The 576,716-nt window shown below is 40.2% G+C and overlaps 17 protein-coding genes, 3 long non-coding RNA genes and 2 pseudogenes across 30 annotated transcripts; 7 read left to right on the top strand and 15 right to left on the bottom strand.

Annotated features, from left to right (window-relative positions):
* Positions 1–11,367: 11,367 nt before the first annotated feature.
* Positions 11,368–13,771, bottom strand: LOC308406234 (uncharacterized protein). The gene is made up of 3 exons (XM_080897124.1): positions 13,621–13,771; positions 12,576–12,721; positions 11,368–12,089 (listed from the first exon to the last, which is right to left on the bottom strand). Exons 1-3 carry the CDS (start codon positions 13,748–13,750, stop codon positions 12,039–12,041), a joined length of 327 nt encoding a protein of 108 aa, XP_080753250.1. The 5' UTR covers positions 13,751–13,771; the 3' UTR covers positions 11,368–12,038.
* A 23,382-nt stretch (positions 13,772–37,153) lies between these two features.
* On the top strand, positions 37,154–53,484 carry tlr2 (toll-like receptor 2; the record flags this gene model as incomplete). The annotated part of the gene is made up of 12 exons (XM_080877670.1): positions 37,154–37,211; positions 40,495–40,775; positions 41,619–41,775; positions 41,928–42,077; positions 42,632–42,838; positions 42,931–43,053; positions 43,179–43,329; positions 51,223–51,387; positions 51,496–51,675; positions 51,753–51,893; positions 51,970–52,478; positions 53,082–53,484. The coding sequence occupies exons 2-12, from the start codon at positions 40,496–40,498 to the stop codon at positions 53,482–53,484; spliced, it is 2,466 nt and encodes an 821-aa protein (XP_080733796.1). The 5' UTR covers positions 37,154–37,211; position 40,495.
* A 10,688-nt stretch (positions 53,485–64,172) lies between these two features.
* Positions 64,173–67,058, bottom strand: LOC308403165 (uncharacterized protein). The gene is made up of 2 exons (XM_080892428.1): positions 65,631–67,058; positions 64,173–65,016 (listed from the first exon to the last, which is right to left on the bottom strand). The coding sequence occupies exons 1-2, from the start codon at positions 65,634–65,636 to the stop codon at positions 64,264–64,266; spliced, it is 759 nt and encodes a 252-aa protein (XP_080748554.1). The 5' UTR covers positions 65,637–67,058; the 3' UTR covers positions 64,173–64,263.
* A 3,342-nt stretch (positions 67,059–70,400) lies between these two features.
* Positions 70,401–75,693, bottom strand: LOC308411717 (serine protease FAM111A-like; annotated as a pseudogene). The gene is made up of 5 exons (XR_013974749.1): positions 74,396–75,693; positions 74,228–74,296; positions 74,071–74,133; positions 73,786–73,839; positions 70,401–73,698 (listed from the first exon to the last, which is right to left on the bottom strand). The product of XR_013974749.1 is annotated as a serine protease FAM111A-like (transcript).
* An 8,185-nt stretch (positions 75,694–83,878) lies between these two features.
* Positions 83,879–88,506, bottom strand: LOC308393339 (serine protease FAM111A-like). Of its 2 annotated transcripts, none has more exons than XM_080877027.1 (5): positions 88,432–88,506; positions 88,249–88,314; positions 88,086–88,148; positions 86,458–86,505; positions 83,879–86,364 (listed from the first exon to the last, which is right to left on the bottom strand). In XM_080877027.1, exons 3-5 carry the CDS (start codon positions 88,113–88,115, stop codon positions 84,625–84,627), a joined length of 1,818 nt encoding a protein of 605 aa, XP_080733153.1. In that variant the 5' UTR covers positions 88,116–88,148; positions 88,249–88,314; positions 88,432–88,506; the 3' UTR covers positions 83,879–84,624. The 2 variants fall into 2 exon arrangements, with proteins under 2 accessions (XP_080733153.1, XP_080733154.1); XM_080877028.1 differs by having other exon boundaries at positions 88,415–88,489.
* A 1,635-nt stretch (positions 88,507–90,141) lies between these two features.
* LOC308395721 (uncharacterized protein) lies at positions 90,142–96,579 on the top strand. Its single transcript, XM_080880688.1, has 5 exons — positions 90,142–90,181; positions 92,946–93,983; positions 94,077–94,232; positions 95,594–95,683; positions 95,874–96,579. The coding sequence occupies exons 2-5, from the start codon at positions 92,961–92,963 to the stop codon at positions 96,192–96,194; spliced, it is 1,590 nt and encodes a 529-aa protein (XP_080736814.1). The 5' UTR covers positions 90,142–90,181; positions 92,946–92,960; the 3' UTR covers positions 96,195–96,579.
* Positions 96,580–103,129: 6,550 nt separating this feature from the next.
* On the bottom strand, positions 103,130–111,618 carry LOC308407224 (serine protease FAM111A-like). Its single transcript, XM_080898763.1, has 4 exons — positions 111,553–111,618; positions 111,390–111,452; positions 105,041–105,088; positions 103,130–104,947 (listed from the first exon to the last, which is right to left on the bottom strand). Exons 1-4 carry the CDS (start codon positions 111,610–111,612, stop codon positions 103,199–103,201), a joined length of 1,920 nt encoding a protein of 639 aa, XP_080754889.1. The 5' UTR covers positions 111,613–111,618; the 3' UTR covers positions 103,130–103,198.
* Positions 111,619–118,814: 7,196 nt separating this feature from the next.
* LOC308400276 (serine protease FAM111A-like) lies at positions 118,815–129,678 on the bottom strand (annotated as a pseudogene). Its single transcript has 5 exons — positions 129,451–129,678; positions 121,313–121,360; positions 120,964–121,045; positions 119,737–119,863; positions 118,815–119,585 (listed from the first exon to the last, which is right to left on the bottom strand). The product of its transcript is annotated as a serine protease FAM111A-like (transcript).
* A 3,150-nt stretch (positions 129,679–132,828) lies between these two features.
* On the top strand, positions 132,829–133,669 carry LOC308407240 (uncharacterized protein). The gene is made up of 2 exons (XM_080898791.1): positions 132,829–133,257; positions 133,569–133,669. The coding sequence occupies exons 1-2, from the start codon at positions 132,998–133,000 to the stop codon at positions 133,633–133,635; spliced, it is 327 nt and encodes a 108-aa protein (XP_080754917.1). The 5' UTR covers positions 132,829–132,997; the 3' UTR covers positions 133,636–133,669.
* A 24,453-nt stretch (positions 133,670–158,122) lies between these two features.
* On the top strand, positions 158,123–422,128 carry LOC308408916 (sterile alpha motif domain-containing protein 3-like; the record flags this gene model as incomplete). The annotated part of the gene is made up of 6 exons (XM_080901397.1): positions 158,123–158,517; positions 413,823–413,907; positions 413,998–414,162; positions 414,453–414,659; positions 414,892–415,158; positions 422,093–422,128. The coding sequence occupies exons 1-6, from the start codon at positions 158,492–158,494 to the stop codon at positions 422,126–422,128; spliced, it is 786 nt and encodes a 261-aa protein (XP_080757523.1). The 5' UTR covers positions 158,123–158,491.
* LOC308407248 lies at positions 162,673–163,657 on the top strand. The gene is made up of 2 exons (XR_013973645.1): positions 162,673–163,232; positions 163,484–163,657. It is a non-coding gene; the product is annotated as an uncharacterized lncRNA (long non-coding RNA).
* LOC308400273 (serine protease FAM111A-like) lies at positions 169,005–171,328 on the bottom strand (the record flags this gene model as incomplete). Its single annotated transcript, XM_080887875.1, has 4 exons — positions 169,005–170,753; positions 170,847–170,900; positions 171,093–171,155; positions 171,269–171,328. The coding sequence occupies 4 exons, from the start codon at positions 171,326–171,328 to the stop codon at positions 169,005–169,007; spliced, it is 1,926 nt and encodes a 641-aa protein (XP_080744001.1).
* Positions 203,649–218,311, bottom strand: LOC308393414 (RING finger protein 175-like). Its single transcript, XM_080877165.1, has 9 exons — positions 218,280–218,311; positions 217,907–217,944; positions 217,586–217,727; positions 207,613–207,767; positions 206,993–207,100; positions 205,377–205,497; positions 204,939–205,072; positions 204,175–204,276; positions 203,649–203,839 (listed from the first exon to the last, which is right to left on the bottom strand). Exons 1-9 carry the CDS (start codon positions 218,298–218,300, stop codon positions 203,719–203,721), a joined length of 942 nt encoding a protein of 313 aa, XP_080733291.1. The 5' UTR covers positions 218,301–218,311; the 3' UTR covers positions 203,649–203,718.
* On the bottom strand, positions 219,843–222,057 carry LOC308404535. The gene is made up of 6 exons (XR_013973144.1): positions 221,901–222,057; positions 221,582–221,692; positions 220,965–221,088; positions 220,650–220,711; positions 220,365–220,442; positions 219,843–219,863 (listed from the first exon to the last, which is right to left on the bottom strand). It is a non-coding gene; the product is annotated as an uncharacterized lncRNA (long non-coding RNA).
* On the top strand, positions 224,426–248,081 carry LOC308407161 (tripartite motif-containing protein 2-like). The gene is made up of 14 exons (XM_080898663.1): positions 224,426–224,559; positions 234,688–235,365; positions 237,431–237,579; positions 238,690–238,870; positions 239,014–239,273; positions 240,445–240,583; positions 240,679–240,864; positions 241,453–241,648; positions 242,505–242,608; positions 242,689–242,856; positions 242,980–243,148; positions 244,034–244,104; positions 244,242–244,382; positions 244,495–248,081. Exons 2-14 carry the CDS (start codon positions 235,267–235,269, stop codon positions 244,645–244,647), a joined length of 2,016 nt encoding a protein of 671 aa, XP_080754789.1. The 5' UTR covers positions 224,426–224,559; positions 234,688–235,266; the 3' UTR covers positions 244,648–248,081.
* LOC308407290 (serine protease FAM111A-like) lies at positions 286,831–293,939 on the top strand. Of its 3 annotated transcripts, none has more exons than XM_080898862.1 (6): positions 286,831–287,052; positions 289,195–289,250; positions 289,368–289,433; positions 289,534–289,596; positions 291,177–291,224; positions 291,318–293,939. In XM_080898862.1, the coding sequence occupies exons 4-6, from the start codon at positions 289,567–289,569 to the stop codon at positions 293,064–293,066; spliced, it is 1,827 nt and encodes a 608-aa protein (XP_080754988.1). In that variant the 5' UTR covers positions 286,831–287,052; positions 289,195–289,250; positions 289,368–289,433; positions 289,534–289,566; the 3' UTR covers positions 293,067–293,939. The 3 variants fall into 3 exon arrangements, with proteins under 3 accessions (XP_080754988.1, XP_080754989.1, XP_080754987.1); XM_080898863.1 differs by having other exon boundaries at positions 289,195–289,267; XM_080898861.1 differs by lacking the exon at positions 289,195–289,250.
* On the bottom strand, positions 334,009–355,160 carry LOC308391181 (uncharacterized protein). 6 transcript variants are annotated; one of them, XM_080873657.1, is made up of 3 exons: positions 354,223–355,160; positions 339,704–350,558; positions 334,009–335,822 (listed from the first exon to the last, which is right to left on the bottom strand). In XM_080873657.1, exons 2-3 carry the CDS (start codon positions 339,792–339,794, stop codon positions 334,948–334,950), a joined length of 966 nt encoding a protein of 321 aa, XP_080729783.1. In that variant the 5' UTR covers positions 339,795–350,558; positions 354,223–355,160; the 3' UTR covers positions 334,009–334,947. The 6 variants fall into 6 exon arrangements, with proteins under 6 accessions (XP_080729783.1, XP_080729778.1, XP_080729779.1 ...); XM_080873652.1 differs by having other exon boundaries at positions 334,009–350,177; positions 350,377–350,558; XM_080873653.1 differs by having other exon boundaries at positions 334,009–347,130; positions 350,377–350,558.
* Positions 422,129–425,055: 2,927 nt separating the features above from the next.
* Positions 425,056–440,072, bottom strand: LOC308408913 (uncharacterized protein; the record flags this gene model as incomplete). The annotated part of the gene is made up of 14 exons (XM_080901381.1): positions 425,056–425,857; positions 426,463–426,599; positions 426,715–426,783; positions 427,436–427,640; positions 427,744–427,856; positions 428,808–429,037; positions 429,616–429,675; positions 431,005–431,789; positions 432,535–432,671; positions 433,056–433,124; positions 433,640–433,841; positions 433,986–434,098; positions 439,257–439,480; positions 440,048–440,072. 14 exons carry the CDS (start codon positions 440,070–440,072, stop codon positions 425,056–425,058), a joined length of 3,171 nt encoding a protein of 1,056 aa, XP_080757507.1.
* A 4,057-nt stretch (positions 440,073–444,129) lies between these two features.
* LOC308408908 (putative nuclease HARBI1) lies at positions 444,130–446,156 on the bottom strand (the record flags this gene model as incomplete). Its single annotated transcript, XM_080901373.1, has 5 exons — positions 444,130–444,648; positions 444,729–444,840; positions 444,926–445,038; positions 445,115–445,491; positions 446,146–446,156. The coding sequence occupies 5 exons, from the start codon at positions 446,154–446,156 to the stop codon at positions 444,266–444,268; spliced, it is 996 nt and encodes a 331-aa protein (XP_080757499.1). The 3' UTR covers positions 444,130–444,265.
* A 129-nt stretch (positions 446,157–446,285) lies between these two features.
* LOC308406246 lies at positions 446,286–447,214 on the bottom strand. The gene is made up of 2 exons (XR_013973487.1): positions 447,168–447,214; positions 446,286–446,613 (listed from the first exon to the last, which is right to left on the bottom strand). It is a non-coding gene; the product is annotated as an uncharacterized lncRNA (long non-coding RNA).
* A 55,174-nt stretch (positions 447,215–502,388) lies between these two features.
* LOC308408901 (Fc receptor-like protein 5) lies at positions 502,389–503,868 on the bottom strand (the record flags this gene model as incomplete). The annotated part of the gene is made up of 4 exons (XM_080901357.1): positions 502,389–502,651; positions 502,899–503,165; positions 503,554–503,613; positions 503,838–503,868. The coding sequence occupies 4 exons, from the start codon at positions 503,866–503,868 to the stop codon at positions 502,389–502,391; spliced, it is 621 nt and encodes a 206-aa protein (XP_080757483.1).
* Positions 503,869–558,911: 55,043 nt separating this feature from the next.
* Positions 558,912–561,861, bottom strand: LOC308403301 (uncharacterized protein). The gene is made up of 7 exons (XM_080892597.1): positions 561,802–561,861; positions 561,475–561,720; positions 560,783–560,902; positions 560,517–560,573; positions 559,584–559,649; positions 559,355–559,440; positions 558,912–559,047 (listed from the first exon to the last, which is right to left on the bottom strand). The coding sequence occupies exons 2-7, from the start codon at positions 561,677–561,679 to the stop codon at positions 559,003–559,005; spliced, it is 579 nt and encodes a 192-aa protein (XP_080748723.1). The 5' UTR covers positions 561,680–561,720; positions 561,802–561,861; the 3' UTR covers positions 558,912–559,002.
* Positions 561,862–576,716: the final 14,855 nt, after the last annotated feature.

The following is a 576,716-nucleotide window of genomic DNA, read 5'->3' as shown; positions in this document are numbered from 1 at the left end:
GCGGGACCTGTCGGTCGTCTGGATAGCATGTGGAGCTTCGCTAGCAACCCGGCATTTCATCTCCGACAAAGTTATCCCCGAGAGAAGTAAAGCAAGTGTGTAAGTCCATCTCTGAATGTTTGTAAAGCATTCCTGCGTTAAGCTTAACAAGCGACTGCCTCTCGCTCTCCGGCTGCTACTTCAATCATGAAACTGCTTAACGATCAGCTGATCGGCTTTTCTGTCGCGAGTCCGTGTCTCTTGTTTGTTTTTGGCCCACTTTGCACCAGAAAGAGGAAACCAGCGGCTGAACAACAGCAGCACGTTTAAGCTTGATCAGCTGTTGTTAGAATGTATTTATTATTACTTTCTACTCGAGGATCTTTTTCTACGTAGCTGACGCTGGTAACTGTGCAGGGGCGGATCTAGCAAAGTTTAGCCAGGGGGGTCGATAGGGCATTAACAGGGAAAAGGGGGCACAAAGACATACTTTTCTTTCTTATTCTCATTTAAAATGTCTCGCTTTTAATTATTTAATATTTATCTGAATCTTACACCCAAAGTTTTAATCTGATGTAAAATGTATAAAAGTCCATTACTGCATATAGTAACTATTAAGTCTAATATATATACCCTAGTAAGCTATAGTACTTTTTCCTTTGGGAAGGTACCATCTGTGCAGTCTGCAATTTTGTTGAAGAAAGATGTTGAATCTATTTAATATTTCTTGAAAAATAATTGATTTCTGTGCATTTTTTTTCACACTGCATCAAATTAAGGTTGATTACGTCGATCGTGAGGGGTGGTTCCCTATTTTTTATTTATTTATTTTTGTTGTTGCTGGGAGTTGGAACCCTATTAGTTAGGTTGCTTAATATTTATGCTAAGTACTCTTTAAAATACCAGAATAGGGAGGATGGTGCAGGTTTAAGTTTATTAGATTGATCAGTATTGCTGAACTATGAAATATTTTTTTTTGCATACAGGTATAACAGAATAGCTTTAGTGTAGTTGTTGTTTTAAACTTGAGTATGAACTTATACAAAATGCAGCAAGATATTTAAAAAACAGTTTTGTTGATTAAAAAAAACTATATCGGATTCATATCGGTATCGGCAGATATCCAAATTTATGATATCGGTATCGGACATAAAAAAGTGGTATCGCGCCATCTCTAGTAAATACAATAATTGAAAAATACCACGTTACATATAATATACATATAATAATGTACAACACATTATGGAGTATATTTCTGCTGTGAGGTCACGCCTCCATGTACTTATGCAGTTAATCGCTAGACGGGTGTATTTATAAATAATATTACATTAGGGAAATTTTCCTATACATATTTTTGACCTGGGGGTAGAATTGATTGTGAAATGGAAAAGGAAAATGCTCATAAACTTGTACATTAAAAACATGATGCATTTAAGGTAACCCTTTTCCATTTGTATTTAAGAAGAAAATTTGTTCCACTGTGCGATGGCCGAACCTGTTCCTTTTCGTGGAGATAATTTCTCCTGCATTAAGGAAAATCCCTTCACATGGCACAGAGGAGGCTGGAGTGCACAGAAACTGGTAGAGATGCAGTTATAAAGTCTAACTGGGCCCAATCACCTAAAGAGAATAAATGAATTAAATTGCTGCACATTTGGCAGACTAACAGTTTAAAATTATTTAAAACATAAAATATATATTTTTATAACATTAAATGTAAAGAGTCAAATAGAAGTCTTTCTAAAGTTATTTAATGATAATTATATTATGAAAAGCAGATTTTTGACATTTGAAGTTTTTCCCATTGTCATATAAAATAAACACGCACAAGACAAAAGCAAACAACAAGAACACAAAGCTGGAAAACCCACCCGATTGACCAAAATCAACTAAAAATACTCCCACACAACAGAAACTCCTCTATTCCTCGCTGGCTCCAAATCTCTCAATAGAAATATCAGTGGTTCGCTATCTGTAACCATCAAAACACTCCACAAATCCCGCAAATGGTTCACCTGCTTATAAACCATTGAATCAGACACCGAAGCAGTTAGGTTCTAAATGAAGCTTCGGACGTCACTGATCACGTGACTCTGGCCAAACGAATCAAGCTTCGACACAGTGCCTCTGAAGCAGTGTGTTGATTTTTTTGACACAGGCACCGGAGCTTGAGCTTCAAGTGGGCCATCACTACAGTTTAGTTTAGTTTTCCATGCCATTCTGCAATAAAGCAGCTTTTTGAGTTATTTTGTTGTCGTGAGTTTTGCATTTGGGTCCTTCTCCTGCCTGTACACAGCCGAAACATGACACCAGAGTGTGTATCTGAAACGAGTTCCATCGATCCAAAACCAATAACCCTCCTACATAACACAAAAAAATAGACAAAAATGCATTAAAAACAAACTACACCCCAAAATTTGAAATGTGGTGAGCTTGGTAATATACTAGCAGAGTACAGTGCTTGATGAGTAGATTCAGATTTGTAACTGTCAGACTTTATGTATCGTATATTGGTGAGTATTATACCTGTTGAGTCTCAGAGCCTCCAACCAGCCTCCTCTAGTCTTGTATGTATGAGTTGCATGATAAATGACACGCTGAATCATCCGGTACTCCCAGAGGTTGTGTACCGATGCCAAGTTTGCATTCATGGACTCACAGTATCTCTGTAGTGGAGATCAACACAAAGCAGAAAATTCAAAGTGAATAAAAGAGAGAAAATGTCACCAAACCTGGCTTTAGAAAATATGAGAGTAAACAGAGAAAAAGTAAATGATAAATCCATATCACTGTTTTTACTTGAGCCTGAGCCCAAGTTATGGGAGTGTGAAAATAGCGGTAGTGTCGGTTGCCATATCTAGTCCAGCTGCTATACCTGCCACAAGTACATAAGGTTCTCTTTTCAACATGCTGCTCTCCTGAAGACAAGCAAAGAAGCTAAGAATATTTTAGTACAAGTAAATGACTTTCTTGTATCCGTAAACACATTTTGTATTTTTCCTGTAATTGCGTGTTTTTGTTTTTGATTCTATGTACACATGTTGGATTTTATACTGTCATAAAATAAATATATTGTTAGTGCTTATTGTTACTTGTTTTTAATATAGTCTAAAAGGGCCGTCTCTGAGTAGAGTCTGAGCCATGAGTACTGACAGGAAACTGCATGCTTTTGCAGAGCACAGGAGCTGCAGGCAAAAAGTGAAACTAAGTAGAGTGTTTGATCGAAACTTAAAGTGTGCGTGATGTGTAGAGGAAGTATATAAATAATCAGACTGGTGGCTCCTTTTTCAGACTGAAGCTGATGTTGTCTCTCTGCTCAGTCTCCATATTCCAGAATGTGTAAAATTAAAGATCATTTTTGAGTTAGACCACTTTGAGCCGTGTCTTTCTTGGCCGTTAAAGAATACAAAGAATTGGATTTAATAATACATATTTTTTAAAATGTAATTTGTTTTGGTGAAAATCTTGAAAATGTCAGCCAACCTGGTGGATCAGCAGCAGTGATCAGAGCAAGCATTGCACAAAGAAGTGCAGACACAACCACCAGTTTCATGGTGATGTAGTATCTGTGAAAAACAGAAGACATCAGAGGACATCAAGACATCATTCATTAGAGCAGACCTTCCCAAAGTGTGGGGACCGCCCCCAAGGGGGGGGGGGGGGGGGGGGCAGCATGAAAAGGGAAAAAAAAACAATGCTTGAACACTGCTAGCCCGGGCGCCTACACAAACGCAAAGCAGGAGATGAAGCATCGCTGAATATGTTTCCAAACCAACTTCATTCTAAGCCAAAGACTAGAAAATATGGTGAAGCATATCTGCCCTTTGGTTTCACCTGCACAAGTGCCGAGGTAGGTCTCCCCTGCATAGTTGGTCTTTCCTTCGTCGGGAGCAGCGCTGGGCTCTTCAAATCACGGACAAACAGTATCCCACAGTTGTTTACGTTTTTAAACCTATTTTGCACAGAGAGGCATTTTTTTAAAAATGTATTGATAGCAATGTTTTTTTTTTTTGTTTGTTTTTTGCCTGTCCCATTTGGTTCTTTAGCCATCAGAATTGTTGTCTGAAGACCAACAAGGATACCCAATGGATTTACTTTGCCAAATGGATCATCGTGGCATTGCCGTATTGGTCCATTTGGTCGATCTTTGTTTTTATTATTTATTATATTTTATTTTCAGATGTTACAGACGGGACAGACATGAGTGAGGGATAGGAAAGGGAGAAAGAAAGAGGAAGGAAAGGAAAAACAGAAGGGGAGAGGGACAGTGAGAAAGGGGGGGAGAAAAAAAAAATCTCCTGGATCACCTGTTGAGAGAAAAATAGAAAACAAGCAAAAAAAACAAAGCAACATACTAAACACAACACCATCGCATTAATCTAGCTAAGTGTAAACAGCAGTAAATACTAAATATTCAATGTTGTTGTGCAGCACGCAGGACAGATGTGCTTCGAAGTAGCGGCCAAGAAAGGTGTAATTTGGGTCTACGAGCAGTGAACACCCGTGTGCATACCTGTGTGGATCAGCGCGCTTGTATTCCAAAGGTTTCTCCATGTAACGATCTGCTAGGGAGTGTGGGGGGGCCACAGCCCCGTCCTCCAGGGTGTGAAGCGGGTATGGAGGCGATCAAAACTCCAGACATCCAGAGGCCCCCAGAACACAAGAGACCATGGAAGACCAACAGAGGGGCAGCCGCGCCACTGTTCCAGTAAGAGCTGAGGAGAGTCCCAGATGAGGGTTCACTCAGCAGCCGCGGAGCAGAAGCCAGGGGGAGTTGCAGTGATGCGCCCATGAGCTCCGCCGGCCCCCAGCTGTGCCTGAGTGACCGAGCCCCAGGCCGAGAGGCCGGGGGCACCCCACCTCCGAAGGGGCCCGAGCGAGCCCCAGGCTCCAGGCCCCGATAAGCGGCCGCCAAGGAGTGAGCCGGTGTGTACCTGGACGCCCACCCCCAGACACAAAGAACCACCAACGCACCGACACCTGAGGGAGTCCGCCACCGGCAGGGGAAGTGGTGGTGGGTGGAGATAGGCCTCCAAACCTTGGAGGGCCTGAGATGTCCCCAGAGAGGTGGCGTCTGATACCCAACCTGACATATAGACACAGACATACAGGCACACACAGACACAAACATTCATTCCCACCCTCATGCTCTCATGTGCACTTACTCCACACTCAACCAACGTGGAGACAGACATAAAGAGACGCTGTACACACGATCACACTCCCCAAGCGTACTCTACAAACCGGGTCTAGGTACCCTTGCCCCTGGAGGGGGGAACTGCACCCAGACCCAGGTGGTGTTACCCTTTTCCCTGCGGTGGGGAGAGGCAGACCACCCCGACTCCGTAGCAGCAGGGAGGCCCCACACCCCAGACCGCAGTCGGACGGCCAACTCCTCCTAGCCCTCCCGCTCCAGCAGGCCGCAGAGAACGGGGGTGGGAGAAGACTCCAAACCTCCCTCCACCCGCTCATTGTAGTGTTGATGCATGTGTGTTCTAAGGTGCAATTAAAACCCAGGAGGGCATGGAGCTACCTGCCAAGGAGCAGCAGGTAAGCGCATAGTCCCTCCTGATAGCCCTTAATGTCTAAGTGTATTTAAAATTGAGAGGTGGGCAACGACGCCAGGGGTGAGGTGTACACCCTGATGGTAATTTGGACTCCGTGATTGTGCCCACCCCCAAGATCCTATATGTATGTGTAATGAGAGTGTGAATAATGTGAATGTCTAAGTTGTGGGATAAAATTGAGGCAGAGGCAGCCAGAAGGGGACGGGGGGGTAGCCTCCTCTGCACTCTGGTGACATACCCCTACTCCAAGGCCCTGCATGTGTGGGTGGTTGTGGTGGAGCGGGAAGAGGGAGGCAGCTGGAGATGGGGAGGGAAGGAAGGGAGGGGCAGGTAACCCCTCCCTGGGGCCAGCTCCCCCGCTGACCCCAGTAGGCACTCCCATACTCCGCGACCCGCCAGGGAAAGGGGGCCCAGGCCCAACCAGACCGGGGCCCAGTGCAGCAGCGCCCCCCGGCCCCACAGAGCCCGGGACAGTCCACCCAACCCCACCACAGAGAAAACTGCACCCACCCCACCATCCACTCATCTTCCAGACTACATAAGACAGTAAACGCCCAGGCTGAGATCTTCCTCCACCTCTCCTGTATCTCCCCCTCCTGCAGAGAGAGTTCCTGAAGAGAGGAGAGCTCCTGCAAGATGTGACCATCTCCCCCACCAGTTGAAGAGCCCCCCAGGTGGCTTGACGCACCGGCGGCACCCTGCTCCAGGGCTGGGCCCCCATGCACCCACCCGCCCACAACCCCGGCAACACACGAACCAGGACCCAAGCCCCCAAGGCCCGGCCCGGGCCCCAGCCCAGAGACGGAGCACCCCCAGAACCTCACGCCCATCCCGGACCCACCCAGGGCCAGCCAGGCTACCAGGTCAGTAACCCACGTCCATCAGCACAGACCCTCCCCTAGCCCCGCTGCACGCAGCCGCGAGGAAACAGTCACCTGAGAGCCAACAGAGCCCCCAACCGGACATGACCGCTACCCCGGGTTGAGCCCCCCAAGGAAGATGCCTCCGGGGAACCCCCCGACGCCCTAAGCCTGTCCCTACCCCCACACCAATCACAACAGTGAAGGCGGGACCAAACTATGACCCCCCACCCCCACTAGGTGATGGAGCTGATAAAAGGAGCCCAGAGCAATTGATCTGATGTGGTGGCAGAGGCTGTGTCAAGACTAATGTAATCTAATAGATAATTTCTATATTGGTTAGAATTAAGATTATTTTTATTTTTCCAGTTCATGAGGACTGTTTTCTTGGCTATGCATAGGGCAGTGAAAATCATATGGGCTATATTCTTTTCTGAAGTGACATTATCTAAGCTGCCCAGTAAACACACTAAGGGGGAAGTTGGAATGTTACATTTCAGACACTTTGATAAGTCTTCACATATCTCGCGCCAAAACTTTTGCACTGGTGGACAGAACCAAAGAGCGTGGATGTAATTGTCTGGTGTATTGCCTTGACAGTGTGAGCAGTTGTTGGAAGATGTAAAGCCCATCTTGAACATCCGATGACCTGTATAGTGCACTCTATGTAGTATTTTGTATTGTATTAATTGCAGACTGGGATTTTTAATTAATTTAAAGGTTTTTGAGCAAATCTGAGACCAGAAGTTTTGGTCTAAGCTGACTGATAAATCTGCTTCCCACTTTGCAATAGGAAGGGATATTGATTCATCTAATTTAGAGAGTGTTCTGTATATTTTAGATAATAATTTGGGGTATTTAAGAGTAAGAAAATGTGCCGCACTTCGTGGTGTTTGTAATTCAACTTGACTGAGGTTAAATTTTTTTTTACTATGGATTTAATTTGTTGATATTCTAAAAATCTTGTCTTGTTGATCCCATATTGTGCAACTAGTCTGTCAAATGGAATAAATTCTGTTCCCTCTAATATATGTTCTAAGTATTTAATTCCTTTACAACTCCATTCTGGGAAATTAATCATATTATTGTTTTGTAATATGTCAGGGTTATTCCAGATAGGTGTACGTTTGCATGGGATTAATGAAGACTCCGTTATTTTTAGAAACTCCCACCATGCTGTCAGAGAAAAGCTGATGTTGATACTTTTAAAGCATTCATGTCTTTTGATGTTTGAGCTAATAAATGGTAGGTCTGAAATCTCTAGATCCTTGCATAGTGCCTGTTCAAGATCTAGCCAAGGCTCAACTAAGAAGGTATGTTTTAACCATTCTGAGATGAACTGAAGCCTGTTTGCTAAGAAGTATTGGTGAAAATTAGGCAGATCTAATCCTCCTCTATCCTTGGTTCTTTGTAGCGTTTTTAAGCTGATACGCGGGGGTTTATCTTTCCAAAGGAATTTGGAAATATATGAATCCAGAGATCTGAACCAATCTTGTGATGGTTTGTTAGGGATCATCAAAAATAAGTAATTTATTTTTGGCAAGATCATCATTTTTATAGTGGCGACCCTTCCCATGAGTGATATGGGTAAAGATTTCCATCTAGTCAGATCGCCTTCTACTTTCTTTAGAAGTGGGATGTGGTTTAATTTAGTTAAGTCTGAAAGCTTAGGAGAGACATTAATACCTAAATATTTAATATTTCCGACTGCAGTGGGGCAGAGGAAGAATTATGGAAGGAGCAGTTAATGGGGAGAACTGTAGATTTTGGCCAGTTAATTGAATAACCTGAAACTCTTGAAAACCAGTTTATTAAAGTAATTACCTCAGAGAGGTTGGCTTGTGTGTTTTGCAGAAAAAGCAACACATCATCCGCATAGAGACTGATTTTATGTTCTATGTTCTTACATTTTATGCCCTTAATTGTTGTAGCCTGTCTAAATGCTGCTGCTAGAGGTTCGATAAAAATTGCAAAAAGTGAAGGGGAGAGTGGGCATCCCTGTCTGGTGCCCCTCAGGAGACAGAAGCTGGAGGATGTCTGGTCATTTGTTCTGATACGAGCTGTTGGGGAATTGTATAATATTCTTATCCAGTTTATGAAAGAGTTTCCAAAACCAAATTTGTGTAAAGTTGCGAATAAAAATTTCCAGTTAACTCTGTCAAATGCTTTTTCTGCATCTAGAGATAATATTATGGTTTCGATGTTTTTATCGTATGAGTAGTCTATTAAATTAAGTAATCTACGAGTGTTTGTTGAGGAGTGCCGACCTTTTATGAAACCAGTTTGGTCAGGATGAATTAAGAGGGGGGTTATTTTCTTTAATCTCTTTGAAAGAGCTTTGCAGATTATTTTAAGGTCTACATTTAAAAGAGAAATTGGACGATAGCTTGAGGGAAATACAGGGTCTTTGCCTGGTTTTAGCAGGAGACTAATATTGGCAGAATTCATATTTGGTGGTAGTCTGCCATTTTCCTCGATTTCCTGCAACATGCCGTGGAATACTGGTGCCAAAATTGTCCAGAATTCTTTGTAGAATTCTGCAGGGAAGCCGTCTAGACCTGGAGCCTTATTATTGGGCATACTTATCAGGGCTTCCTGGAGTTCACTTGGCGTCAGTGGCAAATCCAGTTCCATTGCTTGACTGTCTAGTAATTTTGGAAGAGTTACGTTGTCAAGAAACAGATCAATTTCATTTTTAGATGGGTTTATTTGTGGTGAGTATAAAGTTTCATAGAAATCCCTAAAAATGTTGTTTATTCTTCCAGGATCATATGTTGTGTTCCCCGATAAATCTTTAGCAGCACATATAGTTGTTTTTTCTTTATTTATTTTTAGCTGGTTAGCTAGAAATCGACCTGATTTGTTACTGTGTTCAAAATTCTGCAAGCGTAGTCTTTGTATAAGGAATTGTGTTTTTTTATTAATAATTTCATTTAATTCTAGTTTTGTTTTGCATATTTTGTTCAATGTTTCCTGATCTTGGTTGCACGCGTAGGCTTCTTCTAGTGATTTGATGTTTTTTTCTAATTCCTGAATATTTTTATTTTCTTCTTTCTTTTTGTGTGATGAGAAAGAAATTATTTTACCTCTCATCACAGCTTTCCCTGCTTCCCATAGAACAGAAGCAGATATTCCGGGAGTGTCATTAAAGTCTAAATATGAAGTCCATTCCTTTTTAAAATATTTAATAAAGTCTTCATCTTTAAGTAGTGATATATTAAATCTCCAGTTTTTTCTTGGCGTAGTGTTATTCTTGTGCATTAGTGTTAAAGATACAGGAGCATGATCGCTGACAGCTATAGGATGAATCTCAGTGTCTGAAATGTCACACAGCAGTGAGCTGCTGACCAAAAAATAATCCAGACGAGAGTAGGAGTGATGAACATGCGAGAAAAAAGTATATTCCTTACTGGTGGGGTGAAGAGAGCGCCATGCATCGCAAAGACCAAAGTCGCTCATATACTGTTTGATTATATTTGTGGACTGCCAATTGCGCTGAGTTCCTGTTGTGTTGAGCCTATCCATGTCTTCATTTAGTCCAAGGTTGAGGTCACCGCCAAGAATGAGTGTGCAATCAAGGTGTTCAGAGAGTGCACTAAAAAAATCTGTGGAAGAATGAGGGTTCATCAACATTTGGACCGTATATACTTACAATACATAGTTTTTTGTTCAATATTGATAGTTTAATAATTAGAAATCTACCCTCTGGATCTATAACTGTATCGAGTACTGTAAAATTAACATTTTTATGTATTAAAATTGCTACTCCCCGTTGTCTAGAATTATAACAGGCTGCAAACACGTTAGGAAACTCAGGTGTTTTAAGTTCGTTTAAACCTGTGACAGGTTTATGAGTTTCTTGTAATAAAACAACATCTGCCTGTAGTTTTTTAAGCTGTAGTTTTTTAAGCTGGTTAAATATCTTTAACCTCTTTCCTCTGGTGCCAGCTCCATTTATATTCCATGTGACAAACCTCAATATTCAACATTGATAGCAATGTTGAATATTATTACACAGGACAAAAACAACTACATGTAAAATAATCACACCGTGAGCCTCTGCCTTTCCAAATAGAGGGACAGTAACTGCGTGTTTATATGTAACGGTGTGTTCACACCGAACGCGATGGACGCGAACAAAACGCCCCTAATTTGACGCGTGCACATTCGCACCTCTACGCGTGTCCAAGAAAAATCCATCGCGCCTCAAAATATCATATTTTGACGCGTGTGAACCGGAAATGTGGGAGGGATGTGGGAGGAAGTTGTGCCAGACCGGTATCTTTGCAAGATGGCAGCTGTCGAGCTAGCGCTTGAAGAGAGTCTCCCTTCTCTATTTACTGTGGAGAGCAGAGCAGCGGTGTAAAAGACGTCCTCGCCGTACCTGGGTCCATCATGTCCTCCAGAGGCGTGAGCAGTTTGGTGAGTTTCACCATTTGCTCCAGGAGCTGCGCCTGGATGACGGCGGATTCCAGAGATATCACCGTCGGCCAGTTTGAGGACCTGCTTTCCCGCGTCGATCCCAGAATCGCCCGCCTAGACACCAATTACAGGGGCTCAATCCCACCTGCAGAGCGCCTGTCCGTCTGCCTGAGGTTAGTAAAAGTATTTAATACGGTAGTCCTTTATTGATACCTGTGCTAATATATGCTAAACCATCCATTTATACACTGCTAACATGGATGTGCTATGCTAACAGTGAATGGTCGCTATTGACTGATAGCAAACTGTGGTACGGAGACGACTGTATATAATATTTCTAGTGATACTCAGAAGCTCTCATCAAGTCCCGATTTAATTCGATTTATGCTGTTATCAGTGTTTGCGATGATAGCATGGCTGTGGTGTCACATCAATGTATGCGCTCGGTGTTTGCTGATATCAAACTGTAGCATTAGGACCACTGAGTTAACCTTTGTAGTGATACTCACTCCTTTTTTATTTAGACCTGGTTTAATTCTGGGATAGTTGAATATTTGTATATAATCCCTGCAGCTGTCAGACTCTATAACAGGGGTCACCAGCCTTTATTAAAACAGAGTTAGATAAAACTGTGAACAGTTTGGTTCATCTCTAGTTACATGGTTCTATCTTGATAAGCTGTCTTATCACAGATTAATTTTTCAAAAATATTAATGATTTAAGCAAGGAAAGGGCTACATGTCAACATACAACTCTTTATTTCTATTAATGTCTTACTTCATTCCTGCCTGATTGACATGTTTAGGAATTATGAGTGATTGGCTCACTGTAGTGGCAAAAGTTGCTACCAATCAAATTATGATATGTTAAAGTTAAAATAAAACACAACAGTTTTAGATATGATCTAATATACATTTTGTAATTATCCTTATAATTACAAAATGTTTTATGTAAGATTTAAGTTTTCTGATTTAAATCTGACATCACAAAAGTATTTTGGAATTTGAATAATGTATTTTGTAACTGCAGTACACATAATACTGATTTTGAACAATTTTGTCCAGGTTCCTTGTCACCGGGGACTCCTTCAGGACCATCGCGTTCAGTTTCAGAGTCGGTGTGTCAGATCATCCCCCAGGTAGCGACGGCCATCTGGGACTGTCTAGTGGACAACTTCATGGCTGCGCCTTCACCTGGAGACTGGCGTCCATCACAGAGGGATTTCCAGGAGCGCTGGAACTTTCCTCTGTGCTGTGCAGCTCTGGATGGGAAGCACGTCCAGACAAAGGCACCCCATATATCATATAGGAGACACACACATTGATATACACTAAATATTTATTTCATTTCTTTTTTGTGGTGCCCAAATTTATGCACCTGCTTGATTTTGTTTAAACAATTATTGCACACTTTTTGTAAATCCAGTAAACTTCTTTTCACATCTCAAATATCACTGTGTGTGTCTCCTGTATGATATTTAACTGACATTTTTATTGTAACAACCAACGATTTATACAGGAAAATAATGTCTATTAACAAGGTTGCCCAAACTTTTGCATCCCACTGTATTAGTATATTTTGTCATTAGTATAATATGAAATAAATTCTACATGTGTCAAGTCGTGTGCCAACATTTGCTGTGTAGTAGAACTGAGACATTAGTCATTATAAAAATTTATTTGAAATAATATTAAAATTCTCAAACAGAAAAACATTAAACATAAATATATAAAATATAAGAATTTACAGAGAGACAGGAATAAAAAGGACCCAGCTGCTCCATTGGAGACTGGTGTGGCCTCTTCAGGGACATCAGGATGGCCAGCTCCAGCGCCAATGGACCGTCCTGGGACCCATCCCTCATCTGCCTCAGAGCCGTCCTCCCCTGTGGGCCTATAAAACAGCACAAAACACAAAGAAATGAGAAGGCTGCTACTAGATTTTAATTTCAACATTGAAAAAAAAAAAACAGGATATAATCAGATTGGTTGTAGATATTTAGTAAAGGTGATCACAAGGCAATCCCACCGAGTTAAAAGCTATCAGTGCTTGCTGTACATATCTGTGGGTGCAGCAGCAGGAGCTCAGGGACTTGGGATGCTCTGCTTCAGAATCAGTTGGTTCTATCAATACAGTATTAAATGTTAACAGGTTGGATATAATAATCATAGAGTAGACAGTGGTCCCTCATTTATTGCAGCAGGGGTTCTCAGAATAACTAGCCCCTGGTCACGCACTTTATACACCATTTTCCCCACACACATGAACATTGGTCACAGTTCTCACATTTGATTCTCAAAGTGCAAACCTTTGTAGATTGCAAAACGTAAAAGTATTATTATGCCGCGGTTTGTCTTCATCTGCCCGCCACTTTCGTGCACCTTTTTCCCCTCGCGGTGCAGGTATCTATTTCCGAATGAGGCTCATAGTTATGGGTATTTTTGTGCTGTTTTTTCTATTGGACGTGATGGTTATCAAAACCAAACGTGATAAATTTGGCAAGCGCAGGAGACACGACACGAAGGAGATTTGTCAATCAGGCTGCAGAATGCAATGCTGTACTGTGCAATAAAAAATCAGCGAAAAAGCAAAGCAGTGACAGACGAACAGCGGGACCACTGTGTGCTGTTTATTAATAAACAATAAAATATATTCCTAAATGACAACATGCATAAAAGCAGAACGGTATTTGTACGTCAGTGGGAAAATAGCGGTGGCTTGCTAGCTTTTGTGCGGCTTCCCCGGGTCAGCGAAAACTTTAGAGAAAACTTAAGAGAAATGAATGAACTTACCAGGTTGCCCGATCTCTTCACATATCTTCCTCCAAGCTCGGTCCTTTATATTCCTGTCTCGGTACAGAAAGCAGCTGGTGTTGAACGGCTCCGAGTTGTTTGCTACGGCGTTGATTAGCCTTCCTTCCATTGAAGTATGAAGGGCTTTGGCTGGATCTGCCCCTTTGACCTAGGTAACAGCCACGTCACCAGGCTCCTGATTGGTTGTCACGGCGCTGGAGTTCAGATTTTTCCAACTCGAGCGGTAGACGCGTAACGCGCATATGCACAAAATGCAACACAAAAACTCACACGCGTGGTTTTTTTCGCGAGTCAAACGCCTAAACGCGCTACACTGACGCGCGTTTCAGGCGTTTTGGCGACACAAATCTCCTTCTGAATTTTCGCGGGAGCTGCAATCGCGTGTCATCGCGCCTTTCCATTGACTTAACATGTAAACCTGATACTCTGGCCGCCTCTATCGCGTTCGGTGTGAACACACCGTAAGCCTGTAAAACCTGCAGATAGAGACAAAATACTGTTAATCTGACTATCGTCCATTCTGCAATTCCTCTCATGTAAACAATAACGTGGCGCACAGCTGAGTTAAAAAAAGGCGCATACCTTTAACGTTGCATGACGAACTCTGTATTCCTCGTCCACACGTAAACGCAAAAAATGAGTTTTAAAAAATCTCAGTTTTCGGTGATCCGAAACGCCGTTTACGTGTAGACGAAACAGCTGCGTTTTCAAAAATACCCGTGTAGGTGCGGATGTAGCGTAAAAGAGTTAGTAGTTTATTTTCGTACTACCTGCAATTTATTGCAGATTACTTGTATTTGCTTAATTGTTTACTAAATGTTTGAGGTGTGAAATAAACTGCAATTGATCAAAATATGGTTGTGTGTGGTTGGAGGATGTGTTAGTGCGTGCGTGTGTGTGCGCGCGAGGGTGTGCGGGGGGGCGGCGCGAACATTTTTCTAAAACAAAGGGGGGCCTAGCGAAAAAAGTTTGGGAACCACTGCATTAGAGAAAGGATAACATAGATTTTATAGTAGAGCTCTTGTAGAATTTCTTATCAGCACCGACTGGTAGCTTCAGCCTTCCAGTGAAAAGGTGCTGAACAGCTCTATGGTTGATGCTTATATACTGTTTCTTTGAAGCTTCAAAAGTAGGAACTAACACTGAAAAAGTGACATGTGTAACATGTGATTCATGCTGGACATACTTTCACTGCACCTAATTCTTTCTCAACTAAAATAATGACACATTGACTAGTCCACAAAGAAGGTCCACAGAGTACAACCACAAAATATTTGATGTATTTATCCTTGTGGCACCCATAAAATTTACATCCGCTCTCTACCCTCGGGACCCAAACGGGTCCCAAGTCAACAGGTGATAGAGCAATATCATATATGAATTAATTTTTCTTTTTTTCACATCAGATCTTTTTAACAACTTCAGACCTAACCATAGATATAAAGTTTTTCATTATTTTTTAAATAATTTTTATGTTTTTATGGCTTTATTGTTATAAAGACCCGTGTTTATTTTGGGGGCGGGAACCCATAATCTGCAATATTTTCCAAAAATTAATTGCAAAATATAATATTTGGCAAAAGGCTATTAGAGCTTTGAATAGGTCAATAATTGATAACAACATTGATTTGGATGCATTATTATTTTTGGAACAATGAAAATTTATTGCAAAAACAAACTGAACTGAGCTGAACAAACAAAACAAAACAACAAACTGAACAAAGATGTAATTTACATCTTATAACATGAACCACATAGCATTTTGCAATGGACTTTGCAGACCGGTGCACCATATTTGCAGCAGCTAGTTTGGAATTCTTCTGCGCTGTTTACACGATGTGCACTGGTTTCGCATTGTGGAACGCTCCTCCTCCTGCTCCTGCTGCTGCTCCTGCTGCTGCTCTTTGCCCTGGGCCTGTAAGACCAGGCTGGCTGCAAACGGTGTTCTAGGCAGGTGGGTTCTCTTCATCATGGTCGAGGTGATAAGGGCTCTGCCAACCTGCTCTATGAACAGACGCCGCTTGTAGTGTTTTCGTCTGTTCCACTCTGGGTCCACAGCAGTGAAGAGGACAAAAGAGCAGTGAAGAGGACAAAAGCATTGTAGCAGCTTACATCAGTCATGTGGTCGAGCAGACACATGGGCCACCTACGCGTCTGCCGACGGCAGGAGTAGGTGCCACGAACCTGCAAAACAAAAAGAAATGATCAGATGACATAAATTTATACAGCCATAGAAAATTGATTCTTTCTGCCTATGGGCATCAAACTAGACCCACCCACCCCTTTCTGTAACTATCAAAACTATCATAGTCACATGATCTGACTTTATCAGTTATAATAATGAGAAACCGTAAACAATTTGGCAAATAATTGATGTATAATTGTGCTTAACTGGTCCAGATAATCCACAGCCCCTTTGCACTTGTTATAATCCAGGATGATCTGGAGCTTTTTCTTGCCAGAGTCCTGGACTTGTGGCTCATGGTGCCTGGTGCTCAACATGACAACATTTTTTTCTTTTCTTTGGGATGTAGGATACCACAGCCCTGTTGCGGCAAGGCAAAGACAGAGGACAGAACTTCTCTGTGTTGAACGTTCAGCAGCTGTGGGGGCAACTCAGTCAACTGCAGAGTGCCCACCAGGGCCATCCTCCTCTTCCTCAATTCCTCTGCAAGAGGAAATGATGTACAAAAAATTGTCGGTTGTGACTGTGTGGCCCTGCAGCCCCTCTGTCAACTCAAGCACTACCTGCATGCCTTGGTTAACCTCCCTGTTTGCTGATGCGAACTTTCCTGTATACACTTAAAGCCTCCAGGCATAGGAGGTCTGCACATCACATAGGGCCCAGATCTTCAGCCCATATTTAGCAGGTTTGGAGGGCATATATTGTTTGAATGAACAGTGGCCCTTAAAAGGGATCAGCTGTTCATCCACACATATATCTCTCCCTGGATTGAAAGGTTTGGGCAGGCGGTCGCTCCATTTGCTCCATAAATCTTTTATAGGAGTCAGCTTGTCCCCCCTGTAGCGACCTGGATGGGAAAGACAATCATCAAATCTTACTGCCAGATTAATTTGCGCGAATCTTTTTTTTGACATTGTGGCATGAAAAAGAACACGTCCTGTCACCCCATCCCACAGGCTTCGTTGTTGCTTCATGTTGAGACCTGTACAGGCCATCCAGGATCAGAAGCCCCATGTAAGCCTGCAGCTCCTCCTCATCTATGTTCTTCCAGTCTTTTACTGACCGCTTGCCCTGCAGGTTGGTAAAATGCAGGATTAGCTGCATAATGTCCTCCGCAAAAAAAATATTGAAAGTGCTCCCGGGGCTGCTGATTCTAACAATTGCATAATGGGTTGGTCCTGGGGTTAAAATGGGAGGAGGAAAAAATGGCAGGACCTCTTCATGTGTGGGTTGCCACATGATTTCTCCATTTTTAGATCTCCACTGATGGTCATCCTCCAGTCTTGTCTCTTCCTCCTCCTCCTCAGATGAGCTGCAAAGCTTCTCGGTGCCTGGCAAAAATTCCTCCCCTTCTTCGCTGTCAGAAATATCTCCACTGCTCGTGATATCTTTTTCACTTTCTGAAGTAGTGATGGGATTTCCGGCTCTTTTTAGAGAACCGGCTCTTTTGGTTCGGCTCACTAAAAAGAGCCGGGTCTTTCGGCTCCGAACCAGCTCTTTTGGCTCCGAACCGGCTCTTTTGGCTCCAAACCGGCTCTTCGGGTTGTTTTGTTGCTTTCATTAATTTATTATTAACAATAATATAAAATTATGCACAAAAGGAATTACTAATGTAAAAAAAAAAGTGGTTTTATTTATATATGTTTATATATAAATATATGTGGTGGCCCCTAGAGACAAAACACGTACAAACTCCAAAAAACATTTCTAGCATGAACTGAACTTCCAAAACAGAGCTAACCAGATCACTTAAATTACACAATTGAAAGCATATGTGTATTGTTTGTGTATTTATACACAAGCATTCATATATATTCAAATAATTTTAAAAAAGTGTTAATTTACCTGTTACTACCACACACCAAATCCGGTCGTTGGTACTTGCTGGCTTGTAACAAAAGCTCAACACTGCACCTAGCATCCTGGAGCACTTCTGTTGTCTTTTGTACGTGTTTTGGAGTTTTTACGTGTTTTGGAGTTTTTTACGTGTTTTGGAGTTTTTTTACGTGTTTTGGAGTTTTTTTACGTGTTTTGGAGTTTGTATGTGCTTCAGGGTTTGTACGTGCTTCAGGGTTCGTACGTGATTTGAAGTTTGTATGTGCTTTGTCTGTAGGGGCCACCGTAAATATACTTTTATTTATTCACTCCACATAAAATGTAATAAATAAATCATATTATACAAAAATCAACTATTCACATTTCAACTTTTAACTATTTAAATTTTCAGCTTTTCCCTTTTACAAATTTAAAGTGAAACAACACAAAACACTGCAAACCACAACACAATTAAATATAAATTAAAATATGAAAACAAAAAGAAGATGCATATTCTCTGTCATATGGGCCTGCATGAATAAACTTTCTGAATCCTTTATCATCTGCAACTGAAAATAGTTGTGGATGATTACTATACCTTTCTAATGTGACGTTGTTGTTCCTGGCTCTTTCTCTGTCTCCCCCTTCCAGTGTTGCCAACTTAGCGACTTTGTCGCTATATTTAGCGAGTTTTCAGACCCCTTAGCCACTTTTTCTCTAAAAAAAGTTGCTAAAAAAAGACGTGAAAGCGCGTATTGCTTTTACTCTCAACAAGCAGCGGGCGCTGTAATGCAGTCAGTTCTTCGTTTACTCTTTTACTCTTATGCTGTTTTGTGGATCACAAGGTTTAAAACTACTTATAAACTTGGTCTATGTGCATTATGTTCAGTCCTCTTCCCATTAGTTCATTATGTTCAGCTGTGTACTCACCGGTCTCTCATTATCATTATCACCAGTCTGTGTATTTAAGCCCTCTGTTTCTACCCATTCACTGTCGTGTCATTGATGATGTCGTTCAGTTCAGTTAAGTCAGCCAGCCATTCAGTCGTCCAGCTAGCCAGCCATTTTCTACCTCTGTTCTGTTCATCCACTCCTTATAATAAACCTTCACCAGTCTTCACCTACCTGCGAGTCCTGCGTTTGGGTTCCTTCCTCCTCGCCTCCACACAACGCCTGACAGTGTCAGATTTTTAAAAAAGCGAGAGAGCTATTGCTAGTGACATTACTTGCTGGTTGGAGACACAAGACCCAATGATGTTGCCGGAAACGATTAAGAGAGAGGGTTCAGGAGACAGTCAGCCACGTTCACCTACCCATAGAATGAAGGAAATGGTCTCTGAATTCTCTCCAGCTTTAACGAGATGTTAGAACTTCCAGCGGGACGGAGTTGACGTCACGTGGTACCCCGTCACGTGGTACCCCGTTTAATAGGACACTGGCCAAGCAGCTAGCCATCCTTACCTCAGAACACCAGTGGGGCTTCCATCTTTCCCTCACCCTCATGGCCTACAGGTCAGCAGGCTAAGACTCCACCAAATGCACACCTGCCCTGTTTAGGGAGAGAGCTGAGTATCCCTGCCAGGCTGGCTTTCGTCAAGCCCCCTGACACACTGGAGGCACCACCAGGCCTGGACTACTCGAGGAAGCTGCAGCTGGCAAAGGCAGGACTGCGCCAAAATAGAAATTCCAACAACACTACTAAGGGGAGGCCCTTCCATGATGGAGAGCTGGTGTGCGTCCAAAGAGAGGAAAAGGATGGTTTTTTTTTAAACTGGATAGCCACTCAATGGGGCCCTGCAGTGTCCTGGAATGAGTTGGGGAAGTGGTTTACAGGGTGCAGTTGCCTCCTAGAGGTGGAAAGTGGTGTTGCACAGAGACCGAATGGCCCCTTATAGAGGACATTCTCTTCCTCCTTTCCTTGAAGCATTTGTGCAAAGCCCCCATACCCCTCTACAGATGGACTTCCAGCAGGTGCTGCCTTCCCCTCCTTCAGGTTTTCCCCTCTAATCCATATAGCTATTTCTACCTCTCAGAGATTTAGGAGACCTAAGAGCCAACGCAGACTACACCCCCAGCTCAGAGAGTGTGTTTTCACTCGAGGACAAGAACTTATTGTTGGCGAGGCAGTGTAATGATCCTTAAGGTGATTTTATTGTGATGTGTTCACTATTTCTGTTGCACTGTCTCCACTGCATGAAAAAACATTGAGTTCATATATAGTTGTATATATGAACTTTGGCTGCTTATGTTTATAGGACCACCTTGTGTCTTCCTCTTATATATTATATTTTCCCTTGCTGTAAGAGCTCTGTAACACCGAAATTTCTCATCCATGGGATAATAAAGGATTATTCTATTCTATTCTAATGATAAAAACTCTTATGATGATTTGGAGAAAAAAAACTGATATTGGCCTAAATTAATCTTAAACTGCTAAAACCCAAAGGTATCTTTTTAGAAAATAAACTTGGTGATCAGTCCTTCAGCAATCCAAAGGAAACATCCACTGACAAATGTGAACAGTTTAACTATTTCTTGAAAGCGGAAAAATGGAAGAAATACAAAAAAAGAATGACAAATTCCTTCACCTGTACTGAACCCTGAGCTGTCTGGTTTTTTTTTTTTTATATTTTAATTTTAAGAGATCACAGTTAAAGAATTACACAAGATAACATACCACCTGAATTCCTCCACCTGTCAAATCAACACCACTTCCACTGATTTGTGAAAGATGTACCTCTGATTGTTGGTCTGCAGTTCCCCTATACTGTAAAATTTTCATTGCCTACTGCCTCTGTCTCAGTGTTTTAAAAATGCAATACTTAAACCTTTTCTAAAGAAAACTGCACTGGTGTCAGATTTTATGATTGATATACTATTAGGGACCCTAAAGCTCCCCTAAAATAGGGTGAAATATATTTTTCCCCCAAAATTAAAAAGTCATGCAACATCAACGGCCCCATCATGTGCCCAAATACTGATACTGCAAGTTATCATGCAGGTAAAGTAACAAACTATATATCTTCTACTTAATGGAACAGAAATCTAAGTGAAAATAATGTAGTAGAAATAGTGTTGCCAATGAGGCAATCAAACAGGCAGGTTCAAGACAGTATGAACTATGTAGTTGCAGACATGTCTATTCATTGTGATAGGTAAATATGCAGTTAAGCATTAAGCCAAATGCTTAATGCTGACTAATTTAATTCATAATTTGAATTAACACTAATTGGCCTTACTTCAGTCCTCTTTTGGGAGGACCCAGAAATAGTGATTATGTTGCCAGTCTAGATAGGAGCCAGGAACTGGAGCCATGATATTACATGTGCCTGGATAGTTAAAATATATATTTCAGAAACAGGAGCTCACAAGGAGCTGTATTGTACTATACTGGTATTTGGGATGAAAAAATGCCCCTGCAACATTTCAGGGGTTAATGACCACTGTCCTTGGTAATGTTCCAAACAGTAACACCAAACTGTACCTTAGGAAAGAGTCTTGTTGTGGCCAGGTTCGTCCAATTGATGCTTAGGTCTTTGAAAACATTGAGGACAGATGTGTGTGGAAAACCTAAGAGAAAATTAAAGAAATTAAAGTTCATTATAGTTACATAAATTCCAAGATTGCAAATTTATCTAAATGTGTTCGAATCTGAGGTTCAACTGTTTTATCGCTGTGGTGTATAAAAACCAACTGTTTATCTTAAACAAAGTTACTGTGACTCTCTGCATGGCCTGTAGGTAAACTTTAAATAAAAAACTGCAAATATCTGGTCAGGAGCCTTTTTGTCAGTTCCTGCTGCCAACATTTTGGCACTCAGCACCCTCCATACTATGACTCCAACATGATTTCTTTTTAACTCTGTTACATAGCAGTACTTTTTTCCTGTGTTTGCAAAATATATTCAATATCATTTTTTTTCCAATTTCCCCTCACCCAGTTATTTTTAGCACAAACAGACAACTACATGCAGATCATTTTATTATTCAGAATATATTTTCGTATTCATCATATTGGTTAGACTGATATACTAATTAAAGTATTGAGTGTGATTAGTATTATTATTATTACACATCATATTTAATTATACTTTTGATTAAAATCAGAGATAATTTAATTATGAGCAAAAACACATGTAGATAAACTCTGTTTTAACACTCAGCATCACATTACCCATAAAAAGTATGGATGGCATACTTTAATTTCATTTTTAGATAAAGATGAGTTAGGGCAGTGGTTCCCAAACTTTTTTTGCTAGGCCCCCTTTTTTTACCCAATTCATACAGGGCCCCCCTGCAATAGCTCTGCTTCTCTAATTTAAAGTAAAGTAATTCAAAATAATACCACAGTTGTGGTACTAGGAGGATGAGGGGTAGCACTGGCAGCCGCCAGTATTTTTATTGACTAGGGAGTTTAGAGAAATGGGGATTTTATATTGGTTGTTCTCTGTGTGCAGAGTAATTACTCAATATCATCCCCCATGCTAACGCTAACCTCAAAACTGTGGGATGGTTCTTTATGTCCTCATGGGTAAAACCTTAGAATTGAAATAAGGAGTACATTCTGTTTCACATGATCGTATGGAAGGAATGGAGTCACCTTAGACAAGCTTACTTGCTTCTAGTCGCCACTATTTTATGCGCAGAATTAGAGTAAAATCCTTTATTCCCTCGACTATTGTTTCTTGATCTGTGCTTTGACAGGCAACAGTGTTTTTGATTGGTGTTTAAAAATTGCAGGTTGTATAAGTTACCCCCTCTAACTGCGTGTTTGTGAACTTTGGGAGGAAGCTGGAGTACTAAGACAGAACATGCAAACACCACACACATTATCTGTGTCAGGTGGTGGATTTGAAAGTGGTGAGGCAACAGTGCCAAGCACTGCACCACCATAGTTAGTGAGATCAGGTTGATTGGTTAGGCAAGACAAGGCAAGTTTATTTGTATAGCACAATTCAACAACAAGGTGATTCAAAGTGCTTTACAGAGACATTAGAAACAAGAACAAATAAAAAGCATGATTTAAAATTGATTAAAACAAGCAAATAAACTAACTAATTAACAAACAAACAAACAAAACAGTATATAAAATCAAAACAGATAAAATCAGAACAGTAGATAAAATCAGTAGTTAAATGTAAGTTTTGAAATTTAAGCTTAAAAGTGTGGATTTGGTGCTTTATTCAAATGCAGCTCAGAATAGGTGAGTCTTCAACCTGGATTTAAATAAACTGAGTGTTTCAGCTGATCTGAGGCTTTCTGGGAGTTTGTTCCAGATATAAGGAGCATAAAAGCTGAATGCAGCTTCTCCGTGTCTGGTTCTGACTCTGGGAACTGATAAAAGACCGGATCCAGGTGACCTGAGGGATCTGGAAGGTTCATACTGGGTCAGGAGGTCACTGATGTATTTTGGTCCTAAACCATTCAGAGCTTTATAGACCAGCATCAGAACTTTAAAGTCTATCCTCTGACGGACAAGCAGCCAGTGTAAAGACCTCAGAGCTGGACTGATGTGGTCCACTTTTTTGGTCTTAGTGAGGACTCGAGCAGCAGAGTTCTGAATGAGCTGTAGTTGTCTGACTGATTTTTTAGGTAGACCTGTAAAGATGCTGTTACAGTAATCAAGCATACTAAAGATGAATGCATGGACTAGTTTTTCCAGGTCCTGTTGAGACATCAGATCTTTGATCCTTGAAATATTCTTGAGGTGATAGTAAGCTGACTTTGTAATTGTCTTAATGTGTTTTTCTAAGTTTAGGTCTGCATCCATCACTACACCCAAATTTCTCGCCTGGTTTGTGGTTTTTAGATGTATAGATTGAAGTTCTCTGGTGACCTGTAGTCGTTTTTCTTTGGCGCCAAAGACTATTACCTCAGTTTTGTTTTTGTTTAGCTGGAGAAAATTGTGGCACAACCAGTCATTGATTTCCTCAATGCATTTACCAAGAGCCTGTACAGGGCCTCGGTCTCCTGGTGACATTGTGATATATATTTGTGTGTCATCTGCATAGCTGTGATAGTTTATTTTGTTGTTCTTTATAATCTGTGCCAGTGGGAGCATGTAGATGTTAAACAGAAGGGGTCCCAAGATGGAACCTTGGGGAACTCCACATGTGATACTTGTCTGCTCAGATGTGAAGTTACCTATTGATACAAAGTATTTCCTGTTTTCTAAGTATGTTTTGAACCAGTTTAGTACAGTTCCTGAAAGACCTGTCCAGTTCTCCAGTCGTTTGAGTAATATGTTGTGGTCAACTGTATCAAATGCTGCACTGAGATCCAGTAAAACTAGGACTGACATTTTTCCACTGTCTGTATTCAGACATATGTCATTAAACACTTTGGTCAGAGCGGTTTCAGTGCTGTGGTTCTGTCTAAAACCTGACTGGAAGGCATCATAGCAATTATTCTGTTTTAAGAAGTAACTGAGCTGTTGAGAAACTGCTTTTTCAATGATCTTACTTAAAAATGGGAAATTTGAGATCGGCCTGTAGTTGTTCATTTGTGTCTTGTCAAGATTGTCCTTTTTCAGTATAGGTTTGATTACAGCAGTTTTTAGTGATTCTGGAAACACACCTGATAATAAAGAAAAGTTGACGATCTGTAACAGGTCTGACTCTAGTGTCTTTGAGACGTTTTTGAAAAAACTTGTTGGCAGGACATCTAAACAGCAGGAGGAGGAGTTCAGTTTACCTAAGATGTCCTCCAGGTCTTTGCTGTTAATAGGTTGAAACTGTTTCATGGTGTTTAAACAGTTTTTTGGTGGACACAGTACATATCCTGGATCTGCTGTTGATGAACCAATTGCTTGTCTAATTTTTTGGATTTTTTCTGTGAAGAATTTGGCAAAGTCATTGCAGGCCATGGTTGAATGAAGTTCAGCTGCCACTGACACAGGAGGGTTTGTTAGCCTGTCAACTGTAGAAAATAAGACCCGAGCATTATGGCTGTTTTTAGTGATGATGTCAGAGAAGTAGGACCTCCTTGCATTCCTCAGTTGTAAATTATAATTGTGAAGTTTCTCTTTATAAATGTCATAATGAACCTGGAGGTTTGTTTTTCTCCATCTGCGCTCAGCTTTCCTACACTCTCTTTTTTTCATTTTGCACCAGTGTGGAGTTTCTCCATGGAGACTTTTTCCTTCCAGAGATAACCTTCACCTTAATGGGAGCAATAGTGTCCATTACATTTAACATGTTAGCATTGAAGCTATTGACGAGCTCATTGACTGACCCTCTGGACAGGTCAGGTGTTAATGGGAAGACCTGGTTAAAAATTGCAGTACTGTGTTCAGTTATACACCGTTTTGTGATCACTGTTGTTGATATATTTGTGTGGGCTGAGATTTTACTTTCAAAGAAAACACAGTAATGATCAGACAGGCCCACATCAGACACAGTAACCTTTGAAATGCTCAGGCCTTTGGAGATCAGTAGGTCAAGAGTGTGTCCTCCATTATGTGTGGCCTCTGTTACATGCTGAGTCAGCCCAAAGTTGCCCAGAGTGTTACTCAGGTCTTTAGTCCCTTTGTCCTGAGGGTTGTCCACATGGATGTTAAAATCCCCAACAATAATTACACAGTCAAAGTCAACACAGATCACAGACAGCAGTTCACTGAGGTCATTAAAAAAGTCTGTGCAGTATTTGGGAGGCCTGTAAACATTAAGAAACACAACTTTGGATGGGGCCTTCAGCTGTAAAGCCACATATTCAAAAGACTGAAAACTTCCAGGAGATAGCTGCTTACATTGAAATGATTCATTAAATAAGACAGCAACCCCCCCCCCTCCTCTCCTGCTCACCCTGGCCTCACTGATAGTATCACATTCAATTCAAAATCCTGCTGCTCACCTTCCGAATTATTAACAATATATCTTCAAGCTACCTCATTGAGCAACTTAGATTACAGGGAGTGCAGAATTATTAGGCAAGTTGTATTTTTGAGGAATAATGTTATTATTGAACAACAACCATGTTCTCAATGAACCCAAAAAACTCATTAATATCAAAGCTGAATGTTTTTGGAAGTAGTTTTTAGTTTGTTTTTAGTTTTAGCTATTTTAGGGGGATATCTGTGTGTGCAGGTGACTATTACTGTGCATAATTATTAGGCAACTTAACAAAAAACAAATATATACCCATTTCAATTATTTATTTTTACCAGTGACACCAATATAACATCTCCACATTCACAAATATACATTTCTGACATTCAAAAACAAAACAAAAACAAATCAGCGACTCAAAAGCCTGCCATCCATGGATTCTGTCAGTGTTTTGATCTGTTCACCATCAACATTGCGTGCAGCAGCAACCACAGCCTCCCAGACACTGTTCAGAGAGGTGTACTGTTTTCCCTCCTTGTAAATCTCACATTTGATGATGGACCACAGGTTCTCAATGGGGTTCAGATCAGGTGAACAAGGTGGCCATGTCATTAGTTTTTCTTCTTTTATACCCTGTCTTGCCAGCCACGCTGTGGAGTACTTGGACGCGTGTGATGGAGCATTGTCCTGCATGAAAATCATATTTTTCTTGAAGGATGCAGACTTCTTCCTGTACCACTGCTTGAAGAAGGTGTCTTCCAGAAACTGGCAGTAGGACTGGGAGCCTGATAGAGCGAAGGACACTGTCTCCGCTGAACTATGGACACGCACACACATACACTTACACTGATAGGCACTCACTCATCTCCCCTCCCTTTCCAACGCCTTCGATGCTTGTTTCCGGCGAGGGAACACGGCGGGTCTGTGTGCCGCACTGGAATGATAGCGCTGTGCAGGGTGGCTGCTGTGTTTCTTCGGATTACTCCTCACCCCCCACCCACCCCTGTGGCTTGTCATGTCTTCACAGTGTTGTGCTGTGGACATTTGTGCTTTTTTGTGCAAAGGAGTTTTTTTGTTTCCTGTTCTCATGCTGTCCTACCATGGAAGCACAGCATGAGTAGGGGTCTCTTTTTTCCTCTTGTACTCTCCCCACTGTAGTGTACATTTCAATGTCTTTTCTCTGATTCTACCAATCTCCGACCTGTATCCCCATGTAATGTTTGTGCTATATGTGTAAGGTCGGGGGGGGGGGTTCCCATTTCACTGCAGGGGGGTCCCATTTCACTGCAGGGCAACCTGCATGTGACGAATAAAGCTTTGATTGATTGATTGATTGATTGAGTTGAGCTTGACTCCATCCTCAACCCGAAAAGGCCCCACAAGCTCATCTTTGATGATACCAGCCCAAACCAGTACTCCACCTCCACCTTGCTGGCGTCTGAGTCGGACTGGAGCTCTCTGCCCTTTACCAATCCAGCCACGGGCCCATCCATCTGGCCCATCAAGACTCACTCTCATTTCATCAGTCCATAAAACCTTAGAAAAATCAGTCTTGAGATATTTCTCAAGACTGTCTTGACGTTTCAGCTTGTGTGTCTTGTTCAGTGGTGGTCGTCTTTCAGCCTTTCTTACCTTGGCCATGTCTCTGAGTATTGCACACCTTGTGCTTTTGGGCACTCCAGTTTTGTTGCAGCTCTGAAATATGGCCAAACTGGTGGCAAGTGGCATCTTGGCAGCTGCATGCTTGACTTTTCTCAGTTCATGGGCAGTTATTTTGCGCCTTGGTTTTTCCACACGCTTCTTGCGACCCTGTTGACTATTTTGAATGAAACGCTTGATTGTTCGATGATCACGCTTCAGAAGCTTTGCAATTTTGAGACTGCTGCATCCCTCTGCAAGATATCTCACTATTTTTGACTTTTCTGAGCCTGTCAAGTCCTTCCTTTGACCCATTTTGCCAAAGGAAAGAACGTTGCCTAATAATTATGCACACCTGATATAGGGTGTTGATGTCATTAGACCACACCCCTTCTCATTACAGAGATGCACATCACCTAATATGCTTAATTGGTAGTAGGCTTTCCAGCCTATACAGCTTGGAGTAAGGCAACATGCATGAAGAGGATGATGTGGACAAAATACTCATTTTCCTAATAATTCTGCACTCCCTGTAGATGGCACTGTTCATGTGATGGCATGCCACATCTGGCCCAATTGTGGTTTGGTTTTTTTATGGCCCAGGCTAATAGAAAACAGGTCTGGCATGGATCCGGCATCAAGCTGGCACTTCTGACTGACTGGTGTCATGGCGGGGTGTATGTCAACCAGATGTGGGCAAGGTCTGGCAATGATGGCACTATTTATGTTCCTATTTTCATACTTTAGTTAGAAGATCCAAATACCATGAGGCAATACTATACTGCTATGGTAGCGAACATTTCAAATGCATGTTTGACAGGTTTGTGAGTGTACACTTTATCCAAAACCTGGTGAGGTTACCCACATAGCAACATTGGTATGGCCCACACATGGGCCAGCACAAGGCCAGGTAGACACGCTTGTGGTCCTGTGAAAAAAGCTGAGGTTTTCTTGGTTGGATGGTCTAGAGCAGGGGTCTCAAACTCGCGGCCCACGGGCCACGTCACCTCTACCTGCGGCTCACATATTGACATGAAGAAATTTTTTTAAAAAATTATTATTCAAAAAAATTTTTCATATGAAGGCAATAGGCAGAGTGTTACAGGCATAGCCCTAAAGAATGTAGCCTCATAGGCAGTGTAGTCCGTGCTGCAGGCAGAATGGACTGCCATACCCATTATGTGTCTGTGAGCGCAAGGGAGGGAGAAAAAGAGTCGAAAAGTACGAGCTGTCACCAACCAGAAACGGGAGCTGGAAGCATGTAAATATAATAATAACAACCACTGCAGCCAAGAAGAGTGCCTGACGAGCCCAATTGTAAGTAAGCTATTAAGACTCGACTGTACACTGTGTTCGTGTTTTCCTCCAAAACAATAAGTTCAGTTGGAGCAGCCTTTCAACACCTCTCTCTGTCTCTCGCTAGCAAAGTTGACCCAGACAGTAAAGCTATTTTTCGGCTATGAGCCTGACACGTAACCCAACATATTAGCCAGAGGTCCTTTTACTATGGTTCGGAGCCGCGGACCTGGCCGAGGTAACAAGAGAGTATAAACAAAAAGAAAACAATTTTCACTAACAGTCAAAAACGAATGTGTACACTTATGTCTGCATTTTTATTTAATTAAATACAAACAAAATCATAGCAGAAGTGCTGCCAGGTGTCTGGCCAGAAAGAGAGGACCAATTTGTTTATTTGGCAGTTCAATGAAAGGCTTCAGTTGGTTAAGAGTGAGAAAGAAAATTGCGTTAACATTTGCAGTTTTGTCTTGTTATTGTCATATGAAGGCTGTGTGCAGGCAGGGATGGTGCACCCAAAGTGCAGACTCACGGAAACAAAAGGAGAACTTAAATACAACTTTAATGCTGGATGGCAAAACTGAAAACTGGTTGCATAACAATACAAAACTAACCTAATCAGGCTAGCAGACAGACAGAACACACAGTAAAAGATGATGGTAGATCGTGACACTGACACAGAGAAACACAAGGCTAAAATACACAGAGGGAGCAATCAGGGAATGGGTAACAGGAGGGAAACACAGCTGGCCTAACAAAAATCAGGCCTAACCAGATGGGGGAAGCAAAACCAAATACATTAACATAAAACATGGACTTTCAAAGTAAAACAGGAAACATAACACAGAGACACAGACTTGACACGGGGATACAGCAGACAGGGGAGACAGTAACTATGGATCACAGTCAGAAAACCAGAACACTAAAACTCAAACAAAACCCACACAGAGAACCTAAACTAAAAATAATCCTATAACCCATAAGACAAAGCTAGAATATAATGAAATAAACAAAATCAAAGAACCAAAAACCCAAAACAGGGTCAACGACCCAGGGACCCTAACAATATTTGAAATTTGAAAAAGCAAACAAAACTGATTTCAGGAAATATTAGTGGGTGTTTTCTGTTTTGTTTTGTTTTTTTTCTGTACTACTTGAACACTAAAGTGGCCCTCCAATGAGATGACGGTGCCAGCAGTGGCCAGTGGCTCATTTTGAGTTTGAGACCCCTGGTCTAGAGCATCCAGGAGTGAAAGACATGAGCAATGATTTTAGAGAAGCAGCTTTGCTGCTCATCAATCGGGGGACAGTTTTAAGGCTATTTCCAAATAACCTAAAGTACAGAATTCTAAACTGATAAATAAAAAATTGAAGATAGCGTGGACATTCCAAAAAATTCATCCAATATGAGACTGTGCAAAGATCAGAGACACTTCAAAAACAAACAAAACAAATAACTTGAAAGCTTCATCTTCGACACTGCAGGCCTCAGTTGGCAAATACACTGAATGGATTGTTTGGCAGAGTTGGCAGGAGAACAGTCCCTCTCTACAAAGGCTATAGCATCATGCCTTAGATTTGCAAAGTTGTATCTAAACGAACAATAAGATTTCTGGAACAATGTCCATTGGACAGAAAAGAAAAATAATTGCGGGTGTCTGGCCATACTGCACAGCATGGTTGGTGAAACCAGCTCCAGGTCTGGGCAACAGCTTTCAGTCTGTAGATCAGATGGAAGAAACTGTCAAAAAAAAAAAAAAAAAAAAAAAAAAAAAAAAAAAAAAAAAAAAAAATGGAATAATTATGTTTTCTGTTATTAATTTTACAGGAAAAGAGTACGTAACAGTAACAACTTCTGTTTAATCACCTGGCAAAATATTTATTACATTTACAGATCAAACGGGACCCACAACAATTGAGAAGAGCAATTACATAAAGTAGGCAGGCGATGTAAATGTTCTTTTATGTCTTTAAGCTTAACCTAGAATTTACTTACAGGTGCATCCTCATTGAGAATACTGTATTAAAAACATGGTTAGCGACAAGACTGACATATATTCAAATAATGTTTGTGGAAATGCACAAAACAGTAATAAAGTAAGTCCAAAATCTTGTCGCATACACTCTTAATCTGGCATATCAGATCCAGGGCTTTGTGAACTGTGTGCTGGTTGAAGCCAGAAGCCTTGGCAGAACACAGGGACACAGGGAAGTGGTGAGCCTTCACTTCCACTTCCTCCTTAAGAATGACTTGGTGACTTTCTATATCTGACATGTGGCTCTAGTCTCAGCTGCGATGCATTTAAGCATTGCAGCTAATTTTGGGATGCTTTTGCATTTATGTTGAAAAAGAATCAACAACAAGAAATCAATTTTTCTAGTTTTATATGACATAAAGCAGCCATATCATACTTTCAAATATTGCCCAACTAGTACTTTGGGTCAACCTAAAGTAAGGTTCTTTAATTTCCTCCGGAGAGGTTTTAGTTCTTTTCAAAGATTTGGTTCTTTTTGGTCTGCTCCCTTTGAAGAGCCAGCTGGCACAGCTCTCAAATGGCTCTTCATTCAGTATCTCTCAGCGCCTTCAAATACAAAGGATGCATGTGTGACATGTTTATTCAGTATTTTCATAAATGTCTTACTTTTTGCATTTGCTACTGCTGGTAAGAATAGATATGGTGTTTAAAGATTGGACAAATGTTGTTAGCCATTTTCCATTTTGGAGGAGTAATTGGCTCCTTACCCAGTTTCTCATTAACACTTATCCGTTTGCCTTGGGTCATTTGTTTTGGAATAAATGCACTCATTTTCCTAAATGTACAATTCTTATTGAATTGCTGAAGGCCAGTGTATACCTGCAGTTTTCGGCAAGACAATAGATACTATAGAAGTACTCAAAATGGGAAACTGCTCTAGGGTCAGTGGCTGGAGGAAAAGGGCAGATCTCCTCCAGCTGTATGGACGAGTGAGTGTATATGTTTATTGTTGACCCTGCTCTGATTGATATTTTCAGTTTGTACATTTTGCACTCAACTTTGCAGTCTTTGTCCTTTCTGCAACAACAGAAGGACAATGTTTTTGAATTGCAGCCAGTTGTTCCTACTTTCTATTCTCTTAACTTTCTCCTAACATGGCTGAATTTAAATCCAGGTCCCCAGCTCTCTGTGCCTCTATCACTACACTACCTGCATGGATTCTCCACAGAGCTGGCTCACCTCAACGGGAGTTGGCTCTTCTCACACGCTGCAACAACAGAATGGCACATCACTATTTTATGAACCCACATTGAACTTGAATTTGAAGTAAAGAAGTGGGGAGAAAAAATAAGAAGAAAAAGTGAGAGCAACTGACACAGGCTGCATTCTGGTTGATGCACAAGCACTTACCAGAAAAGAAGAAAAGAAGACAGAGAAACGACACAATATTGGAAAGCACCAGAGTTTAAGAATAACTAATCATGGTAAGCCCATCAGCAGACTATAGTAGCATAACTAAAGGTTGAACTATGATCCCACAATCAAACCTCCAACTGTAAGTTTTACCAAATATTTGTATTTCAGACTTTGATTTTAAAATACCTTTCCTCGCATACATTGTTGGGTTTTGGATGGCAGCTAATATGGGAAACATTTTTTTGTTCCTGTTAACACTCATTATGATGTTGTGGCTTTTTAGGGAGCTTTTAGTGACCTAATAATAATAATGCCTTATAACAATCAAGCCTAGAAGTAATGAGTGCATGAAGTAGCTCTTTAGCATCACTGTAAGACAGGGGTGGGCAACTCCAGGCCTCAAGGGCCGATGTCCTGCAGGCTTCAAATATCACTCTAGGTCAAGACACCTGAATCAAATGATTAGTTCATTACCAGGCCTCTGGAGAACATCAAGACATGGTGAGGAGGTAATTTAGTCATTTAAATCAGCTGTGTTGGATGAAAGACCTCTAAAGCCTGCAGGACACCGACTGGCCCTCGAGGCCTGGAGTTCCCCCACCCCTGCTCTAAGATATTTCAGGATGTGTCTACTATTACTGATATTTCTCAAACGAAGCAGTCCTACATATTTAATGTGTGTGTTGAAGGACATATCTTGGCCAGAAATGACTTCAGGCCCTTCAGGGGCCTAGCCAACTGCAGCCATAAGATAAGGCACGGGCATGCCCTCCTGAAGGTCAACCACCTGCAAAAGTACATACATCACATTTAGAATAAAATTCTTAAAATAAAAAATAAATAAATGAAGCTTAAAGCCAACTCTCATCCTGTAGCAAATGAAAAGAGGTGGGTTTTAAGAAGTGACTTAAAGTGGACAGTTAGGAAGCCTGTGTAATATGCAGCTGCAGCAAATTCCCCAACTTAGGTGCTGCCACAGCAAAGCCTCTGTCCCCTCTGAGCTTTTGTTGTGTCCTCGGCAAATTCAGGAGCAGCTGTTCAGTTGACCTGAAGGACTGGGAAAGTACATGCAAATGTAAGTGCTCAGAGAGACAGGGTCGGGCAAGACATTTTAAAGACTTAAAAACAAAATAATTATAAATGAACTATAAAATGAACGGGCCAGGCCAGTGAGGCCAAAACAGAAGAAAACAGGCCAAAACTCTCTTCTGTGTATCAGTTAAAAGTACAGCTGCATTTTTGCACCAGCTGGAGACAAGACAGGGAAAATTGGGAGACACCAAAATAGAGCACAGAGGCACTAATCATGGCAGCACAGGAACAAACTGAGCACAAGATCCATAGAGGCAATGATAATGACAAATTTCTGAACAATTTTGGTTAATCAGTCATGAGAAACACATGGTTGGAAAGACAAAGGATATTGTAGCTTCCTTAGCACCTCTGCAAACATTTGATAAACTTTACGTTGTGTGAGCCTTATAAAGAAAACCCAACAACAACAAATAAAAATTTCACCTTTCACACTCTGGAAGTGTTTTTACAAACATCTATTTCCTGTGGTTGAATCTTTTAAAAATGATATATTAGACATGAAGCCACAACTCTTGTGACATGATGTTCGTACTTCAATTTTGAAGGATATTTCTTAAGAATACAACCGCAGCTGTTGGCTAATTGACGATACTATGATAGTGAGGTTATTTGCAAGTAAAAGACTTACATGCTTTCATTGGGTATTTGTATGAATTTTACACGAACCCTGGCGTATAACACAGGCAGACCTCTAGATGCATTTTAGTGAACTATAGTTACAGTGGTTAGCATGATGCAAATCAACTGTACCAGCCAGCCTTCCCCAGCACTGATCCCTCAACCCACTGCTCCACCCCTCCCCTTCGGCTGAGCCACAAACCACAACCCGTCAAATTCAACTTTTACATACGTGTTGAATGATATTTGACCCGTTTAATATTTTGATAGCATAAAAAATTACCATAATTAGTATTACAGTATTTTACCATGAAATGTGATGCCTTTTCCTGAATTGACCCAAACTCCACCATGATAAGCATTTTTTGTAGCTGGTCACCAGGTCTGCACACATGTCGTGAGGCATTTTGGCTCAGTCCTCTTTACAGAAACTCTCTAAATCTTTTAGGTTTCTCGGCTGCTGCTTGGAAACTCCAAGCTTCAGCTCCCTCAACAGAAGTTCTACCAAGTCGAAAGATTAGCTATTCCACTCTATGAGCTTAATGTGGTTCATTTTTAGCTACTGCTTACCTTGCCAGTATGTTTTGAGTCATTTCTGTGCTGTTAAGCTGTTTCCATCTCTGTGTGACTGTGGGGATGGTCTTCTTTGGGTCACAGTCCACATTACGTTCCCTCCAAAGCTGTTTGGTATGAATTCAACCTGCATTTTTGTCTTCTTCTGACCACAGTATTTTTGATATTTTGTGTCTATCTTAAAATAAGAGAGAGAAATGAATCTACCATAAAATTAGAGACCATAATTATTTCCTCCATTTTAAGGAACTGGATTTTTGTTCATATTCTGGTTCTATCTTAAAAAGAGAGAGAGAGAGAACTGAAACTACCATAAAATTAGAGAGTTGAATTATTTTCCCCACTGTGAGGAACAGTGGTTACACACATTAGGAACAATTTACTGTCTGCTACCTGAGAGCTAACTGAGATTAAAACAATACTCAGAAGTGGGATTTGGTTGTGGTTGTTGTTTTGGTGGTGTTGCTGGTTTTCTACTATAGGTCTCGTCCCAAAAGCACACACATTCATGCAGCGCTTTTATCTATGTCTGAGTGCAATCTAGCATTCACACATGCTCTGATGTATGCATCAGAGGCAACTTTGGGTTCAGTATCTTGCCTGTGGATACGTAAAGCGTCATCCACCAACTTTCCAGTTGGCAGATGACCTGCTCTACCACCTTAGCCACAGCTGATCCAATTTTTTTTGGCCCAAATTTTTGCTGGTTGACCAAAAATTCTTTATTGTTAATACTATAACATTTTGTTTGTTTGTTTGTTTGTTTTCTATCATCTATATGTCTTAGAGTGGACAAAAACTTTTATTTTGGAGTGGCACAAATAATTTGTGTGCCTTCTGATATGATGCAGCACACCTGATTGTTCTGTAAATAGTTTTAAAAGGTTGTATAAAAAACGGCTGCATTTTATGCTCTGAGTCAATAAACTTAGCTAGCAAAGGGAGGCATCCACACTTAAGCCAAATCTGGTAGGAAGTGCCCTCACCTCTACTAAACCCTTAGCTGTCAGTGGGTTTCTTTTTTTGTTTGTTTTCCAAATAAGATCAAAACTCAAGAATGCAAATCTTTCATCTTGATTTTGCACCCTGGCAACTGGCAACGACTGCTAGCCGACATAAAGCTGTAGGTAGGCTTTAGGTTTTAAGTGAAACTGGAAATTGGTAATTGCTTTGCTTTGGTCACTAGATTTTTGCAGTTACTTGTTGCTTATAAAATATGTCCACTGACTTGAAAACACTGCAACTACAACCACGAGATCCAGCATTAGAGAAACTGTGAGACAAACCAGGCTACAGTCCCATCATGTGGTAAGATACCTGTATTGCAAACTACCATGCAGGTATAGTCACAATTTGGATTTTTTAGGAAAATTTAGGGGCGTGTGTCATGGTTCCTCAAATGTTGATTCTGTGTCGAATTTTATTTCTTTAGTTTCTGTCTCAATGTTGTTTCCTGTTTTATTCTTTATGTACTTTGTAGTGAATTTAACTTTCGTTGTCTTGTTATTTCTGATGTGTTCCCATTGCATTTCCCACCTTTTCCCTCTGCCCTCATTACCTGGTGTATATTTATTGCCTCCACTTGTCCTTTGTTGCAGTCTCCTTCAGTTCTGTGTGCTCCATTGCTCTGTTTCCCTGGATTCTTAGTTTTGTATTATGAAAGACTCCAGTATGAAAGCTGCTTTGAGTTCATTTCTTGACTCATGAGTCCTGGTCCTAATCCTCCCTGCCACACAGTTGTTTCATGGCATTGTGATTGACACGTCACCATTGTCACCTCCAGTAATTGGAGTTACTGTACTGGAATTATTTACCATGTTTGTGCCTTTTTTATTGTCTTGTGATTTTTCATTTAAATGTGTTAAGCGACCATTTACATCACTCTGGTTTAAAAAAAAACAACAGGTTGTTTCCTGTAATTTTGCAAAAAAACATGGAGGATTTCACCAAAAAATGTTGTGGAAATCATGCCAACAAAAAAGAAAGTTTTGAACCCAATCTTAAAAGTAGAGAGGGTGTCTGTCTCAAACTGGGAGCTGGTTGAAAGCAGGCATGAAAACTGAAGGCTCTGCCTCCCATTCTACTATTAAATACACTAGGAACAACAAGTAAACGCCTGCAGTCTGAGAGGGAAGTGCTCTAATAGGGTGATATGGTACTAAAAGGTCATTAAGGATGACCTTATAGTACCTGTTTATTCAAGAGGAGAAGGAGTATACATTCATCTCTGGATTTAGCAGGGAGCCAGAGAAGAAAAGCCAATATAGGAGACTAACAGGGACTAAATACATATTAGTCCCTGTTAGTATTCTTGCTGCAGCAAATTGGATTAACTGAAGTCTTTTACAGTAGTTCAGCCAAGAAGTAATAAATGCATCCCGAGCCATAAGAGAAAAACAGAGCCGCCTTTTCAGTTTTAGTCAGTTTAACTATCATCAGCACTGTGTGAAATCAAAAAATATTTATGCTGGCCATTTTAGCAGCGAGCGGTTCGGGTTGAGGGGAGGAAGACAGGACACTGTACACTATAAATATAAAATTTTATTTATTATTTATATGATTACAATTACCTTTATCCAGTAACATCATATTAAAACATAGACAAGTGCAATTTTAATGTATATATAAATATATATGCTCGCCTACAAACTTGGCATGGTAGTTGTTTATGTGTGCCAAAAGGAAACAGGAAATCATTGTGGTCATGGTACTGTGCACACAGCGGTTGAAGCATGTTCTGGAACTGAAACCATGTGCATGATAATAATTTTATAATACTGGTTCTTCTCCAGTCAGTTTTTTTTTTCCTGATAACAAATAGTATATGTGATTAAATTTAACAAAGTGTAACACAGTTTATTTTTCTCTGGATATAACTTAGCCTAATATAATTTTCCAATTTTAGTTTAGAAAGTCTGAAAATAGTTAAATAGTACATTTGGAATATATTTTTAAACTTTTGCACTCACAAGGTTTCCTCCCAAAGTTCACGTCACGCTCACTACCTCTTTTCACACTTGGTTCCAGCTGTCACCCCTGAGATTTATACTTCCTCTTTATGAAGTCATAAAACACTTCAACTCATCCTGTTGTCTTTAACGAGTTTCAGCAGTCAGCTCGGCAAAAATATAAGGTAAGACTTTAACAAACTTCTGACAGAATCCTAAAACAAACCATGAAAAAAACTTTATGCTGTAAAGTTTTGCTGATTTTTACAAGATTGTTTCAGTTTTTATTTTTAATTTTGCAGCAGCAGTGATGATACACTGATTGGCTCTGTCACAGATAGAGGAAAAAAGGGGAAGAACTTGGGCTGAGTGCTGTAAAAGGCTAAGTAAAAGCTGTTTGCTCACCAAACTAAGGATTGCTTAATGTCTCATCCACCACTTTCCACCAAAAGATAAATATTAAAAATAGTTTTATGGTGACATACTGCAGAGTAGCTGCATTTAATGTGAAAGTTGAGGTTCCGAAAGTGCATTTCTATCACCGGGATTGAAAAAGAATAAGAATAATAAAAAAATTGAAATTAATTAGGACTTTATTGTCAATATTCAATCCTATGCAATGGTTTCTGAGTCACCTCATTTTAAAAAAACAAGAAGAAAAAAAGAAGAAGAAACAGGTTCAGGGAAGAAATACTGTATATAATCACTTCTGTTTGTGTGTTTGTCTGTCTGTTTTTTAGCAGTCTAGCATCCACAGTTTTCAAGATATCGCTCACAAATTTAGTGTGGTAGATACCAACAACAGCTCAAGCTAACTGAACTTTGGTGAAAATTGGATAAAGGTCACACCAAATGTGAAAATAAGTTTAAACGTTATAATACCCACAACATTTTATGGATCGTCTTCAAAGTTCACAAGCACATGTTTAGTCCTAGGGGACACGAGTCCCTGGGTTGACTAAGCATTTGACCATAACCTTCATTTATAGCGCCCAAAGTCAGAGTTAAACTTGAAAAAAATAGAGAAATACATCATGTGTAGGGGCATGGGGAGATCTGTATAACACACCTTTTTATTTTCTCAATACGATCCCCTATGACATCACAATGATGCCATAAAGATTCTCAGTTAAAGTTATTTATAAATATATCCTAAAATCCCAAGTTTTTACAGCTTAGGGTCACTTGAATTAGAAAAAAAATTATTTTCCAACTTTAAGCTGTTTTAATCTGTTTTAAAGAGCTCTTTTTTAAGTTCTTTAAAACATTATCTTTAAAGACAAAATTATATGACTTTACAATGAAAAACAAAGATGAATAAACTAGAGTAGATTTCCATATTAGCAATGCTGACATTAGCATAAAGCTGTTCTATGTTTCCCCTTCAGGGGGAGTTATGGACTACCTGAGTGCTCTTGTTGAAATGTTCAAATACAACTGGAAATACAGTATATTAGGCAAAGAAGTTTTAAAAAAAACCTTAAAAATTAGTATTTGGCATGACCTTTTCACAGTGTCAAAAACAGGAAAAAGTTCCCTGTGATGATATCACAAGGTCATTTTTAAAGTCTGCAAGTGAAATCAATTGAGAGCGCTGCAAGTCCTTCTGTGATGAACTCCATGAAGACGGGGCAGATGAGGAGAATGCTTTTTGTCTGAGCTCTGTATGAACAGGTGAATCTAATAAAGTCCTGAGTCATGACTAAACTGTTTCTGTAACATGTAATCTGACAAATAAGAGGGGAGTAAACCAGAAACAGATTAATATATGAAGATATAAATGAACCATCCTGAATAAGGACAGTGGGGACAAGTCAACAGTGGTGTGTTAAAGGTTTACATCTGGTTATAGATTTTAATGCCCCATTATAAACACAATCCAACAGATGGAGAGAATAAGTAGATATATGTAAATTATATCACCATAATCCAGAAGGGGTAAAAAGTTGGCAGCAACAAGCCTTTGACTTGCAGTGAAAGATTTCATAAAAAGAACTTCAACTTAAGCCTCAATTTGTTTATCAGGGGTCAATATGTAGCTTTAAGGAAAAACTATTATCAATCACAATACTGTAAGTATTTGTATGAAGCCACAGTTTCAACACAAATTGTCTTGAGCAAATACAAGAGAGGTAAGTACTGCAGGTATGCTGTTTCTATTTGAGAACAACATGATCTTGGTTTTTTTCAGCAATTAAAATCAGTCTGAGCTGACACAGCTGTGACTGTATAAAATCAAAAGCCAGCTGTAATTCTTTAAAAACCATCTTGATGTTTTGAGCACAATAAATAATTGTATCATCTGCATAGAAATGTACAAATGCATTAAAATTATGTCACAAGCTATTAACATAAATAGTAAATAATTCCAGCCCCGGGACAAAATTCAAAGAAACCTCGAATTCCTGCAAAAATCCCCGGATATGGTATTTGTTTTGCTGCGATGAAACATGACCTTCACTGCAGGATGTGAAACAGATTTTTGCCATATTTATGTACATCTGTTCAGATCACATTCAGCCCCGGTTTCCTGTCCACAGCTTCATATCTGTGCTCATCCGTGAATGCAACATCTTGACACAAATCATATACCTTACAGGCCTTTCTTTAGGACCTCACCTTTATGTTTAAGCTAGCTTTTAAGCTTGGCGAAGGTGTTGATCCCTGTTTGTGTGTGTCCGCGTTAATTTGCAGAACAAAAAATTGATCCTAATGGGATATGCAGCCTGGTTTAAAATTTGCAGTGGTGTATTTGGCTTTTTGGACCCACCTTTACATCAGTTTCCATACTACATATTTCTATTTTAACATTTGGAAAATTCCGTATGGAAAAATAACTTTAAAAAACAATTACAAATATCTGTGTTATATTTTATACAATTTTCATTTTACATTACATTTTACATAATATGTAAAAATGTATGAATCGAGTTGTGATTAATGTATGAAAAATGCACAAATATTAGACAAGCATTTGCTATTTCTAGAGTGAAAGGTGCAAAGGTTCTTTCATTTATTTTTCCCATGGGATGAACTGCTCTATAAATGTATAAATATAAAATGCTGACAAGTCAATGCTTTGAGATGATATTTGTTGCTTCCTGCTCTGATTTCAATGCACTGGCTTTGTTCAAAGAAGATCAATACCCTGGAGCCATAAGAATGGAGGCTGTTATTTGCGACATGACTGAAAACTTCATGTGCTTATGCTTTAACAGATGGAACCATTAGGTGTAGGGTGTGTGAGAAGCTGAAGACATCTCTGTTTTCTGATAACACCTTTCACTTTTGCAGAATTATGTTGTGAATGAAACTTTTTAGGCTTCCTCTTTGAAATTGTGCTTCTTCCCTGTTGTTCTTTCACTTCTGTGTGTGGGTCCTCTGCAGTCTGAGAAGTATGACTCACTTTCTCCCTGATTTATAAATCATCTCAAACACTACTTCATGTTCTTCACTGATTTCATGCAGCATGAGACGTCCAACCAGCTGCTCCTCTGCTCTCTCCTTCATCCTCGTCCTCCTCTTCCTCTCTGAGAGCTGGGGCCAGAGGTTGAACACAGACAACAAGAAGCCATCCTGCGACCACTGCAACCAGCAGCTCTTCTGTAACTGCTCCCACAGTGGATTCACCAGTGTTCCCACTGTAACAGGCAGTGCCTTGAGTCTTGATCTTTCCTTTAATAAAATAACAGCTGTGACGAATGATGACCTGACGGGCCACATGCAACTGAAGGTTCTTGATCTCCACGGTAACACATAAAGTATTGATTGAGTGGGTGTTGGTGGAGGGGCAAGCTGTGGTGATGGAAAAAAATGAGAAGAATACCAACAGCTAACTATAAAAAATATTCTTTTGACAACATTTTATTTTGAAAAGTGAGACTATTTCAGCCTTTTTATCTGCTTTTTCTGTAACTAGTAGGATCATCAGCATATCCCAATGGACAAAATACTGGTTTTGTCTACTCACTCTGTATTGTGCAGGTGTTGTTGCAAGTTAAAATTTGACAAAAATCTTTTTTTTTCTTTTTAAATAATGGGAGTCATTTGGATTTGTGGTTGCATGTTTTAGTCATAAGGGATGTAATTTGAAGCCAGAAGTCATGTTGTAGTGATAGTCCGACTGGGTGAAAGTCTACCAAAGTATATACATTTGGATGTGTAAATTATGCACATCAAGGGACACGATGGCCATGAAACCTTGTCCTGAAATTTACTTTAAAACATTGAAAAGGTGATTTCAGGTTAAGTGCATGGCATCATCACACTCTCACTTGAAGACTCTGGGGGGGAGGCAGTCATGCATAAAATGTGAACTATGATTGTGAAAAACTTGATCCAAAGTCTTGTTATCTATTTAAATATTTACTTTACAACAAAGTGTGCCATGAACAAGGGCTCCCAATGACATTATGATGTTTTGTAACAAGTCATTACAAATCCTTTATCTGCTACAGTTACTTTTTACTTGTTTGTTTTCCAGTTGCTACAAAAAAGACTTGGCAGAGCTCTGGGATTTCAATTCAGTGTTTGATTTTCATCAATAAAATGTGTTTACAATTTGTTTTAAGATAGATGTTACTATCCTCCAGGCAATGGCTTAGCTGAGATCCATCCATCAGCTTTTGACTCTCTGTGGAGCCTGGAACAGCTGGATCTCTCTTACAACCAGCTGACTATGCTCAACCACAAATGGTTCAGCAAGCTGGAAGCTCTGCAGCAGCTCAACCTACTCAACAACCCATACAGGTAATAAGCTAAAGGTACCAAAATTGTGACAAGACAAAAAAAAAAAAAAAAACGTAAGTTATTATTATTATTATTATTATTATTATTATTATTATTATTATTATTATTATTATTACATTATGGTTATTTTCTTTTCCTGTGCTCTCATCTAGTTACCTCGGTTCTCCTCCAGTATTTGGGGCCCTAGTCAGACTAAGGAAGCTGGCCCTTGGAGGTCCTTCTCTGAAGGAGCTCCGGAGAGGAGATCTGTCTGGAGTCACCCAGCTGGAGGAGTTAACTGTTCATGCAAACAACCTGACCAGGTTTGCACGGGTTTTGGTAGTGGTGTTAAGTTACTGTCTTTATTAGTGGTGGTAGCTTCAAATTAGTGTCCTTTATTCTAACTGCCTTGAGTCTTTTGTTTATGGTTAACTGTAGTGAGGCTATGAATACATTTTTATAGGTGGCTATAGATGGCTAAAAGTAAGTTACTTAGTAGGTTAATGAATCAACACGCTTTATGAATTTTCTTTGCTATTGCAAAATGTAACCGTTTCCATCTCAACTTCAGAAATGTGTGTCAAAATAATGAAGAATAACTAAGAGACATCTTTAAAGACTCCTATTTGTTGCATAACTCTTTTATATATAATTTCAGTTATATATAAAAGTTACTTTTTTAAAAAAAGTTCTTTAAAATGTGTTGGTTATGGTCTATTTTTATAGATTCTTTATACTTATTTGGGCTAACAAACCAACACTTCTCTATGTGCTTTTACTAAATATACAAATCAATATCTGATGCTTTTATTATTGTGTATACTGTCTTCCTTTTCACATATCCTCAACTTTTAGCTTCTGTATCTTGCTTCTGCAGCTATGACGCTGGTACATTAGCACACATTTGGCCGCTAGGTCATGTCACCTTGAGTCTCCATGGTCCTTTTCTAACAAATGTGACCTTGGCTGGGTCTATGATTGATGATGTGTCATATCCTGAGACACCCATCATTCTGAAAGACATCAATTTGAATGGAGTTCAGTCTGTTCAGCCCTTTAGTAAGGCAGCCAAAAGGAGGATCAGGTATGGACATCACTTCTACTTGGGTAAAACTAATATTCTAACAAACTGGGAAACAAACAAACCTATTCTTCCTCTGTGTTGTAACTCTTCAGGTATTTGACCCTACATAATGTTTCTGTGTCTGACGAGGCTATTGTTGACTTCCTGGTGGTATTAGATGGAGTTCCACTGACCAAACTTACCATAGAAGATGTCACACTGATGGGCGAAGGCTGGTAGGAAAGAAGCACATTATCTTTTTGGCATATGTCCCAGTTAGCAACTTTGGTTCAAAAGAAACGTTTGTGTATTATACAGGAAATTGAAAACAACAAACTTGTCTTTTTTTGGTTGGGGTTAGGTGGGGGAAAGCTAGCCAAACTGATCACAGAAGCATAGATGAGTTCTACATCCGTAACCTTGTAATTCTGGATGTCTACAAATTTACCTCACTTCTACAATTGGGTTTTCTGCTGGAGTATCCAAGAAGGGTGTCTGTCATAAACGCCAAGGTAAAAATAATTTTCTCAGTATGTTCCTAACTGTGGAAACAGACAGCTTAAATCTCTGAGACAGCTTTCTGTATCCTTCCCCTTCTGTATCCTTCCCATGATGGTGAACAGTCTTTGTCTTCAGGTCATTTGAGAGTTTTTTGAGACCCACATGTTGCTACTCTTCAGAGAAAATTTAAAGAGGAGGGAAACTTACGATTGACAATGTTCCCTCTGCTGGCACGGTCTCTGCGCACTGAAAGTCTGCGTTGCACACAAAGAAAAAATCTAACCTGAATTGAAATTAAAATTAAAACTTCAACAATTCCGTTTTGCAGTGTTAGTCAGTGAGTGACTGGCTGCTCCCGTATGGGATTAGAACGATGACACCTTATCCCATAGTCCAGCCAATGATGTGATTCACATTCGTATATACGGAGCTAATCAACGTTGTTGACAGGCTGTGACAGCGTCCTAATGTGCCCACACCGGTGTTTTAGCTAGCAAAGCGGCGTGGCTGATGTGGAGTGAAGCCACGTTAATGACAACGTGTACAACCACTGGAGATGTTGACCAATCAAAAAATGATATGGCAAGTTGTTAAGAAACGGGGGAAGTTTTAGGAGTGATGGCGGTGTTTTGAGATGTGATCGTGTTTATTGGCCAAGTATATGTGCAGACACATACAGGGAATTTGGTTCCGGTAGATGGTGGCTCTCAAGCACAGCAATGTAAATCACACACACACACACACACACACACACACACACACACACACACACACACACACACACACACACACGTGTCGATATATACACATTACACATACATACACAAAGCTGTGTAAACCAACTATAAATAACGAATCTAACTTATATACATAGAATACAGAAATGAAATGAGGTGAAATGAATACTACAGAATGTACATAAGGTGCAGCTGCAGTCTGGCAGTGGCAGTGGGAGCAGTGTGACAGGTCAACTGTTAAGAAGGGAGATGGCGAGGGGAAAGAAACTGTTCCTATGTCGGGTGGTCCTGGTCTGCAGGCTTCTGTACTGTCTGCCAGAGGGCAGCAGATCAAAAAGTCTGTGTGCAGGGTGTGAGGGGTCTGTGATGATTTTCCCTGCCCGTTTCCTGGTTCTTGAGAGGTACAGATCCTGGATGGAGGGCAGGGGGGCGCCGATGATCCTTTCTGCTGTCCGTACAGTCCGCTGCAGTCTGCTCCTGTCCTGTTTAGTGGCTGCTCCATACCAGACTGTGATGGAGGAGCACAGGACAGACTCAATGACCGCAGTGTAGAACTGGATCAGCAGCTCCTGTGGAAGACTGTACTTCCCCAGTTGTCTCAGGAAGTACATCCTCTGCTGGGTCTTTTTGAGGATGGAGTTGATGTTGGTCTCCCACTTCAGGTCCTGGGAGATGGTTGTACCCAGGAACTTGAAGGTCTTCACAGTTGACACAGGGCTGTCTGATATGGTGAGGGGGAGTAGAGTTGAGGGATGTCTCCTGAAGTCCACTGTCATCTCTACAGTCTTAAGAGTGTTCAGCTCCAGATTGTGCTGACTGCACCAGAGTACCAGCCAGTATGCAGACTCATCACCATCTTGAATGAGGCCAATGACAGTGGTGTCATCTGCAAACTTTAGGAGTTTGACAGCCGAGTTCTTGGAGGTGCAGTCGTTAGTGTAGAGGGAGAACAGTAGTGGTGAGAGGACACATCCTTGAGGGGCACCAATACTGAGGGACCGGGTTTCAGAGGTGATCTCCCCCAGCCTCACTTGCTGCTTTCTGTCTGTCAGGAAGCTGGTGATCCACTGACAGGTAGCTGGTGACACGCTGAGCTGGGAGAGTTTGGAGGAAAGAAGTTCAGGCACAATGGTGTTAAAAGCCGAACTAAAGTCACAAACAGGATCCTGGCATAAGTTCCAGGATCCTGTCAAGGTGTTGCAGGATGTAATGCAGCCCCATGTTCACTGCATCATCCACCGACCTGTTTGCCCGGTAGGCAAACTGCAGAGGGTCCAGCTGGTGGCCAGTAATGTCTTTCAGATGGGCTAACACCAGTCGTTCGAAGGATTTCATGACCACAGACGTCAAGGCGACAGGTCTGTAGTCATTCAAGTCATGTGATGGTGGTTTTCTTGGGAACAGGGATGATGGTGGAGTGTTTGAAGCAGGAGGGAACTTCACACAGCTCCAGGGATCTGTTGAAGATGTGAGTAAAGATGGGAGCCAGCTGTTCAGCACAGGTTTTGAGGCAGGAGGGTGAGACGCCGTCTGGTCCGGGGGCTTTCCTAGGCTTCTGTTTCTGGAATAGTCGGCTCACATCCTGAGTGTGTATTTTGAGTTTCAGGGAGGAGGAAAGGGGGGTGGAGGTCGTTGAGTCTGGATTGGGGAGGGTGGTGGTGGTCGTTGAGTCTGGATTGGGGAGGGTGGGGGTGGTCGTTGAGTCTTGATTGGGGAGGGGCAGGGTGAAGGGGGGAGAGGTGGAAGGTGTGTTGGGGGTCAATGTCTGAAGCAATGTCCCTGGGGAGGGGAGGGTGGGGCGTGGGAGTCTGTCCGTCTCAAACCTGCAATAGAAAGTGTTTAACTCGTTGGCCAGGTCTTTGTTTGCTTCACCAGCGCGACTCCCCCGTCTACGTCTTCTCCAGGAGCCACAGAGATCTGCTGCGCCTCCAACTAAAATCTCCAAAAAACTTTCCGGGTTTGTGAAAAATGGATAAGAACTATAGTGAGATGACTGCCTGATGTTTAGCAGTTGTTCTCTGGAGAAAGTGATGTAGTCTGAGTGACCAAAAGCGCAGAAAATGAACAGAAACAAGAAAAGTGCGAGAGAGCGCAGTACCGAGGCTGCCATCCGCGGCGCCATCTTGGATGGATGATGGAGAACAAATCTATGGAGAACAAATCTATGGAAAATATTGATTAGTTTACTCTCTAGAGACATTTTTTCAGGATATCCATACAGTGATCAACTATGATTTTGAAAGCCTTGAGTTCACTGTTTTCAGTTGAAGATGGATTTTTTTAAGCTGACAAAAAAAAATTAGTAAGATGAAATTAAAACAAATCTTTTCTACCGGAACATAAACAGACACCTAGATGGTCTGTTTATTTTTTTACTTATCTTTAGGTCATCTGTGAGTTTGGCTTTTGTGGAGTTTGTGTGAAGATGTGGATAATTTTCAGATCAGCATGTATTCAAGAGAAAGGTTTTAGCTTATAAGTTTTACTTGTATATACTGTTTATACATACCATAGATGAAGATGGCCATTTCATCTAAAAACTCTTGTTTTTATTTTCTCTGACCCTAGTGCAGATGAAAGCAAAGCCAGAGATTTGTTGAACTATTTACTGATATTATAGATTGTATCAACACATCCCTTTCATTTTAAGTTTTCCTTACAGAGTTAACCTCTTCAGGAGACATAAAATCAAACTAAGGATACTTGCAAACATGTTTATAATGCCCTGCAGGGTAGTTGGATGTTCTTTCAAGTTTCTACATGAAACTTTTTTACCTGATAGTTGCTACAATATACTTTGTTCATACTGTTTTCTGCATTGTACATGGAAATGGAAATGATTGCCAAAAAGGCCCCTGTTTCCTGTGCATGCAATATTTACAGCTGTCCACCATTTTTCTTTAATTTGGCTAATCCAGGGTCATGCAGGGGCCCAGAGACTATCCCACCTTATAGGGTAGCAGGGTACACCTCGGACAGGTATCCAGTCTGTTGCAAGACTAACAAAGAGAGACAGATAACTATTCGTTTTCACAATCAGACCTGTGGCCAAATAAGAATCAACGGTTTACCTAACATGTCTGTCTTGTGGACGGATGTTGGAGTTATAATGCAAACTGAAGGAAAATACTAGGGGAGACACTAATGGAACTAGTGTCTCCCCTTACCTTACAGCTTCCCACTTTGCAGTCATATTGACGAGTTTTTGTCAAGGATCGCTGTGTGGCAGGCAGGAGGAGGACCCAAAATGCAAAACTCACACACACGGGGATGAACTCAAAAGGCAGCTTTATTGCCGAAGAGGCAGAACATAGGAAATACAAAACTAAACTGGGAAAAGTAAACTAACACTCGGAGAGAGAGACACAGGGAAATCCACGCAGCATGAGGGACGACGTCACACTGAACAGAGGGAGACGCAGACAGAAATACAGAGGGTTAACGAGGGAAGTGGGAACACACGGGGAACACAGGTGACACTGATAATCATAACGAGACAGGGCGGGGTGAACTGAACACTGACGGGAGAGGTGAAACAGGAAGTACAGGAGGAGAGAGAGCACGAGTAGAACACCAACGTAACAGGCAGGGGAGACATGGAATAAACACGAAAGGGGACGAGGGCTCATAAATACATAGAGGGCACACAGGGGGAAGAGAGAGCACGGGGAGAACTTAGACATAATGGGCAGGGGAAGCATGGAATAAAATACAAACATACAAGGAAACTAAGAACACTGGGCCAACATGGCCCAGGACCATGACAGTACCCCCCCCTCAAGGGCTGGCTCCAGACAGCCCAAACACCGAAAAACAAAACCAAACAGAAAACAACCCAGGGCGGGCGGCGGGGGCCCAGGACGGAGGGCCCGGAACAGAAAACAAAAGAGCACAGCAAACACCGGAGCCCAAGAAAATAACCCAAACACAGAGCAGTTCAGGGGGCCGACCATGCGGAAGGCAACGGCGGAGACGTGGAAACAGTTCAGGAGGCCGGCCGTGCGCGAGGCAACGGCGGCGACGTGGAAACAGTTCAGGAGGCCGGCCGTGCGCGAGGCAACGGCGGCGACGTGGAAACAGTTCAGGAGGCCGGCCGTGCGCGAGGCAACGGCGGCGACGTGGAAACAGTTCAGGAGGCCGGCCGTGCGCGAGGCAACGGCGGCGGTGAAGGAGACGACGGAGCAGTTCAGGAGGCCGACCGCGCGGGAGGCGGCGGCGACGATGACAGCGCTGGTCCGGGGGCCGACCGTGCGGAAGGCGACGGCGGCCACCCAGGAGAAGAGGGTCCGGGGGCCGGCCGTGCGGAAGGCGACGGCGGCCACTCAGGCGATGACGGTGCAGTTCCGGGGCCCGGCCGCGCGGAAGGCAGCGGCGGCGGCTCTCCAGTGTCAGGCGTACTGGCCGAGGCCCGGTGGGCACAGGACCAGTCGAGACGGGACCAGTCAAGGCGGGACCAGGCGAAGCACAGGCTGAGGCTGCAGCAGACGAAGGCTCTGAGGAGGCTGCAGCAGACGAAGGCTCTGAGGAGGCTGCAGCAGACGAAGGCTCTGAGGCAGGACCAGACGAAGGCTCTGAGGCAGGACCAGACGAAGGCTCTGAGGCAGGACCAGACGAGGACGAAGACTCGGAGGCAGGACCAGACGAGGACGAAGACTCGGAGGCAGGACCAGACGAGGACGAAGACTCGGAGGCGGCTGGACCAGGCGACGACGAGGCGGTCGCGGATGCAGCTGGACCAGGCGACGACGAGGCGGTCGCGGATGCAGCTGGACCAGGCGACGACGAGGCGGTTGCAGATGGCGGCTGGACAGGCTCCTCGGGCCCTCCAGCCGATGCGGCGTGAGGCTGAACGGGCCCCTCGGACCCTCCAGCGGAGACAGGAGGCTGAACGGGCCCCTCGGACCCTCCAGCGGAGACAGGAGGCTGAACGGGCCCCTCGGACCCTCCAGCGGAGACGAGGAGGTGCTGGCCGGGCTCACTGGAACCCCCAGCGGACGAGGTAGATGGCGGCGTGGGAGCCGCGGAGTCCTGGATGAGCTCATCCGAGCTTCCAGCAGGAGCTGATGTAGGGCCAGAGAGGTTTGGGACCCCTGGCTGAATGTTAAGCCGAACAGAAGACCGTATTGCTGTCGGGGACTGGGCCAATGGTTCAGGTGCGAGCTGAGCTGCTGGACACACGGGGACCTGAGCTGCTGGACACACGGGGACCTGAGCTGCTGGACACACGGGGACCTGAGCTGCTGGACACACGGGGACCTGAGCTGCTAACGGTGGAGAAGTAAACGACTGCACAGGGGACTGAACTGATGTCTGTAGTAACGGTGGTGGTGAGAGTGGAGTAGGTGGTGGAGTAGATGACTTCACAGGAGAATGAACCAGAGGTGAGTGCACAGGAGACTGAGCTAGAGGTGGTAGTGGTAGTTGAGGGGAAAGTGGAGCTGGTGATTGAGTGGATGACTGTGCTAAGGGATGCTGCACTGGGGACACTGGAGACTGCACTGGGGACACTGGAGACTGCACTGGGGACACTGGAGACTGCACTGGGGACACTGGAGACTGCAGTGATGGTTGTAGTGGAGGTGTAACGGGTGAAGGAGTGGCTAAAGTGGCTGTGGGTCGGGCGGCTAGTGGCTCAGCTAGAGGGTATAGTGACGGCAGGGCTATGGGTTGAATGACTGACTGAGTAGCAGCCTGAGTGGCTGGGTGTAGTGACGGTTGTGGTGGAAGAGAAACAGGTGGTAGTGTGGATGATGGAGCTAAGGGCGACTGAGTGGCAGACCGAACTGATGACTGAAGCGATGGTAGAGGTGAAAATGGAGCTTGTGGTGGAGTTAATGGCTGAGCTAGCGGGGACACAGGAGACTGAACTGAGGGTGGCTGCGAGGGAGCTAACTGAACTGAGGGTGGCTGCGAGGGAGCTAACTGAACTGAGGGTGGCTGCGAGGGAGCTAACTGAACTGAGGGTGGCTGCGAGGGAGCTAACGGAGCTGTGAAGGGCTGCGAGGGAGCTAACGTAGCTGTGAAGGGCTGCGAGGGAGCTAACGGAGCTGTGAAGGGCTGCGAGGGAGCTAACGGAGCTGTGAAGGGCTGCGAGGGAGCTAACGGAGCTGTGAAGGGCTGCGAGGGAGCTAACGGAGCTGTGAAGGGCTGCGAGGGAACTGACCGAGCTGGAAGTAGCAGCGAGGGAGCCGACGGAGCTTCTGGTAGCACAGCAGGTGAATTAGAAGGCCGAATGTCCGGCTGTGGGGTGGCGCGTCGGCGGCGTGAATGCCGTTTCTTTTTTGATGATGGCTCTGACGGGCCGAGCGGCTCCACATCCGGCCCTTCAGGCAGGTGGGTAGTAGCAGCTGGGGGATGAAGGTGGAGCTCGTTGCGGATTAAATCCTGTTCGAGTGGGTGGAGCGTACTGAGTAGCCAGGGAAGACCAGAGATTAAACGCTGTAGTTTGGTTTCCACAGCACGGCGAAATTCCTTTCCCTCATGTTCGAGCCACAGATGCAGGAGTCTTTCCACGGAGTAGATAATGTCCAGACGCAGTTCTTCAGGTGGGTTGAGTGCTGCTGGGTCCATATCTGGTGACGTCGTACTGTCAAGGATCGCTGTGTGGCAGGCAGGAGGAGGACCCAAAATGCAAAACTCACACACACGGGGATGAACTCAAAAGGCAGCTTTATTGCCGAAGAGGCAGAACATAGGAAATACAAAACTAAACTGGGAAAAGTAAACTAACACTCGGAGAGAGAGACACAGGGAAATCCACGCAGCATGAGGGACGACGTCACACTGAACAGAGGGAGACACAGACAGAAATACAGAGGGTTAACGAGGGAAGTGGGAACACACGGGGAACACAGGTGACACTGATAATCATAACGAGACAGGGCGGGGTGAACTGAACACTGACGGGAGAGGTGAAACAGGAAGTACAGGAGGAGAGAGAGCACGAGTAGAACACCAACGTAACAGGCAGGGGAGACATGGAATAAACACGAAAGGGGACGAGGGCTCATAAATACATAGAGGGCACACAGGGGGAAGAGAGAGCACGGGGAGAACTTAGACATAATGGGCAGGGGAAGCATGGAATAAAATACAAACATACAAGGAAACTAAGAACACTGGGCCAACATGGCCCAGGACCATGACAGTTTTGGTTCTTTCCTTTAGGTGTTTGTGATGCCTTGTCTTACGTCCCATCTGCTGAAGAACCTGCAGTATCTGGACCTGTCCGACAACCTTCTGACGGACCTGACTCTGGAGGAGACGCTTTGTGGTACAACACAAACTTTGAAGGACATTCGAGTTTTAAACTTCAGTGGAAATGCTCTGAAGGTGAAGTATGAAACTTTAATAAAATCTGCGTTACCTACAAGTATTCAAGAATTCTGAGGATTGATGACGACAAGTACTTTCCATCTTTCATTCCCCATTTCTGTCCAGTCTTTGTCCACCGTGAGCCGACTGGTCACAAAGTTCTCTAAACTGACACACCTGGATATTAGTAGGACCGGTTACAGCTTCATGCCCTCAAGCTGTCCTTGGCCTTCCACCCTGCGATTCCTAAACATCTCCGGGGCAAAGTTCACAGCCATTACCCCCTGTCTACCCCAAACCCTGGAGGTATGAAGACCATGTATTGACCTGGCAGATTGACCTGGCAACCTATTTTTTTTTCCCTTATGCTTTATTCTTTACAGGTGCTGGATTTGAGCAACAACAACCTTAAAGATTTCACTCTACTTCTGCCTGTACTCAGGGAACTGTATCTCTCTGGCAACAAGTTTCTGAGGTTGCCCTCTGGGCTATCCTTCCCCAATCTACAAACCCTGACCATCCAGGTAATAAGTCAGATCATATGTTTATGCTTCTGATCCTCGTAGTGTTTCCATTATGATACACATTTTATTTCCACAGTCAAATACCCTGAACATGTTTGGCAAAACAGACCTCCAGTCATACCAGCGACTCGATAACCTCCAGGCTGGTCAGAATAAGTTTGTCTGCTCCTGTGACTTTGTCAGCTTTGTCCAGTTGGAACTCCGAGAAGGTGGAGGTATACAACTGACAGATGGAGTGGACAGCTACATCTGTGACTACCCTTTCTATCTACATGGACAGCCAGTGGATCAAGTCCAACTCTCAGTTGTCATGTGCCATCAGGTTTTGTTTGTGTCAGTGAGCTGTGGCTTGGCGTTGTTTGTAGCCACTCTGCTGTCTGTGGTGCTGTGGCGCATCCATGCCTTTTGGTACCTCAAGATGATCTGGGCATGGCTCAAGACCAAGCGTAATTCTCGACAACGGCAGCAACGCAGAGATAAGGCAGACACAGAAGCCCTGATATCCTTTGATGCCTTTGTTTCCTACAGTGAAAGAGATGCTGGCTGGGTGGAAAATTTTTTGGTACCTGAGCTAGAGGAGCCAAGGTAAGTTCATCAGTTTTTGTGATATTATTTGACATAATTTCAGCCAAAGTGTCCATATTGTCATTACTGTGTTCATCAGTAATAAAGGTTTCAGTGTAGTTTTTCTGAACAAATACAGCTATCTGGCATTTTTTAAAAGGGTAGTTCTGACATCCGACAATGAAACTGCTCTCTGTGTAAATGCTGCATGATATAGGTAACTAGAGCTTTTGGCTACTGTTAATGACTGTTAAGAAGACAAAATTGGGTTTCAAACATAGTTTAACCTAAATAAACTGAAACACTTCCAAACTGGGTATATCAACCTCTTTAAAAAGCTTCCATTTTTTAATAACCTAAATTTTGGGGTGATGTAGAACACTTGACATGGAAGATCTTTGATCAAGATCTGAGTCCAAACAATGTGTTATCAAAGCAAGTTTAATAGAGTTTTTAAAATTCTTGCATTAACCATTTTTTAAATCATACAGATTTAAACTCATGAAATGATTGCAAAACTTAAAGTATATTAATTATTTTGATTGTGCAGTCTCTGGCTTATACGCTGTATACCAAATTAGAAAGTAGAAAGGCTGAAAGCTGCTTTTTTCTTCACTTCAACAGTGAAAGCAGCTCTGGGACTAGGTCAACATCCCACCGGCCCTTGACTCTCTGCCTTCACAAGCGGGATTTCCTTCCTGGACAATGGATTGTGGACAACATCATGAATGCTATCGAACGCAGTCGGAGAACTGTCTTCATCCTCTCCGAGAATTTTGTGCAGTCTGACTGGTGCCGCTATGAGCTTGACTTCTCTCACTTCTGGCTTTTTGATGGTCAAGCCACTGGTGAGGCAGCCATTTTGATCCTACTAGAGCCATTGTCGAAGGATGATGTCCCCAAACGCTTCTACAAACTGCGCAAACTGATGAGTTCCACCACCTACCTAGAGTGGCCACAGGAGGAAGAGAAGAGGGAGGAGTTCTGGAGGAGTCTGCGCAATGCTTTGAGAGGAAACGATAACTAAAAGAGCAGAATATAATAAAGAATGAGAAGAAAAAGAAAGAGTTGGACAATAAGGGATACAAGAGAGGGATAAATAAAGTCAAAGTAAAGCTGTAGCATCTTAATTCACTGATATCCAAGTCATCATTACTGAAAATCACAATCCTAGCCCCAAACCCCAAATTTATTCCTGTGTTTTGGAGAAAAGCAAAAAGGGTTGTGGTTGTTACCAGTTTCTGTCAGTCCAAGGAGGTGGCCTCCTCCACCAACTAGGACATCATTGTCACTAGGGATGGGAATTGATAACAATTTAGTAATCCCAGTTCTTGTTTCACTTATCAATCTCATTGTCTCCAATGTGAGAGTCACCACCATCTCTAAGCAGCAAATCAAAGACATTAAAATCATGCTAATTAATTACATGCTGTATGCTCAAATGTTTGTACATGTCAGAGCCTCTTTGTTGTGATCAGTTTTGGGATCATTACTCGAAAAAAGTAATTATTGCACATATTGCAAAGAACGCTTTTCTTTAAAGTAATGCAGTACATTACTTCATTACAAACAGGATAAAGATGTTTGTTATACTACTCATTACTTTAATTTTACTATTTAAAATTATCTGAAAAACACGTTCACATTATTACCGTTCACAATATAAACCTGAGGCTACAGCCCTAAACACCAACACAAATCCCTATCCTGATGACCAGAGATGGGCAGTAACGCGTTACTGTAATCTGATTACTTTTTTCAAGTAACGAGTAAAGTAAGGGATTACTATTGCAAAAACGGTAATTAGATTACTGTTACTTTCCCGTAGGAACGCTGCGTTACTGCGTTACTAAAACCGTGATTTTTTTGCAAGAATGTCTCATGACATTGACGTAAGCGAGTGCGACGTTGGTGACAACAGCTGTCTGCAGATCAACAATGGATCATATATCGAGTGCAGGAGAGAGTATGAGCGTGCAGCGTTTAAAGCGTGGAAGTACTGACCTTACTTCGAGTTTGATTCCATAAAAAGTGACAAAAACATTAGTGTCCGTTGTGCGTGGGAAGAAAACTTCTTTTTACAGCGGAAAAAAACCCTAAACTTCCAAGCAAGCACCGGGAGTACGCTACCACGTAATAGGGCTTTGGAGTCACGCCGCAATGCATTGTGGGAGCGCGGCACCATTTTCGGGGTCTACGAATCAAAACAAACACACTGTGTTGGAACGACGACTACAAGATGCTTAAAAGCAGCTCAAAAGAGAATGAACTGTATAGAGACCGATTTCGTTCAGAGGCGAAGCGGCGGTACTTGCAGAAAATAGCGTACATTGGAAATGTGGACCCGTATGAAATACGGCCGTGGAGTAGAAACCCTGTAGACTTAGCGCTATTGACATAGCCTGACATATTCTCGTACCTTGTCTGTGGAATCAGCGCGTACAAGTCATCATTCAAACAAAGGTAAGTCAGCTCGAGTACTGCGAGTGAAATGCGTTTGATTTCCCTGCAAACATTCACATTAGTGCAGCATAAATTCATTCATGAGGGGAAATTACAGTGAGAACATGTGGAGGCTGTTAGGTGGATAACATAGTGAGTTCAGTGCATTGATGTGACATTGTCCTGAAGGATTTAGTTATTCTTTATGGTTAAAGAAATTGCTCTAATTTATTCATATTTATTATAAATAATCCTAATTATACATCTTGCTTCCGTATTTGTATCCTGTGTCACTAAAAATACATTTTATTTTAGTTTTATACATTGATTAATGACCTGCAGAATCTCCTTATCATACTAAGTGATTCATAATTGTCGCTTTATGCTTTCTCTATCTTGCATTACATACTTTAGGTTCATTTTCTGCAGGCAGGTTTCTGACAGAGAACAGGCAGATTTACACTATAACATGCAGCGTTCTATAGATGGACACATAAAAAAATGAAAAATTACATGTATGTGCTAACTTTCTAAACACTTTGTTACATTTATGATAAAGTAGATTAAAGACATTTATGTCTGCCTTGGCTCATAGTTCTTGTCTTTAAATGAACTTTGTCTGTGTGTGTTTCAGGTCCTGCACTCTCAAAGACTGAATGAACCAGCATTGCAGCCATGGGTCACTGTGAGCATCACAGGGAAGGTTGAAGCCGCCCACTGCAGCTGTAAGGCCGGAGTCGCGGAGACCTGCACCCACGTCACTGCTCTTCTGTTTAATGTAGAAGCAACAGTGTTGATCTGTGGCACAAGGACTGTTACAGATGAATCTGCATACTGGGTTTTGCTGGGTAATATGACCAAGATACAGCCAGAGGTTGGACATAAGATAGACTTCTCCTCTTCAGCTGCCCAAAAAAAGGCTCTTGATCAAAACATAAACAGACCATCCGTATTGAAAGGTTAAAGGAGCCGCCCTCAAAACAGAAAAATCCCACCTGCTACTGTGGAGGAGTTGTCACTGCTATAATGCCATAATGTTTTATCTAGGGGACTAGATTTATGCCTGTAGTGCACTGCCGTGTAAATAATTTGCATTTACTGAATATATACTGACTGAGTCCCACTGTTCAAAAGTTGAATAAAGAAACAAACTAATTTTTGCCTCTTTTTTTTTTAAATTAAAACCACCTTATAGAACATCACATCAGTAACAGTGTAGAATCCATGTCATTTATAGTTTACAAATGACAGTGTTTACATAGAATCATGACAGTGTTTACATGATATCACCCACTACTAACACGACTTTATTTACTGTATCTTTTGAAAAAAAAAATACCGCTATTTATACAGCAAAATACTTAAGAATATGTAACAGGAGCAGGTTTCATTCTTCCCTGATTTTATTATCACACTGTTCACCAAACACAGCAAACCTTCACCATCTTATCCAGGAGGGTCACCTCTTCACCCTCACATGGAAGAAGTAATCTGATTGGCATGGTGGTTTGTTTGAAGCAGGTCCCTTGTGTAGCGCTGGAACCCAGTCATGATGTTTCATCCATTTCATAGGCTGGTTTGCTGCAATAATGCCAAATAATTAGCAACTCTATAAATAGAAGGTAGTTCTGCAAAATCCCTCAGTAGGATGTTTGTTCTAATTTGCTATGAGCTCAGAGCGCATCGAAAATAAAACTAATAGGCTATAAAGAGTGACATGAACATATTTAGAACTTACCGGAATGAAAATGTCTGGAGCACCAACAGATATTTGGAGATGGAAGAGAACTGCACGTCAGCTCGTCTCACAGCTGCTATCCAGGCTAGACGCCTTCGTTTGGTAACATCGATACACGAGCTGCCTCATGTTGCTTCCAGGTTGGGAAAGAATGAAAAGATAAACCCTTTTTAAGCTTATTCTCTTGCCGGTCGTGCGATCGAACATTGCAGCCGACCACACAGCAAGAACGAACCATGGCTGTTGTGTGTTACTTCCACGCCCACCCCCGTGACATCACGCTCCAAAGCCCTATGGGAAACTCACAGAGAAACTCGTGGATTCTTCAACTGACCGCTGCGGCTCACCTGCACCAGGGTAAACCTCCGCCTACCCCACTCCTGCTTTACAGGTGAAAAGAGCAACAGGACCGCTGAGTCTTTGATGTTATTTATTTTCTGCTGTGTTTTACTTGCATCTATTTGAAAGACTGAGTGTAAACACACAAAAAAAAAATTATGTGCAGGAATGTGCAGAAAATAATTTCTTCCAGTCAGAGAATGTTGCATATAATTAAATTTTTGCTTGATGCATACAGTTAAAAGGTTAAAACTAATAAAACAAGTTTTAAAAAGAGACTTTTCCATTTGATTACATTTTGTATGATGGATTATGCAGAAAAAGTAGAATTGGGCTGAAAGATCTATCGCTTTATCACCTATTCAGGTTGTAAATCGTGTTTTTAAAAAGTAACTAAGTAATTAATTACTTTTGAAAATAAGTAATCAGTAAAATAACAGATAATATAGTAATCTATATGTGTACCATGCGTTCCTATTTAAGTCAAGAATCAGCATGGCCCTTTTGCTTATGATGTGATGAAATAGACACTTGTGAGAGCCGGTGGTTTATTATAGCCCGATGAGTTGCAGATTGCAGCAATAACGTCTGAAACAAACAAAGAAAAGTGACACACACTGTCTTTATAGTTTTGATTTCATTATTATTTTTATATTTTTATACAGTACATTTTTTAAGGTCCTATTTTTTTATTTATTTTTTTACCAAACCAATGCTTTCTTCCTCTACCTTTTTCATAAGTATTGTTTTCAATCATTTTTATTCTGAAAAGAAGTTCAAAACATAAATATTTTCTCGTGAAGAATGGAATTTACTTAGGCAATTGCTTCCCGCAAAACACATTTTCTTCCTCATTTTAAAACTTAAAGCATGCTTGAGTAAATTTTCTATTAAAGTATGATGCTGTCAACTTAACATTAAACACTGAATGAACGTGTGCCTCTGTAATACTTTAATCAACAACAAATTCTAATGAGTCAAAAGCAGGGTGTTTTTTGTTCATTCAGTGCTTAAATTTCAAACTATATCAAATGCTTGGATTGTAGATGTGTAATATTGAAATATTTCATCCAGAAAAACATAAAGTTAAACCTTTTGGAGCTGTAAAGCTTTTAACTGTAGGTGTGTTAACCACGATGCTTTGCCAAACATCACAATAAATTATTTGTAATAAAGACAAATTACAATAAAATGAAACCTATAAAAACATACATCTATTTTCATGATCTTGCTGTCGTTTTTAAAATACACACAAGTACAAGTGACTTTTTATTCGTCATGTTTATTCATCATCTGTACAATAAATTATAAACAGAATATCAATCAAAATATACTTTAGGAAATTTGGCTCTAACACCAAATGAAAGCAACCTTCCTTTATGAAAAAGAGGAAAAGTCACATTAAAAACATATTTTAAAGGAAGCGGGACAGCTCAGTGTTCAAACCTGGGCCCTGTGCTTCGTACGTCGCTTACTACATCCAAGATCAAATGAAACATCCAAGACCAAATCATCGCGCTAACTCTGAGCTCGCTATTCCGGTTCCCCGAACACACCTGTTGTTGACGATTAGTACAGCTGGATGAAGTAATGTGAGATCACTGGGTGGCCCAACAGGGGCTACGCATCGATAGTAGAAACATTGATCGGCAACCCTTTGATTGGTCGGCGAAAATGTCGAAGGAGCGCGCTCGGTATTTTTCGGCAGCAGAGCAAGAACTCTTGAGTGAGGGATTTCAGGAGTTTCAGAGTTTAATCAGAACGCAAGGGAACACTGCAAAGGCTGCAAAAGCAAGGAGAGAGGGCTGGCAGGAAGTTGCTGACAAATTAAACTCGTAAGTAATTCAATAATAACAATAATAATGGAGTGGATTTATATAGCGCTTTTCAAGGCACCCAAAGCGCTTTACAATGCCACTATTCAGTCACTCTCACATTCACACACTGGTGGAGGCAGCTACGGTTGTAGCCACAGCTGCCCTGGGGCAGACTGACAGAAGCCAGGCTGCCATATTGCGCCATCGGCCCCTCTGGCCAACACCAGTAGGCGGTAGGGTAGATTTATCATATCACACCATATTATCCAATATTATATTACATTATATTATATTATAATATGTTATATTATATCCCCTTTCACATTAGAGCCACAACAGGACCCACTAGAACATGGGAACAAGTAAAAGTGAAATATAAGAATATTCTACAGAATGGTAATATTTATCACTTATATTGCTTGTCGTCTCTTGGAAAGAGACCCTGGAATAATCTGTTTGTTTGTTCATAACAGCAACCAAGAAAAGGGCAGAGCAAAAAAAAAGACAGGTGGTGGTCCTGCACCTCCTCGTCAACAAGTTGGTTAAGTGAATAATACCCTCACGGGAAAATCGATATCTCTCTATGAGCACACTGTCGCGCTGAGCTAAAGGATCCTGTCTGTCCCGCAATATACGCTGAATTCTGAGGACTCTCCTTATCAATCTTGCACCTTCTGCAATGGTTGGCTCGCGTATACGGACAGGACATGGCTGCGACAGGCTTCCCAAATCCACCTTCGCTTTTATAGCCGTGGTCTCTCATCTTGATTACACGAAGTAATTTACAATTACTACTCTGAAATATGAATTACATCTGTAATAATCACATACATGTAATAGAATGTTAATAGTACATTTCCCTTTTTTAGGAAATGACCTGTATCTATCTGTGTGAAATCAATAAAAGGATCAAGTGCTGCATTATCTTTAGTTACATTGATGTTATTTATTTATGGTGAAACAGTGGTGGAATATCGCTGTTGCTTTCGTATGAATGACGCGGACATACCTGCGTGGCCGCGATCTAATCCTGTTTACATAAAGTAAACCTGCTCCCCAGCAGGTTTACGCTTACGGCTCTGTTGCTATGACAGCAAGTCCCGGATGGGCTTCGGGGAACCGAACGATCCAGGATCACGCGAAATCGTCAACAATCTCATCCAGCTAACTCACTTAGCGCGGTACGAAGAACAGGCCCCTGAAGTCCAAAATGAAACAAGAACTGAGCCTAAAATGTCATATTAAAAACAACAAGAACTAAAAAGAGTCATGTTTTCATGGTCCTGGATCTTGGACCCAGGGTTTATGAGCTTCTAAGATTCTTTTTTATTTTAGTATTTATTTATTTATTCATCTATTTATTTTGCTTTTAGTCATCAGTCGTGTTTCTTTATTCTTCTCTCTTTGGTCCAGTTAGTCCAGTTGGTTGTTGTTTGTTAATTAGGTTTAGTTTCTTGTGTTTGCTTCCGTTACCTTTAACCTCTGAGATGTGCTTTGTTATGGAACGCCAGGACTGCCATAATGAATTAATTAAATACACCATTAAATAATTAATTAAATGTGGCAATAATTAATTAAAATTGGAATTAATTAATTAAATAAATAGTTATGACACATGTAATTAATTAATTATTGACACATTTAATTAATTATTTATGTATTTCACACTTTAATTAATTATTGACACATGTAATTAATTAATTATTGACACATTTAATTAATTATTTATGTATTTCACATTTTAATTAATTATTGACACATTTAATTAATTATTGACACATTTAATTAATTATTTAATGATATATTTATTTATTTCATTTTGGCAGTCCTGACGCCTGGCTCTCGTCATGAAATAATTTTATCTGTCAGCCTCACCCATCAAACTCAGGGGGCGGGGTTAACGCTGCCCATGCAGCTTCTCTAACATTTGATTGGTTGCCGTGCAAAGTAAGTCAAAACAGGTCGATCCTAGAAAATCGATTGCTTGTGTAGACTTGGGGCAGCCAGTTATCCCAGAATGCAGATCAAATCACAAGCAGCAATGGTGGTGGTGTAGTTTTAAAATACCCCGTTTTTCTGTCACCAGCTACACTTTTAACAGTGTTTTAGCCGCGAATGTCGCGACGTATGTCTGGTCAGGTTGTCAACATAGAACATGTTTGCAAAAGTGCTCAGATGTTTTCAGAGATTTCACTAGCTCTGCTAACAGTTAGCATGCAGAGTGCACCGAGGGGGTTACGTTAACCGGTTTGTTTACATATTCCACTCTCCGTGTTCCACATGTTGCATTCGCAGATTCTCATTTTCACCGAACGATCGTCTCTTTCCGCCTGGTCTTGTGTCTCTGTGCTTCTGTAACATAAAGAACGAGCTGACATTTTTCTCACGAAACCAGCGATCAGCTCAACAGACCCTCAGTTTACCTGCATGCATCCTCCTCCTCATCTGTCAGCTGTTTAACACCTGCTGCTAATTCAAGAAACACGCCTAGTTACCTGGTGATAGTCACAGTTTAACTGGGCAGCCGGTGCTCGATATAACGCAATGTCAGCGCATTTTTCTGCACAAGATAAGTAAATATAGTATTTTCCCCGAGCGCAGAGCTGCTGGAGCTCGTTTCCTTACAGAGCACTTTATAGGCGAACAGCTTTATCAGCGGCTGATGTCCAATCACCGGCACACAGCTTTGAAACCTCAGCTGAGTTTTAGCTCTCAGTGGTTAAACGCTGGACTTCATTCACTCAGGTTCTGTCTGTCGGGTCACGTTTACTTCGCTGTTTTATTTACAACTGAGCAAATCGGTTTGGCTGAGGTTAAAGTTACGTTTCATAACTGCATAGTTTCACAGACGTTTAATGGTTCACTGGCACATGTGTTGGACTGAACTATCATCTAAATATCATCTGTTTTTTAATAGTTATTCAACTGTATTCTAAGCACCAGCTGTCTGTTAGAATGTGATTTTTTTTTCTCTCTCTGTTGGCAGAGGTATAAAAATGCGCAGGAAAATCTGACATGCATGGCGAACTTCACCGACGATATTTAGGGAGGAATAAACACACATCAAACATAAATGAACCATTTGTCTGTCTCCATAATTGAGAGAATTTTCTCTTCTTATGTCAACACTCTCTCTCTCTTTTTTTTTTTCTTTTTTTTTTGCTTTTTCGGTCATGTTATGTTTACCTGTCAAAGGCTTGTTACAAACTATGAAACACATCGTGCAGACTTCTGGATGTTAGAAGAAAACTAATACTGCTCATGAATGAGACTAAAGGCAGGAAGGTGTCCTTTAAAACTAAACATGTTAATAGGACCTCCCTGTTTATATCATAGTTTATGATATAGCACGTGTATTTCAGTAATAGCCTGCTGAGGCCACTATACGTGCTGGCCTCATATCAAATGTGAAGGCAGACTGAGTCTATGTTTGACGTTTTTTATATCTAATCTTCCTTTTCAAACATTTAAACAGCAGCGAGTCTGCAGCTGAGGGAATACAAATTCAAATTGTCGGAACAGGTTTGCTCGTTTCTTGGATTCATTTGGTGATTTATTAAATGTATAACTGTTATTCTAATCTGCTGCTGAGTCTCTTACACTTTTCTTTATGCTGTATATTTTCACGTCTCTGGAATAGTTGGCAGTTAGATAGTCAGCTGGGAAACTTTGTGTTAACTCATGGAGCTGAGGATATCGTGGATATGCTGACCTCGCTGCGTGGTGTACAGAGCGAGGTCAGCATGATTAATATTCACAATAAAAATATTAGCCGAACATCATGAAGTCTGTATGTGTTTCATAGTGTCGAACAACCTTTGTACAGTTAAAGCCAGCAGTTACTACATGACGGAAACACCAACGTTATCTCTTTTATGCGTTTATACACAGGTCACGCTGATTACTGAACAAAAACCCAAAGATCAGATGTTAAACAGATTTATTTGCTCTCTCTCCTCCTTAAACATGTTTTTAATGTTAGTTATAATTCAGAATTGGCGACTGAAACATGTAGGACACATAAGAACATCAGGAAATAAAACATCGATAAATATAACCTCAGTAAAAGAAGTCAGCGGGGGTTACTACAGCTGTGTACCGGGGCCTGCGCTTTGTCGGTGGGATTGCTTGCGAGGCGAACAGGTCTATCCCACGCTTTGCCGTGAGACTGGGAAGACATCTCCGAAATCATCGAAACACTTTTGCAAAGAGGCTGTATCTTGACAAACCGACCAGACACATGAAGATTAAACCACTACATTCTCGGCTAAAAAAATATTAAAACGGTATTTGGTAACACACAAACAGGGTTTTTCAAAGCTCAGTTCTGTTAGCTTCCACATGCCGGTTGTTGTGTGCTAGAAACAATGGCCACCAGGCCAAAGCAATGGTTTTGACTCGATCAGCGTTAACCCCGCCCCCTGAGTTTGATGGGTGAGGCTGACAGATAAAATTATTTCATGATGAGAGCCAGGCGTCAGGACTGCCAAAATGAAATAAATAAATATATCATTAAATAATTAATTAAATGTGTCAATAATTAATGAAATGTGTCAATAATTAATTAAAATGTGAAATACATAAATAATTAATTAAATGTGTCAATAATTAATTAATTAAATGTGTCAATAATTAATTAAAATGTGAAATACATAAATAATTAATTAAATGTGTCAATAATTAATTAATTACATGTGTCATAACTATTTATTTAATTAATTAATTCCAATTTTAATTAATTATTGACACATTTAATTAATTATTTAATGGTGTATTTAATTAATTCATTATGGCAGTCCTGGCGTTCCATACTTTGTATAATGTTTAATCTTTAATTTGGTTTATTATCAAGTGTCAAGTATTCAGGTTAGTGTTCTTCTCAGGTTGTTTCCTGTTTTACTCTGTAGGTTAGTTGTCTGTGATATCTTGTGTTACTTTACTGCATGTCTGTCACTCACCTGATTGTTTCCAGCTGCTGATAATTAGTCTGAATCTCGTCTCTCACGTGTTGTTGTGTTTACAGCCTTAGTATGTCTCTGTTGTTGTCGTGGCATCTGTCATGCACCCCTTTTAAAACTTCCTGGAGGAATCTCCTTTTTTTCCTGGATTTTGTTATTAATGAATTTTTACAGAAGTCTGTCTCCTATGGCTGGCATGTGGATGCTGTCAGTTCACAATCTGTATGATATTTAGTCTCTAACTTGAATACATCACAATCAGACTAACAACATTTTTGAGCATATATTAAACAGCTTTGGTAAGACAAAAAAAACAACAAGATTTTAAGCAGATAAACTTAAATATGGAACAAAAATACAATTTATTTTTTCAAAGACACAGACTCACAAACTGAGAAGTTCACTATTACAATTTCTTGTGATGACAAAGTTGGTTTGAATAAATCTGTACCAAGGTTGTTATAGCAAACTAAAACTAGGTTTTGGGAACAATTACAATTAAAATTACATCTTTATTGTTGTTGAATATATGTTGAGCTGCTTCTTCCTAGTACAGTTGTTTGGTATGTGGATGGGTATCTGTCGAGAGCCACATCCTTTAGTGTCCGGGCAAAAATGCGGACTTTGTCTTTCAACAGATGGACTTTATCATAAAGACAATTTATGTTTATGGTAGGGTGTTTGGCGAAGTGGACATTGGCCAGCTTCTCACACTCTTTTTCTAGTCTGCTGTTGATCTTGTTGATGGTGTCACAGTGCATGTTTTTCATTGGAAGCAGGGCTGACATGACCACTCTGCTCTCGGGGAAAGTGTTGGAAGCTTTCTCTATGACTCCTTTCAGAGATTCTGACAGTCTGTCCTGCTCTTGCCTCAGCTGACTGGAGCCAGTGTGGATGATGATGTGGGTTGGAGTTCCCAGATGCTCCTCTGCCAGAAGCTCAATGGCTTTTTGAGTGTTTGGACAATCAAATTTAGCCACTTTGTCCCTGGGGAAAAGTTTCTTCTCACGTATAAATCTTCCATTGGAGTCAATGAGGATGACGATGTCATTCTGGGCCCTCTGTTCTGGTTGTGAGGGCTCAGGGTTTGGACCTACGAGTGACATTGCGAGGATCTTTCTCAACATCTGGATCTCTCTATCTTTTTCACAAAGCTGTTCTTGTAAAGCTTTTACAGTTTGTTCCTCTGTTTCGTCTTGGCTTGAGTCTTCCTCAGTCTGGTCAGCATTGCCATTAAATGGAGGGGCAGCTGTGTCTTCACCGCTCTTATAAACAATATACAACAGCATCATTAATATAACATGCAGACTGATAATTACTAATTACTAACACAGTATGTGTGTGCTACAAGGCTGTAGTAAGTAAGGGTCGCTGCAGCACCCCCTGTTGGATTGCAGAGGATTAGCATGGCCACAACTACTCACTATAAAGACTGAATACGAAATAGCATTTAGTTTTCTTATCTTATTCTGCTATATAAACTATTTTTAGGTCAGGCATGGTTTGCCTTTTGTCCTCTCTCTCCGCTTTCTCCCCTTCCCTCGTCCCCCACTGGTTGCAGTGATGCCTGCCCCTCTTTAAGCCTACTTATGTGGCACGTGACTGAACACCACCTAAAACTTGATTTATAGTAATGTAATAAACTACATGTTGCTGCTACACAAACCTCAACACCTGTCTAAAGTCCATCTGGCAGTATTATGCTGTTTAATCACAGCCTTTTGGTTAGAAGGAGCTGAATACTGCTGTAATAATCCTCAGTATCTATTTTGCTAAAATAATTGCTATTATTCCTCTTCTGAAGGAAGACTAATATTAAACACTCAACAAAAACCATAAGAAGCTACTAATACATGATTTAGCACATACAGCCACTTACCGCCATCTTGATGCTTTCCTCTTTTGAGATTTATTCTGAAAGAGAATAATCATGTTAGGAGGACAGATTCTCTGTATCTATGAAGCGCCTTGAGGTGACTTTTGTTGTGATTTGGCGCTATATAAATAAAATTGAATTGAATTGAATTGACAGCTGGAGATACTCTCTCGTACTAACACAACACAAGTATAAAATATGCAGGAGGAGTTATGTTATAGTACAAAAAAATCCTCCTCTTCAGACTCAATTAGCACGTTTCTGATCAAATTCCGGCCCTTTTAGAAACAGACTGTTCACTAGACTGTGGAACCCACCCCACTTATGTTATTAGTCATTTCGATTTAATGTTAGCTCACTTTACCTTCCTGACAGACAGATGTGGAATAATAGAGAATAAGGTTCAACTTGGCACACAGTAACACAAAAAACAAGTCATACTTTCTGTTAAATGAAAAAAAAAGGGCTGACAACATTTTTAAAGTGAAAGTAACTCAAAGAAAAATATAGCTGGAGGGCTTTTTTCTGCACTGGAGCAAACATTTTTGTTCTATTTTTAGATAACATTTTTGAAGACATTTAGATTCTACACCATCCATTCATTAAAAAAGAAAGAACGTGAGCGTCTTACCACAGCTTTACTTGAAGAAATCAGACAGGACAAGGCAACCTCAGCTGACACCGCTTGACTGACTTTCAGGTAGTGGTGGTGGATTATTTTACTATTTATCGGCTGATGGCGTGGCCCTGACTTGTTTTGCAGGTTCTTTTGTACTTACCCAAGAATATTTCGTGCGCACATCTTCAACAAGTTTTTCAGCATACCAACAATAGTTAAAGTGAACAAATGCATAAAAATGAAACTGAGTGTGCATTATAGTCACACAAAGCAAGAACTGAACTAAAAATTGCCTATGTTGGCAACCAGTACATGCCCATGCTACAGTATTGTTTGGCCTGTGATTCCAGTTTATTGCTAGGCAACACGATGATGTCATAATATATAAGACATACAGAAATAAAATTGTCCAGAAGCAACATGATGATGATGATTTATAAATAATCTGGTTTATAGTGCTCTGCTTTCATTTACATTTGACAAATACTGAAGGTCAAAAGGTCTCTTTTAATGCATGTTATATGTTGATACTCTCTTTAGTCTCAAGTTTACTATTGGCAGAAAATCACTTAGTACAAGATTCCTTTACGCCTCTTCTAATTAGCACCTTGGGCAACAACAACCTACATTTGTTTTAACATGTGACAAGGTATAAATAAATAACATTACATGAACCTGACCTAAAGTAAAGCAGATCCAGTGTGGCAGGTTTCACAGCTACACTGACAGCAAAGAAATGAACCACATCCTTATTACAGTAACACCAGTGAATTTCCAGTAAATGCCTGTTGAATACTTACAAAATATTTAAAGACCAATCCCTTAATAAAATGTATTTTAGTTGTAAGATAAAATAAGATGGCCTTTATTAGTCCCAAAGTTGGGAAATTCACATTATTAGAGCAGCAGAGCGGAAAGAGCATGAATAAATAGACAAAGGATAATATAAGAACTATCATAACTACACATAAGCAACAGAGGAAAACACTCCAGTAAAGTACCATTCTTCTTTTGTTTTACACTTTCTTATCATCTGTCCTGAGACTCTGGTTTTTTGCAGGTACATTTATTGTAAAAACCAAAAAAGAAGAAGTGATATTTTGTTTTGCAGCCCCTCAGTGGGGTTAATTCTGGGAAAGGGAGTCCAGTTCTATTTGGAAAGGTTATAATGTAACATCGAGGCAATGATTGATGTCCACTTTGCTAAGAAAGTGTTTGAAGAGGGAACTGATTGACCCACCACATAAAGAAAAGCTAAGAGTGGTCAAGGGAAAATATTGCAGAATTTCGAATCTCGAGAGTTCACCTGAAACTTTGGCTGATTGTGACCTACACCCGTTTTCACACCTTGGCTCGTGTGATTAGGATCATTATGGGATCCTTTGTCCCTCTTGGGGGGACACTCCCATAGGCCTTAAATCTAGGACTTTCCACTATTTGATCCTGGAACTGAAGAAGGTTCTCGAATGAGAGGTGAAACGTCTTCGAGCAACTTAAAGAAGTCCAGACACTTTTCTTTCCAAGCTCCTTAGACTATGATGACCTGGATGACTGAGAACCTTCACAGACATATTGTGGAATCTATTCATCTGGACCTGCAGGTTGGTTAAACCTGCAGGTCCAGATGAGACTGAAGTCACCTGGATGTCTGACGAATCATTTACCCAATACAAATTATTTTTACTTATGCAAATTCAGACATTAGAACAGTGGTTTTCATTACTCTAACTCATTTCTTATTTCCCATATTCACCAAACTTATAGTTTGACTTTTCTTTTATTAAAAATAAAGATGATTTACAACTAACAGGAAAATTTCTGTTTTAGCACTCTGATCATTTTTACCACATAAGGATCGATGTTAAGATCATCAGATGTGATGTCAGGAGGAAGCCGGGGGGCTTTAATCTCTTTGTCTCACTGCTTTCAACACTTTTGAAAAAGTAGTAAACATAGGAAAGTTTGCACTGTCACCTTTTCTCTGTCTACCTCTATTTCATCAGTGAGACAGCAAATTTTAAAAGGAGACTTACTAAGCCCGCTTTTAATGTCATTCCTTCAGCACTTTGGTGGTGTTTAATGGATATAGGTTCAAGTGAAACCTAAATATATATTTAAAAAAATAAATTTACAATGTTTTCGTGCTTTCTCTTTTAGTATTATGTAACAATATAAAGGCACAGAGGGCAGTGAAATAGCTTTGATTTCTTACAATGAGAACATTTTTTTTTTAGTGAATATCCAAAAGCATTAAGTCCTTTCATTAACCACAGACGATCCAAGATCAAAGAAAAGAGAATAGATTGGTCAGTAGGTACTGCTTAGATCTGGGGTTTAAGTTTTGATGGCAATGAACCCCAAAAAGATCAGATTTTATTCTCCAAAAGTTTTTTCCTGGACGATTGAGAATGCATCAAGACATCAGATTTTATTGTTTTATAATGAGGGTTGTTGCTTGTAGTGTGGAGAAATGGTCACTAGGGGGAGCCGGTGGTGTATTGTTTAAAGCCAGAGGAGGCGTTCATTCCAGCAACAACCTCAGAAGAAAACATGAAAGTGTCACTGCTGTTTTTATAGTCTGAATCACTTATTTTATCCTTTTCCTTATTTAGAGGCCAAATTTCTATTTTAAGATAAAGCCCAAATATGGTGGATATGGTAAATGAGGAATCGCTGTAATTCACATCCAGGGAAGCGCTGAATTAACTGGGCAAAATGTCTTTATTTAAATAGCATGATATCTGAAAAATGCCTAAAATATTAGTTTGGTCCTCTGTATTGCCATGCTTTGTTACTTCCATGCTTCTGTTTCAAACTAAATCCAAGCAAACATCTTGTATGTAGATGTTACATTTGAAATATTATGTTCAGAAATACTGAAAATCAAGGCTTCTCCAGCTTTAAATGTGGTCTGATAGTCATGGTTCACTGAAGACCATAAAAACTGCAGACAAAAATGAAGATTTTAACTTTTGAAACCATGTAAAGCAGAGTTACAGCAACACCTTTCCACCTGGAGTGGAGTTTCTTGCTAAATTATAGTGTTCAAACTTTTACTTTTTTAATAACTTCACACAGACAAACAAGATACTGTCTGCACATTTAGGGCATGCTAACCCAAAAAAAAAAAAAAAAAAAAAGACAATATAAAACAATTAATTGAAAAACTGAAAAGAATACATTCTTGTGATGATCTTCTATTAAAGTGGCAAAAGACCAGATTTAAAACTAGCGTCACAGCCAGAGGCCAATTCAAGGAAGTAGACTAACGCAGACAGCACTCAGAAACATCTGAGAAAAATCTGAGAGCAAAAGACTTTATTTACAGAGTGCGTGTAGGTGCACAGAGTAAACAGAAAGGCGAGGAGAACTTAAAAAATAAACCATAAACTTAAATGGTGCACAGAGCAAAACAATGATTCTATTACTCAATTTACTTCTATGAACTCCAACTAGAAGCATACTATGGTTCATAAACACAACTCCTTAGACAAAAAACACACAAACACTACCTGAGAAACAAGGGGTTAGCAAACATAATCGGTACTGTGAGGTTTCCGTGAGGGAGCCTTGGGGCTATCCGACACTGGGTAACTGCCAGTGCAGGACCCCTGGGGCGTGGGACGAAGAAAACGGGGGTAGTCACTAGAAACGAGGGAAACAGGAGTTAGCTGGTACACTATGATGCCGATCCAAGGTAAACATGGTGAATTGAAAACAGTCTTACTTTGGAGCAGGCGGAGGTGTACCATAGAGGGGTAGGGGGTCCAGGTGAGGGGAAACTTGATCCGATGACGGAATCCGTGAGAATCAGAATGCTGGGTGGGGAGGCAGGCGAGCATGTGAGAGAAGCTGTGGGCTGACCAACGATTGTTTCCAGGTAGGTTATGGCAGTGACTTAGCAGTATCCAGAGATCTTCTGCGAGCAGAAAGCACAAAGGTCAAATTACATGGAAAAACCTATGACAAGAAACAATAATAATAATAATAATAATAATAATAATAATAATAATAATAATAATAATAATAATGGATTGCATTTATATAGCACTTTTCAAGGCACCCAAAGCGCTTTTCAATTCCACTATTCATTCACTCTCACATTCAATAACTGTGGCAGCCTTGACTAACGCAGGTTTGCAGACAATCTGGCGAAGTGTGATTGTGAGCGTTGGTCTTAAGAAGTCGGCAGTTCAAATTAAATACAGGTGCAGCCTATCAGCGTTGATGCAGCGGCTCCACCCAGAGATGGAAACACCAGCACTGAGGAAGAACCAAGCACTCCCCTGGACGATGACAGTTCGTTGAAAAGTTGTGTTATGTGTTGTGATCGCAAATTTTGAAGTCAATAAGATACCCTCATTACGCTGATGATGTGGAGGTCCAGCTTTTCAGATCCAATTAAAATCAAATCACTTAAAAAGATCTTCTGGAAACTAGTAGAATTCTTGTATAAGAGTTTAATACACAGAATCATATGAACAGCAAAACCGTACATTTTACAGCAAAATAATATCAAAAAGCAAAGCTGTTGTTGGGTATTTTCCATTCCACCAAACAGGTGTCAGTTTGCACTTTGTTCCTCTTTTAAACTCCGACACTTGTTTTACATAACTTTCTGGCGCTACTCCATAACTTCCGAGCGCTGTTGCCAACATCAGTTATTTTTAATTGGGTCCCTTTGACGAAGACAGGCAGAGAGGCTCCCAGGTGCATCTTAGCAGGGCCAAGTTTATGTAACCCTTTGTATGTTGGCCATAATACAATCAAATGTTACTTATTGATCCTAATTTCAGACAGTATTGATCACATATGCTCATACAACATTCACGCTCATACAACACGTGGCACAAACTTCAATAATATATTTGTGGATAACATTTGACATAAATATGTGGGTCTTGTGATTTTAAGCATTTAGGTTAATTGCTTATCACAGTGATTCCATTATATAAACACGTAGATAGACAGACAGACAGACAGACAGACAGACAGATAGATAGATAGATAGATAGATAGATAGATAGATAGATAGATAGATAGATAGATAGATAGATAGATAGATAGATAGATAGACAGACAGACAGACAGACAGACAGACAGATAGAGAGTGTATACAACTATGTATGATTGCATAGTATATTGGAAGCTACATATAAAGGAATTTTTGCATAGAACCTGTATTGTATTTTTCAGACCATAAGGCACACTGTTGATTTTTGAGAAAATGAATGAATAATGTAGCAGCTGAGCGAAAAAAAACAAACAAACACAAAACAAACAAAAGAAATTGCTCAAAAAGACTTCAGGGCATACAAACAGGGTATTTTACTATTAAAATATCCTGTGGTAATAAAGTTTATTCCACTAAGTAGAAAAGTAAAAGAAAACAGAATTAAAAGCCACAAGTAGGTGTGAAAAAAATGAAAGTTTGATGTGACGTTGACATAATTTTCACAAGACATTACACAACATCATATCTTAAAAGCTGTGGATGCTAACAGACAGACAAACAGACAACCTGAACCAATTGGATACCGCTGCCTTCAGGGAGAAAAATACTCTGGTATGTACAAAACAGAAGATAGAATTTTATCATTTCTAATTACTATAATCATTCAGTCTCTTTATAACTATAAATGTTTTCCCTCTTGCTGGAGAATTTTTAGATCTGGTTACCTAACTAAGCTCAGCCTCGAGTATTTCAGTCTCACTCCATTTTATCCGAGCATTCTTCCAACAGTGCCTCAGGTCTGTCTTGCTTTGACCCCACAAAAGATGCAATAATGTTTTCTAGATGTGGATTTCCCTTTTCCTCCTCCTCAACTCTTTCCACCACCTCCCCATAGCCCTCTTTCTTCAGATTATCCACAAAGTTTTCAAATAGAGTGAGCAGAGGAAAGGCATACTTGAGCACACTCTGATTAGGCTTTAGAAGCCCAAAGAAATATCCACCAGTGTGCAAACCAAACACTCGTCCATGACCATCGAAAACTGGGCAGCCAGAAGAGCCGTAATACATGAAAAAGTTGTAGGTCACATAGATATTTTCAAATGGGTTATTTTTGATCACCTGATTGACTGCATAAAGAGTGATGAAGTATTCCTTGATGTCCTCACAATTTTTATTAACAGCCTCCTCTCGTCTGTCTTTCTCAATGATACATATAGGATCCATTTTTTTCACTCCTCCTCCTGGGTGTCCAACGATACAGGCCTCACCGTCTGAAGGTACAGGTCCAAATCTCTTGAGGAGCCCTGGTGGCACTTCCTCTGTTTCTAGCTTAAGTATGATGTAATCAAACTTCTTGTTGCCAAAAAACACCTTGGCATTAATCTTGTTCTTCTCTGATTCGTGTTTTTCAAAGTTAAAGACAGCAGTAACGTTTACAGATTCATGACAATTAGGTCATTTTGATTGAACCCAGTCTTCAAATAAGTGGGCATTCGTCAAGACATAGTTGTCAAAAAGCACAAAGCCTGTGCCCTGCTTTATGGAGGAACCAGTTATGAGACAAACTGACTTGCTGAGCTTTAGCAGCTCCTTGACTTTGTGAATTTCACTAAAAGACTCCTGGATCTTTCCAAAGTTCTCCTTCCCCAGGTTAAATGCTTCCTGTAAAGAATTCCCAGGGAATCTACTTTCCATGTGTTGTTTCAGAGGTGGACACTGGGCACGCAGTAGTTCATAGATGTTCTCAATGCTGCTGCCGCTTTATTTGGCTGCTCTTTTTAGACTGATTCCTGTCTGCTGTGCTACATTTAGATTAATCTTATTTCTGTCTTTCATTGTGATCATTTGATGCTTGTTTAGGTTTTTGCTGTTTGAGTTGTACATGGTCAGGCTGTTGATTTAATTCTTTTGCTTCAGTATTTGCTCCTCGTGGAAGACATATCTGGAATTTCTTATTTTCCAGATTATCAATTTCGTCTGTGCACTCAGTCTTACATTTGTCATTGATGTTGACCAGCTCAACGTAGCCCAGGTCATCAGTGAAGCGGCCATCTCTTTTTAGAGCTTCCGCCACAGTTATCCCCTTCCCTCCGTAAACACAGAGATACTTGAACTGTTTTAAAGTGCCACTTTTAAAAAGTTTTTTTTTTTTTGGCATTTAGTCCTCCCTTTGTATCAAAGTAAAAGACAGAATAGGCATCTCTTGGATGTACTATTTTGGAATCTTGGACCTGAGCCGATTCTACTTTTTCTGATTTACATGAAATGGTCAGAACCTCATGATCCCCAACACAAGAACATGGGAAATGTGTTGGAACAATTGATACGTCGTCTCCTGTACCCATCTGAATGATAACATTTACATCTGCACCCTTAACCATCTTCTTATACTTATTTGAAGATGTTATGGCCTCCAGCACTGTGCAGGGTTGAACACAGTCAATGGTGTATGTGTCATCAGAACTGAACTTCACTCTGAACTGATGTCCATGTGGTTCCTGCAGGAAATCAGAGTGGGGAAATGGAAGTTTCAAACTTTTGTGGTAGTGAAATGAAGTGTATTTTGTACAAAAGGGAATATGCACCTTATAGGCATCACCATTCTCTTCCTTCATTGTCACTGGATGAGGTGTAGCAGTCTGCAAAATAAGAAAACAAAGTATATTTTCAGTTTAATGTGGTAACTATTAGAATTACTGAATAACCCTATTGAAGAGTTGTTTGACAATGTCAGTAAGGGAAAGATTTATATTTATTTCTAAGGTCAAACTTTGCGTTACACTGGACTAAATATTACATATCAAAAACACAAAAAACTTAAAGATGTATGTATCTTTCAGTCAGCTCAGGTCACATTGATGTGGCCTCACCTGAGAGGCTGGAGCTCCCTGTAGCTGCATGCTCACTCTGCGGCTGTCAGGACCAGGACTGCCCTGATAAAAACATGTGCACGTACAAATGAAACCAGACAAAAGACAAATGATGAAGCATGAATACTGTAGTATTATTAGACAAGCTGTTGCTTACAGTTTTCTTCCCCAAAAAGGGCCTGACGTCCTCAGTTATCTTTTGCCATTTCCTGGGAAAAGTTTTCTTCTGATATCATAAACATAAAGTCAGAGTATGTAAGATGTTTCTACACCTGCTTCAATCATTATTAATTTATATTTTTTAATACAGATCTTGTTTACTCACTGTACCACGTGGCAAATACACAAACTCTGATGATTCTGCCATTGAAGTCCTGAAGAGGTGATTTTCTGTGTCAGGCCTTTAATGTATCTTCAAACAAAAATCCAAGTTCAGAATATAGCAAACGTAGTTCAATCTGTGTTAAAATCAGAATAAATACAGATATAACTTAAAAATAAGAAAGTGTCAAACTCATTAAATGCAATAACAGTTTAAAAATCTATATTTGCCTTGCCAGCGTGCTGGAGTTTTCAAAACTGGATCTGGGCATATAGGGTGCTGTGCAAAAGTTTCAGGAAGGTGTGAAAAAAAATGCTGTAAACAGGAAAATAAAGAATGCTTTTTTCTGTTTTTTGACTGTTTATTGGCCTCAAATGGCGTATTGCACATGGTTCGCTGGCTTACATGCCAGTCAGACCTCGCGACTGTCCACAAGTGTCTCTATTTGGGCCCACTCTTGCTGGTGACGAAACTTGAGTCGCTCCACACTTGGGCCCTCAGTGAACTGAGCAACCAGCCCCTCCCCTGTCGTGGGATGGTGCAGGTTAGATGCTCAGCTACTGGGAGAGGCCTTGGGCCTTGTCCTACCTCAGCCATCCACTGAGTGGCCGAGCTGCTGTGGCAGGCTCTCTCTCCCTGGCAATGTGTCACTGCTTAGTGCCAGGCGGGGATCTGTTATGACGCCGCTTCTCCGGCCGGCAGCCCCAACTTCCCGTCTGCAGCATCGTCCGCATTTCGCAGGTTTCTTTCACAGTGATAGCCAGCTGCCATGCTCGAGTGGCCTGGTAGGCTGTGCTCCCCTAGCGTATTGCCTGCAGTTCGCCGGCTTACACACCAGTCGGACCTCGTTGTGTCTGATATGTCGGCCAGCGAGTGAGTGTTATCCAGCCTGCAGCGCTGGCTCCCTGTTTGGCGTTGCCCGCTTCTTGCAGGGTTGCACAGCCAGTGGGGTCCCCACTCAGCAGCTCGTGAGCTACGCTTCCTCTCCTTACTCTGCCCCTGGGATTCTGGGTTCTGGCCCTGGGCACCCCAGGCCCCAGCTGGGGATCCTTGGGGAGCATGCACGCAGGCTCGTCCTTGCCAACCGCCTGTGCTTTCTGGCGTGCTAACCACGTGCCGTGCGTTTACACGCTTGTCAGATCTCGCTGTGTCTGATACTTCAGCCAGTGAGTAAGAGCTCTCCAGCCTACAACGCTGGCTCCCTGTCTGGTGCATTGCCTGTGTGTCACAGGCTTACACGGCCAACACAGGCCCACTCAGTGAGCTGGGACTTATGACTGACCTTAAGTGTCTCGTTTGAGTTCACTCTTGAGGCTCATCTGTCTGCGGACAGCACGTAGTGACAGTGCTGGGGGTGGACTTTCAGATCGTCGCCTTGCTCAGCCCTCCACTTCAGCAGGCTAGGCTGCCAGCAGAGGTGGGTCGAGTATCCAAAAATTGTACTCAAGTAACTTTAAAATATTATTACTCAAGTAAAAGTGAAAAGTAGTCTTCAAAAAAGTTACTCGAGTAAGAGTAAAAACTCTCAAGTAGTGAGTAACTGTTTGAGATGTCTGATTTATTTTATAAATAAATGCTATCATAAAAATAAAAATAAATAAATATACACATTTTTGTATTTTAAAAAGGAATATATGTAAAAACATCAACAAAATAAGGCACAACAATTCTAATTTCCAGATTTCCACAACATTTTTCAAGCAATGATGGTTAAGCTTCAGCAGCAGTTTGCTCTCAAGGTTCTTTCTGTGAAGCTCTAACTGTTTAGCAGTGAGCAGGAGTCCTGCATGACTGAGAAGTCCTTCACAAGCTCCAGATGCAGGAAGAGCTGTATTGATTTTGATCGACAGCTTCTTGATGTGAGGAACGCCATGCAATAGAGCCACACCTCCAGTGAATGGACATGAAAGGTACCTCTCCAGCCCTGCTTCTGGCTTTCCTGACCCCATGGATCCATCATCTTAGTCGGTTAGGCTGCTGTTTGTGCTGGCCTCATCCAGCTCTGAGTCTAGGTGATGTCCGATGAAGATGAGACCTGTGGAAAGATGTATGGTTTTCAAAAGAATTAGGTCTGGTCATTATAATGCTGTATACACTGCAGCTGTGGATGTTTGGCAAGAAGATTTGATCACACTGGAGATGTTTTTTACTAACTCTTGTAGAAAAACAAAATCTTGTCATTCATATCCCGCACAAACAGTTTGCAATGAATTCCAGATTAAGTTTAAAATGAGAATGTGTGCAAGGCTAAGCAGTACTAGCCAATAGATCCTCCTGTTTGGCTGTTACTCTGTGAAAAGACGAGAAAGACAGTGATGGAAGCGTGACTGGAGCTGCTATGTAGCCTATATAATATTTATATTGTAACATGATAATTCTGTATATTGTAATAACGTGATATTATATTGTTCAAACGTGAAAAGTATATTGTTAGAACAATATACTTTTCCACTTTTCTATTTTTCTTTTGCCTGGGTGGCAGCTCTACGCTTCTGTATCCGAGGCTTTTCAATGTGGCCTCACAAAATTATCACGACTACAAACATGAAAAGAGTTGGATGGACATTGCTGCTTAATCACAGCTGCCTGATCAATGTTTTTCATTAGTAATTTAGCAAAGTTGACGGTGGTGTGTGTGTGTCTGTGTGAGTGAAAGGAGCTGAATAACGTGACTGAAAAAAATTGCACAGTGTTTGCCCAGCTTAATGCAGACTGTTTAAACTAAACAAGCTGCTGTTTCACATAATAAAGCCTGTCAGCCGCAGTATTGCCTTCTGTTTTAACAGTTAAAGCAGTAGAGACGAGCTGTTGGCATTAGAGATGGCACAATACCACTTTTTTATGTCCGATACCGATACCGATATCATAAATTTGGATATCTGCCGATACCGATATGAATCCGATATAGTGTTTTTTAATCAACAAAACTGTTTTTTAAATATCTTGCTGCATTTTGTATAAGTTCATACTCAAGTTTAAAACAACAACTACACTAAAGCTATTCTGTTATACCTATATGCAAAAAAAAAAATATTTCATAGTTCAGCAATACTGATCAATCTAATAAACTTAAACCTACACCATCCTCCCTATTCTGGTATTTTAAAGAGTACTTAGCGTAAATATTAAGCAACCTAACTAATAGGGTTCCAACTCCCAGCAACAACAAAAATAAATAAAAAATAGGGAACCACCCCTCACGCTCCACCTCATTATGCTTAATCAACGTAATCAACCTTAATTTGATGCAGTGTGAAAAAAAAAATGCACAGAAATCAATTATTTTTCAAGAAATATTAAATAGATTCAACATCTTTCTTCAACAAAATTGCAGACTGCACAGATGGTACCTTCTCAAAGGAAAAAGTACTAAAGCTTACTAGGGTATATATATTAGACTTAATAGTCACTATATACAGTAATTGACTTCTATTCATTTTACATCAAATTAAAACTTTGGGTGTAAGATTCGGATAATTATTTATTAAAAGCTCGACATTTTAAATGAGAATAAGAAAGAAAAGTATGTCTCTGTGCCCCCTTTTCCCTGTTAATGCCCTATCGGCCCCCCTGGCTAAACTTTGCTAGATCCGCCCCTGCACAGTTACCAGCCGTCAGCTACGTAGAAAAAGATCCTCGAGTAGAAAGTAATAATAAATAAATTCTAACAACAGCTGATCAAGCTTAAACGTGCTGCTGTTGTTCAGCCGCTGGTTTCCTCTTTCTGGTGCAAAGTGGGCCAAAAACAAACCAGAGACACGGACTCGCGACAGAAAAGCCGATCAGCTGATCATTAAGCAGTTTCATGATTGAAGTAGCAGCCGGAGAGCGAGAGGCAGTCGCTTGTTAAGCTTAATGCAGGAATGCTTTACAAACATTCAGAGATGGACTTACACACTTGCTTTACTTCTCTCGGGGATAACTTTGTCGGAGATGAAATGCCGGGTTGCTAGCGAAGCTCCACATGCTATCCAGACCACCGACAGGTCCCGCATGCCACAGCCGCTCTATCACGTGATGCATACTGCTCCGACGTGCTAACGTTCTGAGGTGAGTTACGGCATGTTGCAAGTTTTGTGAGGTGCTTTCGTGATATTTAATGAATCGGATTACATTTTTTATTTTTCTCCGATATCCGATCCAGTAATTTAGGTCAGTATCGGACCGATACCGATACGTAATATCGGATCGGTCCATCTCTAGTTGGCATGTGCGTGGAACTCTAGCGTCATTAACCATGCGAGCAGTTAAAAGGACAGCCGAAGCTGCACTCGCAGCTCGAGCTCGACACCGCTGCTGTAACATAAGACTGAACCACAGCTACAAAGATATTTAGAGAAAACTTACCCTTTCCTCAGGTTACACGAGTTGAGTTTTTTCACGCTGAAAAGTTGTTGTTTTGGCTCTCACTGAAGACACTGACGCTGAAGACATAGCTGTTCTTTCGTACTTCTTTTAAGCAAAACATTCTTTGTATGTGACGCCAAGGGTGTTCATCCTCCTCAGCTCTAGTGTAGACGACTGGCTCTGCCATGTTTTCATGGGTTTTTTCTTTCCGTGTGTCTGCTGCTACTTTGAAATGCTTGGCCCGCTCTGCCCGCCACAGTTTCAAACTGGTCATGTGACTGCATGGCCACATGTGATTGGTAAAAAAGTTACCGGAAACTCCACTGGCGGCATGTTATCTAATGTGTTAAACTAATTATTTTTTAAAAAGTAACGAGTTAAATTTTGCAAATATAGCGGAGTAAAAGTACCGTTTCTTCTTCACAAATGTACTCAAGTAAAAGTAAAAAGTAAAAAAAGTAAAAAGTAAACTTTAAAAGTACATTTTTTTCAAAAACGTACTCAAGTAAATGTAACGGAGTAAATGTAACTTGTTACTACCCACCTCTGGCTGCCAGCCCCCCTCCCTGTCTGTCAACAGCATGGGGCAGCTTTGGCTCTGTGGATGGACAGGTCTCATTCCTAGCTTGACCTATTACTGCAGGCTGTGTTCCTGTGTTCATGTTGCCTGCTTCACCGGCTTACACTCCAGTCGGACCTCGCTGTGGTGAGTGGGTCTTCTCCAGCTTGTCGTGCCGACTCTCTATCTAGCGTTTTGCCCACTTGTCGTACGCTTATGCGACCAGCGATCGTAGCTCAAGCGTTGTGAGTTCGCCTTGTAATTGGAAGGTTGCCGGTTCGAGCCCCGGCTTGGACTGTCTCGGTCATTGTGTCCTTGGGCAAGACACTTCACCCGTTGCCTACTGGTGGTGGTCAGAGGGCCTGGTGGCGCCATTGTCCAGCAGCCTCGTTTCTGTTAGTGCGCCCGAGGAAAGAGGAGGGAGACGAGGAACCATCATGGAAGGACAGGCCCCTGCACGGTATGTACCACCGGCAGATAGAGGAGGTGGCTGATATCCAGAAATCCTACCAGTAGCTGGACAAAGCTGGACTGAAGGACAGCGCCTATCACACCAGGCAAGACCCCAGGTGCAGGCTGTGTAAAGATGCCCCAGAGACAATCCAGCACATAACAGCAGGGTATGGAACGCCCTAACCAAGTGGCCGGCATAGTATACAGAAACATCTGTGCCGAATATTGCCTGAAAGTTCCAAGGTCAAAATGGGAGACACCCCCAAGGGTGGTGGAGAATGACCGAGCTAAGATCCTGTGGGACTTCCAGATACAGACGGACAAAATGGTGGTGGCTAACAAACCAGACATAGTGGTGGTAGACAAACAGAAGAAGACGGCCGTAGTGATCGATGTAGCGGTTCCGAATGACAGCAACATCAGAAAGAAGGAACCCGAGAAGCTGGAGAAATACCAAGGGCTCAGAGAAGAGCTCGAGAGAATGTGGAAGGTGAAGGTAACGGTGGTCCCCGTGGTATTCGGAGCACTAGGAGCAGTGACTCCCAAGATAGGCAGATCCCGGGAACAACATCGGAGATCTCTGTCCAGAAGAGCGCAGTCCTGGGAAAAGCTAACCCTCAAGCTCCCAGGCCTCTGGTAGAGGACCCGAGCTTGAAGGATAAACTGCCCGCAGGGGCGTGCTGGGTGTTTATTATATATATATATATATATATATATATATATATATATATATATATATATATATATATATATATATACACAGTGGGGCAAAAAAGTATTTAGTCAGCCACCGATTGTGCAAGTTCCCCCACTTAAAATGATGACAGAGGTCAGTAATTTGCACCAGAGGTACACTTCAACCGTGAGAGACAGAATGTGAAAAAATAAATCCATGAATTCACATGGTAGGATTTGTAAAGAATTTATCCGTAAATCAGGGTGGCAAATAAGTTTTTGGTCACCTCAAACATGGAAAATCTCTGGCTCTCACAGACCTGTAACGTCTTCTGTAAGAAGCTTTTCTGTCCCCCACTCGTTACCTGTATGAATGGCACCTGTTTGAACTCATCATCTGTATAAAAGACACCTGTCCACAGCCTCAAACAGTCAGACTCCAAACTCCGCCATGGCCAAGACCAAAGAGCTCTCGAAGGACACCAGGAAAAGTATTGTAGACCTGCACCAGACTGGGAAGAGTGAATCTACAGGCAAGCAGCTTGGTGTGAAAAAATCAACTGTGGGAGCAATCATCAGAAAATGGAAGACATACAAGACCACTGATAATCTCCCACGATCTGGGGCTCCACGCAAGATCTCATCCCGTGGGGTCAAAATGATCATGAGAACGGTGAGCAAAGATCCCAGAACCACACGGGGGGACCTGGTGAATGACCTGCAGAGAGCTGGGACCAAAGTAACAAAGGTCACCATCAGTAACACACTAAAACGGCAGGGAATCAAATCCCGCAGTGCCAGACGTGTTCCGCTGCTGAAGCCAGTGCATGTCCAGGCCTGTCTGAAGTTTGCCAGAGAGCACATGGATGATACAGCAGAGGATTGGGAGAATGTCATGTGGTCAGATGAAACCAAAGTAGAACTTTTTGGTATAAACTCAACTCGTCGTGTTAGGAGGACGAAGAATACTGAGTTGGATCCCAAGAACACCATACCTACTGTGAAGCATGGGGGTGGAAACATCATGCTATGGAGCTGTTTTTCTGCCAAGGGGACAGGACGACTGATCCGTGTTAAGGACAGAATGAATGGGGCCATGTATCGTGAGATTTTGAGCCAAAACCTCCTTCCATCAGTGAGAACTTTGAAGATGAAACGCGGCTGGGCCTTCCAACATGACAATGATCCAAAACACACCGCCCGGGCAACAAAGGAGTGGCTCCGTAAGAAGCATTTGAAAGTCCTGGAGTGGCCTAGCCAATCTCCAGACCTCAACCCCATAGAAAATCTGTGGCGGGAGTTGAAAGTCCGTGTTGCTCGGCGACAGCCCCAAAACATCTCTGCTCTCGAGAAGATCTGCATGGAGGAATGGGCCAAAATACCAGCTACTGTGTGTGCAAACCTGGGGCCTGTTCTTCGTACGTCGCTTACTACATCCAAGATCAAATGACACATCCAAGACCAAACTATCGCGCTAACCGTGAGCTCGCTAATCCGGTTCCCCGAACACACCTGCTGTTGACGATTAGTACAGCTGGACGCAGTAATGTGACATCACTGGGTGTCGTAAAAGGGGCTACGCATCGATAGTAGAAACATTGATCGGCAACCCGCTGATTGGTCGGCGAAAATGTCGAAGGGGCGTGCACGGTATTTTCCGGCAGCAGAGCAAGAACTCTTGATTGAGGGATTTCAGGAGTTTCAGAGTTTAATTAAAACGCAAGAGAACACTGCAAAGGCTGCAAAAGCAAGGAGAGAGGGGCTGGCAGAAAGTTGCTGACAAATCAAACTCGTAGGTAATTTAATAATAATAATAATAATGGATTGGGTTTATATAGCGCTTTCCAAGGCACCCAAAGCGCTGTACGATACCACTATTCATTCACTCCCACATTCACACACTGGTGGAGGCAGCTACGGTTGTAGCCAGGCTGCCATATCGCGCCATCGGCCCCTCTGGCCAACACCATTAGGCGGTAGGGTAGATCTATCATATGACACTATATTGTCCAATATCATATGGCATTATATTATATTATAATATGTTATATTATATCCCCTTTCACATTAGAGCCACAACAGGACCCACAAGAACATGGGAACAAGTAAAAGTGGAATACAGGAGTATTCTACAGAATGGTAATATTTATCTCTTAGATTGCTTTTCGTCTCTTGGCAAGGTAATACTGGCCTGTAATACTCTGTTAGTTTGTTCATAACAGCAACCAAGAAAAGGGCAGAGGAAAAAAAGACAGGTGGTGGTCCTGCACCCCCTCGTCAACAAGTTGGTTAAGTAAATAATACCCTCACGGGAATATCGATATCTCTCAATGAGCACACTGTCGCGCTGAGCTAAAGGATCCTGTCTATCCCGCAATATACGCTGAATTCTGAGGACTCTCCTTATCAATCTTGCACCTTCCGCAATGGGTTGGTCGCGTAAACGGACAGGACATGGCTGCGACAGGCTTCCCAAATCCACCTTCGCTTTTATAGCCGTGGTCTCCCATCTTGATTACACGAAGTAATTTACAATTACTACTCTGAAATATGAATTACATCTGTAATAATCGCATACATGTAATAGAATGTTAATAGTACATTTCCCTTTTTTAGGAAATGACCTGTGTGAAATCAATAAATGGATCAGGTGCTGCACTGTCTTTAGTTACATTGATGTTATTTATTTATGGTGAAACAGTGGTGGAATATCGCTGTTGCTTTCGTATAAATGAAGCGGACATACCTGCGTGGCCGCGATCTAATCCTGTTTACATAAAGTAAACCTGCTCCCCAGCAGGTTTACGCTTACGGCTCTGTTGCTATGACAGCAAGTCCCGGATGAGCTTCGGGGAACCGAACGATCCAGGATCACGCAAAATCGTCAACAATCTAATCCAGCTAACTTACTTAGCGAGGTACGAAGAACAGGCCCCTGGTAAAGACCTATAGTAAACGTTTGACCTCTTTTATTGCCAACAAAGGTTATGTTACAAAGTATTGAGTTGTATTTTTGTTATTGACCAAATACTTATTTGCCACCCTGATTTACGAATAAATTCTTTACAAATCCTACCATGTGGATTCATGGATTTTTTTTCACATTCTGTCTCTCACAGTTGACGTGTACCTCTGGTGCAAATTACTGACCTCTGTCATCATTTTAGGTGGGGGAACTTGCACAATCGGTGGCTGACTAAATACTTTTTTGCCCCACTGTATAAGTATATTCTTATACTCTCTAGACCGAAGAAGTCACTTGGATGAAACAAAACATTTCTCCCACCAGTTTTGAAAAATTGAACCACTCTAACATGAAGGTGAGTTTAGCATTTTTTTTTTAATTTTATTCAGAACTGAAATAATAACAGGAGAAAAGGATTGGTGTTACTCACTATGACACGTTTTATCTTTGGGAAGTTTTGCCAAAAAGACATGTACACCAAGCCTCAAAAAATGTGTCTGACAGAAAATCTTTTCCTGTGTGGGTTTTTCAAGAATAGAGTGTAAAGAATCTTGACTTGAAATAAACAAATTTCCTTTTTCAACAGGAAGGAAAGTTTAAAACAAAGAAACATTATAGTTCATAATGACAACACTAAACATGTCACAAACAGGTTAACAGCATATGGTTTGTATTACATTGTACTAAACATACACAGCAATGTTAAAACACAAGGGGTAAAAAACATGATTTTCAAAGGATGGTTTTCATTCCACCAGTAGTTATAAAACAAAACAAAAAAACAGACATAATAAAAACCCTGGGTAATACATCTGAACAGACAGCTACACACCCACTAAGTAGAAACTTCTACTAAAATCTAAACATTAAACTAAGGCCAGCTACAAGCTTGGTTTTAAAACATCACTTCTATATCATTGTAGTGTGCCTTTAAGGGTAAATACACAGTATCTGTGTTTTTCAGTCGCAAAGTCAGAAGTTTTCTTATTATATAAATTATTTTACTCAGCATGAGGTTATGTCCGCAGTATAAGCTTTGACTGTAATCTCTCTCAGTATAGGGCTACAGTAACTTCACTAAGCTTCAAATCCTCCTGTGCCTTATACCACAGGTCCCCAGAGGCACAGGTTCAGGTTACATCTTATGTGTTCAATTCTTTGAAGAATAATGCATTAGAAAAAAAGGAATCTCTGAAATCAGAAATAGTTTGCAACTTGCCCTAATCTGTATACCTAACTGACTTCCATTGGCTCCTCAGCATTGAGTATCTCTTTCAGGTGTGGGTTTCTTTTTGCTGCCTTCTCAACTTTCTTCAACAGCTCCTCATTTTCACTTTCCTTCAGATTTTCCACAAAGTTTTCAAATATAGTAAGAAGAGGAATGGCATATTCAATGACGCTCTCATCACTGTTGACTGAATCACAGACATAACCTGCAGTGTGCAAACCAAAAACTCTGCCAAGTCCATCAAACACTGGAGAACCAGAGGCACCGTGATACATGAAAGTGTGGTAGGTCGCTACCTTTCCTGCTTTACATCCACCTATCAATATGTCATTAATGCCATGCTCTTTGAGCCAATCACTGATTGTTTTGATGATGAGCAGGTTTTTGTACTGATACAAATGTTCATCAATAGCCTGCCCTCTCTTATCTGTCTCAATGATACATGTAGGATCCATTTTTTTCACCCCCCCTGCTGGGTGTCCAATGATGCAGGCTTCACCATTGGCAGGCAGTGGTCCAAACTCACTGAGCAGCCCTGGTGGTACCTTTATGTTCTGTGCTCTTGTTTGCTGGTTTGGTTTTGAGCCTTCAGGGTTGAGCTCCAGAACTGCATAATCTAGATCAGCATCAAAGTCAGTGAATGTATTCTCTGCTCTAAAGTAGTAGAAATTTGTTTCTGGCTCAGACTTCTCGTAGTCAAATACAGCAAACACTTCTACATCCTGCTGCAGCGCCTTTCCTTCAACGTAACCATCAAACAAATGTGCCCTAGTCAGGATGAAAGTATCAAACAGCACAAAGCCTGTTCCCATAGAAACATCCTTAACAATGACTTTGCAAACTGACTTTCCCAGTTCTAGCAGCTTCCTGACTCTGTGAACTTCACTGAAGGACTGCTGGATCTTTCCAAAGTTTTCCTTCCTGAGATTCAGTGCTTCCTGATACAAATCACCAGGGAATCTACTCTCCATCCATCGTTTCAGATCTGGAAACTGCTCACGCAGTAGTTCATAAATCTTGTTTCTATCAACATCACTGCTGGTTTCTTTCACTGCGGTTTTTACACGGATTCCCTCCTGTTGTGCTAAATAGACGATCTCTGACCCTGATCTTCTTTCACAATTACTTTGAGAATTATTTGTTGGGCTTTCTTGCGACTTTCCATTGTTTTCTTTTGGAAGGCGTATCTTGAATTGTTTCTGGTGTAGGATTTCTACCTTTTGTGTGCATACAGTGAGGCGTTTGGGATCCTGATTGTTGGACAGCTCAAAGTTACCAAGGTCATCAATGAAGCGACCGTCTCTCTTCAGAGCCTCAGCCACAGTTATTCCCTTTTCTCCATAAACACAGAGGTTCTTGAACTGTTTTACATCATTATTTTTAAAAAGTTCCTTTGTTTTAGTGTGTAGCCCACCAACTGTGTCTATATAGAAGACAGAATAGTGCCCTTTTGGATGCACTATTTTGGAATGTTGGACTTTACCTTCAACTTTTTCTGCTCTACATGATATGATCAGACACTCACCATCATCAATGCAAGAACAGGGGAAATGTGTTGCAACAATTGACTTCTTATCCTCTTTACCTAGCTGAATGATAATGTTCTCATCTGCACACTTAATCTTCTCATTGCATTTCTCATTTGATTTTATGGCTTCCAGCACTGTGCAAAGCTGATTACACTGAACAGTATATTCATAACTAGCTTGACTGAATTTCACCGTAAATTCATGGGAATGTTGAACCTAGAGGAAATTAGAGCGAGATGGTTAGAAACACAGTGGTACTAAAGAAGCAGAGCAGTATTTTGGTCATGTAATGTAACACGGTACACTTACAGTGAAATCACTGTCATTTTCCTCCTTTGGTCGAGTTGGCGTAAATCCCTGCAGAAATAACAGATATTAAAATATATAAATACATATCAAATTATTCAAGATTCAAAGTGTTTATTGTCATGTGTCCAAAGAAAAAAAAAGCATTTCTCTATGCAATGAAATTCTTTCTTTGCTGTCCACCCTCAGATGCCGGTTAATATATACAATAGAAATAGAACAGAAAAAATACAAATAGTGCAAATAAATAAATGAAGACAGAAAAGGAGACAAAATATTGAATTGTGAAACAGAGGTGCAAAAGACCTGTGGCTGTAATATGCTGGCTTAATATGCAGGATGACCTGATGTGCAAAAAATTATTTTTACTGTTCAAAAATAGGTCAGCTGTTCAATGACAGTGGGGAAGAAGGAGTTGTTGAGTCTGGATGTTCTGGATTTCACACTTCTAAACCTTTGTCCTGAGGGCAGAAGTGTGAACAGTCCGTGTTGGGGCATGTGGGGTCTTTGAGGATGGAGGCAGCTCTTCTCTGGACTCTGTGATTGTAGATGCTCTGCAGAGAGAGCAGCGGACTCCTGATGATCTTCTCCGCGGTTGTTATCACTCTCCGCAGGCGTTTGCGGTCCATAGCAGTAGTGCTGCCATACCATGCAGTGATGCAGCTGGTCAGTGTGGTCTCCACAGTGCAGCTGTAGAACCTGCTGAGGATCTTGGCCGACATACCAAATTCCCTCAGCCTCCTCAGGAAATACAGCCGCTGCTGAGCCTTCTTGACCAGCTGTGTGGTGTTCAGTGTCCAGGTCAGGTCCTCAGAGATGTAGACGCCCAGGTACCTAAAGCTGTTCACCCTCTCCACTTCAAGTCCCTGGATAGACAGTGGTTGGTGAGGCCTCCTCTTCTTCCTCATGTCCACTATCATCTCCTTTGTCTTGTCAGTGTAGAGGGTGAGGTTGTTGTCCTCACACCATGACACCAGACCGGCCACCTCTCTCCTGTAAGCTGCTTTGCCCCCTCCAGTGATGCGGCCAATCACTGCAGTGTCGGGCGTGAACTTCAAAACGATGTTATCTTTGTTGGAGGTGACACAGTCATGGGTGTACAGGGTGTAGAGGATGGGACTGAGGACACAACCCTGTGGAACTCTAGTGTTTGTAATAATATTGGCTGAAGTCCTGTTTTTTAAGGTTAACCTAATAATGTATTTTGTCTTGCTTTGTTTTTTTTTAGTTTGTAATGTAGATTATTTAAAAATACCTTTATGTCATGTTTTTTTAATATTTGGTATTAAAATTTTGTATTCTGATTACAAAAGTGTGAAAAATGGTGAATCTCCTTGTAAGACCTTCCTTTGTCACAATTTGTGGGTTGCACACAGTGTTGAATAATATGAAGCAGACCCTTGCAGAGATGTGAAGCATGACGTGGCCCTCAGACCAAATCACTGGTATGTGCATATCTCATCAATCATACTTCAACTCCCTATAAAGCTCACACAGATTCACTTTTCATTGACAGTGTCAGAAATGTAAAGGTTCATATTTCATGATTACATAAAATATTAAACATGTCAAGAACCTACGAGCTTGTTTATTGTTCAATCAGCTATTTTCACACTGACATAAGACCTCACCTGAGGGGGTTTAGGTCCTTCTGACTGCATGCTTGCTTTGCTGCTGCTGCCACTGGGACTGTTCTGTTAAAAAAAGAAAAGCACAGATAAATTAATTTGGCTGATAAATACAGAGTAGAAATGGGGAAGCAATAACATTGCAGTATTATTAGTTTTTACTTACCGTTTGCTTGGAAAGAAAGTCCCTAATATCTCCAGTGTTCTTTGATCATTTGGGAGGCATTTTCTCCTGCAATCGTGAACATAAAAGCAGAGTATGTCAAGTGTTTGTTCTTAAGACGGAAAAAAACTGTGGTGTTTCGAACAGTTTTGTTGTCCAGAAGACTCACATTGAAACTAAACACACCTCTGTTTTTTACTGTAGTCGTCAGGGAGGGATGAAAAAGTTCAGATGTTGATATCCTGATAAAAATAAATAATTAATATCTAAAAAATATCCAGAAAAGGAAAATGCTGAAAATGCCTGTTGGCACACATTATGAGCAAATAGTTGGAAAATGTCAAAATACAACTAACCATGGATGTCTTGTGGGTTTCTCTAAGTTTCTCCAAACTGAGGCTTTGTTGCTTTTCAAAAATACACTACACAAGTAGCAACAAATTGCCCACCAAAAGTCACGTGTGTGCTGCTTACTCTTACTCTTGAGCCTCTGAACTAATCAGCATAGAGCCCAGCAGCTTAGGTTGCTTAGAAGGACTTACACCAGAAGAAGTACTTTTTTTTTCTTTTCCTAAAAACATCTAACAGGAACATTTCCTGTTCTAGGAAACCAAAACATGGTCCATCATACTCATTTTTGTGTTGGATTTGATTTAATTTTGTAACAAATTAGATATGGCAGTATGTCTGTAAGGGGGTAATTTAGCCAAAAAGCATAAAAAGCAAAATAAATTCTCAACAGCTATAAATTGTTATGAATTATTATGGTACATTAAATATCTTAGAATCCAAAATTACAACCAGAACGAAGCAGGGCCATGATAAGATAAGACTGGTCTAATAACTGTATGAAACACATTTCCTTCGTGCGTGTGCCTGATGCATGCAAAAGAAAGGCTGCAGGAAGCACTTTGTTCTTTAACGTCTCAATGGTTTGGTTCAGCAAAGAACAGTGTCTCTTTACTAAAGCTGCATTTGTGCCGGCAGATGCTCATCTCATCTCCTACACTGAAAAAAATGTTTTTTTGGCCCTGTAATTATTATTTCAATTAGCTATATAAATTTTACAAAAAATTACAAATTCAGTGCTATTACTTTAAAATAGCAGTTTTTCTTGTAGTGCATTACTTGAGGATTGTTTGTAATTATGTGTCCTCAGTTTTGTATGTAAATTGAATCATTCGATCCAAGTAATATTCACTAAACCAATTCATTGGCTTAATTAGTTGATATTTCCAAGTAAAATGTAATGGAGTGACATCAGTGAATATGGCCACCTTCTCTGCATTCGGAGCATGACGTCAAAGCCCCTCCCCACATTTGAGCGGTCTTTCTTCAGACATACCATGGTCCACATTTCGACGGTTGGCAGACTTGACGGAAACGGGAAGAAGTAGAACCATGAATGTAAGTTTTAAGCGGAACAAACTTTGTACGTTCCTGTTGGCTCACCTATTTAAGTCAGTTTCTCCGCACTGAAAGAAGCTGCGCTAGCAAATAGTGTATTTTCCTGCTAGACTTGCTGACTAACTTTCCTGGCAGGAGGTATGTCCAGAATTTCCCACAGCACTTTACAGCTTAGATGGCCACCTAAACAACACACGCCTGCTGCCTTAACTAACGTCTTTGTGAATAAAACGACCACGGTCCAGTTTAAAATAATTGCTGCACAGCTGCCATGAGGTGTATTTTGAAAAATAACAAAACAAAAAACGATATACGCACTCGATTTCACTCAAGTCTTCATATTGACCTGTTTTAAATTTGCCACCGAACTAACATATGTAAAAAAAATAATAATAATATCAGTGTGCATCCTTGAGTTAGTAGAAATTAGTTGAAAAGCATATAGATAACCTTTTTTCTTTTTTTTTTCTTTTTTCTTTTTTTTTTACAGAACATAGGACCTTCTGACTGCTAATTTGAACTCCACAAGGTAAGATCAAATTAGTAACGATTAGGTTTAACTTGTCACATAATTTGTCTGTTTAAGGTGCCACAACATGAGATGGATGTGTAAGATATGTAGCTTTGAGTCAGAGAAGAGGTTGGGATTGTTAAAACACTACAGACTAAAGCATGGAAATGGTGGTCGCAGCCAGTCAGTCCCTTGTCTTCACACTGATTGCCCTTGCTCGTTTAAAACATTTAATGCCCTTAAGACCCATTTGTCTCGACACCATGTGAAGATGGTCACACAAAGTGGACCTCTTTCATTTACTTGTCTACTTTGCTGCTCTGTTTTTTTTAATTCAGAGAAGCAGTATTTTGAGCATCTTAACAACCACTTAAGGAAGTTTGAAGTAGTTGCATGTGTCTTCAAAGACTGCAACTTCAGTACAAATATTTATTCCACCTTTGCTACACATAGACACAGAAAACACCAGTCACACACCCTTGAGGATTTTAAAACTGAAGTATTAAAAAGCAAACCTAATGAACCCATGTTTGCTCAGGATGAGACCTATGTGGAAGAGAGCTTAGAGCTTTGGGATGGGGAACCACAGGAGTTGTCTCAAGATATAAAAGAGAAATTTGGCCATCTATTTTTAAAGTTAGAAAGCATGTTCAATGTCCCAAACAAATGCATTGATGAAATAGTAGATGAGCTTCAGTTTATATCCACCTCTGCATCTGGTCCACTTTTAAGAGATGTGGTGGTGTCCACCTTGAAAAGCCATAACTGTGATCTGGATCCAGCCATTATCTCAGATTTAGTGAAAAATCTTTGTGAGACACACCCTATAAGTACTGCCTTGGGGACAGGTGGCCCTTTCACAACTTATTACAAGAGAAGAGAATTTATGAAGAAGCATTTTTCAGTTGTTGAACCAGAAGAACACATACTTGATAAAAAAAAAGGGCAAAACCTTCCAGTATGTCCCAATATTGCCCTCCTTGGTGCAGGTCCTAAGTAAGTCTTTTCAAGAAAACACATTTGAAGGTGAAAAAAAAACTGAAAATGACTTTAAGTACCAGACATTTCGTGATGGATCTCACTATCAAAACAACAAGTTTTTCTCTGTAGAGGAGAACAGAGTGAGTCTCATCCTGTACATTGATGACTTTGAGGTATGTAATCCTCTTGGGACATCTCGAAAAAAGCACAAAGTCACAGCTGTCTATTGGGTGTTGGGAAACATTCCGGTGCAATTACGTTCCACATTGACATCAATCTACCTTGCAATTCTGTGTAAGGCTGAAGACACCAAGCAGTTTGGATTCCAGCGAGTTTTAGAGCCACTGTTAACAGATATCCAAAGCTTGGAGAAAGATGGTCTTTTTGTTCCAGCGTTAGGGAAAGCCATTAAAGGGACTGTGGTCAGTGTGGTGGCAGATAATTTGGGGGCGCACTCTGTGGCAGGATTTGTCGAAAGCTTTGCAGGGTCATACATCTGCCGGTTTTGTGTTGGGGAGCGATCCAAGTTTCAGTCCAATGAAGTGAGATCTGGGTCTTTTCATCAAAGAACCAAAGATCAACATACACTGCATGTACAGATAGCTGTGTCTAGTCCAGATCACCCTCATTGTTATGGTGTAAAAAAACAGTGTGCATTGTCAGAAAAACTTGAGCATTTTCATGTTACATCTGGTTACCCTCCAGATGTTTTACATGATCTGCTGGAGGGTATTGTTCCAGTGGAACTGGCTTTGGCATTTGATAACTTGATCAAGAAAAAATATTTTTCTCTCATGGAACTGAATGATGCCATTTCCAATTTCCCATACAAGTGGAGTGATAAAACAAATCGCCCTCATCTCATTCCTGCTAACTTTTCGACTCGAAAATCAGTAGGGGGCAACGCACATGAAAATTGGTGCTTATTACGTCTTTTGCCTCTGATTATAGGTTTAAAAGTACCCCAACAAGAGCCTGTATGGCAGATGCTGATGACACTGAAAGACATTGTGGACCTTGTCATGTCTCGAGCCCATACTGAAGAAAGCATTTGCTATCTTGACAGCATCATTTCAGAACACCGAAGCAGATTCCTTGATGTTTTCCCCCAACATAAGCTCATTCCCAAGCACCATTTCCTTGAGCACTATCCTCAGCTCATTCGGGAATTTGGCCCCCTAGCTGCCCTCTGGACAATGAGATTCGAGGCCAAACACAGCTTTTTCAAGAAGGTGGTAAGACACACTGGTTGTTTCAGGAATATTTTGCTGTCTCTTGCAAATAAGCACCAGCTCATGGTTGCATATCATCAATCACATTCTGTCAAACCATCACTTGCGGTCACAAAAACAACAGAGGTCTCTTTAGATGTGCTTAAGGATGATCTAAAAGACCTGGTGAAATGCAGATTCCCTGCTGTTACAGCTGTGCATGTTGCCAATAATGTGTGCAGTTTAGGCACCAACTATGCAGTGGGAATGTTGTTGTGTTGTGGTTCCACTGCAGGACTGCCTGACTTTTCTGAAGTGTTACAGATAATGGTGATTTGTAACAAACTGACTTTTTTCGTGAGACAACAAAATACATGGTACAATGAACACCTGAGGAGTTATGAGCTGGAGAACACAGGGAGTGTGCAGTTACTTGAGCAAAGAGAGCTTAAAGATTTTTATCCTTTGGCTTCATACACCCTTGCAGGAAGACGCCTGACAACTTTAAAGCACCACATTTGCCTATCTTTTTGAAATGTGAGGAGAGAAGCTTGTGAATAAATGTCTGTATTTCTCTTCTGTTGTTGCAGCTTCTTCCTGTTGATATGGCACCCTCAGCGAAACTGCGGATAATTTTTGGGGAGGATGATGTCCACAAACTACTTTTACCTGCAGGCATCCCAAGCACACTTCAGGACCTCAATGATGTTCTTCGAGAGACATTTGATATTACAGGACCATTCACTGTTATGTACCAGGACATGGATTTCGATGGTCAGTTCTTCACTTTGACCTCGATTGAGGAAGTACAAGATAAAGCTAACCTCAAAGTAGTAAAAACTGAACCAGTAATCTTAAGTCTCACTACTGTGGACATGTCAGAAGTCGAATCTCCAGTTCCACTATCTACAGAAGCAAGCTCCTCCTCATCTGTATGCGACACAATCCTGTTGTCCTCCCCAGATGAGAGTGGACCATCCTACAGGTCTAAGCCATGGCCATTTAAGTTTGAAATACCAGACTTCTCTTATGATATAGACCTTGCACTGGAAGCAGGAAAGCAAGCTTATGAAAATGATGGCACACTTTTGAACAACCCAAGCGTAACTAGTAGCATTCTTGAGAAGCTTGCAGAGACTATATTTGGCTTCACAGCATATCCAACTGGTGTCCAGATTTTAGCTGTTGCTGAAGCCTTGGTAGCAAAATACCCATGCCTCAAAGAGCCAGGTTCTTTTAATGGCCTATATGGTTGGCAACAGAGGATAAAGTATAAAATGGGCAACTACAGGGCAAAGTTAAGAGGTCGCCAATTAGCCATTCCAGAGCTCGAGGTGAACACACTGAAGAGACGATGCTCCAGTGAAGAGGGTTCACTTAAAGGCTTTAAAAGGGCCAAAAAAGCTGAAGTCAACTATCTGCCACCACTGCCATTCGGTGAGACTGAGGAAACCTTAGAGATGGATAGACTAGATTTGCTGAAGGAAATGAAGAAGAAGAACAATGAGAGGGCAATTAATGAGAAAATGGAGAAGTCTTTCGCTATGAGAAGAAAAGAGGTTGTCAAGGATTGCCCCGCAATCCAAGACCTCTTAGAGAGGTGGCCTTCTCTGTTCTGTGAAAATCAGGTAAATCCAGTTCTTGTTCATGCAGCAACTAAGTGTATGTGAGATCTCATGAGTCATCTTTGACATGATTTTGTGTTTTATCTCTCATTTCAGATCAAAGAGGAGTTTAAGCGAATAACCACAATTCATCTGGAGCGAACGTTTTTGTCCAGATTGGACAGGTACACCACCAAACTCCTGGAGATATTTCGAAGGAAGGGCGGGACTGCAGGGACCAAAATAAAACCAATGTTGGACTCACTCAATAAGGTAAAATTTTAAATTATTTTAATTACATAATCTAATGGAAAAGATGAGGTCATACACACTGAGAATGTATCACTCTTATTTAAAGGACAAGTTGACAAGTTTGTTATTTTAAACTTAAAGCTTTGTTTTCAGATTGTTTATGATGAAATCGAATGATTTTGATTGAAATTTGGACACATGCTGCTGGCCGGAGCTTTTTTGGTTTCTGTGGTAGCACACCCCCACCTCCACAATGGCTTCATACAAAGACGTGAAACTCACCGAGTGGTCAGGGGTGTTCACTGATATGTTCACACACAAATCGTTGCAAAAATGCTTTCCAACAGGTGTTTTACCATTTGTTGTAAAACTGGACCTATTTTTTCAAACGCCTTACACCTGTACATTCTTCCGCCGAGAGCTTGAATAATAGAATGGAATAGCGGCGGACTAATACCGTACATCACAGCACATCTAATACAAGTCAATGGAGTTGGACAAAAACTACAATAAAAACCAGTTGGAAAGTATCTTTTGCAGCGATTTTTGTGTGAACATATCAGTGAACACTTCTGACCACTCGGTGAGTTTCACGTCTTTGTAAACGACAGTTTTATGCATTTTAGGAAGGATTGTTCCAGTGCACCTATGAAGCCATTGTGGAGGTGGGGATGTGCTACCACAGAAACCAAAAAAGCTCGGGCCAGCAGCATGTGTCCAAATTTCAATCAAAATCGTTCGATTTCATCATAAACTGAAAACAGGGCTTTAAGTGTAAAATACTGAACTTGTCCTTTATTCTGATCAGTGTCTGTGTTGGCTGAAACTGTTCTCCTGATCCTGACACTGTGGCCACAATTAACAATTTATGCACATGATTGTCTCTACAAGTGTATACAAACCTGTTATCTCTTACTTAATATGCGCTCAAAAGCAGAGAAATTTACAGAATTTTCAAAGTGACCCTCTGAGTGCAGCGAGATCCCTTCCTGCTGCCCATAGACTCCAATACAATTATTTCCCAAAATATTACTCTTGTGTGTGGGAATTCCTGTCCTTGACTGGTTAATATTGTGATAGGAGGTACTGATATGTTGCAAAAAATTCATTTGCATGTCCAGTGATGAGGCAGAAAACTTTCCTCACTGGGCAGAGACAGTTTCTGGACCCACAGATTATGATATGCACTGGACTCTTGTCTTAACACACATCGTTGAGAAATTCATGTTAAGTTGTACACTTCACAACGTTAGAATGTAGCTGCAGGCTTACATTCTCCATGGGTAACTTTCTGTTTACATCTGTATGTGCTGTTATGTATGTATGTTACATATGTTATGTTGTGTATTTTCTGCAATAAATTTTCTTTTTGGGTTTAATAGCATCATGTCGATGGCAGAAGGGACATTATCATTCGTTGCTTAGTTGAGTATCTTGGAGAGAGTGGAGAGGAGCTGATCAAAGACCATCAGGTATCTGATGATCATAATGACTGTATTAAAATTGTCTAACCTTATAATCTGGTCTTCACTTGTGATGATATATTGAAGGTCAAAGATTCTCTACCTCTTTTTTATTTTTACATTTTTTTTTCTCTTAACCTTTTCTTTTACTTGGAATCTATTCTAGTTATTTCTAATTGTGGTTTGTTTGTTTTCACAGGAGGACGTCAGCCAAGAAGCATTGAAAGAGGACTGCAGTAATCACATGATGAAGATCATCGTAATCCATCCCAATGTGGCACAGGAAAACCAAGATCCTGTGAACGTGTCGGTCATCATTGAGGGGACAGAAATTCTGGAGGACTGCGGAAGTGTGACAAACGCTTGCCTCCTGCTCATGGGTGTCATCTATGCTGTCAACTTAAGTTACCCACTGAAACTGAAATATACGTTTGAGGTATTTCAGAAGCTGTTTCTTGAGCTTGACATCCTTAAAATGTCACCAAAGGTCCAGTCTCTCCACAAGAAACTTTTAGTGTGAGTGTTCCAGTGTTATTTGTGCTTTTGTCCAGCACAATTAATTTGTTTGCATTTTGTCTGTTTTCTGACAGTAATTTCAAATGTTGCTCAGTTTTATACAAGTTCTTTCTGTCCTGAACGTTCTGAGAATGTCTGCAAAGGTAGTGATTGCAACTGTTAATGGACAGAGTTGATGTATGTGTTCTGAAAGTTGATTAGAAGAAAGGGGACAGTGCACACTGAGTTTTTGAATAGCATGTTGTTGTTTTTTTGTATATGTGTATATGCTCTGTTTTGAAATTTGCGATCAAGAAGTTCTATGGCCATGTTTTTTGTGGTTATAATGTTATGTAGATATTTTAAATATATCTATGCCATTTCAACTGTGAAATAAAAGTGTCTCTTAAGCTGCAAATATTTGTTTTAGAAAATATTGATTTATTATTTAATAGAATAATAAGAATATTTATTCAATTCGATTAATATTAACTAGTACATTCATAATAAATATTACTTAATAATTACATAGAATATAACAAAGAAAAGATGAGTAAGAAACACAAAGAAATATCAGCAATGTTCACTTGGGTTTTGTAATTGGATGCAATGGTATTCTGAGTAAAAGTTACAACCTGTAGATGAGTATTGCCAGTGCAATTTACTTGTGTATTTCACATAAAAAATAGATGGTTCTAGTAAGTAAATATTACTTAGAAATAGCCCGAGTAAAGATTACAAGCACTTTCTGTGTGGAAAAAGTTGCCTAGCTTTTTTTAAGTAAATGTCACTCCAATTTTTTTTCAGTGTATAAAGTTGTCTACTGAGTGACAAAAGTCTCAAAAGCCGCACAACTGCCAAAGAATTAATACTCCCTGTGCTGTGGCTATGGTTTTCACTATGATTGATGACACAGCAGCCAGCAAACTATGGGCTATTCCTCTGTCCAATAATACAATCAGCAGGCAAATATCTATGTCAAAGAGGAGCACCTTAATGATAAGGTGTGTGACAGCCGCTTTTCTCTGCAGATGGATGAAGTTTCAAATTTAACTGTTACAACTTTCTTATGAAACCTTGTGGCATACCTCAGTGACATGTTTCTGAAACTCAATGAACTGGATTTCTGCCTCAGCTTTTGTTGATGCACAGTTAAAGTGGCTTTGTTTAAAGTGTATTGCACAGCGCTATGTACTGCCCCCTTGTGGTCATCCTACAAACAATGCAGCATGAAGAAGCTGCATGTTGCATATAATGATGCAATGAGGATCCTTTTTAGGATAGGGTGCAGTGCCAGTTAGATGTTTGCAGCTGTGGGTGTTTGGACTTTTAAAGCACCTTTAAAAAATGTAATGTTCACATTTAGAGGTGTGTGGAGCTGCTTTTTCTCTGCAGATGGATGAAGTTTCAATGGCTCCAGTAACAGTATCATTTTAGCACTCTCAGATCCCACATTGAGTGGTTCCCGCTACTCATCCAGTCTGAGGAAGCACTGGTTGAAGTTTTTGTGCATTTATTGATTTCTTTTAAGTAATCGTCTATTTTATGAATATTATGGTTTTAGATTTTTACAATGTTTTATATTTTATATATATAATTTTTTGTGTGTGTGTGTTTTGTCTTGTTTCTATGGACATAAAGCCTGTCAATAAAGACTGAATTGAAATGAAAATTACCGGATTCTATCACGTTGTCATCGTCCCGGCGCTGTGTGTGTGTGTGTGTGTGTGTGTGTGTGTGTGTGTGTGTGTGTGTGTGTGTCTCTGTATCTCTCTCTCTCATCGCTATGCCTGTGCGGAGCTCATGTTGGGCTCCCGCCTTTGGCCCACGTAGTACCTGCAGTTAATCCCCCATGTAACAGCTTTCCCGGACCCGTCCTGAACCCTTGGACCCCCTGAGCGTGAGTGTTGGCAGTTTGGCGTGGAGTTTGTGTGTGAGGATGGTTAGGGTCTCACTCCGCTAGTGGGGAATGAGAGGAGCTGAGCGAGTTTAGACCCCTGGCGCGCGGACCCTCCCCCACCTGTATATACAGCCTTCCGGTGTTGTTTAACTGTATCAGTCCGTCCCGCCTGCCCTAACACACGTATTTCTCAAATCTAGCTTCACACACACTATTTAATCTATTTAATCTAGGTCAGTTTTTGAGCAGGTTTCACTGGTGCAAATTAGCCTATATCCTCTGAGATACAAACAAGGGTGAGAAAGTTACAACTCACCTTTCAGTCCGGCTTCTCCAGATGTTTCTCCGGTCAGGCTGAGAGAGCCGCTGACTTTCACAAACACGCGCTGAAAGCAGGTGGGAAAGCAGCTCCTAAAGTTGATGATCAGGTGAATAAGAGCGAAAGTTGGGCGAGCGCTCAGTCCTCTGACCGCTTCGAGAGTGAGTCAGAGCAGTCAATTCTGGCGCCTCTTCACCGGGAGCAAATCCGCAAATAACCCCGCCCATTTCTGTCAAATTCAACCCAATTGAATCACAGAGACAAGTCTGCTCAGCACGAAACGTATAGCGGGAGTGTGAGTGTGACATACATTTTTGTGGCTTGTTAACATGTTTCTGTTTAATAATTAAACTGTTTCATTTAAAACTATAGTTTAAAAAAAACGGTCCTGGCTAAATTGCACCACAATAACTCCTACTTTAGAGCAATGCCTGTCATATCCAACCGATTGTGGGAGTGTGATTATGACGTTAATTTCTGTGGATTGCAATGGTGGGCAGAACAATCCAAATATCAACAATATCAATTGATATTTAAAGTTTGTATTGATATTAATCAGTACCAGTGTAATGAAATCAATACTTTCGTTTCTGTTTCTCGCCTGTATGCACTGCTGCGGTTTCATCAGAGGCAACCTGGCTGTCTGTGTAAGTGCCGCTGCTTTGATGTGTCACAGCAGGGAGCAGGCACAGTTTGCTCCTCCCCCTCCCTTCTTGTGTTTTAATGTACGGTCACGTGACTGGGCAGCGCTAGGCAAGCAATAATAATAATTAATAATAATTAATAATTACAGAAAATGCAAAGCATACATGATTGTGTTCTTTCAAAATGTGAAGTCAGAAACTTTATTATGACGCAAATTCAACTTGCTCAGGTTATCTGGCTTCGTTTAGCCTAACATCAGCAGGGAGGTTAGGTTAGCTAAGTGATTACATGACACTTCATGAATCAAAACAGGGTTTCTCAATCTAGCCATGAGCGTGTACACATCAAACAATCAGCACTGGTAAGACACGATCAATCAGAAACACGGACAGAGTCGCACGTTTTAGTGTGTATTCACAAGTTAACTGGCTCATCATTACTCTGTTATTAATGCATGGATAAATCTGATTATAAATAAAGCTGGGTAGTCCACTGAATTCATTTGTTTCTTAGATATTTAATGTAGAGTTCAGACCCTAATAGCCAGGCACGTGACATGGACAATTTCAGGTTGGGAAAGAGACGTATGGATGACATCAGAAAGCCTTGATCTCTCAGTGGCCTTTAAGTCTTTTTTTAACTGTTTAAATTCTATTCTTGAAGATTTTTTATATAGCGAATGTCCTTTGTGAAAATAAATCAGTTTGGCATTTTTTGGTTTTCACACAACAATTCTGATTGCTATACTGTTGGACAGGGCGGGGGGAGGACCCTTTACAGCCTTTTACTATCCACAGAGCAACATCCAGATGATCTCCCAGGAAAGGTGATGCTGTTTTCAAGAGAAGTGATTGTGTTGTAGTTGTAACCGGGTCATAAATTACATATTGTTATAATTACACAAAATGTGTTCTAGACCCCAAACTGTTCCTTTTATCCCTGACTTTTGGGACCATCAAGCCTGTAGTTATGTTCATTATCAGTTAGAGCCCCTCCTCATTCTTCTTCTTCTTTGGTGCAACCCTTTAAATATGGGGTACCCCTTTCCCCTTTTCAACAATTCCCCTGTGGGAGAGGTTGGTGTCATTTCTTTCCCAAAACTGTACAACACACACATACTGTATATTTAAGACATCTACAGGAAGCTGTGTCTGAAAAGGGCTGGGAAAATCATCAAAGACCCCAGTCACCCATCACATGGACTCTTCACCCTCCTGCCCTCTGGGAGGCGCCACAGGAGCCTCCGGACTAAGACCACCAGGTACCGGAACAGCTTCTTCCCCACAGCTGTCAGACTCCTGAACTCTGCCTCCTGACATCTGACCCACGTTAACACATGGACTGAACATACACACACCCACAATGGACAACTGTACCCTCAAACACACAATAATAACATGGACTGAACCACCACTCACAACCACTAGCACTTTATATAGCCTCTGTAGAAACTATCTACACCCTCACTTATCTTAACTGCACTACTGTATAGCTCTGTGTAAATAATCATTCTGTACATTCAATAATCTTTAATCCTACAACTGTTTACAACTTGCATAGTTCCCATTTCTGTATAGCTGTATATCTCAGATTCTGTAAAGTTATTTATTTCATATTCTGTATAGTTTTTCATATTTATATCCTGTTCATAGCCTGTACATAGCTTGAACTCACTACAGCCTGTACATACTTAGTTATAGAATATTCACAACATGCTTCATACCGTGTACATTATAACATACCATAATAGACCCATTTCTGTGATATACTTACATATCTATACTATTGCTAATATATATTGTAATATATCTATATCACTAAAGCACTTCTGGATGGATGCAAACTGCATTTCGTTGCCCTGTACCTGTGCATGTGCAATGACAATAAAGTTGAATTCTATTCTATTCTATTTAGCCACCCTGATGTTTTTGATTGTGCTTTTAGTTCAGATATTGTTATCATTGTGCCTGTCTTTGGTAGATGCTGTAAATGTGTAGTACGTGTGTGCCACATATGTGTTATAGGCACAGTTATTGCTAGCATGAATAGATAATTCTTGCTAGCTTGGAAGTTGTGGTGGGTTGAGCTAATCCTCTTCGCTACTGTTTGTGTTTGGTTGTAGCAGCTGGCGTAACAAGTTAATGACTTGGAGTTCTTTGTTTCTTTTACCTTTCATTGTCAGGTATGTCGGATTTCGTGTTGGTGTTCTTTAATCTTATGTCAAATATGTTCCGTGTAAGTTTTTACTTTATGTTTAATGTAAAAATAAATACATCGCCCTTTTCTACAATTCCCCTGTGGGAGACGAGCTGGAGTGGGCAAGTTAATGACTTGGAGGTCTTTCTTTTACCTTTCTTTGTCAGACACAACACAGCAACACACCGGTTACATAACAAGTTTAGGTCTCCAGGTTGAGGTACTATGGTGATAAACGTCAGTAGGAAGTGAAGCACCTTTAAAAACAGGTTAAACCTCTCCAAATACCAAATCCTGCTTCTTAGAAGTCTGAGATAAAGGTTCAGATAAACAAAGTCTGTCTTCAGTTAGTCATGATCTATGAACTAGAAAGAGATAATGCCTACAGTCAGTCAGATAATACGTTTTCTCCCTCATCCACCTCAATTTTATTTAAGTGTTTTTCCAAAACAGTCCTGTATACAGAAATGTTCAGATACAACAAACAAGCACAACAGAAGTGATAAACTCTTTTTCTTGCCTCTGTTTGCTGTTTCTGATCACAGACTGGATGCAAAGACGAGCATCACTGGATCAATGTGATATTGAAGAGATAAAAAAAACTAAAAATGTGAGAATTCTCAGCCAAGTCCTGAAGTTAAATAGAGTATTTTTATTTCTGTCACCTCTAAATGGATGTATTTACATGAAAACACCGAATCACACTAAACCTGTGATCTATATATTTATTATTTTGTGTCATAAAACAGTAAGGTTATGTTTTGTTGTTCTGGTTTGTAGTGTGGTGAAACGGACACATGGGGGGGCTGGTGTTGTATTACTTAAACTACAGCCTCTTATTTGATCATTTTGTCTTTCTTTGTAGTCAGGTTTCTTTCCTTTCCTTTTATTTCTTTTTTTAATCTCTAAAAATTTGCCAAGTGTGGGACTAATAAAAGGTTTATCTGATTTTATTTTCATCTGTTTTATGCTGGTTATGTGGGTCCAGACTGCAGCAATTTGCACTTTAATGTCACGTTGCAATAAACAAAAATATATTTCCACTCTAGATGTATGCAGTTTAAAAAGAGAAAGCAATTAAACCACTCGAAGATGGCGGTGATTTTAGCATTTTGCTTTTTATTTGACTCATAACTTTAATAATAACAGGAAAAAAGATTGGTGTTACCCAGTCAGTTTCTTTGGGAATTTCTGCCACAAAGACATGTACACCAAACCTCACAAAATGTGTCTGACAGAAAGTCTTTTCCTTTGTGGGTTTACAAAAACAGAGTGTAAAGAATCTTGACTTTAAAAAAAGAAATTCGTTTTTCAACCGGAAGGAAAGTTAAAAACAAAGAAAAGTTAAAGTTCATAATGAAAGCACTAACTATGTCACAAACAGGTTAACAGCATATGGCTTGTATTACATTGTACTAAACATACACAGCAAAGGTAAAACACAGGGTGTAAAAAAGCAAAATTTTCAAATGATAGTTTTCATTCCACCAGTAGTTTTAAAACAAAAAAACAAACATAATAAAAATACATCTGAACAGAAGGCTTTACACCCACTAAGTAGAAACTTCTACTAAAATCTAAACATTAAACTAATGCCAGCTACAGGCTTGTTTTTAAAACATCACATCTATATCATTCATTTCCACCTAACATAACGTGCCTTAAAAGGTAAATACAAAGTGTCTGTGTTTTTCAGTCGCAAAGTCAGAAATTTTCTCATTTCATAAATTATTTTACTCTGCATGAGGTTATGTCTGCAGTATAAGCTTTAAGTATAAGCTGTAATCTATCTCGGTACAGGGCTACAGTAACTTCACTAAGCTCCAAATCTTCCTGTGTCATGTACCACAGGTCCCCAGAGGTTACATCTTATTGTTCAATTCTTTAAAGAATAATGCATTAGAAAAATAGGAATCTCTGAAATCAGAAATAGTTTGTCACTTGCTCAAGGAGAGACTAACCCGTATATCTAACTGACTTCCATTGGCTCCTCAGCATTGAGTATCTCTTTCAGGTGTGGGTTTCTTTTTGCTGCCTTCTCAACTTTCTTCAACAGCTCCTCATTTTCACTTTCCTTCAGATTTTCCACAAAGTTTTCAAATATAGTAAGAAGAGGAATGGCATATTCAATGACGCTCTCATCACTGTTGACTGAATCACAGACATAACCTGCAGTGTGCAAACCAAAAACTCTGCCAAGTCCATCAAACACTGGAGAACCAGAGGCACCGTGATACATGAAAGTGTGGTAGGTCGCTACCTTTCCTGCTTTACATCCACCTATCAATATGTTATTAATGCCATGCTCTTTGAGCCAATCACTGATTGTTTTGATGATGAGCAGGTTTTTGTACTGATACAAATGTTCATCAATAGCCTGCCCTCTCTTATCTGTCTCAATGATACATGTAGGATCCATTTTTTTCACCCCCCCTGCTGGGTGTCCAATGATGCAGGCTTCACCATTGGCAGGCAGTGGTCCAAACTCACTGAGCAGCCCTGGTGGTACCTTTATGTTCTGTGCTCTTGTTTGCTGGTTTGGTTTTGAGCCTTCAGGGTTGAGCTCCAGAACTGCATAATCTAGATCAGCATCAAAGTCAGTGAATGTATTCTCTGCTCTAAAGTAGTAGAAATTTGTTTCTGGCTCAGACTTCTCGTAGTCAAATACAGCAAACACTTCTACATCCTGCTGCAGCGCCTTTCCTTCAACGTAACCTTTAAACAAATGTGCGCTAGTCAGGATGAAAGTATCAAACAGCACGAAGCCTGTTCCCATAGAAACATCCTTAACAATGACTTTGCAAACTGACTTTCCCAGTTCTAGCAGCTTCCTGACTCTGTGAACTTCACTGAAGGACTGCTGGATCTTTCCAAAGTTTTCCTTCCTGAGATTCAGTGCTTCCTGATACAAATCACCAGGGAATCTACTCTCCATCCATCGTTTCAGATCTGGAAACTGCTCACGCAGTAGTTCATAAATCTTGTTTCTATCAACATCACTGCTGGTTTCTTTCACTGCGGTTTTTACACGGATTCCCTCCTGTTGTGCTAAATAGAAGATCTCTGACCCTGATCTTCTTTCACAATTACTTTGAGAATTATTTGTTGGGCTTTCTTGTGACTTTCCATTGTTTTCTTTTTTATCTTTTGGAAGGCGTATCTTGAATTGTTTCTGGTGTAGTTTTTCTACCTTTTGTGTGCATACAGTGAGGCGTTTGGGATCCTGATTGTTGGACAGCTCAAAGTTACCAAGGTCATCAATGAAGCGACCGTCTCTCTTCAGAGCCTCAGCCACAGTTATTCCCTTTTCTCCATAAACACAGAGGTTCTTGAACTGTTTTACATCATTATTTTTAAAAAGTTCCTTTGTTTTAGTGTGTAGCCCACCAACTGTGTCTATATAGAAGACAGAATAGTGCTCTTTTGTATGCACTATTTTGGAATGTTGGACTTTACCTTCAACTTTTTCTGCTCTACATGATATGATCAGACACTCACCATCATCAATACAAGAACAGGGGAAATGTGTTGCAACAATTGACTTCTTATCCTCTTTACCTAGCTGAATGATAATGTTCTCATCTGCACACTTAATCTTCTCGTTGCATTTCTCGTTTGATTTTATGGCTTCCAGCACTGTGCAAAGCTGATTACACTGAACAGTATATTCATAACTAGCTTGACTGAATTTCACTGTAAATTCATGGGAATGTTGAACCTAGAGGAAATTAGAGCGAGATGGTTAGAAACACAGTGGTACTAAAGAAGCAGAGCAGTATTTTGGTCATGTAATGTAACACGGTATACTTACAGTGAAATCACTGTCATTTTCCTCCTTTGGTCGAGTTGGCGTAAATCCCTGCAGAAATAACAGATATTAAAATATATAAATACAAATATAAATATATAAATACATATCAAATTATTCAAGATTCAAAGTGTTTATTGTCATGTGTCCAAAGGAAAAAAAAAAAGCATTTCTCTATGCAATGAAATTCTTTCTTTGCTGTCCACCCTCAGATGCCGGTTAATATATACAATAGAAATAGAACAGAAAAAATACAAATAGTGAAAATAAATAAATGAAGACAGAAAAGGAGACAAAATATTGAAGTGTGAAACAGAGGTGCAAAAGACCTGTGGCTGTAATATGCTGGCTTAATATGCAGGATGACCTGATGTGCAAAAAATTTATTTTTACTGTTCAAAAATGGGTCAGCTGTTCAATGACAGTGGGGAAGAAGGAGTTGTTGAGTCTGAATGTTCTGGATTTCACACTTCTAAACCTTTGTCCTGAGGGCAGGAGTGTGAACAGTCCGTGTTGGGGCATGTGGGGTCTTTGAGGATGGAGGCAGCTCTTCTCTGGACTCTGTGATTGTAGATGCTCTGCAGAGAGAGCAGCGGACTCCTGATGATCTTCTCCGCGGTTGTTATCACTCTCCGCAGGCTTTTGCGGTCCATAGCAGTAGTGCTGCCATACCATGCAGTGATGCAGCTGGTCAGTGTGGTCTCCACAGTGCAGCTGTAGAACCTGCTGAGGATCTTGGCCGACATACCAAATTCCCTCAGCCTCCTCAGGAAATACAGCCGCTGCTGAGCCTTCTTGACCAGCTGTGTGGTGTTCAGTGTCCAGGTGAGGTCCTTGGCGATGTAGACGCCCAGGTACAGTGGGGCAAAAAAGTATTTAGTCAGCCACCGATTGTGCAAGTTCCCCCACTTAAAATGATGACAGAGGTCAGTAATTTGCACCAGAGGTACACTTCAACTGTGAGAGACAGAATGTGAAAAAAAAATCCATGAATTCACATGGTAGGATTTGTAAAGAATTTATTTGTAAATCATGGTGGAAAATAAGTATTTGGTCACCTCAAACATGGAAAATCTCTGGCTCTCACAGACCTGTAACGTCTTCTGTAAGACGCTTTTCTGTCCCCCACTCGTTACCTGTATGAATGGCACCTGTTTGAACTCATCATCTGTATAAAAGACACCTGTCCACAGCCTCAAACAGTCAGACTCCAAACTCCGCCATGGCCAAGACCAAAGAGCTTTCGAAGGACACCAGGAAAAGTATTGTAGACCTGCACCAGACTGGGAAGAGTGAGTCTACAATAGGCAAGCAGCTTGGTGTGAAAAAAATCAACTGTGGGAGCAATCATCAGAAAATGGAAGACATACAAGACCACTGATAATCTCCCACGATCTGGGGCTCCACGCAAGATCTCATCCCGTGGGGTCAAAATGATCATGAGAACAGTGAGCAAAGATCCCAGAACCACACGGGGGGACCTGGTGAATGACCTGCAGAGAGCTGGGACCAAAGTAACAAAGGTCACCATCAGTAACACACTACAACGGCAGGGAATCAAATCCCGCAGTGCCAGACGTGTTCCGCTGCTGAAGCCAGTGCATGTCCAGGCCCGTCTGAAGTTTGCCAGAGAGCACATGGATGATACAGCAGAGGATTGGGAGAATGTCATGTGGTCAGATGAAACCAAAGTAGAACTTTTTGGTATAAACTCAACTCGTCGTGTTTGGAGGACGAAGAATACTGAGTTGCATCCCAAGAACACCATACCTACTGTGAAGCATGGGGGTGGAAACATCATGCTATGGGGCTGTTTTTCTGCCAAGGGGACAGGACGACTGATCCGTGTTAAGGACAGAATGAATGGGGCCATGTATCGTGAGATTTTGAACCAAAACCTCCTTCCATCAGTGAGAACTTTGAAGATGAAACGAGGCTGGGTCTTCCAACATGACAATGATCCAAAACACACCGCCCGGGCAACAAAGGAGTGGCTCCGTAAGAAGCATTTGAAAGTCCTGGAGTGGCCTAGCCAGTCTCCAGACCTCAACCCCATAGAAAATCTGTGGCGGGAGTTGAAAGTCCGTGTTGCTCGGTGACAGCCCCACAACATCACTGCTCTCGAGAAGATCTGCATGGAGGAATGGGCCAAAATACCAGCTACTGTGTGTGCAAACCTGGTAAAGACCTATAGTAAACGTTTGACCTCTGTTATTGCCAACAAAGGTTATGTTACAAAGTATTGAGTTGTATTTTTGTTATTGACCAAATACTTATTTTCCACCCTGATTTACGAATAAATTCTTTACAAATCCTACCATGTGAATTCATGGATTTATTTTTTTTTCACATTCTGTCTCTCACAGTTGAAGTGTACCTCTGGTGCAAATTACTGACCTCTGTCATCATTTTAGGTGTGGGAACTTGCACAATCGGTGGCTGACTAAATACTTTTTTGCCCCACTGTACCTAAAGCTGTTCACCCTCTCCACTTCAAGTCCCCGGATAGACAGTGGTTGGTGAGGCCTCCTCTTCTTCCTCATGTCCACTATCATCTCGTTTGTCTTGTCAGTGTAGAGGGTGAGGTTGTTGTCCTCACACCATGACACCAGACCGGCCACCTCTCTCCTGTAAGCTGCTTTGTCCCCCCAGTGATGCGGCCAATCACTGCAGTGTCGTGCGTGAACTTCAAAACGATGTTATCTTTGTTGGAGGTGACACAGTCATGGGTGTACAGGGTGTAGAGGATGGGACTGAGGACACAACCCTGTGGAACTCTAGTGTTTGTAATAATATTGGCTGAAGTCCTGTTTTTAAGGTTAACCTAATAATGTATTTTGTCTTCCTTTGTTTTTTTTAGTTTGTAATGTAGATTATTTAAAAATACCTTTATGTCATGTTTTTTTAGAATCAGAATCAGAATCAGAATCAGAAAGGGTTTTATTGCCAAATGTTGAGCAGGTTTACAACATTAGGAAATTGCTGCGGTGCTTCAGTGCAAACATACTGTCATAAAAATATAAAAATAAGAATAAGAATTAAAAGTGCTAAGTGGATAGATATATACATGATATATACATGAGTGCAGGTGGTGATCAGTGCCAAACATGGAATGATGCAGTGAACACAGCGTAGGGTCATGTGTTAGTGGTGGGAACAGTCATACGGTTATTGTTCATGTGTCCGACAGCAGAGGGGAAGAAACTGTTCTTATGGCGAGAGGTTCTGGTGCGAATGGACCGGAGCCTCCTGCCTGAGGGGAGCAGGTCAAACAGACTGTGTCCAGGGTGAGAAGGGTCAGCTGAGATCCGAGCTGCACGCCCCAGTGTCCTGGAGGTGTACAGGTCCTGCAGAGATGGGAGTCTGCAGCCAATCACCTTCTCAGCAGAGCGCACAACACGCTGCAGTCTCTGTTTGTCCCTGATAGTGGCTCCAGCGTACCACACGGTGATGGAGGAGGTGAGGATGGACTCGATGATTGCAGTGTAGAATTGCATCATCGTCCGTGTTGGCAGGTTGAATTTCTTCAGCTGCCTCAGGAAGTACATCCTCTGCTGGGCTTTCTTAATGACGGAAGTGATGGTGGGCTCCCACTTCAGGTCCTGGGTGATGGTGGTACCCAGGAAGCGGAATGAGTCCACAGAGGTGATGGGGGTGTCAGTCAGGATGATGGGGGGGAGTGGAGCTGTGTGCTTCCTGAAGTCCACAATAATCTCCACTGTCTTTTGGGCATTCAGCACCAGGTTGTTGTGGCTGCACCAGGACACCAGACGTTCAACCTCCCTCCTGTAGGCAGACTCATCCCCGTCTGAGATGAGTCCAATAACGGTGGTGTCATCTGCAAACTTGATTAGCTTGACAGACTGGTGGGTGGAGGTGCAGCAGCTGGTATATAGGGAGAAGAGCAGAGGAGAAAGAACACAGCCCTGAGGGGAGCCGGTGCTGATGGTCCGGGAGTCCGAGACATTCTTTCCCAGCCTCACATGCTGCTTCCTGTCCGTCAGGAAGTCAGTGATCCACCGGCAGATGGGATCAGGCACATTCATCTGGGAAAGCTTGCCTTGGAGATGGTCTGGAAGGATGGTGTTGAAGGCAGAGCTGAAGTCCACAAACAGGATCCTGGCGTAGGTTCCTGGGGAGTCCAGATGCTGCAGGATGAAGTGTAGGGCCATGTTGATTGCGTCATCTACAGACCTGTTGGCTCTGTATGCAAACTGCAGGGGATCCAGGAGGGGGGCCGTGAGGGTCTTGAGATAGGAGAGAACCAGGCGCTCAAATGACTTCATGACCACAGATGTCAGAGCCACGGGTCTGTAGTCATTTAGTCCAGTGATCCTAGGTTTCTTGGGGACAGGGATTATGGTAGAGGACTTGAAGCAGGCAGGCACATGACATGCCTGCAGTGAGGAGTTGAAAATGCCAGAAAACACTGGGGCCAGCTCGTTTGCACAGTGTCTGAGGGTGGCAGGAGACACACCGTCTGGGCCGGGAGCTTTTCGAGTATTCAGACTCTTAAACTGCTTCCTCACATCTGCTTCATGAATATGAAGAGTTGTGGTGGGAGGAGGTGGTGTGAAATCCTCTTTTGTGTGGGGTGAGGAGGGGGGTGTTGTAGGTGAAGTGTTTGAAGGTGGTGATGGCTCTATGGAGGGGGGAGAGGTGGGGGAATGAGTGTCCAAAGTGTCTCTATTGTTGGGGCCGTTGGAGGTGTGAAGGCTGCCTGATGGCTCGTCAAAACGGCAGTAAAAGTCGTTGAGGGTGTTGGCCAAGAGCAAGTCGTCAGTGGAGTGGGGGGTTTTAGGCTTGTAGTTGGTGATATTCCTAAAACCTTTCCACACAGAGGCCGAGTCATTCTCTGAGATCTGCTGCTGCATCTTCTCAGAGTGCTGATGTTTAGCAATGTCCACTTCTTTAGTGAACCTGTACTTGGCCTCTCTGTAGCAGTCCCTGTCTCCGCTTCTGAACGCCTTTCTCTTTTCCAGCCACAGCTTTTTGAGTTTAGGAGTAAACCAGGGTTTGTCATTGTTATAACTCACCCTGGTGCGTGATGGCACAATGCTGTCCTCACAGAAGTGGATATAGGAGGTGACAGTGTCCGTAAACTCGTCCAAGCTGTTAGAAGCAGCCTTCATTGTGTCCCAGTCTGTAGACTCCAAACACGTGCGAAGCTCCTCCACAGCCTCGTTGCTCCACAGTTTTTTGGTCCTCACGACAGGTTTGGAGAGCTTCAGCCTCTGTCTGTACGCGGGGATTAGGTGGATCATGACGTGGTCAGAAAGTCCGAGTGAAGCGCGGGGCACCGCACGATAGGCCCCGCTGATCGTGCTGTAACAGTGGTCCAATGTCCTCTCCTCTCTGGTCGGGCATTTAATATACTGCTTGTATTTGGGAAGCTCATGGCTCAGATTGGCTTTGTTAAAGTCCCCAAGAGCAATGATGAGAGAGTCCGGGAATGTCCGCTCCATGTGCAGTATCTGCTCCGCGAGTGCGCACTGAGCTGCCTGCGCATCCGCATCTGGCGGGATGTAAACAGCGGCCAGGATGAATGAAGCAAACTCCCACGGAGAATAAAACGGTTTGCAGTGAATAAAAAGGTATTCCAGAGAGGAAGAGCAGTGCTGAGCAATCACTGTTACATCTGTGCACCAGCCACTATTAATGTTGAAGCAGACACCTCCACCTTTGGTCTTACCAGAGAGAGAGGCCTGCCGGTCCGCGCGCAGCAGATGAAAGCCCTCCAGCTTGAGCGCGCTGTCCGGGATGTCCTCACAGAGCCACGTCTCCGTAAAACATAACACACAGGAGGAGGCAAAGTCTCTGTTCATGCTTCTCATCAGGGCCAGTTCGTCTGTCTTATTCCTGAGTGATCGTACATTGGAAAGGAAGATCCCAGGAAGAGCAGTTCGCAGTCCACGTCTCCTCAGACGCACGAGTGCGCCGGCTCGCTTACCTCTCTTTCGGCGTCTCACTTTCCTGATCAGAGTCTGCAGAGTTTAATATTTGGTATTAAAATGTTGCATTCTGATTACAAAAGTGTGAAAAATGGTGAATCTCCTTGTATGACCTTCCTTTGTCACAATTTGTGGGTTGCACACAGTGTTGGATAATATGAAGCAGACCCTTGCAGAGATGTAAAGCATGAAGTGGCCCTCAGACCAAATCACTGGTATGTGCATATCTCATCAATCCTACTTCAACTCCCTATAAAGCTCACACAGATTCAGTTTTCATTGACAGTGTCAGAAATGTAAAGGTTCATATTTCATGATTACATAAAATATTAAACATGTCAAGAACCTACGAGCTTATTTATTGTTCAATCAGCTATTTTCACACTGACATAAGACCTCACCTGAGGGGGTTTAGGTCCTTCTGGCTGCATGCTTACTTTGCTGCTGCTGCCATTGGGACTGTTCTGTTAAAAAAAGAAAAGCAAAGATAAATTAATTTGGCTGATAGATGCAGAGTAGAAATGGGGTAGCAATAACATTGCAGTATTATTAGTTTTTACTTACCGTTTGCTTGGAAAGAAAGTCCCTAATATCTCCCATGTTCTTTGATCGTTTGGGAGGCATTTTCTCCTGCAATCATGAACATAAAAGGGGAGTATGTCCAGTGTTTGTTCTTAAGGCGGAAAAAAACTGTGGTGTTTCGAACAGTTTTGTTGTCCAGAAGACTCACATTGAAACTACACACACCTCTGTTTTCTACTGTAGTCGTCAGGGAGGGATGAAAGAGTTCAGATGTTGATATCCTGACAAAAATAAATAATTAATATCTAAAAAATATCCAGAAAAGGAAAATGCTGAAAATGCCTGTTGGCACACATTATGAGCAAATAGTTGGAAAATGTCAAAATACAACTAACCATGAATGTCTTGTGGGTTTCTCTAAGTTTCTCCAAACTGAGGCTTTGTTGCTTTTCTAAAATACACTACACAAGTAGCAACAAATTGCCCACCAAAAATCACATGTGTGCTGCTTACTCTTACTCTTGAGCCTCTGAACTAATCAGCATAGAGCCCAGCAGCTAAGGTTGCTTAGAAGGACTTACACCAGAAGAAGTACATTTTTTTTGTTTTCCTAAAAACATCTAACAGGAACATTTCCTGCTCTAGGAAACCAAAACATGGCCCATCATACTCATTTTTGTGTTGGATTTGATTTAATTTTGTAACAAATTAGATATGGCAGTATGTCTGTAAGGGGGTAATTTAGCCAAAAAACATAAAAAGCAAAATAAATGCTCAACAGGTCTAAATTGTTATGAATTATTATGGTACATTAAATATCTTAGAATCCAAAATTACAACCAGAACGAAGCAGGGCCATGATAAGATAAGACTGGTCTAATAACTGTATGAAACACATTTCCTTCGTGCGTGTGCCTGATGCATGCAAAAGAAAGGCTGCAGGAAGCACTTTGTTCAATTTCAATTCAATTCAATTCAATTTTATTTATATAGCGCCAAATCACAACAAAAATCGCCTCAAGGCGCTTAATAGATACAGAGAAAAACCCAACAATCATATGACCCCCTATGAGCAAGCACTTTGGCGACAGTGGGAAGGAAAAACTCCCTTTTAACAGGAAGAAACCTCCGGCAGAACCAGGCTCAGGGAGGGTCGGGGCCATCTGCTGCGACCGGTTGGGGTGAGAGAAGGAAGACAGGATAAAGACATGCTGTGGAAGAGAGACAGATTAATAACAGATATGATTCAATGCAGAGAGGTCTATTAACACATAGTGAGTGAGAAAGGTGACTGGAAAGGAAAAACTCAATGCATCATGGGAATCCCCCGGCAGCCTACATCTATTGCAGCATAACTAAGGGAGGATTCAGGGTCACCTGGTCCAGCCCTAACTATATGCTTTAGCAAAAAGGAAAGTTTTAAGCCTAATCTTAAAAGTAGAGATAGTGTCTGTCTCCCGAATCCAAACTGGAAGCTGGTTCCACAGAAGAGGGGCCTGAAAACTGAAGGCTCTCCCTCCCATTCTACTTTTAAATACTCTAGGAACAACAAGTAGGCCTGCAGAGCGAGAGCGAAGCGCTTTAATAGGGTGATATGGTACTATAAGGTCATTAAGATAAGATGGGGCCTGATTATTTAAGACCTTGTATGTGAGGAGCAGGATTTGAATTCACTTCTGGATTTAACAGGAAGCCAATGAAGGGAAGCCAAAACAGGAGAAATATGCTCTCTCTTTCTAGTCCCTGTCAGGACTCTTGCTGCAGCATTTTGGATTAGCTGAAGGCTTTTCAGGGAGTTTTTAGGACATACTGATAATAATGAATTACAGCCTGGAAGTAATAAATGCGTGAACAAGTTTTTCAGCGTCACTCTGAGAAAGGATTTTTCTAATTTTAGAGATGTTGCACAAATGGAAGAAAGCAGTCTTACATATTTGTTTAATATGTGCGTTGTGTCAAAAATAACTCCAAGGTTCCTCACAGTGTTACAGGAGGCCAAGGTAATGCCATCCAGAGTAAGAATCTGGTTAGATACCACATTTCTAAGATTTGCAGGGCCGAGTACAATAACCTCAGTTTCATCTGAATTAAGAAGCAGAAAGTTAGCGGCCATCCAGGTCTTTATGTCTTTAAGACATTCTTGCAGTTTAACTAATTGGTGTGTGTTATCTGGCTTCATAGACAGATAGAGCTGGGTGTCATCTGCATAGCAGTGAAAATGTATACTATGTTTTCTAATGATGCTGCCTAAGGGAAGCATGTATAGCTTGGAGGCGCTTACGACTGCAGTGAATGCTCAGAATAACACCTTTGAGCGTATGTATGTTGGATTACATCAGGAAAGAATCAACTCAGAACAACATCTCTGGGCGGAAGCTGGATTACACCTCGGATCAGTTGGCTGCGGTCGTGAGGTCTCAGAATCTGCTATGTGAGCAAAAAAGAGTGACAAGACCACAGAATCGACAGCTAATAACATCACGGAGAAGCTCGCAGCTATTAATGGGAGATTGAGAGACCAGTGTCGGAGTGTTAAAAACAGCTTGAAATTCTCAATTACAATCATAATGCGGCTACCCCTTCGGCACCAGTTGTGGGCTCAAGGCCGGAGCTCAAGGCTGGAGCTGAACAACAACTCCCTGATAACGACTGTTTTGAGTCTGTTCCTTCCCATTCCCTACAAGGCCACCTGGGTTGGCTGGAAGACTGTTTACTTAGCCTGGCAGGGCGAAGGACACTGTCTCAGCTGAACTATGGACACGCACACACATACATATACTGATACTGATAAGCACTCACTGACGCATCACCCTCCCTACCCCGGATCCAACGCCACCTCCAACGCTTACCTCCCCCATGATGTGGACATCGGGTCAGCTGGAGGCGCAGTCGAAAGATTGCAGCAGTCCCAGATCAGATGTACACACTGGAACTCTTTCCCATGTTGCTTGTCTGTGTTTATTGTGTTATGGTGCGTTGATACCTGTGCATTCCTGTATTATCCTTTTGTGTTGCACATTTCAATGTTTTTTTCCTCGCTACCTGGCCTGACCTGTCTCCCCAATGTGATGTTTGTATTGTATGTACGGTCGGCAAGGTCTGTTATCTCGGTTGTGGGCAAAAGACCTGCAACTGACAAATAAAGGCTATCTCATCTCATAATGTAAACAGAATTGGTCCTAGCACTGAACCCTGTGGAACTCCATAATTGACCTTAGTGGGTGAAGAGGACTCTCCATTTACATGTACAAATTGGAGTCTATTAGATAGATATGATACAAACCACTGCAGTACAGTACCTGTAATACCTACAGCATGTTCTAATCACTCTAATGGGATATTATGGTCAACAGTATTGAACGCAGCACAGGGGTCAGCAACCTTTAACACCCAAAGAGCCATTTGGACCCGGTTTCCACGCAAAAGAAAACACTGGGAGCTGCAAATACTTTTTGACATCTAAAATGAAGATAACACTTTATATATTGTTTTTTTTACCTTTATGCTTTGTGTGAACAACTAAGGTGTGTTGCTTATGAAATCCATGAAGTGCTACAGAGAAAATTACATTTTATTTATGTAACTAACACATTTTGAACTCTTAAAGAAATATAACAAAAGGAAAGACACCCAGCTGAACTAAAATGATCCAGCAAACAAAAACTGTTGTGAGCTACCACCCTTATATCGCCTTTGGGCTTTTTGAGCCTTGACCTGACTTTTAAAAAAATAATTGGGAAAAAAAAGCACTATGCTGCTAAAAAAAAAAAAAGAAAAATAAATATTTACAAAATTCTGCCTAAATATGTATTTTACCTGGTTAATATGTGTGGCGGGGCGTGGTCTGCAGCGCCGCTGCAGGGCAGGCGGAGCAGCAGCCAGTCTTTCTGCTCTAGGTCTGTAGAAAATTGAAGCTTCAATCAAAGCTTAGAATTAAAAAAAACAAACAAACAACAAGTATGCTTTTATTTTCATTAAACTTAGATTCTACCTAGAATATAATGATTTTATCAACCATAAATTAAGAGCTAACATTTATTTTTCCCTTATGCTGGATGATTTTCTAATCTGAATGACTGATCTCCATTTGCTCCTCAGGATCCTCCTGCTCTGTGTTCAGCACCTTTGTTAGGAAATTGTTTCCCTTTTGCCTCCTTCTCAACTCTTTTCAACAGCTTCTTGATGGGTCTTTCTAGCACAAACCCGCCACTGGAACAAAACAATTCTACTACAACAGCAAAAAGCAAGACGCAAGTACGCAAAGTTCTTTGTATTGCTCGTGCACGTGGGAGCCATGTGTCGTTCCGCCCACTCGACCTCCGTCGGACACTCAGCCAGGCTCCCTGTAGCGCTCCTTTTATTGTGGTTACATGACTATGCATAGGTTCATTAACATAGGATATCTTACATAGACATAAACACGTTAACAAAGAGTACCGTCTGTGTGTGTGTGTAGGTATGTGTGTGTGTCTGAACGACTTCCCTCAACCTGCAGTCCAGCAGTTCATCTAAACAGAAGGCACTTAGACAAAAACAGATATACGTGTGTTTGCTATACCATAAAACAATAAAAGAAGGTACGACCTCTCTCATGACTCCAGGATGTGAGTGTGTATGCCAGAACACTCTGGAAGGCACACAGAGTCTTTACAGACTGCTAAGGATCAAACCTCTATCATTATGCAATTGATTATAAAACTCTAAGCATATATGAGTAAATATTTCTAAGCATAAATGACAATCCAATAATATAAACCTGACACTCCTCATTTCCACTTTCCTTCAGATTATTCACAAACTTTTCAAATATCAGAATCAGAGGATCGGCATACTCATTTACATTTACTCATTTACACTCTCAACTTCTTTTGTAAGCTTATAGGTAAATCCTGCAGTGTGCAAACCAAAAACTCTGCCAAGACCATAAAACACTGGAAAGCCAGAGTGATAGGTTTGTAGCATAAACCTATTCGCTGGAATGTTCAAGACAATTTACTACACTGCAAAAGCAAGACACAAGTAGGCAAAGTTCTTCATGTTACTCGTGCACGGGAGAGAACTGGACAAACGCCGTTCCTCCGCTTGACCCCAGTTGCTGTCGTCCGTTCCCCCGTAACACTGCTCTTTTATTGAGGTTACATGAATATACCTAGGTTCATTAACATATGACGTCTACATACAAACAAACAGTACCTTGCCTGTGCGTTGTGTAAGTATGTGCGTGTGTGTGTGGAGTCAGAGTGTGACCCGATAAACGACTTCCCTAAACCTGCTGGTCTGGAAGTCCAGCAGTTCATCTAAACAAAAGGCACTTAGAGTAAAACAGATATACGTGTGTTTGCTATACCATATGTCAGTAAGAGCAGATATAACCTCTCTCCTGACCTTAAGTTGTGTGTGGATGCCAGAGTGCTCTGGGAGGCACACAGAGTCTCCACAGAATACTAAGGATCAAACCTCTACCAACATGACATTGATTATAAACCTCTAAGCATATATGAGTAGATTTTTCTAAGCATAAATGAAAATCCACTATATAAACCTGACACAGAGGCACCGTGATACATGAAAGTGTGGTAGGTCCCTACTTTTCCTGCTTTTTGTCCACCCTGCAATATGTTTTCAATGCCTTGCTTTTTAACATGATCACTGAACGATTTTATGATAAATGGGTGTTTGTGCTGACTCAAATGTTCAACAATAGCCTGCCCTCTCTTCTCTATCTCAATGATAAATGTAGGATCCATTTCTTTCAGTCCCCCTGCTGTTGTTGTTGTTCTCATCTGCACACATAGTCTTCTCATTGCATTTCTCATTTGATTTTATGGCTTCCAGCTCTGTGCAAAGCTGATTACACTGAGCCGTGTATTCATACTTTCCTTGACTGAATTTCACTGTGAATTCATGTGAGTGTTGGCTCTAGAGGAAATTAGAGAGATGATTATAAACAGAGTGGTGCTAAAGAAGCAGAGCAGTATTTTGTTCATGTAATGTAACATAGTATACTTACAGTAAAATCACTGTCATTTTCCTCCTTCACACATAGTTGAGTTGGTGTAACTCTCTGCAGAAATGACAGATATTAAAATATATAAATAAATATCAAATTATGCTACAGACCTCCTGATTGTTGTTTTTGAGGTTTCACATTTTCCAGTGCAGGGCCCTAAACTGTTTATATTGGACATAATAATATCTGCAATGTCTCTAAATAGTTCATATTTGCTTTTCTGTTGATGATGCTAATTTATATTCCTCTGGATAAAGTGTGGATAAGCTTATGAATACGCAGTGAAGGGAATTACCTCTTTTAAACTATTAAAACTATTTTTAGACTATAAAAAGTTTCTGTACTTACGTACTAACAGCTTATTACATAAAATATTTAGATGTAGCTTGTGTCAAATGAATGGGATATGAGTACAAACATTATCTAAACTGATTCTCCCAAGGAAGGATACCTTTCAAATTAATTTTGTATGTGTATAGAACATTGTTAATGGTAACAATTGGCTAATTACATGCATTAGCAGGCTTATCAGCTAAGAAAAAAGAAAAAAAAGCATGTAAAAAAGAAAATGACGGGAATAAAAAAAGTTTCGTTTAGAATACTTTTGAACCTTGTTAAAAAAAAAAAAGAATATTTACTGATGAAATCAGCCAAAACCATTTGACAATGATAAGACTGTTCACAATCCAACTTAACTCCAGAGAGGGTGAAGTTAGACTGTGAGTGTGTGGAGGAAGGTGGGAGAAAATGTGAAAAATAAGCTTTGATGGTTTGGTAATTTTGTTATAGAAGATTTTTTTAAGCTTAACCTAATGATGTTTTTTTGTTTTGCTTTGTTTTTTCATGTTTGTAATGTGTATGTAGACTATTTAAAAATACCTTTATGTTATGTTTTTTTAATATTTGGTATTAAAAAGTAGTGTCACGGCCCAGAGGATCAGTTTTATTTGTTTTTCGCTCTCTCTCTCTTTCTGTCTCTCTCTCTCCTGCCGGGGATGGAACTCATTGCTGGTTCACGCCCTTGGCCCCTCTGAAGAGGAAACACCTGGGCCTCATTAATGCTGCTAGCATTAAAGCCAGGGAGTGACTGCAACTCGTCGCTGGATCACTGCTCATTAAACAAGAAGAAGTACTTTTTTTCTTTCCCCTAAAAAGGCCTAACAGAAACATTTCCTGCTCTAGAAAACCAAAGCATGGCACCATCATAATCAGTTTTGCATGTGTTGGTTCTACCATATCTAATTTGTTATTTTGTAACATATTAGATATGGTAGCCTGTCTGTATGGGGGTAATTTAGCAATACAACATAAAAAAAAAACAAAATAAATGCTTATCAGTCTTTGTAAAATAGTCTTTGTAGTCCTCTAAATTTTCATTAACAGCCTCCTCTCGTCTGTCTTTCTCAATGACACATGTAGGATCCATTTTTTTCACTCCTCCTCCTGGGTGTCCAACAACACAGGCCGCACCATCTAAAGGTACAGGTCCAAATTTCTTGAGGAGCCCTGGTGGCTCCTCGGGAGATTGACTGTCTGTTTTGAGTTCAAGTATGGCATAATCTAACTTATCATTGCCAACAAACACCTTGGCATTTATCTTGTTACCGCCTTTTTTTTTTCAAAGTTAAAGAAAGCAGTAACATTTAAATTTTTATGCCAATCAGGTGATTTTCAGTCAACCCAGTATTTGAATAAGTGGGCATTCGTCAAGACAAAGTTGTCAAATAGCACAAAGCCTGTGCCCTGCATTATGGAGGAATCACTTATGAGTACCTCCACGAGACAAACCGACTTGCTCAGCTCCAGCAGCTCCCTGACTTTGTGAACTTCACTAAAAGACTGTTCGATCTTTCCAAAGTTCTCCTTCCTCGGTTTCAGTGCTTCCTGGAAATAATTGCCAGGGAATTTACTCTCCATCCATTTTTTCTGACATTCATACTGCTTCTGCAGTAGCTTATAAACCTCCTTAGGGTCAATGCTGCTGCCTGTTTCTTTCGCTGCTGTTTTTATACTGATTCCCTTCTCCTGTGCTACACCTAAGACTGATCTTGTTTCTCTTGTGGACCTGCATTATTTGATGCATGTGGAGGTTTCCTCAGCTTCTGTTGTCCAGGGATGGCTACTTGATTTACATCTTCTGTTTCTGGATTATCTCCCCATGGACGAAATATCTGGAATTTCTTATTGTGTAGATTATCAATTTTGTTTGTGCACACAGTCCTACCTTCTTCATTGATGTCAAACAGCACAGAGAGATGAGGTTATCAATGAAGTGAATATCTCTTTCCAGAGCGTGCGCCACAGTTATTGTCTTCTTTCCATAAACACAGAGATACTTGAAATCTTTTAGTTTTATGAATTTGAGAGGACTTTTTGTTTTTGTATTTGTCCCTGTTATTGCATCGATATTGTGAGATTATTCTGTTATCATATGTTATCTTATATCTGTAGTTAAAGTAGTTGAATTATGTTAACTGCTGTAGGTCATATAATATCCTTTAGTTTAGATAAGTGTGCTGTGTATGTAGTTTAGTCCTTATTATACTTTTGGGTTAAAAGAACATAATCATTTTGTAGTTCATTAGATAAGTGTGCATCACTCTGTATCCTTGATCTGCTGTGAATGTCTTACACTGTTTTCTTGACATGCTTTACTGCTGAATCATAAAAAGAAAGGTTGTATGCAGGAGACTCTGTCTCTAGGACAGGGGAGATAGACCACATTCCATACCCCCACCTTTACAGAGAGCAGAGAAACAGGGAGCCGAGGTCATAACTTAGGCGCCGTAACAGAGGAAGAATGTGAATGCTTAGGCTTTTACGACTAGGTGGGGGCCACTAGAGGCTATAAGAAGCTGAGTAACCCGTCACCATTTTGAGACTTGCTGTGACCCTCTGCAGGCAGGTCTCCCCATCATGATGGTTCTAATGCTCTTAAGTGTTGAATTGTATGGAAATAAATGATTGTTGATTGAGCATTTATACACCGAGTATTGTCCTTCCTTCAGCCCAAAGATTAAAAGAATTGGGAGATTTCAACAATATAAAAGACAGAATAGTGATCTTTTGAATATACTTGTGGAGGTTCATCTTTAGCCTCCCCTACCTGTCTTTCTGTTGTTGATATTTTCAGAACTTCACCATCTCCAATACAAGAACAAGGACAATGTGTTGGAAGAACTGATTGGTCATCTCCAGTACCCCTGAGAATGATAACATTTACATCTGGACACTTAACCAATTTTTCATATATATTTAACGATTTGATGGCCTTCAGTACTGTGCAAGGTTGAGCACAGTCAATGTTGTATTTCTCTGAATCGATCATCACTGCAAATTCATGTTTATCTGGGTCCTGTAAGAAAATCAAACAAACAAAAAACTTTTGTTCTTTTTTTTTTTCTGTGAATGGGCTATTTTTCAGATGTGGTTTACTTTTTTACATGGAATGGTCCAGGAGCTCACCTGAGAGACTTTAGCTTCCTCTGGCTCCGTTTTCACTTGGTTGCTACTGCCAGGACTGTCCTGATAAAGAAAGACGCAAAAACAAGTGGCATTACAGGATTATTATGCGGCGTATGTAATGTCTTTGTACTTAAAGAAAAACATAAGGTGTTAAAAGTGTTTCATTTAAAAAAAGAAATGTAATGGATTGAAATGTAGACTGTTTCAAGTTGCAATGACAAATGAATGAAATTGTGGCGTCATAAAAATTGAACAAAAACCATTGGAAAGTACTCTCAGATCAAAAACATGTTTAGCTGTGGTTAACAGTATTCAGTAGCCACTTACCTCAGCTTTCATGGTTTTCTCAGCCATGTTCAGAGATTCAGATTTATCCTGAAAATAAATAATCATGTTACAAGGACAGATATGGACCATTTCAGTACGATGCACAATGTTGAATACATGAATGAGGAGTTCTAAGTGATGCTAAAAATTCCTCCTTTCTTTACTCACACTCAGTATGCTGTCTCCTAACGAACACTTTAGCCCTTTTAGAAACATATATGGATTTTGTTTTGTAGGTTGATGCAAAGTTCTCATCTCCATACTGTTTATAAGAATGTAGATTTATCCCGTTTTTGTTGTTTGTAATTTTATCGCTAAATCCAACACGTTCTCACTCCCAACTCTTCAAATGTGTGACGCATGGTCAGGCTCCCTCTGCTTCACTTATCGACGTGCAGGGTACCCCCCTCGTGTCGACAATTGACGTGCAGGGTCCTCTCATTGAATACTATAGAGCTCCCTAAACGTTGCTTATTGACGACAAGAGATTGCCGCGGAAGAGCCTGTTGTCCGCATATTTATATATTTCCAAAATCACATTGTAGTGACGTATACTGAACACAATAAATTATATAATGTAAACAACTACCTGAGAAACAGCAGATACAATAAATACAGCTATTACTTTTGTATCGTTTATTGCATTTATGGAGGGAGTGATGTATGCTGGGTAATGGCACATAGTGATGGGATTTCCGGCTCTTTTTAGAGAACTGGCTCTTTTGGCTCGGCTCACTAAAAAGAGCCGGCTCTTTCGGCTCCCAACCAGCTCTTCAGGTTGTTTTGTTGCTTTAATTAATTAATTATCAACAACAATATAAAATTATGCACAAAAGGAATTAGTAATGTAAAAAAAATTTGGTTTTCTTTACTTATGTTTATATATAAATATTTATGGGGGCCCCTAGAGACGAAACACGTACAAATTCCAAAACACGTTTCTAGCATTAACTGAACTTCCAAAACAGAGCTACCTAGATCACTTAAATTACACAATCAAATTCATATGTCTATTGTTTTTGTATTAATACACAAACACTCATATATATATATATATATATATATATATATATATATATATATATATATTTATATATATATATATATATTTTTTTTTTTTTTTTTTTTTTCCAAATAATTTTTTTAAAAAAAAACTTCATTTACCTGTTACTACCACACACCCAATCCGATTGTTGGTACTTCCTGGCTTGTGTAGCCACTAGGTAACAAAAGCTCAACACGGCCCCCAGCATCCTGGAGCACTTCCGTTGTGTTTTGGAGTTTGTACGTGCTCCGGAGTTTGTACGTGTTTTGGAGTGTGTACTTGCTTTGTCTCTAGGGGCCACTGTAAATATACTTTTATTTGTTCACTCTACATAAAATGTAATAAATAAATTACAAAATACAGAAACCAACTATTTACATTTCATACATTTCAACTTTTAACTACTTAAATTTTCAGCTCTTTCCTTTTAAACAAATTTAAAGTGAAACAACACAAAACACTGCAAACCACAACACAATCAAATATAAATTAAAATATGGAAAAAAAAGGGGAAAAAAAGAACACCCAGACCTTTAATTAAGGGAAAGGTTGTCATTTAGAAATATTAATATCACACTCAACTGACTGCGTTTTATTTTCCCATTGCACTGATGGGTGGACAGTTCTTAGGTGCCTGTACATGTTGTTTGTGGAGCCGGCTCTATATAATATCCTTTTCTTGTAGACTCTACACTCTGCCTTTGTTTTGTCAATAAGATTGAAATGGTTCCAGACTTTGGCTACGTCCACACGTACACGGGTATTTTTGAAAACGGAGATTTTCCGTTTTCATTTTAAAAAATAATCCCGTCCACACGTAAAGGCAGAAATGAAGGAAAACGCTGCTAGGAACATGCCAAAGCAACAGGTGGCGATATATTCCTAACCGTGTAGAAATGTTGGCCAGAAGTCTAGAAGCCTCGGTGGGAAAAAGTAAACAAAGCTGGGGCATAGAAGCATAACCGAGTCGGGTATGTGTGGACGTAGCCTTTGTTTCTTTTCTTGGTGTCACTCGTTTTCTTTACTGTACCTTTCCAATGTGACGGTGTTGTCTCTTGTTGTTGCTCCCGGCTCTATTTCTTTCCCTCGCCCTCCTGCTCTCTTTGTGTGCTACTGCTGTTGCGAGTGTAACTACCGCCCCGCCCCCTCAGCTCAGCGCTGTGCAGAGGGGGGAGGGGCGCAAACGCAAGGCTCTGTTTGCTGTCTCTGCTCAGCGCAAACACAAGGGTACGGAGCCCCGCAGGGGACATGGGAGAAAAAAAAAATTAGGGAGGAAAAAAAAAAAATTAGGAAAAAAAAAAATTAGGGAGAAAAAAAAAAATTAAGACGGACTTTTGCGAGCTCTCGCAAAAGTATTGCGAGAGCTCGCAAAAGTTTTAGCCGCATTCTTCGGAGGCCGCCAGCTCGAAGCCGACCGGGAGGTCGAGGCACGATGTGCCGGGAAAGCGGTGTTCCTCCCGGCTGTAGTAGGTCTCGACCTCCCGTTAGCTTCGAGCTAGTGGGTGTCAGATCTCCAAAAACGTCGGAGCACTTTTGCAAATATGTGATGTCTTGTAAACCGAGCAGGTATCTGACGTTTACACAACTACATTCACGCCTCAAAATATCTTAAAAGTGTATTTTGTGACCCAGAAAGAGTAATATTACAACTAAGTAGCTGCCGCCATTGTTGGAATTCAACTTTCGCGAGAAAGTTTTGCGAGCTCTCGCAATACTTTTGCAAGCGCTCGCAATGCTTTTGTGAGATCTCGCAATACTTTTGCGAGCGCTCGCAATACTTTTGCGAGCTCTCGCAATACTTTTGCGAGAGCTCGCAAAAGTCCGTCTTAATTTTTTTTTTTTCTCCCTAATTTTTTTTTCTCCCATATCCCCTGGGGGGCTCCGTACAAGGGTGATTTGCAGGGTGAAGCGAAAAAAAGTGAAAGAGAGGGCAGAGGAAAGAAAAAAAAAAAACACGGCTCGCATCGTTTACTTCAAAGATCCGGCTCTAAGAGCCATTTCGTTCGCGACCGACCCATCACTAGGACGCACTGTCACGTCGCCCTGTCACTGGTGAAACCGTAGAGCAGGACACAGTCTGCACTGCTTCTGCTACCTTGAAACCTGAAGAGAGGTGCGTAGGTCCTGCAGGCCCGCCCAACCATAGTCCCTGCAGTACTGACCAAAAACACATTCCATGCAATGACTTTCCTGATTCACGACTGCAGTGTGCAGCGCTATCTGTGTCATCCACATTTGTGCTTGAGCTGCCTGAAGATGATCTCAAAAGTGAACAACAAAAAGATCCTGTACTGTCAGAAGTCATTGGCTGGAAAGCTAAGGGTCGGAAACCACCCTACTGGCATATGAAAAAATGCCCACCTCAAGAAAAAGTGCTATGGCATGAGTACTCTAGACTTACCTTTCACAATGGCTTACTCTGTCGTAAAGCTTTCAACCCCTCCCAAAAGTCAGTGTTGCATCAGTTGATTGTTCGTGAATCTTTAAAAGACACTGTCCTGCAGCTGCTGCATGGCAACCGAGTGTCCGGTCACCTATCAGCAGATAAGGTCCTGAAACGTGCTCAGCAGCTATATTACTGGCCATTCATATCACGTGACATCAGAATAAGGTGCACACAATGCACTCCATGTGATGCCAGACGGAATCCCACACCTCATCACAGAGCACAATGAAAACAATTGTTGCTGCGGAGCCATTTCAAAAGGTGGCAGCTGACATACTTGAACTCCCCATTACGAGTCGTGGCAACAGGTATGTGCTCGTTGTTCAAGACTATTTCTCGAAATATGTCTGTTGAGCTCGAAGAGTTTTCTTCTTCTTCAGCCATGTTTTCTTAATAATGCACACACTTGGTTGGTTGATTATTTTTCCCGTTTCTTTTATTGTTAGCAACACAGGAGGGAAAACCATACATTACTTCTGCAGTTTGCGCTACGGAACACACGGAACAGGAAGTGGAGTAAACTATAATCACCAAAATAAAATCCTTTTCAAAATAAAATGACAATCAGAAAACGTCTTTCACAACATAAGATAAATTAATATATTTACTCATGAGAACACAAATCTAATACCCCCCCCCCCCCCTTGTTCTCATGCTGTTAACCCATAGCATCTTATGCATTTCCAAAGAACCATTTTTGAAACTTTCTGAGTCTCACTCTTGTAACTGGTTTTGTTAGTATGTCTGCAGCCATTTCTTCTGATGGACAGTGTTCAATGCGGATTTTCCCTTCATTTACTGCTTCACGAATGAAGTGATATTTCACATCAATATGCTTTGACCTCTGTCTGTTCACTGGGTTTTTACTCAAAGCAATGGCCCCTTGGTTGTCCCCAAACAGTTTAGTACATGTGTACCTTTTTCTGTCCATGCCGTTTAACAGTTGGGTTAAGTACATGCTTTCCTGAGTAGTGGTTGCAAGACCAATGTATTCAGCTTCACATGTTGAGAGTGCCACTGTAGGCTGTTTCTTTGTTTTCCAAGATATTACTGGTCCCTCTTTAGCAAGTGCAAAACAGTAGCCTGTTGTACTGCGTCTGTCTTTTACAGAGGATGCCCAGTCAGAGTCACTGTAAGCAATTAGATCTAAATCCTCACTGCTTTTCTTAAAGATCAGTTCAAAGTCATTTGTGCCTTTTAGGTATCTGAGGACTTGTTTTGCCGTTACTAAGTCCTCTCTCGTGGGTTGAGCTAGTGTTTGAGATAGTCTGCTAACAACCCAGCTTATATCTGGTCTCGTACACATCATGGCATATATCAAACTGCCCACTATTTCTCTGTACTCTCTTGAGTTAACAGTCTCATTTGCATCACTTCCTCCACATGTAGTAGTGTCCGTTTTTAGTTCACACAGTGTGGATCTGGGTTTGCATTCAGACATCCCAAAGCGTTCCAACATTCTTTGAATGTACCTCTTCTGATTCATCCTGATTTCACTCTCTTTTTGTATAAACTGTATCCCAAGAAAACTGGATATTTTCCCCAGGTCTTTCATGTTAAACTTTGACCTCATTGTTTCTTTGAATGTGTTTAACAAGTTAGTATTGCTAGCCGCAATAATTAAGTCATCTACCCAGATGATAACCAGTAGAGTTTCATGTTCAATGTCCTTCCTGTATACACAGTGATCAGAAAGGTTTCTTTCAAAGTCATTTTGTTCAAGGTAGTCATTCAAGAGTTTGTACCAGTTTCTACCTGATTGTTTTAACCCGTAAAGGGATTTCTTTAATTTGTACACCAAGTTTTCTCCTGACTCTGTTTGCTCAAAACCTTCTGGTTGGTCCATGTATATTTCTTCCTCAATGGGAGCATGCAAATATGCAGTTTTAACATCCATTTGGTGAATAATAAGATCATTCTGGACCGCTATTTGCATTAGGGTTCGCACAGATGTCATGTTTGCTGTTGGTGCAAATGTCTCTTGGTAGTCTATTCCTTGTGTCTGGTTGTAACCTTTTCCTACGAACCTGGCTTTGAATATTTGTCCTTGTTCATTTTCTTTGAGGGCGTAGACCCATTTTCCTCCAATGGTATTTCTACCAGTAGGTAAAGTAGTCAGTTCGAATGTGTCATTCTCTTTCAGAGAGTTGATTTCTTCTGTCATTGCCTGTTTCCACCTTGGTGCTTCTGGTGACATCAGCGCCTCTTTATAGGTTTGGGGGATTCCACAGGTTGCTCTGTAACAATAATCAACACTTACAGAAGTTACATTTGCTAAATCTTTGCAGTTAGATGTGTAATCCTCTAGATATTTAGGTTTCCTTTCTCTGTTAGGATAGCGCTCAGTTTGGTTTTGCTCATCACCCTCATTTCTTTCTATGTCAGGGTTTGGTTCATTTGTGTTGGTTTCCTCTTCTCTAGGAGGTCTGTTCTCTGCTGCATTTTCATTTTGTTGTTCTGTACTTTCTTTTGAAGGCACTACATGCTCATAAGTCTGAATTTCTGTGTCATATTCATCAGTCTGTGTTTGTTGTTCAACAGTGTTCTTCTTGATAAATCTCACGAGTCTGTGTTTTGACACTTTTCCTGTGTGAGGGTTATAAACCAGGTATGCTGGGCTATTTTTACTATAACCCACAAATATTCCTTTTTCACATCTGGGATCAAGTTTCTTGTGATCATGTATGTATGCATAACAGTCTGACCCAAATATCCACAGTTTTGAGAGATCTGGTCTTTTCCCTGTTAACATCTGATATGGTGTACTTTTAGTCCTGTTACTGTAGCATCTGTTGCGGGTGTGCGCTGCATTTTGAATGGCGTAAGGCCATAATTCTTTTGGCAGCTCTTTTTCTAGTAAAAGGCACCTCCCCATTTCAAAGAGAGTTCTCCATTGCCTCTCAGCTGTGCCATTCTGATGAGGAGAATATGGCGCAGATGTCTCATGCTTTATACCCTTTTCCCTTAAAAGAGACTGGAAGGAACTGCTTGTGAACTCGGTGCCATTGTCCGATCTAATGCACTTAACACTGCCGTATGGTGCACAGTCGGCTAGAAACTTTGCTGTGGCCTCTGTGGTGTCACTTTTCTGTTTTAGAAAGTAAACTGACACTGCCCCTGAAAAATCATCGGTAAATAATATAGCGTATTTATGACCACTTTGGCCACTTGGTTCAATGGGGCCGGCTAGATCAGTGTGCACCAACTGTAATGGCTCACTCGCTTTTGGGTCGCTTTGTCTGTTTCTGTTGTTAGTGAATTTCCCTTCTGTGCACACATTACAATCTAGCATCCCACTGCCTGTGATTTTCATGCCATCTACAAAATCAGGTAGCTTTAACACATCGCTAACATTACAATGTCCTAAAATTTCGTGCCATGTTTTCACATCACAAGCCAGATTAACAGTGTCACAGGACATCATGTCATTGAATGATGCTTCATTGTTTTCCGTTTTCAAATAGTAGAGTCTGTTGTATTCTTCGATGGAGAAGACTGTCCCATCTTTGTTCACTAGTTCAGAATCAGAATCAGAAAGGGGTTTATTGCCAAATGTTGAGCAGGTTTACAACATCAGGAAATTGCTGCGGTGCTTCAGTGCAAACATAGTGTCATAAGTTGCGCTTAAATAGACATGAAAAAATAAAGTAAGAATAAGAATTAAAAGTGCTACGTAGAAAGATATATACATGAGATATATACATGAGAATAAGAATTAAGAGTGCTACGTAGAAGATATATACATGAGTGCAGGTGGTGATCAGTGCCAAACATGGAATGATGCAGTGACACAGCGTAGGGTCATGTGTTAGTGGCGGGAACAGTCATATGGTTATTGTTCATGTGTCCAACAGCAGAGGGGAAGAAACTGTTCTTATGGCGAGAGGTTCTGGTGCGAATGGACCGGAGCCTCCTGCCTGAGGGGAGCAGGTCAAACAGACTGTGTCCAGGGTGAGAAGGGTCAGCTGAGATCCGAGCTGCACGCCCCAGTGTCCTGGAGGTGTACAGGTCCTGCAGAGATGGGAGTCTGCAGCCAATCACCTTCTCAGCAGAGCGCACAACACGCTGCAGTCTCTGTTTGTCCCTGATAGTGGCTCCAGCGTACCACACGGTGATGGAGGAGGTGAGGATGGACTCGATGATTGCAGTGTAGAATTGCATCATCGTCCGTGTTGTCAGGTTGAATTTCTTCAGCCGCCTCAGGAAGTACATCCTCTGCTGGGCTTTCTTAATGACGGAAGTGATGGTGGGCTCCCACTTCAGGTCCTGGGTGATGGTGGTACCCAGGAAGCGGAATGAGTCCACAGAGGTGATGGGGGTGTCAGTCAGGATGATGGGGGGGAGTGGAGCTGTGTGCTTCCTGAAGTCCACAATAATCTCCACTGTCTTTTGGGCATTCAGCACCAGGTTGTTGTGGCTGCACCAGGACACCAGACGTTCAACCTCCCTCCTGTAGGCAGACTCATCCCCGTCCGAGATGAGTCCAATAACGGTGGTGTCATCTGCAAACTTGATTAGCTTGACAGACTGGTGGGTGGAGGTGCAGCAGTTGGTGTACAGGGAGAAGAGCAGAGGAGAAAGAACACAGCCCTGAGGGGAGCCGGTGCTGATGGTCCGGGAGTCCGAGACATTCTTTCCCAGCCTCACATGCTGCTTCCTGTCCGTCAGGACATTCTGTCCCTTCTTGAAGACCACCTGTGCTCCATAGGTTGTAGCTGCCTTCACTGAAAATATGCTCTGAGGGTAGGATGGGATGAACAGAGCATCTCTCAGTGTGATAGTGGTACAGTGTCCTTGTATGTCCCGTAGAGAGACGTTGGCATCTCCCCTCTTGAGTGCGACGTTGTTTGTCCTGGATCCATAAGCGAGCTCCATGTAGTGTTTCTCAGGATCAAAAGTCTCATCAAACTTTATGAACTTGTTCTTCTCCGTAGTGATGTGTGAAGTAGCACCACAGTCCACCGTTAGTCCTTCTCTTATTATGTCAGTAGGCAGAAGTCTTTGACTAACTTTAAATACAAAAGTCTGCTCTTCTTTCTTGTCCTCTTGTTTTACTACAGTTAGTTTCACATCATCTCTGTACTTGGTTTTTCTTCTACATGTCTCCTCACTGTGTGTCGAGCTTCTATGGTAGCTACACCACTTAGGTGTTCCCTTTTGGCGACAATCTTTTACAAAATGTCCTCGGTTTCTGCATCCATGACAGGTGATTGATGTTAAATCAACCTTCATCACATTATCCACTTTTACTTTGTTATCAAATTTCTGTTTCCTCGTAACTTCGTAGGTTGCTTTTGAACTGTGTGAATGTTAAATCTTCACTGCTTTGAGTTGTGTGAATAGCAAATGGCTTGTAAGCTTCAGGAAGCCCCTTTAAAATCATAGCGATAATAAGTCCATCACTGATGACTTCTTTTGCATTTCTTAGGGAGGTCACTGCTTTTTCAGCTCAGATAATATAATCTGTCACTGTCTCATCTGGTTTCTTCTGTAAAGACGTCAGCTCTGTGTACGATGATTCTACGATGATTCTGGGCTTGCCTTTACTATCGTAGTGGTCACGTAGTATTTTTAAAGCTTTTCTTCCGTCGTCAGTCGCATCTCTCATTACCAGTGAAAGGCTTTTATCATCAAGAAACTGTATCAGTTCAGCATAGCATTCAGCATTCTTCTCTGCATCTGGGTTAGTGGCTGATAATATAGTGTCCTTTAGGCCAATGATCCGCATGTGGCCGAAAAACTTTGCCTCCCAAAGTTCGTAACTGTTTTCGTCTCCGTTGAACACTAACCTCTGCCATCTTCCTCCTGTTGTGTCACGCCTGGGCCCATAACCTGTTGAGCTCGAAGAGTTTTCTTCTTCTTCGGCCATGTTCTCTTAATAATGCACACACTTGGTTGGTTGATTACTTTTCCTGTTTCTTTTATTGTTAGCAACACAGGAGGGAAAACCATACATTACTTCTGCAGTTTGCGCTACGGAACACACGGAACAGGAAGTGGAGTAAACTATAATCACCAAAATAAAATCCTTTTCAAAATAAAATGACAATCGGAAGGACGGAAGTGACGGACAAGGTAAGCGACTCATGTTGTAACTGACGTCAGACGCCGGAGATTTTGGCGGAAAATTAAAGCAAATGGTAGTTTAGGTTTGAACAAATTCATTTAAGCTTCAGTATTACCAAATACACTTATCAATTGTCTTATAACTAACAATATTTGTCTAAATAATCTCCAACACCCTGGAGAACAACGGGGAGAGTTTAGAGACTCTCCAAGATTATATTGATCAGTGCTTTCAGGATCTCGTGATGAAGAAGGCCCAGTGTGCAGCTTCCCCGGCCAAACCTGAGACGCCGTCGTCGAAAAGACAACGCCCGGCAGATTCCCCCGGCACAACATCGCCAGCCGGCAAAGATATTGCCGACGTACTGGAGTCAATCGACAAGCGATTGTCCAGTTTCGACGCAAGGCTGTCCTTGGTGGAGATTCTTCACCGGGAATTTAAATGCTTGCGAGAATCCCTGGAGTTCAGCCAGCAGCAGGTGGAAACGCTTGCTGCTGAAAATGCCACGCTAAGGGAATCGGTGAAATGTCTCACAGAAAATGTTACCCAGCTCAATAGAGAAAATAAAAAAATAAAAGAAACAGTTATTGATCTACAAGCTCGTAGCATGCGTGATAATCTGGTATTTTCTGGTATTCCAGAAGCCGCTGGAGAGGACGCGGAGACCACGGTAAAAAGCTTCATCAAAACCCACCTGAAGCTGCCGGAGGACACGGTGAAGAACATTGTCTTCGATAGGGTACATCGCCTCAGCCCCATGCGGGCTGCGACCGGGAGACCACGTCCTATTGTGGCCAAATTCGGCCACTTGAAACATATGCAACAGGTGAAAAGCCACGGCAGGGAATTAAAAGGAACGGACTTCATCGTGAACGACCAGTTCCCCAAAGAGATCTTGGAACGACGCAGGGTCCTCTTCCCAATCTGACGCGGCTTCATCCAGAAGGGCTCCCCCGCTGTCATCTCTGTGGACCGGCTGTACGTGGACGGACAGCTCCACCGCGACCCCAACATCACTCCGTGGCTGTATTAACCTCACACCAGATAAGAATCAGCTACACCCTTTCCCTATCCACTCACACTAACTTGCATTAACATCTGTTTAACTTACCGGTATCAAATCGCATCTTAAAGTGTGATTTCATAGCAGAATTAACACCGTCACTCTCCGTCAGTGATTTAATTGGAATGTTTACGTTTTTTTTTTCTTCTCTTTTTTTTTCTCTCTTTTCCCCCTCTTGTTTTTATGCTGCTCACCCCTGTCCTTGGTTTCTTTCTTTATTTCTTTCACTGCCTCGATCACCTGCTTTGACACTCATCCACAAACAACATCCTTTATTTCGACACATACGCGCCATGCGCTCAACGGCAGCACATTTACATCAGTCAGACAGCGCACACAGTCGTTTAGGATACACACACTTAAGCCAAGCCTACTCATATTAGTAAATATGGACACACATAGTCAGACTCAGGGAGCATCTCGCCACACATTTTTTCTCTCTCTCCTTCTCTTTATTTATGAACAAGTGACGTATTCTCTCCACCTGTCTAAGCGACGCACACAGCATACATCAGCTATCTATACGTGATAAAAAGCTATGTATTGCAAGTGTATATGGTCCAAATGTTGATGATCCCTCATTCTTTCACGGTTTTTTCAGTGCACTCTCTGAACACTTAGATGGCACACTTGTTCTTGGAGGCGACCTCAACCTTGGACTAAATGAAGACATGGATAGGCTCAATACAGCAGGAAGTCAGCGTAATTGGCAGTCCACAAATATAATCAAACAGTATATGAGCGACTTTGGTCTTTGCGATGCATAGCGCTCCCATCACCCCACCAGTAAGGAATATACTTTTTTCTCACATGTCCATCACTCTTACGGTGTGTTCACACCGAACGCGATGGACGCGAATAAAACGCCCCAAACGCCCCTAATTTGACGCGTGCACATTCGCGTCTCAACGCGTGTCCAAGAAAAATCCATCGCGCGTCAAAATATCATATTTTGACGCGCGTGAACCGGAAATGTGGGAGGAATGTGGGAGGAAGTTGTGCCAGACATCTTTGCAAGATGGCAGCTGTCGAGCTAGCGCTTGAAGAGAGACTCTCCCTTCTCTATGTACTGTGGAGAGCAGAGCAGCAGCGTAAAAGACGTCCTCGCCGTACCTGAGTCCATCAGGTCCTCCAGAGGCGTGAGCAGTTTGGTGAGTTTCACCATTTGCTCCAGGAGCTGCGCCTGGATGACGGCCGATTCCAGCGCTATCACCGTCGGCCAGTTTGAGGACCTGCTTTCCCTCGTCGGTCCCAGCATCGCCCGCCTAGACACCAACTACAGGCGCTCAATCCCACCTGCAGAGCGCCTGTCCGTCTGCCTGAGGTTAGTAAAAGTCTTTAATACGGTAGTCCTTTATTGATACCTGTGCTAATATATGCTAAACCATCCATTTATACACTGCTATCATGGATGTGCTATGCTAACAGTGAATGCTGTCGGTGTTAAAACAAAACACAACAGTTTTAGATATTATCTAATATACATTTTGTAATTATCCTTATAATTACAAAATGTTTTATGTAAGATTTAAGTTTTGTGATTTAAATCTGACATCACAAAAGTATTTTGGAATTTGAATAATGTATTTTGTAACTGCAGTACACATAATACTGATTTTGAACAATTTTGTCCAGGTTCCTTGTCACCGGGGACTCCTTCACGACCAAGCGTTCAGTTACAGAGTCGGTGTGTCCACGGTGAGCCAGATCATCCCCCAGGTAGCGACGGCCAACTGGGACTGTCTAGTGGATGATTTCATGGCTGTGCCTTCACCTGGAGACTGGCGGTCCATCACAGAGGGATTCCAGGAGCGCTGGAACTTTCCTCTCTGCTGTGCAGCTCTGGATGGGAAGCACGTCCAGACAAAGGCACCCCATATATCATATAGGAGACACACACATTGATATACACTAAATATTTATTTCATTTCTTTTTTGTGGTGCCCAAATTTATGCACCTGCTTGATTTTGTTTAAACAATTATTGCACACTTTCTGTAAATCCAGTAAACTTCTTTTCACTTCTCAAATATCACTGTGTGTGTCTCCTGTATGATATTTAACTGACATTTTTTATTGTAACAACCAACGATTTATACAGGAAAATGATGTCTATTAACAAGGTTGCCCAAACCTTTGCATCCCACTGTATTAGTATATTTTGTCATTAGTATAATATGAAATAAATTCTACATGTGTCAAGTCGTGTGCCAACATTTGCTGTGTAGTAGAACTGAGACATTAGTCATTATAAAAATTTATTTGAAATAATATTAAAATTCTCAAACAGAAAAACATTAAACATAAATATATAAAATATAAGAATTTACAGAGAGACAGGAATAAAAAGGACCAGCTGCTCTCCAGAGCAGGAACAAGGCTGAGGAGGAAATGCTCCATTGGAGACTGGTGTGAACTCTTCAGGGATACCAGGATGGCCAGCTCCACCGCCGATGGACCGTCCTGGGACCCGTCCCTCATCTGCCTCGGAGCCGTCCTCCCCTGTGGGCCTGTAAAACAGCACAAAACACAAAGAAATGAGAAGGCTGCTACTAGATTTTAATTTCAACATTGAAAAAAACAAAAACAGGATATAATCAGATTGGTTTTAGATATTTAGTAAACGTGATCACAAGGCAATCCCACCGACTAAAAAGGTATCAGTGCTTGCTGTACATATCTGTGGGTGCAGCAGCAGGAGCTCAGGGACTGGGGATGCTCTGCTGCAGAATCAGTTGGTTCTATCAATACAGTATTAAATGTTAACAGGTTGAATATAATAATCGTAGAGTAGACAGTGGTCCCTCATTTATTGCAGCAGGGGTTCTCAGAATAACTAGCCCCTGGTCACGCACTTTATACACTGTTTTCCCCACACACATGAACATTGGTCACAGTTCTCACAATTTATTCTCAAAGTGCAAACCTTTGTAGATTGCAAAACGTAAAAGTATTATTATGCCGCGGTTTGTCTTCATCTGCCCGCCACTTTCGTGCACCTTTTTCCCTCGCGGTGCAGGTGTTTATTTCCGAATGAGGGTCACAGTTATGGGTGTTTTTGTGCTGTTTTTTCTATTGAACGTGATGGTTATCAAAACCAAACGTGATAAATTTGGCAAGCGCAGGAGACACGACACAGAGCAGATTTGTCAATCAGGCTGCAGAATGCAATGCTGTACGGTGCAATAAAAAAATCAGCGAAAAAGCGAAGCAGTGACGGATGAGCGGGACCACTGTGTGCTGTTTATTAATAAAAAATATATATTCCTATATGACAACATGCATAAAAGCAGAACGGTATTTGTACGTCAGTGGGAAAATAGCGGTGGCTTGCCAGCTTTTGTGCGGCTTCCCCGGGTCAGTGAAAACTTTCAAAAGAGAAATGAATGAACTTACCAGGTTGCCCGATCTCTTCACATATCTTCCTCCAAGCTCGGTCCTTTTTATTCCTGTCTCGGTACAGAAAGCAGCTGGTGTCGTACAGCTCCGAGTTGTTTGCTACCGCATTGATTAGCCTTCCCTCCATTGAAGTATGAAGGGATTTGGCTGGATCTGCCCCTTTGACCTAGGTCACAGCCACGTCACCAGGCTCCTGATTGGTTGTCGCGGCGCGATTTGACGCTGGAGTTCAGCTTTTTCCAACTCGAGCGGTAGACGCGAAACGCGCGTATGCACAAAATGCAACACAAAAACTCACGCGCGTGGTTTTATTCGCGCGTCAAACACGCCAGACGCGCTACACTGACGCGCGTTTCACGCGTTTTGGCGTTTTCGCGACGCAAATCTGCTTCCGAATTTTCGCGGGACCCGCAATCGCGCGTCATTGCGCCTTTCCATTGACTTTACATGTAAACCTGACGCTCTATTCGCGTCCATCGCGTTCGGTGTGAACACACCGTTACTCTCATCTAGATTATTTTTTGGTCAGTAGCTCACTGCTGAGCGACATTTCAGACACTGAGATTCACCCTATAGCTGTCAGCGATCATGCTCCTGTATCTTTAACACTAATGCACAAGAATAATACTACGCCAAGAAAAAACTGGAGATTTAATATATCACTACTTAAAGATGAAGACTTTATTAAATATTTTAAAAAAGAGTGGACTTCATATACTTCATATATAATGACACTCCCGAAACATCAGCTTCTGTTCTATGGGAAGCAGGGAAAGCTGTGATGAGAGGTAAAATAATTTCTTTCTCATCACATAAAAAGAAAAAAGAAAACAAAAATATTCAGGAATTAGAAAAAAACATCAAATCACTAGAAGAAGCCTACGCGTCCCACCAAGATCAGGAAACATTCAACAAAATACGCAAAACAAAACTAGAATTAAATGAGATAATTGATAAAAAAAAAAAAAAAATTCTTAGTACAAAGACTACGCTTACAAAATTATGAACATGGTAATAAATCCGGTCAATTTCTAGCAAACCAGCTAAAAATAAATAAAGAAAAAACAACTATATGTGCTGTTCAAGATTCATCTGGGAATACAATATATGAACCGATACAAATAAACAACATTTTCAGGGATTTCTATAAAACGTTGTATTCACCACAAATAAACCCATCTAAAAAAGAAATTGATCAGTTTTTGGACAACATAACTCTTCCAAAATTATTAGACACTCAAGCAATGGCACTGGATTCACCACTGACACCAGGCGAACTCCAGGAAGCCCTGATAAGTATGCCCAATAATAAGGCTCCAGGTCCAGACGGCTTTCCTGCAGAATTCTACAAAGAATTCTGGTCGATTCTAGCACCAGTTTTCTACAGAACGTTGTTGGAAATCAAAGAAAATGGCAGACTTCCATCAAATATGAATTCTGCAAACATTAATCTCCTGCTAAAACCAGGCAAAGACCCTGTATATCCCTCAAGCTATCGTCCAATATCCCTTATAAATGTAGACCTTAAAATAATCTGCAAAGCTCTCTCAAAGAGACTGGAGAAAATAACCCCCCTCTTAATTCATCCTGACCAAACTGGTTTCATAAAAGGTAGGCACTCATCAACAAATACACGTAGATTACTTAATTTGATAGACTACTCATACAGTAAAAACCTAGAAACTACAATATTCTCTTTAGACGCAGAAAAAGCGTTTGACAGAGTTAACTGGAAATTTCTATTTGCAACTTTACACAAATTTGGTTTTGGATCCTCTTTCATAAACTGGTTAAAAATATTATATAATTCCCCAACAGCTTGTGTCAGAACAAATGACCAGACATCCTCCAGCTTCTGTCTCTTGAGGGGCACCAGGCAGGGATGCCCACTCTCCCCTTCACTGTTTGCAATTTTTATTGAACCACTAGCAGCAGCAATTAGACAGAATTCAGTAATTAAGGGCATAAAATGCAAGAACGTGGAACATAAAATCAGCCTTTATGCGGATGATATGTTACTCTTTCTCCAAAATTCACAAACCAATATCTCCTGGGTGATTGAATTGATAAACTCTTTTGCAAGAATATCAGATTACTCAATTAACTGGTCAAAATCTACAGTCCTACCGATTAATTGCTCCCTCCATAATTCCTCTTCTACACCACTGCAATCGGGAAATATAAAATATTTAGGTATTAATGTTTCTCCCAAGCTTGCAGATCTAACTAAATTAAACCATATCCCACTTTTAAAGAAGGTAGAAGATGATCTGGCTAGGTGGAAATGTCTACCCATATCACTCATGGGAAGGGTTGCCGCTATAAAAATGATGGTCTTACCAAAAAGAAATTATTTATTCTCAGTGATCCCAACTAAACCGCCACAAGATTGGTTCCGATCTCTAGATTCATGTATGTCCAAATTCCTTTGGAAAAATAAACCCCCACGTATAAGCTTAAAAACACTACAAAAGACCAAGGATAAAGGAGGATTAGAACTACCTAACTTTCAGCACTACTTCTTAGCCAACAGGCTTCAGTTTATCTCAGGATGGCTAAAACATACCCTCTTAGATGAACCTTGGCTAGATGTAGAACAAGCACTTTGCAATAATCTAGAGATTTCAGATCTACCATTTATCAGCTCAAACATCCAACGACATGAATGCTTTAAAAGCATCAACATCAGCTCTTCTCTGACAGCATGGTGGGAGTTTCTAAAATTGACGGAGTCTTCATTAATCCCATGCAAACGTACACCTACAGTGGGGCAAATAAGTATTTAGTCAGCCACCGATTGTGCAAGTTCCCCCACCTAAAATGATGACAGAGGTCAGTAATCTGCACCAGAGGTACACGTCAACTGTGAGAGACAGAATGTGAAAAAAAAATCCATGAATTCACATGGTAGGATTTGTAAAGAATTTATTCGTAAATTAGGGTGGATAATAAGTATTTGGTCACCTCAAACAAGGAAAATCTCTGGCTCTCACAGACCTGTAACGTCTTCTGTAAGAAGCTTTTCTGTCCCCCACTCGTTACCTGTATGAATGGCACCTGTTTGAACTCATCATCTGTATAAAAGACACCTGTCCACAGCCTCAAACAGTCAGACTCCAAACTCTGCCATGGCCAAGACCAAAGAGCTTTCGAAGGACACCAGGAAAAGTATTGTAGACCTGCACCAGCTCTGTGGGGCCGGGGGGCGCTGCTGCACTGGGCCCCGGTCTGGATGGGCCTGGGCCCCCTTTCCCTGGCGGGTCGCGGAGTATGGGGGTGCCTACTGGGGTCAGCGGGGGAGCTGGCCCCAGGGAGGGGTCACTTGCCCCTCCCTTCCTTCCCTCCCCATCTCCAGCTGCCTCCCTCTTCCCGCTCCACCACAACCACCCACACATGCAGGGCCTTGGAGTAGGGGTGTGTCACCAGGGTGCAGAGGAGGCTACCTCTGTCCCCTTCTGGCTGCCTCTGCCTCCATTTTATCCCACAATTTAGACATTCACATTACTCACACTCTCATTACACATACATATAGGATCTTGGGGGTGGGCACGATACACGGAATCCAAATTACCATCAGGGTGTACACCTCACCCCTGGTGTCGTTGCCCACCTCTCAATTTTAAATACACGTAGACATTGAGGGCTAGCAGGAGGGACTATGCGCTTACCTGCTGCTCTCTGGCAGGTAGCTCCATGCCCTCCTGGGTTTTAAATGCACCTTAGAACACACATGCATCAACACTACAATGAGCGGGTGGAGGGAGGTTTGGAGTCTTCTCTCACCCCCGTTCTCTGCGGCCTGCTGGAGCGGGGGGGCTAGGAGGAGTTGGCCGTCCGACTGCGGTCTGGAGTGTGGGGCCTCCCTGCTGCTGCGGAGTCGGGGCGGTCTGCCTCTCCCCACCGCAGGGAAAAGGGTAACACCACCTGGGTCTGGGTGCAGTTCCCCCCTCCAGGGGCAAGGGTACCTAGACCCGGTTCGTAGAGTACGCTTGGGGAGTGTGATCGTGTGTACAGCGTATCTTTATGTTTGTCTCCACGTTAGTTGAGTGTGGAGTAAGTGCATATGAGAGCATGAGGGTGGGAATGGATGTTTGTATCTGTGTGTGCCTGTATGTCTGTGTCTATATGTCAGGTTGGGTATCAGACGCCACCTCTTTGGGGACATCTCAGGCCCTCCAAGGTTTGGAGGCCTATCTCCCCCCACCACCACTTCCCCTGCCAGTGGCGGACTCCCTCAGACATCGGTGCATTGGTGATTCTTTGTGTCTGGGGATGGGCGTCCAGGTACACACCGGCTCATTCCTTGGCGGCCGCTTATCGGGGCCTGGAGCCTGGGGCTCGCTCGGGCCACTTCGGAGGTGGGGTGCCCCCGGCCTCTCGGCCTGGGCTCGGTCACTCAGGCACAGCTGGCTGCCAGCGGAGCTCACGGGCGCGTCACTGCAGCTCTTTCTGGGACAGTGGCGCGGCTGCCCCTCTGTTGGTCTTCCTTGGTCTCTTGTGTTCTGGGGGCCTCTGGATGTCTGGAGTTTTGATCTCCTCCATACCTGCTTCATGCCCTGGAGGACGGGGCAGTGGCTCCCCACACCCTCTAGCAGATCATTACATGAAGGAACCTTTTAAAAGAACAAGCGCGTCCATGCTCACAGGTGTACACACAGGTGATCACACCCACAAACTACACCCTTTTTGGCTCCTACCTCAAAGCACACTGTGTTCTGTTGATCTTATGTGCTGCACAATAATGTTTAATATTTAGTATTTACCATCATATTCCCATATATCATTGTGATGTTGTTTATTCTATTACTCTTGTTTTCTTCTGCTTGTTTTCTTTTTTCTTTCTCAACAGGTGATCCAGGTGATCGATATATGCATTTTTTTTCTCTGCTCATTCTGTTGGTTTTTGTTTTTTGCCCTTCTCCCCTGTCCCTCTTCTCAGCTGTTTTTCTTTCCCTCTTTCTTTCTCCCCTTCTTTCCCCCAGTCAATCTGTTCCGTATTCAGCAAGTGAAAATAAAATAAACAATAAAAGGTGAATCAAATGGACCATTATGGCAAGGCTGGGATGGTCAATTTGGTAAAGTAAATCCGTTGGGCATCTTTGTTTGCCTTTAGACAATAATTCTGATGGCAAAAGAGCCAAACGGGACAGGCAAAAAAAAAAAAAAAAAAAATGACAATCAGAAAACGTCTTTCACAACATAAGATAAATTAATATATTTACTCATGAGAACACAAATCTAACAATGTCAATCTCTATGCTATCCCAGACCAACGTGCCACAACAGTTGCAAAATGCCTGTTTGACAACTTCATCTGTCAGCACGGTGTCCCTGAAATGCTACACACAGACCAGGGACGTCAATTTGAATCTGACCTGGTGAAACATCTGTGTCAGCTGCTAGGCATCCAGAAGACACGGACCAGCCCATATCACCCTCAATGCGATGGGATGGTCGAGAGGTTCAACCGAACACTTATTGACCAGTTAGCTAAGCTACTCCTTCAGCAGCCTGGCAAATGGGATGACTGCCTCAATCAAGTTGCTTTGGCTTACAACACCAGTCCTCACTCTACCACAGGGTTTACGCCATTTTTTCTCACACATGGACATTAGGTACGGATGCCTGCTAATGTGCTGTTGCCTACCAACATGCCAGCATCATCTACTTCTGCTTCTCCTGCTGACTACGTCACCCAGTTGACTCAGAGACTTCAGTCTGCCTTCAGCACTGCTGCATGGAACAGGGATTGTGCCCACAACCAGCAGAAACAACTGTACAATAGGGGCATCAAACACACTCCTTATGTTCCAGGTGACTTAGTGTGGTTAAATGACCCCACTACAGCAAAGCAGAAACTTGCTCCACATTGGAAGGGCCCCTTTGAGATATTGGAGTGCCTTGGAACAGAAGTCCCAACATTTAAGTCTGTACTTTGTGAATTTAGAGGGATGAAACAACCAGAAGACCATGTCATAAATCCAGGCTGACAGTTCAGAGTGATTGATGTCATCTGACTGTGGCTGCACAGCTGAGGCGAAACTCTGTTTTTCAACAAACCTGAACTGTGACTGTGATAAACATGTACTCATCATGATTCCGTTATTATAAGTCTAATACCTGTTGTGACCTGTTTAAACTGGAATGACATTCACATGATTAAATATGCCAGAGAGCTAGTGGCAGAGTTCTTGAGTGCAACCAATTTGGTCGCATATATGACTTAATTTCTCAATGGTGCAACTAGAAGCACCGGTGCGACCAGCTGTTCAGTACAAAAAAAAAGTCTCTGCAACTCTGAAAAGTCTCTGTGTGGTCAACAACAAACACACATTATGCCAGTACATGGCGTAAACTAATCAGAGATAGTCATGGGCAGGACTGATAGACCATGATCCAGATACTCCTGTAGTCCTTCGCGTGTCATGTGTACGTTTGAAAGTGCAGGCGGATAGAAAGAGAGGCGAGTAGCTTGAATAAATTGATATCAATTCATTAAATCCTGAATAAACTTTTAAATATAAATGTATTTTGCCAGAAGCGCCAGAATCACAGGTTAAACCTCACAAGCTATTTTGAAAACCACCAAACAGCTAAAACTAAATGAGAGCAGGTAAACATATTCCACACAAAGACGTAAAAACAGAGTGCGCACCCAACGCATCAGAATCAGTGAGATGTTGGCTTTCTCACCTGACGACACAGACACGCCGTCAGGGCTTAAAGCTGACACCTTACAGATTCTGATGCGGGTTTGTGTTTACGTCTTTTTTTGCACTAGATTCTGAAGCTGCAGGTTGTCTCTTTCCAACCAAAATTGACTGAACCAGGAGCAAAAGATGATCAAAACTAGCTTCAAATTTGATAAACATCGTCATTAATACACTCTTACTTTTGCTGTTTGCTTCCACCATGATAAAAAGAAAAATCACACTTCCTGTAGAGCTCTCTCTCAATCAGTGTTGGTCAAGTTACTTGAAAAAAGTAATCAGTAACTAATGACTGATTACTTCCCCAAAAAAGTAATCCAGTTACTTTACTGATTACTTATTTTGAAAAGTAATTAATTACTTAGTTACTTTTTAAAAACACGATTTACAACCTGAATAGGTGATAAAGCAATAGATCTTCAGCCCTGACAAGGGATTTCTTTAAATCACCCTGTAGTTCTTCAGCTAAGACACCTGAGTTAGAAAACACAAATACTGCAGTCATCTTTACACGCATGGGCAGTGACACACACTCTGCGATCTGCGTCTCATCACTGCCTGCGTACTTTATTTATACATGTCTGTATGTCTGTGTGTGTGTGTGTGTGTGTGTGTGCAAAAATAACAACGTCACTCAGAATCAACAGAATCAGCACAAGCACGCTCTGCAAAAGCCTACGCTTCCTGTCTACTTTGCACAGAGTGTACTCAGAGCAACGGGTTATTTCCCTTTTCTACATCTGTTCTCTAAAAACAGGAAGTGGTTTAGTAGCTGAATAAGTTCATCACAAAAGTTATTAGGTGAAAAGTCACATAGACATGTAGACTGCTTAGTGATCAATAAAAAGAACATTTCATGGAGCTGATCACATTATATAAACAATTTCCCCTTGACATTCCCTTCTGTTGAACAGAAGAATGAAATGTACAAGACATCAGTAAGTAACTACATAATTGGTTGCACTTCCTCTTCATCTTACAAATAGGAAAAGAAGTCTTCATGATCTTCATCGGTTTGGGTACATCTGCATATGCTGTGAGTAATAAACTTATCATCTGTGGGATTACAATCAGCACATGTTTCAGCGTGTTTCCCATATATGGTTGGGTATGTTGATGCGCTCGGCATGTGTGAGCAGACTTAGCAGTCTTTCTCTGTGGTCCTGTTACATTGTTCATCCACGGATAGAAGTAGTCTTGTGTCATGTCCATTAGATGGAAGTTGTCGTGAGTTCATCTTCTCAGTCTGCCTCGTGGCTCAGCTGCTGTTGGCATCAGCTGCTGTTGGCATCAGCTGGGGTCCTGTAAGGGTGAGCTTTGCAGTTAAGGTAACCAGGAGGGTTCCCCCATCCCATGGTTGCACATAGGTCCATCACACCCACAACTGGCTGCCCTAAAGTTGATCGGATGGAAGGTGAGAGTGCGGGCTTACCTGACGGGGGCCCAATCTTCACTCCCCCCCTCAAACCCCCGAAGCAACCAAAACACGGGTGAGACTTCCCTAATGTGCTTCCTTCGTAGTGTCAGGGCTTCCCGGGACCTCAACCTTTTTGCAGTGGCTCTGATGTATCCAGGAGGGTCTCTCTGCAATTTTACAGGCTGTGGGTGTGGTCAATAACACTTGATAGGGACCCTCCCAGCGAGGCAAGCTCCAATTTCTCCTCTGGAGCACCCGTATTAGGACCCAATCACCTGGTTTAAACCTGCAAGAGACTAGAGAAGCATCGCACGGCAGTTTATTGTTCAAAACAATATCCTTATTCTCTAGTAGTTTTGCCATCCATTCTGCCAGAGTTGTTTCTCTGACAGATTTGTCTAGCGGTTCACTTGTCACTGGTAGTGGAAAAGGTCTCCCATGAACAACCTCGAATGGTGTAAGTTTTTGAGAGCCTTGTGTTAATCTCATCCACATTTTTACTAGGCCTATCCATTCAGGCCATGGTCTTTGTCAGGCTCAGGAGAGACTCGGAGGCAGACCGTTACTTAAGTTCACAATTTATTTACACACAGACACCAGGTGCGGATATATACAGGTGAGGGGGCACAGGAAGAGGGTCTCCGGGGAACACAGGCACGGGAAGGGAACGGGCTATGTACACACTCCTTCACTGAAGCTCAGGTAGCTCAGACTCCGGCTTTTAGCTCACCAAATGGCGGTCCTCAGGCTGGCGAGAAATCTGGCACAGGAAGGAAGAACAGGTAAGTTGCCGCACGAAAGAAACTCGGGAAAAAGCTCAGATTTGCAATGACACTGACGAGTGTTACACAATAATCCAGCGAAGAAGCACTCTCAGCAGCCACCTTAAGAAGTGAATGAGATGAGACGATTGTTTGCAGGTGTCCGAGCCAGGGGCTGGAGCCGTCATGACTCCGCTCCGGTAGAGCGCAGTGCACGGAAGGGGAGAGAGAGACGCAGCACAACAAAAACACTTGTAGCCATACAGAGTCAGCCGAGAAGGCACAGGGTCATGACAGTCTTCCTGTTTCTTCCATGCATTTTCTGAGTCTCTGTTTTATGGTGCCGTTAGTTCTCTCCACTAACCCTGCACTTTGTGGGTGATAAGCACAATGGTTTCTTATGCTGAATCCTAGTGCTTCAGAGACTTTGCTGATCACATCATTGACAAAGTGTGTCCCATTGTCTGATCTTATCAGAGAAAGGATGCCATATGTTGGGATGAAATGATTACATAGACATTTTGCAACTGAGATTGCATCTGCTTTTTTCACTGGATAAATCTCTGGCCATTTTGAGAATACGTCTATAATCACTAGAGCATATTTTGAGCCTTGACTTTCACTTAATTCAATAAAGTCCATATGAATGGTGTGAAATGGATGAGGTGGTGTGGGGAAATGTCCTCTTTTTGGCCTTAGATTTCCCTGTGAGTTGTGTTTCTGGCAAATCATGCATGTTCTCACAAATTCTTTTACTGAAGTTTCGAAATTTAGAGTATAAAAGTGTGTATTAATGATCTGTATCATCCCTGCAGATGACACATGGGTAACCCCATGGGTCACTAATGCTGCTGTTCTGTGTAGGGATTTGGGAAGTATCGGTTTTCCCTCACAAGTCATCAGATCATCTTTTAGTTGTGCTCCACACTTTAACCATTTCTTCTGTTCTGCGGTTGGTGCTGCTTTTTGTTCATCCTTAAGTACGTCAAGTGGTATTTGCTTAGTGGATGCAGACATTAATGTGTCTACAGTTCTTTGTGCGGCTAACTTAGCTGCTTGATCTGCAAAGTTATTGCCTCTAGTTATTTCTGATTTATCTTTCTGATGTGCAGTACATTTGCATAATGCTAACTGTTTTGGCAATGTTATTACTTCTAATAGTGTCTTCAGAAGATTTCCATGTTGTACTGGGTTTCCAGTAGATGTAATCATTCGTCTGTTCTGCCAAATATTTGCAAAGTGGTGAACTGCTGAAAAAACATACTGGCTGTCAGTGTATATATTTATATCTTGGTCTGCGTGCAATTCACATGCACGTATGACTGCTTTCAGTTCTGCACTCTGAGCGGAGTGTGAGGATGTTAGCGGTTTTGCTTCTATCACTCCTAGGTGAGCCGTCTACAAAAACATTACTGAAACCGGCTGTGGTGTGCTGTAAATGTCAGCACTTGGCTTTGTCTCCTCATCTAATTCTTGCATACAGCAGTGTGGATGACCTTCTTCAGGTGAGGCCAAAAGTGTGCTTGGGTTCGGCTAACCACACTTCTGGACGGTAATGTGTGATTGCGACAGTAAGATTCCAACACATGATAGTTGTCTTGCATGCGTCAGGTAAGACAAATTGGCTTAGATTAAAATTGAAGTCACTGCATGGGTTACTCTTATGATCAGAGTATGCCCTAAAACAGTGTCAGCTGACTTTTTTACTGCCTCTGCTGCGGCTGCACAGGTTTGCACACATCTAGGCAGCCCTGATGCAACAGAGTCTAATTTGCACGTGTAAAATGCGAGCGGGCGTCGTTTTTCTCCAAATGCCTGTGTTAACACTGCTTTCATATAACCTGCTCCTCCATCTACATGTAAGTAGAAAGGCTTATCATAGTCAGGCAGTGCTAAAACTGTATTTGTCTGTAATGCCTATTTTTAAGTTACTGAATGCTTCTTCTTCTTTTTTCTTCTCTATAGATGCAACATTACATTTTCACTTAAGGCATTTGAGATAATTTCTACTTTTTTCAAAGAATTCACACCTCTCATACATCTTACATATTTCAAACTTTTAAGTTAGGAAAAAACTTTGCATTGCTTACATCTCTAAAACTGTATTAGTAAATCATATGCCTAATCATTATGTGTCACTGTGATCCACAAGTATGGTCACAAATTCGTTTCCAAACAAACAAAATAATCAAACAAAAAAAAAAAAAAAACATGAGTCAGGACACAAAAAGAAAAAAAAATGCTGCCACTGAAACAGAGCAGAAGTGTGAGGAAAAAAACTGAGCTCATAGACAGCTGCATGTGTTGGCTTTTAATAGCATGCAGCTTCTGCTCTAAAAAACAAATAAATAAAAAATAAAAGAAAATGTGTAACATGCTCATCAGCTTAGCAGTGTCCACATATTTAATTCAGCTTCTCAATCCTGTAGCTTTAGCTGTTGTCTACAGGATTTGGCTTATTAGTTGTTATTATAGGTGTGCTCTATATCTCAGCAAAGTCTCATCTAGGATGAATGACAGGTTTTCAAGCAGGTCAAGTGCCTCTATGCACTTCATCAGTTTAGTTATTTTCATCGTTATCTTCATCTCATATGTCGTTCTGCTGAGTTTGAGCAACCTTAAGCTTGATGCAGACTGCTTCATAACAATTATCCACCTCACATCATAACTGACTAAGGTGCCTCTTCATATTTATATTATGTCATTATTAATGTTATTATCTTTTTTTCTGTATAACAACAATAGTATATTACAATATTTTATTACTGAGCCAATTTGATAGTTAGGATCATCTTACTCAGCAAACAGATAATTTAGAATTCATCCAGTCTGCACAGATTTGCAGGTTTGTGCCTACCTGTTTAGACCGGTCTTCTGTTTGCCTCATATCAGATCCAACCTTCGGTCACATTTGTTCTCTGTTGCATGGCGAACCAGGCAGTTTATTATAATATTTTATTTATATTTTATTTTGTATCCATCAAGGGCTTCAGGTGATCTGCAGTTTCACCATTTCCTAAGCTGGAGACATTTACTTTTTCACACACTTTCCTTGGCTGAACAATGACACAGCCTTAATGTACCTTATGCATCTCTCTATTTTATTTAATAGGTTGTAGTGTGAATTATTTGCTTTCATAGCTAGGTTTCATTTGACGTAGACGTGACGTCGACGTAAAGCGCGAAATTTGACTGGCGGTCGGAAGTGAAAAAGATAAGCGCAAAATCACAGACAGACAGTACGCAAAATGCCTATGTCCTGTTGTGTTTACGGATGCTCCAGTAGGTCGACCCGAGAAACTGATAAACGGTATTTTAGGGTACCAAAAATAGCCCAACGAAGAGGAGAAAAATGGAAAATTCTAACCGAAAAACGTAGGAAAAAATGGATTTTAAATTTACGTTTACAGTCGGGAGGAGCAGAGTCTGCCAATGCCCGTGTCTGCAGCGACCACTTCGTCAGAGGTAATGTTATGTTTGCAAACGAACTTATTAGCATTAGGTTGTCGTTAAATTCTCGTTTACTTAGTGCTTTTAAGTTAGTAGTCTAATATTGACTTGATTGGGACTATAGGCTGCCCAAGTGCTTTGGATGACGAAGAGTCGGAGGACTGGGCTCCGACGGTCAATCTCGGCTACGAACGAAAACCCAGATCGGAATCAGTTCTCAAACGAGAGAAAAGAATGAAGCTTAAGGCAGAACAGCATCGATGTGCAGAGGCGATTTTGGATATGCAACAGACGGCTGAGAGCCCGGATTTGAGCCTAGTGACAGTGGAGAACCCTACATCCTACTTAATTAGGCTACTAACCCTGCCATACAATTGCAATGAGCTGCAATCACTTCTCCATCCTCCTTTGCAATTACCCAAGTCTTCAGAGGTGTCTCGTTAGACCTCTGAGAATGGTTTACCTTGAAACAAACAACTGTCACTCTAACGAAGTCCTAAGTATGTGGCATGTTTGTTGACGTTAAAGCCGCTACCGCTAACTGTTAGCGTGTTTAAGATAAAGCAATATAAGAACAAACACTCACCCTTGCAAACACCAAACTGTATCCATCACGGAGACGTTTTGTTCCAAGGTTGTGGACCCACCCGCTGACAAAAAAATTGTACGCCTCCAGACTCTTGAAAGCTTTCATTTGCTGCCTAGTGTAGTAAGAAGTCTGGAGGACCAAGTAGTTGGTGATATCCACAGCCTCGATAGTAGGCAAATCCTTTACTTCTGTGGTGTATTCGGACATTTTCAAAGAATACGGATCACGTCCGATATATTTTTTAACTATCTGTTTATATCTCTCCCGAGAAACGGGGTCTAAAGTTGCACAATAGCTGCTCTCCTGACTCTCCACAGTGTCCTCCATGTTTACTTCCGCCCTCCACTCAAAAATCGCGCTGCCTCCGCACGTCATCAGAACCACGTGACCGCAACCCAACTATTCTTTCTATACATTCTGTACATGGTCGTCATTCCAACTATGTTTCATTGTTAATACCAGTATACAGGTTGTTATCCTTGCTATTATTAGTTTGAATATGTTAAAGATAAGCTCTAATGTAATTTAGCCTTTTGTTTATTTTATTTTGTACTTCTTGTATTTATATCTATTCAGTGGGGTCTATGTCCAACCTTTTTAAACTACTTTAAACTACTTTGATGTCTAGTTTTCACTTAATGAGGGATTATTATGATCCTCCTGATATGGGTGAGTATATAACGGGTGGTGCTGCAGATGCGGCTGCAGGAACGGGTGGTGGATTAATAAAAGGATTGCGAGGACTGCACAGTGTTTCATCTTCTAGTTTTACTAAACTGGCAGTTAAGTTCTGTTTTTCTGACTGTTTATCCTCTTTCTCTTGTTTTTTTATTTTTTTTTATTTTCATCTCGCCTAACTGCTTCTTCTCTCCGGGCCTGGAAATATTGTGATCCTTGCATGCGTTTTCCTTTCTTTCTGAAGTTTTTTGTTTCTCCTATTTCTTTCAAAAGAGCTTCCTTCGGTTGTGTTAATGCTGAGGGGCTGCCTTTTCCTTCCCAAATGGGACATTTTGTTTTCTTAAATTTCTCCATTTACAAGCACTGATTTGTCCGGCGCCTGGACATTTTTTTTTTCCTAGCCACTGCTCGTCAGCAGTGAGTTTTGTGGGCTGATTCCCCATTATCAGAGAACTGCAGAGCCTTCTCTGGTACTAGACTCGGGGGTGGTGGCTGACACGCCCTTCTACTCCGCGCTATTCATGGGGCGGTGTCAGTTTTATAAGACGGAACTCAACCCTAGACCCGGTTTGTAGAGTACGCTTGGGGAGTGTGATCGTGTATACAGCGTCTCTTTATGTCTGTCTCCACGTCGGTTGAGTGTGAAGTGCACATGAGAGCATGAGGGTGGGAATGGATGTTTGTGTCTGTGTGTGCCTGTATGTTTGTGTCTATATGTCAGGTTGGGTATCAGACGCCACCTCTCTGGGGACATCTCGGGCCCTCCAAGGTTTGGAGGCCTATCTCCACCCACCACCACTTCCCCTGCCGGTGGCGGACTCCCTCAGGTGTCGGTGCGTTGGTGGTTCTTTGTATCTGGGGGTGGGCGTCCGGGTACACACTGGCTCACTCCTTGGCGGCCGCTTATTGGGGCTCGCTCGGGCCATTTCGGGCCTCTCGGCCTGGGGCTCGGTCACTCAGGCACAGCTGGCTGCCGGCGGAGCTCACGGGCGCGTCACTACAACTCCCCCTGGCTTCTGCTCCGCGGCTGCTGAATGAGCCCTCATCTGGGACTCTCCTTAGCTCTTACTGGGACAGTGGCGCGGCTGCCCCTCTGTGGGTCTTCCTTGGTCTCTTGTGTTCTGGGGGCCTCTGGATGTCTGGAGTTTTGATCTCCTCCATACCTGCTTGATACCATAAAGGACAGGGCTGTGGCTCCCCACACTCCCTAGCAGATCATTACATGTAGAAACCTTTGGAATGCAAGCATGCTGATCCACACAGGTATGCACACAGGTGTACACATGGGTGTTCACAGACGCGGACTACAGCTTTCTTGGCTGCTGCCTCAAAGCACACTGTGCGCTGTCTATCTTGCGTGCTGCACAATATCGTTTATTATTTAGTAACTATTGATATCTATGGCTAGCTAGTTTATTGTGATGGTGCTTTTTTTTTTTCTCTTATTATGTATTATGTTGCTCTTTGTTGTTTGCTGTCTCCTCTGTTTTTTTTTTCTTCATACAGGTGACCCAGGAGGTTTTTTTTTTTTTTTTTTTTTTTTTTGTTTGTTTGTTTTTTTCTCTCTTCCCCCCCTTCTCACCGTCTCTTCTCCCCTTTGGTTTTCTTTCTTTCTCTCCCCCTCTTTCTTTCATTCTTTCCCCCTGTCCTATCCCACAGTCATGTCTGTCCCGTTTGCAACTGAAAATAAAATAAATTCATAATTATAATAAAGGTCAATCAAATGGACCAATATGGCAAGGCCATGATGATCCACTTGGTAAAATAAAAAAAAATAAAAATAAAAAAAAAAAAGACGGAACTCAACCTTTCCCGTTTGTCACAGTACTTGGGCTTTTGCAGGATACACAAAGAAAACAATAAAAACAATGGAAGTAGTTCAGCAACGTATTGTGCTGTAAAATCAACTTACTTCCAAAACACATATACATACACACAGATAGACATTTGCGCGCGAATTTGTCACGAAGTATTTCACGGCCACTTCTAAAACGACTCTAAACAAACAAAACACCTGGATCACCTGTATGGAGAAAAAAAACAGAAGAGAAAGCAAACAACAAAGAGCAACATAATAAAAAAAAACAAAAAAACAGCACCATCACAATAAACTAGCTAGCAGTAGATAACAGTAGATACTAAATAATAAATGATATTGTGGAGCACGCAAGATAGACAGCGCACAATGTGCTTTGAGGCAGCAGCCAAGAAAGGTGTAGTCCGCGTTTGTGAACACCCGTGTGCACACCTGTGTGGATCAGCATGCTTGTATTCCAAAGGTTTCTCCATGTAACGATCTGCTAGGGAGTGTGGGGAGCCATAGCCCCGTCCACCAGGGTATGAAGCAGGTATGGAGGAGATTCAGGCCCCAGATATCCAGAGGCCCCAGAGTACAAGGACCCGAGGAGGAGCACCAAAGGGGGGGAACCGTGTCACCCTCCTGGGAAGAGCTGAGTAGAGCCCCAAAGGAGAGGTCACCCCGCAGCTACGGAGCAGAGGCCAGAGGGGGTTGCAGTGGCGTGCCCGCGGGCTCTGCCGGCAGCCAGCTGTGCCAGAGAGGACCGAGCTTCAGGCCCAGAGGCCAGAGGCCTGAGGGCATCCCACCCCCCGGAAGGAGCCCAGCCGGGCCACAGGCGCCCGGCCCCGCCAATCGGTCACCAGGAGTGAGCCGGTACATACATGAGCGCCCAGCCCCAGACGACAAGGACCACCAACACACCAACGTCTGAGGGCATCAGCCACTGGCAGGGAGTGTGGTGAGGGGAGAGAGGCCTCCGTACTTTAGAGGGCCTGAGATGTACCCAGAGAGGTTGAGTCTAAGACCCAACCTGACATATAGACACAGACGAACAGGCACACGCGGACACAGACGTGCATTCCCACCCCATATGCACAACCAAATACTCGGCACTCACCCAACGTGTAGACAGACACAAATAGACACTGCAAGGACAGTCGCACTCCCCAAACATACTCTATATCCCAGGTCCAGGTATCCCCGCCCTCAGAGAGGCAAGCCGCACCTAGACCCAGGAGATGTAACCCTTCTCTCTGGGGTGGAGGCAAGCGGACCACCTCCTTATCTGCAGTAGCAGGGAGGCCCTGCATCCCAGACCCCAGTCTGACGGCCAGCACCCCAGCCCTGAGGGCTGGGGGGCTGGGAGAACCGGGGTGAGTGAAGACCTCAAACCTCCCTACGCCCACTTATATGTAGTGTTACGTCTCCCCGAGGGCAGGAGGGGATAACACAACAACTCCGGAAACTCAGTACAGGTGTTTACGAAAAAAAGGTTTAATGGCGGCGCTCTCAGAAAATAAATAACCCAGACACAAACAACAAATGTGGGGGGAAAAGGGACAGTTAGGTTGTGCCAAAAAAACCACCAAAAAGACAAAACCAAAACTTAGCTGAGCTGAGCTATTATCCTAGAAAAACAACAAACAGGAGAGAAAGACCCTAAACCTCAACTTAAAACAAGCTCAAAATTACATGGGTGGCACCAACCTACTTACCTAGTGTTTCTAACACAAAGACTCTACGTGAGTAAGTGTATGGGGTCCCCAAACTTACCTAGTCCACTTTACTCCCACCACAATCATCAAACAAAAGAAAGACAGCAGGAAAACGTCACACATGTGTCAAACAATTCAAGGAGGGAAGAGAGCCGCGCCCAGCCACAGGTGAGTCTCCTTATCAAGGGTTTCACTCCTGGTTTGTCCAATCAGGGCCTCCCTCCTCTAATTAGTTGGACGTCCCCAGATTGACATCAGCCTGCAGTCTGCGACCTAAGGGAATGGCAAACAAAAGGGGAGGGAAAGAAAACATGCAGCCTGCAGACACGTAACACCCCCACCCTTACAAGTCCAAACAAACAGTTTGGATCCTTCAAACACAAACAAAAACCCTAAACAGACTACAGGGCACGGGATAGTGCATCAGCCAGGACATTTTCTGTCCCTTTTTTATGGCAGATTTGAAGGTTGTACTCTTGAATGATTAAAGACCACCTCATAAGCCGACGATTGTTATTGTACATCCTTGAAAGGAAAACAAGCGGATTGTGGTCTGTAAAGACTTTTATGGGCTCCCTGCTTAATCCGAGATAAACCTCAAAATGTTGCAGAGCCAGCAGAACGGCAAGAGTTTCTTGTTCGATGGTTGAATACCTTCTCTGGGGAAGAGTGAACTTCTTTGAGAAGTAGCACACAGGGTGGTCGAGTCCATCCTGATCTTCCTGTAGAAGGACAGCACCTACCCCGACGGCACTAGCATCGACCTCCAACTTGAATGGTCGGCCGAAGTCTGGGGCGGAGAGAACAGGTGTACATGAAAGCAATCCTTTAAGGTTCTCAAAGGCATGTTGGCATTCATCAGACCAGGTAAATGGAACTGATGGACTGGTCAAGGCAGTCAATGGGGCAGCTACTGTTGAGAAGTTCTTACAGAACCGGCGGTAATATCCAGCCATCCCAAGAAAACGACGTAGCTCCCTTCTTGTAGATGGAACTGGAAAGGTTGAAATAGCATGGATCTTTGCATCCACTGGGCATACCTTTCCTCCGCCAACTTGTTGGCCTAGATAGAGGATGGTACCTTTACCAAACTCACACTTGGCCAGGTTCAAAGTCAGCGAGGCAGCTGAGAGGCGTTCAAACACAGCTGTCAAAGTAGCAAGATGCTCTGCCCATTTACAGGAATACACAACTATGTCGTCTAGGTACACCCGGCAGTTTGGAACATCACCCAGTACTTTGTTCACAAGCCTCTGAAATGTAGCTGGCGCATTACATAACCCAAATGGCATGACTGTGTACTGGAGGAAACTGTCTGGAGTAACAAAAGCAGATATCTCTGACGCCCTTTTGGTTAAAGGAATCTGCCAGTAACCTTTCAACATATCTAGTTTAGTAATGAATGTGGCAGGTCCGATGTCATCAATGCAATCATCGATGAGGGGCAAGGGGTATGCGTCAGGAACTGTCACCGCATTCACTCTGCGGAAGTCCGTACAGAACCGTGGACTCCCATCAGCTTTAATGTCCAACAAACAAGGGGAACTCCGGGGGCTGCAACTGGGTATGGCAAGTCCATTCCTAATCAGATACTCTACTTCCTTTTTCATGGCCTCCCTTTTGATGGGATTGACCCTATATGCATGCTGTTTAACGGGTGCAGGATTTGTAAGAATAATGTCATGGGATATCAAACTCGTCTGGGTAGGAACATCCCCAAACATACGCCGGAACGACACAATCAGGTTCTGGATGTCTTTAGCCTGATCAACTGACAGGTGAGACAAATAATGGGGCAAATCCGACAGAATCTCACCGTTACTTAGTCTTGTACCTTGTGACGCATCTTTGCGCCGGACCGCGTCCTCCTCACTGCTTTCATTGGCCATCTCTGAAGTTACGCATGCTACAGGAGAGCTAGATGTAACTTTGGGTGGCGTGAGGGGATCTTCTTCGCTCTCTCTCTTAAGATAATGTTTCATCATGTTAACATGGCAGACTCTGGTCTTGCGACGACGGTCAGGTGTTCGAACAACATAATTGGTCTCACTAAGTTTCTTTTCCACACCATATGGTCCCGAAAACTTTGTTCTCAGAGAAGAGCCCAGGATGGGGAGCAAAACTAGGACCTGATCACCAGGTTTAAACTGACGAGCAACCGCTCCCCGGTCGTAATGTTTTTTCATCCTTACCTGCCTAGCAGTTAAGGTGTCCCTGGCCATAGCGCAAGCCGATTTAAGGCGCTCTCTAATTTTAGCCACGTACTCAGGGATGCTCTTCAATGTTTTAGTTGGAACAACTAGCTGTTCTTTAAGGATGTGCAATGGTCCTCTAACTTCATGTCCAAATACAAGCTGTGCAGGACTAAAGCCTAGGGATTCCTGCACTGCTTCACGAGCAGCGAACAATAAGAATGGGATACCCTCATCCCACTTCTTTCCAGTCTCCAGACAATATTTGCGGAGCATGGATTTCAATGTCTGGTGAAATCTTTCAAGTGCTCCCTGACTTTCAGGATGGTAGGGACTTGATGTAATGTGTTCCACTCCTAATGCCTTCAAGGCCTGAGCAAAGGTCCTAGACTTAAAATTGGTTCCCTGATCAGTCTGGACTACCTTTGGAAGACCGAACACAGAGAAGAACCCGACCAGCGCTTTACTGATAACAGGAGCGGTGATTCTTCGCAAGGGCACTGCTTCAGGAAACCTAGTAGAAGCACACATCATTGTTAGAATGTATTGGTGCCCTGACTTTGATTTTGGTAAAGGTCCTACACAGTCAACAATAACCCTGCTAAATGGTTCACCCATCACTGGAATTGGTGACAGTGGTGCAGGTGGGATAACTTGATTTGGCTTGCCCACAACTTGGCAAACATGGCAAGTACGACAATAGCGTACAACATCAGACTTGAGTCCTGGCCAAAAAAAATGTTTGAGGACCTTATGATACGTTTTATTTATGCCAAGGTGTCCAGAAAGTGGGTGATCATGTGCTAACGCTAGGACTTGCAAGCGGAAAACCTTTGGCACAACAACTTGATAAACTGTATGCCAGTCATCTAAGTTTTCACCAGCCCAGCGACGCAGAAGGAGACCCTCATCAACAATGTACGCTACCTTCTTTGCTTTGGCTTCCTCCTGGGTAAGTACAGAAGTACGGCATTTCAGAAGAGAGTTATCTTCATGCTGTGCAACGATAAATTCCTCTCTAGAAGCAGGCAGTTTTATGTCTGCGTCAGTAAGAGAAAACATCCTTCTAGACTCATCTTTTAGCGTAGCTTCTGGTCTACCACTATCAGGTCCTTCTGTCACAACGAGGAAAGAGTCAGACAAATCAAGGTCATTCCTCCTGGACTGAGATCTAGTCACCACACAAGCAGGAAAAATGTTAGTGTTTTCTTGCTGGCTAACTTCCAAGCCTGGTTCAGGCTTATCCAGCATCTCAGGGACAGGCATCACTTTTCCACCTGCTAAATCATTCCCTAGGATGAAATCAACCCCTTTTATTGGCAGCGAGGGGAGGACGGCGACCTTACCGACTCCACTGAACACAGAGGAAGTGACATGAACATTGTGCAAAGGCGCAGACACAAAAGTCATTCCAATACCCTGGACCACAACACTTGACCGACAGGATGACTCAACAGACAAAGGCAAAATACCCTCTCGAATGATGGACTGTGAACCACCCGTGTCTCGCAGCATTGTTACAGACTGGTCATCACCAGCACCACCCGTCAAAGAAACACAACCCTGTGTGATAAAAGGCGTGAAACAAGGGTCTATTTCACTCTGGGATGTTTGGTTTCTGGGAGGCGACATGTTTTTAATCAAACCCACTCCCTTGGGTTGTGGTGGTGTAGTCTTATTTTTTAGTGCAAGGCAATCAGCTATGACATGACCTTTTTTGTGGCAATAGAAGCATTCACGTACCTCACGAGAAAGGAATGATTGCTTAGCTCTGGCTTCAGGCTGACCACGATCAGGCTTCGGTGAGCGTGTGATCAACACTTTATCTGAACGAGGGGTTAATGCAAACACATTTCTGTGGGTCAAAGTGAACTCATCAGCCAGAACGGCGGCTTTTGACAGTGAGGCAACCTTTTGCTCATTTAAAAACATTACAAGCTTCTCTGGTAATAGATTTTTAAAATCTTCCAACAGGACTAACTGACGAAGCGCTTCAAACTCTTTCTTCACCTCACTTGCCGTGCACCACTTGTCAAAAAGAACTGCCTTCTCACGCGCGAACTCTACATATGTGTGACCATTAGACTTCTTGTGATTCCTAAACTTTTGCCGGTAGGCCTCAGGTACGAGCTCATAAGCACGAAGGATGGACTCTTTCAGTACATCGTATTTCATGCTGTTTTCAATAGAGAGAGTTGACACAACCTCTTGGGCCTTGCCCATTAGCTTGCATTGCAGAAGCACAGCCCACATTTCTTTTGGCCAATCTAATGCTGTTGCAATCCTTTCAAAAGCATTAAAGTAGGAATCGACTTCAGTCTCTCTAAATGTTGGCACCAAAGCAATATTTTTGCGCACATCAAACCTATAGGTGCTGCCAGATGAAGGCAAGGGTTCTGAAGTAACTGGTGAGCTGGGAGAAGACAGGCTTTGTGTAAGTCTCATAGCTTCCACCTCTAGCTGTTTCAACTTGACCTCCTTCTCAGCTTCAATTTCCAGCTGACGTATCCGAAGTTTGAGGTCAAGCTTGGCCTTTCGTGTTTGCTCCCTTTCCTGCGCCTCCAGCCGAAGGCGAGCTAGACGCACCTTAAGTCTAGCATGTCCATTTGACCCACTGAAGTCTGGGGACAGAGGATCAAAGCGAGGTAGAGTGGGAGGAACCGTAGGCTCCACCTGGACTTTGGGGGGAGTAGCTATAGCACCATCCTCCGCCTTCAGGGGGGCAACACCTTGCTCAACAGAGAGAACATTACTATCACACACATCAGAACCGGTCAAGATCTTCAACTCAACCAGACGTTGTAAGATAATGCCCTTAATTTCCTTCTTCGCACTATATTTCTTTACTGGAATATCAAAGTGTGCCGCAATACTCAATAAGTCGTCTTTGCGACATAACTCAAACTTCTCAGGACTCGGAGCACAAATAAAATCTTCTAAGTCGAAATCCATACTTAATTACAAGGCAGTAACACTGTACCAAGCACCAGCGTTGTCCATAGTTCTGGGAAATAAATCCCGGACGAGCCCCCACTTGTGTTACGTCTCCCCGAGGGCAGGAGGGGATAACACAACAACTCCGGAAACTCAGTACAGGTGTTTACGAAAAAAAGGTTTAATGGCGGCGCTCTCAGAAAATAAATAACTCAGACACAAACAACAAATGTGGGGGGAAAAGGGACAGTTAGGTTGTGCCAAAAAAAACCACCAAAAAGACAAAACCAAAACTTAGCTGAGCTGAGCTATTATCCTAGAAAAACAACAAACAGGAAAGAAAGACCCTAAACCTCAACTTAAAACAAGCTCAAAATTACATGGGTGGCACCAACCTACTTACCTAGTGTTTCTAACACAAAGACTCTACGTGAGTAAGTGTATGGGGTCCCCAAACTTACCTAGTCCACTTTACTCCCACCACAATCATCAAACAAAAGAAAGACAGCAGGAAAACGTCACACATGTGTCAAACAATAGTTGGGTTGCGGTCACGTGGTTCTGATGACGTGCGGAGGCAGCGCGATTTTTGAGTGGAGGGCGGAAGTAAACATGGAGGACACTGTGGAGAGTCAGGAGAGCAGCTATTGTGCAACTTTAGACCCCGTTTCTCGGGAGAGATATAAACAGATAGTTAAAAAATATATCGGACGTGATCCATATTCTTTGAAAATGTCCGAATACACCACAGAAGTAAAGGATTTGCCTACTATCGAGGCTGTGGATATCACCAACTACTTGGTCCTCCAGACTTCTTACTACACTAGGCAGCAAATGAAAGCTTTCAAGAGTCTGGAGGCGTACAATTTTTTTGTCAGCGGGTGGGTCCACAACCTTGGAACAAAACGTCTCCGTGATGGATACAGTTTGGTGTTTGCAAGGGTGAGTGTTTGTTCTTATATTGCTTTATCTTAAACACGCTAACAGTTAGCGGTAGCGGCTTTAACGTCAACAAACATGCCACATCCTTAGGACTTCGTTAGAGTGACAGTTGTTTGTTTCAAGGTAAACCATTCTCAGAGGTCTAACGAGACACCTCTGAAGACTTGGGTAATTGCAAAGGAGGATGGAGAAGTGATTGCAGCTCATTGCAATTGTATGGCAGGGTTAGTAGCCTAATTAAGTAGGATGTTATTGCAATGAGAACACACACACACACACACACACACATATACGCATAGGGCACTGCTAGCATTTTGCAGGTGTACTTCAGTAGTAGTGGGGAGAGAGTGTTTTCTTTTAGCTAAGAATTCATCAGCTAAGAATTTGTGTGATTGCCTTAGATCCCTCATGACACTCAGATGCATTTTTCAGATAGAGGGTAGAACTATTCAGTCATGTCATCACCTAGATAATGATTTCTCTATAGGCTGTTGAGAAAGAGTTAATGAATAAACATGTTACTTCAAATAAAGTGCCATTGCACATTAGTATTAGTAAGCTATGCATCATCAAAATGTACTGTAAATATTGCATTTCATGTTAAAAAGATTATGTGCTCTATTTCCAGACTATCAGAATCATGCTCGCACGTTGGAGCTGTTCTTTTTGCAGTTGAAGCTGGGGTTCGGGGTTCTCCACTGTCACTAGGCTCAAATCCGGGCTCTCAGCCGTCTGTTGCATATCCAAAATCGCCTCTGCACATCGATGCTGTTCTGCCTTAAGCTTCATTCTTTTCTCTCGTTTGAGAACTGATTCCGATCTGGGTTTTCGTTCGTAGCCGCGATTGACCGTCGGAGCCCAGTCCTCCGACTCTTCGTCATCCAAAGCACTTGGGCAGCCTATAGTCCCAATCAAGTCAATATTAGACTACTAACTTAAAAGCACTAAGTAAACGAGAATTTAACGACAACCTAATGCTAATAAGTTCGTTTGCAAACATAACATTACCTCTGACGAAGTGGTCGCTGCAGACACGGGCATTGGCAGACTCTGCTCCTCCCGACTGTAAACGTAAATTTAAAATCCATTTTTTCCTACGTTTTTCGGTTAGAATTTTCCATTTTTCTCCTCTTCGTTGGGCTATTTTTGGTACCCTAAAATACCGTTTATCAGTTTCTCGGGTCGACCTACTGGAGCATCCGTAAACACAACAGGACATAGGCATTTTGCGTACTGTCTGTCTGTGATTTTGCGCTTATCTTTTTCACTTCCGACCGCCAGTCAAATTTCGCGCTTTATGTCGACGTCACGTCTACGTCAAATGAAACCTAGCTATTCAAGGAGGGAAGAGAGCCGCGCCCAGCCACAGGTGAGTCTCCTTATCAAGGGTTTCACTCCTGGTTTGTCCAATCAGGGCCTCCCTCCTCTAATTAGTTGGACGTCCCCAGATTGACATCAGCCTGCAGTCTGCGACCTAAGGGAATGGCAAACAAAAGGGGAGGGAAAGAAAACATGCAGCCTGCAGACACGTAACAGTAGTGTTGCTGTGTGCTGTTCTAAAGTGCATTTAAAACTCAGGAGAGCATGGTACTAGCTTCCTCTCAGAGAGCAGCACGGCTCTTCCTGAAAACCCTTAGTGTCTAAATGCATTTAAAATTGAGGGTAGGGCACCAGCGCCAGAGGTGGGTTGGAGTACACCGACCATCCTCTGGATGCTGTAAAACGTGCCCACCCCCAAGGCCCTATATGTATGTGTTATGTGAGAGTGTGAGTAATGTGGATGTCTAGGTTGCAGAATAAAATTGAGGCACAGGCAGCCAGAAGGGGACAGAGGGGGAGTGCCTCCCCTGCACCCTGGTGACATACCTGCACCCCAAGCCCTGCGTGTGTGGGTGGGTGTGGTAGAGCGGGAATAGGGAGGCAGCTGAGGATGGGGAGGGAAGAAAGGGAGGCGTAAGCGGCCCCTCCCTGGGGCCAGCTCCCCCGCTGACCCCAGTAGGCACCCCCACACTCTGGAACCCACCAGGGCAAGGGGGCCCAGGCCCATCTGGACCGGGGCCCGGAGCAGCAGCACCGCCCAGCCCCACAGAGTCCGGGGCAGCCCACCCGACTCCACCTCAGAGAAAACTGCACCCACCCCATCATCCAATCATCTCCCAAACTACACAAGACAATAGACACCCAGGTTGAGTTCATTCTCCACCTCTCCTATATCTCTCCCCCCACCTGCAGAGTGAGCTCCTGTAGTGAGGAGACCACCTGCAAGTTGTAACAACCTCCCCACCAGTTAGAGAGCCCCCTAGTAGGGCCGATGCACCAGAGGTCCCCTGCACTGGGGCTGAGCCCCCCTGCACCCACCCGCCCACTGCTCCGGCGACACAACAGCCAGGACCCAAGCCCCCAAGGCCCGGCCAGCACCCCAGACCGGGGGGCGGAGCACCCCCAGACCCCCAAGCCTCCACGCCCATCCCGGACCCTCCCAGGGGCAGCCAGGCTACCAGGCCAGTAACCAACGTCCGCCAGCACAGACCCTCCCCCATCTCCGCTGTACGCAGCCACAAGGAAAACACCATCCAAGAGACCCAGAGCTCCTATGATGGCCACATCCCCCAGGTCAGTCCCTCTAGGGAAACGTCCCTAGGGACTCCCCAGACGCCCTAAGGCCGTCCCTACCCCCATATCAACCACAATAGCGAAGGCAGGACCAAACCATGACCCCCCACCCCCACTAGGTGATGAAGCCGATCAAAGGAGCCCAAAGGGATTGATCAAATGTGATGGCAGATGTTGTATCAAGACTAATGTGATCTATTAGATGGTTTCTATATTGGTTAGAATTAAGATTATTTTTATTTTTCCAGTTAATGAGGACCATTTTCTTGGCAATGCATAGGGCCGTAAAACAACATGGGCTGTGTTTATTTCTGCAGTGACCTCATCCAAGTTGCCCAGCAAGCATACTAAAGGGGAGGCTGGAATGTTACATTTCAGACACTTTGATAAGTCTTCACATATCTCACGCCAAAATTTCTGAACTGGTGGACAGAACCAAAGAGCGTGGATGTAATTGTCCGGTGTATTTGCTGTGCAGTGTGAGCAGTTGTTGGAAGGCGTAATTTGCACCAGAGGTACACGTCAACTGTGAGAGACAGAATGTGGAAAAAAAATCCATGAATCCACATGGTAGGATTTGTAAAGAATTTATTCGTAAATCAGGGTGGATAATAAGTATTTGGTCAATAACAAAAATACAACTCAATACTTTGTAACATAACCTTTGTTGGCAATAACAGAGGTCAAACGTTTATTATAGGTCTTTACCAGGTTTGCACACACAGTAGCTGGTATTTTGGCCCATTCCTCCATGCAGATCTTCTCGAGAGCAGTGATGTTTTGGGGCTGTCGCCAAGCAACACGGACTTTCAACTCCCGCCACAGATTTTCTATGGGGTTGAGGTCTGGCGACTGGCTAGGCCACTCCAGGACTTTCAAATGCTTCTTACGGAGCCACTCCTTTGTTGCCCGGGCGGTGTGTTTTGGATCATTGTCATGTTGGAAGACCCAGCCTCGTTTCATCTTCAAAGTTCTCACTGATGGAAGGAGGTTTTGGCTCAAAATCTCACGATACATGGCCCCATTCATTCTGTCCTTAACACGGATCAGTTTTTTTTTTGTTTGCTCTTTTGAAAAAATCCTGGGATATGTTGGACCACAAAGGATACACCTGACCCATCCATCAAATTCGGGGAAATGAAGGACATATTTGTCGGCCGCATTTGGAGCAGCCTTCAGATTGGGACAGCCTTCATTGCGTCGCTGTGACGTAATTAGCCTTCAAATGCGGCCTCTGAAGGATGCAGACCCGGAATTGGGACACAGCTAGAATGTGATGAGATGCTTGGAACCCCTACTAGAAAACGCTAAAAACCATGGCGAACTGTGCTGAATCGATCTGAGTAGGTACTAATGGAAAAGGGGCTGAGTGTTACAGCCAATGACTGTAGAAAACATGGACGATGCGACAGCACCTCCTCCCATTGTGGAAAAATGAAGCCAAAATACCCCGCTTGTGGAGGCTGCCATCTTGCATTTTTGGAGCCAGAGGCTGTGTCCCAATTAAGAGACCGCACGCTTGAAATACGCATTTTGATCAGACGCCACCTCTCTGGGGACACCTCAGGCCCTCCAAGGTTTGGAGGCCTATCTCCACCCACCACCACTTCCCCTGCCGGTGGCGGACTCCCTCAGGTGTCGGTGTGTTGGTGGTTCTTTGTGTCTGGGGGTGGGCGTCCGGGTACACACCGGCTCACTCCTTGGCGGCCGCTTGTCGGGGCCTGGGGCCTGGGGCTCGCTCGGGCCCCTTTGGAGGTGGGGTGCCCCCGGCCTCTCGGCCTAGGGCTCGGTCACTCAGGCGCAGCTGGGGGCCGGCGGAGCTCACGGGCGCGTCACTGCAACTCCCCCTGACTTCTGCTCCGCGGCTGCTGGGCGAGCCCTCATCTGGGACTCTCCTCAGCTCTTACTGGGACAGTGGCGCGGCTGCCCCTCTGTTGGTCTTCCATGGTCTCTTGTGTTCTGGGGGCCTCTGGATGTCTGGAGTTTTGATCTCCTCCATACCCGCTTCACACCCTGGAGGACGGGGCTGTGGCCCCCCCACACTCCCTAGCAGATCATTACATGGAGAAACCTTTGGAATGCAAGCATGCTGATCCACACAGGTATGCACACATGGGTATTCACAGACGCGGACTAAAGCTTTCTTGGCTGCTGCCTCAAAGCACACTGTGCGCTGTCTATCTTGCGTGCTGCACAATATCGTTTATTACTTAGTAAATACTGATATCTATGACTAGCTAGTTTATTGTGATGGTGCTTTGTTTTCTCTATTATTATGTTGCTCTTTGTTGTTTGCTGTCTCCTCTGTTTGTTTTTGTTTGTTTGTTTGGTTTTTTTTTTTTTCTCCATACAGGTGACCCAGGAGTTTTTTTTTTTTTTTCTCTCTCTTCCCCCCCCTTCTCACCGTCTCTTCTCCCCTTTGGTTTTCTTTCTTTCTCTCCCCCTCTCTCTCTCATTCATTCCCCCTGTCCTATTTATTAAAAAAAAAAAAAAAAAAAAAAAAAAAAAAAAAAAAAATGACAAAGGATGAACTGAAGCTCTGCCATCACGTAATGTCGCATACTGCTGTTTCTGATGTCATTTAGAAAAAAAAAAAGAAATACGCATTTTGAGTGCGATTACGTCACCTCCAAGCGTGGTCCGGTGCACGCTTCATGGTCCCGTATATCCTGCAATTCATAGCGCGCCGGTGGGTGTGGATAATTTTGCTGCAAAATACCCCACAAGAATGGTGCTCCCCAGTTGCTGCAGCCAGACCCTTCTCCAAAATACGGCAGACGGCAGAAGGGAGCGGCCGAAGAGTGAACTGTCAAAAGTAAGTACTGAATATGATGTCACTTATTTATGTGCGAATGTTAAATAACGAAGAACATTAAAACATTACTGTTGGCCACATGTCGGCAAAGTTATGTGACATTAGCAATGTTTGTATTTTCAGCGTTAACTTGGTTTTAAATCCTTTACTTCTAAATATATATAGTTGGCCTTAATCTTACAGAGAATGTGATGATTTTGTGGATAATTAAATGGTAAATGGCCTGTATTTATATAGCGCTTTACTAGTCCCTAAGGACCCCAAAGCGCTTTACATATCCAGTCATCCACCCATTCACACACACATTCACACACTGGTGATTAAAGACATAATTAAAGTCAGTCATATATCCACAAACACAACAAGCTGAAAGTCAGTGATGCTGCTCGGTTTGCAGTCCTGAATATCACGGCACAAGCAGGATTCACTGCACTGTTAATGTTAGCTATGTTATATTGCTGCCTCTGTTCGGTGGTGTCGAGCCAAACGGACTTTAACGTGTGTTTGAACGAGCTGGCGGTTCACTCGTTAAGCTGAAAGAAAGATGCTTTAATCACAGGAGTCACACATGTGTCCACTGTACCATCTGGGAACTCTTCTTGTTTAGCACTCTTAATAACACAAACACTAAATCCTCCTTCTCTTGTGCTGTTTTGTAGCAGTGTATACACCTGAGACTGTCACCTGTCTGTCTGTCCTGCACTCTCTCTCTTTTTCTTTCTCTCTGATTGTGGAATAAAAGTATGAACATGTATTTATAAGTTACACTTGTGTTTGAATCCTGCAGCTTATCACACATTTGATTTCCATGTGTGACAACTGCAAGTGTCCAGAGTGAGGACAGACTGAGGGACCCACTGCTGCACATCATCTGTGAGGCTTTGCTCCCCTGATGATCCACCAGGACAAACTCAGCAGTAGGGATGGGTACCGGTGTCCGGTGCCATGATGGCACCGGTTCTGACATAAACGGTAGTGACCAGACCGAAAAGCAGCACACATTTCGGTGCTTTATTTCGGTGCTTTTTTTTCCTGAGCTGTGATACACTTTAGATTCTAGCCAATCATTTTACGTTTCCGAGGATAGTAGGCGGGTCCAGGTACATACGTTCTTTTAGAGCAGAGCTACAGATTAAAAATGCCCAAGGCGAAGCGGTCAAAAGTCTGGCTGTACTTCACAGCAAAAGATGCAAACTCAGCAGCAACAAGTGCTTTAAGCTGATACTGTGATATTGTCAAAGGAGGTAACACCTCAAATCCGATGAAACACCTGGCGACGCATAGCATTTTTTTTAAAAGCCGAGAAATGCGCCGTATTTGATAGCTTCCTGCGAGACCTCACACCGGGCACATCTATTGCGGGTGGGTTGCCAGTTATCGGACCCGGAGCAACATCCCCCAAAAACCCGAAGAGGAGAGTCCTGGCCCCTAGCCCTCCCAGTGTAGCAGAAATGATGATGGATGATGATGGCAGCAGAAGCCGTTCTTCTCAGCGTGAGTAGCTTAATGTTGTTCGTGTGTAATTTACGTTGAGTAGGCTAACCACATTATTACATTAATGCATGTAAGGTGAACTAGCAAACATCATCATAGCTACATGCGGCTGTCTTCTTGTTTGATGGCAGATACTGTTAGGATAAGGAATGTTATTTTAATGTCACTGTGTTATCATTTACATGCACTGTCATTATTTCATTATTACTTCATTAGTCTGCATCAGTTTATCATCAATATTATCATGTATTATTTGTCATTTAGTAAATCTGCTACAATATAATTCTAGATACAATGCTCTATCATGTGTAAGCACCAGCATAAGGTCCAGGCATGATAAAGTCAAATGAGGACACTCGAACTTTAGTTGGCCTGGACCCACAATCCCACAATCTCACAACAACTGCACACTTGGATACACAATTGTTTATGTTCCCAGATACCGAGGAGTGGAAACATCTGGTTTCAAGTCTGGGAAAGGGTTTTGTTCTGGGAAGATGAGTTCTGGGAATTGTACTGACGTCATAAAAGGCTATAAAGCTTTCGGTATCGGGCAGTGAGAAGGAGACGGGCTTCCCACACTGTACTATCTGTGTGTTTTAATAAAATAATTTGTGTTGACCCACTATGGACTTTCAGTCGTATGTCTCTTCCTCAAAATTCGAACCGCGACAATACTCCCTTCACCCTGGCCAAAAAGGCTAAAATGACCAAAGAAGAAGTGGAAAACAGTTAAACATGAGAGGTTTTTGGACAAAGTTTGTGTTTTTTCCATTGTTTAAGCACTGCTTCCAGCCAAGAGTGATACCATATATGCCCCATAGCTGCAGAAAAGGCTAACATTGTTATCTTTTTACAAAAAAACAGCTGAACATGAGAGGTTTTTGGACAAAGTTTGTGTTCTCCATTCTTTAAGCACCGATTTGAGCACCGTTTAAGCACCGGCACCGTTTCAAAAGTACCGGTTTGGCACCGGTATCGGATAAAACCTAAACGATACCCATCCCTACTCAGCAGTGTGTGAGGAAGAGGAAGAGCCAGCAGCAGCTGACAGATGGAGAGAATAGACAGACTGTTCCCTGTTTGTGAAGGACTGCTAGGAAAGTTTAAAATAACTAATTTTCTGTCCTGAATCAGTCTTATTAGGTAATGTTCAAATAATTTGATCATTCCAGTGTTTTCAGTGTGGGAGAAAGTACTCAGGGCCTTCAAGTTACACACTATGAAAGGCAGCAACAAGTTTAATATTCAGAAACCTAAAGTATGTATCAGCAGCAGAATGGACCTAAAAATAAATGTTTGTTTCAGTTCTATGAAGCTTTGAGTATTTTGGATTAGTAGCACTGCTGTGTTTGTTGCATCATATTGCTGTAATTGTTGATATGCTTTATATATTCTGAGGTAAGTTGATCTATAGTGTTACATCATATTCTATAAGGATGTTATGTGTTTGGATACTTTCTGCCCAGTTTGACCCATTTAGCAGAAGTCAGCCTGTTTAAGGCTCTGATATCTATTCTGTATGACTTAAAGCAGTTATGACATGGTCTGATTTTCTCACCCAATAAAGGAATATTTAATATATCAGTCTACTCTTCATTCTATCAGAAACAGTTATCACAGCTCGTACATTTTCCTTTTTACACTTGTATTTAAGCATTGAGCCAAATTTAGTAATGCCAACATATTAAACTAACAATATTTGTCTCTTATGTATAATTAATCCATATATACACTGTCAAAGATACTGTTCTTTGAGTGAAGATTTAAGGTGATAGGAAATATAAATAACTGCAACTTGAATATTTGACCCAGAGTTCAAGCTCACTGCTGTAATATATCATAATAATCTGACAATAAATATAATATTGGCCATATTATATTTACATTACCACAGTGAGGTGATTTTAGTCTCATGAACAACATTAGCTAATTGTTATTTACTAACTGATCTTGAAATGACTGTTCAGTACAGAAATGAAGCCCAACAATCATGTTTTACAGTCCCGTGGTCTCAGCCTCAGATACTCAACTAATCAAAGCGATGTCATGACAAAAATGAATGACCAACAAAACATTTTTTCTCCTTCATTTCTGTCACACAAAGCTGTATGTAACGTTTCTCACGGTTAGTATCATGGTTGCTAGGCAACCTGAACAGCGCGACAAAGGCTAGACCGTCCCATTTCACAAGCCTCTCACTTCCGCACTTCTCGTACTTATAGTACGCACCGTACGTAGTACGCATAGTGCGCGTAGTGCGCGTACTTCAAGCGTGCGGTCTCTTAATTGAGACACAGCCACTGTTTGCTCCTCCTCTCCCCTCTCGTGTTTTGATGTCACATGACCGAGCAGCACTATGCAAACAAAAGCAAGGATGTTCAGCTAGCTTTCAAAGTGCAACTGGCTAATTCCTAATTTGGTCAACTAAAGAAGTATTTTAAAAAGTAAGCAAAAGTAAATTATGCAAAGAACCTGATATAATACATTTATCTCATTAAGACATGTTATTTAAACAAAAACATTTATTGGAATTAAAAGAAAGATAGTGAATATACTGTATGATTACTATATTTAAACTACAAGTAGATGTGCTAAAGACTTAATCATTTATTTCGGTTCTGTTTTTTAACAAATAATATCCAAACGAAAAATCCTTCTGTCCTGGGTGCAATTTGCACTTTAATGTTAAAGTGCAATAAATACAAATATATTTCCACTCTGGATGTGTGAAGTTTCAAGAAATACAATTAAACCACCCTAACATGATCAGAAATGTTGATGTTAGTTTTAGTTAATATATAAGAATTGAACTTACACATTTATTGCTACAACATGGATTACGAGCTACAAACACACATACATAAGGTGGTTTTAGCAGTTGCTTTTTAATGGAGTCATCACTCAAATAACAGGTAAAAAGAACAAACAAACAAACAAAACAGTGTTGCTCACTTGGACATTTTCTTTGGGAATATTTGCCACAACAACTTTTATACCAAACTTTAGAAAAATATGTTTGACAGAAAACCTTTTGCCATATGGGTTTAAAAATATATACAGTATAAAAAATGTCAGATAAAAAATAACAAAAAATGTGGGATTTTATTCATTCTGGTAAAAATACTTATTTATTTCACAATACCGTTTTTATGTTAGTTTTATTTATTTATTTTTAAAGTTCACGGTTGTTGTGATTTGGTGCTATTATTATCCTGTTTTTGCTTTTGTTTTTAAGCAAATATCAACAGCAGCAGTCTCCCTTATCCAGTACTCTGTGGTCCTGTATCTATTATCTCAGATATTATTTTATTCTGCAGGAAGTTATGTCTGCAGTAAAAGCTTTGATGGTGGTGTATCTCAATAAGAACTGACATTTTGATGCTAAAACCCTGGGATAAAGTTGCCTCACTTAGCCCTGAATCCTCATGTGTCTTACAGTACAGGTCCCAAAAGGCACAGGTTCAGATGAAGTCCTATGTGATCAGTCCTATAATTATTAATGGATGGTCCATGCAGCCAGAAGTGGTTTGCCACATGCCGACAGAGACTCTAATCTTAATATTTAACTGGTGTCCATTGGCTCCTGAGGATTGAGTTTCTCTATGAGGTGTGAGTTTTCTTTTGTTGCCTTTTCAACTCTTCTCAACAGCTCGTTATTTCCACTCTCCTTCAGATTACTCACAAACTTTTCAAATATCATAATTAGAGGATGGGCATACTCAATGACACTCTCATCTTTTTTTGTAAAACCATAGGTAAATCCTCCAGTGTGTAAACCAAAAACTCTGCCAAGATCATCAAACACTGGAGAACCAGAGGAACCGTGATACATGAAAGTGTGGTAGGTCGCTACTTTTCCTGCTTTATATCCACCCTCCAATATGTTTTCAATGCCTTGCTTTCTGACATGATCGCTGAGTGATTTTATGATTAATGGGTTTTTGTACTGACTTAAATAATCATCAGCAGCCTGCGCTCTCTTCTCTGTCTCAATGATACATGTAGGATCCATTTCTTTTACTCGCCCTTCTGGGTGTCCAATGATGCAGGCTTCACCATTGGCAGGCAGTGGTCCAACCTTGCTGAGCAGCCCTGGTGGTACCTTTATGTTCTGTGCTCTTGTTCGCTGGTTTGGTTTTGAGCCTTCAGGGTTGAGCTCCAGAACTGCATAATCTAGCTCAGCATCAAAGTCAATGAATGTATTCTCTGCTCTAAAGTAGTAGAACTTTGTTTCTGGCTCAGGCTCCTCATAGTCAAAAATAGCAAACACTTCTACATCCTGCTGCAGCTTCCTTCCTTCAACGTAACCATCAAACAAATGTGCGTTAGTCAGGACGAAAGTATCAAACAGCACAAAGCCTGTTCCCACAGACGAATCTTTAAAATTGATTTTACAAACTGACTTTCCCAGTTCTAGCAGCTTCCTGACTCTGTGAACTTGACTGAAGGACTGTTGGATCTTTCCAAAGTTCTCCTTTGTGAGGTTCAGTGCTTCCTGGAAAGAATCACCAGGGAATCTACGCTCCATCCACCGTTTCAGATCTGGAAACTGCTCACGCAGTAGTTCATAAATCTTGTCTCTATCAACATCACTGCTGGTTTCTATCACTGTTTTTACACGGATTCCCTCCTGTCGTGCTAAATCGATAATCTCTGACTCTGATTTTCTTTCACATTTCCTTTGAGAATTTTTTGATGGGCTTTCTTGCAGCTTTTCATTTTTAATTTTTTTTTTATCTTTTGGAAGGCGTATCTTAAATTGTATCTCGTGTAGTTTTTCCACCTTTTGTGTGCATACAGTGAGGCGTTTGGGATCTTGATTGTTGGACAGCTTAAAGTTGCCAAGGTCATCAATGAAGCGACCGTCTCTCTTCAGAGCCTCAGCCACAGTTATTCCCTTTTCTCCATAAACACAGAGGTTCTTGAACTGTTTTACATCATTATTTTTAAAAAGTTTCTTTTTTTTAGTGTGTAGCCCACCAACTGTGTCTATATAGAAGACAGAATAGTGCTCTTTTGGATACACTATTTTGGAATGTTGGACTTCACCTTCAACTTTTTCTGCTCTATGTGATATGATCAGACACTCACCATCATCAATACAAGAACAGGGGAAATGTGTTGCAACAATTGACTTCTTATCCTCTTTACCTAACTGAATGATAATATTCTCATCGTCACACTTAATCTTCTCATTGCATTCCTCATTTGATTTTATGGCTTCTAGAACTGTGCAAAGCTGATCACACTGAACAGTATATTCATAACTATCTTGACCAAATTTCACTGTGAATTCATGTGAGTGTTGGACCTAGAGGAAATTAAAGAGATGGTTAGAAACAGAGTGGTGCTTAAAAAGCAAGGCAGAGCAAAATACTCATGTAATGTAACAGGATATACTTACAATGAAATCACTGTCATTTTCCTTCTTCACACATCGTGGAACTGGTGTAAATCCCTGCACAAATGACAGATATTAAGGTGAAATATAAATGAGGTGAAATGTCTCAAAGAAGTCCAGATGCTTTTCTTTCCAAAGCTCCTTAGACTATGATGACCTGGATGACTGATAAGCTACACGGACATTTCAAAAACTTAGAAGTGTATTTATTACTCAATTAGATATTTTCACATCAACATAAGACCTCACCTGAGGGGATTTAGGTCCCTCTGGCTGCATGCTTGCTCTGCTGCTGCTGCCACTGGGACTGTCCTGATGAAAAACAAAAACAAAAAAAGAAAAGCACAGATAAAATTATTTGGCTGATAGATACAGAGTAGAAATGGGGAAGCGATAACACTGCAGCATTGTTAGCTTTTACTTACCCTTTGCTTAGCAAAAAAGTCCCTAATATCACCTGTGTTCTTTGGTCGTTTGGGAGGCATTTTCTCCTGAAATTATGACCATAAAAGCAGAGTATGTCAAGTGCTTGTTCTTAATGGGGGAAGTAAGTCTCTGTTTTCTACTCTATTCTTCAAGGAGTGATGAGTTCAGAAAAATAATTAATATCTAAAAATATCCAGAAATGAAAAATGATGAAAATGCCTGTTGACACATGTCATGAGCAAATTCTTAAAAAATGTCACAATACAATCAAACTCAGTTGAAGCAATTGACCTTGGATGTCTTGGGGTTTTTCCAACTTTCTCCAAGCTCAAGCTTGGCTGCTTTTGGAAAATACACTACACAAGTAGCACCAAATTGCCCGCCAAAAGTCAAAGCTATGTCACACTTCTAGTTACTCTTGAGTAGGGCTGGGCGATATGGCCTAAAATTCATATCGCGATATAATTTGAAGCATGTGCGGTAACGATATATATCATGATATATTCTTTTCTTCTGTATAACGTATTTTCCACACTATAAGGCACACTTAAAATCCTTTAATTTTCTCAAAAATCGAGAGTGTGCCTTATGTGTGAATTCTGGTTGTGCTTACTGACCTCGAACCGATTTTGGCGTGCAGAAATCTGTTAAAAAATGTTTTAGTACAACTTTGGTAAGCCGCACAGCTTGATGGATTGTCAGAGCATTATGGCTGCCGTGGTGAGGAGCTTCGCGGAGTAATCTGGGTCCAAAACTCCGTCCGCTTCAGTCCCAAAGTCAAACAAACACTGAGAGTTACAAACGGTCTAAATTCTTTCATCTTTAATTTAATCATCAGTGTTGCTGCTTTATTGGATGTAACTATTAAGTTTTACATCCATGAAAACAGAATTTATTAAATTTAACGGAGTCAGAAGTTAACAGGAAGTTAGCTCGCTAGTTTACGCCTAAACATTTCATACCATGTTCTGACTGAGAGATTTTTGAAACTAATTAAAACGTACAGCTCCTTTACCACTTCCAACATAAATGAAGACAGAAAACTAAACAGCAGTGGCGTTTGCAGGGTTACTGAAGTTGGACTACCTGGTATATAATGTTGTGCTACGTATTAGCACAGAGAAGCTGGAGGATGAACGCCAACTTTTTTTCCACTCGATAAAGGTTAACGCGAGGGATTCTGGTGGTTAGGGACAAACGCAATCGCATAGCAGGATGCTATACACGGGCCAAACTTCAGTCAGGAAAATACACAATACAAGGTTAGTTATTAATATACTGCAACAACATGGGAATAGAACAGCTGCAAGAGAATTCAACATTAATGAATCAATGTTACGGAAGTGCAGGAAGCGCAGTTTTTGGCTTTCCCCATATTTCAAAAGTGCTTCATCTCTTTGCTATGATTGTCGCCCGCCATAATTTGCAGATGATAATGTGATAGAGCGATATAGTCAAAATCTCTATCGTTGGCCAAATTTATATCGTTTCTATCGTATATCATTTCTATCGCCCACCCCTACTCTTGAGCTATGCCTCTAAACTAATCAATATAGAGCCCTGCCCAGCAGCTTAATATGGTTGCTTAGAAGGACTTACACTAAAAAAGGGATACCTTTTTGTTTCTCCCAAAAAGGCCTAACAGGAACATTTCAGGAACCAACAGGAACCAAAATACGGCATCTTCATACTCATTTTTTGCAAGTGTTGGATTTTATTTTTTAACAAATTAGATGTAGCCTGTCTGTATATGGGTATTTTATACTCCAACAGGTATAATTTCAAAATTACAAGCAGAAAAAACCTGGACTAGCTGGCTCATTGGTTTTTCCTGTGATTAGCATGTTTTAGCATGTTAAGACAAGACTTGTCTAATAACTTTATGTATACAGATGTCCCTGGTGAGTGTGTTTGATGCAAGTAAAACAAAGGCTGAAGTAAGCTCTTTGTTCTTTAACGTCTCAATGGTTTGGTTTAAAAAAAAAAGAATGCCCCAGTCTGTTATTATCGTAAATAGTCATGCAGATAGCTTAGGTTTACTGGCAAAGGCCAAGTAGATTTTTATAACAAAATTGTCTTCCTTTACTCCTCTTGGCATCAAACAGACAACTTTCAGCTTACACTGAAGCAGACAACGGGTGGATCTGTAAAATCTGACAAAGCTTGAGGAATTGGTGTGTCCGCAGTTATCAACTATTAATGGCTTACACATGTGTGATCTGTGATTGTTTGAATATGAAATTTCAGCGGGTAATGAACAATGAATCACTGCTCGCTTCCACATGATAAGGGGGGGGGGGGGGGGGGAGGGGGGGTTCTATTGTTTAACAATGTTTCAGGTGGGGCTTTATTTTAAGTTTGACTCATCTAAGGAGCTTGGAAAGAAAAGCGTCTGGACTTCTTTAAGTTGCTTGAAGACGTTTCACCTCTCATCTCAAGCTTCTTCAGTTCTGAGGGTCAAATGATGGAGAGTCCCAGATTTAAGCCCTGTGGGAGTATCCCACCGAGAGGGACAATGGACCCCCTAATGATCCTCTACCTAATCACATGAGCCAAGGTGTGAAAATGGGTGTAGATCACAATCAGCCAGGGTTTCGGGTGAGTTCATTGTGAAACCTGGCCCCACCCTCTCATGTGATTTCCTGAGGTCAGATGGCCCAGGATGTGAGTGGGCGTTAAGGCGTCTGGGAAGGGATCTCAAAACTGGATTATAGATGGCAGAGAGTTGGTGTTGTAAACCACCGCCTCGGTTCAAAGATGGTAGCTCACAGTGGACATAAATGTCTTCCTTTACACCAACACCAACTGTCTGACTTGTTTGTAATCTCATCACTAAATCCAGCATCAGTGCATTAATATGCATAAGATGGAAAACAATTAATTCTTACAAATGCAGGCCAAGAGTTGTCTGCTGATAGTAAAAATAGTTTTATTAACCGTTTACTACCCACTGGGTCCCTGGTGACGTATCTAGCCAACTCAGGTGCCAGTGATTCTAAAAATCAAGCATGTAAATTCTGCTAACTCATTTTGCCTTCCAGACACTATTTTTTAAAGACATGCAAATTCTTCAACTTTCTATTAATCATTAACAAAAACAAAAAGAAAAAAATATTTAAGTAACTTTTCTTTAAGTTTTCTTAAAAAAATATAACTAAGTTATTGTGGTGAATGGTTTCAACAGAGTTGTTCCTCCCACATTTCCAAATTTCGCTTCCCCAGCAGTGTAACAATGAGATACAATTTGATATTAGGACCAACTTGTTATGCCGAATATTGTAGTGATCTATAACGGTCAGCATGTTCAGCAAGTCATAACTTACACTGAATAAATGCTAAAACTTGAATAATAAATGTGCATTAGTCACTCAGGATGGAAGAACTGCGTATTCTGGAAATAAAGAGAAAAAATAAAAGACAATAATAAACACAATAATTATGACGGGTTTTTTGTCTGTGTGTGTGATTTCTGGCTTTAACATTATGGGTTTTTTTTGTCTTTTCTTCTTTTTTTAATATGCAGAGATTGTTTAACATATCTCCTAGAATAGGGTCCTGTTTATTTGTGAAGTGTCAAAAAAACTACAGCAAAAACATAATAAAAGCGATGAATATCAAACAAAACAAAAAAAAAAATCACACATATCCAAATATGCTTTAAGAAATTATAAAATTTTCCGTTTTTATGAAAGAGAGGAAAAAATCCCATTGTCTTTCCACAACAGTATGTACACTCAACAAAAATATAAACGCAACACCTTTGTTACTGCTCCCATTCCCCATGGGATGGACGTAGAGACCTAAAATTCATTCCAGATACACAATATAACCATCCCTCCCAAACAGTGGTCACAAATCAGTCCAAATGTGTGGTAGTGGGCACATCTGCTATATTGAGATAATCCATCCCACCTCACAGGTGTACCACATCAGGATGCTGATCTGACATCATGAGTAGTGCACAGGTGTACCTCAGACTGCCCACAACAAAAGGCCACCCTGGAATGTGCAGTTTTGTCTCACAGCAAAATGCCACAGATGCCACAAGCAATGAGGGAGCGTGCAATTGGCATGCTGACAGCAGGAATGTCAACCAGATCTGTCGCCCGTGCATTGAATGTTCATTTCTCAACCATAAGCCGTCTCCACAGGCGTTTCAGAGAATATGGCAGCACATCCAACCGGCCTCACAACCGCAGACCTCGTGTAACCACACCAGCCCAGGACCTCCACATCCAGCAGGTTCACCTCCAAGATCGTCTGAGACCAGCCACCCAGACAGCTGCTGGAAGAATTGGTTTGCACAACCAAACAATTTCTGCACAAACTGTCAGAAACCGTCTCAGGGACGCTCAACTGCATGCCCGTCGTCCTCATCGGGGTCTTGACCTGACTCCAGCTCGTCGCCGTAACAGACTTGTGTGGGCAAATGCTCACATTCGATGGCGTCTGGCACATTGGAGAGGTGTGCGCTTCACGGATGAATCATGGTTCACATTGTTCAGGGCAGATGGCAGCTGAGAATGTCCCAGTTCTTGCATGGCCAGCATACTCACCGGACATGTCACCCATTGAGCATGTTCGGGATGTGCTTGACCGGCGTATACGACAGCGTGTACCAGTTCCCACGAATATCCAACAACCTCGCACAGCCATTGAAGTGGAGTGGACCAACATTCCACAGGCCACAATTGACAATCTGATAGACTCCATGCGACGATGTGTTGCACTGCATGAGGCAAATGGTGGTCACACCAGATACTGACCGGTTCTGGGTCCCCAGACCCCCAATAGCGCAAAAAACTGCACATTCCAGGGTGGCCTTTTGTTGTGGGCAGTCTGAGGTACACCTGTGCACTACTCATGATGTCAGATCAGCATCCTGATGTGGCACACCTGTGAGGTGGGATGGATTATCTCAATATGGCAGATGTGCCCACTACCACACATTTGGACTGATTTGTGACCACTGTTTGGGAGGGATGGTTATATTGTGTATCTGGAATGAATTTTAGGTCTCTACGTCCATCCCATGGGGAATGGGAGCAGTAACAAAGGTGTTGCGTTTATATTTTTGTTGAGTGTATTAAAACATTGTTTAAGACACTGAGGCAGTGTGTATGAAAATCTGATCATTTTAAACTCAAAACTGCCAGAAGATTAAAATTCTACAAGCACCACAGTCAAATTGTTATTTGTAAAAAATTCTAAATAAAATGTAATTTTCAAACCCAAAGACAAGTTCAAAATTCATGTACGATCTTTCTCCTATATGTTGCTTGTTGTGTGATGAAATGGACACTCGGGGGAGCTGGTGGTGTATAATTTACTCAAACAGCCTGTGGAGGCGTTCTTTTCAGCAACAACTTGTGAAGAAAAGAACCAACTTCTCAAAGTATTTTTTATTTCATCTGCTTAATTGGAAAGGGCTCCCTCAGTGTCGACTATATACATTTAATTTTGTGAAATATACTGGAATATTTATAATTAGATTTATTTGTATTTATTAGAGCTCTTTTGTTATATTTTGTAACTGTATCAATTAACTAATGATTAATTATTATTAATAATAATGAATCCTAAAAATAATAATTACATATGGAATTATTTGGTACAGTTTTTTTGTGCGGCTCCTGGAAAATGTGAAACTTCCCAGAGTTTTGGATGCCAGGGGTTTAACAGCCATCTGTATGTGCTTATAATGACAAAACTAGAATAGATATTTGCTTAAAAGAGATTTGCTAAGCGCTAAGGTATTACTGAGGTCATAGTAGGCGGTGTTGTTATACCAGACCTCAGATATCAAAAACATTAAAAACCTAAAGATTCATAAGGGTTCACCTGAGAGTTAGTTATCTCCTCGTGGCTGCGTGCACACTCTGCTGCTTCCAGGAATGTACTATAAAAAGATACACATAAAAATGAACTCAACCAGAATGTTAAGATCATAAATTAAGAAGTATAAACCAGCAGAATTATTAGCCAAGATGTTACATTTTTCTTTATGTATGTAATGCATGTGTTAAGTTGGAGTTTCATTTCACAGACATTTTATTGACTTCCTGGTTCACACTCCAAAGGCACACAGTGAGCAAACAGACTGCTATAGTCCCTCCTCTCAAACCTAAAGGACTGTTTGAAGAGCTCGGGTGTGGCTTACACATAAAAGCAACTCAGATCCAAGTTCACTTGGACTTCATCTGAAACTTGTAAACTTGACAGTTTTTTCTTAGAGGTAATAATCCTTAAAAAACAACAACAACAAAAAACCTATAATAACTGGTTATATCAGATGTAATTTATCTGACTTTATAACAGAGGAAATTAGATGACCAAAATAGTAACACTAACTCTCTGAGTGAGTTTGTGTCTGGTAGAAAGGCACAACGGAAGCTACACATCCACAGACGATCGTTTTTTTACTCACCAAACTACTGCTGCGCTGGAGAGATCCGCTGACTTCTGGAAGGAAGCAGGAAGCAACTGAATGATACTGAGCGGGAGGAACCTGTGACCAAGAGAGACTTGATCTCATGGTAACCTATTAACCAATCACATGTGAAGAGGTCTTTTGGGGGCGTTTTTACTTTGTGTGTTAAAAGCTGGATGGGTGTGGGAATAAACCCACAGTTGAGTTAAATGAATCAAAAAAGTAATTTAAGCTTTGCACATGTCTGTGGCTCTTAGAAACACTGGTCTAGAGTTGTGTGTGCGGACAGGGGTGAAGAAAGAGAGGGAGATATTATATGATTTTATAATGTATAACCCTCTGTAAGACGAATAAATGAATCAGTATGGTGTTTTCCTTCATTTACATGCTGTTTGATTGGCTGCAGTGTCCTGAGAGAGAACCTGGCACTCTGTGGATTACATCTTTCTCTTGGATGTGCTTTAACCCTTTAAAGCCTAGTGCAGGGGTCCGCAACCTGCGGCTCCGGAGCCGCATAGTCCTTATTTAGTCCTTATAGTGCGGCTCAGCGTGGTTTGGGAAAATAAATTATAAGTATGTAGCTGAAGTGTATTTTATTTATTTTAGTTCTTTTTTTTTTTTTTTTTTTTTTTTTTTTTTGGATATACAATTTTTATTCGTTATCAAGAATAGCATAAAAAATAACAACCAAACAGAAAAGAAAAGAAAGAAAGAAAGAGAATAAAAAAAAAATTTACACATCCACACACACACACACACACACACACACACACACACACACACACACACACACACACAAACATATTTTCACTCAATTACCCACAGATATAGAAAGAGAAAAAGATAAACTCCAAGAATGAATTGTCCTTTACACTTACTTCCTATTTAACTGAGAACATCTTAATCGCAACCACCCCCCCCCCCCCCCCCCTCAACAGTTGGGACAAATCATTTGGCAAATAAGAAAGCAAAGGGGACCAAACTTTGAGAAAGAGACCCTCATTTCCTCCTAAAATAGCAGCAGTTCTTTCGTGAGGAATAACTTTAAATAATTCTCTGTACCACAACGTCACAGAGGGAGGTTTATCCTTAACCCAATTAATCAGAATACATTTCCTAGCTACCAGCAATAGTTTGTCACATAATTTGCGCTGCAAGTGATTCAATGTTACTTCTTTTGAGGGTAGGCCAAGAAGAAAATACCCGGGGTCCCTTTGAATCAGGTTGTTAAAAATATTACTTAGTTCTTGAGAAATGAAGCTCCAAAATCTTTAGATTAATTTACATTCCCAAAAGTAATGAAAAAAAGTGCCAGTTTCTTTTTGACATTTACTACAAAGATGGGAAATATGAGGTGCAATCTTATGCAAGACATTAGGAGCTATATAAAGGCGATGTATGATTTTGTATTGGGTTTCTCGCAAGCGGTTACAAGTAAAAGTGGAACTACTCATGTTAATGACTCCTTTCCACTCCTCTTCGGTGTATTGATTATTAAGATCTCTCTCCCATTTATAAATAGCGCTCAGTGTGTTGCTACTAAGAGTATATAGGAGAGAGTAAAAAGCTGAGATAAAATGAGTTCTGTCTTTTCGCTTAATAAGAAATGTCTCAATATCATCATATATAACTATTTCTGAAGACTGTGGAATTCTAGAATGAACGAAGTTACGAACCTGGAGAAAGCCAAAAAAATGGTCTCTAGGGATATTAAAATTTGACTGCAATTGCTCAAAGTTCATCAGTGTGTTGTTTTGATACAAATCGCCAATTACCCTTAATCCCTTTTTGTGCCACTTATCAAACATGCTACAAGACATTCCTGGAACAAAATCGTTGTTTCTCACTAAAGGAGTCAAGAACGAAGTGCAATCTTCTCTACCCAACCTTTTACGCATTTCCCCCCAGACCCTTATTGTATTATAAATGATTGGGTTATTCTTAATCCCCATTTTTAATATTGTTTTTTGTCACAGACAGCTAAGCTCCAAAGGGAATAAGGTAAAGTGGACCAAGAGTCTAGGTGAGAGTGAGAATTTAGATAAGCATGTAGCCACTCCCATAAGACACAGCTATGACATGCCCAATTATAAAAAATTAAATTTGGTAGGCCTAAGCCTCCCCTATCCATAGGCAGTTGTAGAGTTCCAATCCTTAATGTAGGTTTCTTGCCACGCCAGATAAATTTTGAAAAGGCTTTTTCTATATCACAAGAAACTTTCTGAGTGATCAATAAAGGTAGCATTTGTAGGGGATATAATAAACGCGGGAGAATACTCATTTTGATTAAGTTCACACGCCCCATAAGAGAAAGCGGCAGTTTTTGCCATCTAAATCTTTTTTGATTTTTGGTGATAAGTTCAGTTTCCATAAATCTTTAAGAACTGGTGGAATGTTTAGCCCAAGGTATGTAAAGCCGCTGGGGGACCATTGAAAGGGATTAGAGAAATCTGGCAAAGAGTTAATCTGATCACCCAGTGGCATAACTTCTGATTTCCCAAAATTAATTCTGTAACCAGAGAATGAGCTGAACTCATGTATGGTAGACATAATAGCTGGTATTGATTGTTCTGGTTTTGATAAGAACAGCAGAATATCGTCAGCGTACAATGCTATCTTATGATTTGTTCCACCTACTGTTATACCATGCACATCTTGGTGCTGGCGAATAGCCTCAGCTAGAGGTTCAAGTGCTAATGCAAAGAGGAGAGGGGACAGGGGACAGCCTTGCCTCGTACCTCTTTGCAATGGAAACGCTGATGATTGTATACCATTAGTTATGACACAAGCTTCTGGAAGTTTGTAGATAGTTTTAATCCATGCAATAAAACCCTCGCCTAAGCCAAATCTCTCTAATACACTAAATAGATATGTCCACTCGATTCTGTCAAATGCCTTTTCGGCATCTAAAGATATAACATAGGCTTTATGATTTGTCTGATTCGAGTATTGTATAATATTTAATAGTCGTCTAATATTTGTAGATGAGAAACGATTTTGGATAAAGCCTGTTTGATCAGGGTTTATGAGCAGTGGGAGAATGCCCTCAAGCCTCCTTACTAATAACTTGGAGAGTAATTTAGCATCGACATTAATGAGACTGATCGGTCTGTATGATTCACACCTATCTGGAGATTTATTTTTCTTTAGAATTAACAAAATATTAGCCTGTCTGAGTGTTGGGGGCAACTGTTCATTCTTAAAAGAGTCTAAAAACATATCAGTCAATGGTCCTGCAAGAAGGTGACTTAGTTTTTTATAAAACTCTGGGCAGAAACCATCAGGCCCTGGTGCTTTTCCTCCTTTAAGGGAGTTAATAGCAAGTCGCACTTCCTCCTCTGTCACAGGGTTATTTAACTCTTTCCTGTGACTTTCTGATAACGATACAACAGGCACCTTCTCTAGAAATTCCCGCATCTTCCCATCTGTATTACTACACTCTGATGAGTATAAGTGTATATAAAACTGCTTCATAATTTGATTAATATCCATTGTTTTATAATGCTTAACATGTTTATTATCAAACAGTGATTGTATAACGTTTGAATCTGTCCTGCCTTTTGCTATTTTTGCTAAGAGACGGCCAGGTTTATTCCCAGATTCATATAATTTATGCTTAGCAAAGAAAATTGCTGCCTTTGCTCTTTTAGTCAGTAATTGATTTAAAGCTGAGCGGGCTGCTTCTAACTTCTTAAGTATAGTTTTGGACCTGGAGATTTTAAACTGCACTTCTAGTTTTTGTATTATGTGCTCTAAATCGAGTTGTTCTTTCATTGACGCCTTTTTCTGCGCTATAGTGTATGAGATAATGCTACCCCTGAGATAGGCTTTAGCAGTTTCCCACAATAAAGATGGGCTTACATCTTCCGTTTTATTAGTGGTCATAAAAACATTCCACTCTTTAGTGATATACTCAATAAATAGTTACTCAATAAATGAGGATTCATCCTCCATCGGCGGGAATTTGGCTCAAAATAAGGTGGGTGAATATTTATACTTACTACTGAATGATCAGATAATGGACAAGACCTTATTGAGCACTCTTCCATCCTATCCAACACCGTCCTGGATGACAGGAACAAATCTATTCTTGAAAAACTCTGGTGGGGGCAAGAAAAAAAAGTGAAGTCCCTATCTGTGGGGTGAGCTACTCGCCAGGAATCAAAAATTTCTAGATCAGAACAGAACTCTTTCAATCTAATGCTTCTTGGCGACAATTCACTCCCTGGTGGAGATTTATCAACCCTAGGATCAAGAACACAATTAAAATCACCTCCCAACACCAAATATGGGGAAGCTATGGCTGAAACATGGGTTAAGAGATTGGGAAAAAAAGAGACATCTTCTGAATTTGGACCATAAACACATCCTATAGAAACAGATTCTCTAAATAAGGAACCAGATATAAGAATGTAGCGTCCTTCCTTATCTTTTATGACTTTTTCTATGATTAGAGGCAACTTGCTATGGATAAGGATGGCTACTCCTCTGCTTTTTGTGTTATATGATGTGTAAAAAACTTGGCCAACCCAATTTCTTTTTAGTTTTGAGTGTTCCAAATCATTTAAATGAGTTTCTGAAAGTAAGGCAATTTGTGTTATTTCCTTTTTCAAAAATGAAAGAAGTTTTTGTCTTTTAACAACATTATTCAGCCCTTTAACATTTAAAGCAATTATTTTGAGGTCAGTCATATCAGCTCAATCTCTTTTGTTATAGTTTCTTTTTCCCCCTCTATTATAACATGATGTGTGGGAAACCATTTGGAGTGCGCTACTGCAATTAAGGAAACAGATGTTTCCATAGAAGGGGATGCGGGTAATTTTAGATAAATTATATAGACACAAACATGAAAAAATAAATAAATAAATAAATAAATAAACAACAGAAACAATAACCACACATATTAATGATAAAAATAAAATAAAATTTAAAAAAAGGGAAAAAAACAACCCCTAAAATCCCCCTCCCCCCCCCCAAAAAAAAACGATCCTACGATCCATCAAAAAAGAAAACTTGGTCTCATGAAACCGAGCAAAAGTCACTGACAGAGAGGCAAGGAAAAAAAAGAAGAAAAAAAAGAAAAAGAAACAAAACTTCCTCTCCAAACTCCCGCATGCCACCGAGAGAACCTCATTTATATATCTGAGTTAAACATGTTTTACTTTATAAAGTTTGTAAGAAAAAACAAATAACAAGGGACGGGACAGTTAAAGCATTCCTTAATAAGTGTGCAACTTCCAGTTACAATATACCTTAACATGGACTGGCTATCCTTAAATTAAGAGTAATATTTAAGTGCCGTAATAGAGTTAATCATATTCAATCAATTACTGTCAGTGTTCAAATTAACTCAAACTGTTCAAAAAAGCAAGAGCATCTTCAGATTTACGGAAGGAGTAATTGTTTCCTCCGTGAGAAAAGTTAAGTGTAGCAGGATAGCGCATATAAAAGCGCATGTTTTTCTGGATACGTTTTTGGCACACTCCGTTAAACGCACGTCACATCTCTTTTACTCCTGTTGCCAAATCTTGTCGAATATGAATGATCTGTCCATCATAAGTCAGGGGGTCATTATCTTTAGCTGCAGTGAGGATTCTAATCTTGTCTACCGGATTATGCATCTTAATAATCATTGCACGAGGGTGATTAGGTCTTGATAATCCAATGGACCGATGGGCTCTGTCGATTTTGATTTTCCCCTGTTTAGTTTGAATACTCAACAAAGTCGGTAACCAGCCTTCGAGGAATTTCACCGGTTCACGACCTTCAGTGCCTTCCTTTAAGTTCAGAATTACAATGTTGTCTCTTCGGCTCCGGCCCTCCAAGTCTAGACATTTTTCCATAAGAGTATTCACTTTAGTCTCCATATCAGCCAGTCTAGTTTCCATACCTGACAGCGAGTCTTCTGCAGTTGAAATGCGATTCTCCGTGTCAGAGATCCCTTGAGAATTTAATTCCAGTTGTGCCGATATACTTTTTAGTGATAATGAGAGCTCGTCGAATTTATTCTCCATCATAGTAGATATTTTGTCCACGACTGTCTTTGATATTTCCGCAGCGAGCGCGTCGGTGTCCACAGGTGTACTTGGAGTGGTAGCTATGCTCGTCGACATACCCTCTTTCGCTTCTGATTCTTCAGGAGATTTGTTAGATGCAGATTTTGCAGCTCTTGTAGGAGGCATTTTAACAGACTCTTGTTTAAAGTTTTTATCCCTCAAGGTTGTACAGAACGTATCGATAATAAAGCAGGATATGCTCAGTGGCGGCTGGAGCTCAGAAAGACCTCCGCTCAGTCTGACACCATCACGTGACCAATCAATTTTAGTTCTTTTTTAACTTGTGGTTCTAAATTGGAAGATTATTGTGATATTGAAATATAAAAATAAAATTATATTTTATTATTTTTTTCATCGCTCAAAATAAGCGTCACACTCGTGGAAGTCGGTGTACCCGCCGAAACGCCGTGCATTTATCAAGACTTTCAACCATTATTATTATGGATCTTCGGATCCACATTATGTCAGCAGCTGTTCTCCACCGTGAACTATGTTAAAAACAAACACGGCGCTCACACCTCACAGATGACAGCTTACAGTCCTGCGTAAAGATGAAAGTGACTTCGTACAGCAGCGGTCTGCAGACGCTGTGCGCAGAGGTTCAGGAGCAGAAGTCCCATTGTAAACATAGCACGGCAGACCCGACGATGTTTGCATGAACATGCTTTTCAGCATCTCTTTATTGACTACTTTTCACACACGGTTGCTGTACGCATACAGCCGGCTGTAGCTTTCCAGCTCACAGCCCGACACACACCAACACAACAGCATAGAGAGCACAGACGTTAAGGCAGCGTGATTGCGGGTGCCACTAAGGTGCGTCCTTCTCACCTGCAGCGGCGTTGCAGATCACGCCCCGCCACACACATTAACCAGGTAAAATATTTAGGCAGAATTTTGCAAATATCTATTTTTTAGCAGCATTGTGCTTTTTTCCAATTATTTTTTAAAAGTCAGGTCAAGGCTCCAAAATCCCAAAGGCGATATAAGGGTGGCGGCTCACAACAGTTTTTGTTTGCTGGATCATTTTAGTTCAGCTGGGTGTCTTTCCTTTTGTTATATTTCTTTAAGAGTTCAAAATGTGTTAATTACATAAATAAAATGTAATTTTCTCTGTAGCACTTCATGGATTTCATAAGCAACACACCTTAGTTGTTCACACAAAGCATAAAAGTAAAAACCAATATACTGTCACAGCCAGGGGATCAGCAGGCCGCTGCCTAGCGTTCTCTCTCTCTCGCTCTCTCTCTCGCCAGGGCGGAACTTATGGTGGGTTCACGCCCTCGGCCCATGCCCCTCTGAAGAGGAAACACCTGGGCATCATCAGTGCAGCCAGCATTTAAGCCAGGGAGTGGCTTCTACTCATCGCTGGATCGTTGTGTGTGACTCGCGTTAGTGCAGCCCAGCTCTGAGCAAGTTCTCTTTCGTTTCCCTGCGCAAAACCTCTAACGTGTGTTTCCTTCTGTACTGTCCTGTCCTGGACCCGACCCTGCATTCCCCGAGTGGATTCCTGTTTTTTATGTGAGTGTTTGGAGAGAGACTGGTCACGATAGGAGAGAGTCAGAAAAGGAGCAAGTGTCTTTTCCCTACCTGGATTTCCCCGGAGCCTTTTCCCTGTCACCGCTTTGTGTCACGGCTGCCGAGGCGAGCCGTGTGGAGTTGGAAAAAGGACCCAAGAGCGAGCAGTGTATGAAAAGATTAGTGGAGTTTATTTACAAGGTGTCAGTGGCAGGAACAGAAAACGAATAATGAGACAAACTAACGGAAACCTAAACTGGGAAAACTAAAGAGCAACTAGAAATCCACAGGACACGGGGTGAAAGGCAGAGAGACGCAGACTGACGGAGGATACAAAAAAAACGCAGAGAGACACAGATGAATGCAGAAAAGCGCGGACTTACATGGAGTAATACAGACGAACCGGCAACAGGCAGGAGAACACACAGGGCTTAAATACACACACCAGTAATCAGGGGATGAGAGACAGGAGGGCAACACAGCTGGGAGAAATTAGAGCTGACGGGACAGGGGAAATGTAAACTGAACACACTCACATCAGACCTGAACCTTCAGAATAAAACAGGAAATTAACAGACAGAGAACCAGACAGGACACTGAACTTGACAGGCAGACTCATGAGCAGACACAATAACACCATGGACAGACAGAGGGAACACAGAAGTGGGAGCAGGCAGGCAAAGAACAGAAACCTAACAAATGGCAAAATCACAACAGAATACACACTCGGAATGAACAAAAGCATAAAGAAACACAAAACACTGAGTCCTCAGACTCAGGCCATGACAGTACCCCCCCCTCAAGGGCTGGCCCCAGACAGCCCAGCAGAAACACAAAAACAGACCAAAACCAAAACAGAAAACGACCCGACCAGGGCGGGCGGAGGGGGCCCAGGATGGAGGGACAGAGACCAAAAAGGCCCAGATGGCCAAGTTCAGGGGACCAACAGCGCAGGAGGCCAAAACAGTACAGTTCCGGAGGCCGACCATGCGAATGGCAACGGCAGTGGGGCAGGTCCGGAGGCCAGCCACGTAGTAGGCAGTGGCGTGGAAACAGGTCCGGGGGCCGACCGTGCGGACGGCAACGGCGGCGCGGAAACAGGTCCGGGGGCCGACCGTGCGGACGGCAACGGCGGCGCGAATGCAGGCCCGGGGGCCGACCGTGCGGACGGCAACGGCGGCGCGAATGCAGGTGTGGAGGCCGGCCACGCGGAAGGCAGTGGCGGCGTGTAGGAGGTCGTCCACGCAGAAGGCGGGGGTGGCAACAGAAGTCCGGAGGGCGGCCACGGTGGTGATGATGTCCAACAAGCGGCCTGGCAGATGACCGACGATGTGGAGGTGGTAGTAGGGGACCCGAAGGCTGCGTGGCCCCTGCAGCACCAGGCGAAGCGGAGGTTGGACCAGACGAGGCAGAGGCTGAAGCCGAAGCTGGGCCAGGCGACGCTGAAGCGAATGCGGAGGCTGAACCAGGCGAAGCTGATGCAGAGGCTGGGCCAAACGAAGGTGGTGAAGCTGAGGAGGCCACTGCAGACGAGAATGAAGACACGGAGGCTGGACCAGACGAGAAGGAAGACACGGAGGCTGGACCAGGCGAGGCTGAAGCGGATGCGGAGGCTGGACCAGGCGTGGGTGAAACAGTAGCTGGACCAGGCGACGGCGTAGGTGAAGCAGTAGCTGGACCAGGCGAAGCTGAAGCAGAAGCTGGACCAGGCGAAGCTGGACCAGGCGATGCTGAAGCAGAAGCTGGACCAGGCGAAGCTGGACCAGGCGATGCTGAAGCAGAAGCTGGACCAGGCGAAGCTGATGAGGACGCTGAAGCAGAAGCTGGACCAGGCGAAGCTGATGAGGACGCTGAAGCAGAAGCTGGACCAGGCGATGCTGATGAGGACGCTGAAGCTGGACCAGGCGACAGCGTGGATGAAACTGCTGCTGCAAGCGTGGATGAAGCTGCTGATGGAACAGCTGGTGGCTGGACGGGCTCCTCGGACCCCCTAGCGAGAACAGTCTCAGGACCAGTGGGCACAGGGGCCCCTGGAACACGCAGGACAGGACCAGGGGGCACACGGGCCTCTGGCAGGCACAGGACAGGACCAGGGGGCACACGGGCCTCTGGCAGGCACAGGACAGGACCAGCGGGCACACGGGCCTCTGGCAGGCACAGGACAGGACCAGCGGGCACACGGGCCTCTGGCAGGCACAGGACAAGACCAGCGGGCACACGGGCCTCTGGCAGGCACAGGACAGGACCAGCGGGCACACGGGCCTCTGGCAGGCACAGGACAGGACCAGCAGGTGCGGAGACCTCTGGCAGAGACAGAACAGAACCAGCAGGCGCGGGGACCTCTGGCAGAAACAGAACAGAACCAGCAGGCACAGTGGCCCCTGGCAAACACATAGCAGACTTCAGCTGCCCAGAGCGTTGACTCTGCTCAGGCAGTGACAGCTGGGTGCAGTCCTCAGCTGGCTTCTTGACCTCCAGGGATCCAGAGTCAGCTGGGGGCTGAACCCCGGCTTCTGGGGAGGCCCTGGAGTGTGTCGCAGTCTCAGAACTGGCCAGCTTTTGAGGACTGTTGACAGTATTGTTAGATTTGTCTCTCTGCTTGGAGTGGATGGGCGAGGAGCAGTGTCTTTCGGGTAGAATTGACTTGTATTGTTTTACAGGTGGAACAACTGACACAGGATGCAGGGCTGGTGGCTGCTGAACAGGAGGCTGAACTGAGGGTGACTGACATAGTGGTTGTGATGACAACGGTGGTGGAATTAGAGACTGAGCTTGAGGCCGTGCGGCTAACTGAGCTTGAGGCCGTGCGGCTAACTGAGCTTGAGGCCGTGCGGCTAACTGAGCTTGAGGCCGTGCGGCTAACTGAGCTTGAGGCCGTGCGGCTAACTGAGCTTGAGGCCGTGGTTCAAATGAATAAACAGTCCTTGTATTATCAGAGCTGGTGTTAATGGTCTCTGGGTTATATGTCACAGTTTTAGCAGACCCTGGGTTGGCTGACACGGGTTTAACAGTTTCAGAAGAACAACAGCCCTTTGCTTTCACTGAAGTCTTAAAAATGCCAACCTGGGAGAGATCGGTTACCACGAAGGTAGGTAGGCTTAGCGAATTAGCTCCCACTGACACACCCCGAACAATCCCGGAAGAAAAAGTCTCAAGGTTCGAATTGGAACTGTTATCCTTCCTACTCACCACAGTCGGCCGCTCTGATATCCTGGGGTCCGACTGTGGCGAGGGGCGTCGACGGCGTGAGTGCTGTTCCCCATTTGAAGGCTGGACCGACGGGCCGGGCAGGACGCTCTCCGTCGGGTCGGGGAGTGAAGCATGAGTTGCAGGGTGGGTGGTAGCAAGGGGGAGAAGATGAAGCTCGTTCAGAACAAAATTCTGTGTGAGCGGGTGAAGTGAGCTGAGCAACCAGGGGAGACCGCTGTAGCCGAACAGCTATGCTTTGGCGGAATTCTCTCCCCTCATGCTCCAGCCATAGGTTAATTAATTTGTCCACTGAGTACATAATGTCCTCCCGGTGCTCCTCGGGCGGGTTGACTGCTGCTGGGTCCATAGTGGCCGGTTCGTACTGTCACGGCTGCCGAGGCGAGCCGTGTGGAGTTGGAAAAAGGACCCAAGAGCAAGCAGTGTATGAAAAGATTAGTGGAGTTTATTTACAAGGTGTCAGTGGCAGGAACAGAAAACGAATAATGAGACAAACTAACGGAAACCTAAACTGGGAAAACTAAAGAGCAACTAGAAATCCACAGGACACGGGGTGAAAGGCAGAGAGACGCAGACTGACGGAGGATACAAAAAACGCAGAGAGACACAGATGAATGCAGAAAAGCGCGGACTTACATGGAGTAATACAGACGAACCGGCAACAGGCAGGAGAACACACAGGGCTTAAATACACACACCAGTAATCAGGGGATGAGAGACAGGAGGGCAACACAGCTGGGAGAAATTAGAGCTGACGGGACAGGGGAAATGTAAACTGAACACACTCACATCAGACCTGAACCTTCAGAATAAAACAGGAAATTAACAGACAGAGAACCAGACAGGACACTGAACTTGACAGGCAGACTCATGAGCAGACACAATAACACCATGGACAGACAGAGGGAACACAGAAGTGGGAGCAGGCAGGCAAAGAACAGAAACCTAACAAATGGCAAAATCACAACAGAATACACACTCGGAATGAACAAAAGCATAAAGAAACACAAAACACTGAGTCCTCAGACTCAGGCCATGACACTTTGTATATAGCACTATCCCCTGCACTATTTGTATATACACCTGGTGGAACTGTAATAAATACCAACTGTGCCTCTGAGTCCTGCGTGTGAGTCCTCAAGCGAATATATATATACACTATTATCTTCATTTTAGATGTCAAAAAGTATTTGTGGCTCCCAGTGTTTTCATTTTGCGTGGAAACTGGGTCCAAATTGCTCTTTGGGTGTTAAAGGTTGCTGACCTTTGGTTGTATTAAATTTGATACATGTTTTTCGTGACTTTAAATTACAATACATTTTGAAGCAAATGTTATTGTAAATGCTAGATTTAGCAAATATGATACAAATTAAACCCTAACCCTAACCCATTAACTAAAATGAACAAAAGTATAGTAATTAAAATTTAGAGAGTGCCAAGATGAGTAAGCCTGATGAAACTTTACACTAAAAAAAGAAAAAAATGTATTAATAGCAGAAGGAAGCACATTGGTGGGTTTCATCACAGTCTCTAGTCACATGTATTCAACAAAAATACAAAAGACTTATTCATCAAGATACTGATCAAAGGGCAAGTTTATTGCAAAGGTTTGCTTTTTATAGCAACAATAAAAGACCACTTTATCTTGAAAAAGGACATTTATGAGGCACTGAAATATGGACTTCACACGACCAGGGGTTCGCTATCTGGCATGGGCAATGACTCAGAGGAGTTATTAAAAGTGAGAAGCGTTTACTATAAGCTTTAAAATGTGTACTTTTAGAATGTGAATAAAGGGTTGTTTTTTAAGATATTAAATGCATCACCACAGGTGAGTAATCAGGAGGGTTTTCCATTTTCATTTAAACGCAATCATGAAAATTCTCATAAGTGAGCAAAGGTAAACAGGTAAGAAAGCAAATTATTAACTGCTCTTTTTAACTTTCTCTATTTCCAAGCTAACGTTAGCTAGTCTTGCTCACTGATGACAATGGCCCTCACGAGTGCAAGTTCATAAACACTTATCCAAGTCCTTAACATGGAAATAATCTCAAAAGCTCTTAGGTGAAACTGTGAGATCTGATTTTTCTAAGCACATTACCAATAAACAGCATTTACTACAATGAAAAAGCTGCCCAACACACATTTATTTAGTAAATGAACTATATAAATCTTAATTATGCCAACAGGAATGACCCTTTAGACATAATTAATATTTCAAAACATGCAACAGAATTTTCTTTATGAAACCACATGTCCAATAAAAAAAATAAATTTCCATCATTTTAACCACCTTTTGTTGTTTTTATTACTTATTTAATACAAAGTCATCAGCAGTAGTCGTGATAAGAGAGTGTTACAGGCCTTCGATGGGGTCTGTTTTTAAACTGTTTTTTTAACAGAAAAGCAGAGACAGGAGACATCAGTTGCGTTCGGTCTGCAGGCTCTTCCTCGTCTGATTTATTAACAGAGTTTAACAACGTCCTTTTCTTTTCATTTAGACACACACATTTCTCTTTTAACAACACAAACATTCAATTAGGTCCATAGCTCAAACCCTTTTGGTTACCTTGCACTCTCGCAAGAATAAACTTACAAAATAATCATTGTATATGAACGTCCTTATTTACAATAAATCTGTAACCAATTTTACTGCATTTCAGCATCAAAACATTTCTGTGCAGCACCACTAACACTGCAATTAACCCGCTTATGTCACCTTTATACTTTTCTTATACTTTAACAGATTCAAACAATATATTACATTTGTAACCAATAAACAAAAATATTCTTCCCTTGCTCACAAACAGTTCACAATCATCCACAAACAGTATACATCAGACTATTTACATTTGACACATAAGAACTGGGTAGGTCCTAATCAACTGTAACTTCCAATAATGCCAGGATAAAAGAAGTGTCTAAGAGCTCCATTTGTCACAAAATAAAACAGGTAATAAGACCAGCTGCCTATTTAGACTACGAGTGAAATGGCGGCTGCCATTACAAATGGCGGTATAGTTAGCTTTCTCTCAATCAGTGAAAACACACTCTCTCACAACATTTGCGGTCTTTAAACTAAGACAGAAAAAGGTTTCTTGCCTTTATATGTACATTGTGGTGAGCAAACTTGAACTACTGACCTGTTTTTTTAACAGAAAAGCAGAGACAGGAGACATCAGTTGCGTTCGGTCTGCAGGCTCTTCCTCGTCTGAGGCCGAGACGCGTTGCAACAGCCTATCGCACTCACCACTATCTCCCCCTTGTGGCAATGCCACGCAATTACATTGTCCATAACGCTAAATGAAAAGTGCAATACCACCATAAAATCAGGTCTTTTACATCAAAAACAATTCACAACAAAATTACAATTGTGACCATACACTTGTGGGCGTCACACACTCCCCAACAAAAAGAAAATGGCTCCTGACATTTAACCTCTTACCCTTTAAAACTCATTATACTCATTACTCAAACAACTCAAATCACATCCCCTTCCCACATACCAGTGGCGCCTCCTGAAAAAAATCTCAGGGGGGGCAATTTTTATGATATCGACTAAAATGACCCATTTAATGAGTACATCAAACAACACAATTTTAATTTAAATTTAAAATGAACAACCATATTCTGGCCATTTGTATAGATTTGTAAAAATGAACATGAACAGATTTTTTTTTTTTTTTTTTTTGAATGAATGAAAAATAACTATTGAAAACAACAACTGTAAACTGATTGGGGGGGTGGGCTAAAGAGAGAAAGAGAGAGGGATGGAGAAAGAGAGTAAATATGGTTAAGGGTTCTTATTTGTACAAGAACTTTGCTCGTCTGTCTTTCTGAGTGGCAAATTTCTCAATGACCCTGGTGTTGAAATCAGGAAGTTCTTGTGTGAGTTTTTTCTCTATGGACAGCATAGCCAGAGCGTTGAGCCGATCCTGAGCCATATTGTTTCTCAGGAAAGTTTTTATCCTCTTTAAAGTAGAGAAACACCTCTCCGATTCTGATGTTGTCATTGGTGTGGTGATGAGGATGTTAAGAAGACTTACAGTTTCGGTGAATGTGTCTTGAAGGTTGTTTTCCATCAGAACCTGATAGAGCGCCAGCGCCAGCGTGGCTGAGTCGTCAGCCACGACTTGCGCTGGAACCAACTCCGACAAAAAGTCCTGTTGTATGCTTTTGACTTCTCCTTCGTTGCCTGGGTTAGTTGAATTTCGGGCTTGTCAGGTCCCAACTCTTTAACTTGCAGTTTTTCTGCCATTGTCCTTCTGGCAAAAGGGTAGGTTAGAAGCGATCTAGCCGAATTTGGGGGAGGCTGTGCCTCAACCGTTAACAATACCGCTGCCATCGTCTCTCTCTGACCTTATAGCTCACTTAGGCTACTGACTGAGGTAAAATTCTAGAACAGCAAATCTTCGCGCGTTTTCTGCAGGGGCGCAATTTTAAGCGCCCCCAAACCATTTAATTCAGCGACGCTGATAGGTCAAATATTTATTATTTTCCCCTGGCAACCATTTAATGATAGGCTATTTCGCTGCATATCAAGGGCGCTTTGACGAGCGCCCCAGAAGAAGAAAAACACCGTTTGTTGGTTGAACTTTAATGAGTCAGCTGGTGAAAATGTTAAAATACGCCTGGCTGTATATGGGCACACACATAGTAAAACTATCATTGATGAATTTTTAAAAAATATATATTTTTACTCCTCCACATTTGGGGGGGCGGAGCCCGAGCGCCCCCTATGGGCCAGCCGCCACTGCCACATACCCACATTCCTTGTGTACTAACATGTATAGATTGGGCAGTTATAATATACAGGGAAGGTGCCTGGGTGTGCACAGTGAGATGTTGGAATGCGATATGGCACTAGGGGGAAGTAAGGTAACAGGGGATATGGTGGCATGGTGTAGTGTGTTGTGTTTGGTGACTCGTGCACTTCAGCACAACTGACTGATGGATGCACCCGGAGAGAGGGCTGGCCAAGGGTGTCATATGTGAAATGTGTAACAGGCCGTCGTTCTCTAGTAGACCTTCTTAGAACTGATTCATTAGTCGGCGGGGCCACGTTAGGTGTATACTGTGCCCTTTCTGAAAGCGGCAGTCCAACTTCTCCTTCGTCGACTGTGAAAGGCACTTCAGTGACTCCTGATTCCTGTACCCTCTCATGTTCCTCCTCTCCCATGTCGTTGTCAAGTTCAGTGCTTTGGTGTCCACCATCTTGTTCCATTCCTTGTTCCCTCAATTCATCTGTTGCTTCTGTTGGCTGAGGTGCTCCACAGTTGACCACTCTGCTGAACTCAGCTGTTCCTCTTGGGGGTCCAACAGTATGGTTACAGGTATGTAGTGCATCCTCTTTGTTCCCACTTCTCAAATCATACCTCAACTCATAATACATGGAACTCTCATCCTCATCGGAGCTTGCGTCAGAGTGGGGTTGAAACTCTGTCTCTCCTTGAGCTGGTTTTGGTTTCTTTTTCTTGACGGCGGATGGCCCGTCCCCCTTATCTACAGCAGGCAAGTCCACAGGAAGCTCATTGACAAGATGCAATAGATTGCGATGCAGAACACGCACTTTCTTCCCCTTTGCCTCTGAGGTCACTCTGTACACTGGGCTGTCATTGATCTGTTCCTTCACCACATAAATGGTGTTCTCCCAGTAGGACCTTAACTTGCCAGGACCACCCCTCTCAGTCAGGTTCCGCACTAGTACTCTGTCTCCAGGTTGGAGTACCACTCCTTTCAAATGCCGGTCATAGTGTTTCTTTCCACGATCACTTGACTTTTGGCTGTTTCCAGATGCAATCCTGTAAGCCTCAGTCATTCGTTCTTTCCATTTCTCAGCATAACCTCTTGCAGTTTGTGGCTCTCCATCAGTAACCAACTTGAACAGGAGGTCTACTGGCATTCGTGGATGTCGACCAAAAAGCAGAAAGAATGGCGAGTAACCCGTTGCTTCATGGCGAGTGCAATTGTACGCATGAACCATCTGTGGGAGATATTCTCTCCATCTTTCTTTTTTTTCTTCACTCAGGGTCCTCAGCATCTGCAAGATGGTACGATTAAAGCGTTCAGCTGGGTTGCCCTGAGGGTGGTACGGAGTTGTTCGAGAGTGCCCCACATTGCTCAACTGTTGTAGAGTCCGGAAAAGCTCGTTCTCGAACTCCCGCCCCTGATCATGGTGCAGCCTTAAAGGGTAGCCAAACCTGGGGATATAATCACTGAAAATCCTTTCAGCTGCAGTTTTGCCACTCTTGTTGCGGGTTGGATAGGCCTGGGCATACCTAGTAAAGTGGTCTACCACAACTAGGATATACTGATATCCGCCCCTGCTTGGCTCTAAGTGGAGGTAATCAACTGAAACCAATTCCATTGGTGAGCTTGTGGTAATGCTGGACATGGGAGCTCGGACATGTGTCACCGGTTTCTTCTGTTTGATGCACGGACACTGCCGGGTGACATAGGCTTCGATGTCTCGCCTCATGTATGGCCAGTAGAACCGTTGCCTCGCCAGGCTGAGAACTCTTTCTACCCCGACATGCCCCATGTCATCATGCAGATGTTTCAGGACCAGAGATTTGAAGCTAGCTGGTAAGACTAGTTGGCGCTTTTCTGCAGTCTTACGATACAGAACTCCGTCTTCTAAGCTCAGCTTTGTCCACTCATGCATCATTTTCCTTGCCGGACCTCTCACATTCCGTCTCATGTCATCTGTCAGCTTTTGATCTGAGTCTTTCATTTTCATGATCTCACCTATCGCAGGATCTGCTCTTTGAGCCCTTTGTAGTTCATCCAAATTGATGGGCGTGACCATTTCTTGGATTACTGGTTCAAGCTGGTCACCTTGCGCTAAAACCAGAGCAGCGATCCATGCGACATCTCCATGCTTGCCTGCTCCACATCCCTCCCAAGTAGCGGCAACAGCTTCTTTGGAGAGCTCTTTTGTACATTCAGTGACGTATCTGTCAATGTCAAGGGGACTCCTCGACAGGGTGTCTGCGTCAACATTTACTTTGCCAGGTCTGTACCTTATATCAAACCTGAAATCTGATAGCTCTCCCACCCATCTGAACCCAACCGCATTCAACTTGGCGGTACTCATGACATAAGTTAAGGGATTGTTGTCTGTGTAGATGGTAAAATACGGGGCATAGAACAAGTAATCCCTGAACTTCTCGCAGACAGCCCACTTGAGGGCGAGAAACTCAAGCTTGCCCGAGTGGAGTCTGTAATTCTTTTCAGCCGGTGTCAGTGTTCGGGAGCCGTATCCAATCACTCTTAGCTTCCCACTCTGATGTTGGTAGAGAACGGCCCCAAGTCCTTTATCAGATGCGTCTGTATGAAGGACGAAGGGAAGCTCAAAATCCGGGTAGGCAAGTACAGGGGGGTTTACCAACATATCAATCAACTTACACAGGGCACCCTGGTGCTTCTCTGCCCACTCAACTGGTGTTTTGGATGGTAACTGTGCGCCTTTCCCCTTCTGTCCTGTAACCTTCCCCAGAAGATGCTCCTCTTTGGTTTTCTTGGGTTGCAAAAGCTCATAGATGGGTTTTGCTATTCTCGAGAAATCCTGGATATATGAGCGATAGTAACTCAGGAACCCAGCAATCCTCCTCACATCTCCCACTGTGGCAGGTGTCTCCTTTTTCAGGGCGTACACTGCCTCGAGATCTTTTGGGTCAATGCGTACTCCTTCAGCTGACACTAAGCGCCCAACATACCTCACTTCTCTTTTAAATAGGTCACATTTTGTCGGCCGGAGTTTGACTCCGTAGTTCTGCAGGGCTCTCAAGACTTTCCTCAGCCCTTCCACATGTTCCTCAAAAGTCTTGGCGTAGCACAAGATGTCATCCAAGTATGGAATGCAGCACTCATTCCGAAGGGGAGCCAGCATTTCTTCCATACTGCGTTGGAATGCAGCAGGTGCGTTGGTAAGACCGAAGGGAATTCGCACCCATTCATAAAGGCCCCAGGGGGTGATGAATGCAGTCAGATGGCGGGATCCTTCTGCTATAAAGCCCTGGTGATAGGCTTTTCCCTGGTCCAAAATGGAGAACCAGTTGTACCCTCCCAAGGTGTCAATGAGGTCCTGGATTCTTGGTAATGGGTGGCGATCAGGTACTGTGCGCTGGTTCAGGAGACGGTAGTCAATACAGAGCCTTAGGGAGCCATCCTTTTTCCGCACGCAAACTATTGGCGCAGAGTAAGGGGATCTAGACTTTACAATCCATCCTCTTGCCAAGAGGTCCTCAATATACTCTTTAACCTCCTTATAGAGGGGTTTTGGAATTGAGGTGTACGATTTCTGAATTGGGGTTGTGTCTTTGAGTGTTATTGTCATTTCCAAGCTGGGAATGCACCCCATGTCATTCTCATCACGTGCAAAAGCCCCTGACTCTTCCCTTAACATTTTCTTGGCAACAGTCTGTTGGTCTTCAGTCAGGTGACTAACATCAACAGGTGGATCCCATTCCTGTGTTGCTTGATCTTCACCGCACTGCCGGGGTATTTGAGATACATCAGGGTCGACATCTTGAGTCACTTTGGGCTCACCGAGGTTTGGTAAGTCAGTTTGTACGACTCCTGCTATTGGTTCAATAGTTCCAAGGGCTGCTCTGCCGGTGAGGGTCACATCATGCTTAGTGTGATTGCCAATAGGTACTTTGACATATGGGACTCTGGCATCACAAACTGTGAGGAGGCTGTTGCCAATATCAAGCTGTTGCAGTTGTGGGTTGCTCTCAGTTGGTTCAAAGAGCACGAGGGGGTTGGACATGTCAACTGTAGAGGAGACTTTACACTTAACATACTTAACTTGACCAGCCGGGATTACTACATCATACAGGCCCACTTTTAGGACACTCTGGCTGACCACGTTATCACTGGTAAGCTTGGTCTGGATGAAGTTGACCAGTGCCGTCGCTGTGTCATCCTGGAGGTTCATCGCGCTGCGCAGGAGGCTCACAATGGTGGGTATGAGGTTTGTACTAGCATTTGGCCCCAGTATCAGCTGTTCAATTACATTGAAACCAATCAGGGGGCAGTCCATGGGCACACTGCTTACTAAAAAGGGGACTTGTACAGTCAAGTTTGGGTCACTATTCTCTGGGAGACTCACCATCACGCCCACCCAGCCGTCGTAGGGTAATGGCTGGCCATTAACACCAAGCACACTAAGAGCCTTATCTCCAATAAGTTCTGTCAGTGGCCGGAGTTTGTGGTCAGAGAGGTAGGTTTTTGCCCACTGGCGATCAATGAGACTCACTTGTGCACCTGTGTCCAATAAACAGTCCACTGCAAAGCTATGAATGTAACACTTGATTTTACATTTTTTCCCAACAAGCTGTGCCACTCTCTCACTTGCCCCTGTGTCTGCATTTTCCGTTGGAAGGGTCGCCCAACTACTTCTGACATGAGCAAACTCTTCTGAGCACATACCTCGTGATTTTGGGTCTGGCTGTCCACTGGTTCTGGGCGTGTGTGTATCAGCAGGAGGCCAACTAGAGCTTCTGGGTTGGCTTCGTTTGAGACATCCCACTGCCCTGTGACCTGTCTCCCCACAGATAAAACAATGAGTGCATGAAGTAGCCCCACTTTCAATACACTTGGGACAGCCATACTGTTTTGCAGTTTGTCTGGGCTTCTGCTTTGGGTGTGCACACTGACAAGTGGGTTCACGAGCCTGACTGGCTGTGAGAGACTCAACCACTTTGGTCAGGGTTTCCACCTTCGCAGCCAGCTCTTCTATGACTTTATTCTTACTCTTAGATTTACAGTCAGTCATTTCAGTGTCTTTGGCAGGTTCAAGTTGAGCAGTATGAGCATGTGTTACCTTTTGTCGAGTGGAATATCCCAGTCTTCGCTGTCGCTCACTCTCTTCGCTTGACACTTTGTTCACTTGCCTTATCAAGGCTTCATCTGACACACTGTAGTCTGATAGTAGTGGCTTGAGTTCATTATGAATGTCACTATATTTTGGTAGAAGACCTTGATGAATGGTGCGTAGAAATACATTTTGGATCGTACGTGTCTCATACGCAACGTCCATGTTATCCTGCCTGGATGCAAACATGACTTTCTGCTTCAGTCCAATCATCCTGTAGAGGAACTGTTGTGGAGTTTCATGGTCATGTTGCTTAGTGCTCAACAATTCCTGAAATAACTCACTCCCACTCTTCTCACTCAGGTGTGAACGTAGTAAGCTTTTGAGTTCAATGAGGGTCAAGTCATCTTTACTGATCAACATGTCCTTAAACTGTCCAGGCTTGATAATACGGAGCACACCTTGAATGATCTCTCCCTCTGTGTGCTTCACCTTGAGCCCCTCCTCAATCTGCTTACACAGTCCATGGTAGCTAATGTCAGATGCAATGTCCCCAACCTGACCACCATGTACTTTAAACTCTCTGCGTTGCAAAAATGGCAGGTCTCTTAGGGAAACCATGTGATCAGGCTTAGATTGTCGCATGTCTGTGGTGGAGCGGCTGTTTGTCACGGTGTGTCTTGTGTTGCAGATGTCACTTGTAAATCTGCTAACTTTTTACCAAGTGCCTCGTAGTTAGCCTTTAGCATTTCATACTCTGTTATTTGTGGATTAACAGACTCAAGAGGCAATATAGCTGAGGTAAGTACATCACTCTGTTCCGGGTGCTTAAGTGTTGTGAGAGTAACAACATTTTCCTCTGAGACTACAGGGTGAGATACTTCAGCGGCATGACTATCAATGAGATGAATAATAGCATCTTTCAACAGCAGTAGGTGTGAAAACCCCTGATCCTCTAAGTCAAGCAATGTCTTACAGCGTAGATAAGCACAAACATAATCAAAACAACTTTCCTCATCACCACGTCTTACACTTGCGGGGTCCACATCAGGTACTGGTGTGATGTTTGTAGCAATCTGGAAGAGTTCCTCTGCTGTCAGTGCATAAAGACTCTTTCTGATCTGCCAAGCCAGTTCTTTTCTTTCACTGTCCTCCATTCTGTGTCTTTTGGCTAGCACTCCTCACAGTGCAGTCAGCTCAAACACGCAGCCCGTCACCTCTCCAGCAGGGGTTCCCCTCCTCGACACAGGTCCCGCTGCTGCCTCAGTTGCACGTCTGCTGTTCCAACACGCCTGCCCTGTGATGGCTGTCTCTGGTTCGTTGATTAAAGGATCAGCAGTCACCCACGTAGCATGCTGATCCCCGTACGGGCCACCAAAATTATGTTACAGGCCTTCGATGGGGTCTGTTTTTAAACTGTTTTTTTAACAGAAAAGCAGAGACAGGAGACATCAGTTGCGTTCGGTCTGCAGGCTCTTCCTCGTCTGATTTATTAACAGAGTTTAACAACGTCCTTTTCTTTTCATTTAGACACACACATTTCTCTTTTAACAACACAAACATTCAATTAGGTCCATAGCTCAAACCCTTTTGGTTACCTTGCACTCTCGCAAGAATAAACTTACAAAATAATCATTGTATATGAACGTCCTTATTTACAATAAATCTGTAACCAATTTTACTGCATTTCAGCATCAAAACATTTCTGTGCAGCACCACTAACACTGCAATTAACCCGCTTATGTCACCTTTATACTTTTCTTATACTTTAACAGATTCAAACAATATATTACATTTGTAACCAATAAACAAAAATATTCTTCCCTTGCTCACAAACAGTTCACAATCATCCACAAACAGTATACATCAGACTATTTACATTTGACACATAAGAACTGGGTAGGTCCTAATCAACTGTAACTTCCAATAATGCCAGGATAAAAGAAGTGTCTAAGAGCTCCATTTGTCACAAAATAAAACAGGTAATAAGACCAGCTGCCTATTTAGACTACGAGTGAAATGGCGGCTGCCATTACAAATGGCGGTATAGTTAGCTTTCTCTCAATCAGTGAAAACACACTCTCTCACAACATTTGCGGTCTTTAAACTAAGACAGAAAAAGGTTTCTTGCCTTTATATGTACATTGTGGTGAGCAAACTTGAACTACTGACCTGTTTTTTTAACAGAAAAGCAGAGACAGGAGACATCAGTTGCGTTCGGTCTGCAGGCTCTTCCTCGTCTGAGGCCGAGACGCGTTGCAACAGCCTATCGCACTCACCACTATCTCCCCCTTGTGGCAATGCCACGCAATTACATTGTCCATAACGCTAAATGAAAAGTGCAATACCACCATAAAATCAGGTCTTTTACATCAAAAACAATTCACAACAAAATTACAATTGTGACCATACACTTGTGGGCGTCACAAGAGCAGTTTGACTTTGCAAAGAAAAGCTTTGTTTCTGACGCATCTACAAACTGTTAAATGTTTACAGGTCATCACTGTTACTGAAACAAATTCCATTTTAAACATAAGAGTGGGACTCAGTCCCTACGGGTTCCTTACACATTCTCATAGACTGGCTTTATCTGATAAGTATGGTGAGCCTGAGAGGTCAAACACAATGCAACTTAAGAAAGCACCCGCAAACAGAAAAATACTCCGGAAGCACACAAAACACAATAGAAGTAAAAAAAAACTAATAACCAAAAAAAAAAACAAAAAACAAATCAACAGGCAACACAAAATAGGAGTGTTTTTTGGGGAGACATTAAGGTGACAAAACAGCTGTGGGAGTGCCAGACACCAAAGTATGCAAAGAACTGCACAAAGAGATGTAAGAAGCAAAGGGTTCATCAGTGTTGTGAGGGAGGAAATTATGCTTGTAATGTGCTTTTTAATCATATTCATATAATACTGTAGATAAATATTCACCATTAGCTATTTACTGCTAGCCGGTCCCTTCCGCAGCTGTTCCATCACGTTATAATCTCCTCAAAAACACTTCAGTTGAATAAAACACACTGCAATTTAACTGAAATTGCAGTGTGTTTGACTCAGGGCCACTGTAGATTAGCATCTGTGGGCAGGCAGACTATGAGGATTGACTCGTTTGTGGAGCCATTAAACTACAGTCTTTGGCACTTGGTCACTTGATTCATTTTAGTTCTGGAGTTTAATGCACCTTACATCTCATCAGGCTTTATATTCACTGGCAAAGCACATGTATTTATATACATTTGTGCTGAATAACAGCAGAATCTGTGTCTTTATGCAAATATAAACCAATGGTAATATCTTTGTTTCTACGTTGTGATTACATGTGGAATCTACTGGTCATTCTTAAATAACTCAAATTTGTAACCGTGTTCCTGTTCAGTAAGTATTAATGTTCTGAATTAACCTCCAAACGAATGGAGTGACTGCAGTTATGTGTCAGACTGGAACTGGGCATTTAAATGACCCTGTTCTGCTCGTCCATGGAGGTTTTGCTTCATAAGTCTATTCATTCATAAACACACATGTAACAAGTTGACACCTACTGCTACATTAAATTAACCACTTACCAACTTCAGCTTCATATAAATTACAACAACAGACACTCAAATTATTTTCAAAAACAAAAGAGTACATTAAATGTAAACAGTGTAATGTGTACACAACAACAATTTAGACTGGACTGGGTAACACTTTACAGTAAATAGTAGGGAAATTTACTTTAATGTTTACGATAATGTTTACTTATTAAAAACTGATTTGAAACCCAATCTGTGAACATTATCCAACTGAGGGCTGTCGAGGTGCCATGTGCTGAATCTAGTAATAGTTTTTATTCACATGTACTCCTAAACTCAGTTTACAGGCCAAACCAAAGACTATTAAATGCAAGTGAAACACTCAAACCTCCAAGCCCTACCACCAGCATTTACTTACTCCTTTCCATGACAACAGAAAAAAAAAAGTTTTCTTTCAGTAACCAAAATCTTTCTTTAATATAAAAATCCTGAATCCAAGAAAACAACTTTTAAGTTGGTTTTACAGGTGAACTGGTGGTTGATGGAAACAGTATCACCCCTCCAAGTAAACAAATATATAATATAAAAGTAGTTTGTGTGTGGCAAAGTTTATCTAGAAAAAAAAATTTGGATATTTTGAATGTGCCAGTGCAATTCGTATTATATAACTGGACCACACACTAATTCTTCCTGGTCCTTGAGATATTTATATGGACATGGCTGCAGGAAAGGGATCCTATTCTTCAGATTTTCAGCTGAAATTTGGAAACCGTGGGCCTCACTAGAAGAGAACCTGGAGGACACAATAAGCTCTGAGGTGATTTTTATCACAACCTTACATCCTCTCACAACAAGAGTAACATTAGGTGAAAGCATGATAGAAATCTCAACATTTAAGTGTGCACTTTGTGACTATAGAGGCATGAAACAACCAGAAGACCATGTCATAAATCCAGGCTGAGAATTCAGAGTGATTGATGTCATCCAACTGTGGCTGCACAGTCAAGGGAAAACTATTTTTCATCAAACCTGAACTGTGACTTTGATAAACATGATTCAGTTATTACAAGTCTGACACCTGATGAGACCTGTTTAAACTTGGAATGGCATTCACATGATTAAATATGCCAGAGAGCTAGTGCATAAGAGCAGATTTATTTTCACTTTCATTAACATGGCAGAATAAATTACAACACCTTATGAATTCTATGAAAACTGTGCAACAAATTGCTGCCGAGAGTCACACCGGACCTTTGCGTTTTATCAATGCTGTGAGAGACGTATTCTTTCATTTCTACCACAGTTCAGCATAACAAACAGAATCAACATTACACATAGTACACAGCGTACTTCAGTAATTTGCATTGGCACAGTCAAATACTGTCATGTTACAATTAATCAATGTGTCCAAATGTTACCCAGAGCTGTCCTTATTATAAGCAATGTGCAAAGAGCTACAACAATCCAATACAGATAAAGTCTAATGAGAAAGAGAAATGTTTTATTAAAAAAAAAAGAAACAAAAAAAAGGGGAGTGTGCAAATTAAACACGAAAATCTGTAAGACGGAACAAAGTAAAGCATCTTTCAGGTAAACAGAAATGGCATGAATGACAGCAACACTTCCAGAAGGACCAAAAGATTGATCTGTCAAACTACTGGCTCTGCGCTCCAATCATTCTGTTTGGGTTGGCAGCAGTTTTGGGGTCGTGTTGAGACTCTGACGCTTTCAGTTTACCCTGCAGTAAACCGTGCGAGAGTTTAGTCCGAGGACACGAAGCAAAAAACTTTGAAAGCAGCTGCAATCGGTTCCTTGTAGCGCCTACTGTGACAGTTTGCTATCACACGTGTCCTGAGTGTAACTCGACTCCAGTCGTACTTATGGCGGTGTTCCTCTGGGCTTTACTCCAGGCCCAGGGAGAAATTAATGCCGTGAACAATACCAATGATGATGGGTTGCCAAGCAACCAAATATCTGAGCCAGTCGAGAAGCTGCCCGTAAAGGACATGCGTCTTCTCCCAGCTGGAAATTGAGGAATTAAGGACAAAAATCATGTTTTCTAGACAAATTTCAGGGGTGCACTGTACTGATAAAGAACAGTGAAATCAAATAAGTAAAAGCACATTATGTTGAATGTTACAAGGACAATGTTAATACTTTATGCTTTTTCAGTTATTTGGAGATGACTTGCTTCATAGAAATCACTTTCTATGAAGAGCTTAAGAAGTTCCTACTTTTTTGTTCATTAATTCAATGTTATCTTCTCTTTCTAAAGAAAAACAACAACAACAACATATAACAAAAAAAACCCCAGCAATACTTCAATTTTCAGCCCTTAATGGACAGCAAAAGGATACGGGTTGTTCATCATCCTCTTCAAGTCAACCTTCTCATTGCAGTAAGGACACGTCTGCTTTTTACCCACAATGCACCAGCCACGGATGCAGAACTCGTGGAACCTATTGGTTGAGGATCGAGTTAAGGCCGAAAGAGCAACCTGTTTACTGAAATAAATCATCATCATATAAACTCCATCTGTGTAACTAAAGCCATTTTGACTTACAGGCGGCTCCCTGACATATGTAGCTGCTACTTTTCTGCTAAGCTTGGCTGACTAAAGTCACTGAACCAGACCTCGAGCATGTTTTTTCACTTTTGGAGCATTTTAATGTAATCGTATATCAAATAATATCACTTGCTGTGCAGTTAAGAGGCCATCCAATAAATTTGTCCTTGAAGCTAGCAAGCATGAAAGTTAGCGTAACACTCCACCTCTAATATTCTTCAGTTCAAAAAGATGATGGAGACGATGATGGAGGACTCAGTCCTACCTTTGCCCCATGTGACCTAACAATTCACATGTGAATGGGGCAAGTTAGGGTCTCTCAGGAACACCTCCACAGATGATTAAATAACTGGGACTCCCCGTCAGCTGTTGGAGTTGAAGAAGCCCTTCAGATTAGAGGTTAAATGTCTTCAAGAACCTTAAAAGAAGTCGAGCTGCCCTCGATTTAAGCACTTAAGATTCCTGGACCTGGGGATCTATGCAGATATACGTCAAGATCTTTTGAAATTATAAAAAGCCTTTGGACCTGTAGGAAACAACAGGACTTTAGGATACAAGTGTCCACAGGAGAGCTGGTAGGTGTCTTCTATAAATCCTTCCTCCTCCACGTTCACCAGGATCCTCTGACCACAGACCGCACAGATATCATTGGTTAGGCTCCTGCTGGGCATGCCACCCTTGTTGTAGTACTGAAAACACACAGGTGCAACATCAGCAGGCATACACAAATGTTGTTATTGTTTTGTGTTTTACTTTTATTGATTTATATACACAAACAACAGTCAAGTTTCTGTAGCCATTTTCTGTCAAAACTGTTTTTGATTGTGTTTGTGTTAAACTTCAAAAATGATGACAGCCTCCAAGACTATGTGTAGTGTTTGCAAGAACTTAAGCTTAAATGTAATTGTACTTTAAAACACTGTTAGCTTTATTTATTCACAAACCACCTGAAGGCTGCTATGTTAAACTGGGAGGGCAAAAAACGTGTTTTACCCCGATTGTAGAGGCCATGCAGTCCGAACAGATTTCAGCAAAGTCTCTGCCCATGACGCCGTAGTAAAGTCCATAAAACAGCATAATCACACCAACATCCATCGAGTCCTCTGCTTTGATCCTGTACAAAGAGAAAAAGGAATAACTCTGTTATTTAGCTGTACTCATGTCAGTACAGCTAATTTAACTGTACTCAATGGAACTGAGGGGTGTTTAAATGGAGTTATGTAACTACCACTTAGTATCCAAAAAGCCACTAAAGAGGCGTTACACTGTATCTGAAGGTATTCTGTCCTGGACATGTAAAAGGTGAAAGGTCAACTGTTTGACAGCTCACTCAGCCAAAATCATATTTAAGATGTTAAGACCACAGTTTAATCAAATTAACCATATCTTCAACTCTTGACCCCTCAGAGTCACCTGATTTATTAAACTTTAATCTGTTTAAAACATGCAAACATTTACCTTCACAGCATGAATATTTTCTAAGCCAGTTAACCTAGATGAGGTGGATTAGCATTTTGTTGCTCTTAATTATGTTTCCTGTATCCTTTGGCCTGCTGGATATCTTAAGCAAGGGGATACCCACATCTGGACTGAAAGTATGTTTGAGGTCTGTTAAAAACCACAAGCACATCAACTGCAAAATCTAGTTTGTATCAGGATCAGTGGATGCTCTCTTCATGATTTGTTTACCTGCCTATTCAACTTGTGATAAATGTATGGGGACATGAAGGGACATTTATATCCACTGTATCGTCTTCATATACTGGTTCAGAACTGATTTTTCACGGAGTGACTCTGAACTAAAACTTTTCAATACTTCCATTGAAAGAGGTTTATTTGTGTTTTGTCCCACTATCTTAAACTCTTCCATGCAGTTGAAATCTCAAATAAAACAGAACTCAGGGAAACTCAACCAGAAGTCAACACTGTAGCACCCTCTACAGTTCACTGCTACACTTGAGTGGCACTGGTAGCTTTCTGCATGTTTAGCCCGTTCTGGAAATGAAACTCAGCGCAAGTGAAACTTAATGAAGTGAAACTTAATGAAGTGAAACTTAATGAAGTGAAACTCAGTGAAAACAGAAAGCTCAAAAATAAAATGTATTTACAAAGTACACAACTCCAATAACTTGAGTTTCTGACAGTATGTGAAGCAGACTGTGTGTCGTTGCTCTAACTGCTCTACATTTGGATTTCTGAATGCTTTTTGTTTTAATACTTTCAGTGTTTAACAGCCACTATTGTATGAACAGTGGCTCCATTCTGCATAAGGGTTTTGTCAGGAAGGGCATTCAATTCAATTTTATTTATATAGTCCCAAATTACACACAACAGTTGCCTCAAGGCACTTAATATAGTAAAGTAAAGATCCTACAAGAATACAAAAACCAGAAAAAAGCCAGCAATCATATGACCCCCTATTAGCAAGCATTGGAGACAGTGGGAATGAAAAACTCCATAATATAAGGTGAAAAAAATCTGCCAGAACTACGCAGATCTACCTGCTGTGGTAACTGCTTGTGAATAAGGGAACAGCCCAAATTAGTTTTGAATGACCTCTGTGTGATTAAACAAGCTCATTAAGAGCTGAGCTGTCAGCACTGACTCACCTGAAGAAGACGTTGAAGCCGAACATGGTGAACATGATGGCCATGTAGCCCAGAACCCCGACTGCATAACTCAGCTTGTAGATGAGCAGAAACCACTTGTAGACCATCCTGGAAATTCAAAGAGACAAAGACAATAGTTGTCTTGTTAGTTATCATTCACCATGACACACTGTCATGTGTCACTGGACACATCTGCTTTGAATAAAAGGGTTTTAAAATTAGGAGCTAAAGTTCTAATTGGTTTTGCTTTGTTAAATTTTATGTATGTATATCTTTTTATTTGCCTTTGTTTTGCAGTTTTCTGCTGGTTTTATGTTTTTCATCTTATTATAAAGTATTAGGCCAAAAAGCCAAAAAGCCAAAAAGGGCTCCCAAGTGTATAAACAGAAAATACTTAATTTTAAAGCTTAAATTCTACATTATTTATAAACATAATGACCCAGATGTCTACAACTGTAATGGGTCTCTATTTCTAAACTATATATTAATTAGCCAAAGGATAAAATACGGTGTAATTGTATGTAAGTTGCCATACCTCAGATAATCCGTTGTGAAATCTTTGGTCTTTCCTTTATTTCAGTAAAATAAACTCTTTAGTTTGTCTCCACTGTTCCCCTTACCTCGGCGTCCTGCAAGACAGCGGCTTGCGGGTGGCTCTGAAGATGACGTAGCTAGTGATGACGGAGAACATCCCCCACATGGACAGAAAACGCCACCAGTACAGTTTGATGGTGAAGTAAAGAGGAACCACCCACATCTGGACCAGAGTCACCAGCTGTTGAGGACAGAGACAAAGTCCATATTCAGTATCAGACTAAGCCTGCTACATACAGTGGTGCGAATGGTAAACGAAAATAGCACATTTCTTCTCTCCCAGAGGACCAAGTCCTTTATACAATATCCTTCATTCACCCAGTCACACAAACTAAACTTTAGCTGCTTTTTCACTAACATTCACACACATTAACAGCAATTTGGAGTCACCATCTTTCCCAAGGATAATTGCCTGAAGCAGAGTAAATACAACATGAATTATTTAAATTATTTCCAAAAGTTATCCAAACCTACCTGGCCATATGTGAAAAACTAATTGCCCCTAATCCACATAACTGGTTGTGTGACCCTTGTGGGGGAAAAAAAAAAAAAAAAAAAAAAAATGCAAACAACTAACTAACAATGAGCACTGTGGAGGAATTTTGGCCCACTCTTCTTTGCAGAATTGTTTTAAATCAGCCATAATGGTGGAGTTTTGAGCATGACCTGTTTAAGGTGAGGCCAAAGCATCATGACTGGATCATGTCCAGACTTTCACTGAGCCCAAAACCCCAAAACCTTCAATTTGGTGTTTTTGAATCACTCACTCGTGGATTTGTTCTGCTGCATAATTGAGCTAAGCTTAACTGGACATTATCCTTCAGGATTTTCACCTGCAGATGGGGAAACACCATTGTTGTACATCACTGCTAGCAGGAGTGAGTATATGCTAACAGCTGCAGTTAAGCTTACATGTGCAGAACGACACTGACAATGACACAATAAATGCTTGTAAACAAGTGTAAGGCGACTTGTTTCCTCTAAAGGATTTCCTTTGTGAGAAAATAACATCAGTAATGTAGTTAAGGCTATAAAACAGGCAAAAAGGAGCCTGAGAAAACGTAATTCTCAATATTAAAATATAAAAAAATAGTTTTATTTTAAACCTATTCAGCATTACTTTGTATCTACATGAATAACAATGGCACCAGGCAAATAAAGACAAACATCCTGTGCATAAAACTTTGCAGCTTCTAACCACAGCTGATGCCAACTTTATAAAAGGTTTCACACAGGAAAAGGTACAGCAGAAACGTTCAGGACGTGGCCAAATTTATTCTCAAACCGCCTCCTCTAGCTTCTTTCCATCATCAGAGGACAAGAAACTTTTGATCGTTTCTACAACTAAAAATCTGACATTTGGCTTTACAGAAACCTCACCATGTGGCTTGTGCTTACCAGAATTATTGGGCCATACTCAACCTTACAACTTCCACTGCATGCTTAAACTTTTGTTAGTATGGTCATGATGCACATGGTTAAAGCTGTTAACACTCCACACTTTAACTGCTCAAATGATTACGCAGAAATCAATATGAGACCAATTCAAATTAAAAAACAAAAAAAACAAAAACAGCAGCAATTCACTACCTCTGAAGTGGCCATACAGTCTAAAAATTGTGGCCTTGACTATTTAACATGTTTTGTTCATAAACACTCAATTACTTTCAATTTTATTTTATTTATACAGCACCATCGCAACAACAGTCGGCTCAGAGCACCTTATACTGTATTGTAGGGATGCAACGATACCAATTTTTTCAAACCGATACGATACCGATACTTGGATCTGAGTACTTGCCGATACCGAGTACAAAAACCAATACTTCTACCACACACACACACACACACACACACACACACACACACACACACACACACACAATGAATTGGAAGACAGGTTTTATTTTATTCTCTGCCGATAATAAATAATATCTTAATAAAAATGACCACAAAAAAATTTCAAGTGAAAAATAAGCACTTCTGTTAAATTATTGCAGAGTCTCCACATTGTAATTTAACAAAATATCACTGAACTATTGGCACTGTCTCGAGCTTTCGGAATAATAAATAAACACTTCTGTTTGGAATAAAATAAATACAAATTAGGTTTGAGAATAAAATAAATTTTAAATTGTTGCAGAGTGTCCATATTGTAAACAAACAAACAAAATAACGAAAGTATTTGGCATTGACGAACGAACTCCCCATCTGCCCGTGGATCATCAGTCCACTGTGCCGTTAAACCAAGGACTGACATCGTGCACACACTGCTTGTCTTTACCTCTTTAGAAAGTTTTGGCACCATTATCTCCCTGATGTGTGGGCGGCTGGGAATTTCATATCGCAGCTCGAGTATGCTGAGAAGAATCCTATGTTTTCCACGACTGGCATTGGCTGGTCATCCAGAGCGATACAATGAGTCAGAGCCTCTGTTATTTTAACTGCCCGTGGATTTTCTTTTGACATTTTTCATCACTTTTCCAAAAACCTGCGTTAAAGTTGGCTGTTCCGGTCCACACTGCTGACATTTTGTTTAGCCTAGCTACAGCAGCCTCCAGTTTCTCTTTTTTTATCTGGAGCTGCCAGTCTGACTCCTCTAACCTTGTGCCTGTTTAGCACGGGATGTCCCCCTAGTGGCCAATCTAAAAAACTACAACAAAAATGACAAGCCACCCTCTGATTAATGAAATAAGTTAGTATCGGTTCATGGTATCGGTTAACTTTTACAAGTATGAGTACACACACATTTTACAGTATCGGCCCCGATACCAGTATCGGTATCGTGCATCCCTACTGTATTGTAAAGACCCCACAATAACACAGGGAAACCCCCAACAATCAGAGAACCTCCTATGAGCAAGCACTTTGGCGGCAGCGGGAAGGAAATTCTTCCTTTAAACAGGAAGTAACCTCAGACAGAACCAGACTCAGGGAGGGGCGTTTTTATTTTATTTTTTGGCTGTTGTACATTGTAGATGGTTCCTTCCCAGAGAGATCAGTGCTGTTTGTTCAGGTGGGATTCACATGAGCTTGTACCTCACTGTCTGAAAGTAATGTAGTGCACAGACTGCTCTCTCAAAAAATTTTAACCCCATCCCCAAAATTTAAATGTATTATTTAACCCTCTGGGGTTGACAGACGCAGCGGCACGATTTAAGATGACAGCAAGAGAGCCTGAAATTCCGTTTGAATTTGTGTTGAAAGTGCAAACTTCAAACTACGTACCAGTTTTTAAATTGTGTTGATAGGCCAAGAAAAAGTTATGATTAATAATATTCACATACTCCCCGCTTACTGCAAGAAGAGACGATAAACACCAAACTTTCTAAAGACAGCGCTCGCATTGCAAGCGAAACCCCACCCCACAACATGGCATCCCCGTTCTTACTGGTGAAAAATTAACCACATCAATCAATCAATCACTCAAAAAAAAAAAAAAAAAAAAAAAAAAAAAAAGAGAAAAGGCAACCTACAACATTTGGTTGCTGAGGCTGAGGGGAAAATTTTGAGCAAGTGATGGACAGCAATATTGATAGTGAGTTTTGAAAATTTGTTGTTGTTTTAAGTGTCACAACAATGAGACGGCTACTTAATGTGGATCAGGCATTGAAACCTTTTTTAGGCTGGAAGTAGTTTCGGAGCTGGACTCTGAGCTGGAGAGTGACGAGTATGACGATGAAGTGGAAGACTACAAGAGGTAAAGAGGGGAAGAGGAGGGGAGGAAGAAGAGCCTCTCACATCCACACAGAGTGCACTAGGAGGTCTGCAGAGAGAGGGAAGGCGTGACACACCCACCAGGTCCAGATCTCCACTGGCCCAGGCAGCAGAGCCACACCTCAGCTCTGAGTCCTGGAAGTCAGAGAAGGAGGCTGACATTGCCCCAGAATTTAGCAGGAGAACACCAGGAGTCCAGATAGAGACATTTTGCCCTCATAGTCCAACAGACTTTTTCTTATCGTTTTTTTCTACTCACACAGTCAATACAAATTTGTGCAAACACGAACAAAAATGCTGCAAATAAAAAAATAAAAAAACAAAAATCATAATTTAGGCAAAAAATACAAATGCACTGAGACAGAACATCTCTATCAGTTTTTTGGTCTCCTGATTTACATGTCACTTGTGTCACTTCCAAGTCTCAGATTACTGGAGACAGAATCATATCTTGTCTGTGCCCCTTCCATCCATAGTGATGATGAGAGACAGATTCTTCACCATATTTTGGAACATCCACCTCAGTGATCCTGAGGTGGATTTTAAAAAATTGACGCAAAGAAGGGAACACCAGTTATAAGTATTTGGGGGTTGTTCTTGATAAGACTCTGTCCTTTGAGTCACATCTTGCTGCTACAGTGAAAAAGGCTCAACAAAGACTGTACTTTTTAAGGAGGTTGAGAGGTTTTAATGTTTCATCTGAAATGATGACTCTTTTTTACAAAAGTTTTATTGAATCTGTTTTAACCTTCTGTATCATTGCTTGGTACGGCAATATGTCCCTGAATAATAAGACCAGACTTAACAACCTGGTTAAAGTGGCTGGCAAGATTTCAGGGAGGTCTCAGGTCCAGCTTGTGGACTTTTATAACAGGCAGGTGCTGAGGAAGGTGACCTCTGTCTTGTTGTGTTCAGATCATCCTCTCTCTAATGATTTTCAACTGCTTCCATCAGGTCGTCGTTACAAAGTGCCTGCAGTGAAGATAAAGAGACATAGATTGTCTTTTGTACCTACTTCTATTATCATGGTTAATAACACTAAACCATAAGTGCTGTTGCCACTGCACGTTGCACTTTTTTTTTTGATGATAAAATTTAGGTTGTTTTCTCAGGCTTATATTATTTTTGTGTGTGTATGTGATGTATTTGTTTGCCTTCGTCAAAGGAGCTTGCAAAGAAAAGTGTCTGGACTTCTTTAAGTTACTTGAAGACGTTTCACCTCTCATCTGAGAAGCTTCTTCAGTTCTAAGGTCAAATGGTGGAGAGTCCCAGATATAAACCTAGTGGGAGTGACCCCCCACAGAGGGACAAAAGGACCCCCTGGTGATCCTCTAATCGCCTGAGCCAAGGTGTGAAACTGGATGTGGGCCCCAATCAGCCAGAGTTTCAGGTGAGTTCATTGTGAAACCTGGCCCCACCTTATCATGCGAATTCCTGAGGTCAGATGGCCCAGGCTGTGAGTGGGCGTTAAGGTGTCTGGGAAGGGATCTCAAAACTGGATTATAGATGGCAGAGAGAAATTAAGGTTTCCTTGACTTCTTTGACTTGACTTGATACCAGCTAACCAGGCCTGTGAAAGTGGACAGTTAAATAAAGCTGTGATGTATAAAGGTGAATTCGAGTTGGTTAACCTTCTGCTCTCATATTAGGGGTCATCACAGTAGCTCATCTGCCTCCTTCACTCAGTCTCTAACATCCTCCTCTATTGTGCCAACTCAGCTGATTTGCCTATTTTCTTTGGTAAACAGAAATTCAAATACGTCTGAGTATTAAACAGCTAGTGGGATGAAACATGAAAATACATTTCTGTAGAAATACCACACAGAATTGGTCTCAGGTCTCAGGTCCAGCTTGTGGACTTTTATAACAGGCAGGTGCTGAGGAAGGCCACCTCTGTCCTGTTGTGTTCAGATCATCCTCTCTTTAATGATTTTCAACTGCTTCCATCAGGTCGTCGTTACAAAGTGACTGCAGTGAAGACAAAGAGACATAGACTGTCTTTTGTACCCAGTGCTATTATCATAGTTAACAACACTAAACCATGAGTGTTGTTGCCATTGCACTTTTTTGATGAAAAATCTAGGTTGTTTTATCAGGCTTATATTATATTATCTTGGTGAGTGATGTGTTGGTTGTCTGTTTGTTTGTTTGTACGGACATACTGCAAATCAATTTCCCGTTCGGGACAATAAATTGACCATTGACCAGGCCATGACAAGCATTTTAGAGTCAGGCCTCTAAATGATGAGATCCTCAGTGCCTGCCAGGCTCATTACCAAAAAGGAGGGAGTTGTCAGTAGATGGTGGATGAACCAAAGCAAAAACTGGGATGACACAATATATGAAAGACAAATCAACTAAATGGGGGGTGAAAATGTTTATATTGGCTGAATCAAGAAGTGGCTACACCATCAGCTTTACCATATACACTGGCAAGAATCAAACTTCAAGTGAGCATGGGCTGGCCTATGATGTGGTGATGAACCTCATTCAGCTTTTTTGTCTTGGCACTGGATACCATGTTTACTAGGGGTGCAACGATACACAAAATTCACGGTTCGGTTCGATACTTTGGTGTCACGGTTCGATATTTTTTCGATACAAAATAAAATGTTCATGCCTTTTTAATTTGTCATTTATTAAAATTATAAATATATATTTTAACTCAAAAGTACAGTTTTTAAATTTAACCCTAACCCTTGTGCGTGTTTTTTATTTTGACAGCGAATGCGCACCTGCGGACCACTTATGTGCACCCCTGGTTATTTAGCTCATCATGTTGCAGCCACAGAAATTATTTTGTCCATGAAACCATAAAGCTGCACTTTCTTTTTGCCTTATAGTCTGATTTGTCATAACTTTTCCGTTTTGCGGTAAGCTTTTCTTTGGCTGTCACTGCACAAATTATCATCACTCACCAATCAGTACTGTCGCTCTCTATACACAGTTCGCGCGATTGCAAAGTGAAAGCAAAAAACAAGCGCAAATTCAAACGCGATTTCAATATGTCACATATTGACAGTGGCTCACCGATGCCAATGACATAATTACCCAGCTACATTTCCGAAAGAATGCAAAAGCATTGACATATATTTTTCCTTCCTACAATAGCCCGACGGGCAGGGCAGAGATAGATTTTGGTAGCCCGACTGGAAAAATCTCTAGCCCCAGGACGTCGGGCTAGCGATTTTGCAAGCCCTGTATCTGATTGAGGAATCACTCATCTTTGGAAAAGAGAGTTTATTACAGAGAAATGTCTCTTTCCAAAATAAAAGCTATACTATACGCTTCTTCTGGGCTATATTCTCAGCAGCATATTAAACATATCAGGTCCCCATAAGGAGAATCATGTGCTAACGGCTGTCTAAATGACTCGGGTAAAGTTTGTAGCATGCATGCTTGTTGTTTTTGTCTTTGCACTAGGATGATGTCGGCGTAAATGTGCAGTCATATTCGTTGTGTTCCCACTAGTGCTTTCAGGTTAACCTCGTTAAAATGACCTTAACACCACAACACGGCAAATCTCCGTTAACGAGCTACCCCTGATAGCCCCGTGCATGGGGCTAGACAGCCAACACATTAACGAGCTAACTGCGCTAACACACTAGCTCCCACCCATGTAATTGAGCATTGCATGGCACATCCAACATACTGTGTTACTTTGGTCCATGATGCGCTTACCTTCAGGGTAGAGCTGGGCGATATGAGATTTTTTCATATCACGATATGTTTTTTTCATTTCAGGCGATAACGATATCTATCACGATATAAGCCAAATAACTATATTTGTAAGATTTAAATGTGCCGCTGCTCACAAGTAAAATGTGAAATAATCAGCAGCTTGTTTTTATTTAAATATTTATTTCCCATAATAAGTTCAACAGGGTAGATGTACTTAAGGAACATGAGACTTTTTCAGATAAATAAAGGCAAATATTGCAAACTACACAAAAGGCAGCCGCTAAAGCGTTTAAGTTTCAAAATAGAACAAACGAAACAGACTAAATTGTCAATTCCACTTAGAAACAAAATATTAATTCTAAAAATAAATCTTAGTTTGTTTTACAGAAGAACAGACAAAACTGACTAACTTTTGTCAATATCAAATAAACTGAGAACTAAAAGGAAATTCTCAATCTCTCCTTGTTGTATAGCTTAGCTTTTCAAACAGTTTTAACAGTTACTTTAGTCTGACAAAAGCCGAATGACGAATTAGCGCTTCCAGTCAGAGACTGAGGCTACGTCCACACGTACACGGGTGTTTTTGAAAACGGAGATTTTTCGTTTTAAAAAATAATCCCGTCCACACATAAAGGCAGAAATGAAGGAAAACGCTGCTATGAACATGCCAAAGCAGCAGGTGGCGCTAGATTCCTAACCGTGCAGAAATGTTGGCCAATCAGAAGTCTAGAAGCCTCGGTGGGAAAAAGTAAACAAAGCTGTCGTATGTGTGGACGGACAGTAACTGTGTGTATATGTAAGCATTTAAACACTGCAGAGAGTAGAATTAACAGTAACAGTATTGTAGAAATTCGTTTCACCGAAACAATAACGTGGCGCACAGTGTGACGCATGCACCCGTTTATTGTATTTCCAGACTTGCTTTCGGCACAATTTACAGTGCACGCTACTCTGTTTTTTGTCAGACTTGAAATAGCCGAAATACCTTCACATTACAGAACTTCTATGGCTCTTCCGTTCGACAATCTCTCCGGCATTGGAACCATCATCTGTTTTCTCTTCGGTCACGCTCGGTTGATTTTTCTAGTCGGCACACTCATTTCCTCCATTACGCGCTGGCACCATTACCCGCTGGCTGCTTCCCAAACAAACACACGTGCGGCTTGGCACTTGTGCTGTATGTAACAAGTCACGCGATGTGACGCTGCGGCTGTGATTGGTTCGGCTCTGCGCTACTTAATTTGGATTGGTTGACCTTTTTTTTTTTTTTTTTTTTATTTAAAGAGGACAAGAGCGGCAGGTCTATCGCGATAGCTTTACTCTATCGAGTAAAAGTTATATCGCGATACATATCGTTATATCGCCCAGCTCTACTTCAGGGTCATACGTCACATGAAAACCAAAATAATTCCAAACGCCAAATCTGAATGAGGGTGGGGGAGGTTCAATTTGCCATGTTGCAAGGAGAGCTTAACTTCTGTCTCGCTAGCTTGCCCTGCGCTCTTCCTTCTGACGATGCTGTCTGTGTTGAGCGCTCAGTGGATCTGCGCTCGACAGTGCAGCCTAGGCGGAGTAGTCGAACGCAGATTCACTGAGCGCTCCACACAGACACCATCGTCAGAAGAAAAGTTGATAAAATAAATTACAAATTTTGTATTGTTCGATACATATGCGTACCGAACCGAAAGCACTGTATCGAACGGTTCAATATCGATACGAATATCGTTGCACCCCTAATGTTTACATAGACAATTTTTATACCAGTCCCAGACTGTTTCTGGACCTGACCAGCATGAGGTTTGGTGCATGTGGTACCTACAAGGAAAACAGAAAAGGATGTCCCAAAGACAGGGCAAATGCTCTGAACAGAAAATGTCAGAGGATCTGAGATGGATCAGAGGGCCCACTTGTTTTTGTGAAGTGGATGGACACACGGGAGGTGTCCATGTGCTCCACCATCCATCCCTGCATTTTCAGAGGAGACGGTGAAGAGAAAGGTGAAGGATGGACACTTAGCTATCGGAGAAATCCCCTGCCCCACACCAATCATGGCATATAATAAAAATAGGGGTGGGGTTGACCTGTCTGACCAGCTCATTCAGTATTATTTCACTCACAGAAAAACTGCCTGCTGGTACAGGACCATGTTGCTGCATTTTGTGGACATTGCGACAACAAATGCATTCACCTCGCATCATGAGATATGCAGTGCCAACCAGGTTCAGCCCATAGCGCACAAAGATTCCATAGTGTTTGTCAGCTTTGTGGGATGGACAAGACAGGTGTTCCCCACAGCAGGAGAGCTGAACACATTCCTGTTCAAACTGTCACCGACACAGACGCTGCCCAAAAAGCCACTAAAGGCAGACTCAAATGTAAGCGCTGTCTCCAGGAGGACAACAGGTGGAGTGACACACCCTGAAAGTGTCAAGCCTGTGGTGTGCCCCTGTGCCTTGTGGTGAAGAGTTGTTTGAAAAATTCTACATAGGTTTTTAAAATTTACTTTTTATATTAAACATGATTTGTTAAACATGTTTGTGGTTTTTACCATAAAAAAAGGGACAAATCAGTGCCTTTAGCCTCCCTGCTGGCAGCACTCACATTGTAGGAGCGGTGGTGCCTCTGCTTCCACTGCACCAGGACTATCTGAGCCACCACCAGCGTGGCGATGAGGATCAGCACCATCTCTGCGTGCATGGCCTCATGTCCTCTGTGCTTCATGTGCAGGCGCTCGTGTTGCACCCTGTAAAGATGAAGAGGAGGATTAAGAAAGGAGTGAAGCATGTGCCAGAGAGTCAGGACTAAACATGAATTTGTGGGGGGCAAAAGCTGCATTTATTTTCATATTTGTTTAAAAAAAACTAAAAAGCAGATGTTTTTGGATATAACGTATAAAGAAAATACAGAAGAGGGTGTACTCACTTCCAGTTTTCTCTGTGTGTCATTTTCAGCAGGTCGTCCTGGAATGAGGGACAGAAATAGCAGCTGGGAGCTTTGTGGGTCTCACTGGACACTAATGTAGGTTAACACAACTTCCTAAACTGAGAGACAAGCTATTTGATGAACTGTGTTTCCCGCCTCTACCATAACAACATAAGACCTAATGTTTCTGTAATAAGAAAGGCGTTTCCTTAAACATGCCTCTGTTGTGCCACGTCGAAGCCACAGTATTCACAGCTCACCTGAACTACGGAGCTAATTAGCCTCAGTTAGCCGCTGTTTTCTTCACTTGCCACGGACAGTAACGGTCGTTAAAGTTTATAAACAGCTAGACTGAAGAGTTTAGTTCACTCACCTGGGGATGTACACCCGCCATCGTCTTGCTTTCTGTGCAAGCTATCCGGCAACCAGCAGCTAGCTTAGCCCGGTCCCTACTGACCGAGTAAGGAAGGCTAAGGGTGCCAAAATTAAACGCGATTCAGAGCGACCCCTCCTTGTCAGCTATGAACAAAGCTATCATAGTTTCATTTTTAAATCAGACATTATTTAACACTTTTCCAATTCAGTTTAGGTTGAGTTAGTTTCCAGAGAGGGTGAAGTTACTAAATTGTGAGAATTATTTTTCTGTCAATCCTAATTTCAATTATTTGCCTGTATGTATCAGGACATTTTGTTAAAATTGTTTGTTTTTCCTAAGGTAACATCTCTCTGAGTGAGACAAGGCTCAACACGGTTGGTTTATGCTTGAAGTACCCAGAGTTGTGTTCAATTTTGTATCCATAACAAATCCTTCACTGGGGTGGCATAAGGAGGACCCACAGGAAAAATAAAGTAAAGCAAAACTGTCATTGAAAAATACAAGCTTTTAATAATAGTAATTAATAATAACCCATTAGCATTATATAAAAACACAGTACTGCATAACAGTGTAAAAGTCAGTTGCTTAGAAATATGTAACTTTTTTACCAAGTAGAAAATCAGGTACACCCATTTACCTACTTAATTTGACGAACTTCTCAGCCAACACCAACTCAACATTTCATGTATAGCCTGATTTATTCCCAAAATAGTCCGACACACTGGGTTTTCACAGTATAGTGAACTAATATAGTTGTTCAATGTCTGAAAACATTTCACAAATGTTATTCTGTAGTGTTAAAATTTACATGATGCAATTTATGTTCTCTGGGATTCTTCTTCACGTCACTGAGTTAGATGTTGAATAGTTTTCATCAGTTACAATCTATCAAATATTTAAGCATTTGCCCAAGCAATGCAGCCCAACGAGAAGCAACAGTGTACAGTCTAAAACCCCTTATTTGAATGACAATTTCAGCAAGAGAAGACAGATTAAAAACAAAATCTTTCGACACCTATTGGATCTTTATTACTTTAAAAATTATGTACAAGTAAAAATACAAAAAAACTAACTCTTTGCCAGCATGCATGGAAAACAAAAACCAGTTATTTCAAAACTAAGAACATCTCATTTATAGTCACAAAACTGCTAGCTTGTTTTCTGTTCAAGATTCATTTTATTTTTAAGATTAGATGACAGCCATCTTTCAAACTTCAACCTACAAAAAAAAAAAAAAAAGAAAAAAAAAACAAAACAAAACAAAACAAAAACCCTACACAGCTGACTCATGTTTGATTGCAGGTCCATCAACGTTGACGTCCAGCCTGAAAGTGAGATAAATTGAGATAAAGTTAGATCTGGAAGAGAAGAGTTCACAAGCAAAGCTGCAATCTAATGTTCGCTCAGACATCCAAGGAAGATTTGAACCATCTTTGGTGTTTAAACCTCTGGTGGAAACTACGAATGGCAGGAAAAATCATCATCACAGCGATAAACTCTTCAAAGACGTAAGACTTCAACAAGTAACCGTACATACCAGCTTTAACAGCCTGGAGCCTTGTATCCGTGGCAATTATCTCCCTGAAAGGAAGAATACAATTTAGTTCTTAGAACAAAGACATTCAAAAGTAGAACTACAATCCTCTAATGTTTGCTCAGACATCCAAGGAAGATTTGAACCATCTTCGGTGTTTAAACCTCTGGTGGAAACTACGAATGGCAGGAAAAATCATCATCACAGCGAACATTCCCCTTCCACGTTTTAATAAAGACTGTGGCTTCACGGGCATTTAAGGGGAAAACAAACAAAAAAAAAATCTATACGTGATTGCTATCACATGTACTTTTTTAGGGGGAGAAACTCAAGAGTTAAATGGCTACAGTCAAAGTTAAAGGGGACACATCTACAACACCCCAGGACTTTAAAGCAGAGTACAAACTTACAAACATACAAGTAATGTGACCCAATTTTGTCAATGTTCAAATGGTGATAATTATAACCAAAAAAAAAAAAGGATCCAATATCCGTTTTTGTAACTACAGTGTCATACATCATAGTCAAGAACAGCTTGGAATACGTACCAGCGTCAGGAACTCTGACCACCAACACTGGTGCTGGAGAGTCTGCAGGTTGATCCTTTACAGAAACATCCATTCAGCCTGAAAGTGAGATCGGGTTTAGGTCAGTACATAAGGCAGAAAGACACAAGATACAACAGGAATTAAATGTTCGCTCAGACATCCAAGGAAGATTTGAACCATCTTTAGTCTGTAGACCTCTGGTGGAAACTACGAATGGCAGGAAAAATCATCATCACAGCGAAACAATTTCAAAAGGTAAAGTCCAAAATATTAACAAATACATACCGGGAGCAGCTTTGGTGACACAACAGGTTTACAGCTGGTGGGCATAACTGAAGACGTTCATCCTGAAACAGAGATTGAGGCAGAGTCAGCTCTGAAAGAAGACGTGTCAATAACAAGAGTTGTCTGTGAAGGTTCTCAGTCATCAACAAGAGTTAAACTTCAAAGTGTTCGCTCAGACATCCAAGGAAGACTTGAACCATCTTTGGTGTTTAAACCTCTGGTGGAAACTACGAATGGCAGGAAAAGCGTCATCACAGCGAACTGTAAACTCCTCAGAGCAGCTGTACCGCGATCAAATGACCTTTAATAGCTTACCCAGAATCAGGTGCAGTGATGCTGATCCACATCTGCTCCTCTCTGTCCAGAACTCCCTGAACCCAGCATGCTAACACAGCTGAACAGCTTCATGACTTTTACTGAAGGCCATTCTCTGCAACGACTGGCAGAAACAGAAAATATGAATGTTAGGAGCAAGAAGTGACAATCTGATTTAAAACAATATATATATAAAAAAAAATTTCCCTTCAGTCGCTCAGACATCCAAGGAAGACTTGAACCATCTTTGGTGTTTAAACCTCTGGTGGAAACTACGAATGGCAGGAAAAATCATCATCATAGCGACTGACTGGGGGTTTACAGATTTAAGACACTTTTCCAGGGGAAAAAAGATTTAGATTCTCTCGGTATTTCAGAGAAAATATAAAGTAATTAAAATTTGCGTTCTCAATTTGTATGTCTAGAAATTAAAGACGTACACTGTACAGTCTACCCTGGAAAAAGCAGTTCAAAGAAATCCTTAAAAACTGAAAATCACTATGCCCATGATGAGTGAGCTAGAGGCCAGGCACAGATTTAACTGGTCAGCAAGTATTTTCTTACACTGTACAAGTTTTAGTTAATGCGTCAGTGGGTAACTTAACTGATTAACTCACCTGCAGATTTTAGTTCTTGAGGAATTCACCCCATCTTGCATCCTGATGCACCAGAGCACCTTCCACACAGTGCTGTCCCAGTTAAGCTCATTCTCTGTGGCTGATGGGAACCTGTGGAGACACTTGCTGCATTAGAAAGCCAGCATGTTAGCAGTAGCTGCTAATTAGGAACAGCTAGTAACGCTCAGACATCCAAGGAAGATTTGAACCATCTTTGGTGTTTAAACCTCTGGTGGAAACTACGAATGGCAGGAAAAACATCATCACAGCGCAGGAAGACGCTTCATATGCATAACAAAAAGCACAAAGGAAAACTTACCTTGACTGTGCTGGAGACAAACTGTTGTGTGTGTCATCCTCGTCAAAAAGAACGCTGTTGAAGCGTCAACATCAAGCTGAAAGAAGAAAACACCATTCAGTTAATAGTTCAAGGCCACAGTGACCAGAGTAACTGGATCTCAAGAGAGTTAAATCAGTACAATTACTACACATTAGCTTTTACACTAGTCTACAGATCTGTGCATCTACAAAAGGGCCAAAATTTTGACACCATTAGCCTTTGCGATCTTGTTTTACTTAATTTATAAATACAGATTAGGCATAAAATGTTTTCTATGATTTAGTAGTTCCTATGACAATTTAGTAGGTGTGTGCATACCATGTATTTTCTTTTAAAGTAAAGAGTTCTTATTTGATTTTATTCAAGTGGCTATTTTACTGACACCGGCAATTTGTAACTTTGCTATGAAAACTACATTTCATTCTTATTAGTCTTAAATAAGCAACTGATTTCAAATCTGATTGTGGCAGACATTTTTTTAATTATATCATGTAAATTAGTCAAAACCTAAAAAAAAAAAAAAGCCTGCATCTAGTTAATGTTTAAACAGTTTCCTTTAATACAGGTTTGCTCTGAATCTGTACTTTTGCACTTTTTGTAGTTAGGGGGATTTTTTAAAATGATTTTATTTTTCATGCATTTTTAGTAAGTAACCCATTCATTAACCGTATACCTAAAATAACTGAGCTTAATGCGGTTTCACCATATCTGATACCAAAGGTCTAGTTCCCTGATTATAATTTGTGCAACACCCCCACCACGTGTTCAGCTGATGGAAATTTCTGGATACTCCTTGCTTATCGTTTTAAATAAAGGGCGCGTTTAAAAAAATAGTAATAAAATTGTAAAAATTATAAAACAATTGAGCTATTATTGACATGCCTATTGATAAAACTTAAAATTATTACATCTTCAGTCACATTTTAGACCCTCTTCATGCCACCACATGGTTTTAACATATATATCATTTGTATGTATGACTGACGCAGCGGTGTAACTCTAACTGAACCGTAATTAACTCTGAATAAACTCTACAGACGTGATGTTACGAGAAAACCACGTGACAAGTTTACAACGACTCCCACACAATCTGCCACCATCCGTGAAATAAACGCCTCATCGCTGGTAAATATCGGCACGTTACATCTCAACACAAAGTAATTAATAAATACAACGTTACATTTATTAAATCAAATAAAGATTAAACGCATATTTACCCAGACGGAGACCAACACCCTCCACCTCGACTGCAGGCTCAAATGACGGAACACAGAGTTCCTCACCCTTTTATCTACAGGCGGCGACTAAATGGTGTAATTCAGTTTTACCGCCGCCTGCTGGACCGGAGGCTGAACTGACACAGTTAGTGCCTTCTTTTTAAAATGTTATGTATTAATTTCACGTAAATAAATAACTAATGCATGTCATATACATAACAATTTCATATTATATTTCTATTTATTGATATAATACATGGCACATGGTTTCAAAAATATTTAACTCTGGTTAAATGGTGACATGGTGCGTTATCCTGCTGGAAACAGCCATCAGAAAATGGGTACACTGTAGTCATAAAGGGATGGACAGGGTCAGCAACAATACTCAGGTCAGCACAGGCCTGTGGTGTTTAAATGATGTTCAGGTTGTATTAACACCATACTTGCACCACCTGCAGCAGCATGAATCATTGATATGAGACAAGATAGAACCATGCTTTCATATTCCAGCCCTACCGTCACAGCAGAGATTGAGACTCATCACACCAGAAAAGTTTTGTGAATTTAGCCTCAGTTTCCACCGAGTGTGGCCTTCTGCTGCCTTCCTATCAGATTGAAGCAGTCTGACCACTCTCCTCTGACCTGGATATTTTTCTCTTTTTCAAACCCTATTGATGAGTGTTGAGGAAAATCCCAGATCAGCCATTTCTGAAATACTCAGACTGGCAACAACAACCATGCTCAAAGTCACTTTAATCACATTTTTTCCTCATTTTGATGTTTGGATTGAACTTCAGCAGGACATCGTGACTATGTCTTCGTAGCTAAATCATTGCGTTGCTGCTGTGTGATTGACTCATTAGATATTTGCATTAAGGCAGAAACTTATATCATGAACCAGACAGAAATAAACACATAAAAAACATAATAATTAGAATATATGATGAATAAATAAAACCAGCAAAACTTGACTTCTCTTTAATTTAATATTAGATTAAAAACACAATTCTGTTAAACATATTTTTCTAAAACAATTTTGAGTGGATTAAAGGTTGATCAGAGGGAGAGAGACACAGAGATAAAGAGAGAGAGAGCCTCCCTCACTGTCACTGAATAACTGACTAACAGAACAGCCAATCACCTCTGCCCTGTACTCTCCATCTCGCTCCTGATTGGTGGATGCTGCAAAGATGACTGTTTGGTGCGTTCCTCCTCTTCCCCTCCTCTTCATCCCCTCCCTCCTCTGTCTGGTGGTGCTGCTGCTGCAAGCTGCTGGTGTTGCCGTGACGATGATATCCTCCCCCTCCCACACACACACACACACACTAAGAGGACAGGCAGCAAACAAGACGCTCTCGTGACGCGATGGCTTCAGGCTGGAGAACAGACAGCAGTGATCGGCTGCGTCTGAGGAAAACATGGTGAGTGCTCTCTTTAATTTCCAAGATGAGAGGACAGACGGACGACTGCGTGGACAGATGGATGGCTGGATGATTGATGGGTGGAGGAATGTGTGAGGATGACAGCAGCAGCAGCTGTAGCATGCTGTGTTTTCTTGATAGGGAGAGAGAGGGAAGAGGGGAGGATGGACAGACTGCAGATGGATGAAGGTGGAGGACTGAATGAATGAATGCATGAAGAAACTGATCAGCTTTAAAGCACATACAAGCCTGTGTGTGTGAGTGTGTATGTGTTTGTGTGTGTGTGTGTGTGTGTGTGCTGCCAGGCCTGTAAATGCAGGTTAGCATCCTGAGTGCTAACAGTAACAGTAGGTACGTCACTCCTGTGAACCAAAACTGGGCTGATCTGCTTTAATTTCTACAGCCACATATAAACAGACAAACACATACAGATATGGCTGGATTAGCAAACAGACAGTAGGGGCAGGGAGCAGCAGGTCAGAGCTTGTTTGATGTTTGAAGTTAATGCTTCTTCATTTAAAGTCAGTCGAGTGACTACAAAAAATAAACTGACCACAGAGATGAAGAGAAGATGTTGAAATTACTGAAAAGATGCCAAATAAGCAATAATGATACAGAAAAAAAGCCAGAAGACATGAAAAACATCTACAAGAACAAGCAAAAATGACTAAAGAAGATATGAAAAAGGCACAAAATCGCTGCAAAGAGACCCAAAACTGAAAGTTAAAAGCATAAAAAAATAACAGAGAAAAAAACACAAAGACACAAAACTACAAAGAAAATCAAACCGACTGCAAAAGAAATGCAACAGTTAAAAATGTGCAAAATCTCCCCAAAGACGCATCGAGTCACCACAAAGCGAAGCAAAGCAATCAAAAATGCAAAAAAAACATATGCAAAGCCATAAAAAAAGTACTCCGAAAGAAGAAAAACAACTGAAAAAAATCACTAAAGAGATGCTAAATAACTTTTAACAGATGCAAACATTCAACAAACAAATAACAAATGTAAAGAGATACTAAATTAAAAAGACAAGACACATCTGACTATTCTCTTCTGCTTATCCAACACCAAGATAAAAATCTAACATCATAAAAAACACAAAGATTTATAAAATGAAAATAAAAGAAACATTGTAAAATTACAATAAAGAGACACAAAATTAGCATGAAAAGATGCAAAACAGCTACAATGACACACAAAACGACCACAACAGATTTCACACACACAAAAATCATCTCCACACAGAAAAAAACCCTGAATAGGAAACAAAAACTGTAAATCACTACACAGACACACCAGCAACCAGAACAGAGGCAAAATGCTACAAAGACGAGCATTAAAAGATGCAAAATCACTGCGAAGGCGAACAAAATAAATAAGAGTCACAAAACATTAAGGATGGACCAGGACTTCATTATCATCACAGTTATTGTGTTACATTTAAGTTTGTAACTAAATAGTTAGAGGTTTTGTAAATGGTCGTATCCAGGACAATCTAACCCTGATAACTGAGCTTAAGTGTTTGAGTTCAAGTATGTTATGACCACATGGTCAGTAGTGACAAGCATGAAAATATATGTCTGCAGGATGAACTGGATGAACTACAAATTACTCAAGAAGGAGCAAAGCTACTAGAAAACACATCAAAAAGATTACTAATCATCCATTTACTTAACAGCTCATCCAATATAGTCTATCCTAGGTGAGTGCAGAGTGACAAGCTGGGTCACAGAAAAGACTTTAAAGAAAAACAAGATGAGAGGAGCCAGAAAAGTAAGAAACAAAAACAGAAATTTGACTATAAAAAGAAAAAAAATATGCACGAAGAAGTGCAAATTGCAAACAAGCATAAAGATAGTGAAAAAGAGGTGCTTTGATGAAATCTGTAAACTGGGCATAAAATTAAAAAGCCTACAAAGACAAATAAATAGATGAAGTGATGAAACATTTTCAATAGAAACCATGGAGAAAGAAAAAGGTAATTACAACTTATAGAAGAGAGACAGAGGAGTGATTAAAACAAAGAGAAAAACAGAAACATTCCCACGGGAATACAAAGGGAGACAGATCAGATTACCTGACTCTGTGTGTATGTGTGTGATGCCACACTGTATATTTACTGGCAAGCTCTTCAGAAACTGGTTCCACTGGTACGTTTCTCAGGCTGCAGGCAGGATGTTTTGTTTTTTTTTCTTTTGACTTCTAAAGAAATCTCACAATCCTCTAATGGACGCTGCTCTGCTGAGCCAACATGATGTAAGTCTCTCTCTAATTAAATCAAAGTATTTCGTTTGTAATAACCAGCCTTTTGTTTAACCGGCATTCAAAATCAAGTGAAATTAATGTATTACTATGTCAGGTGCCCGTGATGTCTATCTTTTAATGAATACAACAACTTTGATTACTTACTATTTCTGATTTAAATGATGACTTTCCATTCAGCGCGTGCTGTTAGCTTATAAAATGTTCATATATATGTACGGTAATTAGTTAAGAGTTTCAGTTTCTTCCTTTGGAGTTACTGCACTGAATCATTCACTTCCATCCTTCTATGTCCTCCATATTTCTCTTGAATGCCAAGCAGTAACTTACAGTTGCCTTACTTCTAACTTTAAGCCTCAACAAAATCCAAACAAATAAGCTATTATAAACAAACAAACTTGCAAACAAAGGTTTATGGAAGCTGTACAAAATTTGTACAGCTTCCATAAAGAGAGAAACTAGAGAAACACACAGACCAAAAGCATTCTTTGTAGCAGGCTGTAAATATTTCTGATGTACACATGGGATTTTAACAGAGCTGTCTATGGAGATCTACTCATGTTTGGAGCCTCTAGTGGTCCATATAGGAACTGCAGTGTTTTGGACTTGAGCATGACCTTTTAACCCCAGACACTGTAGATGCTTTATGAGCATATTTAGTTTATAGACAGTGAGCGGCCCAAGTTGATCACAATTTAGCTTTAAATGGTAAGACTGTGAATGCAGATGAGTTAACAGCAGTTTGAGCTCATCTGGCCAAAGAACCATTGAGGTGAGGCATCCGTCCTTCCACAGTTCACAAGAATCATTCTTCCTCCTACAGTATTTGTCAGATTTTGGTGAAACTTGCACACAATGATCACCTAATAGGTCTTCACCCAAAGCCAAGGTCAAAGTTAAGGTAATAACCTGTGAATAGTGATGAACTGTGAGATCGATGAACTATTACATTGTTGATGTTACTGTTTATAATCTTTTTGAAGAGAGCAAAGTGACTCCTACAGAATTACTTTTACAATGAAACTGTCCATGATAGATATATTTTGGGTTTTTAGTTAGTGCTGTACCTTTACTAAAGTGGGGAACGACGAGAAAATATCTCAGTTCAAGACCACTGTGATCAAAAGATGACGATCATTTTCTTCTGCAGAAATTTACATTTGCTGGGAGTTCCCGGCCCATTCATTAAGATACAGGGAAAAGCAGAAGCAGGGAGATGAGCAGCATGACAAAACATGAACACTAGGAGCTGAAATGGAGGTGGGTTGAAAGCAGCTTGCAGATGTGCACCAACAGCAACTATGGGCAGGTTAAAGCAACTTATATAGCGTCCTGTGTGAAATTTACCAGCTGGAATTGTGGATGGGTTTGACTTGTAGCTGATATAGATCTGAGCAATATAGTGTAGCTATTCCTCAAAATAGTGTGAGAAGATTAAACACAGACATCAGTGTGAACCCGTGTATGGGAGAACATGCAGATACATGCAAAGCATTGATGAATCGCTGACTCTTCTTTATGAATCTGTGAGGAAAGAAAACAAAACAGAGAGAAAGGGTTCGATTGTCTCTTTGCACTGTGGCAGTTACAGGCAGCCACCACACACAAGTGCACACAAACACCCAAACACAGCAAAAGCATTGTAGAGCAAAGAAGGACTGAGAAGAAAGAAGAGTGGAAAGAAGGGAAATGTCAGAAAAATAATTTCCTTCAATGTGCCACGTTTGTGTGTGTGTGTTTCAGACAGACATAAAGTGTGAGCTTGTCTGTGTAAGGTTGCTTTCACATCAGTCGAGGTCGTGTTTTCTGGGGGAGGAGGTGTTAAAACAGGATTATATACAAGATCACAGAGAACTCGTAACCATAATCCCTCCTCTTTGTGAATTATTCATGAAAATATTCCTTTTTATATTTTACCCACAGATATGGGAGTGTATATGCTTTGGCTGAGCAAAGTGACAATGAAAAATAAACCTAGACACCAGACACAAAGAGAGAAGGAAAACAGTCAGGCTTCCAAAAGCAGCACTGCTCATAACCTTGTTTTGTCAACTAGTTAAAATTTACATGGATTTACAGCAAAAGAAAAGCAGCCAATTACTTAAAACTGAAAACATAAAAACAACATTTTCTCTTATAAAAATGATATTATTTATGGCTTTTACACTTGCCAGTTTTTATTTACATACATGTTAATTCATAGTAATATGGTAATTTAACTTACTTTTATTAAAAAGTCAAGTGAGTTTATTTTCTTTAATTCTTCTAGCAATTAAATAAAAATGTTAAATTTATAAGAAAGAGAAAAAAAGAAAAATCAAAAACATTTGCAAACCATAATTAAGAACACAATTATTCATGCAAAAACAACATTTACTGTTCACAAAAGCACACAGTTAGTCATTCGTCACATGTGTAATAAAATATGACATTCATTTTATTTTTTATTGTATTTTGATTTATTTGCAGTGGTGTAGAGTATACACATAGTAGTTAGTATTAAATGTTCGTAAATGTAAAGTTATTTTAATCCTTGCATATGAAACACTTAACATGTTTCATTAGATGCATGTCCCCCCTTAACCCACAGGCAGTGATCCTGCATCTGTTATGGGGTTTCCTGCTTTATGTGTACAGTGCACTGTACACTGGTAGTGTGCATTTAGTTAAAGTGTTGTTGTTTTGGCCTGCATTTGTATAGCGCTTTTCTAGTCCATAGGACCCCAAAGCGCTTTACACTACATTCAGTCATTCACCCACACATTCACACACTGGCGATAGCAAGCTACATTGTAGCCACAGCTGCCCTGGGGCGCACTGACAGAGGCGAGGCTGCCGGACACTGGCGCCACCGGGCCCTCTGACCACCACCAGTAGGCAAACACGGGGTTAGTATCTTGCCCAAGGATATTTGGCATGCAGCCAGGATGCAGCCTGGGATCGAACCACCGACCTTCTGATTAGTGGCTGACCTGCTCTGCCACCTGAGCTACAGCCACCCCAAAGAAGAAAGTTTTTAAAGAACTGACAGATTAATGTTTTTTTCTCCATTTTCAGTGGAACAAATTGAGCTTTTTTCTATCATGTGCTGTGGGACCATAGCTAAAAGTCTATTTTTAGTTTAGGCGTTCACACTGATTCAGCATTATTACCACCATCTCTGTGACTTTAACATGATAGTAAAAAGAAAAAGCAAAAAAAAAATTAACCAAAAAAACAGACCTGGAACACTTTGTGAACCGAGCCATAATCATTGCAGCTCTCAGCACACTGCCAGCTAAATTTAAACTAAATTTCTGGGATTATAGAGGACATGATTGCTTCACTTTTTGGTGTATTTCCTTCTAGCTGGTGAACCCCCTCACCCCAGTCCTATGCAGTCTGTTACTATGGAAACCAGAACCTCCCTCCCCACCCGGCTCCCTCTCTGTTGTCCATCACTTTGAAGACATTTTGTTGACCTACATTACTGCTTCCAGAAGCTCTTCATAGTATTTTACTCCACATTTGCTGTTCCTGGTGGTCCAACAAGCAACAACATGCAGTCATCCCCCTGTTTGTGGCATCTGTCCATGGGCTTCCTATACAGGTTAAGCTTGATGTATCGTACCACTTGGGAGGCTATCCAGTCAGGTGAAATATTAAACCCACCTTTAATGCATTATGTTTACATGATAGAGGGTGAGTAGCAACCAGGTGCAGCCAATTAAATGCATGTGGTTAACTGCTTATCAACACCTCTATAAAACTGAAATTTTGATAGTCGTCAAATGTGAAGCCATCTGTGCAACAGCATAAACTTGGTCCAAATTGGGTCATGCAAAAGGAAAATTATCCCAAGCACACAAGTGAATGTTTAACAGAATGGCTGAAAAAGAAAAGAACCAAGATGCTGCAACGGCCCACTCACGTCCAGATGTCACCCTGACTGAAATGCAGTGGTGGGACATTAAGGGAGCTGTGCATAGATGAACTCTAGCAAACCTCAAACAGCTGAGGCAATGTTGTAAAGACATAAAACGTGTAAAGAAGAGTGGCCATAATCCCTCCACAACAATGTGAGAGACTGATAAAGTCATGGTTCTTTAATGTGCTGAATCATGCAGTGTCGTTTTAAAAGAGTTTTTCACCAGACAACATAGAGTCCTGTGAAAAAAACCCTCTTTTTCATGTGAATATATCAGCATTTGTGTATTTTTTCCAGCTAGTACACATAGTACTATAAACACATGTTTATATTGGCAACTGGAAAAACTTTGTCGATATTAATTAGCAGTTCCCGGGAAAGTTGGAAGAGTTTTTAGAGGCAAATAGTAGCCTTTTAACAATAAACCAGTGGACATGTATGTTACCTCTCATAAAACCTCTCAAACGCAGCATTAATTAAATGCATTTGAAATATGGAATCCAATCCAATTTAATAGCAACTTAAAGCCAGGAAATATTAACATAAATCAAACAGCGTCATATCAAAATATTAAAGTGAGACTATGCCAAACAAAGCCGACAGTACTAAAGCTTGACTCATTAGCTAACATTAAGAAAGGCCAGAAAGAGGACCAGGCTGGCTAGACAAGACAATTTAAACCACTTTTATCTACATTTAAATCAAATACAGTGGGGCAAAAAAGTATTTAGTCAGCCACCGATTGTGCAAGTTCCCCCACCTAAAATGATGACAGAGGTCAGTAATTTGCACCAGAGGTACACTTCAACTGTGAGAGACAGAATGTGAAAAAAAAATCCATGAATCCACATGGTAGGATTTGTAAAGAATTTATTCGTAAATCAGGGTGGAAAATAAGTATTTGGTCAATAACAAAAATACAACTCAATACTTTGTAACATAACCTTTGTTGGCAATAACAGAGGTCAAACGTTTACTATAGGTCTTTACCAGGTTTGCACACACAGTAGCTGGTATTTTGGCCCATTCCTCCATGCAGATCTTCTCGAGAGCAGTGATGTTTTGGGGCTGTCGCCGAGCAACACGCACTTTCAACTCCCGCCACAGCTTTTCTATGGGGTTGAGGTCTGGAGACTGGCTAGGCCACTCCAGGACTTTCAAATGCTTCTTACGGAGCCACTCCTTTGTTGCCCGGGCGGTGTGTTTTGGATCATTGTCATGTTGGAAGACCCAGCCTCGTTTCATCTTCAAAGTTCTCACTGATGGAAGGAGGTTTTGGCTCAAAATCTCACGATACATGGACCCATTCATTCTGTCCTTAACACGGATCAGTCGTCCTGTCCCCTTGGCAGAAAAACAGCCCCATAGCATGATGTTTCCACCCCCATGCTTCACAGTAGGTATGGTGTTCTTGGGATGCAACTCATTATTCTTCCTCCACCAAACACGACGAGTTGAGTTTATACCAAAAAGTTCTACTTTGGTTTCATCTGACCACATGACATTCTCCCAATCCTCTGCTGTATCATCCATGTGCTCTCTGGCAAACTTCAGACGGGCCTGGACATGCACTGGCTTCAGCAGCGGAACACGTCTGGCACTGCGGGATTTGATTCCCTGCCGTTGTAGTGTGTTACTGATGGTGACCTTTGTTACTTTGGTCCCAGCTCTCTGCAGGTCATTCACCAGGTCCCCCCGTGTGGTTCTGGGATCTTTGCTCACCGTTCTCATGATCATTTTGACCCCACGGGATGAGATCTTGCGTGGAGCCCCAGATCGAGGGAGATTATCAGTGGTCTTGTATGTCTTCCATTTTCTGATGATTGCTCCCACAGTTGATTTTTTCACACCAAGCTGCTTGCCTATTGTAGATTCACTCTTCCCAGTCTGGTGCAGGTCTACAATACTTTTCCTGGTGTCCTTCGAAAGCTCTTTGGTCTTGGCCATGGCGGAGTTTGGAGTCTGACTGTTTGAGGCTGTGGACAGGTGTCTTTTATACAGATGATGAGTTCAAACAGCTGCCATACAGGTAACGAGTGGGGGACAGAAAAGCTTCTTACAGAAGACGTTACAGGTCTGTGAGAGCCAGAGATTTTCCTTGTTTGAGGTGACCAAATACTTATTTTCCACCCTAATTTACGAATAAATTCTTTACAAATCCTACCATGTGGATTCATGGATTTTTTTTCACATTCTGTCTCTCACAGTTGAAGTGTACCTCTGGTGCAAATTACTGACCTCTGTCATCATTTTAAGTGGGGGAACTTGCACAATCGGTGGCTGACTAAATACTTTTTTGCCCCACTGTATGTCAAATTGGATTTACATGTAGAAATAATTTTACAGTTTGCCAATATTTGTTTTTCCTAAAAAACATTATACAATCTATCTGTAACACAAATCTAAGAAATTAAGTAAAACAAAGAAAAAAGAAATGTTATCAGATCCAACGAATAATGAATTTTATAAGTTACAAACACAGTTACAAAGTCTAGTTCAGTGAATATAATGGAATAACATATGCCAAGTTTCATTGACTACAAACTCACTAGCCTGGATAATTGTCAGTCAGCTAGCCAAAACTGATTGGAAACGTGGTTCCTCACAACAAGTATTATTTGTCAGATAATAGCATTAAAAATGCTCTGAAAGGGACCAATGGCTCAAACATGGTTGAGAAATCAAATTCAGTGACTCAGCTCAGAGCAGGTGAAACTGAGCAGAGAACTATCTGCTCTGGCTGATACTTACTTTATAAGTAAGTTGGCCCTTACTTTATACCATCAACAGGCTAAACTGCTGAGTTACATATAAATTTTATCTTTTAGTTGTCATAAAGGGGGAATTAGCTACAGAGACCAATGATGTATTTCTACCAGACATTTTAATGGAATAAAATGGTAATTTAGCTCACATATGGAGACAGGCTCCAGTGGCCACTGGAGGAACTGCAGTTTTTGGAACTTATGTTTCATTTTTAAACTGGTGACATTGCTGCTTGGTGCTCTTTAAAAGAAAAGCACTCTATACTATTGCTTGTGATTAGATAAAATATCTGAAATGAAAATATAGAAAAGAAACTTTGGGAGCATGAGAAATAACTTTTTTTTTTTAAAAATTACTTTCATTCTGACCGAATTTGCTTTGTCCTATAGCGTGTTTGCAGACTGTAACCAAGACAACTCAGCTCCACTTTATGGCCAGTAAAAGCAGATCACTGGCTGGTTCATTCAGAGGGAAACTCATACATGACACTTGGTCAAGTAACTGCAGGATTTTGTGATTCCGTGAATGCCTGAAAAGATAAAAGGCATTGCACACTCATTACCCATGGAAATACAGTTTTCCCAATGCCATAAAGGTTTTTCATTTAGTGGCAGCGAGAAGAACAACAGTTTGAGGTACTTTAACTCATCCATCCATTCGCTTCCATTTATCCTTTTCAGGGTGACACTGGAGCCTATCCCAGCAGTCATAGGGCGAGAGGCAGGGTACACCTTGGACAGGTCGCCAGTTTGTCGCAGGGCTAACACACAGAGACAGACAACCATTCGCACTCACATTCACACTTATGGGCAATTTAGATCGATCAATTAACCTATCCACATTAACTGCATATCTTTGGACTGTGGGAGGGCGTCAGAGTACCCAGGGAGAACCCACGCAAGCACGGGGAGAACATGCAAACTCCACACAGAACTCATTGAACTCAGGACCTTCTTGCTGTGAGGCAACAGTGCTAACCGCTGTGCTACTGTGCTGCCATTATAACCCACATTTTTTAATCAAATTTAATCTACCTGATTCAATCTTAAGACTGAGACAAAAGCAAAATGAAAAAGTATAAAGGAACACAGTCAAGAGTTTGAAGCTTAAGTAAATAATCTCTCTTGTCTCTCTGTGTTTATCTGCTTTTCCAACTAATCCTCATCCCTCTCTCTGTCTCGTTTCTGCAGGACACAGTGTGATCTGCCCACAGCTTGAACCCTATGTGAATCAAATTAACACCATAGTTCATTGCTTTTCACCCAATAAAACCTAAAGAGGATTGACTACTTTCATTCACTCGGTTTATGTGCTTGAAGAAACAACACATGGAAGCAGAAAGATGTTTTAAATGGGATATGTACCTAAATGTGGACACCTGGACACTCTTTCCCCCCATAGTGGAATAACCTATGCCAAGTTTCATTGACTACAAGCTCACAAGCCTGGATTACTGTGCCCTGAAATTACAGAAAAACCAAACCTGCATCTGGATTTCTGGCATTCTTCTTTGTGTGTGAAATGTTGATGTGCTTTTCCAGAGATCTAGCATCCGCCAAGAGTTATCACAAGGAGTTCATATGAACATTTGATCCTTTTTATGTTGAATACACAATGGAATAAAAGGGTGAGACAAGGAGCTTACAAAAACAAACAGTACAAAAATACATCTGGAACCTTGTATCCAAACATAAAGCCCCTTCCCCTGGCTGCAGAGTGGAAAAAGGGGTGTGTTTGGAGGTTTACCCTCACCAGGCTGCCACTTGCAGATGGAGGCCCACCAACACTCCCCAGATAGCAGCAGTGAGGAGTGCACCGTCCTGGAGGCTCCACCTGGCAAAAACGCCTGCCCACAACATGCAGGGAAGGTAGGTATTCAATAGGTGTGCAAATGTCCTGAACTACATATGAAAAGTGACATGAAAGCCAGCAAAAACTTGTCCACATATCGCACAAAGCCAAAATCAGCTTAAACCTTGGAGGTAAATTTCAGTTGGCTAAGAATAAACCTTTCTGTTAAACATCAGTGGTACAAAAGGAAACCAGAAGTCTTCCAATACCATACAAAGTTATGCCTCGCCTGTAATTCTGTTCATATCCATTTATGTTTATGCTTAACCTCCATATTATCATCCTTATTTATTTTTATATTCAATCCATATTTATTTATTTATTTATTTATTTTATATTACCTCCAATATAGACTGTCCCTGCCAGCTAAACTGAAACTGAAGCCAAAGATAGGACATCTACCTACAACACATGACAAGCGTCTCGAGTTTTACACAAACAAACGATAACTCTTTGATTTTTTCGGACTTGGGTTTGGTAGTATATGCCTATATGAACAAAATGAGAATAATTCAAACGCCATTTAACTTGAATATCGGATGTTTTCACAGATTATGTGTGCTGATGACATCAGGAGTTTTTATAGATCATTTATGCTGATGTTAGCATTATTCATATGGAAATTTAGTAAAGCATATTAATCTTTTGTGTCATTGTGAATTCAAGCAATACTGTATTTTTTTTAAAGAGCTCAAACAAAGAAAGTTTCTAGCTCCCCCAAGGTTTTTCTTGATTTGTGTGACCCAGACCTTTGACCTATGGCCTTGAAGCATTTCATACTAAAACGGTGTATTTAACATATATTTTTACGCAGTTCGTGATTCTACAAAACTCTATGGTTTCATTGTAATATCGTATGGAATAGTATTGCAAAATACGGTTATGGTTCTTAACAGTAAATTCTGAATTCACATTTCACATATTATTGGCCTTGAAGCATTGCATACTAAAACAGTGTATTTTACTACCTTTGCCCACATGGTGGGAGCAGAATCTGCAAAAATCATTGGTTCTTATCATGTAAAAACTTGAGATTTTAACATATATTTTCACGCAGTTCGTGATTCTACAAAACTCTACGGTTTCATTGTAATATCGTATGGAATAGTATTGCCAAAAAAATGCATGGTACAGCACACTCTATGCCCTTTCATAGTGTATATATCACACTCAATATGGTTTCTTTAAATCTTGTCTTCTATGTCAACTTTGTCCTTTGGCACTAACAATGAAGGTCTAAGTCAAATGCTTAGCCATCCTAGGTACTCATGTCGCCCAAGGCCTTGTATATACCTGTAAAGTTTAAAGATGAGCCATAAAAAAATTGGGGTAATATAACATTTTTACTGATTTTCACTTTTGGTGTGACCTTGAACTGATTTTCAGCAAAAATAAAATCAGCTTGAACCTTAATTGGTATCTACCATCAGACTAAATTTGAACATGATATCTTGAAAACTGTGGCAACTAGCCTGCTAAAACACGGCCAGATAAACAGACAAATGGAACCAATTACATACTTAGTAAAGACTGGACTCTAAAAGACTGGGTGGCTGTAGCTCATTAAGTAGAGCAGGTTGTCTACAAACTAGAAGGTTTAAAAAGTTGCAGTTTTATAGGAGGTATGTGTGCTGCTATTTCTTGGACAGTTTAAGTGACTATAACAGAAAATAAAACTGTGCCCTGTGATGAAATATGATGCAAAAACAAAGTTTATAGGACAGATATGAGCAAGTTATGGTTCTCAACAGTAAATTTTGAATTCACATTAGAGATTAGATAAAACTTTATTAATCCCTCGGGTGGGTTCCTCCGGGAATTTCTGTAACATGTATTTTCAGATTCAGATTCACTCATACATATAGAAATGACTGAATCATGTACTGCAAAGTGTAAGCCCAAAGCCTAATCCATGTTATCTATATGTTGTTCCTGTTTAATCCAGTTACTGATTAGCAACTGTACAACAATGAGACTAAACTAAAGACAAACAATATCTAGGCTATCATGGGGCATTCAATTCTTAATAGTGTAGCTTCTCTCTCCTCTTTCCTCCCTTCATGTAAACCGTTCAATTTGCAGGTTGCTGACTTGTACTGCTCTGCCTGCAAGTGCGCTCTGTGTGAGGACTGTCTTCCCAACCATGCAGAACACCCTAAGGTGGCCCTCAGCCAGGCCCTCGAGCAGCACCGCAACAACCTGCAGGAAAGACTGGGCACTGTTCAGGACAGGTACAGGTTGAAATACTTGATACAACATTAAGAAACTTTATTCAGTCCATTAATCTGTGCCCCCAACAAACCCTTATGTTAAACTGTTGTGCAGTGGTGCTAGTTTCCATTTATCAACAAAAACACACACAAACCCCCCCAAAAATTTTAATGCTGAATTACTTTTTTTTAAATATGTATTATAAACTGCAGAAGTAAGCCAATGATAAATATCAGCTGGAGTTTATTAGGATTTTATTATTTTTATATATTGTATATTTTTTTAGTAATTCCCAGAGACCAGGAGAGGGCTCTCTCATTAAGCAAGATTCATTTAAGAGTCACTTGGGCAATGCTCATTGATTGTTTTTTGCAGCAAAACACAGATGTTCCCTAAATGCCTCACATTTGTTAAGAAAAAAAAGATGGAAGAATAAAATAGAAGAGTGACAGTGTTCTGGGCCAAGGACTTTTCTCAAGAAAGACAAATAATCTCTGGAATTTAATTTAAATGCTACTGTGGGAATGAGATAGTCAAAAGATTTCTTAAAAGACATACGGGCTTGGGTAGAAAGTTAAAGAAGTTACTAAGTATTTATATTGAAAATACCCATCCATTCATGTAGGGAATTATTAGTAAACAGGGAGCAGTAAATGTAGGTCCCACATTCAAATCGCACTTAAAATACTAAAAGTCACATCTTTTCGTTTGCAAAATTGGAAAAAAATAAAATACAAATCAGCTGATAGCATTTCATTCTTGTAGATCAAACAGGTACAGATGTATTTGCTGTGGAGAACAAGTTGCATAACAACTGACATATTCAGTTAAAGTATAATGTAGGCATACTTAATATAACTCAGTCACAAGTAACTATTAACAGACAGTGGATGGAGGAAAGAAGAGATGCTGACATCTGGTGGACAGTGAGCAAAATACAGTACAAATGATTTACCAGACTATAAAATCTTGACATTAACAATAACATGTTATTAATTTTTCTCAATTAAAGTTACAGGTTGCATATGTAAACATTTAACAACATAAATGTAGCATAAAGAAAGCTTGCTATTGTTGTTTTGCAAATTAGATATGTAACTGCCTTTCTCTTTTGTGCGTGTCCTCTCTAGACTCCCTCAGATTTCAGATGTACTGTCCTTTGTTAAAGAGATCCTCCAGCAGCTGACCAATCAGAGGGCTTCCATTGAAGAGGACATTCAATCGAGCTTCGAGGACTTACACAAGCAGCTGGATGTTCGAAAGAGTGTACTGCTGATGGAGCTGGAAGTTACATACGGACTCAAACAGAAGGTGAACAGAGTTTGTTTAATTTTTCCTTTGATTCTTTGGTAAAAGTACAACCTCCTCAGTCACTGGTATACTTCTTTAAATAAAACAAATCAAATGAAAAAGTCTGAAACAGTCTAATGAAACTTTTCTTTTTCTGTCTCCAGGTTCTCCAAGCCCAGATAGACAGCCTTCTACGGGGAGAGGGGGACATCACAACCACCTGTACCCAGGCAGAGGAGGCTCTGGCTGGAGATCCCTGTGTGGCGAGCCTGCAGGTGGAACGAGAGCTGTGGGAGAGGCTGGGTGAGCTTGCTGGTCTTGGTTTGCCATGCCAGCCGGAAGAGAACGACCAGCTGGATCTGGTGATGGAGACAGATGGGCTGAGGAAGTCCATACACAACCTGGGGACTATTGTTACAACCAGGTGAGACAATTCAAATCAAGTTCAACTCAGTTTTATTTATTTAATGCCAATTCACAACAACAACTGCCTCAAAGCAATTTATATTGTAAAGTAAAGATCCTACAATAGTACAGAAAAACAGAATAAACCCAAAAGTCAGACAACCCTGTATGAGCAAGCATAGGGGAAGGAAATGGAAAAGAAAAACTCCCTTTCAACAGGAAGAAACCTCTGGCAGAAGCAGGCTTAAGGAGGGTCAGCCATCTGCCACAACTGGTTTAAAGTGAAAGGGGAAAGACAAAAGACTGTGGAAGAAAGCCAGAGATTAATACTAACTAATAATTACATGCAGAGTGGTGTGTAAACACATAGTGAATAAAAAAGGTGAAAAAACAAAAAAACAAAACAGAAACACTCAGTGCATCATGGGAACACCCCAGCAGCCTAGACCTACTGCAGTGTAAAGATTAAAAAGTTTTAAGCCTAATCCTAAAATCAGAGAAGCTCATTGAGACTTGTTTGTATCATTTATGCGCAGCTCCCTATAAGGTCCCACCACAGCATTTCAGTCAGGCTGAAGACTGGAATGGGCCATTGCATCACCTTGATCCTTTTCATTTACAGCCATTCTGTTGTACATTTGCTGCTGTGCTTGGGAACATGACTCTGACTCTGAAGAAAATAAGAGCAATCTATAAAATCCGCTGTATACCAAAGTATTCCAATCAGCGATAAATAGCGAGATGTTTTAGCTGTATTTTTTTTAGAGAACAACAAACTGTTTTTCCAGGCTACATTGTCAGCTTCTAAATTATTAAAGATTATTAAGCACACCAGCTTATCAGCTATCTGCTTTAAGGTGCATCTTTGAAAGTTATACCAGGAAGGCAATAAATTCTGATTTCAGTCTTTCTTTGTCAGAGGAGCTACAGTATCCAGAGTCGTACGCAGTGATGATATGAAACTATTAACAAGATAACAAACTCTGTAAAAGCAGCGTTCAGGTAACTGCTCTGCACTGTGTTGGTATAAGGCACTGAAGAAGATGCAGCTGAGGAATTATATCCATGGCCGACACCGTCTCTAAGGGGGTGGGGTTTTGGGGCATTTCAATGATGATGAAACATATTGAACCCTGTGGTTTTGGATTTAATGCCATTTCATTAACACTCGTCTTTCTTCTCATCCTCAGTGCGGTGGCAAGCCAGAGCGAAGCCATGGGTGCAGGTCTTGAGCAATGCATTGTTGGGCATCCTGCCTCTGTTACCATTGTAACAAGAGACAAGTCAGGGGGAGCCTGCAAGAGTGGAAATGCGATCCTCTCTGCTGAGGTTCATTCTACACCTAAACTCCATAAAATTAAGTTCTACTCTGTGTTCACACTTCAATGCAAACAGTGACAAAACATTATGATGTGTCGATGTAGGTATTCACACCAGACGGCAGCATAGTAGATGGTGAGATAGTGGACCACAAGAACGGGACATATGAATTTGTGTACACGGTGCCAAAGGAGGGTGACTTCTCACTGGCTCTCCGTTTGTATGACCAGCACATCAAAGGAAGTCCCTTCAAACTGACTGTCACCAAGACTCTAGAGGCTGAACTAGACGTAGGTGGATCTTTCTTTCAATATTAGTGCATTTCTACTATCCATTTGGCAAATAATGTCTAAATTCCTTTAATAGCAACTGTGATATACACCAACAGCCTATGTACGGCTCATTCATGTCCAGTGTCCTTTAGCATCTGTGCTGAAGGACACTGGACATCAGGACCTGAAACATCAGCTTATGACATTACTGTCTGACACTCACTTTATAATTATTGTTATGAAGGCCTAGTCAAGTAGTTTTGCCTGAACCTAAGAGGTTGTTAATCCTCTTCCCATCAAACGAAACTTGCATCCAAGTATGTCCAATCTCACTGCAAAACTTTGTGCTAATGTCCTCACACAACACAGAAAAGCTCGTATTGTTGACCACGTCATGCTTGTCTCTTGAAGTTCAGAGTTCTTGAGCAACAATGATTCAAGCAACATGACTTAAGCAATTATAAAACCTAAATTTATTTGATTGAGCTTACCCTAAATTCATCGATACATTGACTTTGGCAAAGGATGTAGGAAGCTTTCCAAACAAAAACCATATAACCTTCATAGTTACTGTGTATTGTGTTTCCCTTTTTGCTCTCTCTCCAGGTTTCTCCCTCTACAACAACGGCAACCAACTCAGCAGCCAATGCTACGCCATCGACTGGCTCATCTGAAGGAGCAAAGAGACGAGGAAAGTCACCTGGTCAGAAGAAGAAAGGCTCAAAGAGGGCCAGCAGTGCCCTTGGTACCCCACGGCGCAAAACTCAGAACCCCATTGAGGACGACCTCATTTTTAGGATCGGTGAGACATTTAGCTGGAAGAAACGAATCGTATAGACAGACTAGGATATTGTACACTTGCTTTTTTAAAGCTAATATATCCTCATTTTTGTGACACTGAAAGGCCCTTTTAATGGTTCAATTAATTTGGGCTTATTTCTCCCCATCATATGCATCACTTTTTCCAACATGGTGGAATTTTCATCTGGCTGATTTCAGTGTCTGTTACCTGTTTCATGTTACAGTTTATGAAGGGACTAAAGTAATGACATTGTGAATTTTAAAAGCTCAGATTCACCAAATTGTCAGTATTGTAGTATTGTTGTTGTTTTTTTAAATTTTTTTATTTTAGCACACAAGTATGATAGGACTGTCAGAATAATTCTAGTATTGACATCATAGCTAATCTTCTCCTACCTTAAACACTTCATAAATTTGTCCTGGAACAAAAATGTTCGTATGTGTGGTGCACCACACATACGAACATTTTGTGTGGAATGGTGAAATGCCCAGTTTTAGTCTTGATAATAATATTCCACTCAAATGTCTTTTAGACCTCGCTTCAATTCATTCAAAACTTAGGTAAATGTGAAATGGTCTTCCCATAGAAAGCCTTTCTTTAAAGTCAGTAACACAAAAAGAAAACATAAATATTCACCTTTTACTTTCAACAAAATTTACACAAATGAGCCTTCTTTTTAAAATAGAAAACACAATCCATGGGTATTTTGTGTTTGAGGGGGTAGGTCTAGTCCAAATGTATGTTCAAGGAAAATTGAACTCAAATTGAAGCTTCATGCAAAAGGTTAGTGTCTCAGTTGTTTATGAAAACATTTTTATGTATAATGGAATTTACAATCATATTTTGCACTATTCAGGAACAAAGGGAAGGAATAAAGGAGAGTTCACCAATCTTCAAGGAGTAGCTGCCTCTTCCAATGGTAGGATACTGATCGCTGACAGCAACAATCAGTGTGTCCAGGTATGGCCTTCGAAAAGCTGCAGGGTTCATATAAAAACCCCAAATTTATATCGAAAGTTAAACAATGTATATATGTCCAGATTTTCAGCAATGAGGGAGAATTTAAGAGTCGTTTTGGAGTGCGGGGACGATCGCCAGGTCAGCTACAGCGTCCGACTGGTGTAGCCGTGCACCCCAGTGGTGACATCATTATTGCTGACTACGACAATAAGTGGGTCAGCATTTTCTCCTGTGAGGGCAAATTCAAGGTATGTGTGCTGATATGTCAGGGTTGAAGGGGTATTGTACTTTATTGCAAGCAAACCCTCATTCTAATGTTTTCAGTGTTGATTTATGCAGCAATCTTATTGTTTGTATTTGTTGCTCACCAGGCAAAACTTGGCTCTGGCAGACTCATGGGACCAAAGGGTGTGTCTGTGGACCAAAACGGACATGTTATTGTGGTTGACAACAAAGCTTGTACTGTCTTCATCTTTCAGCTGACTGGAAAGCTTATTACCAAGTTTGGAAGCAGGGGCAATGGTGACAAGCAGTTTGCAGGTAATGTGGACTAAATTATATTATTTCACGTAATTTAATTCCCAAAAATGTACTATGGGCTGTAAAGAATAAATATACATAAAGAAGAAAAGGCAAATATATGAAGAGAAAATGTTTGATTCTGGATTGTCTTGAGATTAACGGCTCTTTAAAAAGTTAGTACTATATAGAAACCATTGATGTTTTTAACCCCATGAGGTCTGAGTCATCACTGGTAATGAAAGCAGTGCTAGCTGCCCTGACCCCATTTTTTGGTGACCAGCACAAAGTATAAGAAATATAAATAGTCAGTTAGAGCAATTAGATTGCGTACCCTTTTGTCCCCTGACTGCCAAAACAATGAAAATGATACGTCCTAAAAGTTAAGGATTGGGACAACTGATGGCTTAGATCTGAGAGGGTTAAAGCATTTACCCCCCAACTTTTGGCAATAAGGGAACAAACAACATTTTAACTTGCATTTCTCTTTTGTCCCAGGTTTTGAGGCTAGGGTTGTAGTTATCACTGATGACCTCAGAAGGTTTACGTGCGCTAATAAAAGTATTTAGGTGATGGTTGGCAGTTGCTAAGTCTGAAAATTGATTTAAGAACTGAGTGCACTTGAAATTCTGTTTAAAGTTTAACCCTATGACCTTTAAATCACTTGATGACCCCAACCTTTAACAGTAAAATATTGTACATTTTGTTTTTTCTTTTCTTTTTTCCCCTTTTTCTTTTCATTCTAAGAGACTTCAAAAACTATTCAGATATACAAATACCAGTGTTACCTTTCTCTAAAATACTTGCGAATTGAAAGTGTTAAAAGAGGCTAAAGCTAATTGAAAATACATTGTTCGTTGTACAATGTACAACCTATTTCTTTGTTCCTGTTTTTCTTTCCTAAAGGTCCACACTTTGCAGCAGTGAACAAAAACAATGAAATCATTGTGACAGACTTCCATAATCACTCTGTTAAGGTACAGCATTTTACTGAGCTTAAAGGATAGTTTTAGTGTAATGTTATGGTAAAAAAAAGCTAATATTTCATATCAAGTCCAAGTATGGTTTCAGAGGATTCAAAATAATAAATCTTTATCATTATTTCTCGGATTAGGTTTTCACGCTTGAAGGAGAGCTTGTACTGAAATTTGGTTCAAATGGGGAAGGAAACGGCCAGTTCAATGCTCCCACTGGTGTAGCAGTGGATATTAATGGGAACATCATTGTAGCTGACTGGGGCAATAGCAGAATACAGGTAAAACATTAACATATGAAAAAACTTTTATATACGGTCAACCTTTTATATATGAAAGCCCTGCTGTGTAAGGTTTTTATATATAAATAATACATATCTTCGACATTTCCAGGTGTTTGATGGCAGTGGCTCCTTCCTGTCCTATATCAACACATCAGCAGACCCTCTTTATGGACCCCAAGGTCTGGCTCTGACTTCAGACGGACACGTTGTAGTGGCTGACTCTGGCAATCATTGCTTTAAAGTCTACCGCTACCTACAATGATGGAGGCTTGGATGATGATGGGGGATGGTGACGTGGACGCGATAGACAAGTTGAGGTTTAAATGAAGCGATAGAGTGAGCACTGTCAAATAATATGAATTACTGCATGAGCCTCTAACTGCTCCCTGTGAATGTTGAAAATGGGATAGAAGGGATGAAAAAGTCAGCGAAAAAGTGTTCAGTTCCCATTCTGGGTTCCAACCAGAACTCATGACGGAAGTACCTAATTTGAATATTTTTGGTGATTATTATTAGGTAAGATCATAAAAAAATAAAATGAAAACAAAACATTGATAGCAGATGAGTCTCAAGAGGGCTTAAGATTGGCTCACGTGAAAATCTCAATAATTTCCAGCTGTCATACAGACATTGCAGAATGGGATGTAGATAAAAGTTATGCAATACTGGTTCAGAGATGTCAAATTTGAGAGGTTCAGTGTCTATAAATGGACTAATGAGGAAAGCTTTAGATAATAAAATGAAAAAACCAAACAAAGGCTGCAAGAGAGATGACAATGATTTCTTCAGAAACAACTGCTTACTAAATTTATGATGTGGTCAATGAGACATAAAAAGGAGCAAAGGCATTAACATGGACATAAAGGGACATAATGGAAATAATGTGGAGAGAATGAAATGAAAGACTGAAAGTTTTCTAATGTTCTGCCTTCTTGTGCTGTATGTAATACACAAAATAATTGATTATGAGCTAAAAGAGACCTATGTCTTCCAATTTCATTACATAATTAGAGACTTCCACTGTGGATTTGGTGCCACACTTTAACATCCCTTAAACAAAGCACTTAACTTAAAGGTAGCGCAGCTGGAGAGGACAGCAATTGTGCTGAAGCATACAAGATTTTATTTCTAAATATGACAAAAAAAATTCCAAATTTATAAGACATAGACCACTTTTAGTCCAAAGTGCATTGTTTGTACATTAGGATTGTTTGAACATGGAATGTTATTTTGATCCCATATAACAGTATTCTTTACAAATCTTAGGTAATAGATTCATTATTAGAAATGATTGCTTGACTCTAATTCTGACTGTCTGAATTAATGACTGATTGACTTGATTTGACAAAAAGCATTGTGTGTCTATGCTTGGTTTGAGTGTTCAGATATTTTTTTCCTGATAAACCTGTTGCAATGAGGGAAAAGTGAAAAATTTATCTTATATATTTGTGAAGATACGTTTAATAATATTGCATAAGCTGTAATCAACACATTTGGACTCAGTAACAGCAGCCGTCTTTTGCAGGAACATTTACAGGTCTAGTGCCCTCATGAGCCCTTTGAGCCATTTCGTTTCCACTGCATTTTAGGATCAGTTGATTTTATGATGTGAACAAACCAGTTTTACAATGTCAAGGTCTGTGATACCAATTCACAACGCATAAGTTAACAGAACTGATGTCCCATGAAATCAAAACAACAACAACAGTGACAACAATGGTGGGGACCAGGATGGCTGTTGCATTTACATTTGATGTGCTCTCCAGAACTCCTCGCTATGTCCTGCAGTTGAAATGCCCTATTTTTACATATTTCTCTATGCTTGTCACCATGGCAACAAAATATCAGAAGGATATTTTGGGGGAAGGAATTCTAGAATGTCTCTATTCATTCTTCCTTATTGACAAGGATACAAGAATGCTTTAAGAATTCTGAAAAACTGCTGTTGCCCGCTTGTAAAATTCCACATATTCTGTCAAAAAAGAGAATACCTCAGTGTTCTAGAAGCATGCCTCTGTTGTTATGTAACTGTTGACACCAAACATATCAGACATCTACTGCGAGCTCCCATTTTACAAGTCTAACCTAAAAGACAATTTACAGTAACATCAGTAAAGTATAGTTAATTTACAGTAACATCAGTAAAGTATAGTTAAAGTAATGTTAAAGTCTCAAGCATTAGCCATTTACATTTGGAAAAGTGCTATATGCCAGTAATAACAACACTACAAAGCATTTACATAAACTGTTGAATAGGTAAGAGAAGAATTTATGTTATTTCCATCCGCGACGAGTTGGGGAGATTTTACATGCACTATTAATATACTGCAAACTTCTTTGTTGATTGTGGTAGTTTAAGTGGCATCACATCAATTACTTACACATTTAGTCTTTACTGAAACAGGAATTGAGAAACTCATCATTATGTTCACAGTTGGTCAGAGATTCTCTAAGTTATATATTTTACTACTTCTATTTATTGCTTATTATTTATTTATCTAATTAGTTATTTTCATCTTTCCATTTGATTGTGTTACACCATGTGCATTTAAATTCATAAGTGCCCGTTACATTTCATCTTACTAGACATTTCAGTCTTTAGGCTGTATTGAAATGGGACTGGAATTAGAACTGCTGTTAATATTTTGTCAAGTTTCCTTTTTTTTAAAATCTTTTGTTAAATTAAAAAAAAATCAAGCTCATCAGTTAGCAAAAATAGCTCATTAGCACCTTATTTTGGGATCAACAACACGTTTAACTCAAAACTAATAAGTTAGCTGTAAAAACAGTGCAGTACAATGACCAACCTTATGAAAACATTAGCTTTAAATGGCTAATACTGCTTTTTTCTTACATAACTGATTACAAGCTAACCTATTAATTTTGACTTGTTTGTAGCCGTCAGTTTTGATCATTTTTTCACATAGAAACAACAAAATCACTTTTAATAACAATGAAACAACTTCATCTTCAATACAATGACAGTAATCATTATTCAGTCCAGTAAAAAAAAGGTTGGCGCCTCCTCGTTTGTGTAATTTGTTAGTCTGTTCATGGATTTGCTAAGACTATATTTTCTAACATAAGCATCCTGTAATGCTGCTAAGTGTCAGATTTTGCTCATCAACTTGAAATAAGATCTTTTGATTTGTTGGTACTATTGATTGTTTTAAAGAAATTCGACTGTGTTTCCTAATGTAACCTGGGCTTTGTTTACTGGATATTGAGCCTTAATGTTGGTATTACATATGAATGTTGCTTGATCTGGTAGAATTGCCTTCTCAGTAATTTTGAAGTAATGATTGTTTTGGAAAAATACAGTAAAGAAGATTTAATTACAATTTCAGACACAAACAGCTCATTTGTAGCCAACACAGCCATTGCAAATTTTCTTTTGGAAACCTGAAAAATAAAAAATAAAAAATGCCATTGCACATATGTACAAATGTGGGTGTTTTACGTGTAAGATTTTTAGCAGAAAATGCAACAGCATTGTGTATTGCACTGGTTTGATTTTTCCCCCCCTGCAATCCTATTATGGTGTTTTAGAAGACAGCTTTTAAAATACTGATCGCTTTCATACAGTGTCACTTTCAAGGTCTTTCTTGCTCTGTAACTGCTGTCATGTCTGTTCACTGTTATGGGCTATGACTTAATATTCACATACACTCAACACTGAAAATAAAGCATTGATTCCTGAATAGCAGCTGTTACTATGGCTTGGTTTTGTCCAAAATGTGTGCAATGTCAACTAATTTACCATCTATATACTTGGAGAGCCTTAGTCACAAATGTTAGAAAATATCAAAGGTTTACATGATGGCATGGGAAAGTATAATGCCTGTCATATTAAGAAAGCAGTGTTAAATATCTCTACACTAATGACAGTCTTGTATTCTCATTTCTTTGAACAACTGCAAAATGTTTATATAACATTCTTCAGAACATCACTACTACTTTGTGCTTGGAACGGTTCACAGCCGAGTGTGAAGCGGTGGGAATGAGGATCAGCACCTCCAAATCTGAGGCCATGGTCCTCAGCTGGAAAAGGGTGGAGTGCCCACTCCGGGTCAGGGACGAGTTCCTGCGACAAGTGGAGGAGTTTAACTATCTCGGGGTCTTGTTCATGAGTGATGGGAGAAGGGAGCGGGAGATCGACAGACGGATTAGTGCAGCGGCTGCAGTAATGCGGACGCTGTACCGGTCTGTTGTGGTGAAGAGAGAGCTGAGTGTAAAAGCGAAGCTCTCAATTTACTGGTCGATCTACCTCCCTACCCTCACCTATGGTCACAAGCTGTGGGTAGTGACCGAAAGGACGAGATTGCGAATACAAGCGGCGGAAATGGACTTCCTCCGAAGGGTGGCTGGCATCTCCCTTAGAGATAGGGTGAGAAGTTTGGCCATTTGGGAGGGGCTCAGAGTAGAGCCAGTGCTCCTCCACATCAAAAGGAGCCAGCTGAGGTGGTTCGGGCATCTGACAAGGATGCCCCCTGGGCGCCTCCTGGGTGAGGTGTTCCGGGCATGTCCCACCGGGAGGAGGCCCCGGGGCAGACCCAGGACACGCTGGAGAGATTATATCTCTCGGCTGGCCTGAGAACGCCTTGGTGTTCCCCCGGATAAGCTGGAGGAGGTGGCTGGGGAGAGGGAGGTCTGGGCTTCTCTGCTTGGGCTGCTGCCCCGCAACCCGACGCCGGATAAGCGGAAGAAAATGGATGGATGGATGGATGCTCTGTGCCTGTGACAAAACTGGAAGGTTAAAAATTGACTTTTGCTCTTCTGAGCATTTGAGTACTAGGGCATCACAGTTAATGTTTGGCTCACTCTTAATATGTGTATGAGGGCACTTAGTGATGAATATGAATCAACTTTACAAATTTAAGCAGTTTATTTATTTATTTATTTTACTTTTTGGTTCAGTTATTTTTTGCATAGTACCTGACTACCTGATTTACCTTTAGATGTCAGACTAACATTGAATACAAGATGTAAAGATTACATTTGGTGTTTGTCATTCGTGATTTCATCTGGTTGTCTAGTTCTCGAATTTTACACTGCAGCACTGTTTAAAATATTAATATACAGGGAGTGCAGAATTATTAGGCAAGTTGTATTTTTGAGGAATAATGTTATTATTGAACAACAACCATGTTCTCAATGAACCCAAAAAACTCATTAATATCAAAGCTGAATGTTTTTGGAAGTAGTTTTTAGTTTGTTTTTAGTTTTAGCTATTTTAGGGGGATATCTGTGTGTGCAGGTGACTATTACTGTGCATAATTATTAGGCAATGTTACGGCTTGTTTGGTTGTTGTGTTCTTTGTTGTTGCAACCTTTTTTTCCCTTTTTCGGCATGTTATTGGTAATACGGCGTTGCCAGCTCCTTATGTTATGATTATCTACAATAAAGACTGTTATTTACTAAGAACACCTGTCTGTTTTCCTTTCATTCTGTTCTGGACTCATTTGTTACTGGTCCCCTCACTCGCATGCCTAGACCCCTCCGGGGGGGACGTAACAGGCAACTTAACAAAAAACAAATATATACCCATTTCAATTATTTATTTTTACCAGTGAAACCAATATAACATCTCCACATTCACAAATATACATTTCTGACATTCAAAAACAAAACAAAAACAAATCAGCGACCAATATAGCCACCTTTCTTTGCAAGGACACTCAAAAGCCTGCCATCCATGGATTCTGACAGTGTTTTGATCTGATCACCATCAACATTGCGTGCAGCAGCAACCACAGCCTCCCAGACACTGTTCAGAGAGGTGTACTGTTTTCCCTCCTTGTAAATCTCACATTTGATGATGGACCACAGGTTCTCAATGGGGTTCAGATCAGGTGAACAAGGTGGCCATGTCATTAGTTTTTCTTCTTTTATACCCTTTCTTGCCAGCCACGCTGTGGAGTACTTGGACGCGTGTGATGGAGCATTGTCCTGCATGAAAATCATGTTTTTCTTGAAGGATGCAGACTTCTTCCTGTACCACTGCTTGAAGAAGATGTCTTCCAGAAACTGGCAGTAGGACTGGGAGTTGAGCTTGACTCCATCCTCAACCCGAAAAGGCCCCACAAGCTCATCTTTGATGATACCAGCCCAAACCAGTACTCCACCTCCACCTTGCTGGCGTCTGAGTCGGACTGGAGCTCTCTGCCCTTTACCAATCCAGCCACGGGCCCATCCATCTGGCCCATCAAGACTCACTCTCATTTCATCAGTCCATAAAACCATAGAAAAACCAGTCTTGAGATATTTCTTGGCCCAGTCTTGACGTTCCAGCTCGTGTGTCTTGTTCAGTGGTGGTCGTCTTTCAGCCTTTCTTACCTTGGCCATGTCTCTGAGTATTGCACACCTTGTGCTTTTGGGCACTCCAGTGATGTTGCAGCTCTGAAATATGGCCAAACTGGTGGCAAGTGGCATCTTGGCAGCTGCACGCTTGACTTTTCTCAGTTCATGGGCAGTTATTTTGCGCCTTGGTTTTTCCACACGCTTCTTGCGACCCTGTTGACTATTTTGAATGAAACGCTTGATTGCATTAAATAACCACTTAAGACTTATTCTCTTTTGTTTCTTAATTTTCTTGGGTCTACTTCTGGATCTAAAGTGTGGACTTGGCCCCGTATTATATTAATAATACTACTGAAACTGTTAAAATGTTTTAGCATACTATACTCTTTCAAACCATTTAACTCTGTAGTCTCAGCTATACTCAATTCTGTATTCAATACTTATCTTTACTTGTTGTTATAACAGGGTTTTCCTGCCCTATGCAGATACAACAGAGGTAACACCAAACAGCTGGGCAAGTTAAACCAGATGAGACACATTGACGCCAAACATTTCACAGTGCTGCTCACCAGAGGTGAGTCGTTAAGAGCATTTGATACAAGCAACCCAACAAACCATAGCCACACAGCACAGGTTATAGCCGTGACAGTGTAGAAAGCTCTCAGCTTAGATTTTTTAACCATCTCCCTTTCCTCACCTCCTTCCCCTGGCCCTGGGCGAACCAGAACAAAGAGAACAGAGAGGCTGCAGAAAGATATGATTATAATGGATGGAGCCAAAAGGCAGAACAGTGGGGCAGATTGGTAGTTAGGAGGTAATAAGAGTGCAACACCCATCAGTCCAAAGCTCAGCAGCCAAGCACAGCCGATGGTGATGTTTCTGATCCTGACCCCACGAGCATTTCTTAGACTCATGTAGGTGATGGGGTGAACAACAGCCAGATAACGCTCTACACAGGTCAGGAGGTGGAACAATAACTCTCCATAATAAGCAGTAATAGAAACAGATAATCCTACTGCCACACTCACTGAGTGATTAGTGTATGTGCCACAATACATGACCAAACACCCTAAGACCGAGATCAGCTCAATGGCAGCCATGTGGTAGGTGAAGATGTCAGAGTGGGTTGCTGTTATAATAGAGCGCTGCTGCCGCCATCTTTGATGACCAGAAAAAAAGACGAGAACAAAGACAGTGAGGAGGAGGACGATTCTCAATGTATGGAAGGGAATCAATTTGGATGGATTTATGGGGCAGGAATTGTCCAGAAGATTGCTGGAGGTGGAGTTAAGTGACATAACTACTGTATGATGTAAAATGGTAAATGAGAAGAAAAAGAAACAGTCAGTGGGACAGACAGTGGAAGTGCTGATAGTTCACAGTTATAATGCACCTTATTAAGGAAATGTTAGAGAAGAATTCTGATTACTACAGTGCCAGATGGGACAGGCAAAAATGCAGCTTAATACAGCCCTTAGTTAGTGTAGCTTTGGGAGTAATAGTGGGAGTAATGACTGGTCATTGAAATAGTTTTTTTCTGTCAACAAACACTCTGACATGGAATGTTAATTGTAAACCAACATTATATTACAAAATCAAAATGAGGTGAATAGGAAATTTGTAGCAGTAGAAAAAATATTTTCAGAAACTAAGAAAAACAAAATGCCAGTGTGTTGCTCACGCATAATATCCTATTATCAGGCTGGTGGAGTACAAAAACAAAGAACTTATCATTATCCTCTGTTATCTAAAATGTTATAAAATTGTGGATTTTTCCACACTGGGCAAAACATAAATCAAAGCAAACGTCTATAAATGATACTTAAACAAAAGTTCATCTCTCACTGACTATAAATATTCTCAAATTCAAAACACATTTTTTTCTTTTATCCTTGAAATTATATAATTCTGTAATCCCAGTAAATTGTCTCTGATTTATCAGAGACTATCTTGTTTCACAATAGTTGCCAAGTGGGAGCAGTTATGAGCCCAGACAGAATATACTATGTTTGCTTCATCACAAAAAATCAACTGATTCCCTAAATTAATCTAGTGAGGATTACTGCTCAAAGCTGTAATAAAACAACAGCGCTGTGACTTGGACCAAAGCAAAGTCGGGCTTTTTAGAGTAATGCTGAAAAAAAAGTTCCAAAATTGTCACTGAATTAGCCTTTACAACACTATTAATAACAAGCACCCAACATATAAAGGAAGTGATCTAATCACAGAAAAAGGAAAGCAAAAAAGTAGATCATCCATCGAATAATAAATTAATGTATAGTTAACACAGATTAAAACACTTTCATCTCCCTGGAATCAGTATAAAAAGATAAATAACAGATCAAATATTTGTGAAAAACAGCATTTAAAAATTAATGTTAATATAATCAAATATTAAAGAGCACCTTTATGGTTGAATTGTTTCCTCTGGTTTGCGTCTCCAAACTGACCGACTGCTCTTCACTCTAAATGTGCTCTGATGCTTCTGCCGGTGTTCAGGTTGCTCGCAGTTCACACAGCAGGACTTTTGCATAATTCAATAGGTTCTTTACTCTATCAGTCCATTACATCAGACAGTATTCAAATGGCATGTAATCTAAGACAGGTGTCCATTCAAACTAAGCAATGTCATGCTTAGAAGATTACCCTGATACATACTGCAACACATAATAATGAAATACAATGTATATCCATGGTTAGATCATGCTTGCACACACACTAGTTTCATTCACTAGACCCAACTTTGAGTTTAGATAAAAATAAAAAGAGCTTTTGTGTGTCATTGAAAAAAAAAGAAAGTTTGTTTTTAATGTGAAGCAGTTATGATGATTATTTTATTTGTTCTCCTTTTCATATGTCAAGAATTTGAAAACCCATCCATCATCCCATTTTCTTTCACTTATCCAGGGGGCAGCAGTCTAAGTAAAGAAGCGCAGAAATTTCTCTCTCCAGCCATTGGCTTCAGGTTATTAGGGAGAACACTGAGGCATTTCCAGACTAATCATGAGATGTAATCTTCTCACTGTGTCCAGGTTCTGCCCTGCAGCCTCCCTCTGGTGGGACACACCCTCTCCCAGAACTGGCTCCTTTCGATGTGGAGCAGTGAATCCACTCTGACTGAACATCTCACCGTATCTCTAGCGGAGAGGTCAGCCACCATTCAGAGAAAGTACATTTTTGCCACTTGTATCTGTTTTTAGTAGCATGGAAAACTAAACCCCAAGGGTCTGTTAGTTATAAAGGACTGGAGTAACCTATAAGTACTATTACTGTTGCTGAGTAATACTCAGATTTTTACCTTTAATCTTTGATGAAGGGTTAAAAAGAGAATATCCACAATGTCCAAGACTCAGAATGTCTCATATTTATGTTCTCCTTGTGTATATATGTCTATTTATATATGCTTTTCACAGCTTAACTGTTTATTCTATCATTACATATATAATTCATTAGATAATAAGTCAAGCACCATTTGAATACAGCATTCAAATCTAATGTTTATTTACTGTGTGTGATGCTGTTTTTCTGAGGACTAATTTAAGTCTTCATAGTGTGGATATAGTGGTATTTTGGAGGTATGTAAGGACGACACGAGAGCTTATCACATTTATTCTAACTTTAATCTCAGCTTCACTCACTTAGCTTTCACAAGACCGCAAAATATCTCCTAGAAGCCAGAAATATTACTCCTCTCACTTCCCTTCTTTCTGGGTGTGAAAGAAGCGATGACAAACAGCAATGAAAAACTCATTTTTAATAACAATGAAAAAACTGTTGTTCAATACAAGACAGTAAACATTGAGTCCATATAAAAACTCATGCCATCTTCCCATTCATGTAATGATCTGTTAACAGTATATTTTCTGAGTTTTCTTACGCTACGTTCACACTGCAGGCGAAAGCGCATCAAATCAGATTTTTAACCCAATGTGACCCATATCCCATCATGGTATGACAGTGTGAACGGCACAAATCCGATATTTTCAAATCAGATCTGGGTCACTTTCATATGTGGTACTGAATCCGATACATATCTCTTAGAAAGCGACTGCTGTTTGAACTGTCACATCCGTCTTTTACGTCACTGACACAAGACAGATGCCAATTATCAGCGCCGGAGAAGACATCATGAACGCTTCCTGGCCATCCAGTGTAGATGTCAGTGAAACTGTTGGGAAGACAACGTGAACATTTTATTTGTACTGTATAATCTGCAGATTCTGACAGAAATCTGCAACTATCCTTTGAAGCACCGCTCCTCTCTAAAACAGCAATAAGGATCATTATTAGGTTATCTACATTATTATGTAAATAACAAAATAACTTAAAGCAAAAATTGGGAAATGTAAAGTCCAATGTCTTTATATTAAGGGCCATCAGTCAAACAATACTGTTTGCTCTGGGTCTGAACAGAGCGCGTTGTGTGTGATGTCTTCTTTTGCGCATGTGGGCCGCTTTGAGGGTTCACACTAGGGAGCGTTTGCTGTCGCATTTTATTTGTAGTGTGAACGAGCAGATTTGATCAAAAAATCCGAATTGAGCATTAAGACCTGCAGTGTGAACGTAGCCTTAGTCCGTTTCAGTCAGTTAGTCACTTCACAGATCTTTCTCGCTCTTTCTACTCTGAGCACTCAAAGCACTTTACACAACTTGCTTTATTCACCTATTCAAACAAGCAGTTTTTTTTTAACCCTCTTTATATATGTAATTGAAACCTGAGGTTAGTATCTTGCCCAAGGATATTTAGCATGTAGACTTGAGCAGATGGGGATCAAACCACAAACCTTGCCATCAGTAAGTGACCTGCTCTACCACCTGATCTACAGCCACCCCAAACTTTCATGTAGAGAGGGTTTTTGTCGGGTTTTATGAAGTTTTCTTTTTATTTTGCATGTTCAGAAATTCTGTTTTTCCTTTTGTTGCCTCAGAGCAATGTTGTGCAATAAGGGCTTATAGTCTGAGGGAGACTTTTATAATAGTGTGTTTGTATGTAACGCTACATTGTATTCTTACACAATTTTTTACACATTTTGCTGATGTGATACCTCTCGAAATAATTAAAGGCTTAAAAAAATTAAGCGACAGTTGCCAGGCCACAAGGCATATGGGTGACTATGATAAGATTCAACCTCTTCTAAAGCACATTCTCGTGAAGCTGAAACATTGTGGATGAGCCAATGGTGTCATTTAAATGCAAGAGCTAATTAAAAGAAAGAAAATTGGGTTTCAAAATGTTACTCCTAGCTGAATATATTAAATTCAACTCAATTCAACTCATTGCAATTTTATTTATATAGTGCCAAGTCAGAGCAAGATCTGATGGCATTTCACACAAATTTGAAGGTACTGGGAAAGATGTCCAACCACCTGAGCTTCCAGGTGTAGGGGAAAGTCGAAATGTGGCCTCACATCATAACTGAACAAAGTCAGTGCAAATCCAAAAAGTGAAGTAAGTAGAGAGGGTGAACCAGTAATGAGACATCTCAAATGTATGAGCAGAAGAAGATGCAGAAACCCACAGTTCTGATTCCAAATTATGATCTCAACTTGGACATTACATAACTTTGGCCAACAATATGTGAAAACCTCATCAGCCCCAACTGGTCAGGACTGATGCCTGCCCTTCTCTGAGCCTAATAACAGGCCTTTTCAAGTGTTTTTCCAATTTTTATTTTAAAATTTGTTGACATGTTTGAAAGAATTACCCTTGTCCTTTAGATGCAGGTGCACACCTGAATCTTGCAGCATGTTGCACCATTCGTTTATGAAGTGGCTGTTCCAATGTAGAGGTCTGAGCACTCTGCGCTGCGCTCCACAGCACACACTACGTTGTCTTTGGAATGAACCAGTTTTTAGTCTGAGTGTGTGGCTGGATCTGAAGTAGGGGAGACCGGGGATAGTTGTAACATTTCTGACATTTCTGTCTGTAAATTGAAGCTCGTTTAAGGTAGTGGATTCAAAATGTAATGCAAAGTATTTACATGTCTCTGCTATTAAATAGTGCAGCTATTTTCTCTGCAGCACAATTACCCATTGCATGGTATGGTCTCAAACACGAAGAGTGAAATGTTACAATTAACCCCATAGTCTGGGTTAGTTGTAACATATCCTAGGTTAAAATGTAACACAATGAAATAAGGGTACTAACAAAACATTAACATGTAATCTTTGTTTATTCAACACATGAATGCACTTACATCCATTTATGTAGCTGTGTGTGTGTGTGACAGAATGCAGAAATCTAGCTTTTGAACATATTCCAACCCCCCAAAAAAGACAAATTATGGAATTTTCTGCAACTGAATATTTCATTAATTTTGGTTGGTCTTCCTTGAGTTTGGCCTCATTGGCTCAGTGGGCATTATAACCTACAACTCTTGCACCAATTTTGAACATAACAATGAAGCTGAAAAAATGTAGTTGTTCACCAGCATCGCAATTCCATTACTTTTATCATGGCTTACCTTGGTGTGGTTTGCAAAGTGCTTCAGAAAGATGAGGAAATCTGTTTCTCACACCCATCCTGACTTATTTCCACTACCAGTACTTCCTACTGGTCCATCTCTGACACAGTGGTCTGCATAATGTATGTGTGGGAACACAAACAGTGGAGTAATTGTGTTGCCAATGGCATTAACCGCATATACAAAAGCGACCAGTGAACCTCTCTCTGCTGATGTCGCTGCCCCAACTTGTTTAATATAAGTTAAAGTAATAGTGTGGTAAGTTGTAACATCTGCATTATTGTTACAACTAACCCAGACTGTTGCTGTTACAACTAACCCCGACTCCTATAGCCATGAACTAGCTTACATTACAGCCAACGGCTAAAACATTAGCACTAAAGACCTACACAGAATATATCCCCATAGACATACAAATAACATAATTTAAGTTTGATGAGTTTAACTGCAAAGCAGATAATGCTATTAGAAATTGAAATAAAGTAGAAAAACTTACTTTTTGGCATACAAATTACTTTTTTTCATGTTAAATTGTCTGTGTTTGACAAAATGTGCTGATTTTTCACATGTGATAGCAGAACTGAGTTGGGCATGCACAGGATGAGTCACATCATTTGAAACTTAGCCCTGATTGGAGAAATTGGAAGTGTTACAACTGACCCACGTTACAACTATCCCCGGTCTCCCCTACACTGAAGTGTCATGGTTGGAGAAAATTTTTTTCTGATAAACTGGCTACATAAGGGATGACGATGTTGTTCCGTTATTAATTTTGTTTCTCCCTGGGTAGTGTCTGAACAAGGGAATGTTTTTTATTGTTACTCTCTAACACTTGTGTAAAACAGAATGGCCCAATGTGAGTCAGCAAATGATGTTGAATAATTTTCAGCATGTATCATCAAAATGTGTGCAGTAGAGTATAAAAATGTAAAATGAGTTGCTTGAACATGTGCCTGTCAAATGTATGAATGTTTCACTTGTTGACCAATAGAAGAGTATGAGAAGCACTGATGACATAGATGCAGATTATGTTTTTGAGCTGTTTATTTTCGTCAGCTTATCAAGTGTGCTCTGCATCACAACAAAGTTTAGCGATGAAATAGAAATTGCAGGATGTACAGCTCAAAGAACCACATTAATTTATGCTGTAGATAAACATCATGACAACTATAGGCTGATTCCTGCACATTTTTACTAACATAAATGTAAAAAAAGAATCTACTGATAATGAAATGCATTTTAACGGGTGTGATGTAGATGCTTCTTGTCTCAGCTAAATATACTTGTGAACTTGCCAGTGAACCTAATCAACATAGTCACAGTAAATATCATAAACATGCACAAATTATTCACTATATTACAAAATGTGAATGTGAAAACATATATAAGAGCTACAATTAATTTGGCTTTAAATAAGCATAGACTTTATTTTTTAAAGTTGTTCATCTGTACAGGGAAGGTTTAAAGTTAAACTTTATATGCAAACACACACAAAGCACAAATAAGCATTGTACAAACAATAAAGATGATTTGTGCTGTCATTTGCATGGCCAGCAGCCATTATTCTGCATGTGAGATGAGAACTTTTGGAAGACACGTCATTAAGTCAGTTTTGCATTTTTTTCCCAATTCAAACAAGGATGAAAGCAATGTGGTTAAAATTTCACTTCAATCCAGGACCCTTTTCAAAGATTAAGATAACTATGACAGCTGACCATATCTATGATGTCACATCTAGAAATAACAAGTGATGGATCAAACATGTATCTTATGATTACTTTCTTTTGAGTACAAAAAGGACACTTTTCGCCCTTGAAAAAACACGTTAGGATTGGCCTTGTACGCTTTTTGAACCCCGAACAAGCTGCCTATAAGCTACTGGAACCAGTTCATAAGCTAGAAGGATAGCACTTTTCAGCTTATCATAATTCAGACTGTCCTAAGCTGACAATGAGGAACAAATTTCCTGGGCCTTGCCTACCAGCTTGCATTTTAGCAGGATGGCCTACACATCCCGCGCCCAGCGGAAGGCTACAGCTATACATTCAAATGACTCAAAATAACTGTCTACCTCAGTGTTATGAAACACTTAAGCCAGCTGACTTTTTTCCTACATCAAAAGCTTCCCCTGGCTGCAGAATGGAAGCAGACGTAGGAAGGGAGGCCTGTTGGAGTTCTAACTGTTGAAGCTTGACAGTTGTCTCCACTTCCACCTTTTTCAACTTGTGATTACTCAGAAGATAACAAAGGCCAAATAAAAAATGAATGCCTGAAGGAAGAGCCTACACTCAGCTAGACACTCCCCTGTACTAACTGGAGAGAGTATCCCAAATACACAGAATTGGCTAAAGTTATTGTTTTTTTATGTAAAAACTTGGGATTTTAACATATTCATATACAATGCATGCTCAATCATCCAAAAAAGTAAATCCGTCCAAATGAACAGAATCAACCTTTTGGGAGATATTCAAAATAGTTTCTTTAAATATTTTCTTCTATGTCAACTTTGACCTTTGACACTAACAGTGAAGGTCAAAGTCAAATGCTTATTCATCCTTGGTACTCATGTCACCCAAGGCCTAGTATATTCTTTTAAAGTTTAAAGATGAGCCATAGAAAAATTGGGGTAATATAAAGTTTTTACTGATTTTCCCTTTTGTTGTGATCTTGACCTGATTTTCAGCAAAATTAAATCAGCTTAAGCCTTTGTTGGTATCTACCATCAGAAAACATTTGAAAATGATGTCTTTATAACTGTGGCAAGTAGACTGCTAGTCAAAGGAGCTTGCAAAGAAAAGCGTCTGGACTTGTTTAAGTTGCTTGAAGACGTTTCACCTCTCATCTGAGAAACTTCTTCAGTTCTAAGGTCAAATGGTGGAGAGTCCCAGATATAAACCTAGTGGGAGTATCCCCCCACAGAGGGACAAAAGGACCCCCTGATGATCCTCTAATCGCCTGAGCCTAGGCGTGAAACTGGGTGTGGGTCCCAATCAGCCAGAGTTTCGGGTGAGCTCATTGTGAAACCTGGCCCCACCTTATCATGCGATTTCCTGAGGTCAGATGGCCCAGGATGTGAGTGGGCGTTAAGGCGTCTGGGGAAGTATCTCAAAACTGGATTATAAATGGCAGACAGTTGGTGTCGTAAACCCCCGCCTCTGTTCAAAGATGGTCTCTCACAGTGGACATAGATGGCTTCTTTCACTCCTCTTTCAAACCATCTGTCCTCTCTGTGCCACAAACCAGCCAATCACACACTTGGATGCAAAAAAACTGATTGGCTGTTTTGGTCTCCAATCAGGTCGAAATGACGAAATGCAATATGCCAGAATCCATTTAGTCCAAAACTCAAAAAAGGCAGTGGCGGAGGAGCACAGAGTGGCGGAGTTTGAAATATTACTCTTTCTGGGTCACAAAATAAACTTTTAAGATATTTTCATGTGAGAATGGTGCTGTGTGAACTTCAAATATCTGCTCGACTTATCAAGACATCACATATTTGTATAAGTGCACTAACGTTTTTGAAGATGCCTGTTACCCACCAATAAATTTCTCCTCAAAATGCAACGCTTGCACCTTCAAATGTTTTTTTTTTTTACGTGCGCTCAGAATAGTGGCACAAAAATAACGCCATAGGTATAATGATAAATGACGTGACAGAGACTGTATCTCTGAAATATTTATTCTAATTCAACTTATCATGTGGACTCTCCATTACAGAAAAGTATCATAAATAAAAAATAAAATTAAAATTAAATTGAAATTCCAGTATATACAGACCAAAGGACCACAGTGCAGATTATTTTGTGCTGTACATAAACATCATGACAACTATGGATTGATTCCTAAACATTTTGACTTTTTGCTTTTTATTAACATACATGTAAATAAAGAATGTACTGATGGCACAATGAAATTTAACTAGCAAAATGAAGATGCTCCATGTCTCAGCTACATATTTTTGAACTTGCCAATGAACCTAATCAACAGTCACAAAAACATACAAAAATTATTTGCTATATTAGTTAGGCAGGCATGGCGTGAAGAGAAATATTTTAGAGCTATACACCACTAATTCTGTAAAAGGTTAATAAAATAAAAAGTTAATGCTGTTTTTAATTTTCTCATGTATGTGTGCTTACAGTACAGCTAAAAAAAACCCCCATACTTTCCAAAGCAAAACAACGTGCCGTATTTATCTCTACCTGGTGAATTTGATACAAATGTGTTTTCAACATTCTGTTACCCAGATGGAAAAGATATACATAAATCTTATAAAGTTTTTATCTGTCTTGTATGAAACTTGTATGGAAAGCATGCAAGAGTGAAAACAGATATAAGATCCCTTGAAAAATTATATAATGAAGCTTGTATGTTTTGGATACTTACTAAAAAAATATATGAAAGTAATGAGAAAGTGGCCACTTTCATGAGTAAATCATATATGTTTTTACTATTTCTTTTCCATATGGGTAATGATGAAGTGAAGGTTCTGTTTTCAAGCTTATAAATACTACAGAGTTTAAATAAATCATTACTGCCTGCCAGGCCTCATACAATCTCACACAAAGGAAAAACACGCACAAATAATTTATTCTGTGTTGCATCCATAAAAAGCAAACACATGGGCATTTGCTCAGTTACATCAAACTTCATCAGTGTGGACAAATGCTGAATAACTTGTGTCCTCTGTTAAAAACTCTCCAAAAGACTAGAGTTCTGTTAAATAATAATAAAGCCATGAAAACAAATTTGATCATCATTATCTTCAGGACACAGGGCAGTATCAAAAGCCTACAAAGTTACATGAAGCCAGTTAAGAGTTATTGATCAAAGTCTTTTGTTATTATAGTAATACAACAAAAATTGTTCCAAATGTTGTAGTCTACTATACTTTTTCAAACCATGTAGATCTATAGTCTCTGCGGTACTCAATCCTGTATTCAATCCTTGTTCTTCATTTGTTGGTATAACAGCAACATGACAGTCTTCCTGCCCTATGCAGGTACAGCAGAGGTAACACCAAACTGCTGGGCAAGTTAAACCAGATAAGAAACATTAACACTGAACACTTGACAGTGTTGCTCACCAGAAGTGATTTGTAAAGAGCATTTGATACAAGCCACCCAAAAAACCATAGCCACACAGCACAGGTTATAGCTGTGACAGTGTAGAAAACTCTCAGCTTTGATTGGTCAACCTTTTCCTTTTCCCTACCTCCTTCCCCTGGCCCTGGGCGAATCAGAACAAAGAGAACAGAGAGGCTGCAGAAAGATATGATTATAATGGATGGAGCCAAAATGCAGAACGTTGGGGCAGATTGGTAGTTAGGAGGTAATAAGAGTGCAACACTCGTCAGTCCAAAGCTCAGCAGCCAAGCACAGCCGATGGTGATGTTTCTGATCCTGACCCCACGAGCATTTCTTAGACTCATGTAGGTGATGGGGTGAACAACAGCAAGATAACGCTCTACACAGGTCAGGACGTGGAAAAATATCTCTCCATAATAAGCAACGTTACAAACATATAATCCTACTGCCACACTCACTAAGTGATTAGTGTATGTGCTGCAATACATGACCAAACACCCTAAGATCCAGATCAGCTCCATGGCAGCCATGTGGTAGGTGAAGATGTCAGAGTGGCTTGCTGTTTTAAAGCGCTGATGCCGCCATCTTTGGTGACCAACATAACAGACGAGAACAAAGACAATGATGAGGAAGGTGATTTTCACTGTATTGAAAGGAATAAATTTGTATGAATATATGGCGCAGATATCGTCCATAACATAGTTGGAGGTGGAGTTAAAAGCCATAACTGCTGTATGATGTAGGTCTGAGGAGAAAAAAAAAACAATTAGAGGGACTGGAAGGGATTGACAGATCACAGTTATAATGCATCTTAAACAGTCTCTGACAAATTAGTAGCGCTTTAGGCGCAATACTGTGAGAGATAACTGGCATTTTTTTGTCAACAAATACTCTAACATAAAGTCTTAATTGTTAATCAACATTTAAAAACAAACCACCATAACATGGGTATGAAATTTTTGACAGTAGAAAAATATACTCAGAATGAATTAAAAATACAATATTTTGCTCATTCATAATATCATATTATCAAGCTGGTGGAGTATAATAATAAATAATTTTCCATTATCCTCTGTCATTAAAATCTGATCACATGTAATTCATAGAGTTGTTCACAAATAAATCAAAGAAAAGGTCTATCTATGACACTTAAAGAAACGTTTTCATTTTTAAATGAATATAAAAAATTTCAAATCCAAAACACATTTTCTCTCTTAATTTTAACAATTCGGTAATCCCATTCAGTGTTCTCAGATTTACCTACAAATAAGGATCTTCTCATTGTAGTGACTCGATTTCACTACAGTTACAAAGTGGAAGCAGCTATGAGTTCCACACAGAATATAATGTGTTGACGTTATCATTAGAAATTATCTGGTTTAACTTAACCTGACCCACTAAATTTAATCACTTCCTCAAAGGTGTAATAAAACCATAGCGCTGTAACTTGACCAAAGAAAAATGGGCTTTTAAGAGTAACCTTTGTTTTGAACAGGTTTAAAAAAAATTAATGAATTCATTTTTTAAAAACTATTAATTACAAGTTCCTAACATATACAGAAAGTGAGGCAAAAAAGGTAGATAACCTACATCAAAATTTAAATTAATGTATAGTGAGCACAGCTTGAAACACTTTAATCTCAGTTGCATCAGTACAAAAAGATAAACAACAGATTAAATATTTTTTTGAATAAGAAAGCATTTAAAAATTAACGTATCACTATAATCACCTTTATGATTGAATTGTTTCCTCTGGTTTGCGTCTCCAAACTGACCGACTGCTCTTCACTCTAAATGTGCACTGATGCTTCTTCTGGTGTTGATGGTGGTCAGAGTTCCCACAGCAGCTGAACAATGGGGGCCTTTTGCATGACTCTATAGGTGGTTACTGTAAATTACAGAAGCAAATACTTGACCATTTGCGTCACAGGAAGGTATTGCAGGTTACATCGGTATTTTCTAACAACTATAGATAATATATGTAGAAAAAAAACAAATTCTCTTTTTCACCCCAACATGTAGGAAACCAAAAACTAACATGGAGTTTGTGTAATTAGTTCAGCTGATTTTGGTTGAGTTGTATATACGTGACAGAACAGTTTAGGATGTGTAAATAATGGAAAAAATCAACATGCTTAGAATTGTTAATGTCTATGTTTATTCTATCAATCCATCACATCTCACAGTATTCAAACGGCTTGTAATTTAAGACAGGTGTTCATTCAAATTAAGCAGTGTATGTACATTGAGCAGTTTGATGGGATTTAATTTACAGCATGTGTGTGAGGATTTTACTATGCATCCAGTATCAACTCTACTTCCATTATTATTAGAAGATTTATTGTAACCCTGATACACATTGCAAGCCATAATTCTGAAATGCAGTGTATATAGTGTATAATGTCTATGTTTATCAATATTTAAACCTCTCTGTCTTAAATATATATGGTTATATCATCTTATATCATCCATTATAGAGATCAGAGCACTCTTCGTTGCACTCCACAGCACACACTATGTTGTTTGGCTTGTGTTTTGCCAAGTGCACGTCTATGTTCTGACCTGAGAAATTTCTCCTGAGTTTCTCTGCTTCTTTATAAAGGAAGACAATATTGTTCCGTTTGTCATTTTGGCTACGTTCACACTGAAGGTCTTAATGCTCAATTCCAATTTTTTGAATCAAATCTAATTTTTTTGTCTGTTTGTTCAGACTACAAATAAAATGTGACAGCAAACGCGCTCTAGTGTGAACCTTCAAAGTGGCCCGCAAGCGGACCATTATTATTATTATTGTTATTATTAGAAGATTTATTGCAACCCTGATACAATAAAACACAACACGTTCTGTTTAGACCCAGACCAAACAGTATTGTTTGACTGATGGCCCAAAGACTTGTTTCTGACTTTATGTTTCCCAATTTTGCTTTAAGTTATAAAGTTATTTTGTCATTTACATATGGCCTAATAATTATCCTTATTGCTGTTTTAGAGAGGAGCAGTGCTTCAAAGGATAGTTGCAGATTTCTGTCAGAATCCGCAGATTATAAAGTACAAATAAAATGTTCACGTCTCCCCAACGTTGTCTTCCCAACAGTTTAACTAACATCTACACGGGATGGCCAGGAAGTGTTCACAATGTCTTCTCCAGCGCTGATAATTGCCGTCTGTCTTGTGTCAGTGACGTAAAAGACGGATTTAATGCGACCTGACCGTTCAAACAGCAGTCGCTTCCTAAAACATCTGATATGTATCGGATTCAGTACCACATACGAAAGTGACCCAGGTCAGATTTGAAAATATCGGATTTGTGCCGTTCACACTGTCATACCATGATCGGATATGGGTCGCAGGGTCAAAAAAGTTGGACTTGATGCATTTTCGTGTTTGAACTAGATAATGTTTTTATTGCTTTAACAATTGTGTTAAATAAAATAGCCTAAGGTAAGTCAGCAAATGATGTTGAATAGGTTGTCACGTTTACAAGATACAACAACACTTTCATGTTTCTATGGTAAACCCAAGTGAATCATGTAGGATCTGCATGAAACACAACTTATTTTATTCTTGTGTAGATGGCATGATACAATCTAGTAAGAGTGGATAGTTGCCTGGAATCACAAAATGTACAAGACCACTGGGGTTATAAGAGGCAGACAACCATACAGACACAATTACAAGTTAATTTAAACATGTAATTTTGTTTTTAATGTAACAAACACCCAATTTACTTTTTTCAGTATACCAAAAAAAGTAGTGGAGGCTACTCGATTTGACTGAGATGGATGCCTTCCTGAAACCACGATCCAAAGCATACGAGACTGAAAGTTATTGACTTACTTCACTCGAACATGATATGAACAATTTAATCTAGCCTCTCTGCATATCATGTAGTTTCTACACTATATAGTTATGCTTAACTTTAAAGCATGAGGCACTTATGTTAAATACACGCAAGATGCTTACGTAAATCCAAGAGTTGGCCAATCCCTTTTTTTCAGTGTATGAGCATGCACCTTAAAACATCCTGCCTAGTACAACTGAACAACCTGAAAAAAATACATATATAAACACATGCAAAGCACAAACAAGCATTGTAAAAACAAAAAAGTTGATTTGTGCTGTCATTTGCATAGCCAGCAGCCATTGCTCTATATACGACATGAAAACTTTTGGAAGTCAAATCATTTGGTCTGTTTTCCATTTTTTTCAAACAAAGATGAATGCCTTTTCAGAGGTTGACATAACTATAAGAGCTGAGCATGTCTATTAGGGCTGCCACAAAAACGTATAGAACAGAGAGGCTGCAGAAAGTTACGATTATTATGAAGGGAGCCAAAATACAGAAAGTGGAGCAAATCTGTAGTTAGCAGGTATTAAAATTGTAACACATGTCATTCCTAAGCTCAGCAGCCAAACACAGCCGATAGTGATGTTTCTGATCCTGACCCCACGAGCACTTCTTAGACTCATGTAGGTGTGTGTTGTAGGGTGAACAGCAGACAAATAATGCTCTACACAGGTCAGGAGGTGGAAAAAGACGAGGACACATAGTGTGAGGAGGAGAGTGATTTTCACTGCATAGAAGGGAATTAATTTCGATGGATTAATGGGGCAGAAATAGTCCAGAAGATATTTCAAAGTGAAAGTAAACTTTATTGTCATTTTCACTATGTACAGTATAGAGAGATGAGATGATGAGGCTCCAGTTACAGTAGTGCAAAAGAACAAACAATAAATTAGAAAATAAATATACACTTTTGAATGGGGGAAAAGGATCAATAACATTTTTAAATAAAATTTACAGTTAGATGCTTAAAGTCACCTTGGAGTGGTTTAAATGAACCCTTATGGAAGGAGAGAAAAGAGTCCAAATGAGGTGTCAAGCACAATGCAGGAGTCCTTACTGACGTAGTGCTTGTGGAAGATGTCCTGTAGCAGAGGTAGAGATGTTCCAATTTTCTTGGTAGCTGCTTTAACAATCAGCTTGTGCGTTGTTGCTGGCTGAGGTTGCCGACTTTGGTCACCTGCTTCAAGCGTCTCGATACACCACACTAACAGCCAAAAAAAACTAACACCTACTCCACTGGTGATGGAGTAGGTGTTAGTGGTCCAGGTGAGGTCATCTGAGATGGGAACGTGATACTGTTAACAGTCTCTACCGTGGAACCGTGGATGCTGAGTGGTGTGTGGGTGGAGCGAATCTTCCTGAAGTCAACGACCATCTCCTTGGTTTTGTCCACATTCAGTGACAGGTTGTTCTCGCTGCACCAGAACGCCAGCTCTGTACGCCAACTTGTCATTGCTGCTGATGAGTCCAACCATGGTTGTGTCATTGGAGAACTTGATGATGTGGTTAGAGCTGTGTAGGGCAGTGCAGTCGTGTCAGGAGAGTGAACAACAGTGGGCTGCAAACACAGCCCCGAGGAGCTCCTGTGCTAAGTCTGATGGTGTTAGAGGTGTTGCTGCTGATTCAGATGTACTGAGGCCTATCTGAAAGGACATCTACTATCCAGATTCAGAGAGAGGTGGAGTTTATATTGCCACCACCAATATCAACCCACAATCTTCGATCCTCACTCTGAGACCTTGGTAGCTTTAAGGGCTATGGCGTTATTTGTGTGCCTCTATTCTGATGTTGTATTTTGAGGAGAAAAATATAGTCGATACTGCTCATGAGGTTAGCCTTAGTTAGCTTTTTCCACTCCCGTATGTGTTGGTTAATTGTGTGCTGATTATATACCCAGTGGTCTACAGAACGCAGCCCCGTGTGTTTTCTGTTTGAATTTTGCAATAAAACCTTTATTTCACTTAGTTACTCGTGTGAGGACTTAAGTATGTTGCTACTGTCCCCTAGCAGAGGGGGTCGTAACAATCCACATACACACACAATAACAGCCCTTTTCGCTCAGCTGTTGGCATTTGCTCTTGCGCAGATCTCTGCTTTGTGTGCCGACAGACATCTGCGGACCTGCTCTCAGTGTGATTATAGCTACATTACCAATTAACACAATCAGATCCAAGTAACACTGAATAATAACTTTTATGAGTTACGAACAAAGTTGAGTAGTCTGTTTCACTGGATATAATGGAATAACATATGCCAAGATTCACTGACCACAAGCTCACTAGCCTGGATTATTGTCAGTCAGCTAGCCAAAACTGACAAGTTTTGGGGTTCCTCACAAAAAGTCATATTATTTGTAACTTACCAAGGGACCAGTGGCACAAACATCCAAGTCCAATTCATTGCCTCGGTTCAGAGCAGGTGAAACATATCAGACATCTGCTGTCAGTGCAAACCAGGCAGGAGATATTTCTTACTTTATACCATCGAACGGCCAAATTGCTGAGTTATATAAAAATGTTCTCTATCTTCTAGTGGTTATAAAGGGAGAAATTAGCTACAAAGACCAATCATATATTTCCTAGCAGGCTTTTTAATGGAATAAGATGGTAATTTATCTCACATATGAAGACAAGCTCAAGTGGCCACTGGAGGAACTGCAGTTTTTGGAACTTCTTACATATCATTTTTCAGTTGTGGTCATTGGTGCCTGGTGCTCTCTGTGCTGTTCCTTGTGATTACATAAAATTCCTGAAATTAAAATATAAAAAGAAAGTGTCAAATTATTTGAAAAAATAATTTCATTTTTTCTCTGACCAAATTTGTTATGTCCTATAGCATGTTTGCAAATAGTAACCAAGACCCCTCAGCTCCAATTTATCGCCAATAAAAGCAGATCACTGGTTGGTTCATTCAGAGGGAAACTCATACATGAGACTTGGTTAAGTAACTGCAAGATTTTGTGACTCCATGAATGCCTAAAAAGATAAATTAAAAGGCATTGCACACTTACTAACCATGGAAATACAGTTTTCCCAATATCCATAAAGGGCTTTATTTACTGGCAGCGAGAAGAGCAACAGTTTGAGGTAATATGACCCACATTTGTTAATTCAATTTAATCTACCCGATAACACTTATATGTACTTCAATATTAAAACTGAGACAAAGGCAAAATGACAAAGTATGAAGGAAAACAGTCAAGAGTTAGAAGCTTAAATATACAATCTCTCTCGTCTCTCCGTGTTTATCTGCTTTCCCAACTAATCCTCATCCCTCTCTTTTCTCGTTTCTGCATTACAGTGTGATTTGCCCTCAGCTTGAACCCTATGTGAATCAAATTAACACCATAGTTCACTGCTTTTTTACCCAATCAGACCTAAAGAGGACTGACCACTTTCATTCACTATAATTCTTTTGGTTTATGTGCTTGAAGAAACAACACATGAAGGCAGAAGGATGTTTTAAATGGGATATGTATGTAAATGTGGATGCTTGGAAACTCTTTTCACCATTAGCGGAATAACGTACACCAAGTTTCATTGACGACAAGCTCACAAGCCTGGATTACTGTGCCCTGAAATTACAGAAACAAACAAACCTGCTTCTGAATTTCTGGCATTCTTCTTTGTGTGTGAAATGTTGATGTGCTTGTCCAGAGATCTAGCATCCGTCAGGAGTTATCACAAGGAGTTCATATGAACATTTGATCCTTTTCTTTTGAATACATAATTAAATAAAAGGGTGAGTGTAACATCCCCATAAATGAGGCCTGGGGGAAGGTGTGGGGAACAATAACAAACAGACCTAGAAAGAATGAGAAGGAAGCCAAACACGGGAGTATGGAATATATTATGGTTTTATTATGAATTCTCTTAACACAAAGAGATGGCAACGCCGCTTTATAAATAAGAACAAAAAGGAAAAATGGTCACAACTCAGTCTTATGTTTCTAATGAAAGTGGAAGATCAAACAAACAAACAAAAGCACTTCTGAGGCCCAGAGGCGCACCTTGATCATTAGCAGTGGCACACCGCACTGCTGCCCACGACACATTTCTTCCCTAACTTATATAACATCTTAATATCTGAAATGCCAAGTCGATCCAAGGGCGAAACGAGTGAATGAGCAGCAGCTGCGTCCTGGGCAAAGAGAGAAAGAGAGACAGAGACTGTGTCCCAATTCAGGGACATGCTTGAAGTACACACACTACGCATACTACGTACGGTGCGTATTATAAGTACGAGAAATGCAGAAGTGAGAGGCTTGTGAAATGGGACGGTCTAGTCTTCGTCGCGCTGTTCAGGTTGCCTAGTAACCATGATACTAACCGCGAGAAACGTTAAATACAGCTTTGTGTGACAGAAATGAAGGAGAAAAATTTTTCTTGGTCATTCATTTTTGTCATGACATCACTGTGATTAGTTGAGTATCTGAGGCTGAAACCATGGGACTGTAAAACATGATTGTTCGGCTTCATTTCTTGGCTTTAAAAACAAAAGAGCCAAGAAATGCGCCTCCAGGTGTTTTATCAGATTCGAGGTGTTACCTATCACCTTAAAGCACTTGTTGCAGGCTGCTGAGTTTGCATCTTTTGCTGTGAAGTACAGCCAGACTTTTGACTGCTTCGCCTCGGGCATTTTTCATCTGTAGGTTGAAATAGCTGATACAACATTAATAGCCCCACTGCGAATTGCTACCTGGGACACAAAAACCCCTCCACCACAGGTGGGATCCCAGGGGTTATGTTGTCTGCGGGCATGGAAAATTGGTCCTAGTTGAGGGACCAGACACAGATCCTGCGTGAAAACTTGCCTGTTTTTTTCCTGTCTTCAGAGTTGGCTCTTGGAGTGGGGAGTAGTATTTTTCCCTGCCCAGTTTCCACCTCCCCACTGACACAGCTGTTCTGCTGCATTTTAGAGCTGTCTAGTTTACCTTAAGTTTGTCATGGTCCCTGTGCCTCACCAGCTGATCCTGTATTAGGCAACATGTGTTTTGTTGTTTTTGCTCTCTCCCTCTCTCTCTCTCACCGCAGTGCTCAATATGGGCTCCCGCCCCTGGCCCACGCAACTGACATCTACACACCTGCTGCCTATCTGTATAATCGCGAGGCCTACTTAAGACGGCAGCACTGTGTTACTCGTCGCTGGATCGTTGAGCAATCAGCGTCAGTCACTCAGTCGTTAGTGAGTGAAGTTGTTTCCGTCTGTTCGTCGTTAACTCTAGTTTCTGTGTACAGATCTTCCCCGGATCTTTCTCTGCCTGCCTGTCATCCTGTGGACGAGTGTGTGGATTTGTGTTACCCAGTTGTGGAGAGAGGAGAGAGATTCTTTGGAGTGTGTCTGATTTCTGTTCTTTCCCTCACATACCCTAGACTGCACTTGTGTCCATCCCATTTACCCCGTGCCACTGGGCCGTGACAAACGCGGGCAGTGCCATAGCCAACTCTGAGTACCTTGGCGCTGATTCTTAATCCGACTGTGGTCACCTCCCTCTGCCAGGTCGCGGTCAACTTTGGAGGTCTTCCTGAGTTGAGCCCAGCAGGGCGATGTCATCCGTGAAGTCCAAATCAGTGAGATTATGCGCTTCGTGCCAAGAGACACCGATGCCAGCTTGGTCAACTGATCATCGCATGATGTAGTCAATTACCAACAGGAAGAGGAAGGGGGATAGCACACATCCTTGTTCGACGCCAGTATTGACCTTGAAGAAATCTGTGCAGCTGTCATCTGTCCGGACGCAGCAATGGGAGTTGGAGTAGAGAAGCATCTACAAACAGCTGAGGGACTCTATAGTGGCGTAGGATAGCCCATAGAGTCAGCCGGTGGATGCTGTCAAGAGTGAATGAAATTAATAGAAATCTTCCTTTGGTATTCCAATGTTTGTTCAATGATCATGCGGAGGGTGAAGATTTGCTCGACACACGACCGGCCACTCCGCAAGCCATCGTTCGTGGCAGAACACTTTCCTGGGTACCAACAGTAACGTGATGCCCCGCCAGTTGTCACAGTCACCCAAATCAGCTACTCTGGGATGAGCTAAAAGAGGCTGTGGTCAGTGCAGCAGAATTGAAGATTGGTCGCCGACAGGGCAGCTTCAAGAAACGCTGGATCTCCGACCGTTCATGGGGATTTATTGATCACTTCTCTGTCTGAAACAGTCTTATGGAAGTTTTCTTTTTCTGTCTCCAAGTTCTCCAAGCCCAGATAGACAGCCTTCTATGGGGAGAGGGGAAAATCACGGCCACCTGTACCCAAGCAGAGGAGGCTCTTTCACACCTATGCGCAATTTAGACTAACCAATTAACCCACAAACTGCATGCCTTTGGACGGTGGGAGGAAGCCAGAGTACCCGGAGGGAACCCATGCAAACATGGGGGAATATGCAAACTCCACACAGAAAGACCCCGGCCTGATGGTGGAATTGAACTCAGGACCTTCTTGCTGTGCAGCAAGATACTAACCCTGACTTGCTCTCTGATGCATCCATCAGAGTATGAATGCATATTAATGATAGTTAGAAAAGCACTCACCGTATAGATATGTGCTTGTGTGAATGGGTGTGTATGGGGTGAATGCAGCGTGTTGTATAGAGTGCTTTGAGTACTCCAGGAGAGTAGAAAAGCGCTGTATAAGAACCAGTCCATTTCCCATCTGATATATACACATATATATATATATAGTCACAAATGTTAGAAAATGTCAAAGGTTTACATAATTGTATTGGAGAGTAAAATGTCTTACCCATTCTGTATCATATTAATTAACCAGTGTTAAATATGTCTACTCTGATATTCTCATTTTTTGAACAACTGCAAACTGTTTATAACATTCAACACTTAATAATTTAAACCTTGCAGTTTTCTCACAGATACAGTAGTAGTCATATCTTTAATAAACTGACTAGAGCATCTCAGTTTATATTTGACTCCTTATTAAGTTGTGTATCAAAGCATCATTGCCAAAAATGAATCGACTTTAAAAACACAAGTTTTTCTTTTACGTTTTTAAATGTTGTTATTTTTTGCTGATTACCTGACTTTATCTGATTTTACATTAGACATCAGCCTAGAATTGAACACAAAACCTAAAGATGCATGGAATTACTTTGTACTAAGTGTAATTCTACTCTCTAACACCATTTAAAATATCAATAGACACATGTTCCATTAATGTATAATGAACGGCTAAAAATGTGTTAATAAAATCTATCCATTTTTTACAAATGCAGCTAGAATGATTGACAATATGACAGAGACTGCATCTCTGAAATATTTATTTTCATAAAGCTTATCAAGTGATCTGTCCATTACAATAAAGTATCATGATAAAATTGAAATTATGCACAGGCCAAAGGACCACAGTGCACATTATTTTGTGCGTTACATAAACATAATGACAACTATAGGCTGATTCCTACACATTTTTACTGACATAAATATAAATCAAGAATGTACTGATGATGTAATGAAGTTTAACTAGCAAAATGAAGATGCTGCATGTCTCAGGTACATACTTTTGAACTTGCCAGTAAACCTAATCAACAAGGTCAGTAACAAATATTATAATATTTACATAGTATCACAAACATACACAAATAATTTGCTATATAACAAAGCCAGAATGTGAAGAGAAATGTTTTGGAATTACACCCCACTAATTCTGTAAAAGGTTAATAAAATTATGCTGTCTTTTTATCTAATAAATTGTTTATACACACAGAAAGTAAAAACATGCATTGTACAAGCAATAAATCAATTTCTGCTGCCATTTGGATGGCTATTAATTTTTTATTTGAAATGTATACTTTTGAAAAACATGTAATTTATTCTGTGTTACATCCACCATTCCCCTGCTTTAAAAATAAACATTGGCACATTGATGAGGTCTGACGTAAACATAGTTACACCAACTTTCATCAGTGTGGACAAATGCTAGCAAGTCTTTGTGTCTTTAGTTTGAAACTCTCCAAAAGACAAGTTTTTTTTTTAAATATCAATAAAGTCATGAAAATTAATTTGATCATCATTATCTTTAGGACACAGGACAGTATCAAAAGCCTACAAAGGGACATTAAACCACCAGTTAAGACTTATTGTTCAAAGTCTTTTGTTATTATAGTAATACAACTGAAACTGTTCCAAATGTTTTAGTATACTATACTCTGTCAAATCATGTAGATCTATAGTCTCTGCTGTATTCAATCCTATTGTCATGGCTCTGTGAAGGCAGACAGGAATGGTGGACCCAAGCGCAGGATTCACGGAGCTTTATTACTGGTTCCAGGCAAAAAAGAAAACTGGCTAAACTGGACAGGCAGGCAGGCAGGCCGGCAGGCAGACCACACAGTGAAGGCCGAGTGTGAGCAGACGTTAATGACACGACAGAGAGCAAGGAAAACACAGGGTTTATAAACACAGGGGAGCAATCAGGAATGGGAGACAGGAGGGGAACACACAGGAGGGGAAATCAGTGCTGACGAGAGAGGGAAAACATAAACTGAACACACTGGCATCAGACACGGACCTTCAAAGTAAAACAGGAAACTCAAAACACACGCAAAGACACAGACTCAGAGACGCGGGTTTTACAAAGAGACCTGACTACACTGGAACAGAGGGAACACAGAGAATCATGAGAGGCAAACAGATCAAAACCTGGGACCTAGAATTAACAAAACTAAAATACAGGCAGCAATAACATCAGGGAAATAAATAAAACTATTCAAATCACTGGGTCACAGACCCAGGACCATGACACCTGTATTCAATCCTTGTCTTCATTTGTTGGTATAACAGCAACATGACAGTTTTCCTACCCTATGCAGGTACAGCAGAGGTAACACCAAACTGCTGGGCACGTTAAACCAGATAAGAAACATTAACACTGAACAATTGACGGTGCTGCTCACCAGAAGTGATTTGTGAAGAGCATTTGATACAAGCCAACCAAAAAACCATAGCCACACAGCACAGGTTATAGCTGTGACAGTGTAGAAAACTCTCAGCTTTGATTGGTCAACCTTTTCCTTTTCCCTACCTCCTTCCCCTGGCCCTGGGCGAATCAGAACAAAGAGAACAGAGAGGCTGCAGAAAGATATGATTATAATGGATGGAGCCAAAATGCAGAACGTTGGGGCAGATTGGTAGTTAGGAGGTAATAAGAGTGCAAAACCCACCAGTCCAAAGCTCAGCATCCAAACACAGCCGATGGTGATGTTTCTGATCTTGACCCCACGGGCATTTCTTAGACTCATGTAGGTGATGGGGTGAACAACAGCCATATAACGCTCTACACAGGTCAGAAGGTGGAAAAATATTTCTCCATAATAAGCAACGGTAGAAGCGTATGATCCTACTGTCTCACTCACTAAGTGATTAGTGTATGTGCCACAATACATGACCAAACACCCCAAAACCCAGATCAGCTCCATGGCAGCCATGTGGTAGGTGAAGATGTCAGAGTGGCTTGCTGTTTTAAAGGAGCGCTGCTGCCGCCATCTTTGGTGACCCACATAAAAGACGAAGGCAGAGAAGGCCAGGAGGAGGATGATTCTCATTGTATTGAAAGGAATAAATTTGTATGACTTTAGAAGGCAGATGTTGTCCATAACATTGTCGGAGGTGGAGTTAAGTGACATATCTGCAGTATGATGTAGGTCTGAGGAGAAAAAAAAACAGAGGGACAGACATGGGAAGTACTGATAGTTCACAGTTATAATGCATTTTATTAAGAAAACAGTTTCTTGACCAATTAGTATAGTCAAGGACTGTGTAACTACCAATTGTACTAATTAAACTAGGATATTGAAACGCAGAACTGACCGCCAGAGGAAATCCTTTGTACCGGTGGCAATAAGACTGTAAAACTCTTCCTCGCTCTGTAGGTGATTTTCCTGGGGATTAATAACAAAAGTTATTCTGTTCCCATTCAGACCGTGCAATAACACCCAATGTTTGTTTCATCTCCCTATCATATGCTGCTACTTTCTTTTATTCAGTTGCACAATCAGAATCAGAATCAGAATACTTTATTCATCCCGAGGGAAATTAGGGTTACAGCAGGCAGCACGCTAATGGCGCATGCGCACTTACAAAGGAACCTTCTGACCAACTTTACACAAACATCACCTGCACTGTAGCTAAGCTATTTATTTTTCAGGATATAGTTTTATTGTTATAAACAGCACTGTTTTGACTGCACTAATTGAACTGTTTTTAAAGCTGCGTCTGAAAAAATGGACGGACACTGTGACACTGTGACATCATACATCAGTTTTTGTGAAGATGTGTGTGTGTGCCAATAAAGTCATTTTGCACATACAACAACAATAAACCATGGTTCACTCCTGAACCCCAGCATCTTCGTAAGGCCAAGGAGGACGCCTACAGAAGTGGTGACAGGGCCCTGTACAAGCAAGCCAGGAACACACTGACCAAGGAGATCAAAGCAGCTAAAAGGATCTACTCCCAGAAGCTGGAAGAACAGCTCTCAGCCAAAGACCCTGCGTCAGTGTGGAGGGGTCTGCAGGAAATCACCTGCTACAGATGCCCCCCACCCACTGTTGAAGCAAACAAAGGCCTGGTCAACGAGTTACCGTATTTTCGCAACTATAAGGCGCACATAAAAGCCTTAGATTTTCTTTAAAAAGTGCGGCGCTCCCTATAGTGCAGTGCGCCCTGTGTGTTGTAAGGAGGACGTAGTAGAGAACACCATGAGAATGCTAAAGGGTGAAGTGTGGGCGTTGATCGTATATACCGGACAATCGCACATACCTGTATAAAAGGACAGGCATTATGTGGAACATCGTTGTTTTAACAACCCTGAAAATGGCAAAGAGACACGCTTATGAAGCACAGTTTAAACTGAAGGCCATCAGCTATGCGGAGGAACATGGAAATCGAGCAGCCGCGAGAGAATTTAAGATTAATGAATCGATGGTTCGCAAGTGGAGGAAGCTAGAAAACAAGCTCCGGCAGGTCAAGAAGACACAGCTGAGTTTCCGCGGACATAAGGCGAGGTGGCCCGAGTTGGAGGAAAGACTCGAGCAAAGAAAGAGTGGGAGAAGCGTTTTGACGGTCACCATTCGACTAAAAGCCGTTTCGCTAGCAGAAGAAATGAAAATTGAACCTTTCCGAGGAGGTCTGTCTTGGTGCTTTCGTTTCATGAAACGGTGCCATTTTTCCATCCGGACCAGGACTACGGTAGCGCAGCAACTTCCAGCGGATTATAATGAAAACCTGGCCATCTTCCGCTCCTACTGCAGCAAACACATCAGCGACAAAAACATCCAGCCCAGCCACATCACAAACATGGACGAGGTCCCGCTCACTTTCGACATCCCGGTGAGTCACACTGTGGAGAAGAAGGGGACCAGCACGGTAGCGATACGCACAACGGGGTATGAAAAGTCTTCTTTTACTGTTGTGCTTGGCTGCCATGCTAATGGACAGAAACTGCCGCCTATGGTGATTTTTAAGAGAAAGACTTTGCCTAAAGAGAAGTTTCCAACAGGAATCATCATTAAGGCAAATGAAAAGGGCTGGATGGATGAGGAAATAATGAAAGAGTGGCTGAGGGAGGTGTATGTAAGGAGACCAGGTGGTTTTTTCCACGCATCACCATCGCTGTTGATCTGTGACTCTATGCGTGCCCATCTCACAGCCGATGTGAAAAAACTAGTGAAACAAATGAACTGTGAGCTTGCTGTCATTCCGGGAGGCCTGACAAAGGAACTCCAACCGCTGGACATCGGTGTGAACCGGCCATTCAAAGTAAGGCTGCGAGCGGCGTGGGAGCGATGGATGACCGATGGAGACCACAGTTTCACCAACAGTGGAAGGCAGCGCCGGGCGAGTCACGCCACAATTTGCGAATGGATTGTAGATGCTTGGGCTAACATGTCTGCTGGCACTGTTGTTCGAGCTTTCGCAAAAGCCGGCATCATTTCCGAGGAGCCGCACGGCCCGGAAAGTGACTCTGACAGTGAAGAATTTTCTAAAACTCAGAATACACACTGAGGATGTGAGGCGACTATTTCAGAAAGAGAAGCCCAGGAAAGCCCCCGGACCAGATGGCGTCTCACCCTCCTGCCTCAAAACCTGTGCTGAACAGCTGGCTCCCATCTTTACTCGCATCTTCAACAGATCCCTGGAGCTGTGTGAAGTTCCCTCCTGCTTCAAACGCTCCACCATCATCCCTGTTCCCAAGAAACCCACCATCACAGGACTGAATGACTACAGACCTGTCGCCTTGACGTCTGTGGTCATGAAATCCTTCAAACGACTGGTGTTAGCACATCTGAAGGACATTGCAGGCCACCAGCTGGACCCTCTGCAGTTTGCCTACTGGGCAAACAGGTCGGTGGATGATGCATTGAACATGGGGCTACATTGCATCCTGCAACACCTTGACCGCCCAGAAACTTATGCCAGGGTCCTGTTTGTGGACTTTAGTTCGGCTTTTAACACCATCATGCCTGAACTTCTCTCTTCTAAACTCTCCCAGCTCAGCGTGTCACCAGCTACCTGTCAGTGGATCACCAGCTTCCTGACAGACAGAAAGCAACAAGTGAGGCTGGGGGAGATCACCTCTGAAACTCGGTCCCTCAGTATTGGTGCCCCTCAAGGATGTGTCCTCTCACCACTACTGTTCTCCCTCTACACTAATGACTGCACCTCCAAGAACTCGGCTATTAAACTCCTAAAGTTTGCAGATGACACCACTGTCATTGGCCTCATTCAAGATGGTGATGAGTCTGCATACCGGCAGGAAGTTGAGCGGCTGGTACTCTGGTGCAGTCAGCACAATCTGGAGCTGAACACTCTTAAGATTGTAGAGATAACAGTGGACTTCAGGAGACATCCCTCAACTCTGCTCCCCCTCACCATATCAGACAGCCGTGTCGACTGTGAAGATCTTCAAATTTCTGGGTACCACCATCTCCCAGGACCTGAAGTGGGAGACCAACATCAACTCCATCCTCAGAAAGACCCAGCAGAGGATGTACTTCCTGAGACAACTGGGGAAGTACAGTCTTCCACAGGAGCTGCTGATCCAGTTCTATACTGCAATCATTGAGTCTGTCCTGTGCTCCTCCATCACAATCTGGTATGGAGCAGCCACTAAACAGGACAGGAGCAAACTGCAGCGGACTGTACGGGCAGCAGAAAGGATCATCGGCGCCCCCCTGCCCACCATCCAGGATCTGTACCTCTCAAGATCCAGGAAACGAGCAGGGAAAATCATCACAGACCCCTCACACCCTGGACACAGACTTTTTGACCTGCTGCCCTCTGGCAGACGGTGTAGAAGCCTGCAGACCAGGACCACCCGACATAGAAACAGTTTCTTTCTCCTCACCGTCTCCCTCCTAAACAGTTGAACTGTCACACTGCTCCCACTGCCAGACTGCAGCTGCACCTTTTGTACATTCTGTATTATTCATTTCACCTCATTTGATTTCTGTATTTTATGTATATAAGTTTACATAAATAAATAAAGTTCTTCTTATTTTATCTTATAGATTTAGGTGCAATACTGTCAGCAATAATTGGTACTTGATATAGTTTTTTTTTGTCAATTTTTTGTCAATACTCATAAATAACATACAATCTTAATTGTCAACCAACATTTAACAACAAACCAAAATGACATGGGTAGGAACTTGTTGACAGTAGAAAAAGTATACTCCAAAATAAAAAAGAAAAAAACAACAACACCAGGAAATAAGTAAATCAAAGCAAATCAAAGAAAAGTTTTCATTTTTAAATGAATATAAAAACTTTCCAATCCAAAACACATTTTGTAATTTGTAAAATTTCTTAATTTTAATAATTCTGTAATCCCATTCAATGTTCTCAGATTTACCTACAAACCAGGATCTTGTCTTTATAGTGATATATACTGTTTTATGTTATTAAATATGAACTGATTTAACTGAACATGACCCACTAAATTTAATCAAGAGTGGATTACTCATCAAAGCTGTAATAAAACCATAGTGCTATAACTTGGACCAAAGAAAAATGGGCTGTTTAGAGTAATCTTTGCTTTAACAAAGAATAAAACAAAAATAGGTTTTAAAATATTCACTGAATTAGTTTTTTTCAAAAATATTAATTACAAGTTCCTAACATATAAAGAGAGCGAGGTGAAAAAAAAGTAGATAACCTACATCAAATTTTAAATTAATGTATAGTTAGCACAACTTGAAACACTTTAATCTCAGTGGCATCAGGATAAAAAGATCAACAACAGATTACATATTTTTTGAAAAAGAAGGCATTAAAAATGAAGATAATCAGATATTAAAGAGAACCTTTATGGTTGAATTGATTCCTCTGGTTTGCGTCTCCAAACTGACTGACCGATCTTCACTCTAAATGTGCTCTGATGCTTCTGCTGGTGTTGATGTTGGTCAGACTTCACACAGCAGCAGAACTATGTCAGCTTTTTGCATGACTCAATTAGTGGCACTCACTGTAAATTACAGCAGCAAATTATACTTCAGCATTTGTGACCCAAATGCTGAAGTATAATTCATCATTTGTCAGTACAGGTGTACCCTGCAAATACAGGGCTGTCAAGGATATGTACATAGCAGAAAAAATATGTTAAATAAGATTTTTAATGTCTGTATTTTACTCGATCAATCAGTTAGATGTGACAGTATTCAAATAGGTTGTAATCTAAGACAGGTGTTCATTCAAATTAAGCAGTGTCATGCAGCCTGTGTGTACACTGAGCAGTTTGATGGGATCTAATTTACAGCATGTGCGTGAGGATTTTACTATGCATGCAGTATCAACTCTAACTTCCGTTATTATTAAAAAACTTACTGTAACCACGATACATATTGCAAGCCATAATACTGAAATGTAATGTATGTAATGTATAATGTTTATGTTTTAACCCTCTCAGGTTAAATATACATGGTTAGATCATCTATGATCATCCACACCAGGGGCGATTCTAGGATCAGAGCTTTGGGGGTGCTGAGCACCCAGAGAGCTGCCCAGCCAGGCAAGATAAATTTTACTCGTCATGATGACTTCTTCCCTGTCTCTGTCAGTCCCTGCATCCTTAAATGTCTCCAGTTGTCCCGAGTTCTCTATGACTGTCTCCTTGGTGCATTTAAACCCCTGTTCCTCCTTCCTGTCCTCATCGTCTGTTGTCTTCGTCTCCGTTATCAGTCATCATAATTTTACCATCTCTGTGCAAGTCTGCAAATTTCTTTATTAAATCATTAGATTCTTAAATTCATCAAGTCTCTCTGTGCCTGGGTCCTCGTCACAAAACACGAAATCACTGTTTTGTACATTTTAACACAATTTAATCCCCACATTTGTGAAAGAAAAGCAAAACACCTTTTTAAAAGTCTGTAACAAAACCATCAAATCTGATAAAGGTTATTTAAATGCTGCAAAAGAAGAATGAATTGGAATTTAAAAAGAACAAACAAACATATTTTAACCTTAATTACTGTCGGAAAAAATGATGCTCATAGTGAGTAAGAAGTAAACTGAGTACGTTTTTTGGACTGAGTTTCACTTTTAATGTGTATGTATAATACAATACAGATATATAAAAATACACTCCAAAATAGAGTCCTTGAAACATGCAATTGTACAAAATGTTAATAAAAAATATAAAAATGGAGGCAACTTTGCCTCTGGTACAATGTATACTATGTATTAAAAGATCTTTACTGCAGATACTACTATGGCTCTGCAGAGTTTTTCTTTTATTTTAACCTATGTGGCCTCACCTTGAGGCTGGCAAATCACTTTTGGTGGTCAAGTCTCTCAAGCAGTTTAACAGTTTCTGTTGTGCCTGTCACTGTTCCCTGTCTGTTTTCTTACCTGGTTCTTCCTGACCTTGTACTTTCTCCTCACGTTCCCTCTTTCCTCTCGCCCTTGTTGGACTGACAATCATAAACAAATAGATTGTATTCAATTAGATGAAAAAATTACATTAATATAAAAAAAACACTATTAATATCCACTAATAAAAAAAAGTCCTCTCTCAGTGTACTTTCAACCAAAAGGCGAATAACCAAACCACATGTACATCTAATAAAAGATATAAATATTGAAACACTGATCCAACATTATCCTTTATTGATGGATCATTTGATCTCACACTTTTACCTGAATGTGGCTCCTGGGTTTAATATCAGCACGTGCACATATTACAAGATAACCAATGTAGAATGTTTAGCTTATTTTAGAGTTTAGAAATGTGTTAAAATATAATGTAGAATTATTGTAGAGACACTGCCCTTAAAGTAATAAAGGCCTCACTGTGTCGTGAACTTAGGAGTAGATTGTAGGAGGCCTCTCCCCCACTGAGTGGAAATTCCCCAGAGGATGTTTTAGGGTGGGGGTCTCAACATTTGTAACTGTGGTTTGGAAGGGAGAGGGGTTTTATGACCTCTAGGGAGTTACCTACACCCACAGTGTTTTAACTGTCACGCACACACATCCACACGCACACTCACTCATGTGCACTCACACATACACACAGGTATGCGTAAACAGGCACACACGAGCACTCACATAGACACGTGGGAACGCGTACATGTAGGCATTCATGTGCTCGTGCACATAGACACAGACAGAGTTTGCAGCACACCGTAGAGGGGGTTTTATGATGGGGTCGCTTCTATAAAGCTGGCTGTAACTAACAAAGGGGTGAAGATTTGGAGAGGGACACCGGCCTCGTCTTCCCTTCTAGAAGATGCATGCTTAAATGAAGATGAATAAAGATGAATAAAGGTTTTGTGAAAATGACTACTGAGTCCGGTGCCGTCTCTGGATGCTCGAGGAATAAAAAGAACCGGGGTAAAACTGATTTCTCAACACCAACTTCCCTCATTCCATTTCAAACAAGACAGTGTGTTGGGATGCCTGGGTCGTTGACCCAGGGTTTTGAGTTTATTGTATTATTTATCATTTCTATTCTTTGGTTTCTTCGTTAGAGTTATGTCTTATGGTTTATGTCTCTGTGTAATCCTTAGTTGCTATATCCCCGTGTCCAGTCAGTGTCTGTCTGCCCTGGTCCCATGTCTTTGTTCCCTTTGTTGCAGTGCCTGCATGTGAGTCTGTGTCTTTAGTTCAGTCTTTGTTATGTTTCCTGTTTTATTTTGAAGGTCCACGTCTGATGTTAATGTATCTGGTTTTGCTTCCCCTTGTCTCGTTAGACCTGATTTGCCCCAGCTGTGTTTCCCTCCTGTTACCTATTCCCTGTTTGCTCCCTCTGTGTATTTAAGCCCTGTGTTTCTCTGTGTCCGTTTCGCGATCTACCCTTATCTTGCTGTGTGTTCTGTCAGTCTTCCGGTGTAAGTTTATTTTGATATATCCAGTTATGTTGCATTTGAGTTTAGCATTAAAGCTGTTTTGAGTTCAAGTTTTGCCTCTGAGTGTCTGTACCTTGGGTCCTCCTTACCACCACTCCTGCCTGCACACAGCCTTCACATAACACAGTGGTAACAACAGTAGGCTACGGACAAGTTTAAGCCGGGTATTTTTGAAAACGCAGATTTTTCTATGCGTTTGCACCTTTCGTCCACACGTAAATGGCGTTTTCGGTCACTGAAAACGGAGATTTTTAAAAACTCCGGCCAGGGTGGATATTTTTGAAAACTCAGTTTTTGCATTTACCTGTGGATGAGAAAAACGGAGAAAACAGAGAAAACGGAGAAAACGCATAAAACGCAGTGTCAAAGGTGTGCACCTTTTTTGACGTCACACTGTACGCCACGTTATTGTTTCGGTGAAATGAATTTCTACAATACCGTTACTGTTAATTGTACTCTCTGCAGTGCTTAAATGCTTACATATACACACAAAGTTACTGTCCCTCCACACATACTACTAGGTTCTGCTTCTATGCCCCATCCTTGTTTACTATTTCCAGTGTTGGGAAGGTTACTTTTAAAATGTATTCCGTTACAGAATACAGAATACATGCCCCAAAATGTATTCTGTAGCGTATTCCGTTACGTTACTCAATGACAGTAACGTATTCTGAATACTTTGGAATACTTAATATATTATCATGCTTTTTACAACAACGTGAATGTACTATTGCTGTGTGATTTATTACTATTACTGAAGGTCTGACTCCGAACTGTAGTAAAGGGACCTCTGACTAATACGGCGGGGTCCCTGTCGGCTCGTAGCCGAAAAATAGCTTTACTTTGTTGTGTGGGTCAATTTTTCTTGCAAGAGACAGAGAGAGGCGTTGAAAGACTGCTCCAATGGAACTTATTGTTTTCGGAGGAAAACACGAACACTGTGTACAGTCGAGTCTTAATAGCTTACTTACAACTGGGCTCGTCAGGCACTCTTCTTGGCTGCAGTGGTTATTATTACAGTGGGGCAAAAAAGTATTTAGTCAGCCACCGATTGTGCAAGTTCCCCCACTTAAAATGATGACAGAGGTCAGTAATTTGCACCAGAGGTACACTTCAACTGTGAGAGACAGAATGTGAAAAAAAAATCCATGAATTCACATGGTAGGATTTGTAAAGAATTTATTCGTAAATCAGGGTGGAAAATAAGTATTTGGTCAATAACAAAAATACAACTCAATACTTTGTAACATAACCTTTGTTGGCAATAACAGAGGTCAAACGTTTACTATAGGTCTTTACCAGGTTTGCACACACAGTAGCTGGTATTTTGGCCCATTCCTCCATGCAGATCTTCTCGGGAGCAGTGATGTTTTGGGGCTGTCGCCGAGCAACACGGACTTTCAACTCCCGCCACAGATTTTCTATGGGGTTGAGGTCTGGAGACTGGCTAGGCCACTCCAGGACTTTCGAATGCTTCTTACGGAGCCACTCCTTTGTTGCCCGGGCGGTGTGTTTTGGATCATTGTCATGTTGGAAGGCCCAGCCGCGTTTCATCTTCAAAGTTCTCACTGATGGAAGGAGGTTTTGGCTCAAAATCTCACGATACATGGCCCCATTCATTCTGTCCTTAACACGGATCAGTCGTCCTGTCCCCTTGGCAGAAAAACAGCTCCATAGCATGATGTTTCCACCCCCATGCTTCACAGTAGGTATGGTGTTCTTGGGATCCAACTCAGTATTCTTCGTCCTCCAAACACGAGGAGTTGAGTTTATACCAAAAAGTTCTACTTTGGTTTCATCTGATCACATGACATTCTCCCAATCCTCTGCTGTATCATCCATGTGCTCTCTGGCAAACTTCAGACGGGCCTGGACATGCACTGGCTTCAGCAGCGGAACACGTCTGGCACTGCGGGATTTGATTCCCTGCCGTTGTAGTGTGTTACTGATGGTGACCTTTGTTACTTTGGTCCCAGCTCTCTGCAGGTCATTCACCAGGTCCCCCCGTGTGGTTCTGGGATCTTTGCTCACCGTTCTCATGATCATTTTGACCCCACGGGATGAGATCTTGCGTGGAGCCCCAGATCGTGGGAGATTATCAGTGGTCTTGTATGTCTTCCATTTTCTGATGATTGCTCCCACAGTTGATTTTTTCACACCAAGCTGCTTGCCTATTGTAGATTCACTCTTCCCAGTCTGGTGCAGGTCTACAATACTTTTCCTGGTGTCCTTCGAGAGCTCTTTGGTCTTGGCCATGGCGGAGTTTGGAGTCTGACTGTTTGAGGCTGTGGACAGGTGTCTTTTATACAGATGATGAGTTCAAACAGGTGCCATTCATACAGGTAACGAGTGGGGGACAGAAAAGCTTCTTACAGAAGACGTTACAGGTCTGTGAGAGCCAGAGATTTTCCATGTTTGAGGTGACCAAAAACGTATTTGCCACCCTGATTTACGGATAAATTCTTTACAAATCCTACCATGTGAATTCATGGATTTATTTTTTCACATTCTGTCTCTCACGGTTGAAGTGTACCTCTGGTGCAAATTACTGACCTCTGTCATCATTTTAAGTGGGGGAACTTGCACAATCGGTGGCTGACTAAATACTTTTTTGCCCCACTGTGTATATATATATATATATATATATATATATATATATATATATATATATATATATATATATAACACCCAGCATGCCCCTGCGGGCAGTTTATCCTTCAAGTTGAACTTGCGTCATAATAAAGTTTCTGACTTCACATTTTGAAAGATTTGAACACAATCATGTATGCTTTGCCTTTTCTGTTATTATTAATTATTATTATTGCTTGCCTAGCGCTGCTCAGTCACGTGACCGTACGTTAAAACGCAAGACGGGAGGGGGAGGAGCAAACTGCGCCTGCTCCCTGCAGTGACACATCAAAGCAGCGGCACTTACACAGACAGCCAGGTTGCCTCTTTGATGAAACCGCAGCAGTGCAATACAGGCGAGAAACAGAAACGAAAGTATTGATTTCATTACACTGGTATTGATTAATATCAATACAAACTTTAAATATCAATTGATATTGTTGATATTTGGATTGTTCTGCCCACCACTGCAATCCACAGAAATAACGTCATAATCACACTCCCGCAATTGGTTGGATATGACACTCATTGCTCTAAAGTAGGAGTTATTGTGGTGCAATTTAGCCAGGACAGTTTTTTTAAACTATAGTTTTAAATGAAACAGTTTAATTATTAAATAGAAACATGTTAAACCACAAAAATGTATGTCACACTCACACTCCCGCCGTACGTTTCATACTGAGCAGACTTGTCTCTGTGATTCAATTGGGTTGAATTTGACAGATATGGGCGGGGTTATTTGCGGATTTGTTCCCGGTGAAGAGGCGCCAGTATTGACTGCTCTGACTCACTCCCGAAGCGGTCAGAGGACTGAGCGCTCGCCCAACTTTCGCTCTTATTCACCCGATCATCAACTTTAGGAGCTGCTGTCACGAAACCTTGTGGATCTTTGCTCCATTTCCCACGCGTGTTTGTGAAAGTCAGCGGCTCTCTCAGCCTGACCGGAGAAACATCTGGAAATATCTGGAGAAGTCGGACTGAAAGGTGAGTTTAACTTTCTCACCCGTGTTTGTATCTCAGAGGATATAGGCTAATTTACACCAGTGAAACCTGCTCAAAAACTGACCTAGATTAAATGGTGTGTGTGAAGCTGGATTTAAGAAATACGTGTGTCAGGGCAGGCGGGACGGACTCAGGCGCGGACTGACACAGTTAAACAGTTCTTTATTAAACAACACCGGAAGGCTCTATATACAGGTGGGGGAGGGTCCGCGCTCCAGGGGTCTAAACTCGCTCAGCTCCTCTCATTCCCCACGAGGGGAGTGAGACCCTAACCATCCTCACACACAAACTCCACGCCAAACTGCCAACACTCACGCTCAGGGGGTCCAAGGGTTCAGGATTCAGTACGGGTCCCTGAAATCTATTACATGGGGGATTAACTGCAGGTACGTGGGCCAAAGGCGGGAGCCCAACATGAGCTCCGCACAGGCATAGCGATGAGAGAGAGAAAGAGAGAGAGAGAGCGCGCCGGGACGATGACAACGTGATAGAATCCGGTAATTTTCATTTCAATTCAGTCTTTATTGACTGACTTTATGTCCATAGAAACAAGACAAAACACAACATATAAACCTTAATAAAAAAATTTATATATATAAAATATAAAACATTGTAAAAAATTTAAAACCATAATATTCATAAAATAGACGATTACTTAAAAGAAATCAATAAATGCCCAAAAACTTCAACCAGTGCTTCCTCAGACTGGATGAGTAGCGGGAACCACTCACTGTCGGATCTGAGAGTGCTAAAATGATACTGTTACTGGAGCCATTGAAACTTCATCCATCTGCAGAGAAAAAGCAGCTGCACACACCTCTAAATGTGAACATTACATTTATTAAAGGTGCTTTAAAAGTCCAAACACCCACAGCTGCAAACATCTAACTGGCACTGCCCCCTATCCTAAAAAGGATCCTCATTGCATCATTATATGCAACATGCAGCTCCTTCATGCTGCATTGTTTGTAGGATGACCACAAGGGGGCAGTACATAGCGCTGTTCAATACACTTTAAACAAAGCCACTTTAACTGTGCATCAACAAAAGCTGAGGCGGAAATCCAGTTCATTGAGTTTCAGAAACATGCCACAAGGTTTCATAAGAAAGTTGTAACAGTTAAATTTGAAACTTCATCCATCTGCAGAGAAAAGTGGCTGTCACACACCTTATCATTAAGGTGCTCCTCTTTGACATAGATATTTGCCTGCTGATTGTATTATTGGACAGAGGAATAGCCCATAGTTTGCTGGCTGCTGTGTCATCAATCATAGTGAAAACCATAGCCACAGCACAGGGAGTATTAATTCTTTGGCAGTTGTGCGGCTTTTGAGGCTGTGCCACTCAGTAGACAACTTTATAGGCGATGAGATGAGCATCTGCCGGCACAAATGCACCTTTAGTAAAGAGACACTGTTCTTTGCTGAACCAAACCATTGAGACGTTAAAGAACAAAGTGCTTCCTGCAGCCTTTCTTTTGCATGCATCAGGCACACGCACGAAGGAAATGTGTTTCATACAGTTATTAGACCAGTCTTATCTTATCATGGCCCTGCTTCGTTCTGGTTGTAATTTTGGATTCTAAGATATTTAATGTACCATAATAATTCATAACAATTTATAGCTGTTGAGAATTTATTTTGCTTTTTATGCTTTTTGGCTAAATTACCCCCTTACAGACATACTGCCATATCTAATTTGTTACAAAATTAAATCAAATCCAACACAAAAATGAGTATGATGGACCATGTTTTGGTTTCCTAGAACAGGAAATGTTCCTGTTAGATGTTTTTAGGAAAAGAAAAAAAAAGTACTTCTTCTGGTGTAAGTCCTTCTAAGCAACCTTAGCTGCTGGGCTCTATGCTGATTAGTTCAGAGGCTCAAGAGTAAGAGTAAGCAGCACACACGTGACTTTTGGTGGGCAATTTGTTGCTACTTGTGTAGTGTATTTTTGAAAAGCAACAAAGCCTCAGTTTGGAGAAACTTAGAGAAACCCACAAGACATCCATGGTTAGTTGTATTTTGACATTTTCCAACTATTTGCTCATAATGTGTGCCAACAGGCATTTTCAGCATTTTCCTTTTCTGGATATTTTTTAGATATTAATTATTTATTTTTATCAGGATATCAACATCTGAACTTTTTCATCCCTCCCTGACGACTACAGTAAAAAACAGAGGTGTGTTTAGTTTCAATGTGAGTCTTCTGGACAACAAAACTGTTCGAAACACCACAGTTTTTTTCCGTCTTAAGAACAAACACTTGACATACTCTGCTTTTATGTTCACGATTGCAGGAGAAAATGCCTCCCAAATGATCAAAGAACACTGGAGATATTAGGGACTTTCTTTCCAAGCAAACGGTAAGTAAAAACTAATAATACTGCAATGTTATTGCTTCCCCATTTCTACTCTGTATTTATCAGCCAAATTAATTTATCTGTGCTTTTCTTTTTTTAACAGAACAGTCCCAGTGGCAGCAGCAGCAAAGCAAGCATGCAGTCAGAAGGACCTAAACCCCCTCAGGTGAGGTCTTATGTCAGTGTGAAAATAGCTGATTGAACAATAAACAAGCTCGTAGGTTCTTGACATGTTTAATATTTTATGTAATCATGAAATATGAACCTTTACATTTCTGACACTGTCAATGAAAACTGAATCTGTGTGAGCTTTATAGGGAGTTGAAGTATGATTGATGAGATATGCACATACCAGTGATTTGGTCTGAGGGCCACGTCATGCTTCACATCTCTGCAAGGGTCTGCTTCATATTATCCAACACTGTGTGCAACCCACAAATTGTGACAAAGGAAGGTCTTACAAGGAGATTCACCATTTTTCACACTTTTGTAATCAGAATACAAAATTTTAATACCAAATATTAAAAAAACATGACATAAAGGTATTTTTAAATAATCTACATTACAAACTAAAAAAAAACAAAGCAAGACAAAATACATTATTAGGTTAACCTTAAAAAACAGGACTTCAGCCAATATTATTACAAACACTAGAGTTCCACAGGGTTGTGTCCTCAGTCCCATCCTCTACACCCTGTACACCCATGACTGTGTCACCTCCAACAAAGATAACATCGTTTTGAAGTTCACGCCCGACACTGCAGTGATTGGCCGCATCACTGGAGGGGGCAAAGCAGCTTACAGGAGAGAGGTGGCCGGTCTGGTGTCATGGTGTGAGGACAACAACCTCACCCTCTACACTGACAAGACAAAGGAGATGATAGTGGACATGAGGAAGAAGAGGAGGCCTCACCAACCACTGTCTATCCGGGGACTTGAAGTGGAGAGGGTGAACAGCTTTAGGTACCTGGGCGTCTACATCTCTGAGGACCTGACCTGGACACTGAACACCACACAGCTGGTCAAGAAGGCTCAGCAGCGGCTGTATTTCCTGAGGAGGCTGAGGGAATTTGGTATGTCGGCCAAGATCCTCAGCAGGTTCTACAGCTGCACTGTGGAGACCACACTGACCAGCTGCATCACTGCATGGTATGGCAGCACTACTGCTATGGACCGCAAACGCCTGCAGAGAGTGATAACAACCGCGGAGAAGATCATCAGGAGTCCGCTGCTCTCTCTGCAGAGCATCTACAATCACAGAGTCCAGAGAAGAGCTGCCTCCATCCTCAAAGACCCCACATGCCCCAACACGGACTGTTCACACTTCTGCCCTCAGGACAAAGGTTTAGAAGTGTGAAATCCAGAACATCCAGACTCAACAACTCCTTCTTCCCCACTGTCATTGAACAGCTGACCTATTTTTGAACAGTAAAAATAATTTTTTGCACATCAGGTCATCCTGCATATTAAGCCAGCATATTACAGCCACAGGTCTTTTGCACCTCTGTTTCACAATTCAATATTTTGTCTCCTTTTCTGTCTTCATTTATTTATTTGCACTATTTGTATTTTTTCTGTTCTATTTCTATTGTATATATTAACCGGCATCTGAGGGTGGACAGCAAAGAAAGAATTTCATTGCATAGAGAAATGCTTTTTTTTTCTTTGGACACATGACAATAAACACTTTGAATCTTGAATAATTTGATATGTATTTATATATTTTAATATCTGTTATTTCTGCAGGGATTTACGCCAACTCGACCAAAGGAGGAAAATGACAGTGATTTCACTGTAAGTGTACCGTGTTACATTACATGACCAAAATACTGCTCTGCTTCTTTAGTACCACTGTGTTTCTAACCATCTCGCTCTAATTTCCTCTAGGTTCAACATTCCCATGAATTTACGGTGAAATTCAGTCAAGCTAGTTATGAATATACTGTTCAGTGTAATCAGCTTTGCACAGTGCTGGAAGCCATAAAATCAAATGAGAAATGCAATGAGAAGATTAAGTGTGCAGATGAGAACATTATCATTCAGCTAGGTAAAGAGGATAAGAAGTCAATTGTTGCAACACATTTCCCCTGTTCTTGCATTGATGATGGTGAGTGTCTGATCATATCATGTAGAGCAGAAAAAGTTGAAGGTAAAGTCCAACATTCCAAAATAGTGCATCCAAAAGGGCACTATTCTGTCTTCTATATAGACACAGTTGGTGGGCTACACACTAAAACAAAGGAACTTTTTAAAAATAATGATGTAAAACAGTTCAAGAACCTCTGTGTTTATGGAGAAAAGGGAATAACTGTGGCTGAGGCTCTGAAGAGAGACGGTCGCTTCATTGATGACCTTGGTAACTTTGAGCTGTCCAACAATCAGGATCCCAAACGCCTCACTGTATGCACACAAAAGGTAGAAATCCTACACCAGAAACAATTCAAGATACGCCTTCCAAAAGATAAAAAAGAAAACAATGGAAAGTCGCAAGAAAGCCCAACAAATAATTCTCAAAGTAATTGTGAAAGAAGATCAGGGTCAGAGATCGTCTATTTAGCACAACAGGAGGGAATCCGTGTAAAAACCGCAGTGAAAGAAACCAGCAGTGATGTTGATAGAAACAAGATTTATGAACTACTGCGTGAGCAGTTTCCAGATCTGAAACGATGGATGGAGAGTAGATTCCCTGGTGATTTGTATCAGGAAGCACTGAATCTCAGGAAGGAAAACTTTGGAAAGATCCAGCAGTCCTTCAGTGAAGTTCACAGAGTCAGGAAGCTGCTAGAACTGGGAAAGTCAGTTTGCAAAGTCATTGTTAAGGATGTTTCTATGGGAACAGGCTTTGTGCTGTTTGATACTTTCATCCTGACTAGCGCACATTTGTTTGATGGTTACGTTGAAGGAAAGGCGCTGCAGCAGGATGTAGTAGTGTTTGCTGTATTTGACTACGAGAAGTCTGAGCCAGAAACAAATTTCTACTACTTTAGAGCAGAGAATACATTCACTGACTTTGATGCTGATCTAGATTATGCAGTTCTGGAGCTCAACCCTGAAGGCTCAAAACCAAACCAGCAAACAAGAGCACAGAACATAAAGGTACCACCAGGGCTGCTCAGTGAGTTTGGACCACTGCCTGCCAATGGTGAAGCCTGCATCATTGGACACCCAGCAGGGGGGGTGAAAAAAATGGATCCTACATGTATCATTGAGACAGATAAGAGAGGGCAGGCTATTGATGAACATTTGTATCAGTACAAAAACCTGCTCATCATCAAAACAATCAGTGATTGGCTCAAAGAGCATGGCATTAATGACATATTGATAGGTGGATGTAAAGCAGGAAAGGTAGCGACCTACCACACTTTCATGTATCACGGTGCCTCTGGTTCTCCAGTGTTTGATGGACTTGGCAGAGTTTTTGGTTTGCACACTGCAGGTTATGTCTGTGATTCAGTCAACAGTGATGAGAGCGTCATTGAATATGCCATTCCTCTTCTTACTATATTTGAAAACTTTGTGGAAAATCTGAAGGAAAGTGAAAATGAGGAGCTGTTGAAGAAAGTTGAGAAGGCAGCAAAAAGAAACCCACACCTGAAAGAGATACTCAATGCTGAGGAGCCAATGGAAGTCAGTTAGGTATACAGATTAGGGCAAGTTGCAAACTATTTCTGATTTCAGAGATTCCTTTTTTTCTAATGCATTATTCTTCAAAGAATTGAACACATAAGATGTAACCTGAACCTGTGCCTCTGGGGACCTGTGGTATAAGGCACAGGAGGATTTGAAGCTTAGTGAAGTTACTGTAGCCCTATACTGAGAGAGATTACAGTCAAAGCTTATACTGCGGACATAACCTCATGCTGAGTAAAATAATTTATATAATAAGAAAACTTCTGACTTTGCGACTGAAAAACACAGATACTGTGTATTTACCCTTAAAGGCACACTACAATGATATAGAAGTGATGTTTTAAAACCAAGCTTGTAGCTGGCCTTAGTTTAATGTTTAGATTTTAGTAGAAGTTTCTACTTAGTGGGTGTGTAGCTGTCTGTTCAGATGTATTACCCAGGGTTTTTATTATGTCTGTTTTTTTGTTTTGTTTTATAACTACTGGTGGAATGAAAACCATCCTTTGAAAATCATGTTTTTTACCCCTTGTGTTTTAACATTGCTGTGTATGTTTAGTACAATGTAATACAAACCATATGCTGTTAACCTGTTTGTGACATGTTTAGTGTTGTCATTATGAACTATAATGTTTCTTTGTTTTAAACTTTCCTTCCTGTTGAAAAAGGAAATTTGTTTATTTCAAGTCAAGATTCTTTACACTATTCTTGAAAAACCCACACAGGAAAAGATTTTCTGTCAGACACATTTTTTGAGGCTTGGTGTACATGTCTTTTTGGCAAAACTTCCCAAAGATAAAACGTGTCATAGTGAGTAACACCAATCCTTTTCTCCTGTTATTATTTCAGTTCTGAATAAAAAAAAAAAAAATGCTAAACTCACCTTCATGTTAGAGTGGTTCAATTTTTCAAAACTGGTGGGAGAAACGTTTTGTTTCATCCAAGTGACTTCTTCGGTCTAGAGAGTATAAGAATATACTTATACAGTGGGGCAAAAAAGTATTTAGTCAGCCACCGATTGTGCAAGTTCCCCCACCTAAAATGATGACAGAGGTCAGTAATTTGCACCAGAGGTACACGTCAACTGTGAGAGACAGAATGTGAAAAAAAAATCCATGAATCCACATGGTAGGATTTGTAAAGAATTTATTCGTAAATCAGGGTGGCAAATAAGTATTTGGTCAATAACAAAAATACAACTCAATACTTTGTAACATAACCTTTGTTGGCAATAAAAGAGGTCAAACGTTTACTATAGGTCTTTACCAGGGGCCTGTTCTTCGTACCTCGCTAAGTAAGTTAGCTGGATTAGATTGTTGACGATTTTGCGTGATCCTGGATCGTTCGGTTCCCCGAAGCTCATCCGGGACTTGCTGTCATAGCAACAGAGCCGTAAGCGTAAACCTGCTGGGGAGCAGGTTTACTTTATGTAAACAGGATTAGATCGCGGCCACGCAGGTATGTCCGCTTCATTTATACGAAAGCAACAGCGATATTCCACCACTGTTTCACCATAAATAAATAACATCAATGTAACTAAAGACAGTGCAGCACCTGATCCATTTATTGATTTCACACAGGTCATTTCCTAAAAAAGGGAAATGTACTATTAACATTCTATTACATGTATGTGATTATTACAGATGTAATTCATATTTCAGAGTAGTAATTGTAAATTACTTCGTGTAATCAAGATGGGAGACCACGGCTATAAAAGCGAAGGTGGATTTGGGAAGCCTGTCGCAGTCATATCCTGTCCGTTTACGCGACCAACCCATTGCGGAAGGTGCAAGATTGATAAGGAGAGTCCTCAGAATTCAGCGTATATTGCGGGATAGACAGGATCCTTTAGCTCAGCGCGACAGTGTGCTCATTGAGAGATATCGATATTCCCGTGAGGGTATTATTTACTTAACCAACTTGTTGACGAGGGGGTGCAGGACCACCACCTGTCTTTTTTTCCTCTGCCCTTTTCTTGGTTGCTGTTATGAACAAACTAACAGAGTATTACAGGCCAGTATTACCTTGCCAAGAGACGAAAAGCAATCTAAGAGATAAATATTACCATTCTGTAGAATACTCCTGTATTCCACTTTTACTTGTTCCCATGTTCTTGTGGGTCCTGTTGTGGCTCTAATGTGAAAGGGGATATAATATAACATATTATAATATAATATAATGCCATATGATATTGGACAATATAGTGTCATATGATAAATCTACCCTACCGCCTAATGGTGTTGGCCAGAGGGGCCGATGGCGCGATATGGCAGCCTGGCTACAACCGTAGCTGCCTCCACCAGTGTGTGAATGTGGGAGTGAATGAATAGTGGTATCGTACAGCACTTTGGGTGCCTTGGAAAGCGCTATATAAACCCAATCCATTATTATTATTATTATTAAATTACCTACGAGTTTGATTTGTCAGCAACTTTCTGCCAGCCCCTCTCTCCTTGCTTTTGCAGCCTTTGCAGTGTTCTCTTGCGTTTTAATTAAACTCTGAAACTCCTGAAATCCCTCAATCAAGAGTTCTTGCTCTGCTGCCGGAAAATACCGTGCACGCCCCTTCGACATTTTCGCCGACCAATCAGCGGGTTGCCGATCAATGTTTCTACTATCGATGCGTAGCCCCTTTTACGACACCCAGTGATGTCACATTACTGCGTCCAGCTGTACTAATCGTCAACAGCAGGTGTGTTCGGGGAACCGGATTAGCGAGCTCACGGTTAGCGCGATAGTTTGGTCTTGGATGTGTCATTTGATCTTGGATGTAGTAAGCGACGTACGAAGAACAGGCCCCAGGTTTGCACACACAGTAGCTGGTATTTTGGCCCATTCCTCCATGCAGATCTTCTCGAGAGCAGAGATGTTTTGGGGCTGTCGCCGAGCAACACGGACTTTCAACTCCCGCCACAGATTTTCTATGGGGTTGAGGTCTGGAGATTGGCTAGGCCACTCCAGGACTTTCAAATGCTTCTTACGGAGCCACTCCTTTGTTGCCCGGGCGGTGTGTTTTGGATCATTGTCATGTTGGAAGGCCCAGCCGCGTTTCATCTTCAAAGTTCTCACTGATGGAAGGAGGTTTTGGCTCAAAATCTCACGATACATGGCCCCATTCATTCTGTCCTTAACACGGATCAGTCGTCCTGTCCCCTTGGCAGAAAAACAGCTCCATAGCATGATGTTTCCACCCCCATGCTTCACAGTAGGTATGGTGTTCTTGGGATCCAACTCAGTATTCTTCGTCCTCCAAACACGACGAGTTGAGTTTATACCAAAAAGTTCTACTTTGGTTTCATCTGACCACATGACATTCTCCCAATCCTCTGCTGTATCATCCATGTGCTCTCTGGCAAACTTCAGACGGGCCTGGACATGCACTGGCTTCAGCAGCGGAACACGTCTGGCACTGCGGGATTTGATTCCCTGCCGTTTTAGTGTGTTACTGATGGTGACCTTTGTTACTTTGGTCCCAGCTCTCTGCAGGTCATTCACCAGGTCCCCCCGTGTGGTTCTGGGATCTTTGCTCACCGTTCTCATGATCATTTTGACCCCACGGGATGAGATCTTGCGTGGAGCCCCAGATCGAGGGAGATTATCAGTTGTCTTGTATGTCTTCCATTTTCTGATGATTGCTCCCACAGTTGATTTTTTCACACCAAGCTGCTTGCCTATTGTAGATTCACTCTTCCCAGTCTGGTGCAGGTCTACAATACTTTTCCTGGTGTCCTTCGACAGCTCTTTGGTCTTGGCCATGGCGGAGTTTGGAGTCTGACTGTTTGAGGCTGTGGACAGGTGTCTATACAGATGATGAGTTCAAACAGGTGCCATTCATACAGGTAACGAGTGGGGGACAGAAAAGCTTCTTACAGAAGATGTTACAGGTCTGTGAGAGCCAGAGATTTTCCTTGTTTGAGGTGACCAAATACTTATTTTCCACCCTAATTTACGAATAAATTCTTTACAAATCCTACCATGTGAATTCATGGATTTTTTTTTCACATTCTGTCTCTCACAGTTGAAGTGTACCTCTGGTGCAAATTACTGACCTCTGTCATCATTTTAAGTGGGGGAACTTGCACAATCGGTGGCTGACTAAATACTTTTTTGCCCCACTGTATATTTACATGTTTCCAGCTCCCGTTTTTCCTCGACGACAACTCGTACCTTTCCACTCGCCTTTTTCTCCCTCCTCGCGCTCACAGACACATAACGTGTATGGCAGTGCATTCTCCCTGCAACACGGACTATACTGCCCATGATGCTGCATTCTTTAGAGCTATGCTTGTAGCATTCTGCCTGTTAGCTTAGCACAACAACAACAACGAAAAGGCGCTCTCTCACCCAGGAAACACACAGTCGCAGAAAGAGAGAGAGAGCGTCGCCCTGTAACCATGGCAACCATAACACTGCCGCCTGGAACGAAAGAACGTAGCTGTCAAACAAAACCCAAACAGTCCTGACCCGCGACAAAATGAAACAGGAAAGTACCGCAGTGTAATCCATTTATTTCAACAAAGTAACTGTATTCTGAATACCACCTTTTTAAACGGTAACTGTAACGGAATACAGTTACTCATATTTTGTATTCTAAATACGTAACGGCGGTACATGTATTCCGTTACTCCCCAACACTGACTATTTCCCACCGAGGCTTCTAGACTTCTGATTGGCCAACATTTCTACACTGTTAGGAATATATCGCCACCTCTTGCTTTGGCATGTTCCTACCAGCGTTTTCCTTCATTTCTGCGTTTACGTGTGGACGGAATTATTTTTTAAAACGAAAACGGAAAATCTCAGTTTTCAAAAATACCCATGTACGTGTGGACGTAGCCTTAGTTATGTGCTTAAGTTACAATACAATGTAATACAGAGTAGATCGTATTGTAGGGTCACATAGTTGGAAAACACGTGTTACTCAATAAATATATATTCTTGCGTATTTTCTGATCATATTGTTTTATGTAGTTTAATAATAAAGGCCTCTATAAAGCAAGGCCAGCTGTGAGAGAGAACTAGGTCAGAGGGTGATAGGTCGCCTAGCAACAGAGGTTGAAGTTAGGGGAAGTTTAAGAAAGAGGAAGTTTAGTGCAGAGCTGCAGAGGCAATATTAAGAACAGGAAACCAGACAGAAAAAGCAGTAACACACACACACACACATTAGTCAGGCCAGAAGGAGTTGTTTTTATCGAAACTATGTGTGACGTATGACTAATTATATTATACATATTTTGGCTTCTAAAGCTTCAGATGTGCGGAGGCTTTAGCCGGGTGCATATCTCCGTTTCCGGAAATGAATAAAAGAATGATTTAAGAGTTTTGATCAACTGCGTCATGTTCTTTCTATTCAGGAAGGGAAATGAAAGAATCGGATTTAATACACGTTTTCAACACTGCAGGTTACCTGGGTGTAATGTTTTTCAGCTAAAAAGAAACATGGTCTGACTCCATCCATCCATCCATCCATCTTCATCTGCTTTATCCGAGGCCGGGTCGCGGGGGCAGCAGCCTAAGCAAAGAGGCCCAGACCTCCCTCTCCCCAGCCACCTCCTCCAGCTTATCCGGGGGAATACCAAGGCGTTCCCAGGCCAGCCGAGAGATATAATCTCTCCAGCGTGTCCTGGGTCTGCCCCGGAGCCTCCTCCCGGTGGGACATGCCTGGAACACCCCACCCAGGAGGCGCCCAGGAGGCATCCTTGTCAGATGCCCGAACCACCTCAGCTGGCTCCTTTCGATGTGGAGCAGCAGCGGCTCTACTCTGAGCCCCTCCCGGATGGCCGAACTTCTCACCCTATCTCTAAGGGAGAGGCCAGCCACCCTTCGGAGGAAGCTCATTTCTGTCGCTTGTATCCGCGATCTCGTTCTTTCGGTCACTACCCACAGCTCGTGGCCATAGGTGAGGGTAGGGACGTAGATCGACCTGTAAATTGAGAGCTTCGCTTTTACACTCAGCTCCCTCTTCACCACGACGGACCGGTGCAGGGTCCGCATTACTGCAGCTGCAGCCCCAATCCGTCTGTCGATCTCCGGCTCCCTTCTCCCATCACTCGTGAACAAGACCCCGAGATACTTGAACTCCTCCACTTGGGGCAGGAACTCATCCCCGACCCGGAGTGAGCACTCCACCCTTTTCCAGCTGAGGACCATGGCCTCAGATTTGGAGGTGCTGATCCTCATTCCCGCTGCTTCACACTCGGCTGCAAACTGTTCCAGTGCGAGCTGGAGGCCCTCACCTGATGAAGCCAACAGAACCACATCATCCACAAAAATCAGAGATGAGATTCTGAGGCCACCAAAGCAAAAGCCCTCCGCCACTTGGCTGCGCCTAGAAATCCTGTCCATAAAAATTATGAACAGAACCGGAGACAAAGGGCAGCCCTGGCGGAGCCCATCACCCACTGGGATCGAGTCCGACTTATTGCCGGCAATGCGAACCAAGCTCTTGCAACGGTTGTATAGGGATCGAATGGCCCGTAGCAATGGGCCAGACACCCCATACTCCCGCAGCACCTCCCACAGGACACCCTGAGGGACACGGTCGAATGCCTTCTCCAAGTCCACAAAACACATGTAGACTGGTTGGGCAAACTCCCATGCACCCTCAAGTATCCTGGAGAGGATAAAGAGCTGGTCCAGTGTTGTTCAACACATTCATCATGGTCTGACTCATACCTAACTAAGTTTAAATGCAGCTAACATGTCCTGTTTTAAGCCACGCACTTACACTTACACCTCTCAGCCACCATCACACTGGCAGAAAGGGCGCTAGAGCCAGAGTAGGGGAGAGGTGAACTGGAACAAACCATTTTGGGAGGGGGTGTGGGTGTGTGTGAGCGTGTGCGGGGGGGGGGGGGGGGGGGGGGGGGTGGTATCTATACTTTTGTTGTTAAAATGTTACGTCTCAATTAAGTACTGTATGCTTCTTATATTGTTAGTAGTGTGTCACACAAACAGTAAATATTGTCAAAAACGTAAGAAATCTTTAGGGGTGCTTTGATTCATTTTGGGCTAAAAAAATAGGCTAAAATCACCCCTGACCCACACACTCATTTCAATTTTCATTAGTAAAGAGTAATGTGCACCTGTGTTTTACAGTACAGAAGAACTGCGCTGTAAAGTTTCACACAGAGTGACAATGATGTGTCATAACATGAGAATAATTATGACATGATGGTGGACAACTCGAACTGAAGCCTGCATTAAGTCATACATGCAAATAAGTTTCAAGTATTTTTCTTTGTTCTAAAATTTGATGACATTTTTGGAAGAGTGACTTTTATCCTTCAGCTGCAGATGAATCTTGTCCTGTTGAGGTGGCTATTCTATCTTGTGCCAGGTGTTAATGAAGTGGCTGTTTGGTTTCTCCATTGTAGAGGTCTGTGCACTTTTTGCCACACTCCACAGTACATACTATATTGTTTATCTTGACTTTGGGAGTTTTTTCTTTGCGATGAGCCTTTTTTTCTGAGAGCATGGCTGTGTCTGAAGTGCACTTGGATGACATGCTTGGAGAAATTCTCCTGAGATTCTCTGATAAACCTGCTACATAAGGGATGACGATGTTGTTCCGTTTCTCATGTTGTTTCTTCCTGGTTGGTGTCTGAACTAGGGCATGCTTTTATTGCTTTCTAACAGTAAGTCAGAAAATAATGTTGAATATGTTGTTACTTTTACAAGATACAAAAGACGTTCATGTTTCTATGGTAAACCTAAGCGAATCACGTATGATCTGCATGAAATTCTACAACTTAATTTGTTTTTTGTTGAGATGACATGATACAGTGCTTAGTTGCCTGGACTCACAAAATTCACAAGATTGCGCAAAATTTCAAACCACAGGAAAACAACTGGGGCTATAAGAGGCAGACAACCATACACACACCACATGTATGCTATTGCTACATATTGTGATCTAACCTTTCAAGGACAAAAATGTAAAGAAAAATCTTTAACAAGATTTGTATCGTACACTGAAAAAAAGGCCATGTTGGATTTATTTAATTCAATAGTGGGCATTCGTTGCACACAATTGTTTTGCTTTGGCATAAATTTATACAACTGAGTTAAATCAACACTTATCCATCAATAAGTGTTGATGAATGTGTTGAATAAGTGTCACTTACTGAACACAGCTTTTTCATCTGCAATAAACCTGTAGTTGTCTGCCTCTTATAACTCCTGCAGTTTGATATCTCATGTGATCTTGTGAATTTCATTAGTCCAGGGAACTAACCACTCTTACTAGATTGTATCAGGTCATTTCAACAAGAACAAATTAAGTTGTTGAACTTCAAACTGATCCTACATGATTTAATTACATTCATAGAAACAAGAAATTCTTGTGTTTAAATTACAAATTAGACTTTTGTAAATGGAAAACCACCAAATTTCCTTTTTTCATTATACCAAAAAAAGCTGCTTGACTTGACTAAGATGGACGCCTTCCCCAAACCACAATCCAAAGCACGCGAGCCGACTCACATGCAGTGTTTAACATTGCTATATTACTGACTTACTTTACTCAAACATATGTGAATATGAATAATTTAATCTACCCTCTCTGCATATCAAGTAGATTCTACACTATATAGTTACACTTTACTGTGAAGCATGAGGAAATTGTGTTAAACACGTAAGATCCTTACATAAGTCTAAGAGATAGCCAATCCCTTTTTTAAAGCCTGTTTGACAGCTTGGTGGTGCAGTGGTTAGCACTGTTGCCGGGGCTCAAATTCACAATCTGGCTGAGTTTGCTGTAGGTTCTCTCTGGGTTCTTTGTTTTTCTTGTACAGTCATGCAGGTATTGGGGTTAGGTTAATTGGTGATTTAAGATTAGCCACAAATGTGAGTTCAAATGGTTGTCTGTCTTTCTGTGTTAGCCCAGAGATAGACTGTGGAGGGTGCACCTGCCACAGGCCCCAGCCTCCCCCACAACCATGACGAATATTTGCAGAAATAGGTTGTTGTTGTTATAAATCAAATATTAGACCCTAGACTTTCTTGAACACTCGAAAAAACAACTCTTGAAATGAAATTAAAATAATCATAGAAAGGATTTCATCTTAATAAATGTCTTTGTAATAGAATTAAATAGTTTTATCGGACTAATATAATTTGCATCAGATCAACTCAATTGAATTAAGTTGGACTCAATTGCAGTGAGTAAGTAAATCCATCATTAATTAATTAATCTGGTCCAACTGAAGTACGTACATTAAGATAGAATAACAGAATTGGCAATGCTAATATAAAGCCATTTAGTCACGTGGAAATTCTTCCCGTGATTTTTTTATGTTCATTTAAAAATATATATTTTTTTGAGTTAAAGTTAAATGAACTGCTTAGAACATGTGCTGTATGCATTTTTCACTTCATGAGCAATAGAAGAGGATGAGAAGCTGCAGACTATATACTTAAACTGAATGAAAATAAACAGTTAATCAAATGGACTCTCAATTACAATAAAGTATCACAATAAAATAGAAGTTACAGTATGTCCCAACGGACCACACTGCACATTAATTTGTGTTGTACATAGGTATCATTCAGTTCAGTTTATTTTTTATTTCAAGCATGTACATTCACAATCATTACAAAATATCACTCCATTCTTCTGTTTGAAAGGTGTAGGACGAAGCATGCACTTATTTTGCCCTACCTTCTCAACTATAAGGTGATTTCTACACATTTTAAATTCTGCATGTCTCAGCTAAACATACGTTTTGAACTTTAAACATCCTGCCTAGTACAACTGAACAACCTGAAAAAAATACATATGTAAACACATACAAAGCACAAACAAGCATTGTACAAACAATAAAGGTGATTTGTCCTGTCATTTGCATAGCGAGCAGCCATTGTTCTGTATGTGACATATGATAACCTTGGGAAATCAAATCATTTAGTCTGTTTTCCATTTTTTCAAACAAAGATGAATGCTTTTTCAAATGTTGACATAACTATAAGAGCTGAGCATGTCTATGATGTCAAATTTAGAAACCAGTCATGGTCCCAATGTGTATTTTATAGTTACATTCTTTTTTGTGCAGCTGAAGAAATAGTGCTTCTTCAAGACATCGTTTTAGACAGAATTTCCTCTGCTGCACTTTTCAGTCATGCATTTCTCCCAAATGTTTGATTTAAAAATACACTTACATTAGCGCCACTAAAAGGATCTATTTCAGGATATTGTTGTGGTTGGACTGTTGACTTAGCCCTGTTTTATAATAGTAAAAAAAAAAAACTGAAACAGTTCCAAACATTTTAGTATATTATACTTGTAAAATCATGTATATCTCTCATTTGTAGCCAAATTCAATCCTTGTCTTCATTTGTTGATACAACAGGAATATGAGAGTTTTCCTGCCCTATGCAGAAACAGCAGAGGTAACACCAAAGATTTGGAAAAGTTAAACCAGACCGCATACACAAACACTGAACACAGGGCAGTGCTGCTCACTAGATTTGAGATGTTGAGAGCATTAAATACAAGTATCCCAACAACCCATAGCCACACAGCACAGCTTATAGCCGTGACAGTGTAGAAAGCTCTCAGCTTTGATTGGTCAACCATCTCCCTTTCCCCACCCGCTTCCCCTGGCCCTGGGCGAATCAACACACAGAGAACAGAGAGGCTGCAGAAAGATATAGTTATTATGGAGGGAGCCAAAATGCAGAACAATGGGGCAAATCTGTAGTTAGGAGGTATTAAAACTATAACACATGTCAGTCCAAAGCTCAGCAGCCAAACACAGCCGATGCTGATGTTTCTGATCCTGACCCCACGGGCATTTCTTAGACTCATGTAGGTGATGGGGTGAAGAACAGCCAGATAACGTTCTACACAGGTCAGGAGGTGGAAAAATATCTCTCCATAATAAGCAATATTAGAAGCGTATGATCCTACTGTCGCACTCACTAAGTGATTAGTGTACGTGCCACAATACATGACCAAACACCCCAAAACCCAGATCAGGTTCATAGCAGCCATGTGGTAGGTGAAGATGTCAGAGTGGCTTGCTGTTTTAAAGGAGCGCTGCTGCCGCCATCTTTGGTGACCAATATAAAAGATGATGACAGAGAGAGTGAGGAGGAGGATGATTTTCACTGCATAGTAGGGAATCGGGATGAATTCATGGGGCAGAAATAGTCCAGAAGATAGTTGGAGGTGGAGTTAAGTGACATTTCTGTTGTATGATGTAGGTCTGATGCATGAGAGAGAAAAAACAATTAGAAGGACAGACAGTTAAAATAAATCTTGTTAAAATAAGACGAGTTAGTGTAGTTTTGGGAGCAAAAGTGTGAGTGGTACCTGAAATATTTTTATACAGCATTTTTCTTTAATCAACAAATACGTTGAAATAAAATGAAAAGAAATGACAGGGTGTTGGTCATGTATAATATCATGCTGTAAAACTTGTGGAGTGTAATAACAAACAATTGATCATTATCCTCTGTCATCTAAAAATTCATCAAATTGTGGATTAGTCTGCACTGGGAGGGAAAACAATCAGAGCAAACATCTATATCTTCTATATATGGTATAAAAAGTTTCATCTCTCAGTGCATATTAATATGTTCAAATGCAAAACACATTGTGCCACTTATCCTTGATCCTTTATCTATGATCTAATCCTGTAATCCCAATCAATGTTCTCAGATTTATGTAATCTACAAACAGTGATTTCTTCATTAAACCATAGCGTTGTAAGTTGGACCAAAACAAAGTGGGGCTTTTAAGAGTAATCGTAAGAAGAATAAACCAGAAAATGAGATTCAAAATAATCACTGAATTAGCTTTTGCAACACTATTAATTACAAGTTCAACAAGAGATAACATTAATATATAATAACTACAGATTGATACACTTTAACCTCAGTGGCATCACGTTAAAAAGATAAGTAACAGCTCAAATATTTATGAAAAAAACATTTAAAAATGAATCTGTTGCTAAATTATAAGAGATTAAAGAGCACCTTTTTGGTTAAATTGTTTCCTCTGGTTTGCGTCTCCAAACTGACGTCTGCTCTTCACTTTAAATATGCACTGATGCTTCTGCTGGTGCTCAGGTTGCTCACAGTTCACACAGCAGCTGAACTATGTCAGCTTTTTGTATGACTCAAATAGTAGCACTCACTTTAAATTACAGCAGCAAATTCTACTTCAGCATTTGGGTCGTCTTCTAGGGTACGTCTGTATTTTCTAACCACCATGGATACTTTGTATATCAAAAATATATTTTTTATTTTCACCCCAACATGTAGGAAACCAAAAACTAACATGGATTTTGTGTAATTAGTGTAAATGGTTTAAGTTGAGTTTTTATATGTAGCAGAAAATAACATACAGTTTAAGACTGTTGAGGATATGTACATAGTAGATTAAATACCTTGTATAAGATTTTTAATGTCTGTATATTTCTCGATCAATCAGTTAGATGTGACAGTATTCAAAGAGCTTGTAATCTAAGACAGGTGTTCATTCAAATTAAATGGTGCCTTAATTTGAATGACCCTGTGTGTACATAAATAATTCCGATGGAATCCTTTTTATAGCATGTGAGTGAAGATTTTAGTTTGCATAACTCTAGCTAGATTGTTAGAAAATCTCTGTTCAGTGCTAAGTCGAAATCCAAACAAGCAGAGTAAAAACAAGCGTCTCTGCAGAAATTTACAACTGTAATTTTTGTGATAAAATGTTTTGAACTACTCATTGTAGGTGCATTCTTCCCTGGAAATTCATTTTAGCATAATACCTTTTTTTTAATTCAAGTACAGAGGATTACTTTCTCTCACTTTTCCTCTTCAAAACTCTGTCTTTGTCAACCACAGTATATTCAGTAGGTGTCATGATTGGCTGTGTGGCAGGCAGGCAAGCAGGAGTGGTGGACCCGAAATGCAGGACTCAGACACGGAAGTGAAACTTAAAGTGCAGCTTTATTGCTGGGGAAAACCTCGTACTAACTAAACTCACCAAAAGACCAACAAAAGTCTGAACAGAGGAGCTGAGGACAGAAACACTGGAAAAGATATACTAAACTGGAGCAGGTGACTAAACACTAGAAACACTAGAAACACTAGAAACTAGTGATGGCCCGCTTGAAGCTAAAGCTCCGGTGCGTGCGTCAAAAAAATCAACACACTGCTTCTGTGTCGAAGCTTGATTCGTTTTTGCCATATTCACGTGATCAGTGATGTCCGAAGCTTCATTTAGAACCTAACTGCTTCGGTGTCGTGTCCAAATTCATGGGCTGCATCTTCCTGAGGCCGCATTTGTAGACCGATTACGTCACAGCGACGCGCCGAAGGCTGTCCAAATTCGTAGACTCCTCCGAATGCAGCCGACAAATGCGTCCTCCTTTTCCCCGAATTTGAAGGATGGGTCGGGTGTGTCCTTCGTGGCCTACCATATCCCAGAATTCATAGCGCGGCCCAGCCAAACTCCAGTTTCCAACAATGGCGGCCGCTACTAAGTTTTAAAATTACTCATACTAATCTTTCTGGGTCACAAAATAAACTTTTAACATATTTTCAGGCGAGAAAGTAGCTGTGTAAACATCAAATATCTGCTCGGTTTATCAAGATATCGCATATTTGCAAAAGTGCTTCGACGTTTTCGGAGACGTCTGCTACCCACCAGCTCGATAGCCAGCCGGGAGCTCGAGGGTCACTGAAGCCGCAGAGAACGGCACAACTCCCGGCACATCATTTTCAGATCACCGCGGACTTTCGCTACTCAGGTTAAACGTAATATATAAGTCACTTAGACAACCTCAAATGTTATTGCTGGGCTTTTTTCAGTGTTTTATTTGTTCGTGAGTAAATCGGTTTGGCTGAGATTACAGTTGTTAGATTAGATTAGATAAAATAAAACTTTATTAATCCCCCGGGTGGGTTCCTCCTTGGTTTTTACACAGCTGACTAAACGTCAAACAGAAAACTGATTAAACAGAAGTGTGAGATGGTCGAGAATTTACACCAGTGTCCTGTTATATTTTAGATAGCAAGGAGCAGACGGCCGAGTTTATTAAACTCCACCGAGACAGCGGTGACGCTAATCTGAAGGCTAGACTGTCCAATTTCCCCAGCAGTTTACTTCCGGCCTACCCGACCTTCTGAGGACCCGGCCCACGTAGACCGCGAAGGCCAGGTCCTCAGGAGGATGCAGCCCATGAATTTGGACACGACCATTGGTTTATAAGGAAATGAATCATTCGCGGGATTTGTGGAGCATTTTGATGGTGACAGATAGCGAACCACTGATCATTCCACTGAGAGATTTAGAGCCAGCGAGGAATAGAGGAGGTTCTGTTGTGTGGGAGCATTTTGAGTTGATTTTGGTCAATCGGGTGGGTTTTGCAGCAGCTTTGTGTTCTGGCCGTTTGCTTTTGTTTTGTGCGTGTTTATTTTATCTGAAAACGGGAAAAAGGTAAAATGTCAAAAATCTGCTTCCATAATATAAATATCATTAAATAACTTTAGAAAAACTTCAACTTGACTCTTTACATGTAATGTTGTAAAAATATATATTTTATTGTTTAGTTAATCTGAAAATGTTAGTCTGCCAAATGTGCAGCAATTGAATTTATTTATTCTCTTTAGCTGATAGTTTTTGTGGCCCAGGTAGACTGTATAACTGCATCTCTACCAGTTTCTCTGCACTCCAGCCTCCTCTGGGCCATGTGAAGGGATTTTCCTTAAGGCAGGAGAAATTATCTCCACGAAAAGGAACAGGTTTGGCCATTGCACACTAGATCAAATTCTCTTCTTAAATAAAAATGAAAAAGGGCTACTTTAAATGCATCATGTTTTTAATTTGCAAGTTCATAAGCATTTTCCCTTTCCAGTTCACAATCAATTCTACCCCCAGGTCAAAAATATGTCTGGGAAAATTTCCCTAATATAATATTATTTATAAATATACCCGTCTAGCGATTAATTGCATAAGTGCATGGAGGCGGGACCTCACAGCAGAAGCCTACTCCATAATGTGTTGTACATTATTATATGTATATTATATGTAATGTGGTATTTTTCAATTATTGTATTTACCAACATCAAGAAGTCACAAGCAAAGAAAGACCACACAGTGGTGCATGTTTAAACAAGGAAAGTTTACTGGTCAAAATTATTTATTAAACAAATAAAACACATTTTTTTAACCACCAGAAAATACACGTTCAAAACAAACACAACGGCGGCCCAATATCAAACAGAACTCCACTCTGTAGAGTGGGCAATCATTACGAAGCAGATGGTTTTATTTTGTGGATTCAAGCTGCTCTTCATATTTTTAGCCACCAGGTGTCACCAGAGAGGACTGTGTTGAAAAGCTTCGAGTAATGAACCCTTTTTCAATACAAGCTTCAATGCTTCAGAAAGCTTCATTTGGCCATCACTACTAGAAACACTAGAAACACTAGAAGCGGCCCACACAGCTAGCTGAGGGTACAACACAACAGGGAACACAGGAAAACACAGGGCTTATATACACAGGGGAGTAATCAGCGAATGGAAAACAGGAGGGAGACACAGCTGGGAGGGTTTGGGCTAACGAGACACGAGGAGCAAAGCTAGACACACTGAGATGAGGCACAACCTTTCACAATAAAACGGGAAACAAGAAACAGACACAGACTTGACACTGAACTGAATTTATACTAAACGAGAGACACAACCTAAGAACTAATCCCTCACAAAGAATAACTGAAACACAGAATGAAACTAATAAACAAAGCATGACAAAAGGATCAGAATACAAACCATAATACAAAGGAATATAAGAACTGAAAATGCTGGGTCAAAATGACCCAGGACCGTGAGAGTAGGATTACTTTTTGATAAATCATACATGGTAAAAGTAAGAAATTTTCAACTGTTAATCAGACTCATACTTTCATTATATTTTTGTTTAAGAATAAAGATGATTTACTTTTAGCAAAAGTACATATATCGGGGGTCATCTGATTACAGGAATTTTCTTCTGTATTATTGTAGGTTCATTACCTTCCAATATAAGGCATTTTTGAGGCGACTGTTGTTGTGATTTGGCACCATATAAGAAAAATTATATTGTATCAAACAGGGGAGATGCAGGGCTCCTCAGTGCACAGAAGCACCAAACGTCATGTGTATAGAGTGTAATGTGCACCTCTGTTTTACAGCACAGAAGAACTGTTCTGTAAAGTTTCACACAGAGTGACAACTCAAAACATGAGAATAAATGTGACATGAATGTGGACAATGCAAAGTGAAGACTGTATCAATCCATACATGTAAATATATTTCAAGTATTTTTCAGTTATTTGTTGACACTTTTGGAAGATGAGTCTTGTCCTGTCGAGGTGGCTCTTCTATGTTTTGCCACGTGTTTATGGATTGGCTGTTTGGTTTTTGAAATGTTTGGGTTTGAGCACTCCTTTCTGCACAGCACACAATGTTGTTTAGCTGATGTTTTGGAGTTTTTGTCCCTGGGATGAAACGAGTTTTTGTGTGAAGGTGTGGCCTGCTGTTGGTCTGAAGTCCACTGAGATGTTGTGATAAAAAAATTCTCCAAAGTTTCTCTGATAAACCTCGTCAGTCTGTTTTCAAAATGTGTGCAGTAAAGGCTTAAACTATAAAATAAATTGCTTAAAACATGTGCTGGTCAAATCAATGCATTTTTCATCCAGGGAGCAACAGCAGAGAATAAAAGCACTGATGACATAGGTGCAGACTATGTTCTTAAACAGTTTACTTTCATTCAGCTTATCAAGGGGGCTCTCTACTACAACAAGGTATTGCGATAAAATAGAAATTTTAATTTTTTAATTTTAATTCAATTGAGCCCAATAGACCACGGTACACATTAATTAATCATGACAACTATAGACTGATTCCTACTCAGTTTTACAAACATAAATGTAAAAAAAACATGTATTGATAATGGAACAAAGTTTAATTTACCAACAAATCTAATCATCATAGAGAAAACATCATAAACAAAAGCAAATGGTATGCCATATTACAAAATCTGAATGTGAACGAGAAATATATAGAAACTATAACTAATTCTGCAAAAGGTTATACTATGAACAATTATTGCTTAATTTACTTTTTCTCATGTATATATGTTGTAAAAGTACAGCTTAAAACTTCACAGGATCTAACAGCACTACAGCCTGCCTGGATTATCTCTGGTGATTCAATGTTGTTTTTTAAGTGAAGGTTCTGTCCTATTAGTTTTCAAGGTTAGGGATACTATAGAGATTAACTGAATAATAACTTCCTGCCAGACTTTGCATGAACATACACTTTAATTTTGAAAATATACAACTGGACAACTTATATAATAAAATGTATATACAAGCACACAAACCACAAACAAGCATTGTACAAACAATAAAGATGATTTGTGTTGTCATTTGCATGGCCAGCCGTCATTGTTTTGTCTGTGACCTGAAAACTTTTAAAGGACAAATCATTTAGTCTGTTTTGCATTTTTTCCCAATTCAAACGAGCATGAAAGTAATGTGGTTAATGCTACTTCAATCCAGAACCCTTTTCAAAAGTTAACCAAACTATGAGAGCTGAGCATGTCTGTGATGTCACCTCTAGTAATAAGAAGTGATGAACCCAACATGTATCTCATAATCACTTTCTTTTGTCTGCAGCTGATAAAATTTAGAATCTTATTCCCCAAAAGTTAGTTTTATATATAAGTTGTTCAGCTGCATTTTCACTCATTGATAACCAGTGTTGGTCAAGTTACTTGAAAAAAGTAATCAGTAACTAATTACTCATTACTTCCCCCAAAAAATAATGCCGTTACTTTACTGATTACTTATTTCCAAAAGTAATTAATTACTTAGTTACTTAGTTACTTTTTAAAAAGCACGATTTACAACCTGAATAAGTGATAAAGTGATAGATCCTTCAGCCCAATTCTACTTTTTCTGCATAATCCATCATACAAAATGTAATCAAATGGAAAAGTCTCTTTTTTTAAACTTGTTTTATCAGTTTTAATCTTTTAACTTTATGCATCAAGCAAAAATTAAATTATATGCAACATTCTCTGTCTTGAAGAAATTTGTTTAACATTTAAACCTATTTTCTGCACACTCCGGCACATAAAATAAAATATTTTTTGTATTTACACTCAGTCTTTCAAATAGATGCAAGTAAAACACAGCAGAAAATAAATAAAGTCAAAGACTCAGCCCTCCTGTTGCTCTATTTTCACTTGTATAGCAGGCGGAGGTTTGCCCTGGTGCAGGTGTGCCGCGGTCAGTTGAAGAATCCGCGAGTTTCTCTGTGAATTTCCTATTACGTCGTTGCGCACTTGGTGCTTGTTTAGGGTTTTTTTTCGCTGTAAAAAGAAGTTTTCTTCCCACGCACAACGGACGCTAATGTTTTTGTCACTTTTTATGGAATCAAACTCAAAGTAAGGTCAGTACTTCCACGCTTTAAACGCTGCGCGCTCATACTCTCTCCCACAATCGATACATGATCCATTGTTAATCTGCGCACAGCTGTTGTCACGAACGTCGCGCTCGCTTACGTCACTGTCATGAGACATTCTCGCAAAAGAAATTACGGTTTTAGTAACGCAGTAACGCAGCGTTCCTACAGGAAAGTAACGGTAATCTAATTACCGTTTTTGCAATAGTAATCCCTTACTTTACGCATTACTTGAAAAAAGTAATCAGATTAAAGTAACGCGTTACTGCCCATCTCTGTTGATAACTCCCAAATATTGGATTTAAAAACACATTGATATTAACACTGCTTTGGCAAATGTAGAATTGCTGTTTGTGTGCTTCTTTAAAAACTCCCCAAAAGATAAAAGACAGAGCTCTGTTAAATATGAGGTGGAGTTAGGTGACATATCTGCTGTATGATGTACGTCTGAGGAAAAAAAAACAGTTAGAGGGACAGACAGTGGAAGTACTGATAGTTCACAGTTATCTTATTAAGATGCATTATAACATATTCTAACATAGAATCCTAATCGTCAACTTGTTATTATATAACCAAACTGAGACGGATGGGAAATTGTATATATGTGAGAGGGAGAGAGAGAGCGGAGCACTTGCATAATATCATATTATCAACCTGGCGGAGTGTGATTAAAAAGAATAACTAAACAAAAAACAGAGAAAACATATGTATGATATCAAAAAAAGGTTTTCATCTCTCAATGAATATGAATATTTCAAATACAAACAGATCATGTCTCTTATCCATGACATGACATAGTTCTATAATCCAAAGGAGCTTGTAAAGAAAAGCGTCTGGACTTCTTTAAGTTGCTTGAAGACGTTTCACCTCTCATCTGAGAAGCTTCTTCAGTTCTAAGGTCAAATGGTGGAGAGTCCCAGATATAAACCTAGTGGGAGAAACCCCCCACAGAGGGACAAAAGGACCCCCTGATGATCCTCTAATCGCCTGAGCCAAGGTGTGAAACTGTGTGTGGGTCCCAATCAGCCAGCGTTTCGGGTGAGTTCATTGTGAAACCTGGCCCCACCTTATCATGCGAATTCCTGAGATCAGATGGCCCAGGATGTGAGTGGGCGTTAAGGCGTCTGGGAAGGGATCTCAAAACTGGATTATAGATGGCAGACAGTTGGTGTCGTAAACCCCCGCCTCTGTTCAAAGATGGTTGTCACAGTAGACATAGATGGCTTCTTTCACTCTTTCAAACCATCTGTTCTCTGTCCAAAATGTGAACACTGGCATCCTCGAATGAGTCACCTTTATCCTTAAGATGCAGATGGACCATCTGCAGACGCCTTAATGCCCACTCACATCCTGGGCCATCTGACTTTAGTAATTCGCATGATAAGGTGGGGCCAGGCTTCACAATGACAAGGATTATCGCAAAGTGTTACTTACAGATGTATGACCTCATCGCATCAAGTAATAACAATTTATGGGCCCAGGATACATACATACAGTTTATAATCACATTGTTTTGTGTGCAGCTGACGAAATAGTCTTGTGGAAGACAAACCCAAAATTTGAAGCACTAAGTCTTAGATGGAATTTCCTCTGCTCCACTTTTCAGTCATCAATAACTCCTAGATACTGGATTTCAAAACACATGAGCATTAGTACTGTAAAATCACACTTCATCAGTGTGGACAAATGCAGGATTACTGATCATCATTATCTTTTTGGGATAAGAAAAGGAAAAGGTTTTATGATCGTGTATGATCCATTTTGTACATTTCATAGCACAAACCTAATAAAGTGGGAAATGCCTTTGTCCAGACCCATCTGTCTGTCCACTTCACCATGAGATGAATAATTAGCCTAGCATCTACATGCCTGCTTTAATTCCCACATCCAGGTAAGACTTGTTTAATGGCTTTAGTTTCTTGATTTTCTTGGATCTCACGTGTGGTTGGAGTCTTGAAAGGCCCTGTTTTTTGATGGTTATAAAACTGAAATTGCCCCAAATATTTTTAGTATATTCAACTTGTAAAATCATTTAGCTCTCTCGGGTGCCCTCTAGTTCAATCTTTGTCTTCATTTGTTGATACAACAGCAACATGAGAGCTTTTCTGCCCTATGCAGATACAGCAGAGGTAACACCAAACAGCTGGGCAAGTTAAACCAGACCAGGTAGGGTAACACTAAACACTTGACAGTGCTCCTCACTAGATTTGTGTTGCTGAGAGCATTACATAAAAACGTCCCAACAACCCATAGCCACACAGCACAGGTTATAGCTATGATGGTGTAGAAAGCTCTCAGCTTTGATTGGTCAACTATCTCCTTTGCTCCGCCTCTTTTCCCTGGCCCTGGACGAATCAGAACACAGAGTACAGAGAAGCTGCAGAAAGATATGATTATGATGTAGGGAGCCAAAAGGGAGAACAATGGGGCAATTCTGTAGTTAGGAGGTGATAAATTTGTAGCACATGTCAGTCCAAGGCACATCAGCCAAACACAGCCGATGCAGATGTTTCTGATCCTGACCCCACGGGCATTTCTTAGACTCATGTAGGTGATGGGGTGAAGAACAGCCAGATAACGCTCTACACAGGTCAGGAGGTGGAAAAATGTCTCTCCATAATAAGCAACGTTACAAACATATAATCCTACAGTCTCACTCACTGAGTGATTAGTGTATGCACTGTAATAGATGAGGAAGCACCCCAAGATCCAGATCAGCTCCATGACAGCAACGTGGTAGGTGAAAATGTCAGAGTGGCTTGCTGTTTTTAAGAAGCGCTGCTGTCGCCATCTTTGGTAGCCCACATAAAAGATGAGGACACAGACAATGAGGAGGAGGAGGATTCTCACTGTATAGTAGGGAATGAATGTGGATGAATTTATGGAGCAGATGCCATCGATAATGTAGTTGGAAGTGGAGTTAAGCGACATGTCTGCAGTACGATGTAGGTCTGAGGAGAAGAAAAAATCAGAGGGACAGACATGTGAAGAAAACGTCAACCAATAATCTGACATAGAATCTTAATTGTCAACCAACTTTTTTAATGCAAAACCAAAATGACATGGGTAGGAATTTGCTTAAACTGGATAAATTATACCCACAAAGCAAAGTGCAATGGCAGTGGGTCTTTTTAGATTAATGTTACAAAGCTTGTTAATTAGCTTTTCAGCTGTTCGAAAGCACTGTATTCGATACAGTTCGAAAGCACTGTATCGAACGGTTCAATATCGATACGATATTATATATATATATAATATCGTATCGATATTGAACCGTTCGATACAGTGCTTTCGGTTCGGTATGCATATGTATCGAACAATACAGAATTTTTTATTTATTTTATCAACTTTCCTTCTGACAATGCTGTCTGTGTTGAGAGCTTAGTGGATCTGCGCTCGACAGTGCAGCCTAGGCGGCGTAGTCGAACACAGATTCACTGAGCGCAGGGCAAGCTAGCGAGACAGAAGTTAAGCTCTCCTTGCAACATGGCAAATTGAACCCCCCCCCATCCTCATTCAGATCTGGCATTTGGAACTATTTTGGTTTTCATGTGACGTATGACCCTGAAGGTAAGCGCGTCATGGACTAAAGTAAAACAGTATGTCGGATGTGTCACGCAATGCTCAATTACATGGGTGGGAGCTAGTGTGTTAGCGCAGTTAGCTCGTTAACGTGTTGGCCGTTCAGCCCCACGCACGGGGCGATCCGCAGTAGCTCGTTAACGGAGATTTGCCGTGTTGTGGCGTTAACGTCATTTCAACGGGATTTACGCTGACAGCACTAGTGGGAACACAACGAATATGACTGCACATTTACTCCGACATCATCTTAGTGCAAAGACAAGTGGAAGCAGACAACAAGCATGCATGCTAAAAACTTTACCCGAGTCATTTAGACAGCTGTTAGCACATGATTCTCCTTATGGGGACCTGATATGTTTAATATGCTGCTGAGAATATAGCCCAGAAGAAGTGTATAGTATAGCTTTTATTTTGGAAAGAGCCATTTCTCTGTAATAAACTCTCGTTTCCAAAGATGAGTGATTCCTCAATCAGATATATTTATTTTTTTATTACTTTGTTGTTTCAGCAACATTAAATTTAAAAACCGTACTTTTGAGTTAAAATATGTATTTCTAATTTTAATAAATGAAAAATTAAAAAGGCATGAACATTTTTTTGTATCGAAAAAATATCGAACGGTGACACCAAAGTATCGAACGGAACCGAACCGTGAATTTTGTGTATCGTTGCACCCCTAATATATATATATATATATATATATATATATATATATATATATATATATATATATATATATATGCACTTTAATCTCAGTGCCATCATGGTAAAATGATTCAAAGCAGCTCAAACATTAATGAAAAAATAAAGTATTTAAAAATTAAAGTGTCAGTATATTATAAGTTATTAAAGATCACCTTTTTTAAGTTCGATTGTTTCCTCTGGTTCACCTCTTCAAACTGACCGACTGCTCCTCACTCAAAATGTGCACTGATGCTTCTGCCAGTGTTTAGGTTGCTCACAGTTCAAAAAGCAGCTGAACAATGGGAGCTTTTTGCATGACTCTATAGGTGGTTACCATAAATTACAGAAGCAAATAATACTTCAGCATTTGGGTCACAATGCAGTTTTTCTACAGTACATCTGTATTTTCTAACCATTATGGTATAGTTCAGGTACCAAATATTTGTCATCTGACAGAAAACAGCATGCAGTGTATGATTATCAAGTAATAAAAAGTGGGAAAGTTTTTTTTAAACATTGTTAATGTCAGTGTTTTATTCTATCAATCAATTACATCTGACAGTATTCAAATGGCTTTTAATGTAAGTCAGGTGTTCATTCAAATTAAGCAGTGCCATACCCCTGTGTGTACATAGAGTAGTTTGATGGGATCTGATTCACAGTATGTGTGAGATGATTTTAGTATGTATAATGTTAGCTTCCATTAGCAGAGTTAACCTTTATAGAGGTTGCAGCCCATAATACTGCGATTTAATGTATACACTGTAAGTGATCATTAATAATTAATACTGGTTTTATTTTGTTTTATTTATCCACGACACCTTAAAGGCTGGTCTGTAAAAATATTGTCGGACATAAGCTCTCCATCAGAAGAAAGTATTATGATAAAATTGAAATTGCAGTATGTAAGCCATCAGGACCACAGTGCATATTCATTTGTGTTGTACATAAACATGATAATAACCATAGACTGATTCCTGCACATTTTTATTAACATAAATATAAATAAAGAATGTACTGATAAAGGAAACAAATTCAACTGGCGTGAACAAGGTCAACAAACCTAATCAACATAGTCAGCAAAACATGTCATAAACGGACACAAATTATTTTCCATATTACAAAATTAGAATGTGAAGAGAAATATATAGGAGCTCCATCGCATGAATTCTCTAAAAGGTTCAATGAACAATTGATGCTTACGTAATTTTTCCCATGTATGTTTGCTTACAGTACAGCTAAAAATGCCTATAGGATCTGAATGGACAGCATCCTGCCTCAGGGGCGACTCTAAGATCAAACATTTAACGGGGCTCAGCTTCCAATCATAATGTCAGCAGTGCCTTGTTTTTACTATTAATGTAATATGCTGTTTGCAAATGTAATCGGCCTTTTTCACATTTGCAAACCTCAATTCAGTTGGATAAACATTACATCATTACCCTCAAAAGAAACCTAATTAACTGGATGACCTTGTCCCGATTCTTTTATTTGAGGTTGAGAACAAACAACCGATGGTCCAGATGGGTTCAATCAAAACAATGATTTATTGAACACACATGTGGGGAGATGTACACTGGGGCATCATCAGCATAGATCTCCGCTAGAAACCACACTTCAAATTGATTTTGTATGTCAGGGTTCAGCCCCTTCTTGTGTCAGCAGATAACATAACATGCATCAGTTAGTTAGTGACAGTTAGATATATTTCCATTGTGAACTACCTTTTAACATACTTAAAGAGGTGTTTCAACCGTCTTACACTCCAGGTGCTTCCTGTTGATCTGTTCCCCTAATGCTCGTCTCCAGAACATCCTGAGTACACCCTAAACTGTTGCTGTGCAGGCACATATGCAGTTGCAAGAAAAATGTCTCTTACCCCTGACCTAGAATCTAACTGTTCTCTGTGTCTGTAAGCGTGTTTGCATTGACCTTTCTGCACTCTAAGCCACTTCTCACGATATGTCAGTCTGGACAGTCCCGCCAGACGAAGCTTATGACCCTCAAAAGACTGAGTGCCAACTCTCATGAGCACATTTGCAATGTGTGCATGAAAATGATTATAACTACTTATTTAACAAAAGTTTCCACAAAATGCTACTAATAAAAGCCATGTTAATATTAATGTATTTTCCACAACCTATATTAATGTCTAATAATAATCCAGAGTGAATAATCAGAGATTTCAATCTAATCCACTCGTTTTAGGGTTGAGCCTTTAGCAGTCAAACCCAAGGCAAAGGGTAAGATAAGAAGAGAAACATGCATAATCGGATTGAGATGGTCCACCAAATCATCAATCACTTAATCAGTACAGACAATAGAAAATCACCCTGCCACTCCACAGACATTCACATGAAGGAAACTGGTAATAAGGTTGTTTCATATGCAATTTTTCAATTCATCCAAACACCTTTTATTATGAAATAATAGTATATTCTATATTGTTTTAAGTTAACGTTCTTTGATGCTACTTATAGAATAAATAAAAATAAGCAGACACTTTATAATTCACACAAACACCCCTGCATTATCGTAACAGTATGAACTTTTAATATATGTGTCCTGAAATGACCTCTTCATCTTCTTTCTACCAGACAACAAACGTTGTATTAGCGTAATGACAAGCCATGGTGCTAAAGCAGCAGCACTTCTGTGTGAGCGCACACTAACATCATGATAACAACAACACTGGGCATAAAACCTTTATTTTCATTGTATCCTGTACTGTTGTCAGTAGACAAGTGGGAAAATATAACATTTGAAGACAATTACAGAAAATAACACAAAAATATGCTATTATTGGTACTACTGATATAATTATTTTACTCTGTTTAAAACTAAACTTGCCTGTGGCCTGCATTTACTATGCCTAGCAGGGAAAATTGGTACAGATGTGATTTTAACAATAAGGTGAACCAAAGAATTTGTTCTATTACTTTTCAAGGTTATGAATGCTACAGAGATTAACTGAGGATTTAATGCCAGGGAGGCCTTACGTAAGCATAGACTTTAACTTTGATTAGAGTCCTGCTGTGTACAACTTCACAACTTAAAACACATATTGTGTATGCAAACAAACACAAAGCACAAACAAACAATAAAGAAGATTTGTGCTGTCATTTTACATAGCCAGCAGCCATTATTCTGTATGTGACCTGAAAACTTCCATCCATCCATGTCTTTGATCTCACATCTAGTAATAACAAGTAAAGGACCCAACATATTTCTCATAATCTATGTCTTTTGTATACAGCTGATTAAAAAGTGCTTCAAATGTCAGGCGTGCATTCCCCATAACCTTGTTTTAGTTGAAATGTTCTCTGCTGCACTTTTGAGTCATCAGCAACATGTAACACAATGTGAATATCTGTGGCGTGATCAAATTCAATCTTGTTCTTCAGTTGTTGGAATAACTACAACATGAGAGTTTTCCTGTCCTATGCAGATACAGCAGAGGTAACACCAAACTGCTGGGCAAGCTATGCCAGAGCAGACACATCAACATCAAACACTTGACAGTGCTGCTCACTGGACCTGAGTTTTCAAGGGCATTTAATAATATCACCCCAAGAAACCATAGCCACAAAGCACAGGTTATTGCTGTCATGGTGTACAAAGCTCTCTGTTTCGATTTTTCGTTTTTGTTGAAATGTCCTCTACTGCAGTTCCACAACTGGTAAGCTGAAGTGAGTCTCTGTGGTGTACCCAAATTCAGTCTTGTTCTTCAGTTGTTGGAATAACTACAACATGAGAGTTTTCCTGCCCTATGCAGATACAGCAAAGGTAACACTAAACTGCTGGGCAAGTTAAACCAGAGCAGACACATGTACATCAAACACTTGACGGTGCTGCTCACTGGACCTGAGTTTTCAAGAACATTTAATGCAAGTATGCCAAGAAACCATAGCCACACAGCACAGGTTATAGCTGTGATTGTATAGAAAGCTCTCTGTTTTGATTGGTCAACCATCTCCTTTTCCCCACCTCCTTCCCGTGGCCCTGGGCGAATCAGAACACAGAGAACAGAGAGGCTGCAGAAAGATATGATTATTATGGAGGGAACCAAAAGACAAAATGTTGGGGCAGATTCATAGTTAGGAGGTGATAAAACTTTAACACATGCCAGTCCAAAGCTCAGCAGCCAAACACAGACGATGCAAATGTTTCTGATCCTGACCCCACGGGCATTTCTTAAACTCATGTAGGTGATGGGGTGAACAACAGCCAGATAACGCTCTACACAGGTCAGCAGGTGGAAAAGTATTTCTCCGTAATAAACAGTGTCACAAGCATATGATCCTACTTTCTCACTCACTAAGTGATTAGTGTATGCACCATAATAGAAGAGGAACCACCCCAAGATCCAGATCAGCTCCATAGTCGCCATGTGGTAGGTGAAGATGTCAGAGTGACTTGCTGTTTTAAATGAGTGCTGCCGCCGCCATCTTTGGTGACCAGAAAAAAAGATGAGGATAGAGGCGATGAGGAGGAGGATGATTCTCAATGTATAGAAGGGCATGAATTTGGATGAATATATGGGGCAGATACTGTCCACAATATTACTGAAGGTGGAGTTAAGTAACATTTCTGCTGTATGATGTAGGTCTGTGGAGAAAAATATAAAATAATAATTAGAGGGACAAACACGGGTAACAGACAGTTTAAAGTTATAATTGTTCTTTTTAAGAAACTGTAAGAAAGTTATATCTAGGTCCTGAAATCTTTCCTCCTTTAATACTATATTTCTGTCCACAAATGTACAGGCAGGAAATAGCTGACAGTGGAAAGAGAAAAAAATGGCAATGTGCTGCTCAAGTATAATATCATAATAATAGGCTGGTGATGCATGGTGACTAACATTGAACTGATTATTATTATGTTATCTAAAATATCATCGAGTTGTAGATTTGTCTTCACTGAAAAAAAAAAACTGGAGCAGCATGTTATAATTATCTAATCCCATTCAATGTTACCAGATTGACCTAATCTAAAAAATATCTTGCTATTGTTATTATTCCAATTTACTACAGTTGCAAAGTGGGAGCAGCTATGAGATCCAGACAGGATATACTTTGATTACAAGCATCCATTGTGCTGCCAATGGAGGGATTGAGTTGATCACATGAAACCTGAAGTTCAGAAATAAAATAAAAAAATACAAAATTCTTCTGAGGTTGAATTTCTTTCATCTCAATGACATTAGTTTAAAAAGATAAATAACAGCTTAAATACTAATGAAAAGATGTATTTAAACATTAAAGTGTCAATATATTATAAGATATTAAAGAGCACCTTTTTGTTTGAATTGTCTCCTCTGGTTCACGTTTCCAAGCTGACTGACTGCTCTTCACTGTAAATGTGCACAGATACTTGTGAGTTTTCAGAGTTGACACAGCAACAGAATGATGGGAGCTTTTTGCATGATTCAGTAGGTGGTACTTACTGTAAATTACAGCAGCAAGTTATACTTCAGCATTTGGGTCAAAGTGCTATATTCTAGGGTATATCTATATTTTCAGTATTTTCTTACTTTATATAGCAAAAACTGAATTCTTATTTTCACCCTAACATGTAGGAAACCAAAAACAAGGAGTCTGTGTAATTAGTGGAAATGGTTTAGATTTGGTTTTTATATGTGACAGAAAAGAACATGCAGTTTAGGACTGAAGGAGACATAAAAAGTGAAAAAAGTCATTTAAGAGATTTTTAAACTTTTAAATCAGTCCATTACATCTGACAGTAGTCAAATAGCTACTAATCTAAGACAGGTGTTCATTCAAATTAAGCAGTGTCATGTCTCCTGTGTGTACATGAAGCAGTTTGACTGAATACCATTTTCAGTCTGTGTGTGATAATTTTAGTATGTGTAACTAGATTCTTTATCATTAGGGTGCAAAAATGGGAATATTGGGAGAAAATTTAACCCCCTCAGGTTAAATATTAAAGGTTAGATAATTTAACTAGTTTAAAACACTACACCTAACATTTTCTTTGGATAAAAACAAAACTATAAAAATATAGTTTTTGATGTGAAGCAGTAGCAAAAATGATTTTCCTTGATATCTTTGTCCTGTGTACGAATTTTGAAACCCATCCATCTATTTTCTTTTGTTATCTGCGGGCAAGTTGCAGGGGCTGCAACCTAAGCAAAGAAACCCAGACCTCCCCCTCTTCAGTCAACTGCTCTAGTTTTCTAGGTGCAACACCCCCAGGGCAGGGAGCACCTCAGTGTAAACTTGAGTAGGTCCAAGTTTACCCGAACCACCTAAAATGGCTCCTTTCGATGTGGAAGCATAGCGGCTATACTCTGGGCCTCCTTTTAAAAAATTCATCTGCTTACCCTATCTCTAAGAGAGAGACGAGTCACTCTTTGGAGGAAGCTCGTTTTTGTATCTGTGATTTCTCCAGTGGACCCAGGTGGCCTTGAAGAAGGGACAAAGACTTCTGACAACAGTCCTTTTATCAGGGAAGAATTTTGTTGTTCCAGTTAGCTTTGACTTTGGCAGACCTCCAGCTGGTGCCAGTGGGATAGTCACATCAGTGAATGGTGGTTTGTTTCTATCTATCTATCTATCTATCTATCTATCTATCTATCTATCTATCTATCTATCTATCTATCTATCTATCTATCTATCTATCTATCTATCTATCTATCTATCTATTGTGAGATTATTTTATTATCTTATGCCATGTTATACCCCTAATTAAAGATTGTAAAAGTATTATGTAGTTTTAGTCTGTATTATTCTCCTGACTTAGAAGAAGGTGATAACTATTGCATTTATTAGACTGCTGATTTATTGTGAATGAAGGATATTGTTTTTTGATGCATGGTACTGCTGCATTATGAGAAATATTGTTTCCAGAGAAGCATGGCCTTATTTGTCTGATTAGAAAAGAACAGAACATACTTCACAGGAAGCCAAGGTCATAACTTAGGCTCACTGAAAGAGAAAGAATGTGGATGTTTAGGTTTTATAGGTGGAGGGGCTGAAGCTATAAGAATGTGAGAAACGCTCAGACACGTCGAGATCAGGTGGACACCCTCCCGCGCTCATTTCCCCTCCGGATGGTTAATGCGCAAAAGTGTCACAATAAATGTGGATTGAATTTTCTTGGGTTGAGGATGTTCACATGTCCACATAGCAGCAGATCAGTGAGGGCGTCTTGGAAAATTATCATTACCAATTATTAGTTACTACAAGGGTCGGAATGTTGTACTGCTGCTGACATATCGGCAGTTTCTAATGACTGGAGAGTAAAAAGATCCAGCTAAGAGTTTATTTGATTGTTCTAAAGCTAGAATTATTTTTTTATAGATAAAAAGCTTAAGTTTTGGACTTTTCATGAAAAAATTTAATTGTTAGCTCATATGTCTTTTTTTCTATATTGAGCTTTGAGTGGAGTTGACGTATTTCAATACCAGTCAGTATATGTTATTTTTGCCATCCATTACATTTGACATTATTCAAATAACCTGCAAACAAAGGCAGGTGTTTAATGACAGTAGGGTCACGCACACTGCGTGCACTATGTGTGCAATAGGAAAATTAGCTAGCTGCTACCACTCCCACATCATACTGACTATTACTGTAATTCTTTTTTTATGCTATTGGATTTGATGTGCAAAATTTTTACACAAAGCAAAGGTACACCAGTTCAAGCTTTCTTTTTTTAAAATAATTTCTTTGTTTGCACTTTTAATTAATTTCACTTATTTTTTTCACGGTCTTTTTTTGGAATTGAATTTGAGTTTTTATTTTGTGAGTAGAGAAACCGACAAAAGAAGAATTTTGGAGACTAATTTCTGAGTATCGGCTGTCAGCAAACAGAACACTAGAGCATAGGTGGGGGGTGCTTGTGTGCTCATGGTCAGACCTTTGTGTATGAGATGACTGGAGATTTCCCTTCTCTATAACATAAAAAATGGCCTGAAATTGTGTATTTTTTATACTCTGCTGAAGCCCAGCTTTTGACTCACACAGATTACAAGTACATCCAGTGAGCTGCAGTGGTGTTAGCTGTTCTGTTTGTTTAATTCAAGTAGTAAATTATTAAACAACATTTTTGTGGTTACTGACTTCTAGCATTGCATGAACTCTTCCTTGCTGATTATCAGAATCAGAAATACTTTATTAATCCCGTTGGAAATTATGGATTACAGCAGGCAGCATGCTCGTTGACGCATGCACACTCACAAAGGAACCCTCCGACCAAACATACTTTACACAAACATCACATTGACGAGACAGGTCAGACAGGTAGACTGATAAGAAAAACAATGAAAATACACAACATGAGGTGAGAGGAGGAGAAAAAGAGCTCCACCCAGACTGAGCTCCTAAAGGGAGAACAGTTTGAGAATAGAAGAAAAAAAACCTCAACACAAAAAAGCACATGAATCTCAATACACCATAGAAATACATGACAAGCAACAGGGTTGTGTAAGAGGTGAGAGTGAGCCGGTGTAGACAGCGCATTATCTAACATAGGCGCCCTTGAGTACACAGTCTTGGTGATATCAAATCAGAGGAAAGACACAAATTAATCAGGGTTTTGAGAACAGCAGAAAACATCACTGCCATATTTGCTGAATATTTACAAACAGCTCAGAGCTCTGGGAATTGCAAAGGACCCCACTCATCCTTCTGTGTTTTCACTCATGCAGTCAGAGAAAACGTATGTGAACATTCACTTCAAGTCTTACAAAACCAGTTGTTTACTCGCACTGTTATTTTAATAATTTTGAAGGATAAGCACCATCACCTTCTATCCTTGATCTACAAACTAAGTGTAATAACAGTTTCAGATCTATTTATGACACCATATTGGGCTGTATATGTCTTTCATATCAGCATTTTATGTAAAGCACAATTTCATTGTTGTGTGAGTACATAAAAATGGCAAAATCTAATTGAATATAATCCAATCTAATAGCTAAACAAATTAGTCAGAGTTGGTTTGAGGCACAGAACACAAAAGGAAAAAACTAATAAACAATCTAAGTGTTACTATTATAAGTGCTGCTACATACAGTCAATCATCAGTCCAGAATTTATAATCATCATTCTATCCATTTAAATTATGCCAGGCTGACTTACTCAAGTCCAAACCTTGTCTTCACCCACTGCCATATAAGCAACATGAGAGTTTCTGTGCCCTGTGTAGATACAACAGTGGTAGCACCAAACTGCTGGGTATGTTAAATCAGGAGACACTTGTCAAAACAATACACTGAACAGTGATGCTTAGCAGAGGTGATGACATCAGCGCAACTGAAATAAGGAGCCCAAAGAACCACAACCAGACTGCACAACATATAACTGTGATGGTGTAGAAAGCTCTCTGCTTTGATTGAACTATAGAGTTGTAACACTAGTCAATCCAAACCTCAACAGTCAAACGCAGCCAATGCTGAAGTTTCTGATCCTGACCCCACGGGCATTTCTGAGATGCATGTAGGTAATGGGGTGAATAGCAGCCATGTAACACTCTAGACAGGTGAGGACATGAAAACAAATTTCTCCATAGAAACTGATTGAAGACATATGTAGCCCTATTGTTACCATCATTGAGTAATTTGTATATCTTCCACAGTAATAGCAGAAAAACCCAAACACCCAGATCAGCTCCATAGCAGCCATGTGATGGGAGAAGACATCAGAATGGCGTTCAGTATTGAAGGAGCTCTGCCGCCGCCATCGTTGGTGACCCAGGTAGAGGACAATGAGTGAGAGAGGGAAGATGAGGATGACTTTCAATACACACAAAACAATGTCAATATAAAAACTGATTATGAAGCAATTAGCATCCAGAAGATCGTTGGAGATGGTTGAAGAGTTGACTGACATATTCATTGCAAATTCTGGTGGTCTGAGGAGAGTAGAATAATAAGAGGGTAAATAAAGAGTAAATGAAAAAGTGAAGCAGAAAACAAACAGGAGAGGTGAACACAGTTTTGACACATCACGTTTTATCTTGTTATGGAGTTGCAGCTAATGTAAACCCCCAAAAAGTTGAAATGCAGCACCAAGCTCTGCAATACCAAATGAGCTGAAGAACGCAGATGATGGATGATGACAAATAATTTCCATGGTAAAGAAAAATAACTTTACAATGTGTAACCAAGCTCACGGTATCATTATCAAAATGTACAACAGAGAGATGCGTTCATTAATATAAATAAAAAGGGGTTACGATAAAGTTCAAATCAGTAGTTACAAGAAGTTACAAGAATGGTCACAGTGCAAATGAATAATGAACCAAAGGAACCAAAGAGCTTCTCAAGGCTAAGAAATGGTTCAGTGGTTATCAGTTAACTGATCTCAACCCAACAAAGCAGTTTTTCGGTTATTAGATACAAAACTTAGTGCAGGCGACTCCCAAACAAGCAGCAACTTTGACTTTAGATAGGTTCAGTCAAGGTCTGGGAGAGCATTTATAGGGACTAGAAACAAATGGCATTTCATAATGAAACAAATGGCATTTCATAATGCCATTTGTTTCTAGGCTTTAGGTGGTCACTGACTGCAAAATATTCACATCCAAGTAAGAATAATAACTTTTACATTACATTTCTTTTTTACTATGTTAATATGCTTTTGATTTTGAACCTCTCACAAAGTTGATTCTGTTCATCTGGATGTTGTGTTTCCAATAGGAGCAATGTCTCATCACTCATCCATAAGATTTCTTTAGTCTCAGCTGACGGCAATTTTCCCGACCTTATAAACAGCATATTTGCTTTATGACTAAAACTGGCATTGCTAATGAACTATATCATGATGTCAGTTTGCATATCGTTAGTATGCAGTGTCATAACCACTGATCAATGGCCATGAGTTCTCTTCACAGAGAGTTGCCAAATGGATGCAATGGTATCTATACTGTAATGCTGGTTTTACCATCTGGCAAATGTCTCTGTCTGTGTACATCAATCCAGTTGGAAAGCACGGGGAGAGGGGTTTTCACCCACTACACACTCACTGCTCTACAGTAATTCAAGATCTGGACCAAAACTAACAAGGAGATCAGTTTAATCATCTTTTTGTGACATTTGAGGACATTAACAAAGAATAAAACATCTATAACTAGTCATACATAGAACTGAACTTAGGGGGGTTATTTTCACTAACAGTAAAAAATTTAAAATGCTGTGCTCAATATTCATGGCATGTCACTTGAAATCAAGACAGGAAGACACAACAAGACACTAGAGAGGCTAAACTAATCTAGAACACAACAAATCTTTAATTAACAACTTTGATCACCAAGAGAAACCAGAATTCAAAGTAACAGGTTCACAATCACAAAGACTAGTACAAAGAAAATAAACTAAATGCAAAGCAAGTGAAAACCCCTGGACTGCTATGGAACAGGAAACAAAAACTTAAAAACACTATAAACAATGACATAAACAGAGGAAGAGGACGCAAAAACACAAAGTCCAAACAATACAAGTTAAAGAAAACTTCTAAACAACAACACTTAAGGACTATCAGTAAACTGATAATACTGAATAATAAACAAGAATGTAAAGTCCAAAGACACAAAACCGAGAATCCAAAGCCCCAAACGACCAACTAACCAAACGACCAACTAACCTTTAGACCAGTGTTCTCTGATGTTTTTTCTGTTGAGTCTCAGAACTTACTGAGTGACATGTGTTTGGTTTTGGTTCGAAAATATGAAATGTCCTTGTGTGTGGACCATGTGTGAGCTGGCCTTTGAGTCATTTGTATGCAAAGCTGATGCAGATTTTCTAATGATTTCACGGTAAATTGCAATAGGCAAATTTGTCGTTTCCATCTCTTGATAACACAAGAAGGTGCGTTTAACCCTTTAAGACCTACCATAGAGCCAAGTGCACCAGAGCTTATATTATATTTTTACATGCTGTGTAGCCATTTTTGGGAGCATTTCAAGTTGATATACATCAATACAACCATTACAGCCCAAATTTTAATAATATGTCTGCATTAAGTGCATAGTAATTACATAAATTGCATAACAGTGCAATAAACTACCAAAAGACAATATGAACAATTATATATATATATATATATATATATATATATATATATATATATATATATATATATATATATATATATATTAATAATAACCTAATAATATTAACATAATTATTATTATTACATAATTAGTTATTGTTATACATGTCTCATTAACAATATTAATAATAATTGGAACAATGGATGTACAGATTCCAGTTTTTATGCAAACAGATGTAAATTATTCAGATTTGCTTTATGGCGTAAGATGATTTACTGATAGCTAAAATTAAAACTGTTCAAAAAACAAAGTGTTATATGTCTTATTGTTCCAAGACTTTGAAAAATGATTTTAATAATTTTAGAACTTGACAAGGACTGTGTTTTGCATTAGTATAAACTAATATCTTAAACATTAGAATTAAAGGAACATCTTTGTTCCTTGTTCTTCAAATTACTGTATCTTGAGTATTCTTAGATTATGTATCTGTAATTATTTTCTCTTGACTTTGATACCATGGTTATAAGTACTAAAAAAGAGTGAGATCTATATCATAGGCATTGTCAAAGTCTGTTTTCTTTATAAAAGCCATGATGGTGTCTGCATTCCTGGCTGGCTGTTAATTCCTGTTAAATTTTATTGAGTTAACCTCACAGATTTAAATTTCAAGGACCGTAACTACTTTTAAAATATGTTGTATGTTAATAAAAAGCTCAAATAAGAACTAAATACATCTTTTGAATGCATCATATTTTCTAAAAGTGCATTTATAATTCAAAGAAATGTGTAATAAATCAAGCCGAGCTGAGTAAAATTTATTTATAGAGCACTTTGAAAACAGCAACCAATGAAGTACAAGAAAAAAGAAATAAATACAAAAAGGTAGCCCATTTGTGTTGTTAGTGGGGTTTTTTAGAGTCAGAACTGAGCATTCTTTAATGTTGTCTGTACCAGAACTTATCAAATCATGTCATCTGACATACTTAAATTACTCTTGAAAAAGGTGTTAAATTGGTAAAAGAAAAAAATTATTTTTCTTTGCCAAATCTTAAGGGAATGGTTGAATGGGTGAAACACATGCTGATTGGCAAGGTGAACAATTGGACTCTGAATAATTCAGTTACTTGAGTTTATTTACAGGGACACTACCTGCTATATACAGCATTGAGCAGGCTCTGAATCCAAGGAAAGGGGAATACATTCAAACTCCACTTCTTGATAGCCAGTCACTCACATGCCACCATTTGCACCCCACACCAAAATACACTCATGAATCACTCTTATACAATATATCCAGAGGAAACAGGGAAAGATCCAGGAAGGTTTGGACAAAGGTTAAAACTCCACAGAAACACGACAACTAAAACACAATTAACTTGAGAGAGCCGGGGCTGCACTGACTAGAATAGTAGAACGATCCAGCAATGAGTACCATAGAGTCTCCACCTTAAGTAGTAGCTGGAGACACACAGAAGATGTGCAGCAGGTGAGTAAACTGGGCACAGGTGCATTGGCCAAAGGCCAACACACACAAACGAGTAAGGCAGAGAGGAGAGAGAGGAGAAACAAACACACCAGAAAACAGCAACAAGCACGGATTGGAAACCGGAGAGGACCTTTATAGAGATATGTAACAAAATAAGTCCTGACTTATTTAGAATCCAAAGATTCTAAAGACATTTCCTTTCAGGAAATGAATTCATTAAAAAGGAAGAATCAATCAACTCATTTTATTCACACAGCACACATACATGTGACAGATATGTACTGGACACAGTGCCATCATGATATTACATATCTTTGTTGCAACAGTTTACTTGATGCATTTACCTGGATGAAGAAACTGTATGCAGAGGATACAAAACTCAAACAGAAACAATTACAAATATGTCCCATCCTTTCATTACAATTAGACATATTTATGTTGTTAGTTTCTACTTTACACAGACAGCCCTGAAATGCAGAATTTAAATATAGTGGCCATTTAGTCTATGTATCATCTTTTAAGGAGTTGGACAATTAAAAAAAAAACTATATGAAAACTATCATATCACTACACAAATACACAATATATTAAAGAAAATACAAAATATCCTACAAATTCTACAGAGACTGCTAAGAAAGCCTTAAAATCACCTTAACAGCAGCTACTACAACTAACCCCAATGAAGTCCAAGAAAACATAAATACTTTTTTTTAAAGAGCCAATTTGTGTTGTAAACGATTTTTAGACTCCAACTAAACATTGTTTAACTTTGTCCATACCAAAACTTATCAAATCATTACATTTAACATGATTAACATTGTATTCATAAATGTGTTAAATTTAAACAAAAACAAAAACTTGTGTCATTTTGAATTACCCTATTAGATGTCGACTTTACCCAGACACCACTTAAACACACTATTGAAATCTGATTGGAATTCAACCAATTTATCATCTATTAAAGACCTAAGAATTAAGTAATACAAGGACAAATTCTACAGAGACCACTACGAAATCTTTTCAAACACCCTAATAACAAATTACAACACCTGTTAAAATTCTGGGAAAGACTTTACAACCCAAACATTTCAACATGAACCTCTATTACAAATCAATATTGTAAAAAAAAGAAGAAGAATATCTTACATATTTTGACTACTGCAGTCTTGAATGTAGCTGGATGGTAACAGAAATATAATTAGGCCTGTTGTCTGGATCGTCCCAGACTACAGATTCATATTTTCCTTCAAGCAACATGAGAGTTTCCCTATCTTGTGCAGATACAGCAGAGGTAACACCAAACTGCTGGGGAAATTAAACCAGAATGTACTAAGTTGCACTGCACACTTCACAGTGCTGCTTAGCACAGGTGAGTTGTTCATAGCTATATAACCAAAGACCCCCAGAAACCACAACCAAACAACACAGGTTATAGTCACGATGTTGTAGAAAGCTCTCAGTTTTGACTGGTTTTGCTTCTCCTTTTCACCACCTGGCCCTGAGTGAATCAGAACCCAGAGTACAGAGAGACTGCAGAAAGATATGATTATTAAACACAAAACTAAAAAGCAAAACAACAATATGGTATTATTGTTAAGTGCATATGTAGCTGTAACAAGTGCCATTCCAAGGCACAGCAACCAAGTACAGCTAATGCTAATGTTTCTGATCCTGGCCCCATGGGCATTTCTTAATCCCAGGTAAATGATGGGGTGAACTACAGCCAAGTAACGATCTACACAGGTCAGGGCCCTGTGCTTCGTACGTCGCTTACTACATCCAAGATCAAATGAAACATCCAAGACCAAACCATCGCGCTAACCGTGAGCGCGCTAATCCGGTTCCCCGAACACACCTGCTGTTGACGATTAGTACAGCTGGACGCAGTAATGTGACATCACTGGGTGTCGTAAAAGGGGCTACGCATCGATAGTAGAAACATTGATCGGCAACCCTCTGATTGGTCGGCGAAAATGTCGACGGAGCGCGCTCGGCTCGGTATTTTTCGGCAGCAGAGCAAGAACTCTTGAGTGAGGGATTTCAGGAGTTTCAGAGTTTAATCAGAACGCAAGGGAACACTGCAAAGGCTGCAAAAGCAAGGAGAGAGGGCTGGCAGGAAGTTGCTGACAAATTAAACTCGTAAGTAATTTAATAATAACAATAATAATGGAGTGGATTGATATAGCGCTTTTCAAGGCACCCAAAGCGCTTTACAATGCCACTATTCATTCACTCTCACATTCACACACTGGTGGAGGCAGCTACAGTTGTAGCCACAGCTGCCCTGGGGCAGACTGACAGAAGCCAGGCTGCCATATTGCGCCATCGGCCCCTCTGGCCAACACCAGTAGGCGGTAGGGTAGATTTATTATATTACACTATATTATCCAATATTATATTACATTATATTATAATATGTTATATTTTATCCTCTTTCACATTAGAGCCACGACAGGACCCACTAGAACATGGGAACAGGTAAAAGTGAAATATAAGAATATTCTACAGAATGGTAATATTTATCACTTATATTGCTTTTAGTCTCTTGGAAAGAGACCCTGGAATAATCTGTTTGTTTATAACAGCAACCAAGAAAAGGGCAGAGCAACAAAAGACAGGTGGTGGTCCTGCACCCCCTCGTCAACAAGTTGGTTAAGTAAATAATACCCTCACGGGAAAATCGATATCTCTCTATGAGCACACTGTCGCGCTGAGCTAAAGGATCCTGTCTGTCCCGCAATATACGCTGAATTCTGAGGACTCTCCTTATCAATCTTGCACCTTCCGCAATGGGTGGCTCGCGTATACGGACAGGACATGGCTGCGACAGACTTCCCAAATCCACCTTCGCTTTTATAGCCGTGGTCTCTCATCTTGATTACACGAAGTAATTTACAATTGCTACTCTGAAATATGAATTAAATCTGTAATAATCACATACATGTAATAGAATGTTAATAGTACATTTCCCTTTTTTAGGAAATGACCTGTGTGAAATCAATAAATGGATCAGGTGCTGCATTGTCTTTAGTTACATTGATGTTATTTATTTATGGTGAAACAGTGGTGGAATATCGCTGTTGCTTTCGTATGAATGACGCGGGCATACCTGCGTGGCCGCGATCTAATCCTGTTTACATAAAGTAAACCTGCTCCCCAGCAGGTTTACGCTTACGGCTCTGTTGCTATGACAGCAAGTCCCGGATGGGCTTCGGGGAACCGAACGATCCAGGATCACGCGAAATCGTCAACAATCTCATCCAGCTAACTCACTTAGCGCGGTACGAAGAACAGGCCCCAGGACATGAAAAATAATCTCTCCATAGTAAGTAAACAAACAAGCAAAAGACCCCACTGTTTGAATCACTGTCTGAGACGTGTATATGCCACCATACTGGATAAAAATCCCAAAACCCAAATCAGCTCCATGGTAGCCACGTGGTAGGTGAAGATGTCAGAGTGGCTTGCTGTGTTGAAGGAGCGTTTCTGCTGCCATTGTTGGCGACCAAGATAAAGGACAAGGCTGCACAGAGGGAGGAGGAGGATGATTCTCAATGCAGAGACGCAAGTGTTTATGTATAAGGTGACTGTCGTGCAGTTGTAGACCAGAAGATTGTTGGAGGTGACATTGGAGGAGTTGGAAAACATTTCTGCTGCATATGTTGCAGGTCTTAGGAGTTAAAAGTAAAAAGAGACGCAGTGTTAGAATAAAATTAAAGAAAAGAGTAAGTGAAAAAAGACTGAAACACACCTACTATAGATTACATTCTTATTGTTAAACAACTGCAGCAGATATATTCAACCTCTCCTGATGAAAGGGATGGGTAACTACAGATACAGATAACTACAACTAAAAAGCCTGAGAATTTAAATATAAGGAAGCAAACCAAGTAATATCAGCAACAATGACAAAATCCTAACTGAAAAACTACAATCAGTTCAAATACAAATTGACTGAAAGTACTAATTGGAAAATGCTGTGTCAAAACTCAGGATTCCCTGAGATGAAATGCATGATACTTAAAAATGATCAGTGACAATAAGACACAAGGTTTTTAGTAGTTTTATGGAGTTATAGCTACCTTTTGCATACATGTTGTGTTTGTTTTACCTTCATATTATCCAACCAAAATATAGACTGCACTGAATCTGACAACCATTAACATAAACTACAAGTTAACTTCTTGAATATGATCTAAAGGGAGTAATTTTTATTTCATTATGTTCCAAAACAAAATTCACTTTCATTTAAGTTGACTTAAATTACACATAAAAGTCTGAAAGTGTATTAGATTAGGAAACTGAACTGGTGAACTAAACAACATAAGTTACACTGTTATACTGGATTCAGTATCACTAATTATATTAACCAATGTTTCTAAGAATTTGTTCATTTCTTTTATAAAAAAAAAAAAAAAATTGGTAAGAGCTGATTAGTTTGTAGTCCATTCAATTCCACCAAAAATATACCAACCTTTAAATATTCAAGGAGAAAAAGCTCTTTAAAAATACTTTACCTTGTTAGAAAAATGGTTTCTTCTTTACGTTTCTCTCCAATTGCTTTTTTCCTCTCTTTGAGAACTTACTGAGTGGCTTGGACTTGCACTTTATTTGAATTTATGGCACGTCCTTGTTTACAGAGCATGCATGAGTGGGGCTGTGAGTTCATTTCCATGCACATATTTTCTGATACTTTCACGGTAAATTTCAACAGGCAAATTTTTGCTGTCTTGCTGATAGAAGAAGATGTGTTTAATCATCAAGTGTCACATGACAAAACCAAGTTTATTTAATTTTATATGACTGTTTACAATATTCATCTTTTCCGGTTCAGTTAATCATACATTTAAACACATTAATTCAAGGATATAATTGCAACAATGTATTATTAAAATGCATGCAAACATTATCAGAATCAGAATCAGAATGGGTTTTATTGCCAAATGTTGAGCAGGTTTACAACATTAGGAAATTGCTGCGGTGCTTCAGTGCAAACATACTGTCATAAATTACGCTTAAATAGACATGAAAATAAAAATAAAAATAAGAATTAAAAGTGCTAAGTAGATAGATATATACATGAGTGCAGGTGGTGATCAGTGCCAAACATGGAATGCTGCAGTGAACACAGCGTAGGGTCATGTGTTAGTGGTGGGAACAGTCATACGGTTATTGTTCATGTGTCCAACAGCAGAGGGGAAGAAACTACAGACATGATCTGAATACAGTATTAAAATCTTGTCATTCTACATATATGTTTACCCATCATTAACAGAGTATAATAAAAAATTTGACTTTTATGTGACGATGCAACTGATGTCAGAGCCTAAAGCGCCAGAACTCGTTTATCTAAAATCCAAACAAATATGTATCTTAGACAAAAAAAGCTGAATACATATAATTTAGAGTTTTTAAATGATGGCGTCATTTATTAAAGGTAAACGCTAATCAAACCTATGTCCTATGTGAAAAGGTAACTTCCTTCCCCCTCCCCCACACCACCGTTAAAACTTGAATCAGTTTCACCGTCCCAAAAAAGAATTAAATATTTAAATATATAGATTTTCATGTAAAAACATGTTATCTACTCTATAGCAGCAGCAATAGCATCTGGACTTTTCCGCTTTAAGACTATAGTAGTGCATATGCAATTTATCATCCTCAAGTTAACCCTCGCATTCACTTATTCTTATAAAAGCAACATGTGAGTTTTCCTGCCCTGTGTAGATAAAGGAGAGGCAAAATCAAATGACTTGGTAAGTTGAACCAGCTTACACTCATATCGACCACACACTTGATAGTGCAATTCAGCTCAGGGTGTTGGTTCATCGTGATGCTAACAAGCAGCCCTACAAACCACAACCAGAACATGCCTAATATAGCTGTGATGGTGTAGAAAGCTCTCTGCTTTGTTTGGTTGACCAACTCCTTTCCTCTGACTCTGTCTCCTGGCCCTGAACGAATCAAAGCATAGAGAACAGACAGGCTGCAGAAAGATATGATTATTATTGACAAAACCAAAGTACAGAACAGCTGAATGGTGACGTAATTACGGATACAAAGAGCTTTAACTAAGGTCATTCCAAAGCTTAGCAGCCAAGCACATCCAATGCTGATGTTTCTCATCTTGACCCCACGGGCAGTTCTTAGACTCAGGTAGGTGATGGGGTGAACAACAGCCTGGTAACGCTCTGCACAGGTCAGGATGTGTAAGAATATCTCTGCATAGAAAGTTATGTAACGAACATATACTCCTGTCACTGCCATTAATGAGTGATTAGTGTGTGTGCCATATAAATAGAAGAAACTGCCCAAGATCCACATCAGCTCGATGACAACCATGTGATAAGTGATGATGTCGGCGTGACTTGCTGTTTTAAAGGAGCGCTGCTGCCTCCATCTTTGGTGAGCCAGGCAGAGGACCAAGGTGCAGAGAGGGAGGATGAGGGTGATTCTCAACGAAGTGAAGCCAATGTTCATATAAAAACGAACCGTCGAGCATTGGCCACCCAGAACATTGTTGTAGGCGGATGAAGAGTTAACAGACATATCTGCTGTTAGAGAGACGAATAACACAAGGAGGAGACAAAGAAAAAATGAACAAAAATGTTAAACAAAACTGTACAAGTGTTGTTCTATTTGTACTGTAACTCAGTCTGTGAAAAGGATCAGTATTTCCTTGACTATCTTTTTTATCGTTCTTTTTTCTTTATGTCAACAAACTTTAAAATGACACATCAACCGGGTCACTGTTCATGGGGTGGACTGGCCAGTCAGCTGAGCAGTTTTCCATTCTTTTTCTAACTTTAATGCTCTTTTCGTTGTTGTTTTTAGCTGTCTACTCAGTATCTTTGTATACTTTTCTCAGTATCTTTGTATACTTTTCCTTTTCCTTTTTTTTGTTATTTTCGGACTTCTTTTCGACACTCGACATGACCCCAAGGCTCACCTGGTGTAGGTGAGCCTTGGGGTCATGGCTCACCTGGTGTCCGGCTTTTCCGCAGGGCTCCCACGGACTACTTTCGCGAGGAAATACTCTGTGGGCACGGAAATCGAAAAACTCACAATAACAAGGTAACCAGGAGGGGGCAGACTCAAGAGGGAGACACACAAACAACTAGCGCTGCCATCCATTATCCTTGCTAATGTGCGGTCTCTCCACTCCAAGTTGGGCGAGCTGCAAGCCTGCGTCAACCACCTGCATGAGTACAGAACTGCCTCCGTTCTGGCTTTTATGGAATCGTGGTTAAACAACAGCGACAAAGACAGCATGCTGCACATTGATGGCTTTTCACCACCTCTTCGTATGGACAGAGACCGCGAACGCACCGGGAAGCAACATGGGGGCGGCGATTGTCTGTATGTAAGCAACAGCTGGTGCTCTACAGTCACTGTGAGGGAGAAGCTGTGCACTACAGACATCGTGCTTCTGGCTGTTTCCCTGAACCCCTACTATCTCTCCAGAGAATCCCCACAGCTTATCATCATCTTGGTTTGCATCCACCCCAGAGTTGATGCAACTAAAGCCACAGAGTACTTCACCAACACTCTGTACAAACTGGAACAATTATCACCGGACTCTCCCAAGTTTATCCTGGGTGATTTCAACCACTGTTCCCCTGACAAGTCACTTAAGGGATACCAACAGTGTGTTTCATGCAGCACATGTTAGGGGAAGACTCTGGATAAATGCCATGGCTCTGTACCAGATGCATTTAAAGCCCTACCACTCCCCCCTCTTGGCTCAGCAGACTACCACACCATCCTCCTGGCCCCTGCCCTGCTTACACCGCAGTCATCAAGAAGATTAAAAAGGTCACCAAAAACATCAAGCAGTGGACAGAGGAAAGTATCCTCACCCTACAAGGATGTAGGGTGAGTCGAAGACACTGACTGGGACAGCCTTCTTTCTCCCTCTGATGACATCGACGAACAAGTCGACACAGTGACATTAAACATCTCCTTCTGTGTTGACAACATTATCCCCTCAAAACAGTCTCCATCTACCCCAACAACAAACCCTGGATCATCAAGGAGCTCAAGGAAATCCTTAATAAAAAAAGAGGATTTTCTTCACTGGCTCTGCACTGGATAAAAAGGAGGTCAACAGGGAGGTCAAGAGGGCCATAAAAACTGCTAAACTGGACTACAAAGACACAGTTGAAAAAAAGATTCACCACAGTGGACCTCCACTCAGCCTGGCAGGGCCTCAAAACCATGGCCTCTGTGAATACTGTGGTCACCACTCCAAGAACCATCCAGGTGGAGGGCAGCAACCCCTCCTCCCTCCCTGACGACCTCAACGCTTTGTACACCAGGTTTGAGACAGACAACATCACACAGCTTGAGGAGTCCCGATCCTCACTCAAACCTGGCAGGTCTGCACTCACCTTCAGGACTGAGGACGTGGTGAGAGCCCTCAGGAGGACCAGGGAGAGGAGCTCACCCAGCCCTGACAACATCAGCAGTTGAGTTCTGAGGCACTTTGCAGGGCAACTAGGAACTGTGTTCCTGACTCTATTTCAACACTCAATTGACAGTCACACCGTCCCCCAGCTGTGGAAACACTCCACAGTCATCCCCATCCCCAAAAGAAACAACCCAAAGTCTCTGAATGATCTTCGTCCTGTGGCCCTCACCTCCCTGGCGATGAAGGCCACAGAGAAGATCATAAAACAGCACATCGTAAGAGCAACTGGCCCCTGATGGATACACTCCAGTTTGCTTACTGTGCACGCAGAGGTTTTCGATGATGCAAAAATCTTCATCTTGGACTCCATCCACAAACATCTGGAGCTCCCTGACTCCTCTGCCAGACTTCTGTTTGCTGATTTATCATCAGCGTTCAACACTCTGCAGCCTCATATCCTGGCCACTAAACTTTCCTCCCGATTAAACCTGGATGATCAGCTGAGGATACTAAACTTTTTGACCAACAGGACTCAGCAAGTTCAGGTCACCAACTCTCTTTCTGGTCTCCGTTCCACCTCCACTGGCTCCCCCCAGGGCTGTGTGCTCTCCCCCCTGCTCTTCATCCTCTACACCAATGACTGCAGATCCACACAGCCCAACTGTCACCTGGTTAAATATGCTGACGACACAGTTCTCCTGTCACTGCTGTCAGGCCCCTCACAACACCACGGGGCTTCAGGAGTTTGTAGAGTGGTGTGACAGCTCCAAACTTGAACTGAACATGAGCAAAACCAAAGAGATGGTGGTGACCTTCTCCAGTAGGCAGAGGGATCTGGCTGCTTCAGTCACCACCACCATCCATGGGAAGCCAGTGGAGGTAGTTGAGGAGTACAAATACCTGGGAACCATCATGAAATTCTCTGCCAGCACTGAGGAGCTTTTCAGGTGCCACCAATAGCTATACCTCCTTAGGAGACTCAACTCCTTTGGAGTCAGCACAGCCATCAGGGTGGCTGTAGCTCAGGAGGTAGAGCTGGTCACCTACTGATCGGAAGGTTGGTCGATCCCTGGCTCCTCCAGTCTGCATGTCAAGTATCCTTGGGCAAGATACTAACCCGTACGTGGTAAGTAAGTACGTGGTATTTATAGATTTCTGAATCAACAGTTAAACCAGATTTCTTATATTTACGCTCTAGCTGCCGAGCTTTGGCCTTCAGAGCTCGGAGGTCAGAGGTAAACCAGGGAGCAGAGCGAGCGAAGGAAACAGAGTGGGTTTTTACAGGAGCCAGAGAATCAAGGACAGTGCGTAGACAATTATTATAATATAACAACAAATCATCAGGAGTAGAATAGAAGTCCGGAATCTGAACATTGTCCAAACTGGTAGTGATAATGTCCATATCAATGTTCTTGATGTTGCGGAACGAGATGAGACGGGTTGGCTTGGTAGAAGAGCAGCAGAGAGTGAGGTTAAATGAAAAGAGGAAGTGGTCAGTTATGGGGATTTCAGTAGCAGAAAGATTCGAGGGAGTAAGACCAGAACAGCAGACCAAGTCCAGGGTGTGTCCTTTAGAGTGAGTGGGAAAGTTGATAAATTGTTTAAATTCAGAGCCTTCGAGACAGGAGGAAAAGTCTCTGGTGAGCAGAAGGTCATTATTGTCCAAGTGAATGTTGAAATCTCCCACCAAGATCACATTTGGGGAGAGAGATGAAAGATGGGTTAGTAGATTAGCAAAGTCACTGAGGAAGACAGGGTTAGGTTTGGGGGGGCGGTATACAGTAGCTATGATAGTGGGAATGGGTCCAGTCAGCTCACATGCAAGGACCTCTAGAGAACTAAAGGTATCAACGTTAACTGGCAGGACTTTCAAGTGCTGGCGAAAAAGGATCGCGAGACCACCCCCACAACCTGAGCAGCGGGGTTTAGAAAAGTAAACAAACCCCAGAGGAGCAGATTCGTTTAGCTGAGAAAAGTCATCAGGTTGTTGCCAGATTTCAGTTAAGCAGAAAAAGTCAAACTTACGGTCAGATAGGAGGTCTTGGATGAGAGGTCCCTTACTTGTCAATGAACGAATGTTTAGAAGACCGAAGTTGAGTGGAGTCTTCAACGTCATGCTGCTCTGTTCTATCTTACTTGCCCCTTGGGGATAAATAAAGTCTTTCTGATTCTGGTTCAATTCACACTTTGCACGTTCCTGCAGGTGGTTCTGTGTAAAAGCTTTGAAGAAAAAAAACAGATGAGTTTAGTGTCACAAACTATTAAATTAACCTTAAGATGAATCTCTGCTCTCTTTTAAGAGTAAACCTAAATTAAACTGGACAGCATCAGTAGGGACAGGTCAAAGTCAGTCGTGAATGGAACTGGGACACCTAAACAAATCTTACTGGCAGTTTAAAGCAACAACAACAAAAAATCTGTCAGGAAGACTATGGAGTTATTCCATTCTATGCTGCTGCAACTGATAATAAGTAAATGGTTTTGCCAATACATATACTTTGTTCATCTTCCTTCATGCTGCAGAACAGTTGTGTTTGCAGTATTTTAGCATATAGCTAACATTACAGAAGAGAAGCAAACTGTTTTTTTTAAGTGGCTGAAAATTTAAACTGCAGTGTTTAAAACAGCCCAACAAATATCAGCAAATACAAACTGAATCTCAGTCCTAGATAAATGTGAAGTCACTTTATGTTCCAGGGGTAAAGAAACACACAATAAACAGAGTTAATATGTCATATGTGGTCCTCTATAAAAGAAAAAAAAAAGAAGTGTTATTTAGGTTATCTGAGTTATTGAGAATGTCCGCTGGCATCTATAGCCTGATAAGACTTTGGCTGCTGTGGCATGTTTCTTGTCTTATCTGCCACAAATGATTCTTTAACTTTTTTAACAACTGAGCCTTTGCCTCAATTGCCTTAATTAGAAGGCATTGTATGTATAACATGATGAATCTTTGAACCTAGAACCACTTAAGTCCAATTTAAGTGAGACAGGACAGTAGAAGCACTCTGAACAGAAATGCATGGGAAATTTTTGAAACATTTCTACATAACATAAATGTTATCTTGCAAAAACTTCTTGCAATATTGGTATGTGAACATTGAGTGGACATTATCTGGAATCTACAAAACCAGTCTAATTTTTATTAATAAGATAAGAATAATACTTTTCTGACACATTACCAGTCTATTTATTTGTCTTTTTATTATTTAAATTCATAGTTCAACAGGTGTGTCCAGATAACATAGTCATAACACCATTGCTTAATTCATCATTATCCAGTTTGGAATTACCAAAAAGAGGTTGACTGTTAGGGTTTAGGAAAATATTGGTAGTTGTAAATCTAACATTACTCAGGCATACACACTTTTAATAGCAAGTTAGTAGTTATATAGTATATAATATTACCCTACATATGCCATATAAGTGGTAATGTAAAGTGTTCCCACAACAGCTGAGACAAAATGAAGGCAGCAGCTGGCATTTACAAAAGAATAAGCAAACATAACATTACCACTACAACACAGGCAATGTGAAACATTACAAAGAATGGTTGTTGAAAGATAAAAGAAAAACTGACACTAGTAGTTAACGAACTAAGCAAATCGAATTTCCACTTTTTAAATCTGTTGAAGATATTTTGTTATGCTGCTTGAATAAATAAACATTGCTTTTGGAAAAAAAACCTGAAACAAGTTAAGTATTTGTGTGAAATGAGGACATTTAAAATATTACATTAAACATCACTTAACTTGTTAGTAGTGTCCTTTGCTCCAGTCAGTGAGTGCTGTTCAAAGCAGCTCTCCGCTGTGTCATCATGGTTGATGATGTTCATGTGTACAGCTGCAGAACTTTGTGGGTGTTTTGCATGAATATGTGGTGTTATGTGCGCTCATTTACGCCATAACTGCAATAAACATCAAATTATCGTTCACCATGTGGGTCAGAAAGGATTATATACATATTTTGCCTCTATACAATCTCCAGTTTCTCAGTAACATTTTCCAGCCAAATTTGGGCTGTTTGATTCAAAAATTCAGAAAATTAAACTAGTTTGTGTAATTAGCCTTGAGCTGGTATTTATTGTTTAATGCCAGAAACTAAAGTTCGAACTTTTAGTTAAATGTAAAACATGAAAAAGTAATCCTCCTAAGAGGTGCTTTTTCTAAGCTTATCAGTGAACATAAGTGGCTCATTTCCATATAAATAGCTGTGCTGCATTCTATCAATTCAAAACATTTGTCAGTATTCAAATTTCCCACTACAGGTGTTCATTTAAGTAAAACACCATTAATGCAGTAAGAGTGAACACAGGGGAAATAACTTCTCATTTACATGAGCCATAATTTTAGTACCCATCGGCCCCAGTGGTGATTATTAATAGCAGGATTAGTGAAATATTTAACTAGTTTTTGTATATAAATACAAATGATACAAATGATGAATTACAGAAAACAGTAATGGTAATATTTGTAATTTTTGACATATTTCTGTTATTTCTGATCAAATAATTAAACATTTTGGTGCCATGAATGCCTTTACATTTTTTTTTCATCTCTCTGACCATCCCATGTTTTCTTTGCTGAAAACTTTGTTTTAAATACTTTCCCGTACGCTCTCATTCCAGCACCAAGTCTTCTTATTCTCTTTCCTCAGTCCAAAGGATGCACCAAACATTTTCTTCGCAGTTACCTTTGGTACTAAAGCTGCACTTTTTTAAGTCATCTTTTAAGACTTACCCCCAGAGTCTGTCTTAACTCCTTCCTTAAAACTGTGAAGCGCTCTCAACATTGGACATCTGTGTGATTCACCCATATATATTATGTCAAGAGAGGTGGGATTTAAAGAGACTGGGGTCTTCCCATCTTACCTCTCTTTACAACTGAGAGAGTAAAAGGACTTAACATCCAGCCTTTCATGCTAAAAGTGATCAAGTACTAAAAATTAATTAATCTATATGTAAGTTTCCTAATAGAGTCCCAATCAAAAGTTTACGACCACTTGAAAAAAGGCAAAAAAAAAAAAAAAATCATATTTTGCCTGGTTGGATCTTAACAAGGTTCCAGGTAAAGCTTCCACATCAAACAAGAAGAAATATGGGTGAGACAAAACATCTTTTAAGCATGTAATTTATTGAAAACAACACGTAAACTGAAAATGGCGACAGAAGAAATGTTGTGCAGTTAATGGTTCAAACATTTCATTAATAAATATATTAAATTAAAAAAGCATCACACCCCAAAATTATGAATAATAAATCAATCAAACTATATAGAACCAACTAACATTTTGTTTATTAATCTGAAAACCCTGAAATTTTATGATTCAGTTGAATATAAAATTGCACAGATAATGTATAACGCACAACATAACTTACTTTGCCGCAGTACTCAGAAGCTGTTTAAAGTCAGAGAGAGTCAATATGACTTAAGGGGAACAGATTACTTAAAAAAAACAAACAAGATAAGGACAAACATAAAGCAGAGATGTGTTTCTGTTAGAGGAGTTAACTCGTGCAATAGTTATGACAGTGATTTAAAAAGGTTTTTTTTTAAAAAGTTTAAAAATAGAGTATTAGAAAAAATGTGTTTATTATGCCAACCCTTTTAACTAAAGATCTTTTAGCATGCGGCTCATGTACATAGGGCTCGAAGCAAAGAATAAAACAAAACACAGCAAAGAAAGAAAAAACAAAACAAAAAACTTTTCACCTTAGATAAGTAACTACATTAAATTACATTTCTATAAATGATGAGCTGCAAGTATGACAAATCTTCTTTGTGTAACACAGCATTGTGCTTGCCAGTTTTGATGCAAACATAATAACCTTATTCCACCAAAGATGCAGAGATCCAACGTTTTTAGATCAAATTAATATCAATTAACTCAAAAAGATCCTTTGGAAAAGAGTAGAATTCTTGGAACAGAGTTTAATTCACTGAATCATATGAATAGCAAGAAATTACATAAAGAGAATAGCAAGACGATACATAGGAAAGGAAACTAAAGCAAAACCAGAGACAGACAGAAAAAAGCAGAGGAAACAAAGTTCTGGGGTGTCTTCTGGTCCCTGGGTATATAGGGACCAGTAACCTCGCCCCTGCTGCTGGCTAACTTGTACATGTTCACAAGCATTATCTTTATTGACACTCTACTTCATGTATCTTGAGTGTCTGTGTTGAATCTCTCTCTTTGGTCCATCTGGCCAACAGACTGCTGAACACTTCATAGACACCTCACTTTCACTTCGACATTATGCACTCCATACTCTACTTATATGACATTTCATTTGCACAATATTCAACTGCTGACCTCTGTATATTTTATTTTATATACATTTATATGCACAGAAAAACACGTAGAAATATATACATATATATGTAATTAGTATACATATCTAGAAAAGTACATTCAATCTTATATTTGCACATTATTTATTCTTAAAATTCTAACATTCCTGCTCTTATATTTGATTTGATTTTCTGCTGACATGTGTGACAGAAGAGGTCCATCTACAGATTCTAAAGACATGTCGCACAAAACTATATTTAATCAGACAGCATGAAAAAAATCTATTTGATTCATAGAATACACATTACATCATTTGATTACAATTTGAAATAATTACACTATTAGATGTCGATTTTACACAGACACCACTTAAACACACTATTGAAATCTGATTGGAATTCAACCAATATATCATCTATTAAAGAGCTGAAGGATTAAGAAACACTAAAATTAAATGAAAGCTATCTTATCTTATTAAATACACAACATATCTAAATAATTATAATTAATATCCTACAAATTCTATGGAGACAGAAGAAGTCCATCTACAGATTCTACTGTGATCATTAAACCACTACCATCTTTAAAAATAACCTATTACACATTACAACACCTGTTAAAATTCTGGGTAAGACTTTATAACCCAAACATTTCTACATGAAGCAAAATCTGTGCTATAAATCACTATTGGATAAAAAGGTTTATATTTATATGTTTATATTATAGTTTATATAGTTTACATATCTCAGCTACTACAATGTTGAATGTCGCTGGATGGTAAGACAAATATAATTAGACCTGTTGCCTGGATCTTCCCAGACTGCAGATTCAATTCAATTCAATTTCAAGATAATTTTTGTTAGAGAGACTTCTGGATGTTATTCAGATCCATATTTTTTCTTCTACTGAGTTTCGACATTTTACTAAAAAAAAGTGTCCATTTAGCTATAACTTAGTTATACCTGCCCTTTGGCATGTGACTGTTGAACGGACTCATAACCAGTCAATTGACATACAAAGTGTCAGTATATGGGCCATTTGAAACGTGTTCTGTAAGTTAACAGAAGATAAATTAGGATATATAATTCCTGGGCAGGTTTACCTGACACCATTTCGATCACATAGCAACAGTCAATCAGTTTCATCTTATACCAACAATGTATGCAATATACAACAACTATCTAAAAGATGACTAAATACCAGAAGTTTCAGTCACCATTCGTAAACTCCTCAAGCCTAATTTCTTGCTACCAAAATAAAATATTCTGTTTTCTTTTCTCCAAAACTTAAGGTTAGTATCATTGCAGAGCTACAAAGGTCATGGTTGCAGTTGTATATACTTTTGAACAAACCAGCACAGAATAAAAAGGTGTCTCTTTTGTAAGTACAACTCTAATTCAAAAACTGCTGTGATGCTGTGTAAAGTATGGATAAAAGCAAAATGCAATGATTTGCACATCTCATAAACCCATAACTTATTAACATTAGAACACAGAAAACATACATAAAATGTTTCAATTGAGGAAATGAATTGTTGGTTTTAAGTTATTAAATCATTTTCAGTTTGAGGGCAGTTACATGTTTTATAAAACTTGGGATGGGGACAACAAAAGGCTGGGAAGGTAAGAGGTAATAACAAAAACAGCTAATGAAACATTTTGCAGGTCATGACTGGGTATAAAGAGTGCACCTTGAAAAAGGTGTTTTTCAGTACTTAAAAAACACTAAAGGTATGGGAATACATAGAAACTACATCTTGGACATCTGGAAAGGCACCATCATTGCTGAAGGATCCTTATAGATTTTAGAGCATCATATGCTCCCAGATGATGCCTAAACTGTATTCTGCCATATATAATAGCCTGGCATCACAGGAGAAGAATTTGGGTGCTGGACAGTCCTGCCTGTAGTCCAGACCTTTTACCAACTGAAAACATTTGGCACATCATGTAAAGAGAACTATGACACCCAGGACTATCAAGCAGCTCAAATTCAACATTGAACAAGTAGGGGACAATATCCCCAAAAATAAGGAGGAGGAAGGGGGATGTAAAAAGACAGACTGACACATGAACTAGTTTAACCGTATCTTGTGAATTATTTGTGATTTAGTATGAATTTTCAAAGTCGTACAATTACTCATTCACCACTGTTAATTCCCATTTATTTTATTTTTGCCTTCAAGTAAAAATGCAATATTAAAAAAAAACAAAAGAATATTTTTTTTTTGTAAAAGAAGCAAAAATAAGCAATAAATGTTGTTCTGATATTCTCATTAACGCCTTTACGCCTTTATTCATTGTTATACAAGCAACATGAGAGTTTTCCTATCTTGTGCAGATACAGCAGAGGTAACACCAAACTGCTGGGCAGATTAAACCAGATTGTAATCATTTGCACTGCACACTTCACAGTGCTGCTTAGCAAAGGTGAGTTGTTCATAGCTATATGACCAAAGGCCCCCAGAATCCACAACCAAACAACACAGGTGATAGCGGTAATGTTGTAGAAAGCTTTAACCTTTGACTGGTTATGCTTCTCCTTTTCTCCATGTTGCTGTGCTGGCCCTGGGCGAATCAGAACCCAGAGTACAGAGAGACTGCAGAAAGATATGAGTAGTAAACACAAAACTAAAAAGCAAAACAACATTATGATGCTATTGTTAATTGTATATATAGCTGCAAGTCCAAAACAAAGAATCCAAGAACAACCAGTGTTAATGTTTCTGATCCTGGCCCCACGGGCATTTCTTAATCCCAGGTAAATGATGGGGTGAACTACAGCCAAGTAACGGTCTACACAGGTCAGGACATGAAAAATAATCTCTCCATAGTAAGTAAACCAACAAGCAAAAAACCCCACTGTTTGAATCACTGTCTGAGACGTGTATATGCCACCATACTGGATAAAAATCCCCAAAACCCAAATCAGCTCCATGACAGCCACGTGGTAGGTGAAGATGTCAGAGTGGCTTGCTGTGTTGAAGGAGCGCTTCAGCCTCCATTGTTGGCGACCAAGATAAAGGACAAGGCTGCACAGAGGGAGGAGGAGGATGATTCTCAATGCAGAGACAATAGTTTTGGAGTAAAAAATGAATGTGGTGCAGTTGTAGACCAGAAGATTGTTGGAGGTGACATTGGAGGAGTTGGAAAACATTTCCGCTGTATACATTGAAAGTCGTAGGAGATAAAAGTAATAAAAGAGTAAGTGTGTGAACAAAAACGAGACAAATGAGACAACATAATGACTGAAACACATCCTACATGTGTTTCAGTCATTTACAATAAATTTAAGCAAAGCCAGCATACAAGAAATCCAGCAATATATCATGGCACTGTATTTAAAAACAAAAGAATGAAAACAAAAAAGCAACCACACATTAGTTCAGTTTCATTTTTAATCTAATGTTAACTGATATTAAGTTTATACAATAACTGATAAAGAAGGACAGGTGAGAAATCAAAGTTAGGGGTCGGTTTATTTTAGATAACTACCCCTAAAAATCCTGCAAACTTAAATATAAGGAAACCAATCATTTGATATCCTTAATAGTAACAACACTAAAAGAAAAAAAGAAAACTAGAAGAAAAAAAGAAGTAAAAATTATCTATGATAACAGTTTTTTTTTTGCTTTTGCGTTTGTTTTACCTTCACATTCGACCAAACTGATTTGCAATGATCCATGAAAACCATTAATATAAGTAACATTTTGACTATGTTTTAAAATTAGTGAACGTTATTTCATTGTGTTCCAATAAATTTAATCTAATTAATTTAAATCTAATTCACAAATAAAAGTTTATTAGATTGCACAACAATGAGCACAACAATTGTGCAATATATTAGCTAGTTCACAAAAAGGACAGTGTTCGTTGTGGTCTTTTAATGCCATTAATGCATTTTATCAGTTCATTTCATCTGTGTATGAATCGCAGTTTTGTCAATAAGGAGCCATTTCTTGAGAAGTGAACTCATAAACTAAACAACATGAATTACAATAACAACAATAATAATAATAATAATAATAACAATAGATTGCATTTATATAGCGCTTTTCGAGACCCTCAAAGCGCTTTACAATTCCACTAATCATTCACTCTCGCATTCACACACTGGTGGAGGCAGCTACAGTTGTAACCACAGCTGCCCTGGGGCAGACTGACAGAAGCGAGGCTGCCATATCGCGCCATCGGCCCCTCTGGCCAACACCAGTAGGCGGTAGGTGAAGTGTCTTGCCCAAGGACACAACGACCATGACTGACGATTATACTGGAAGCAGTATCACTGAATTATACTTACATCTTACTTATCACTTCATTATACTAACCACTTTTTGGTAGGAATGAGTGAGTTTTGTCAATTAAACAAAAAATATAAAAAACGTTTAAAAGTATCTGAAAATTTGTAAAAACTGATGCGTTTGTAGTCCTTTCAACAGCAACTTAAATTAACAACTTAAAAATTCAAGGAGAAACAGGCCTTTAAAAATACTATACCTTGTTAGAAGAATTGTTTCGTGTTGACGTTTCTCTGATGGATTTTCTCCTGACTCTGAGAACTTACTGAGTGGCTTGGACTTGCACTTTATTTGAATTTATGACATGTCCTTATTTGCAGAGCATGTGATGAGCAGGGATGAGTTAATGCAAAACTGGCAAAGATTTTTGGATACTTTCACGGTAAATTTCAACAGGCAAATATTTGCTCTCTTGCTGACACGAAAAAGGTGTGTTTAATCACCAAGTTTCACGCGATAAAGACAAGTTTATTTAAAGGGCATATTCATGTGATAACAGCAGACTGACTGTTTACAATATACATCTTTTCCGGTTCAGTTAATCATACATTTAATCACATTAATTTGTCAAGGATATAATTGCAACAATGTATTTTTCTAAGCATGTAAACATTATACAGACATGATCTGAATACAGTATTCAAATCTTGTCATTCTAAATATGTTTACCCATCATTAACAGAGTATAATAAAAAATTTGACTTTATGTGACGATGCAACTGATGTCAGAGCCTACAGCGCCAGAACTCGTTTGTCTAAAATAAACAAGTATGTGTCTCAGACAAAAAAAAAGCTGAATACATATAACTTAGAGTTTTTAAATGATGACTTCATTTATTAAATGCTAATCAAACCTATGTCCTATGTGAAAAAGTAACCTCCTTGTCATGGTTTGCGAGGCAAGCCATGTGGGAATTATTAAAGTACCCAAGATGCGGGCGCTGCTGATGTGAGTGAGCTTTATTGAGGAGGATAACATACAACAAAAGGCAAGGGTGGCGAGAACAGAACTTACTAAACCTAGACTGGGAAAACTACGGAAAAAAAAACCCTGATACCTTGAGACACAAACGGAGGTGCAAGGGAACCATACAGACGAACCAGCAACGCACATCAGAAAACACAGGGCTTAAATACACATAGGGCAATCAGGGAATGGGAGACAGGAGGGAGACACAACTGGGAATAATTGGACATAACGAGACAAAAGGAAGCGAAACTAGAAACACTGACAAGAGAGACGGACCTTCAAAATAAAACAGGAAACACACACGACTGAACTCTACACATGCAAACTTAACACAGACTGGGGAGACAGATCAAAGGAACGTGAAACATGGATCAGGAGAGTACAAAGGACATGAAACTCTAGGGATAATCATAAAAAACAACCCAAAATAAACAAAACCACAGAAGATTAATAAACTTAAACATAAACACTGAGTCCACAGACTCCGGACCATGACACTCCGTCCCCCTTCTTCCACACCACCATTAAATAATGAATCAGTTTCACCATCCAAAAAAAGAAATAAAGTGGAAAAATACAGATGCAATTGCTGCTGTTATGGAGTAGATAACAAATTTTTTCATGCGAAAATCTATATTTTTAAATATGTAAGAATATAGTATGGTAAATCGTAAATGGCCTGTATTTGTATAGCACTTTACTTAGTCCCTAAGGACCCCAAAGCGCTTTACACTACATTCAGTCATCCACACATTCACACACACACTGCTACATTGTAGCCACAGCTGCCCTGGGGCGCACTGACAGAGGCGAGGCTGCCGGACACAGGCGCCACCGGGCCCTCTGACCACCACCATAGTAGTGCATATGCAATCTATCATCCTCAAGTTAACCCTCGCATTCACTTATTCTTAGAAAAACAACATGTGAGTTTTCCTGCCCTGTGTAGATAAAGGAGAGGCAAAAGGTCAGGAGGTGTAAGAATATCTCTGCATAGAAAGTGATGTAACGAACATATACTCCTGCCACTGCCATTAATGAGTGATTAGTGTGTGTGCCATATAAATAGAAGAAACTGCCCAAGATCCACATCAGCTTGATGACAACCATGTGATAAGTGATGATGTCGGCGTGACTTACTGTTTTAAAGGAGCGCTGCTGCCTCCATCTTTGGTGAGCCAGGCAGAGGACCAAGGTGCAGAGAGGGAGGATGAGGGTGATTCTCAACGAAGTGAAGCCAATGTTCATATAAAAACGAACCGTCGAGCATTGGCCACCCAGAACATTGTTGTAGGCGGATGAAGAGTTAACAGACATATCTGCTGTTAGAGAGACAAATAACACAAGGAGGAGACAAAGAAAAGGCATAGTGAGATTAAAAAAAATTTTAAATGAGTGATAATTTTTGTTATTCTAGTACTGTAACTCCAGTGTTTTCAGAGTCTTTTTCATTGTTCTTGTTTCTTTTTGTCAACAAATTCTAAAACAACTCATCAATTCATGCTTTGCATGTTTCTGCAGGTGGTCCCATGTAAAATATTTGAAAAGAAAAACAAAAAACACATGAGTTTAGTGTCACAAACTATTAAATTAACCTTAAGGTGAATCTCTGCTCTCTTTTAAGAGTAAACCTAAATTAAACTGGACAGGATCTATAGGGACAAAAAACTATGGACTATAAGATTACGGACTGTGGCCAAGAGTTATTGCATCCTATGCTGCTGCGACTGATAAGTAAGTAAATGGTTTTGGCAGCAGAGATGGGTAGTAATGCATTACTGTAATCCGATTACTTTTTTCAAGTAATGACTACAGTAAGGAATTACTATTGCAAAAAGGTTATTAGATTCTGTTACTTTCCCATAAGCTCGCTGCGTTACTGCGTTTACTAAACCGTGATTCCGTTTGCGAGAGTGTCTCATGACAATGACGTAAGCGCATTCAAATTCAAATTCGAATTTAAGTTATTCAAATTCAGTTTCTGATGGCACAGATTTCTGCCCATAGTTTGGACTTGCACGTTATTTGAATTTATGACATGTCCTTATTTGCAGAGCATGTGATGAGCAGGGATGAGTTCATGCAAAACTGGCAATGATTTTTGGATACTTTCATGGTGAATTTCAACAGGCAAATATTTTGCTCTCTTGCTGACATGGGACAGAAGCAGGTGTGTTTAATTGCCAAGTTTATTTAAAAGGCATATTTCATGTGATAACAAACAGACTGTTTACAATATTCATCTTCTTTTGTTAAGTTATTCATACATGCAATCACATTATTTCTCCAAAATATAATTACAACTGATAGGTTTGTAGCATAAACCTATTCGCTGGAACGTTAAGGACAATCTGCTACGCAGCAAAAAGCAAGACTCAAGGCACCAAAGTTCTCTGGTTACTCATGCATGAGGGAGACCTGGCTGGAGCCAAGCGTCGTTCCACCACTTGACCTCTGTCAGACTCTCAGCCAGGTTTCCCCACAGCACTCCTTTTATTGTGGTTACATGAATATGCATAGGGTCATTAACATATAACATCTTACATAGGTATACATGTGAACAAAGAATACTGTGTGTGTGTGTGTGTGTGTGTGTGTGTGTGTGTGTGTGTGTGTGTGTGTGTGTGTGTGTGTGTGTGTCAAAAGGGTCATATAACAACATGAAAGCACGAAGGCAATCATCCTTGGTCAGGAAGAGGGTAGACTAGACCCCCCCGGTAAGGAAGTCCAGCAGTTCATCTAAACAGAAAAGCACTTAGACTAAAACAAATGTAGCTACGTTAATCCTACCATAAAACAATAAAACAAGATGCGACCTCTTCCCATGCCCCCAAGATGCAGGTGTGCATTCCAGTGTGGAATACACACCAAGCCTCTGTAGCCTGTTAAAGATCACACAACTTATCACTACACAATTGATTATACACCTCTAAGCATATATGATTAAATGTTTCCTAATACAAATGACAATAATAAAATCTAAACCCAACATCACCACCCTGTATTGTCATTTTTTAAGGCTATACGGCATATATATCTTCAGCTCTACACCACTTGTCAACATTTTCAGTGCAGGCTTCATTTGTACATGTATGTGTGTTAGCAGTGTCAACAGGTGCTAGTCATTTATTATAATAAGGGTTTCTTGGATCAGGGCGTTTATACTCTTCAGGCACGCGATCAGGACACTCCCTTGCGTGATGGCCCATTTCCCCACATGCATAGCACTTATCATCTCTTTTACCACGGTTATCCTGGGGTCGCCATGGGCCTCTACCTCTCCTATTCCTGCCTCTGTTTTGCCCTCTTCCAGCCTGTCCCTGAAACAAAATTTCATCTACTAAAAAGGCAGCGGCCTCAGTGTTTTGTGACTTCTTTTTTTTATTTTTAATAACTTCCTGTGCATGGCGGGCCCAGTTCATGCATTCAACGGACCCATCAGTGTTCTGATTGACATTTTGTTTCCTGATGAGAGCAGCAATGCGTGGATGGAAGCCATTCATCAAAGCATGTTTTAACTGCTGCTGATATGGGCTGGCCTTCTCTGCACTCTCTTCAAGGCCACTATGTTCTTTGAAAACTTCCTCTATTCTTGCCCTGAACTCATGAACATCCTCTCCTTCCTTCTGAATGCATTGGGCAATTTTGTTGTAATCTACAGAAGCTTTAAAGGTATTTCTAAGACGCTCATAAACCCCGTCAACTTGGCCTCTTAAATTTGCATGGCCATAGGGTAGGATAGTATTACCATCCCTCCCTGTGTAGGTGCCTCGCACCCGAGCCCAGTTATATGTGAGACACTTCTTAAAGGTGGCTTCTGTTTCCTGACCGTTTAAACGATACGAGGAGCAGAGTTGCTTGTGTCGGGCGATAAATTCATCAACATTAGTCAACGGGTTTCCTAAATCTTTACATGCCTCTGCACATTCAGATTCAGTCCATGGCCTGTAAACACAAATAACACGGCTTTGGTCATTTTCAACACCAAAATGGGGATTTGCAACCTCCACCATGGGAAAGGTATCATGGAAAGGGTAGACAGGCATACCAGCTGCACTCGCCCCATCACTTTTAGTTTTGGATCTAGTGTTATAAGGGCTTAAATATCGTGCTGCGGCATCCCCAAACTCCAGCCGTACTCTGTCCTCCTCCTCTCTCTCTCTCTTCTCCTGCTCCTGCTTTTCTTCCTCCTCTCTGACCTCTCTCTCTCTCTCTAATGCTGCTCTACGCTGTTGGTCCTTTAATGTCAGCACCACTGAAGTAGACTGCACCGTCTCATCTTCAGGTTTCACAGCTAATGCCTGCAAAGCTGCTCTCTTCGCATTCACTGCCTCCTGTCTTTTCCGCGCCTGCTCCAACCACAATTTAGCGGACGCCAGTTGTAACTCCTTCTCCTGTTTAAATTTTCCTTTCGCACAAGCTGCCTTTACTGTCAACTGATCTACTAACATTTGACATTGTCCTACAACCAATTTACCTTCAAAATCATATTTCTTGCGCCAATGTCCTAAATACTTTGTGCTACCGGGAGCGAATTTCATCATAAACTTCTCGTCACCCTCTGGCACACTCTTGGTAGCTTGGGAACCCATAATAACAACAACAACAACAACTGCTGACGTCACAGACCACGTGCTCTGCTCTGCACGCACTCACACAAACACACTCACACAACAACAAAAAATTAACACGAAATAGGCCTATCGTCCAGCACAAATGGACTCCGCGGAACTTCTCAACACCTCACTGAGCGGTGGAGAACTCACTACAGTACCCCACAAAGCGGTCTGTATTTTAACCAAAATAAAGTTCGAACTGCGCAACTCTGCGACTTAATGCTTCTGTACTAAAACCCCACTGAGCGGCTTTGTACATCGCCCCACTGAGACGGCGAATTTTAGCCCCACTGAGCGGCCACGGGCAACACCCCACTGAGCGGTGAAGACGTAATTATAGCTATAAACTCTTTTTTTTTTTTTTTCTTACTTGGAGTTGCTTATTGCGTGTAGCGTCAGTCCCGAATCCCATCAATCGCCATCCATCGAGGAGAAAAAAACAGACGGCTAATCCACCGGCCCGATGACGAATTCTCACGCCTCAGGACTTTGTTGCAGGACCTCTATAAGTCCTGGCTGACGTCAGTCTTTCGGTGTGTCTCTTTTCCCCTCGGTGAACGTCGACTCCAGGGATCCGGCTCTCGAAGGACCAATTAATGATAGGTTTGTAGCATAAACCTATTCGCTGGAACGTTAAGGACAATCTGCTACGCAGCAAAAAGCAAGACTCAAGGCACCAAAGTTCTCTGGTTACTCATGCATGAGGGAGACCTGGCTGGAGCCAAGCGTCGTTCCACCACTTGACCACTGTCAGACTCTCAGCCAGGTTTCCCCACAGCACTCCTTTTATTGTGGTTACATGAATATGCATAGGGTCATTAACATATAACATCTTACATAGGTATACATGTGAACAAAGAATACTGTGTGTGTGTGTGTGTGTGTGTGTGTGTGTGTGTGTGTGTGTGTGTGTGTGTGTGTGTGTGTGTGTGTGTGTGTGTGTGTGTGTGTGTGTGTGTGTGTCAAAAGGGTCATATAACAACATGAAAGCACGAAGGCAATCATCCTTGGTCAGGAAGAGGGTAGACTAGACCCCCCCGGTAAGGAAGTCCAGCAGTTCATCTAAACAGAAAAGCACTTAGACTAAAACAAATGTAGCTACGTTAATCCTACCATAAAACAATAAAACAAGATGCGACCTCTTCCCATGCCCCCAAGATGCAGGTGTGCATTCCAGTGTGGAATACACACCAAGCCTCTGTAGCCTGTTAAAGATCACACAACTTATCACTACACAATTGATTATACACCTCTAAGCATATATGATTAAATGTTTCCTAATACAAATGACAATAATAAAATCTAAACCCAACAACAACAATTTATTATACTACACATTACAGAACAGTACCAATAACACAGACACTATTTAATTACAGTATTCAGATCTTCTTGTGATTTAGTATATTTGCTGCTATGAGAATCTCCTGTACAGCCACATCTGTCTACAATGCTAGATTTAAAAAAAAAAATCAGTCTTAGACAAACATGAGATCAAATCAATTTAAATTAGAGTTTTTAATTACTTTAATTAGCCCCCAGGCCCAACCCAAAACAGACACAATAATATCATCAATCAATTTTCCAAGCTACCAATTACTGCTAATCACGTGGAATGCCCTATTAAATCACATTTCCCACACGGAAGGAGCCAGCCAATATACCCTGAGTTAGAGGTCCAAGATGGTGCCACCTAAAGTAAAATCCAAACTGTAAAATGTTAATATCTATTGTCAATTTTGTGTATTTACAACTCACTAAATAAGCCATAAAAAATAAAGCACTATCCTGTATTGCTGGTGATACCTGCATTGGTCTACCTTGAGCCAGGGGCCAACTCTTGAGCCACGATCGCCTTGTAATCGAAAGGTTGCCAGTTTGAGCCCCGGCTTGGAAAGTCTTGGTCGTTGTGGCCTTGGGCAAGAGACACTTCACCTGTTGCCTACTGGTGGTGGTCAGAGGGCCTGCTGGTGCCAGTGTCCGGCAGCCTCGCCTCTGTCAGTGCGCCCCAGGGTGGCTGTGGCTACAATGTAGCTTGCCATCACCAGTGTGTTAATGGGTGGATGACTGATGCATTGAGTTTTTCCTTTCCAGTCACCTTTCTCACTCACTATGTGTTAATAGACCTCTCTGCATTGAATCATTTTTGAAAAACATAATGTCTCTTTTCACTGCTATGCCGATGATATTCAAATCTACCTCCACCTGACTGGGGATGTTTCATCTTCACTACATCCTCTGTTTGATTGTCTGAGCGATGTCAAAGACTGGTTATCACGTAACTTTCTTACTTTAAATGAAAAGAAGACAGAAATTATTGTTTTTGATAGAAATATGCCTCTGGGACAACTGACTGGCACATTCGGGCCTGTTGCTAACCACCTCACTGATGCTGCTAGGAATCTTGGAGTTTTCATGGATAGTTCTTTCAAACTAGATAAACAGGTCTCTACTGTGGTAAAAACCAGCTTTCACCAACTACGCCTAATTTCTAAGGCTAAACCTTACATACCACACAAAGATCTGGAGAAACTCATTCATGCTTTCATCACTTCAAGACTGGATTATTGTAATTCTCTCTACTTGGGCCTACAATCTTCTCTTCTTCAGCGTTTGCAGCTGGTCCAAAATGCCGCAGCACGTCTCTTGACCAGCACTAGAAAGTACGATTCTATCACACCTGTTCTGGCAAATTTACACTGGCTTCCTATTAAATACCGAATTGATTTTAAAATTTTATTGTTCACTTATAAAATTCTAAATAATATGGCACCTGACTACCTAGCTGATCTCCTCTGTCTGTATAGCCCTCAGAGAGCACTAAGATCATCAGGCCAACTGTGCAACCTAGGTCTCGGCTGAAGACCAGAGGAGACCGTGCCTTTGCCGTTGCTGCACCCAGGTTATGGAATACTCTTCCTCTTCATATTCGCGCAACAGATTCCACTCAGTCTTTTAAATCACGTTTAAAAACGTATCTGTTTAACTTGGCATTCAAGGCGAATTAGGGTAATTTACATCTGGCTTTGCATTTAGATTATGTAATTATTTTATTTTATTTATATCTGTAATTTATATTTTATATTGTGATTTTATCTGTATTATGATTTTACTGGAAAGCACTTTGGTGTACTTCGGTTTTAAAAATGTGCTATATAAATAAATTTTGATTTGATTTTTTTGAATCATATCTGTTATTAACCTTACTTCTCTCACCCCAACCGGTTGCAGCAGATGGCCCTGCCCCTCCCTGAGCCTGGTTCTGCTGGAGGTTTCTTCCTGTTAAAAGGGAGTTTTTCCTTCCCACTGTCGCCAAAGTGCTTGCTCATAGGGGGTCATATGATTGTTGGGTTTTTCTCTGTATCTATTATTGTACAATCTACTTTACAATATAAAGCGCCTTGAGGCGACTACTGTTGTGATTTGGCGCTATATAAATAAAATTGAATTGAACTGAATTATCCTGAATACCACCTTTTTAGTAACTGTAATGGGATGCAGTTATTCATATTTTGTATTTTGAATATGTGTATTCCCTTACTACACAACACTGTATGTTGGTCTGATACAGTATACTAAATCCTAGTCTTCAGTGGTGTTTTAAACAGGAGCAGGACAGTTTCCCTGCCCTATGTAGGTAGAGCATAAATAATACTAAAGAGCTGGGCAGGTTCAACCAGCCCCCGCTTGTCATCGCCATACATTTGGCACTACTGCTAAGAAATTGTGACTTTCTCAGAGCTTTGGAAATAAGAAGCCCAAAAAACCACAGCCACAGTGCACAGGTTATAGCTGTAATCGTGTACAAAGCTTTGCGCTTTGATTGGTCAGATTGGTCCCTTTTCCTGCTTGTTTTCCCTGGCCCTGGGAAAATCAGCACAAAGAGAACAGAGAGGCTGCAAAAGGATGTGAGGATTATTGAGAGAGACAAAAAGATAAACAAAAGAATGAGATTGCTGTTACTTGTTAAAGCCCTGTGGATCCCTATCAGTCCAAAACACAACAGCCAAGCACAGCCAATGCTGATGTTTCTAATCCTGACGCCACGGGCATTTTTAAGACTCAGGTAGATTATTGGGTGGACAACAGCCAGGTGGCGTTCTACACAGGTCAAGACATGAAAAAGAGTCTCCCCATAGTAAGTAATTAAAGAACCAACAGAGCCTGCTGTTTTCATCACTGGGTTATTAGTGTGTAAGGCAATGAAGTTGCAAAATAACCCCAGGACCCAAATCAGCTCCATGGCAGCCATGTGGTAGGTGAAGTTGTCAGAGTGGCTTGCTGAGCCGTGCTTCTTCCACTGCTGGTGACCCAGGTAGAGGATGAAGGTGGAGAGAGGGAGGAGGAGGATGACTCTTGATGCATTGATGGCAATGAACATGTTATAGCTAGCTGTGTAGCTGAAGCAGTCGTCATCAAGTTGATAGCTGGAGGTATCGTTACGTGACATTTGTTCTGTATACTTTGTAGGTCTGAGGAAGCAAAAGTAATTAGAAGGGTAAAACAGCAGTGAGATGGAGTGAAGAAGGTTGAAAGAGACAGTCAAGAAATTCATGAAGAAATTTTACATGAAAAAGAAAATATTTTTAACCATGTAAAACAAAGCAATACAAAACAGACAAAAGAGAAAAGGGTCGCAGTGCTTTTATAATTTTGGTACTGACTGCATCCAATTTTATTTTCATTTCCTCTCGTTATTCTTTTAAAGCTCCTTAGAAAAGTGAAGCTTAGTTTTGCTTTTCTTATTGTACAAAAATGAACAAATTCCATTTTGAAAATATTTACTATATTATGAAATTCTCACCTCAGTTATGTTGTTTCCTCTTATGTGTAATTTACCCACTCAACAGTCTGTTGTTCAGTCCAAATGTGGACTGATGCTGTTTCTGCCTGCTTTAATGTTCATGTGTCACAGCAGCTGGATAGCAGTGGGCTTTTGTAAATTTCCGTTTCAAATCATTTGGGATCCTATGCGTCAGAATGCAATGCGTACTGAATTGCTGACGGACATGCTAGCAGCAACTAACTATGTTGACTTTGTAGAGGATTAATGTAATTTTTGAGCAAACTAACTGAGTAGGTAAATTTGGTTTAGAGCTAGTTTTACAATACCTAAACATACTGTTTATGAATGCTGAATAAAAGGCCTTTGTATTGTAAGTGCCTTTTTGACTGACCATAATTGACATATTTCCATACCAGTCGCTACGCTTCTTTATAGCAATCCATTATATCTGACAGGATTCAAATAACCTGCAATCAAAGGGAGGTGTGTGTTCTGGTTAAACAATGTCATGTAGGCACATAGTGCACTGGTTGGTAGCCAGTCCTTTATGTGTTTCATAATTTTAGGATGCACAACAACAGCAATCTTTAGCTGGGCAACACCTAAAGATTGTCTTATAACTGTTGATTTTTTCACAATTTGCTCATGCATAACTCATGCGCTCACTGCTGTCTCTCTCCTGCACATGCTGATGTAGCGTTCCAAATTGTATTCTAAGTTGTATACAAATTTAAACAGCCTTTTGTCAGTTAAGATGGTTTTTATTTCATTTATATACATCTTATATTTTTTATTGTATTTCTGTTCTTGAACTTTGTTCAGCTCTATATAAGTGTTTCTATTGTTTTTAAAATATCGTTTATTATATTTACCTACTTTATGTGTGGTTTCTTTTTTGTGTTTGGCATTTTTGCTGAGAGCAAAGGAAATTAGTCATTTTACAGGAAAACATGTTTCGTTATATTGCACATGACACTAAAACATTGACAATAAAAGACAAAAAATGCATTACTCAAGCTGTTGGTGGAGATAGTTCAAGAACTAGTACTTAATGAATCTTTTAATGTAATCTCACAAACATTACATCAAAAGCGGGTGATGTTGGCTTTATTTAAATAGTGCTTTTTACAGGTGTTTACCTGACAAGTCCTAACCCTTTTCTGCTTGAATGAAGTGATGGGCAGGGTGTGCACAAACAAAACACAAACTTGCAAATATAAAACATTATTACATTATAATATTTAATTGGGGCAGCACGGTGGCACGGTGGTTAGCACTGTTGCCGCACAGCAAGAAGGTCCTGAGTTCAATTCCAACATCAGGCCGGGGTCTTTCTGTGTGGAGTTTGCATGTTCTCCCCGTGTTTGCGTGGGTTCCCTCCGGGTACTCCGGCTTCCTCCCACCGTCCAAAGACATGCAGCTTGTGGGCATAGGTTAATTGGATGATCCAAATTGTCACTAGGTGTGAATGTGAGTGCAAATGGTTGTCTGTCCCTGTGTGTTGGCCCTGCGACAGACTGGCGACCTGTCCAGGGTGTACCCCGCCTCTCGCCCTATGACAGCTGGGATGGGCTCCAGCGCCCCCCGCTACCCTGAAAAGGATAAGCGGAAGCGAATGGATGGATGGATGGAATATTTAATTGCATCATGAGGTATCCACATTACATGGACAACATTTGAATACAGTATTCAAATCTAATGAACATTCAGCCTGGGCACCAACTGTTTGCTGTGTGCTTGTATAATACAACCTTTCTGGCGATTACATATCTGACACATTTGCTCTATGAAGCCATTTTAACTGGATACTTTAAAGGGCTTCAGGGTTAAATGTTTGCGTTTATCAGGACTCTAAACCTATCTTAACAATACATTAAAAAAGCTCTAAACAACCTAAGACAAACTGTACAATAATATCAACCTAACTTAACAACGCACTGATTTATATATGAACTAAAACTGTGTGAAATATAAGCATAACTACCATACAGTACATAGTAGTGATGTGTCGGTCGCGAACGAAACGGCTCTTAGAGCCGACTCTTTGAAGTGAATGACGCGAGCCGGCTCTGTGTATTTTTCTTTCTCTCACCCTCACCCTCAGCCAGGGACAACAACGTCACATTAGAAAGGTATAGTAATCATCCACAACTATTTTCAGTTGCAGATGATAAAGGATTCAGAAAGTTTATTCATGCAGGTCCATATGACAGAGAATGTGCATCTTCTTTTTTTTTCATATTTTAATTTAGATTTAATTGTGTTGTGGTTTGCAGTGTTTTGTGTTGTTTCACTTTAAATTGGTTTAAGAGGAAAAAGCTGAAAATGTAATTAGTTAAAAGTTGAAATGTAAATAGTTGATTTTTGTATAATATGATTTATTTATTACATTTTATGTGGAGTGAATAAATAAAAGTAAATTTACGGTGGCCCTAGAGACAAAGCAGGTACAAACTCCAAAACATGTACAAAATACAACAGAAGTGCTCCAGGATGCTAGGGGGCAGTGTTGAGCTTTTTTTTACCTAGTGGCTACACAAGCCAGGAAGTACCAACAACCAGATTTGGTGTGTGGTAGTAACAGGTAAATGAACTTTTTTTTTAAATTATTTGAATATATATGAGTGCTTGTGTATGAATACACAAACAATACACATATGCTTTCAATCATGTAATTTAAGTGATCTAGGTAGCTCTGTTTTGAAGTTCAGTTAACGCTAGAAATGTGTTTTGGATTTTGTACGTGCTTTGTCTCTAGGGGCCACCGTATATATTTATATATGAAAATATATAAATAGAACCACTTTTTTTACGTTAGTAATTCCTTTCGTGCATAATTTTATATTATTGTTAATAATAAATTAATTAAAGCAGCAAAACAACCTGAAGAGCCGGTTGGGAGCCGAAAGAGACGGCTCTTTTTAGTGAGCCGAGCCGAAAGAGCCGGTTCTCTAAAAAGAGCTGGAAATCCCATCACTAGTACATAGTGTGCACTTCAGAAGATCTCACACCAAAGCAATTTTATATTGCTAGATGCTGTTTTATTGCTGTTTTATTCTCCTAATCATCTTTTCCCTGACCAAATTTTAGTAAGTTCTCTACACTCATTTGCGGTTAGTTTCAAAGGGGAAGTATTAAATATTTTTCTATTGATTTATAAAGATATTCAAATCAAGCCATTCATTTATTAAGTCACCATCAGTGATGATCCTAAACGTAGCCCTAAACTATAAAGTTATGTTTTTGAGCCAAGCACAACGTCCTTGGTTTTAAATGATAATGCTAATCACCGCCCCTTAACAGGCATTAACCCTCTCAGGCTCAAATTAAGTTTTAGTTGCTAATCAGAATCAGAATCAGAATCAGAAAGGGTTTTATTGCCAAATGTTGAGCAGGTTTACAACATTAGGAAATTGCTGCGGTGCTTCAGTGCAAACATACTGTTATAAATTACGTTTAAATAGACATGAAAATAAAAATAAGAGTAAGAATTAAAAGTGCTAAGTAGATAGATATATACATGATATATACATGAGTGCAGGTGGTGATCAGTGCTAAACATGGAATGATGCAGTGAACACAGCGTAGGGTCATGTGTTAGTGGTGGGAACAGTCATACGGTTATTGTTCATGTGTCCGACAGCAGAGGGGAAGAAACTGTTCTTATGGCGAGAGGTTTTGGTGCGAATGGACCGGAGCCTCCTGCCTGAGGGGAGCAGGTCAAACAGACTGTGTCCAGGGTGAGAAGGGTCAGCTGAGATCCGAGCTGCACGCCCCAGTGTCCTGGAGGTGTACAGGTCCTGCAGAGATGGGAGTCTGCAGCCAATCACCTTCTCAGCAGAGCGCACAACACGCTGCAGTCTCTGTTTGTCCCTGACAGTGGCTCCAGCGTACCACACGGTGATGGAGGAGGTGAGGATGGACTCGATGATTGCAGTGTAGAATTGCGTCATCGTCCGTGTTGGCAGGTTGAATTTCTTCAGCTGCCTCGGGAAGTACATCCTCTGCTGGGCTTTCTTAATGACGGAGGTGATGGTGCGCTCCCACTTCAGGTCCTGGGTGATGGTGGTACCCAGGAAGCGGAATGAGTCCACAGAGGTGATGGGGTGTCAGTCAGGATGATGGGGGGGAGTGGGGCTGTGTGCTTCCTGAAGTCCACAATAATCTCCACTGTCTTCTGGGCATTCAGCACCAGGTTGTTGTGGCTGCACCAGGACACCAGACGTTCAACCTCCCTCCTGTAGGCAGACTCATCCCCGTCTGAGATGAGTCCAATAACGGTGGTGTCATCTGCAAACTTGATTAGCTTGACAGACTGGTGGGTGGAGGTGCAGCAGTTGGTGTATAGGGAGAAGAGCAGAGGAGAAAGAACACAGCCCTGAGGGGAGCCGGTGCTGATGGTCCGGGAGTCCGAGACATTCTTTCCCAACCTCACATGTTGCTTCCTGTCCGTCAGGAAGTCAGTGATCCACCGGCAGATGGGATCAGGCACATTCATCTGGGAAAGCTTGCCTCGGAGATGGTCTGGAAGGATGGAGTTGAAGGCAGAGCTGAAGTCCACAAACAGGATCCTGGCGTAGATTCCTGGGGAGTCCAGATGCTGCAGGATGAAGTGTAGGGCCATGTTGATGGCGTCATCTACAGACCTGTTGGCTCTGTATGCAAACTGCAGGGGGTCCAGGAGGGGGGCCGTGAGGGTCTTGAGATAGGAGAGAACCAGGCGCTCAAATGACTTCATGACCACAGATGTCAGAGCCACGGGTCTGTAGTCATTTAGTCCAGTGATCCTAGGTTTCTTGGGGACAGGGATTATGGTAGAGGACTTGAAGCAGGCAGGCACATGACATGCCTGCAGTGAGGAGTTGAAAATGCCAGAAAACACTGGGGCCAGCTCGTTTGCACAGTGTCTGAGGGTGGCAGGAGACACACCGTCTGGGCCGGGAGCTTTCCGAGCATTCAGACTCTTAAACTGCTTCCTCACACCTGCTTCATGAATATGAAGAGTTGTGGTGGGAGGAGGTGGTGTGAAATCCTCTTTTGTGTGGGGTGAGGAGGGGGGTGTTGTAGGTGAAGTGTTTGAATGTGGTGATGGCTCTATGGAGGGGGGAGAGGTGGGGGAATGAGTGTCCAAAGTGTCTCTATTGTTGGGGCCGTTGGAGGTGTGAAGGCTGCCTGGTGGCTCGTCAAAACGGCAGTAAAAGTCGTTAAGGGTGTTGGCCAAGAGCAAGTCATCAGTGGAGTGGGGGGTTTTAGGCTTGTAGTTGGTGATATTCCTAAAACCTTTCCACACAGAGGCCGAGTCATTCTCTGAGATCTGCTGCTGCATCTTCTCAGAGTGCTGGTGTTTTGCAATGTCCACTTCCTTAGTGAACCTGTACTTGGCCTCTCTGTAGCAGTCCCTGTCTCCGCTTCTGAACGCCTTTCTCTTTTCCAGCCACAGCTTTTTGAGTTTAGGAGTAAACCAGGGTTTGTCATTGTTATAACTCACCCTGGTGCGTGATGGTACAATGCCCTGTACTATCGCCCTGTAGCCCTCACCTCAGTAGTGATGAAGTGTTTTGAACGCCTGGTCAGAGACTTCATCATTTCTTCACTACCAGACACACTGGACCCACTACAGTTCGCTTACCGTCCAAATCGTTCCACAGACGATGCCATCTCTCATCTCCTCCACACATCACTCACTCACTTGGACATTAGAAGGGGGAATTATGTTAAAATGCTCTTCATAGACTACAGCTCTGCATTTAACACCATAATTCCCTCCACACTCACCACCAAGCTGGAGCATCTGGGACTCAGCTCATCTATGTGTCAGTGGATCTCCAACTTCCTAACTGGCAGACCACAGGCAGTAAGGATGGGCGGACATGTCTCAGCCTCCACCACTCTCAGCACTGGAGACCCCCAGGGGTGTGTTCTGAGCCCCCTGCTGTACTCTCTGTACACATATGACTGCGTGGCCACTACCAGCTCCACCACCATCATCAAGTTTGCTGACGACACCGTCGTGGTGGGCCTGATCTCTGATAACAACGAGACGGCCTACCTGAAGGAGATTAGGAATCTGGAGAACTGGTGCAGAGGAACAACCTAAGACAAAGGAGCTGATAGTGGACTTCAGCACTAAGCAGGAGAGGAACTACCAGACCCCCGTCATCAACGAGTGCCCAGTGGAGAGAGTGGACAGCTTCAAATACCTCGGAGTTCACATCACGCAGGACCTGTCATGGTCCTGTCACATCAACACCGTGGTGAAAAAGGCCCGTCAGCATCTCTACCACCTCAGACGCTTGAGAGACTTCCAACTGCCCTCCAAGGTGCTCAGGAACTTCTACTCGTGCACCATAGAGAGCATCCTGACGGGAAACATCTTAACCTGGTTCGGGAACAGCACCATGCAGGACAGACGAGCTCTACAGAGGGTTGTGCGATCAGCTGAGCGCACCATCCGCTCCGAGCTCCCTGACCTGCACTCAATCTACAGCAGGCGGTGCTGGACCAAGGCCAGGAAGATCGTGAAGGACCTCAGCCATCCCAACAACAGACTGTTCTCTCTGTTGAGGTCAGGAAAGCGATTCCGCTCCCTGAAGACCAACACAGAGAGACTTCCCGCAGGCGATACGGTCTCTCAATCACACCACCACACAGTACTGACCCACACATATAGTTCTTACACACACACTGGACATTCTGGACATTGTTTTCACTTCATCACTTAAATCACTGCTGCTGTTATTGTGTATATATTTATTTATACTTCTTGTGTATTTTGTTCATACATTCTTATATAGTTCTATATTGTGTATTTTGTTGTACAGTTATTTTATTTTCAATTTAATTTATATATTTTATCTTATTCTTTCCCAGTGTGTTGTACAGTTATTTCATTTTTAACCTTAATTTATATTTTATTCCTTCCTAGTTAAATTTACCCTTTTTAATTTTTCATATTTATTTCCTATCTTATTCATAGCCTTTTCCTTTTTTGTTTTCTTTAGGTCACGAGCAGTTGTCCAAGCATTTCACTACATATCGTACTGTGTATGACTGTGTACGTGACAAATAAAAATTTGAATTTGAATTTTGCTGTCCTCACAGAAGTGGATATAGGAGGTGACAGTGTCCGTAAACTCGTCCAAGCTGTTAGAAGCAGCCTTCATTGTGTCCCAGTCTGTAGACTCCAAACACGTGCGAAGCTCCTCCACAGCCTCGTTGCACCACAGTTTTTTGGTCCACACGACAGGTTTGGAGAGCTTCAGCCTCTGTCTGTACGCGGGGATTAGGTGGATCATGACGTGGTCAGAAAGTCCGAGTGAAGCGCGGGGCACCGCACGATAGGCCCCGCTGATCGTGCTGTAACAGTGGTCTAATGTCCTCTCCTCTCTGGTCGGGCATTTTATATACTGCTTGTATTTGGGAAGCTCATGGCTCAGATTGGCTTTGTTAAAGTCCCCAAGAGCAATGATGAGTGAGTCCGGGAATGTTCGCTCCATGTGCAGTATCTGCTCCGCGAGTGCGCACTGAGCTGCCTGCGCATCCGCGTCTGGCGGGATGTAAACAGCGGCCAGGATGAATGAAGCAAACTCCCGCGGAGAATAAAACGGTTTGCAGTGAATAAAAAGGTATTCCAGAGAGGGAGAGCAGTGCTGAGCAATCACTGTTACATCTGTGCACCAGCCACTATTAATGTAGAAGCAGAGACCTCCACCTTTGGTCTTACCAGAGAGAGAGGCCTGCCGGTCTGCGCGCAGCAGATGAAAGCCCTCCAGCTTGAGCGCGCTGTCCGGGATGTCCTCACAGAGCCACGTCTCCGTAAAACATAAGACACAGGAGGAGGCAAAGTCTCTGTTCATGCTTCTCATCAGGGCCAGTTCGTCTGTCTTATTCCTGAGTGATCGTACATTGGAAAGGAAGATCCCAGGAAGAGCAGTTCGCAGTACTCGTGCATAACCACGTCCTGCAGTGGTACTTCTGAGTAAAAAAAAACTCATAAAATATGTATGTGGGCTAATCAGGTTGTTAGTTTTTAACTGTTGCAAATCGGCAACGTCTGCCTCGAGAGGGTTAAAATGCTAAAGGTAGGCTTCTACAAAGGAGGGCGTAATGTTTTTCTCTGACTGAAACTCATTAGATTTCAGTCGGAAATTAGCACAATGCATGTAGGTCCTCTTTAATAATCAAATGATATTAATCCTTCAAAATACCTTTTTTTCCCCATATTAACCAGGTTGTCCTTGTGGACATCTTGACAATCTTAACTTGAAACAGCTCAGTGAACAACTATTAATTTTACCACCAGTTAAACTGTACTGACTAATGTTTCTGGTTATTGGTTTTCTAAGTAAAGTAGTTTCAGCCATGCAGCACAAAGTAAGCGCTCCATTGTCCAGGTACTATTGTTATGAGTAACCATAACAAGAACTAAGTTATTCCTCCTTATCTGTCAACCTTTCAATTTAGGAGGTGCCACAATGGCGTATCTGCCACCATATCTTCTAAATACACTAAATAACCAGTTTTTTCTTAAGTCATTTAACTGGGCAGTCAATAATGCGTAGTTACATGCGTTTGCTGCCTTCACTTATTTCAGCAACACAAGAGTTTTCTTTCCCTTTTAAGGTAAAGCATAAATAACACCAAAGAGCTGGGCAGGTTTAAAAAGACTGCACTCTTTTCCACCATACACTTGACAGAGTTACTCAGGAGAGGTGACTCGCTCAGTGCTTTGGTAACAAGGAGTCCAACAAACCACAACCACACAGTGCAGGTTATAGCTATGATGGTGAAGAAAGCTCTCAGCTTTAATCGGTCAACACGCTGGTTTTCCCCACCTTCTTTTCCAGGTCCTGGGTGAATCAGAACACACAGAACAGAGAGGCTACAGAAAAATGTGATCATGATCACTAGAGCCAAAACAAAGAATAATGGGACAAGCCTGTTAGAGGTTAAAGTTTGATGCACTCCTATCAGTCCAAAGCAAAACAGCCAAACACAACCAACACTGATGTTTCTGATCCTGACCCCATGGACATTTTTAAAATGTAAGTAGGAGATGGGGTGAACAACAGCCAGGTAGCACTCTAAACAGCTCAGGATATGAAAACCCATCTCTGCATACAAACCAGTGTAGGAAGCAATGGATCCTACTGTAAACATAGCTGAGTGATTATTGTATTTTCCACCAAAGGTACAGAAGCATCCAGCTACCCAGATCAGCTCTGTAGCAGCCATGTTGTAGGTGAAGATGTCAGAGTGGCTTGCTGTTTGAAAGGAATGCTGCTGCCGCCATTGCTGGTAGCCCAGGTAGAGGACAAGTGTGGAGACAGGGAGGAGAAAGATGGCTCTCATTGCACTGATGGCAGTGAACATGTTTGAGCTAGCTGTATGGTTGAAGCAGTCGTACTCCAGAAAAAAGTTGAAGGTGGAGTTCACTGACATGTTGTCTGTGTTCTGTAGGTCTTAGGACCAAAACGCAAAATTTAAGAGATAAATACAATAGGCAGGGAGGATTATTGTTATGTCTTATCAGTCAAAACTAGTTGTTGTTGGTTTTATTTAAGGGCGGCACGGTGGTGCAGTGGTTAGCACTGCTGCCTCACAGCAATCTGGTTGGGCTTTTCTGTGTGGAGTTTGCATGTTCTCCTCATGTTCTCTCCAGGTACTCTGACTTTCTCCCACAGTCCAAAGACATGCATGGTATACCCTGCCTCTCGCCCTCTGATAGCTGGGACAGGCTCCAGCCCCCGTGACCCTGATAAGGAAGAGAGGGATGGATGGTTTAATTTAATATGCCTACATTTAAGGTAGGATGAGGAAAACAATGAAGAAACCTATTTAGGATGTAAAAAGATTGACCTTTGTGCTTCTGAAAAGCAATGCAGTCATGAACATCACCTCAACATGCAAACTTTCTAATGCTCTATGGGAACAGACTGTCTTGCTCTGTGGCTTCAGAAATAATTTAGCCGTTAACTTTGTTGTCTCAGTTTCTACTTTCTAGTCTTTTTGAACCCTGTATGGATTTAAGACATACTTAATAATTTATAAATAATTTTCATGTTACATTTCATGTTACATTGCAAATATTTTGTTTTATTTTTTATTGTAAACATGTACCCATATTAAGTATTATGGTATCGTGTCTTAAATTAAATTTGATTTGTAATCACCGTAATATACGATGACCCTAACTCCTCTCATTAGAGTTTTTCTTTTCTTCTCCTTATTTATTCTTATTAAGATTTACATGAAATGTCATGAAATGTACTTATAATGAGGGCGAGAAGCTACAACAACACCAGACAAAGAAAGAGAAAGACCCAGGAGACCCCAAGAGTGCAGAAGCCCTTAGGCCATACATCCTGATCACAATTACTTGCCCACCCCAGCAGAAAAAGGACAGAGGCCCTAGATAGAAGGAACCCTAGTGTTAATGCAAGTGACTCAAAGGTGGAGTACAGCAGGGAAGACAGAAGGAACCGCAGGAGCAGGCAGGACAGGAAAATTAACCCAACAATAGGCTGGCATTAAAGGCAGGGCCAGTCTAGGCAAACAGGAAGGGAAACGTCTGGAAGTTTTGGCAGAAAAGCTAACAATGAGGTGTTTGGCAGCCCAGAAACAGACAAGGGGACACCAGATGTGTCCTTGTATCACATGTATCACCAACAGACCCATGCTTGAGAATAACATAAACCTTGGTACCATGGCACGTGTGTTTCCCCAGCTCTTGTAGAATCATAACATAATAGTCTGAAGTCACAATACTGTGAATTGTAGCATCCATAAAGCCCTCAAGTTTGATTAATGATTATTTATGATTTCATTCATCATTCATAATTCATAATGTTTTTTGTTAAGTCTAAAGAGCAATTCTTTTGCAGCTCTGTTAGTCACAGCATTAAAATTTCATTTGTAGATAATAGAAAGCAATATTTCAGGGTTAATTATTACTCAAATAGACCTACTATGACCCCAAAAACAAAACTACAGTATATGTGCAAAAAGGTAAGATGTATGTAGTATATGCATGACAGAGGCAGGTGCTTACATGCATTTTAATAAACATATGTAACATTACCACTGTACTGGAATGATGGTGTAATGAAATCAGTCATTTAAATAGTTAATTGGCAGCATATAATGAATGAAAAAGACTGACCTTGTCTGTAGTGCCCCTCGGGAGTGCCCTCTTGCCCTTTAGTCAGTCACTCCAAATGCGCACTGATGCTTGAGCGTGTGTTGATTATGCTCACAGTCACAGGACTGCATAATATTTTTGCATGAAGCAACAGAGTGATTTATGACCTCATTATTCTACATCTAATAAAAACTATTTTCTATTTTTCTATTTAACTATTTTTAAATCAGTGCTTTACTTATGCACCAAAACAGCCATGTGTATGTGTGTGTAATTAGTTTATAGCTATTGTTCACTTTATGACAACAGAAAGAAAATATGCCCCAAGTGTCAACAATCATAAAAAGTACAGTTACTTATTCTATTCCTCAGCATATAGTATTAATATCCTGAACATCATGAACATGTTTCCGTACAGGTAACAGGACTGAAATAACTTATAAGTAAAATTAGGTAATTATACAGTATCTGTAACATTTCGAAAGAACACAGAACACAGCAGAATCTCTACATCTCCTTTAATTAAAGCATCATTGCAATGAAATAGTATTGTAGCTCATAGAGCAGTAACATTCATTTTACAAGTGTTCATTTTACAAGTGACTCACAAGTGTAGACTTGATCAACAATGGTGGTATATATTTACATGTCTTTCCTTTTAAAAATGCTAACAAAAATGTCAATCTTGCTGGCTAATATCACTACCAAAAACGTATCTGAAGTCACAGACTCAATACAATTTTGTCCTAATGTCGATTTTATGCTGATAGCTGATGGGTTGTTTTTTTTACTCCATTTGTAAACTACTGTTAGCTAAAGTTGCTCACTGTAGATGTAGAAACAAATAAATCAAATAAAAATGATATAGATAAATAAGATAAATAAATAAAAAAGTTTAAAATACGGGACCTTGATATAGAAGTAAATCAAATGGCCTCTCTTTGAAGGTATATCAATAATAATATTAATACTACTACTACTACTACTACTAATAATAATAATAGTAATATAATAAAGACCACCATTGTGATATTATTCTGTTATTATATGTTACCTTATATATGTAATCAAAGTAGTTGAATTAGAATACTGCTGTAGATCACATTATACCCTTTAATATAGAGTGTGTGAGCTGTATGTAGTTTAGTTCTCATTATACTTTTGAGTTAACAGAACATATTCACATATTAGTTCATTAGATAAATGTGCATCACTCTGTATCCTTGATCTGCTGGGAATGTGTTACACTGTTTTCTTGACATGCTTAAGTGTTGAATCATGAAGAGAAGGTTGTAAGCAGGAGACTCTGTGTCTAAAGACAGGGGAGATAGACAGACCACATTCCACACCCCCACCTTACAGAAAGCAGAGAAACAACTGCCGAGGTCATAACTTAGGCGCTGTAACAGAGAAAAAATGTGATGTTTTGGCTTTTACGACTAGCTGGGGGCCACTAGAGACTATAAAAAGCTGAGCAACCCGTCACCATTTTGAGACATGTGCCTGACCCTCTGGTAGCATCTCTCCCGTCCGGACGTTGTAATGCTCTAACTGTTGAATTGTATGGAAATAAATGATTGTTGATTGAGCATTTATACACCGAGTATTGTCCCTCCTTCAGCCCAAAGATTCAAAGAACTGCGTGATTTCAACAACTTGGTGCCGTGTGACCCGGATCTTTGGTGTGCTGAGGAGGTGCAGATTTGACCTTTGGTGAGATCGTGAGGTGAGGTGAACAGAGGACCGGTCCAAAAATAAAAAGGTAAGCACAGCCTGTTGTATTATAAATACCAAATGTGCATATTGGGCTTTCCAAATTAATCTGTTCGCTGAGTCACATGTATTTTCACAGTAAATTTGTCGGTGTCTGGTTTTTGGCGCAAGATACTAACAACATAAGTTGAGGCTGAATTCCAGTGTGTTAAATAAACTGCTTCTACCGAGAAACTAATAAGACACTACGTTGGTCTAGATTGCAGTAATCTGCTTCTACCGAGATACTAATAACATACTACGTTGGACTAGTTGCAGCCACTTTACCTTCCACATTTAATTTTGTCTAATACTGGCTTCTGTAGCAATAATACATTAGAATTTATTCTGAAGACGCGGCCATTAGTTCAGTACATTGAAGTCGAGGTTTGAAGTTTGTTTATGGTGTCGGTTACGTCCTGGCTTTTGCCGGCTATGAAATAGAAGTTGATTTAAGGAAAAGCAGATGCTGGCTTCACGGTGCGGTTAAACACTGGCAACGCGAGAGCGAAACACGTCCGTAGGTTTGGTTTATGATACGGCCGTGTTCCGGTGATGCGGCCGTGAAGTGCAGTAGTGGTTGGTGCTAATTTTAGTACATTGAACAGAGGTTTGACGGTGGTTTGTGGCGTCAGTCGAGTTTTTTTTAAGGGCTGCGGTCATAAAACAAAGTAAAATTTTACTTGCCAAGAAGTACATAGAGCAAAACCTGGTTTATGATGTCTGGTATAACTTCGGGGATGCAAGCATCACTTTTATGATGCGACTTTGCCCCGTGGTGGCGGTCATAAGCGCAGAGAAAGGGGTATTTTGGTCTATGGTGCAGTGTGCTTTAAGAAGATCTAATAGTTGAGCTCAGAGGTTTCTGTGTAAAATTCCCGCTGAGGAAAAGTGTTGTGTGTGAGTGTGAAGCGCGCTCTGGGTGAGAGTGTGTGTGAAGCTGCGAGGCGCGCTCTGGGTGCTGTCTTGTGGGTAAAGCGCGCACTGAGTGAGAGTGTGTGTAAGGCGCGCTCTGGCCGTGGGTGAGGCGCGCTCTGAGTGTGTTTTTTGTGTGGAGTGTGAAGCGTGAACACAGTGACAGTGACGGTTAATGTGTTTGATTAGGAGGACATTAGAGCAAATACACATTTTAGGATCAAAGGTTGATGCCTAGTGTACCTGTGGAACATTTGCCTATGGAGTGGCGACCCGCCTGTCCGTGGACGCGTGGCCAGGACCGGCGTCGTCCGGGTGCTGAGGTGGTGACTTGGGGAGGTGAGGGCCCCCGCATAGCCACGGAAATAACACTGGAACGGCCGTGTAATCACGGGTTCACATTTATTTCCGGACTAGAACAAGACACATTTTGCGAACAAACGTTGAGTCTAGATTAGTAAAGAAATATAAAAAGGTTGAATTCCTCGTTTCAGCGGTTGAAATTGTTGTGTGCCTGTCCCCTGACGAGTGTGAAATTAAAATAAAGAGGGAATTTGGAGCCACATGGAGATAGACGGGCATAATTGGGTGTATTACTCTGTGGTGTAATAAAAATAAAAAGGAGAGATAGTAAGAGGTGTGCAGTGGAGAATTATGGAGGAGTACAGAGAGGAATGTGTTGGGAGACTGGCGTACAGTTTACGCTGTCAAGGTAGGCGGGTTGCCTGCTTATCTGTTTAACAGTGATGAAAATGAAATTAAATAAATCTCTTAGTGTGTTAATACAGGAAGCTGCGGACCTGGACCAACTGCCCCCACAAGCACAGCGGCCGAAGCAAAATTATAGGTAATGGGAACCACACCCAGCACGAATCAGCAGCTGTGAAAAAGACAGCAGCGAGGAGAGAATTAGAGGAGAAATTAAGAGAAGTTTTAACACATAAAATTGGGGCCAACGGACTTGTGGAGGTTGGGAAGGCGTCCGGAGCATCACAACAAAAAGGTGAAACAAAAACACACACAAGCAGAGAAATCTGAGAGAAAGGCTCCTTTTAAGGTAACGCCTAGTTTGAGAAAAGATAAAATTAACCTGCTTTTATACAAATGCACATACACGCAATGAAGAAACAGCTTACACTCATGAACACGTGAAGATTTTCCAGCAAGGTTAAAGAAAAATTAACATACTTAAATGATGAAGTCTATACATTACTGACAAAGAAACCCTCTGGGTTGCAGGACAACAATTTAACTAAAAAAAAAAAAAAGGAACACTGGTCTAACCAACCAGGCAAGACACAACAAATTTAGTGGTTAAAAGATTCAAATTGTGACATGTTTTCTGTTGATTGATTAATAAAAGTGATTACTGAATGAAAGAAAGTTCCTTTTTTGGGCTTTTAAACATGATCTTAAGAATTTTAACATATACCGGTGTTGTCCTGTCAACTTGGTGGGTTAGGAGTTGATTATATCGGGAGACAAAAAACAAAAAAAGGGGGAGAGAAGGCTGACACAGGGCCTGGCCCCATTGTCTCCCCTCTGAATAACACAGCCAACACAACATCATTTTCCTGTTCGTTTGTTTTTGTTTTTTGTTTGTTTTTGTTTTGTTTTGTTTTTGTTTTTTCTATACATATTTAATTACAGGCTGCTTTGCCGGCCCTGAAAGCCGAGGCTGACTGGACTCCTGCTCTCCCCCATACGTGACACTGACCAAATGCTGCAACAGCTGGACCCACAACAACGACCTGAGAATGTCAACAGACCTGCAGGAATGTGATCTCATGCAGCCGAGACGGAGAGCACTAAACCTAAGGCCCGTTTCACTACACGGGGGAAAAATTCCCAGACTGCTGACAGAGCTGTGATGAGACGCCCGCCAAGCCCGAATGAAAAGTAAGGCCGAGCAAAAGAATGCTGACCTTGATAACTTTGCATTCACACTGTGCAGGACAGTGATGGACCAACACGGATGATCGGGTGGCGAAAAAGGGCGTGACCGAGACAAGAGGAGTAACTGAGGACAGAAGGCACCTCAGAATGGACAAAAACACAGAAGAAGATGCAGGTTTCACCTGCGGTGAACATCGACACTGGAGAAAGGACTGCCCCAATTGGGGTCAGAACCAGGACGGACTGAATTTTGAGCAGCAGCAGCAGCAGCAATGGTCGCAAACAAACTGAAAAGGAGGGGGGGCAGGACCCCAGGGCATGCTTCAGGCCGTGGTTTACCCAGAACACCAGAACAGGAAAGTGATGAACACACACACACACACACACACACACACACACACACACACACACACACACACACACACACACACACACACGTCTCCAAACACACAGATTCAGAATGAAGTGAAATACACACATGAACACGTGCACTCGTTGAGTGAGTGAGAAATGACACACACACACACACACACACACACACACACACACACACACACACACACACACACACACACACACACACACGGGAATGTTGATTCACTGAGAAGTGATGCACACACATACACATGCACACGCTTGTGCAATGAAGAGTGATCCACACGCACACACACATACACGCTGATGCAATGAAGAATGCTTTGCTTATGCTGATATGCAAAATGCTGCACACAAACATCCCAATGCATAATTTTTATGAGGAGCCATTGATTACCATTAAATACTTAGAATGTGTTATATGTCACCCAGAGGGCATTTATGTAGATTTTAGGAATAAGGTCTAAAAAAGTTTGGTTATGAAAACAATGTCTGTGCGTGATGTCTGTTTATGGCTCAAGGCCTTGACTGAATTCTTTGCTGTGCTTCACACAGCCCTGATGAGGAACAGTGGCACAGAGTGAAAATGATGAATTAATAGTGTAAGTTTTAGGTCGGAGTACGGCATTTTCTGTGATTGAGTTTTAATTCAAGGAGGAACAAAAGGTGTTACGGCACCTGAGGTTCTCATTCCCACACAATATTGTCCCGGCAGGAAGCAAAATGTTCCTGTGAATTTCTGGTTGATTGTTTGGTTTTGTTTAGCGCTAGCTTGATTTTATCAGTGAGCTTTGGCTTGTGTTCTTTCTCGTAAGCGAGAGAGGGATAGTTTTATGCTTGGACATGTCTGCAACGGGCCCTAGTTTGTGTTATTTTAGTAGTATTTTGTTGGTTATGTCTGTTTTCGTTTTTGTTACAGTGCACTGGAGAAAAAACATCTGAGAGGTGTGATCCACCGGTGGTGATATGTTGATATTTTGTGAGTTCATGATTTAACAATCAGCTCTTTAAACAAGGCCTGAAAGATTGAAATTTAAAGCGCTATAAAATATTATTACTGTAAACAGTTGCAAAGTGTGCTTCTCCATGATTGTAATTGGCTTGGGAGAAATTCACTTATAGGGAACACTGATCTAAAAGGATTGCACCGAGTCAATCCGGCCCAAAAAACAACAAGGAATTGTTTTCCTTTAAAATGATGACGTCATCTTGCTGGTGATGGAGGCTCGAATAGGTTGCGCGGGAGACTCCATTATCAGCAACATCTGGTATGAATGTGTATGGAAGTATGCATGTGAATGGACTGTGATGGACTGACGACTAAAAGTTTTGACTGACTTGATACTGAGACAATGACTGCACCCACTTTAGGATTAGTAAATGCCAATAAACAATTCATAAACAATTCACCCAGCCGACAAGAGAAGGGTGGATGCTTCGCTTTGTTTTGTTTTGTTTTTTCAGGAGCAGGAGGATAAGAGAGACTGGAGGAGGAGACTCTAGCTTCACATAAGTATGAACTGCAGACTTAACACTGTGGTTGCTGATTTTGAGTTACTGATGTTTGCATCAAGAAAACTGTGCTATATTAGCTGTGTTTTGATTAAGGTATCATGTTATATTATTGGGAATGCCAAATGCTACATTGGAGAAGACTTTTGATATCACTCATGACTGGAATATGTTACTATTAACCACAGCAGGCCACTGTAAAAAGTCAATTAAATTTTATAGAGGAAAATCGCCAAAATTGAACAATACCTATGAATGACTGGCCACATTCAGAATAGAGATATGCAATAATAAACATTGGTCCACATGATTTAGGTTCTCACTTGAAATAGTAAGTTATTAAATGTAGAATATAATCGACAGGGACATTTGATAGGATGTGGTACTGCAAAAGAACAAGAGCAAAGTAAATAAAGAAAATATTGTGTTTAGTTTGGATAAATTCAAATTAAAATGTACCATTACACTCAGAGGATCAATATGGAATAAAACATATGCAAAATTTGTAGGAAGTACATGACTGATAACTGTTCTGTCCTGAGCGTTTGTTTCTAGAGCACCCACTTGACCACACCAACAGTTTCTCGCCACCGAGGAGGGGTACTTGCAAAAAGAATAAAATAAAAATCTGAGTTTAACAAAACATTTTAAATGTAAATATCAAGATTACCTTTCTTTTTCCATGAAATGTGCTTGTGGGCACGCCAGCCATTTTGAAAAGGTGGGCAAAACAATTGGCAAGGCCACACCCCCACACATGTGATATAATTTTAAAGGTACTGTTGCCCTCTCTAAGAAACATCAGGAATTAGAGGAGTGGCAAGTAGAGTATGCGAGCTACAAGCAAAAACTAAAATGTGTACTACAGTGTGCAAAAATGAAATACTGGGTCATCAGGGGGTCATGAGGGACATTTATAAAATTAAAAGTCCCACTAACCTTAAAGTGCACTTGAAAAGCCCACACAAGAAGGTTAACCTAGCTTACCTAGAAGACCTCATCAGGGGGAGCACACTCCCCCTCCTTGAAGAGCTCACCCACTCAACCCGCATCCCCAGAAAACAGCTAACCCCAGATAAGGCAGCGTGATGTATCCCGAGATAACAGGACTGGGACATCTAAATAAAGGTGTGAAACAATCGCCTTCAAAAGGTTATCAATTCACTTGAACCAAAATTAGGACCACTCGGTGCGGCAAGAGTTAATAGTTATTAGTCTCAACACCCAAGGATAACCAGAAGAGCATGACTGATATGATGGAACTGGGATTTTGTTACACTTAATTTTTGCAAAACACAAACAAAACTAAATTGAAACTAAGGATTTTCAGAAAATAAAAACTAAACTAAACTAGCAAACAATTGGTAAAAAACTGATTAAAACTGATGAAAATTGCAAAACTATTACAACCCTGGTCCAGACTAAGATGGTGTTGGACATCTTCAGGGCAGAAAAGGGTTGGTGTGACCAAGGTGTGGTTTGGCTTGTTGTATGTACATTTCAAAATGTTACAGCTCTGGATGGACCAGTTACCAGGGCATGGAAGGATGACAGACTTTATTACATGAGGAGAAGGGACATTTTCGGGATCGAAGATCCTCAGGGATGACAAGGCTGGAGCAACGGTACTCGAGAGAAGAATTTCTGATACTTTCTGAGATATGATGTCACCAACCTTCTCTTTTAATTGTCTAGCTCCAATGAATTGACACATGGGAGTGTGTCAAAAAGGGGGAGTTGAGTCCGAACATCAAACAATGGTGTTATGAACATTTTATGACTTTATTTGTGTGTTTAATAAATTAGCTATGGTAAAACTTAAGCTTATAATGTGTTAGACTTAGAAAGGGTTCACTAATTTTTGATTTCTTTTACACACACATAGATTATGATTAGAATAGGTCCTGAACATAATATTTTAAACCAAATTTGAATCATTAGAACAACAATGGATAACAATATTAGATTATCAAGGCTAGGGAGAGAGGTGTTTTGGTTTTCTGTCTCTTGCAGAGAAAGGAACAGACATCAGACGGGGACACGGAGATGTGAGGACCCTTCACAGCAGAGACAGATGTAGGGACAGCCGAGACAGCAACTGGGGTCAAGTGTCATGACGTTTGGGCTCCTGGAGAAGATGGATCCCACAGACACAGCAATAACCATGAAGGGGTTGGCGAAAACCAGGAACACCAGACCAACGAGGTTCGAGAGGCGCTTGGCAAAAAGGGGGACACGCCGGTGAACCCAAAACACACAGATCTTTGTTTGAAATCGGGGCAGAATAATCCCCAGAACTGTGCAATGACTAAAGGGTGGTCTAACCCCGGAGGTCGAAGAAAGAAGCTGAGAATCACCCAAACTGGAAGACACTGGTAGCTGCAGCAATAAAAATAAAGGTTAAAAGCTCCTTAGACAGAGGTTCTAGTCTAAGTACATTTGAAAGGTATAAGGGGGCATTAAAATGGGGGTGGAAAACTGGAGCACCAAAATAAAGCTGTGGGAAAATGGGGAGTGATGGGAGTGTCATCTGTAACTGCTGTTATGGTTGTAAATCTAACTTTGCTTGCATCTGAACTGCGTGAACACAGAGGTCATCCCCCATATGGTCCACCCGTTAAAGGGGGACAGAGGGCCTCAGGATCAAGAAAACCTGGACCTTGCAACGCTGAAGTGCTTGTTATTAGTGATCTCTTTAATGAGAGATCAAAAGAGGGTATTGTGATATTATTCTGTTATTATATGTTACCTTATATATGTAATCAAAGTAGTTGAATTAGAATACTGCTGTAGATCACATTATACCCTTTAATATAGAGTGTGTGAGCTGTATGTAGTTTAGTTCTCATTATACTTTTGAGTTAACAGAACATATTCACATATTAGTTCATTAGATAAATGTGCATCACTCTGTATCCTTGATCTGCTGGGAATGTGTTACACTGTTTTCTTGACATGCTTAAGTGTTGAATCATGAAGAGAAGGTTGTAAGCAGGAGACTCTGTGTCTAAAGACAGGGGAGATAGACAGACCACATTCCACACCCCCACCTTACAGAAAGCAGAGAAACAACTGCCGAGGTCATAACTTAGGCGCTGTAACAGAGAAAAAATGTGATGTTTTGGCTTTTACGACTAGCTGGGGGCCACTAGAGACTATAAAAAGCTGAGCAACCCGTCACCATTTTGAGACATGTGCCTGACCCTCTGGTAGCATCTCTCCCGTCCGGACGTTGTAATGCTCTAACTGTTGAATTGTGTGGAAATAAATGATTGTTGATTGAGCATTTATACACCGAGTATTGTCCTTCCTTCAGCCCAAAGATTCAAAGAACTGCGTGATTTCAACACCATCCATCAAGAGCATTTTATTTCTTTTTCACTCACATCTCTTTTGGGTTTTTCAACTTTCCAACGCTCTAAACAACTGAGAAAGTACCAGTTAGATGGGAATGACTTGTTTGTTGCATTTAAGATAAATTAGCCATCAGGTCTACCACCATGCACCATGTTAGTTGCTACTACTGTAAGTACTCATATATACAGTAAATGCCATCCTTTTATCTAAACTTGAGGATATAATGCATAGTTCCACAGAAAAGCTGCAGCAGTCATGGCCTTTCATTATCTGTGAAGGTTCTCAGTTATCCAGGTCTCAGTCTCAGGAAAGAAAAGCATCTGGGCTTATTTAAGTTGGCCTTTCATTCTTAAATCAAAATGGTACTCTGTACTAAAATATGTATACAACAGATGACTAATTTTACACAAACAATAATGACCAAAGACTTTTTGAATGTCACAGATTTTGTCTTTCCTACTATGATAACTCAGTTTTTATTTAGATTAGTTTGTTCTTCATTTTTCTAGTCAGTAGAGAAAAACAATGATAAACTCGAAATGATCACCCAAAAATGTAACAAAAGCAGAACTTTTCACATCTGTGTTTAATTCAATCACGAGGATATGAGAATACGTAATGATTTTGCAATCATTATCATTATTATTGGTATCATTATTATTACTTATTGATTTACTTTATTTCTATATCAGTAGCTCTACATGAACCCACCAATTCATTACATTTAACAGGACTTAGGTAACCCATAAATAACAACAGGTGTTCATTTTAATACAGCAATACACATAGTTCACAGAGCATTGTCTCCAATACCTGATTCACAACCTGAGCTGTCATTGTTATTAGCAAGGTGAGAAATACGTTCAATCACTTTTAGTAGTGAATAATAAGTATACAAATTAAGACTTGAATCACAATGTATGTTAATTTGGTATCTTTGAATGGAAGAATGACATATTTAGTATACAACAAAGTGTGGATATGGCTGTTGGGAGTGCCAGTTTAACAATCATTACCAGTTTAAGGAACAGGACCAGTTGAAACAACATTGTGAAGACATATCTGAACTGCGAGGACAGTTTGATTGAGCCTAACTACTGTAAATGCTTGATTGTTACAATGTTAAGGTGGGAAATAAGCGAACTGATAAACATCTAAAACTATGCTGTCAAATGCACAATATGCAACCGCAAATGACTCTACTATCCTAGATGTTCTACAGAAACCTCACTCTGACTAAACAACACATGGATATTTATTAAACAAAAGGTGCTGTATATAATATAAGATCAGTTACTACACAAACACCTTAGAAAAGGTCTCTGCAGTTTAAAACTTTCATTGTTACATGTTTGTTTGTTTTTTCCAGATATTTTTTTTTTCATTCTTAATATTCTTCTAGCTGACCAAATGTTAAGTTTTATGTGATTCCATTCATAACTGTTTACACTTTTTTTTTTTTTTACACACTCAACAGTTTCTTAATGCTGTTGAAGTTAAGCGAGTGCCTCCTTTCCATAATAGTTTTAATGGACACCATTTGTGTCTTTGTTTTATGCTAATGTCAATATTAACCTAAGCTGCCATCCCAATTTCCCCAGTTATTTTTTGCAATTTATGTTGCTCAAATAATTAGCTTGAAATGATAGAAAGGTAAGTGTTGAACTGCTAGAGATTAAAAAAGGTTACCTACACCCGTAAAAATAATGTACATTTCAGAATTATACAAAAATCCTTTAAGGGAACACAAAATTGGTTAATAGTTTAAAGCTTTTCTGCAGCAAGTTGTTCAAGCCTAAGCTGGTGCTACTAATTCCTGGTGTTCCAATTTTTCAAGATTACTTACAACCGCTTCTGTCTGTATAAAAGAAGTGCTGAAACACACTGTGGTATCATACCTTCGGAATATGAAGACGTCTTGCAGACCTAAAGCCACAGCTGAATCAGAGGACACGTTTCTGAAAGTTAACAGCTTGTTTTGTCCTAATAACGGGAAAACAGCTTCAAGCTCAAAGTAATAGTGGTCATAGTAAGCAGGTCTCAGTTTCAACTTTGAAGAGAAGACATCGAGCTGTTTGACAGGATGAGATGCAGCAAGAAAGCCGTTGCTAAGATGTTAGAATAAGACAAAGAGGCTTGCCTGAGGTATGAAACACCACCAGACTGGAAGAAGGTATTACAGATTGATGAATCAAAAATTGAAATCTTCGGTTCATCACACAGTGTTTTTGTGACGGTATCACAGTGTTTGGCAGCTGATATATTCAAACCCAATCCTTCTTTTCACTTATTGTTAAAACAGACCCATGAAAGTTTTCTTTCCTTGTATAGATACAGCAGAGGTAACACCAAACAGCTGGGGAGGTTAAACCAAGCTGTACTCACTAACAGTACATACTTGACATTAATGCTCAATAAAGGTGACATGCTAATGGCAATGGAAATAAGATGCCCAGCAAACCACAACCACACAGCACAGGTTATAGTTGCAATTGTATAGAAAGCTCTCTGTTTTATTTGGTGAACTTGGTCTTTTTGTTTGCCTCCTTCCTCTGGCCCTGGGTGAATCAAAGCACAGAGAACAGAGACACTGCAGAAAGATAGAGTTATTATGGAGAGAACCAAAAGGCAGAGCTCTTGGATGTAGTTGTTGTTAGGGGTTAATAGAGCATCAGCACCTATCAGTCCAAAGCACAGAAGCCAAACGCAACCAATGGTGATGTTTCTGATCCTGACACCACGGGGAGTTCTTAAACCCATGTAGATAATGGGGTGGACAACAGCCAAGTAGTGCTCTACACAGGTCAGGACATGAAAAAGAATCTCTCCAAAATAAGGAATCAAACTAGCTATTGATCCGACAGCTACAATCACGGATTGATTAGTGCATGTGCCACCAAAGCTAAGGAAGACTCCCATGACAAAGATGAGCTCCATGGCAGCCATGTGATAGGTGAAAATGTCAGCGTGGCTAGCTGTTTTAAATGAACGCTGCTGCTTCCATTGTTGGTGACCCAGATAAAGGACGAAGGTACAGAGAGGTAGAAGGAGGATGATTCTCAATGCAGTGATGGTAATGAACACTATGCTGCCAGCTGTGTAGTAGATGTAGTCCTGAAGATAGTTTGATCAGAATCAGAATCAGAATCAGAATGGGTTTATTGCCAGATGTTGAGGTTTACAACATTAGGAAATTGCTGCGGTGCTTCAGTGCAGACAATAAGAATTAAAGTGCTATGTAGAAAGAAAGATATGTGCATGAGATATACATGAGATATATACATGAGAATAAGAATTATGAGTGCTACGTAGAAAGATATATACATGAGTGCAGGTGGTGATCAGTGCCAGACATGAAATGATGCAGTGACACAGCGTAGGGTCATGTGTTAGTGGCGGGGACAGTCATATGGTTATTGTTCATGTGTCCAACAGCAGAGGGGAAGAAACTGTTCTTATGGCGAGAGGTTCTGGTGCGAATGGACCGGAGCCTCCTGCCTGAGGGGAGCAGGTCAAACAGACTGTGTCCAGGGTGAGAAGGGTCAGCTGAGATCCGGGCTGCACGCCGCAGAGTCCTGGAGGTGTACAGGTCCTGCAGAGATGGGAGTCTGCAGCCAATCACCTTCTCAGCAGAGCGCACAACACGCTGCAGTCTCTGTTTGTCCCTGATAGTGGCTCCAGCGTACCACACGGTGATGGAGGAGGTGAGGATGGACTCGATGATTGCAGTGTAGAATTGCATCATCGTCCGTGTTGGCAGGTTGAATTTCTTCAGCTGCCTCAGGAAGTACATCCTCTGCTGGGCTTTCTTGATGACGGAGGTGATGGTGGGCTCCCACTTCAGGTCCTGGGTGATGGTGGTACCCAGGAAGCGGAATGAGTCCACAGAGGTGATGGGGGTGTCAGTCAGGATGATGGGGGGGAGTGGGGCTGTGTGCTTCCTGAAGTCCACAATAATCTCCACTGTCTTCTGGGCATTCAGCACCAGGTTGTTGTGGCTGCACCAAGACACCAGACGTTCAACCTCCCTCCTGTAGGCAGACTCATCCCCGTCAGAGATGAGCCCAATGACGGTGGTGTCATCTGCGAACTTGATTAGCTTGACAGACTGGTGGGTGGAGGTGCAGCAGTTGGTGTATAGGGAGAAGAGCAGAGGAGAAAGAACACAGCCCTGAGGGGAGCCGGTGCTGATGGTCCGGGAGTCCGAGACATTCTTTCCCAGCCTCACATGCTGCTTCCTGTCCGTCAGGAAGTCAGTGATCCACCGGCAGATGGGATCAGGCACATTCATCTGGGAAAGCTTGCCTCGGAGATGGTCTGGAAGGATGGTGTTGAAGGCAGAGCTGAAGTCCACAAACAGGATCCTGGCGTAGGTTCCTGGGGAGTCCAGATGCTGCAGGATGAAGTGTAGGGCCATGTTGATGGCGTCATCTACAGACCTGTTGGCTCTATATGCAAACTGCAGGGGGTCCAGGAGGGGGGCCGTGAGGGTCTTGAGATGGGAGAGAACTAGGCGCTCAAATGACTTCATGACCACAGATGTCAGAGCCACGGGTCTGTAGTCATTTAGTCCAGTGATCCTAGGTTTCTTGGGGACAGGGATTATGGTAGAGGACTTGAAGCAGGCAGGCACATGACATGCCTGCAGTGAGGAGTTGAAGATGTAGCATTGATGTAGCATTAACTGACATTTCTGTTGTAAATCGCGTAGGTCTGAGGAGAAAATTAAATTTAAAGAATGAGTAGAATATGAGGAGGGAAAAGTTAAAAAGAAGGACAGACAGTTAAGCAACTGTGATGTAAAACAATTGGTTTTCATACCTGTGTCAAGTGGGTGCAACTAGTAACACGCATTACTCCCCACTGTGAAAAGTGGCATTTTCTGTACTAAGCAGTAATACAAAATGGCATCAGCAGCATGCCAGCTGTGGTAGTGACAATTGTTGCTAACCTGGGCCTTGACTGATTTGGCATGAAGATCATATGATTCATCAACAGCTAAATGCCTTTTATGCCAGCATAAAGTGATCACAAACAGCATTCTGTCATAAAGCGTCTGGTGTTTGTGTTCACAGTTAGCTATTATTTCTGAAAGCAGGCTGAACTCTGTTTATTTGTGATTACAGTGGAATATGTATGGGGAAGGTATTACATGGTCCTAAGCCAGAACACACATATGACTTTATAAAATATGATGAACTACTATAGATTAATAAAATGTGAATCAGTATAACACTGATGAATGTTTTTCCATAGAATATTCACTTTTCTTCTAAATATTTTTTGTACAACTTGCCAGTTATATAAATTTTGTATAGTGAAGGGTTTTTTCATCTATTTTGTTGCTACTTTTACTAAAGAAAAGATTCTGAAGGGGAGCAGAAAAGTGTAGATATTTAGCTGGCAAAAGCCGTGTTACCGGCATGACTCATATCGAATCTTTATTTTCAGTTTTTATAAATTGTCAATGATTTAACTAGTTATCATTGTTATTTTTAATGACATGCCCACATACGTCATTTATGCAAATAATATATTCACCCAAATGAAACACAAAATTGAAAAATTCCGAAATTGGAAAATTCCAGTTTCAAATTACTCATAAATGCAATAAGAACAGTAACACAGTCAATTAAATTATTACTATGCTGTGCTATTACTGAATAGTTCTGCCTCACTTGGTCTCACTAGATATTTTCTTTGTTTCTCTTTACAGCTCTTTCAAAATAGTATTTAAAGTGATGCAGCATGATGCATACCCACTTTAATTATCAACGTATTGATTGGTCATTATTTTTCAATAACATTGTGTAGCAGTTTGCATTAATAAAAAAGTAAGCTCAAGGCTTCTAATATTGTTGATTTAAATCTATTTCAAAATGATGAAGCTTCTTTCATCTTCTCTCGGGTCACCACAGCAGGTATCAGGTGGCAGAGAGCAGTATGCTTGGTTTTATGCCACATCTCCTTTGTGATGCAATCCCAAAGGGCTTTTGCCTCACTTCCCAGGATCTGGCTGGGGACCTTCAACTTGTTGGGCAAACTTCACCAATACACTATGGAGCCACTTGCTACTCAGAGTGATGAGTAAGCTAACTGAGACAAATACTAAATTAAAATGTTTAAAAATATGTGTAGAAAATCCCAAATATTTCCTGAAGACTGTCTGCAGTCTTTTTCATTAAATACCAATATTTTAAGAAATAAAGAGACACTTGATTATCTGTGGAAAGAGAATTTAAAAATGTTATGTCAGAGAACACTCACCTTATTCGCAGTGTTATGCTTGTCTTTAATGACCTCTTTAACCTCACTGACTGATATGCACTGATGCCTCTGCGTGTGTTGATGACGCTCACTGTTACAGCAGCAGAAATATGTGGGCTTTTCGTATTATGCAAAAGGACATTCTGGGGCTCCATTACTCAGAATTACAGTGGTCAGATTCTCTATTCCAAGTATTTTTTTACCACACGTGTCAGATTATTTTATGCAAAGTCTTGCTGCAGCTGTTTCTAATGACTAAAGAAACAGCAAAAATCTAATGTTTTGCTAACCGACCTCGTGTAAGTTATGTCTACCAAAGTTATTTTGATCTTTTAAAATGTATTCATTTATTTTTTATACTGTGTAATCTTACTTTAAATAGAAATAATAATATAAAGCATTACAAAATACATTAGCAGAAATATTCAGTTTGCAAATGTCATGTTTATATTCCTGATCTAATATAAATGCATTTTGTTAGATCAAGCATTGGGGATTGGAACTCATTTCCAGGCCACTGTTTGAATCTGCTAATCCATTAAATGACAGTATTCAAATAACCTCTCAGTGAAAACAGATGTGCATTGAAATGACAAGTCATTTTCTTGATTTATTACTTTAATGCACAGGACCCTAAATAATCAAATGATTCCACAGCTTTTAGCAGATGACTTGATGTTACTGGTGATGGGGTCCATATAGGGATTGACCTCCTAAAGAAACTTTAGGGCTGAGCACTAGAGCCTCAGTTTTACCAGAATTAGACTGAGGATATTTGAATGCATCCATTTGGTAATGGCAGACATGCATTCCCTGAGGCAACGGAGGCTGTTGAGACTGTTGAGGTTGCGAGGGGTGCAAATGAGACGGATTTGAATTCTGAAGTATGTGTTGCATAAGTGTGAAGATTATTTGAGATTCAAGGCATTAATTTATAATAGAGAGAGGCCAGGGGAGATGACAGGCAGAACTTCTTTAATGAATTTAGGAAGGATACTCTCTGTTCGACAGGAAGAAATGTGCATCTATCAGACAATATAAATATCTGTTGAGGCAATAGACCCTGTGCACGAGAAAATGCTAACTTCCTGGTATGAGACCGGATGTAGGGTACATTGTACATTTCCTGTAGCTTTACTTTGCGGTCAATCGCTACTGCGAAGATATACTCCAAAATCATGTCCAAAACTCGAAAACGGAAAGATCGCGTTAAGTTACAAAGAGCAGAAGGTGGGAACACTCACCACTGTTGTGTCATAAAAAATCTAATGATCAATTTTGACGTTTAAGGAGTTTAGATCAATGACTTGTTTACATTACTCAGCACAAGCAGAACTGCATTACTGCAGCAGAAGACACATCGTCCACATTCAGAAGCACATCTCTGTATAGTGACTGGTCTTATGATTTAAACAGGCAAATGTTCAGCATTCAAACTACAGGTGAAGAATAGTCAAACCAGATGTTTTCCCATTATGTCGATATCAGCTAGTCTGAAAAAAAGCCACTCAAAAATGAATGATTACTGGTAAGGGTTTCTATATATTAGTATTTACGAAGGGTATGTTGTGACTTACCTTCAAAATTACAGCGGTCCCTCGCTATAACGCGGTTCACCTTTCACCTCGCTGTTTCGCGGATTTTTTAGTGCAAGTTTGCATGCTTTTTTTTTTTTTACATCACATTGTGTCCTGCGTCCTGATCGCTGCAGACGATCTCCTCCGTGAAACGTTTTGCAACGTCAAAAAATAAAATTGGCTACTTGATTTCACCTATCGCTGGTTATTTTTAGAACATAACACCCGCAATAAACGAGCGACAGCTGTTTACAGAGACTGAGAATTATAACATTTGAATCCCTTTTCTCTTTTGCTCTGAGACGCGGGGGAAAAATATTGACAAGTCGATGGACATCATTTACAGATATATTGGGTAAACGCCCGAGACATATATAGAAATGTAAATCGCCGCTTGATTCATTCATTTTCTTAACTTGTTTTGGACCGTAAACCAGGCGCGAATAGGACACTGGAAACAAAGCTCCCCACAGGAGTTTCCGCACCGGAAGTAGCATATGCTAACGTGCACATAGTCTATTAGTCTACATTCAGAGGGTTACAGACATGAACTGTGAACTGATACTGTTGATCTTGCCAGTAAATACATCCTAAAGTGTTATGCAGAGGTTTAAGAAGTCTGCTCACGCTATCAAACAGAAATTGTGTATTATAATTATTCAAACTAACAAAATAAGATTTTCCCACATTTTTCATGAGTTGCTTACTTGTGATTATGATCTAATATCACAAAACAAATTATGTGTCATGATGTGGTTGTGTAATACAGCCAAGAAATGACAGAAAATGCAGTCTCACTGAGACAGCACTTAAACTCAAAAACACAGCTTTAATTGCTCTGGGGTAAAAAGTGATACCAACACTAAACTGGGGAATCTAAACACAACGGGCAAGAATAGAATAGAATAGAATTCAACTTTATTGATTGTCATTGCACATGTCACAAGTCCAAGGCAACGAAATGCAGTTTGCATCCATCCAGAAGTGCTTTAGCCATGATATAGATATTTTACAATATAGATCAACAATAATATAGGTATATAAATATATTACAGAAATTGGTCTGTTATAGGTATGAGGGTACAAAAATGGGTCTATTATGGGTATGTTACAATGTACACGGTATGAAGGTATGTTATGAATATGCTACAACTATAAGTATGTACAGGCTGTAGTGGGTATACAAGCTATGTACAGAATATAAATATAAAGCTATACAGAAATATGTAAGTTATAAACAGTTATAGAATTATAATTATCGTATTGTATTGTACCCTGTACAGAACAGGGAGAGACACACAGCCATGAGGGAGATGCTGACATAAATACACAGAAGGATAGTGAGAGACACGAGGACACACAGGGAACACAGCTGACACGAATTAACCCTTTACAGCCGATCGGAGCGGACACGCTCTGTTTTGCGTAACTATTTTTAAATCCCAGTAGCTCTGCAACCACGTAAGCTAGCGCAAAAAATTTTTTTGCATATGAAACCGGAGGAGTTGTACTTACATCTTATGCCATCAGCTTGTCCTAGGTCACAGTTTCCTTCCACATAAAGCTTTGCAAAAACTGCATAAAAAGCGCTTGCAGGAACAAAAACATAATATTCCAGAAACACGCTTTGCCGATCCGATCAGCTGTTCATAACACTTCCTACGTTGGAATAGACGTCAGCGCGAACTTTTGCATTTCCGCCATTACCTGCCCGAAACCGGAAGTGACGTCATTTTCGCGGAAATGTAGTCTTTTTTATGATCAGGGCCTCAGGGCATATACTGGTCTTTATAAAAGTTATCTTTGACTTTATGCCTTTCTGTGTCGTTTATGGGATGCTTAGGACTCATATTGCACTGCTGGAAATAGTTTATTTTGATGCATATGCTGTTTTTTTGCAAATTTGCAGTATAATATTTATTTTCGTTTTTCCTGCAGTGTATAAAAATTGGTGCATTTCAAAAATAAAACTATGAAGACACTCAAAATAAATTTCCTGTGGTGGGAAACTATTTTGTGCAACTTTTTTGTATTTACAGTTTTGAGGGATAAGCCTCTTAAATTTCTCTATCTACAAATATATGTTAAAAAAGCAAAAACGATTTTCAATTTTTTTTGTAGTTTATTGCACTTTTTTGCAATTTATGTAATTACTATGCACTTAATGAATACATATTATTAAAATCTGGGCTATAATGGTTGTATTGATGTATAGCAACTTGAAATGCTCCCAAAAATGGCTCCACAGCATGTAAAAATATGATATAAGCTCTGGCGGACTTGGTTCTATGGTAGGTCTTAAAGGGTTAACATGACACAAACAGAGGAAGCAAAACAAGACACGCTGAACATGGAAACATGAGGCCTTCACAATAAAACAGGAAACAGAGGAACGTGACACAGGGGCAGAGGAAAGGCAGAGAGAGGGAACATAAGAGAGAGAAGACATTATGGTCTGGGGAAACATAGATAAATATGATAGAAAACAACACAAGGGGAAACACAGGGCAAGAACTCACACAAACACATAACACAGACAGAGAGAGTCAGAGGGGAAAGACACAAGTGAGAATCTAATAATAAAAAGCTAAACAGAGCAACCTACATGCTATATAGAATAAACTTAAGACTAACCAAATGAAATTAACCATAAAATGACAAAAACACAAGAAAACTCAAAACACTGGGTCCAACAACTCAGGACCATGACAGCAGGCTACACCTGATACTGCACAATAAAAAAAAATACTATTTTCACTCACGCACATTTGTTATTTATGAGTAAAAATCAAATCAATAAGTGATTAAACTTTAAGAAATATCTAACGGCATGATTCAACCACAGATAAATAAGAACTTAAATATCCACCTTTTTGGTAGCATTGTTTCTTCTTGTCCTCAATCAGAGTCTCCAACTCACTAACTGCTATTCTCATGTGCATTGATGCCACTGCCTGTGTTGATGATTCAAATACATCACACAGCAGCACTGTCTGCTTTTTGCGTGAAAACGTCATTTTGCTTGAATCATTGTGAATCTTAGAAGCACATTATACTTCAGCTGGGCCTGTATACAGGTCAAAAATAAATATTTGCAAATATAGTACAACATTTGATTGCAAAAACAATTTAGATACACATTAAGAGACTTTGAATACCATATTCAGATTTAATAGTCATTCAGGCTGGACTTCATCTGTTTGTGCTGTGTGTGTCTTTGTGTGCCATCTGTACTGCTGATGATATTCTAGCTGATCTTTGAAGTTATCATGAAGTCTTGAATTAAGGAATTAAACAGCATAGTTACATGATGTAGTTAAAACAAGGCATACACAGCCACATTTCATCTTAACCGCATCTTAACCAGCAGTTGGGCAGCTAAAGAAGGGCCCTGTAGCGCTGTATACTTGGGAAAAGAGAATCAGGCGGTTTAAAACTTAAATATCCACTTGAAATATCCAGACTTGAAAAAGTCTGGTTAAAACCATTGGTGTTTTTCTTATTTTTCATCATAATGTTCAAGACCAGATGTTCAGCGGTGTACATTACTTTCCTAAGACTCATTTTAATAAGCGCTAAACCAGTTGTGTATAAACTTTGTGACGTTTATAAATGCTATTTCACACACTGATATATTTATTAATTTACAATATGGTTCTGTATTCAACCTTCATTAGGTTGAATACTTGTCATGTACAATGCATGCACACAGGAAATGCATCAATATTTCAAACATTCAATCAAAGGGTTAAGATTCATTAATTACATCACACACGTGTACTAGTGGTCAACCAATAATGGTAGCAGCTTCCTCAGTGTGACAATGTTAATCTCAAATGAAACATATAAGTAACTTTGCAGAATAGCAGAATATTACATTATCAGCCCCACATTTACACAATTTACACAAATCAGAAACACAAAATACAAAGAATTTACTAATATATCTAACAGCTAAAATAAGTAAATGAACAGAGTGAATATAATTGCAGATGTTATGCATAGGTTTATACAGTCAGAACTAAATGGTGCTTTATGTGCTCAAGACAAAACTATAAATAAGAGGATCAGTAGAATTAATTGCATGTGTCAGGGTCAGACGGTGGGTGATAGCGAGTAGAGGAACCAAATGCACACAAATGCAAAACAGGATTCTTAACAAAAATCGAGCCATTCATTATGGCTGGTGGTAAACTAAAAAAACAATGGGACAAGGCGAACTGAGACAACACTAAATAATAATTAAATAGGGAAACAGAATTCAAGCAGAACTAAATGAAGCTTAAACTCTACAAACTAGAACACTGTGATACAAAAGGGCATGAAGCTCAAAATGCTGCGTCAAAAGACCCAGAACCATCACAGCAAGATAGTAATTAACAAAAAATCCATCCTATATAACAAATAATGACTTCAAAACCCGGCAGCACGGTGGCACGGTGGTTAGCACTGTTGCCGCACAGCAAGAAGGCCCTGAGTTCAATTCCATCATCAGGCCGGGGTCTTTCTGTGTGGAGTTTGCATGATCTCCCCGTGTTTGCGTGGGTTCCCTCCGGGTACTCCGGCTTCCTCCCACCGTCCAAAGACATGCAGCTTGTGGGGATAGGTTAATTGGATAATCCAAATTGTCACTAGCTGTGAATGTGCGAATGAATGTGAGTGTGAATGGTTGTCTGTCCCTGTGTGTTGGCCCTGCGACAGACTGGCGACCTGTCCAGGGTGTACCCCGCCTCTCGCCCTATGACAGCTGGGATAGGCTCCAGCGCCCCCCGCAACCCTGAAAAGGATAAGCGGAAGCGAATGGATGGATGGATGGATGGACTTCAAAACCCAAGTCATATTGTCTTTGAGTCCCCTAAATTATAAAGGCTTTAATGTAAAAACCCTGAAATTCTCTTTTGCCTAAATAAAAAGTCATGCTTTCCACCTCATACATTTTGTATATTTGGAAAAACAAAGCAGAACACACTTAAATCAAGAAAAATGTTATTGGAATAGTAAGGGTTTGCTCATTGTTTAAAGAGCAACTTCAGAGTTTTCCTGCCCTGTGCAGATACAGCAGAGGTAAGACTGAACAGCTGGGCAGGTAAAACAAGTATGCACCAACCCCCACTGCACTTCTTACAGTGTCGCTCACCTGAGGGGACCAATAAACAGCATTGGAAACAAGGAGTCCAGCAAATGACAACCACACAGTGCTGGTTACAACTATGAAGGTTTGGAAAGCTCTCTGCTTTGATTGGTGAGACTGCATGTTTTCTCTCCCTCCTTCCCCTGTTTTCATAACAGATACTTTGCGAGCTTCTGTCAAATAGCAACATTTAATTAATGACCTTCATCAGGCAAATTTTCTTTTCAAATTATCCATCATTGCATCGGTCAGAGAGAGTGCACACAGTGCAGCTGGAGGGCACATCAGCTGTTCAAGCACTATGGAGAAGTTATGCAGCTAAACCAGAGGCGGAGCCAGACATTTGAAACACCCGGGGCTTAGCCTTAAAGGGTAGTATGCATGTGGGATTTTTTTATTTTTTATTTTTGGGGGGGGGTTAGAAATGACTGAAAGATTAATTGGCTCTGTTTTGAGTTTTGTTCAAAAAAGAATGACTTCATATAGGGAAAAATATATATCAAATATGCAGGACACCTTGAACTAGTTTTTTAATTAAGCATCAAGGCAGAACAAAATCGGGGCTGTATCAAGACACAAGGACTAAACCCCAATTCAACCAGACCCAGAACTGATCCAGAATTAAAACAGGACTACAACAGTTCAAAATCAGGACTACTGAGGACTTAACCAAGACAGAACCAGAATCAGAACTAGATGATAGTAGCACTAAAAATCATCATAGACCTGCACTACACTGATTTTTTTAATTCTACCAAAGTCCACTATTTAGATTGAGAAAAGTTTATATAATTATTTAGCCTTGTTGTGCAAACAAGCCTGCATAACTTAATAAATGTAGAATTTGAAAAATAACAAACCTAAAAAGAAACACTAGGTACGAGATAGATGAGAACCTATGATACGGTGATACTTTTGGTAAACAACCATTTGACTAACATGTGTGTCTCACCTGCTCTTGTTCATCTCTGTTCTGTCCTCATTCTCCATCTCCCTCTCTGTTCCTCTCTCTCCCTCTTTGTGCTGACAATCATCAAATATACAGTTGAAACCAGATATTTACAAACTCTTCAGATCAAAACACAAACACTTTTTTAATTGTAACATCAAATCACACTAAATGTTTATTTTTTTAGATTGATAAATATAAAAAACATATTTGTTAACTTTAAGAGTAAAGAGAGAAACTATCTGTATTTCTTAATTGCAAATGGCACCAAATTGTATTCAAACTGAGCCACACTTATGGAGCTCCACGATTCTTTTCCTGGTGTTTTGGTTGACATCTCTTGATTTTCCCATGTCACAGAAACAGGCTCTGTGTTTTGCCTTATATGCATCCACAGCTGTGCCACCAGTTTACTCACATGGACTCTACTAACCTGTCAGAAGCTTCTTCAGCTCAGAATGGAATCGTCTGGAGTTTTCTTATTAATTAACAATAAACTTAGTGTACATGTACTCCTAAATTTGATGAAAGTGATAAAAAATAGACAGCTCTGTCTCTCTTTATTCTGACATTTAACTAATTCAAAAGATATTTCAATATTTATCTAAAACAAAAGTTTACTCTAAATTGATGTTGTACAGTAAAAATGTTTTATGTTTTCTCCCTAAAGTGTAAATATCTGGTTACAAATGTGAATATCCTGCTGTGTACTGAAATCCCTCTTGTTTTGCATAGAAATATACTGAACAACATACAAAGCATAATATATAAAATAACATTTACCTGAGTTTTTTCTTTGAAAGAACCCTCTAATGTCCATTCTTATATTTCAGTACATAACTGAAACCGATTTAGTCGGGGAGGGTAAGACTGAAAATATGAAATAAACACACGTAAGCTAAGACTCTCTAAAAAAATAGCATTTGTTCGGCTTTTCATTTCGCCATTTGTTGATTCACTTGAAGAGCGAGTAACGTAATATTGGTCAAGTGATCAGTTTGATATCAATCTTTGGTGATGCACCGTCATATTTACATTATTTGGACGGTACGAATGATTTGCTTTGGTACCTGGTCGAACTTAAGCTCTCCTTACTATGGCTGGCTCCGTTTCTCCAACAGCGCACTCACAGGCAGCAGCTGCTCTGCTCGCTCAGTCGCTTAGTGCCTGAGCTCGGATCATACCAATATGAGGGGGGGATTCACGCACAGTCGTAAATTCCCACAGTGTGCACTATGTGCTTCGAATATTGTGTGTACTTTTTGTTTTATACAGTTGTCAGCCAGACATCTAACTATGAAAAAATTACACTCCAAAAGACCCCGGGCTTCTGACAAAACAACCCGGGCTTAAGCCCAGTAAGCCACCCCCACGCTCCGCCCCTGAGCTAAACATTTAATTAGTTATATGTATCTCCCACACTTGCAGTGTAAATTGCAGCAATCTTACAACTAAAAAATATTGCACATTTATTTTATTCATTAGGTTACAATACAATAGCACTCCACAATTCGATCTGCATATTAAAGACACAATTTGAATGCAGCATTCAAATCTAATGGCAATTCAACCCAGACATGACGTCTTGTGTTTTTGTGCTGGAACTGCTTTAAATGGCTTTAGGGTTTGAGGTTATGTTTAGACACCACGAATTAACATACAATCAAATGGGACATATCAGACATACAAATGATGACACGCAAGGTCTATAGAAAGCATTGTGAAAGCCTTACTACTTACTAAAATGAATATAAGACAAAGGAACCTATTAGTTCATATGAAATTAAAGAACTAAAATATAATTTCAAAATCTAAACTCTACAATGTAAAATGTAAAACTCTTAACTTTTTAATTATGCTCCATATTTATCCAACGACATGATGCACCTGCCAGTGACTGCTGGAGTACTGCTGCCTGGTAACCCAGGAATAAGACAAGAGAGGAAAGAGAGATAAAGTCATAACAGTGTCCATATAATGAACAAGGGATTCTGAGAAGTCACAAATACAGGCAGCATTTCAACAAGAAATTAACCTACAGAGCTATGAACCGCAGTTCTAAGGAGAAAAAGGACAAATGAAGAGTAAGTTTCTGTATGATAGAGAAGACAGCAACAAGACTGTCTCACAGCAAATGCCAGTAAGTTATATTTTACCCTGTGAAGGAATTAAGCAGCAAGATAATAATTTGTTTAGTTTCTACTGAAGTGCAAAATCAAAGTATTTCTTCTTCCTTGCGTGTTTCCCCACTGTCTTGCTTTGAACCAGCAACAGATAACTAAAGAAATAAATGAATACATAAATAGATTTTTTTCCTGTTTCCAATGTTATTCAAAGTGCAGAAAATTTTCATTGTTTGAAATTGCTGCTGTTAGTAAATCATCCACATGCTTCAAAATGTTTATTCTGAAAAGAGTTGAGTGACTTTTTATCTTTCACTATGAGGCTGTCCTGATTTAATGTAGTCTGGGATTTCAATACACGTTGACCATAACAAAAGAAGCATGTGAAAACTGTCTTTCTTCTTGTGGAAAAATCCAGTAATATGAGAAATTCAGTTCTGTTTAATTTATATTGCACCCAATAACAATAGTGACCAAGAAATCCTTCAGGATCTTCATTGTATGTTTCTCAAGCAGAAATTTCTTTCCCTGAGCTGCCAAAATTAGTTGACTTAATGAAAGCATACTCCTGGTCTCTCATTTTGTTCCATCTATGCCTGTCCTATCTTTCAGTCCCTTTGTGCTCACCATGCTTTACTTGTATTTGGTGAAATCCCTGGTTATTTTAAAAATGCTGTTATCTACCCACTGAAGAAAAAAAAAAGAAGATTTTAGAAAATGTTCCATATATATGGGCCCCGTGTTCACTCATTGGTATGAAAGTTTTCCTGTCCTTTGTAGATACAGTAGAAGTAATATCAAAGAGCTGGGCAGGTTGAACCAGTTTATGGTCATATCTATTACACACTTGACATCTTTACTCAAAAAGGTTGACTCATTCAGGGCAATGCCAATAAGATATGATATACAACACAACCATAGAACACCCAGTATAGCTGTGATGGTGTGAAAAGCTATCAACTTCAATTGGTCAGCCTTCTCCTTTTCCCTGCCACTTTCCCCGAGTCTTGGGCGAATCAGAACACAAAGAACAGAAAGGCTGCAAAAAGTTATGATTAATATTGCAAAAACCACACAGCATAAAATTAGGATAAATGTATTATTAGCTGATAAAACATTATATGCACCCATTAATCCAAAGCATTGTTTTGTGCTTAAACAACACAAAACAATGACTCCAACCTGCCTTGGAGCAAATACACTCAACAAAAATATAAACGCAACACCTTTGTTACTGCTCCCATTCCCCATGGGATGGACGTAGAGACCTAAAATTCATTCCAGATACACAATATAACCATCCCTCCCAAACAGTGGTCACAAATCAGTCCAAATGTGTGGTAGTGGGCACATCTGCTATATTGAGATAATCCATCCCACCTCACAGGTGTGCCACATCAGGATGCTGATCTGACATCATGAGTAGTGCACAGGTGTACCTCAGACTGCCCACAACAAAAGGCCCCCTAGCTTCTGCTCCGTGGCTGCTGAATGAGCCCTCATCTGGGACTCTCCTTAGCTCTTACTGGGACAGTGGCGCGGCTGCCCCTCTGTGGGTCTTCCTTGGTCTCTTGTGTTCTGGGGGCCTCTGGATGTCTGGAGTTTTGATCTCCTCCATGCCTGCTTGATGCCATAAAGGATGGGGCTGTGGCTCCCCACACTCCCTAGCAGATCATTACATGGAGAAACCTTTGGAATGCAAGCATGCTGATCCACACAGGTGTACACACGGGTATTCACAGACGCGGACTACAGCTTTCTTGGCTGCTGCCTCAAAGCACACTGTGCGCTGTCTATCTTGTGTGCTGCACAATATCGTTTATTATTTAGTAACTATTGATATCTACGGCTAGCTAGTTTATTGTGATGGTGCTTTTTTTTTCTTATTATGTTGCTCTTTGTTGTTTGCTGCCTCCTCTTTTTTTTTCTCCATACAGGTGACCCAGGAGTTTTGTTTTTTTTTTGTTTGTTTGTTTTTTTCTCTCTTCCCCCCCTTCTCATCGTCTTATCTCCCCTTTGGTTTTCTTTCTTTCTCTCCCTCTCTTTCTTTCGTTCTTTCTCCCTGTCCTATCCCACAGTCATGTCTGTCCCGTTTGTAGCAACTGAAAATAAAATAAATTCATAATTATAATAAAGGTCAATCAAATGGACCAATATGGCAAGGCCATGATGATCCACTTGGTAAAATAAATCCGCTTGGCATCTTTCTTGGCCTTAAGACAACAATTCTGATGGCTATAGATCCAAAAGGGACACAAAAAAAAAAAAAAAAAAAGTTAAAGTCGGTGTTCATTCAAATTAAGCAGTGTCATGCAGACTGTGTGTACATAGGACAAAGAAACTCCTTGATACAGCATGCTTGTTAGGTGGACAAACAAACAAACTTGGCAGAAAAAAGTGTCACATTGAGCTGTGTGGCAGGCAGGGGTTGGACCCAAACGCAGGACTCTGAGACAGAGTATTAAACTTAAAGATGGCATTTTTTATTCACTGGCAGACAACGAACTTAGAAACACAAAACTAGTCCTGTCAAAATTAACGCGTTAACGCAGCTTAAACTGTCATCACGATTAACGAGATAAAAAAATGTAATGCTTTTAAGACATCTGGACTTCAGAATGCCTCAAAATCCTTGACATGTTTCTGTCAACCCATTTCGGGCAATTTGTTCATGTAAAATTACCTTTGCACATGCGCAACTGGGCAGTAGATTTGTGTTGTGATGGGCAGCTGAGCCAATAAACTCAATTTGGAAGATGATAAACTCACATTGGCCCTCTCGATGGGAAATTGGAAATTTTCTTTTCACTGAAGCATCTCCAGCTTAAAATATCACATTGACGCGAAGCATACGTTAGTCGGGGATGCTGCTAGCACTCTGGCTAATGCGTCATCCAGCATCGGGGACTCAGTAAGTCTACCTCGGACATATTGACTGACACAACTGCCAAGTGGATTGCAACAAATTGCAGACCTGTTAATATTGTTGAGAACATGTGCTTTACATAGCTTTGGTTCCTTGTCTCAAGGACTTGAAGTGCATCCCCAAGAGTGACAGAGAGAGAGAGTGGATAAATGTTTACAGAGTTTTTTTGTTAACACGAATGTTCAAGATGTTCAATAAACGTGATAAGTGTGTATATTTCCCCTTTTTTCTCAAGTTTGTTTGCTCATGCAAAATGAAATGTGGTTAATATAAATAAAAATGAATGATATTTAATTGTGATTAATCAAATTAATCCACAGTAACCCTGAGATGAATCTGATAAAAAGTTGTAATTGTTTGACAGCATTAATATATATTATACGTATTAAGTATTAGCATATTAAACATTTTTCTAAAAATTGCATTTCACAGGAGAGAACCTGTGCTAAAAGATTAAAGAAAGCTATTCAAATTCTCTTTGAATTTAAGCATGCATTCTTTGTGTTTGTTCTCCATTTACTTCATCATATTGCATAAATGTCAGTTACAAGCTTAAATATAAAGTTGAAAAAGTGTATTGATCAAGCAATTGCGAATAACTGCAATTAATTACAGAAAATTATAAAATTAATTATTTAATTATTTAATTTATTGACAGCACTACACTATACATGAGCACTCGAAACAAAAACAAAACTGAAAATAGGAAGGACGCTTCAAAATCACATGACCAATTTAAGACGACACAGCTACAAGATGCAGCGACCCAGAGTCTCCATTTCAACTTGGGTCAAACATGTGGACGTCAAACTACACAACCGTTTTAAAGTTGTGTTGATAGGCCTTGTAAAACCAGAGTTATGATAAAAAAATACACACTACGTTTTTTTCTGAATAAACAGTGGTCTTCTTCTTTCTACGTACAGCGCTAGCAAACACTCTCCGCTTGCGAGTATAAAAAGAAAAAAACACCGCTTCCCTATTGGAGTTAAAGTTTACCATGTCAGCCAATCAAAAATTGATATGGCATCTTATGGCACTTGGTTGTTTAGGAAGCTGTTTCCACATGGAAAACTGGACTGATGCACCTCCTGTTGTCAGACCTGCAGGGTTTAGGCCCGTGGTGTTCTCCTCTGTCTTATACTGAACACAAACTAAGTTTTTGTAGTGGCACAAATCATTTGTGTGCCTCATTATTTGATGCAGCACACCTGATTGTTCTGTATATAGATTTAAATGGTTATATAAAAAACGCCTGAGGCCTTGGCTGCATTTTTTAGGTAAATACTATCATATAACATTTTTGTTTGCAAAACTTGTGTATAAGTTTTAGAAATGTACAATTTATATTTTCATTTTAGGTTATGAAAATGATTTGTTAGACATGTTTGTGGTTTTTACAGTAAAAAATATAACTTTTTTCTACTCTGATTTTAAGTTTTTTTTTCTGAAAGTCAATTGTGCTAATTCAGTATGTCAAAAATAACTCAAATTTCAGATATTTGAGGTTGTGCTGAAAATAATGATACCAAACAAGGCAAGATAAACGGTTTTTAAAGGTGAAATATAGAGGTAAAATTAAAAGTAGTCAAAAACCGCCAATTATAGCCTGGACCCCAGAGGGTTAATGACAATATTTAAAGTATATACTTAAACACACAAAAACACTGTGTCACAGACCCAGTGCCGTGACAAAAAGAACTGTGAAGGACTAAGTAGGGTACACCCTAGAAAGGTCATCGGACTGGCTGCATAGACACACTACATTTTTTTTCTTTTAATTACATCCAATTAAGTAACTTTTAACTCAATTAAGTAATTAAAGCAACAACACCCCCCCCCCCCCCCCCCCCCACCCCCCGAAACAACAAAAAGAAAATGGAAAGTTAACATAGTGGACAAAGATAAAACAGGCTGGACCTTTATAATATACTGCCCCAGTCATCTTTCATTCACACTGTTAATAGGGTGAATGGTAAAAAATGGCCTGTATTTGTATAGCTCTTTTCTAGTCCCTAAGGACCCCAAAGTGCTTTACACATCCAGTCATCCACCCATTCACACACTAGGGTAGAGGAAAATCACAAAACACAGTTTAGCAATATTTTGCATGGTGATATTGTATCAATACATGGACACCAAATATTCATATGTTATTAAATAAATGAAAACACTACATGAATGTTCATACAACATTAGGTATGCAAACCTGCATTAAAATGGCTCAGCAGGAAAATTATCGAACACTGGATACACTTCTCTTATCAAAGCTACCTTCTAACTCATTATCAAGCTAGAGCCATGTGATTAAAAATAGGACATCAACCTCCCTGCATCTAAAACAAAAATCTGAAGAAAAACAAAACTGCCTGTTGATGTTGCCAACAGTCAGAATGAGTCTTTGCCATTGGGCACAACTTGTGTTGACTTTTTGCCTATGCAGACAAAGATGTATGATTTTTGAGGACTTGTCACATTTCTTTTGTTGTATTGTGGTAAAGGGTTTTAATTTAATTGCCAACGTTACATATTTATATAAACCAGGTCTAAATCCAAGCCAAGCCTCATGTTTACCTGCATTCAAAAAAACAACATGAAAGTTTTCCTTCTCTTTGAAGAAAGAGGAGAGGTAACACCAAACTGCAGGGAATGTTGAAGATGCCTACAGTCATTTGCACCACACAAGTGGCAGATTCACTCAACAGGGGTGACAGAAAACTAAAAATAAAAAGTGTTGAAAACCACAACAAGACCAGCCAAAGTACAACTGTAATGGTGTAAAAAGCTCTCATCTTTAATTGGTCAGCCTGCTCCCTTTGCTTGCCTTCTTCCCCTGGCCCTGGGCGAATCAGTACACAGAGAACAGAGAGGGTGCAGAAAGAAATGATTACTACTGAAAAACCCAAAATGCATGGTACAATGATGTTGCTGACATTTGGTCCATTATGATAGACGAGCACCAATCCAAAGCAGAACAGCCAAGCACAGCCAATGATGATGTTTCTGATCCTAACTCCACGAGCATTTCTTAGTCCTCGGTAGACGATGGGGTGAACAACAGCCAAGTATCTCTCCACACAGGTCAGGATATGGAAAAAAGAACTTCCGTAGAAAGGGGTGAAAGACACAAGTGATCCTATTTGTTGCACTTGATAGCAATTAGTGGATGAGCCATAAATAAATGCAATGAAGCCCAAGACCCCAGTCAGCTCCATAACAGCCATGTGGTAGGTGAAGATGTCAGAGTGGCTTGCTGTCTTAAAGGAGCACTGCTGCTTCCATCGTTGGTGACCCAGGTAGAGGACAAGGATGGAGAGAGGGATGAGAAGTGTGAACCTCAATGTAACACTGGCAATGTACATGTAAGGGGTTACTGTAGTGCACAGGTTGTTCAAAAGACCACTGGAGTTGGACGAGGAGTTAGTTGACATCTCTCGTGTATATAATGTTACCTTTAGAGCAAAAAACAAACAAACAAACAAACATAAATAATGATTATAATGATAAAGAAGAAAATAAGTAAAAGGAAAGAGTGGATGGCTTATCTAACATAGAGTATGACCTTCAAAAGGTTACGCCTTTTTACCTTTTTGAATTATTTTTAATCAATAAATGTAAAAATGGAATAAAAACATACTGGAAACTAATGCTTGCTTCTTTGTCTGAATGTAACGAATTTCAAACTGGTGCAGTTTTATTTTACATATATATTTTTTTATAAAAAGAAAAGAAATGTTCTAAATGAAAACAATGTTCTGGCTTTAGGATTAAATTAGTGTTTAAGTCAGATAATATTTGGCTTCATTTAGTTCACATTTCAACTGAGTGTGAAGGTAAAATTATAAAATTTCTGTTAGATTTTACACTGAATGTCCCAGCTGCACCAAGTTCCACAAATTTAAACTTGTTTTGTATTTTTGCATTTCAAACCAAACCACCTAAGGTGACAACATATCACAACTATGACAATTAAAAACATACATACTTTTCATCAGTGGAAAAGCATACGCAGAATATGTCCTTTGTCATTCAAGGCACTAGTTAATTTTTCATTGTCATATGTAATCCTAACTTTAATTACCAAAAAAAGTGCTAACATTTATAGCCAAAATTTAAATAACAAATACAAATTCTAACATTCATAAACCATACGCACCTGGTTGATGGATTTGTTTTTAATTCGACGTCTCAAAACTCTTGTCTGTTGTTCACTGATGCTTCTGCTTGGATTGATACCCGTCATGTATCACACAGCAGGAGCGTGTGAGGATTTTGCATAATGTAAGAGGATTTTGTAGAACTCTATTACTGTACACTACAGCAGGCAAATTATCCTTCATTATCTGTGTGAGAGTGCAGCATTGCTACGGGAGACATCTGCAGTTTCTAACTACATATTTTTATGTAGCAAAAACATTTACCCAAAAATGCAGTATAACAACACAAACATAGTTTTTGTACTTAGTAAATAAAAGCACCCAGGTAATGAGATAAGCAAACAAGCACAGTTTCAGGAAGTACAAAAACTGAAAAATAACTGAGAATTGGTAATAAAGTATAATTACATATCCTAAGTCAACCAATTTGTATTTTGAAAATTGAGCACCATTTCCAAATTTCACTATCAGTGGGCATCCCTCACTGAACCATCCATTACATTTGTCACAATTCAAATAACCTTCAATTTAAGCACTGCCACTATGACTCTTTGTATTGTGTGTGTGTTTGTGTGTGTGTGTAAAGCCAGTAAACACAATCAAGGACATTTGTATAATTATAATAAACATGAAAGTCAATAATTGAAATGACCACCTTCAGTCTTTAAAAGATCCTAAACTCACTTATAATAATAATGGATTTATATAGCGCTTTTCAAGGCACCCAAAGCGCTTTACAATTCCACTATTCATTCACTCTCACATTCACACACTGGTGGAGGCAGCTACGGTTGTAGCCACAGCTGCCCTGGGACAGACTGACAGAAGCGAGGCTGCCATATCGCGCCATCGGCCCCTCTGGCCAACACCAGTAGGCAAGTAGGGTAAAGTGTCTTGCCCAAGGACACAACGACCAGGACAGAGAGCCCAGGGATCGAACCGGCGACCTTCCGGTTACAGATGCGATTCCCAACCCCCTGAGCCACGGTCGCCTCATTGTATACAAGTTTTCTAATAAATTCTTTAAGGAAAAACTCTCCAGGCTTCCTGAAAGACGTTCAAAGTTCTTCTTTGGATGCTGGCTGCCTTTTATTCTGTTCTGTGTAACGATCATCCCAGCCTGCTTCAATAATGTTGAGGTTTATGCTCAGGGTAGGCCAATCCATGACTGATAGTGTTCCATTGTGTGTTTTTTGTGATTCACTGGGAGCCAAACAGTACTATCTTATATAGCATCTTACACCTCACAATGTTGTGATTGCATTCTTCTCTTCAACGCTCGGCAAATATTACTCATGAAGAATGATTAGTGGTTACTGTAGTTCGAATTTTAATGATCATGAGTCATTGTCAGGCTAATGGCTCATTAGGCTATGATACCAGTTTTGGTCATTTTGCAACTGTGCTGTTTATAAGGCTAAGGGAACCTGCAGTCTTAAAATGGGATATCTTCTTAGTTCGCATTTGGTTTGTTTTCTATGTTCTATTCTGAAAAAAAATATGGGTTTACGAGATTTGAAAATCATTTCATTGTTTTTTCTTTTGGTTTTTTTTTTACAATTTACACAGTGCCCCAGATTATAGTTGGAAAAAACATGTTATCCAGAGATATTTGCAGAAATAAAGCCTGTTTATAATGCTGTTATTGTCATGATTCTGGGTTTTGACCCTGCACTTTGACTTTTGAATCATGACAATAACAGCATTATAATGTTTTGAACATTCATTTAATTTATCTGATTTAATGTTACTGTTTGATACAAAGAAATTCTCTTTATTCTGCATTGTGCTGAAAATAAAGGATGACATCTTGTGTTTTGGTGCTTTTATTATCTGGTTGACAACAGAATATACACTGGTCAGGCAGATCAGCTCATTACAGGCAGCTTATACACAATATACTACAAAAGAACAGCCATATATAAGATAGGAGTGCTAAAAAGTACTCTGACATGTGTTTCTTGAACTTTTAAAACAGACAGGGGCATTTATGTACTGTCAATATTTGTCTGAACATAAAACTCATTTATAAATAAATGGATGTTGTTGTACATCTTTTTATTACAGCTGTGGTTGTTTCTGAGCCTCTTAAAAACAATATATTTGTAGATACTAAAAAGTAAGTCTGAGTTCCCCTGGAAGGTCATTCTGCTTGTGAATGCCTAAATATGACCTTAATCATCCTCATTCAGTGGTCTTTTTGCAAAAGGTTAGTATCCCTGCTCTGTGTAGAAACAGTAGTGGTAATACCAGACTGCAGGGCACAGTAAGCCAGACTGCAGACACAACCACAGCACATGCAGTGAGGTTCTGGACTGATTCATTAAGTTGGCTACTGACCAGGATTCCCACAAATCTCAACCACAGCGCTCCCATTATGGCAGTGATTGTGTGGAAAGCCCTCTTCTTTGTTTGGTCCATGCGCTCTCTCTCCTGATCCCCTTTCCCTGGGCCTGGACGAATTAAAATGCAGAGAACCGAGAGACTGCAAAAAGTGGCAACACATACGTAGAAAACCAAGAGGCAGCAATGTGTCGTGAAAGCCAGAAATTTGTTGAACAATTTACTAAAACTGAGTGATACAAAACAAAACAGCCAGACACACCCAGTGCTGATGTTTCTGACCCTCACCCCACCCTCCTGTCTCAGACCCAAGTAAGTAATGGGGTGAACAACAGCCAGGTAGCGCTCTATGCAGGTGAGGACGTGAAATAGATTCTGCCCAGGTGAAGAGAAAGCAAATATGTCCTGTCCTACCTGTTTTATCTGTGAATCATTTATCAAAGCACCAAAACAATAAAAGAAAGTCCCCAGAATAGCTATCAGCTCTAGTGCAATCACATTATAGGTGAAGATATCAGAGTGGCTCATCATCACTGCTGTGAAACCAGAAAGTTGTTTTCTCCATCGCTGGTAGCCCACGTAGAGAACAACGATGAAGAGAGGGAGAAGCGAGATGTTGGACACAGAGAAAGCTGTGAAGATCAGATGACTAGTTCTGGATTCTGAGCAGTAAGTCAGTAAATCAGCAAATAAATTGGAGATGTTGAAGGAGGTGTTGGTGGACATGCTGCCTGAAAGTAAAAAAAAAAACAAGACAGGATAAATGGAGGGGCTGAGCTCAAGAACATCAAACAATGGAAATAAGTCAGTTTAAGTTACAGAAGTATGTATGTCTATATGTGACCAAAGGGCAAGACCAATACTTCTTCATCCCAAATTCTTTAAGGAAGTCAATTGAATGATGATAAGAAAAAAATAGTTGAATTGTTTCAAGTAATTCACAAAGTCTAAAGCAGCTGATTTTGTTTGTTTTTAAACCCAATTCTAAATATAATCAGCAACTGCTGGAAATACCAAAGTCTAACAAGGTCTAACATATACATGTACCACAGAAGTCATTAAACAGCACTCACCATGCAAATAGTCTTCAGTGAATGTTTGTTTGATTCTTCAACCTAACTAGCTGCTGTTTGTACACATTTGGGCAATACTTTAATGGTTGATGCTGAAGCTGAAGGCGTTTTTTTAACATGTTCAAGTGACAGATGGCAGAAATGAAAGGCTTTTGCATATTGCACTTGTCCTGATTTTGTATGCTGTATTCAGTAGGCAAATTTTCTTTTTGCACCTTTCAGTTTAACATGGGGCCTGGCATAGGTAATTAAAGCGTCAATGAAGTGAAAATGTGTTCATAGATAAGAATCATGACACTTACAGCGAAAATGTGGACAAGTCATAAAACCTTTTTATTTTAATACATTTGAATGTTGATTACATGGATGCTATTTCAATGCCCAATTGAACACTGGAATTAAAACAAATCTTCCAATCTTCCAATAACCTTTGCTACATAGCTACAGTATTTATCCTGCATTTTAAAAGATGTTTGCATTCACAAAGCAACGAGAAACACCAAAGGGATGTGTGACCATGACGATGAGCTTTTCTGATCAGTGAGAAGAAAAAAAAACATGTTTTAAATGAAAAATCTTGGTGCCACACAAAGGGGAGTTGTCCGAGATTTTTAGTAGCATGTGAACTTTGAAAACATTGGAGCACATGTGTTTAGTAACATGAAAGAGAATGAAAAATTTGTATCCACAGGAAGCTTCTTGAAAGCAAAAAAATACAACATTTGTGAAGTTGTACGATGGAATTTTCATATTGCTTTGTATGTGTGAGTGGAAAAAGTTACTCACAAAGATCTTTGTGCACATATAGTAAATCACACGATTTACTATACATAGTAAAACTTAGTCTAGGTTTATCATATCAGTCACATTTGTAGATTTTTTAGATTAATTTCAGTCCATGACTCAGATTTTCTGTGTTGTTGCAGGTTGTCATGCAGGTTATTTTGCAATGGCTACAGAGAAAAAGCAATATGAAGGTAAACTTTGACAACAATACAATACACGCTTTAACTCCATACCTTTATGACAAGATGAATGTTTTACACAATAAATAAACTTAGAGTAAATGTAACTATTTTTCAGTGGAAACTTATTGGTACTGATTGTGGTGAAGAAAAGTAAGAAATCAAATGCTTCTGTAAATTCAAATAGCATAAGAGACCTACATGCAGATCTGCATCTACAAACCAGTTGCTACTATTTATAAGCAGACATCCGATATTGGTGATGACATGACATAGCTGCTCACATCAAGCAGAATGTGATTCCAAAGCTAAGTTCATCAAATGCTTACTCAAAGATCCTTTTTTGAAGATTATATTTGATCAGTGATTCTAAGCCTTCTAAATGACCTCATTCACCTATACACAGTCTGACTGAGGACACACACAGGTGTTCGGATTTGAATAAGCAGCAGGTTTAGTTTGTTGAATTTGAATCCTGTCAGATAATGACACAAAACATAAAGAGATTTTTATCAGATCTGTTTATAAAAATATCTTCTTTAAGAATTTAGACTGTCTATAAATCTGTAGAAATAAGCCACGTCAGTTTATGTCAGTATCATTAAGTCTGGAATGGTGCCTGGTGCATTAGTTTAATATTTAATATAATGTCACACCAATAGGGGAAAATGCCATGTGTGAAATTTATAGTTAGGTCTAAATATTTCTAAACACTGACATAATTTCCCACAGCTCAGAAACAAGCATTTCACTACATGTTGTGCTCTGTATAATTGTGTATGTGACAAGTAAAGGTTGTTTGTTTCTTTGTTGTTTGTTTGCTTGTAATTCTTGCTTTACTACTTATAGTTGTACTTCAAGTATTTAAACACACATACAGGTGGATTGCTTGCATTGCTTCGCCATTAACAAGAAATTTAATGGTATTTTGAAGTTCTGGCCTGTGCCAATAAATTAAGATCAGCATGTTCCACACAGATGATTAATCTTTACTAATGGATCTATAACTCTGTAGTTGATTTTTCCCACCTGGAGAAACACTTATGTGCCCAATAGTACATTACATATACAAACACTGGGTGCATTGCATATGTACAATCACATGCAGATGCAATATTTGGACTACATGCCCACCCAACTCATTGACTTTAAAGGCACAGAAGAGGACATATCAAGAAGCAACATTTCATTAGTTTATCATTGCTAAAATGTACATGTTCGTGTGGAAGACAGCTAAATTTACAATCCTAACTGGACTATGTGCACAAGATGAAATATATGATGTGAATGTCAATACCATCGTTCCCTCGAAGCTGGACAGGAAACTGCAGGATCTAGGATTGAGCAGCTCTCTCTGCAGCTGGATCCTTAACTTCCTGTCTGACAAACACCAAGTGGTCAGACTGGGCAGCATCACCTCATCCGCCGTCATAATGAACACTGGTGCTCCACAGGGGTGTGTACTGAGCACTCTCCTGTACTCACGCTACATCTACGACTGCACGGCCACTAGCAACTCCAACATCGTTGTGAAGTATGCGGACGACACTACAGTGGTGGGTCTTATCACCAATGGTGATGAGACGGCCTACAGGGAGGAGGTCAGCACCCTGACCCACTGGTGCCGAGACAACCAACCTACCCTCAACGTCGCAAGGACAAAGGAGTTGATAGTACACTTCCGGAGGTGCAGAGAAGTACACACCCCCATCACCATCGACGGAGCTGCTGTGGAGAGAGTGAGCAGCTTCCGGTTCCTTGGTGTACATCTGTCGGAGGATCTTACATGGCCAGGACACATAAACAAAACAGTGAAGAAGGCGCAGCAGCGCCTCTTCTTGCTCAGGAGACTGATAAGATTTGGCATGAGCCCCCGCATCCTCAGGACCTTCTATCACTGTGCCATTGAGAGCATCCTCACTGGATGCATCACCACCTGGTATGGCAACAGCACCGCCTACAACTGCAAAGCTCTCCAGAGAGTGGTGAGGTGAGCTTCCCTCCCTCCAAGACATCTACAGGTAGCAGTGCCTGAGGAAAGCGGGAAGGATCATCAAGGACTCCAGTCACCCCAGCCATAAACTGTTCAAACTACTTCCATCAGGAAGGAGGTTCTGCAGCATCCGGTCCTGTACCAGCAGACTGAGAGACAGCTTTTTCCATCAGGCCATCAGACTGTTGAACACTACATAGACCCATGTGATGTGACAATAAAAGTGATTTGATTTTGATCAGTGGCCATCACACTTATATCTGGAGCCTGAAAAATGTACATTCATACATGGCATGACATATTGCATTTCATGGAAGTGACAAATTTTGTTTATAAGTTGCCTTTTTAATGTGTGTTTTTATAGATTTTAATTTTTTAAAGATGTTTCTGTGATGTACTAAATGTATTTATTTGTTTGGCATTGTGCTGCAATGAAAAACTTACAATAATTCAATAATATAGATTAACTTGGACAATGTCGATGAAACATTTTGCACCCAAAAGGCAGAGGATGATGCTTATCATCGCACAAAAAGTTGGACTTCTGGACATGCTACAGGGAGGTAGAAGTTACCGTATTTTCCAGATTATAGGGCGCACTAAGCGAAACAAAACAGTCAGATGAGTCGAACTTTACTCAGCTCATTCTTCTTGCTTCCTCTACTTCCATTGATTCATTAATGTTGAATTGTCTGGCAGCTGCTCTATTCCCATGTTCTTTATGTCTGTCTCCACGTCGGTTGAGTGTGAAGTGCATATGAGAGCATGAGGGTGGGAATGGATGTTTGTGTCTGTGTGTGCCTGTATGTCTGTGTCTATATGTCAGGTTGGGTATCAGTCGCCACCTCTCTGGGGACATCTCGGGCCCTCCAAGGTTTGGAGGCCTATCTCCCCCACCCACCATCACTTCCCCTGCCGGTGGCGGACTCCCTCAGGTGTCGGTGCGTTGGTGGTTCTTTGTATCTGGGGGTGGGCGTCCAGGTACACACCGGCTCACTCCTTGGCGGCCGCTTATTTGGGGCTCGCTCGGGCCACTTCGGAGGTGGGGTGCCCCCGGCCTCTCGGCCTGGGGCTCGGTCACTCAGGCACAGCTGGCTGCCGGCGGAGCTCACGGGCGCGTCACTGCAACTCCCCCTGGCTTCTGCTCCGCGGCTGCTGAGTGAGCCCTCATCTGGGACTCTCCTTAGCTCTTACTGGGACAGTGGCGCGGCTGCCCCTCTGTTGGTCTTCCTTGGTCTCTTGTGTTCTGGGGGCCTCTGGATGTCTGGAGTTTTGATCTCCTCCATACCTGCTTCATGCCCTGGAGGACGGGGCTGTGGCTCCCCACACTCCCTAGCAGATCGTTACATGGAGAAACCTTTGGAATGCAAGCATGCTGATCCACACAGGTGTGCACAGAGGTGTACACACGGGTATGCACAGACGTGGACTACAGCTTTCTTGGCTGCTGCCTCAAAGCACACTGTGCGCTGTCTATCTTGCGTGCTGCACAATATCGTTTATTATTTGGTAACTATTGATATCTACTGCTAGCTAGTTTATTGTGATGGTGCTTTTTTTTTTTTTCTCTTATTATGTTGCTCTTTGTTGTTTGCTTTCTCCTCTGTTTTTTTTTCTCCATACAGGTGACCCAGGAGTTGTTTTTTTTTTGTTTGTTTGTTTTTTTCTCTCTTCCCCCCCTTCTCACTGTCTCTTCTCCCCTTTGGTTTTCTTTTTCTCTCTCCCTCTCTTTCTTTCATTCTTTCTCCCTGTCCTATCCCACAGTCATATCTGTCCCGTTTGTAGCAACTGAAAATAAAATAAATTCATAATTATAATAAAGGTCAATCAAATGGACCAATATGGCAAGGCCATGATGATCCACTTGGTAAAATAAATCCGCTTGGCATCTTTCTTGGCCTCAAGACAACAATTCTGATGGCTAAAGATCCAAACGGGACAAAAAAAAAAAAAAAAAAAAAAATGAATACCACCTTTTTAAACGGTAACTGTAACGGAATACAGTTACTCATATTTTGTATTTTAAATACGTAACAGCGGTACATGTATTCCGTTACTCCCCAACACTGCTCCTACTGCACAGCTCACCACTGTCACTGCCATTTTCATATGTCCAGCCCCAGGCTCAGCTGGTTCCCTTTCATGCCTGCTTTGCTCATGCAATAACAGAGTTCTTGTCTTGGGACACTATCATATGATTTCTTCAGACACACAAAGATTGCAACACCTTCTGACCTTCTCTATACTTCTCCATCAACACTCTCAAGGAAAACATTGTATTGATAATGTTTTTCTTAGCATGGAGAGATGGTGATTGTCACCTCTGTTCTCAACCTCTTAACGTAGTATTTAGATTATGATGATTGTAGATTTGTCAGATTACAACCATATTGAAATCAAATAGTGACTGATATTGAAGAATGTGGATTTTCATGTGAGAATGACCTGATGAGAAATCTAATTCAAGTGAAGGTACACTCTCAGAAATAGAGGTACGAGAGAATAACATTTTTGTACCTATAGGTACATTTTTTTAAAATGTTCCCTTAAAAGTACAATACTGGTCTTTAAAAGTCCAGAAATGCCCCTTTAAAGGTTCAATTTGAAATAAAGTACAAATCTGTACCATTTTGACCTGTACTGCAGTGGCAGAATGTGGTAATGGGTCAGCATGGGAAAATCTGGATGGGCCTGGTTAATTGTAAAATTCATATGAGATGTGAGTGTGCTCATAAAAGCTACATGTTATAATCAAATCTGTTGGTCCTCTCCTCTGTACGTAAATTATCCTATGATGCAAAGAATATCTGTAACCTACCTTTGTGTAAGTTATGTTAAATTATATTTAAAAAAACACACACACAATGACATGCAGGCACAACCAAATGATGTTAAAAAAAAACTGGTCCATTTCCATTTTATTAAGTTCCAGTTATAATTTTTTAATGTTTTAAATCTTTCAAAAACGTGAAATCATTTTACTGTTATGTTTGGACTTTACTTTTTTGCTTTAACTACATCCTAGAATTGTTCATTAATTGTGAGGTTTTTATGGAATTTGCAACATCAAGTTAAACCGAGGTTCTTTGGAAGTTAAAATGTCAAGCAGATTTTTATGTTACGGTGACTACATTTTGTAAGTTACAAATATAGTTCGCCAAGACAGCATAACGGTTTCTAAACAACTGCGCATTAATACCACAATGTTGTATTTTCATGTGTCAAGTTCGCAACGCGCATTAATCCCAAAGGCCGAAAAGGCAGCAGTGATGAGTGCTCCGCCTCCGCACTGACTAGCGTTGACACAGAAAATGACTCTCAGGGGGTTATCCACGGAGGAGCTCCTTAAAAGGTTGATGGAAGAAGGCATTGATATGTCAGACGACGAGGCGCAAAGATTTAGAGGTAAGTCGGGTGTGATTTTGTGTTTTTATAAAAATTACAACGTGTAATTTTACAGTAGAGTTAGCAAAAGTCTGAAGAGCTAGATTTAACATGGGCGAAAGCTAGCAGTTAGCTAAGTTTTAAACAAAGAAAGGTACAAATGTGGACTATTTAGACTGTTGGTGGAATGTTCAACGTCTGTCTGCCCGCCGTATTCGAGTGTTTTATCAATAAATAGTGACGAACCCTGTACAACAATGTAAAAAAATCAATAATTTCTCAAAACATGCTAGTATGTAAATATAGCTATTAACAAAATCGTTTTCTAAGCAAAATTTATCCCATCTAACTTGTTTCCCGCTCAAAGGGATTTTAAACAATGGAAGGTACACATTTGTACCATTCCACCTACTTAGTGGGATTTTCGAATATGAGAGCTGTAAGCTCTGTGCAGGGACACGTACACTTACTTACATTTTTATATTACCAGTTAATTTATATTAACAATTAATCAAGAGAATTAATTGTAACTTCCTTTTGGGGAATATAGACAGATTCACAATGATAGCTTATTGTTATTATTATGTTATTAAGTTTGGGAGAGATGTGGCTGTTTGTCCACGCCCATTTTTAAAAAATTAAAATCAACTTTAGCTACATTGATTTGACATTGGTCTACAACAGGGGTGCTCACACTTTTTCTGCATGTGAGCTACTTATAAAATGACCAAGTCAAAATGATCTACCCACTACAAAAATCCAAAACATATACTTATTTATAAATATATTGAGGATTCTTTATATCTACAATGTATATACATGCATAACCGCAATATCCAATATTTCACAACACAATTAACTATGTAAATTTTTTGTCATTACCTGAGTTTACTCTGATGACTTGCACTGAATTGAATCAGCCAGGGATGCATAGTCCGGACAGTAGCTGCTGACGGCCAGGTTTAAGAGAAAAAACCGAGAGCTAAAAATTGGAGTTAACTCGCTGACTAGCTTGTCAGTTTTACTACACTTCGCGCCGCTGTTTGCGCATGCGCAGCGACCTAAGCGTCAGAAAAAAATCTGATGTCATCTGACTGGCTTCCCTGTATCAATCAAGTGACGGGATGGATGATAGGCTGGCATCTATTTTTTTAATGCCATGCGATCTACCAATACTACCTTTGCGATCGACTGGTCGATCGCGATCGACGTATTGAGCACCCCTGGTCTACAACATACTATTTACGGTAATAACAATATGATTAGAAGAATTGAAGAACAGAAAAGCCCCCAGGAAAGGATAAGAGTAATCAGTGCACTGTGGGTTGTCTTTCTTATGTTTGAAACAGGTACCCAACCCACTCAGACTACATCCAGGTCATCAAAGCCCTGATTGTGAAGTATCCTTTAAGAGATGTACACGGAAATGGTTATGTGAGTACCTCTCCTTTTTTGTTTCTTTTATAGATTATATTAATATAAAGTAAGCATAATTAACTACTTATATACATTTGAAACAACTAGGACACCTGGCACAGCCAACTCAAGAGAAAGTTCAAAGCAGAACGGGCTCCCCTAATCAGCAACGAAGAAGTGAACCGGGTTAAAGAAAAGTTTGGACGCACGCAGAAACATCGGACCACAGAGGAATCCAGCAGCTCCTGTCTGAAGAGACTGAAGCCCTCTCTCGTAAGTCCTCACACCCTCAGCCTTTAAGAGCTAAGGTAACATATGTAGTCTTATTATGTTCACTGTAAAGCTAAAAGTAAACATTAATTGAAAGAAACATGTTAACAGATAACATTAACATAGAAAAAGGAACTTCACAGTTGATTTAACAAAAGTCAGCTCAACTTGCAATTCCTATTCAACATTTTTGCATTTTTTTCAAAGCATTTGGTGTACAAATTACCGCATTTCAAGTAACATTAACTTATCAGATTTTACTTATGATAATACTGATATCTGTTTTGACAAAGGATTCGTGCTTTGTGGGGGAAGATGCAGCCTCCGTTGATGCTCATATCAAGGTGCTAAATGATCAGCACAAGAAGCTACATCCTGACACAGCACTGGTGAAAGACCGCATGACAAAAACCTTTGCATGGAGACGTCGAGAGGTAGCTGAAGGAATGTGTACTGTGGACCTATTAAAGAGATATCCATTCCTGGGGACATCTGCAGGGGTAAGAATTGTTAAGATGATTGGGGAAACAGCTAATGATTTTTTGTCTCTAAATCTGATTATTATTTTCTGTACTAACTGATTAATCAATCTGTTCATTATCTTTAGAATTTTTGTTCACGGGTTAAAGCACTTTACATTTATCTCCAGTCTGTGTCTTTAAACATGTCAAAAATTTAAATCCTCAATGTAAAATGTCATTCTTTTGTCTATTCTGCTCTTTTCATTTCCAGTTGTGTTATGAGGTTGATTTAATGCATCCCTGCCAAGACAACATCTGTCGCCGCTTTAGCGAAAACTTCACTGCTGGTCTTCAAAATGTTCTTCAAATGACCAAGGATTTGCCACTGAAGAAGGTCTCGCTGGATGAGGCCTGCATCTCAGCATTCTCCACCTTCTTCATGTTCAACATGACCTACCCTGCATACTTCAAGAAAACACTTGTCTTTCTTCAGAACTGCATTGTCAACATAGGAGACCAGGGAGACAAACCCCTGCCAGTAAGTGTCACCAGGGTACTTAACCAACTCTATTAAATATGCCCCCACTCCACAAATGTTCAAAATGTTCAAAAAGGGCATTTACTCTGAGGAAGTTGATTATACATGTTGGGTTAGTACACGCACATGAGCCTCATTTCAGCATCACTTGTGGAATAAATGACTGCCAGGCAGCTTTTTCCAAGTATCACTCTTTTCGACGCCATGTGTATCGCAAACACAAACCCTCTGTTTTGAATAGCCTTGAGGTAGTTGAAGATGGATTTGAAAACCATGCACACAAAGAGGTTGAAGACCCACACACACACACAGTTCAGACGAGACGCACACAGTTCAGCAGCCCACACCACCTAGTATGGACAGTTTGCTTGATAATTTAGGAGATCATTTATTTAGCTTTATTCTCAAATGTACTGAAAAAAATAACCTTCCACACTCTGTTCAGCAAGACATCGTTGATGATCTTAGTTTTCTTTTGTGTTTTTTTAAAGAAAACTACGACTCGTTTATTCGTTATCATTTGGATAAACATGGTTTCCGCCTCAGTGATTGTCCAGAACTTGAGCAGGTTTTGTCTACTTCAGATTTTTTCCAGAAAGCATGTGATTCAATTCGTTCACCATTTATGATAAAAGAACACTGCAAATCAAAAATGAACATGACAGAACCTATCAGTTACACAGTAAGAGACCATTCTGGTGTGAAAATTGGTAGTTATTCGTATGTTCCAATCCTACAGGTATTAAACAAATACTGTCAGGTGGAGGATGTGTGGGAACAAATTGTTCTGGATAACCACAGAAATCAAGATGATGATGTTTTGACTGATTACAAAGATGGCATGTATTTTAAAGACCACTCATTTTTCAAAGACCATCCTCAAGCTCTAAGACTTCATTTTTATGAAGATGAATTTGAAATTGTGAACCCCCTTGGTGCAAAACGAATTAAATACAAAATCTGTGCATTTTATTATACTATAGGAAACATAAGTGGAAAACATCGCTCAAAGTTGAGTCACATTCATTTAGCCTTACTGGTTCGCCATTCACATTTAAAAGAGTGTGGGCTTGAAACTATACTTCAGCCCTTGATAACTGACTTGAAGATGCTGTCCACAGAGGGTTTCACTATCTGTGTCGATAAAGTAGAGCACACAGTTCATGCTGCTCTTGCTACCATTTCATGCGACAACCTTTCTGCTCATATGATTGGGCGTTTCTCAATGTCTTTCAATACAGGCAGAATATGCCGATTTTGTATGGCCTCGCACTCGGAGATACAACAGCACTTTTGTGAGGACCATTTTGTTATTAGAACAACCAAAGTACATGAGTACCACATAAACTGTGTGGAAAACAACCCAGAGAGTGCTGCTTTGTACGGTGTGTATGGTAACTGTACATTTGATGCACTGCCTTATTTTGATGTGACCCAGTCTCTTCCCCCAGATGTAATGCACGACTTGCTGGAGGGGGTTATTCCTTTGGTAATGAACTTGGTTATTTGTAAAGCTCACAGGGAAAAGCACATCACCATTTATGAAATCAATGATGAGCTGAAAAATGTGAAGTTTGGGAGGAATGACAAGCCGAACAGACCAGTGCCACTGACGGAAAAGATGCTTCGAAATTCTAACATAGTTGGATCAGCCAGTCAAAAATGGTGCCTTTTCAGGCTCTTGCCTTTTTTAATGGCTCCCCATGTTCCACCTGGCACTCCATATTGGCATGTGTTCTTATTATGTTCAGAAATCGTAGATCGTGTAATGGCTACAAATGTGAGAAAAGATGAGCTTGCTCATTTAAACCTGCTTATTCAAGAATTTCTTGAAATGACTACAAAAGTCTTTGGAAATGTTTTAACACCCAAGTGTCACTACCTTATTCACTACCCAAGGCTGATTTTGATGTATGGTCCTCTTCGCCCTTTATGGTGTATGAGATATGAAAGCAAGCATCAATATTTCAAAAATATAGCGAGTAAATGCAAAAACTTTGTAAACATCACTGCAACTCTTAGCAATCGTCATCAAATGAAACAGTGCTGGGAGTTTTCTTCAGGTAGGTTGCTTGTTGACTTTGAACATTCACTCAGCACAAGTGTCAGTGTGCCATTTTCATCTCTGCCAGGTGACTTACAGAATGCTCTGGAAATGAACAAAAGTTTTACAGATGTGCATTTTCAGGATAAAGTGCTTCAGCGTGTGTCTGCTATATCTGTCAGCAGTGTCAAATATGAACTTGAGGATGTTTTTGTAGTTGGCCATGTACACACTGAAGCCATACCTATATTCTTTAAAATCAAGTATATTTTGAATGTTGATACTTGTTGGGTATTGTGTGGGAAAATGTTACTTCCTCGCACTTATGAATGTCATTTCCATGCTTACCAAGTGGCAGTTGACAATGACTGGATCCTGTTCAATCCAGGAAATGAATTAGATTTTCAAGCTCTAGACACCTATTTAGTTGATGATAGACTGTTTGTGTCCTTGAGGTATTCTGTGTGACGTGATTGCAAGAACATTTTCCACTTTGTCTATATATATGACATATATATATTCTGGCTTGATGAAGTAGAGCAAAACATTTGTGTGGACAGTTTTTTAAATACATGACATCTCTGTGATCCGTCAAAACATTGTGTTCAGGTGTTTAATGTCTTTATGTGATTGTTTACTTTTTTTAAATGAATGTATTTTTCTTAACATGTCCTATGGCAATGTATGAATGTAATCAAGGATGTATTCCTGTGGTTGTTTAAATGCTTTGATGTGATTCTATTATCGAAAATAAATAGTTAAATAACCAAATATTTTGGACTATTGGGGGTACATTTTTGTCTCTTTAGGTACGAAATAGGTTGTCGCTGGGGGGGTACCCTCATAGGTACCCTATTGTACCCTTTTCAAGGGAACATTTCTGTACTATAGTTTGAAGGTACATTTATGTCTTAGGAAAGTACATGATTGTACTTCAGATGGTACAACTTTATAAGGTACAAAAATGTACCAAGCCTAAAGGGTACAGAAATGTCCTTCAAAAAGGAACACCCCCAGCGACAAGCATTTGTACCCTTTTTGGTACACTTTGGTACCCCTATTTCTGAGAGTGTATATAATATGAGTGAACCATGAAATGGTTCGTGTTAGTTTTATTATTTATTACCACCACCAAGTAAACTCCTTAGTTTTATGTAAAACTTAAAACGAAGTCTGCTTTTGTTCAGTGAAACACTAGGAATGAACCATTACTTCATCTAAAGATTATAGACAACTATCACCACTTGGGGTCACAACTGTTCTAAAAATGTGTTGACACTGACCTGGTGCTGAGTTATGAATAGGTGAATAGGACATTGTTTTTCATAAAAAATGGAAAAACCTTGCTGTGAATCTCACGGTAATACTACAGACAAGGAAAAAAGAAGGGCCAGGAATATTTTTTTTTTCAGGGAGATCAAAAGCCCCATAAACAGGCGACTGTGTCTTCACTTCATGTATGTGACATAAAATTAATGATTCCTGGCGAGTAATTGGCCAAATTTGAATGGGCCAATAGGTGGACGTTATACCTGAAAGACAAGAGAAACAGAAGAGCAACATTGCCACTTATTGTGACATACAACACATAACATATTTAATCTGTTACATGTACAAGGTGTCCTGCATAGCTATCAGCCCAGCCAAAAGCCCAGCAGCTAATTATAGTCTATGTTCTCCAGACAATCAGTCACACGAGCGTCTGTTATGTGACTGTGAAATAGTAAGCAGCAACATGGCTGCAGCACCTGGATGCAATGGAAGGTAAAATATGCATTTCTGCCTTTGTTTCTTTGGAAAGAATAGTTTAAGAAGCAAATCTAACAAAATTGCAAAGTCATACAGAGTGTTATAAGGTCAAAGTCTAGTTGAGCAACTGGTTGTTTTTGTCACTTCCACAGACATTATCTCACTTGTGTGACTAGGCAAGATGAATCACTTATTCCCCAAAACCATGGGTCAGAGTCAGGTTCTTCCTGAGACAGTTCCTTAACACAGCAATGTGTTTAAGGAACTTTTGAAAGGGAGTATGCACTTGGAGCAAATCGACTACTGAACTTTCAAACATGATTTTACTTTTGTTAGACAGTCGTGAGACCACATTCACAACTGCCTGACAAAACTCATTTCCTGCTCTCTGCGTGTGCATCTAGAGTCTCACTCATCATAGTGAAACCATTGAAATGATTTGAGAAACAAAACAAAAACACTGTGAGGTTAATTAATAATAACCTAATATCTCAGTCAGTTTTGCTGTGCTCTTACACTGTTTGTAAAGACAGAAGAGGAAGGACAATCTATCTATCTGTATGTATAACTATTATAAGAGCATAAATGTCAGATCACTTGAAATCAACAAGCCTCTTATGTGCTTTTATTCATGTAGAAACATTTACTCATTTGACTGACATAACAAAACAGCCAAGCATGAATCACTTGACAGTGACAAATTGGCTAGGTGTCATTTTCATCAATAAAGTGAAACTTGGCATCAGGTCAGCAATCATCCATCAGGTCAACAGTCCCTGAATCCCCACCTGTTCATAGTCAGTAAGAAACACACACTGTAGAACCACGTGTAAATTTTCCAAATGGTTACCTTGATTTGAATTGACCACATACCAGTCTTTGTTTCCAGGGAATTTGAATCCTGTCAAACAACAACATGAGTCACTCTCAATAATGACCTACCTAACCACTGCATCATGATCTGATTGAACATAATATGAATACATTTTTAATGGCACAATGGAAACCTGGGGCGTGCAAAGTTCCTGTCCTGCAAACGGTAGGATGTGTCTTTGTTTGCCAACAAAAAGATTAGACATTGCGTAATGAAGTTTAATAAATCCTATATTGCTGTTTGGATGGTTGTTTTTGCCTGCATCTTGACCTGTCCTTAATAAACAAAATACTAAAAACACTGTTGCTCTGATGCATCCAGTTGTGTCTGTGAATAGTTCATTAAAAGTTATTTGACAAAAAAAAAAGTAACTTTACAGACTAGGTGAATGGACTGATTCTTTATATTGATTTTTCCTCTCCTGGAACACACAAATCAATTAATACAACATCCGTGATTCACATGCGCAGATAAGTGCTTTCCATCTAACCTTCACAGTTGGGGTTAGTATCTTGTGCAAGACAGACAGATCAACTGGGAGTTGAACAACCAACCTTGCTATCAGTTGATGCACTGCTGTTCCTCCTGAGCTACAGCCACTCCAACGTCTGAAAGAGGGTGAATGAGGCTTGTAGTAAAGAAGTGCTTTGAGTTTTTAATTTGTGAAGAAAAGTGCTCTATAAACAATAGTCAGTTTATCCTTTTACATAATTTCATTTTTGGAAGTGCAATCAGACCTATTGTGATTCACTTGACAAATAGCACAGTAGCCATAGTTACACTTGGCTGAAAACACTAAAAATGCAAAATAACAATTTGCTTATTATTTTATTCTTAACAGCCAGTATAATAAACACACTATGTAAACATTCCAGTGAAAGCTAGTACTTGCTTCCAGGTTATTTGAATCCTGTTAAACAACAACAATACGTTCCACTAGCAGTGAGACTCATTAGCAGCTGACCCTGTGCTCCAACCTACCAATTGACGCATAGTGTGAAACTACAATTTGCATTCCTAACTTAAGACCATAGGTTAATGCAAACTCAATCATTTGTTTGACTGCAAACAACAAGGCACCGTTGTGCAGGAGTCCACCTTTTCACCACACTTAGACATAAAAACATTTATGTCGATTTTTATGTTAATGAAGACAAGTTGGTGATTTTGGATTTCCAGGAGATTTAAATCAAACACCACAAAAGACAAGGTGGGGGTCATTTAGCTTCATAAAGTATTTCAGTTAATATTTGTACTTTTCCATTATGGTAACTGAACTATGTGCTAATTTTCCACAGACTATTATCTGAAGCTGGCGATACTAAAATGTTTAGCATTGGCCTACAGAGCATTTCAGACAATATTTTCTTTGAACTGTCTTCATTTCTTTTGTGAACTACGAAGGTGGACATAAAATGTTCTTCTGTTCATTACTGTCACAACTGCAGGAGTTGTTTAGCATTTTTTTCTTTGAACTGACATTAAATGGGAATGTCAATGTCAAACAAACAAAAGAAGTGCTAAAAAACAGTTCATTACTGTCACAGCAGCAGGAGTGAACTGTAACATCTATATCTAAACACAAAGAAAGACATAAATGGGATTTTTGTTGAAGTATTGTGGCCTCACTTCTTGTTTATTTCTCAGGGCAGAAGAAGCTGAGCTCAAAGCTACAAGAAGCATGTCAGACAACACTTCTTCGTTTACCTTTGACTGCTATAGCTCAAGTGCATCGTATATTGTCACCACCTTCTTTGTCACCAAGACGTTTATCATTCTCCCAATCTCCATCATCGTCTTGTACCTGGGGTACCAACGATGGCAGCGGCAGCAGCGTTCCTTTGCAGCAATGAGTCACTCTGACATATTTACCTATAATGTCACCATAGTTGAGCTAATATTTGTATTGGGGGCCACACTTGTCATATTTTGCTGGTGGTCTAATAACTTTGTGGCGGTTTTCATGGGTACGTCTGCAATCACTATCAGCTACCCTGGAGAGATGTTCTTTAACACTGTGACATGTGTGGAGCGTTACTTGGCTGTAGTTCACCCCATCACCTATCTGGGGCTGAAACAATCAGGTGGTGTCAGGATCAGAAATATCTGCATTGGGTTTGTCTGGTTGTTGTGCTTTGGGTGCGTTGGTCTAGCAGTTTCCTACTACCCTAATGTCCCATATATTCCATATTTCTGTATGATTCTGGTCTCCTTAGTTATAGTGTCTTTTTGTAGCTTCTCTGTTCTCTGTGTTCTCGTTCATCCAGGGCCAGGGGAAATGGGAGGAGACAGGCAGCAGATGAATCGGTCAAAACAGAAAGCTTTCCACACCATCACAGCCATAATGGCAGCTCTCCTTATGTCTTGCCTAGGAACACTTTTTACAGTTGCTCTGGGTATCACAAATCTGCTGAGTGATATAGACAGGTGTGCGATTCTAATGTTTTCATCCTGGGTTTCTCTGCCCGTCAGCCTGATTTTGCCTCTGCTGTTTTTACACAGAGCAGGAAAACTCTCACTTTGCCTTTTCAGCAATAAGTAAATGCGGCTATCCATGTAAATATTATTTTCTACTTGTACATTTATTTTCGGTGCAATTTTCATCACCTGTTATGTCATCAAATCTTTATTGTATTTGTATTGTAATTTTTGCATTGCTGTGAATACACACAATTAGACTCGACACCTCACCACTGTCGTGCCATTTTCATATGTCCAGCCCCAGGCTCAGCTAGTTCCCTTTCACGCCTGACTTGCTCATGCAATAACAGAGTTCTTGTCTTGGGACACTATCATATGATTTCTTTAGACACACAAAGGAAGATTGCAACACCTTCTGACCTTCTCTATACTTCTCCATCAACACTCTCAAGGAAATCATTGTATTGATAATGTTTTTCTTAGCATGGAGAGATGGTGATTGTCACCTCTGTTCTCAACCTCTTAACGTAGTATTTAGATTATGATGATTGTAGTCTTGTCAGATTACAACTATATTTAAATCAAATAGTGGTTGATGTTGAAGAATGTGGATTTTCATGTGAGAATGACCTGATGAGAAATCTGCTTCAAGTGAAAGTAAAATGAGTGAACCATGAAGTGAAGTATAGAATTAAAAACATGTTATTTTAAAGTACAACATAGAAAAGAAGAACATGTATCAATGTGGTTTTAAAGTTTAGAGTTAAAATTTTGTTTTCAATCATATATGCAAAAAACATCAGTGTATGTGTGGCTGGACATCGAGTAATTGTAAGTTCACGATATGAATTGGATGTCCAGACAGGGGGAGGCAAAGGGAAAATGAGTATAAAAGAGGGTGCCAAGGAACATTCAGGGTTACTTGCTCTAGTTCTTGCAAGTTGCAGAAAAAAAATATGAACATGATACCCAGGGAGTCCATAGTTAGACATTATAGCAAGTAACGCCAGAGGAGCAGCCTTTGCCCCAAACCTTTCTGTTAGCTCATTTTTGACATGTTAGAAAATTAATTCAGAAAAATTTGGATATTCATGTTTTCCTGCTGCATCGGTGGGAAGTCATGCACATTTCTCTTCTGCAAACTCTCTCCTCCCAGATATTCGAACAAAATCAGCATTAAGTCAGAATCGGGTAATTAGATAAGAATAATTAGAGTGATCTGATCACATTTGGACACAAAAAAAGTAACCAGAACTGAACAATGCTATGATTTCTCTGTACCTTCAGGGAAAACTGCTGTCTAGATGGTAAACACAGAGGCACATTAAAATGAGAACAGGTGGATACTTCATTTAACAAACTGCAGAGAATTATAAAAAGAGAGAGAGAGAAGAGAGACTTATTGGAAAATTTTTAAAATGCTAATTCATGTTAATGCTCAGTTGATCTTTAAATTGTTAATTGATAAGCCTGAAATAATAACCCTGTTATAGGGCAGGGATAGCTCAGTAGGTAGAGTGGTGGCCCCATGATTGGAAGGTCGGGGGTTCGATTCCCCTTAACAGCTACCCTGAGGTACCCCTGAGCAAGGTACTGTCCCTACACACTGCTCCCCGGGCGCCCAATGGCTGCCCACTGCTTCACTGAGTGAATAGGTTAAAAGCAGAGAGGAATTTTCCCAACAGGGATCAATAAAGTATACTTTCTTTCTTATTTATAAAAACATTTATAAATAACAGTTTAACAGTTTAACATATTAAAAAATATTTCAAGGTTTTGTTTTTGTTTTTCTTTGTTGTACTACAAATCACTGATATTAGTATCACACCCACAATGGCGATCCAAGAAACAGATAACCTCACATGTGCACGTTACAAGTCAGAATTGCTGCTGTTGGTTTCAAACAAACATTTTCAGTGCTATAAATCAGCGGTCCCCAACCTTTTTTGCGCCACGGACTGGTTTATGCCCCACAATATTTTCACGGACCGTCCTATAAGGTGTCGTGGATAAATACAACAAAATAAAACTAGTACCGGTACTGAAAAAAAGAAGATTTATTCATAACACATGTGAAAAGACCCAGGAAAACCGAGTTAACAATAAAAAACAATAACAAAACAACGCTAAAAAATGATAAAAACCCTGAAAACCATACATTTCACACCCCAGCCTCAACTCTCGCCACCCTGAACAAAACCACTCACGAACCGGTACTGGTACATGGCCCGGGGATTGGGAACCTCTGCTATAAATCACACACTTTAACAGCTTGGTTCCAATGATTTAAAAAAACAAAACACACACACTTCTTAATTGCCCCGTGGGTTTAAATAAAGTATTGTGCATTTAAATTGAAAGTATTAAATAGTGTTAGCTCTGCCTTGAAATGTCAATATAAACTTATGTAACTGCAAAGAAAACACTAGAGAGTAGTGCTACTAGTACTACAGGTTGCACAGTTGGGACTTTTTCTTTAAAAGACGGGATTCAATTAGCCCCTTCTCAAGATTTCTGGACAGAATTGGACAGACATGGACTAAAATTATCATAAAACATAACTTTAAATAGGATAATTTTATTAAGAATTGTAAAAAATGCCTGACGTGATTTCAGACAACCGATAACAAAAATGCAACATAACCCAGTATTTACTGTTCTGGAAACAGGGTGAATACTATTTAACAACATTTAGAACTGTAAATAAAAAGAAACAGCTTCTTCTTTTTGACATTTGACATACCTTATCCCAAAATGGTTATATATAACTTCAGTAAAACTGTTTGACCTAGAGTACATATTTGACATTTCAGAGCTCATTTCGATCTTGATTTCTAGCCAACTCCTCGTGTGCAGCGTTGTTGATGTTTTTAGCTGCTCTAATAGCTGATTTCATAGATGTCTCAATCCAAGCATGAGGGAAAGCTGTGTGCTCCCCAGCAAAGTGGACCCTGCCTTCACTTCTGAAGAGCTCCTTTGCGTACTCTATGTGTTGGTATGGCGCGAAGAAAGCAAAGCCACCCAAGCTGTATGGATCAATGCCCCACCTTTTCACCACCACCCCAATGCAGAGGTCCCACACCTGCTCACCATGAATCTTCGCTAAATCTCTCAATGCTAGCTCTTTAAGGTCTTCATCGGTCGCACCTTGTAAAAACTGGGCGTCATCAGCCCAGGTGTAGGAAGCCAAGAGGACACCAATTGTTTGATTTCTTGGGAAACTGTGGCTGGGGTAGTAGATGTAACGAGAGGGCCGGTCTGTGATACTCTTTCCTCCATGGATGCCATCGTCCACCCAGAACTTCCTCTTGAAGGTGAGGATGATTTTAGTGGAGCATTCATAGTGGACAGCCCTCAATGCCTCCATTTTCTGGGTGGAGAGAGGTGGGTTGAAATCCAGGAAGAGGGCAGCTTTGGCTGTGGTTGTTACTAAGACGGCATCGCCAGTAATGTATGTCAAAGCTGACTCGCCCTTTCTTCTATATGACACAGTTACACCCTCATTTGACTGGCTGATGAATTTGACTTTGGAGTTGAAGAGGATGGGGCCATTAATGAAAGAGAGAAAAGCTTTGGGGAGGAGATCTGTCCCACCAGTTATTTCATCATACCTTAAAAAACAAACAAACACAAAAACACGAATGTCAGCCTGAGCTTTTGTACAGAATCAGTGCAAAGACCTTAGGACCATGCAGTGGTGACATAAACAGTTGAATTTAAGAGGAAATTAGTTAGTAGTCAGCATTTAGGAATAGGGGAACATTTCGCTACCTAGACGTGTAAGTAAATTATATTTACCATCACATTTCTTCGTTATTTACTTACTTTGATGTTACCCTATTCATGTTCAATTTTACAGTTGTAGTATTTTGTGGTGGGTGTATGACAGAGACATGGTTATAACCTCATATTTGTTTCCAGCTTGTTTGTTTTTAGTCTCAAATGTTACATATACAGCAAACTGGTTGCTTCCTTTGTGATTAAATGTTACAACATTAAACTAAGCGAGTAGCTGATATGAGTATAATTTTCAACAGGAATTATGAGAGATTCCCTAAGAATTTGCTTATAAGTAAATCCAATCAAGGAAATCCAACTACAACGTTGTACTGGGTCAGGATTGTGAACAAAACAAGAACAAAAATAAGATTTGATTATTCTTTCTTTGCATTGTTCACGACTACCATCACTTCCTTTTTAAGTCTAATAATCTTACGTTGTGCTATCGCTGACATCATTCTCGACGTAGAGCATCTCAGTCAGAGCCAGATGCATCATGCTCTGTTCATTCAGTAACTCTGCAATCATAACCACTGCCTCTGGACTTAAACCACCTTCCTCTTTCAGGTACTCCTATAAAAAAAGAAGGTTGTACATGGTCTTTTAGTAAATTTATTTTTTTTACATTGTCCAATGAAGACCTAATATCATAACAGGCACTATTTCAGAAGATGATTCTGCACTTTACCTTCACTGAATAATGGTCATATTTCTTAAATGCAGCTTTGCATCCATGGGCTTTAATTTCGTCTCTCACCTTGAAAGAAAAGATACATACAAAAGTTATTTCCAGTGGTTCTGTATGCAAAGTCAGAGCACAGCTCATTTAGTATTGCAATTTTGTATTGCAATATTAATAACACGTCATCCAATAGAGTCGTTACAGGAATGGAGTCTGTTCCAGTTGAGTCTTGGTAAAACACTGGTACACCATTAGGAGCCTACAACACCTACAATTTTATTAAATATTTAATACCTACAAACATGAAGACAAAGCATTGCCCATTTGAATCTTAAAAAACTCAACAGCTCACATGTTAAGATTTGCATTTAACTGGTCCTTGAAAACTGTCAATTTGGTACATTTTCTTTGGCTTCTTGTGCATTTTAACCTTTAAGAAACTTAAAAAAAAATCTTTTGAGCTTTTTTGCCTTTATTTGAGAGTATGAAGTGACAAGAAATTGTTAACTTTAATTTTCAGTAACAGTGGGATAACCATGTGGAGTGTGTGTCTGCATGAATAAGTCAACACTTGCATTTAAGGCTTAGAGTCCATGGAGTGCATAAATGCATTAAATTAATATTTTATAGGACAACTGCTGAATCTGTTGTATTTTTAATAGACAGCTCTGCTATGGTATCACTCTGTATAAAAAGTGCCATGAATTCCTCCTACATCTTTACCTACCTTCTGCAAAGCCTGCCACAACAGTTCGTCAGCTGATTTCCCCCTCTCCCTCTCTGGCAGTTTATAATTCAGGATGTCGGAGTTTGCTGTCACTGCGTATGTCCTCGTCCTGTTCCGTTCATTAACCAAGTAAAAAGTGTTGGAGTCATACATGATGAATGGATTCAGCTTGAGCCCCATTTCTTTGATGTACCAGCGGATGATCCTGTTAAAGCATGAGGTCATTCGCTTGTTAATGTTTATAATGCAGTACAAAAACTGGTCCTTTGAGAGCAAAACTTGACAATGTTTGACATTCTTTTACTCACTGGTGGTTACTCGGTATCCTCATTGCACCCAAATCAGCATACCAGCCATTTTCTTCATCCCTGTAGGTCTCCACCCTTCCTCCCACACGAGGACTAGCTTCTATGATGGTTACCTTAATCAAACAGTTCAAGAGAAAAAGCAATAAACAAAAATATTGTGGAAAATATATACTTTTGCTGTTCTATCTTGGAACATCTAGAAACATACCATATTGTTATAAATCCAGAGAATTAGACACTTGTAATGCTCCAGGAGTGTTGTACATAAGCCATTAGGACTTTATTTATAATGAGTTTAAATGAAAGCTAAAAAAATATGAGAAAGGTTGATAGGTAATTGTGTTTGTTCTTGTCTGCAATCACTCTCAAATCACATTCTGATCTCAGAAGAATCTTAAAAATGCCTCATCCATGCCATTTCACTACTGTGCACCTTTTTGTTTTACAGAAACATGAAGTCCAAAGACGTTTGTATCAAATTCAGACATGAAATTACTTCTACTAGGGCCCAAAACACAACTTATGTGATTGATAACGTTTGTATGATTGTTAGCAGGCTCTTAAAAATATATATTTAAAGAGAATATTTACAAGAACTTTTTACCAGAGCCTTTCGGACCACTGCAAGACCGGACAAAATTTAAAATATTTATATATAATATAAATAGCAGATATAAGAATTCATTGTCTCAAGAAAATATTACAAACTAACTTCTTATCCTTCTGGATCCAGAATCTCATAGTGTGAAGTGAGCAAAATTACAAAATTCTTGGGATTTGTGTTTTGGGGTTGGAGATGATTTTCATATAAAAGAAAATTGCATTGACTGGATACAATAATTAGGCATGAATAAAAAAAATGTGTTAAATGTTTTTGTCCTTTTAAAAGTAAGGGAAGATTTTTAAACACTTTTAAATATAAAATGATGTCATTGGAACAGATGTATTCTACTTTAAAAAGAAAACATTTTCTTGCACCATTTTTTAACCTGCAGATGGCAGTGTTTGCATTCACTGGATGGACAACATAACTAGGCATACACATATTCAAATCTTGCATGTACCTTGTGTCCTGCACCTTCCAATAGCTTGGCAGCCGTCAGCCCAGCGATCCCAGCCCCAACAATAATAACATGATGAGACTTCTTGATCTGAGGAAGGCCAGTCTTCACTGTGTCCATGAGCTGATAATTATCGTCATCTTCCAGACATTTAGCCAGCTCTTCATTCATGCTGGCAACAGCAGCAGTGGGATACAAAGCCAACAGCAGCACACTGATGGCAAATGAATGGACTGAAGATAAAAAGAGATTTTAAAACATTTATGTTATGAATAACACATAACATACATATTATACGTATTATATTACATTACATATTACATAATCCATATAAGTAAATTTAAGTTTGTGGAGTTACAATTTCAGTTACTAATAACTTTGAGCTATAATATATGATGAATGTGCAAAAAACTTATTAAAACTAAAAACTTAAAGTATTTCTATTTCCCAATTCTCAAATTGCATAGAACAATATTCTTGTATGAATCGGTGTGACTAGGTGAATGAGGTAAATCCAGTAAAAAGCTTTAAGTACTCAGGTAGAGTAAAAAAGCACTATATAAGAATCACTCCATTTACCATTTTGATAGTCATATTGACTTCCTGGGATTATAGAATGTCAACACCAAGTGTTTCAGGACACCACGTGGTGCACATTTTAATGATGATCACAAACTCAACAAAGAACAGCAAACTATGCAAGAAGAGCTCTGGAGCTCGGAATCATTACACATTTAAAAAAACAAACAAACATTACAGGAGTTTTTACATTTTCAAGACCAAAATTAAAGATTGCACCAGAATTACTCACAAAATTTCCACTTGGCAAATTGTGGCTTCATCTCACTTTGCTCAATGGTTTTCCTTATATCTTTGGCAGCAAGTAAAGAACAAGACGAAAAACTGAATTAGAATGAGAAATAGAAACTGGGATCAGGACACAGTACCTTTATCTTTCATCTTCATATTTGTGAATTTCAAAAAGAGGAAGCATTTATATCCCAAAATTTTACCACAGCAGCTGTAGTTTTACTTTCACTTCTGCCAGTGCTTTGTAATACCGCTGATTTTTTTATTCTATTATCAGAGAAAATTCATTAACACTATTTACAAAGAAATGTTGTGTTCTCTTTTCTTTCTAAGGACAGGAGAACACAACTATTCATATCCTATGTGATATCCATCAACATAAACCCACATACATGCTCAAATCCTGAAAGAACAGACGGGAGTGCAGCAGATAACTCTAACCCTTGGAAAAATTCCTCAGATACTTTCACTTTTCTAACTGCTTTATTGTTTTTTTTTTATTTATCTATACAAACTGATACATTTGGTGCTGCATTTATCTAATCCCTATAAATATTTTGTTTTACTTTGTGATAAAAAAAGTCTAGAAAGTCATTTGTAATCATCTTTTAAAAAGCATAAAAAATATGAAAAACCTGCACACATATAATACAAGTATTGTTTTTACCAAGCAGAAATAAAACTATATTACCGTTTAAAAGAACTTGCTAATCCGATTTAACTCTTGTCTCCTCCTTGTCATTCACTTCAGTTCACTCCTGTTTATACTACTCACCTGACTGCCCCATCCTAAAGGACAGGCTTGCCCCGCCTCTTTTGAAAATGAGGCTTCAGTTTTGGTTTCAGTTTTTCCCTGTCTCGTGCGGTCAGATGATATACATCCACTGTTTGGGTCCTATGATGAGAAAAATGTAACTTCCTTTAAATCTTTTATCATTCTGTCATTTGCTAAGCAAACGTCTTTCCAGAAGTCACGTGTTTTCAGTGGCACCACATGCAGGACGTATATCTTTGAGCAGGTTTGATTATTACAAAGAAAAAAATGAGACTATAGACATTAACTTTGTGTAACATTGCCACTTTATTGTGTGAAAATGCTACATCACAAAAAGTCTTTGATACAGATACAGTTTTTAATAATATATCTCTATCACCACTAATTTACCAAGGCCTTTTATATGAAAAGTGAGTAGTACAGCACAAAAAAGAGATCAATTAACAAAAGGATAAAAAGCTGTAAACTCTGAAACAATAATATTTAGTATTGTCACTTAGCTAATTCATGGAAACGATTGGTTTGTAATAAGTACATAAGTGGTTTAAGGATCCTTCTTTTGAAGATTGTTGAAGACTAAATATGTCAGACCCTAGAGTTCATCTCTTTTTCGACATTTAGCTGACTCTGAATTCAGCAGCACAGCTCTGTTAATGTTTTTCGCTGCCCTTATTGCAGATTTCATGGACGTCTCAATCCAAGCATGAGGGAAGGCTGTGTGTTCACCAGCAAAGTGGACACTGCCTTCACTTTTAAAGAGCTGCTTAGCATACTCTAAGTGTTGGTAGGGTGTGAACAGAGCGAAGGCACCAAGGCTGTAAGGATCCATGCTCCACTTTTTCACCACCACCCCAGTGCAGAAATTCCAGACCTGCTCACCGTGAATCTTTGCCAAATCGCTCAGAGCCAGTTCTTTGAGGGCTTCATCACTTGCACCTAGGAAGAGTAGTGAATCATCACCCCAGGTGTAGGATGCCAGGAGGACACCAATGGTTTTATTTTTTTGGAAATTGTGGCCGGGATAGTAGATAAAACGAGTAGGCCCGTCTGTGATACTCTTTCCTCCTCGGATACCGTCGTTCTCCCAGAACTTGTTGTTAAAGGTGAGGAGGATTTTAGTGGAGCTGTCATAATGGACAGCCCTCAGTGCCCCCATCTTTTTGGGGGACAGAGGTGGGATGAAATCCATAAATAGAGCTGCTTTTGTTGTGGTTGTTACTAGGACAACATCAGCCTGAAGATCAGTAAGAGAGGACTGTTGTCCGGTTTGGTATGATACAATGACTCCTTTGTGTGAGTGACTGATACGCTTGACTCTAGAGTTCAGGAGAATAGGGATATCAAGGACAGTAAGAAAGGCTTTGGGGAGAAGATCAGACCCACCAACAACTTCAAAGTACCTATAAAAAAAGAGCCATAAAAATAACATTTTATTATTATTGCAGTTAATATCTGTAGGAAATTATTTACATGTACAGTTTCTACAATTCCATTTTTAGGTTCTAATGAACTGCTCAGAGCAGGCAGAAGCAAACTTTATTGCGTGTGTGTGGCTGTTGGATCACATTAAATGTTTGTATCTCTTCTGCTGCATGTTCGAACAAGTTCAGTCATCACAATGCTATGGTGTCGTGCTTCGTGATGATAAGTGCTCCATACCTTGCGGCAAAGGTAAGGCCCTCATGATAAACATAGTGAAGCGCTTACGTAAAAAGAGCAGGAAATATCAAAACAAGTCGTGCCAAATGACTGTTTAACTGCTCCGTGTCTTCTGGATGTTATCATTGTTTATTGATATGCTTGCATGCACTGGAAACTCAGATACTTTTTTATATTCTACATAAAGACATGAAAAATTGCAGTTGCTGTTTGCAAACACATAAGATACATTTTATATTTGAAGCCTTTGCTGCTATGTTAAATGGCTCAAATGATAAAAAAGCACATTTAAGCTATTATATATTATTACATTAGTTTTTTCTTGGATTAATCATGTGTGTGACTGTCTCTTTTTGTGACCAAATGGTAGAGAAGCACTCTTAAATTTGTTGTAAGCTCTACTTGGGTGATAATAAAGACATTTTAATTATGTTTTTACACATAAATGTAAACATGAAGAAGGTTTGAGGAGTTGTCAGGCCCTACTTGGTGCTGTCACTGATGTCAGTTTGGTCATAGATCATCTCACTAAGTGCAGTGTACATAAGACTCTGTTCATTGAGCAGCTCTCCAATCATTCTCAATGCTTCGGGGCTCAGATCTCCTTCTTCTTTCAGGTACTCCTATTTGCAACAAACAATTACATTTTGTGAACTCAGGATGTACATTAATATCATCTGATTAAATGTTTTTGCTAGTTTTACTTGCACTGACACACATTTGTGCTGTAACAGTTACAACCACCTCTTTCAGTTTTGTGGTTCATGGTTAAAAAGTAAAATGACGTAAGTAATTTTTTATTAAAATAAATATTTACTAATGTGTTTTTACTAGTTTATGTTATCCATATACCCTTATTTGTAATAAAATGTGGTAATCATTTAAATGTTTAACATTTAGAAATGCCAATGCAAGTACTCTGATTCTTCAGAATATATCCTCATCATTCACTTAGTCAACCAGGACTGTTCTCATTTTACCATTCATTATCTCATTATGATTTATACCTTCACGGAATAATGGTCATATTTTTTCAGTGCAGCCCAGCAGCCATGAGCCTCCACCTCATCCTTTACCTACCAAAAAAGGAGAAAGAACAGTTGTTTATATGGAAAAAGTCCAGAACCTTACTTAGTGCATTGATTCTTTTTGCAATGAGCAGTCAGAAATGTCCATGTTAGTCTACAATATACTTTCATGACTGAAGGAGCAGGTGCAGTTGGTGAAATCAATTTTAATTTCTTGCTTTGACTTTTCAGAATATCTTCAGTCAAAACATTTGTCATGTTACATAGTGTTGAGTAGAAAATGTTTAAATGCATTTGAGTGTGCTTAATTTAGTTTAACTGCTTTAATGATTTGAACAGTTTAAAATTCAAGGAAACATACATGTTCATGCATCACTAACCACTCTGAGATTCCCCTTTTTTGTGCTAGTGGTCAGTGACGTGTTATGTGGTCAATAATGATGAAAAAGGGTTCCATTTTTGCAAAAGTTGCAAATTGAATAACTGGAGGAATTAGCTACTGTATGTTTCTCCATCCAACTCTTTTATGCCAGAGATGTTTGACTCGCTTCCTTTTTTCTCACCTTCTGTAAAGCTTGCTGAAGGAGTTCATCTGCTGACTTCCCTTTCTCACTTGGCCACACATTGTACCCAAGAACATCGGGATTTGCTTGTGCTTCAAATGTTCTTTTCCGCTTTCCATTAACATGGTAAAAGGTGTTAGGGTTATCCATGATGAATTCATTCAATTTGACCCCTAGGTCATCAGCAAACCATTGCACAATTCTGTAGAAAGACAAAGTCAGTGGTAGCAGAGTTAGATATATATGATCCCAGATGTTAAAGATAAGGAAAACACATGTTTGCGAGGTTTTCCTTTTGATTTAATGCACGCCTTCAATGGATTTAATCTGTATAGTTAAAACTTACCGGTGAAAACTTGGGATCCTCATGGCCCCCAGTTCAGCATACCACCCATCTTTTTCATTTCTGTAGGTTTCAACCCGTCCACCAACGCGACCACTTGCTTCTACAATAGTTACCTTGACAACCACATGATTTAGAATTAGAAACACAATAGTACCACTAGAATAATGAGTGCAATGCAAATGTTTATCCATCATAACAGATGGACTTTAAGATGAATTGTTATGGTTGTTATGCATATGTTTTATCGGTTAAGTAAATGTTTACACATTTGTGTAACAGATGAAATTCCTGGTTAGTTTTCAGAAGGAGTAACAAACCCTTTGGAAAATAACAAGCAAATGAATGATAAAAACAGCCAAACACTTGTGGAGAAAAAAGGATGGTGTTGTAGTGTTTAGGAAATATCAGTATTAATGGTATTTAGGAAATATTAATAACAATATTGTTACTGCTTCTGCTGATACAGCTATTGTTAATGTCTTGATGCATGCTCACACATGTCTGTAAATCTCAAAAGGTTGATTCTGTTTATAAGATTGGGCAAACCTGAAGTCAGCTGAGACTGAAGAAGTCACTTGGATGAGTGATGAAATGTTTCTCCCACTGAAAACGCTACGTCCAGATGAACAGAATCAACCTTTTGGGAACTATTGTTAATGTTTTTGCTGCTTGTTATGTGTCATTGCTTTCATTATAATAATCATACTGATAATGCAGTCATCTTTGTAGCCTCTATTCTAACTACACTTGCTAATGTTTGTTTTATTATTTACCATTTATTTACCATTAAATATTTACCATTACCATTTACCATACCACAAGTTTTTTCAAAAAGGTCTCAAAGACTTTGGAGTCAGACCTGTTACAGATCGTCAACTTTTCTTTAATGTCAGGTGTGTTTCCAGAACCACTAAAAACTGCTGTAACTAAACCTATACTGAAAAAGGACAATCTTGACAAGACACAAATGAACAACTACAGGCCGATCTCAAATCTCCCATTTTTAAGTAAGATCATTAAAAAAGCAGTTTCTCAACAACTCAATTACTTCTTAAAACAGAATAACTGCTTTGATGCCTTCCAGTCAGGTTTTCGATAGAACCACAGCACTGAAACCGCGCTGACCAAAGTGTTTAATGACGTATGTCTGAATACAGACAGTGGAAAAATGTCAGTCTTAGTTTTACTGGATCTCAGTGCAGCATTTGATACAGTTGACCACAACATATTACTCAAACAACTGGAGAACTGGACAGGTCTTTCAGGAACTGTACTAAACTGGTTCAAAACATACTTAGAAAACAGGAAATACTTTGTATCAATACGTAACTTCATATCTGAGCAGACAAGTATCACATGTGGAGTTCCCCAAGATTCCATCTTGGGACCCCTTCTGTTTAACATTTACATGCTCCCACTGGCACAGATTATAAAGAACAACAAAATAAACTATCACAGATATGCAGATGACACACAAATATATATCACACTGTCATCAGGAGACCTAGACCTAAACTTAGAAAAACACATTAAGACAATAACAAAATCAGCTTACTATCACCTCAAGAATATTTCAAGGAAAAAAGATCTGACGTCTCAACAGGACCTGGAAAAACTAGTCCATGCATTCATCTTTAGTAGGCTTGATTACTGTAACAGCATCTTTACAGGTCTACCTAAAAAATCAGTTAGACAACTACAGCTCATTCAGAACTCTGCTGCTCGAGCCCTCACTAAGACCAAAAAAGTGGACCACATCAGTCCAGCTCTTAGGTCTTTACACTGGCTGCCTGTCCGTCAGAGGATAGTGTTGGGTCTAAACTCAGACCCCGCTGTATCCAGGACTTATTTCCGTGAAAGAAAAACAAGGCAACAGCGATCGATCGATTTACTTGCAAGGGAGGCGTCGTCGGTATCTCAGCTCATTACGAATGACCCCGACGATGGCCTCCTCTCGGTGCCTTTTATTGAAAAAGCTCCCACAATAAACAATAGTTTACAACACGTACCTCCCCTCGTAACTAGGGATGGGTACCGGTATCCAGTGACATTATGGCACCGGTTCTGACATAAACGGTAGTAACCATACCGAAAAGCAGCGCACATTTTGGTGCTTTTTTTTCCTTAAATGTCATACACTTTGGATTCTAGCCAATCATTTTACCTTTGTGAGCGTAGTAGGCAGGCCCAGGTACATATGTTCTTTTAGAGCAGAGCTACAGATTAAAAATGCCCAAGGCGAAGTGGTCAAAAGTCTGGCTGTACTTCACAGCAAAAGATGCAAACTGAGCAGCCTGCAACAAGTGCTTTAAGCTGATACTGTGCAAAGGAGGTAACACCTCAAATCTGATGGAACACCTGATGACGTATAGCATTTTGTTAAAAGCCGAGAAATGCGCCGTATTTGATAGCTTGCTGCAAGACCTCACACCGGGCACATCTACTGCAGGTGGGTTGCCTGTTATCGGACCCGGAGTTAGCAACATACCCCAAAAACCCGAAGAGGAGAGTCCTGGCCCCTAGCCCTGCCAGTGTAGCAGAAATGATGACGGATGATGATGGCAGCAGAAGCCGTTCTTCTCTGCGTGAGTAGCTTAATGTTGTTCGTGTGTAATTTACGTTGAGTAGGCTAACCACGTTATTAAATTAATGCATGTAAGGTGAACTAGCAAACACCGTTGTAGTTACATGAGGCTGTCTTCTTGTTTGATGGCAGATACTCCCTTCACCCTGGCCAAAAAGCACTATAATACAGGTAAGCTCTGTGTGTGGAGTACAATGGAGGGAGCAGGAAGAGTGAGAAGTAGAGGATGTCACGATCTGGTTGTAGGGACTCAAGTGCAGAGCGGTAGATGTCTCCAAAATACAGTTTATTTACAGTTCCAGTGCACAATATATATACAGTGAAGGGAATCCAAAACTCCAGGGAAATCACAGGGTAGCTCTCTCACACTCGCTCACGTCTTCTTGCCCACACTCACACACGTTCACACGGCAGGGAGGTCGCAGGTCCGGGGGGGGGGAGGTCTGAAGCAGAAGAGAAGGGAAGTCACAAACTAATCACAAATCACGAAGCACAAGTTCACAAGAGCTGTGAGAACACTAACGTCAGTAGTACAATCATCCAGCGACGAGAGGATCTGTGTTCCAGCCTCAAATAGCAGGTGATTGTCGTCAGGCGTGTGGGCCAAGGGCGGGAGCCCACAGTGAGCTCCGCCCAGGCAGAGAGAGAGAGAGAGAACCAAAACAGCAAATGTAGCCTTGTGGGGCCGGCCGGGCAGGCACGGAGACCATGACAGAGGAGGCCGAGGAAGAGGTCGTGGAGTGAAGAAATAGGATGAAGAGGACGACAAGGACAAGGAGGAGCAAGAGGAGGACGAGGAGGGGGGAGAGGAGGACGAGGAGGGGGAGAGGAAGGGTAAGAAGAGTAAGAAATAGAATTGCTGATTACATCAGAGCTACAATAGTGGACCATGTAATCAACCGTGGAATGACCCTGAGGGAAGCTGGCCAACGGGTCCAGCCTAACTCGAGCCGCTACACTGTGACAAGCATCATAAGGACATCTTGAAATGAGAATCAGTTAGTACAGTCACTTTGCACTAAGATTTGTAGCACTGCCATATGCCAATGAGAAACACACCAATACCATAGATGTAAAAATACTGAAATTGTTACTTTACAGAATTGCTATATGACCAGATGCTGGGGCAGAGGAAGCATGTTCACTGCAGACCAAGAAACCCATATAGTCAATATGGCGATTGCAAATAATCCTATACTTGTAAATAAACACTTGTGTTTGTTTTGATGTGTGTGAATAAACACAAGTACTTGAAGTTTGGATCCCTCTATGCTTACGGATCTATGACAAAAGTATGAGCTCAAACTGACATGGCCTACCTTGTGCACAGAGAAAGCAAAAGCCAGATGTGGAGACGACTTTTACACACATTTCTACACTCCTCTCTGTGTGCGTGACTTCCTAATCACAACGGTTTCTAACAACATCCTGGTAGTCTCCCCCACACCCAATGTATGGTTTACCATAGATAACAAAGTGAAGCCATACAAAGGGCAGGAAGCTTACCAAACATCAAACAGACCTTCACAAGGATGTGCCTGTGATAAAACACTACAGCCCCCACTCAGAACCTCGAGAATCTGGGGAGGGGGACAAAAGAATTCCTTTCATCACAGATTTAAAACAATGTAGAGATGGTAAGCATAAAAATGACAAACATTTAACAATTCACTTTAACAGATAGACTTTAAAGTTCTGATGCTGGTCTATAAAGCTGTGAATGGTTTAGGACCAAAATATATCAGTGACCTCCTGACCCAGTATGAACCTTGCAGATCCCTCAGGTCATCTGGATCCGGTTTTTTATCAGTTCCCATATTCAGAACCATAAAGCTGCATTCAGCCTTTATGCTCCATATATCTGGAACAAACTCCCAGAAAGCCTCAGATCAGCTGAAACACTCAGTTTATTCAAATCCAGGTTGAAAACTCACCTGTTCTCAGCTGCATTTGAATAAAACATCAAATCCACTCTTTTAAGCTTAAATTTCAAAACTTACATTTTAACTACTGATTTTATCTACTGTTTTTTAATCAATTGTAATCATGCTTTTTATTTGTTTTCATTTTTAATGTCTCTTTAAAGCACTTTGAATCACCTTGTTGTTGAATTGTGCTATATAAATAAACTTGCCTTGCCTTACCATTTATTGTTTATTGATCTACTTTATTTGTACTACAACTACCAAGTTTTATGCAAAGCTTAAAAACATGGGCTGCTTTTTTTGCTCCTCCTGAGTGGAACATTAGCAACTAATGAACTATTACTTTATCCAAAAAAATAGAAAAAGAGATTTGGAGAATTGAAGTGCCCAATGTTATATTAAGGCTTTGACACTGACGGTGGTCGTCAGCCATGGATGGTTATTGTGAATATTGTTTTTGATGAGACTCTTTGCTGTGAATCTCATGGAAATAGTACAGAAAAAAGAAAATGGGGAAGTAAAGAATCATGATACCAATTCATGATACCAAAATCCCCATAAAGGTGATGAAGGTGTTTATTTAAAATGCCATAATTTTACACTGTTAGAAAAACGTAACTTATGTGGGATTTGCACTTTTTTTTGTTTTCTTACAGGTTGTAAATCTTCAGAAATCTCTTTGATTTGACAGCTAACATTGCATTTAGATTGTCATTATATTATATTATTGTTATTATCAAGATATATGTGTGATACATGTACCTTGTGTCCTGCATCTTGCAGTAACTTGGCAGCTGTCAACCCAGCCATTCCAGCTCCAACAATAACAACATGATGAGATGTATTTATGTGTGGAAGACCAGTCTTTGCTGTCAGCAGCAGTTCATTATAGTCTTTGTCCTCCAGACAATCAGCCAGATGTTCCTTCAGCCTGGCAGCTGCTGCGTGACTGTGGTACACAGTGAACAGCAACACAGTGACAGCACCTGGAAACACAGTGAAAGGTCAAATATTTCTTTCCTTCTTTTAAAACAAGAGGAAAGCAATTTAAGCAACAGACAAAATTGCTAAATACTATCGAATCAAAGTCTAGTTGAGTAACTATTTGATTGCATCATAGCCATTGTCTCATTATGTCAGTAGGCTAGAATAACCATTTTTTACCCCAAAAGAATGGGTAAGGTTCCTCCTGTCACAGTGTCACATGTGTTTTATGGAAAGTCCAGAAAATGACTTCTGCTGAAGTAATAATGGAGTGATTAATGTGAATGAAACCCAGAAAAAAACAGAAGTAGAATACTTTTCAATCATTGCCGCAGACAGGAATGTGTTTGAGGAACTGAAGAAAGGGAATGTGCACTTTCAGCAGATTGAGTATTGTACTTTCCAACATATTTACTTTTACAAGACAGATACCGGGATTCACAACTGCCTAACAGAACAGGTTTCTTGCTGTTGAGCAGCCACAGCCTCAGTCAGGTAAGCGATCACAATGAATTCAAATGAAATGAAGCAATAAAGGAAAAAAATTGTGAGGTTAATTTAGTACTCACCTAAGTTCCATTGGACTTTATCCATCTTAGTTATTGTTGCTATGTTCTTACGCTATTTGAAAAGACAGAAGAGGAAGAGAAAAACACAATGAAAGCTTATAGCACTACTTTCAGTCTTGGAAAGTACTGAGTTCTCTTTCAAATGAAATAAATCATTCCCCCACCTAATCCCCTGCTTTCCCCTGAAACAATGCATAATAGCTTCAATATCTGAATTTGATTTAAACAAATGTCATCTATCTATTTATCTGTCACAGTCCTCAAGTGTGTCGCGACAATTTTCCTCCCGCCACTTTGTTTTCTCTCGCTCTTCCTTTTCATCAGTGTGCTTGCTGCTGTGTGTGGGTGTGTCTACATACCTTACAGGGGCAGGATCCTGCTGGGATATCAGCCCTATCCTGGATGCACCTGGTTCAGTCAAGCACTTGTGCCCTAACTGCGGAGTGTGCGTCACTTGGTGGAGATGAGAGATTCTTTTCAGGAGAAGCAGAGGACTCTGATTCATGGGACCTCCCTTCTGTTGAATTTCTAAATAATGGACTTTTTAACTAACAACCTCAGAAAGATTTTGTAAATAGCATATCACACTTACACTGTAAATAAACTCACTAAACTAAACTTGCATCTTTGAGTCATGAATTTGAGTCAGATGATTCATGACTCTATGTATCAAGTAAGTATACTAAATTCTTACCTGTTAGGAGCATAAACATTACATGCACAGTTGGAGTCACTTGAGGTGAACAAGCATCTTATGCAGTGTTGGTCAAGTTACTTGATAAAAATAGTCAGTAACTAATTACTGATTACTTCCCCAAAAAGTAATCCCGTTACTTTACCGATTACTTATTTTCAAAAGTAATTAATTACTTAGTTACTTTTTAAAAACATGATTTACAACCTGAAGAGGTGATAAAGCGATAGATCTTTGAGCCCAATTCTACTTTTTCTACATAATCCATCATACAAAATGTAATCAAATGGAAAAGTCTCTTTTTTTTAAACTTGTTTTATTAGTTTTAATCTTTTAACTTTATGCATTAAGCAAAAATTTAATTATATGCAACATTCTCTGACTTGAATAAATTAGTTTAACATTTAAACCTATTTTCTGCACATTCCAGCACATAAAATAAAATATTTTTTGTGTTTACACTCACTCTTTCAAATAGATGGAAGTAAAACACAGCAGAAAATAAATAAAGTCAAAGACTCAGCGGTCCTGTTGCTCTATTTTCACCTGTAAAGCAGGACTAGGGTAGGCGGAGGTTTACCCTGGTGCAGGTGTGCCGCGGTCAGTGGAAGAATCCGCCAGTGTCTCTGTGAGTTTCCCATTTCGTCGTTGCACTCGGTGCTTGCTCGGAAGTTTAGGGGTTTTTTTCGCTGTAAAAAGAAGTTTTCTTCCCACGCACAACGGACGCTAATGTTTTTGTCACTTTTTATGGAATCAAACTCAAAGTAAGGTCAGTACTTCCACGCTTTAAACGCTGCACGCTCATACTCTCTCCCGCACTCGATATATGATCCATTGTTGATCTGCACACAGCTGTTGTCACTAATGGCGCACTTGCTTATTTCACTGTCATGAGACATTCTCTCAAAAAAAATCACGGTTTTAGTAACGCAGCGTTCCTACGGGAAAGTAACGGTAATCTAATTACCGTTTTTGCAATAGTAATCCCTTATTTTACTCATTATTTGAAAAAAGTAATCAGTGACAAGTATATTTTTATTGCTGCGCCATTGTAATTTCCAGTGGAATTTTCAAATTTTCTTTCATGGTGAGATTTGAAGGCAAACTTACAAAATAAAATTTTTTAAAAATATATCACCCAAATAAAATAAAAAATGGAAACTGCTCCACAAAAAAGGGCATTAGGTTGCAATAAAAAGTAGAGGACGCATAAAACAGAGGACTAAACTTTATTACCATACGAAAAAGGCATTTGGTTAATGCAGGACACATTACCTACTTACTATATTTATAAACAAGACTAAATAGTGGGCGTGTTTCACCTGAACTTTGATATAAAGCTTATAAGGTTCAAGGTTCAAGGTTCTTTATTTGTCACATGCATAGTTAAACAAGTATAACACACAGTGAAATGTAACCTGAAAAATTAGTATTAAAGAAAACCTGTGGATTGCAACCAAAACTGGTTGCAATCCACAGTTGTTTCATTCGGGCAGTGTGCTTATTGAAATTTATGGCCTGAACTCCACTCCATTCCTAAATCATGCACCAACACCAAAATGTATTTTAGCTGATGGAGGACATGTTTTTTTAAATCTCAAACAAAAGTTTGCCTCTGTGGTGGTGTAAGCACTTTTATGTTCTTACATCGTACATGTACCAAATACATACCAGATGATCTTACTTTCCGAACCTACTAACTGTGACAACAGTGCTTTCTGAGCTGTGTTAGCTCTCGAACACACACGGTATGGGTGAAAATAAAAATGGGTTCTTTACCTCTGAATCAGTCCTCTAAAAGCTCAATCAGGAGAAATATTAGCAGTCACACTTTGCAGGTATTGCACAGGGAACAAAGATTAGAAGTGTCACATCTCATTATTAACTCCTCAAGTGAGTACATAATGCAGATGAACTGTTATGATCAGTAGGAGAGTGATTTAATGGAAAAACAACTAGGCAAAAGTCACTAATAATAAATTTTGATAACATATACTGTGCTAACCTAGGATGGTGAGGTGCCACTTAGATGCAATTTCCTATACCAGGGCCCTGTTTCAGGAAGCCGGTTTGGAAAACTCAGAGTGAAAAACGACACTCACGGTTGAGTAACCCCGAACTGTCCAACTCGGAATATTCCGTTTCAGAAAGGCTGATAACAATTAGTTCAGTCAACGCGGAGTTGCTTTAACCCCAAGTGAAGCGCGCGGACGAGGATACATAAAGCCCTGATAAGCGGAGCACAGATTAAGCGAGTCACCATGGAGACGGAGGGAAAGAAGGCGCGGTCAATGTATTTCACAGCGCTTGAGGCCGAAATTCTGATGGCAGCATATGCCGATAACATGCAAATTCCGCGGAAAAAAGTAACACAGCCACAGCTGCAAAAGCATGCATGGCAAAACATAGCCGACAGAGTCAATGCGTGAGTGTTAATTTAAACATTGATCGAGGGATTTCCACCCATTTAACACGTTATTTTATCATATGTTATTTTATTTGTTATTTTATACATTTTATTTTGTGATGTGATGTGAGCGCAGGTGCAACCCAACAGGCCCCAAACGTGCCTGGCAGCAAGTAAAAATGAAATATAAAAATATAGTCCAAACAGGTAAGGTGTAATTGTATTATGAGCCATAGTGCTTGGTCTGTTTGTCCCATGTAAATCAATTGCAGTTAGAGGCTACATTAATTTTCTTTCTGTAAGCACTTATTGAAATTATCTGAGCACATTACAAGTACATATTTGCTTACTCTGTATGCTCAAATGTGGCCCGTTATAGCCAACAGAAAAAAAGCGGAGGCCCGAAAAACAGGTGGGGGTCCTCCACCACCACCACTCACAGAGGCTGAGCAGTTGGCCCTCAGCCAAAACAGTGGGCGCCCTGTGGCCGAAGGCATCTCTGCGGGGACATCCTCTGAGGCAATAACCCCGCAAGACACAAGTGCCTACATAAGGGGTAAATTCAAAATAATACATGATGTGCATACATCCTTTCTTCACAGTCACCTTTGCAGTGCGACACATTCATTTGATAAACTCTTTACCATAATGAATTATTTTGTAGTGAAGTTATTTTCCGACTGATTTTGCCTTCCCTCAGCCTTGGTTGTCTTTGAGAGCATAATGACAATGAAGTGTAAGGTGCTTGGTATGTTTGTTAATTGCCATTTGGTCCCTTGTAAGTTATAAGTGACCTGTATAAACCTCATATTCTATCAGTTGATGGTGATGGTGTACTGCATCTGGTGCAGCCTCCTGTTGAGCCAGACCAACATGCAGTTGTGAGTAATACTCCACAGATTATATGAGTTTACAGTAGAACAGCAATGTTGTTTATTTCTTTACTACAGGAAAATAATGAAGAAACATTGACAGCTGTTACAGAGGAGGAAGCAACAGAGACACTTTATGAGGTTTACATCTTTTAATACTTTGTGTACAGGAAATACAGGCGACCAATAAAGCCAGTTGAACAAAAAATCTGTTTATTCTTCTTTCAACATGTTGAGGTGATGGGTCAAAAGAAATGATTGTGACATATGGTGTCTCTGACTGCTCTTCCATCTTGTATGTCCGTGGGAGGGTCAGGATGTTCATGGTTTGGATCACTGCTGATGTTTGGTTCAGAAGGACAGTGTTCTCCTCTAATTGTGGCAATGTTGTGAAGAATCACACATGCCACAATAATGTCACATGCCCTTTCTGGGGTGACCCTGAGTCTTTGCAGGCACTGGAACCGGGCCTTAAGCATTCCGATAGTCATTTCAATTCTGGCTCTTGTCCTGCAATTAGCCAGATTATATCGCTGCTGTGGGCCCGGTTCAGGGTCAGGGTAAGGGGTAAGCAAATAGGGTAAACATGGATACCCCCTATCACCAAGCAAGTAGCCAGTGAACTCTCCTAAGACAGAAGGATACACTTCAGTTCAAATGTCCCTGAAGCAATTGGTCTTTATATATTTTAAAGTATTCTCAACTCACCATGTCCAAATTTTGTGCTCAGTGTACATTCACGGAATATTTGTGAGTCATGGACAGAGCCTGGCCACTTGGCTTCCACATTTGTGATAATGTTGGCAGCATCACATATGATCTTCACAGTGCAGAGAACACAAATTAGCATCCATTACTATAATGAAATAATTTGTTAGTTTGACATGCTACAGGGAACTATGTACCTGTACATTAATGCTGTGGAAAGACTTCCTGTTCACATAGTCTCCTTCATTTACTGAAGGAGCAATGATTGGAATGTGAGTGCCATCTGTACAGCCAATCACGCCTGGGAACCCTGAAAATAAATGTGCAATTTAAGTAGTAGTCCAAGTATCACCACATCATAAATTAAGTTTTGTTCATCCTGATACCTGCAATTTTGTGGCATCCCTCTTTGATAAATCTTGTGGGTCTGTGACCGGGGAACACCACAGACGAGTACAGGAGACGTTTCAGTGCAACTGTAACATTCCTGACTGCCCGACAGACGGTAGCCTTGGAAACGTGCTCAGCGTCACCAATATTATACAGAAAGCTCCCGTTTGCAAGAAACCGAAGTGCAATACAAATAATATGCAATGAACTGAGAGCATGTCCGCGATGTGTCACATGCGTAATATATGGCCTGAGGATGTTATCCAAATAAATTATAGATTGTGCTGAGAAACGGTGACGTTCACACAGAAAATCATCAGGAAATGATAAAATGTCCAAACGCGCTCTGATCACTCTCTCCCGGCGGAGAGCTCTGCGGAGAATTTGGGCTTCACGATCTACTGGCTCTTCAAGGAAGTGGCACGCCATGTCCGACACTTCCTACTGTCAGGTTTCCGACAAAGGGGCGGAGACAGTCAGGGTTAGTTGTAGTAAACCTGCTAGGGGGCAGGTTAGCTTCACGGAGTGTGTCGTCATAGTGACTCACTCAGGCTGCAGCTGAACTCGCTTTGTGAAACCGAAAACCCAGAGTTTTCGTTAACTCAGGGTATACTTACTCAGTTTTTCCACTAAACCGGCTTCCTGAAACAGGGCCCAGGGTGCAATTTTGTTCTGCTTATTCAATTCAGGGTCAACTTATCCAGTTGTCATAGGGCAAAAAGCAGAGGGTAGTCCATACAGGCTGTCATCTTGCTAAAGAGCAAACACTCAATGAAGAATTGTTAATTAACATAACTTTATGTGTGGAGAAAGACTGCACAGGGAGGTCATGCAGACATAGGAAAAACATGTAAAAGCCATACAAACAGACTCAGCCAGGATTTGAACCCAGGACCCAAGTGCTACACACCATGAGAATTCTTGGGGTTTCGAGGGTTTCGATATCTTACGCATGTGAAAACGAAAAACTCTGAAACTATTGTAACACTGGTGGTGCAATACTAGACCTGTTAGTGCTACTTCTTGCCTTCTTTGCATGTAGTGCGGGCAGTATAGTTACCTTTAACCACAGTACGAGGACAGAAGGGAAATATGGACCAGATCAGACAGGTTCTAGATTCGTAGGAGCCAAGGGTGTATGACAACAGAGGACTTGTACACAGTAGGTGTAGAAAACACAATTGCATTTATTAGCAATTATTAAAGTTGTGCACATTTAACAAAAGTAGAGCGCGCTTCTTGAAAACAAAATAAAATAAACCCCACAAATGGTCGACCTAAGGATATATTGTCTTTTGTGTCTTTTTAAAAGTCGATTTCAGTCTTTCAATGTTCAGTAGTCACTCAGTGTGTTTGTAACCAGTCGGGTTACAATCTACCAGTTCATCCGGCTCTTTGGGCTGGGCTCGCCATCCAGTACTGGAAAAGGGATCCTCGATTCTTCTCAGGTCCTCAAAACCAATCCAATCCAAATAAGCAAGGGAAAAAACCTGACCTGGGGACCAGGCCAGAACACAGTAGTTCAACATTTAAGCTATCATGCCTGTAACTTATTATTACTACTGGTTGCTTGTAGTGCTTCTAAATTTCTTTCAAAATATTCTATGTTGTACAACAAATTATTCTCATTTCAAAGGGAAAAAGTGCATAGGAAACACACATTTAAAACAATACAAAATAGCTCAGCAGTGCATTAAAAATACACATTGGCTTGAGACTTATCAAGTTTCAGCTAAGTACAGTGCAGGTGAAGGCACTTAATTTCACGTTGCTAATACTTAATTGTGCAGAACTATAATTAGCACCATGAGAAAAGTGAACATGTGCTAACATAACAACGTCGCACAAAACCATACATTATACATCAATACCACAGTAGTGTGACATAAACCTTTAAAGAACATCTCGTATAAAGTGCAGCAGACTCAGTGCTAATTGCTTTAGCCTCAGAAAAGGCACTTTCATTGCAAAATGGCTAACAGAAGTTAGCATCAGAGCTAGCGGCAAGTAGCATGCTATGCTAGCGCACGTGTACTGCCTGGGACTTACCATGCAAAGCAACAAATGCTACACGGGGCTTCACAGTGCTCACGTTGGCTCACGGCCTCTGGGATAAAGTATCACTCTTATTCTCGCAGAAAAAAAAAGGACTTTCACTATCCAGCTAGCTTCTTCGCCGCACGGGTAAACTGATCTTTCACCGTCTGTGTCTCTGGCGTATCTGACTGGCACACGAAGGCACACACAGGTGTCTCAGCAGCGCACAGACTGGGGGAGGGTCAGACCGGCCAATGATTGGTCGCTCAGTGGATCTGACAAACACACTCTAAAGGACTAAGTCCTGCCCCCACACCATCTATATACCACATATACATATGTACATATTAAACTTATGATTACATGCTTTTTATCAGTATTTATTATAATTAACTTTGTTTTTATCAATATTTATTCCCATCGTGAGAGTATGAATATTTATACTTTTAATCCCGTTTTTAACACTGGGTTACACTATCATTTTAGGTTGTGTGCGTGTGGTTGGTGTGGATGGTTAAGGATCACAGGATCTTCCATAAAACCATTTTTTCACTTCCATTTTCAATATCACTAAAATAGTTATGTACTGATGTAAATTTTTCTTCTGACAGGTTTCATTGGTGATCAAGCTAGGATTTTTATTTTTAACTCTGCCAAAAGCAAAAACAATCAAAACTACAATATGCAAGTTTTTGATACAATTAACAAAGACACACCTTTATACACAGGTAACACAGGTAATCATGAAGCCATTGTTGTACACTACACAACTATATAAATGACAGATCAATCAAAATCATTGATTTGCAGTGACTTAATACATTAATTCTTATAATATATATTAATATATTTTCTTTAGCTATTGAATAGTCCTTTATATTTAGGCATGTCATGTGCAGATGCCTTATGAGAAGCTGCTTCTGTCTTTGCTGAAACCCACAGAACAAAACCCACTGTGAGACCAGCCATTTTCATGTCTTACGTCTGAGAAACAGGATATAAAACAATCACATGCTGACACGACACCTTCATCTGTAAGGGCACATCTGAAAAAAAAATCATGATCTAAGCAGTTGGTGCAAGTAGGATTTTCTTTTGTGCCATCTACCCTTTTTGTACAGACCAAATGACCCACAGTGCTTTCATTAAAATGTCAATCTGTTGAATCAAGTTTTACTTTCTCTTTCCCAGCTGCTAAACCTCAACTATATCTTGTTCACACTATCTTTTGCTTCTTTTTTATGCCACTACACCCCATTAATCTACAACACTGAAACCACAGACAAGTTCAGTGAGTTACTATATACCTGGAATAACATCATAACGTTATATAACGGGATTCATGTGGATGGTACTTTGACACCTACCAATTATGTTAACACTGCAGACTATGCACAAGGCATTGCTAATAGGGAAACAGCCAAGCATACAAGAGATTTCTGCCTTACTAGAGCGCAAAACAGGTTGATAAAACACAAAGAGCCCAAGGTGTTCACCCACCCTCCAAGCTCTGCAGAAAACCACTGTGGAAAATACTTAATTCATTGAAGCATCAACCTCCAATGTACACAATCTAAAGGATCCTCTGCTAACATGTGGCAGCCACCATAGAAGTTCCTTGTTCAGGCCCCAGTGGGTGTGACCTGATCATCTTAGTTATAGTTAGATCATGTGACCCTGAATCAACCCTTAGTTATGTTGCAATAGGTGTAGGCTGCAGGGGAACTCCCATGATGCCTTGTGTTTCTTCATCAGTGAACATTTTCACTCACTATGTGTTAATAGACCTCTCTGCATTGAATCATACTTGTTATTGATCTCTGTCTCTCTTCCATAGCATGTCTTTATTCTGTTTTCCTTCTAGATGGCCGCCCCTCCCTGAGCCTGGTTCTGCTGGAGGTTTCTTCCTGTTAAAAGGGAGTTTTTCCTTCCAACTGTCGCCAAAGTGCCTACTCATAGGGCGTGATATGATTGCTGGTTTTTTTTTTTCTGTATGTATTATTGTCGGGTCTACCTTCCAATATAAAGTGCCACGTCTTAATACCTCTACTCATTATCAAGAACAGCACACTAGCAGACACTGTAACATCCTGGAGAAGCCACAAAAAGACACAATTTCACTTAAATTTGGAACTCAAGGTTTGGCATCTGTTCTCTGTTTTCTTCCTGTGGGTTGAGGCATATCCATCCATCCACCTTCATCCGCTTTATTCGAGGCCGGGTCACGGGGGCAGCAGCCTAGGCAGATAGGCCCAGACCTACCTCTCCCCAGCCACCTCCTCCAGCTTATCCAGGGGAACACCAAGGCGTTCCCAGGCCAGCCGAGAGATATAATCTCTCCAGCGTGTCCTGGGTCTGCCCCGGGGCCTTCCTGTGGGTTGAGGCATATCCTTTTGTTTTATTTTACCATCCCTATAAGAAGAAAAGGAAGCTAGTAGAGTGGGTTTATACCTTGCTTTATTGGCTTACTCAATATTTTGTTAAGCAACAGTTTTCTGCGTAATTTAATTATAGAAATTCTGGTGAATAAGAATATGTCTTAAGTTTGTTTAATGTGAGCAACAGCTGTTAAAGCAAAATTAGTTATTAGACAGATCACTCGAGGCATATCTCCACTGTAATGACTAAAGAGTACAAGAATAGAATAGAATAATCCTTTAATTGTCCCACAAGGGGAAATTTGGTTGTAACAGCAGCAAAAAAAAGAAAGAAAAAAAACAGACAAAAAAACAAAACACATATACAAACAGAACAGACACATAATTTTTAAATTTTTACATCATGGACATTAGTTACCAAAGCAGAGTACTGTAGAGTTATTAAAATTAGAGTACAGATAAGTGGCAAACCCAGGTTGGAGTGTGCAAACAGAGCAGGATACTGAAAGATGTTTAAATAGTTAGGAATATTCAGAGTAATTAGAAAAGTGCAGATTGTCTCTTGTACCTGTGCATTAAAAAGTAGACATGCAACTTCTAATAAGTTAGTTATAAACTGAGAAAAATAATGTGCAAGTTATAAAAGTTGTTTGGTTGGTTAGTGCAAGTTACAGTGCAGATGTCAACATCTATGTTTGTTGAGGGCAGTTTTGATTGTACAGTCTGACAGCTGCAGGGAGGAAGGACCTGCAGCAGGATGCAGCAGTCTGTCACTGAAGGAGCTCTGCAGTTCAGCAACAAACTTTTCCAACAGCTGTGTAAGTATCTACAAACTTGGTCAGCCAAACACCCACAGATGCAGGAGTTTTAAAGAGAAGTCTGCAGATGATGTGGCATTTTCCTGTTGTGCTGAACAATTTCGGTAATTCTCCTCACCATCTGCAGCAATGTCAGTGGTAAACACTAAATGGCAGCATAGGAGAAGCTTCTTCACTATGTGATGATCTGTGGTCATCAACTGAACAGCATGATGTTGTTTTATTTCTTCTCAAACACATATTTTGAGTTAAAGCCACTTTGTTTATAAATGGATAATAAAATTCTTCTAGCACAAACTGGCTTTATTTTGTTATAGGTGCAAATCCAGAACAGAGCAGAGTTGCACTCATGTTCATAAAACATTATAATCAAACATTAAGTTTGAAGTACTGTACTTCTACTGTACAATATAAAGCGCCTTGAGGCGACTTTTGCTGTGATTTGGCACTATATAAATAAAATTTAATTGAATTGAAGGAAGTACAACCTGTTGAGATACAACATGCTCTAAAATTATTTTATGCTCACTGAAATCATCCACACATCGTAACTTCTTCACTTTTCTTCTTAAGCATGTGCACACAAATGTTTCTGTCCCATCATGCTTTGCAGGAATGTCCTTTTTTCAGTATAAGCAGTCTAAAAAAAGTCCCCTGTGGGTTGTACTTTAGTGGAACCAGGTACAGTCTCAGTACATCAAAGTAGTCCATGACTTCAGAGACAGCTCAAACTTCATACCAGGATACTTCGGTATGCCTCCATGCTGGTGTGCAGGGCCTCAATAGGGGATGTATGGTGAGGCTCTTGATATCTCTCTCTATATACTTTTTAACTGTCGTGGTCCTGAGTGTGGTGACTCAGGGTTTTGTGTTTCTTTAATATGATCTTGTTTATTCTGATTGTGTTCTCCATTAAGATTTGACATCTGTTAGGTTTCTGTTCTGTGCCTGTCCTGGTCTCTCTTCTCTGTGTTTCCTCTGTCTGTCTATGATGTCATTATGTCTGCTCGTGAGTCTGTGTCTGTTTACTTCTGTGTCACGTCTGGATCTCTGTGTCTGTCGTGTACTTCCTGTTTTACTTTGTAGGCCTGTCCCTTATGTTAGTGCATTCAGCTATGTGCTCTCCCTGTCTCATCAGTGTAATCAGCGTCAGCCGTGTCTTCCAGCTGTTTCCTCTTAGCTCGGTTCACCTCTTGTATTATTTAGTGTCTGCATCTTCCCCTGCTTGTTGTTGCATCATACCATCACTTTCACTGCGTGTTCTGTTTGCCAGCCTGCCTGTTTAGTTTGTTCTGTGTTCCCAGTTTAGTTAGTTGGTTGTTCAGTTTCTTTCCAGCAGTAAAGCTGAGCATTTTGAGTTACTTCTGCCTCCGTGAGTCCTTCATTTTGGGTCCTCTCTTCCTGCCTGCCTGCACACATTCATGACATTAACCTTGGAAAACAAAACTCTTAATAATAATTATAATTTCCACATTTTTAGACTGTGCATCACTGAAACAGTGATGCATTTTCTTTTTCTTACTTCCAACAACTAAGTTACATATGGTCTGTATGTCTTTCAGTTTCATATTGCTTTGTGATATTTGGCTGACAAAATGAAGTTTAAAAAACATTTCTCTGACATAAAATGCACTTTTGGACATCCTGTATTTTACACACACATTTCAATTATCTACTACTTCTTTAAATGCACACATTATAAATGTAATTGAATTTACTTAATTACTTCCCACTTTCCATATTGAGATTCATATCACTAAACATGATAGAAACATATTATTTTTAGATTTAGATAAGACACAGGAGGACAGAAGCTTTTTATCACCTTTAAAAATCACCTTTAAACCTTATTTTTAGGAAGTAGTTTGGTGGTATTTAGGCTTGTTTCCTGTTCATCTTTCACATCGACTGCAAAGGTTCCACTTAATATTACCCCACTCTACCCTTTAGATTTTTGTTTTTTCTGTCGCATGCAAATCAAGGCATGGAGGCATCACCAGGACTCAGCTGGTGAAATGTTACAGCATGTACCATTTACAGCAAGGTGCAGCACGGTACAAACAAACAAACAAACAAACAAAGTCAACTCCATTTATTTGTACTTTATTTACAGCATGGTACACGCTTACACTTATGCTAGTACTCACGGTAGTAGACCATGAGTACTACATTTCAGTTAGACACCTGCTCATTATACCAGTTCACAATTTTATTTCTCTGCTGACCACAAACAAGGTGTGAAGGCTTAAAAGTCATGTGGCATTTCATATTAGCAGCCGAGTTCTCCTTATAAGCATTCAGCAGCTCTTTTTCATGAACAGCATTTATAAAGATGTAAAAGAACAAGGCAAATGGAAAAAGTTGGTTTTACTTTCAATCCCTAAATAACATTTGTTAACTTTTGTTAGCATAGAAAGTTATAAGTACTCTCAGCTGTGTGGGTCAGACTGCATTTAACTGAACCTATGCAAGATGTAACAATTTAAAGACATGCACAGTATACCTATCTAAAATAACCTGTCTTTCTTCATTGTTTTCACTCATACACATGAGCAGACATGAGCGTGCCGTTTAACGATTTAACGATCCTCCTACTGTTAGCTCTTTCTCTCTGCAACCTGCAAAGCACACAGGAAGTAGAGAACATATAGAAGACCTTCTGGCTATTTAAAAAAAGCACAGAAATTCATTGCAGTGGTTCATGTTAAAGCTTCAAATACTGACATCATCCAACAGTTTCCAAATGAGACTGAGGCGGAGTATAAGAGAGCACGCCATGAACTGCAGAAGTCCATCAGAGCAGCAAAGAGGGCCCACTCATAAAAACTTGATGGTTATTACCTCAACAACAACACGTGCAGCATGTGGCAGGGAATTCAAACAAAGGGGAACCTTTGGGAACAAAGGGCGCCCTGACAGAGGCGAGGCTACCAGACACTGACGCCACCGGGCCCTCTGACCACCATCAGTAATGGTAAATGGCCTGTATTTATATAGCGCTTTACTAGTCCCTAAGGACCCCAAAGCGCTTTACATATCCAGTCATCCACCCATTCACACACACATTCACACACTGGTGATGGCAAGCTACATTGTAGCCACAGCCACCCAGGGGCGCACTGACAGAGGCGAGGCTGCCGGACACTGGCGCCACCGGGCCCTCTGACCACCACCAGTAGGCAACGGGTGAAGTGTCTTGCCCAAGGACACAACGACCAAGACTGTCCAAGCCAGGGCTCGAACCGGCAACCTTCCGATTACGAGGCGAACTCCCAACTTTTGAGCCACGATCACCCCATAATAAATGTGGCGTTATAAGTTGTTGCCCTTCTAAATCATTTGCTGTAATAAGTTTTGTTCATTTATGAAATGCAATTAAGAAAAACATAATGTATCAAATTTAAAACAGTTATGTGTCCTGTTTGCTACTGTTGGTTTATATATTTTAAATATCCCACTCACGTGCAAACACACTGCTTGAGCTGTCAAGTAGCTGACCATGTGACCGCCAGTTAAAAATAAATCTGAGGTGCACAATGCCACATAGCATTTTCATTATGCAAAACACCTTGAGCTCCTATATGTTGAACTGAAGGTGGTCAGCTGCATACATTTTTGTCTCTGGGTTTCAAGTGTGGTTATTGTCAGAGATGTTAAAAAGGAAGCTGGTTACGTGTGTCTTTCTGTCTGTGAGAACATCTTCAGCTGCTGAAACACAGTGTAACAATGACTAAATAATGACAAGACTTTCGAAAATGCTCCAAAACCTCAGATATATTTAAGTCTTACTCACTAATTTCTGTCTGTAGCACTTAAGTGATGGACTCCTCAACACATTTTCTTTTTCTTTGATTATTATTATTTTTTTTATTCCACTAGCCTTTTAAGCAGCTAGGGATGTTATATTTTCAATATGTTCATGTTTTAGGTAGAATACCTTTCATCATTCTAGGTTTTGTGATCAGGGTAATCATCACCTGATGAAAATTGTTTCCTCAGCTTCACTAGCACACATCAAGAACAATCTCAAAGTGCAGAGAGTGTAAAAAAAAAACATTTGTAACATTATGTATTATGTAAATATTTTGTAAGTATTATGAGGTTACTGTGTTGCATACCAATCAATATTCTTCAGGAAGCACACAGCCCCACTCCCCCCCATCATCCTGACTGACACCCCCATCACCTCTGTGGACTCATTCCGCTTCCTGGGTACCACCATCACCCAGGACCTGAAGTGGGAGCCCACCATCACCTCCGTCATCAAGAAAGCCCAGCAGAGGATGTACTTCCTGAGGCAGCTGAAGAAATTCAACCTGCCAACACGGACGATGATGCAATTCTACACTGCAATCATCGAGTCCATCCTCACCTCCTCCATCACCGTGTGGTACGCTGGAGCCACTATCAGGGACAAACAGAGACTGCAGCGTGTTGTGCGCTCTGCTGAGAAGGTGATTGGCTGCAGACTCCCATCTCTGCAGGACCTGTACACCTCCAGGACACTGCGGCGTGCAGCCCGGATCTCAGCTGACCCTTCTCACCCAGGACACAGTCTGTTTGACCTGCTCCCCTCAGGCAGGAGGCTCCGGTCCATTCGCACCAGAACCTCTCACCATAAGAACAGTTTCTTCCCCTCTGCTGTTGGACACATGAACAATAACCACATGACTGTCCCCGCCACTAACACATGACCCTACGCTGTGTCACTGCATCATTTCATGTCTGGCACTGATCACCACCTGCACTCATGTATATATCTTTCTACGTAGCACTCATAATTCTTATTCTCATGTATATATCTCATGTATATCTCATGCACATATCTTTCTTTCTACATAGCACTTTAATTCTTATTGTTTGCACTGAAGCACCGCAGCAATTTCCTAATGTTGTAAACCTCAACATCTGGCAATAAACCCATTCTGATTCTGATTCTGATTCTGATTCTGATATGATCCAATTTGTAATGTTTCTGCTCCTAGAACTTCTTCGGTAATTTCATGACAGCAACATGTAATATTTATTCACAACCCCACCTATAAAAATTATATTATGACATTATCATTTTAAGTAGTAACCACCTAAGAACAGACTAAAATTACAGACTGAAAAAATTGTAGCATGGGCATGTATTAATTAGTTTTCAGAATATGCTAAAGAGATGTGTAAGTCTGCATTTCTCCTCTGGATTGACATTGGAAAGGACAGGGAAACTAGCGCTTATTATTATTATTTGTTTTAAAGGCTAAAAAAAAGTTCCATAATGACATACCGCATGGTTTTAAATTGTCGATAAAATATGTGATCCCATAATATACAATGTGACCTAGAATGTGACCCCATAAACGACTTCCCTAAACCGGCTGGTCTGGGACTCCAGCAGTTCATCTAAACAAAAGGCACTTAGACTAAAACAGATATACTTGTGTTTGCTATACCATAAAACAATAAAAGAAGGTACAACCTCTTCTTGTGACCCCAGGATGTGAGTGTGTATGCCAGAAGGCATACAGAGCCTTTGCAGACTACTAAGGATCAGACCCCTATCAATATGACATCGATTATAAACTCTAAGCATATATGAGTAAATATTTCTAAGCATTTAGAAATGCTGAGGTGACTCAATAGTCAAAAGACTGTTGAGTCACCTCAGCAGTCTTTTCCGCTCTGTTTGACATTTATGCTAGAAATGTTCCCAGTTCTGAACACCTTTTTTTTTTTTTTTTTTTTTGCTTGTCCCGTTTGGCTCTTTTGCCATCAGAATTATTGTCTAAAGGCAAAGAAAGATGCCCAACGGATTTACTTTACCAGATTGACCATCCCAGCCTTGCCATAATGGTCCATTTGATTCATCTTTTATTGTTTATTTTATTTTCACTTGCTGAATACGGGACAGACTTGACTGGGGGAAAGAAGGGGAGAAAGAAAGAGGGAAAGAGAAACAGCTGAGAAGAGGGACGGGGGAGAAGGGCAAAAAACAAAAACCAACAGGACGGGCAGAAAAAAAATGCATATATCGATCACCTGGATCACCTGCTGAGAAAGAAAAAAAGAAAACAAGCAGAAGAGAACAAGAGTAATAGAATAAACAACATCACAATGATATATGGGAATATGACAGTAAATACTAAATATTAAACATTATTGTGCAGCACATAAGATCAACAGAACACAGTGTGCTTTGAGGTTGGAGCCAAAAAGGGTGTAGTTTGTGGGTGTGATCACCCGTGTGTACACCTGTGAGCATGGACGCGCTTGTTTTTTTAAAAGGTTCCTTCATGTAATGATCTGCTAGAGGGTGTGGGGGGGCCACAGCCCCGTCCTCCAGGGCATGAAGCAGGTATGGAGGAGATCAAAACTCCAGACATCCAGAGGCCCCCAGAACACAAGAGACCAAGGAAGACCAACAGAGGGGCAGCCGTGCCACTGTCCCAGAAAGAGCTGAGGAGAGTCCCAGATGAGGGGTCACTCAGCAGCCGCGGAGCAGAAGCCAGGGGGAGTTGCAGTGACGCACCCGTGAGCTCCGTCGGCAGCCAACTGTGCCTGAGTGACTGAGCCCCAGGCCGAGAGGCCGGGGGCACCCCACCTCCGAAGTGGCCCGAGCGAGCCCCAGGCTCCAGGCCCCGATAAGCGGCCGCCAAGGAGTGAGCCGGTGTGTACCTGGACGCCCATCCCCAGAACACCTTATTTCTGACAGGTTCACTGCAAAGATTTTTATACTCAGCATCTGTTAATCACCCTAAATTACTGTAGGAGTACACAGTTGACAAATGTATTAACAGTCATCGTATTCCTCATTGATCTCATTCAATGGTAAACTGCATCCTACGAGCAAACAAATGAACTGTTAACAGTCAAAAGAGAAATTAACATTTTCAAAATCATTCCAGTTTTGCGGTGATCACACTTCTTCTGTGCAGAATGGTTTGAGTTAGGCAGGGCATCATAAATGTCTCTTCCAGTTCCTTCCATCACTGTCCATAGGACTAGAGTCCAAATGTATGTAGAATAGGAATTCAAACATACCAGGTGGTTTTGTTGTTTGGCGACATGGCTTTCAGCTATCTTCAAAGCTGCAGGCCTCATCAGCACTCCTGTTTTAAGGAGTCTTTCAACCCCCATCACGTCACTTCAGGCTTTCGTCCTTTTGGGGATACTTATAACTCCTCTATTGTCCATTCATCTCTGCAGAAAACCCCTTTGTGGAAAGGAAATTGGATCCAGTCTTCTTATTGCTGTTATGATCCCACCTGTTGAGTCATCTCAGCAGTCTTGTAGAAGTGGTCATGATGCAAATGACAACAGCAATGACACAAAGGAAGACCCTCTTCAGAGTGTCACTGCATGTATAGCACAGTGACACAGCATTAGGTGATGTTGTCTGTTCTCTAAAACCTAAAAGAGAATTATGGATTTGATCAACTGGTCTCTGAATGCAATTGACACCCCTTCTCAATGAGAAGTCTGACTGCTGAAGATATCTACCTATTCGGAACCATGATAACAGGGTTCTTGCTGATCGGAGCTGGCTTGGCCCAGACTTATCGAAGAATTAAGGAAGCGGAACGGGCTGTTCAAACCCCACAAGGCTGCCCGCTGGGATTGAAACGATGGGACGAGGCGTGAGTTTCTCAAAATGGGTTCATTGAGTGCAGCACGGAGAAGATCTTGGAGAACACACGGCTGCCGTGAATACTCAGAACAAGACCTCTGAGTGAAAAACTGGATTACATCTGGAGGGGCTAGCTCGAATAACACCTTTGAGCGCAAATTAGATCACATCTTGGGGAAGTGCACTGCAGTCGTGAGTTCTCAGAACCTGCTCTTTGAGCAAAAACAATGACAACATCACGGAACGTAAGTTTGGATAACATCATAGAAAGCTCACGGCTCTCCAACGGGAGATTGAGAGACCAGTGTTGGACTGTTAGAACAGCTTTGAAATTCATATGAGTTGTTCGCACTAAAGTAAAAACCATCATCAATTCATGCGGAGACCCCTTTGGCGCCAGCTGCGGCCTCAAGGCTGGAGCTGAACAAAACACCCTGATAACGACTGTGTTTAGACTGTTCCCCCCATTCCATGCAAGGCCACCTGGGTTGGCTGGAAGACTGTTTACTTAGCCTGGCAGGGCGAAGGACACTGTCTCAGCTGAACTCTGGACACACTCACGCACACATACACTGATATGCACACACTGATCCCCCCTCCCTTTCCAAACGACTTCGATGCTTGTCCCCTCCCGGGGAAGACAAGAGCACCTGGCTGCAGCCACTGTGGAGCTCCACAGTAACCGGAAACACGTGACCTCCACAGTAACCGGAAACACATGACCTCCACAGTAACCGGAAACACGTGACCTCCATACTTTCCGTAAACACGTAACTTTGGTTAAATCGACTTTGACAGCGAAAACTAAATTGCGTTTTTGTTACTATTGATGCTGCTGAGAAAAAAAATGGTTTTAAGTGGGGTTTTTTTTTAACACTCTGGGTTTGTTAAAAAAAATTCACCATCCCCTAAATTGTTCGTGGCCAAAAGTGACACTTGCTGTTTCGCTGATTTATTTATTTTTTTACAGCACATTGTGTTGTGCGTTCTGATTGCTGTAGACCATTGTCAATCAATCTAGTCCAGTGTCTCCTGTACAGGAGCGGTCCCTAATAGGCCCACGGACCGGTCCCGGTCCGTGAGTCTTTTGGTACCGTTCCGCGAGAGTTGATCCTCCGGTGTGAAATGTATGGTTGTAGTTGTGTGTCTTATTTTGAAAGAACTATTTACGCGTTACCATAGCGACCAGAGAGCATTAAAAAGCAGAGAGGAGGATGTCACTGTCATTGTTGTTGGCGCACAGCTCAAGTCACGTTTATTATTATATTTACAAAATACCACAGTTTCTTTTTTTAATTCTTTTGTTGTATTTATCCGCGACACCTTAAAGGTCGTTCCCTGAAAATATTGTCTGACATTAAAGTGGTCTGTGGTGCAAAAAGGTTGGGGACTCCTGCTGTACAGTACAGAATGCGTTTAGCTTGTCGAATTTACATAAATCTTCGATCGCTAGCAGTGTAACTCTGAAGTGCTGTACTGTATGTTTGGAAGTTTTCTCCCAAACAAACACAACAATGCCGACGAAACGTTTTGCACCCTCAAATGAACGTTTAGGTTTCATTCCATAATACTGGACTTATGTTTCTACGAAGGTTTGAACTCTAAGAGTGTTTAAACAAAAGAGAAAAGTGTGAAAATGTTCATGCCTGTCTGAGAAAAGTGTATAAAGCATGTAGTGAGGGGTTTTACAGTCTTAACATCTACAATAATTGTAAAAAAATAAAGTTGGCTACTTCATGGATTTCACCTACCGCGGGTTATTTTTAGAACGTAACACCAGCGATATACAAGGGACTGCTGTATTATTAATAGTACACAGCAAATTCAAAAGTGTTAAATTTTTTGGTGTTAATAGTCTCCTTGCAAAAGTAGAGTTAATTTTACTCTAAGCAGAGTCACATTCTTTTAATGTAACTCTGAGGTGTAAAATGATAGTAGTTAAAATCGAGTGTTAAAAATGAGTGTTTCTCTGTCAAATCTGGAGGTGTTACAATGGAAACATTAACTCTTGACCTCTTAACTCTGAACTCCTACAGGGGCTATGACACCAATAGAGTAAATTCACAGACTCCGCCCCCAGCACGGCTCCAATCGAAGCTGAAGTGAAGCCGTTTCAGAACATTTGCTCTACATATTTGAGTTGTTTGCCATGCTTGGTAAGTCACTTTTTCAAAGATTGTTTCAATTGTTATTAGCTTTTACTTCTGTGGCTCTTTGGAGTTGAGACAAAGCTGTGTGAAAGGCATTAGCCATGTTGCTCGGTGATAGCATAATATTCTGTTTTAGCTAGCTGAAAGGTATTGTTTGCGGGCAAATACCACAGCCTTGAAAAAAAGCTTGCATGTGAATTTTCAGTCAAACTTTTGGTCAAATACACCTAAAACAATGTCTAGAATGTGAAATGTTGGTATAATGGTGCTACTTGAAGCCTGAAAACGATCGCCCATAAAAATAAAAAAAAACCGAGCAAACAGCAGTAGCTGACGTCCTGACTGGATTCTACGTTAGCATAGATCCCTCCAGAGTTTTGTGCACACGGTTTAGGTAAAAATGAAAAAGGTTGAGGTTTTACATTTAGTTCAGTATTACCTGTTGCCTGCGTCCTTGTCTTTTGGGAAAATACTTTACACAAGTAATGGCTCAAAGAGGATTCCTTTTTTTTTTTTTTTTTTTTACTGTGCTGCAATTGTTTACTGGATTATTTGTGCCATTAATTAGTGTCAACTAATTTTTATTCTTATTCGATCTCCGCACAGGATATGCTTGTGAAGATGGAATATGGGGGAGAGCAGAAGTGCGTTGAAGTTCCACAAAGGGATGAATGAAGGACATGCATATTGTATTGAAGAAATAAGTGATGAGAATGCTGTTATTTGCATTTACCATGTCAGACCTTTTGATAAACAAAATTCTAATGAAAGTGAGAACATGTATACTGTTACATCTTTCAGAAAATGTTTTGAAATTGTGGTGCACAGTTCAGAATAAATGTTTTTCAAAAACCATTGCATCTTTTTAGTAAATGTTTATTTCCAAAAGAAATTTCTAGAAGTTCAGAACAGTAAAATTCCCGCTTTTCAGAATGAATTAGAAGATAACTCTTACGTAGTTAAACTAAAATACTCTTTGAGAGTTAATATATAAACTCTTAACACCAAGTGTTAAATTATCAACTCCAGACAGATTTGGTGTTTAACACTAAATCAGAGTTAACGTACCAACTCTCCAAAAAGAGTTAAATTAACACTCTCTGGTGTGGACCCATATAGACACTTTAATAGTGTTGAAATCAAATCCGACAGTGTTAATTTGGACATGCTGGATTTGCTGTGTAGAGTCTGGGACATCTAATTGATTAACATCAACATTGATTATTATGCACTAATATTTTTGTTCAAGGAGAGCCAAAAATATAAAACTCTCTCTCAGCTTGTTTGTTGCCAAAAATGGCCACTTTTTGTGTATGTTCACAAAATGCTATAAAATGTATATTTCTTAAAACATTTTTCTACTTTTACCGATGTGACTCTTTAAAATAGCACCAGTCCTTTTCATCAAAATCAAAATTGTATCTAAATTTTTTACTCTTTATAGCCAGTTAGGTTATATATTACCATTAACTTTTCAGATAAAACGGTGATAAAGTCCTAATGTTTTCATGAAACTTCCTTTTTTTCCCCATCTGAGCATCGGGGAAAAGGCTGTCTTGCAATTGTTGAGGTCACTAGTGTGTGCCCCATTTCTTCCAGGATCACTCTCTTTATAGGTTTTAGTGGACTCCTAGTACTGCGAAGTGGTTTCATGGGACAAAGGGATTGTATTCCAAGATCTGGGAGACTGTAGAAATGAGCAGTGATGCCCTTCCTACCATCTTTCCAGAAAAATAATTGATCTGGAAGCTGTTAGGCTGACTTACAGCAGCAGCACTTTCTGCACCTGCATAAACTCCAGGACACATTTACTAACGGTGTTTGTTGCAGTATGTGCTGCAGCTTTGAATTTTTTAATAATATATATTTTGTTAATATTTTGGCTATGGTGTCTTGTTATGAAATGTAAAAGAGTAAAAGTGTTTTTAGCAGGTGCTTCAAAGCTAAGTTTGACTGGGAAACTCAAAGCTCAATAGTCTGTATCAACAGAAATTCACTGCAGCCTATGTAATATTTCATGCGTCATAATTTATTCTACTCTATCTTGCAAATACATATTTGTGTGGCAATGTCATGCACAACACACACAACTATTAGATCCTTAAGATCAAACCCGTGTCATTCTTTTGGTCCACTGCAGTGCAGTAGTCAAAAAAAAAAAGAATAAGTGAAGTGTCCACAAATGGCCAGGATAGAGCCCAGAGTGTTAATGTTTAAAATGTATAAAAATATTATTGATTACAATTCTTTACTGTTAATATCAACAATAAGATTTTTATTTTGAAAATACAAGTTTAAAAAAAAATGCTGTTACATTTACATTTAATGCTGTTACACTGTAATCCTTTATTATAAGTATGGACACAGAATAAAGTGAACAACATTTTGAAATAAGTTTAATTGGAATTTTGTACTATGCAAAAAGCAAAACAAAAAAACAACAACATATTAAACAAACAAACAAACACAGCCAGTGCCTTCATTTGTCCATTACATGTCAAACATAGCACTGACCCTTAGCCCCTGCTCATCAGCACATGCTTTCAAAAAGAGCTCCATGTCCTCTGCAAACTGAAAAACAAAGAGGAACAAGTCCCTTGCTCCAGTGTCTTCTTCCTCTGACATGTCTCTTAAGACCCTCTGCTGGTCCCCTTGATTTAAGGACAGATATTTGGGCATTGTTACATGTCCACGGAAAAGTGCCTTATTTTGGACAACCCACTGCACAGCAGGACGCAGATCTTCAACAACTGCTGGCTCCTGTGTCAGGCAAATGGGGACAAAAACATAGTTATTTCTCTGTTGCAGAACAGTTTTTTAACACTTATTCAAATGTCACTAACCATGTAATTACACTACTGTTTAAAGTGAATACTGACCTGACTGACTTCCTGGAACTTGCGCTTGTTCAGTCTGAAAATGGGCACGTGTTGTCCTTCAAGCACAGCTTTGGCTTCCTCTCTCCAGTGTGCAAATAGCTTGCCAGAGCTACGAAGAGTAAGGCCACAGTGAGGGCATGTCATTTTCATGGACTTTCCATCAGCTGCAGTTTTATTGAACACAGAGGGTAGAGCATATGAATGTTCTAACAAAGACTCAGAAACCGAAGACAAAACCTTGGGGAGGAGACGGGGCTCCTCGAAGAGTACTGCCGGAGGAATACGGGTCTCCTCGGAGAGTTCAGCGGGGAGCAGTCCTTATAATGGTGGCTGACTTGGCATTGAAGAATGCTGACAAGACAATAAATGCCTTGCCATATCCCCACGCCGTATGATTGTAATCTTACAGACAGGGCGGTGAAAGTGTCCTGTTGTCTTACAAGGCTGCCTGCACCGGCATATCATTTTATCTGTAAGAGAAAAAAAACAAACAAACAAACAGATGTAATTTAAATGTAGTTGTATAGAATGCAATCAATTTGTCTAACAATCAGATTGTACATGTTAACAAAAACATCCAAGCCAACCTCAATAATGAAAGAAAAATGGTATGGATCACAAAAGTTATGTCAAGAAAAGTGGTGAAAAGTAAATAAAAATATATTTTATAAAAACACTATTTTTGTTGCAGATGAACAGTACAATATCAACAGCAACTTTTAAGTCAACAAAGATACTGCAGAAGTGCTTATAAAAGTGCATATTTATAACTATAAAGTATATTTAATACAAACATACCTTTGAAAGGCAAAGCATTTTTTATATGCACACTTAGATGCTCCTCAATCTTTGCCCTGACAGTAGGGCTGAAAGTGGGGCACAGAGGGCAGTGAAAGAGTCCTCTGCAACACGTGTTGCATTCCTGCAATTCTGGCTTTAAGCCCGAATTCCGGATTGATATGTGCATCTAAAACAGAGAGAGAAACAGATAAACACCATATACACATTTAAGTTAAGGTTTTAGCAGAAATAACAATTTACAGTTGGCATGTAATAGATTTGAGAAGATATTCTTGAAAAAAAAAAACACAAATATTTTACAAGACACTTTAATTTGTGAGATATGTTTCTATTGACATATAACAGTCAATTGAACAGGGGCTAACTAAAATCTGGGCAATAAAAAAGCTGTACAAAATAGAATGACGTATAGAAGTATTGATAAATATATAAATCTGTTTGTGACGAAATTTACAGTGTTGACGCTAACCAAAGGTGTCACAAGTACACACGTTTCTTACTACAGTTTAGATACCTCTGTTTAAAAAGCACCGACTCGACTTTTTAGTCAAGTGGAAGTAAGAAGTACAGGGTCTAAAATATAATTTATGTACAAAATTTTGAAGTAATCTTGCGTCCAAAGCACGCGTGCTGATTTACAAATGTACGGATTACAAAGTACAGATACGCGTGCTAAAATGTGAGAAGTATAAAGAAGTATACAGTAGGCACAAAAAAGTACAGCAGTAAAGTAAAGATACCAGAAAATTCTACTTAAGTACAGTATTGAAGTATTCGTTATTTTGCATCTCTGACGCCAACAATAAATCATACTCTAATGCAAAATGTGGTTTTTGCTTCTTCTCGCCCACAGAAGCCGTTAATCCAGCTCTCTTACTTAAATCAGGCCCAGGAAAAAGCATATCTGTGTGTTTCTCTGCCATGGAGCACGATGAAAAAACATTAAAATAAGGAGGAATGTTGTTGTAACGCAAAAAAAGTGGCAACATGATCATTGTAAGAAAACTAGACGATTCCTAGAATTATGAAATCACTAACGGCAAATTTATTTAAGAAAGACTTAACCAACCTTTGCGATCAACTTGCAAGACTTCCACGGTATCCATGCGTGTTTACGGCTACTGTGGAGGTCACGTGCTTCCGGCTACTGTGGAGGTCACGTGCTTCCAGCTACTGTGGAGGTCACGTGCTTCCGGTTAGTGTGGAGGTCACGTGTATCCGGTTACTGTGGAGCTCCACAGTGGCTGCAGCCAGACCCTTCTCGGGGAAGATGGCAGTTGACTGGACCAGCGCAGACATGCTGCAGAACCGGATGCGCTGTCTACACCGGCTCTCTCTTACCCTTTACCCGCCCCTGTTGCTTGTCTTGTGTTTCTATGGTGTATTGATAGTCATGTGCTTTTTGTGCTGAGGTGTTTTTTCTGTTATCAAACTGTTCTCCCACTAGGAGCTCAGTCTGAGTGGAGTTTTTTTTTCTCCTCCTTTTACCTCATGTTATGTATTTTTGTTGTTTTTTTCCTATCAGCCTACCTTTCTGACATGTCTCCCCAATGTGATGTTTGTGTAAAGTTGGTCAGAAGGTTCCTTTGTAAGTGCGCATGTGCCATTAGCGTGCTGCCTGCTGTAACCCTAATTTCCTTCGGGATTAATAAAGTATCCTGATTCTGATTCTGATTGTGCAAGGCCATGAAACCAATCATGATTTAATTAACATAGGAAAAAAACACTTCTTTCAACAGCATACTGAGGGGAGTGAGTTCACTCTTTGCCATTCTGATGGGACCAGGTGGAGTAAGGAGGACTTGCACAAGGAATACACAACCGTTTCTGATATTGTGGCAGCAAGGACGGACCACACTTCAACACTTTTCAGCATCTTTATGACAGTTGCTTGTTTAGACGACTCCTGGCTGCAGCTTTTCAGCTCACAGATATTCGTACGCATGGCTTCATCTTAAGCTGAACCCTCAATGTAGCTTTCCAACGTGGCTGACACTCTTGTAGTCATAGTACTCTCTTGTAGTCACTTGTCAGTCCACGACACAAGTTTGTCCACTTAAAACATCGCTCTTTCAGATATTTTTTGATGAACTGCCAAAGAGCCAATTTTACCCCCCAGTACTCTGCATGTGGATCTGGTCCAGCACATGTCAGGACAGCGCACAAATGATTGTGAAGAAGCTACTGACATTTGATAGCAGGTCTTAGATAATCGTGAGTTATTGTGTCTGATGATGAAAAGCACAAAGATTTTGGAAGAGGCATACAGGAACTGTGGAAACAGTAAAGATGTGTATGTTCTCTAAAACTGTTTTGTGAGATCTTTTTTATTTCTTGTTTTTTTAAAATGTGACACATTTAATGTGATCTTCAAAGAACATTATTTTAATAAAACTTTTATTCCTAATCTTTGAAAGTATCTCAGATTTTGTCAAATCGATTTTATGAATAAAGTGATATAATTCATTAAATCCTGGATCCATTTTTTAAAATAAATGCATTTTGCCAGGAATACCAGAATCTCATATCAGAACCTCACAAAACTATTTCAGCAACCACCAAACAGCTAACACATAAAGCATGGACCCGATGCATCAGAATCTGCGAGATGTTGGGTTTCTCGCTCAACGGCACGTACCTGGACGCGCCGTTGGGGCTGAAAGCTCACTGATTCCGAAGCTGCAGGTTTTTGTTTCTCTCTAACTGTTACGACCCGTCTAGGGCCAGGCAATAACACGAGTGAGGCTTCCCCCCCAAGACCCAAGCAGCCACAAGAAACAAATCCGTTAGTTTCAATGTGATTTATTTACAATGTGAAATAAAGGAACCAAAACGGGAGTGCCAACACTTCAGGGTGAGCCAAGGCCAAAACATTAAACAAAACAAATCTACACAAATCCCGCACCCCTGACCTTACCAAAACAAAGTCAAAAATAAAGAGAGTCTAACCTCCTTAACTAACTCAAAACAGGAGAAAACGGGTGATCAAAAGAAACGGCAGCTCACCCCTACCCACTCCACTTCCACAACTTTTAAGTGCACTGCAGCCAGCGGCTGCCACAGGAATACTGCTGGGCCGTGAGGGGAAACGCAAGGACCTCCCCCACTGTAGCACTCCAGCCTCCTTTTAATGGGCGGGTCCTCCAGCTGGAACCAGTCACGTCGGGGCAGTGTATCCACGCACCAATCGGAGCAGGGGCCTGGCACAGCTAAATTAACATAAAAAGACACAACACCTGCACAAAACAAACACATGGACATGCAAGTTCGTAACACTAACCAAAATTAGTTTTTAAAAAAGAACTTACTTCAAGATATTTCTTTAGGTCTGAGGTGGAGTCTTATGATGCTGGCAGCAGCTTGGTTGCTGGCAAACAGGGTGTGCATTTAACAGTCAAATTCCGATCCACTGCAACCCCCTCTGGCTTCTGCTCTGTAGCTGCTGGGTGACCTCTCATTTGGGGCTCTACTCAGCTCTTCCCAGGAGGGTGGCACGGTTTCCCCCCCTTTTGGTGGTCCTCCTCGGGTCCTCGTACTCTGGGGCCTCTGGATGTCTGGGGCCTGGATCTCCTCCATACCTGCTTCATGCCCTGGGGGATGGGGCTATGGCTCCCCACACTCCCTAGCAGATCGCTACATGGAGAAACCTTTGGAATACAAGCGCGCTGATCCACACAGGTATGCACACGGGTGTTCACAGACGCGGACTACACCTTTCTTGGCTGCTGCCTCAAAGCACATTGTGCACTGTCTATCTTGCGTGCTGCACAATATCGTTTGATATTTAGTATCTACTGTTATCTACTGCTAGCTAGTTTATTGTGATGGTGCTGTATTTATTATGTTGCTCTTTGTTGTTTGTTTTCTCTTCTGTTTTTTTTTCTCCATACAGGTGATCCAGGTGTTTTGTTTGTTTTTCTTTCTCTCTTCCCCCCTTTCTCACCGGCTCTTCTCCCCTCTGTTTTTCTTTCTCTCCCTCTCTTTCTTTCATTCTTTCTCCCTTTCCTATCCCCCAGTCATGTCTGTCCCGTTAAATAAAATAAAATAAATACATAATTATAATATAGGTCAATCAAATGGACCAATATGGCAAGGCCATGATGATCCACTTGGTAAAATAAATCCGCTTGGCATCTTTCTTGGCCTTAAGACAACAATTCTGATGGCTAAAGATCCAAACGGGACACCAAAAAAAGAAAAAAACAGTCAAATTCCGTGCATCCCTTCCTTCTTTAAATGTAAGTTTCCAAGTAAGAAATGAATCCCTGCATGTGCACTGCTGGTTCTGTTGTGCTGGCTCCATCGTTTAACTGACCATCATTAACAGAATGCTGGAGCCCCTTATTGTGTGTTTTTTTGGGGTATTGCAATGCGTTTAATTACACATTTAGAACGGGGGCAGAGAGGGGATAGCCTAACATATGAAACCGAAAAAGGCGCCATGTAATCCATTTATTTCAACAAAGTATCTATGTTTGGTCACTGTAACTAAATAAAGCTACTCATATTTTGTATTTTAAATGTGTTTATTTGTAGCATACTGGCATATACATGGTGGAAGTGGAAGAGATGTTTTTTAACATGAAAAACACAAATTTCCGTAATGTCTAAATTTCAAGAGTTAATGTTTTTAAAATGTGGAATGTTAATCCTTTGCATATTTATGTTTTTTTGCTATGACTTAAATATGCTTGATAAATTAGTACCTTGTTACAATCCATATTGCAGTTCATCATTAAATGTAATGAAGCTTTGTAACTTTAAAAGAAAACTTGAAGCCACAGAGTTGTGTTTACTTCCCTGGTTTGTGGGGGGGAAGTGATTAAATGATGGCTCAATTTTATCCTTATATTTATTCTTGGCATAGCAAGTATAAGCTTAATATAAATAATTAAAGTAAAGCACAAAAGAGCTGAGCATCACCTCTCAGCATCTTAATCATATCCTCTTCACACTTCTCAAGACACACAGTCTGACCTAAAAACAATTGGTTAGTTTTTTTTGACTTTAGTGAACAGTTTCTGCTGACAAGCCACAACTTATTCAGTCTGTGCACTAGACCACACTGCACACAGAGTCATGCCCAGTAAACTTGTAGGTATAGGTGTATTTCACTGCTCTGTTTTAGAAAATAAAGAAATGCGACACATTTACATTAGTGGTTGACCACAGTGAGTGCCTGCTGTTGAAAAGAAATGAGCTGCAGCAGCTCTTCTTTTGAGAAGCATTCATGCACAAGCAAAAAGAGCAGAAGCAACAACAGGCTTAATTTTAACTTCTACATAAGAGACAGAAGTGTTTGTCAGCATGCGAACTTTGTGAGTACTTATGATCAGCCCCATCTGGCAGCCAGCTATTTCTGAATATACACAAGACATGACATTTTACACACTGACATTCACACCAAGCCCAGCAGATGATGTACAACTTGTTCAATTGCGATAAATGTCTTCACTTTCACTCAGATGTGATTTTGTCTTCATTTCGCTCTTTTTTTTGAGACCTTTCAAATATACAAGAAGTACAGAACAAAAAATGTGCTTATTTTTTTTAAAGCATAGAAAAATGCTATTGTTCATATTACAGTTCTTCTTGATTACTTGATTACTTGATTTTTATCCTACATTTCATTGACATAGCTAGTTAAGTTTTAGCGTTGCTTTCCTAGCATAAAAGATATGAGGAATAAAAAAAAATTATACTTCACAAATATATGTATTTTTCTCAAAACTAAGATATGTAAAAGGTTTTTGGCTATTTTTCTTTTGAGCCTCTGCACTTTGCAAAGTAACAAGTTACTTTGCATGTTGTAATTGATCACAAAACATGACAAGGCTTTGTAACTTTATAAAATGACTTGTAAAGTGACAAAGTTTTTGTGGATTAAAAAACAGAAAAAGGGAGGTCACTCTTTTTTAGCCATCTTTTAAGAAGCAGCTCGATAAGGTTTAGTCTGACCATTCTGACATTAGGGAACTGATATATAGCCTATCAAGTATGTTGTCTAAAAACAGTTAGAAATGAGCTGAGCACCACCTCTTAGCATCTAAATCCAATTTAGATGCTGAGATTACAGCGTTACACTTATTCAGCTTCTGAGTTCTGCTTTTACAAAGTCTCACAAAAGACATGTAAAATAAGACAAAATCAGCTTATTTTGGGTGACTCAACTGAACAGCTACTGTGACAGCATGAGATAAGCCACAACTTATTCATCTATATAACTTTTTTACGTGTAGACATTCTGAGGATAAAACTGTGCAGTTATATTTCACTGCTTGCCACAAATGTGGTTCATCTGTTTTGAAAAACAAAGTGACACATTTACATTAGTGGTGAAAAGAAATGAGCTGCAGCAGCTTTTTTCTTTTGAGAAGCATTCATGCACAAGCAAAAAGAGCAGAAGCAACAAGTGCTTTAAATTCAACTTCTACATAACAGACAGAAGCATTTGTTAGCATGTGAACTTTATGAGTACTTATGATCAGCCACATCTGGCAGCCAGTTGTTTTTGAATATACACAAGACATGACATTTTACACAATGACATTCACATCAAACCCAGCAGATGATGTACAGCTTGTACAATTGCAAAAAAAAAAATGTGATAAATGTGGATTACTTCATTGACTTCACTTTCACTCAGATGTGATTTTGTCTTCAGTCAGCTCTCTTTCTGCGACCTGTCAGATGTACAAGAAGTAAAGAACTAAAACAGTATTTTTTAAAGGGGGATTCATATTTCACACCAATATTAACTTCACAGGACATCTGCTAAACAACCATGAATCATTAGTTATCTTAATATTATAGTTTGTATTTAATATTTACCACCACAGATTAAATATTATTTGAATGCAATACATAAAGAATCATTAATCAAAGTTGCTCTCACCCTTGAGTTTAGTCTCATCCGGCCGTACGGTGGTGTAAATGGCTCTAGAAGATAACATGTCATCATCTAACGGAGAGATACAGCCAGAGTGAGAGGACTGACAGCCACAGTAACATCAGTGATGATCAACACTATTTTCTATTCACTGAATTCATTATATCTAATTTAAAATCTTACGAAAGTCTGACAATCAGAAAAAAAAAATGTCACTCTTACATTAGCCCATTATTTTTCTGCAGTTTCATCTTAATGACATAAACATCAGCTGCTCTAAACAGCTTTTTGATTTACACCTAATAGCTTGGTAGCATAGCTAGTTAAACTTTAGCATGGTTTTCCTTTTCCTAATATAGCTTTTATTTAATATTTAAAACCCATCATATTTAAATACAGCACAGTCTCATTCAGGCTTAGGGTGTAGTAAATGACGACAGAAGACAATATGTTGTCATCTAATGGAGAGATACAGCAGGAGTGAGAGGACAGTTATCCACAGTAACATTAGTTACAATGAATAGTATTTGCTATTCACTTTATTCTGGTAGTTTTATTTTGATGACAAGCTGTTCTGATGAACTTCTTGATTTTTAAAATACAGTGGTACCTCGAGTTACATTCCAAAAATAATCCGAGACAGGTATAATCCTCGTTATAGCGAGGGACCACTGTAAAACAGAACAGCTTTATTGCCATTGTAAATCAGAGGTGTCGAAGTCCTCGAGGGCCGGTGTCCTGAAACTTTTCCATGTGTTGCTGTTGCAAAACACATGAATAAAATTAGTAGGTTATTAGCAAACGTATAGAACTTGATTGCATGCTGAAGTGGTAACCACTAACCCTATTCTAGTAAATTTAATTAAATGTAAGTGTTTGGGAAAATGTACATACTTTTTTACATACTTTTAAATTTAAGTACTTTAATTGCACCGTGTTCATTCACTCATGAGCTGCTATACAATTAATCCAATGGCTACCTCAGCATACGGACAAGTTCTATAGAACTTGGGACACATGGGAAAGTTTCAGTTTCAGCCCTGAAGGACTGGATAGCGAGACAAAAGAACCATTGAATTAAAAGTGTCAACACACTAGGTTAAAAAACGTCATTTGTTTCACATTAGTTACATGCGATTAATATTCCCAAAAAAGATTATTATGCATGATATATTTTGACATCTGCATGTTGACTAATAACAACTAGAGATGGACCGATCCGATATTATGTATCGGTACCAGTCTGATACTGATTTTAATTACTGGATCGGAGCGAAATAGAAAATATAATCCGATTCATTAAATATCAAAAAAGCATCTCACAATACTTGCTACACGGCATAACTGGCTCATAACCGTAGCACATCGGAGCAGCATGTGTCACGTGATAGAGCAGCTGTGGCGTGCAAGACGGTCGGGTCTGGTTGAGCATTTGGAGCCTGGCTACCAACCCGGCATTTCATGTCCGAGAAAGTTATCCCAGAAAGAAGTAAAGCAAGTGTGTAAGTTCATCTCTGAATGTTTGTAAAGCATTCCCGCGTTAAGCTTAACAACCGATATATGGAGCGACTCCCTCTCCTGCTGCTACTTCAATCATGAAACTGATCAATGATCAGCTGATCGTCTCTCTTCTTTGTTTTTGGCCCACTTTGCACCAGAAAGAGGAAACCACCATCTGAACAACAGCAGCATGTTTAAGCTTGATAAGATGTTGTTAGAATTGATTTAATATTACTTTCTACACCAGGATCTTTTTCTATGCAGCTGACGGCTGGTAACTGTGCAGGGGCGGATCTAGCAAAGTTTAGCCAGGGGGGCCGATAGGGCATGAACAGGGAAAAGGGGGCACAAAGACATACTTTTCTTTCTTATTCTCATTTAAAATGTCTATCTTTTAATAAATAATTATCTGAATCTTAAAACCAAAATTTTAATCTGATATAAAATGTATAGAAGTCCATTACTGTATATAGTAACTATTAAGTCTAATATACCCTAGTAAGCTATAGTACTTTTTCCTTTGGGAAGGTACCATCTGTGCAGTCTGCAGTTCTGTTGAAGAAAGATGTTAAATCTATTTAATTATTCTTGAAAACAAATGTATTTCTGTGCATTTTTTTTCCACACTGCATCGAATTAAAGTTGATTGCATTGATTTAGCATCATGAGGTGGAGGGTGGTTCCCCTTTTTTTTATGCTGGGAGTTTGCAACCCCATTAGTTAGGTTGCTTAATATTTCCGCTAAGTACTCTTTAAAATACCAGAATATGGAGGATGGAGTAGGTTTAAGTTTATTAGATTGATCAGTATTGGTGAACTATGAAATATTTTGGGTGCAGTGTATTTTTTGCATGCAGGTATAACAGAATAGCTTTAGTGTTTTGTTTTAAACTTGAGTATAAACGTATACAATATGCAGCAAGATATTAAAAAAACTGTTTTATTGATTAAAAAGCACACTATATCGGATTATATCGGTATCGGCAGATATCCAAATTTATGATATCGGTATCAGACATAAAAAGTGGTATCGTGCCATCTCTAATGACAACTAGTGTTAATTTAATTGACCAGTCTTGCTTGCATAGTAAAGTTAGACTAAGAAACAATACAGCAGAGTGGGAGGTAGATCTAGCTCTCATGCTCCCTGTTTCTCATGAAAATGTGACAAAATATTAAGAGCAGATATAAACACTGAAAAAAGCTGCCGAGGGACTAAAATCACAGACCAAACAATAACATAACAAGGAATATCCTAGTGTATATAATCTACTAAAGGACTGTGTTTCTACTTTGGATTTCTGTGATGCTGTAGATTTAAAGTTCATGTTTTTTTATTCCTAAACAAATGTTGGCTTTCTTGACCTGTTTGTGCAGAAGAGGGAGACTGGAAGTAGGCAGTAGAATTTTTGGCACCTGCTTATGAAAAAGACAAAATAAACAAGAGAAAAAGTTATTTGATGACAGCCACCAGGAATCATTGAGCATGCTTATTGTTATAAAATAAAAGTTCATGTTTTGATGAGCCAACTGTCAGCATACTTGTTTTCAAAGAAGTTTCTTCTGAGTGACTTCTGATGGTTTGTTGATGTTTATTACATTGAAACAGTCCTGCCAGTATGAGCAGAATGACCACCAATAAAACACCCAAACCAATGCACAGCCCCAGGTAGCGCTCTACAGAATGCACTGTAGGATGACCTGCAAGAAAGATAATTGCACTGTGTATTAGAAATGATTAAAATGATGTTGTAATTTACTCTAAATATTTTTATATTTATTTCATGTAAACACTCAGATAAATCCCATTCAATACAATTATGTACACCCAATTTTAAAAAAAGGTGTTGTTGAAAAAACGGCCACATTTGGACTACACATAGCCTGTGCACAGAAGTCTGATGGACGTCAACACCAGACGTTCAGTAGAGATTGAATAAAAAGTCCTTGTGTTATGTTACAAAACAACCTCTTCAGTGGACCAAAACTGAACGTCCAAAAATGAAAAATAGATCATCACTCTGACATCGCTTTGCACAGTGGCTATGTTCATCATAGACCATATACTGTTTGCCACTTACACACTTTTTAATGAAATGTTAAAATTTATTTAGCTAGAAAATATTGATGCATCTTACTTCCAACACTAAGCCAGCTCTCTGGTGATTCTCCAGCATCAGCAATACTACATTTGTAGAGTCCTTCATCAGATTTGGATACAGTGGGAATCATTATGTTTCCTGATGAGCTGCTCCCAGTGGAGACGCCATTTTTATAGAATTCTGCAGTGTAGTTGGAGTTTGCATCCTTTTTTCTACAATGCAAGGTCACTTTTTCTCCCTGCATCACAGGTTGGGCAGGAATCTCCAGGATCACATGACTCTCTAAATCTAGATGGCAGAAGATATGACAGTTATCCACATGGAACAGATATATCTAAATCTTATAAAGTTTTTATCTATCTTGTGTGAAACATGTATGAAAAGCATATAAGAGTGAAAACAGATATAAGATCCCTTGAAAATTTATATAAAAGTTTTGACTAAAACAATATATGAAAGGAATGAGAAAGTGGACACCTTCACTATATGAAGCATTCTTTTATACCTTTTTTCCATTTCTTTTCAATATGGGTAATTTGTGTAAAACGTGAATTTTGTTAAAATTATACAAACATAGAAGTCATTAATTATGACAGATGATAGCTCACAAGGTTTGCTCAAGTTGCAGCAAATATATATATATATATATATATATATATATATATATATATATATATATATATATATATACACATGTGTGTGTGTTATTTTATTATGATTGTGATGCATTTTATCAAGAAAAAACCTTACAGACAATTAAAACTACAGTACCAAATATGACACTATGCATTGCTGTAAGTGATGTACTAAACAGAAAAAAAAAACAGTTGATGTACTAAATATGTTAACGCATAATGTTTTTTTTCTATGTACATACTAGTTACAGTGATGTTGGCAGAGTTGCTTTTTTGTATTCCTCCATGTTCACACCAGTATTCTCCACTGTCAGATGATGGATATGCATTATTAATATTGCAAGGTCCAATCGATGTTCCCCAGGTTGAAGCACATGTTCTAACATATCCATTTATCTTTTTCATCACTCTCCATCCAGTCAGCCCATTTAGCCCTTCACAGCTGATAGCGATAGATTCTGATTGAAAGAACTGCTGTCTGTTTGGAACAACTTGAGGAAAACCTGAATCTGAGACAGAAAGTCAAATACGTTTTCAAAGCATGTAAGCTTTCAAATGATAAAGATTTATACAAGCATATTTACTGTAATAGTAAATATACATATGCATGTGGTTATTTGAGAAGTGTTTTACAGGTTTATGTTGTAGCTAAACCTCTAAAACTGGAAAATATGAGATATATTAAAACTATTACACACACTATTATACACACACTTAAGAATACAACCCCCCCCCCAATATTTAAAAACTTACTATGTGTTTGAGAATCACTGAATTCAGCTACTGTAACCAACAGCAACAGAACATTCAGCACTGAAAAGATTGAGAATGACAGTTTTAATATTTAACATGTTTTTAATGTTTTTGCAGTAATAAGTCCTTTGCATTTGTTAGTGAGTTACAAATATCCAAAATGAATACATGCAAATATATGGGTGCATTTTGTACATATTAATTTCCCTTGCGTAAATTTCCTCTGTTACAGAATTAATATCTTTTTTATAAAAAGACAAGGTCAGTACTCACAGAGTCTGATGGTGGCAAATCTGACCTCCATGTTGTCTTGCTGCTGACTGCGTGAGTGTCAGACTGAACTGAAGATATATTTTTTGTAAGAACCTCCTCTTCCTGTGTTTCTGTGGTGACTGGGGCCCAACAGGGTTCCACTTCAGTCACTATGATTTCTTTTATGCCCTTTTTAATTGAATTCAATGTTTTATTAATTCTAAATTATTTACACACACACACACACACACACACACACACACACACACACACACACACACACACACACACACACACACACACACACACACACACATATATATATATATATGAGATAATGATAGGGAAGGCTTAGCCTTTCAGGCCACTTATACCAACCGTCCCTGGCATGTAAGCTCATTTGGCCATCTGCTCTTTTTTGTACAGAGCAAATGATTGTTTAAAATGTCATTAGGTTTCTTAAATCAAGTTTTATTGTTTCTTTTCGAGCTGCTAAACCTAAACTAAATCTTGTTTACACTGTCATTTTTTATACCACTACATGCCAATAGTTCACAAAACTGCAAGGATGGATAAGTTGTCATGGCCCATGGCTCAGCATCCAGGGAGCCGTGGGAGGCTCTGGTGGCCACACCCTCGGGCTGGGCCGCCTCCAAACCACCTGCGTCCCATCTGAGGCAATCACCGGAGGAGTACTTCAGCCAACTCTGACGGCTTCTCTTCGCCAGTCCGTAAGTCTCCTCCCAGTGTGACCAGCGTTCGGCCTGCCTGCCTGCCTGCCTGCCTGCCTGCCTGCCTGCCTGCCTGCCTGCCTGCCTGCCTGCCTGCCTGCCTGCCTGCCTGCCTGCCTGCCTGCGTGCCTGCGTGCCTGCGTGCCTGCGTGCGTGCCTGCGTGCGTGCTGTTAACTGTGTCTCACCTTTTGTTGCAGTTTCCCCAGGATCCCGATTATGGCGCTCCAAGGATCCACGCTCCTCGTTCCCCCTTTCTTATAGAAAAAAAAGAAGAACAACATATTGCCTTCTTTACCTGCACACCTTTGTGGTCTTGCTACCTAATTCCGCTGTGCAAGGAACTGTACAATGACAATAAAAAAGGTTCATGGTAATTCTGGTGAACAGGAGTAGATGTTAAATTTGTTTAATTTGAGCAATGGCTCTTAAAATAAAATTTCTTAAAATACAGATCTCTCAAGGCTTATCTTCACTGTAATGACATCAGAGTACAAACTTTACTAACTGCATAAGTATGTACAAACCTGCTCAGCCGGACACCCACAGTCTGCAGACGATGTGGCATTTTCCTGCTTCACTGAACAATGTCAGTGGTAAACACTAGATGGCAGCATAAAAGAAACCTCGTCACTATGTGATGATCCGTGGTCATCAACAAAACAGCGCAATTTTTTTCTTCCTCAAACACATATTCTGACTTAAAGGCACTTTGTTTAGAATGATATTGGTCATTCATATGTGGATCTTTGTGACCCAAACATACAATGTCTCCAATGACTTATAATAACATATACTGTGGTAACTCTGGATGGTGAGGTGCCACTGAGATGCAATTTCCTATACCAAGGTGCAATGTTGTTCTGCTTATCCAATTTATGGTCAAATTATCCAGTTGTCATAGGGCAAAAAAGCAGGGGGTAGTCCATACAGGCTGTCATCTTGCTGTAGAGCAAACACTCAATGAAAAATTGTTAAGTAAGACAGCTTTATGCATGGAGCAAGACTGCAGAGGGAGGTCATGCAGACATGGGAAAAACATGTAAAAGCCATACAAAAAGACCCAGCCAGGATTTGAACCCAGGACCCAAGTGCTACACACCTTCAGAATTATTAAGTGATAAAAAAAATACTCCAAATAAGACTAGTAATTTAAAGTAATTAAACTTGAACTTAAACTTAAAGCTGAGAAACTAAAAACTCCTTCTGTTGAGATTTTGAGGGTTTCGATATCTTACACATGTGAAAACGAAAAACCATCCACTGGATGGTTAAGGATCACAACAACTTCCATAAAACCATTTTTTTTTTCCAAATCCATTTTCGACATCATTTTTTCTGTTTTTCTCTTGGTAAGGTTGATCCAGTGAAACAGCCATTGTGTTTAGCCCAAAACAGGCTTAATACCAACACCTCACACCACCCACTGCTCCATGAAATATCAATTAGTACAATTTTTAGATTCACCAGATAATTTACAGAGCTTTATGTATTGATTTAATTTTTCTTTCTTTATATTTTTAACTCTCCTTCTGCCAAAAACAAAAACATTCAAAACTGCAGTATGCAAGTTTTTGATACTATAAATACACACAATTTTATTCACAGGTAACACAGGTACTCATGAAGCCATTGTTGTACACTACACAACTATATAAATGACAGATCAATCATAATCACAGATTTGCAGTGAATTAATATATTTTTGCAAACTCCTTTGCTCCAAGCTTTAGCTGTTGAATAGTCCTTTATATTTAGGCATGTCATGTGCAGATGCCTTATGAGAAGCTGCTTCTGTCTTTGCTGAAACCCACAGAACAAAACCCACTGTGAGACCAGCCATTTTCATGTCTTACGTCTGAGAAACAGGATATAAAACAATCACATGCTGACACGACACCTTCATCTGTAAGGGCACATCTGAAAAAAAAATCATGATCTAAGCAGTTGGTGCAAGTAGGATTTTTTTTTTTTACCATTTTTGTGCAGACCAAATTACGCACAGTGCTTTCTTTAAAATGTCAATCAGTTTGTTGAATCAAGTTTTATTTTCTCTTTCCCAGCTGCTAAACCTGAACTAAATCTTGTTCACATTATCTTTTGTTTCCACTACACCCCGTTGATCTACAACACTGAAAGCAGTTCGGTGAGTTACTTAGATACCTGGAATAACATCATAACGTCCTTCTAGGAAACCTTGGATTATGGTATTCATTTGAATGGTACTTTGACACCTACCAATTATTTTAACACTGCAGACTATGCATAAAACATTGCTAAAAGGGTGTGGCGGAGGTGTGGTCCCTGGCGTAGCTGCAGGGGAGGGGTGGAGCGGTGAGCTCATGGGGGTGGTACCGGGAGGCAGGTGAGCTACAGGTGGTGGCGATTGTGTCATGAGTGCTTAAAGAGAAGTCTGCAGATGATGTGGCATTTTCCTGTTGTGCTGAACAATTTCAGTAATTCTCCTCATCATCTGCAGCAATGTCAGTGGTAAACACTAGATGGCAGCATAGGAGAAGCTTCTTCACTATGTGATGATCTGTGGTCATCAACTGAACAGCATGATGTTGCTGTTTTATTTCTACCTCAAACACATATTTTGAGTTAAAGTTTATAAATGGATAATAAAATTCTTCTAGCACAAACTGGCTTTATTTTGTTATAGGTGCAAATCCAGAACAAAGCAGAGTTGCACTCATGTTCATAAAACATTATAATCAAACATTAAATTTGAAGTACTGTACTTCTACTGTACAATATAAAGCGCACTATATAAATAAAATTGAATTGAATTGAAGTAAGTCTAGAGAGGGTCTAGAGAGTATTTTAAATTCAGGGAATTTAAAATAGAAAGTAGCTCGTCCACAGAAGGACTGGTAGCTCCCCTTACGATAAGGGTTCAGATCGCGCGAACAGGTGTGAAATGTGTGTGTTTAGTTAGTTTGTTTGTTTGCTTGTTTTAATCATTTTAAATCATGCTTTTTATTTGTTTTTGTTTCTAATGTCTCTGTAAAGCACTTTGAATCACCTTGTTGTTGAATTGTGCTATACAAATAAATTTGCCTTGCCTTAAGTACAACCTGTTTAGATACAACATGCTCTGAAGTTTTACAATTTTCTGTATCAGAACATTAAACAGATTATTTTATGCTCACTGAAATCATTCACACATCCTGACTTCTTCACTTTTCTTGTTAAGCATGTGCACACAAATATTTCTGTCCCATCATGCTTTGCAGGAATGTCCTTTTTTCAGTATAAGCAGTCTAAAAAAAGTCCCCTGTGGGTTGTACTTTAGTGGAACCAGGCACAGTCTCAGTACATCAAAGTAGTCCATGACTTCAGAGACAGCTCAAACTTCATACCAGGATACTTCGTTATGCCTCCATGTGTGCAGGGCCTCAGTAGGGGATGTATGGTGAGGCTCTTGATATCTCTCTCTATATACTTTTTATTGTCGTGGTCCTGAGTCTGGTGACTCAGGGTTTTGTGTTTCTTTATTATGATCTTGTTTATTCTGATTGTGTTCTCCATTAAGATTTGACATCTGTTAGGTTTCTGTTCTGTGCCTGTCCTGGTCTCTCTTCTCTGTGTTCCCTCTGTCTGTCTATGATGTCATTATGTCTGCTCATGAGTCTGTGTCTGTTTACTTCTGTGTCACGTCTGGGTCTCTGTGTCTGTCGTGTACTTCCTGTTTTACTTTGTAGGTCTGTGCCTTATGTTAGTGCATTCAGCTATGTGCTCTCCCTGGCTGTATCCCAATTCAGGGTCTGCAGCCTTAAAGGCCGCATTTTAAGGCCGATTACGTCACAGTGGCGCTCAGAAGGCTGTCCCAATTCAAAGGCTGCTCGAAATGCGGCCCTCAAATGCGTCCTTCATTTCCCTGAATTTTAACGCTGTGGCAGTGTAGACTTCGTGGCCCAACATATCCCACAATTCATAGCGCGGCAGTCGGTGTGGATAATTTTGCCGCAGACGGCAGAAGCGGAGCAGCCGAAGAGTAAACTGTGAAAAGTAAGTACTGAATATTATTTCACTTATTTATGTGCAAATGTTTAATAATGAGGAACAATAAAACATTACTGTTGGCCACATGTCGGCAATGTTATTTGCCATTAGCGATGTTTGTACGCTCAGCTTTTACTTGCCTTTAAAGCCTTTAAAATATAATAATACAATAGTCGACCTTAATCTTACAGAGAATATGATGATTTTGTGGATAATTAAAGTCAGTCATTTATCCAAAAACACAACAAGCTGACAGTCAGTGATGCTGCTCGGTTTGCAGTCCTGAATATCACGGCACAAGCAGGATTCACTGCACTGTTAATGTTAGCTATGTTATATTGCTGCCTCTGTTCGGTGGTGTCGAGCCAAACAGACTTTAACGTGTTTGAACGAGCTGACGGTTCACTCGTTAAGCTGAAAGAAAGATGCTTTAATCACAGGGGCCACACATGTGTCCACTGTACCATCTGGGAACTCTTCTTGTTTCGTAATAACACAAACACTAAATCCTCCTATTTGTAGCAGTGTATACACCTGAGACTGTCACCTGTCTGTCTGTCCTGCACTCTCTCTCTGTTTCTTTCTCTCTGATTGTGTAATAAAAGTATGAACATGTATTCATAAGTTACACTTGTGTTTGAATCCTGCAGCTTATCACACATTTGATTTCCATGTGTGACGACTGCAAGTGTCCAGAGTGAGGACAGACTGAGGGACACACTGCTGCACATCATCTGCTTGGAGTCAGTTTTGACCAGGACATGTCCTTCAACACACATATTAAACAAATATGTAAGACTGCTTTCTTCCATTTGCGCAACATCTCTAAAATTAGAAATATCCTGTCTCAGAGTGACGCTGAAAAACTAGTTCATGCATTTATTACTTCCAGGCTGGACGACTGTAATTCATTATTATCAGGATGTCCAAAAACTCCCTGAAAAGCCTTCAGCTAATCCAAAATGCTGCAGCAGGAGTCCTGACAGGGACTAGAAAGAGAGAACATATTTCTCCTGTTTTGGCTTCCCTTCATTGGCTTCCTGTTAAATCCAGAATTGAATTCAAAATCCTGCTCCTCACATACAAGGTCTTAAATAATCAGGCCCCATCTTATCCTAATGACCTTGTAGTACCATATCACCCTATTAGAGCACTTCGCTCTCGCTCTGCAGGCCTACTTGTTGTTCCTAGAGTATTTAAATGTAGAATGGGAGGGAGAGCCTTCAGTTTTCAGGCCCCTCTTCTGTGGAACCAGCTTCCAGTTTGGATTCGGGAGACAGACACTATCTCTACTTTTAGGATTAGGCTTAAAACTTTCCTTTTTGCTAAAGCATATAGTTAGGGCTGGACCAGGTGACCCTGAATCCTCCCTTAGTTATGCTGCAATAGATGTAGGCTGCCGGGGGATTCCCATGATGCACTGAGTTTTTCCTTTCCAGTCACCTTTCTCACTCACTATGTATTAATAGACCTCTCTGCATTGAATCATATCTGTTATTAACCTCTGTCTCTCTTCCACATCATTCCAGTGTTTTCAGTGTGGGAGAAAGTACTCAGGGCCTTCAAGTTACACACTATGAAAGGCAGCAACAAGTGTAATATTCAGAAACCTAAACTATGTATCAGCAGCAGAATGGACCTAAAACTAAATGTCTGTTTCAGTTCTATGAAGCTTTGAGTATTTTGGATTAGTAGCACTGCTGTGTTTGTTGCATCATATTGCTGTAATTGTTTATATGCTTTATACTGTATATTCTGAGGTAAGTTGATCTATAGTGTTACATCATACTGTATACTTTCTGCCCAGTTTGACCCATTTAGCAGACGTCAGCCTGTTTAAGGCTCTGATGTCTATTCTGTATGACTTAAAGCAGTTATGACATGGTCTGATTTTCTCACCCAATAAAGGAATATTTCATATATCAGTCTACTCTTCATTCGATCAGAAACAATTATCACAGCTCGTACATTTTCTTTTTACACATATATGTAAGCATTGAGCCAAATTTAGTAATGCCAACATACTGAAGGAACAACATTTGTCTCTTATATATGATACACCTACAGTGGGGCAAAAAAGTATTTAGTCAGCCACCGATTGTGCAAGTTCCCCCACCTAAAATGATGACAGAGGTCAGTAATTTGCACCAGAGGTACACTTCAACTGTGAGAGACAGAATGTGAAAAAAAAATCCATGAATCCACTCGGTAGGATTTGTAAAGAATTTATTCGTAAATTAGGGTGGAAAATAAGTATTTGGTCACCTCAAACATGGAAAATCTCTGGCTCTCACAGACCTGTAACGTCTTCTGTAAGACGCTTAGACATTCACATTACTCACACCCTCATTACACATACATATAGGATCTTGGGGGTGGGCACAATACACGGAGTCCAAGTTACCATCAGGGTGTACACCTCACCCCTGGCATCGTTGCCCACCTCTCAATTTTAAATACATGTAGACATTGAGGGCTAACAGGAGGGACTATGCGCTTGTGTGTTGACATATGTGTGGTTGACAGAAATATTCATTTCTGTCAACCACACGTTTCCCGCTATCATGGTTGCTTGGCAACCTGGGCAGCGCGACGGAGGCTAGACCGTCCCATTTCACAAGCCTCACACTTCCGGCCTTAGCGGTCTTTGAGTACGCGGCACTTGAGGACTGTTGAGGCTGCGTACTTTAAGGCTGCAGACCCTGAATTGGGATACAGCCCCTGTCTCGTCAGTGTGATCAGCGTCAGCCGTGTTTCCCAGCTGTTTCCTCGTTGCTCTGTTCACCTCTTGTATTATTTAGTGTCTGCATCGTCCCCTGCTGGTTGTTGCATCATACTGTCACGGTCTGGCTGGCAGACCGTGGGGATGTGGGGAAAGGAGGACCCAGGCGCGGTGCTCTATGTATAAACAGTGTGTTTATTTACAGAGTGGAACAAAAACAACAATAAATCCCCGTGTTCTCCCAGACTCCCGTGTCGTGTCTCTGCGTGAATAGTTCGTGTCTCTGTGCTCTCCGCTCCCGTGTCAGCACCCCCCGGTGCTCGCTGCTCTTCGTGCCTTCCACGCTCCTCCTGCGGGAAACAATAGATGCAGCCGTCAGGACACAAATGACCGCGGGCATACACTTACACACACTAACTCAATTCAACGGGACGACTAACGTGGAGTCACAAGGAAATGATCCCGCGTCGGTGGGAGCTCCAACTCTCTCCTAAGTAGCTCCCCCGACGAGGCCTGATCAGCAGCAGGTGTGTGGCTTCGGGTGTGGCCAGTCCTTCCGCAGGGCCACACCCCTCAGGCCTGCAGGTGGCTGAGCTCCATCCTCCAAGCATACCCGCAGACATACACACACACACACACTCACATCTACAAGCATGGCGAAGAGCAGCAGCAACACCAAAATACATATAATAATAATAATAATATAATTCATAACTGCTCAGGGATCCTGGGTTGCTCAGACCCAGGACCCTGACACATACCCTCACTTTCACTGTGTGTTCTGTTTGCCAGCCTGTTTAGTTTGTTCTGTGTTCCCAGTTTAGTTAGTTGTTTTTTTTTTTGTTTTGTTCAGTTTCTTTCCAGCAGTAAAGCTGAGCATTTTGAGTTACTTCTGTCTCCGTGAGTCCTGCATTTTAGGTCCTCTCTTCCTGCCTGCCTGCACACATTCTTGACATTAACCTTGGAAAACAGAACTTATGTCTTGATAATAATTATAATTTCCACATTTTTAGACTGTGCATCACTGTTTCAGTGATGCATTTTCTTTACTTACTTCCAACAACTAAGTTACATATGGTCTGTATGTCTTTCAGTTTCATATTGTTTTGTGATATTTGGCTGACAAAATGAAGTTTAACATTTTTTTCTCTGACATAAAATACACTTTTGGACATCCTGTATTTTACACACACATTTCTTTAAATGCACACATTATAAATGTAATTGAATTTACTTAATTACTTCCCTCTTTGCATATTGAGATTCATATCACTAAACATGATAGAAACATATTATTTTTAGATTTAGATAAGACACAGGAGGACAGACGCTTTTTATCACCTTTAAACCTTATTTTTAGGAAGTAGTTTGGTGGTATTTAGGCTTGTTTCCTGTTCATCTTTCACATCGACTGCAAAGGTTCCACTCAATATTACCCCACTCTACCCTTTAGATTTTTGTTTTTTCTGTCGCATGCAAATCAAGGCATGGAGGCTTCACCAGGACTCAGCTGGTGAAATGTTACAGCATGTACCATTTACAGCAAGGTGCAGCACGGTACAAACAAACAAATGTGGAAAGTCAACTCCATTCATTTGTACTTTATTTACAGCATGGTACACTCTTACAGTTATTCTATTACTCACGGTAGTAGACCATGAGTACTACATTTCAGTTAGACACCTGCTCATCGCTTTATGACTGCAAAGAGTCATAAAGTCAGCAGAGAGGATCATAGGAACAAAACTTCCTTCCATGGACTCTTAAAATTTGTTCAAACTTTGCTCAGGTTAGAAGGAGTTGATTTCTGTGTCCAGATGCCAATTAAAATCTAAAACTCAAAGATCACAGGAGAAGAGCAGAGTTCTTTGCCAGTTGGTTTATTGAACGGTCAAGTCCTGTCACGGTCCAGCAGATCTGCCAGAGAAAAATTCTGCTATTGTGTTTACTCTCTTTCCCCTCTCCCCCTCTCACTCTCCCTCTGTCGCCTGGGCAGAGTTAAATGTGGGCTCCCGCCTATGGCCTACATACCTGGGAGATGAGTAACACCTGCGTCTTATCAAGCGGCTTCTACGTAAGGGAAGAAGCGAGACAGCTCTTCGCTGGATCGTTGCTTGGCCTGTGTCAGTGAAATCCTGGCTAGGACACTGCTAATCTAGTTCCCTTGGTTTTTCTGCTTGTGTTAACATGTTGTTTCCTTGTGTACAGGCACCCTAGATCTGCCCTTGTTCCTTACAGAGATCGTGGTGCGAGAGAGGAGTGAAAGACTTATGAGACACCAGAACAGACAGATGCGGAGTAAGGGTGTTCCCCTGCTTCCCCTGTGGATTCCCTGGAGCCCTGATCCCTGCACCCTTGTATATAGCACTTTGTCACTGTCGCACATTTCACCTGGTGTTTGTGAATAACCCCTCTGTTCTTCCTTTGAACAAACAAGTCCTGCGTTTGAGTTCTTCCTGTTACCGTAACAAGTTCAGCAAAACATAGGAAAAGCAAAAAAGCTCCCCTATGGTGTTCGCCATGAGACATGCAGATCAAAAACCAACACAAACAGACAAATAACAAAATCCATCCAGGGTGCATCTGACCCATCTTTGTTAGTCTCAGTGACCCCTGCTTCTGCTGGTGGGTATTTTTCCATTGTAATATGTAATATTAATTACATATTAATATGTAATATGTTTTCAATACTTTTCCCCAATCAGCTGTCAATTTGCACTTTGTTTTATGGCCAAATATCAAACATATTGCAAAGAGAAAACAATTAATCCTTCTGACAGCTTTGTCAGGTTAGCAGCCAGTGGTGAGTGGTGACGCTTCACATTTGATAAATATTGTCATGCTATTTATCAGGCTCACCATCCATCCAGCTCACCGTCTGCTCAGACACAAAAGCTGTACGTAGAGTCTAAGACACAACAGAGTGGACAGCATCATCACACACAGAACTGTAGGTTTTTCAACAGCTCTTCACCGCAGCTGTCAGACTGATGGCAAAACAAAACAAAAAACCACTGAAAACCTAAAGTAACACAGCACTCCCTCATCCACTTCGAATGTACAACAGGATTAAATCACTGACTAATGTGCAATATCATGTGTGCCAATACTAGAAAGTGTATTACCACCGGCTCACTCCTTGGCGGCCGCTTATTGGGGCTCGCTCGGGCCATTTCGGAGGTGGGGTGCCCCCGGCCTCTCGGCCTGGGGCTCGGTCACTCAGGCACAGCTGGCTGCCGGCAGAGCCCACGGGCGCATCACTGCAACTCCCCCTGGCTTCTGCTCCGCGGCTGCTGAATGAGCCCTCATCTGGGACTCTCCTTAGCTCTTACTGGGACAGTGGCGCAGCTGCCCCTCTGTGGGTCTTCCTTGGTCTCTTGTGTTCTGGGGGCCTCTGGATGTCTGGAGTTTTGATCTCCTCCATACCTGCTTGATACCATAGAGGACGGGGCTGTGGCCCCCCCACACTCCCTAGCAGATCATTACATGGAGAAACCTTTGGAATGCAAGCATGCTGATCCACACAGGTATGCACACAGGTGTACGCATGGGTATTCACAGACGCGGACTACAGCTTTCTTGACTGCTGCCTCAAAGCACACTGTGCGCTGTCTATCTTGCGTGCTGAACAATATCGTCTATTATTTAGTAACTATTGATATCTATAACTAGCTAGTTTATTGTGATGGTGCTTTTTTTTTCTATTATTATGTTGCTCTTTGTTGTTTGCTGTCTCCTCTGTGTTTTTTTTTCTCCATACAGGTGACCCAGGAGTTTTTTTTGTTGTTTTTTTTTTTTTCTCTCTTCCCTCCCTTCTCACCGTCTCTTCCCCCCTTTGGTTTTCTTTCTTTCTCTCCCCCTCTTTCTTTCATTCTTTCCCCCTGTCCTATCCCACAGTTATGTCTGTCCCGTTTGCAACTGAAAATAAAATAAATTCATAATTATAATAAAGGTCAACCAAATGGACCAATATGGCAAGGCCATGATGATCCACTTGGTAAAACAAATCCGCTTGGCATCTCTCTTGGCCTCAAGACAACAATTCTGATGGCTATAGATCCAAACGGGACACAAAAAAAAAAAAAAAAGAAAGTGTATTACCACCCTCTCTGTGCACTGTTTTTGTATAAAGTAAATACTATGATTGGTCCATTCTTTGTTTTATTTCTATTTTCCTTTTTATTTTGTTGATTTGTCGTTATCCTGTAAAAAATGTAACTGACCCTGAGAGCTCTGCACAAGAATTCCCGTGTGGATGGACTGTTGGTCCTTTGCACAAATGGCAAATAAAAATCTTGAAATTTGAACTAAAACACTAGTTTTTTAAAGGATAGAAAAGAAAAACTGCTATTGTTCATAATACATACTAATACTAACATCACAGGGCAGTTATGGGAAGTTCTCCAACAGGCATGGGAAAAACTTTCTAAGGAATATTTTGATGTTTTTGTAGAAAGAATGTTTTATGTTTTTTATGTTTTTTCAGGTGTTATAGCTACCAAATGTGGCTACTTCGATGATACATTTCTGTCTATAATTTGGTTTTTAACTCCAATTGCTTATTTGTACTATATTTTCATTTAAGAGTGCAACGAGACAGTAAACTGGATCTTTTTCAATTTAAAAATGAAAAATTAGGGAACAGTATTGTGTATAGTTTTTCTGTACTCACTCAGTGTCATCATGCAGAACATCAAACATCACATGGGAGGAATGTAATCCTGTTTTACACACAGTAGAGTTAATCAGTCACCACACTACACTATCCAAAAGCAGCTTCCCTGTGATCTTCGTGAAACATACATGTCTGGTGAAGTCACGTGACTGATTTTTGTTATTGTGAATGGATGAAAATGAATGATCAAGCGTTAATAGAGATAACATGACACAATACAGTTTTAACCTCAGCCCTGAGATTCATTTTAAATGAAAAAATTAAAATATTTTCTCTTTTAAATTATAGCAGGTAGCCGGCTTTGCAAAGTGACATAACAACCATCTTGTGGAGGAAATGATGATTCCTTATTGCCTGGTTGTTTACTTCTAACTAAAATACTTTGTGGGTTAGTGGTTAACATCTTAACGTTTGAAATATGATATAATTGCTAGAAAACATTTATTCTTTTTGAAAATGTAGAATTTATACATCGACAAACATTTGACATACTTGCTGTTGACATACATTTTCAGTGGGAGAAAGCTCCAGCCGATCCAGGAGAGAAGGACAACTGCTGACTAAGTGAAAACCTGTAGTGATCCCATATGTGTCAGGAGTACCGGAACAGCTGAGACACATTTTTCTAAACACCGTGTCTCTGTGGCTTTTAAACCCCAAAGCACACTGCGCCAAAATCCTGGACAGGGAGGAACGCTGGTTTGAGCGCAGAGTCAAGGAGGCCATTTACATGAAAAGGGAAAGACCATCTCTGAATCGAGGAGAGTTCCTAAGGGTACATCGCCATCTTGCAATGCTGTGATTGCAGCCATTCCCCAACTCTCTGTGAATGGTACTCATGGCCATTGGTCAGTGGTTTTTGTTCAATGGTCATGAGAATTTGCATAATTAAGATTAAGGAACTGACCTCCCAGCCCATTGTTCCTTCAGTGGGCTGGTTTCAGTCATTATGGAAATGTACTGTTTATAAGTTTTGGGGAAACCTGCAGTCAGCTGAGACTGAAGAAGTCACTTGGATGAGTGACAAAACGTTTCTCCCACAAAACGCTACGTCCAGATCAACAGATTCAACTTTTGAAGATTTACTTACCTGGATGATTGAGCATGCATAAAGACATTTGGCATACTTACAAATTTGTTAAAATAAAAAAATACATTTTATTTTCCATATATGACTTTCTACCATATTCTCTATCATATTTCCTACATCTGGCTTTTTTCAAATTGATTAAAAATGTATTTTGCAATTTATTTAGATTTTTCAAGGAAAAAAAATACAACGGATGACATGTCTTAAAAACTCAAAACAAAGAAACGGTTTGTATCAAAAATGACACAAAGGGGTTAATGCATTAGCTTTGCAAGAAAGAGAACTTTATTAATAAAATATATGTGGGGTATTTTGTGGCAATATATTTATACACCTTTTTCTCATACTGTACATATACTGAAAGCAAAAGTCATGTTACATACATTTATTTTAGAATTATATTCCCCCTAATTCAATATTTCATATAAGACAAGTCTTGTGTTGACAACATTATTCAGAAACACCATTTTTATCATAAATGAACATTGTGTTGATGGCTTATGACATTATAGCTTCATGTTTAAGCTAGATTTGTCACATTGTGTTGCCACAGAGGCCACAGTGAATATATTTTAAAAAATTGCAACAGCACTCTCATACCTGCAATGCGGTTTATGGTTCAATTTTAACACACTGCTACAGTTTAAATTAGAAGTGATGATGTGAGGTTGGTTGAGGTCATTCTTAGTTCATGCAAACTGACAATGTTTCATCAATTATAAATTAACACAATCACTCTTTATATAAAAGTAAGTAGCCTGTACAACCTAAAACATTAAAATTATGTTAATAACTTGATAAATATTAATTGCCTTCTCTTTTCACAGTTCTTTTCCATAGCTCTCATAGCTTCAATAACATTAAAACTGGAGACTAATATATCCTTCATTTGTGACTTTGGATTGTACAGTAGAAGTGATCCAAATTCTGTTCTTCCTCTGGTACCTGCACAAACTGTTTCCAGTCAGCTGGCTACTGCCGATTCAGTTTTAAATACAAATTACATTTCAAAATACACATTTGTTATTTTAAATGAAAGCTGAATCATTCTGGGAATTACACTTGCAACAACAAATAATTTATAAATGGTAAATGGCTTCACTAGTCCCTAAGGACCCCAAAGCGCTTTACATATCCAGTCATCCACCCATTCACACACACATTCACACACTGGTGATGGCAAGCTACATTGTAGCCACAGCCACCCAGGGGCGCACTGACAGAGGCGAGGCTGCCGGACACTGGCGCCACCGGGCCCTCTGACCACCACCAGTAGGCAACGGGTGAAGTGTCTTGCCCAAGGAAACAACGACCGAGACTGTCCAAGCCGGGGCTCAAACCGGTAACCTTCCAATTACAAGGCAAACTCCCAACTTTTAAGCCACGACTGTCCCATAATAAATGTGGCGTTATAAGTTGTTGCCCATCTAAATAATTTACTGTAATAAGTTTTGTTCATTTATGAAATGCAATTATGAAAAACATAATGTATAAAATTTAAAACTGTTATGTGTCCTGTTTGCTACTGTTGGTTTATATATTTTAAATATCCCACTCACGTGCAAACACACTGCTTGAGCTGTCAAGTAGCTGACCATGTGACCGCCAGTTAAAAATAAATCTGAGGTGCACAATACCACATAGCATTTTCATTATGCAAGTGTGGTTATTGTCAGAGATGTTAAAAAGGAAGCTGGTTACGTGTGTCTTTCTGTCTGTGAGAACATCTTCAGCTGCTGAAACACAGTGTAACAATGACTAAATAATGACAAGACTTTCGAAAATGCTCCAAAACCTCAGATATATTTAAGTCTTACTCACTAATTTCTGTCTGTAGCACTTAAGTGATGGACTCTTCAACACATTTTCTTTTTCTTTGATTATTATTATTATTTTATTCCACTAGCCTTTTAAGCAGCTAGGGATGTTATATTTTCAATATGTTCACATTTTAGGCAAAATACCTTTCATCATTCTAGGTTTTGTGATCAGGGTAATATGTCTGTGAAGGTTCTCAGGCATCCTTCACAGACAGGGTAATCATCACCTGATGAAAATTGTTTTCTCAGCTTCACTAGCACACATGAAAAACAATCTTAAAGTGCAGAGAGTGTAAAATAAAAAAAGCATTTGTAACATTATTTATTATGTAAACATTTTGTAAGTATTATGAGGTTACTGTGTTGCATACCAATCAATATGATCCAATTTGTAATGTTTCTGCTGCTAGAACTTCTTCGGTAATTTCATGACAGCAACATGTAATATTTATTCACAACCCCCACTATAAAAATTATATTTTTATGTAACCACCTAAGAACAGACTAAAATTGTAGCATGGGCATGTATTGATTAGTTTTCAGAATATGCTAAACAGATGTGTAAGTCTGCATTTTCCCTCTGGATTGACATTGGAAAGGACAGGGAAACTGGTGCTTATTATTATTATTTGTTTTAAAAGCTAAAAAAAAGTTCCGTAATGACAAACCACGTAGCGGCGCTAACGGCTACAGACAGGAAGATACTGCCAGCACCGGAAACGTGCTCGTCATCTCCGAGCATGAAGTAAGGAGAGCCTTCAAGAGAGTGAACACCAGGAAAGCAGCAGGACCAGACGGCATCCCAGGTCGTATCCTAAGAGACTGCGCATACCAGCTAGCTCCTGTGTTCACTGAGATATTCAACATCTCTTTATCTCAGTCGGTGATCCCCACATGCTTCAAAGAGTCCATCATTGTTCCTGTCCCGAAGAAACCCCACCCTGCTTCTCTCAATGACTATCGCCCTGTAGCCCTCACCTCAGTAGTGATGAAGTGCTTTGAACGCCTGGTCAGAGACTTCATCATTTCTTCACTACCAGACACACTGGACCCACTACAGTTCGCTTACCGTCCAAATCGTTCCACAGACGATGCCATCTCTCATCTCCTCCACACATCACTCACTCACTTGGACACTAGAAGGGGGAATTATGTTAAAATGCTCTTCATAGACTACAGCTCTGCATTTAACACCATAATTCCCTCCACACTCACCACCAAGCTGGAGCATCTGGGACTCAGCTCATCTATGTGTCAGTGGTTCTCCAACTTCCTAACTGGCAGACCACAGGCAGTAAGGATGGGCGGACATGTCTCAGCCTCCACCACTCTCAGCACTGGAGCCCCCCAGGGGTGTGTTCTGAGCCCCCTGCTGTACTCTCTGTACACATATGACTGCGTGGCCACTACCAGCTCCACCACCATCATCAAGTTTGCTGACGACACCGTCGTGGTGGGCCTGATCTCTGATAACAACGAGACGGCCTACCTGAAGGAGATTAGGAATCTGGAGAACTGGTGCCAGAGGAACAACCTCCTTCTAAACGTCAGTAAGACAAAGGAGCAGATAGTGGACTTCAGCACTAAGCAGGAGAGGAACTACCAGACCCCAGACCCCTGTCATCAACGAGTGCCCAGTGGAGAGAGTGGACAGCTTCAAATACCTCGGAGTTCACATCACGCAGGACCTGTCATGGTCCTGTCACATCAACACCGTGGTGAAAAAGGCCCGTCAGCGTCTCTACCACCTCAGACGCTTGAGAGACTTCCAACTGCCCTCCAAGGTGCTCAGGAACTTTTACTCATGCACCATAGAGAGCATCCTGACGGGAAACATCTTAACCTGGTTCGGGAACAGCACCATGCAGGACAGACGAGCTCTACAGAGGGTTGTGCGATCAGCTGAGCGCACCATCCGCTCCGAGCTCCCTGACCTGCACTCAATCTACAGCAGGCGGTGCTGGACCAAGGCCAGGAAGATCGTGAAGGACCTCAGCCATCCCAACAACAGACTGTTCTCTCTGTTGAGGTCAGGAAAGCGATTCCGCTCCCTGAAGACCAACACAGAGAGACTGAGGAGGAGCTTCTTCCCGCAGGCGATACGGTCTCTCAATCACAATCACACCACCACACAGTACTGACCCACACATATAGTTCTTACACACACACTGGACATTCTGGACTTTGTTTTCACTTCATCACTTAAATCACTGCTGCCGTTATTGTGTATATATTTATTTATACTTCTTGTGTATTTTGTTCATACATTCTTATATAGTTCTATATTGTGTATTGTGTATTTTGTTGTACAGTTATTTTATTTTCAATTTAATTTATATATTTTATCTTATTCTTTCCCAGTGTGTTGTACAGTTATTTCATTTTTAACCTTAATCTATATTTTATTCCTTCCTAGTTAAATTTACCCTTTTTAATTTTTCATACTTATTTCCTATTTTATTCATAGCCTTTTCCTTTTTTGTTTTCTTTAGGTCACGAGCAGTTGTCCAAGCATTTCACTACATATCGTACTGTGTATGACTGTGTATGTGACAAATAAAATTTGAATTTTTTTTTTTTTTTTGAATTTTTTTAAATTGTTGATAAAACGTATCTCCAACAGCTAGACAGCTCTTTAGTGATTTTTTTTTTTTTTTTTTTGTCTTTGAGATGTTACATTTTTCAAGCCCTTCACCAGACTTGGAAACTATGGGGCTCTAGCTTCAGTTTCCTTTTGTAGCTCTATTTTAGTCCAAAAATAAGTGCAATAGTGGCCGAACCTTTCAAGTTATCTTGAGATAATATTTAACCTATTATATTTTTGTTAGAAATACATAAATATACATTTTTAACTACTTGCTATGTGTGAGTCACTGAATTCAGCTACTGTAACCATCATCTACAGCACATTAATCACTGTAAGGATTAAAGATGACAGCTTTTTAAATTATATTTTCCTCATCATAAGTGTTGAGTCCTGTATTTATCACTGAGCCTTTACAAATTCCACAATGAATTCAAGAATGAAATAAAGCTGTGTTGCTTGTAAGAACTTCCTGTGTTTCTGACTAACTCACCAACAGGTTTTGGTCTTCCTTAGAGAGAGAAGGGTGGTCTGTGTTTAAAAGAACATCTATTTTGTAAAGTATATAATCTGGCAACACTGCCTAGTAAGTTTCTTTTTTATAGTGTTTTATACTATTAATAATACTAGTTGTATACGTTTACTGTGTAAGTTTTGACAGTGGTAGCTACATGATGTGAGTCAACACTTAGTCTGCTAAGCTAGTTGTTACTCTACAAAAGGTAAAAGGCAAAATGTATTTTTTTTCTATGTAATATGTGTTAACCGTATGACTGTTCCCACCACTAACACATGACCCTACGCTGTGTTCACTGCATCATTCCATGTTTGGCACTGATCACCACCTGCACTCATGTATATATCATGTATATATCTATCTACTTAGCACTTTTAATTCTTATTCTTATTTTTATTTTCATGTCTATTTAAGCGTAATTTATGACAGTATGTTTGCACTGAAGCACCGCAGCAATTTCCTAATGTTGTAAACCTGCTCAACATTTGGCAATAAAACCCTTTCTGATTCTGATTCTGAACAAGCCCCTAAAACAGTCAGTGATCACTGTCAGCCTCTCTCAGTTTTTATTACCACTGTTCATTTTAAAGTTTAGTTTTTAAAACCTTATGATGTAACTACAGCCCAGCTCATGCAGCAGCATATTAATGACTAACCTCATATTGTGGATGGATTATCTCGGTTGTTCTCCTGACTGAAGTTTGGTCTGTTTGCAGCATCCTGCCATGCGATTGCATTTGTCTCTAACCATCAGGAACCCTCACATTAACTTTTATCGAGTGGAAAAAAGTTAGCATTCATCCTCCAGATTCACTGTGTTTATATTAACATTAACATATAACATATGCTAACATAGCTGTGTAGCTAGCCACCACAGAGCACATCATTATATACAAGCTAGCCCAACTTCAGTAACCCTACAAACATCACTGTTGTTCAGTTGTCTGTCTTCATTTATGTCGTTAGTGAAAGCAGAGCTGTACGTTTTAATTTTTGCTGTGGATGTTAAGCTATGGATTTTTGGCTTCACACGTGGTTCGTGCACGTCGAAGCTCAGTTTGCGCTTCATGCCGTTTCAGCCAACGACCCGAAATACCATCATGCAGTGGCCTCACTGGATCTGCTGTACACCCACCATGTGATGACTCTCCTCCGGGATCCCCCCACCCAAGGGAAATAGACCGCTTTCATAAATAAAGAAAATTGAATTGAATTGAAAAAGCCAGCCCAAGGGTAATGTCTCTTAATTACAAACCTGTGCCGTGAAACAAATGTGAATTAGACTGTAGTTTCAGTTGTGCCTCTTCTTATGTTTTATTATGCATTCATACATGAGTGTAGTTTTGAGAGTTCATAATACATATAACCTTACCTTTGGACTGTTGCGTTGTTGAACATTAAAATATTTTGTCATTTCCTTGATTCTGTAATATTTACCAAGTTGATAAGTTAAAGTTTAAAATAATAAGCAGATTTGCAAAAAGCAATTGCATTTTAGAAGGGCATGGCTTAAAATTATTGTAATTTGGAAGACTTTATATATTTATTGACCACATTTATTTATTTACAAATCTTTATAATGGTTCTCAAAGTCGGTAATCAGGCCCCACTGCTCTGCTTGTTTCCCAGCTATTAATACACTACACTCTGTTGATTGCCTGGTGTGTTCAGTCTTGCAGAATTAGAAGACTTAATTGTAGAGTAAGGAAAACAGTGAATTGGTATGTTTTAGCTTCTGATTCACTAAATGTGCCTTGTCCAGGTAATGAACATGCTACATTTTCTTTTGTTACTGACGTTGTTTGTGGAGGGATTGTAATGAAATACATTATTGTTTTGCCCACTCATTCATAATTCAATGGCTGCTGTAATGTTTGATTTATGTTCTATGACACAGAAGTGCATTACTTGGAAAATGTCTTGCATTGTTTTTTTTTTCTTATTTTTGCAGAAAAGTTACTCAATATTACCAGAAAATCTAAATTAACATTAGGTTGCTTAAACGTAACTATGCTTTTAGATGTCAAAGTAAATAATATTGGTTGGTTAAACCAGCTGAGTTAGCCAAAGCTGAAAAATAATAGCTGGATTTACTTAATAATATACAACGTTTATTACTTAAAAGCTGATTGTAAATTGTTGCAACAAATTTTTGAAATTGAGCCAACAAAACATTTTTTAGAGTGTGAGATGATATAATAATCATGTATACGATAATTAAAACAAAATTTAAACATAACTATGTAGCCTGTGTTAACTTTTATCCTTTTGATCCACTGAGTTATGAAAAACAGATACATATATAAATGATGATTGCTTTACTAATGCACTTACCTAACAATATTTCCATTTATTCACTGTAAAATTTAATTAGTTCCCAGAACTACAAAAAACAAAAAAACAAAACTATGCAAACTCATTGCCTCAAACAAAATTGAGTAACGCTTACTTGAGATGACAGTTAGGCAACTTTTTCTTTGCAAGTATGCAGTACTAAGAATAACTTGATGTTTCAGACTGGTCAATACTAATTGTTTACCCACTGATAAACACTCAAAGTTCTACTAAATTAAAAACAATTTGTGATTCAAAAAGTATAATTAACAACGCTTCTCGTAATTGTGTAAAAATCAGTCCAACTTTTATTTTCAAATGCAAAAAAGTATATCAGCCAACATACTGGACACTGTTCTGCTGAACAACAAACAATTATATTGTTACAATCTTACAGTGAAACAAAGTCTCATATTTAATTATTCCGAAACTAAGCTTAGGCTTTCCACAACTTTGTTTTGCAAGTTACATTACTTACATAATCAAAATATAATATACTTATTGTTCTGTCACAAGTGCAGTCTCTGGTTTAAACAAGACATTTGTTTTGCATTCAAACACAGAAGCTGGTATGTTGTAATATTTTAAGAATGGATTGTTTCCAGTCCTGGTATTAATGCCGGAATGACTGTCATGGGTTTAGGCGATCCAAATGTAAGCGCAGAAGAAAGTCTTTAACTTCCCTTAAGTACAGTGGCACTGAATGTGAGTTGGAGATCCAATGAGCTGTAACCTGCAGGTGACCATTTTCACTTACCACACCATCTGTGATGGAGGACTCATCTCTCCTGGTGCCCTGCAAGCAAACAATCATATTTTGGCATGTTGGGGGAGCAGCTAGTTATTTCCCATCATGCCTTGGGACATGTTCTTGTTTTACTGTTTACGGTTACATGACTTTTAACTGTTCTCTTAACTGTTCTGCTTATACTGCGTTACAAAGTCACTGACAGTTAATCATAATGAATACAAAGTTTTATTTGGCTATCTGTCATTCAGTCAGTGTTTTCTTCTGCTTGTACATGATCCCTGAAAAAGAAATTAATAGAATGAAATGAAATGGAGGGATTTGTGTGTACCAGGGATCCCAGGGTCTATGATGTCTTTCAGGCTGCCCCGAACTGATTCTGGTAAGCCATCAGGAAGGGAAAGTGGTGGTAAACCCACATATGTATAGTGCAGGTGGAGTGCTGCTGATGCCCAACTAAGGATATTGTCAGGGGGTGGGAGGAATACTTGAGGCCCTCCTAAAGTTCAATGATCTGTCTTCTATAGAGCACAGTATGGAGATAAGGTAGATGACTCATCCACTCTGGGGTGAGGTCACACAGGCAGTACACAAATCCTTGATGGCAGAGCCTTTGGTCTGGATTAGACTCGCACAGTGTTCCTGAATGCTCTGTAGAGGCGTGTCAACCAAGACAGCTCTACAACATCCAATGTTCCATGGAAATCGGGCGGTACCTCTGGATTGGCAGATCAGGCCAGGCTGCTGGAAAAGAGAATTAGTCCATTAATTGAATCTCAGATACAAGAGGAACAATGCAGTTTTCATCCCAATCGCAGAACATTGGACCAGCTCTTTACCCTCTACAGGATATGTGAGTGTGCATGAAGGTTAGCCCAACTAGTCTACATATGCTTTGTGAACTTGGAGAAGCCATTCGACTGTGTCGCTTGTAGTTTTCTGTAGGAGGTGCTTCAGTCTGGGTTTTCTGGCCCGTTACAGTACGAGACATTCGGTCCTTATAAAACCATTGCAAAAGCTTGGACCACATTGTCAGCAATAAGTTGAACTCATTCCCAGTGGGTGGTGGATTCCTCCGGGACTAGACCTTGTCAGTGATTCTGTGTATATTTTTAAGGACAGAATTTTGAGGCCTAAACAAATGGCAGAAGACTTCGACTTGGTTGGTCTCAGGATCTCGCATTTGATTTTTGCAGATACAGTGGTCCCTCTCTAAAACATGGCTCGCCTATCGTGGCTGTTTCGTGGATTTTTTTTTTAGTGCAATTTTGCATGCCCTATTTTTTTATTTTATTTTTAAAGCGCATTGTGTTCTGCGTCCTGATTGGCTGTAAACCATGGTCAATCAATCTCCTCTGTGCCGTGTCTCCTGTACAGAACAGAATGCGTGAAATTTACATAAAATTTCAATTGTTAGAAGTGTGACTCTGAAGTGCGCAACTGTATGTTTGTAAGTTTTCTGCCCAACAAAAATAATATCGACTAAATTTTTTGCACAGTCAAAGGCACCTGTGGTAGCCCTAAAAGGCAGAGGAGGATGCTAACCATCGCACAAAAAGTTGGACTTCTGGGACACCGGATTATAAGGCGCATTAAGCGAAACAAAACAGTCAGATAAGTCAAATCTCACTCAACTCATTCTTCTTGCTTTCTTTACTTCCATACCATTGAGCAGGTCAGCCACTAATCAGAAGGTCGGTGGTTCGATCCCAGGCTACCTCCTGGCTGCATGTTAGTATCTGGCTTGCGCAAGATACTAACCCCGTGTTTGCCTACTGGTGGTGGTCAGAGGGCCCGGTGGCGCCTGTGTCCGGCAGCCTCGCCTCTGTCAGTGTGCCCCAGGGCAGCTGCCAGTGTGTGAATGAATGGGTGAATGACTGAATGTAGTGTGAAGCGCTTTGGGGTTCTTAAGGACTAGAAAAAGCGCTTTACAAATGCAGGCCATTTACCATTCATTATGTTGAATTCTCTCGCAGCTGCTCTAATTCCCATGTTCTGGACCTGAAAACAGGGTCTGGACTTATTTTTCTACGGAGGTCTGACATGTGAGTGTGTTTAAACAAGGGAGAAAAATTTCAATTGTCTGTCTGAGAAAAGTGTATGAAGTGTGTAGTGAGGGGTTTTACAGCTTATAGCCTTAAAATACAATAATAATTAAAATAATAATAATTAAAAAATAAAGCTTGCTACTTGGCCACGCAGATTTCACCTATCGCGGGTTATTTTTAAAACTCCCGCGATAAATGAGGGACCACTGTAATGTGGTTCTGTTGGCTTCATCATGTGGTCATCTCCAGTTCGTGCTGGAGTAGTTAGCAGCCAAGTGTGAAGCAGCGGGAATTATAATCAGACATCCAATGAGTTTAAGTATCTTTTGGTTCATGAGTGAGGGAAGAGGAGAGCGGGAGATTGGTAGACTGAGACAAATTGGTGCTGTGACTGCAGCTTTGTAGTGAAAAGAGAGCTGAGTGTAAAAGTGAAGCTCTCGATTTGCTGCTCACTCTACACCCCACCTTTGGTGATGAGTTCTGGGTAGTGACCAAAAGAGCAAGATCACGGATACACGAGCTTTCATGGAAGGGTGGTTGGCTTCTTCCAAGTTAGGATAAGGACTTAAATCATCCAGGATTGGCTCAGAGTAGAGCCACTACTCCTTCATATTGAAAGGAGCCAGTTCAAGTGGATGAGGCATCTGACAAGGATGCCTCTTGTGGAGGTGTCCTGACATGCCCCACCCAGAGGACGCTCTGGGGCAGAACCAGGAGAGACTGTATTATCTGTCACTAGTCTGAGAATGCCTTGGTGTTCCCATGGTCAAGCTAGAGAAGGTGGCTTGGTAGAAGGAGGTCTGGGCTTCTCTGATTAGGCTGCTGCTCTTACAAAAAGTTTCCTGAATAAAGTGTAACAAAATAAAATAATCAGACATCTACAAAAACTCACATTAGCTTATATAACTTTTCAGGAGCATTTGTAGAAAAATGTTTTTCAAACAGTTAAGATCTGCATGCTGGTTCAAAATGTAAAAATAATTGTCTTTCTCTTCTTTAAGTTGAGAAAGACAGGAACGACACAGGAAATCTTTCCTGCCTGTGGCCATCTCCCTGTACAACGCATCCACTTAACACACTGTTTACTGCAACAGCTACACATGTTACTTTTCCAACTATTTATTTATGAGTGACTTATGTATGTATGTATGTATATATATGTATATATTGTACTATTCTTAGTTAGTGTCTTGTCTGTCTTGTCTTAATGTTGGTTTAAAATGGAGCACTGTAACAAAAAATAATTTCCCCCAGGGATCAATAAAGTATTCTGATTCTGAATTAAGTTCTAAAGACAAGTCAGTGACATACTGGAAACATCCACTAGGGAACTGCCCTAGTGAATTATAGCTTTCACCCTCAAATTAAAAGTTGTGCCTTAATTTTTAACTTACCAGTTTATTGTTTCTACAAATTACACTTCATGATGTCTAGTCACAACGCATTAATTTTTTTTATTAATTATTGTTTGTTTGTTTTTTGTGTGTTGATAATGTAATAACTAGAATTTAGATTGCATTGGCTTGATCTAGCATTCATATGTTTGATTTTGTTTTTTTAGATTTATACACAAATGTATAAAATGATTCAGTTTTCTGTCAAATTTATTAACGATTTAGATAGACAAACTGTTTCACACCAGAGAGCATTCAAGCAACATGTGAAAAAGCAAAGGTTCAAATGCAGTCTTCCATTTTATATATGCCATTATTTATAAAATGACCATCTTACATAATTAGTAAAGACTTTGCTAGCTTAGATGGTGTAACATTGTTGTTGAGGGATTCATGTTGTCATTTTTATCTGTGCATTTCTAGGTCTGATTCTAAAATGCTTATGAACACTTGTATTCTCTCAGAAGACACTCTCCGACAATCTTAAAAGGAACAAACATTAAAACATGTTCTACAAAACCATTTTCTGGTTTTCACATTAGAGCAGTCTGATCATCAGGATTAACAGAAACTATAACTGAGAGGAGATGTGATTTAATGTTTAGTTCTATGTACAGTGGTCCCTCGTTATAACGTGTTTCACCTCTCGCGGCCTTGCTGTTTCGCAATTTTTTTTTGTGCAATTTCCAACAAAAACTATGTCGATGAAACCTTTTGCACCCAAAAGGCAGAGGAAGATGCTGACCATTGCACAAAATAGTTGGACTTCGGGAAAGACTAAAGGAAGGTCAAAGCCGCAGTATTTTTCGGACCATAAGGCACACCGAATTATAAGGTGCATTAAACGAAACAAAACAGTCAGATAAGTAAAACTGTACTCAACTCATTGTTCTTGCTTCCTCTACTTCTGTACGATTGATTCATTGATGTTGAATTCTCTGGCAGCTGCTCTATTCCCATGTTCTGGACCTGAAAACAGGGTTTGATCTTTGGTTTCATTCTATAATACTGGACTTATTTTTCTACAAAGGTTTGAACTTTGAGAGTGTTTAAACAAGAGGAAAAAGTGTGAAAATGTTCATGCCTTTGTAAGAAAAGTGTACAGCCTTACAACATCTATAATAATTGTAAAAAATAAAGTTGAATTGCATATGTTGTCTGTGGAGACAATGAAAAAAGTGTTAATCATTGTTGTTGGTTGGTTATGAATATTGACAAATATGAAGTAGATATCAATAAAGTTTTCCCTAAAGTAACTAATTAAGCAGTAAAACAGAAATTTTGTCAAAAAAAAGTAAGTTGTGGATGTACTAGCACTGTGTCAAGGTTATTAACGATGGATGTCTGTTATAACTGAACAGTTAAAATGTAAATGTAAAATTTAAAAAACTTTATTTTTCTGTTTGAGTACCTCTAATGACAGTTTATGTTTCCAATATCGTGGTAGTCCCACCGACAGAAGACAAGTCACCAACAAACACATGAGACCAAGGGAGCGCAGCACAATAAGTCCGGTGGGTTGAGAAAGCCCATGTCCTTGAAATGAAATGTGATTCTTATTCACCAGTTCAATCAAATATATTTTCATTTACAATATTCTAAATGTTACGTAAACCACATTAACAATTAAAACCAGCTAGGAAAAAACAACAGTCAATATCACATTAAAAAAATATGTTTTTCTTTACAAAATCTGACTTTAGAAAGCCTTGAGTCTCAAAATGCTTCAGTTGTAGGTATTATCAGGTATCTGATAATTAGTTTCAGCTAAAACAAAATTAAAACAAAAGTATCACAGGTATAGCGCACCTTTGATGTTAAGCCAGCTCTCTGGTGAGTCTCCAGTATCGACAATACTACATTTGTAGAGTCCTCCATCAGATTTGGATACAGTCGGAATCATTATGTTTCCTGATGAGCTGCTCCCAATGGAGATGCTATTTTTATAGAATTTTGCAGTGTAGTTGGAGGTTGAATCCTTTTTTCTACAATGCAAGGTCACATTTTCTCCCTCGATCACAGGATAGACAGGACTTTCCAGAATTACATGACCCTCTAAATTTAAATGGCAGGAAATACGACAGTTATTTTGTCTGTAAAAGTGTTTTCTGTTTAAATTATACATATACATATATATATAAGTATATATATGTACATATGTGTGTGTGTCTGTGTGTGTGTGTGTGTGTGTGTGTGTGTGTGTTATTTTATTAAGGTTACGATGCATTTTCTGAAGAAAAATTATCACTTACTGCCAATGAAAGAATACAAATGGACTAAATAAGTTTTTTTATGTGCATACCAGTTACAGTGATGTTGACAGAGTTGCTTTTTTGTATTTCTCCATGTTCACACCAGTATTCTCCACTGTCTGTTGATGGATATGCATTAATAATATTGCAAGGTCCAGTGGGTGTTTTCCAGAATGAAGCACATCTTCTAACATCTCCTTTTGTCTTTTTCATCACTCTCCATCCAGTCAGCCCATTTAGCCCTTCACAGCTGATAGTGATGGGCTCTGTTTGAAAGAACTGCTGCCTGTTCGGAACAACTTGAGGAAAACCTGAATCTGAGACACAAAATCCAATAAAGACTCATTTTTCAATTTGAACAAAATAGTCTTAAACTTAAGGTTATTGCACATGTGCGCCTTCTTATTGTTGTTGTTGTTTTTTACTTTTTCAGACAAAGACAAAAGTATACACATTAAGCATGTAAGCTTTCAAATGATAAACATTTATGCATATATATATTTACTGTTATGGTAAATATAGATATGCAACTGTTTCAGAGGTTTATGTAGTATCTCTATTTTTATCTAGAAAATAATAACTGCAGTAATTTACAATAATTTCAGATTGTTAACAGATATATTAAATCTATTACAACACACTATTATACAAACATGCAGCCACACACCTAAAAATCCACACAAAATTTTTTTAAAAGAAACTTACAGTATGTTTGAGAATCACTGTATTCGACTACCATAACCAACAGAGTCAGAACATTCCTCACTGAAAAGATTGAGAATGACAGTTTTAATGTTTAACATGTTTTCATTTTTTCTCCATCAGTAGTAATAAGTCCTATGCATTTATTAGTGGGCAGTTACAAATGTGCAAAATGAATACATTGAAATATATGGGTGCATTTTGGATATATTAATTTCCCTTGTGTTCATTTTCTCTGTTGCTGACTCAATATCTCTTATTTATAAACAGACAAGGTCAGTACTCACAGAGTCTGATGGTGGGAAATCTGACCTCCATGTTGTCTTGCTGCTGACTGTGTAAGTGTCAGACTGAACTGAAGATATATATTTTTTGTCAGAACTTCCTCTTCCTCTGTTTCTGTGGTGACTGAGGCCCAACAGGGTTCCACTTCAGTCACAAGTGGTAGCGTCTCTCTGCAGCCTACTATTTGTTTTAGCCATTTCTCTCTCTCTCTCACACACACACACACACACACACACACACACACACACACACACACACACACACACACATATATATATGTGTGTGTGTGTGTGTGTGTGTGTGTGTGTGTGTCTTCTTTATCATATCAAAACTGACATTTTTTATTGTAACAACCAACAATTTATACAGGAAAATCATGATTATTAACAAGGTTGCCCAAACTTTTGCATCCCACTGTACATATGGTGCATGGAGGCCAAGATAAAGGTAGCATCGGAGCTATTGAAGCTGCAGAAAGTTGCACAAGTAAAGACTCACTTGAAGAGACACACCAGAGAGACAAAGGGCAGGAGAATAAACCAGCTGGTCTCCACAGAACCATCCAAGGTGTACTCTCAGTGGCAGGGGGGCAACATGAGGACAGCATCACCAAGGCTGGAGACGGCCTGGAAGAGCATATAGGAGAAGGATGCAACCCATAACAGCAATGTTCAGTAGCTAGGATGGCTTCTTCTATGAAGATGAATAGTAGATGAATACAACACTGAAATCACAGACAAGTTCAGTGAGTTACTTAGATCCCTGGAATAACATCATAACATTCTTGTGACATCTACCAATTATGTGAACACGGCAGACTATGCACAAGGCATTGCCAACCATGCAAGAGATTTCCCCCATATCATATTGCAAAACTGCTTGATGAAGCACAACAAAGCACCGAAGGTGTTCACCCACCCTTCAAGCACTGCAGAAATCCACTGTGGAAAACACTTAATGCACTGAAGCCCCACTGCGTAATGCACAGAACCCAAATGATCCTGATAACTCCTGGTGGCACACACCATAGAAGTCCCCTGTTTAGGCCCCAGTGGGTTTGACCTGATGGGCACCCTCTAGAAACATGTTAACTGATGTATCACCTTTGTTTACTTTAACATCCATTTAAGCAGGAAGGTAGGCCAGTTGAGTGAGTATATACCAGTCTTTATTGGGCAACTTGACATTTTGGTAAGCAACCGTTTCAGTGTAATGCAAATTAAGAGTGTGAGCAGACCTCCCCCGTACAATCATTCTCTCACTGCTATTGATTATGTTGCTGCCATTTCCTGTGCAATATTTTGGCAGATTTGCAACTTCCATCCCTATCTTCAATGACCATAGCCCTTCCAGCCTTATTTATTATATGTACACATGCCCTTGTACACCCACACAATGCTTCCCGTAACTCACAAATTGTGTATATAGTGTTCTTATATTGTTCTTCCTTTTTTGTATATTTTTTTCTTTATTTGTGCACCTCTGTGGTGCTACCTAATTTTGCTGTGTAAGCAAATGTTCAATAACAATTCAAAAGTTCAAAGTTCTAATGTAATTATGATAATTCTGATGAATAAGAGTAAATCCTAAGTTTTGCAAAAGCTTAAGTTTTGCCAGATTTGCAGAGTAACTTTACCAACAGCTACATAAGTATGTACAAACTTACTCAGTCAGACACCCACAGACGGTGGAGTTTTAAGAAGTCTGCAGTTGTTGTGGCATTTTCCGGTTGCACTAAACAATTTGTTCATTCTCCTCATCACCTTCAGCAATGTCAGCAGTAAACACTAGATGGCAGCATAGGAGAAGCTTCTTCACTATGGTCTGTGGTCATCAACTGAACTGGAATTTTTATTTGTTAATTACCCACTCAAACACATATTTTGAGCTAAAACCACTTTGTTTATGAATGGATAATACAATTCTTCTAGCACAAACTGGATTTATTTTATTATAGGTGCAAATCCAGAACAAAGCAGAGTTGCACTCCTGTTAATACAACGTTTATAATCAAACATTAAGTTTGAAGTAACTACAACATTCTTAAATACAACTTTTTATTTTATGCTCACTGAAATCATTCACAGACTCTGACTTGTTCAGTTTTCTTTTTAAGCATGTGCACACAAATGTTTCTATCCCATCATGCTTTGCAGGAATGTCTGTTTTTAGTATAAGCAGTCTTAAAAAAGTCCCCTGAGGGTTGTACTTTAGTGGAGCCAGGTACAGTGTCAGTACATCAAAGTAGTACGTGTCTTCAGAGACAGCTCAAACTTGATATCGTGATACTCAGCTATGCCTTTATGCTGGTATGCAGGGCCTCAATAGGGGATGTATGGTGAGGCTCTTAATATGCCTCTCTATCTCTCCTTGTAGCTGGCACTTATATACTTTTTGACCTCAGAAAACAGAACTTATGTCTAAATAATAATTATAATATCCACATTTTAAGATTGAATTCATTATTTTGATTTGATTTGATATACCTTTATTAGTCCCACAAGGGGAAATTTCATAATTTCATAAGGCTGCTGACCTATTGCACGCAATGGCGGCGCCATCTTACCCTCCGACCATACATATATGACACAAAACATCACATGGGGAAGACAGGTCAGAGAGGTATAACAATGGAAAATGCACCACATGAGGCAAGAGAAGGAGAAGAAAATAACTCCCCCCAGACTGAGCTTCAACAGGGAGATCAGTTTGAGAACAGAAAAAAACACCTCTGCATATAGCACAAGAAAAAACTCTTAATACACCAAAGAAACACATGGCAAGCAACAGGGGAGGGTAAAGGGTGAGAGACAGCCGATTTAGACAGTACATCCGGGCCTGCAGCCTGTGCGCTGGGCTCCTTGATCCACCGTCAGCATCGGAAGGGAATAAGCGTCGAAGGCGTTTGGAAAGGGAGGGGGGATCAGTGTGTGCATATCAGTGTATATGTATGTGTGTGTGTCCATAGTTCAGCTGAGACAGTGTCCTTCGCCCTGCTAGGCTAAGTAAACAGTCTTCCAGCCAACCCAGGTGGCCTTGCATGGAATGGGAAGGAACAGACTAAACACAGTCGTTATCAGGGTCTTTTTTTGTTCGGCTCCAGCCTTGAGACCGCAGCTGGCGCCGAGAGGGTCTCCGCATGAAGTGATGGTGCTTTTTACTTTAGTTCGAACAGCTCATATGAATTTCAAAGCTGTTCTAACAGTCCAACACTGGTCTCTCAATCTCCCGTTGGAGAGCCGTGAGCTTTCTATGATGTTATCCAAATGTACGTTCCGTGATGTTGTCATTCTTTTTGCTCAAAGAGCAGGTTCTAAGAACTCACGACCACAGTGCACTTCCCTAAGATATGATCGAATTTGCGCTCAAAGGTGTTGTTCGAGCTAGCCCCTCCAGATGTAATCCAGTTTTTCACTCAGAGGTCTTGTTCTGAGTATTCACGGCAGCTGTGCGTTCTCCAAGATCTTCTCCGTGCTGCACTCAATGAACCCATTTTGAGAAACTCACGCCTCGTCCCATCATTTCAATCCCAGCGGGCAGCCTTGTGGGGGTTTGAACAGCTGGTTCCGCTTCCTTAATTCTTCGATAAGTCTGGGCCAAGCCAGCTCCGATCAGCAAGAACCCTGTTACCATGGTTCCGAATAGGTAGATATCTTCAGCAGTCAGGCTCACCCGAGCCCAGACTTCTCGTTGAGAAGGGGCGTCAATTGCATTCAGAGACCAGTTGATCAAATCCATAATTCCTCTTTTAGGTTTTAGAGAACAGACTGTGAGAGTATGTTCCAGGGAAAAGTAATACAAAAAACACGAGACTAGACAAGGACATAAGAGGCTAAGCAGGGAAGCTAAGGGAGAGGAGAAGAGAAGAGGAGAAAAGTGCGACCGCCGTCGTCAAGAGCAAGAGCAGAGATTATTTTCTTTACTTACTTTCAACACACTAAGGCACATATTACATACTGTCTTTCAGGTTCACATAGTTGTGTGATATTTGGCTTAAAGTTTCATAAAACAGTTTATTCTGTCCCCTGCGTGCGTGGTTCTGGTACACGAAGTGACAGATAGCTAAACATATGCAGGCACTGAAAATGTTGAATGATGAGTCAGACGTGAAATAAAGTTGAGGGTTGTTTACTTGTTTGTCTTCACCAATGTATACCTTACAGTGCTTTCCCAGAACTTGTGAAACTACAAAAAAGAAATATGCTCAACAAAAATAAAGAATTATGCATTTGCATAATGTACATATAGGCATGTATATACAAATACTTTTGATTTGACCTCTATATTTCACCTTTAAAATATGTTTTTCTTGCCTTGTTTGATATCATTATTTTCAGCACAACCTCAAATATCTGAAATTTGAGTTATTTTTTCATTTTGGTATACTATATTAGCACAGTTGACCTAAATTCAGACAAAGAATTCAAAACCCAAGTAGAAAACAGTTATATTTCTTACTGTAAAACCCACAAACATGTTTAACAAATCATTTTCATAACTTGAAATGCAAATAGAAATTGTACATTGCAAACAACAAAGTTATATGGTACTATTTACCTAAAAATGCAGCCAAGGCCTCAGGCCTTTATATAGCCATTTAAATCTATTTACAGAACAATCAGGTGTGCTGCATCAAATAAGAAGGCACACAAATTATTTATGCCAGTCCAGAAAAATTGTTTGTGTTCAGTATAAGACAGAGGAGAACAGCACAGGCCTAAACCCTGCAGGTCTGACAGCAGGAGGTGCATCAGTCCAGTTTTCCATGTGGGAACAGCATTTACACTGGAATCTGCCTTTGATGGCTTTTTTAGAGCAAATGTGAAATTCAGCAGTATAACTGACACACAATACAAGACAATAACTACACAACAAACTTATTATAGCCTCCAAACACGCTAAACGTCACTAATGTCTCACATATGAAAACTCTCTCTCTGTGTCTTTCACTCGCCTGCTTTCCTTCGCGGGTGTCACTCCTAAAAACTTCCCCTTCTCCCTAAACAACCAAATATCACATGTTGCCATATCATTTTTTTTGATTGGCTGACATGGTAAAGTCTAACACCAATAGGGAAGGGGTGTTTTCTCTTTTTTCACTCGGCGGAGACAGTGTTGCCAACTTTGCGAGTTTTCAGACCCCTTAGCGACTTTTTTTCTAAAGAAAGTAGCTAAAAAAAAGACGTGAAAGTGCGTATCACTTTTACTCTCAACAAGCAGCAGGTGCTGTAACGCAGTCAGTTCTTCTTTTACTCTTATGCTGTTTTGTGGATCACAAGGTTTAAAACTACTTATAAACACACACACACACAGTAACTCCACCACAGTGCCTATTTCGGGTCACTTTTGCCGGTCCAAGCCCAGGTAAAGGAGCAGGGTTGGAATTGTGACATTAAAAAAACCAATAATTGCTAAAAGAAATTTAATTTGTAGTTCTAAATAAACTCTAAATGCATTTAGGACGTTTTTTACTCACTTTATGTCTCTTCCACGATGTTATTTCTCTCTCCAACAACATAGGTTACAATTAGATTAGCATGATCAATTATGCAAATTAGGCGATGACGTCATTTAGCGACTTCTAGCGACTTTTAGGACAACCAATAGCGATTTTCCTTACTGAGGAGTTGGCAACACTGGGCGGAGAGTGTTTGCTAGAGCTGTCGGTAGAAAACTCCATTTTTACCGTTCTTCCCGCTGTAAACACCACTGTTTTGGTCAGAAAAAAGCATTGTGTGTATTTTTTATCATTTACGTGGCCCATCGACACAATTCAAAAGCTGGTATATAGTTTGAAGTCTGCACTTTCGACCCAAGTTGAAATGGGGACTCTGACTTACTGCATCTTGCAGCTGTGTCGTCTTAAATTGGTCATGTGATTTTGACGCGCTGGTGCGTCCGGCGACCCCAGAGGGTTAAACTTCACCTAAACAATCTGCAGATTTCATTACAATTTAATAAAATATCATCTTGTCTTTATTTTTAGTTAGCACATATCTTAAACACTTAAAGCTGTAAGCTAATGATAGTTGTATAAGAGCACATGCTGCTGGTGCAATAAGCTGTACGTCCAATGGATGCATGATCTGACTAATCGCGAAAATAATCGGTGACTAGTTGACTATCAAAATAATCGTTTGTGGCAGCCCTATCGCGAAGTCATGTTTACTTGTCTGGTTTGTGGATTGACGTGATAAAAGGAAGGCTCAATTTTATCCATATATTGATTATTGGGTTATCAATTATAAGCTTACTATAAATAATTAAAGTCAAGCATAAAGAGATGAGCATGATCTCTCAGCATCTTAATCATATCCTCTTCTTACTTCTGAAGACACAGTCTGACCTAAAAAAAATTGACTCATCTCCTTTGACTTTACTGAACAGAAACACGCTTTGCCGATCGGATCACCCTTGCTACATTGAAATAGATATCAGTGCGAACTATCACATGTCCGTCATTATCTGCCGTCATTTTTGCGGAAAATGTAGTTTTTTACTTGTAGACTTTATAAGCCTATACAGTGGAACCCCAACTTACGAATACCCAATTTAATGAAAAATTCAACATACATTCTGACCTAAAAACAATGTCTTATTTTCTTTGACTTCAGTGAACAGTTTCTGCTGACAAGCCACTAGTTACTCAGACTGTGCTCTAGACCACACTTCACATAGAGACATGCCCAGTAAACTTGGCAGGTGTACTTCACAGCTCTGTTTTGGAAAACAAAGCAATGCAACACATTTACATCAGCCGTTGACCACAGTGACCTCCTGCTGTGTAGAAGAACTGAGATGCAGCAGCTCTTTTCTTTTGAACGGCGTTCAGCAAAAAGATTACAAGAAACAAATAGTTTCATTTAGAATCCTACATAACAGACAGCATGTGAACTTTATTGGTACTTTACACATTCGTTATAAACTGTGACACAGATACCTGTGACAAACAGATACAGGCTGCGAGACAAAGACAGAGATCAATTTCATGTTAGGAGTGATAACAAATATATCAAAGCTAAATGTTTTAATCTATTTTCTGTAACTCTTCTGAATAGCTGCTGCTGCAGTATGACATCAGCCACAGCTTATGTAGCCTGTGCACTATATAATATTTTATGTAGAGACATGCTCAGTACCAAATTGTGCATAAATTTGGTTCATCTGTTTCAGAAAACAAAGCAATGCAACACATATACATTTATGGTTGACCACAGTGAGTACCTGCTGTTTAAAAGGAGCTGCAGCAGCTGTTTGTTTTTTTATAACGCCATTCATGCACAAGCAAAAAGAGCAGAAGCAACAAGTGTTTTAAATTAAACATGTAAATAATAGACAGAAGTTTTTGTTAGCATGTGAACTTTATAAGTACTTATGATCTTATGTACTTATTGAACTCATCATCTGTATAAAAGACACCTGTCCACAGCCTCAAACAGTCAGATTCCAAACTAATGTTTGGACGCTAATGTTTTTGTCACTTTTTATGGAATCAAACTCAAAGTAAGGTCAGTACTTCCACGCTTTAAACGCTGCACGCTCATACTCTCTCCCGCACTCGATATATGATCCATTGTTGATCTGCACACAGCTGTTGTCACAAACGTCGCACTTGCTTACGTCACTGTCATGAGACATTCTCGCAAAAAAAATCACGGTTTTAGTAACGCAGTAACGCAGCGTTCCTACGGGAAAGTAACGGTAATCTAATTACCGTTTTTGACATAGTAATCCCTTACTTTACTCGTTACTCGAAAAAAGTAATCAGATTACACGTAACGCGTTACAGTGTACATCACTAACACAACAGCATTTGTTTTCATTCAAAGGCTTTATGGCTTTAATACCTGGTGGGCTGGACTGTAGTCAAAATGCCCGATTTTCTGTCCCAGTCCAGCCCTGCAGGTTAATACTGGCAGTGTCACCATGCCAGCTGACTGTATTTCATCATCAGCCAGTGTTGTTCTTGATCAATATTACCAAAGTTTAGCATAAGGCAGCATAGAAAGTATTTACTTGCTTTCAGGTTTTATTCAAATGTTAGTCTTTTCAGTTGTTTCTCCACTTTATGAGAAGATTATCTTCTTTTTTTAACAGGCAGATAAAGTTTTACATTGGAATTGGCTAATTTGTCAATTGTTTGTTACAAATGTTCGTATTTTAATATTAAAAAATGTTTTTGCCCAAAACATATGTGCTATATTACTATGCAAATATTGCTGCCCTTGAATGCTGAGTAAACACTGAGAAAGCACTGATTGTATCTCTTGTACTTTATCAACGCAGTATCTAAAAACTTTGCACCATAGTGGTTAAAATCTCATTCTAATAAGAGTTAAAAGCGCATTCGGTTATTAGGTTATTAGGATTATTGAATTATGGTTAACGGTTGGTAGAATTGTTTTTAACATTATCTGCCAATTACATCTGCCGCCCTTCTCCAAATCTGTGCCCCTACCTGCCCCCCCCAACAAAAATTTTCTAGACACACCACTGGGTATATACCACTCTTTATTGGCCAACTTAACATTTTACTAAGCAACAGTTTAATACTGAATAACAGTAGATTTTAATTTTGTTTAATGTGAGCAAAAATTTCTTAAAGCCTGTTCCGTCATGGCTTTTCTCACTGTAATGACTACAGAGTACAAAATTTACCAACAGCTAGATAAGAAGTGTTGGGTAAGTTACTTTAAAATAGTAACTTAGTTACACTACTAGTTACTTCTCTCAAAAGTAACTCAGTTACTTCAAGTTACTCGTTACTTTCAAAGTAACTAGTTACTAGGGAAAGTAACTTTGGTTTTACTCAGAATTCTCTTGTTAATGTGTTTCTTCCATAACTTTGCCAGTCTTCTAGCTTGCTTACTTGCCACAAGTGCACTGTGCCACCTACCAATAGACAGGAAAAGATAATGTGCATCTTTCCACGAGAGAAATCCCACGCCTGGACCGTCATTGACTGCTGCCATGATTCTTGCCTACATCACAGCGTCATGTGCGCCTTTTACATCCAACACAAAAACTGCAGTCGTGGTGCTTTCGATTGTACTCAGAACTCGGAAATTCTGCCTTCTGAATAGGAAGATGTAGGTAACACCAGACTGCAGATGAGCTGCATACATGGCTGGACTGGGACAGAAAATTGGCCCGGACATTTTGACTAGAGACCGGCCCACCATTATAGGAAAAATTATAAAGCCTTTGAATGAAAACAAACACTGTTGTGACAGTGATGTACACTGTTTTGATGGTATATATGCATCAATCTATCAATCGTTTGTTGTAAGATTCAGATAATTATTTTTTAAAAGCTAGACATTTTAAATGAGAATAAGATAGAAAACTATTTCTTTGTGCCCACCTCTCCCTGTTAATGCCCTACCTGGCCCCCCTGGCAAAACTTTGCTAGATCCGCACCTGCACAGTTACCAGCTGTCAGCTACCTAAAAAAGGATCCTGCTGTTATTTGTCTCTCAGAAACAGTTCATAACTTCCCTTCAACTCATTCATGTCACCTAAAAGGTAAACCTGTTTCTCCATCACCTGTTCAGCTCTGATGATCCAGTAAGGACGTCTCCTGGTTTCATCTTCATGTTTCCCTCTCACCAGATAACCAAACCATATCATGACCAGCAGCTTTTTTGCAGCTGTGGCTCCAGCAAACATCAGCTGATACTAGAAATTAATATTAAATAAATTCTAACAACAGCTGATCAAGCTTAAACGTGCTGCTGTTGTTTAGCGCGACATCCGCTGGTTTCCTCTTTCGGCGCAAAGTGGGCGATAAACAAACAAGAGAGAAAAGACGATCAGCTGATCATTGATCAGTTTTCATGATTGAAGTAGAAACGGGAGAGGGAGGGGGGAGGATGAGAGAAGAAGAGGCAGCTGTGCAGCAAAGACACAGCATAACTCCAGCTTTCTGCCTTTTTCATTGTAGCTGAATTACGGGACAAACTGTTCCTTTTCACCTCAATAAGAAACGTGTAATATTTTCTCTGAATACCAGACGGGACGGTTGACACCTCTAATAACTTATGAACAAAATAAAGTTCAACATCATTAACTTCATAGCACCCACCCAGCTGTATAGAAATTCCGTCATGCTAGCTAGCACGCAGTACGGAAAAAGTCAGAATAACGAAAATAAACTCCACCTAAACTTGGTTTATATCTGACCCAGATAGACTGCAGGTCATAACTTCTTACCTGAAGTTCAGTTCACACTTGGACTGGCGGCCGCCTCGGGTCTCTTTTCCTTCTGCGTCCCCTTTCTCCAGCCCGAGAACGTGTTGCTTTCTCTCCTCCACCTGCTGGCCTCCACCACTTGCCAATGTTACTGAATCTGTGGAAGCTCCGCGATAGCCACCACACGAAGTAACGAGTAACAAGCCTATCTAAATCCCAGTAACGACTAACGCGTTCCTGATTTTGGCATAATAACTAGTTACCGTGCTCGTTACCACAATAATAACGTAGTTACTGTAACGCGTTACTTAATAACGCGTTAGTCCCAACACTGTAGATAAGTATGTAAAAACATGCTGAGAATTCATAGTGCTGCCCAGAATATTCCAGTTTTCAACAATGGCTGCCGCTACTAAGTTTTAATATTACTCTTGTTACTCTTTCTGTGTTTCTGGTAAATAAACTTTTAAGATATTTTTAGGCGAGAATGTAGTTGTTTAAACTTCACATATCTGCTCGGTTTATCAAGACATCACATATTTGCAAAAGTGCTCCGATGTTTTCGGCGATATCTGTTACCCACCAGCTCGATAGGTAGCCAGGGCGGTGACGCAAAACTGAAGTCCAATTTCAAATCCGCTTACTTCCGGCCTTCGGAGGTCCCGGCAGATTTCCTATCAAAATTGCTTAATAAACATTTATTTTGTTTATTTTTATTTTATTAGCATTTTCCTTAAATGTGTTAAATATATATTTTCTCATCTAAATGTCCACTGAGCTGTGAGCCAGGGGGGCGGTAATGCACATTAACATGGATTGCCAACCAAGAAGAAGAAGAAGCTGTGAGCCAGGAGGGAGGGGGTGAGTGATTCGTTCGTGCTATGATTCAGCACATGAGGGAGGGGGTGAGTAGCTCAAATGTGCTGTTAGTCTCCTTAGTACAGTATCCTTAGTAGGGATGGGTACCGGTATCCGGCCGTGATGGCACCAGATCTGACATAAACGGTAGTAACCAGACCGAAAAGCAGCGCACATTTCGGTGCTTTTTTTTTCCTGAGCTGTGATACACTTTAGATTCTAGACAATCATTTTATGTTTCCGAGGTAGTCGGGGTCAGGTACATACTTTCTTTTAGAGCAGAGCTACAGATTAAAAATGTCCAAGGCAAAGCAGTCAAAAGTCTGGCTGTACTTCACAGCAAAATATGCAAACTCAGCAGCCTGCAACAAGTGCTTTAAGCTGATACTGTGATACTGTCAAAGGAATTAACACCTCAAATCCGATGAAACACCTGGCTACGCATAGCGTGTTTTTTTTTAAAGCCAAGAAATGCGCCGTATTTGATAGCTTTGATAGCAAGATCCCCCCCAAAACCAGAAGAGGAGAGTCCTGGCCCCTAGCCCTGCCAGTGTAGCAGAAATGATGATGGCAGCTGCGGCCGTTCTTCTCTGCGTGAGTAGCCTAATGTTGTTCGTGTGTAATTTACATTGAGTAGGCTAACCACGTTATTACATTAATGCATGTAAGGTGAACTAGCAAACATCATCATAGTTACATGCAGCTGTCTTCTTGCTTGATGGCAGATACTCCCTTCACCCTGGCCAAAAAGGCTAAAATGACCAAAGAAAAAGTGAAAAAAACAGCTAAACATGAGAGGTTTTTGGACAAAGTTTGTATTTTTTCCATTGTTTAAGCACGGCTTCCAGCCAAGAGTGATACCATATATGCCCCATAGCTGCAGAAAAGGCTAACATTGTTATCTTTTTACAAAAAACAGCTGAACATGAGAGGTTTTTGGACCAATTTTGTGTTCTCCATTCTTTAGAATGGAGAACTTAAACGGTGCTTAAACGTTTGAGCACCGTTTGAGCACCGTTTAAGCACCGGCACCGTTACAAAAGTACCGATTTGGCACCAGTATTGCATAAAACCAAAACGATACCCATCCCTACTCCTTAGTGGAACAAGGTACAGTGTCAGCATATTAAAGTATGGAGGACCACAACAGCCACACGCATCGAAAAAGATGCGTGACAACTAAGAATTCTCAAATTAAATCAAATCAAATCAAATCACTTTTATTGTCACATCACATGTGCAGGTACATTGGTACAGCACATGTGAGTGAAATTCTTGTGTGCGAGCTTCACAAGCAACAGAGTTGTGCAAAATACAATAATGTAAACAAGCAAAATACAAGAATGGCTACATCTGAAACTAATAAATATATGTACAATATATAATAGTGTATGCATTTCTGGATGTGTATACTAAATATTTTCCTACGTGTGTGTGTGTGTGTACACATATTTTACTAATTAAATAGAGTAAACAATAATAATATATAAAAATATAAATAGTTGAATATGTGCAAAACAGTGGCATTACTGTACAGTGTGTAGTGCATAATGTTGAAGTTCCAGTAGTGAAGGTGAGGTGTCTATGACGTGTTCAGCAGTCTGATGGCCTGATGGAAGAAGCTGTCTCTCAGTCTGCTGATGGAAGCAGTCTGAACAGTTTATGGCTGGGGTGACTGGAGTCCTTGATGATCCTCCCCGCTTTCCTCAGGCACCGCTTCCTGTAGATGTCTTGGAGGGAGGGAAGCTCACCTCCAATTATCCAATCAGAGCACCGCACTACTCGCTGGAGAGCTTTGCAGTTGTAGGCGGTGCTGTTGCCGTACCAGGTGGTGATGCATCCAGTGAGGATGCTCTCAATGGCACAGTGATAGAAGGTCCTGAGGATGCGGGGGCTCATGCCAAATCTTTTCAGTCTCCTGAGAAAGAAGAGGCGCTGCTGCGCCTTCTTCACTGTTTTGTTTGTGTGTACTGACCACGTAAGATCCTCAGCCAGATGTACTCCAAGGAACCGGAAGCTGCTCACTCTCTCCACAGCAGCGCCGTTGATGGTGATGGGGGTGTGTACTTCTCTGCACCTCCGGAAGTCCACTATCAACTCCTTTGTCTTTGCGACGTTGAGGGTGAGATGGTTGTCTTGACACCAGTGGGTCAGGGCGCTGACCTCCTCCCTGTAAGCCGTCTCATCACCGTTGGTGATAAGACCCACCACTGTAGTGTCGTCCGCAAACTTCACAATGATGTTGGAGTTGTTAGTGGCTGTGCAGTCGTAGGTGTAGAGTGAGTACAGGAGAGGGCTCAGTACACACCCCTGTGGAGCACCAGTGTTCAGTGTGATGGGGGATGAGGTGATGCTGCCCAGTCTGACCACTTGGCGTCTGTCAGACAGGAAGCTAAGGATCCAGCTGCAGAGGGAGCTGCTCAGTCCTAGATCCTGCAGTTTCCTGTCCAGCTTCGAGGGAACGATGGTATTGAATGCTGAGCTGTAATCTACAAACAGCATTCTCACATACGTGTCTCTCTTCTCCAGGTGTGACAGGGCAGTGTGTAGTGTCAGGGCTATGGCATCATCAGTGGACCTGTTGTGGTGGTATGCAAACTGTAGAGGGTCCAGTGAGTCGGGTAGTGCAGAGCAGATGAAGTCCCTGACCAGCTTCTCGAAGCATTTGCTCACGATAGGGGTCAGGGCTACAGGTCGCCAGTCGTTCAATGAGGAGATGGTGGAGGATTTGGGTACAGGGATGATGGTGGCCATTTTGAAGCAGGCTTGGGACTACAGACAGAGAGAGGGAAAGGTTGAAGATGTGTGTGAACACTCCAGCCAGCTGAGCCGCGCATGACTTGAGGACGCGGCCGGGAATCCCGTCCGGACCAGTAGCTTTGCGTGCGTTCACCTTCCTGAAGCACTTCCGCACATCCTCCTCAGACACTGTGCTTAAGTAATGAATTGTAGAATAAATTATGCATTTGTCAATACTTTTTGCTAACATGTTGTCATATCTATGTCGGGCAGAGTGTAAATCCCGAGGCTGAACGGCCTTTGTACAAGCACACACGCTTCTTAGCAGGGCAAAGCTATGAGCTGATTTTGTCTCTATCTGTCATTCTGCAATTCATTTCATGTAAACAATAACATGGTGCACAGATAGAGACAAAATCAGCTCATAGCTTTGCCCTGCCTGTGAAAAAAGGCACATACCTTTGACGTTGCGTGACGAACTCTGTATTCCTCGTCCACACATATTCTTAAAAAAACCTGAGTTTTCGGTGGTTCGGCGCGACGTTTACGTGTGGACGAAAGGCCCAAACGCATAGAAACAGCTGCGTTTTCAAAAATACACTTGTAGGTGTGGACGTAGCGTAAAAGAGTTAGTAGTTTATTTTATTACTACCTTTAATTTATTGCAGATTACTTGTATTTGCTTACTTGCTAAATGTTTGAGGTGTGAAATAAACCACAATGTGGCTGGAGGATATGTTTGTGCGCACAGGGGGCCTAGCAAAAAACGTTTGGGAACCACTGATCTAATTGAACATACGCAAGACAACAATTTATAGACATGCACACTATACCTATCTAAAGTAACCTGTGTTACTTTTTCACTCATGAAAACAAGTAACACGTGAGTTTAACGCTGTTTAACGCTCCTCCTTCATCAACTCTTTCTCTCTGCACCCTGCAAAGCACACAGGAAGTACAGAACAAATATAGATACAGGACCTTATGATTAAATCAAAACTGAACTTGAAATTGAACTTTTCTACATTTTGTCACATCACAGCCACAAACATGAATCAATTTTATAGCAATTCCACGTGAAAGACCGACACAAAGTGGTGCACACGTGAGAAGTGGAACGAAAATCATACATGATTCCGAACATTTATTTACAAATAGATAACTGCAAGCCATTGTGTGTGTAGTGAGACCTCTTATGTCATTTGATACGGCCAAATGGATTTGGACTCACTAAAAAAGTGAAATGAGTAATGGGTCCAGAGGTGGACCCATTTTACAAAAACTCTTTAAATGCTTGTAACTTCATTGCCATTTGAGCCAGACAGAAAATACAAATGTTTCCTGAAAGACCAGAGTTGTTTTAGTTATTATTTCACAAAATATAAAATAAATGCATTAGGCCTTGCATAACCTTAGTCCGTGTAGGGTTAGGCCACTTTACAGGGCATCTACAATATAACACAGACATCATAACAATCAGATGATCAGGATAATGGCTTATCACCACTCTAAGATGATCAGTAGTGAAACAGGCTGGCCTTCTCTGAACTGCCGCCTATTTGCTTCTGGTCCTTCTGATGAGCAGCAGGATCATGGGTGGTGGACTGGATTTGCAGCAGTTTCTCAGTTTTTCCCGTTCCAGGCAATTTCTTTTTGCAAAGTACAATCTTACTGGTGTATCCATAACCATGGCTTACTGCACACAAAGAGATGGAATTAGTTACAACATATACGCAGTTGTGGTGCTTCAGCATCTAACCAGCCCTACAGAAGAGGAACTAGCATCTTTAAGTTGCAGGCAGTTTCAAATGCAGCGTTTCTATCAGCCCAGCAAACACACAAACTGTTTTTGTTTTTGTGTTGTTGTTTTTTTTCAAATGTCCTAATGAGGAGCTACTTTTTACTTTATTATTTTTAATACATTCCCAAGTAAAATAACTTCAGTAAAATAAGTTGCCAACATTAAAAGTACTTTTTGAAAAGTAATAATCTATTGAAATCTGTATTAACTGTCCACTCTTTAGTATCCATCACATATTATCTGCAATATAACACCACTGCCTCAGTCTTACCTCTTGTAATACAGAATAAAAAGCGTCATCTGCCACAAGTTGATAGACATGTGACGAAGTTCTTCTTGCAGTGGACTTTTCTGGTTCTGTTTTGAGAACAGAATTAAATCAGTCGATAGCAACAATTTCTACTCAATAAAACACTTATATTGCCTTACATTATTATAAGTTAATTGATAATGTATTTAATAGTGGTTGATCTGAATACAAATGGCTTTTAACAAGTCATAACAAGTCTCACCTTCATTTACTTCAGCGTACTCCTGTTCTACGAGGTAGTAACAGGGTCCAGAAGACAATCCATCTTCATCTAAAGGAGACACAGAGTGAGAGTAAAGTGAGGATATCAATATGTTGAAAACAACGAAGTCAAATTTGACATTTTCGAAATGCCTAATATACATATAAGTCAATACCTGCAGTTTTATACATTTTTATGCTACATGCATTGTTTTTGTCATTTCCAAATGAGTAAGATGATTGAATATTGATTATATCATGTTCCTATTCTTGTTTTGTTTAATTTATAGTTTATTATATAAACTTAATACAAAATTTCAATACAAAACTTTTAGTTTTGAGCTGTACAAAGCAAATTCACACCTCTCACTCTAGATGCGCGTCTAAAATACATGCTTGAACTGTATTAGCACTGTGGTTTTTAGTTGAAGCACAAGTCCAGGAAACTCATGTTCTCACCACCGCCTACACATTTAGCAATAACAGATACACATCACAAGAAAGGGTAAGGCAATACCAGACAAACAAGTCTTGTTTGACTTCATAAATCAAATTTGCGACAAACGTTATATCAACTTAAATTCTGTTAGTGTAAACTTAATAAGTTATTTTTTAACAGGAGATAACTATAATTTACATGACATTACCTGTTTTTTTCCTGTTTTTATTTACAGTAGTGTATGTTGCTCTGCTTGCATTTGGTGCACTGGCCTCTGTGATTAAAAAAACAACAACATAAAACATCACAACAGTCTTGAGACAAAATAGTCTAAACAGAGTTTTTTTTATGTCAGGACATTTAGCTTCTGTTTTTCACAATTAAAAATCTTTTAATGTATATTACTTTAACCAAGTATTTATTTCATGTTGGTCAAGAGGACACAAGTTTTTATTTATTAATACAATAACAATTAAGAGCACATTCTAATACATAGTTCTTGTCTTTCCTGTGTGGTGACTGTTAATGCTTGGTTTAAAGGACTTTATAGGTTCCAAGTTAAATTATGTTTGCATAGTTAAGTCTTTTGCAGGATGCCATACACATGGGTAATTAAACAGTGTTTGTGTTCTGACCTGTTTGACGCTCTGTTGAATCTGAAGTACGCACCTTAGTTGACAGATAGAGCAGTGCTATAGTACAAGGAAGAAAAACAACGTCACCAGTGAACAACATGGAAAAAATAAAGGTATTTTTTAAAACTTTAGAGAACAACAGTGCTATGAAAAAGTTATGAGCCACTGCTATTTCTTTGTATTTTGCTAAAAGAATGAGCACAAAATTCTACATGAAATGTAATGTTTGTTATTTCCTTTACCTCTGTCCCAGTAATCTTTCCCAAAGCGACGCAGTGCCCCCACCACCAACACAACACTCAATAAAACAGTGACAATAATCCAAGGTGTGGCAGGATGGCTTTCCTTTTCGGAATGATCTGTAAATATTTTTAAATATATTTGTAAATATGAATAAAGTCGTTTAATTTATGTTTTGAAAAAAATGGAAAAAAAGCAAAAAAAAAAAGGTCAAACAGGAAGATGAAAATAAGTCAGAGGGTATGTAAAAGTTTAGTACACCTGTTCCATTTCCTTAAAGTGTACCTTTAATACTGCACACTGGAAATTCCACAGTATTTCAAAAAGCTACAGATTTGAATGACAGCAATCAAATGTATCTATGGGATTTATTTTAAAACTTTGTTGTTTCTCACCTGTGTTCTGACCTGTGACATTCAGCCAGCTCACTGGTGACTCTCCAGCTCCTGAAATGCTGCATTTGTAACATCCTTCATGAGAATTTAAAACTCTGCCGATGGTCATGTATCCTGTGGAGCTCTTCCTGATGAGGATTCCATCTTTGTAGAAATCAGCTGTGAAGTTGGAGGAAGTTGTCTTGTTCCTGCAGCTCAGAGTCACAGCTTCTCCCTCCATCACAGGAACAGCAGGACTCTCCAGGATCACAGGACCAGCTGAAAACCAACATGTATAAATCTATTCAATGATGTCTTTGATTATGACAACATATTGCTTACTAAATGGAAACTTACCAGTAACAGTGATGTTGATAATGTTGCTTTTCTCCCCTCCTCCATTCTCACATATGAACTCTCCACTGTCTTCTGTATAAACATTTTTTATAGAGCAGGACAATCCTGTTGCTGTTTTCTCATTAGTGTAGCCGCATGATTTCATTTTCCCTCTCAGCTTATGTACAATATTATAATGAGAGACGCGCTCACAGTAAAATGTTACTGACTCATATTCAAAGAACTGTGATCTGTTTGGAACAACACGAAGAAAAACTGCACCTGAGATAAGGAAAAGGAGAAATTCAGTTCAGTTTTATTGTTTAATAAAAATGTTGTCAAACTATACAGAACAAAATAACAACAGATAAAAATAACGGCAAATATGTATCAAATATACATGAGGGATGAACACATGTCCTACATCTAATTTCTAAATTATCTACTTCTCCATCAAACAATTGCAAAAAAATAAATAAATACTGATATCAGTGAGCAGGTAGCTGGGACTCACCAACGTTGTCATCATGTGCACACAGCAGGATCTTGACAGTTATCACTGAAGAGAATTAAAGATCTATTAAAATAAATACTTTATTATGATCTTAATAATTACTGACATTTTAACAGCATCAGTACCTTTAACCTTTATATTGCTGAGTTTTATTGTGGATGTAAGACAGTACTCACACAGCTTGATGCAGGCAGCGCTGAACACCATGATGTCGTGCTGCAGACTGAATACTAAAGTGTGGAAACTGAGAGCAGGGGCGTCTTCCTGTTAGTCTTCCTGTTCCTAAAGCAGTTTTACTACCACTACTACTTTCTACTATTTCTTTTACAACTCAATGCTAATTAATGTAATCATTTAACTTTACTAAAGTAGTTTCCACAGTAACCAAGTTGATCTTGTGTCAGCTTAGGAAACTGAAACACTGAAGCTTATCTGTGGGTGGAGCAAGGAACTGCTTCAGTGTCTGAAAAATGTTAGCCGTTCAACAAATGTGTAAAAGCACTTTAGAGAAATAGGAGAGTTAACACTGCTGAAGATAAAGTGATTATGTCATTCAAATGTATCAGTGACTATCTCAGTATAGACAGATCATTAGAAGGAACTGAACATGATTGATTCATGTACAGAATTCAGACTGGTGGATAGACTCCAATGGCCCATCACAGCATAATGGATTCCTATCGGTGATAGGGATTAGGCAAGAAACCCCTGGTGGTTGTGGTGGTGGTGGAGCCCGAGTGACATAGGAGGGGTGGTGATGGGGAGGAGGTGGGTTGCACAAAGGTGTCTGCAAGAGAAAGTCTTAGGTGTAAAGGAGTAAAGAGGAGTAAAAAAAGTGCTAAGTAAAGACCGATTGGCCAGCTAGATGATTTGAACCAGACCAGTGATGTTACAGTCGGCCTGACAGTGTTGTAAACCACTTTAGATATACTTTATAGTCTTTAGTGATACTCAATTTGTCAACAATCAGGAGTCCTATTTTAAAATGTCTTAGTAGTTTCAAAACACATGAACCAAAGCAAGGCAAGGCATTTAGGCACTGTTTTCAGTGCCTAAATATGATCGATATATTATTGAAGAGGAAACAATACTCCTAAAACAACCACACAACCAGGTAAAAAACAGAAAGACAAAATTAGGAAAGCACATCAGAGAAAAGTTACCACAACACAGCTACAGAGGAAGATTGGGCTATGTACACTGAGGAACTGAATGGAGGTGTAAGTAATCTCCAAACACAGAGACATGACGGATAAAACTCATGCTAAACACAACAAACATGATACAGACTACACAAAAATACTCAGTCTGAGGCAGGATCAAAACTCCATATTACTAGACCTGAAAACCAGTAAATCAGCCTCTTTGTCACAATCAGCGGGGCTGGGGCTGTGTGTAGCGTGAAAGGTGGACCCAAATGCAGATGAAACAAAACTTGACTTGAATAACCAAAAATGAGTCATTTATTGAGGCTGGCAAAATAATGATGAGATTATTTTGTTATCATATGTTACCTTATATATGAGATCAAAGTAGTTGCATTATGATACTGTTGCAGATCAGGTTATACCCTTAATATAGAGGGGGTGATCAGTATGTAGTTTTAGTGTGCATTAGACCTCTGACTTAGAAGAGTGTGAAAATCATTAGATCTGTTGGATTGACCTGTATTATGTTGAATGTCTTACATTGTTTCAAAGGAGTTGTTAGGATAATGTATGTTATTTTAATCTCACTGATATCATTTACATGCACTGTTATTAGTTCATTATTACTTCATTAGTCTGCATCAGTTTATCAGCAATATATCATTGTATCATTCATCATATCATTCTTAGTAAATCGGCTACAAGGTAATTCTCCACCAGCTTAGCTGTGGATCCAGACGGCCCAAAGGAGAGTCAGATAAGGACACTTAACTTTCTTTGGCCTAAACCCACACTTACACAAAATACACACTCATGAACACACTATTGGTTAAATTCCCAGAAAGCAGGAGTGGAAACATCTGGAACATGTTGTTGTTCTTAGCCATAGAAGGGCATGAGGAAGGAGAGGAGAATTCTTCTGGAATTCTTCTGATGTCATCATTGCAATAAAAGCCTTGTGAGAGGGGTGTTCGGGGGAGATCAGCTCTTACAGGCTTGTGACGCTCATCTTCCCCATATGTACATATGTATAATAAAATCACTATTTTGACATCTACTGAGAGACCATGCAGTCGTTTGTCTTCTCCTCAAATTCGAACCATGACAATAACTGCAAACAAAAGGCAAAAGGCAAGGCTAACAATGAACTAAACCGGGTGAGTTAAATTAAATAAAAACCTATAACAGGAACATGGACCTGACATGAGAAAACATGACATGAACCCTTGGCCCGGAAACAGAGGACTTAAACACACAGGAGGTGATTAGGGGGAAATGGGAACACATGGGGTAACAGCTGACTGACATGAGCCTAATGACAGGGAAGTGAAACTAAATACAGTGAACAAAGAACACACAATTCCTTAGAAATAAAACAGGAGACACTGAAACTAGACATGAAAACAGATCTTAACAGACCTAACACGTGATGAACGATACAAATTCAAATTCAAATTCAATTTTTATTTGTCACGTACACAGTCATACACAGTACGATATGCAGTGAAATGCTTAGACAACTGCTCGTGACCTAAAGAAAAGAAAAGGCTATGAATAAGATAGGAAATAAATATGAAAATTAAAAAGGGTAAATTTAACTAGGAAGGAATAAAATAAAACTATATAAATTAAAGTTGAAAAATAAAATAACTGTACAACAAAATACACAATACACAGTATAGAACTATATAAGAATGTATGAAGAAATATAAATAAATAAATAAATAAATATATATATATATATATATATATATATATATATATATATATATATATATATATATATATATATATATATATATATATATATATATATATGTATACACACACATAATAACAGCAGCTGTACAAGTATTAACTGGAAATTAAGAATATAGTGCTCAGTGTTGTGCAATCCACATTATGTCTTGTGCAGTGCAAATATGCTTAAAGTGATTTAAGTGATGAAGTGAAAACAATGTCCAGAATGTCCAGTGTGTGTGTAAGAACTATATGTGTGGGTCAGTACTGTGTGGTGGTGTGATTGTGATTGAGAGACCGTATCGCCTGCGGGAAGAAGCTCCTCCTCAGTCTCTCTGTGTTGGTCTTCAGGGAGCGGAATCGCTTTCCTGACCTCAACAGAGAGAACAGTCTGTTGTTGGGATGGCTGAGGTCCTTCACGATCTTCCTGGCCTTGGTCCAGCACCGCCTGCTGTAGATTGAGTGCAGGTCAGGGAGCTCGGAGCGGATGGTGCGCTCAGCTGATCGCACAACCCTCTGTAGAGCTCGTCTGTCCTGCATGGTGCTGTTCCCGAACCAGGTTAAGATGTTTCCCGTCAGGATGCTCTCTATGGTGCACGAGTAAAAGTTCCGGAGCACCTTGGAGGGCAGTTGGAAGTCTCTCAAGCGTCTGAGGTGGTAGAGACGCTGTCGGGCCTTTTTCACCACGGTGTTGATGTAACAGGACCATGACAGGTCCTGCGTGATGTGAACTCCGAGGTATTTGAAGCTGTCCACTCTCTCCACTGGGCACTCGTTGATGACGGGGGTCTGGTAGTTCCTCTCCTGCTTAGTGCTGAAGTCCACTATCAGCTCCTTTGTCTTACTGACGTTTAGAAGGAGGTTGTTCCTCTGGCACCAGTTCTCCAGATTCCTAATCTCCTTCAGGTAGGCCGTCTCGTTGTTATCAGAGATCAGGCCCACCACGACGGTGTCGTCAGCAAACTTGATGATGGTGGTGGAGCTGGTAGTGGCCACGCAGTCATATGTGTACAGAGAGTACAGCAGGGGGCTCAGAACACACCCCTGGGGGGCTCCAGTGCTGAGAGTGGTGGAGGCTGAGACATGTCCGCCCATCCTTACTGCCTGTGGTCTGCCAGTTAGGACCCAAACACAGAAACCAAGGACACAATAAATAATGACTGCCTTTAACCTCAACTAAAAGCTAAATAGGAATGACACATGAACTAATCACAATTGAGACAAATACCAAATGTACTCAGAACACTGGGTCAAGACAGCAACTGGGGTCAAGTGTCATGACGTTTGGGCTCCTGGAGAAGATGGATCCCACAGACACAGCAATAACCATGAAGGGGTTGGCGAAAACCAGGAACACCAGACCAACGAGGTTCGAGAGGCTCTTGGCAAAAAGGGGGACACGCCGGTGAACCCAAAACACACAGATCCTTGGTTGAAATCGGGGCGGAATAATCCCCAGAACTGTGCAATGACTAAAGGGTGGTCTAACCCCGGAGGTCGAAGAAAGAAGCTGAGAATCACCCAACTGGAAGACACTGGTAGCTGCAGCAATACAAATAAAGGTTAAAAGCTCCTTAGACAGAGGTTCTAGTCTAAGTACATTTGAAAGGTATAAGGGGGCATTAAAATGGGAGTGGAAAACTGGAGCACCAAAATAAAGCTGTGGGAAAATGGGGAGTGATGGGAGTGTCATCTGTAACTGCTGTTATGGTTGTAAATCTAACTTTGCTTGCATCTGAACTGCGTGAACACAGAGGTCATCCCCCATATGGTCCACCCGTTAAAAGGGGACAGAGGGCCTCAGGATCAAGAAAACCTGGACCTTGCAACGCTGAAGTGCTTGTTATTAGTGATCTCTTTAATGAGAGATCAAAAGAGGGTATTGTGATATTATTCTGTTATTATATGTTACCTTATATATGTAATCAAAGTAGTTGAATTAGAATACTGCTGTAGATCATATTATACCCTTTAAAATAGAGTGTGTGATCTGTATGTAGTTTAGTTCTCATTATACTTTTGAGTTAACAGAACATATTCACATATTAGTTCATTAGATAAATGTGCATCACTCTGTATCCTTGATCTGCTGGGAATGTGTTACACTGTTTTCTTGACATGCTTAATTGTTGAATCATGAAGAGAAGGTTGTAAGCAGGAGACTCTGTGTCTAAGACAGGGGAGATAGACAGACCACATTCCACACCCCCACCTTACAGAAAGCAGAGAAACAACTGCCGAGGTCATAACTTAGGCGCTGTAACAGAGAAAAAATGTGATGTTTTGGCTTTTACGACTAGCTGGGGGCCACTAGAGACTATAAAAAGCTGAGCAACCCGTCACCATTTTGAGACATGTGCCTGACCCTCTGGTAGCATCTCTCCCGTCCGGACGTTGTAATGCTCTGACTGTTGAATTGTATGGAAATAAATGATTGTTGATTGAGCATTGATACACCGAGTATTGTCCTTCCTTCAGCCCAAAGATTCAAAGAACTGCGTGTTTTCAACAAGACCCAACCTGTGATATTTTGCAGTAACGTCGGTTAACAACTGTAAAACTCTGATCCCTGCGATTCATTATCCAGCAGTCATTTCATTCAGTTTTTTTCTTATCACAAATAAAGTTTTTCTTTATTATTTCAAATATATTTATTTCAACTACATAAAATGCAAAGAGACCTTAAACCCAACACGTGATAGGAGAAATACACATTTCAATAAAGAGAAAATAACCACATAATCTATGAATGTAGAAATAACAATGCTGTGGTTGGGTTGCACATCTCAGACATGCACACGTTTGAGATCAGCAAGTTAGAGGTGAGGCGTGAGATTGGACTGACACATGGTTTAAGCTGGGAGAAAATTAGGTCAGGTTGAGAGATGAGGTCAGGCAGGAGTTTCGGTAGATTATGACTTTCACAAACCACAGTGTGATCGGCAGTAGAGCTGATGTTGATCACGTATGTTCAAAGTGACAAGAAGGAGTATAAAAAGGTATTTGTAGAAACAACAGATCAACCACTTCATTTCTTGAGACAGTCACTATTACCAGCAAAATGAATGAATCAGAAAGTTATTTATTAACTACAAGAAGTATGATGGGATAATTGGTTTTATTGTTCTATTTTTCACAATTGCATGGACTATTATCCGCTTCATGGCAATTACACTAACACATAGGTGAACATGAGTTAGTTGGTCTAGCTTTGACTTTCTATCAGTGAAGAACAGCAGCAGAACCACAATCACAACTATGAAAAGAGTCTATAAGATGAGGTGACCGCTGTGCTCTGAGGCCTGATCTCACTCAATGTGTCTGCAGAGATTATTTATCATGTATAAAGGACACGGGCAGATTTAAATGTGTTTTTCTGATCAAAATATATTAAACATATTGTTTTGAAATTATGTAATAATATTGGATGTGTTAAGTCTGCCCCCGGCAGTCAATCAACCAGCATTACAACACTGGCAGAAATAAAAGTTACACACAGTTTGACTTTGAGTTGATTTCAATATTTCTTCAATGGAGGTTTTACTTAGTGCAGTGTCAGTGCCAGCAGCTCTTAATGGCAGAGAAAGCTGAGTCTTTAACTCATCTGATTCAGGTACAGCCTCAGGCTGGCATTGAGGGCTTCACCATATAGAATATCGTAACTTGTAGCATACTGGAACATACATGGTGGAATTAGAAGGGATGTTTTTTGTGACACGAACAACACACATTTCTGTAATGTCTAAATTCCAAGAGATAATTGATTTAAAAGAGTAATGGTAATACTTTGCATACTGATATGACTTAAATATTTTAAATATGCTTGATAAATTATCCATATTGCAGTTCACCATGAAACATGATGAAGCTTTGTATCTTTTAAGAAGACTTATAAAGTCACAAGACTCTATTTACTTCCCTGCTTTGTGGATTTTTTTTAAAGAAGACAGAAAGATTAAATAAAGGCTAATTTTTATCCTTCTTAGTAGTAGTAGCTCAGAAAGTGACCTTTTGAGGCCCATCATATATACTACAAACAATTAAGGTCAAGCAGAAACAAGCTGAACTACACCTCAGCATCTAATCCATAGGTGTCAAACTCTGGCCCGCGGGCCAAATTTGGCCCGCAGCCTAATTACATTTGGCCCGCGAAGCCATACCAAATTACTATCAGAGCTGGCCTACTGGTATTATACAGCTAATATATATATTGTTTAGCATTAAGCTTTGCTTGTTCCATATTCAGTTTTTTAGCAAAAATGTGTTTGAGTCCATAAGAAAAGATTCATTCTTATATCTGGAGGAATAAATATATTTCAATAAATATTAATGTTAGCCCGCGACTTTGTTCCAGTTTTGAATTTTGGCCCACTGTGTATTTGAGTTTGACACCCCTGATCTAATCGCATCCTCTTCTCACTTCTGCTTTTACAAAGTCTGACAAATAAAACAAAAACACAAAAAAAATAAACCCAGCTTATTTTCTTTACTTTACTGAACAGCTGCTGCTACAACATGAAATAAGCCACCAGATATTTAGTCTGTGCACTAGACCACAATTCACATAGAGACATGCCCAGTAAACGTTGCAGGTGTATTTCACTGCTTACCACAAATTTGGTTCATCTGTTTTGGAAAACAAAGCAATGCAACACATTTACATTAGCGGTTACCACGGTGACAACCTGCTGTCTAGAAGAAATGAGCTGCAGTTGCTCTTTTCTTTTAAACAACATTCACACACAAGCAAAAAGAACACAAGAAACAAGTGGTTTAATTTTAACTTCTACATAAGAGCCAGATACATTTGTTACTATGTGAACTTTATCTGTTCTTATAACCATGTGAGTCTGACAGCTGTTTCTAGCTGAAGACACACATAACAGTTTGTTGACTTTCACACCAAACGCAGCAGATGATGTACAGCTTGTTCAATTGCACTATTAATAATACGTGATAAATGTCTTCACTTTCACTCAGATGTTATTTTGTCTTCATTCCGCTCTTTTTTTGAGACCTGTCAAGAAGTACAGAACAAAAAAATATTTATGTATTTATTTTCTTTAAAGGATAGAAAACATGCTGTTGTTAGTATTAACTTCACACCAATATTAACTTCACAGGGCCGCTACTAAACAAGCATTAACATTTTGTCATGGACTATTAGTGTTCTTAGCATTGCTAGAATTTGGGCGACCGTGGCTCAGGGGATTGGGAAGCTCATCTGTAACTGGACGGTTACCGGTTTGATCCCCCTGCTCTCTTTGTCCTGGTTGTTGTGTCCTTGGGCAAGACACTTTACCCTATCGCCTACTGGTGTTGGCCAGAGGGGCCGATGGCGCAATATGGCAGCCTCGCTTCTGTCAGTCTGCCCCAGGGCAGCTGTGGCTACAACTGTAGCTTGTCTCCACCAGTATGTGAATGTGAGAGTGAATGAATAGTGGAATTGTAAAGCGCGTTTGGGTGCCTAGAAAAGCGCTATGTAATTTAATTTAATTTAATATTTACCACACATCACATATTACATGTTATCTGAATGCAACACATAAGAAATGATTAATAACGGTTAATCTTACCTTTGAGTTCAGTCTTGGGTGTAAGGTGTAATAAATGGCTCTAGAATACAACGTGTCATCATCTAATGGAGGGATGCAGCCAGAGTGAGAGGACAGACAACCACAGTAACATCAGTGATAACACTATTTTCTATTCACTGAATTCATTTGAAATCTTAGGAAAATCTGATAATGACAAGAAAATAATATCACCTTTTTTTCAGATACTTATAAGGCACCACTAAAACAACAATGCACTATAATCTTTAACCAAGTCTGGGGCTTGATACAAACAGTATCATCTGCTTTGAACAATTTCTTAAATATCTGCACTACATTTCATTAATCTAGCTACTGTAGCTTTAATGTTGCTTTGCTAGCATTACAGAGTTAATTACAACACGCAAAAGCGGATTTGTGTGTGTGTTTTTTACTGTTTTAAAATGCATTAGAAAAATGTATTCCTGTATGTAATGTAAAAATGTATAATTAAATAAATAAGAGAAATAATAACATACAAAGAAGAGAAGTCACTGAGTAGCCATAGTTCATTTCTTAATTTAAGCTATTTAGCTCAGCAGTCCCAGACCTTTTTTGCCCCACGGACCGGTTTAATATCAGACACTATTTTCACAGACCAGCCTTTGCCGATAAATACAACAAAATAAAATGATATGACCAAGACAAAAACTGTGGAATTTTGTAAATATAATAGTAAACACGAATTCACTGTGTAACTGTGTAACTTTATTAGCAGCGTCATCCTGAAATGTGCCAACAATATTGAGAGTAACATCCTCCTCTGTGCCCCTTAATGCTCTCTGGTCGCTATTGTAACGCGTAAATATTTCCTTCAAAGACCCAGTGAAACCTAGTTATCTGATTCTGATTCTGAATGGTAAAAACTCTGAAACCCATAAATTTCACACCTGAGCCTCCACTCCCGAGGCCCGGTGCCAAGTGACTCACATGCCAGTACCGATCCGTGGCCTGGGGTTTGGGGACCACTGATTTAGCTTACAGCAATTACCTTTCTTCTTAAACTTTGAAAAAAAAATTACAGCATTGCCAAAATTTCTTTGTGAAATTTGTCTCATAATAGGTAACATTGTGTTTCTATTTCCAAGTTTAATAACAATTAATAGGAAATATTGGCACAACATTCATGTTCTGACTTGTCGACAGACAGAGTAATGCTGCAGCACAGGAGTTCCATTTAAAAATACTTGTGGTGCAATGATTTAATAAAGCATGATGAGAACGCAATGAACACAAAGATGTGCAAAAAATATTACTTTGTACTTTCTTTTACCTCTGTCCCACGAATCGTTGCCAAGGTACACTCCAAATGTCAGCACCACAGCGCTCAAGAAAGCAATGGCAATGAGCCAAGGTGTGTCCTCAGAAGAGAAAAGGTTCGGCTCTTTGAGACAGTCTGGATTAAATGTTATATCTAAAAAAATTCAAAGGGAAGAGAAAGCTAAAATACATCTTGTACATGCATTAAAAAACTGTCTTTGATATTGTGTAACTGTGATTAACTTATATCAGTCAGTACAACAAAAAATTGCATTTAAATTACAACAAAAAATTGCATACTACTTAAACCTACTGGACTGTATTTTTTTTTTATGAAAGAAACAAAAGACTAAATAAAATAAACAAACAAAACAAAAGAAAAACTGCATCACAACTCCTCTGATCATTAAGAAATGGACAAAGAACCTGTTTCCCACTTTTTTTTTCTTGAAATGTTTGCTCCTCCAAATTGGAAACTGAAGTTCATGTACGAATATAGCTGGCACTCACCAACTCTCTGACCTTGAACACCCAGTAGTAACATAATCGTCATCACTGAAGAGATAAAAAAGCTGCAGATTTATGAAGGGACTTGTTGACTCTTACAGCTAACAGTAACGCATCTCAAAACTGTATCAGAAAAATGCAATTCTTTCTCTTCTCACAAAAAAATGGCACATTTCCTTTTTAACTTTGATTAAAAATTATTATTTATTTTTGTATAATTTTATGTTGTTATTCTTTAAATATGAAAAATACTCACAGAGTTTGGTGCCGAGAGCTTTGACTTCCATTGTTTTGCTGTTGTTTCACTGCTAACTGAAGACTGAAGTGTTACAGCAGTGAGCACAGGTGTCTTACTGCTGCTTAAACAGTTTTAATATCAAATATTTTTAAAACTTCATGCAATTAAACAAAGTAGTTTTACAAAATTAGCTTCCACTGAGTCTGATTTGCTTTTGTGACAAGTCAGTCCTCAGTGATTAAGTTCACTATCAGTGGGTGGAACAAGTAACCACTTATGTCTAACGCTGCATTTGACGTAACTAACAGGCTGGTTCATGTTTTCTGTTGTTAGTTTGAAGTTTATCATGTTAATACAGTACAACTGATGGTAGTGTCATCAAAGAAGTACAAGACACACTTAAATATTTATTTTGTCCATAGTTTACGGTCCATAGACTATACAGAGTGTAAACTATACCGAATTCTTATTTAATGAGATACTTCAATGAGATATATGCCTAAATGTACTTATTTTGTTGTCATGTGACCAGCTTACAAGGTGTTTGCATTGTGGATTTTTTTAAGAGAATATCCACTTTGACCTTTTAAGTCTGATTTGTGTGGAAAGTATTAATATCATTATTATTATTATCATTATTATTGTGACCTTTGACCCATTTAGCATGACCTATTTTTTATTAAAATAGCAATAGATTTAAAAATGTAGTTTAATGTAGGGATGGACCGATCCGATATTACATATCGGTATTGGCACAACACCATTAATGAGCACATGTGAATGAAAGTACAATACTTCAGATTCTTTTGCTGGTTTTTCACACCAAAGACCAAAGAATCAAGTTTTATGAATACTTGTAATGGTGTCTAGGGTAGATTCAAGTCGTTGAGTAAGTGTTATGTGAAAACAGCAAATCATGCATTTCTTAAATTTAAAAAATTGCATAAATATCAGGATTATTATATAGGCCACATATGTAGTTTTATAACTTGTTTTCTTTGAATTTTGTATTTTGCAAGAGTTGCTGTGATATCTGCCCTTTGCAACAGGGGGTGCTGCAGCACCTTTACTTCACTGTGCCTTGCTCTGATGTGTCATCGACATGGTCCTCTACCTCTAAAACATCACAAAATTTTGACAACGTAATTTTAACAAACTCTGTAGTTTAGTTCTTTTTTTTTATATGGAAATGGAGACAAAGCTCTCAGAGTCTGATGCAGAAAGCTTAACAGTCTTAACAGTCTCTTCCTGTGTAGGTTTATCCTGGCGCTGAAGCAATACTTAATATCCAAAAATAGCTTCAGGGTTCATTTCTCTATCAGAGGGTAAAAAGACACAGATTAATTTTGATGCATTTTAATAAACCAATATTAGTTTATTACCACTAAGCCCAGAGTAAAGATCTGGATGGTGGGAAAGTCATTATTATTATCAACGTCAGGGCACAACTTCATTACAAGCAACTCTTGAGTTAAAGAGAAATTTAACTTTTGAGTAAGTCCTAACTACTAAAAATTTAAATTCTTGTTAACAAGTAATATAGCCACACAACTATAACGAATGCCTGTACACTTATCAGTTTTAAAGCTTAACTTGAAGATAAGAACAACAATGACACACAACTGGTTATGGAGATGTAAGTATATCAAAAAAGGGCACAAATTCAAACCAATACTTCAGAGTTGGCTGTAATTTAGACATTTTTTTACACACTAAATAAACATGTTTACATGTGTACTTGTTTTACAGCTTTGCCCAGATATACTACAAATAGTACATATTATTGACAGAATACAAATGCAAGAAAAAGTATTCAGTACTTTTCAAAAGGATTAGTTTAACAGACTGTGAATACTGAATAGTAACATTATGAATATGAATAAGAAATGAGCATGAATAAATAAAAAAATACACAAGGTGGCAGAATGAAATGTTTCAGCTCAATTAAACTGAGGTAACATGTTTGTCCAAGCATATCCAAGTAATAAATTGGTCAGACCCTGCTTACCTTACATCCATAAACAGCTCAGCTCTGAAGAGTCAGTGAATGTGATGAGAGAATCTGTTTAATCACACAAAGCAGGAGATTGAAGTGAGCTGTAATCTTTGGACTAGAATTTCTGACTTTGTGTGAAAGACTGGAAACTCAGTTAAGAGTCATTACATGATGCAGTTGTAATACTGCTGCCATTACAAAAGGGAAAACACAAAAGGAAATGATAAACACTTCTTCAGGGTATCACATGTGACAGTCAGCCAGCTCTCTGGTGATTCAGCTCCTGAAATGCTGCACTTGTAAAGTCCTTTATCTGCCTTCAAAACTCTGTGAATGATCATGCTTCCTGTGAAGACATTCTGAATTTCGGTTGTCTTTTGCACTGTAAATAAACGCACTGTCTTCATTCAAAGAGTCTCCTGCTCCTGTATCTGCAATTCTGACATCAGGTCCTTTATTCAGGTAGAAATTTGCCTTTGTGTATGCTAAATCTGAGTCTCATTGTCCTTATTATAGCCTCATCAACACTTACTTGGCTAGCGACTTCAGCTTTTACACAATCTGGCCAAACAAGTGTTGAAAGTTAGCTCATTTCCTTTTTTTTCTCAAACACCTAAAACAAGCTACAGTACTGTGATTTGAATACTTTCATGGTCTCTGGCTCTAGGAACTACATATAGCCAATGTTGGGAAGGTTACTTCTAAAATATAGTCCACTACAGATTACAGAATACATGTCCCAAAATGTATTTTGTAACGTATTCCGTTATGTAACATATTCTGAATACTTTGGATTACTTAATATATTACCATGCTTTTTACAACTAAGTGACTGTACTATTGCTGTGTGATTTATTACTATTGCTGAAGGGTACTCGCAAAACAAATACCAACAAAATTTTTAAATCTTATTATAAAATGAGTAACAGTAGGGTGGACATCATGTAAGGCTGCACTTATTGCAGCGATCTCGTATAGAAAACTATTCTGCGCGTATATAAAACAGGTCTGCGGCTCCGAACCGTAGTAAAGGGACCTCTGGCTAATATGTCGGGTTCCGTGTCGGGCTCGTAGCCGAAAACTAGCTTTACTTTGTTGTCTGGGTCACACGGCAGTAAATGTTACTATAGATAAAGTAATGCCATCCTGAGATCAGATTGAAAAAATAGTAATGATAAAAATACTGAATGTCTTAATCTTTATAAAAAACAGAGGAAAGGTAATGAGATAAAAATATAACAAAAATAATAAAATATAGAAAACCATCAAATTTCTTTGAAATTATATCAACAAAACAATACCTCATTGTGCCTAAATATGGTTAAAAGTTAATAGAAACTTTTCTCGTTAACCTCTCAGCAATGTCTTCAGAAAACCAGAGTATATGGCAGTAATACAGTTTGACTGTGCAGAGGCTTAAACAAATGAGCTCATCATGCAACACACAACAAGACGACCACATGGAAAACATCATTTCAATGTGGCTGCTTTATTAGGTACACCCTGTGCACCTAGTGCCATGTTGGACAAACTTTTGCCTCCTGTCTTTTTCATTGTGGTCCATGGTTCAGGAAACATTCCTCTGAGGTTTAACCATTGCTGCCGATCTCTCAGTTGGTAAAAATGGGGCCAAAGTGTGGCAAAAAATTATCAGCTGAACCATTCCACCAGATGGTAACTGAGGTGGCGTGTGGTTTGTGGCTCAGCTGCGGAGGAGGGGTGGAGCAGTGGGATCGCAGAACAGTGTCAGGGAAGGCTGTCCGGCACAGCTAAGGTCCATTATCCTATCCCTGGCTTCCTTATTTCCGGTCTGGAAGAGGTGTGTGAGTTTTGGAGAGGAGAGCATTGGGCTGGAGCACGCTGGCAAGTGTACAGCTGCACAAGTGGAAACAGGTTCGAGCAAAACAAACAACCTGAAAAGTTTGTTATATCATTTAGTAACATTACTGCATGCTGTATTATCATTGCATTTGATGGCTCACCTGGTCTTGCTCCACAATCGCTGTTCCCCTTATTCTCATGCAAAGCTCTGTAGTGCCTAAGCATGGATGAGGTGTTGCTGTTATATCCCAGCTCCCTGGCACATAGCAAACACTTCACCTTGTACAAAAGTCAAGACAGCTTAACATAAATTGTATTGCACCATCAGTATTATGAAAATACATCTTCTGTAGAAATTTACATACCTTGTTGGGAGGAATAAGATCAAGATGTTCCCACACAGGGGAGGACATCCTCCTCTTCTCAGCTGGCTCCATTCTCTCCTGACTTTCTCTCCTCACTCTCATAAACCTCCAAACTGTCTCCAAACTCTCACTAACCGCAACTCTCCATCAAACACCCACATTTTGAATGAAGTCTGAGGGGTTTATATCGCTGTCATAGCTCGCGGCAAAGTTTGAACCACTTCATGAACCAGTCACGTGGTACAGCGGGGCAGCGAGGCTTCGGACGTCATCATTTTCAGCTCCTCCCATAAATGAAGCAAGCCTTTATACGCGCATCGCGGAAACGCCCCCTCCATTACTCGGCACAAGCTTTGAAGTCTCGATACAGAACGTCACATCACTACTATACACTGGCTGCAGGTTTTAAACTGTTAGACACACTAGGTTATGCAGTTGATGCCACTTTTGTATGTTTTCACTAACCTTTTGTCTAGTAGCTAGATAGGCCTTTTGTTTTGCATTTTTGTTTCAGTTAGGCCCTGGAAGCTATCGAACTCTTTTTGTTTTATTAATTTCTTTGATTTGGCTCAACCACCCAGTCCTCCTCCCCCACCTTTTTCTTTTGTTTGTTAAGTTTGACTATTAAGGCAAGCAACCAATAAATCCTGCCTGATTCTTAACTGTCCTGTTGTCTCCTCCTTCATCGTGGCCCAAGAGTTGGGAGTTCGCCTTGTAATCGGAAGGTTGCAGGTTGGAGCCCCGGCTTGGACAGTCTCGGTCGTTGTGTTCTTGGGCAAGACACTTCACCTGTTGCCTACTAGTGGTGGTCAGAGGGCCCGGTGGCGCCAGTGTCCGGCAGCCTCGCCTCTGTCAGTGCGCCCCAGGGTGGCTGTGGCTACAATGTAGCTTGCCATCACCAGTCTGTGAATGTGTGTGTGAATGGGTGGATGACTGGATATGTAAAGCACTTTGGGGTCCTTAGGGACTAGTAAAGCGCTATATAAATACAGGCCATTTACCATTTCATTGATTGTGGTTGTCCGGTGTTGCTGTCTCCTTCCTACCTTTGCCTCCACCATGATGGTGGGTGGTGGTGGTGGGGACGTAACACCTGGTAATGAACTAATCATTTTATTCAGGTGTATTGACCCAGGTCCCATGAGGTTAAGTTTAGGTTACTCACACCTTAATTAATAAACATGAAGAAAAGGCTTCACAAGGGTGGAATGGTGCTGGTGCTCAAATGGTGCTCAAACCGGTGCTTAAAGAATGGAGAACACAAAATTGGTCCAAAAACCTCTCATATTCAGCTGTTTTTTTGTAAAAAGATAACAATGTTAGCCTTTTCTGCAGCTATGGGGCATATATGGTATCACTCTTGGCTGGAAGCAGTGCTTAAACAATGGAAAAAAATACAAACTTTGTCCAAAAACCTCTCATGTTTAGCTGTTTCCCACTTTTTCTTTGGTCATTTTAGCCTTTTTGGCCAGGGTGAAGGGAGTATCTGCCATCAAACAAGAAGACAGCAGCATGTAGCTATGATGGTGTTTGCTAGTTCACCTTACATGCATTAATGTAATAACGTGGTTAGCCTACTCAACGTAAATTACACACGAACAACATTAAGCTACTCACGCAGAGAAGAATGACTGCTGCTGCCATCAAATACGGCGCATTTCTCGGCTTTTAAAAAGAAAAACGCTATGCGTCGCCAGGTGTTTCATCGGATTTCAGGTGTTACCTCCTTTGCACAGTATCACAGTATCACCTTAAAGCACTTGTTGCAGGCTGCTGAGTTTGCATATTTTGCTGTGAAGTACAGCCAGACTTTTGACCGCTTCGCCTTGGGCATTTTTAATCTGTAGCTCTGCTCTAAAAGAACGTACCTGGACCCGCCTACTATCCTCGGAAATGTAAAATGATTGGCTAGAAGTGTATCACAGCTCAGGAAAAAAAAGCACCGAAATAAAGCACCGAAATGTGCGCTGCTTTTCGGTCTGGTTACTACCGTTTATGTCAGAACGGCACCGGTACCCATCCCTAGTTGTGGGGCAAAAATGTGTTTGATGCTTTATACGTTGTGTGTGCAGTTCTGAGGTCAACCAAATCCTTAATTTTAAAAATATTAAATTTAATAAAAAGTGGATTTGATGGTTCTCTTGAAGTGGTTTTATTTATGATCCTTATTGCTCTCTTTTGCAGAATGTGTATTGGATGGCTGCGTCTTTTATAGGTGTTCCCCCTCACATCCACACAATATATCATGTATTGTGGTTGTCCGTTTACTATTGGTAGAATGTTACGAATACTTTGAAACCCAAATTTATTTGTATTTATTACGTATTATTTGAATTCAGCACATAAGGTATAACTGTCTCCAGTCTTACCAACTACATTGCAGAATAGAAGGGATTCTCTGCTATGGGCTGGTTTATACCTGGTGATGGGATCTTTCTGCTTTGATAACTGAAATAAATTAGTTGGTAGCTCAGTTTTTTATGTAATAAAATGCTTATTCACCTTAGATTGTTACACATTGCTAGGTGATGTCTGCTGTTGGTTTGCTGGCAATGCCACCATTAAATAGCTCTTAATCACAATGAGTCTCACCTTGTGGCTGAGTATGTGGGCTAAGCTTTAGTAAATGGGGTTAGAAGTCAGAAGACAATATTCATCTGCTAGAGAAAAACAGTGGGAGTGAAAGGATAGACAACGAAAGAAATATTGGTGGTGAGACTTTTTTAAAAAAAAAGAAGAAGATGCTTCACAATTACAGTCTATGTGGTTTTCCTTTGAGCTGTAAGTTCCGTAAGGTCAAATTATCATAATAGTATAAAAACATATAAACATAACCCCCATTCGGCACTTTTTTTTCTGCTTGCAACTTCATATAAATAATTTCCTACCCTTGTTAATAAAATCTCATCCTGCCATCCTGTTTTGTTTTGTTTTTTCTCACAGCAGCAGATGTTGATACAGCTGTATTCAGTCTGCTGGCCTTTATGGACAGGGAAACTCAAAACAAGAAAAACTTTAAAACACGTATAAAGTTCTCAAATATCGATACTTTTCGAATACTGGTGACGCCCGTATAATGTAATTCATCCACAATGCTTGGAGTTATTTAAAGAAAAGTAACCATTATTCTGGAATTGTATTTATTTATTACAACTTTTTAAACTCAAGGAGGAGTCAAATCCCTTTGATGTTGCATCTGCTAAATAAAACATGTGGAGTTATCCACTGTAATGACTCCTTGTGACAAGGGAGCTTTATTACATATTTTATTATTACATCTTCTAAATCTAAAGCCACATATTTCTGAGATAAAATAATAAAAGACCCTAACCCTAAAACAAAGTTTTTTTGTTCTTTTTTCTTTTTTTACAATATATTTTACAAGGGGTACTGTAACAGCTGCCTTTTGTGACAGGGGGTGCTGCCGCACTTGTATTTCACATGGCCTTTCTCTCAGGCGTCACCAAATGATTAATTTGCATGCAATATCATACACATTGGAATCACATTTCAACAACATTAGTCATATAAATGTTTAATCTTAAACTCTATTGTCAGTGATGCTTACATAATTAAAAACACTGGCTCATTGTTGCTGCTGAAAGAAAACATAGCATTTAAAAAATTTATATTTTCTGTGTTTTCTATCAAACCAAACTAATGCTGCATTAAATACACCTTGCAATGTAATGTTCCCCATGTTCACATTCTGCCTGTGATGCATTGACATTATAAACAGTCTTATTACCACGAACCCTACAAGTAAACGGTTTTACACATATTTACTCCTTTTTGTTTTGACCAAGATATACTACAGATAATTGATATTTTTAAAGGATACAAATGGCCTGTATTTATATAGCGCTTTACTAGTCCCTAAGGACCTCAAAGCGCTTTACATATCCAGTCATCCACCCATTCACACACACATTCACACACTGGTGATGGCAAGCTACACTGTAGCCACAGCCACCCTGGGGCGCACTGACAGAGGCGAGGCTGCCGGACACTGGCGCCACCGGGCCCTCTGACCACCACCAGTAGGCAACGGGTGAAGTGTCTTGCCCAAGAACACAACGACCGAGACTGTCCAAGCCGGGGCTCGAACCGGCAACCTTCCGATTACAAGGCGAACTCCCAACTCTCAAATGACAGGAAATGTATACAAATATATTCCCAGCTATGGTGTGGGTACTTTAGAGATGTTTAACAGAGTTATGTTGGAATTTTACAGACATTTACATTTTTTCAAACTCCACAGGATGCATCTGCTTATAGAAACCTAAAATTACAGCCGTCGAAGTAATCAGTAATGTATGAATGATAAAATCAATGGTTTATATTTTGGTTTATGGTTTTTGTATATGGTTTATATAATGGTTTGTATTTTCCATTTATGGTGTTTATCATCATTTCTCTGATTTTCCTACAGCGAGGGAGTGCCACCAGCAGCAGCAGAGCTGCCATTGCTATGCACGACGAGATGCATACTGTTGGCTGTGAGAAGGAATCTTTCTGAGTCGCTTTGACTCAGAAAGATTCTTTGACTATGACTGCAGAGATGATATAAAGAAACTATTGGATGTGCTCACATTTGGTAACGATTTAATATATAAATCATCATTATTGTTTATCACTGGCAAATTCAAGAACTGACAATTGACCTGAAACTGCAGATCCTCTAACGTCCACATGAGGCTGTCTCCACTGTCTCCCTGGCTGTGACCCAATCCAGCGACCGCACGCTTCGTAGTACGCGCACTTCACGGACTACGTATGACGGGTACTACGAAGTACGAGAAGTGCGGAAGAAAGAGGCTCGTGAAATGGGACGGCCTACCCTTCCAAATTTTCACCACCAGCTTTACCTTCCCATACCACTCCTCCCGATCAGCAAAATGGATACAGACCACGTCCTTGCGTGTGTCATCTCTCTGCTAATTGAAGAGATCCAACAACTCACCTGTCACAGACAGTAACTAATTACTGATTACTTCCCCCAAAAAAGTAATCCCGTTACTTTACTGGTTACTTATTTTCAAAAGTAATTAATTATTTAGTTACTTAGTTACTTTTTAAAAACACGATTTACAACCTGAAAAGGTGATAAAGCGATAGATCTTTCAGCCCAATTCTACTTTTTCTGCATAATCCATCATACAAAATGTAATCAAATGGAAAGGTCCCTTTATTTTAACTTGTTTTATCAGTTTTAATCTTTTAACTTTAATCATCAAGCAAAAATTAAATTATATGCAACATTCTCTGATTGATATAAATTAGTTTAACATTTAAACCTATTTTCTGCACATTCCAGCACATAAAATAAAATATTTTTTGTATTTACACTCAGTCTTTCAAATAAATGGAAGTAGAACACAGCAGAAAATAAATAAAATCAAAGACTCAGAGGTCCTGTTGCTCTATTTTCACCTGTATAGCAGGAGGAGGTTTGCCCTGGTGCAGGCTTCTTCCACTGCAGGTGTGCAGTGGAAGAAGCCGCGAGTTTGTCTGTGAATTTCCCATTAGGTGGTAACGTACACGGTGCTTGCTCGGAAGTTAAGGGGTTTTTTTCGCTGTAAAAAGAAGTTTTCTTCCCACGCAGTGAACAGCGGACACTAACAGCGGTCACTTTTTACGGAATCAAACTCAAAGTAAGGTCAGTACTTCCACGCTTTAAACGCTGCACTCTCATACTCTCTCCCACACTCCATATATTATCCATTGTTGATCTGCACACAGCTTTTGCCACGAATGTTGCACTCGCTTACGTCATTGTCATGAGACACTCTCGCAACAAATCGCGGTTTTAGTAGCGCAGTAACGCAGCGTGCTTACGGGAAAGTTCGTAACTTCGTTGCATCACTGTGATGTAATCGTCCCACAAATGTGGCCTTAGAAGGATGCAGCCCATGAATTTGGACATCCCTATTGTGTAAAACTAATGGCATAGGGAGAGGAAATTCTGCTGAAATAAATCATATAGTCACTGACCTTATTTAGCCTCTCAAAATATAATCTACTGTAACCTATTGAGGCCAAGCCCACAGGAGTTGAGCACTTCCTCCCTCACTCAGCTCCTGACTTCTGCTTTTCACACAGTCTGACCAAACAAAAGTAGAAATTCACATAATTTCTTTGGCTTTATTGAAGAGAAATTGCAGAATGAAATAAGACACCACTTATTTGTTTCGGTACTAGACCACACTTAAAGTCAGTTAAAGTCATTATCAGTATCAAACATGACAGTTATATTTGATTGCTGACCACAAACTCAGTGCATCTGTTTTGGAAGAAAGTAATGTGACACTTATTAGATTAGAGGTTGACCTCAGTGAAAAGCTGCAAAAGTTCTTTCCGTGTAACAGCATTCATACATGTCTAAAAACAGAAAGAAGATCAAACAAGTTGGCTAAGCTTCAACGTCTGTATTTCAGGCAGGTGCCTTTGCTTGTGTTCAAACTTCAATATATACTTATAACCAAATAGGAATGGCAAATAGTTGTATCTGACTAATTAAAGAAAAGCTATAACTGTCCATACACTTGTACATCAAACCCAGTTGACAATAACAAAAACAATATATGATAAAACCGGGTTACTTCTTTGTTTTCGCTCTCACTCAGGTGATGATGTCTTCAGACAGCTCTCTCACTTTGAAAACCTGTAAGACACACAAAAGAAGAGTAGAAGATAAAACAGAATAGAAAAAGTTAACAATAGTTTAATAATAAAGTAGTAATAAGATAAGCTAAGACAATTTTTTTTTGTCAATGTAAAGTCATAATTAGCACAATAGCACAAAGATATTGGAAGGTATAGTAGCGCAACAACGCAGAAACAAAAACATAACAATGTTCTAAGTATTACCACCCAATTCCCAAAGTAGTAACCACTTAATGTCCAATTAATATCATAGTACAGTGGAGCTATACTACATTAAAAATGCTTCTTCATCTTGTAATGAAGAAGGACATTGGGAGTGATGGGAATAATAACCACATCAACATTGGTGATGATGGTCTCTGTCTGTTATTCAATCTGTTTCTTAGGCTTGATTTAAAATTTTAGGAAAATCTGATATTGAGGGCTACAAAAAAATCATTCCTACATCACCCCATTTTGTAAGACTGCTAACAGAACAGTGAGCTAACGAAAACCTTACATTTCTAAATGAATTTTTGCTGTTTGCCTGATAACTCTCCATCAGTCACAAGAATATCAGCTATTCATAACTGTTTGTTGTATTTAATGTTGCCTTTGTACGAAACTAATAATAATAATAATGGATTGGATTTATATAGCGCTTTTCAAGGCACGCAAAGCGCTTTACAATGCCACTATTCATTTACATTCACACACTGGTGGAGTCAAGCTACAGTATTTGTATTAGATTTACTGTACAACATATCCTCTATGCCCTAGAAATCTCAGTTCTAATATATTTAACATTTTTTTAAAATATATGACGACCTCTACATCATATATTTTTTTGTTTTATGGGTGGTCCAATGGTAAAATTCTTAATTGTATTCTACTTTTTTTTTCTTCTGTAGTAGAACGATTTGCTACTCACTGAATATTATTATTTAAAAGTAATTGGGTTCAATTTAAAGTGAATTTTAAAACTGAATGCATGTTTGAAGTTGTACTTCATGCCACATGTAACTACTGTATCTTGAGCTGTCTGAGATACAGTATGTGTCTAAAATAAGAGCTTTAAAATTGCATTTATAGTATTTATTTATAGTTGTGTGGTTTTCATTTACGGTCTACGTTTTGGAAACTCAAATTATCACTCGCATCTATACATAATAAATACATAAAAGTCAAACAAAGCTACAGACAACATCACATGAGAAAACAAATGCAATCCTTTTCTTCACAGAAGTATTTTTGTGATATTGTTGCTCAGTAAAATACCTCCTGTCTTTCCTTACCTATTATTTCTTACAGCTTTCACTTTTATTTTAAAAACCTTTGGGAAAGAAAATCAGACACAGTATCTGCCTTACAGGCTAATTTTTAATATAATGATTATAATAATAATAATAATAATAATTTTAATTACCTCTCTTCCAGTAGCCTTTGCCAATGTGATACAGGCCCGCTGTCACCAACAGAGCACTGACTAAAATGGTGGAAATTATCCGTGTGGCAGGAAAGAAGGAATGGCTCCCCTGTTTCTCTGGATTGGTTGTGTAATTTAAATTTTGAGAATCTGAATGATGGTTAGCAAAATAACAAAGGTTTAAATGAGGCAAGAATGGTAAACCATGAAATGTTAATTTCAACTTCTTCATAAAGACATTACAAAACAGCTTTGCATAAAGAGGATCAACTTTTATTCATATTACAATTATAAATAAACCTTATTTTAAAACATCCCAGTGTCTCACCTGTGATGTTCAGCCAGCTCACTGGTGATTCTCCAGCTCCTGAGATAACACACTTGTAAAGTCCTTCATCTGACTTGGAAACTCTCGGGATGGTCATGTTTCCTGTGGAGCTTCTGTGGATGAGATATCCATTTTCGTAGAAATCAGCTTTGAAGTTGGAGGATGGAATTTGGTTTCTGCAGCTCAGCGTCACAGTTTCTTCCATTAACACAGGAACAGCAGGACTGTCCAGGATCACAGGACCAGCTAAATGAGATGCATTTATCAATTAAATACAGGAAATTAAATTTAATTATAATATATCATAAAATATTGTCCTTCTTTAAAAGTAGGCTACCAGTGACAGAGAGGTTGATAATGTTGCTCCTTGTCCCTCCTTCAGTCTCATACCAGTACTCTCCACTGTGGTCTGTATAAACAATTTGAATGGAGCAGGATGATCCTGTTGGTGTCCTCTTGTTAGCTTTACTACATGATTCTACTTTCCCATTAATTTTATGCACAACTTCACAATAATTGACTCCTTCACAGTGAAATGTCACTGGTTCATATTCGAAGAATTGCAATCTGTTTGGAACAACACGAAGAGAAACTGCATCTGAAACAAAGAAAAAAGTAAGACTGTTGAGAGTTTCAGTACTAAAACTGACATACTGCACTTAAACATTGAACAAATAAAAAGGTCGAAACAAGTAAAGTTCCTCCCTCATCCGCAACATGTATTAATGCAAGCAAAACCATTGGTACTCACCAACTTTATGATCCAGTACACACAACAGAATCATGATGGTAATCACTGAAGAGAGATAAAAGAGGGGAGTACTGTATAATTACTAAATATACTAAAATTAAAGTATTACTACATCTTATACATAGTCCATAAAAATACCATAGCCTACTTTTCTTACCTAAAACATTAGAGATAAAACTGTCATGTTTTTAATCAGAATGAATGACCTAAATTTTATAATGATGTAGAAATAGAGCAACTACTCACACTGTCTGATGCAGAGAGCTCTGATCTCCATGTCGTCTTGATGTAGATGAAAGACTTAACAATAGTGAGCACAGGTGTCTCTTTCCTACTGAAAGTATTTTTAAAATAATTAAATAGTTTTCAGACTTAATGCTATTATATAGTTTTACAAAAGAAGCGTTCCCAAAGAAGCTGAGCTGTTTTTGTGTCAAGTCAAGCCTCACTGTTTCAGTTCACTGTCAGTGGGCGGAACAACAAACCAGTTCAAGATTAATACTGTGTTTGATGCAGCTTGTTGACTGGTTTATGTTTCCTGTGCTCAGTTTGGTGTACGGTGCTGAGATATAGCACAAAAGTAGTGTGTAGTGTGTGATTGGATGGATAGATAAAACAGCAGCCATTGCATTCTCCATCCCAAGACCAAATAAACAGATGTATGGTTTTGCCATGTTATTGGTTGAATAGTTATTTGCATTAATGAGAAGCTGAACAAGTGCGAAGTAGCTGATAAATGTTTATATAAATATCGTTAGGGTGGCATAAAGAATTACCATCTGATTTGTTACTTGTTGCTAAAGTGAATAGTGTATGTAATATTTATATAAAATGTTAAATGTTGTACCAAATAAATAAATAAAAATAAAAATAAAAATAATGGCTTCCATCTTTCAAACAATAGCTATTCGTGATTTAGTATCTTTCTCATCTTTAAAACTGATTACTTTTACTTTTCTCATTCTGATAAGATCCTGTCAGGTTCTTTAAGGAGCCAACATTTCCTTCTGCCAATCAACTTCATAAATAATATGTAAAATGTTTCACAGTCAAAAAACTTGTTTTTAAAATGTAACTTTACATTTTCTTGATTATGTTCAAGTAAAGAAAGAACTGCAGCCCTGAAACTGAAAGTAAAATCAATGACACTTTTATAACTATTTTGCAATCATGTGAAATAAACTGACAAATGAAATTATAACAGAAGACAATTCACCAAAATGCAACAAATACAGGTTTTAAACAGCTGGTTTTGCAGATTGTTGTTTACTGGGAACATTTACAAATCGTGTTGTGTTCTAGAGCAGGTCGATCAAACTCACTCACAAATTTAGTTTTAAAATTATCTACCCTCAAGTCCAACGTGGTATGTGTGTGTTTGATATCCACCTTGTATTGTATGAGTAATCCTTAAAATATATAATAAAATCTTTGTTTTTTGTATTTATTATTTCAGTAATATAAAATACAATCAGATAAAAGTATATATCAATATATACAAAATCATAGGTCACACGGTGTTCACAGATGTTTCCAGATGTTTGTTGGAATTATGTTTGTTTTAAAAATTGCACTTACAAATATGACTTTTATTATTATTATTTTTTTAAATATTGTCATTTCTTAACACAGTCACAGAACATGAAGCATCTGCTTCTAGAAGCTTAAAAAGACAGAACACAAAGTAATGAGTATCTGGATGAAACATGATGGGATACTAACTATTTAGCTTTCATGTTTCGATTTGTCATCATTAGCTGAATCATGTTCTCTCATCATCTCTCATCTGTAGATTTGATTTTCCCAAAGTGAAGACATCCCAACAAAAGCAGAAGCAAAGCCAACATCATGATAGTGAGGGCAGTTCATAAGATGAGGTAAATATGGCAGCTGCGTTTTTTCTGTATCTGTGTGAGGGGATTCAGAGATGATAGAAATAATTTGTGAGACACAATTAACTTTCAGTGTGTTGTATACATTTTGTATAAAGGTCTGGATACAACAATATTTAGTAGACAGAAATGCATAATATGATTGTCTTTTTTCACCCTGGTTAATTATGGACTGTCCTCATTTATAAATTGTTGTATATGCACCACTCTAAAAACTGAATGCTAAAAAAGTAAGCTCGAGTTTCAAAGGGTCTCTCTAACTTTCACAGAATGATCACAGAATTGGCAGAATAAACCTGTTATTCACAGGTTGGTGTAGCGACATGAGTTTAATATAATTTTTTGGCATTTAATAAATACTATTATTAGGTTTAATAAATCAGTTGTAGTTTAGTTTTTATGTGGAAACAGACACATGCACAGTTTGATACACAGAGCTCTGACCTCCATGATGCTGTGGTGCTGACTGCGTGGACAGATGTAAAAGAAGTAAGCATGGGCTTGGCCCTTCTCTTCTTAGCAGTTACCAACCAATCTGAACATTGCTGTTCAATGGTAAGATTTTAGAAAGCGTTATACCTGACTAGCTAACAGTCGTCTTTGACAAATATTTTACTTGACACATTTCATTTTGGTTTTCATAAATCTCATGTTCTTTCTAGAGTGTCAGGTGACATTTTTACCCAAAGCGATGCAACTGTATTTTGCTGATGTTGGACCTGACCTCCGTTAATCAACACACTTTTCTTAATTTATTAATTAATGAAATAAGCAAAAGTGTTTTTGTATCTGCTTTGGTCTGCATCATATCTGTAAGCATGTGCACCATCACGCAAATATACACACAAACACACACACACACACACACACACACACACACACACACACACACACACACACACACACACATATATATATATATATATATATATATGGCCAATGAACTTTTTGAAACAATGTGATGTTCTTGATGATAATGTTTAGAAACATGTAAATATTATAAGTGACTGGTAACCCAGATGGTACCTGTAATTTGAAAGTGAATACAGACTTCGTAGTCATGCTCGTAGGCAAGAAGTGAAGCAGCACATGGCAGGGAGAAGTGAGGAGGAGAACAGACACAATTTTGCACCGGAGGCTTTCGGAAAGCTTTTATTTTGGTATTTCCGCTGATCCGTGCAATAAATTTGCATGTTAGCCTAAACATTTAGATTTAACATTTAACATTTAGCATTTAGATTTAACATTTAGATTTAGCTTTAAATATAATATTTAGATTTAACATTTAGATTTAGATTTAAATATAATATTTAAATTCAACATTTAACATTTAGATTTAAATATAATATTTAGATTTAACATTTAACATTTAGATTGAATATTTAACATTTAGATTTAACATTTAAAATTCTGTTTTAAATATGAAAAGTTACTAATATTTTACTAAATGTTGTAAAAAATGACTTGTTTTGAGCTAAATGTGGAAAAATGTTGCTGTTAATTTCAGCATGTTTCACTTTACAAACGGCGCCCCATAAAGCTTTGGCTAGAGGAAAAACTAAAGCTCAAAGCTGAAAAAAGAAAAGAGTTAGTAATATTGACCTACTGAAGGCTTCATTATTTACCAAGAGAAAAAAAACCAAACAAAGCTTGACCCGTTATTTCTTAGCAGTTACCGACTTAGCACGTACCTACCAATCTCAAAATTACTGTTTATTGCTAAGATTTTAGAAAGGCTTGTAGCCAACCAGCTAGCAGTTGTTTTCGGCAAATACAGTGTACGTTGCAAATTTTCTTTTCTTCTTCAAATTCAAATTGATTTTAGAATTTTTGTTAGAATTCTTGTTTTAACATATAGAATAATAAATGGCCGGGTCCCACATTATTTATCCAAGCTTCTTATAAAATACACTGCTGCTCATTGTCTCTGCTCACAGACTCAGAGTTTGTTGGTTGTTCCCAGTACAGGACTGAAGACGAAAGGGGACAGAGCCTTTTAGTCTGTGTCACCAAGGCTGTGGAACAGTCTACCACCAACCACAACTATCTTTGGTTGACTCTGTGGAATCCTTTAAAAAGCAGTTAAACTTTTCTGTTTAAACAAGCCTTCTGTTTATCAATGCTTTTGAAATTTTACATTTTGTATTTACCTTTAATGTTTTATATTGCGATTGTTGTCTATTTTGTTACTCAACTTTCTGTTTATTTTAATCTTTGTGTACAGCCTATCTATGAAAAGCGCTTAATAAATGAAGTTTACTTACTTACTTACTTAAATTGTCTTTTCCTCAAGGTATTTTCTGCTTGTATTTTGTTGTGAAGTAAATCCACAAGTGAGCCCTGTGTCTGCCAGGCTTGGTGAACAAGTTTTATATTATTTTGGATTTTTTATAAGCCACACAGGGTCAAAAAAGCGTAGATGCTTCTGATATAATTTGGTCTGGATACTTGACCACTCTTCTTGCCAAAATTAGTAGTTAATTCAAACTGGTTATTTTCCTGCCACAAACTTTGATTTTAAGCACAGTCAACAAATTTTAAGTAGGGATAAGGGAAGCAGGCTTTAGAAAGTTCATACAACAACTTTTCCACCAAGCCCAGAGTAAAGGTTTGGCTGGTCAGAAAAATCAGTATGATCAGAGTTGCAAGTTGCCTACAGAGAAATTTTGCATTTGACAACCAACAGTTGAGTGAACGTCTGCAGCACATTTCACCAGTCCTACTCCTCCCCCTGCTGTGCAGTATTAAATATTGCAGCATTTTCTCCAAGGCAAGTACTGTAGTAAAGTTACTTAACGTTAGACACTGAATTTATATAGATGGTATTTTTTGGCTGTTAACAACAGTACTGGCTAAATCAACAGAACTGACCTCCCAGCCCTTTGTTCCTTCAGTGGGCTGGTTTCAGTCATTATGCAAATGTACTGTTTATAAGATTGGAGAAACCTGCAGTCAGCTGAGACTGAAGAAGTCGCTTGGATGAGTGATGAAACGTTTCTTCCACTGAAAACACTATGTACTGATGAACAGTATCAACTTTTGGGGATATACATAGATGATTAAGCACAGGTGGATAATTCATTATCAAAGCACAAAAAACAAACAAACAAAAACAAACAAAAACAAAAACAAATTTTAAAAAACTCACTAATTACTATTTCAGTTTCTTCATCATTAATAATGATTATTCTAATATGGGAAACTAAGGTCAAATATCACCTGTACTCATACAATGCACACTTTCATCTTCTCTATAACATATCCATAAATTTAAAAAAAAGAAAGAAAATGTTGAATATTTAGTTTATTGATGAATTACCAAACTGACGATCTTTAACTGTACAATAACAAAATTAATTTTTAAAGCATGATAGGAGACCAGAGGCATTTTTAGCCTATTTTGGGGGTTAAAAGAATCAAAGCACTCCAAAAGATTTCTTACTGTTTTGAGAATATTAGGTTGAAACTTAATATTTTACCAACCCATTTCAAGGACTGTTCTATTTTTGGAGTGTATTTTTTATGTATCTGTATTATATTATACATACACATTAAAAGTGAATCTCTGTCCAAAAAATGCACTCAGTTTACTTGTTACTCACTATGAGCATCATGCTTTATTCTCCCCCAGTAATTAAGGTTAGGATATGTATTTTTTTTTTTTTTTACATTCCAATCCATTCTTCATTTGCAGTAGTAGTCTTTGCAGTATTTAAATAACCTTTATCAGATTTGATGGTTTTGTTACAGACTTTTCAAAAAAGTGTTTTGCTTTTCTTTCACAAATGTGGGGATTAAATTGTGTTAAAATGTACAAAACAGTGTGTCTGTAAAGGTTCTCAGTCATCCAGGTCATCGTAGTCCAAGGAGCTTCCGCTAGGTTTAAATCTGGGACTCCCCACCCTTTGACCTTAGAACTGAAGAAGCTTCTCGGATGAGAGATGAAACGTCTTCAAGCAACTTAAAGAAGTCCAGACAAACCATGTTGGACCAGTTCCTCCCTCCTACTACGTGCGGGACCATGTGAAGGTGGATTACGAGCAGTCTGTGACCATCAGCCGAGTTTCTTCAGAGCAACTGGACTTTGAGATCTTGTTCCCCGGCTGTGTTCTCAGGTGGCAGTTTGCCAGTGACGGTGGAGACATCGGATTTGGGGTCTTTCAAAAGGCCAAAAAGGGTGAATGGAAGAAGGCGGCTGAGATGGAGGAAATCGTGCCCAGTCAGCGATACAACGCCCACTTAGTACCCGAGGACGGCTCACTGACCTGTGAGCGTCCAGGAGTCTATGTGCTGAGATTCGACAGCACCTACAGCATCTTCCAGGCCAAACGCATCAGCTACAGTGTTGAGGTCCTGCTTCCTGATCATTTACAGCCTGCGCAGAACAACGGGAAGTCTGGCGACCACGTGGAAGTGGAGTGCGACAGTCAGTTATAACAAAGATGATGTCATCAGATCAGCGATGTTTAGCCGCTCAGAAAGCACAGCCTGACATACTTGATTTGAACATGTCGTGTGGATTAATAGTGTTATATCTCAGTGCTGGGTGACTCGTATTCATGTGGCATCTATTTAGAAACTCCACTTCACCCACTCTCCTCTCAGACATCACGGATCCCAGATTTTCAGCCCATTTTTTCGGCCTGTTTATCTTTACTCTGTTATTTTTGTTCCACATCAGCACTGGTGTTTCAAACAGGCGCCAAATAAATGAGCTGGTTATACCACAGCGTGTTACGGTGTAAACAAACAACTGAAACCAATAATGTTCAATTAGTATCAAACTTTGTCCACGTGCAAAGAAGTATTTTCTATAGACATTTTCTGAGTAGATGCAGTAAAATTAAAGTAAAACTCTAAATATTTGAATTTAAAAAAAAAAAAAAAAAAAAAAAAAAAAGAAGTCCAGACGCTTTTCTTTGCAAGCTCCTTTGAGTACAAAACAGTGATGTCATGTTTTGTGACGAGGACCCAGGCACAGAGTGATTTGATGAATTTAAGAATCTTATTATTTAGTAAAGAAATTTGCAGACATGCACAGAGATGTTAAAACTCTGATGACTCTGATGATGATCCACAGCATGTCTTTATCCTGTCTTCCTTCTCTCACCCCAACCGGTCGCAGCAGATGGCCGCCCCTCCCTGAGCCTGGTTCTGCCAGAGGTTTCTTCCTGTTAAAAGGGAGTTTTTCCTTCCCACTGTCGCCAAAGTGCTTGCTCATAGGGGGTCATATGATTGTTGGGTTTTTCTCTGTATCTATGAAGCGCCTTGAGGCGACTTTTGTTGTGATTTGGCGCTATATAAATAAAATTGAATTGAATTGAATTGAATATGGAGACGAAGACAACAGACGACAAGGACAGGAAGAAACAGGGGTTTAAATGCACCAAAGAGACAGTCAAAGAGAACTTGGGACAACTGGAGACATTTAAGGATGCGGGGACCTAAGGGATCTAAACAGGGAATCACAGATAACTGAAATTTTGCCACATGTCCACAGACACTGGATCTTTACAGTTTAATGAGTCTGCAGATGACGTGACATAATTTGTGGTTCTGGTATCCTCTTTTTTTTTTTTTTTTTTTTTTTTTTAAAGTTCTGGTATCCTCACATTTCAGGACCAAGAGTAACCAGTAGATTGCAGCAAAAGAAAGTTTTTTTCTCTTCACTACATAATGATCAGTGACCATCCACAGATTATCACTTATCAGTAAAACAGCTAAAGAAACTTCTTTAGTACTTTATTACTTAACGCTTCTGTGGTGTTTATTTTTTATGCTACTCAAGTAATGTTGGTGCATTAGTTTCTTTACTTACTGGCTCTTGTTTTTTTATGAAGAATGTTTGGCCGACATAGTCCATGTACATTATTCTCTGTGCAATTGAAGAATCAAAGCAATTTTTCTAAGATGAAATACAAAAAGTGCAACATTAAGACATCTTTCACATGGATATCTACTTTTTTGTAGAAACTTGTGGGGTTTTTTTGTCAACTACTTCAAATTCAAATTTTTTAATGAAATTTGAATATGCAGCATAACAATTTACTTTGCATATTGTCAATCATGACAAAACATGATGAAGCTTCATAATGTCATAAAAAGACATGCAAACAGAGCAACAAAGGACTGAACAGAATTATGCAGACACAAGACAGTGCCTGCAATAGAAAATATGAATAATGACAGTGAGCTGTGCAACAATGACTGTAAAAAAGGTATTTGGTAATTGGAATGCATAAAGGTGTGTGTGTGTGTGTGTGTGTGTGTGTGTGTGTGTGTGTGTGTGTGTGTGTGTGTGTGCGCGCGTGCGCGTGCATGTCAATCCAATCACTGAGTGGCTACTGTATTTGTTAAGGCTACTGTATTTGTTAAGGAAGGGCTTTTCACATATTTGGGCAGTGGAGGTGGGCAAAGAGAGTCTCAGCTGCATTCTCAGCAGGGAAAAGATTGATTACTATATTTGTTAAAGAAGGGTTGTTCATAACTTTAAGCAGCGAAGACGGGGCAAGAAACTCCCATGAGAATCTTTAGCAGTGCCACATTCAATTAATTATTTTTGGACTTGTCACCGTTGGCCATAACCCTAACCTCGGATAGGAGGTTAGGGTAATAAATCAAATACCTCGGAGTTCACATCACGCAGGACCTGTCATGGTCCTGTCACATCAACACCGTGGTTAAAAAGGCCCGTCAGCGTCTCTACCACCTCAGACGCTTGAGAGACTTCCAACTGCCCTCCAAGGTGCTCAGGAACTTTTACTCGTGCACCATAGAGAGCATCCTGACGGGAAACATCTTAACCTGGTTCGGGAACAGCACCATGCAGGACAGACGAGCTCTACAGAGGGTTGTGCGATCAGCTGAGCGCACCATCCGCTCCGAGCTCCCTGACCTGCACTCAATCTACAGCAGGCGGTGCTGGACCAAGGCCAGGAAGATCGTGAAGGACCTCAGCCATCCCAACAACAGACTGTTCTCTCTGTTGAGGTCAGGAAAGCGATTCCGCTCCCTGAAGACCAACACAGAGAGACTGAGGAGGAGCTTCTTCCCACAGGCGATACGGTCTCTCAATCACACCACCACACAGTACTGACTCACACATATAGTTCTTACACACACACTGGACATTCTGGACTTTGTTTTCACTTTATCACTTAAATCACTGCTGCTGTTATTGTGTATATATTTATTTATACTTCTTGTGTATTTTGTTCATACATTCTTATATAGTTCTATATTGTGTATTGTGTATTTTGTTGTACAGTTATTTTATTTTCAATTTAATTTATATATTTTATCTTATTCTTTCCCAGTGTGTTGTACAGTTATTTCATTTTTAACCTTAATTTATATTTTATTCCTTCCTAGTTAAATTTACCCTTTTTAATTTTTCATATTTATTTCCTATCTTATTCATAGCCTTTTCCTTTTTTGTTTTCTTTAGGTCACGAGCAGTTGTCCAAGCATTTCACTACATATCGTACTGTGTATGACTGTGTATGTGACAAATAAAATTTGAATTTGAATTTGAACCCTAACACCATAACCCTAAGCGTCCTGATGACACTCGGTTTATGCTCCAGTGGATGATGAGAATCAGACCTTAAATACTGATCCGTATGCTTTGATTCCTGTACTCAACTTTTAAATGTCCCCTATTACTGATGGAAATCTCACAGTCTACGAAGGCTAACCTGACACTTTTCATATCTTCACTGGAGAATGTTGTGTTGGTCCACCGAGTTAATGTGATCAGCAAATTGTGGTACGTCCTGAGATTTGATTTTCACCGAGGTGTCATCCACATCTGAATCAATAAATCGTGGTGTTCCAGGGTAGATAACAAAGCCTTCTTCTCCATTTCTTCCATGTACAAGTCTTGGACTTTTTATCCTGCGCTAGATGAGCCTTCTCATTGAATTCAAACACCTTTTGAAGAGTATTCTCATCTGGAAGCATTTTAAGTCTCTGTCTGATCTGCCGTCTTTCCCAAACACACATTTCTGTCTTTAGTACTGACCCTTGTATGTGAAATATGTTGAATGAAAAGACATTCTCCATATTTTACTGTGTTTTCCAAAGCACAACAAGTAATTCAAACTATCATGCAGTTCCAGCTGGACCACACTTAAAGTCAGTTAAAGTCATGCTCTGTTACAGTTCTTGGTCATTTTGACCCAGTATTTTGAGGTGGCTGTTTTGGTTTCTGTTTGTTTTTTTGAGCCCCTTTGTTCTGTGCCTACCCTGGACCCTCCTGTGGGTCCCCTCTGTCAAGTCAGTCATACTGTCTCCTCATGAGTCTGTTCAGCATACATACTTAACTGGATAAAAAATAAAAAATAAAAATAATCTTAATTCTAACCAATATAAAAACCATCTAATAGATCACATTAGTCTTGATACAGCCTCTGCCATCACATTTGATCAATCCCTTTGGGCTCCTATGATCGGCTTCATCACCTAGTGGGGGTGGGGGGGTCATGGTTTGGTCCTGCCTTTGCTATTGTGGTTGATATGGGGGTAGGGACGGCCTTAGGGCGTCTGGGGAGTCCCTAGGGACGTTTTCCCTGGAGGGCCTAACCCGGGGGATGTGGCCATGACCTGGTTAGGTGCTCTGGTTGCTCTTAGATGGTGTTTTCCTTGTGGCTGCGTACAGCGGAGATGGGGAGGGTCTGTGCTGGCGGACGTTGGTTACTGGCCTGGTAGCCTGGCTGCCCCTAGGTAGGTCCGGGACGGGCGTGGAGGCTTGGGGGTCTTCGGGTGCTCCGCCCCCGGTCTGGGGTGCTGGCTGGGCCTTGGGGGCTTGGGTCCTGGTTGTTGTGTCGCCGGAGCTGTGGGCGGGTGGGTGCAGGGGGGCTCAGCCCCAGTGCAGGGGACCTCTGGTGCATCGGCCCAACTAGGGGGCTCTCTAACTGGTGGGGAGGCTGTTATATCTTTGCAGGTGGTCTCCTCTCTACAGGAGCTCACTCTGCAGGTGGGGGAGAGAATGAACTCAACCTGGGTGTCTATTGTCTTGTGTAGTTTGGGAGATGATTGGATGATGGGGTGGGTGCAGTTTTCTTTTGGGTGGAGTCGGGTGGGCTGCCCCGGACTCTGTGGGGCTGGGCAGTGCTGCTGCTGCTGGCCCCGGTCCGGATGGGCCTGGGCCCCCTTGCCCTGGTGGGTTCCAGAGTGTGAGGGTGCCTACTGGGCACAAAAAAAGGGCTTGGGGTGCAGGTATGTCACCAGGGTGCAGGGGAGGCACTCTCTGTCCCATATAGGGCCTTGGGGGTGGCCACGTTTTACAGCATCCAGAGGATGGTCGGTGTATTCCAACCCAACTCTGGTGCTGGTGCCCTGCCCTCAATTTTAAATGCATATAGACACTGAGGGTTTTCGGGAGGAGCCGTGCTGCTCTCTGATAGGAAGCAGGAACCATGCTCTCCTGTGTTTTACATGCACTTTAGAACAGCACACAGCAACACTACATATGAGCGGGCAGAGCGAGGTTTGGGGTCTTCACTCACCCCAGTTCTGTTAGCCGTTAGGGCTGGGGGGCTGGGAGGAGGTGCTGGCCGTCAGATTGGGGTATGTGTCTACTGTATATGTCAGGTTGGGTCTTAGACTCAACCTCTCTGGGTACATCTCAAGCCCTCCAGAGTACGGAGGCCTATCTCCCCTCACCACACTCCCTGCCGGTGGCTGATGCCCTCAGACGTTGGTGTGTTGGTGGTCCTGCTGAGTGACCTCTCGTTTGGGGCTCTACTCAGCTCTTCCCAGGAAGGTGGCACAGTTCCCATCCTTTGGTGGTCCTCCTCGGGTCCTCGTACTCTGGGGCCTGGTTCTCCTCCATACCTGCTTCATGCACTGGGGGATGGGGCTATGACTCCCCACACTCCCTAGGAGATCATTACATGGAGAAACCTTTGGAATGCAAGCATGCTGATCCTCACAGGTATGCACACAGGTGTACACACAGGTGTACACACAGGTGTTCACAGACACGGACTACAGCTTTCTTGGCTGCTGCCAAAGCACATTGTGCGCTGTCTATCTTACATGCTGCACAATATCGTTTAATATTTAGTATCTACTGTTATCTACTGCTAGCTAGTTTATTGTGATGGTGCTGTTTGTTATTATGTTGCTCTTTTTTGTTTGTTTTCTCTTCTGTTTTTTTTCCTCCATACAGGTGATCCAGGTGTTTTGTTTGTTTTTCTTTCTTTCTTCCCCCCTTTCTCACCGTCTCTTCTCCCCTCTGTTTTTCTTTCTCTCCCTCTCTTTCTTTCATTCTTTCCCCCTGTCCTATCCCCCAGTCATGTCTTTCCCGTTTGTAGCAACCGAAAATAAAATAAAATAAATACATAATTATAATAAAGGTCAATCAAATGGACCAATATGGCAAGGCCATGATGATCCACTTGGTAAAATAAATCCGCTTGGCATCTTTCTTGGCCTTAAGACAACAATTCTGATGGCTAAAGATCCAAACGGGACAACAAAAAAAATAAAAAATAAAAAAAATAAATTAGCGGCTGACCACAGTGGGCCCTTTTAAAAGCTGCAGTACCTCTTGTATTGTAACAGCATTCATACATGTCTAAAAATGGAAAGAAGATAGACCAAGTTGGTTAAAGATAAACTTATAATTATCAGGCAGGTGCCTTTGCTTGTCTTCAAACTTTAGATCTACTTGTAACAACATAGGAAAGGCAACTAGCCGGATCTGATTGAACAAAAAAACAGTTTATGGACTTGAACACCAAACTAAGATGATAATGTACAAATTTCTTAGCAACAAAAACAATATGTGAAAATGCTTCTTTGTTTTTGCTCTCATTCAGATGTGACTATTTTTTCAGGCGGCTCTCTCTTAGCAACCTGTAAGACACAAAAAAAGTGTAGAAGACACAATTAAAAACATGGAACAGACAAAAAATGACTATGGTGCATATTACACACCAATATTCACACATTTGAGAAGTTCCCAAACAAGTATGTTCAGTGTAACAAATTACTTTTCTTATTCTATGTAGTGAAATCAGCATTTTTACATATATACATCACCATAAATTGAATATTATGAAGTTGTCAGTTTTACCAATCCCAGATTTATACATCTCTATTATCCAACACATATTGTGTGAATGGATCACATAAGTTATCTGTTACCTGTTCCCAGTCTTACCTGTGGTTTAGTGGAAATGAGGGGATCCTCTGCTCTGGGTTTGCAGGGACCTGCTGAGGACATCTCTGTGCTGGTTCCAGCTTCTGCTTTGACACATGATGGAAATAAATGAATTGATAGCAAAAAGACTTTACATAATTAAAAAAAGCACTTATTTGTCATTTCAATTTTTTTTTTCTGATGTCTCAATGCTATAAAGGAAATGGCTTTAAATCACAATTAGTCTTACCTTGTGGCTGAGTATCACCAAGGCCTACGCTGTGGCAACTAGGTTTAGAGGGCAATGTATCTTCATCTTGTAAAAAGGACAGTGGGATGAGGGAAATAATAACCACAGCAATATTAGTGATGATCCCTGTCTGTTATTCAATGTATTCATTAGGTTTACAATTTTTTGAAAATTGGAAATTCAGGGTTGGAAAGAAAAAAAAAATCAGTGTTGTTTCTACATGGGCCCACCATTATGCAAGGTAAGAAGTACTGAGTTAACTAAAAATTTAAATTGCTATTTGAATTTCTGATGTTTGTCTGGTAATTCCACTTTGAACACAAGGATATCAGATGCTCTTAACAGCTTCTTGGTTTTTTAATTCTGCCTTTTTACAAAACAAAGATACACTTCTGAGTGATTTGTATTAGATTTAATGTACAAAATATACCCTTTCCCCCAAAAAGTCTGATATTTTTTAATGTCTTTTATTTTATTTTGTTTTAAATTTATAACTACTCCATCATATATTTTTTGGTTTAATTGGTTGTCAAATGGTAAAATTCTTGGTTGTATTCTGCATTTTTTTTTCTCCTGCAGTACAACACTTTGTGAGAAACTTAATCCTAGTCACTGAATGTTATCGTCAAAAAGAGAAAGTAATATGATTCAACTTAATTTTGAAGCTGAATTCAAAACTGAAGTTGTCATTTATGTCACATGCAACTATTTTGAACTGTATGAAATACAGCATGTGTCTAAAAGAAGAGCTTTAAAATTATATTCTATGTGGTTTTCATTTGAGGCGCAAGTTTTGGAAGCTCAAATTATCACTGACATTTATACATAATATATATGCGTTGAATAAAGGTACAGACAACACCACATGAGAAAAGAAGTGTGAAACTTTTCTTCACAGAAGTAATTTTGTGATATTGTTTCTCAGTAAAATACCTCCTGTCTTTCTTACAACAGCATATGTTTCTCTGTCTGCATCCACTGTGCCCGTCTCTATCAAGATACATAAAAAAAGAAAAAGTTTTGTGTTTTGTTTTTTAAACACAAAAAATAAAAGGATTTCTTGTTTCAAGTCTTTTAGTCCATGACATTCACTTTTATGTAAAAAGTTTCCACTTAATAATAAAAACAGTAATAATAATAATAATAATAATAATAATAATAATAATAATAATAATAATAATAATAATAATTTTCATTACCTCTCTTCCAGTAACCTTTGCCAAAGTGATGCAGTCCCACTGCCACCAACAGAGCACTGACTAAAATGGTGGTAATGATGCAAGGTGTGGCAGCAGATGAGGAATGGCACACATTCTTGTCTAGATTATTTGTGTATTTTAAATTAAAAGAATCGAAATGATGGTTAGAACAGATAGGAAGGCTTAAATGAGACAAGAATGGTAAACGATCAAATGTTATTTTTAGCTTCTTCATAATGACATTAAAAACCTTTCAAAACAACTTAAAGCTTCTAAAAACCCATGGAAAGTTTGGCACACCTGTTTTAGTTGTTTAAATTTGCATTTTAGATGTGCACACTGGAAACTTCAAAGTATTTCAAAAATTATCATACAAACAGATTTAACCTCTTTGTTTAAAGAGGTAATTCTTATACTGTACAGAGCTTTTCTACTCTTCTGGAGCTTTATACAATATGTCACATCGACTCTTTCACAATAGCAATTCCTCCTATGCTTTAAAGCTAACATTCACATTTGGTTTGACGCATCGGAGAGTTATCTTAAGCTTATGCAGACTGGGGGAGCCAGAAATAGAACCAACAACATTCTGATCAACAGATAACCTGCTCTACCTACTGTGCAACAGCCTCCCCCAAATCATATGTTATTTATGTAGAAACACATTATTTTAAAACATCTCAGTGTCTCACCTGTGACTTTCAGCCAGCTCTCTGGTGATTCTCCAACTCCTGAGATAATACATTTGTAAAATCCTTCATCTGATTTGAAAATCCTGTGGATGGTCATGTTTCCTGTGACGCTTGTATGGATGAGACGTCTATTTTTGTAGAAATCAGCTTTAAAGTTGGAGGAAGAAATTTTCTTTCTGCAGCTCAGAGTCACCGTTTCTTCCATTAATACAGGAACAGCAGGACTCTCCAGGATCACAGGACCAGCTAAATGAGATGCATTTGATAATTAAATACATGATATTAAATTCTATTAAAATAAATTTCATAAAATGTTTGTTTAAGTACCAGTAACAGAGAGGTTGATAACATTACTTCTTCTCCCTGCTTCAGGCTCATACCAGTACTCTCCACTGTTGTCTGTATAAACAATTCTAACACGGCAGGATGATCCTGTTGGTCTTGTCTCAGTAACTTCCCTACATGATTTTATTGTCCCTCTGAATTTATGCACAACTTCACAGTAATCGACTCCTTCACAGTGAAATGTTAGTGATTCATATACAAAGAACTGCAATCTGTTTGGAATGATGCGAAGAAAAACTGCATCTGAAGAAAAAGAAAAAAGTAAAAAACTATCAGTTTAGAGTTTTACTAAACTCTACTACTAAAACCACCATAATGCATCTAAACAATGAATGAACTGATTTAGATGATCAAACAGCTGGTACTCACCAACTTTCTGATACTGTACAAACAGCAGAATCATGATGCTCATCACTGAAGTGAGAACAAAAAGAGCTACATAGTAACTATACACATACTGTATTATTTGCTAAATGTACTAAAAGCTTAAAAGTTAAATTAAAATAATAATTATTATTACATCTCATACATAGTCCAACAAAATGCAAAACCCTTCTTAGTATAGTATAAAACAAAACAATTCATATTTTTTATCAGCATGAATAACCCTAATTTTATTATTAGAATAACATAGAAATAGAGAAAGTACTCACACAGTGTGATGCAGAGAGCACTGACCTTCATGTCGTATTGCTGTATACAGAAAATTGTAGCTTAACTGAAATGAACAGGGGTGTCACTTTGCTGATAAAAATATTTTAATTTTAATTAGTTTTTTGTCTGAATGCAATTATCTAGCATTACAAAAGCCGTTCTAAAGAAGCTGAGTTGCTTTTGTGTCAAGTGAAGCCTCACTGTTTCAGTTCACTGTCAGTGGGCAGAACAACAAACCTGTTCAGACTAATGCTGTGTTTGATGTAGCTTGTAGACTGGTTCTTGTTTCCTGTGCTCAATTTGGTGGACGCTGCTGAGAAAGGGAACATTTGAAACATCTTCTAGGTGTCTTTCGCCCACTCAGGGAATCACCAGAGACACTGAAGATATTTTCAGTCAGTAACAGTAAATGTTACTATACACAAAGTAATGGTACTGGCAATAATCAATAAAAACATCACTTTAATGGTAGTGTAACATTTCAACATTTATTTAATCTTTGTCACTGAAGTTGTTAGGGTCCCTGGGTCGTTGACCCAGTGTTTTGTGTTTTTGGTTCTTTGATTTTTGTTATTTCATTATATTCTAGCTTTGCTTTATGGGTTTTAGGATTATTCTTAGTTTAGGTTCTCTGGGTGGGGTTTGGTTAGAGTTTTAGTGTTCTGGTTTTCTGTCTGTGCTCCATGTTGCTGTCTCCCCTCTCTGCTGTATGCCCACATCCAGTCAGTGTCTGTGTCTGCCCTGGTCCCACGTCTCTGTTCCCTTTGTTATAGTGCCTGCCTGTGAGTCTGTGTTATGTTTCCTGTTTTACTTTGAAAGTCCATGACTGATGTTAATGTGTCTGGTTTTTCTTCCCCTTGCCTCGTTAAGCCTGATTTGCCCCAGCTGTGTTTCCCTCCTGTTACTCATTCCCTGATTGCTCCCTCTGTGTATTTAAGCCTTGTGTTTCTCTGTGTCCAAGTGGCGATCTACCGTTTATTTAGCTGTGTGTTCTGTCAGTCTGCCGGTGTAAGTTTATTTTGATTTTCCCCAGTTATGTTACTTTTGAGTTTAATATTAAAGTTGTTTTGAGTTCTCATCTGTCTCTGGAGTCTGCACCTTGGGTCCTATTCCTGTCCGCACACAGCCGTCACTTAACAGAAGTGTACTCAGTGGTGATGCTATTTGATAAGAATTTGCTTTTTTTGTTACAAATACTAGCAAAAAAATAATAGTGAGGAAAATACTGAAAAATATTTTTAGTATGTTTTTGCAAAAGAGAAGAAGGTTAAGGAGATCAAAATGTAGGGAAAACAAATTCTGTTAGTCTTAGTAACACTACAACTGAAAATATTGTGATTTAAAAAATGAAAAGTTAAAAAACAATCACTCAATTTGAAATGATTTAAATTGATCATATACAGTGACTGCTTTATTTGATACTTTAAATCTTGATAGTGTCATCTTGGACCAATTTTTGCCTCCAGAGCAGTTTTATACCTCGTTTTATACTTTTATTTACTTTTATACCTCGTGGTTTAAGAAACATTCCTCTGAATGTTTTAGTCCATATTGACATGATCAATTAGGCACTGCTTGGGGTTTCAAGACTTAAACAAGGGATTTAAACAAGGGATTATAGCAGAATTCAATGTCAAAAAATGGACTCCCTGTGGTTCATATCAATTTGCCACACATCTGTTCAGTTTGTTCAGAGCCCTGAACATTCCTGCACCTCGTGAACAGGGTGCTATATTCACGTGCTTCACATGCTGCTGCGCACCTGGATGGATAAAACAGCAACCATTGCATCCTGCCTGTGTCCCAAAGCTAAAACAAAAAAAAAGGGAGATGAAGTCGTTCTTGGGGCTAGTTGTTACTACTCCTTTTTCATTCCTGGCTTTGACCAGTCCTTTAATTGGTCACAACGGGCGACCGTGGCTCAGGGGGTTGGGAATCGCATCTATAACCAGAAGGTCACCGGTTCGATCCCTGGGCTCTCTGTCCTGGTCTTTGTGTCCTTGGGCAAGACACTTTACCCTACTTACCTACTGGTGTTGGCCAGAGGGGCCGATGGCGCGATATGGCAGCCTCGCTTCTGTCAGTCTGCCCCAGGGTGGCTGTGGCTACAACTGTAGCTTGCCTCCACCAGTGTATGAATGTGAGGGTGAATGAATAGTGGTATTGTAAAGCGCTTTGGGTGCCTTGAAAAGCGCTATATAAATCCAATCCATTATTAATATCATTACAACCAAAAGGGTGCCCCAGATCTGGTCCAGTGGATGGTACAGTGCCAGGTGGCATTAGTGTCAAGTCAAGTGGCTTTATTTTCATTCCAACCATGTCTTCACAGTGAAACAAGACCATGGTGCTACATATGACATATACCATATGAAGGTATGCGTGTGTGTGTGAGTACAGCCACTGAGTGTTCAGGAGTCTGATGGCCTGGGTGACTAAACTGTTTCACAGTCTAATAGTGAGGGCCTGAATGTTCCAGTAGCACTTGCCAGAAAGCAGTGGGGTGAAGAGTGTGTGTTAGGGGTGTGTGGGGTTCTCCACAATGCTGGTGGCTTTGCCGATTCAGTGGGTTTCATTAAGGGTCTGGGATGGAGATGCTCCAATTATGTTCTCAGCTGTTCCCACTATCAGTTCTACGGTATTGCGATCAGATGCGGTGCAGTTACCTTACCAGACAGTGATGCGGCTGCTCAGGACACTCTCAATATTCCCTCCATAGAAGGTAGTGAGAATAGATGGTGAGAGATGGGCTTCCCTCAGTCTCTGCATCAGTAGAGATGCTGTTGGGTGTTCTTAGTTATGGAACTGGTGTTGAGGGACCAGGAGAGATTCTCCGCCAGGTGGAATCCAAAGAATTTGGTGCTCTTGATGACCTCCACAGAGGATACATCAATGTTAAGTAGACAGTGCTCTCTCCATGCTCTCCTGAAGTCAACAATAATCTCTTTTGTTTAGTCCACATTTATAGACAGGTTGCTGACTCTAAAATAATCCATTAGCTGTTGCATCTCCCCTTTGTATTCTGACTCATCATCCTTGCTGATGAGACCCACCACAGTTGTGTCAAACTTAATGAGGTGGTTCAAACTGGGCATTGGTGCACAGTTGTGAGTCAACAGAGTGAACAGCAGTGGGATGATCACACAGACCTTAGGGGCTCCAGTGCTCAGTGTGATGGTGTTGGAGATGCTGTTAATGATCTGGACTGTCTCTCAGTATCTTAGTCATAAAATCCGGGATCCAATTGTAGAGAGAGGTGTTCAGGCCCAGCAGGCTCAGTTTTCTCATCAGATGCTGAGGAATGATTGCACTGAGTGCTCAATTGAAGTCTGTGAACAGCATTCATACATATGTGTCTTTATTGTCCAGGTGGGTGAGGGCAAAATGTAGGGTGGTGGCGATGGCTTCATCTGCTGTTTGGGCGATAGGCGAACTGCAGTTGGTCCAGTGTGGGTGGCAGCCAGGTCTTAATGTGCTTCATGATGAGCCTCTCAAAGAACTTCATCATGATCGGTGTGAGTGCAAAGGATGGTAGTCGCCTCAGGCAGGACACTGAGGACTTCTTTGGTACAGGAATGATAGTGGTGACCATGAGGCATGTTGGGACGACAGCAGTGCTCACGGAGAGGCTGAAGATGTCAGTGAGGACATCTGTCAGCTGGTCTGCGCGTTCTCTGAACACTCTTCCAGGGATGTTATCTGGACCAGCAGCTTTCTGTGGGGTAACGAAGAGTTTTCCTTACATTAGCCTAGGTCAGACACAGAACCTGGTTGTTGTGAGACGGGGTGGACCTTCTCACCAAGGTCATTCTGAGCGTCAAACCGTGCATTGAAGTTGTTCAACACATCTAGTAGGAAAGAGTCACCCTTGCAGGCAGGTGTCGTCTTCCTGTAGTTGGTGATGGCCTGGATGCCCTGCCACATGTGCCATGCATCACTGCTGTCCTGGAAGTTAATGTACATTCTTCTGCAATGTGTGCGCTTTGCTGCTCTGATGGCTCGAGATAGTTTGGCACTCGCTGTTCCCAGCCGCCTTGTTGCCTGCCAAAAAATGGCCATCACGCTACCATTGAAATGATCTATGCACTGACTGAGGCATGTGTGTGGGAATGTATGTAAATGTTTGTACATACAGTAAGATTTTTAGATATTAGTACTTTAAGTATTTTATTTTATTGATTGTATTGACATTTTTTTATTTTTACGGATGATGCACTGGTTGGAGACCACTTCTAATTTCGTTGTACCTGTGACAATAAAGACATTGTGATTCTGATTGTTACTGGTAGCTGAAATGAACATTGTATGTTATATTTATATAAAATGATAAATATTCTACCCTGCCAGGTTCTGCAAGTGGCCACCATTTTCCTTCTGGTAACCAACTTCATTAGTAATTATTAAGATGTTTCACGGTTGAAACAATTTTGTTTTTGTTTTTTACTTTATCTTTACAGTATATTTCACTTGATTATGTCCAAGTAAAGAAAAAAACTGCAACTAAAACCTGAAAGCAAAATCAATTAGACTTTTCACAGAGAGCCTCACAAAGCCTGGAGAGAGATTTCAACACTGGACAGAAGAAAACAAAAGGCTTTAAAGACACAGGGAATGATGAGGGAACATGAAACACATGGGGAACACTGCTGGGGCAAATTACACACGAGGCAGAGAAGGCAAAGCTAATCATAATACATGAGACAAGGTACATTCAAAGTAAGAGAAGCAAACCAAAACATGGTGCACACAGACACCATATTCACAGACACACACAGACACTACCAGAGTAAAACAGGAAGTAATGGGAATACGCACAGAGGTGCAGATAAACCCAAAAACAAAGATAAACATGACAAGCAGGGGGGAACAGAGTGAAACACGTGGGAAGTAAGAACAACACAAGAGGGAATCTAATAATCAAAAGCAAAACAGAACAATCTCGGCACTATAAACTCACGACTAACAAAGTGGATTTAAACATAAATCATAATTCAAAATGACAAAAACACATGCAAACTCTAAATGCTTAATAATTCAATTTTAAATAAAAACACTATTTTTCAAAATGAATTATTAATACATAAATAAATACTTTTGAAAATGAATTTCACAAAAAAAAGAAATAAACTCTCAATAAAAACCTCATTTCAAAAAACAGTTTCTAATTTCAAAATTAAAAATTATTTTTAAAACACATTTTAAAAAGATAAATAACTCAATGATTTTAAAAAGTCAAAGATTTAGTTCTGACATTAAAATTATATTAGCTATTGGATTAACTACTCTTTAGCTATCTCATTTCTGAAATCCCAAAGCAATACAAACTAGCCATGTAGTGCGATGTAAAGAGCTCTTTGATTGGTTGCTCAGACACTGAGTAGCTGCCTGGATTTTCTACGCTGCCGTTTGTGGGCATAGCTTTGCCCTGAAGGGTGTGTGCTTGTACAATACACATTAAGCTCCTGAATTTACACTCAGGTCAATACAGATATGTTAAGAATGAAGGGACCCTACAGTGAAAAGGAGAACTGAACCACACCAACTTGGTAGGAGTACAGATCATCTGTGACCAGCTGCATCAGGGAGCGCATCAATGATTCTTTCAAGTTGCTAATGTGTCTCCTGTTGCTTAATCTCAATGCCACCGTTAAATAGCCTTTAATCACAACCAGGCTCACCTTGTGGGTGAGTATCAGCCTGGGCTGAGCAGTAGTAAATGGGTGTAGAAGAAAGTCTATATTCATTGGATGAATGAAAAACAGTGGGAGTGAAGGGACAGATAACGAAAGTAATATCAGAGTTTTCTTTACCTCTGTCACACTAACCTAAAATAATACTATTATTTATATATATATATATATATATATATATATATATATATATATATATATATATATATATATATATATATATATTGTAGCGGGTCAGGGCTGTCCGGGGTTCTGTTTGTACAGTTATGTTTTGTTTATGTTGCCATAGTGATGAGTGACGCCTTCTCGCTGCGACGGTGTGTCCTTCCGGGGTCAGAGGGCGCCCTGTGTGTTGTTGTTGCCGTGCTGAGCAGTTAGCTAGCGGCAGTGTTCTGTTCTTCTGCAAATGTTAATAAACGGCTGTGCTCCCTGGCTGGCTCACGGGAAGCAAGACCAAACGATACCTCTGTCTCCTCCTTGTCTGAGCTCGCCACAATAGAGACATTTTTATTTTTGACTATTGCCAACAGCTGAGATTAAAGCTAAAAAAAAAAATCAACTCTATTTGCCTACTTGCATTAATGTATGTAGAGCATGTGGCTTTTTTTAATTAATTGCACATTAATTAATTTTATAAATGCATTAATTATATCTTTAAATTGAAGACACATTATACTTGCACAAAATTGCAAATATAGAGCTCCTGATTTATGCTTTTCACAAATGAACAAATGTAAGGTAGAAATTCAGATCATTTTCTTTATTTAAGATAAGTTTTAGAATGAAATAAGACACCACTTATTTTGTCTGTGTATACCCAGACAAAATAAGTGGTGTCTCTAATAGACTTTAACTTGAAGTCAGTTAAAGTCGTGCTCAGTATCAGACTTGGTAGTTATATTTCATTGCTGACCACAACCTCAGTGGGTCTGTTGTGTAATAAGTAATGTGACATTTTGGCATTAGCAGTTGACCACAATGGGTGTTTTTAAAAGCTGCACCAGCACTTTTATTTTAACAGCATACATACTTATTCATACATACATGTGTAAAAATGGAATGATCGAACACTTTGTTTTAACTTCAACTTCTAAATATCACGCTGGTACCTTTGCTTGTATTCAAGCAAAGGTTTATATATACTTATGACCACACAGTAATGGCAAATAGCTGTATCTGAAAAAAGAAAACATATAACAATTTATAGACATGTAGACAAAACTGAGATGACAATGTACAACGTGGTTAATTACTAGAACAATATGTGATAAAACTGAGTTATATTTTTGTTTTCACTCTCCTTCAGATGTGATTATTTCTTCAGCTCTCTCTCTCTCTGCAACCTGTGAGACACACAAAAGAAGTGTAGAAGAAAAAATGTAAGATAGATGACAAGAAAACTCTTTATTGTCATTGCACAATCATACATAGTAGAATAGTACAATGAAACTGGAATATTGTCCCAAGTTGCCACTACATACAACATGGCACAACATGACACAACACAACACAACACAGTAACTTTATTTAAAAGAAGAAGAAGTGCATGTGTATTGTTGTGTATTATTATTGTTGTTGTGAGTCTCTTCGTCTGAGACCTCAGCAGGCTTAATCTCCTGCCAGACAGCAGCAGCTTAAACCCGGTGTCCTGGGTGTGTACAGTCCAGTAGGATGCTGCGTGCCCTCTTGAGACAATTAGTGCTGTACAGGTCCTTCAGGTAGGGAAGAGGACGTCCAATTATTTTTGGGGTCCATATTAATGACTGTCTCAAGTGCTTTTTTGTGTGCTGGAGAACCACACACCGATGCAATATGTCAGCACACTTTCAATGGAGCAGCGGTAGAAGACGATCAGCAGCTCCTTCTTCAGGTCCATTTTTCTGAGGATTCTCAGAAAGTGGAGACGCTGTTGGGCCTTCTTTAAAACCACTGAGGTGTTTGAGCTCCTTTGGAGGTCTGTGTCTATGTGCACACCCAGGAACTTAAAACTGGACACCCTTAACACACACTCTCTGTTGATGCTTAAAAGCTGCAGTGAATACTTCCACCTTCTGAAGTCGACTACCAGTTTTTTTTTTCTTGGTGATATTGAGGTCCAGGTTGTTGTCTACACAACAGTCTGACAGTGTCTAACCTTCAGCTCTGTTTGCCGTCTCGTCTCCCCCAGAGATGATCTCCACCATGGTGGTATCAACTTAACGACTGTGTTGTCTGGGTGGGAATGAACACAGTCATGTGTGTACAGAGCATACAGTAGGGGACTTAGCCTTAACCCTGACTCACTACAAGGTGGTGTACTGAGGGCTGGGGAAACATGGGGCTCCTCTCTAACTCTCTCTACATAGTCTGAGAGGAAGTCTCTAAACCAGCGGCAGGTGGTAGAAGGAAGACCAATATCACAGGTACTCAGTATGGCATGTTGATCGTTAAAGATCCTCCAGGTGCATTAGGGATGAATGTTATTTGGAAATGTTACCACAAGCTTTTTGGGCAACATGGTGAAGCATTGTTTAGTCTGGGCTCTGTCACAGAGGCCCCTAAACTCCATGTCCATGCACTACAAAAGTGCCATGATGTTAGTAATAATAATAATAAATAATAATAAGATCAGTGATAATTGGATCAGATTCAAGGAATTGATTTGTCTAAACTGTCAGCAGAGGAACATGAGTAGGTGAGGTCTCTCCTTAAGAAATACAGCTCGGTCTTTTCTGCTTATGAGACTGACTTGGGTTGCACTAACTTGATCTCCCATGACATGACTGCTTGGGGTGGCAGCCCGTGCAAAACAAGGATAGATGCATTCCACCTGCTGCACATTGAGGAATCCCTAGATGCTCTGACTGGTGCCTGTTGATTTTCCACCATGGATTTAGCCAGTGGCTACAATCAAGTCCCAGTTACGGAAGAGGATAGACCCAAGACTGCGTTCTGCACTCCCTTTGGGTTATTTGAATGGAACCGAATGCCGTTTGGGCTCTTTAATGCACCTAGCACCTTCCAGAAACTAATGCTATGCATTTTTGGTGATCAACAATGCCAGTCTCTGCTTCTCTATCTTGATGGCATTGTAATCTTCTCATCAACAGTACAGCAACGTCTTGAGCGACTGTATGTAGTGCTAGGTCAGCTCCAGCTGGAGGTTTAAAAGTTTAAAAGCAAAGTTTGGTAAATCTGCCTTTTTCTAGCGGGAGGTTTGCTACTTGGGCCACGTCATCTCTGATCAGGGTGTTTCCACAGACCCTAGCAAGGTAGAAGTAGTGGCTAACTGCACCCCCCTAGGACTGTTTCGGAACTGGAACCTGCAAGCTCAATAGCCGAATCCAGAATTAATGACTGCCGCCAAGTCTCTGTACAATGCTGCTGTCCTGTACATACTTTTGTTGGTTATGGGCCTGACGTTTGAGAGAAAGATACTTGGAAGCAGTGGCTTAAATCGTTGTTTTGTTAGCCATACTAGCAGACTTACCCTGCAGACAAACTTTTGCCTTCTTTGTTTACATTTCTTCTTTGGCTTGCCGCTGGGAAGACCCTGGAGTTCTTATTATTTCCTCTGGAATGCCGTGGAATTGGTGACATGCTACGCAATGAATATTACGTCAGACTAATTCCAAATTCAGAAGGTCTTGACGACTGTAAGTTGGCTCTACTCAATGTATAGTAATAGAAAACACATGCACCCACACATATATCCGTATAAAAAGTAAAAAACAAAGCACCAAACGTGAGGAGCAGTGAGCCGCTGCATCTGTGCACGCCACCATCTTTGCTCATACATGTAAAACATAGAATAGAAAAAAGAATGACTATGGTGCATATTCCACACCAATATTCAGGTCTTTGAGGAGTTCCCAAAAAATATGTTCAGTGTGAAACATTAGTGAAATCAGAGTTTTACATATGCAAATCTAGCAGTGAGTTATATGTGTGAAAAAGTATAAATATTCCATGTATGAAGTTGTCAATTTTACCAATCCTTAACAGATGCCTTAATGCAGCACATAAGGCATCCGTGTCCATAGTTTTACCTTTTGTTTAGTACAATAGAAGGAATCCACTGCTACGGGTTGCTGGGGACCTGCTGAAGACATTGCTCTGCTGGTTCCTGCTTCTGCTCGGACGAATGCTACAATTAAATAAATTGGTAGACAAGAAATTTTAAATAAAAAAACACAAATTCTTCTTAGTTCATTAACACTTACTTGGTGATGTTTCTGATTGTCACGTTCCTAGGTCTGTGACCCAGTTTTTGATTTTGTAGTATTACGTTTCTTAGTCTGTGGTTTCTTCTTGGTTCACGTTTGTTAGTATTTTGGTTTGGTTTCTGTTTCTAGTTCTTAGGTTTTGGTTCCCTCTGCTCCTCATGTCACTCTGGTCCCTGCACTCTGTGCTCCCTCTGTCGCTGTCCCTTGTGTCGCTGAGTCTGTGTCTGTAAGTTCAGTCTGTGGGTTTCCTGTTTTACTTTAAAGGTCTGTGTCCTTTGCCCAAGTAGGTTCACCTGCGTCTATATTGTGTATTTGCCTTTGCTTCCTGTTGTTCCGTCTGTGTATTCATGCATTTCATTCTCCATGTTGCCCTGCATCTCTGCTCTCTGTCTCCTGCATTTCAGGTTTGTTAGTTTGGTTTGTTGTTCCTTAGTTTTTCCAGTTCAGGTTTCCCTTAGTTTCTGTTTATGCCATGCTCACTTCTTTTTGTGTCCTCACCTTTGTAAATGAACACTCACTCGCATCAAGCCGGTGCCTGTATTTTGGGTCCATCTCTCATCTCCGCTATCATGGGCATGCCTTTTTATCACAATTAATATTACCTTGTAGTTGAGCATCACCAAGGCCTAATTGTTAGTAGATACAGGTCAATGCATCTTCTTAATATAGTAAGGAAGTAATAGTAATATGTTGCTATATTATTCATATAGTAATATAGTAATGAAGCAGGATAGTGGGGATAATAAGCACAGCAATATTAGTGATGATGATCCCTGTTTGTTTTTTAATGTATTCATTAACATTTTTGGGGAAAATCTGAAATTCAATTTTAGAAAGAAAATCGATGTCATTCCTAGATGGGCCCATTATGTAAGGCGATGGCATACGGAACACTGAGCTAACTAAAAACTTCCTTTTCAAATTGAATTTTTGCTGCTTGCCTGATAATTTGACAACAATATCAGTTGCGCTACTTTTGATCCTGCCTTTGCACAAAACCAAGATATTACACTTTACAGCTCTAAACATTTTTTGTTAGCTTTTTTAATGTCTTGTACTATACTAGTCCATTATATATTACTTTGTTGTTTGTGTTATCAAATGGTAAAATTCTTATTTTGCATTTTCTTCTCCTGCAGTAGTGTACTTTATGAGACAGTTAATGCTAGTCACTGAATGTTATTGTTAAAAAACACTAATTACATTTAAAGTTAATTTTGAAACAGAATGCATGTCTGAAGATGAACTTCACATTTTGAGACGTATGAGACACAGTTCGTGTCTAAAAGAAGAGGTTTAAAATTGTTTCTAAGTGGTTTCCATTTGGGGCGTAAGTTTTGGATGCTCAAATTATCACTCGCATCTATATATTACATACAAAAATATTACATACACGTCTAACAAAGATACAGACAACACCACAAGAGAAAAAAAAATCCTTTTGACAGAAGTAATTTTGTGCTACTGTTGTTGAGTAAAGAACCCTCCGTCTCTCTTACAGCAGCATGTGTTGCTCTGCCTGCATCCACTGTGTCGGCCTCTATGAAGATTAAAGGAATAAATGACAAAATAATTTTTAATTTGCTTTTTAAACACATATAAAAGGTATAAATGTTTTTTTTTTAGTTCAAGTTTATGACATTAACTTTTATTTTTTAAAAAGTTGTTTAAAGTTTTTTAAAAAATAATAATAGAAATAATAATAATTGTCATTACCTCTCTTACAGCAAGCTTTGCAAATGTGATACAGTCCCACTACCACCAACAGGGCACTAACTAAAATGGTAGAAATGATCCGTGTGGCAGCAGAGGAAAAATGGCACGCCTCTTCGTCTGGATTAGGTTTGGAATTTTTATTTTGAGACTCTAAATGGTGGTTAGAAAAAACAGGAAGGTTTAAATGAGACAAGAATGGTAAACCATCAAAAGTTAATTTTCGCTCTTCATAATGACATTAAAAATCTTTCCAATGAAATTAAAGCTTCTAAAACACCACACACCTGTTTTAGTTATTGAAATCTGCAATTTAGGTTTGGAAGCGGGAAAGTTATCAGTATTCAAAAAATGTACACACACACATTCACACCCATTCATACTCCGAAGCATGCATCGAAGATCTACTTAAAAACAGACTGTGGGAGGGAGGAATGAAACCACCAACCTTCCGATCAGCAGATAACCTGCTCTTACCTCCTGAGCAACAGCCTCCCCCAAATCAACTGTCATTCGTATGTCTAAATCTTATCTTAAAACATCTCAGTGTCTCACCTGTGATGTTCAGCCAGCTCACTGGTGATTCCCCAGCTCCCGAGATGCTACACTTGTAATGTCCTTCATCTGACTTGGAAACTCTCTGGATGGTCATGTTTCCTGTGGAGGTTTTATGGATGGAGCGTCTATTTTTGTAGAACTCAGCCTTAAAGTTGGAGGAATGAGTTTTGTTTCTGCAGCTCAGAGTCACAGTTTCTTCCATCAACGCAGGAACAGCAGGACTCACCAGGATCACAGGACCAGCTAAATGAGATGCATTTGATAATTAAATACATGAAATTAAATTCTATTAAAATGAATGTCATAAAAGTTTTGTTTATTCAAATATACCAGTAACAGAGAGGTTGATAATGTTGCTTCTTCTCCCTCCTTCAAGCTCATACCAGTACTCTCCACTGTTGTCTGCATAAACAGTTTGAATGGAGCAGGATGATCCTGTTGGTGTCATCTTATTGGTTTTACTACATGATTTTATTTTTCCTTTGAATTTATGCAAAACTTCACAGTAATTGACTCCTTCACAGTGAAATGTCACTGGTTCATATTCAAAGAACTGCAATCTGTTTGGAACAACAAGAAGAGAAACTGCATCTGAAACAAAGAAAAAAGAAAGACTCAGTTTACTAAGTTTTACTACTAAGACTGCCATACTGCACTTAATCAGTGAACAAATAAAACAGTAATAAAACAATAACAAATATCACAGAAACAGTTCTTTCTCTCAGTTTTTCTGCTAAATCCTTATTTATCCAAAATGTGAACTTTGATATCAAAAAAATCAAACCGTTAGTACTCACCAACTTTCTGATCCTGCACATCCAGATGAATCATGATGGCCATCACTGAAGAGAGATTAAAGAGGTACAGATGAACTAAAACATGCACTGTAAAATTTTTCAAAAGTATTATTACATCTTATATGTCCACAAAAATACAATAGCCTACTTTTCTAACCTAAAATATAAAACAAAGTAAACTGTCATATTTTTAATCAGAATGAATAACCTATATTTTATAATAATGTAGAAATAGAGAAAGTACTTACACAGTTTGATGCGGAGAGCGCTGATCCTCATGTCGTCTTGATGTAGACTGAAGGCTTAACAGTCGTGAGCAATGGTGTCTGTTTGCCACTAAAAGTATTTTAATATCAATTAAAAAGCATCTAGTTTTAGAAAAGCTGGTTCCAAAGAAGCTGAGTGTCTTTTGTGTCAAGTCAAGCCTCACTGTTTCAGTTCCCTGTCAGTGGGCGGAACAACAACCAGTTCAGACAAATGCTGTGTTTGATGCAGCTTGTAGACTGCTTCATGTTTCCTGTGCTTGGTGAACTGTGCTTATTTATGTCACAGAACTATTGAACATTTAATCCTCTTCTAGGGGTACTAAGCCCACTTGGGGAAAGTCATTAAAGCTATTTTCTCTTACAGGACAGTAAATGGCATATATAATATTGCCACTCTGACATAATTCATTCTTATATTGATCTGCCCAGTGATTTGTTCATGTGTGATAGTTGCCATATCTGCTTAAAATATGTTGATCTAGTGTCAACAAGCAATAAAAACATCACTTTAATGGTAGTGTAAAACATGAACATTTATTTAGTCTTTATCACTGAAGGGTACTCCATTGTGATGCTACATGATAAGAGAAAGTAATGACTATGGACTACATGAACAGTTTTAAAGAGATATAGAGTTGGTTGTGTGTTGCAAATGCTAATAAAAACTTGAATGTTGAATGTTTTTATCTTTTTTAACACAAAAGAAAGTTAATCAGATAAAATGTGGGGGAGAGAAATTCTATTGAAGTATGTGATGCTGAAAATATTGTGATTTAAAAAAAATAAAAAAGTAAAAAATCATTAAATTTGAAATAACATCTATAAAACAATGCCTTTTTATGCCTAAATTTACTTTAAAGGTTAATGGAGCCCTTTCCTCTTTAAACTATCTGCAATCTCCTCAGAAAACCAATGTATCTGAGAACAATACAGTTTGTCTATAAAGAAGCTGAAACAAATGGCTTCATCATGCAACACACAGTGAGACTATCACATGGCAAAAATCATTTTAAT

Source organism: Rhamphochromis sp. 'chilingali' (genome assembly GCF_963969265.1).
Source record: "Rhamphochromis sp. 'chilingali' genome assembly, chromosome: 1".
Taxonomy (NCBI): Eukaryota; Metazoa; Chordata; class Actinopteri; order Cichliformes; family Cichlidae; genus Rhamphochromis; species Rhamphochromis sp. 'chilingali'.
The sequence above is the reverse complement of the archived record's forward strand: the minus strand, read 5'-3'. Positions and strand labels throughout refer to the sequence as shown.

Coding starts and splice junctions, on each gene's coding strand:
- LOC308407240 (XM_080898791.1), top strand. CDS start 132,998: ATGTACTGTGGAGAGCAGAGCAGCAGCGTAAAAGACGTCCTCGCCGTA. Junction 133,258..133,568: donor CGCCTGTCCGTCTGCCTGAG/GTTAGTAAAAGT, acceptor AATTTTGTCCAG/GTTCCTTGTCACCGGGGACT.
- LOC308395721 (XM_080880688.1), top strand. CDS start 92,961: ATGGCACCCTCAGCGAAACTGCGGATAATTTTTGGGGAGGATGATGTC. Junction 94,233..95,593: donor TGTTGGACTCACTCAATAAG/GTAAAATTTTAA, acceptor TGGGTTTAATAG/CATCATGTCGATGGCAGAAG. Junction 95,684..95,873: donor AGCTGATCAAAGACCATCAG/GTATCTGATGAT, acceptor TTGTTTTCACAG/GAGGACGTCAGCCAAGAAGC.
- LOC308393339 (XM_080877027.1), bottom strand. CDS start 88,115: ATGCAGTCAGAAGGACCTAAACCCCCTCAG. Junction 86,506..88,085: donor AAGGACCTAAACCCCCTCAG/GTGAGGTCTTAT, acceptor TTATTTCTGCAG/GGATTTACGCCAACTCGACC. Junction 86,365..86,457: donor AAAATGACAGTGATTTCACT/GTAAGTGTACCG, acceptor AATTTCCTCTAG/GTTCAACATTCCCATGAATT.
- LOC308407224 (XM_080898763.1), bottom strand. CDS start 111,612: ATGCCTCCCAAACGATCAAAGAACATGGGAGATATTAGGGACTTTCTT. Junction 111,453..111,552: donor ACTTTCTTTCCAAGCAAACG/GTAAGTAAAAAC, acceptor TTTTTTTAACAG/AACAGTCCCAATGGCAGCAG. Junction 104,948..105,040: donor AAAATGACAGTGATTTCACT/GTAAGTATACCG, acceptor AATTTCCTCTAG/GTTCAACATTCCCATGAATT.
- LOC308391181 (XM_080873652.1), bottom strand. CDS start 339,794: ATGACGTTGAAGACTCCACTCAACTTCGGTCTTCTAAACATTCGTTCA.
- LOC308393414 (XM_080877165.1), bottom strand. CDS start 218,300: ATGGCGGGTGTACATCCCCAG. Junction 205,073..205,376: donor GCATGGCCTCTACAATCGGG/GTAAAACACGTT, acceptor GTGTGTTTTCAG/TACTACAACAAGGGTGGCAT. Junction 204,277..204,938: donor CAGCTCTCCTGTGGACACTT/GTATCCTAAAGT, acceptor CTCAACCAATAG/GTTCCACGAGTTCTGCATCC.
- LOC308407290 (XM_080898861.1), top strand. CDS start 289,567: ATGCAGTCAGAAGGACCTAAACCCCCTCAG. Junction 289,597..291,176: donor AAGGACCTAAACCCCCTCAG/GTGAGGTCTTAT, acceptor TTATTTCTGCAG/GGATTTACGCCAACTCGACC. Junction 291,225..291,317: donor AAAATGACAGTGATTTCACT/GTAAGTGTACCG, acceptor AATTTCCTCTAG/GTTCAACATTCCCATGAATT.
- LOC308407161 (XM_080898663.1), top strand. CDS start 235,267: ATGGAGGCCCACCAACACTCCCCAGATAGCAGCAGTGAGGAGTGCACC. Junction 237,580..238,689: donor CTGGGCACTGTTCAGGACAG/GTACAGGTTGAA, acceptor TGTCCTCTCTAG/ACTCCCTCAGATTTCAGATG. Junction 239,274..240,444: donor GGGACTATTGTTACAACCAG/GTGAGACAATTC, acceptor TCTCATCCTCAG/TGCGGTGGCAAGCCAGAGCG.
- LOC308406234 (XM_080897124.1), bottom strand. CDS start 13,750: ATGGAAGGAAGGCTAATCAACGCCGTAGCAAACAACTCGGAGCCGTTC. Junction 12,722..13,620: donor TGAAGAGATCGGGCAACCTG/GTAAGTTCATTC, acceptor GCTGTTTTATAG/GCCCACAGGGGAGGACGGCT. Junction 12,090..12,575: donor CTTTTTATTCCTGTCTCTCT/GTAAATTCTTAT, acceptor CTTCCCATCCAG/AGCTGCACAGCACAGAGGAA.
- LOC308403301 (XM_080892597.1), bottom strand. CDS start 561,679: ATGGAAGAAACGGTGACTCTGAGCTGCAGAAAGAAAATTTCTTCCTCC. Junction 560,574..560,782: donor CAAAGGTTACTGGAAGAGAG/GTAATGAAAATT, acceptor GTATCTTGATAG/AGACGGGCACAGTGGATGCA. Junction 559,441..559,583: donor TGGTGATACTCAGCCACAAG/GTAAGACTAATT, acceptor CATGTGTCAAAG/CAGAAGCTGGAACCAGCACA.